General features: G+C 48.7%; 17 protein-coding genes, 2 non-coding genes and 3 pseudogenes across 49 annotated transcripts; 11 read left to right on the top strand and 11 right to left on the bottom strand.

Moving 5' to 3' along the window:
- Positions 1–49372: 49372 nt before the first annotated feature.
- Positions 49373–59757, top strand: ZNF683 (zinc finger protein 683). 5 transcript variants are annotated; one of them, XM_074380316.1, is made up of 6 exons: positions 49373–49482; positions 51640–51767; positions 52425–52629; positions 54882–55576; positions 57250–57378; positions 59370–59757. In XM_074380316.1, exons 3-6 carry the CDS (start codon positions 52626–52628, stop codon positions 59742–59744), a joined length of 1203 nt encoding a protein of 400 aa, XP_074236417.1. In that variant the 5' UTR covers positions 49373–49482; positions 51640–51767; positions 52425–52625; the 3' UTR covers positions 59745–59757. The 5 variants fall into 5 exon arrangements, with proteins under 5 accessions (XP_074236417.1, XP_074236418.1, XP_074236416.1 ...); XM_074380317.1 differs by lacking the exon at positions 49373–49482 and adding an exon at positions 49562–49871 and having other exon boundaries at positions 51643–51767; XM_074380315.1 differs by lacking the exon at positions 49373–49482 and adding an exon at positions 49562–49871.
- A 1482-nt stretch (positions 59758–61239) lies between these two features.
- CRYBG2 (crystallin beta-gamma domain containing 2) lies at positions 61240–97927 on the top strand. Of its 2 annotated transcripts, XM_010345385.3 has the most exons (22): positions 61242–61424; positions 64132–64195; positions 66150–66889; positions 75459–78060; positions 78501–78548; positions 78634–78746; positions 78917–79046; positions 81793–81932; positions 82741–82867; positions 83162–83197; positions 83542–83678; positions 83855–83981; positions 84253–84392; positions 84491–84617; positions 84820–84852; positions 84973–85085; positions 87423–87552; positions 89847–89986; positions 90378–90501; positions 95553–95711; positions 97478–97637; positions 97749–97927. In XM_010345385.3, exons 1-22 carry the CDS (start codon positions 61312–61314, stop codon positions 97835–97837), a joined length of 5592 nt encoding a protein of 1863 aa, XP_010343687.3. In that variant the 5' UTR covers positions 61242–61311; the 3' UTR covers positions 97838–97927. The 2 variants fall into 2 exon arrangements, with proteins under 2 accessions (XP_074236414.1, XP_010343687.3); XM_074380313.1 differs by lacking the exons at positions 84973–85085; positions 89847–89986; positions 90378–90501; ... (1 more) ...; positions 97478–97637; positions 97749–97927 and having other exon boundaries at positions 61240–61424; positions 87423–87526.
- Positions 97928–99664: 1737 nt separating this feature from the next.
- CD52 (CD52 molecule) lies at positions 99665–101947 on the bottom strand. Its single transcript, XM_003934816.2, has 2 exons — positions 101791–101947; positions 99665–100021 (listed from the first exon to the last, which is right to left on the bottom strand). The coding sequence occupies exons 1-2, from the start codon at positions 101842–101844 to the stop codon at positions 99887–99889; spliced, it is 189 nt and encodes a 62-aa protein (XP_003934865.1). The 5' UTR covers positions 101845–101947; the 3' UTR covers positions 99665–99886.
- An 11264-nt stretch (positions 101948–113211) lies between these two features.
- UBXN11 (UBX domain protein 11) lies at positions 113212–138667 on the top strand. Of its 10 annotated transcripts, none has more exons than XM_010345389.2 (15): positions 113214–113369; positions 116479–116584; positions 117360–117388; positions 118027–118125; positions 122261–122373; positions 122842–122896; positions 123319–123395; positions 126276–126402; positions 135138–135352; positions 135619–135696; positions 136642–136762; positions 136877–136980; positions 138091–138164; positions 138241–138381; positions 138459–138667. In XM_010345389.2, the coding sequence occupies exons 2-15, from the start codon at positions 116514–116516 to the stop codon at positions 138649–138651; spliced, it is 1497 nt and encodes a 498-aa protein (XP_010343691.1). In that variant the 5' UTR covers positions 113214–113369; positions 116479–116513; the 3' UTR covers positions 138652–138667. The 10 variants fall into 10 exon arrangements, with proteins under 10 accessions (XP_074236412.1, XP_010343688.1, XP_010343689.1 ...); XM_003934988.3 differs by having other exon boundaries at positions 113215–113369; positions 122261–122361; XM_074380311.1 differs by lacking the exon at positions 138241–138381 and having other exon boundaries at positions 113212–113369.
- A 717-nt stretch (positions 138668–139384) lies between these two features.
- Positions 139385–141172, bottom strand: SH3BGRL3 (SH3 domain binding glutamate rich protein like 3). Its single transcript, XM_039473528.2, is given in 5 exon segments — positions 139385–139842; positions 139970–140137; positions 140711–140874; positions 140877–141006; positions 141008–141172. Coding segments are annotated over 5 exon segments (678 nt in total). The 5' UTR covers positions 141158–141172; the 3' UTR covers positions 139385–139776.
- An 80-nt stretch (positions 141173–141252) lies between these two features.
- CEP85 (centrosomal protein 85) lies at positions 141253–195032 on the bottom strand. Of its 5 annotated transcripts, XM_010345398.3 has the most exons (15): positions 194877–195032; positions 192882–193084; positions 181079–181151; positions 174704–174856; positions 165752–166446; positions 164028–164161; positions 163509–163626; positions 161985–162170; positions 151734–151886; positions 151348–151502; positions 149827–149920; positions 148867–148917; positions 145493–145600; positions 144135–144360; positions 141253–143750 (listed from the first exon to the last, which is right to left on the bottom strand). In XM_010345398.3, exons 3-15 carry the CDS (start codon positions 181131–181133, stop codon positions 143590–143592), a joined length of 2289 nt encoding a protein of 762 aa, XP_010343700.2. In that variant the 5' UTR covers positions 181134–181151; positions 192882–193084; positions 194877–195032; the 3' UTR covers positions 141253–143589. The 5 variants fall into 5 exon arrangements, with proteins under 5 accessions (XP_010343700.2, XP_074236410.1, XP_003934866.2 ...); XM_074380309.1 differs by having other exon boundaries at positions 192882–195032; XM_003934817.4 differs by lacking the exons at positions 192882–193084; positions 194877–195032 and adding an exon at positions 187624–187780.
- LOC104652477 (small ribosomal subunit protein bS6m pseudogene) lies at positions 153127–158713 on the top strand (annotated as a pseudogene).
- On the top strand, positions 171129–171564 carry LOC120365996 (nuclear transport factor 2 pseudogene; annotated as a pseudogene).
- A 9253-nt stretch (positions 195033–204285) lies between the features above and the next one.
- Positions 204286–216983, bottom strand: CATSPER4 (cation channel sperm associated 4). The gene is made up of 10 exons (XM_003934819.3): positions 216746–216983; positions 216157–216300; positions 212871–212972; positions 209124–209221; positions 208830–208950; positions 208482–208615; positions 207124–207298; positions 206134–206348; positions 205672–205834; positions 204286–204762 (listed from the first exon to the last, which is right to left on the bottom strand). Exons 1-10 carry the CDS (start codon positions 216956–216958, stop codon positions 204709–204711), a joined length of 1419 nt encoding a protein of 472 aa, XP_003934868.1. The 5' UTR covers positions 216959–216983; the 3' UTR covers positions 204286–204708.
- A 706-nt stretch (positions 216984–217689) lies between these two features.
- Positions 217690–236248, bottom strand: CNKSR1 (connector enhancer of kinase suppressor of Ras 1). Of its 2 annotated transcripts, XM_010345400.3 has the most exons (22): positions 235811–236248; positions 230304–230472; positions 226724–226881; positions 226436–226617; positions 225352–225436; positions 224890–224931; positions 224708–224812; positions 224037–224096; positions 223880–223948; positions 223460–223561; positions 223086–223156; positions 222942–223015; positions 222729–222835; positions 222621–222651; positions 222062–222234; positions 220429–220502; positions 220187–220258; positions 219323–219396; positions 219115–219176; positions 218921–219020; positions 218669–218847; positions 217690–218352 (listed from the first exon to the last, which is right to left on the bottom strand). In XM_010345400.3, exons 1-22 carry the CDS (start codon positions 236246–236248, stop codon positions 218086–218088), a joined length of 2694 nt encoding a protein of 897 aa, XP_010343702.3. In that variant the 3' UTR covers positions 217690–218085. The 2 variants fall into 2 exon arrangements, with proteins under 2 accessions (XP_010343702.3, XP_010343705.3); XM_010345403.3 differs by lacking the exon at positions 235811–236248 and having other exon boundaries at positions 230285–230420.
- On the top strand, positions 235325–235790 carry ZNF593OS (ZNF593 opposite strand). Its single transcript, XM_074381463.1, has 2 exons — positions 235325–235369; positions 235482–235790. Exons 1-2 carry the CDS (start codon positions 235325–235327, stop codon positions 235788–235790), a joined length of 354 nt encoding a protein of 117 aa, XP_074237564.1.
- ZNF593 (zinc finger protein 593) lies at positions 236129–237198 on the bottom strand. The gene is made up of 3 exons (XM_003934822.4): positions 236815–237198; positions 236519–236581; positions 236129–236424 (listed from the first exon to the last, which is right to left on the bottom strand). The coding sequence occupies exons 1-3, from the start codon at positions 237012–237014 to the stop codon at positions 236283–236285; spliced, it is 405 nt and encodes a 134-aa protein (XP_003934871.1). The 5' UTR covers positions 237015–237198; the 3' UTR covers positions 236129–236282.
- An 835-nt stretch (positions 237199–238033) lies between these two features.
- Positions 238034–242885, top strand: C11H1orf232 (chromosome 11 C1orf232 homolog). Its single transcript, XM_039474325.1, has 4 exons — positions 238034–238608; positions 240869–240952; positions 241071–241168; positions 242544–242885. The coding sequence occupies exons 1-4, from the start codon at positions 238525–238527 to the stop codon at positions 242824–242826; spliced, it is 549 nt and encodes a 182-aa protein (XP_039330259.1). The 5' UTR covers positions 238034–238524; the 3' UTR covers positions 242827–242885.
- An 834-nt stretch (positions 242886–243719) lies between these two features.
- Positions 243720–247304, bottom strand: FAM110D (family with sequence similarity 110 member D). The gene is made up of 2 exons (XM_010345574.3): positions 247213–247304; positions 243720–245165 (listed from the first exon to the last, which is right to left on the bottom strand). The coding sequence occupies exon 2, from the start codon at positions 245083–245085 to the stop codon at positions 244261–244263; it is 825 nt and encodes a 274-aa protein (XP_010343876.2). The 5' UTR covers positions 245086–245165; positions 247213–247304; the 3' UTR covers positions 243720–244260.
- An 11670-nt stretch (positions 247305–258974) lies between these two features.
- LOC101029597 (cyclic AMP-dependent transcription factor ATF-4 pseudogene) lies at positions 258975–260333 on the top strand (annotated as a pseudogene). The gene has a single exon (XR_012512351.1). The product of XR_012512351.1 is annotated as a cyclic AMP-dependent transcription factor ATF-4 pseudogene (transcript).
- A 10653-nt stretch (positions 260334–270986) lies between these two features.
- On the bottom strand, positions 270987–286883 carry PDIK1L (PDLIM1 interacting kinase 1 like). Of its 3 annotated transcripts, none has more exons than XM_039474327.2 (3): positions 286627–286883; positions 283305–283606; positions 270987–274710 (listed from the first exon to the last, which is right to left on the bottom strand). In XM_039474327.2, the coding sequence occupies exons 2-3, from the start codon at positions 283587–283589 to the stop codon at positions 273970–273972; spliced, it is 1026 nt and encodes a 341-aa protein (XP_039330261.1). In that variant the 5' UTR covers positions 283590–283606; positions 286627–286883; the 3' UTR covers positions 270987–273969. The 3 variants fall into 3 exon arrangements, with proteins under 3 accessions (XP_039330261.1, XP_003934872.1, XP_003934873.1); XM_003934823.4 differs by lacking the exon at positions 286627–286883 and adding an exon at positions 286131–286251; XM_003934824.4 differs by lacking the exon at positions 286627–286883 and adding an exon at positions 285385–286108.
- A 45729-nt stretch (positions 286884–332612) lies between these two features.
- Positions 332613–350311, top strand: TRIM63 (tripartite motif containing 63). The gene is made up of 9 exons (XM_003934825.3): positions 332613–332929; positions 333829–334001; positions 338452–338620; positions 339423–339518; positions 341496–341729; positions 342608–342630; positions 342931–343055; positions 346423–346491; positions 349749–350311. Exons 1-9 carry the CDS (start codon positions 332771–332773, stop codon positions 349757–349759), a joined length of 1059 nt encoding a protein of 352 aa, XP_003934874.1. The 5' UTR covers positions 332613–332770; the 3' UTR covers positions 349760–350311.
- Positions 350312–360391: 10080 nt separating this feature from the next.
- Positions 360392–371928, top strand: SLC30A2 (solute carrier family 30 member 2). The gene is made up of 8 exons (XM_003934827.4): positions 360392–361416; positions 362050–362270; positions 362821–362967; positions 364010–364163; positions 364865–365021; positions 365753–365858; positions 368442–368576; positions 369403–371928. Exons 1-8 carry the CDS (start codon positions 361367–361369, stop codon positions 369546–369548), a joined length of 1116 nt encoding a protein of 371 aa, XP_003934876.1. The 5' UTR covers positions 360392–361366; the 3' UTR covers positions 369549–371928.
- Positions 371929–372248: 320 nt separating this feature from the next.
- EXTL1 (exostosin like glycosyltransferase 1) lies at positions 372249–387082 on the bottom strand. 6 transcript variants are annotated; one of them, XM_010345406.3, is made up of 11 exons: positions 385411–387082; positions 379271–379388; positions 378860–378967; positions 377983–378102; positions 377320–377452; positions 377039–377145; positions 376159–376248; positions 375333–375419; positions 374795–374955; positions 373658–373826; positions 372249–373508 (listed from the first exon to the last, which is right to left on the bottom strand). In XM_010345406.3, the coding sequence occupies exons 1-11, from the start codon at positions 386184–386186 to the stop codon at positions 373326–373328; spliced, it is 2052 nt and encodes a 683-aa protein (XP_010343708.2). In that variant the 5' UTR covers positions 386187–387082; the 3' UTR covers positions 372249–373325. The 6 variants fall into 6 exon arrangements, with proteins under 6 accessions (XP_010343708.2, XP_003934878.2, XP_074236409.1 ...); XM_003934829.4 differs by having other exon boundaries at positions 379271–379364; XM_074380308.1 differs by lacking the exon at positions 376159–376248.
- A 13305-nt stretch (positions 387083–400387) lies between these two features.
- LOC120366226 (small Cajal body-specific RNA 18) lies at positions 400388–400471 on the bottom strand. Its single transcript, XR_005580961.1, has one exon.
- Positions 400472–408474: 8003 nt separating this feature from the next.
- On the top strand, positions 408475–450190 carry PAFAH2 (platelet activating factor acetylhydrolase 2). Of its 4 annotated transcripts, none has more exons than XM_074380306.1 (11): positions 408475–408619; positions 418104–418240; positions 419823–419976; positions 421110–421206; positions 424440–424508; positions 424881–425022; positions 426518–426631; positions 432063–432154; positions 434599–434769; positions 436525–436679; positions 437839–447973. In XM_074380306.1, the coding sequence occupies exons 2-11, from the start codon at positions 418151–418153 to the stop codon at positions 437922–437924; spliced, it is 1170 nt and encodes a 389-aa protein (XP_074236407.1). In that variant the 5' UTR covers positions 408475–408619; positions 418104–418150; the 3' UTR covers positions 437925–447973. The 4 variants fall into 4 exon arrangements, with proteins under 4 accessions (XP_074236407.1, XP_010343714.1, XP_074236408.1 ...); XM_010345412.3 differs by lacking the exon at positions 437839–447973 and adding an exon at positions 447980–450190 and having other exon boundaries at positions 408478–408619; XM_074380305.1 differs by lacking the exons at positions 408475–408619; positions 437839–447973 and adding exons at positions 408662–409277; positions 447980–450190.
- Positions 446182–446285, bottom strand: LOC120366153 (U6 spliceosomal RNA). Its single transcript, XR_005580901.1, has one exon. It is a non-coding gene; the product is annotated as a U6 spliceosomal RNA (small nuclear RNA).
- Positions 450191–505905: the final 55715 nt, after the last annotated feature.

Below are 505905 nucleotides of genomic sequence, written 5' to 3'. Positions count from 1 at the left end.
CCTTCTTTCCTCCCTCCAAACCTGTGTGTCTAAAGTTAGCCCCAGGTAAGCTTCCTGGAGAGCAGGAGGAACCCAAAGAGTCTTGAAGCTGTTTCTTCACAAGCTGCCTTCTCATCCTACCCCCACCCCATCCCCATCCCCTGCTGGGAGAGGGACAGGGGGGATAGGTGGGTAGAGGTACTTCCTCTGTACACCTCAAACTCTTAGATTCCCAGGCTCTCCTTGTTTCAGAGTCACTACCCTAAAATTCGCTTCCGTCCCCATAGTAGGGTTGGTGGAGGAACTGGACTGGGGGGGGTCTCCTCATTTAAAGAGGTGGCCTCCCCTTCTAGGAAATAATGAGGGCTGGCCAGTGGGGGTGGCTACTGCCCTGGTCGGAGATGGACAATGGCCCGGGGCTCAGTGCACGGCCCTGGCCCTGCCCCTTCACTTCCGGTGCTCAGTTCAAACTGGACAATGCCAGCTCCGGCCAGTTCCCCTCCTCCACCACTACAACCCTTTTAAAGGGACAGCGCCTGCTTTCGGGGGCATCCGCTAGCTCTGCATTCAGCCTTCTCTCACTGGTGCAGAACCTCTTAGGCTTCTCACGCTGTGGCTCCGTGTGTGTGTGTGTGTGTGTGTGTGTGTGTGTGTGTATGTGTGTGCACGCGCAGGCGTGGGCACATGTGTATTTCAGAGAGACCGGATGAGTGGGGGTAGGGAGGGAGAAGATGAGGAGGAAAGCAAGAGACTGCAAGAAATTAGTTCCCTTTCTCTCCTACGGAGTGCTCTCCAAGAAACGAAAACTTGAGCGTAAGGAATGGGAGGTGGGACTTCGGGGGATAAAAAGGACAACTGTGGTCCTTTGCTTCTCAGCCTAAAAAATACATATCGTTAACAAATATTATTAGCAGTGCCCCACTCCCAGCTGAGGACTCTTAATTTAGATTTTTCAAGAGTTTTCCTAGCACATCAGCCAAAGGCGTTGTCTCTCGCTGTTAGTAGCGCCCTTAAAATAGATTCGCTCCCTGTACCTCTGTTCCTAAGATTCAGGAGCAGGTGGCTGAGGTCTGGCTGAAAAAAAGGGAGGGAAAGGGGAGAACGCTCTGGCTTCGCTTGGTGGGTTCTCTGGTGATGGGATTTCGGTTACCCGGGAATGTGCGGCCTGCTTCTCTGTCCAGGGTCCTGAGGACTCCGGAGCTCTGTCCACGGTGCTGAATTGAGTCACGCTTTCTTAGTTCCCAACTCACAGTTTTGAGAATACTGTACCTTCTTGAGTTCCCATCTCCAAGTCTTTCCCAGAAAACCTGATTTTCCTCAATGCCGCTTCCCTCCCTGGTAACAATGACACATTTCAGATTTTTTTTTTTTTTTTTGAGACGGAGTCTTGCTCTGTTGCCTGGGCTGCATGGAGTGCCGTGGTGTGATCTCCGCTCACAGCAACGTCCGCCTCCCAGGTTCAAGAAATTCTCCTGCCTCAGCCCCCGAGTAGCTGATATTACAGGCACATGCTATCACGCCTGGCTAATTTGTGTATTTTTAGTAGAGATGGGGTTAAATCATGTTGGCTCAGCTGGTCTTAAACTCCTGACCTCAAGTGATCCGGCCACCTCGGCCACCCAAAGTGCGGGGATTGTAGGTGTGAGTCACCGGGATTGTAGGTGTGAGTCACCGCGCCGTGCCTAAAAGAGTTTTTTTGAATGTCAAAGAGATGGCATTTTCGAATGCTAAAGCAGTGGCTCAAACCTGTAATCCCAGCACTTTGGAGGCCAAGGTAGGAGGATCACTTGAGCCCAGGAGTTTGAGACCAGCCTGTGCAACATATTGAAACTAACCTCTACAAAAAATACAAAAATTAACCGAATGTGGTGTCACATGCCAGCTACTTGGGAGGCTGAGGTGGGAGGATCGCTTGAGCCCAGGAGGCTGAGGTTGCAATGATTAGATAGTGCCATTGCACTCTAGCCTGGGTCACAGACTCACCCAGGCCTTATCTCAAAGAGCGAGAAAGAGAGGCATACCCAGTAGTATATGATTTTGTGAGAGTGGTGCAGTATCTCAAACTCCTCTTCAGAAAAAATGGGTAAATCTCTTCCTCATATTGCTGTAAAAGGTTAGGAAAGAAGAGATAACATTTTTTGAGTCAAAGAAGACCAGAGTAAAAGAAAAACTAATCTGTTTTTAATTTATTTATTATCATTATTATTTTTAGAGACGAAGTCTCACTCTACTGCCCAGGCTGGAGTGCAGTGGCATGATCTCAGCTCATTGTAACATCTGCCTCCCAGGTTGAAGCAATTCTCCTGCCTCAGCCTCCCGAGTAGCTGTGATTACAGGTGCCCACCATGCCCCCCGACTAATTTTTATATTTTTATTATAGATGGGGTTTCACCATGTTGGCCAGGTTGGTATCAAACTCCTGGCCTCAGGTGATCCATCCACCTTGGTTTCCCAAAGTGCTGGGATTACAGGCATAAGCTACTGCTCCAGCCTTATTTTCTTAATTATTATCACTTTTTATGAGTACAAGGTGTTAGAGTAAGATTACCCACGTATGAATGTCAGCTCTACTATTTACAGCTCTTCCTTAACCTCTATATGCCTCCATTTCTTCCTCTCTCCAATAGGGGTAATGAGAATACTGAGCTCTCAGAGATATGTGAAAATGAAGTTAGATCATGTAGGTAAAGCTTTTGAAACAGTGCCTGACATGTAATTAGTTCTTCTTTTTTTTTGAGACGTAGTCTCACTCTGTTAACCAGGCTGGAGTGTAATGGCACGATCTTGGCTTACTGCAAACTCTGTCTCCCAGGCGATTCTTCTGCTTCAGCCTCCTGAGTAGCTGGGATTACAGGCATGCACCATCATGCCTGGCCAATTTTTGTATTTTTAGTAGAGATGGAGTTTCACCATATTGGCCAGGCTGGTCTCAAACTCCTGACCTTGTGATCTGCCCACCTCGGCCTCCCAAAGTGCTGCAGTTACAGGCATGAGCCACCATGCCCTGCTGACATGTAGTTAGTTCTTAATGATGTAAACTATTACTATTGTTATAGCTATTGCGCACATGCTTGTCTCTATGATCTAGAACGTACAGGATCATTTGCTCCCTGAGGACTGGCACCATTCATGTGTTTTATTTCTGCATCTTCCCCAGCATCTTTCCCAGTACCTAGCATGGTGCCTGGACCTCAAAGGTCCCCTAAAAAGAGTTTCCTGAATAGGTTTTAATATAAATAATATACATGAGTAAAATATACTTATTCTCCTAGGCTGCCTCTTTTAAGTCTATTCCCAGAACAGCTCAGGAAATGTTCAAGGCCTCATTAAGTTGCTTAGGTGGAGGCAGAGGATGATTTTGGAAGGGATGCATGGCTCCCAACATAATTGATTCCTCTTCCTCAATGGGTTTTCTCATGTGGGCAGTGGGGACTCTTGACCAAATCTTCTTCCTCTCTTGAGTTCCCATCTCAGTGGAACTTACTAGGTACCTATGATCCAGGCATTGTGCTAGTTCACAAGTCTGATGGCGGACCCAAGTAAATAGTACGCACTAAGTAGTTTGAGGATTTACAAAAATAGAAAAAGGAAAGAAAAAACATTCCCTGCCTTCCAAGAAGTTGTAGTCTAGTAAGGGAGACAAGACTGAAAGAGCTAAGCATTGTAGACTTCTTGTGTACTGGTTTCTTTTTTTTTTTTTTTCTTTTTTTCTTTTTTTTTTTTTTGAGACGGGGTTTCGCTCTTGTTACCCAGGCTGGAGTGCAATGACGCGATCTCGGCTCACTGCAACCTCCGCCTCCTGGGTTCAGGCAATTCTCCTGTCTCAGCCTCCTGAGTAGCTGGGATTACAGGCACGCACAACCATGCCCAGCTAACTTTTTGTATTTTTTTAGTAGAGACAGGGTTTAAGCTTGTTGACCAGGATGGTCTTGATCTCTTGACCTCGTGACCCACCTGCCTCGGCCTCCCAAAGTGCTGGGATTACAGGCTTGAGCCACCGCGCCTGGCGTTGTGTACTGGTTTCTGAGAGTAAGAATATCTAGGTAAAAGGAGGGTAAATGTACTCTTTAGAGAAGACATGAGTGTCTAGTATCAACACAAAGAACATCCCTCTCCTTAAGGCATTTTGCTAAGTTCCTTTTGTGCAGGTTCATAACTTCATGAAAGAGCTGCAAGAGGTCTTAGTAATAATAACAATTTAACCAACAATTAACAAATATTTGTTGAGCACTTTTCTGTGGCACACATTGTTCTAATTGTTGAAAATACATCAAAGAGCAATACAAACAAAACTTACTGCCTCTGTAGAATGGGCATTCTTCTAGATAATAATAATAAGCATTTATCAGGAATACAGGTACTTTTTTTTGTTTTGAGACGGGGTTGTTTTGATCTTATTTCCTAAGCTAGAGTACAATGGCTTGATCTCGGCTCACTGCGGCCTCCTGGATTCAAGCGATTCTCCTGCCTCAGCCTCCTGAGTAGCTGGGATTACAGGCATGTACCACCACACCAAGCTAATTTTTTGTATTTTTAGTAGAGATGGGGTTTCTCCATATTGGTCAGGCTGGTCTTGAACTCCCGACTTCAGATGATCCGCCCCCAACCCCAGCCTCCCAAAGTGCTGGGATTACAGGTGTGAGCCACTGTGCCTGGCCCCAGCCTGATTTTTGTTTGTGTTACAGCCTGATTTTTTTTGTTTGTTTTTGAGACATTGCTCTGTTGTCTGAGTTGGAGTGCTGTTTCAAAATCATGCTTGCTGCAGCCTTGACTTCCCAGTCTCAAGCAATCCTTCCTGCCTCAGCTTCCTTAGTAGCTGGGGCTACAGGTGTGCACCACCATGCCCAGCTAAATTTTAAAAAATTAAAAACTTTGTAGAAAGTTCTTGCTATGATGTCCAAGCTGATCTTGAACTCTTGGGCTCAAGCAATCCTTCTGCCTTGGTCTCCCAAAGTGCTGAGGTAACAGGCTTGAGCCACCACACCCGGTCCCAGCCTGCAAATTTGTTCTTTGATCTCAAGAAAAATACCCAGTTGGCTGGGTACAGCGGCTCACACCTGTAATCTCAGCATTTTGGGGGTCGGAGGCAGACAGATCATGAGGTCAGGAGATAGAGACCATCCTGGCCAACATGGTGAGACCCTGTCTCTACTAAAAATACAGAAATCAGCTGGGCATGGTGGCATGTGCCTATAGTCCCAGCTACTTGGGAGGCTGGGGCAGGAGGATCACTTGAACCAAGGAGGCAGAGGTTGCAGTGAGCCGAGATCACACCATTGCACTCCAGCCTAGTGACAGAGCGAGACTCCATCTCAAAAAAAAAAACAACAAAAAAAAAAAAACAAAAAACTTAGCATGGTGGCTCATGCCTGTAATCCCGGCACTTTGGGAGTCCAAGGCAGGTGAATCACTTGAGATCAGGAGTTTGAAACCAGCCTGGCCAACATGGTGAAAACCTGTCTCTACAAAAAATACAAAACAATTAGCTGGGAGTGGTGGCACGTGCCTATAATTTCAGGTACTTGGTAAGCTGAGTCAGGAGAACTGCTTGAACCTGAGAGGTGGAGGTTGCAGTGAGCCAAGGTTGTACCCCTGCACTCCATCCTAGGTGACAGAACAAGACTCCATCTCAAAAATAAATAAATAAATAAATAAAGCACCCAGTTGTATCCTTTCAGGGTAAAATAAGAGTGGGATTTGCTGTTAGACAAATGTTTCTTCTTCCAGTTCTGACATTGACATTTTTAGATGATATGATTTCTGTAAGTGTGAGAGTGTGTGTGTGTTTGAGAAAGAGAGAGAGAGATCCCCCATTTCTATAACACAGAGGAACAATCTGTTTTCCCCCCATGTTGTCATCCTCATCCCACTCAGGGACCAGGGCTTCATGCATTGAGCAGGATCATGCGTCTCTTGCCTCTCAGGCCTATTGAGTTGGTAGCGGCAGGAGAACAAGCTAAGGGAGTCCCACCCTTCTTTCAGAGTGCTCCCCATGCTGGCCCTGCTTCACAGAGCAGGATGCCAGGCACTTGCTTTCACCAATAATGGCTTCATTAGACTGAAAGGAGACGAGAGTGACCTCAGTGAAATAGACTTCCTGACCCCAGCTGACCTCCGACCCTCACCCTGACAGCCTCCAAATCTTTTTCTTTTGACACATCTCCCACAAGGCATAGGCAGGAAGAGAAAATGATGATCCTGCTAGAGCTCACTGTCCAGGAACTGTAATTCTCCAGGTGTCCTCTTGCAGTGGAACTCATGATACACAACTGTGATTACCTCATGACTGCTGATCCTTCCAGCGATCCCTTAGTCTGGTTTGTGGGTCATAACCCACACAACTGTCATTCACCTGGTGCCCATTTGTTTGTATCCAATGGTTGTCATGTGCCATGGAGGTGGGAGGCAGGTATATCAAAATGCTTTCATTTCCCAATGCTACTTTGGTCTGGGCCTTTAACTGACTCTCCCCTGATTCTGCAGCTACTGTTTAGTGAGTGCTGATTATACACCAGGCATGCATCAAGTGCTTTGTGTGTATTGTCTCTTTCAGTCCTCAAACATCCTAATATGGTCCCCATTTTACTGGAGAGGAAACTGAGACTTACTGAAGTTAAGTGACTTGTCTCAACTTATGGAACACAAGGAGTGGATCCCAGGTAAAGCTCACTCCAATATTCTTCTTCTTTACTTTTTAAGAATACTATGCCAGGCACAGTGGCTCACGCCTGTAATCCCAGCACTTTGGGAGGCAAAGGTGGGTGGATCACGAGGTCGAGAGATCGAGACCATCCCGGTCAACATGGTGAAACCCCATCTCTACTAAAAATACAAAACATTAGCTGGGCATGGTGGCGCGTGCCTGTAATCCCAGCTACTCAGGAGGCTGAGGCAGGAGAATTGCCTCAACCCAGGAGGCGGAGGTTGCAGTGAGCTGAGATCGCTCCATTGCACTCCAGCCTGGGTAACAAGAGTGAAACTCTGCCTCAAAAAAAAAAAAAAGAAATACTGTAGTTCCTCACAAATATGGATACCAACTATACACCTACAATAATTAAAAATGAAAAAAATACTGTAAAGTAATTAATGCATGCAGTTCAATTAATATTGAAATAATTATAATAAAAACAGTCGTCTGGCCTCTCCACCGCCTCCACTCTTTCAGCCATTTATTCTGGAGGACATTTCTGTATCTCTAAATAATATGTATGTATGTCTGTTTCTTGACCTATCAATTTTAGATACTATCTATTGATCTCCTGTTACGGTATATGAGGCCTTTCCTCTCTTACAGGGTCCATATTCCCTATCCCCTTCCTCTCAATGTAGTTAAATATTCACCTTCAACTAAATTGATAACCAATGTTTACACTGTCATGATTATGGAAATGTTCATTGCATTGCCAAGTAGTATACTAGGTGAAAATTTTCTTTATTTCTTTTGTTTTTGATGATGGGGTCTGGCTATGTTTCCCATACTGGCCTCGAAGCCCTGGGCTCAAGTGATCCTCCCACCTCGACCTCCTGAGTAGCTGGGACTACAGGAAAACTTCCTTTCTCCCACCACTTTCTATTTTCTCTGGACTCTCTAACTGCCTTTCCCCCTTTACTATCTTGTTTGTCATTAAAATAATATCCTTAGTTGTTTTCTTTTTTCTTTTCTTTTTTTTTTTTTTTTTTTTTTTTTGAGATGGAGTTTTTGCTCTTGTCGCCCAGGCTGGAGTGCAATGGTGCAATCTCAGCTCACTGTACCCTCTGCCTCCTGGGTCCAAGCAATTCTGCCTGCTTCAGCCTCTTGAGTAGTTGGGATTACAGGCACCCACCACCATGCCTAATGATTTTTTTTTTTTTAACTTAAAGGCAAGATCAGAGAACAAGCAAATTTTTGTTTTTTTTGTTTTGTCTTTTTTTTTTTTTTCTGAGACGGAGTTTCGCTCTTGTTACCCAGGCTGGAGTGCAATGGCGCGATCTCGGCTCACCGCAACCTCCGCCTCCTGGGTTCAAGCAATTCTCCTGCCCCAGCCTCCTGAGTAGCTGGGATTACAGGCACGCACCACCATGCCCAGCTAATTTTTTGTATTTTTAGTAGAGACGGGGTTTCACCATGTTGACCAGGATGGTCTCGATCTCTCGACCTTATGATCCACCCGCCTCGGCCTCCCAAAGTGCTGGGATTACAGGCTTGAGCCACCGTGCCCGGCCCCAATTTTTGTATTTTTAGTAGAGACAGGGTTTCACAATGTTGGCCAGGCTGGTGTCAAACTCCTGACCTCAGGTGATCCGCCTGCCTCAGCCTCCCAAAGTGCTGCACTTACACGTGTGAGCCACCGCACCTGGCCTCCCTCAGTTGTTTTCAAAGCTTCCATCATATTACCTTTTCCATTAAGTCCTTTTTCCCAGACCCCCCTCCATTCTGGATGTTCTCTTGGCCTGCTTTCCAGGAGTCACCTTAAGGCTTCCTTCTCAGTGCTTTCCAGGTTGGAGACAGTGTTTTCTGGATCTCATGCCAACATCTTTATTTTTTTCACACTTGAGAAGCACATCTTCAAGTAACTGCCCAGGAAAGGGTGAATAGGAGTGCAATTTCCTGGACCCCACATGTCTGAGCATGCTATTGTTTTGCCCCTACTTTTGGATGGTTTCAGACCCATGCTGTTTATCACTCTACTCTGTAGAACCCTTCTAGAATGAAGACAGACTCTCACCTTGCTTTTGGGGTCATTAAAGTTGGAGATACCTTTTCTAGATTCTGAGCTGTGAACACAGAGTTAATAGAACAAAAATAATAAAAAATAATGATAGTTTACTCTTTTCCAAGGCTCACCATGTGCGCCAGGTACTGTGCTAAGTGCTTTATATATGAATTATTTGCTCAAATCCTTACAACTCTTATGAGACAGGCATGGTTTTCTATTCTCATTTTATAGGTAAAGGTGAGACACAGAGGGGTTAAGTAGCTTACTCAAGGTCACAGAGTAAGTGATTAGGATTCAAAGTCTAGTAGGTTGACTCTAGAATGAGCATTCAGAGTGAATAATCTATACTTCCATTAGAAGAGGTTTAGGTGGCTGGGCGCAGTGGCTCCTGCCTGTAATTCCAGCACTTTGGGAGGCCAAGGTGGGCAGATCACCTGAGGTCGGGAGTTTGAGACCAGCCTGACCAACATGGAGAAAATCCATCTCTACTAAAAATACAAAATTAGCTGGGCATGGTGGCACATGCCTGTAATCCCAGTTAGTAAACTGAGGCAGGAGAATCGCTTGAATCTGGGAGGCAGAGGTTTAGGTGATCTGAGATCACGCCATTGCACTCCAGCCTGGGCAACAAGAATGAAACTCCATCTCAAAAAAAAAAAAAAAAAAAAGAGGCTTAGGTAGGCTGAATGGGTGGCTCATGCCTGTAATCATAGCACTTGGGGGGCCAAAATGGGAGTGGAAGGATCCCTTGAGGCCAGGAGTTGGAGGTTACAATGAGGTGTGATACATTTGTTCTAGCCTGAGCAACAGAGCGAGACCTTGTCTCTTAAAAGAGAGAGAGAGAAAGAGAGAGAGAGAGAGAGAGAGAGAAAGAGAGAGAGAAAGGAGTTAGTGTTTTCAGACCTTGTCTTTCATCCATCCCACTTTGTAAACATAAAAACAAGATCTAAAATCCAAGTAACTTGTTCAAATTCCTATAGCTAGTAAGTAACAAGAGCTAGGTTTCTGGACTCCTCGTATACTCCTTTCAATCAGAGAATGTAGGTTCAAATTCACATTTCTGGTGGGGCATGGTGGCTCACGCCTGTAATCCTAGTACTTTGGGAAGCTAAGGCAGGAGGATCCCTTGAACCCAGGAGTTCTAGACCAGCCTGGGCAACATAGGGAGACCCCGTCTGTATAAAATAATAATCATGATAACAAAATAAAAAATTTAATAATTCACATCTCTCCCCTGTCTGGGGAGAAAACTGGTGGAGAAGACAGATACATAACTAGACAAATGTATCAGATTGTGGCTGGGATATAATGTAATACGGAAACAATGAAAGCTAACACATGGGATATGTTATGGGAGGCTTCACAGAGGAGGTGGCATTGGGTTAGCCCATGTATACAATTTTGAAAGTCAGAGCGGGCAGGGCATTCCAGAGTAAAGGAACAGCTGAAATGAAAGCAGGGAGGCTTAAAAGAACAGTCTGTGGCCGGGCATGATGGCTCACACCTGTAATCCTACCAATTTAGGAGGCTGAGGCAGGTGGATCACTTGAGCTCACGAGTTTCAGATCCACCTGGGCAACATGGCAAAATTCCATATACAAAAATTAGCTGGGCATAGTGGCATGTGCTTGTAGTCCCAGCTACTCAGGAGGCTAAGGTGGGAGGGCCACGTGAGTCTGGGAGGTCGAGGATATAGTGAGTAGCGACATAGTGAGTAGCTTGTTTGAGGAACAACTGCTGCAAAGTTTGGTTCCCACATCAGTAAATCCTCCAAGTCCCTGGGAACGTATATAGAGACCTTTACTCCATTCATTCAATCTTCAATGATATACTGTAGTCATTTAATATTTTGTCAATACAATAGAGATAGAATGGTGTGATAAGAAAGTTCTGGTTTCCAATCCCACCTTTGTCACTGACTCACTGTGAGGGCCTTGAGCAAATCTTCCTCTTCGGGAGTCAGTTTCCCATCTGTCAAATGGAAGCATGAATTTATGACCTCCAAGCTCTCTTGGTGCTCACTGCATTTGTGACATTTACAGATGGAGAATAGGACAAAAAGTGTTGAAGAACCCGTGACTCCCATTTTTTCTTCTTTTAGAGTAAGGATTGAAAATAACATATGTGGGCCAGGTGCGGTGGCTCACGTCTGTAATCCCAGCACTTTGGGAGGCCCAGGCAGGCAGATCACTTGAGCCCAGGAGTTTAAGACCAGCCTGGGCAAGATGGTGAAATCTTGTCTCTACAAAAAATTAAAAAATTAGCCAGATGTGGTGGCGAATGCCTATAGTCCCAGCTACTCTGGAGGCTGAGGTAAGAGGATCATTTGAGCCTGGAGGGGTGGAGTTTGCAGTCACCTGAGATGGTGCCAGCGCACTCCATCCTGGGTGACAAAGTGAGACCGTCTCAAATAAATAAATAATAAGGAAAATAACATCTGTTAACTTCTGCTGTGTGCTGGACACAGCTCCCTCCAATTACCTTATGAGTGAGGTGTTATTCTCCCCATTTAACAGAAGAGAAAATTGAAGTTCAGAGTGTTTAAATAACTTCTTCAAATTTCCCCAGCAAATGACAACAATAAAATACAGATAGTCACTGACTTATGATGGTTTAATTTACCATTTTTTGACTTTACGATGGAGCCAAAATGATACATATTCAGTAGACACTGTATTTTGAGTACCCATACAATCATTCTGTTTTTCACTCTCAGTCCAGTATTCAATAAGTTACATGAGACAGTCAACACTTTATTATAAAATGGGCTCTGTGTTAGATGATTTTGTCCAGCTGTAGGCTAATGTAAATGTTTTCAGCATGTTAACAGCTAAAATGTATGAGTGCCTACTGTGTGACAGACATTGTACCTAGACCCTACCTTAGCTCATATAATCCGCCTACAAAACTTCCTGATGTGGGAATTATTGTCTCCATTTTTTTTTTTTTTTTTTTTTTTGAGACGGAGTTTTCGCTCTTGTTACCCAGGCTGGAGTGCAATGGCGTGATCTCGGCTCACCGCAACCTCCGCCTCCTGGGTTCAGGCAATTCTCCTGCCTCAGCCTCCTGAGTAGCTGGGATTACAAGCACACGCCACCATGCCCAGCTAATTTTTTGTATTTTTAGTAGAGACAGGGTTTCACCATGTTGACCAGGATGGTCTCCATCTCTCGACCTCGTGATCCACCCGCCTCGGCCTCCCAAAGTGCTGGGATTACAGGCTTGAGCCACCGCGCCCGGCCCTTTTGTCTCCATTTTTAAAGTGAGAAAACAAAGGCTCAGAGATTAAACAATTTAATTTGCTCAAGGTAACTGACAGGAAGTGACCCATCCAGGTCAGTTACATGCTGCAGTCCATGCTCCTAACCACTAGGGTACACTGCATTTCAGCAGTAGCATCTGAGATGACACCAAACTGTATAAGCCAAACTGGACTCAAAGCCTCCAAATAATAGGGGTCTGTCCCTTCCCTCTCCTTACCACTGGGTCCCTGTGGTTCGGCCATGGTGGAGGAAGAATGACAGAGACAGATGCATGGAGCTGTCCCTTTTCCCTTCCAGCCTCTCCTGAATGCAAGCAGCATCGTGAGGGTCTGAAGAGAGCCTCCACTCCTGTTCTATTAAAGGAGAGAGAATGGTACAAAGGAAATGGACATTTCAAGATCCTTGATTCCAAGACTCTCAAAGTCAAATAGACCTTGCAGGTCCGCTGACCCTCTCTCATACTCCAAGCTTGACATCAACCATTGTCCAGATCAGCTTGCAAACTTCCAGCAACAGGGAACTTACTGGGGTGAATGCCTTGCCCATCCACAGATAGTTGGGATTGTTAAAAAGTTCTTTCTTCTGGCAGGGCGCGGTGGCTCAAGCCTGTAATCCCAGCACTTTGGGAGGCCGAGGCGGGTGGATCACGAGGTTGAGAGATCGAGACCATCCTGGTCAACATGGTGAAACCCCGTCTCTACTAAGAAATACAAAAAAATTAGCTGGGCATGGTGGCACGTGCCTGTAATTCCAGCTACTCAGGAGGCTGAGGCAGGAGAATTGCCTGAACCCAGGAGGCGGAGGTTGCGGTGAGCCGAGATCACGCCATTGCACTCCAGCCTGGGTAACAAGAGCGAAACTCCGTCTCAAAAAAAAAAAAAAAAAAAAAAAAAGTTCTTTCTTCTGGCCAGGTGCAGTGGCTCACACCTGTAATCCCAGCACTCTGAGACGCCAAGGTGGGCAGATCACCTGAGGTCAGGAATTATAGACCAGCCTGGCCAACATGGCCAAACCCCATCTCTACTAAAAATACACACACACACACACACACACACACACATAGTTGGGCATAGTGGTTCATGCCTATAATCCCAGCTACTGGAGAGGCTGAGGCAGGAGAATTGCTTGAACCCAGAAGGCGAAGGTTGCAGTGAGTGGAGATCATGCTACTACACTCCAGCCTGAGCAACAAAGTGAGACTCCACCTCAAAAATAAATAAATAAATAAATAAAAAGTTCTTTCTTCCATTGAATTCAACCTAATCTCTGTAGCTTCTATCCACTGAGGTCCATAGAACAAGTCCCCTTCCTCTTTTGCAAAGACTCTGGGGTCATCCTTTCTATTCAAACTCCAGTCCTAACCTTCTCCAGTTTTGTGACCTAAGTTTTTAGAGGTTCAATGTCTCAATTTTGTTTAATTTTCCAATGTTTTTCTGGAAGTTAGCTGAAAGCCAGATTTACCCAGCTTGATCCTGAGTGATCCACAGCTCTTTTCTTTTCTTTTCTTTTCTTTCTGAGACAGGGTTAAGCTCTGTTGCCCAGGCTGGAGTGCAGTGGTGCCATCTCTGCTCAGTGCAACCTCTGCCTTCTGGGTTCAAGTGATTTTGCTGCCTCAATTTCCCGAGTAGCTGGGATTACAGTCATGCACCACCATGCCCTGTTAATTTGTGTGTTTTTTTTTTTTTTTTTTTTTTTTTTTTTTGAGACAGAGTTTCACTCTTGTTGCCCAGGCTGTAGTGCAATGGTGTGATCTCAGCTCACTGCAAACTCTGCCTCCTAGGTTCAAGCGATTCTCCTGCTTCAACCTCCCAAGTAGCTGGGATTACAGGGGTGTGCCACCACACCCAGCTAATTTTGTATTTTTAGTAGAGGCGGGGTTTCTCCACGTTGGTCAGGCTGGTCTCGAAATCCTGACTCAGGTGATCTGCCCGCCTCAGCCTCCCAAAGTGCTGGGATTACAGGCGTGAGCCACCACTCCCAGCTTAATTTTGTATTTTTAGGAGAGATGGGCTTTCACCATGTTAGGGTCTTGAACTCCTGACCTCAGATGATCTGCCTACCTTGGCCTCCCAAAGTACTGGTTACAGGTGTGAGCCAACCCGCCTGGTGTTCCTCAGCTCTTTTCTAGAGTCTAGGTACTACTTTGTACAGTGCTTTTTCAGGCCACAAAGTATTTTCCCGTTTATTATATCACTAGACCCTGGAAAACAAGGCTGCTAGAAAAAGAGAGCGATAAGGTGGCCACGTCGTCACCAAATTTTTGCAGATGAGGCAGGTCTCTGCTCCCAGTACGAGGCTTAATGCCAAGTCTGTACCCCTTGTCCTTCCCCTTCTCACTTCTGTCACAATGCACACTCTAGGGCCTCCATCAACGTGACTCTCTCCCTAAGTTTTCTCCGTAATTACTCCTCTGCCTGAAGCACCATTTCCCTTGCTTTCACTTTGCTGATCACTATTCATTCTCTTCTTTTTTTTTTTTAATTTTTATTTTTGAGATGGAGTCTTGCTCTCTCTTCAAGGATGGAGGGCAGTGGCATGGTCACAGCTCACTGCAGCCTCCACCTCATGGATTCGAGCAATCCTCCCACCTCAGCCTCCTGAGTAGCTGAGATTACAGGCATGTGCCACCAGGCCTGGCTAATTTTTGTATTTTTAGTAGAGATGAGTTTTACCATGCTGGCCACGTTGCTCTCGAACTCCTGGCCTCAAATGATCTGCCTGCCTTGACCTCCCAAAGTGCTGGGATTATAGGCGTGAGCCGCTGCACCAGGCCTCATTTTCTTTTTTATTACTACTAATTTTTTTTTTGAGACAGGATATCACTCTGTTGTCCAGACTGGAGTGCAGTGACGTGATATTGGCTCACCAGAACCTCTGCCTCGGAGGCTCAAGCCATTCTCCTGCCTCAGCCTCCTGAGAAGCTGGGATTACAGGTGCGTGCCACTACCACCCGGCTAATTTCTGTATTTTTAGTAAAGATGAGGCTTCACCATGTTGGCCAGGCTGGTCTTGAACTCCTGACCTCAGGTGATCTGCATGCCTCAGTCAAAGTGCTGGGATTATGGGCATGAACCACTGTGCCCAGACACCTCATTTTCCTTGCCTGCCTTCCTTCCTTCCTTCCTTTCTTTCTCTTCTTTCCTTTCCCTTCCCTCCCTCCCTCCCTCCCTCCTTTCTTACTTTCTTTTCATTCTTTCTCCCTTTCTCCCTTTCTTTCTCTCCTCTCATTCTCTCTTTCTTTCTTTCTTCTTCTTCTTCTTTTTTTTTTTTTTTAGACAGTCTTGCTCTGTCGTCCAGGCTGGAGTACAGTAGCATGATCTCGGCTCACTGCAACCTCCACCTCCTAGGTTCAAGCAATTCTCCTACCTCAGCCTCCCAAGTAGATGGGATTACAGGCATGCCCCACTACGCCTTGCTAATTTTTGTGTTCTTAGTAGAGAGAGTGTTTCACCATGTTGGCCAGGCTAGTCTCAAATTATTGACCTCGTGATCTGCCCACCTTAGCCTCCCAAAGTGCTGGAATTACAGGTTTGAGCCACTGCGCCCAGCCCCATTTCATTTTCTTTCTTTCTTTTTTTTTAATTAAAGAAATGTTTTTATAAAGATGAAGTCTCCTTATGTTTCCCAGGTTGGCCTTGAACTGCTGGCCTCAACCAATCCTCCTGCCTCCCAGTGTACTGAGATTACAGGCCTGAGCCCCTGCGCCGGCCCCTTTTCCCGTTTTTTATAGTACTCAACACATCTACAACAGAGCGTTTGTCCCACTGTATTATACATACTTGCTTATTTGTCTTTCTCTCCCACTGACCACTAGAATGTAAACCCCATAAGCCAGGGAGTATGTCTGTTTTGTTCACTGTGTCAATACACAGCAGCACAAAGCTTGACATAACATAATTGCTTATTAAATATTTGTTGCAGCTGGGCACGGTGGCTTATGCCTGTAATCCCGGCATTTTGGGAGACCAAGACGGGTGAATCATGAGGTCAGGAGTTCCAGACCATCCTGGCCAGCATGATGAAACCCCATCTCTACTAAAAACACAAAAACTTAGCTGGGCATTGTGGCAAGTGCCTGTAATCTCAGCTACGTGGGAGGCAGAGGCAAGAGAATCACTTGGACGCAGGAGGTGGAGGTTGCAGTGAGCCGGGATCACACCATTGCACTCCAGCCTAGGCAACAATGCAAGGCGAGACTCTATCTCAAAACCAAAAATATTCGTTGAATGAATAAATGCATGACTTGTCTAAGTTTCCACAGCTAATAATGGCCAAAATTAGAATGCAGATTTTATTTCCAAGTCCAAGAATTTATTTCTTTTCTTTTCTTTCTTTCTTTTTTTTTTTTTGAGACAGAGTTTCACTCTTGTTGCCCAGGCTAGTGTGCAATGATGTGATCTTGGCTCACTGCAACCTCCACCTCCTGGGTTCAAGCGATTCTCCTGCCTCAGCCTCCCAAGTAGCTGGGATTACAGGCATGTGCCACTATGCCCAGCTAAATTTGCATTTTTAGTAGAGATGGGGTTTCTCCATGTTGGCCAGGGTGGTCTCAAACTCCCAACCTCAGATGATCTGCCCACTTCAGCCTCCCAAAGTCTTGCGATTACAGGTGTGAGCGACTGTGCCTGATCAAGAAATTTTGACAATAGGCCGGGCACGGTGGCTCAAGCCTGTAATCCCAGCACTTTGGGAGGCCGAGGCGGGTGGATCACGAGGTCGAGATTGAGACCATCCTGGTCAACATGGTGAAACCCCGTCTCTACTTAAAATATAAAACATTAGGTGGGCATGGTGGCGCGTGCCTGTAATCCCAGCTACTCAGGAGGCTAAGGCAGGAGAATTGCCCAAACCCAGGAGGTGGAGGTTGCGGTGAGCCGAGATTGCGCCATTGCACTCCAGCCTGGGTAACAAGAGTGAAACTCGTCTCAAATAAAAAAAAAAAGAAAGAAAGAAAGAAATTTTCACAATCTCCTGAACTTAACCTAGTTCCTACTCCTAACCCCTATTTGTCAGCCCTGTCCTTACTAATTCCTTAGAATCTTAGGTAGCTTATCCAGAAGGGAACTTAGAGCTCATCTGATTCAATCCCTTCATTTTATGGATAAGGGAACTAAGACTCATAGAAGTTAAATGCTTTGCCAAGGCCACACAGCAAAATTGTGGCCATCTTTTCTTCCTGATGAGCAGATTGGTGCATTTTTCATGGGATTCACCAATGAGTTCATGGACTCTCAGGGCTTTGTCTTAGGGATGGAGGTAGGAGTAAATAAATAATTCCATCCAAGGCTCTCCTTTCATACTCCCTAGACACCCAAAAGGCTAGACACCCAGCAGTCTGTCCTGAGACATCCTACCAGGCAGAAATTTCAAGCAGGACAGGATGGAGGGGTGTGTGTATGGATATATGTGTGCGTGTGTGTGTATGGATGTGTGCGTGTGTGTGTGTGCGTGTGTGTGTGTGTGTGTGTGTAGGATCATGGGGTGCCAAGGATACAGACACGAAAACCGGGCTGCAGCATAGCCCTTCTGTTGTAGAGTCCCTTGAGGCTCCCACCATGGCAACACCACTCCCTCTGCCCCTGAAGCTGACCTTTGGGGCCAGAGATCAATAACTTGGACTTTGGCTTCAGTCCCCTTTACCCTCCCAGTGACCATAGGCTGCCCAGAAGAGCTAGCGGGACTCAGGGTCATTAAGTAACTGTCACTCTTTCCCAGCCCCACTTTGGGGCATGGCTGGGGAGGGGCCAGGGATGGGAACCTTATGGAGAGTCACAGGTGTGGTCTGGTTCTTCCCATCCTCACTGGAGGAGTAACCTCTATCTCTCATTGACCCCCCATCCACTACCTCTTTTTACCTTTGGCCAAGGAGGCTTCCTTCTGCCCTCTCTGCTCCCTCCATGTTCTTAGCATTGAGCCCTGACTCCCCTCATGGAGCCCCTGTGCTCCTCACCATGTTCCTCTTAGTCCTATCTTCTGTGAACCCCCACTTCTCCCATTGTGCTTACACTTTATATAAACTGGAGGTATGTCACCCCTTTGTCAGTCAAGACAGTAGTCAGAGGCTGGGTGTGGTGGTTCACTCCTGTAATCCCAGCACTTTGGGAAGCTGAGGTGGGTGGATTACCAGAGGTCAGGAGTTCGAGAGACCAGCCTCGCCAACATGATGAAACCCTGTCTCTACTAAAAATACAAAAAATTAGTCAGGTGTGGTGGCGAGCGCCTATAATGCCAGCTGCTTGGGAGGCTGAGGCAGGAGAATTGCTTGAACCCAGGAGACGCAGGTTACAGTGAGCCAAGATTGAGCAATTGCACTCCAGCCTAGGCAACAAGAGGGACACTTTGTCTCAAAAAAAAAGACAGTAGTCAGGAATTCCTCATTCACCTTTCTAAATACCTCATTCTAGATGTCTTCTCACCAATTATTCCCCTCCAGAGAAATCCACTGTTTTGCCATACTTTTAGCAGGACCTTGTTTCAGAAAGACACTCACCTACCCCACCCCCACCCCACCAACTTTCTGTGCTCTTCACCCACCATTTCCTTGTCCACCTCTACCCCAGTGCCCCAGCCAATCACTACTGATTGATTGATTTGGGAGGAGGAGGAAAGAGGATCGATGGAGGACTCTGGGCCTATTCTTATTCAAAGCAAAAGTTCCAAAAGGGGGTGGATATTCATTGTGGAGAGGATGAAGGAGCAGTTGGTCGCTGTGAAGCTCCACAGCTTAGCTGACGTGGTCTGCAGTGTCGGGGAGAATGGGTATAGGAGTCAGGCCACTGGGGGTGGCAATGGATGCTCTGAAGGCTGGAAGGGCTGATAGAGGTAAGATGCACATATTAGGAGTCTGGCATAAGGCGAGGTTCCCCAACGCTGCCCCTCAGGGAGGAAATTTACCACTTGAAGTCATTCTTTCCAGCTCAGAGAGGATGTCCTCAGTCCCTGGTACTCTCAATATCCAGCAGGGGACACCCTTACCCCACATGACCCTTTTTCTCATCCACCATCAGTAAGTTCCTTTGTTCATTCATTCATTCATTCATTCATTGAAATGTTTGAGAGCCATTATGTAACAGATACCATGACACAGACTGGAAAAATACAGGCATGAACAAGATAGACACACAGACAAATGAGGTTCCCAGCCTTGTGGCACGAGCAGGGCAGGATTACAGTGAACGAATAGTTACAGGGATTTAATTTAAGGGAAAGGAGATCAGAAAAAAGCTTTCCTCAGAAACTGACTTTGAAACAGAGACATACAGATACCTAAATCTTGACCAAAGAAAACATGGAAAAGAGGTGAAGAGGGTATGTGTGTATGTTTGTGTATGTGTTAAGGGTGTGTTTCAGGCAGAGGGAACAATTTGTAAAGAACTTGAAGCAGAAAAGATCAGGGCCCCTTTAGAGAGATGAACAGAGAAGCCTGTACATGGCTGGATTCAGCTTTGGTCAGAGGTTTAACCCTTTAAATTGCAGAATGCACACATGCAGACATGCGCGCGTGCGCGCGCACACACACACACACACACACACACGCAGAGCCAGGGCCCCCACTTCCCAAGTAATTGCTTTTTTTTTTTTTTTTTTTTTTTTTGAGACGGAGTTTCGCTCTCGTTACCCAGGCTGGAGTGCAATGGCGCGATCTCGGCTCACCGCAACCTCCGCCTCCTGGGCTCAGGCAATTCTCCTGCCTCAGCCTCCTAAGTAGCTGGGATTACAGGCACGCGCCACCACGCCCAGCTAGTTTGTTGTATTTTTAGTAGAGACAGGGTTTCACTATGTTGACCAGGATGGTCTCGATCTCTCGAACTTGTGATCCACCCGCCTCGGCCTCCCAAAGTGCTGGGATTACAGGCTTGAGCCACCGCGCCCGGCCTGCTTTTTTTTTTTTTAAACAGAAGTCGAGGACAGAGAGCCAGCAGACCTGAAGCGTTTCCAGAGTAATCGAACTCAAACTTGTCTTCCAGAAATGACTGGAACAGAGGTAGACTTAGCTTCAGCTTCAGGGCTTCTCCTTGGAAGGAGTTAAATGATGTATGCCAATGAGATTTTTTTTTTTTTTTTGAGACAGGGTCTCGCTCTTTCACCTAGGCTGGAGTACACAATCTCGGCTCACTGCAACCTATGCCCCCGGGCTCAAGCAATCCTCCCACTTCAGCCTCCTGAGTAGCTGAGACTGCAAGCATGCACGACCATGCCCAGTTAATTTTTGTATTTTATTTTATTGTATTTATTCATTCATTTATTTTTGAGACGGAGTCTCGCTCTGTCGCCAGGCTAGGTGCAGTGGCACGATCTCGGCTCACTACAGCCTCTGCCTCCCAGGTTCAAGTGATTCTCCTGCCTCAGCCTCCTGAGTAGCTGGGATTACAGGTGCTCACAACCATGCCCAGCTAATTTTTGTATTTTTAGTAGAGACTGGGTTTCACCATTTTGGCTAGGATAGTCTCAATTTCTTTTCTTTTCTTTTTTTTTTTTGAGACGGAGTTTCGCTCTTGTTACCCAGGCTGGAGTGCAATGGCGCAATCTCGGCTCACCGCAACCTCCGCCTCCTGGGTTCAGGCAATTCTCCTGCCTCAGCCTCCTGAGTAGCTGGGATTACAGGCATGCGCCACCATGCCCAGCTAATTTTTTGCATGTTTAGTAGAGACGGGGTTTCACCATGTTGACCAGGATGGTCTCAATCTCTTGACCTCGTGATCCACCCGCCTCGGCCTCCCAAAGTGCTGGGATTACAGGCTTGAGCCACCGCGCCCGGCCAGTCTCAATTTCTTGATCTTGTGATCTGCCCGTCTCGGCCTCTCAAAGTGCTGGGATTACAGGCGTGAGCCACTGCTCCTGGCCACTATTTTTTTTTTTTTTTGAGATGGAGTTTTGCTTTTGTCGCCCAGGCTGGACTGCAGTGGCATGATCTCAGTTCACTGCAACCTCTGCTTTCTAGGTTCAAGTGATTCTCCTGCCTCAGCCTCCCGAGTAGCTGGGATTACAGGCATGCTCATCCACACCCAGCTAATTTTTTGTATTTTTAGTAGAGACTGGGTTTTACCATGTTGGCCAGGCTGGTTTTGAACTCTGGACCTCAGGTGATCCATCTGTGTTTTCTTTCTCTCTCTTTCTTTCTTTCTTTCTTCTTTCTTTCTTTTCTCTCTTTCTCTCTTTCCTTCTTCCTTTCCATTCCTTTCCTTTCCTTTCCCTTTCCCTTTTTCTTTTTTTTGAGACAGAGTTTTGCTCTTGTTGCCCAGGATGGAGTACAATGATGCAGTCTCGGCTCACCGCAACCTCTGCCTCCCGGGTTCAAGCGATTCTCCTGACTCAGCCTCCAGAGTAGCCGGGACTACAGGTATGCACCACCATGCCCGGCTAATTTTGTATTTTTAGTAGAGACAAAGTTTCTCTGTGTTGGTCAGGCTGGTCTCAAACTCCCAATCTCAGGTGATCTGCCTGCCTTGGCCTCCTAAATTGCTGGGATTACAGGTGTGAGCCACTATGCCCAGCTGGTAAAAGAATTTCTGTATGCCCTTCTTCTAGATTCTCCAAATATTAACAAAGTTACTTCATTTACCTCCCCCTCCACAACATCTTGTCCTTTTTCCACAACCATTTCATAGTAAGTTATAGACACGATGCCCTTTTATCCCTAAATATCTCAGAATGTATTTCAAAAAAAAAAAAAAGGGGGACATTTTCAAATGTAATCAACGGTAAATACAGTGGTCAAAATCAGTATGATACAATACAATCTATGCACCTTACTCAAATTTTTCTGATTCTCCTAATAAGGTTCTTAGAATGTCCTTTCTTGTCCAGAATCAATCTAGGATCAATCATTCTCTTAAATTTTCATATTTCTGTCTTCTTAATCTGGAACTGTTCCTTAGTTTTTAATCTTTCTTCACTATGACTTTTTTTTTTTTTTTTTTTTTTTTTGAGACAGAGTTTCGCTCTTTTGCACAGGGTGAAGTGGCACAATCTCAGCTCACTGCAACCTCCATCCTCCAGGTTCAAGCATTCTCCTGCCTCAGCCTTCCAAGTAGCTGGGATTATAGGCACTGCTACCATGACCAGCTAATTTTTGTATTTTTTTTTTTTTTTTTTTTTGAGACGGAGTTTTGCTCTTGTCACCCAGGCTGGAGTGCAATGGCGCGATCTCGGCTCACCGCAACCTCCGCCTCCTGGGCTCAGGCAATTCTCCTGCCTCAGCCTCCTGAGTAGCTGGGATTACAGGCACGCGCCACCATGCCCAGCTAATTTTTATATTTTTAGTAGAGACGGGGTTTCACCATGTTGACCAGGTTGGTCTCGATCTCTCGACCTCGTGATCCACCCGCCTCGGCCTCCCAAAGTGCTGGGATTACAGGCTTGAGCCACCGCGCCCGGCCTAATTTTTGTATTTTTATTAGAAGACAGGGTTTCACCATGTTGGCCAGGCTGGTTTCAAACTCTTAATCTTAAGTGATTCGCTTGCCTAAGCCTTCCAAAGTGCTGGGATGACAGGAGTGAGCCACTGCATCTAGCCAATCTAATATTAATAGAAGGCACAGAGTCCACCCTGTGGGGGGCCTCCTCATCTCAAAGTGAGACCGGGACTCAATCATCGGGGAACTCCTGATCAGACGAGGAAGACACAGAATCTGCTTTCTGGGAATCTGATCTTCTGACCTTCTCAATACTAACCTTGGCTGGGAGTGGTGGTACGCACCTGCAGCACCAGCTACAGAGGAGGCTGAGGTGGGAGGTTTGCTTAAGCCTGGGAGGTTGAGGTTGCAGTATGCTGTGATTGTGTCACTGTACTCCAACCTGGGTGACAGAGTAAGACCCTGTCTGAAAAATAAAAACAAAACAAAGAACCACTAACCCTGCCCCCTCCTCTTCATTCTGCTCCCAGATCCCCCACCAAACCCAGCTGGCCCTTGAGACCCTGAACTTGTTCTTCTTGTCCTTATGTTTCTTCAAAGGCCCTCCTTCCCTCAGCCTTTGGGAGTTTCCTGGAAACAGGGTGGTGGTGGTGAGCGTCTGCTTCAAAGTGGCCACTAGTCTCCCCTCAGAGGTTATTTTGAAAGGTAACACCTTCTCCTTGCCTACCACCCTCTCAAAGCCCATCCCTCACTGGCACCAACAGCTGCAGGGACAGCTAGCTCGCGGGAAACTGCAAGACTAGAGGTTGAGCCCCGCTCTGCTCAGGAAACGGCAGGGGTAGAGGGTGGTGGGGAACAAGGTCCCTGATTGGCAAATCCACGTGGGCACAAGGTAGTGGTGCAGGCCCAGGAGGCTCTGGTGTTACAAAAGCAGCCCCAGGGCCATAGGATCCTCTGCCCAGGAGTCGGTCTCTGAGGGGGCATTGAACAGCAGGTGCCCCTCTTCCTTGCATGAATTTTAAGATGTGGAAACTAAGGAAGTGACTTGAAGACACTTCTAGAACAAATCAGTGACAGAATGAGGCTAGAATCCAGATCTCCCAGCTCTGCCCAGTGTCCTCTTTCCACAATCCCAGTAATGCCTTAGCCAGTAATCCAGGATTTTCCAAAATGTTTCTGGAGACTTCACGAAGCCTGAAAACACAATCAAGGCAAGTGGTGTTTTTTTCTTTTAAACTGTATTAGAAAGTTATATGTAGATCAGGCACAGTGGGTCACACCTGTGATCCCAGCATGTTGGGAAACTGAGGTGGACGGATCACCTAAGGTCCGGTGTTTTGGAGCAGTCTGACCAACATGGGAAAATGGGTAGGGAGCTGGAGCTACTAAAAATACAAAAATTAGCCACGGCTGGTGGCACCTGTAATCCCAACTACTTGGGAGGCTGAGGTGGAGAATCTCTTGAACCCAGGAGGTGGATGTTGCAGTGAGCCAAGATCATGTCATTGCACTCCAGCCCGGGCAACGAGTGAGACTCCATCTCAAAAGCAAAAAAAAAAAAAAAAAAAAAAAAAAAAAAAAAAAAGAGCCGGGCGCGGTGGCTCAAGCCTGTAATCCCAGCACTTTGGGAGGCCGAGGCGGGCAGATCACAAGGTCAAGAGATCGAGAACATCCTGGCCAACATGGTGAAACCCCGTCTCTACTAAAAATACAAAAAATTAGCTGGGCATGGCGGCGTGCACCTGTAGTCCCAGGCACTTGGGAGGCTGAGGCAAGAGAATTGCTTGAACCCAGGAGGTGGAGGTTGCAGTGAGCCGAGATTGTGCCACTGCACTCCAGCCTACTGCCTGGTGACAGAGTGAGACTCTGTCTCAAAAAAAAAAAAAAAAAAAAAGAAAGAAAAGAAAAACAAAAAAGAAAAGCCGGGCGTGGTGGCTCAAGCCTGTAATCCCAGCACTTTGGGAGGCCGAGGCGGGTGGATCACGAGGTCAAGAGATCAAGACCATCCCGGTCAACATAGTGAAACCCCGTCTCTACTAAAAATACAAAAAATTAGCTGGGCGTGGTGGCGCATGCCTGTAATCCCAGCTACTCAGGAGGCTGAGGCAGGAGAATTGCCTGAACCCAGGAGGCGGAGGTTGCAGTGAGCCGAGATTGCGCCATTGCACTCCAGCCTGGGTAACAAGAGCGAAACTCCGTCTCAAAAAAAAAAAAAAAAGAAAGAAAGAAAGAAAAAAAGAAAAAAGAAAACTATATGTATAATAAAAACTATAGGCAGGGCACGGTGGCCTATGTGTGTAATCCCAGCACTTTGGGAGGCTGAGGCTGGTGGATCACGAGATTAGGAGTTCGAGACCAGCTTAGCCAACATGGTGAAACCCCATCTCTACTAAAAATAAAATAATAATAATAATAATAATAAATTAGCTGGGTGTGGTGGCACATGCCTATGATCCCAGCTGCTTGGGAGGCTGAGGCAGGAGAATCGCTTGAACCTGGGAGGCAGAGGTTGCAGTGAGCCAAGGTCGTGCCATTGCACTACAGCCTGGGCAACAGGGTGAGACTCTGTCTTAAAAAAAAAACCAAAAATCTATAGTTGCTCTTGCTTTTACATAGCCATTGTCTTTAATGTGCATGCCCCAGCTGTAATGGCTGAAATCCATCGCCACATTCTCTCCAAAGCCACACTTGCCACAGTTGCTCTCAGGCTGTGACTGAGCACAGCAGAGACACCAAGGCCACTTTGGATTCAAGACTCTCCCATGGTTCTGCTGAAACCTTCTTAGAATTGCACCATAGTCTAAGTCTTTTCCTGCTCAACCTTTGTTCCTTCCTACTTTCCTCCATGGGGGTCTCACTTGCACCGTGGGCTGCCAGCTCTCCCAGCTTCCTCCAGCTCCCTGCCCATTTTCCCTCACAGGCATTTCGCCTGAGAAACTTCTCTCACATCTAATCCCCTCCTGGCCTTTGCTTCTCAGAGGACCTGAGCTTCCTGTGGAGGCAGCTGGTGGCATCCCGCTGGTACCACATTTGGAAGCCCACAAGACCATTGCAGAATCTCCCAGGAGTCTCCTAACAGCTCCCATTCATCTGGCCTTTACTCTGCACAGCCTGTTACTACCCTCAAGACAACCCTAAAACCTCAACGCTCTTGCTATTCCTATTTTGATAAGAAAACTGAAGCTAAGGCGGGTTATACCATTTGCTCAAGGTGCAAGCTAGAGTGGCAGAGACGGGCGTCAAACTGAGTCTGGTTGACTTTGGGGCCTTGGTTATTTATTTATATATTTGAGCCAGAGTCTTGCTCTGTTGCCCAGGTTGGAGTGCAGTGACACAACCTCAGCTCACTGAAACCTCCATCTTCCAGGTTCAAGCGATTCTCCTGCCTCCCGAATAGCTGGGATTACAGGCACCTGCCACCATACCTGGCTAATTTTTGTATTTTTAGTAGAGACCGGGATTCACCATGTTGGCCAGGCTGGTCTTGAATTCCTGACCTCATGATCCACCTGCCTCAGCCTTCCAAAGTGCTGGGATTACAGGCGTGAGCCACCGCGCCCAGCCCAGCTCTTTCTCTTCTTTGTTGGATCCATTCATTCATCCTACATACATTCAGCACCCACTGTGTGCCAGTACTCTTTGAGATGCTGGGATACAGCAGAGAACAAAAGAATCAAAATCTCTGCCCTCATGGAACTTCCATACTAATGTAGGCAGAGATGCCATTCTGTCGGACCAGACATCCCCACTTCCAGGAAGCCTTCATTGACACCTTTATCCTTCTTCCCCCGTAAGATACCCTGTCTTTGGGCCCCCATGGTCCAGTCATGGCACAGGACTGTAATGCCTGACTGACTTGTCTGTTTCATCACAGCTTAGGGGCCCCTTGGGGACAGGGACCCTGTTTCCCTCTCCTTTTTTTTCCCCCTCTCCTTTATATCTTTTACCCCCTAGCATGGGGCCTGGCACCTGTTTGAGATTTAGGACACATCTGTTCAACATACAAATTGACGCAATGAATGGAGTGAGTGATTTCAGCAGTGGGCTTCCGGTTGTTGACTTATTCATTGAACATGTTTTGTCAGACAGCACCCACGTATGTGAGACTGTGTGGGGGTGTGGATGTGAGTACAGAAAATCTCAGGTTCGCCGGGCGCGGTGATGCATGCCTGTAGTCCCAGCTATTTGGGAGGCTGAGGTGAGAGGATCACTTGAGCCCAGGAGTTCTGGGCTGTAGTGTGCTGTGCTGATTGGGTATCTGCACTAAGTTCAGCATCCATATGGTGACCTCCTGGGAGTTGGGGACCACCAGGTTGCCTAATGAGGGGTGAACCGGCCAAGGGTGGAAATGTAGCAGGCCAAAACTCCCATGCTGATCTGTAGTGGGATCGCACCTGTGAATAGCCACGGCACTCCAGCCTGGGCAACATAGCAAGACCCCGTCTCTTAAAAAAAAAAAAAAAAAAAAAAACAAGCAAAAAAAGAAGGAAATGCTCAGGTTCTTTTTCTGCCTTGAAAGATGCTAAAATCTGGAAGGAAATAGCAGGAGAGGGGATAGGAGGTGGAAATGACCATCTGTTGAATAGAGGTCAGGCCCTGAGTAAATCCATTACGTGGGTGAACTTTCCAACAAGGTGGGTATTAGCTGTGCGACCCGCAGAGACCCTTCCCGAAGTAAATGAGAGCGAGGAGTTGTTAAGCCGAGTCCAGGTTTATTGGGATCTGCGGGCAACTCGAGCGGGAGAAGGAAGAGCTGCACCCAGCAGCTGCCGGAGAGGGTTTTTATAGGGAGGGGGCCTGCTTAGGTGAGGTGTTGTGAAGTGATTGGTGGCGGTTGGGCATGGGCGGAGGGGGAATATTGTGGCGTGCAGGGATTGGTTTAAGCTTTGGCGGGCTAAAGTGGAAGATGATTGGCTTGCCTTGTTGCTGGGAAGGCTGAACTCTAGAGGTAGCCCGTACAGGTGAGGTGTCATGGAGTGATTGGTGGAGGTTAAGCAAAGAAGAAGGAAGAGCCATGTGGCAAGGGGGATGGGCTAGGTAACAAGGAGAAGGAAGAGCCATGTGGCAAGGGGGATGGGCTAGTCCTGTTGCTGGGCAGACTAACCTCCAGAGGCGGCCTGCTGGATGTGGGTCCCGGGTATGGGGAATGGGCTCTTTCTACCTAACATTAGCAACCCTATTTCACAGGCACAGAAAGAGGTTCATAGCGGCGCAATAACTTGCCCAAGGTAGGCTGTGGCTGATGGGGCTTAGAAGTCATCCAGGCCTCATACCCTTCCCACTGTCATCGTGACACAGAGTAGGATAGACGGTGCACCTGAGGAGGTGTCTCTGTACTGAGGGCTAGGGACCCTCAGAGGTAGGATAGCTTGCTGAATTGGGGTCTTAGAGGCTTTTAGAGGGAGGAAGTTGCCCAGTGAATCTTAATGTTGAGGTCATTGGTGAGATGGGGATTGGGGATCCTCTCCAAGGGTGCGAAAACCCTGGGGCCTTGCCGGGTGCGGTGGCGCATGCCTGTAGTCCCAGCTACTTGGGAGGCTGAGGTGGGAGGATCCAGGAGTTCTGGGCTGTAGTGCACTATCCAATCGGGTGTCCACACTAAGTTCAGCATCAATATGGTGACCTGCCGAGAGCAGGGACCACCAGGTGACCTAAGGAGGGGTGAACCAGCCCAGATCGGAAACAGAGCAAGTCAAAACTCCTGTGCTGATCAGTAGCGGGATCACGCCTATGAATAGCCACTGCACTCCAGCCTGGGCAACATAGTGAGACCCTATCTCAAAAAAAAAAAAAAAAAAGATAAGATAAAAAGAAAACCCTGGGGCCTTGGGAGGGTGTCCTTGGAGCTCTCTGCAGCTCACTGATGGACAGGAGAGGGTGGATTCATGCTGCCTGCTGGCACTTCCTGCTAGACTATGTGCTTCTTTAGGAAGGCTCTGGGCTGGGTGAAGTGGTCTCGAACTTCTGACCTCAGGTGATTGACCTGCCTTGGTCTCCCAAAGTGCTGAGATTACAGGCATGAGTCACCACACCCAGCCATTTTTTTTGTATTTTCGTAGAGGCAGGGTTTTGCCATGTTGTCCAGGCTGGTCTCAAGCTATCTGCCTGCCTTGGCCTCCCAAAGTGTTGGGATATATAATAATTTTTAAATGTAAAATACAGTATTGTTCATTATACACGTCATGTACAGCAGAACTCTAGAACTTACTGATGTTGCCTGTGTGACAAGAGTGAAACTCCATCTCAAAAAAGAAAAAAAAAAATTCACCGGGTATGGTGACACACACCTGTAGTCCCAGCTGCTAGGGATGCTGAGGTAAGAGGATCACTTGAGCCCAGGAGGTCAAGGCTGCAGTGAGCTGTGATTGTGCCACTGCCCTCCAGCCTGGGAGACAAAATGAGATTCTGTCTCAAAAACAATTTTTTTTTGATAGGAGGATAGATCTTATGTTATTATGTTCTTACCACAAAACAACAATAACAACAACAGCATGAAGAAACCTTTGGAGGTGATGAATATGTTTGTTGCCTTGAATGTAGTGATGGTTTTGCAAGTATATGCATATGTCCATACTCATCAAGTTGTGCGCATTAAATATGAGCATTTTTTTGTATATCTATTATACTCCATTAAAGTTGTTTTGTTTTGTTTTTGTGTTTTTGAGACGGGGTCTCGCTCTGTTGCCCAGGCTGGAGTGCCTTTGGGAGGCTGTGGCAGGCAGATCACCTGCAGTCAGGAGTTCAAGACCAGCCTGGCCACATGACGAAACCCCATTTCTTTTTCTTTCTTTCTTTTTTTTTTTTTTTTTCTCTTGTTACCCAGGCTGGAGTACAATGGCACGATCTCGGCTCACCACAACCTCCGCCTCCTGGGTTCAGGCAATTCTCCTGCCTCAGCCTCCTAAGTAGCTGGGATTACAGGCACGCGCCACCATGCCCAGCTAATTTTTTGTATTTTTAGTAGAGGCAGGGTTTCACCATGTTGACCAGGATGGTCTCGATCTCTTGACCTCGTGATCCACCTGCCTCGGCCTCCCAAAGTAATGTAATCCCAAAATCCCTGGGATTACAGGCTCGAGCCACCGCGCCCGGCCGGAAACCCCGTTTCTACTAAAAATACAAAAATTAGGTGGGCATGGTGGCAGGCGCCTGTATTCCCAGCTACTCGGGAGGCTGAGGCAGAATAATCGCTTAACCCTGGGAGGTGGAGGTTGCAGTGAGCCAAGATTGTGCCACTGCACTCCAGCCTGGGCAACAGAGCAAGACTCCGTCTCAAAAAAAAAAAAAAAAGGAGAGAGAAAGGTTGCTTCAAACCTTGACCCCAAGCCTCTGCTGACACTGCTGCAGAAATGACTTTGATGCAAAGCCTTTAACCTCTTTTCTTCCACCTTCCAAATCGCACCCAACTGTATCTAGATTAGCAGATCCGCATTCACATCCTGAGCCCTAGCTGCAAGGGAGTCTGGGAAATGTAGTTTTTCACTTTCCATCTGTGCGATCCAGGAAGCCACGCTAGGAGGGAGGTAGGAATGTTGAGTACAAAACCACCATTTCTGCCTCTGCAGAGCCTGTGCTTTTCCATCGAATTACCTGGCCCAGGGCCTGCTTTTGGTGTGGGGAATGCTGACATACCGGTTTTTTTTGTTTTTGTTTTTGTTTTTTTTTTTTGAGACGGAGTTTCGCTCTGGTTACCCAGGCTGGAGTGCAATGGCGCGATCTCGGCTCACTGCAACCTCCACCTCCTGGGTTCAGGCAATTCTTCTGCCTCAGCCTCCTGAAATAGCTGGGATTACAGGCACGTGCCACCATGCCCAGCTAATTTTTTGTATTTTTAGTAGAGACGGGGTTTCACCATGTTGACCAGGATGGGCTCGATCTCTCGACATACCGGTTTTGATGGAAACTTCAGCTGGTCCGTCATTTCTTAGAACTCCCATTCCATCAGGAGGCATTTATGGGAAACTCTAGGAAGGCATCCAGTGTCAGGAGAGCAGGATATTCCTCTATTTCCCTCTTTCTCTAGCTTTAACAACTTTATTGAGATATAATACACATATTATACCATTCATTTATTTAAAGCGCATAATTCAATAGATTTTAGTCTAGTCACAGAATTGTGCAACTATCACCACAATTTATTTTAGAACATCATCATGCTAAATGCAGTCTCCATTTTCCCCCAGAGCCCACACCCTCTGGCAACCACTAATCCACTGTCTCTATGGGTTTTCCTATTGAGAACATTTCATGTAAATAGAACTACATAATATGTTGTCTTTGTGTCTGGTTTCTCTCACTTAACATAATGGTTTTCACTGTTCATTCACATTGTAACATGTATCAGTACTTTTTTTTTTTTTTTTTTGAGACGGAGTTTCGCTCTTGTTACCCAGGCTGGAGTGCAATGGCGCGATCTCGGCTCACCGCAACCTCTGTCTCCTGGGTTCAGGCAATTCTCCTGCCTCAGCCTCCTGAGTAGCTGGGATTACAGGCACATGGTGCCACCATGTCCAGCTAACTTTTTTTTTTTTTTTTTTTTAAGACAGGGTCTAACTCTGTTGCCCAGGCTGGAGTGTACTGACATAATCATAGCTCACTGCAGCCTTAACCTCCTGGCTTCAGCCATCTTCCCACCTCAGCCTCCCAAGTAGCTGGGACTATAGGTGTGTGCTGCCGCATTCGGCTAATTTAAAAATTTGTTACTGGATGCAGTGACTCACGCCTGTAATCCCAGTACTTTGGGAGGCTGAGGCAGGCAGATCACGAGGTCAGGAGTTCAAGACCAGCCTGGCCAACATAGTGAAACCCTGTCTCTACTAAAAATACAAAAAATTAGCCAGGCATGGTGGCGGGTGCCTGTCATCCAAGCTACTCAGGAGGTTGAGGCAGGAGAATTGCTTGAACCCAGAGGTGGAGGTTACAGTGAGCGGAGATCGAGCCACTGCACTCCAGCCTGGGCGACAGCGTGAGATTCCCTATAAAAAAAATTGTTTGTAAAGACAGGGTCTCACTATGTTACCTAGGCTTGTCTCAAACTTGTGGGAGCAATGATCCTCTTGCTTTGGAACAGGCATGAGCCATGGCTCCCAGCTGTTTAACTTTTTTTTTCCCCCAGAGACAGGGTATTGTTCTGTCTCCTAGGCCAGAGTGCAGTGGCGAAATCATAGCTCACTGAATCCTCAAACTCCTGGGGCTTAAGTGAGCCTCTCATTTCTGTCTCCCGAGTACGTGGGGCTAACGTGCCACACTCTGCTAATTAAAAAATTTTTTTTGTAGCGATGAAGTCTCACTTTGTTGCCCAGGTGGGTTTCAAACTTCTGACTTTAAGCAATCCTCTTGCTTTGAACTTCTGAAGTGCTGGTTACAGGCACTCGGCCTCTGTTTAGTTTTTTTTAGGAATTCCCCATCTGTTTTCCACAGTGACTGTATGATTTTATGTTTCTATCAGCAATGTATAAGGGTTCCAGTTTCTCTGCAATCTCGCTAACATTCATTTTTTTTCTGTTTTGGTTTGTTTTGTGTAAGTATAGTCAACCCAGTAGGTGTGAAATGGTATCTCATTGTGGTTTCCACTTGCGTTTTCCTGATGGCTAATGATGGTGAGCATCTTCTTCTTTTTTTTTTTTTTTTTTTGAGACGGAGTTTCGCTCTTGTTACCCAGGCTGGAGTGCAATGGCACGATCTCGGCTCACCGCAACCTCCGCCTCCTGGGTTCAGGCATTCTCCTGCCTCAGCCTCCTGAGTAGCTGGGATTACAGGCATGCACCACCATGCCCAGCTAACTTTTTGTATTTTTAGTAGAGACGGGGTTTCACCTTGTTGACCAGGATGGTCTCGATCTCTTGACCTCATGATCCACCCACCTTGGCCTCCCAAAGTGCTGGGATTACAGGCTTGAGCCACCGCGCCCGGCCAGTGAGCATCTTCTTATGTACTTAGTGACCAATTGTGTATCTTCTTCAGAGAAATGTCTGTTCAGATCCTTTGCCCATTTAAAAATTTGGTAATTTGTCTTTTATTATTGAGTTGCAAGAGTTATTTTTATATTCTGAATACAAGTTTCTTTTTCTTTTCTTTTTTTTTTTTGAGACAGAGTGTCGCTCTTGTTACCCAGGCTGGAGTGCAATGGCACGATCTCAGCTCACCGCAACCTCCGCCTCCTGGGTTCAGGCAATTCTCCTGCCTCAGCCTCCTGAGTAGCTGGGACTACAGGCACGCGCCACCATGCCCAGCTAATTTTTTGTATTTTTAGTAGAGACGGGGTTTCACCACGTTGACCAGGATGGTCTCGATCTCTCGACCTCGTGATCCACCCGCCTCGGCCTCCCAAAGTGCTGGGATTACAGGCTTTAGCCACCGCGCCCGGCACAAGTTTCTTATCAGATATAATTTGAAAATATTTTATCTCCTTCTGTGGGTTGTCTTTTCACATTCTTTTTCAAAAAAGAATGTATTTAGGTGAAATTAACATAACTTAAAAACAATCATTTTAGAGCTGGGCAAGGTGGCTCATGCCTGCAATCTCAGCTGTTTGGGAGACTGAGGCAGGAGGATTGCTTGAGCTCAGGAGTTTAAGACCAGCCTGGGTAACATAGGGAGACCTTGTCTCTACTAAAAATGAAATAATTACCCGGGTGTAGTGGTGCATACCTATAGTTCCAGGTATTCAGGAGCTGAGGTGGGAGAATTGCTTGAGCCCAGGAGGTTGAGGCTGCAGGCAGCCATGATTGTGCCACTTGAGCCTGGGCGGCAAAGTGAGACCCCATCTCAAAAAACCAAATTAACCTTTTTTTAAAAGATGGAGCCTCGCTCTGGTCACCCAGGCTGGAGTGCAGTGGCACGATCTTGACTCATTGCAACCTCTGCCTCCTGGGTTCAAGTGATTCTCCTGCCTCAGCCCCCTGAGTAGCTGGGACTACAGGCGCCCACCACCATGACTGGCTAATTTTTGTATTTTTAGTAGAGACAAGGTTTCACCATATTGGCCAGACTGGTCTCAAACTCCTGACCTCATGATCCGCCTGCCTCGGCCTTCCAAAGTGCTGGGATTACAGGTGTGAGCCACTGCACCCAGCCCAAAATTAACCATTTTAAAGTGAACACTTCATGGCATTTTGTACATTCACAATGTTGTGAAACCATCTCCTCTATCTAGTTCCAAATACTTCCATCCCTCCAAAGTGAAACCCCTTACCCATTAAGCAGTTTCTCTCCATTCCCCTGCTCTCCCCATCCCTAAATACCCAGCCTCTGGCACTGACCAATTTGCTTTCACTATGTTGGACATTTTAAATAAATAGAATCATACGATTGCGTTGACCAGGTGCGGTGGCTCACGCCTCTAATCCCAGCATTTGGGAGGCCAAGACATGTGGATCATTTGAGGCCAAGAGTTCGAGACCATCCTGGTGAACATGGTTAAACTCTGTCTCTACTAAAAATACAAAAATTGGTCGGGCTCAGTGGCTCACGCCTATAATTCCAGCACTTTGGGAGGCCGAGGCCATTCAATCACGTGAGGTCAGAAGTTCAAGACCATCCCAACCAACAAGGATGAAACCCAGTCTCTTAAATACAAAAAAAAAAAAAAAAATAGACAGGTATGGTGGTGTGCGCCTGTGACCCCAGCTACTTGGGAGCTGAGGCAGGAGAATCACTTGAACCCAAGAGGCAGAGGTTGCAGTGAGCCGAGATTGCACCATTGTACTCTGGCCGGGGCAACAAGAGTAAAAACTCCTTCTCAAAAAAAAAAAAAAAAAAAAGATTAACCAGGCATGTTAGTGCATGACTGTAGTCCCAGCTACTCAGGAGGCTGAGGCACAAGAATCACTTGAACCCAGGAGGTTGAGGTTGCAGTGAGCTAAGATCGAGACACTGCACTCCATCCTGGGCAACAGAGTCTTACTCTGTCTCAAAAAAAAAAAAAATAAATAAATAAAAATAAGAATCATATAATTGTGACCTTTTGTGTTTAGTGTATTTGCTTTAAGATAATGTTTTGGAGTTTCTCCATGTTGCAGTGTATATCAATACTTTATTCCTGTTTATAGATGAATATTCCATTGTATGTTTGCAGTACAATTTATCCATTCATCTGTTAATGGGCATGTGGGTTGTTTCTACCTTTTGGGCTATTTCAAATAATGTTGCAATGAACATGAATGCATACATGCTTGTTTAAGTACCTGTTTGCAATTTTGGGTATATGCTAGAAGTGGAATATGCTAATTCTTTACCTTTGAGGAATCACCAAACTGTTTTGCCATAGCACCTGGACCATTTTGCATTTCCACCATACATTGTTGTTGTTGTTTTAGACACCGGGTCTCGCTATGTTGCTCAAGCTGGAGTGCAGTGGCTATTCACAGGCGCGATCCCTACTGATCAGCACGGGAGTTTTGACCTGCTCCATTTCCGACCTGGGCCGCTTCACCCCTCCTTAGGCAACCTGGTGGTCTCCCGATCCCGGGAGGTCACCATATTGATGCTGAACTTCGTGCGGGCACCGGATCGGCATTGCATACTACAGCCCAGAATTCCTGGGCTCAAGCAATCCTCCCACCTCAGTCTCCCAAGTAGCTGGGACTACAGGCACGCGCCGTGGTGCTGGGTACAACGCTTGTTTTTGTTTTTGTTTTTGTTTTTCAAGACGAGGTCTTGCATTGCTGCCCAGGCTGGAGTGCAGTGGCTCGATCTCGGCTCTCGGCAATTTCTGCTTTCTGGGTTCAAGCAATTCTCCTGCCTCAGCCTCCAAGTAGTTGGAATTACAGGCCCAGGTCACCACGCCCAGCTATTTTTTTGTATGTTTAGTAGAGATGTGGTTTCACCGTGTTGGCCAGGCTGGTCTCGAAATCCTGTGCTCCTGATCCATCTGCCTTGGCCTCCCAAAGTGCTGGGATTACAGGCATGAGCCACTGTGCCTGGCCACCAACAACACTTGTTATTTTCCTTTATTTTATTTCATTTTAAATTTTTATTTATTTATTTATTTTTGAGACAGAGTCTCACTCAGTGAGCCATCGGGCCTGGCCTATTTTCTGTTATTTTTATTAAAAAAAAAAAAAATACAGCTATCCTAACGCTTCCTTTGATGGACTCTTATGAAGCACAAAGGATTTTAATTTTGGTGGAATCCAATTTTCTTACTTTATCTTTTGTTGCTTATGCTTTTGGTGTTGTATCTAAGAAGGCTTTGTCTACAAGGTCAGAAAGGTTTGCTTCCATATTTTCGCCTAAGAGTTTTGGAGTTTTAGCTCTTACATTTAGATCTACCATGCATTTTGAGTTAGTTTTATATACGGTAAAATAAACTTATACAACTTTTTTTTTTTTTTGAGATAGGGTCTTGTTTTGTTGGCCAGGACCAACCACAGCTCACCACAGTCTTGACCTCCCGTGCCCAAGCAATCCTCCCATTTCAGCCTCCCACGTAGCTGGGAGTACAGACACACACCACCACACCCAGCTAATTTTTGTATTTTTTGGTGGAGAAGAGATTTTGCCATGTTGTCCAGGCTGGTCTCAAACTCCTGAGCTTTCGTAATCTTCCTGCCTCGGCCTCCCAAAGTGCTGGAATTACAGGCATGAGCCACTGAACCTGGCCAGGGATACAACTCTTTTTGTATGTAGGTATTCTGTTTTCTCAGCACCATTTGTTGGTTTTGTATCCTGTAGCCTCGCTGAACTCATTAGTTCTAATAGGTTGTTGTGAATTCCTCAGGATCTTCTCTTTTTTTTTTTTTTGAAATGGATTTTCACTTTTCTTGCCCAGGCTGGAGTGCAATGGCACAATCTCAGCTCACTGCAATCTCCGCCTCCCAGGTTCAAGTTTCTCCTGCCTCAGCCTCCCAAGTAGCTGGGATTACAGGTGCCTGCCACCATACCCAGTTACTTTTGGTATTTGTAGTAGAGACAGGGTTTCACCATGTTGGCCAGGCCTCAGCCTCCCAAGTAGCTGGGATTACAGGTGCCTGCCACCATACCCAGTTACTTTTTGTATTTGTAGTAGAGACAGGTTTCACCATGTTGGCCAGGCTGGTCTCGAACTCCTGATCTCAGATGATCAACCTGCCTTGGCCTCCCAAAGTGCTGGGATTACAGGTGTGAGCCACCATGTCTGGCCTCTTCAGGATTTTCTATGTACAAGATTATGTCATCTGTATATACAAACAGTTTTACCTGTTAATTTCCAATCTGGGTGCCTTTTTTTTTTCTTGCCTAGTAGCCCTGGCTAGAAGTGTTAGGACAATGTTTAATAGAAGTGGTAAGAGTGGATATGGTCTCATTCCAGATCTGAGGAGGAAAACAATTTGCCTTTCACCCTAAATTCAATCTTAGATGTATGCTTTTTGTAGAAGCTTGTTATCAGAATGAAGAAGTTCCCTATTCCTAGTTTGATGAACATATTTTATCCTAAAAAACAATGGCAGATTCCATCACATCATTTTTCTGCACCTATTGAGATGATCATGTGGGTTTTGTCTTTTATTCTACTGCTATACCATATTATAGTAATTGGTTTTTGCGTGTTAAACCATTTCTGGGATAAGACTCATTTAGTCATGACGTATAACCTTTTTAATATGTTGCTGAGTTCCACTTGCTCATATTTTTATTTTTATTTTGAGATGGAGTATCACTCTGTTGTCCAGGCTGGAGTGCAGTGGCCTAGTCTCAGCTCACTGCAACTTCTGCCTCCTGGTTTCAAGTGATTCTCCTGCCGCAACCTCCTGAGTAGCTAGGATTACAGGTGCCTGCCACCATGCCCAGTTAATTTTTGTTGTATTTTTAGTACAGACAGGGTTTCACCATGTTGATCAGGCTGCTCTGGAACTCCTGACCTCATGATCTGCCTGCTGGCCTCCCAAAGTGCTGGGATTACAGGCGTGAGTCATCATGCCTGGCCACGTGCTCATATTTTGTCGTAGATTTTTGTATTTGCACTCACAAGAGATATCAGTCTGTAGTTTTCTTATGATTTTTTTTTTTTTTTTTTTTTTTTTTGAGACGGAGTTTCGCTCTTGTTGCCCAGGCTGGAGTGCAATGGCATGATCTCGGCTCACCGCAACCTCCGCCTCCTGGGTTCAGGCAATTCTCCTGCCTCAGCCTCCTGAGTAGCTGGGATTACAGGCACACGCCACCATGCCCAGCTAATTTTTAGTATTTTTAGTAGAGACGGGGTTTCACCTTGTTGACCAGGATGGTCTCGATCTCTTGACCTCGTGACCCACCCACCTCGGCCTCCCAAAGTGCTGGGATTACAGGCTTGAGCTGATTTTTTTTTTTTCTTTTTTTAATTTTTAAATTTTTTTGTAGAGATGGGGTTTCAACATGTTGCCCAGGATGGTCTCAAACTCCTGATCTCAAGTGATTTTCCTGCCTTGGCCTCCCAAAGTGCTTGGATTACAGATGTGAGCCACTGTAGCAAGCCTGTCATTGGTTTTTGATAGCAAGGTAATATCAGCCTCATAGGATGAGTTGGGAAATGTTTTCTCCTCTTCTGTTTTTTAGAAGAGTTTGTGACAATTTGACATTAACTATTTAAGTGTTTAGTAAAAACAATGGAGGTCATAGCTTTTGGAGGCAGCTAGAAATGTGGAAAGGGCTTGGGCTCTGGGACCTTGGGCAGAGGCTGCTGAATCTGACACACAGACCTATTCTGATTGGCATACACGTTATTTTAAGACATTGGGGCCGGGCACGGTGGCTCACGCCTGTAATCCCAGCACTTTGGGAGGTCGAGGCGGGTGGATCATGAGGTCAAGAGATCGAGACCATCCTGGTCAACATGGTGAAACCCCGTCTCTACTAAAAATACAAAAAAATTAGCTGGGCGTGGTGGCGCATGCCTGTAATCCCAGCTACTCAGGAGGCTGAGGCAGGAGAATTGCCTGAACCCAGGAGGCGGAGGTTGCGGTGAGCCGAGATTGCGCCATTGCACTCCAGCCTGGGTAACAAGAGTGAAGCTCAGTCTCAAAAAAAAAAAAAAAAGAAAAAGACATTGGAGGGCCAAGGGCAGTTTCTCACACCTGTAATCCCAGCTCTTTGGAAAGCCCAGTCAGGTAGATCACCTGAGGTCAGGAGTTCAAGACCAGCATGGCCAACATGGAGAAATGCTATCTCTACTAAAAATTCAAAAATTGGCTGGGCGCGGTGGCTTAAGCTTGTAATCCCAGCACTTTGGGAGGCCGAGGCGGGGGGATCACGAGGTCGAGAGATCAAGACCATCCTGGTCAACATGGTGAAACCCCGTCTCTACTAAAAATACAAAAAATTAGCTGGGCATGGTGGCGCGTGCCTGTAATCCCGGCTACTCAAGAGGCTGAGGCAGGAGAATTGCCTGAACCCAGGAGGCGGAGGTTGCGGTGAGCCGAGATCGTGCCATTGCACTCCAGCCTGGGTAACAAGAGTGAAACTCCGTCTCAAAAAAAAAAAAAAAAAAAAAATACAAAAATTAAGCCGGGTGCGGTGGCTCAAGCCTGTAATCCCAGCACTTTGGGAGGCCGAGGCGGGTGGATAACGAGGTCAAGAGATCGAGACCATCCTGGTCAACATGGTGAAACCCCGTCTCTACTAAAAATACAAAAAATTAGCTGGGCGTGGTGGCGCGTGCCTGTAATCCCAGCTACTCAGGAGGCTGAGGCAGGAGAATTGCCTGAACCCAGGAGGCGGAGGTTGCGGTGGGCCGAGATTGCGCCATTGCACTCCAGCCTGGGTAACAAGAGCGAAACTCTGTCTCAAAAAAAAAAAAAAAATACAAAAATTAGCCGGGTGTGGTGGCATGCACCTGTAGTCCCAGCTACTTGGTAGACTGAGGCAGGAGAATTGTTTGAACCCGGGAGACAGAGGTTCCAGTGAGCCAGGATTGCACCACTGCACTCCAGCCTGAGTGACAGAGCAAGACACTGTCTCAAAAAAGAAAAAAAAAAAAAAAAAAGGCCAGGTGCAGTGGCTCATGCCTGTAATCCCAGCAGTTTGGGAGGCCGAGGCGGGTGGATCACCTGAGGTCGGGAATTTGAAACCAGCTGACCAACACAGTAAAACTCCATCTCTACTAAAAATACAAAAAAATTAGCTGGGCGTGGTGGCGCATGCCTGAAATCCCAGATACTTGGGAAGCTAAGGCAGAAGAATTGCTTGAACTCGGGAGGCAAAGGTTGCGGTGAGCAGAGATCGCGCCATTGCACTCCAGCCTGGCAACAAGAGGAAAATTCTACCTAAAAAAAAAAAAAAAAAAAAAAAAGACATTGAAACCATTCTTTTTAAAAATATGGAGATTCACAATCAACTCTTGATTTTGGGATTCTCAGGAAAAGCTGGAACTCTGGCAACGCTGTTCCCTGATTATTCTGAGTAGTGACAGGTCTTTAAGAATGGCTTGTGCTCTCTGGTTTGCCTCAGTCCCCACCCTTCCCTGTTGGATCCTTGAAACCAAAACTGAGTGTTACAAAACAACTGTATGATACTTATTCTTGGGTCACTTTATGTTAACTACATGGTCACTGTAGGCATTTGAGTTGATACTACGTGGTATACCCTTGATGAAGCTTGTCTGCTCATCCATAAAGCAGAGACATTAAAAATTCTTACCTAGGCCAGGCGCAGTGGCTCATACCTGTAATCCCAGCACTTTGGGAGGCCAAGGTGGGTGGATTGCCTGAGGTTGGGAGTTCAATACCAGCCTGACCAATATGAAGAAACCCTGTCTCTACTAAAAATAAAAAATTAGCTGAGTGTGATGGCACGTGCCTGTAATCCCAGCTACTCGGGAGGCTGAGGCAGGAGAATTGCTTGAACTCAGGAGGTGGAGGTTGCTGAGCGACCCGAGATCATGCCATTGTACTCCAGCCTGGGCAACAAAAGGGAAATTCTGTCTCAAAAAAAAAAAAAAAAAAATTCTTACCTTGGAGAGTTTTTTTGTTTTGTTTTGTTTTTTGAGACAAGGTCTCACTTTGTTGCCCAGGCTGGAGTGCAGTGGCACAATCATGGCTCACTGCAGTCTTGACCTCCAGGGTTTAAGCCTCTCAGGTAGCTGGAACTACAGGCACACGTCATCATGCCTGGCTATTTTAAAAATTTTTTATAGAGAAAGGATTTTGCTATGTTGCCCAGGCTGGTCTTAAACTCCTGGGCTCAAGCTATCCTCCCACCTTGGCCTCCCAAAGTGTTGGGATTACAGGTGTGAGCCATCATGCCTGGCCACCTTGGAGAATTTTGGGGGACATTAAAAAAGATGATCATAAAGAGATTTGGCATGTAAGAGTCATTGAGTAAATTTACCTCCTGCTTTTTCCTGGCCACATGGTATTCTGATGCATAGATGCACATAATACGTAGCTTCCCTCCAATGGTGGACATATAGGTGGACTTTAATTTTGCCTTGTTCCACACCAGGCTGGAAAGGACATCCATGCACATGGTAGGCAGTTTCGTGTAGTGGCTCAGAGTACACTAGCTGTGGTGGATTTGAATCCAAGCAAAGTGACCTCTTCTTGTCTCATATTCTCTTGAAATGGTTAAGATGAGAGGATAAATGTGATGACCTCAAATATCATTTGAAGACACATCTGCAATTTTTGCCCACAGAAGGATTGGAGGGTCACAGATGGGTGCAGGGGAAGATGCAAGAGTGTCTGTAGGTCCCTTCTGCAAATATGAGAGCAGCATGCCTTAACTCACGATCTCTTCCCCACCTTGGGGTGTGAAGCCAAGGACCAACTCAAATGCATCTGACAGACTGATAACTGTGCTGTCCGGGGAGATAAGCAAGTGGGTGTCAGGCAGAGGGAGGGAGGTGTCAACCACAGAGCAGAGCCAGGCAAGAGCACCATCAGCCCCACCCTCAGCCCTGCCAGTGGAAGCACACCCCACACAGCTGCTTAACTTATATGCCATGATCTCCCAGCTCCCTTCCTGACATGGAGTCCTTACCTGGTGTCCCTCAAAAGTGTCCATGTGACAGAGCTCCTGGACCAATGTGTTGTGCTGGCTGGGAAATCAGCTGGCTGGCCTCAAGGTTGGAGGTGGCAATGGATATGGGTTGAAGAAGTTTTTGAGGTTTTCAGGGAGGAAGTGGGGCCTCTGGCTGTGGTTCCTTTGCCTCCCTTTCTTACTGTGTGAGTCAGCCAACCCCACCCCCAGCTCTGCTTTGCTCCTCCAGCCCCTACCCTCCTAATAATTCTCTCTGATGTACATTACTTTCCATTTCACAACATCCAACAAGCTTCCTGGTCGCTGGACTGTAATTTCAAGGTCTGGGTCATATTTCTATGGGCTGTATTCCCAGAAAACAGTCCAATGCCTGACACATAGCTGGCAATCAATAAATATGTGAATTACTTTGGAAGGCTGAGATGGGAATATTGCTTGAGGACAGGAGTTTGGGACCAGTCTGATCAGCATAGCCAGACCCTGTCTCTACCAAAAAACAAACAAGAAAGAAAGAAGGAAAGAGAGAGAGAGAAAAAAGTTATTGTAGGGTACCAGACGTTAATTGTGCATCTCATTTCAAGATAGCCTCTGTGCCGGGCGCTGTGGCTCACGCCTGTAATCCCAGCTCTTAGGGAGGCAGAGGTGGGAGGATAGCTTGAGCCCAGGAGTTCAAGACCTGCCTGGGCAATATAGCGAGACCCCCGTTCTCCACAAAAAGGAAAAAAAAAACAAAAAACAAAAAGACAGGATAGCCTCTGTTTATCTTGATTTTTCTGGGAGCCCCTTCTACTAAAACGTATTTGTGACCCTTTCACCTCTTCAAAGGCCTGGCAAGTCTTCCCTAAGCTCTCTTTCCCCTCTGGGACTTGCAATCTCAACATGGGTCATGTGATTCTTTTAAAATTGTATATACTGAAGAGCTACAACTTGATGTTTTGATACACATATGCACAGTAAAGTAATTACTACGATCAAGCAATTTAACACATCCATTACCTCACAGTTACCTTGTGGGTGTTGTGTTTGTGTGTGTGGGCGCGTGCAGTGTGTGTACGGTAAAAGTACCTAAAATTACTCTTTTAGCGAATGTTCAGTATATAATATTAATAACTATAATCCTCATGCTGTGTGTTGCATGTTTAGACTTATTCATCCTAAGTAACTGCAGCTTTGTACCCTTTGCCCTCCATCTCCCATTTCCCTACACCCCAGGCCTGCCCCTGGTAAAGACCTTTCTACTCTCTGTTTCTATGCATTCCAGTTTGGGGTCATGTGATTTTTTTTTTTTTTTTTTTTTTTTTTTTTTTTTTTTTAGATGGAGTTTTGCTCTTGTCAGCCAGGCTGGAGTGCAATGGCATGATCTTGGCTCACTGCAACTTCCACTTCCTGGGTTCAAGTGATTCCCCTGCCTCAGCCTCCTGAGAAGCTGGGATTATAGGCACCCACCACCACACCTGGCTAATTTTTGTATTTTTAGTAGAGATGGGGTTTCACCATATTGGCCATGCTGGTCTTCAACTCCTGACCTCTAGTGATCCACCCGCCTTGGCCTCCCAAAGTGCTGAAATTATAGGTGTGAGCCATGCCTGGTCAGGTCATACGATCTCGAGTGAGTCATTTTCCTTATCTGAGTATCAGTTTTCTTGCCTCTAAAATGGGAATAATGGCATCCATCTCTCAGAGTCACTCTGCTGATCCAGTGAGACAAAGCATGTGGAAGTGCTTTGCATGGTTCCTGGCAAATGGTGAGGGCTTATATGCCAAGAACTATCATTATTGTGGTGTGTCGATGGGGTAGGGAAAGACTGCACTGAATGAGAGCAGTGATCCCCAACCAGGGAAGGGTTAATGAAATAAAGCAAGAAAACTGAATGTAGTTAATCTCTTCAATTGTGCTGCCCAAATTCCAATCTTCCAAAGTAGGTCAGGAATAACCATCACAATTTCAATACTTTTAGGAAGCTGACCTACAGACACTTTCCTAACTAGGTAAAGCATCGTGTACAATATCGATAGTCACCCACATTTGTCATGTGCTTGCTTTGGGCCAGGCACCATCTTAAAGGCTTTACATGGATTATCCTGAGGAACCCTGGAAAGAATTCTATGAGGCAAGTGCTATTATATCCTCCATTTGACAGATGAGGAAAGAAGCACACAGAGGTTAAATGATTTGCCATAAGGTTACCCAGTTGGGATTAAATCCAGCAGAACGCATATTCTTAACCACTCTGCATCTCGACTCCATCTGGAGGTCTTTTCCAGCCTTGTATGGAAAAGGGGAAAAATTAGAGCCCACCCCTATGTCCACCAATAGGGGAATGATACATATTCAGCACAACCCTGCAATGGAACATTATATAGTCAGGAAAAAGCAGGAGGCAGATAGGTATGTTCATGGCATGAAACGATGCCCACAATGGATTGTTAGAAAACCCAGAAGAGTCTGGTACAGTGGCTCACGTCTGTAATCCTAGCACTTTGGGAGGCTGAGGTGGGTGGATCATTTGAGGTCAGGAGTTCGAGATCAGCCTGGCCAAAGTGGTGAAACCCCGTCTCTATTAAAAATACAAAAAAATTAGCTGGGCACCAGGTATGGTGGCTCAAGCCTGTAATCCCAGCACTTTGGGAGGCCGAGGCGGGTGGATCATGAGGTCAAGAGATCGAGACCATCCTGGTCAACATGGTGAAACCCCGTCTCTACTAAAAATACAAAAAATTAGCTTGGCATGGTGGCACGTGCCTGTAGTCCCAGCTACTCAGGAGGCTGAGGCAGGAGAATTGCCTGAACCCAGGAGGCGGAGGTTGCGGTGATCGTGCCATTGCACTCCAGCCTGGGTAACAAGAGCGAAACTCCGTCTCAAAAAAAAAAAAAAAAAAAAAAAAAATTAGCTGGGCATGACATGCCTGTAGTCCCAGCTCAAACAGGAGAATTGCTTGAACCCAGGAGGCAAAGGTTGCAGTGAGCCAAGATCGCGCTACTGCATTCTAGCCTGGGAGAGGGTGAGACTCTGTCTTAAAAAAAAAAAAAAAAAAAGAAGAAAAAAAAAAACCCAGGAAGAGCAATGTGCATCAATATATTCCCATGTTTGTATAAAAACACAGACCAGGCACGGTGGCTCACGCCTATAATCTCAGCACTTTGGGAGACTGAGGCAGGTGGATCCTCAGCCTTTTGGGAGGCTGAAGTCAGGCTAGTTCAAGACTAGCATGGCCAACACAGTGAAACCCCATCTCTACTAAAAATACAAAAATTAGCCGGGCATGGTGGTAGGCACCTGTAATTCCAGCTCCTTAGGAGGCTGAGGCAGGAGAATCACTCGACCCTAGGAAGCAGAGGTTGTAGTAAGCAGGGATCGTGCTATTGCACTCCAGCCTGGGTGACAAGAGCAAAACTCTATCTCAAAGCAAACAAAAAACACAACTTAGCCTTTGAGCTCCTATCCTCAGGCCACACTGTGGAGTACACACTGTGGAGTGTACTTCCATTTTCAATAAATCCCTTCCTTCCTTCCTTTCTTTGTGCTTTTTGTCCAATTCTTTGTTCAAGATGCCAAGAACCTGGACATCCTCCACCAGTGACATATTTTGGTAAGCCAGCCCAGAGGAAGAGTCAAGCAGGATCCCTAGGGTTGCTCAGGGAGAGAGAACCCAGAAACCTGGCATGCCAGCAAAAGGAGACCATCGAGCTTCAGATGATCATACAACAAAGGCTCCAGCCAGTTCCAGGTGAAGAAACCACCCTTGGCCATTAAGAAGCTCCGCTGGCTCCACTAGAGAACAGGGTGAGAGTTCCGTGATCCCCAATAGGTACGGACTATGCCCCAAGCCAGCATGAAGCAGTTGCAGAAAAAAGACTATCTGTCCCTCTGCATTCCATAAAGATTTGTGGGGATCACATCTCCTAGCAGGGAGGTGAGGCAGGAAAACAGTCTCTGGAGGGCAGAAAACATAAGGCCGATTCACACATCAGCTATGACAGGAAATATCTTCTCAACAGGGCATACCCCGAGTAAATGACTTTGTAACTTTACTTCATCATCTTTATTTGCATAGGGCACCAAAACAGAGGGTATATAAACTCTCAAAAATTCTGTAACAGGACCTTTGAGCTCCTATGCTCAGGCCCACTCCCACACTGTGGAGTGTACTTTCATTTTCAGTAAATTCCTTCATTTCTAAAAAACAAAAACAAAAACAAAAAACCATGAGTCAGGCATGGTGGCTCATGCCTGTAATCCCAGCACTTTGGAAGGCTGAGGTGGGTGGATCACAAGGTCAGGCGTTTGAAACCAGCCTGACCAACATGGTGAAACCCTGTTTCTACTAAAAATATAAAAATTAGCCAGGTGTGGTAGTGCGCAATTGTAATCCCAGCTACTTAGGAGGCTGAGGCAGGAGAATCACTTGAACTGGAGGGGTGGAGGTTGCAGTGATCCGAGATCATGCCACTGCACTCCAGCCTGAGTGACAGAGCAAGACTTCATCTCAAAACAAAACAAAACCCTCCACAATTTGAAAAAATTAATTTACCTGTTTGTTGGTTCATAGAAAAATATCAGCCGGGCACAGTGGCTCATGTCTGTAATTCCAGCACTTTGGGAGGCCAAGGTGGGAGGATCACGAGTTCAGGAGTTCGAGATCAGCCTGACCAACATGGTGAAACCCCGTCTCTACTAAAGATGCAAAAATTAGCTGGGCATGGTGATGGGCTTCTGTAATCCTAGCTACTTGGGAGACTGAGGCAGGAGAATTGTTTGAACCTGGGGAGGCAGAGGTTGCAGTGAGCCGAGATCTTGCCATTGTACTCCATCCTAGGCGACAGGGGAGAGACTCCGTCTCAAAAAAAAGGAAAATGTCTGGCAGGGTAAACACTAAACAGTTTGCATTGACCACTGGGAAACTGAGAAGGAGGCAGCGCTTCCATTTTTTGTTATTACATTTTCTGTTGTTTGAAATATTTACCGGTAGTATGTATTATTTTGCAACTAACGAAAGGGAGAAGAAAGTATACAGTGAGCACCAGGAGCCCGAGGACCCAGCCCCTCCAGCTTTGGCTCCCTACTGTGGAGGCACTTCCCCTCCAGAGGCCTCGTGAACGTTCCCCGCCTCTGCACCTGGATTCAGCTCCCTACCTCCCCTCTATCCACACTTCCCAAGCCCACTCCGATGGCCACAGACTTTCCTCGGCCTGGGTCTCTGGTGTGGGTCAAGACATCTGCTCCGGTTCCCCAGTCGGAAGACCATGATCCTCCCTTTGTGCTACCTCCCCAGGGGATGTAGAACAAGGTGACATCACAGTTAGGCCTGTGACATCACAGGGCCTGTAGGCTGAGGATCTGGGAGATGGGAGCAAGGAAGGGCTTGGCAGGTAGAGGCTGCTCCACGTGGAACCTGAGGGAGTCTGTCCTCAGCCCACCTCCTGGGACATTTCCTAGCCAAGTCAGGGAACTTTCAGGATTGGAGACCTGTAAATCTCCAAGGTCATTTCCTTTTTTATTTTATTTTTTTACCAAGAGGTTGTGCAAAGTGTTCTGAGAGCTGGGAGCAGAATGTGATGTCAGAAGTGGGTGGAGCTGGCAGATGGAAGCCAATGGTGTGTGCGGATGTGCCTTGGAGGGAAGGAATCTTCACTTGGTGCCCCTCACTTCCCTGTGGTTCCCCCAAGACTGTAGGGCTGGCAGCCTTGTGGCCTAGGGGTCTGGGAAGGCTCTCGCTTTTGGGGAATGGAGCTTTGGTGAACCAAGCCCCTCCATTAAGCTGAAGGATGCTGAGGGGCCACTGAGGATGGAGGGCAAGAACTGAGAACAGCATGTCAGAAGACCAAGCAAGAGAGGCAGAAATGAGGGGGTCGCTGTCGTAGTGGGGGAAGCTGACATGGCCAAGAGATGGCAGAGTCTGAGGTGTGCCACTAAAGAGCTCTTGGCTACTTGGTGTATGACTCTGGGTGAGTTGCTAATAACAGAATCCACCACACAGGCTTATTGTGAAGACTAAATGAGATAAAGCTTATGAAGCCCCTAGCACAGTACCAGACAAAGCAAGAAAGCTGTTTTTAAAGGCAGCTATTTACTCTGATCCTTGGACAATTCCAGCCGGAACCCTGTTATTTTATCTTCTATTCTGGGCATGTATAATGTAGAATTCTCCGTTGTAAGCTACAGAAACCATTTTAGGAGGATTTAAGCAGAATGAATTGATTTAAAAGATGTTAGACGCCGGGCGCGGTGGCTCAAGCCTGTAATCCCAGCACTTTGGGAGGCCGAGACGGGTGGATCACGAGGTCAAGAGATCGAGACCATCCGGGTCAACATAGTGAAACCCCGTCTCTACTACAAATACAAAGCATTAGCTGGGCATGGTGGCGCATGCCTGTAATCCCAGCTACTCCGGAGGCTGAGGCAGGAGAATTGCCTGAACCCAGGAGGCGGAGGTTGCGGTGAGCCGAGATCGCGCCATTGCACTCCAGCCTGGGTAACGAGAGCGAAACTCCGTCTCAAAAAAAAAAAAAAAAGATGTTAGAAAAGCTCATAGAAGGTCTGAGAAGGCTGGAGAGTGAGGCTTGAACCAGATCAAGGGAGGCTGGAAGTAGACAGGACCATGGCCAAATATCACACCCCGGACCAGCCCTGTGCAGACTCTGCAGCCTCCCCTGAACCCCCTTCTTTCCTCCACTGCCCTGGAAGCCGGATGTGGCACCACAGCCTTTGCTATAGAGAGGAGTCTCCACGGACCTGCCGACTCAGTGGCTTTTTTTTTTTTTTTTTTTTTGAGACAGAGTTTAGCTCTTGTTGCCCAAGCTGGAGTGCAATGACACAATCTCAGCTCCCTGCCACCTCTGCCTCCCAAGTTGAAGCAATTCTACTCCCTCAGCCTCCAGAGTAGCTGGGATTACAGGCATGTGCCACCACACCTGGCTAATTTTGTATTTTTAGTTGAGACAGGGTTTTTCCATGTTTGTCAGGCTGGTCTTGAACTTCCAACCTCAGGTGATCTGCCTGCCTCGGTCTCCCAAAGTGCTGGGATTACAGGCATGAGCCACCACACCTGGCTTTTTTTTCTTGTTGAGACGGAGTCTCATTCTGTTGTGCAGGCTGGAGTGCAGCAGAGCCATCTCAGCTCACTCAGGCACATGCCACCACACCTGGCTAATTTTTGTAGCAATGGGGTTTCACCATGTTGGCCAGGCTGGTCTTGAACTCCTGATCTCAAGTGATCCGCCTGTCCCAGCCTCCCAAAGTGCTGCGACTACAGGCATGAGCCACCATGCCTGCCTATTTTTTTTTTTTTTGAAGAGACAGGGTCTTTCTCTGTTACCCAGGCTAGAGTGCAGTGGTGCTATAGTAGTTCACTGTACCCTTAGATTCCTGGGCTCAAGTGATCCTCCTGCCTCAGCCTCCTGAGTAGCTGGGACCATAGGTGCAAGTTGCCATGCCCAGCTACGTTTTGTAGTTTTTGTAGAGATGAGGTCTTGCTTTGTTGCCCAGGCTGGTCTCAAACTCCTGGGCTCAAGAGATGTGGCTGCCTTGGTCTCCTGAATTGCTGGGATTACAGGTGTGAGCCACTGCACCTCGCCATGCCCTTGAATTTAACTTTTGCCTCTTGGGGCCTCTAGATTAGAAGATAGAACTTTCTAGGGTCAGGAGATCTGAGATGGGACCAGGAGGAGAAAAATGCGTTTGCTGTGTCTCTGTGAGATCAGGGGCCTGCTCTGTTCTCTGTTTCATTCCATATCCTTCTATATTGCCTGTTCTTGTCTCTGCCTGCTCCTGTCCCTACCTGTCACCATCACTGTCTGTCATCATCAATACCTGTCTCCATCTCGGCTTGTCTCCCCTCCACAGAAGCCCCACTCTGTCCAGCCTTTGAACCCTACTCTGTCCTTCTGCCCAGCCATCTGGGTTATTAGAGAACAGAAATAACAGCCTCCCACCTCCTCACATACACATCCTGAAATTCCAGTAGCCCCAGTTCATTGCAATCCACACCAGAAGGTTGTCCTCCAGAGTTGCCACAGGTAGGCAAAGCTGAGCGGTTAGTACCCCCTTGTCAGGCCTTGCAGGGCCCCCAGGCCTGCCTGCCCCCACTTCCTATCTGTGGCAACTTCAAATGTAACACCTTCCTGCCATCTCTCACTCCCACCGGGGCCTCAGCCACAGGCAGCTGTTGCCTGGCTGCCCACCTCCTTCCTTCCCAGCCAGGAGCACTGCTGCAGCGCCAGTGGAGAGCCCCACAGCCAGCGGCCCTTCGGGGGCCACGGTATTTGCTTTGAGACCTGAAGCAGCATTGGGAGGAGTGAGGAAAGAGGGAAAGAAGGGGTTTTGGAGGGCTGAGACACTGGAGTGAGGGTTTTAGGGTCTGAGGGGTGTTTGGGGTTCAAAGGGTGATCCCTGGGGGGACGGGGAAGGGATGTTAGGGCATTCACTGGGTTGGGGTGATCCCTGTGCTGTGTGGCCTCACGTGGAAGATGGCAGAGAAGCCTGTGCTGCGTGAGCCGACTGCTGGGCACTCCTGTCTTTCTGTTGGGCCAGTCGGGCATCTGGGGTCTTGGTCCACTCACTCAGGCTTTATTCCAGGTGAGAGCGTTGAGCCGGCCAGCCTGGGTGACAGGACACTGGTGTCCTCAGCTGTCCAGGAGAGCCATCTGGGTGCGCGAGTTTGCAATGTTCCCCATGGTGGGGGAGCCTCTGGTTGGTAGAGTCAGGGACCCTTCTCAGCACAGAGTGGGTGGCTTCTCTGCAGTCCTGAAGAAACTGGAACGTTCCCTCGGATCTCTGCACTCACGTGGAAGTAACCTCCATGAGGACCTTCCTTTCTTCTCTCAAGACGGCTCTGCTCCTCACCTCTGATTGGCTAACCTCCATTGATTGGTTGATTGATTGAGACGGGGTCTTGCTCTGTCATTGCCCAGGCTAGAGTGTAGTGGTGTGATCTCAGCTTACTGCAGCCACAACCTTCCAGGCTCAAGCAATCTTCCTGCCTCAGCCTCATGAGTAGCTGGGACCACAGGCACAGGCTACTACACTCAGCTTATTTATTTTTTGCATTTAATTTTTTTTTTACTTAAAAATTTTTTTTAAAGACTAGTCAAGTGTAGTAGTGAGAAGGGGGGAAAGAGTAGAACAAGGAGTTCAATCTGTAACTGACTGTGAACAATCAATTGAGATAACTCACTACCTTCGGACCAGCTTATTTATTTATTTATTTTTGAGACTGAGTCTTACTCTGTTGCAGGCTAGAGTGCAGTGGCGAGATCTTGGCTCACTGCAATGTCTACCTCCCAGGTTCAAGCAATTCTTGTGCCTCAGCCTCCTGAGTAGCTGGGATTACAGGTGTGAGCCACCATGCTCAGCTAATTGTTGTATTTTTAGTAGAGACGGGGTTTCACCATGTTGGCCAGGCTGGTCTCAAACTCCAGTCCTCAGGTGATTCACTTGCCTGGGCCTCCCATTTTTTTTTTTTTTTTGAGATGGAGTCTCACTCTGTTGCCCAGGCTGGAGTGCAGTGGCACGATCTTGGCTCACTGCAACCTCCACCCCCCGGGTTCAAGCAATTCCTGTGCATTGGCCTCCTGGGTAGCTGAGATTACAGGCGTGCACTACCACACCCAGCTAATTTTGTTTTTCTTTTTTGAGACAGAGTCTTGCTCTGCCGTCAGGCTGGAGTGCAGTGGCACAATCTCGGCTCACTGTAACTTCTGCCTCCTCGGTTCAAGTGATTCTTCTGCCTCAGCCTCCCGAGTAGCTGGGAACACAGGTGCACACCATCACACCTGGCTAATTTTTGTATTTTTAGTAGAGACGGGTTTTCACCATGTTGGCCAGGATAGTCTCGATCTCTTGACCTAGTGATCCTCCGACCTTGGCCTCCCAAAGTGCTGGGATTACAGGTGTGAGCCACCAAGCCTGGCTTAATTTTGTATTTTTAGTAGAGATAGGGTTTCACCATGTTGCCTGGGCTGCTCTTGAATTCCTGACCTCACGTGATCCAACCACCTCGGATTCCCAAAGTTCTGGGATTACAGGCGTGAGCCACCACTCCTGCCATATTTTATTTTGTAGAGATGGGGGTCTCACTATGTTGCCCAGTCTGGTCGGGAACTCCTGACCTCAAAAGATCCTCCCACCTCAGCATCCCAAAGTGCTGGGATTACAGGCTTGAGCCACCGCACCTGATCTCTATTTAATCTTCGCACACCTCTCAGGAGAGCATCAATGGCTTCTCAATGTCAACACAGAGAATCCTTACACATCAACTAGTCCAACCTTCCCATTTTGCAGATAGGGAAACTGAGGCCAGGAAGGGAAGTGAATAGCTTGTGGTCACACAGCACATTAATGGGACAGCCAGTCCTGGAACTCAGACTCTTATTTGGAGGACCTTCACAGCTTACCTGTAACTCACCTGTCTTCCCAGCAGGTAATGGGGACATGAAGGAAGAACCAGCTGCATAATTGGGTTGTTGCCACAAGCCCAAGGCCCTGGGAGGTACAGAGGGCTTCCTATCCCCCAGCCTGGACTTCCAGCTCTTCCAAGGTGACCAGGTAAGGTAGAATCCCAGCTTTACCTTTGTGGGTAGTCTGCTTGTGGTAGGAGATGACATTAGGAGGAAGAAGGGGAATGTCTGAAGGGACGTAGACCTCCTCCCTAGTCCTGAGCACTCCCTAGCCCAGGCACATCATAGGGATGTTCTCTTGAGGAGCCAGGGACCCTCTCCCCATGCCTCAGGTGGCCCAGACTCTCCTGTGGGGAATAAGAATAAGCCTTATGCAACAGGCTTGTCTGCTATGATCATGGCCTTGGACCTTAGTAAGCAGGGGCTCAGGGCCGTCTTGTGGAGTTTATAGTCTCCAATGGGGATTTTCTTTGGGTTCACCTTGGTGCATTCAAATTACAGTGATGGTCTGAGATACACTGGGGACCAGGGTGATCAGAGGTGCATGGGGTCGGGGCAGGGAGTGAGAAGAGGGCTAGAGAGGCTCCTGGGGACAGGAGGAGGACAATCTTGCAGTGAGTGGGAAAATCCTGGGGGAAGAGAACTTTGGATAAGGGAAGGAGACGCGTTTGAGTGACAGATATGGAGTATGGTGGCTGTTTTCGCTTATTCTTCCCTTTGGAAACCAAAATAGGGGTGGGAGCCATCTAAGGGACCCATGGAATCCCAGTCACCAGCCCCCAAGCCCCTTGCCCCTGCCCTCCAGGTCTTCTCAGCCTGCAGACCACTTCCAGACACAGTGGATGCTCATGGCCCACCCTGTGCCAGCTGGCCGTGTCCCTTACCGCTGGCACTAGGCAGGTCTGCCCTGCTGGCCTGTCTACAGGACCTGGACCTGAACCCGTGCACCCCACAGCCAGCACCCCTGAGCACAGCCCTGCAGGGCCTCCAAGAGGACGCCTTGAGCATGAGTAAGCCCAGGGCACAGGGCTGCACCTGCACCTGGCAGAGGCTGGAGGTGGGGGGCACTGCTAGGTGTGGGGATGGGTAGTGGAGAGGACTCAGTGTCTCTGATGAAGACAGAGCCTTAGGCACACTTTACTTCTGTATTTTGGCCTTGGAGTTCTGACCTGAGGGTGCAGGAGGCTTTCGAGTGGTGGTACCTGAGCCAGGGGAGCTGAACACTGGCTTCTCAGGCATGTGTGTGGGAGGTGATGTAGGCATAGCCAAGGTCATGGGGGTTAGGATGGTGGTTTGTCTGCCTAGAGAGGTTTTTGTTTGTTTATTTGTTTGGTGGTGGTGTTGTTTTGAGATGGAGTCTCACTCTGTTGCCCAGGCTGGAGTGCAATGGCGTGATCTCAGGTCACTGCAACCTCTGCCTCCCGGGTTCAAGTGATTCTCCTGCCTCACCCCCTCAGAGTAGCTGAGATAACAGGCATATCACCACCATGCCCAGCTAATTTTTGTCTTTTTAGTAAAGACAGGGTTTTGCCATGTTGGCCAGGGTGGTCTTGAACTCCTAACCTCAGGTGATTCACCCACCTTAGGCACCCAAAATGCTGGGATTATAGACGTGAGCCACCATGCCCAGCCCGTTAGGCATCTTAGAAGAGCACTGAGCTGGGAGTCAGAGAATTGGGGTTGGAGTTCTGGTTCTGCCCTTTCTGTTTCTGTGGACCTGGGCACAAGACCGAGGTCTGGTTTCTTCATCCGCAAGAGTGGGCTCTCAGCTATACCTGTGTTCTAGGTTTGTTGTAACACACCACTTCCTTATGTGATGATGACCTCCTGGAGGGCACGGACTCTCCTGCTGTGTCCTTTATTTCTAGGACGCCAGCACAGAGCACAGAGTGAAACAGCTCAGTGAGGTTGATTGAGTAACTAAATAAGGATCCAAGCAGAAGATAACTTGCTTTTTTTTTTGAGATAGGCTGGAGCGAAATGACACAACCACACCTCACTGCAGCCTCCAACTCCTGGGCTCAAGCGATCCTGTCTCCTCAGCCTCCTGAGTAGTTGGGACTACCATAGACATGTGCCACAAACACCCGGCTAAGTTTCTTATTTTTTTGTAGAGATGGGGTCTTGCTTTGTTGCCCAGGCTGGTCTCAAATTCCTGGGCTTAAGCAATTCTCCTGCCTCAGTCTCCTAAAGCACTGTGATTACATGCATGAGCCACTGCACCTGGCTGACAGTTTACTTTTTAATAGGTTTTTCATTTTAGTACTCTTTATCTATCTAGAATACCACTGTTTGGCCGAACTCCCTGCAACAATGGGAACATTCTATACTGGTGCTGTCCAATATCATATCTGCTGAGCACTGTAAATGTGACGGGTACAACTGACGAACTTCATCTTTTATTATAATTTTTCTTTTTTTTGAGACGGAGTCTCGCTCTGTTGCCAGGCTGGAGTCAGTGGCATGATCTTGGCTCACGGCAAACTCCACCTCCTGACTTGAAGCAATTCTCCTGCCTCAGCCTCCCAAGTAGCTGGGATTACAGGCATGCACCACCACACCCAACTAATTTTTGTATTTTTAGTAGAGACAGGGTTTCACCATGTTGGCCAGGATGTTCTCAATCTCCTGACCTCATGATCCGCCTGCCTTGGCCTCCCAAAGTGCTGGGATTACAGGCATAAGCCACTGCGCCTGGCCCATTTTTTATTAGAATAATTTTAATTAATGTAAATCAAGTCACATGTCCAGTGGCTGCTATTTTGGACGCAGCATATCTAGTCTCACCCTTGTGTGATCTTATCTGTACCCAGGGCACCCAGATTTATGTCTCCAGCTCAGACTCCTTTTTTTTTTTTTTGAGACAGTCTTGCTCTGTTGCCCAGGCTGGAGTGCAATGCCAGATCTTGGCTAATTGCAACTTCTGCCTCCTGGGTTCAAGTGATTCTCCTGCCTCAGCCTCCCAAAAAGCTGGGATTACAGGTGTCCACCACTTTGCCCGGCTAATCAGACCTTTCCTTTAAACTACAACCCAATTTATCCATCTGCCCACCTGATTTCTCAACCTGGGTGTCTAATAGGGACCTTGAACTGTTTTCTCCCCCTGAAATTATTCGGCACTGCAGAAATGCTAGCAGGCTTGCAGGCTGGAGGTCTTTCTCAGTCCCGAGCTGGGCAGGTTTGATGGGGGGGGGCGGTTTGATGGGGAACAGAACTTCATCCCAGACTGTGGGGCTCTAACCACCTTTCTTTTCCTGCTTAGAACACCAGCCACCAGGGCTGCATACCAGATCCACCGATGATAAGAAACTCACTGTCAAGCACCCATGGAATAAGGACAAGATGGGAAAACAGCCAGAAAGAGCTGGCGAGGGGGACCCCTGCCAAGCCTTCTTGCCTCATGACAGCTCTTCCCCACCACCACTGCAGAATAAAAAGAGCTCCAGACCCTTGGCTTTCTGCCCCTGCTCCCCTGCCACCTCCATCTCCAGGGAGCTCCCATTCTGCCTCCAAACCTTCTACTCTCCATACCCACTTCTCCTGCCTCCACCCTACCTGGTCACTTATGGAGCCCTACCTTCTGACCAATGTCCCCACCTCCTCATGCTGCCCCAAGACACCTCCTACCCCACCATGGCTATGCCTAGCCTGATGATGATGGTCAATGAGGCTGGGCACCACAGCGCTGTGTGGAAGACCCTGCTTTCTTACCCAGGGGCCTTCCAAGCCTCTGGCCAAGCCCTACCTTCCCAGGCCCGAAATCAAGGCACTGGAGCTGCCCCAACCGACTCCCCAGGCCTGAAGCGTGGTGGCATGGCATCTCCAGCAAGGCAGGCCCCTGTGCGTTCCCGGACAGGTGCTGCAGCCCTGCCTTACCCGCTGAAAAAGGAGAATGGCAAAATCCTGTACGACTGCAACGTATGTGGCAAGAGCTTTGGGCAGCTCTCCAATCTCAAGGTATCTGCCTCCTGGCCTCTGCTGCTCCCTTCGATGTCCTTCAGGGCCCCCCATACAACTGATTCTAGAAGCAAGGACCTCAAAGCTAGAAGGCATTCCTGGGTAGCCTCTAGGGCCTAGTGACCTGGGATGGTTCATTTGGGTGGAGACATAGGATAAGATGGCCACCAAAGTCCTCGCCACTGCCTATGAGATCATCTCATTTAGATTAAAATGGGGAGACTGGCTGGCATGGTGGCTCACGCCTATAATCCCAGCACTCTAGGAGGCTGAGGCGGGTGGATCACGAGGTCAGGAATTCGAGACCAGCCTGGCCAACATGGTGAAACCCCCTCTCTACTAAAATTACAAAAATTAGCTGGGTGTAGTGGCATGCACCTGTGGTCCCAGCTACTTGGGAGGCCGAGGCAGGAGAATGGCTTGAACCCGGGAGGCAGAGGTTGTAGTGAGCCGAGATCACGCAACTCACTTCAGCCTGGGCGACACAGCAAGACTCCATCTTAAAAAAAAATGGGGAGACTGAGGCTTTTAATGGGCAGCGTTTGCCTAAGATTACCCCGATTTAATGGTAGTGTTAGGTTTAGTCTCTCGACATTTGCTCTGAGCAAAGAAAGCCCTTTCCTGGACAACCATCCTTTCTGGACTCCCACTTAAGCTTCTTATTTATTTTTTTGGGCAGTCGGATGAGGGAACGGGTGGATTTTGGTGAGTCTAGACCACAGTCTGATGGCCAACCTTTTTCAAATGGGATTCCCACAAATCCCGATGCGATTGGCCTCACCATACGCATCGCCCAGCAGGGGGCGCCCAGGGGAGCATCACAGTGCGTTAGCAAAGGCCGGAAGTTGGGCACTTGCTGGCTGGCGCTGAAGTTGAGGGCACTTTGTGGTTACAGGGAAAAGCCCTACTGGATCCTGCAGGGCAGGAGTTCTTAAACTTCCATGAGCCTTAGACCACCTGGAGAGCTAGTAAAGATGCAGATTCCAAGAGTTTTTGCGATCCTCCCACCTCAACCTCCAGAGTAGCTCCCAGCCGCAGTGTTATTTTTTATTTTTATTTATTTTTTCATATGGGGTCTCATTCTGTTGCCCACGCTTGTCTCAAACTCCTGGGGTTAAGGGATTCTCCCACCTCATCCTCCCCAGTAGCTGGGACCACAGGCATATACCACCACACCTGGTGAATTTTTAAATTTTTTGTACAGAAGGGGTCCCACTGTGTTTCTTGGGCTGGTACTGAACTCTTGGGCTCCAGTGATTCTCCCTCCTCAGCCTCCCAAAGTGCTGGATTACAGCCATGAGCGTGTGCCCAGCCCTCCCAGAGTTTTTTATTCAGCAGGTCTGGGGCCGGGCCTGAGAACCTGCATTTCTAACATGCTCGCAAAGTGTGATACCAGTGCTGCTGGTCTGTGGACCACATTTTGCATAGCAGTGCTCCACAATACACCTGGGGTGCCTTTTACCTGGCCTTCTGACCACTGCCATCTCCCCTACAGGGCAGCAGAAAGAGTAGAAGTATCCTGGGGATGATGGGCCCTGAGGGAGATGACAGGGAGGGAGAGGGATTGAGAGGCCTGGATGCCAATAAGGGAAGTGGGCAGAGTTTCAGAGAGGACCTCAGGCCCTGCTGGGGGTGCTGGGCACTTGGCAGCCTTTCTCCCATGTCTGACTCAGGTCCACCTGCGTGTGCACAGCGGGGAGCGCCCATTCCAGTGTGCCTTATGCCAGAAGAGCTTCACCCAGCTTGCCCACCTGCAGAAGCACCACCTGGTGCACACTGGGGAGCGGCCCCACAAGTGCCCGGTGAGATCCTCCTCTCCCTGCCCTGTACTCCTATAGGCTGATGAGGAGTTTTAGGCCCTTGGAAGGATGGCACCTGCAGCCTCCATTCCCCCGTCCTCCTGACCAAGTGGAGATGGGAAGGGTGGTGAAAATTAAAAATGATCCCTCAGCTTGGAATGGGTAATACCGAAGGTCACTCCAAGGGCCTGGAGGAGGGAATTGAGATGTATGTCTCTGGGGAGAGAACAATGAAGCTGGGGGTCGGCAGGACGCGGTGGCTCATGCTTGTAATCCCAGCACTTTGGGAGGACAAGGTGGGTGGATCACAAGGTCAGGAGATTGAGATCATCCTGGCTAACCCCGTGAAACCCTGTCTCTACTAAAAAATACAAAAAAATTAGCTGGGCATGGTGGTGCATGCCTGTAGTCCCAGCTACTCGGGAGGCTGAGGCAGGAGAATTGCCTGAATCCAGGAAGCAGAGGTTGCACTGAGCCGAGACGGCTCCAATGCACTCCAGTCTGAGTGACAGAGTGAGACTCTGTCTCAAAAAAAAAAAAAAAGAGGAAGAAGAAGAAGTTGGGAGTCATGGAGAGTGGATACCCATTATCTACCTCCCAGAGTTGTTGGAGGAGTTAATGCTATAGTGTACCCAGAGTATCCAAGTAGAAAAACCATTAGATCGATGTTAGCTTTCACATTCCGTGAGCTGGCCACATCCCTTGGGAAGTCAAAAGGGTAAGGGTTCTTTCCCATTTTACAGGGGCAGAAATGAAAGTGGATGGAGTCTGGGCTGCAGAGTCAGGCCACCTGTGTTCAAATCCCAGCTCTCCTTCTTTTTTTTTTTTTTTTTGTTTTTTGTTTTGTTTTTTTTTTTTTTTTTGAGACGGAGTTTCACTCCTGTTACCCAGGCTGGAGTGCAATGGCGCGATCTCGGCTCACCGCAACCTCCGCCTCCTGGGTTCAGGCAATTCTCCTGCCTCAGCCTCCTGAGTAGCTGGGATTACAGGTACGCGCCACCATGCCCAGCTAATTTTTTGTATTTTTAGTAGAGACGGGGTTTCACCATGTTGACCAGGATGGTCTCGATCTCTCGACCTTGTGATCCACCCGCCTCGGCCTCCCAAAGTGCTGGGATTACAGGCTTGAGCCACCGCGCCCGGCCCCCAGCTCTCCTTCTAACTTTCTGTGTGACCTTTGGCTAGTGGCTTCACTCCTCTGAACCTCTGCTTTCTTTTTTTTTTTTTTTTTTTTTTGAGACGGAGTTTTGCTCTTGTTACCCAGGCTGGAGTGCAATGGCACGATCTCGGCTCACCGCAACCTCCGCCTCCTGGGTTCAGGCAATTCTCCTGCCTCAGCCTCCTGAGTAGCTGGGATTATAGGCACGCGCCACCATGCCCAGCTAATTTTTTGTATTTTTAGTAGAGACGGGGTTTCACCATGTTGACCAGGTTGGTCTCGATCTCTCGACCTTGTGATCCACCCGCCTCGGCCTCCCAAAGTGCTGGGATTACAGGCTTGAGCCACCGCGCCCGGCCTCTGCTTTCTTACTATAATACAGGAGTTGTGCTAGTACTTAGTCATGCTTCCCCAGAGTCCTGGGGAAGACTAGGTGAAACCAATTGCAGGTATGTAGCAGCCCCCAGTAAATGTTAATTACATCCACTGAAGCTGCAGTTTCACACTTAAGAGTTCTACATGATTATCTCATTCAGTCCACCGTATCAATGAAGCTAGGTATTAATTACCAACGTTACCAATGAGGAGAGAAAGGCGGAAAGAGGAAAAGTTACTTTTACAAGGTCACACATGGAGTAAAAGAAGGACACTAACCCAAGTCAGCCTGGTTCTAATGTGCTAGATACTGTGGGTCCCAGGGAGAAATCACTGGAAAAGCTTCCAGGCCTGGAGGGAAAGAGAGGTGGGTTATGGGTATTTCCAAGATGCGGAGAGGGAGCAGAACACCTGAGCCAGCCCAGAAGACAAAGCTGATGCCAGTGCCTGTTCCCATCAGGTGTGCCACAAGTGCTTCAGCAGCTCCAGCAACCTCAAGACCCACCTGCGCCTGCACTCGGGGGCCCGGCCCTTCCAATGCAGGATCTGCTGGAGTCGCTTCACTCAGCACATCCACCTGAAGCTGCACAATCGGCTGCATGCCCCACAGCCCTGTGGCCTGGTGCATACTCAGCTGCCTCTGGCCCCTCCGGCCTGCCTTTCCCAGTGGCGCCAGGGGGCACTAGATCTTTTGGCGGTGGCATCAGAGAAACACATGGGCTGTGACATAGAGGAGGTCAAGGTGTCCTTGACATCCCAGGGGAAAGCAAGAGCAGTGAGCCCCCTGAGCAGTGCCAGGACTCCCCTGGGGAGGGGGCAGGAGCAGAACAATTAAAAACATTTCTTCTTTAATGCACTGAGGCTTCCTGAACTTCAACAGTTGGGGGGGGTGGGGCAGTGGGGGAAAGACACCGTATATTTGCCAGACTTCACACTTCACCTGGGAGCAGGTCAGGGGACTCAGCTGGGAAGAGCCTGTGCCACCTGTGCATGCGGTGGGTGCCTGCAGCCATCTGCCTCCCCTGGGCTTGGGTTCCATGCCCCATCTAGGACCAGGCCCTCCTTGTCTACTCACTGACAGCCAGTCAGCCTTCCAGTGGGCTGTAGGGTGCTGACCGTGCTGCCCAGCATGGGTACATTATGCTGTTCCCAACACCTGAGAGGGTCCTACTGCCCCCACCACCTGGGTCTCACCATTCCTATGTTGCCACATGCCCCTCAGCCGGTACTCCCTGCATGGTCATTGTGGGGGTACCCCTCATCGCGGGGGTATCGAGGAAGGAGACTCAAGATATCAGCGTCCACTCACGACCCAGAAGCATGATGCCCTCTGTGAACCGGGGCCAGTTACCACAACACTCTGGGCTAACAGGGTGCCAGGCTCAGGGAAGGCGTCGAGGCTGCAGCCAGATTAGGGCTACAGGCAGAAAGGAAGTGGCAGAGACCTTGGGGAGCTGAGACCTGCCTGATGGCTCTTCTCCCTGCAGGCCCAGAGGATCCTCTGAAATGTGCAAGGTGCTCCCCATCCCCACTCGAGTCAGGGAGGCAGCGCCAGGCGGAAAAGGGTACTGCCTGGGAGGCAGGAGGCCCAGGTTAGGATCACAGTCGACGATAGCTGTTATTAAGCGATTTGCGGAGAGTGGGGTTCTCCGGCTGACTTCCGGGAGGTGGCGCCGTCCGCACCCAGTGGGTTTTTGAGTGGGGAAGGGATTCCCGCTCTCGGCCGTAGGTGCTTCCCACAGGAAGGAGCGAACCCCACTACCTGCGGCAGAACGGTGGCAGCAGAGTGGACTTCGGCCCCACCAGTAGCTAAGGTCCGGGTTCCAAGCCCACCCCCGTCACAACTTGGGCCCCGCGCGAGACACCAACCACTCGCGTTAGGCTCCGCCCAGTCGGGCAGACCACGCCCATTCCGGACACGCCCCCGGACTCGCCACCCGCGTCCAGCCCTCCTGCTCCTCCTGGAGCCCCCTCGCTCAGCGTCGCCTCCCGGCCTCTGTTCGCCCCGGGCCACTTTCCCTTTCCTGCTTCATGCAGGTCTTGCTCCCAGGCTAGCTTACCGGGGGCTGCATGGGGCCCTGGAGCCTCCAGGAGCTTGAAGATGTAGCGCGAACCCGGCGGAGAACAGGGGCTCCCGGGGTGGAGGCGTGGGCTCTTGCCAAAGGTCTTGGGTCTGCGGTCCGAGGTCGGGGGAGAACAATGAGGTTGAGGGGGCCCTGGAGAGTGCCCCAGGGCATGGGCAGCATCTGGATCGGGTCACCGCCCGCATGGGCTGCGGGTGGGGCCGCTGTTTGCTCAGGGGGGCCGGGCCGGAGGAGGCGTTTCTCCGCAAATGCAGCGGATGCGGGTAGCTCCGGCGGTCAGGTAGTCCTACGGCCCGAGCCCCGGGTCTTTCACTCGCCATGGCTGAGCGGTGTGGAGGCCCGAGGGCCTGCCTGGTCGGCCTCTTGGCCGGGCTAGGGGTCCGGAGAGAGCACAGCGGGAAGGAGACCTCGGAGGCCGCATACCGGGATAGGTGAGGGGAGATGGAGAAAGGCCGGGTGCTGGGTGGGCGCCCTCGGGCCCTAGAACGTGTGTGTGCGCGGTGTGTGAGCGTAGTGATCAAATAAGCATGTGTGTGTATCTCTCGAAGTATAAAAATATATGTGCTAATGTACTACGATTTTGGATGTGAATGTGGAACGGTCCTTGTGTTCTTTTAAAACTTTACAACTTAGGTGGACAATTTCCCAAGTCAGGCAGGCAGCCTGCAGACGGCAGAGACAGTTTACAGGCAAAAGCAGTAGTCCCTCCTGTGGACTTTGATTCTCACATCACAGCTGATGTCTTCATATCCCTTTGTCATGAGCCTGACAGATTCCGTCTGAGACTGTACTGCATTTGCCCTTAGATGCCACGGAGAGATTTTCCTCTGTTGTCCCCACCCCTGGAGATAGCTCTAGATAGTAATAACAGTAGGCCTTTATTTGCCACATGCTTCATAGCTTCGCCTGGATTATCTCACGTAATCCTCACAGCAGCCCTATGAAGCAGGTATTCTGCATGATTCAGATACGGAAATGACGGTTCAGAGAGCTGACATCACCTGCCCAAAGTCACACAGCTGGGATGTGGTGGAACCAGGACACAGGCTTCAGCAGTCTGACTCCAGAGCCCACATTTCTGAAGCTCTATTGCCCTCAGCAGGAAGTGGGGTGGGGGGCAGCTCCTTAGCTGTAGGTGCCACTGGTTATATGACCCTGAGCAGACTGCTTCACCTCTTCAAGCCTGTGCTCTGGTAGCTGATGTCTGAGGGGGTGTGTGTGTGTGAGTTAGAGTGTTGTGGCTGATCAAATAAGCATGTATGAGTATCTTGAAGCATAAAAATATATGTACCGGTGTACCACGATTTTGGATGTGAATGTGAAATGTTCCCTGTGCTCTTATATTTTTTATTTATTTAGTTATTCGTTTTTTGGGATGGGGTGTTGCTCTGTTGCCCACACCGGGGTGCAGTGGCACTATCACATCTCACTGCAGCCTCAGCCTCCCCAGTCTCAGGTGATCCTCCCACCTCAGCCTTCTGAGTAGCTGGGACTACAGGCACATGCCACCATACTTGGCTGATTTTTTGCAGAGACAGGGTTTCACCATGTTCCCCAGGCGGGTCTCAAATTCCTGGGCTTAAGCTATCTACCTTCTGCCTCCCAAAGTGCTAGGATTACAGATGTGAGCCACTGCACCTGGCTCTCTATTTTTTAACTGTTTTTTTTGAGATGGAGTCTCACCTGCCACCCAGGCTGAAGTGCAGTGGCACGATCTCAGCTCACTGCAACCTCCGCCTCCTAGGTTCAAACAATTTTCCTGCCTCAGCTTCCCGAGTAGCTGAGACTACAAGCACACGTCACCATGCCCAGCTAATTTTTTGTATTTTTAGTAGAGGTGGGGTTTCACCATGTTGGCCAGGCTGGTCTTGAACTCTTGACCTCCTGATCTGCCTGCATCAGCCTCCCAAAGTGCTGGGATTAAAGGCATGAGCCACCATGCATGGCTCCTTGTGCTCTTTTAAAACTACAGAAGGGAAAACATCCTGTGGAAGGTCTAGTCGAAAGGCGGGGAAAGCAGTATTGAGAATCCAAGGGAGCCCTGTAGCTCACTGGCCCTATATCCGTGAAGAGCATGGGGTGTGCTCTCATGCATGGGTGTTTATGTGTCTGCCCAGTTACTCGGCAATTTGTTCTGATCTTATCATGGCACAGCTGTCTTCAGCCAGGAGGGGTGGGGGTGTGGTGGGGGCAAAATGAGGGCAGGGGTTTGTACTGCTCTCTCACCCTAAAGAGAGAGGAGAGGAGGGCCCAGCCACCCTATGTCTGGAAGCCTGGGTGCCCTGGGGTGTCCACACCCTGCCAGTGCCCTGCCCGCCCCCGCCTGGAAGACACGCCCTCCCCCTTTACCCTGTCTGGCAGAAACCTGCCCTATAGGCCCAGGTGGCACTGCCCTTCCCTCTCTGGACTCAGAGGTGCAAATGAGTCAGGGGTGGGGAGGGTTGGGAGGGACTGCTCAGGCTCCCGGCAGAGCCAGTGTGATGATTCTTGGCCATGCTGCACTTGCTCTCCATTTTCACCAGCCCTGGGAATGGGACCCTGGTGCCAAGGCAGGGGCCTCTGATCCCTGCTGATTGCTGAGGGTACAGAGTGTGCAGAGGAAGAGCCAAGGCGCTTTCCCACCTGGCCCCCATTCGTGCCCTGGTGTCCAGCCAACCTTTGCAGTGGAGTCTAAGCAAGTCATTTCACCTCTCAGGGCCTCACTTTCCGTATCTAAAAAACATGGGACGCTAATATTCACCTTCTAGGATAACTGTGAGGCTTGGGGGAGATCATGTAGGCACAATGCCTCGTGCCAAGCCTGGTACACAGGAGGGCCTCAGCAAATGGCCAACTTTTGCATTATCGGGCACTGTCTTTCCCTGTATCCAAGCCCCAATACAGGCCCAGTCCCCATTTTGCATCCAAGCCCATTCCTGTCTCTTTCTTTGCCTCTGGGGGTAAAGTGGACAGCTGGGAGAGGGAGCAGAGAGGAGGCTGCCACATAGATCTTCCCCAAAATATTTTAGGAATTCATCCTGCTGGGCTGTGGGCCCTGAGAAAAGGTTGGGGGAGAGGACTCTGAGTCACAGCTGGGGCTGATGGTGTTGGGACAGGGGGCAGCTACTTCATTCTCTTCCCCCTGTGTTTCTTTCCCAGGTCTCGGGGTCGCCGGAGCTGCTCTGACCTAGCCCAGCGTACCACCAGCAATGTCAGCCCCAAGGTAGGAGAAAATCCAAAAGGGAGTGGGGAGGGCAGGAGCTCTGGGAGGGCTGAGCAGGCCGTGAGAAACTGGACCAAAAGTCAGACAACTGGAGCTCCAGGCCTCCCTCTGCCACTGATCCACGGTGTGACCCTGGCAGATCGCTCCCCTACTTGAAACCTCAGTGTTCCCTTCTGCAAAATGGGGACAATAAGCCGGGCGCGGTGGCTCAAGCCTGTAATCCTAGCACTTTGGGAGGCTGAGGCGGGTGGATCACGAGGTCAAGAGATCGAGACCATCCCTGTCAACATGGTGAAACCCCGTCTCTACTAAAAAATACAAAAGATTAGCTGGGCATGGTGGCGCGTGCCTGTAATCCCAGCTACTCAGGAGGCTGAGGCAGGAGAATTGCCTGAACCCAGGAGGCGGAGGTTGCGGTGAGCTGAGATCGTGCCATTGCACTCCAGCCTGGGTAACAAGAGCGAAACTCCGTCTCACAAAAAAAAAAAAAAAAAAAATGGGGACAATAATGCCCCACTCTCAAGGCTGTTGTGGGAAATAAAGTGATGGATATGGAACATCCCACATGGATGGGGCCTGGACTTTCAGGAAATGTGACTTCCAAAAGCTGGGATTGTCTGGGGAGGGATGCGGGGGCAGAGGGGCCCCATTTCTCTCCATCTTCTTCTTTGGCCTAACCATCTTCCATCTTTGGTCACTTTTCCCCGTGTCCTGGCATGGCCCCTCAGGGGAGAGGCTTAACCTCCTGCCACATTTTCCTCATCTGCAGTGGGGACCTGAGCCCTGAACTGAACAGAGAGAGAGTGTTCTGCCCTGGGAGGAGCGAGGGCAGCCTCCTCTGGCGGTCGCTTAAGCAGCCGTGTGTCTATCTTGGGTCTTGAATACCATGAGTAATTGCCAGTGTTTAATTGCCTACTTATGTGTTGGGCAGTCTACATGGACTATCTTGTACCATCGGTACTATACTCCCGGGAGGCAGGTACTGTTATTATCACACCCATTTTCCACACGAGGAAACTGAGATGCAAATGGTATTGCAGCTGTTACAGGAAGTAGCAGGGCTGGGATTCAAGCAAAAGTTGCCTCGATCCAAGCCTCCAGGTTCATCACGGTACTCCTGTCTCTTGAGGAGGTCAGCCCCTGGGGAATGAGAGGCTGCATCTGTTTCATAGAGGAGTGAATGAAGGCATTTAGCATCAAGGACCCCTGCTAGGAGGAATTTTGACCTTCTCTGCTGCCAAGAACACAGCCGGTCTTTTAAAATGGGTGGTTTAGGGGGCAGTGTCTGGGTCTGGGGTGCTGAGCCCTTTCCCCTTATCCCCACAGCCAGGCTGGACCCCAGGGGAAGAGAGCAGAAGAGGTCAGGTGTTGTCCAATTTCAAGGTGGTGTCCCATTTCAAGGAAACCCTCTTCTCTGGCTCCCTTATGTCCCAGGTACATCCTCCCAGGTGTGCTGTTTTAAACTAGGAGGGTATGAGAGAGGTGGCCGCAGTCTCTCTGGTAGCCTGGGCTGGGCAGACGTCATGGGCGCTTGAGGCAGCCCTGGGATGGCTGCAGGCCTGGGGAAGCACCTCAAGACTGCAAGGAAGCTGGGATCCCCACCCTTTGGGAGGCATGGCCGGCCAGGCCCTGGGTGCCTTGTCACCTGGGAGGCAGTGTGGAGCCCTCACCACTGTGCAGTGTAAGCTTAGTCATGTCGCCGTCCTCTTTGGGCCACGCTTTCCTCTTGTGTGGAAGGGGAAGGGGCAAGTTAAATGCTGAAGGGCCTTCCCAGAGTTCTATTCCTTTGTCCGGCTCTGGTGGCCTTAGCAGCCACCCTGGAGTGGCTTACTTTGGTGTCAGAGCCCTGCCGAGCTTCCCTGTGACAGGAAAGGTGCCGGGTACCAGGGGTGCCTGGAGGTAGGGGGAGCTGTCACTCTGCCTCTCTCAATGCCTGCCTCTGTTTGCCCCCCAGGCCCAAGCCCAGAGCTGCTCAGAATGGGACATCCATGTAGGCGGCCCTGGTGATTTCTGGATTTGGAAGCGACAACGCATCTCAGGGCGTCCTGCTCAGTCCCTGGGGCGCCTACAGAGGCCAGCGGTGGGCAGCTCCTTCGACCTGGCCAGCCATGCCTCCGTGGGGCCTGAGAACCTGGCCCTGGCTGTGGCCTCAGAAGAGCCTGCTGGTGCCAGGCACCCCCCATCCCCAGGGCCTGCTCCTGGACATGGGGATCAGGGACCCTCAGGCTGTACCTGTCAGCAGTCCCCACCCACAGCCCCAGAGGTCCCTCTGAGACCTGAGTTACCCAGCAACCTGGAAGACGCACCCCTGTTGCCCCACCCTGCATCCTTCCCCAGGGCAGAGGGAACAAAGGGCAAGCCTGACACCCCAGGGACTGCCTTGCCAGAGCCTGCCCAGACCCTACACACATGTCCCTCCTCCAGGAGGACCCGCTACTACATCACTGTCACCCTGCTGGGGTACAGGCAAGTACCTGGGGAGGAGGGCGAAGAACCGGCCCAACCAGCTCCACACCCCTGCGGCCCTGAGGAATCCGAGGGCTGGTGGGAGCCTCCCCATGGGCCCCGCCCCATCACGGGGTGCTGGCCGGCCCAGCCCCAGGAACCCCAGCTGAGAGCCCAATCGCATCAGGGGAGCATGGCCCAGCGGCAGGAGCTCCAGGCTGGCTGGACACCTGGGTCCCCACATAGACTGTAAGTAGAGGTGGATCTCTGTGGGGAGATGGGAGGGGGAGACCAGCCTGGCCGCCCTATCTTGAGACTTTGCCTATTTCCTGGGCCTCTCCAGCTCCAGGCCCATTCATTCAGGACCCTGAGCCAACTCTGCCTCCCCTCCCTGCCTTCTTCTCCCTCCCTTTGTCCACAGGCTACCTCCTGGAACCCACTGCTGCCCACCCCCACTGTCCATCTGAGGAAAGGGAAAGCCTGTCAGGGAGAGGATGGGCAGGAAGCGGGGGTCACCTTCTCCACAGCACACACCATTCCCCAGTTCTGTTCAGGAGGCCACAGACCCAGCCTGGGAATAGGCACCCAGCCTAGGTGCTGGGTGTCCTGGGGCAAGTTGCTTAACCTCTCTGGGCCTTGTTGTTAAGTGGATTTGGTAGCTAGAAGTGAGGAAGGAGGAAGTGGTTACAGGAATATACTTTGAACTCCAGAGAGTGGGGCTGCCAAAATTGCAGGGATGCTTATTAATTATGTTTCAGTGACAGCAGTAATTACCCCACCTGGCTCTGTGCTAAAAGCCAAAGGAGCAGGCGTCAGGTTTCCCAAGCTTTGTTTTATTTGTGTTGAAATGACTCTCCTAAATCTGCCTGGGGGGCTCAGAGGTGGAAGGATGTGTACCCCAAAGCTCACAGAGGAGGGATAAACATGGAACCTCCCTGGGATGACCCTGAAGAGCAAACGAGCCTGGGGCAGGGTTTTGAAGAGCTCTTCACGTGATGGGGTGGGTGTCATTTGCAATTTGTTTTCTAAGCATAATTTTATTTAATCTTCCCAACCATCCCGGGAAGTAGGGACTAATCCCACCCCCTCTAGGAGGCTCCGAAAGGTTAAGTCACTGGCTCAAAGTCAACTAGAAAGTGAAGGGACCAGAATCTGAACTTAGGTTTCTATAATTCCAGTGCCTGTGCTCTAGCAACTGCTCCGTCCTGCCTGGAAGAAGCCTCTTTGGGCCTGTGCAGAGAATGGAGGGTTAGGTGAGGTTGCTGTGTGGGCTCCAGGGTTTTCTGGTCTCCCATGGCAGTGGACTGGGCAGTGCTGTAGTAGCTGAGGCAGAATCAGGGATGCTGGGGGCCTCTGGGCGGGGGTCAGTGTGACTGGTTCCGTGCCGAGGAAGAGGGAGATGGAGGACCCAGGCTGGTTTTGAAACCTGCTTGGATGCCCCAGCAGTCAGGGGCTGGGGGAGAAGAGCTGCAGAGAGAGGGAAGCAGGTGGAGGAGGCTACCACAGAGAGGAGGACAGGAAAGAGAAGTGGGGTTAGCTGGGGGTATGTGGTTTCTATCTGCCACTACCTGGCTCTTTTGAACCCAGGTAGATAATGACAGACTCAGGTGGGAAGCTAGGGCTCACTGGTGGGAGGCAGGTGGACAGAGTGGAAAGCAGGTGACTTCTAGAAACATCATCCTTCTACATCCCCTTCCTGGGAGAAGGTTTTCTAGGCCAAGATTGGCAAATATGAGAGTCAGGAAGAGGTGGGACATAGCTGGGACTGCAAGGGGGAATGTGTAAGATACATGTGCATCCAAGCACGTGTGTCCATGTTCAGGGATAGGTAAATTTCAAAGGGAAGAGAGCCTGTGGCTGTGAATTGACTATGTGTGTATTTGGAATGTGTGCACATGTGTGTCGTTGTGTTTGTGTGTTTCTGTCTGTATGTATGTGATTTGTGTGTCTGTTGTGGCTCTGAGTGCCTGCGTGTGTTTGTATTTCTTGGGTGAGTGTGTGTGTGTGTAATGTGTGTGTCTGTGTGTGCGTGTGTGTGTGTGTGTGTGTCTCTCGTTGTGTATGTTTTTGTAGGTGTCTAGGGGTATCTCTGTGCCTGGGTGACTGTGGGTCTGTGTTGGTATCTGTGTATCTGTGCCTGCGTCTATGTGACACAGCATGTGTTTGCCTGCATGTGGGCCTATAGACTGGTTTGGCCTAGTTTGGGGGTGACTCACAGGTAAGTGGGGAGAATCCAGGACTTGTTGGGTTAGACAAGGCTCTTTCCCACACTCCCCCCGCCCCCTCCTCAGCCTCTCCCTTCCCAGCTCCACACACCTTGTTTGGAGGTCACAGGTCACGCTGCCAACAAATCCACTTCTGGTCTAGGGCCCTGCAAAAGAAAAGGCTCTGAGAATGGGCCTTTCTGCTGGCCCAGGAAAGGCATCCTGGGTCACTGCACTGGGGTATGTCTTCAGAGCAAGGACAAAAGGGGGCGTCTATAGGCAGGCACATTCCAGCAGAGTTTGAAGGACATTCTAGCAGTCATGACTGTTCAGGGACCGGGCAGGTGAACTGTCAAGTGGTGACCTCTCTGTCCCTGGAGGTATGCAGGCAGAAGCCAATGACTACATGCTTGTGGAATGACTGACTATCAGGGGTGTTGTCCAGGGGTTGGGTTGGTTGAGAAAGATGTTAAATTCTGATTGGTAGGTCATTGACAATATCTGATCTGAAGATCAGCTGCTTCCTTTAACGTAGCTCTCCTGTCACTTTGCTGATGCCTATGGCGCCTTCCAAATGTCCCTGTTTTTATGTCTAATTCCTTGGGCCCTGGTTTCTTAATATGCCACCCTTTGTGAGAAAGTTGACTCTGGTTGGGTCTAGCCAAGGTATAACCCATTCCCTTAACACAATTAGCACTGAATGAGTGAGAAATTAAATGAATGAATGAGTGAATGAATGAGAGCTCAGGCTTTGCCACTTACTGTCAGCATCATCAGGGACAAGGAAGGTCGGAGAGTGGGAGGCAGGTGGACAGAGACTTTGGAAGGGCTGGGTCAACAAGGGCGTCAAACTTCATATGCGGGGAGTCCCAGTGAGGAGGACAGGGGCTCCATGAGGAAAAGGGAGCTCCCTAATGGGGACAGGGAAGTAGGTTGGGGCCTCAGTGAGACGCTAAAGTCCAGAGCCTATGGTGTCTGGCTGTGTCTTGCTCTCAGGAAGCCCTGGCCTGGGGAAAGGACTATCTAAGCCAGGCATCCCCAAACTTTTTACACAGGGGGCTAGTTCACTGTCCCTCAGACCGTTGGAGGGCCGCCACATACTGTGCTCCTCTCACTGACCACCAATGAAAGAGGTGCCCCTTCCTGAAGTGCGGCAGGGGCCAGATAAATGGCCTCAGGGGGCTGTAGTTTGGGGACGCCTGATCTAAGCCCTCCACCTTCTATGCCTCCTTAGACCCTGTCCCTGACACTGTCATAGCCACCAGTGGTCTTGGAGATAGGTCAGGCTTCCCGGGGCCTCAGTCTCTTTTAATCTCTACCCCTCATAAAACCTGAGTCACTGCTGGGGCCACAGGGAAGGGTCAAAGTTCTGAATTCCACCAGCTTCACAGGAAGGAGGATAATGCGAGATGGGGGATGGGAGTGGGAACAGTGGGTCCATTTCCTGCCCAGAGTGGGGTCTCTGGGGGCTACCTCATAGAGAAGGCCCAAAGACTGGGGCCGAACAGGCTGGCCTCTCTGGGATTTGTGGGGTCTGAGAATAGGATTGCCCTGGTCAATGTGGCCTGGAAGTCAGGGAGTGGGGATGCAGAGCCCCTCCAGAGCTGACGTGGCTCCCTGTAAATGTAAATCCCCAAACCACAGGCTCAGTTTATAGGATACATATATTAGGGAGTTGGTATGGTGGGTAAGCCTTTAGGGTTCAGGTTCAAGTCTTGATTCGGCTACTCTGTGACTGGACAAGTTTCTTAACCTCTCTGAGCATTAAAAATAATCTCATCTTTAAAATGGGAATGTAAGATCTAATTAATAATTTATTCTTTTTTTTTTTTTTTTTTTTTGGAGACGGAGTTTCGCTCTTGTTACCCAGGCTGGAGTGCAATGGCGCAATCTCGGCTCACCGCAACCTCTGCCTCCTGGGTTCAGGCAATTCTCCTGCCTCAGCCTCCTGAGTAGCTGGGATTATAGGCACGCACCACCACGCCCAGCTAATTTTTTATATTTTTAGTAGAGACGGGGTTTCACCATGTTGACCAGGATGGTCTCGATCTCTCGACCTCGTGATCCACCCGCCTCGGCCTCCCAAAGTGCTGGGATTACAGGCTTGAGCCACCGCGCCCGGCCAATAATTTATTCTTTATGAGGTCTCAAGCTCATGGAATCCTTCTGAGGCTTCAGTGGGACAATGAATGTGAAGCACTTAGCAAGGTGTTTGGCAGAATAAGCCCTCCCCAAATGGCTGTGTTGTTGTTGTAGTAACTATTTATTTTATTTTATTTTTTGAGACAGAGTTTCGCTCTTGTTGCCCAGGCTGGCATGCAATGGCGTGATCTTGGCTCAACGGAACCTCTGCCTCCCAGGTTCAAGCAATTCTCCTGCCTCAGCCTCCTGAGTAGCTGGAATTACAGGCCTGTGGCACCTGGCCAATGTTTTTTTGTATTTTTAGTAGAGACGGAATTTCTCCTTATTGGTAAGGCTGATCTCAAACTCCTGACCTCAGGTGATCTGCCCGCCTCAGCCTCCCAAAGTGCTGGGATTATAGGCGTGAGCCACTGCACCTGGTGCTTAGTCCATTTTCTGTTGCTTATAATGGAATACCTGAACCTGAAGCTCAAGATCAAGGGGGTACATCTGGTGAGGACCTTGTTGGGGATTCTCTGCAGAGTCCTGAGGGAGCTCAAGGCATCCGTGGCAGGGAGGCTGAGGTGCTAGTTCAGGTCCCCCTTCCTCTTCCTATAAAGCCACTGGTCTGTCTGGGTGGCTCACACCTATAATCCCAGCACTGTGGGAAGCTGAGGCGGGTGGATCTCTTGGGCTCAGGAGTTTGAGACCAGCCTGGGCAACAGAGTGAAACCCCATGTCTACAAAAAATAAAAAATTAGCCAGGCATGGTGGTGCATGCCAGTAGTCCCAGCTACTCAGGAGGCTGAGGTGGGAGGATTGTTTGGACCCAGGAGGCAGAGGTTGTGGTAAGCTAAGATACTGCCATTGCACTCTAGCCTGGGCAACAGAGCAAAACCCTGTCTCAAAAAAAGAAGAAAAGCCACTAGTCCTACTCCCATGATCACCCATTAATCCATTAATCCATTATCATATTAATCCATTCATGAGGGCAGATCCCTCATAAACCAATCACTGCTTAGAGGCCCCACCTCTCAATATTGCCACATTGGGGATTAAGTTTCAATATGAGTTTTGGAGGGGACAGATATTCAAGCCATAGCAGAAGCTTAGAGGTCTTCGGGAGTGTTATTATTACCCTACATTTAGTAAGAGAGGCTGTGGAGACCCAGAGAGATCGAGGAAGAGTCAGAAAAGAAACAAGACCCAGGCCCCACGCCTCCAGGATGGAGGGTGAGACGTGCTCTGCTGAGGACAAGCACAGGAGCAGCTGGACATGCCCCAGAGCCTTGGCCTAGGGGTGGGAGGGAGGATGCCTGCGTATGGATTCTGAAGATGGGAATTTAAACCCCCATTTGACAAACTCATGGCTGCGTCATCCTGGGCCAGTCACTCCTCTTCTCTGGCCCTTGGTTTCTTAGTCTTCAGTAGGGAAATAATCACAGAGGACAGAATCCAGGGAAGAGTGTATTGTAAAGTCCAAAGTGCTTTAAAGGAGCCATGGAGCTCCATTTATTTCCTTTCTTTTTTTTTTTTTTTTTTTTTTTTGAGACGGAGTCTCCCTCTGTCACCCAGGATAGAGTGTAATAGCACAATCTCAGCTCATTGCAACCTCCACCTCCCGGGTTCAAGTGATTCTCCTGCCTCAGCCTCCCAAGTAGCTGGGATTATAGGTGCCTGCCACTATACCTAGCTAATATTTTTATTTTTAGAAGAGACTGGGTTTCACCGTGTTGCCCAAACTGGTCTCGAACTCTTGACTTCAGGTGATTGGTCTGCCTCATATTGCCAAAGTGCTGGGATTACAGGTGTGAGTCGCCGTGCCTGGCTTTATTTTTTTTATTAAAAATGTTCGCCGGCGCCGGGCGGAGTGGCTCAAGCCTGTAATCCCAGCACTTTGGGAGGCCGAGGCAGGTAGATCACGAGGTCAAGAGATCGAGACCATCCTGGTCAACATGATGAAACCCCGTCTCTACTAAAAATACAAAAAAAAAAAAAAAAATTAGCTGGGCATGGTGGTGCGTGCCTGTAATCCCAGCTACTCAGGAGGCTGAGGCAGGAGAATTGCTTGAACCCAGGAGGCGGAGGTTGCAGTGAGCCGAGATCGCGCCATTGCACACCAGCCTGGGTAACAAGAGCGAAAACTCCGTCTCAAAAAAAAAAAAAAATTTTCGCCGGCATGGTGGCCTATGCCTGTAGTCCCAGCTACTCGGGATGCTGAGGCTGGAGGATCGCTTGAGTCCAGGAGATCTGGGCTGTAGTGCACTATGCCGATCAGGTGTCCGCACTAAGTTCAGCATCAGTATGGTGACCTCCTGGGAGCGGGGAACCACCAGGTGGCCTAAGGAGGGGTGAACCAGCCCAGGTCGGAAATGGAGCAGGTCAAAACTCCTGTGCTGATGAGTAGTGGGATTCCACCTGTGAATAGCCACTGCACTCCAGCCTGGGCAACATAGCCAGACCCTGTCTCTATAACAAAACAAAACAAAAAACCAAAAACAAAAAAACTTTTTTTGGGCTGGGCGTGGTGGCTCACGCCTGTAATCCCAGCATTTTGGGAGGCTGAGGCAGGCAGATCACTTGAGGTCAGGAGTTTGATACCAGCCTAGGCAACATGGTGAAACTCTGTCTCTACTAAAAATACAAAAAGAAACAGGGTCTCTCTGTCACTCAGGTTGGAGTGCAGTGACATGATCATAGTTAACTGCAGCCTGGGCTCAAGTGATCCTCCTGCCTCAGCCTCCAGAGTAGCTAGGGCTACAGGCACACACCACCATGCCGGCTAATTCTTTTAATATTTTGTAGAGACTTGTAGAGTCTTCTTATGTCACCTAGGCTAGTCTAGAACTGCTGGCCTTAAGTGATCTTCCTTCTTCTGCCTCCCAAAGTGCTGGGATTACAGGTGTGAGCCACTATACCGGCTCTGAGAGGCTCCATTTTGACCTACACCTGCAAACAGACCTGCCCCTGTGCTCTGGAGATCATCACCATGTGCTCATGCCAGTACACACCTGTGCACACTTGCTAGCATTTGGTCACAAATCTCCAAGGTGACAGCAGAAAGTTTATGAGCCAGTATTTTAGGTTATAAGGCAAGTATTTTGAGTGTGGTGGCATGTGCCTGTAGTCCCATCTACTTGGGGAGTTAAGGCAGAAGGATCCTTTGAGCTCAGGAGTTCAAGCCTGCAGTGAGCAAATTATGCTACTGCACTCCAGCCTTGGCAACAGAGCAAGACCCGGCTGGGCGCAGTGGCTCAAGCCTGTAATCCCAGCACTTTGGGAGGCCGAGGCGGGTGGATCACGAGGTCAAGAGATCGAGACCATCCTGGTCAACATGGTGAAACCCCGTCTCTACTAAAAATACAAAGCATTAGCTGGGCATGGTGGCGCATGCCTGTAATCCCAGCTACTCAGGAGGCTGAGGCAGGAGAATTGCCTGAACCCAGGAGGTGGAGGTTGCGGTGAGCCGAGATCGTGCCATTGCACTCCAGCCTGGGTAATAAGAGCAAAACTCTGTCTCAAAAAAAAAAAAAAACGAGCAAGACCCAGACTCATAAAATAAAATAGAACAGAGGGGACAGGTAGGGGGTGAAAAAATAAAATAAAATAAGATAAAAAGTTAAAAATTTAGGCTATCACACAGTAGTAGCAATCCCAACATTTTGGGAGGCCAAGGTGGGAGGATCACTTCAACTCAGGAGTTCAAGACCAGCCTGGGCAACATAGTAAGATCTCATCTCTAATAAAAATAAAAAATAAAAACTAGCCGGGTGTGGTGTCGTGTGCTTGTAATCCCAGCTATTTGGGAGGCTGAGGCAGGAGGATCACTTGAGCCCAGGAGTTCAAGGCTGCAGTGAGCTACGATCATGCCACTGCACTCCAGCCTGGATAACAGAGCGAGACCCTGTCTCAAAAAAAAAAAAAAAAAAAAAAAGGAAGGGTGGGGTTTCATTGTTTCTCTTACTGGACTCTGGCAAGACTCCAGTGGCTGAGGACCCTGCTGCTTGAAGGGGAGAAATGGCCAGCTAGTGAGCAACAAGGAACCCAGCTCTGCTTGAGGCCATCTTTCCTGAACAGAGTTAAAACAATGCTTGCCCGGTTTTCGACTTTCAAGTTTTTAGCTGCGGGGGGATTAGACGTAGGGCTCCGTGGGCCGAGTCCCAGCCTCCTCATAGACCTGTGGGCCAGCTGCATCTTCCCTTCTGCCTTCTTTCTTTTCTCTCCTTCCGAGCTCAGGCCTCAGTGTTACCTTTGAAGGACCCTGTCCTGGGACAGCTCCTGGAAGTCAGGGAGAGGGATGGATGAGGGGCTCTGATGAGACAAATCAGAGCTGAGACTACCATGCCCATTTCACAGATGAGAAAGCAGTGACCCAAAAGGCCAAGCGACTTGTCTGAAGTTACCTGGCCTGACTGGGGTAGGGGTGGTTATTCTGCACTTTGAGAGGCTACTCTCCCCACCCTCTGACGCTCATCTCTCTTCTTCCTCTGCAGGGAGCTAGACCACAGTGGGACAAGGACACCTCCAGACGGGTTACCAGGGCCCCACATGGAGGAGGCAGGTGGGCCCACGGCCCGGGCCAAGGCCCGAGTGGTAAGTGCCACATTGACATGGCGGCAGCGGCCCCCTGCCCAGGAAGAGGTCAAACACCATTTTCACAAGGTGTCCCTCGTGTCAGGGGCCCAGACAGAAGCCTCCCAGAAGGAGTTCGGACACCGTGGAGAGGAAGTCAATGGCTTTGCTACACAGGAAGCAGAGACTGTGAATTACCAGGGCCCCTGGGATACAGCTGACTCCAAGAACTTCCAGAGCCACGGGCCCATCTTTTCCAAGAAGTACACACCGCCTCCCAAGGAGAAGAGGCCTGAGGGGAGGCTGAAGGCAGCTGTGGATCAGACTGATGGCAGCCCCCAAGCTCCCAGGACTGAGTCCCCACGTGTGGGAGCTACGGCCAGGACTGAGCTTTTGGTTCCTCTGCCTGGGCCCCGAGAGCCAAGTCCCCACCCAAGTGTGGGTCTCACCTGTGGGAGCTCCCGGAGCCTCGAGGAACACCGCGTGACGCGCACTGTACGGACCACCACGGTGGTGGGAGGTCATGTGGACCGGCGGGTGAGCAGCTCTGTGACTGTGAAGCCAGTGTTCTCAGGCGAGGCCCTGCCACGAGGCCGTCAGGTCACCCGCGTGGTGCAGCCAGTGGTGCTGGGCTCCCCGCCAGGCTCGCCCAGGCACAGCCAGGCTGTGAAACTGCTAAGTAGACTTGTGCCTGCTGAGCACAGCCCCCCTGCCAGCCACCTGCCCAGGCCCATGGCTGGCATGCCACGGAGCCCAGGTCTGGGTGCCACAGTGGGGGCAGCCTTGAGGCAGCTGCCGGAGACTGAGACAGCAGAGCTTAAAGACAGCTCTGTCCTGGCTCCTACAGGCATCCCGGCTGGTGCTTACCTGCCTAAGAATCAGGATGTCCCTGAAGCCTGTCCAGACCAAGACCAGGGCAGAGCCCCAGATGCCAGGGCCTGTGAGCCCCCGCGGGTGCCGGGAGCCCCCAGCTCCACTGAGCCTCCTCTCCAGACTTCTCAGGGTCAAGCATCAGTCCCTTCTTTTCCCAGACTCCAGACCCATGTGCCCTCTCCTGGCCTAGCTCACCCCGCTGAGCAGCCTGTGGTGCCCACTCACCCCAGGGCCCAGCTCAGTCCCCATGTTCTGCCCCCTATAAAAAGGGAAGGGCTCGTGGACCTCCCTGCTGCTACTGTCCTGCCCATGGTGAGGAGCGAGCATGTGACAGTCCCTGACCAAGCCCTTGCTCCATCTTCTACAAGAAGGAAGGCTGTCCCCAGCCCAGGAGGTCTTTCTGCTCCATCGTCCCCAAGGAATAAGTTTGTTCAGGACTCTGATAATGTTCCTGTCTTCCCCTTTACCCAGAAGGAGGTGGTGTGGGGCCCTGGTGCTCCAGCCGCCTTGTCCCCCACCTGTAAAGAGGTTGTGCAGGGCCCCGGTACTCCTGCTGCCTCATTCCCCACCCAGAATGGGGGCCCAGGTGCTCCTGCTGCCTTGTCTCCCAAGTCAGCTGAGGTTGTCCAAGGCCCAGAAGACAGCTCTAGCATCCAAAAAGAGGCTGTCCAGGGTACTGCAGGCAGCCTCGCCACTCCCCTCACCAAGGAAGAGACTATTCAAGGTCCAGCTGCTCCTGCCACCCCACTCTCCAAACAGGATAAGGAGGTCCAGGACTCTGAAGGGAGCCCCATCTCGTCTCTCACTCAGAAAGACACTGTGCAGGACCCTGCTGTTCCCCCTGCCCCATCTTCCTCAGTGGACCAGGTGTCCCCCAGCCCAGGAGGCACCCCTGTCCCAGTGCCAATAGAAGCAGAGGCCAGCACGGAGCCCCAGCTTGTCTCTGACCCCACCGAGGGCAAGATGTGCCCAGAAACACCGAGGGAGGAGGATGAGGTGGCCCTGACCGCTGACCTGGAGATTTTCCTGGATACCCTGCGGAGCATGGAGCCCCCTGAGATCCTCCGCACTCACCGGCTGCCAAGAGCCCCCCGCTCCTCCTACCTGGCCATGTATGCCACACTGCCTGCCATTGAGGAGGACCAGCCAGGGCCATGGGTGCTGGGCCCCAGCCCCCAGGAGGTACCTTCTCTGGAAGAGGAGGAGGAGAAGGAGGAGGAAGAGGAGGAGGAGGAACCAGAGAACCCCTATCTGAGTGATGACGAGAAGCTCCAGCTCAGGCAAGAGAAAGCTGGGCCCAGCCCCTCCTGGGACCTCCACCCTGCCAGGCCCACCCAGGCCTCCTGCTCTCCTCTGGAGATGATGAAGAAGCATGTTGCGGGAACCAAGAGCCCTCACTCAGAGCTGGGGTTGGAATTGCAGGGAAGGAGCCGGCCCACTTCCCGTCTCGGAGGCAGCCTTCTCTTCAGCAGTCTGGTGCCTGCCACTAAGGAAACCTCCACCCTGGAGCCGCTGGGCACAAAACTATCTGCTCTGCCACCCCATGGGGCACCAGGACTCAGGAAGGTGCCAGGACAGTTGCCCCTGCTCTGCAGTGAAAGACCGTCCCCACCGGAGAAGCTTGCCTGTGCCCTGCCCCTGGAGGGGTGGGTGAGTGAGGCCTTGGGTGGGCAAGAGAGGTGCTCAGCCTCATCCCGGTCAGGGCTTGGGTGCTGTGAAGAGAGTGGTGCTGGGAGTGAGTCTGAGGGCAGAGGCTTCTGTCTAAAGTTTTCTTCATTTTACCTGTGCAAGCCACGTCTCTCTGGGCCTGTCTCCCTATCCGTACTGTGGGTGGTTTGTAGTGTGGATTCCAAAGGGCTTGGGGGCTTCAAGATCCTGGGAGCTGAGGAATAGGGGTGATGGGCACCAAGCTCCTGGGACAGGGTGATGAGGCCCCTGGGGGTTGGGAGAAAGTGTGGCATCCTCTATGCGCCAGCTCCTTGCGGGTGGAGGTCAATAGGGAGGATGTGGGATCCTTGGAATGGAAGGTCGTGGGGAGGCAGAAAAGAGGTGATTGCATAGCTCTTCTTCATCACTCCCCTCCGTTTCAGAGCCCAGCCTTAAAGACCCAGGGCAAGCTGAACACCAGGCCTGGAAAGGTAGGGTTGTGGAGGCAAGCGGGTGGGGGCAGCAGGAGGCAGGGGTCTGGGGTCCGGGCCTGAGGACCCTTCTGTGCTTTCTCAGGTTATCTTCTTCTCAGAGTCTGGCTGCCAAGGCAGTGGCAGGGAGGTCTGGGGAGACATTGCTGATGCCTCCGGCTGGGCCCCCGTAGCCTCCATAAGGGTAGTTCGAGGCTGGTGAGTGGAGAGTGCCCAGTAGGGCACCTGGCTGTGAACTTGGGGCTGGAGGTGGGGAAAAGGGGAGTGAGAAGTGATCAGACCAGACTGGCAGAAACCCTGTCAGCTACCCAGTGGCCCTGGGCACATCCTCCTCCCCATCCGTGACTCTATAATCTCTGTGCCCACAGCTGGGTACTGTATGAAGAGCCAGAGTTCCTGGGTCAGAAGCTGGTCCTGCCTGAAGGAGACATGGAACTCAGAGCCCCAGGGACAAAGTGGAGTCCCCAAGGCATCGGCTCCCTAAGGAGGGTTGTCTGGGTGAGTGAGTTGGAGGTGGGAGACAGCCTTGAGTGCCTAGAGTTGAAATCCCTGAGGCCGGGCGTGGTGGCTCACATCAGTAATCCTAGCACTTTGGGAAGCCAAGGCCGGCGGATCACCTGAGATCAGGAGTTTGAGAACAGCCTGGCCAACATGGTGAAATCCCGTCTCTACTAAAAATAAAAAAAAGTAATTAGTTGGATGTGATAGCATGCACCTGTAATCCCAGCTTCTTGGGAGGCCGAGGCAAGAAAATTACTTGAACCCAGGAGGCAGAGATTGCAGTGAGCTAGATTGCACCATTGCATTCCAGCCTGGGCGACAGGGCAAGACTCCGTCTCAAAAGAAATCCCTGGGAGAGAACTTATGGTGTAGTGGGCAGAGGGGCTTAATATGGACTGGCCTGTAGATTCCTCACTGTGGAGCTGACTGGGGAAGAAAGAGATTCTGGAGAGTGGGCAGCCTGGCTTGAGAAGTCAGGACCCAGGCAGAGGCCAACCTCAGCTTGGGAAAGCAGCCTGAGGACATTTGAGTAGATGCTCAAGCAGGAAGAGGTGAGAGCAGCAGAGATGAGGTAGGAGTGGATGTGGGGTTGCCTGCCCCCCCCAGGGGCCAGCTTGCAGGCCCCAGTCGGACCCAAGGTGCCAGGCATGTTTGCTCATTCATTTGCTCACAGATGCTCACTCATATCTCCTATGTGCCAGGCACTGGGGCCAGGCAATGGGCAGTGGGGAGAGATCTGCTCTCTGCCCTGCAGGACTTAAAGTCAAGCTAGGCTATGAGGATTGGGTTGGGAGCAGGGACGCCATATAACCAGACTGGGGATTTATAAACAGCCCACTGGCTGCCAGGTGGAGAAAAGACTAGGGATCCTGGAGGCAGGGAGACCAGGAAGGGCTGTGATTTCCAGCCAAGGGGCACCTCTGATTTTTGAGGGAGGGCTGTGTGGTTTGAAAAGTTAACATTATAATTTCCAAGGCCAGGCGCAGTGGCTCACACCTGTAATCCCAGCACTTTGGGAGGCCGAGGTCGGGGAGATCACCTGAGGTCAGGAGTTAGAGACCAGCCTGGCCAACATGGCAAAACCCCATCTCTACTAAAAATACAAAAATTAGCCAGGTGGGTAGGGGCATCTGTAACCCCAGCTACTCAGGAGGCTAAGACTGGAAAATCACTTGAACCCAGGAGGTGGAGGTTGCAGTGAGACAAGGTTGCATTATTGTACTCCAGCCTGGATGGCAAGAGTGAAACTCCGTCTCAAAAAAAAAAATTATAATTTCATGTTTGTAAAGTGAAAACAATATTGTTTTTACAGCACAGTAATAAACTGCCGAAATTAAGCTTGACAAAACTATCCTGACTACTAGGGTGACCCAGAAGGAAGAGCAATGACTGTAAAAGCGGTGTCAATCAGACATTTTGGTTCTTTTTGTTTGTCTGATTTTTGTTTTTAATGAAAAAATGAATAACTGAGTCCAGAACTGTTGCAATTTTCCTAGTAGGAGATGACAAGAGCTCAGTAGCCTTAACTAGGGCAGTGGCCCAGGAGGAGGGGATAGGAATTTTCAAAGCTTCTCCGGAGGCTGGGTGCAGTGGCTGACGCCTGGAATCTCAGCACTTTGGGAAGCCTAGGTGGGTGGATTATCTGAGGTCGGGAGTTTGAGACCAGCCTGGCCAACATGATGAAACCCCGTCTCTACTAAAAAAAAAAAAATTAAAAAATAGCCAGGTGTGGCGATGGGTGCCTGTAATCCCAGCTTGGGAGGTAGAGGCAGGAAAATTGCTTGAACCCAGGAGGTGGAGGTTTCAGTGAGCCGAGATCACACCACTGCACTCCGACCTGGGCAAAAAAGTGAAACTCCGTCTCAAAAACAAAACAAAGCCTCTCTAAAAACCCACAAATGTTTGTGGACAATTAATTGTGAACTTCTGACAATAAATTCATCTTCATGTGGGAGGTAACAACTACAAGAGAAAAGCAAAGGCTTCGAAGTCAGATGTTTCTGGATTCATTTGAGTCATTCAGCATTGATTGGGTACCTGTTATATGCCAAGTACATGGGAGGTGCTAGGTTGCAACAGTGAACAAAAACTATACTGCTCTGTCACTTGCAAGCTGTGTGAGCTTGGGCATGTTGCTTAACTTCATTGAGCCTCACTTTCCTTGTCTGTGACTGGATGAATAATGCCCACTGGGAGGACTAAATGATATGAGGTAGGACATGACCTTAGCACAGTGCCTCGCATGCAGTAGATGCTTCGTACATATTTGATGAATAAGTGAATGAATGAAAATGGTCCTGGTGGGGAAGAAACACCCAGGATACAAAGAGGATCCGCTGCTTCCTAGGATGAGGTGCAGGCAAAGCCAGTCTGGACAGAGGCCGGAATCTACCTAAAGGAGGGTCAAAGTTGGAACTCAGGAAGTGGCTGTCCATCTTGGCCATCCTCCCACCAGGTTGGAAGTCAGGCTACCCAGAGGCAAGGCTATGGGCCTGGCACTTTGCAGGTTCTCTCAAGAACTTTGGTCCCAGGTCCCAAAGGTCCAGCAAGGGACCAGCACGGGCTTCGGTCTCAGGCTTGGCTGGCTGCAAAGACCACCCTAGTCACGTTCCTGGTTTCTGGGGGAATAGCCACAAAAGTTTTCCCACAGCCATCTGGAGCCCTGGCTAAATGGACTTGGGGAAGCAGGGTGGCGTCTAAGGGGGGCTGTTTATATGTTTTTCATTTCCCCCTCCTTCCACAGGACTACAGCGCCCCGGAGATCAGCCTCTTCTCTGAGGAGGGCCTCAAGGGGGAGCAAGTGAAGCTAACAGAGGCCTTGAATAACTCCCAGGGCCTGGAGAAGCCCCTGCAGGTGGCATCTGCCACTGTCTCTGCAGGACTGTGAGTCTGGTCTATTCTAGAATCCCCTCATTTGACATTCACTGTGCTGGGTGCTTGGGACACGGAGGTGACAGGACACAGTTCCTGCCTTCAGGAGTGCTCAGTCCACTGGTGGGGACAGGCAAGTAAGCAGACTATAGCAATTCAGATTTTTGGGGTGAGGGAGCACAGAAAAACACCACACCATGAGAGGCAGAGTGTGGAAGTCAGAGAAGCCTTCCTGGAGGAGGAGACACTATGGCCAGGATTATTTGGCCAGGAATCTAAGCTCCATGAGGGCAGAGATTTTGTATGTTTGTTCACTACTGTATCCCTGATGCCTGTAGCAGAGTCTGGCACAGGGCAGATGCTTCTAAACATTTATTAATTGAATGAATAAGGAAACGAGTATATCTGGCAGAGGGAATAGCACATGCAAAGGCCCAGAGAGGAGCGAGCTAAGCTTCAGATTTTCAGTTTAGTCAGTGTAAGCAACAAGTGGGGAGAACTGAAGCCCAGAGGGAAGGAGGAGGCCAGATTGCAGAGCCTCTTTGCATAGCTGGGCTTTATTGTGAGGCTAACAGGGAACTACTGGGGTTGTTAAAGCAGTTTTCCATGCATGCTAGAGAAAAATGCTGTAGCTGCTGTGTGAAATGAGAGAAGGCAAGGCCAGAGGAAGGGAGACCAAGGTGGCTACTGCAAGAGATTATAGTGGATTAATGGGAGCCTCCCCCGAAAAACTCCCTTTTCCCCGCTAAACCTTCCTTCCCAGCCACCACTCTGTGTCCCTTGGAGTCTGGGGTACAGCAGCCTCTCTGCCTTCCCCCAGGTGGCTACTATACCCCAAACCATTCTTTGAAGACACTCCCTACATCCTGGAACCTGGAGAGTACCCCACATCGGAGGCCTGGGGCACATCAGACCCCAGCGTGGGCTCCCTGAAGCCCGTGACATTGGTAAAGAACAGGGCACACCGACAGGCCAGGAGGTCTAGGCTCTGCCCCTGGTCCCAAGTAGCATGGTCCTGCAGTCTGTGGGAAGGGAGGGGGATGAAGTGTAAAATAGCACCCCTTGGGAGATTGCTTCCTGGAAGCTTCCATTGGGAATGGGAGTGGGAGGATTAACCTAAGAGGTGGGGGAAGAGGGAAGACATGGGATTGGGGTTCTCAGGATCAGGAAAATCCTAGATCCCCAGCCCCATCTGTCTTTCCCATCTCTGGGCTGGTGTCTCAGCTCTGTCTCCTCTGCAGGGCTGCCCAAGCGTGGAGAAGCCGGGGGAGCCCAGGGTAAGAGTCCGGGTTTCGGAGTCAAAGAGGGCCTTTGGTGGTGGGGTGCAGGTGTGTGGTCATCGTAGCCTGGACAGGAAATCCAGAGAGGAGGGTACTGGAGGCCAAAAGCTGGATTTGGGGGGATGGCACCTGATGGGCTCAGTGGGAGCTGGCTTTTGATGTGTAAGAAGGTCAGAGGTCAGAGTAGAGCCAGGAATTGGGTAAGGGGATGGAGCTCAGTGAGGAGGTGGGAGGGCTAGGGTGTGCCACCTTGGGCTGATGTGGGCAGAGCATTCTTGGGCTGGCTGGGTGTGTTTGGGTCCAGATTACTCCCCACCATCCTGACTCCCCCTTACTCCCAGGCTGTGGTGTATGAGGCCCCAGGCTTTCAGGGCCGCAGCTGGGAGGTGAGCCGAGACATCTACAACCTTCAGCAGCCAGAGGACAGCCAGAGCCCCCACCTGGCCTCTGTGGGGTCCCTGAGAGTTCTTGGGGGCTGGTGAGAATTCAGGACCCTTCCTTATATTTCATCACCTTCACTAGCCTTTACCCTTGGGAGTGGGGAGTGTCCTGTGGGGAGTGTCCTGGGCTGCCTGGGGGGTGGGGACAGTTGTCTTACCCATCCATGGGCCTCCTATTACTGAACCTGCCTGTCCATCCTCCTGCTTTTCCCAGCTGGGTAGGCTATGAGAAGGAGGGCTTCCGGGGCCACCAGTATCTGCTGGAGGAAGGGGAATACCCTGACTGGTCACACTGGGGAGGCTATGATGAGTTGCTGACCTCCCTCCGGGTCATCCGCACGGTAAGCAAAGGCAATTGGCTTATTCTTCTGCTTCTGGCCACAGCCAGACCTCCCCTAGTACAATTTGTGGAGGGAAGAATTTATACCCCCTCTCTGTGTTTTCCCTAGAAGTGTTCCCTAAGGTCTAGCCGCTCTTCCTCCTGCAGCTCTTCTCCAGGCCGTCCTGACAGCCTCACCCCTAATTCCCCGGGTGGGCTGTGACCCTGGGGCCTGGGCACCCTGAGGGGCTTCGGTTTGTGGGCAGGAGAAACTGACTGTACCTGGGGCCCAGGACTTCGGGGACCCGGCCATCGTGCTATTTGAGGCCATGGACTTTGAGGGGCACAGCGTAGAGGTGAGCAAGGCATTGCCGGACGTGGAGCTGGTGCAACACGGCCCCAGCACACAGGCCATACACGTGCTCAGCGGCGTGTAAGTGACCCGGGCTCCGGAAGCGGGGCGGGCTGGGGGCGGTTCCAGGAGAGGGGCCGGCTCCGTGCCTGCTGACCCGCGCCCCACTCTTCCTGCAGGTGGGTGGCCTACCAGGAGGTGGGCTTCTCCGGGGAACAGTACGTGCTGGAGAAGGGTGTGTACCGTAACTGCGAGGACTGGGGCGCAGGTAACAGCGCCCTCGCGTCGCTGCAGCCGGTCCTACAGGTGAGTGCCAGCCGCGGGGGGCGGGGCCTCAGGGGGCGGGTCCTGGAGTTCGGAGAGGGGGCGGGGCTGGAGGGCCTGTCTGGGCGGGGCCTTGGGGGCGGGGCCGAGGGCGCGGCCGCGGGGTGCGCAGTACAGAAACCTAGAGGAGCTGAGGCTAGGGTCCGGCACCCTCCCTAAGTCTCGATTCGGTCCCACCTTTCAGGTCGGGGAGCACGATCTGCACTTCGTCTCAAAGGTAAGGTGGGGATTCTGCAGGGAGCCGCTGAGCGCACGCCTCTCCCCTCGTTTCAAACCTCTCCCCTCCCACTGTTCTTGGCCCCATTCCATCGCCCTCCTTTCTCGCCTCTCTCTCTAGATTCAGCTTTTCTCCCTCCCCGACTTTCTGGGCGACCACTTCTCCTTCGAAGATGACCAGGCCACTCTGCCCGCGTCCTTCCGACCTCAGTCCTGCCGGGTCCACGGCGGCAGGTGAGGACGTGGACGGGTGGAGAGGTGGAGGGGTGGGGGAACAGGGGTCAGAGGCAGGGCTGCAGGAGGAGGGTCTTTCAAATAATTTCCTTCCTTTGGCTACCTTGGAATGAGCTATTCTGTCTTGCGCCTTTCAATTTTAAAACAAACAAAATAGGGCCGGGCGGTGGCTCAAGCCTGTAATCCCAGCACTTTGGGAGGCCGAGGCGGGTGGATCACGAGGTCAAGAGATCGAGACCATCCTGGTCAACATGATGAAACCCCGTCTCTACTAAAAATAAAAAACATTAGGTGGGCATGGTGGCGCGTGCCTGTAATCCCAGCTACTCAGGAGGCTGAGGCAGGAGAATTGCCTGAACCCAGGAGGCGGAGGTTGCGGTGAGCCAAGATTGCGCCATTGCACTCCAGCCTGGGTAACAAAAGCGAAACTCTCTCTCAAAAATAAATAAATAAATAAATAATAAAAAATAAAATAAGGTTTTTAATGGAAAATGTAAAACTGTAGATTGTGTAATGTAAAGATGTATCTTTTTTCCTCTATCCATCTGCTCTTTTAAATTTTCAGTGGAGTATTCTTTTTTCCAGTGGAGTATTTTAAATCCCTGACCCAACATAAAATTTCATGAGTAAACACCATGCTCGGCTAATTTTTTAACTTTTTTGTAGAGATGGGGGACTCCCTTTGTTACTTAGGTTATTCTCAAACTTCTGGGCTCAAGTAATCCTCCTTTTCTGCATTCTCCCAAAGTGCTGGGATTACAGGTGTGAGTTACTGCACCTAGCCCTAATTCTGCTTTCCTATGAATAATTACCATGAAGCCGTGCAGCTCATGCCTGTAATCCCAGCACTTTGGGAGGCTGAGGCAGGAGCCCAGGAGTTCAAGACCCACCTGGTCTTTGAACCAGCTATTGCCTGTCTTCACAAAAAACATTTTAATTAGGTGGGTGTGGTGTCATGCACCTATAGTACTACCTACTCAGGAGGCTGAGAAGAGAGGATTGCTTGAGCCTAGGAGCTGGAGGCTGCAGTGAGGTATGATCACACCACTGTACTCTAGCTTGGGCAACAGAATGAGATCTTATCTCTAAAATCATCATAATAATTGTTACATGAAATATTTATGTGGTTCCTGCCTCAGCTAAGGCTGCTATCACAAAATACCAAAGTCTGTGTTGTTTAAATAAGAGAAATTTATTCTCTCACATGTCTGGAGACTAGGAAGTCCAAGATCAAGGTGCTGGCCACTTCACTTCCCCCGTGAGAGCTTTCCTCCTGGCTTGCAGAAGGCCATCTCCTCACTGTGTTCTCATGTAGTGAAGAGAGAGAGTGTGAGCTCCCGTCTCTTCCTCTTCTTTTAAGGACACTAATCCCATCATGAGGTCTCACCCTCATGACCTCCTCTAAACCAAATTACCTCCTAAAGGCTTCACCTCTGAAGACCATTACACTGAGAGTTAGGGCTTTAGCATGTGATTTTGGAGGGACACAGACATTCAGGTTGTAACAGTTCCAAAACCAATAGCTTTGATCTCTGTCCCTGCCACCTTTTCCCCTCTCACCCCCTATAAGAAATCATTTTTTTAAGTGTTTGGTGTATTCATCCACTGGCTTTTGTTGCTGTTAAGATATAAGCAAATATACACTCATAAATTTCCATTTAGCTATAGAAACCAAATATTTATATTTTGTTTCCCTTCTCCATTTTCTTACACAAAGGGAAGCATATTATACCCAGGTTAATATAATAAAAAAAAAACACTAAATTGTACCCTTTAAAAGTATGAGTTTTATGGCATGTGAATTATATCTCAATTTTTTAAAGGAAGTATGCTATAAACACTGTTATGCACCTGCTTTTTTTAATTTAACTCTTCGGAGATCACTTTATATCCCATTAAGAGCTTCTTTTCCTTCCTCTTAACTGCTGCATTATACTCCACTTTTTCTTATTCAGCCAAGCCCCTATTGATGGACATTTGGGCTGCTTCCCCTCTTTGCTATTGCAGAAGTGCCATAATGAGTAGTCTCCTGCATGTGTGATTTCAGTTTTCAAAGGGTGTCCTTGGGATGGATTCCTCGATATGAGATTGCTGAGTAATTACCCGTGGAGTTTTGCTTAATATTGCCAAATTCCCCTCCATAGGGGCAGGATGATTTCATTCAGTCTTTTCTTAAGTCTGACCTCATTCCCTGCTGTTGTAGTGCTTGTTCATCCTTGACCTCTCCTGGGACAGGGGATCATGATCAAGTCTGAATTCCCTCTTCTGTGTCTCGGGAACCTGGGCAGGCCAGGGACAGGTAGGCTCAGATGGCCTCCATTTCTTCCCCTTCCGCAGCTGGATCCTGTTTGATGAGAAGAACTTCAAGGGTGACCAGCATATTCTCTCTGAGGGCGAGTTCCCCACTCTCACGGCCATGGGCTGCCTAGCCTCCACAGTCCTGGGCTCTCTCCAGAAGGTATCCCTGGTGAGTTTCCATGACCAGTTCTAGGTAATCCTGGAAGCAGAAGTTGCTGCCGGAGGAGTTCTGGACACAGAACCTGTGTGCTGGTGCAGAGGTTGATGCTAGTCTTTTTAGAACCGCCCCAGGCCCCTTGACTCTGGGGCTGTAAAGCCAGTTTAGTTCCCTAGCTCTTCATTGAACACCTACCGAGACAAGACCTGGGGACACAGAAAGAAATCGGACACAGCCCTACCTGTAAAGATGATCATAAACATAAAGATTACATCCAGAGTGGTGCGTCCAGATACAGAAGTGGTGCAGGGATGGAGGGACCAACACTCAGGGCTGGCCTGGGGCGGGGGCCAGTGCTGCCAAGGTGATGTTCCACACAGGGAGTAGTGACAGCATCAGCTAGAAAGACGGCCTTGCCTGCTGCAGACCGGTGGAAGTGACGGGGGCCACAATAAAGGGCTAGCATCTGTAGGACTTGGTGACTGTGTGGCCAGTGGGGACAGTATCCAGTCAGAAGAGCTGATACTTACTGAGTGCATAGCATGTGCCAGGTGGTGTTTAAAAGGCTTCCCACCAACCAGGCATGGTGACTCCTGCCTGTAATCCCAGCATTTTGAGAGGCTGAGGTGGGCAGATCACCTTAGGTAAGCAGAGTTCGAGACCAGCCTGGCCAACATGGTGAAACCCATCTCTACTAAAAATAAGAAAATTATCCAGATGTGGTAGTGCATGTCTGTAATCCCAGCACTTTGAGAGGCCGAGATGGGCGGATCACCTGAGGTGAGGAGTTGGAGACCATCCTGGCTAATGGGGTGAAATCCTGTCTTTACTAAAAATACAAAAATTAGCCCGGCATGGTGGCACGTGTCTGTAATTCCAGCTACTTTGGAGGCTGAGACAGGAGATTCATTTGAACCCAGGAGGGAGCGGTTGCAGTGAGCTGAGACAGTGCCACTGTACTTCAGCCTGGGTGACAGAGGAAGACTCCATCTCAAAAAAAAAAAAAAAGGCTTGCCATGTATACTAAGGCCTTTTAATCTTCTCTACAACCCTGAGAGGAGTGTTACCATTATTATCTCCCTTTTCCATATGTGGAAACTGAGGCACAGGCTCCAGGTTACATAGTTGGTAACAGGCAAAGCCAGGCTTTCCCCTAGGCAGCTAGTTCTGGGGTCCAAGTCCCTTGCAATGACACGCTGGGCTCTGAAGACAGATAAACCTGGTGCTGAAGCCCAGTTTTCAGGCCCTGTGCAAGCAATTTACCCTCTCCAGCCTGTTTCCTACCTATTAAGTGGGGATAATAATAGCTTCTACCTTAAAGGGTAGTTGAAGAGTTATGAGATCAGATAAAGCACTTAGCATAATATGGCCCATAGTAAATAAACCCTGATGATTGTGAGCTGCCATTATCGTCAGTGTTTTATTGTTATTCTTATCATGAAAAGAATGAAGCCAGGTGTGGTGGCTCATACCTATAATTTCAGCACTTTGGGAGGCCTAGGAGGGTGGATCATGAGGTCAGGGGTTTGAGACCAGCCCGGCCAACATGGTAAAACCCTTTCTCTCCTAAAAATACAAAAATTAGCTGGGTATAGTGGCATGTGCCTGTAATTCCAGCTACTCACGAGGCTGAAGCAGGAGAATTGCTTGAACTTGGAAAGCAGAGGTTACAGTGAGCCAAGATTGCACCTCTGCACTCCAGCCTGGGTGACAGAGTGAGACTCCATCTCAAAAAAATTAAATAAATAAATTTCAGCACTTTGGGAGGCTAAGCCAGGAGGATCACTAGGAGTTTGAGACTGCCTGGGCAACATGGTGAGAGACACTGTCTCTACAAAAAATTAGGCATGGTGGCATGTGCCTGTAGTCCCAGCTACTCAGGAGGCTGAGTTGGGAGGATCGATTGAGCCCAGGAAGTTGAGGCTATGGTGAGCCGTGATCACGCCACTGCATTCCAGCCTAGGCAACAGAGAAAGACCCTATCTCAAAAAAAAAAAAAAAAAAAAAAAAAAGAATAAGCCCCAGGTTTCCAGACTGGCTCAGAGTGCCGGGTTAGTTCTCAGAAGTGCCATTTACTGGAGAGGTGGTTTGAGGGGGAAACTGGGGGCCCAGCCTGGAGCTTGCTGACCCTGAGAATCAGGAGCACTCAGCTGGCAGCCTCCAGGAGTCAGTGGCCCTGCAGGACTGAGCTCAGGAGGGAAGAAGGCCTGAGGTACAGACCTGAAGTCAGGGTGTCTGGGACTGTGGGGCTATGTCTGGGACTTGGGCTCTCATGGCCTCACCGTCCTCCTTCCCCCGGGCCCCAGCACTTTTCAGAGCCTTCTGTTTTCCTGTATGGACTTGAATGCTTTGAGGGGAAGGAGATCGAGCTTAGCAGGGAGGTGCGGAGCCTGCAAGCCGAGGGCTTCAACAACCACGTGCTGTCTGTGCGGATCAAGGGGGGCATGTGAGTGCTGAGGGGAGGCACGGGTGTGGGGCTGCTGGTGGGGATGAGTCATGGCAAGATGGAGATCCGGGGGGTCTCTGGCCTCTTCCCCCTCCCTATTTCTGCCCCATGCCCTCCAAGCCAGGAAGGAGGGAGAATTACAGACTGAGAAGGGTCACTGGCTCTCAGGGCTTGGATCCCAGCTTGGTGGGCTTTTCAGGATCCTACTTTACCCTGCAAACCCCAAATCTACTTCCCAGCCTCCCTCTCCCCCATGGGAACCCTATTCCAGGCAGAGGAATCCCTGCATGAGAGAAGAGGAGGTGGAGAACATTCTAACATCTGTGTCTCCTCCTCCACTTGTCTGTGTGTCTGTGCTCTTCTCTGTGTCCCTGACACCTGCTGGGCCCAGCTGGGTGCTGTGTGAGCACAGTGACTTCCGGGGTCGCCAGTGGCTGGTGGGAAGCTGCGAGATCACCAACTGGCTGACCTACAGCGGCACCCAGAGGGTGGGTTCGCTCTACCCCATCAAGCAGGTGGGTATCATGGCTGGAGCTGAGCGTGTCCAGGGCTGAGCATGTCCGGGCAGGCCTGTCTGGATGAGTGTCTGGCTGTGTGCTTCCCAAACAGAATTTATGTACTTTTGTCACAATTTTGCCACATCATCATTCCTTTTGAGCCATTGTCTACTTAATATTTTTATCTAGATTAATTTTCTTTTTAAAAGGCTTTTAATTAATTTCTATCTATCAAAAAAAGCTTTTTCTTTTTTTTTTTGAGATGCCTCCCAGGTTCAAGCGATTCTCCTACGTCAGCCTCCCAAGTAGCTGGGATTACAAGCATGTGCCACCACATCTGGCTTTTTTTTTTTTTTTTTTTTTTTTTTTTTTTTTTTTGAGATGGAGTCTCTGTCGCCCAGACTGGAGTGTACTGGCATGATCTTAGCTTACTGCAACCTCTGCCTCCCGGTTTCAAGTGAGTCTACTGCCTCAGCCTCCTCAGTAGCTGGGATTACAGGTATACACCACCACGCCCAGCTTTTTGTATTTTTAGTAGAGACAGGGTTTCACCATGTTGGCCAGGCTGGTCTCAAACTCCTGACATGGTGATCCGCCTGCCTCTGCCTCCCAAAGTGCTGGGATTACAGGTGTGAGCCACCAAGCCCATTTTTTTTTTTTTTTGTTTTGTTTTGTTTTTTTTTAGCCAAAGTCTTGCACTGTCACCTGGGCTGGAGTGCAGTGGTGTGATTTTGGCTCACTGCAACCTCTGCCTCCCGGGTTCAAGCAATTCTCCTGCCTCAGCCTCCTGATCAGCTGGGATTACAGGTGCATACCACCATGCCTGGCTAACTTTTTGTATTTTCACCATGCCTGGCTAGCTTTTTGTATTTTTAGTAGAGACATGGTTTCACCAAGTTGGCCAGGCTAGTCTCAAACTCCTGACCTCATGATCCGCCTGCTTCAGCCTCTCAAAGTGCTGGGATTACAGGTATGAACCACTGTGCTTGGCTAATTTTTTTTTTTTTTTTTGAGACGGATTTCACTCTTGTTACCCAGGCTGGAGTGCAATGGCGCGATCTCGGCTCACCGCAACCTCCGCCTCCTGGGTTCAGGCAATTCTCCTGCCTCAGCCTCCTGAGTAGCTGGGATTACAGGCACAAGCCACCATGCCCAGCTAATTTTTTGTGTTTTTTTTTAGTAGAGACGGGGTTTCACCATGTTGACCAGGATGGTCTCGATCTCTTGACCTCGTGATCCAAAGTGCTGGGATTACAGGCTTGAGCCACCGCGCCCGGCCAATTTTTGTGTTTTTAGTAGAAATGGGGTTTCACCATGTTGGCCAAGCTGCTCTTGAACTCCTGACCTCACGTGATCCACCTGCCTTGGCCTCCCGAAGTGTTGGGATTACAGGTGTGAGCCACCATGCCCAGCCCCAGCCCATTTTTTATTTAGCTTTCTGACTCTGTGCTTGTACTTTCAACACTTTCATAATGATTTTCAGCTCCTGGATAAGGAAAGCAGGCTTGATCCTGTCACAAATACATTTAGCACACATGGAATCACCATAGGCCCTCCAGACATGTTTTCTCTTTTGGACAATCTCATTAGAACGTTAGACCTCACAACATGAACCTCTCGAATTTGGCTTGGGCACATACCACATGCAGATTTTGGTGCCTTCCCAACTTTGTTGGTATAAAGGTCAACAATTCTAGGCCGGGCATGGTGGCTCACACCTGTAATCTCAGCACTTTGGGAGGCCGAGGCGGGTGGATCACCTGAGGTCAGGAGTTCAAGACCAGCCTGACCAACATGAAGAAACCCCATCTCTACTAAAAATATAAAATTAGCCGGGTGTGGTGGCACATGCCTGTAGTCCCAGCTACTCAGGAGGCTGAGGCAGGAGAATGGCTTGAACTCGGGAGGCAGAGGTTGTGGTGACTCAAGATCATGCCATTGAACCCTAGCCTGGGCAACAAGAGCAAAACTCCATCTAAAAAAAAATTATATTACCAGGAGCTCGGGACAGCCTAGTTTTGTTAGAGTCTGTATTGTAGGAAAGTCTATGACAATATGTCAAATGCTAGAACATTCTGATGCCTCTAGACAACATCCCCAGAAGAGGAAAAATTTTAAAATTTACTTTTTTTTTAACTTTATCCTTGTCTTAAGGAGTAATATCAATTAAGTCATGAGTTTGATATGTATATATGATTTTTTTCTTAATAGATGTAATAAATACATTACCATTAATTTTTCTTTTCTTTTTCTTTTTTTTTTTTTTTTTTGAGACGGAGTTTTGCTGTTGTTACCCAGGCTGGAGTGCAATGGCACGATCTCGGCTCACTGCAACCTCCGCCTCCTGGGTTCAAGGAATTCTCCTGCCTCAGCCTCCCGAGTATCTGGGACTACAGGCGTGCACCACCACGCCCGGCTAATTTTTGTATTTTTAGTAGAGACGGGGTTTCACCTTGTTGACCGAGATGGTCTCGATCTCTTGACCTCGTGATCTACCCGCCTCGGCCTCCCAAAGTGCTGGGATTATAGGCGTGAGCCACCGCGCCCGGCCTACCATTAATTTTTCAAAAAAAAAGTTTATAGGCTGGGTGCAGTGGCTCACACCTGTAATTTCATCACTTTGGGAGGCCGAGGAGAGAGGGTTGCTTGAGCCTAGGAGTTCAAGACCAGCCTGGGCAGCATGGCAAGACTCCATCTCTACAAAAAATACAAAAGAAGTGAGCTAGATGTTATGACCTGTGCTATAGTCCCAGCTACTGGGGAGACTGAGGTGGTCAGATCATCTGAGCCCGGGAGTTTGAGGCTGCAGTGAGCCATGATCACTCCACTGGCACTCCATGTTTGGTGACAGAGCGAGAACCTGTCTCAAAACAAAAAAAAAGTTGATCCACATAGGACTGAAATGATCTCACAGAGCACGCACAGGTAGTAAGCATACCTCTCTTGGGGAAGCACGCCTGCACATGTGTTCTGTATTTCCGTGCCTGCATGTCTGAACACCAGTATCATTCGTGCACATGTGCATATATGTGGGAAGGCCATAGGCTCTGTGTATGTGTGTGTGCACATACATGTTCCCATTTGGGGGTATTTCTGTGCCCATTGTGTTGTGTCCATGCATCTGTGTACTCTGGTGATGATGTGTGTGTGTGTGTGCGTGTGTGTGTGTATCTGTGGGAGTGCATTTATTTATTATTTATTTATTTTATTTATTTATTTTTTTTTGAGACAGGGTTTCGCTCTTGTTACCCAGGCTGGAGTGCAATGGCGCGATCTCGGCTCACCGCAACCTCCGCCTCCTGGGTTCAGGCAATTCTCCTGCCTCAGCCTCCTGAGTAGCTGGGATTACAGGCACGCGCCACCATGTCCAGCTAATTTTTTGCACCTTTAGTAGAGACGGGGTTTCACCATGTTGACCAGGATGGTCTCGATCTCTTGACCTTGTGATCCACCCGCCTCGGCCTCCCAAAGTGCTGGGATTACAGGCTTGAGCCACCGCGCCCGGCTTTATTTTATTTTTGAGACTGGATCCCGCTCTGTCACCCAGGCTGTAGTGCAGTGGTGCGATCTTGGCTCACTCCAACCTTCATCTCCCGGGTTCAAGCGATTCTCCTGCCTCTCAGCCTCCTGAGTAGCTGGGATTACAGGCGTGTGCCACCACGCCCAGCTAATTTTTTTGTATTTTTGGTAGAAATGGGTTTTGCCATGTTGGCCAAGCTTGTCTCAAACTCCTGACCTCAGGTGATCCACTCCCCTTGGCCTCCTAAAGTGCTGGGATTACAGGCGTGAGCCTCTGTGCCTGGCCAGGAGTGTATTTATGACTGCGCATACCTGTACTTGTGACACCACTGGCAGTGTGTTTATCTTTGTATAAGGATATTTGTGTAGTCTCTGGATTCACTCATAACATCATTGCTGGGAGAGACCTTGGAGATGATCTCCACCCCTCACATTTTACAGATGGGGAAATAAAGGCCCAGAGAAGTGGACACGGATTTGCTCTGCAATCTTGGGCAAGTACTGTGCCTCCTTAGACCTTCATTTCCTCATCTTTAAAATGAGGATAACATGTGTCATGGGTCTGTTTTGAGGACTGAAGATAAAAAACCCTTAGAACAGTGCTCCAGTGAGTCAGCTCTCAAGAAATGTTAGCTGTGATTTTTTTTTTTTTTTTTTTTTTTTTTTTTTTTTTTTTTTTAGACGGAGTTTCGCTCTTGTTACCCAGGCTGGAGTGCAATGACGCGATCTCGGCTCACCGCAACCTCCGCCTCCTGGGCTCAGGCAATTCTCCTGCCTCAGCCTCCTGAGTAGCTGGGATTACAGGCACGTGCCACCATGCCCAGCTAATTTTTTGTATCTTTAGTAGAGACGGGGTTTCACCATGTTGACCAGGATGGTCTCGATCTCTCGACCTCGTGATCCACCCGCCTCAGCCTCCCAAAGTGCTGGGATTACAGGCTTGAGCCACCGCGCCCGGCTAGCTGTGATTATTGTCATTACTGTTATTACTGTCGCCACCATCTAAGAACAGCCAATATGGCAGAACCATGTCTGATGTCTGACAGTCCAGTGTCCACCCCATCAGGAACCCTCTTCAACACAGGTGTGTGTGCACATCTGTATTCCCACACACATCCATCCTTGTAGCAAACAGAAGTGCCTAGTACGGAGTAGACTGCACGGATCTTTGGTTAGGACATGTGACTTGGTTGGCTGCGTGTATCCATGTGTTTGTGTCTTCTGTGAACTTCTGTGCCACCATGTGGACCAGAGGTATATCTGTCAGTTTGTCCCTCTGCACACATCTGTGGGTATCTCTACGACCATGGAACTCTGTGTGTGTGTGTGTGTGTGTGTGTGTGTGTGTGTGTGTGTGTGAGAGAGAGAGAGAGAGAGAGAGAGAGAGGTGCTCTCTATGTGTGTGTAAAGAACAGGTGACTTACAGAGTCAAGGAAAGTTTGGGGACAGGAAGGAGGGCTTGGGAGCTTGATACTGGAGAGTTGAGGGTATCAGGGGCTCAGGTTATCCCATCCAGGCACCCCTGACTCTCAGCCTTTTTCTGCCACCAGCGCCGGGTTTATTTTCGACTCTGGAATGCAGCACTGGGGGGTTTCCTGTCAGTGCCGGATCACGTGGAGGACATGAAGGCAGGCCGTGTGGTGGTCTCTGAGCCCCGAGCTGGAGGCAGCTGCATCTGGTACTATGAGGATGGGCTGCTGAAGAATCAGGTACTGATACAGGGGCTGGGACAGGGACACCCTGGCCCTAGGCATTCACAGGTCCACTGTAGGGAGTCCTAGCACAATCAGCAACACAGAGGGATGACACGGAAGCCAGGACCTTGGGGTGGGGGAGAATTCAGACTCTGTACCCCTGGGGAAGTCATGCTCTTCTCTGGGCCTCAGTCTGTAAAACAGAGGCAATGAAGTGGGTGCTTCTAAGGGACTTCCCAGTTCTGATACCGATGACAGAACTTGAGTCCCATTAATAATGGTAGATTTGGCCAGGCATGGTGGCTCATGCCTATAATCCCAACACTTTGGAAGGCTGAGGCAGAAGGATTGCTTGAGGACAGGAGTTGGAGGCCAGCCTCAACATAGTGAGACCTTGTCTCCACAAAATATAAACAAGCTGGGTGTGGTGACTCATGCCTGTAATCTCAGCACTTTGGGAAGCCAAGGTGGGCGGATCATCTGAGGTTGGGAGTTCAAGACCAGCCTGACCAACGTGGAGAAACCCCATCTCTACTAAAAATACAAAAAATAGCCAGGACACGCCTGTAATCCTAGTTACGCAGGAGGCTGAGGCAGGAGAATTGCTTGAACCCTGGAGGTGGAGGTTGCAGTGAGCTGAGATCATGCCACTGCACTCCAGCCTGGTCGACAGAGTGAGACTCCATCTCCCCCCACCAAAAAAAGGAAAATAGGAAGTATCAGGTGTGATATGGATGGGAGTCTTTCCTGAGAAGGTGACATTTGAGGGAGGTAGCTGTGCAGATATCTGAGGGAAGAGTGTTCCAGGCAGAGGGAACGGCCAGTGCAAAGGCCCTGAGGTGGAAACATGCCTAGGATTTTCTGGGCTAGCAAGGCTAGCTGGGTGGCTAGATTGAGTTGAGTGAGGGGGAGGTAGCAGGAGATGAGGCCAGAAAGGTTATGGGGACTGTAGGTCTTTGTGGGCTATTGAGAGGTTTTGTCTTTTACCCAGAAGGAGAGAGGTGGCTGATCACGTGCCAGGCTCTGCATTGAGTTCTTCACAAAAATGCCTCCTGTCATCCTTAATCTAAAGTATCATGGGGCAGGCCTTTTTATACTCCCCATTTTTTTTTTTTTTTTTTTTTTTTGAGATGGAGTTTTGCTCTTGTTACCCAGGCTGCAGTGCAATGTCGTGACCTTGGCTCTCATTGCAACCTCTGCCTCCTGGGTTCAGGCAATTCTCCTGCCTCAGCCTCCTTAGAAGCTAGGATTACAGGCACACGCCACCATGCCCAGCTAATTTTTTATATTTTTAGTAGAGATGGGGTTTCACCATGTTGACCAGTACAGTCTCGATCTCTTGACCTCGTGATCTACCTGCCTCAGCCTCCCAAAGTGCTGGGATTACAGGCTTGAGCCACCGTGCCTGGCCTATACTCCCCATTTTACAGGTGAGGAAATCAGAGCACAGAGAGATTATTTGCTGAAAGTCACGCAGCCAGTAAATGTGTAGAGATTTGTCTGATGCTATAAACCTATGCTTTGGATGCTGTAAACCAATCGTGGAAGGATTCCTGGAGGAGTTAATATTTTTCCAGCCCTTTTATGTTTTCTCACATTGAACCCTCACAAAAGCCAGCATTTGGGGATTCCCATCCCCAAGGAAACTGAGGAGGATTAAGAGGCTTGCCCAGGGCCACAGTTCTAAGAGCCAGGATTTGGAGCAGATGTGTCAAGGGTTTCTTGGGTATGGTGGAGTCCCTCTGGGAGGAACAATGCCTGATGACCTCCCGGGGCCTCAGATGGCCCCCACCATGAGCCTGCAGGTGATTGGACCCCCTAGCCCAGGCTCCAAGGTGGTGCTGTGGGCTGAGAGCCGCCTACCACGCCAGACATGGAGCATCAGTGAATCGGGCCACATCTGCAGCCAGATGTTCGAAGGCCAGATCCTGGATGTGAAGGGTAAGTTGGGATGTTGTGGGGAAGAGACTCCTGAGGGGGCTGAGAGCCGTGGAGCGAGCCCCAGCTCTCTCTGACCACCTCCCTATCTTTTAATCCCTATCCCACCCCCAGGAGGCCGGGGCTACGACCGGGACCACGTGGTGCTATGGGAGCCGGACAAGAACAGGGCGTCCCAGATCTGGACCATCCATGTGCTTTGAACCTTTCCCCCTTATCCTCTAGCCCTGGAGGCTTTGCTGGGATGAATGTTTTTATAGGGTTTTTGTTGTAACATAAGCTATTTTCTAATATGTTGCCAGGTATCCTCATCTCTGTGCACCTTCATATTTTGGGGTGGGGCGGGGATTTGTTCATCGGCCTGCTTCCCTGATGCTCAGGCTGGCTTCTTCCCACCAGGCTCCAGCTTTGGGTTTCAGATGTTAGGCCTCCCTCTGCCATCAGAGGGCGCCCTTGGACCAGATGAACTGGAGAGCGTAGTCTTGCGCAGCCACCCAAATGATGTGTTGCTAGAGCTGGCTCTGAACCGGGTGTGGCTCTGAGCTGGGCGTAGCCCTGGGCTGTGTGGGCACAGACACAAACTGAGCCTCTCGGTCACAGTCCCATTGAGGATCATGTCAGGTAGGGTGATGCATCCATGAGAAGGGAGAAAAGAAGTGGAGGGACTCACACAGCAGGAACGTCACCCCACCAGGCGTTCAGGGCAGGCTGCCTGGAGGAGGGACCCGAGCCTGAGATGTCAGGATAGGAAGGAGTTGGCCAGGCTCCAGGAGGCAGAGGAAGAATATTCTAGGCATATTCTTGGATGAAACATCCCACCTTACCCTTCACATCCATGGGTGAAACAAATGCAACTGCATACAATCCAGGGGTGAAAACCTGCAGGTTAGTGTGATGGGGGCGCAGTGGGCCAGGCACGGGAGATGAGTGTGAGCCACACCCTGAAGGGCTGTGCCCCCAGGGCTCTGCTGCACTCACCCCAACTCTGGTCTTAGAAAAACCAGGACAGGGCCGGGCGCGGTGGCTCAAGCCTGTAATCTCAGCACTTTGGGAGGCCGAGGCGGGTGGATCACGAGGTCAAGAGATCGAGACCATCCTGGTCAACATGGTGAAACCCCGTCTCTACCAAAAATACAAAAAAGTAGCTGGGCATGGTGGCGCGTGCCTGTAATCCCAGCTACTCAGGAGGCTGAGGCAGGAGAATTGCCTGAACCCAGGAGGCAGAGATCGTGGTGAGCCGAGATCGCGCCATTACACTCCAGCCTGGGTAACAAGAGCGAAACTCCGACTCCAAAAAAAGAAAGAAAGAAAGAAAGAAAAGCCAGGAGAGGGCGTCTGGGTTTCTAACCCGGCTCAGAGAGGGAAAGGCATAAAAGAGGAGGAGCTTTCTCTGTCCCTGGATGTCCTCAAAGAAGCTGAGGTGGGAGGAGACCTTGGGGGCTACCCTGGGGCCCCCTTCCATCTCTGCAGCATCCACCTCTGCAGCACCCACTTCCGACGCCCCAAACCCAGGAGGGTAGGAGCGGTCAGAGCAGCTGCTTGCCCTTCCTGCCTTCCTAGCCACTGGGCCAGCATGGGAGGTAAACAGCCACCCATCATCATTCTCCAGCCCCAGGTGCCTGTGGAACTGCTTTGCCGGGGATCTAAAGACCATGCTGAGGGGTGTCCCTGGGACTGGGGATCTCCCTGGGTCTGCCATTCTGAAGATACTTAGGTAGTTGGGTAGCGGCTCTCTGAGCCTGGGATGTCCAGGTTGGTGGCATCTCTGGAACCATCATTCCCAAACACCCAGGGATGGGTGAAACAAATGCAGCTGCAGGGGTTGGTGAGGATGCCAGATTCTGGGCCTTGTCCCTGTGACGTGCTTCTAAGGGGAGGGGCCCTCGGCGTTGGAATTTAGGTAGGGAAGCTGGGGGCTGCTCCCTGGTGCCAACTTCCCTTCTGATGAGGGCATGGGAAGCTCTCTGCTACTGCCCCACAGCTGGCTTTTGGGGCATAGGGATGTCCAGTAACCACACATAGGGTCCCACTGCAAGTACAAGGGTAACTTTATTGATCTCCAACTGGGTGGTACTTGGCCCCTACATTAGTACCCCCCCATTTTGGCCGTTGCCCCCATGGCACTGCCTGTCAATTTCCACAACCTGGTGATGTCTGGCATCAATCCCTCCCAAGGATGAAAGGGGATTCTCTTGCACGTGCTGATGGCAGCTGTTTAAGGGGGCACAGGGCTAAGGCGGAGACGTGTCACGTCAACTGAAACAGAAGAGGTGGATGAGGGTGCTGGCCACGAAGAAAAGGAAACCGCCTCCACTTATGTTGCTGGCTGATGATGGGGCAGGGCTGCTTTGGCTGCTGTTGCCGTTTCCCAAAACTCCAGTTTGTATCTGCAGGAGGAGAAGTGGGATAAGCTCAGGGGACTTTTTTTTTTTTTTTTGAGGTGGAGTCTTGCTGTCACCCAGGCTGGATTGCAGTGGTGAGATCTCAGCTAACTGCATCCTCTGCCTCCCTGGTTCGAGAGATCCTTCTGCCTCAGACTCCTGAGTAGCTGGGATTACAGACTCGCACCCACCATACCTGGCTAATTTTTTTTTTTTTTTTTTGGAGATGAAATCTCGCTTTGTCACCCAGGCTGGAATGCAGTGGCATGATCTTGGCTCACTGCAACCTCTGCCTCCTGGGTTCGAGTGATTCTCCTGCCTCAGCCTCCTGAGTAGGTGGGACTACAAGCACCCACCACTATGCCCAGCTAATTTTTGTATTTTTAGTAGAGACGGAGTTTCACCATGTTGGTCTGGCTGGTCTCGAATTCTTGACCTCGTGATCCACCCGCCTCAGCCTCCCAAAGTGCTGGAATTACAGGATTACAGGTGTAAACCACTCCACCCGGGTTTTTGTTTTGTTTTTGTTTTTTTTTAGATGGAATTTCACTCTTTTGCCCAGGCTGGAATGAAGTGGTGTGATCTTGGTTCACTGCAACCTCCACCCCCGGTTCAAGCAATTCTGCCTCAGCCTCCTGAGTAGCTGTGATTATAGGCACCCATCATTATGCCCAGCTAATTTCTGTGTTTTTAGTAAAGATGAGGTTTTGTCATGTTGGCCAGGCTGGTCTCGAACTCCTGACCTCAGGTGATCTGGCCACCTCAGCCTCCCAAAGGGCTGGAATTACAGACATGAGCCATCATGCCCAGCCACAGAATCTTTCTTTTCACCTCTCCTCAGCCACCAGCCCCTCTGGCATAGAGGGAGATGGGAGCAGGGCGGGGAGGGGGTGGGGGGCGCCTAGCCCTTGACCTTCCTAGCCTGGCAAAGGGCTTAGCTTCCCTGAGCCTCTTTCCTCTTCTGAGCGGGGAGAAGTTCATCACAGTTGTGAAGGTCACATGAGCTGGGGCCGAGTGAAAAAGCACTTGGCAAAGTGTGGGTGGCTGGATGTGGGGTGGGAAAATGCCCAGGTGGTAATCAAGCTGTCCTTAATGCTTGATGGAGCTTCAACTAGAGCTGTTTTTGATGGAGATTAAGCTGGTCTTGATGGTGATCAAGCTGTTCTTGATCAAGAACTTGATGGCTCCTGTCTCCTGTACTGACTCCCCTCTGGGCACCTGGGATTCTACCAAAGCTGCCTCCTGGAATAGCAGTTGCTTTTGAGACTCCAGTTGTTTCTGAAGTGGGAGAGTTCTGTCTTCTTTGCATTCCCGAACATCCAGGCTTCTCTCTGGCATGGGAGTGGGGTCGAGTGTCCCCTGTCACCTCCAGAACCAGACCAGCCTCCCCTTGGACATCTCCTGGCCTCTCCCCAAAGGACCATTTCCCCAGACTCCCTGTGGGCCGATGCCTTCCTCACTCAGGGTTGTCTTCCCAAGTCTCTTAGTTCCCTATTATTCCACAGCACCCCTTGGGTGCCCCAATGCACCTGGCACCCTGTAAGTGCTCCCCAGCTGTGGATACAGGTTTCTATCAGGGCAGCCCTCAAGCAGTCCAGCCCCAGCCGGAAGAGCTGAAAGGCTGGGTGGTCAGGCCCACTGAGTCCCTGATTTTCCTGTTGGAGTCCATCTGCTGTGCTCCCAGGAGAGAAGGCTGGGGCTCTGCCAGCTCACATCCTGTATGCTCCCCCTCCATGCCAAGCAACTTTGGGGAGTTTGCCAGGGGTTGCTCTTACCTGTACCATAACCAGGAGGCTGATGGTGAGGAGGAAGAAGAGGAAGCGCTTCATTTTGGATCTTGGTGGCTGTCCTTGTAGCAGCTTTTGAGGTGATCTCAGGGCTCTCTGGAGGCTGCTTTTGGCTTGGCTGCTTTTGAACCAGGAGGCAGGGGAGGCGGGGTGGGGTAGGGAGAGGAAGGAGGTCCTATGAGGTGGAGGAGGGGTGTGGCTTCCTCTCCTCGGATCTAGCGGTGGATGATACCAGGCCCTAGTTTCTAAGGCCCTGGCTGAGGGAGCAGGCCAGATCCTATGAGATAGGAGAGAGGTAAACCCAGAGGCATCGGTGAGAGTAAGTATGGCCCGAGGCTTGGAGTCATGCATCCTGCAGGCTGAATTCTGGTTTAATCACTGACCAACCCTGAGACCCTGGGCCAGAAACTCTACCTCTCTGACCCTTAAACAAAAGAACTGCTGGATTACATGTAATAACCCATTTTTTAAAAGCCAGCACATAGTAAAATTCCATAAATGAGTTTGTTGTTTAGAGAAGATTGGGGTAGGGGATAGGAGCTGAAGGAGAAAGGTTGGTATAGAGTTGGGATTCAAGGGAAGGCTGTAGATGGGCTGCAGGTTCTGAATGAAGGCTTGGGGAATATTTAGATTGTAGAAGGGATGGTAGAGTTCTGTGAAAGTGCTGGGGGTTAGGAATCAGGAAGCCCATGTTTTAGCTGGGCTTTCTCTAGTCCTCAGTTCCTCATTTCAAGAATTGGGAAGACTGAAATAGATTATTTCTGAAGTTTCTTAAGACTTAGCGTTTTGTTTGTGTGTTTTTATTTTATTTTATTTTATTTTTTTGAGATAGAGTTTCACTCTATCCCGGGCTGGAGTGCAGTGGCACGATCTCAGCTTGTTACAACCTCCACTCCTGGATTCAAGCAATTATCCTGCCTCAGCCTCCCAAGCAGCTGGAACTACAGGTGCATGCCACCATGCCTGGCTAATTTTTTTTGTGTGTGTGTATATATATATATATAAAAAATATAATTTTTCATATCTATATATGTGTATATAGATACAAAAAATAAATTAGCCAGGCATGGTGGCATGCACCTGTAGTCCCAGCTACTGGGGAGGCTGAGGCACAATAATTGCTGGAAACCAGGAAATATATATATATATTTTAGTAGAGATGGGGTTTCTTTTTTTTTGTCTTTTCTTTTCTTTTCTTTTCTTTTTTGAGATGGAGTCTTGCTCTGTCACCCAGGCTGAAGTGCAGTGGTGTGACCTCGGCTCACTGCAACCTCCGCCTCCCTGCAACCTCTGCCTCCCAAGTGATTTTCCTGTCTCAGCCTCCTGAGTAGTGGGGATTATAGGTGCGAGCCACCACGCCCACCTAATTTTTGTATTTTTAGTAGAGACAGGGTTTCACCATGTTGGTCAGGCTAGTCTCAAACGCCTGACCTCAAGTGATCCACACACTTCGGCCTCCCAAAGTGCTGGAATTACAGGCATGAGCCACCTCAACCAGCCAAGATCTAGTGTTTTGTGATTTGGGTAGATAAAGTTGCAAGCAGATGGATTGCTTTTATCAACTGAGGATGAATGGGAGTGGAGCTAGGGAGGGGACAAGCAGGTGACTGAACTGCGGGGGAAGGGGACTGGGGTGAGCGAGTGGCTGTGAGGGCCCAGTAAAGGGTGAGGGGTGAGAGGAACCCAAAGCTGCCTGGACAGTGCTCCATGCCTTATGCACCCTCTCATTTGATTCCCTCCATGGTGCCCTCCGTTTGTCCGCATTTGACCAATGAAGACACTGACGCTTAGATGTTAAGTGAACTTGCTAAGGTCGTAAATGGTGAAGCTAGTCTCATTTGACCTTGAATCCAGGTCTGTTTGAAGCCACAGCCTTGTATGAAACCTCTGGGGCTGCCCTAGAATTCACCCGTTACGTCTTGGTTCCCTCCATTCCCATCCCCTCCCCTATACCAACTCCTCCCAGGCCCCAGGGATTGGTAACTGCAGCCCGACTGAGGCCCACTCTGTCTTCGAACTCTCCCTTCCTTAGTCTCTGTTAGGCCTCATTGACATGCTACGTAGTAAAGGGAAAACTTCCCTCACTTCTCTTCCATTGTTTTGGGCCGTGTGTTGCAAGCCCGGAGAAGACCTGGTTAAGGCCAGGTCCAAAGAGAAAAACTGAGACCGGGCATGGGGGCTACGCCTGCAATCCCAGCATTTTGGGAGGCTGAGGCGGGCAGATCACTTGAGCACAGGAGTTTGAGACCACCGGGACAACACAGGGAGGCCCCATCTCTAAAAAAAAAAAAAAAAAAAAAAAATAGAAAAATTAGCCGGGCATAGTAGCACAAACCTATAGCCTTAGCTACTTGGGAGATTGAGACAGGAGGATTGCTTGTGCCTGGGAGGTCCAGGCTGCAATAAGCCGTGATTGTGCCACTGTACTCCAGCCTGGGAGACAGAGCAAGACCTTGTCTCAAAAAAAAAAAAAAAAAAAAAAATTGAGAGGGCCAAGTAGTGGCTCACGAGTGTAATCCCAGCACTTTGGGTGGCCAAGGTGGGTGGATCACCTGAAGTCAAGAGTTCACGACCAGCCTGGCCAACATGGTGAAACCCAGCTCTACTAAAAATACAAAAATTGGCTGGACATGGTGTCAGACACCTGTAATCCTAGCTACTTGGGAGGTTGAAGCGGGAGAATTGCTTGAACTCAGGAGAAAGAGGTTGCAGTGAGCTGAGATCGCACCATTGCACTCCAGCCTGGGCGACAAGAACAAAACTCCACCTCAAAAAAAAAAAAAGAGAGAGAGAGAGAGAGAGAGAAGAACTGAGAGTCAAAACTGATAAAAGAAAGCCAGGAAGTGGGGGGGTGGGCAGGGAGGGAGAGAAAAGGGAGGAGCCCCCAGCCACCCACCTTTCCCTGCCCCCATCCCTGCTCCTTCACCCAGAGGTCTCTCCTCACCCTTGACTCAAGTTCTCAGCGGCCTTTGATGTGCTGCTGATTCTAGGGTTGGTGGGGGTAGGTGATTCTGGGGTTCATATGAGCCGGGGAGGTGGCCAGTGCCAGAGGGCACTGGTCCAGGAGACAGGATACCCATGTTGAAGTCTGAGATTAGTCTGCTGAAAATTAGCTCCATCACACTGTGCAATCTTCTACCCTCTTACAAAGAGGTAGCCAGACAGTCTGTTATACTTTTCCCTGCTGGAGATGCATGTGAGGATACTAAATGCCAGACTCATATTTGTAAACATTTTCTTGCAAACCTCAGAAGCTTCATTTTCACCTCCTGATGCTCTGAGGAGTGTTTTATAATCCATGTATTTCCTCTGCAAGGAAAGCCCTTCTCCAGTTATTTTACCTGGCAAACTCTTTTTCTTTTTTACCTTGAGACAGATTCTTGCCCTTGTCACCCAGGCTGGAGTACAGTGGTGCAATCATAGCCCACTGTAACCTTGAACTCCTGGGCTCAAGCAATCCTCGTGCCTCATCCTCCTGAGTAGCTGGGACTACAGGTGCGTGCCACCACGCCCAGCTAATTTTTGGGGTGGTGGGGGATGGAGTTTTGCTATGTTGCCCAAACTGCAAACTCTTCTTTATTCTTCAAGATTTAGCTCAGGAGCCCCTTCCCCAGGAAGACTTTTCACTTGCCCTAGGAAACTCAGAGAAGAGTTGTTCCTAAATGTTAGAAGGGCCCTCTCTGTTGACCTCTGTTCTAAATACTGTGTCTACCAAGAATGTGGTCTGTCCCTTGTGGGTTGGGACTAGGTTTTTTCACTTCTCTTACTCAGCACAGCACAGAATATGGCACAGAGTAGGTGTCAGGGACTGCCGGAAGAATGACTGCATTTAATGCATCTATGTCTATTCCTGCCTCGGAGCTAGTGGTCCTGCATTTATTCATCCAGTACATATTTATTATGGGGCAGCAGTAGAGTCAGTACTGAATGGTTATCAATACAGAAAAGAAATAAGGGGCTGAGAGAAGTAAGCCCTTTACTTGGAGCTGCTCTTCTCCTAAAAGTATTTGCCACTTCTAGAGGGGACGGCCGAGAAACAGCCGAGCTTTCTCATATTCATATGCCTACAAATGGATGGGAGAAAAACTATAGTTCTAGATCTCCTAAGACAAGGGAGTCCTGAAAGACTCCCCCAACTAGGTTTTGGGTTGGACCATGGGGAGTGAGAATAAACAGGAAACAACAGCCCAACCCTCAAAGAAATTGAAGACAACATAACCGAAAAGAAGAAACAGATAATAGAAAGTAATACAAAAGATCCAGACAATGGAATCATCAATTAAATTTTCAGATAACTGTGCTTACTATACTCGAAGACATTTTCCTCTTCTGCCTTCTGAGCAGCAGGATAAGATTGACACTGGACAAGATTAAGAACTAGAAGTTAGGCCGGGTGCGGTGGCTCATGCCTGTAATCCCAGCACTTTGGAAGGCTAAGGCAGGTAGATTGCCTGAGGTCAGGAGTTCAAGACCAGCCAGGGCAACATGGTGAAACCCCGTCTCTACCAAAAATAAAAACTTAGCCAGGCATGGTAGTCCATGCCTGTAATCCCAGCTACTCGGGAGGCTGAGGCAGGAGAATCACTTGAACCCGGGACTCGGTGGTTGCAGTGAGGTGAGATTGAGCCATTGCACTCCAGCCTGGGCAACAAGAGTGAAACTCCATCTCAGGAAAGAGAGAGAAAGAGAGAGAGAGAGAGAGAGAGGGAGGGAGAGAGAGAGAACTAGACATTATAGAAAAGAACTGAAGAACCAAATGGAAATTCTAGAACTGAAAAATACAGTAATAAAAATTAGGAACTCAGTGGATAGGTTTAACAACCAATTAGGCACAACTGAAGAGAAAATTAGTGAAGATCATAAGAAAATATTATGAGAGCAGAATGTGTTTATTAAGTGCCTGCTGTGTGCCAGGTACTGAACTAGGCACTGGGAATACAGCAGTAAACATAAAGACACACTCCCTGCTATTATGGAGCTGATATTCGAGTGGGGAAGCCTAATAAAAACAATGGTAATGTAGATTTTCACAAATGGCACGAGGAAATCAAGCGGGTACTGTGAGAAGAAGAAGTGAAGTGTGGGGAGGGTATATTCCAGGTCAGTGGTCAGGAAAGACCACTCAGAAGAAATGTGTGTGCTGAGACCTGTAGAACAAGAGGGGTCCACGCATGCAAAGCATCTCAGTTCACCATCCCACGCCACTTCCACAGTGTCTTTGGATGACTGTCCCTGGGGTCTAGCACAGTCTCACATGGGCAGGTTCTCCATATGTACTTGATCAATGATAGAATGGAAAACAGCAGGGAGAGAGGAAGGGGAAGAGAGTTGTGGCACACAACACAGTGTGATCTGCCCTGAATTTTTCATCCCCACCGAGACAAGGCTGGGATTCAGTAGCATCACAGAGCATCGAAAGTGAGTCTTCATCCACCCATTCATTCACCTCTCCATTCACCCACCTATCCATTCAGACTTTTGCTCATTCACTCTTTTTTTTCTTTTATTATTTTCTTTTAATTTTTCTTAAATCTTTCCTGGCAACTTTCACTTAATTTTTTTTTTTTTTAAAGACAGAATTTCACTCCTGTTGCCTAGGCTGGAGTGCAATGGCACGATCTTGGCTCACTACAACCTCTGCCTCCCGGGTTCAAGCAATTCTCCTGCCCCAGCCTCTCGAGTTGCTGAGATTACAGGGGCCTGCCACCATGCCTGGCTAATTTTTATATTTTTAGTAGAGACAGCATTTCTTCGTTTGTCTGTTCGGTTTTGAGATGGAGTCTTGCTCTGTTGCCCAGGCTAGGGTGCAGTGCCGTGGTCTCAGCTCACCGCAGCCTCCATCTTCCAGGTTCAAGTGATTCTCCTGCCTCAGCTTCCCGAGTAGCTGGGATTATAAGTGCCCGCCGCTGCACCCAGCTAATTTTTGTATTTTTAGTGGAGATGGGGTTTCACCATGTTGGCCAGGCTGGTCTCAAACTTTGGACCCCGTGATCCACCCACCTTACTCTCTCAAAGCGCTGGGATTACAGGCGTGAGCCACTGCACCTGGCCAGAGACCGGGTTTCACCATGTTGGCCAGGCTGGTCTTGAACTCCCGACCTTGTGATTCGGGCCCCTAACCCTGTCGGCCTCCCCAAGTGCTCAGATTACAGCCACTGCGTCCAGCCTAATTGACTCTTTTGATTAATTTATTGACATCTACTGTGTGTCAGGCAAGATGAATGAGTGAGGGTCCTTTCCTCTGAGGAATTTATAGCCCAGCAGGGAGACCCATATGCTAAAATCACAAAGCTGAGTAAGTAATGCTATAATGGGCCAGGTGTGGTGGCTCAAGCCTGTAATCCCAGCACTTTGGGCGGCAGAGGTGGACGGATCACCGGAGGTCAGCGGTTCGAGACCAGCCTGGTTAACATGGTGAAACCGCATCTTTACTAAAAATACAAAAATTAGCCAAGTGTAGTGGTGCACACCTATAATCCCAGCTACTCGGGAGGCTGAGGCACAAGAATTGCTTGAACCCGGAGGCGGAGACTGCAGTGAGCCAAAATCCCACCGCTGCACTCCAGCCTGGGCAACAGAACGAGACTCTGTCTCAAACAACAACAACAACAAAAGAATGCTATAATGGCAGCTGGGCTTTCAGAGAGTGGAGGGTAGAGTGTGATTCTGCTTGTGAGGGAGTGGGGATGAATCAGAGATGATTTCATGGGGGAGGGGACATTTGAACTGGTTGAAGGATCGAATGGGAATTTTCCCAAATGGAAGAAGCAAGAGAGGATGTTCTCATTGGAAGGAGAGGCCAGAACGTAGGGAAGAACGTGACGGTTTATGGAACATGAGAAAGTCAGGACCCAGAACAGGACAGCTGCAAATACCAGGCTAAGCTGTAGATGATGAATTTTCATCTAAGGTGGTGGTGATGTGAGTGGAGAAGGGGAAAGGTGGGAGAAAGAGCTAGATTTTTATTCTGCTAAAGAGATTTGGAGGAACTCTTTCTCCTTTATTATTTACCTTTTACTTCCTGAGCTGGCAGAACTCAATAAACTCTTTAACCCCAGAGGGCTCATAACTGATAAGAATCTTTCAGAAAATGACCTAAAAGCAAAGTAGACTCTGTCCACTCTCAAGAATAGAGACTTCCAGAGCCACCTAGCCCCAGAGCTGGGGTCGACTTCCTCACCCTGCAGGTGGGAAACAGGTCCAGAAAGAGCCTTGCTCAGGACCACCCTCCTCCCAGTCACCATAATCAGACAGTGAATAGCCACCACCATATGTGATCAAGAGGCTGGGCAACGCCATCTCAGGAGTCCACAGGGAATCCTTCCAGCTTGGAAGTGGTTGGATGGGTCTCCAAAGCCTTCGCAACACTCAAGTCTTCTATCAGCCTGGAGACCTCAGAGATTTCCAGACCTTATAAGATGTGGGAAGATAAATATAGGTTAAAAAAAATCAGATGAGCTTAGACTCTTGTTTCCTTTTTATAATTTTGTTTTTGAAAAACACCTTTTCTTTTTCTTTTTTTTTTTCTTTTTTTTTTTTTTTTGAGACAGAGTCTGGCTCTGTTGCCCAAGCTGGAGTGCAGTGGTGCAATCTTGGCTCACTGAAACCTCCACCTCCTGGGTTCAAGCAATTCTCCTGCCTTAGCCTCCCAAGTAATTGGGGTTACAGGTGCCTGCCACCATGCCCTGCTAATTTTTGTAATTTTTTTTTGAGATGGAGTGTCACTCTTGTCTCCCAGCCTGGAGTGCAGTGGCGCGACCTCCGACTCCCAGGTTCAAGCAATTCTCTTGCCTTAGCCTCCCAAGTAGCTGGGATTATAGGTGCATACCACCACACCCGGCTGATTTTTATATGTTTAGTAGAGACAGGGTTTCACCATGTTGGCTAGGCTGGTCTTGAACTCCTGACCTCTGGTGATCCACCTACCTTAGCTTCCCAAAGTGCTTGGATTACAGGCATGAGACACCACACCTGGCCTAATTTTTGTGTTTTTCAGGAGAGACAGGGTACCATGTAGGCCAGGCTGGTCTTAAACCCCTGACTTCAGGTGATCCACCCACCTGGGCCTCACAAAGTGTTGGGATTACAGGCTTGAGCCACTGTGCTAGACCAAAAACTCCTCTTTTTTTGAGCCAGGCATGGTGGCAAGAGGGTATAGTCTCAGCTACTCGGGAGGCCAAGAGGCTGAGGCAGGAGGATCCCTTGAGCACAGGAGTTCAAATCTAGCCTGGGCAATATAGAGAGAGCCTGTCTCTAAAAATAAATAAATGAGTAAAGAAAGAAAAGAAAAACACCTTTTCAGAAGCAATAATGCAACAACATTATAGGTATTTTTTAAAATTATATATATATATATATATATATATATTTTTTTTTTTCAGCTGTTGTCCCCACTAATGCCGGGGCCGATGCCACATTGTGGGAAATTCAATTTGTACAATAATCCTAGGAGGTAAATTGTATTAGTATCTCTACTTTACAGGTATGGACACTGAGACTCTGGTAAGTGATGTATCTTGAGCAGGAACAGCCAGCTATTAAGTGACAGAGCCCAGCCTCATAGAGTTGTTAAATTATACTGGCCCATAGTACAATGTATCCTCAACAAATGATGGCAATTATTTTCCACGTTTCTCCAGTGAAAGTGTATATTTTTACAATAAAACTCTTACTTCCCCAATAAATGTTATCTTTTAAAAAATCAAACAACTTGGGGCTGGGCGCAGTGGCTCACGCCTGTAGTTTCAGCACTTTGGGAGGCCAAGGAGGGCAGATCACACAGTCAAGAGATCGAGACTATCCTGGCCAACATAGTGAAACCCCGCCCCCGTCTCTACTCAAAATACAAACAAATTAGCTGGGCGTGGTGGCACAAGCCTGCAGTACCAGCTACTTGGAAGGCTGAGGCTGGAGAATTGCTTGAACCTGGGAAGTGGATGTTGCAGCCAGCTGAGATTATGCCACTGCACTCCAGCCTGGAGACAGAGTGAGACTCCATCTCAAAACAAAACAAAACAAAACAAAACAAAAAACACAAAAACCAAGCAACTGACCTGCCAGGCTAGAGGGCCTCCATTTCCCTCCCAGGAACTAGATGTTTGCTGAATGTCCTGCTGCTCGGGAATCTTGAGCCAGGCCCTGGGTGGGAGGAAGGGATGGGGTAAATCCTGGTCCCTGGGTAAATGCCACTTACGCGATCTGGTTCTTGCTGAGGCAGGAAACAGTGGGCAGACCACAGCAGGGCTCATGAGGCCAGAGCTCCTGCCTCCCACGCATGCTTACCTTCATGAGCAAGGTGGCAGTATGAAATTGCTACTCTCCCTGACTACAGCTCCAACCCCAAAAAACACTTGGCCCCAGCGTGATCTTAGACTTTCTCATCTTCATAGACCTAAAACCTCAGAAAACTTTCTGGGAGCAGCTCAGCAACGAGAGGTCCTTCCACCTCCACTTTCCAGTCACACTTTCCGCCTAGACTCCTCCCTTGGCAGTAAGTCTGTAACACCTGCATCCTTGGCTTATTTATGCCTACCTGGTTTACCAGAGTGAAAGTTTCTAGGAAGAGCATGGACTTTTTTTTTTTTTTTTTTTTTTTTGAGACAGAGTTGTTCTTTCACCTAGGCTGGTGTGCAGTGGTGCGACCTTGGCTTACTGCAACCTCCACCTCCTGGGTTCAAGTGATTCTCCTGCCTCAGCCTTCAGAGTAGTTGGGATTACAGGTGCCCACCACCATGCCCACCTAATTTTTGTATTTTTAGTAGAGACAGGGTTTCACTGTGTTGGCCAGGCTGGTGTTGAACTCCTGACCTTGTGATCCATCCACCTCGGCCTCCCAAAGTGCTGGTATTACAGGCGTGAGTCACCGCACCCGACCTGAACATGGACTCTTGAGGCAGACTCTTCTGGGTTTGAATCCACCTCTGCTTTATAATCTTATGCAAGCCACTGTAGTACCCTGAGCTTCGTTTTCTTATCTGTAAATTTCATAATATTGCCATCTAGTTCTTGGAAGGCACTCAGTAGTGGTAGCTCTCTTTAGCTTCCAATTTGCGTATAAAGAATGCCGTCCACTTTGGCAGGCAGAGATGGTTGGATCGCTTGAGCTCAGGAGTTCAAGATCAGCCTGGGCAACATGGCGGAAACCCCATCTCTACCAAAAAAATACAAAAACTAGCTGGGTGTGGTTGCTCGCGCTTGTAGTCCCAGCTACACTGGTGGCTGCGGTGAGAGGATGGCTTAAGCCAGGGAGGCAGAGGTTGCAGTTAGCAGAGTCTGCCCTTCCCTGAATGTGTGGTAGGTTAGAAAGTCAAACGGAAAATAAATTACTTTAAGAAAAAAAAAAAAAAGGCACTCTGTTGTGCAGAGAAAGGGGCTTTTGAACACGGGCACAAGGAAGTGAGTGCCTGAGATCAGAAATCAAACTCCCAGACCATCACAGCTGAAAGGGTGGAGAGATGATGATGATGATGATGATGATGATGATTAACAGCAGGAAACGTTTTTGAAAAAGTGCTGTGTACAAGTGTTTTTGTTTTTTTCGGCTTTCCCCTTTAAAATCATGTACTTCGCATTATCTTATTTAATCCTAATAGCAACCCAGTGGGGGTGGATATTATCACTATTTTACAGATATAATAACTAAGGTGTATAAAGTGTCCAAGAACACACAGTCAGGAGCCAGGACTCCTAATTCCAAAGTTCGTGCTCCTAACTGCCTTTAGCTGCTGTGGTGACTGAGTTAATCCAACACAACTTTACAGAAGAGGCTCAGGGAGGGGAAATTGTCTTACACAGTTCTTAAAAAAAAGAACTAGAATTTGTGCAAATCTGGGCGCAAATCTGGTCAAGGAATTATCACAGAAACTCAGATTTAAGAAACATTTATTAGTTCCTTCCTTCCTTCAAAACAAAAACAACAACAAAACATTTATTAAGTACTTGCATTATTGCAATCCATCCTCAAAGCGAAGTACTGTAATACTGACCGTATGGGGAAACAGGCTAAGAGCGGTAATTCCCCCCAAGATCAATTCAGCAAAATAGCGGCACTGCCGGGATCATACATTCAGGTCCACAGTCTTCCAGCAGTTTCATTAATCTAATTCCAGGTTCCTTCCTCCCGCACCTGTAAGAACCAACAGCCTCGCCCCCTCCGACCTCCGCCTCCGCCTCCGCCTCCGCCCCCGCCCCCGCCTCCGCCTCCGCCTCCGCCCCCGCCCCCGCCCCCACCCACCCCACCCCCACGCACCCCCGCCCACCCCACCCCCACCCCCGCCCACCCCACCGCACCCCACCCCACCCCCACCCCCGTCCCACCCCCGCCCCATCCCCCTGGACTTGGAGCCCGCTCAGAGCGGTGCATTCTGGGATTCGTGGTACGCCACGAAGAATGCCGACTCTGTGGGCCAATAGAATCCGAGCATAGACGACTGTATCCACCTCTGCAGTCTGCTGGTTGCTCAGGCCGCCCTCAAACTAGCCAATGAGAAGTGCACGGGTCCTGGTCGCCTAGGAAACCGCGTGACAACAAGATGGCGGCACCGCTGGACGGCTAGCGGCCCTGCATGGTGAGTCTGGCCCAAGACCTTTCTGCTCCTGGAGTCCCCACGCAGACTGGAGCCCGATCCCCGAGAGCCCCAAGGGCCCGCGAGCTCCACGGCTCCCACCGGAGAGATTCGGGACCCTGCTTGCCATGACTACGCTTGGAGGCGGGAGGAGGCGACACGGCTGCCAGGGCTGGATTAGGTTGTGATAGACGTCGCTCCCTGGGCGCGTCCTTGGGGGCATTAGGGAGTGACTGCTGGCAGCAGGTCGGACTGTGCCCCCGCCAGGGCGCTGGCTCCTGGAGGTGGCGGAAAGGCCGAGGAGGTGTGCAGAAGGATGTTGTAAGTCAAGCACAGCACTGAGTTCGGTCCTAAAGATGTGGAGGCATGGTACACAGCTTTGCTCTTAGAGCCAGGTCTGAAGTCAGTGACAAACCTACCTTAAGGAGCTTTCGGCCTGAGGGGAAGCCATAGTCCTGCCCTTGGAAGCCCCAAAGTGAAAGAGGTAGACAACTCTGTCCTCAGGGCTCTCCATTCTGAAGAAGGAAGAGACACACCCCTGCCCTCAGGAGTCCCCCCAAACGGGTGGGGAAATGCAGCCTTTGCCTGCAGTGTCCCCTGTAATCTGGGAGAAGATTAACCTGGAGACAGTGTCTGATTGGACTGGAGTGACACTGGAAGTAGGAAAGTCAGTTGGGGGCCATGTGACAGCCCCCAGAATGGGCAGTGAGAGTCCCACTAGGATGGCCGACAGTGGGCATGGAAAGAGGCAGCTATGTGTGAGAGAGTTTAACCTGCAGGGTGTGGTGTAAGAGGGAAGATGGTCTAAGAGGGAAGGAAGAGAAAAATGTTCTGGTTGGGTGACGGGGTACCATCAAGAAGGGAGAAGTGGGAGAAAGGGAGTTTGAGGAAAGATGTTGGGTTTGGTTTAGGAATTTTTTTTTCCCCATATGGCAGCTTTATTGAGATATAATTCACCTACTATATACTTCACTCCTTTACAGTGTAAATTTCAATCGTTTTTAAGTATATTGCAGTATATATTCCATTTATATGAAATGTGCAGAATGGGCAAGTCTATAAAACAGAAAGTAGATTTGTGGTTGCCTAAGGTTGGCTGGGAAAGAGGGTGAGAGCTAGAGGGTAAGTGGGAGGTGACTGCTAAAGGGTACAGGGTCTTTTAAGGCTGATGAAAATGTTCTAAAATTGTGGTAATAGTAGTACAGCTCTGTGAATATACTAAAAACTTTACACCATAAGAGGGTGAAATATGTAAATTATATCTCAAGTGAAAAGTTTGTATACTGTATAATTCCTTTTATGTAACTTTTTTGAAGTAAGAAAATTATGGAGATGGAAAATAGCGTTCTGATTGCCAGTGGTTAGGGCTGGGGGAGGGGTGCAGGATGGGCGTGACTATAAGGAAGGCCACAAGGGATATCTTGGTGGGTCTAGAATAGTTCTGTATCTTGACTGCAGTGGTAGTTACCCATGTGACTTGACCTTCGTGATTTAATCTCCCCATGAGATCAAACAGCATAGACCTATACATACAAACTGTATAGAAAATGTCAGTGTCACCGGGCGCGGTGGCTCACGCCTGTAATCCCAGCACTTTGGGAGGCCGAGGCGGGTGGATCACAAGGTCAAGAGATCGAGACCATCCTGGTTAACATGGTGAAACCCCGTCTCTACTAAAAAAAATCCAAAAAAATTAGCTGGGCATGGTGGCGCGTGCCTGTAATCCCAGCTACTCAGGAGGCTGAGGCAGGAGAATTGCCTGAACCCAGGAGGCGGAGGTTGCGGTGAGCCGAGATCGCGCCATTGCACTCCAGCCTGGGTAACAAGAGCGAAACTCCGTCTCAAAAAAAAAAAAAAGAAAAAAAAGAAAATGTCAGTGTCTATGGCCATACCGCCCTGAATGCGCCTGATCTCCCTGATCTCGTCTAAAAAATGTCAGTTCCTGATTTTGATATTGTACTGTAGTTATATAAAATGTAACTATTGAGGAGAGCTGGGTGAAGGATACAAAGATCTTTTCTAATTTCTGTGAATCTGTAATAATTTTCAAATAAGTTAAAATATAAGTGAAAAACAAACTGAAGGGGGATAAAAAGAGCTGGCCAAGGGAAGGGTGCAGGTAGGAGTAGGGGGTTGAGGCAGTGGGGACACACGTGCATTCGAAGCATTGCTAGCAGTTCAGGTGGCTCAAGTGTGGGAGGTGGCAAGATGGAAGATGAGCCTGGGCAGCACAGTGAGACTCCATCTCCAAAACCTCCCTAGTAGAGGTCCTTTGGTTCTAGATACTAGTGACTTAATCTGCTTCATTGACTGAATAGAGTAGTAGCCTTCAATGATGTCCCTCAGGGGCACTCTTTCCAGAAGGAAGAGAGAAGGAAAGGAAACTAACATTTATGAGTGCCTTCTATGTGCCAGCAACAGCAAAAACTCAGAGCAGCCCCAGCTCACATTTTTCAGTGCTTCCTTTGAGCTTGGTGCTGGGCTGGACGTTCTCTGTTCTCTCTGAATCTGCTCAGAACCCTGCCTGTGTCCATACTATTACTACTCCTATTTTACACTGAAAGAAACTGAAGGTGGGTTGCTCCAGTGAGTGGCAGAACCTGGCGTCTTAATCTTGGTGTCACATGGACTGTGTCTTCATTGAATCCTGCCTGTGGGTTGCCCTCTCTGGCTCCGAGATGTTGGAAGTCGCACCTGGTTTCTGGTGGGAGGGAAGGAGACGCTTGGGCTTTGTGCCACCCAGCTCACTGATGGATGGACAGCCTCCTGGGTAGTAGTGTTCCCAGGCTGTCAGTGTGAGGAAGTCCCAGGCTTCTGACTCATTTCTGCATTCCATCCCATCCCATCCTCACTGTCCTTTCCCAAGCACCACCAGGCCAAAGGTCTCTCAGGTCAGAGCGGACAGTCGTATTCCCAGAAGAGCCGACAGGTAACAGAAACTTCTGGAAACCTCTGTCGGGGCAGTGGAAGAGGCAAAGGGCACTTCTGCCTACACAGTGCTTCCCATTAGGAAGAGGAGCCAGGGAAGAGGAAACTTCAGGCTACCCACTGGGCCTGGAGCCCTGAGTCTGTCTCCTCTGTCCCCAAGGGCTGACTTCCTGCATTCCTCTAGGGAGTTCCTGACAGCTGGATTCTAGAAGTGGAACTATGAGCTCACCTTTGACCTCCCTTAGCAAGACCCGGAAAGTGCCCCTGCCCTCGGAACCTGTGAATCCTGGGTAAGGAGCCAGCCTTGGGGGTCTTTCTGTCCCTGCCCCTGCGTCCTGTTCCATCCTCTCATGGCCAGAGGACAATGACTCCTAGTGTCTTGGGGAATCCAAAGAAGGGTCACATAGCCTTCCCTGATCACTGTCTTTTTCTTTACATCTTCTTCTGGGGCGCCCAACTTTGGGTTTGAGCATAAACTGGATTGTGCTTTTAGTAAGGTATGGGGCCTGTAGGAGTGGCTTAGCATCCCATCTGTTTGCTCCCTGTTCACTGATTAATCTGCAAACACAGATGGTCTATGGACCCACCCTGGGCCAGGCCCTGTGTAAGGTTCTCAGTAAAGGGAATCTTTTACATCTGTCTAGCACTTTCCTGTTTTCAAAACATTTTTTACCTCTCTCTTCCTTCTTGCTCTTCGGAATACCACTTTGAGTCATTCTAAGGCCTAGGAGATTCAGAGAGGTTAAGCGACAGGCCTCAGCCTTTGCACAGCAGAGCTGGGGCTGAGCTCATGGGCTCTGCAAGCCTTGTAGTCTTCCCACCTAATCCTCTGCTCTTCACCCCTTCCCCATCCTCCTCCATTGGGCAGAGTCAGACACCTCAAAGCCTGTCTTCTGGCTCACCCCAGGCTGGGGCTGGGATTTGGGGCTGGAAGTCCTCAGGAGGCAGAGGCCTGCTTCCACCTCTTTGAGCTTTGGCTGAAGTCTGGTGCCCACAGCGCTATCCCTGGTATCATTCCAGGGGTCCTAACTTATATTTCTTCCTTCTTCCTGCCTGGGTTCCCAGGAGGCGAGGAATCCGCATCTATGGAGATGGTAAGTGTGCCCTGCCCTCATGCCCTCTTCGCCTCTCATGTGCCTGCACCTCCTACAGTTGGGCTGATGGAGAGAAAGGCCCTTATCAGCTGGAGCAGTGGCCTCCACCGTGTTTTCTGCAGCTCCTGCGCTCTTCTCCCTGAGGGCTGGGCTTCCCTCCTGGAAGCTCTCAGATTAGGAGACCCCACACCCTTGGCACAGATATTGCCACTAACATTTGAAACCTTTGACCCACTGTAGGACTGGCTAGTGTGTGCCTAGAAAGCATGCGAGGGCCAAGAGATTACCCAGCCCAGGGGTCTGTACCCAGCCTGCTTTCCCCCTCCAGCCTCCTCCTTTTCTCCCGGGAGGCCAATCCACACGTTGCCACCCTGACTCCTGTAGCTCAGGCCTTCGGATCCCCGCCCCCAACACCCCACCATGGCATTGGCATTGGCCATGCAGGTCCCCTGGGAGCTGGGCTGGAAGAACTCCAAGAACAGGCCCATTCTGGTTGGATCCTTGCTCCACAGCCTTGCGAATTCTCTCATACTCCCCGGGGTGCAGTACGTAGGCTGCTTCGCACTGGCCAGGGCCCAGGGCCTGAGTTTCCTCTAGGCGTCGGCCCAGAGTGGTGACCTAGGTATCCCTGTCTGCAGAAGATGAGGTGGACACGTTGAGTGATGGGCATGGCTCAGAAGAAAAGATCTCAGTCCCTTCCTGCTATGGCGGCATAGGTGCCCCTGTGAGTCGGCAAGGTGAGAGCAGAGGCCTGAAGGGGTCTGGGTCCTGGCAGCAGGAAAGGGCCTCAGAGAAAGGGCAAGGTGGTGGAGGCATGGCCCTTCCTCTCACCTGTTGGGTCTGAGGCAGCTTCCCCACTCCTGGCTGATTGTGGCCAGGACGTGGCTTGACATAAAGCCACAGAAGTCCCACCCTTAGCTTGAGAGACCTGGCCCAGCCCCAGGCCAAGCTGTGGCTGTAGTTACCAGGTATGATATCAGTGGGCCCAGGATTCAGAGTCAGAGAGGGATGAAGGGCCTGAGGATAGAGCTCAGCTTCCTGCTTTTGCAGGGCTCTGGCAAGGCCCAAAGTCACCTAGCTAGCCTGCTTAGCGTGGTCTACACCATCGGCAGAGGGCTGTGGCAATGCTGAGCTCATGGAGGTGCCTCAAGTGGGATGGGGCTAATCAGAGTGGCTTGCCAGAGGCGGGATTTAGCAGGTCTGAGAAAAGGGGAGATGCAGGCAGGCAGGGATGAGCTGCGCTGAGTGCTGGGCGGCATCAGGGGTTGCTGGGGCTGAGGTTAGCACTTTCCGCAAGCTCTCTAGCCGTGGTCTTGAGCAAGCGACTTCCCTTCTCTTTGTCTCTGTTGCCTCCTCTGTGAGGTGGGTGTGGGAACACTGAGGGCAGCGTATTGGGAGGATTTGATGAGACGCTCCTTGGAGGAAAGCCCCTAGCCAGCGCCTGCCACACGGGGTGCTCAGAGGGGTGGCTGCCGATCAGGAGGCCAGCCCTAGGGAAGGGCCTGCCGATCCTCCACCATGTCCCTCCATTTTACCGGTGGGGGGAATTGAGGCAGAAAAAGAGGCAGGAGGAGCCTGGCCTAAGGTCCAGCAGCCATTTAATCACAAAGCCGGGATCTCCTACACCCTGGCTGGGGTCTCTTTTTTGTTGTTGTTGTTGAGACAGAGTTTCGCTCTTGTTACCCAGGCTGGAGTGCAATGGTGCGATCCCGGCTCACTGTAACCTCTGGCTCCTGGGTTCAAGCAATTCTCCTGCCTCAGCCTTCCGAGTAGCTGGGACTAAAGGTGCAAGCCACCATGCCCAGCTAATTTTTGTATTTTTAGTAGAGACGGGGTTTCACCATGTTGACCAGGATGGTCTCGATTTTTTGACCTCGTGATCCACCCGCCTTGGCCTCCCAAAGTGCTGGGATTATAGGCGTGAGCCACCGCGCCCGGCCCAACTTATTTATTTATTTTTTTTTGAGACAGGTTCTGCTCTGTTGTCCAGGCTGGAGTGCAGTGGTGTGATCATGGCTCACTGCAACCTCAGCCTCCTAGGCACAAACACTCCTCCTGCCTCAGCCTCCCAAAGTGCTAGGATTACAGGCATGAACCACCACACCCAGCCGGGTCACGTTCAGTAGTAACCACGGCAACCAGGTTCTCTCTTTAAAAGAGCTACAGGTGTCCTCTCCCTGCTTTCCCCTGTTATCCCCTCCTCTCCCACTCCCAGACAGTATCTCTCCCTACCAAGGTAATATGAAGACTGGTCTGTGCTATTTCACTTCTCTGCCAGCAGCATCCTACACTATCCACTGCTCCTTCCTTCTCAGGACGCCCACCAAGCTCTTAGGCACCAAGCTGCTGCCCTCCCATTGCCCGCTGCTCCTAGGCTCTGCCTCTTAGCTGTCATCACCAGCTCCTTCTTTCCCCTACAGCTTTTTGTTTGTTTGTTTTGAGACCATCTTGCTCTGATGCCAAGGCTGGAGTACAGTGGCACAAATCACTACTCACTTGTAGCCTCCACCTGCCAGGCTCAAGCAGTCTTCCCACTTCAGCCTCCTGAGTAGCTGGGACTACAGGCACACACCACCATGCCTGGCTAATTTTTGTATTTTTGGTAGAAATGGGGTTTCACTATGCTGCCCAGGCTGGCCTTGAACTCCTGGCCTCAGGTGATCTGCCTGCCTCGACCTCCCAAAGTGCTGGGATTGCAGGTGGGAGCTGCCGCACCTGGGCACTCAGCTTTTCAATGTAATGTTCCTCTGGCCTGGGTTCTCCTCTGTGTCCACTGTGCCCCAGTGAGCTCACCTGTACCCCATGTGCAGACAGTTCCCAAATGTTTCTGTGTCAATTAAGACGAATTTAACTATAAGTCAAAGAAAACCCTTCCTCACCCAACAGGAACATTAGGAAGTTTTGTTATCCCGCATGCGGAGAAGTCCTAAAGAGGCAGCTCCAGGGGTGTTAATTCAGTGACTCAAAGACATCATCGAGGCTCAGGTTTCTCCATCTTTCCATTGAACCTGCCTTGACATGTCAGCCTCATGTGGTTGCACAATGATGTCTGCAGTTCCTGCTTCATACATAGAAAGGACAGTGTCCAGGGGAAGAGAAAGAAAAGGCCTGCTTCTTCCTGTATGTTTTTCTTTTCTTCATTCTCATACTTTTTTTTTTGAGACAGAGTCTCAGTCTGTCACCCAGGCTAGAGTGCAGTGGTGCGATCTTCGATCACTGAAACCTGAAACCTCCACCTCCTGGGTTCAAGCATTCTTGAGTAGCTGGGATTACAGGCATGTGCCACCATGCCGGCTGATTTTTGTACTTTTAGTAGAGACAGGGTTGTGGCATGTTGGCCAGGCTGGTTTTGGACTCCTGGCCTCAAATGATCCACCTGCCTTGGCCTCCCAAAGTGCTGGGATTACAGGCATGAGCCACCAGGTCTGTCCCATCTCTACTTAAAAAAAAAAAAAATATATATATATATATATATATATATATATATATATATATATATATATTTTCTACACTACACAGATGTAAAACTTTTTATTTTGAAAAAATTTTCAGCATACAGGAAAGTTGAAATAATAATATAGTGAATACCATACATTCTCCATCTAGATTCAACACTGATTATGTTCCTGAGTGTGGTGGCACGTGCCTGTATCCCAGCTGCTTGGGAGCTGACGTGGGAGGATTACTTGAGCCCAGGAGGTCGAGGCTGCAATGAGCTGTGATGGCACCACTGCACTTCAGCCTGAGTCACAGAACAAGTCTCTGTCTCAAAAAAGAGATAAGGCTGAGTGAAGTGGCTCAGACCTGCAATCCCAGCACTTTGGGAGGCCAAGGTGAGAGGATCACTTAAAACCAGGAGTTTGAGACCAGCCTGGACAACAAAGCAAGATCCTGTCCCTACAAAAAATAATTTTTAAAAATTGGTCAGGCATGATGGTGTGCAGTTGTCATCCCAGCTGCTTGGGAGGCTGTGGTGGGAGGATTCCTCAAGCCCAGGACTTCAATGCTGCAGTGAGCTATGGTCGTGCCACTGTACCCCAGCCTGGGCAACAGAGCAAGACTTCATCTTTTTTTTGTTTTTTTGAGACTGAGTCTTGCTCTGTCGCCAGGCTGGAGTGCAGTGGTGCCATGCAACCTCTGCCTTCCAGGTTCAGGCAATTCCTCTGCCTCAGTCTTTTGGGTAGCTGGGACTACAGGCACACCACCACGCCCAGATAATTTTTGTATTTTTAGTAGAGATGGGGTTTCCCCATGTTGTCCAGGATGGTCTCAATCTTTTGACCTCGCGATTCACCTGCCTTGGCCTCCCAAAGTGCTGGGATTACAGGCATGAGCCACCGCACCCGGCCAAGACTCCATCTCTTAAAAAAAAATTAATTAATTAATTAAAAGTGACATGGACATTTTGAAGAGCCCTGGCTACTGTTTTCTGCAGTGCTCCAAATTCTGGCTTTATCTGGGGTGTTTGCCTCACTCCTCTATCTGCCCTTTTGCCTACCAACTAACTGGACACTAGATTTGGAGGTTTGATTAGACTGAGGGTGAAATTTTTGGCAATGCTTCAGGGTGACGTGGCCCATATGTTACACCACTTCCTTGTATATGTTGGACAAATTACTCGATCCCTCTATGTATGCCTCAGTTTCCTAAAACAGTTCATTTACCTCATGAGCGTATTTCACTGATTACATGGGGGCTGATCTAAATGAAGTGTTTAGAACAGTTCCTAAGATGCCAGTGGGAGCTGCTGTCAGTTCTTTCATTTCCATTCCTGCAGCCCCTGTCCTCCTCCCTCCACCCCTACAACTTGGCCTCAGCTCTAGGCCTAGTTGTCTAAAGACCTAGGGTCTAAAGACCTTGTCTGCTTGGCAGTCCCTGGATTCCATGACTCGGAGCTGATGGCCTCCATGACGAGGAAGTTGTGGGACTTGGAGCAGCAGGTGAAGGCCCAGACTGATGAGATGCTGTCCAAGGTGGGGCCCCAGGTGGGAGAGGGCTAAGGGCTGGTCTGAGAGGCAGAGGGGCTGGGCTGGGGCCTCAGTTGGACTAGGGCGGGTGGTTTTAGGATCATCTCCCCCACTGACCTGCCCAGTTTGAGGACCGGGTGTGGCCTGGGCCTGACCTTGGTCCCTGTGATCTGAGCCAAGAGGCTGGGGGCAGGGTCCTCCCCTCAGCTGAGCAGGGCCCAGTAGACCCTGGATTGGGTGGAGCAGCAGACTTCTGAGCAGAGCGTGGCACCCCCAGATGCTGGGGTCCTCAGGTGTGGGCTGTGTCTCTCCCTACTCAGAGGAACCTTGAGGGTTATCTGAGGTCCAGGAGCAGTGGCTGTGCCAAAGGGTGGCAGGGGCTGACTGCTCCCCAGTGTCCAATGTAGGGAAAGTTCTGGAGCTTCCCGTCTGAGCAAGGCTCTGGGAACCACAGGCCCTGTGCTCACCCTGTGTCTTATGCTACAGGATCAGAAGATAGCAGCCCTGGAGGACCTAGTGCAGACCCTCCAGCAGCACCGGGGTAGGAGGCTCTTGCGGGGCTGGTCTGTGGCCCGGGTGAGGCACCTCCCCTGGGCCTGGGGTTCCTGGAATCTTGGACAATGGCTTCTGGCATCAAGAGCATCCAGCTGACTGCTGGGTGGGGTGTGGACAGCTGAGCCCACAGAGGGGCTGTGACATACCCAGGACAGTGCTGAAGTTACTCCTTGCCCTCCTGTGTGGGTCTGAGTCCTATTTGAAGTATGGAGGACAAGAGGCTCTGAGGGGGTGGCAGCCTCCCAGAGCCCATCAAGGCACCCACCACAGGGTCAGGGGAGAGATCGGGGGGCCAAGAGGCAGTTCAGGGGATCCCCAGAACAGTTTCTCCAGGTGACCCTCAGGGCAGAGCTGACCTGGCAGTGTCTTGCTGGGGCAGCTGAAGCCCATCCCTGTCTTTTCCTGAAGCTGAGGTGACCCTGCAGCGGCAGGAAGAACTGGAGGCGATGTGCGTGCAGCTGCAGCGGCAGGTCGGGGAGATGGAGGTGAGCGCGGGGGGCCCCAGGGATGCGGGCAGCCAGCAGTCCCCAGCTCTGTGGGGCGCACCCTTCAGGAACTAGGTCCAAGCCCACCTCTTTGGGCCCCTCTTCATCCCATCCCACCCAGGGCCCTGCCCTGCATTTCCCTACGCAGGACCGGCCCAGAATTTAAAGAGCCAGGGAGGTGTCCAGGGCTGGGGCACACCCCTGCTTTGGGGCCTGACCAACACTCTGAAATGCTGCTCCCCTGCTTAGCAGACCTCATGGCTCCCACTAGACTGAATTGCACAGTCCTCACTGTGGCCCCTGCAGGCCAGCCCGTGTGCCTGTTCATCTCATCTGACCCACTCTGCCCTCCAGCCATGAGGCCCTTCCTCCCAGTCTGTGACCACTTGGAACTCTTTCTCAACTCTGGGCCTTGGGCTGTGATGTTCCCTCTGCTCAAATGTTCCCCCACCTCCCGCTGGCCAGTTCCACTGTCCTCAGTCATTCTCCCGGGGCCTCCTCAGCAGGTTCTCCGTCGTGTGCTTCCTCAGTTTCTCATCTCGCTTCCCTGTGGGACTCTGAACTCCATGAAGGAGGGAGCAATTTCCTCCTGTTTATTGCTGTGCACCCAGGACCCAGCACTGAATTGGTTAAGCCATTTGCTGCCTCTTGCTCACTGGGAACTCAGTTAACCCAGTCACCTGTCTTTCTCCCACTCACACAGCCATTCAAACAGCAAGGGAACTAGAGGGACACTAGGTACAGGGAAGGGTCCCAGGCATGCATACGTCCTCTGTGTCCCCCACCCCTCCATGGGCCCTGCCAGAAGTTCTTCCTGGGATTCAGCCTCTCCCTCTTCATGCAGAGTTGGTTTCCAAAGCCCCGATCTAATTTAAGACCTCGGCAGCAAACCTCCAGGTGCAGCTGAGAGCCCTTCCTGCTCCAGGCTGTTTGTACCTGGGGCTGTCCCTGAGCAGTGGCCATGGGGTGAGGGCTATGCCAGAGCCTCAGGGCAGGGGCATGACTGCCCTTGCGTGCATCTCAGCCACCCAGTTATCATTTCGTTCATTTAACAGCCTCATCTGGAGGATCTGCCTGGGGTGGGCCTGGGGCAGAGCATGAACAAGACAGACATGGTCCCTGCCTACATGAGGCTGCCAGCCTGGGGGAAGGGGGTCAAGTGAGTACACGGGTACACAAGCACACGAAGTGCTGTGACATGATTAAATGAGTGACACCACCGGGCATGGTGGCTCATGCCTGGAATCCCAGCCCCTTTGGGAGACTGAGGCAGGCAGATCACCTGAGGTCAGGAGTTCGAGACCGGCTTGATCAGCATGGAGAAAACCCGTCTCTACTGAAAAACACAAAATTAGCCGGGCATAGTAGCACATGCCTATAATCCCAGCTACTGGGGGGCTGAGGCAGGAGAACCACTTGAACCCGGGAGGCAGAGGTTGTGGTGAGTCGAAACTGCACCATTGCACCCCAGCCTGGGCAACAAGAGTGAAACTCTGTCTCAAAAAATAAATAAATGGATGACACCCATAGAGGCTCACTGGGGGACCAACTGTGGGCATGATGTCTGGTGAGTAAGGAGGGGATGGGGGAAGAGGATCCAGGCCTTAGAGAGGAAAGGCACCACCTCCCACCACATAACTTGGCTCGTGGTCGGTGGCTGTGTAGAGAAAGAAGGAAAACGGGAAGAGGAAAGAGGTCGTAGGGGCCGAATCACCTTGGAGCCACCTGTGGTGCCAGTTGTCCTGAAAGAATGGAAAGCCATTGAAGGGCTTTAGTTTGAGAAGTGGCATGACAAAAAGACCACCCTGCTCTGTCGGGGTGGGTGGGTGGGTGGGTAAGGAGAGGACAGAGGGAGGCAGGTGCAGCCCCTGGATTGTCCAGGAGAAAGGTGATGGTGGCTTGAACTAGGGCGATGGCGACAGATGGAGCCCAGCAGATGGGTTCCAGGCTGCATTGGAGGGGACATCCCAGGCCTTGCAGGTCATTGTGGAGGAATGGGCCACAGAGGATTCCCAGGTGGATGGGGTGTCATTTCCGGAGACAGGAAAACCTGCAGCGAGGGAGGTTTGAAAGGGGGTGGGAGCCACAGTGATTAGACATCCAAGTGTAGACAGTTGGATATGTGAGTCTGGAGCTCAGGTGAGATCTGCATATATACAAATTTGGATTCTGTCCATATGTATTTGGGAGAATGTGTGGATGGAGCTGGGCTCTCACCAGTTGGTGTTGGATGGGGAAATGGCGAAGGAAATTGGAAAGGAACAGCCCAGGAGATGGGAGGAAAACTAGCAGATAGAGGTAAAGACAGACATGTGCCTGTGCGCTTGGCGGCGGGAAGGCTGGCAGTGGCTGCATGTTGAGCAGTTTCAGAGTGGCGTGGCGATGGAGCCGGGTTCCTGTGGCTTGAGAAGAGGAAGAGGGGTGTGGACGTTAAGACAGTTCAGAAGTTTCCTGTGGTAGAGGGGATGTACAGCCAAGCCCTAGGGAGGCTGGCACGTGGGTCACATCCCTCAGCCCTGCCTCCTCCTCACACTTGTGCCAGGCCACACGGCTCCTGCAACAAGCAGGCTGACTTTACCAAGCCATCGTGCGTGGGCCGGGCGCTGACGTGGGTGATTTTACTGAGTCCTCCTCATAAGCTTGTGTGGCAGGTGCTGTCATCTCCATTTTATAGAGGAGGAGGCTGAGGCTCTAGGGGCTGAAGTGGCTTTCCAAGGCCACATCCAGGAAGTGGCAAGATCCCCCCACTCATCCCTTTGTTGGGTCAGCTTGGGGGCCCTGTCACCTGGGGATTGAGGCTGGGCTCTGGGTGGACACTGCCTTTCCCTGGGAAGGGGCTGAGCTGACAGTGGCCCAGAATCTCCCCCTTCTTTCCCACAGCGGTTCCTCAGCGACTATGGCCTGCAGTGGGTGGGTGAGCCCATGGACCAGGAGGACTCGGAGAGCAAGACAGTCTCAGAGGATGGCGAGAGGGACTGGATGACAGCCAGGAAGTTCTGGAAGCCAGGTACAGTAGGGCATTCCCCAGGCCCTCTTCAAAAGGAATTCTCCAGCAGCTTGCTGTTGGCCAGCAGCTCCCCAGAGGCCCATCTCATTCATGCCCTGGCCCCCTGCCCAAGATGCCCCGGAGAGCCCACACCTTGCCCCTGGCACAGTGCAGGGGTGGCCTCGGCCTCCATCACTGAGCACTTCAACTGCTGGCCCATTTCTCCCCAGTCCCGCCTCTGCTGTCTCTTGCTCATCTGTCAGAGACCCAGAGATACAAGAGGTAGCAAGGCCTCACTTGCCTCAGGTTGCATAGTCTACAAAATGTCACCCATCTAGAAGCTGTTGCCTTTGATAAGCAATCCTTCTGGCCGGGTGCAGTGGCTCACACCTGAATCCCAGCACTTTGGGAGGCTGAGGTGGGCAGATCACCTAAGGTTAGGAGTTCAAGACCAGCCTGGCTAACTTGGCGAAACCCTGTCTCTACTAAAAATACAAAAATTAGCCGTGTGTGGTGGCACATGCCTGTAATCCCATCTACTCAAGAGGCTAAGGCAGGAGAATTGCTTCAAGCTGGGAAGTGGAGGTTGCAGTGGGCTGAGACTATACCACTGCCTTCCAGCTTGAGTGGCAAGAGTGAAACTCCGTCTCAATTAAAAAAAAACAACAACAAAAAACAAAAACAAAAAAGTCCTTCTGTTCTAGAAACTGCTCCCAGATTGCCCTCTCCAGGTTTGCTTATGGCCATCGGAATCCACCTACTTCTGTGGGCCCCCACCATGTCTTGTTTTTAACTTGGCCGCTAATATCTAGAGGGATTTTCCCCCCACAGTCTCCTCCTGTGGATTTGGGTCCATAGAACTGGCCATTTCCGAAAACCAGGCCCATTCTCTTCAAAGAATGGAGATTGTCACCCAGAAGATGCTTCTCCAGGCACTAGAGTAAGGCACACCTGGGCCCTCATCTCGATGCCACCGCTCATCTCAGATGTGACCAGGGCAGGTGACCTCCTTTCTCTGGGCCTCACTTCATCAACAAAACAGGAGTGTTCTTCCTAGGAATTACAAGAGCAAATGAGTTAAACGCAGAACGCTTGGCTCTGGACTTGGAGCCATTGGCCTGACAAACAGGAGCCCTTGTTTCCAAAGTCAGAGGGCAGGGGTGGTCCCCGGGGAACAGGAGCGCAGCTCCCAAGGGGCCCATTTCGAAGACGATGATACCTTCTCGGTTTCCCGTTTCCTGCTAGGTAAAAACCCAGACTCTAACTAAATAGGATAATCCTGTCTCCTCTTTAGGCCCGGGCTGTGGCCAGAGCCCCCCACATCTCAGGGTGCGGCACCCTCACCGCTTGTTCTAAAAGCATCACTTCCCATTTGTGCGTCATTTGCAGCTTTTGTTTTTTTCTTGTTGCCCAGACTAGAGTGTAGTGGTGTGATCTCAGCTCACTGCAACCTCCACCTCCTGGGTTCAAGCAATCCTCCTGCCTCAGCCTCCCGAGTAGCTGGGATTACAGGCGCCTGCCACCATGCCTGGCTAATTTTTGTATTTTTAGTAGAGACAGAGTGTTGCTGTGTTGGCCAGGATGGTCTCGAACTCCTGACCTTCTAATCTGCCTTGCTTGGCCTCCCAAAGTGGTGGGATTACAGGCGTGAGCCACCGTGCCTGGCCATTTGCAGCTTTCAAAGAATTTTCTTTTTTCTGTTTTTTTTTTTTTTTTGAGACGGAGTTTCGCTCTTGTAATCCAGGCTGGAGTGCAATGGCGCGATCTCGGCTCACCGCAACCTCCGCCTCCCGGGTTCAGGCAATTCTCCTGCCTCAGCCTCCTGAGTAGCTGGGATTACAGGCATGCGCCACCATGCCCAGCTAATTTTTTGTATTTTTAGTAGACACGGGGTTTCACCATGTTGACCAGGATGGTCTCGATCTCTTGACCTCTTGATCCACCCGTCTCGGCCTCCCAAAGTGCTGGGATTACAGGCTTGAGCCACCGCGCCCGGCTTTTTTTTTTTTTTTTTTAAGGCAGGGTCTCACTTTTGCCTAGGCTGAGTGCAGTGGCACAATCATGGCTCACTGCAGCCTAAACCTCCTGGGCTCAAGCAGTCCTCCTACCGAAGCTGTCTGAGTAGCTGGGACTGCAGCCACATGCCACCAAAGCCAGCTGATTTTATTTTTTGTAGAGTTGAGGTCTTGCTGTGTTGCCCAGGCTGATCTTGAACTCCTGGATGCAAGTGATCCTCCTGCCTCAGCCTCCCAGAGTGCTGAGATTACAGTTGTGAGCCACTGTGCCCGCCAGCATCTTCATAGCCTTCATAGCCTTGACAGGGGCAGGGGTTATTCCATTTCACAGATGGGTCAAGGGAGGCACTTAAGGAGTCTATGGACTCATTGAGGGGAGAGGGGCAAGACTTAAGGCTGAGAGCCCATTAGAAGGCAGCTGGTCACCGAGGCAGAAGATAAGATGATGTCCAGCTCGAGGGTGGGGATGGTGAGAAGGTACTGGCAGAGAGATTTAGGTGGAATTTGTGGCTTTGGTATCTGTACATGAGGGGGACCGGAGGAGTCAGGGATGACCCAAGGGAGCACAGCTACGGAAAAGATGCTGAGTCCATTTGGGACACAGCAAAGCTGGAGGCTATTCGGCCCGGATGTTGCTGGGAAGGGGAGCGTGGCCCTGCTGCCCAGGACACTGTAGGCCCTGGCATGCCAGCACCAAAGCTCTAACTGAACCCAGGGTGGGTGTCATGGGGAGAGTTCTCCTGGGAGCCCTGGCGTGAGTGTGAGGTGAGGCCCTATCAGGTGGCTGCAGGTGCTCTAAGAATGTCTATCCGGGGTCTAGGCCACAGGCCCACCAGTGCCGTACCCCAGGCCCTGCCGTGGCAGGTGGGGCTCAGGCTTCAGGTGGCCTGCCATCTTGTTGCCAGGCAGCCTTCCTCCTGGCCAGGGCCACCTCCCCGCTCCTTTCCAGATGGCTGGTTTCTGGACCTGGCTCTGTGGATTCCTACTCTGCCCTGATTGGTTGGTTGTTCTCTGAGTGCCTCAAGTCAAAGTCACTTGTGAAAAACACCACCACTCCATTGGAGGCCCTGGCCACATGGCCCCTCCATGCCTTCTCTTCCTTCTTTTGTTTTTTGATTTTTTCAGCTTGGGAGGGGCCTTGATTCAGCTCTTCTTGCCAGATGAATGACATGTTTTTCCATCACTAGCAGCTTCTGTTCCTGGGATTTCTCTCTCCCCTGCATCCCCATTCCTCTCTCCCCAGGTGCCCAGGGCCCTTAGGCTCACATCCCGCTGGCCTGACGCTCACTGATGGCTCTGCTCTCCCTCTGTTGGAGATGCTCCCACAGGCACTGGGGTGGAGGCTCGTGGAGTGTGAGCCAGAGCCGTCTGCTGAGCCGGGGGATGATTCAAACGTTCTGGAGTCTGGGACTCTTGCCTTAGGCAGGAGGGCTGGTGGGGGTGTGAAGGGGCCCAGCAGTGGGGAAGCCATGCAGAGGCTTGGCCTCAGGCTGGATTGCTCACTCTCCCGCTCTCTCTGCCAGCTTCACAGAGGATGATGCTGTGCCAGATGCTTCAGGGTCCTTGGAGACATGAAAGGGACAGTCCTGCTCTGGTCACACACCACTTGGGCCAGGTGTTGGGCCTCGGGGCTGAGAGCTCTGGTCAGCTCTGAGGTTCTCACGCCCCTCCCACTGGCGCTTTCTGAGCTCCTCACTCCCTGCTTCCTGTTCCCCTGAGAATCCTGACCCTCCCATCCCCCTCTGAGGTCCCCACTTCCCCCACCCCAGTCAGTCCCTGCCTCCCTCCGTGGCTCCACCTCTCCTTGCCAGCACCTTGAATGCCTCCCTCCTTCCTCCCAAGCCCCATACTCTTGAGTCTAGTTTGGAGACTCCCTGACTCCGCAGCTTGTGTGACTTGCCCCTGGGCCTGCCCTTCAATCCCCCAGCCACAGCTGCCTGGCCCAGCTCCTCCCCACCTGCACTTTCACTTCCAGCCTTTGCTCCTGCTCTGTCCCCACAGAGTGCCTCTGCCCCCTTCTCTTTCCCCTGGCCAGCAAACCTGCCTGCCCTGTGTGGACTGTGCTGCTGCTGTGGCTTCGTGGCGAGGGTTCTCCTTGAGGGAAGGGGCTAAAGGCTCTGGCTGAGGCGGGGTTCAGGTCGGGTCAGACCCCAGATCGCCAACTTGCTGACCCCCTCTGAGTTCCTTTCCTCCTCAGTCGTGCTGAAGGGCTCCTAGGGCCACTGAGTGGATGTGGTAATGAACTGTGACAGCCACTGTCACCTAGCCGTTGTCATGCTTGTCCCAGTGCTTGGCACATGGGCAAGGGCATGTGTTGCTGCGTGTGATTGGCTGTGATGCCCATGCGCCCAGGCTCGGATGATCAGAGCACGCTGTGACAATCGTCTGCACAGGATGAGGTGGGGACAGGGTGGTGCATAGCTCAATGGCAGGGGCCAGAGAGAGCTGCAGGTGGGACCCAGCAGGCCTGAGTTCAGATCCTGCCCTGCCACAGGCTGGCCGAGTGCTCTGGCAGTGACCAGCCCCGCAGGGCCTCCTTTCCTGCACTGGCCCCTCTGAGGCGCAGAGGGACTGCCATAAAGTGCCCAAGTGGGGCCGGCTTGCAGGTGTGTGGTAATGGTGGTTCCACTTCCTGTTGCAACTGTCTGCCTGAGGGCCCGGCAGGCACAGGGAGGGCGGCACCACGTGAACTGCTGGGGTGCCACGGCACTCGTGCAGTGAGGGGCTGCCAGCTCTCCACTGAGATGGTAGGGTTTGGCCCGCTTCTGGGCTCCACAGCCCCCTCAGTGATACTTACACATGCCATTGACAACTGTTTGCCACCCTTTTGTCTTCACTCTGGGCATGGCCTGGCAGGGCCTAGCAGAGCATGGGTGCTCCTGCTTCTAGTGGCCCAGCTACTCTGGGCCAGGCCCAGGGCTCAACGCTCCCGAGTTCAAGGGGTACCCAGCATGGCTGAAAGGCAAACAAGCAAGCAGATAGCAGTGGCCTGTGACGAGGGCCCAGGGAGCCGGCCCAAGGGCTGCAGGCATATACCCTCAAGGTGCGTGGTGGGGCGGGGATGCTCCTAGCAAGGCTTCAGGAGGAGGTTGGGGTGAGTGGGAGCAGCTTGCGCCGACGTCGGGCGGGTGGGTGGTGCTAGGGACAACAGTCGCCATCTGCCAAGCACTTCTGAGCTTCACAGCAGCCCTGTGACGTGTGGGAGCTTTTATTGTCTTCATTGTACAGAAGAGGAAGCTGAGGCCTCTAGAGGCCCAAGGTCACAAAGCTTGGAAGTGCCCTGCAGTGCCCAGCAGAGAGCAAGGGTGGGGGCATGTTGAGGGGAGGCTGGGTAGCCCAGGTGCTAAGTAAGGGTCTTGGGAGTTGGGCCAAAGAGCTTAGACTTGACCTCCCTGCTCCTCATTTTAATACGCTTGTGGGCTCTCAAAGTTGGATGAGACCTCAGAGGTGATCTCCCAGCGTTACCACCTTCCCTGGAAAAGGGACCCGAGTTAAGCAGCCTCCCAAGAGCCAGTGTTGAGAGGCAGCCTACGTGATCACTGACCACTGAGGCTGAGTCACTTGGGCCCTGCAGGCTGCATGATCTGGGGCGTGACACCTCACAAGGCCCAGTTTCCTCATCTGTAAAACAGGAACAGTGATGCCTGCCTTCCGGTGCTTGGCACGGTGGCGTCATTGAGACAGGTTCACCAGCTGGAGCTTGCAGGCAGCACAGGGTTCTTACCCTCTCCCCATTGTGCAGAAAGGACAGCTGTGGCTGAAGGAGGAAATGCCTCCCCATTGGAGTTCTGCTGCTAGCTCAGGGCAGGCCTGGGACTTGCCCTCTGACCTTCCTCACCCTGTGCGACACCGCCCACCCTGACTGCACCTCTCTCCATCAGGCCTCTGTTGAACCCTTGCGGGGTGGGTGACTGCTGACTGGCTTCCCACGGTCCTGCTGTGGTAGCTCTTCCTGTCTCACTCTTTCAGTACTGGTTTGCCCAGAGCTGTGGTGGTTCTTCTGGACCCAGTCTCGTCTCTGTCACATCCAACGCCTGCTGAACCCACCCGCTTTTACTTCTTTAAGCCAGCACCGTTTTCTTGGCAAGCTTCGCTCTTCCCTTCCATCGTTGCTCTGCGCCCTCCCTGTTCTGACCCCATCCCATGTCGATGACCCATGTTCATCAGCCTGAAAAAGCCTCCCTCCCCGGGAGGCGGCAGGAGCACTGGATTAGGAGCTGGCGTATTTGGTGCTCTTCCTGGCTCTGTCTGGTCTGATCAGGCCATGCATCTGACCTTTCTTTTTTTTTTTTTTTTTTTTGAGACGGAGTTTCCCTCTTGTTACCCAGGCTGGAGTGCAATGGCGCGATCTCGGCTCACCGCAACCTCCGCCTCCTGGGTTCAGGCAATTCTCCTGCCTCAGCCTCCTGAGGAGCTGGGATTACAGGCACATGCCACCATGCCCAGCTACTTTTTTGTATTTTTAGTAGAGACGGGGTTTCACCATGTTGACCAGGATGGTCTCGATCTCTTGACCTTGTGATCCACCCGCCTCGGCCTCCCAAAGTGCTGGGATAACAGGCTTGAGCCACCGCGCCTGGCCCCAGCATCTGACCTTTCTAGGCCTCACTTTCCCCATCTATAACGAGGAGGGAGCCCTGGCAAAAGCAAGACCCTGTCTCTACAAAACAAACAAAAAAATTTTTTTTAATTAGCAGGGTGTGGTGATGCCTGCCTGTGGTCCCAGATATTTGGGAGGCTGAGGTGGAAGGATCAGTTGAGCCCGGGAGGTCAAGGTTGCAGTGAGTCGTGATCATGCTGGTGCACTTCAGCCTGGGTGACAGAGGGAGACCCTCTCTCAAAGAGAAAAGAAAAAAAAGAGGGTTGAGGCTGGCGTTGTTGTATGAGATGATCTGTTCTGCTACTGTTTTCAGGTTCACCAGTTTGGTTTTAAAGTAGTTGTTAAAATAATGTCTTGATATCATTCTGTTAGGTGAGTTTTTCCTGGGACTCTCAGGGACTATGGGGGAACCCCAGGAGGAGGTGGGGGCAGGGATAGCCCCTTCAACGGTAGGAAGTATAGGGGAAGGAGAAGGCCAGCTGGGGCCTACCGTTTCACCCGCTGCAAAGGCAACAGGAAACACATCTGCACCTCCCTGGTACCGCCACTGCACTGCTGAGGGGAAGGGAATTCAGTCCCCAGAGCCCTGACCCACATCCTGCCGCAGCCTGCCTGTCCTGTTGAAAAACAGCCTCTCCGAGGCCCCCAAAGTTACTGGTGTGTGGTAGCGTATACCTGAACGGATTACTTACTTGGGGGCCAGGTCCTCTCAAAGATGACAACAGACCCCTGGTCTGTCCCCAGCCAGCATCCACCTGCCCTCCACCTTTCTGCTTTGTTATCTGTCACAGCTGTCCCCACCCTTCATCTTTTCCCCCGAAGCCAGTGCACAGCTGTATGCCCCACACATTTTTCAGAAGAGGAGGCCAGAGCTTTGTCAGTTTCTCAAAGGGGTCTGTGACCCAGAAATAGTTGCACAACCTAAGGTCTGTCCCATATCTGTTCTGTCCAGCAGCTGTCCCTACATCCTCCCTAAGAGCCGTCTGTCCCTCTTCTGACCTCCCTCTCCTGATGGTGCAGATGGGTGGGAAAACAGACTTTGAGAGTCATCCCTGGCTCCCTTCCTAGTTCCTCCTTTCATTTACCACGTGGCTAGGAAAGAGTCGTTTTTCATTTCTGTGGGCCTGTTTCCTCATGTGTAAAATGGAGATAAACAACCCCTGCCTCATAGCCTCAGGGTTGGCCTAAGGACCATATGTGCAAGGTGGAGTTGGACACAGTAGCAAACACGGACAGGGTGCATGTTCCAAGCTGGCTCTTACGTGGTCATCCTGGAGCCTTACAGCCATCCTAGGGGGCAGATACTACTGTCATCCCATTCTAGAAGAGAATGCTGCAGCACAAGCATTAAATGATGGGTCTAAGGTCACACAGGTAGAAGTGGAGGAGCTGGGATTTGAACCCAGAAGACCTTGATCCAGAGCTGGGAGCTCTGCCCTGTGCTTTTCAGCTGCCAACCCAGTGCCTGACACAGATCTGAGATCAGGTCCTGCTTTTGCTGCCTACTGCTGTGTCCCTCGCAAGCCATGTAACTTTCTCTAACCCTCCGTTTCCTCATCTGAAAAATGGAAGTGATTATAGTCTTTAAAGATAGGCTTGAGGCCGGGCGTGGTGGCTCAAGCCTGTAATCCCAGCACTTTGGGAGGCCGAGGCGGGTGGATCACGAGGTCGAGAGATCGAGACCATCCTGGTCAACAAGGTGAAACCCCGTCTCTACTAAAAATACAAAAAATTAGCTGGGCATGGTGGCGCGTGCCTGTAATCCCAGCTCCTCAGGAGGCTGAGGCAGGAGAATTGCCTGAACCCAGGAGGCGGAGGTTGCGGTGAGCCGAGATCGCGCCATTGCACTCCAGCCTGGGTAACAAGAGCGAAAACTCCGTCTCAAAAAAAAAAAAAAAAAGATAGGCTTGTAAGAAGTGGGGATGAGATACGGATAGTAACCCCCTAGCCCAAAATAAATGCTCAATAAAAGACAGCTGCTGTTATTATCTAGTGTTAGTTGTCCTTCCTTTTCCCCAGGCAGTTACTTAAGGAGACACTAACACCACTGCCAAGCTTGGGAGGGAGCCGCAGAGGCCAGGGCTGCTGGGACACGGCAGTCAAGAGGCAGCTTATAGGTGTCTGTCTGTCCTCTTTGCCAGGGGACTCACTGGCGCCCCCTGAGGTGGACTTTGACAGGCTGCTGGCCAGCCTGAAGGATCTTAGTGAGCTGGTGGTAGAGGGTGACACCCAGGTGACACCAGTGCCTGGCGGGGCACGGCTTCGTACCCTGGAGCCCATCCCACTGAAGCTCTACCGGAATGGCATCATGATGTTCGACGGGCCCTTCCAGCCCTTCTATGATCCCTCCACACAGGTAGGAGTGGTGTAGGGGGCAGTGTGCTAGTGCCCCTGCTCTCCACTGTTAGTTGGGGATGATGGAGCCAGCTCCCCCCAGGCCCAGCCTGCCCTCCACAGGGCACCCAGACCTGCAGAGGCCCCTCCCCAAGCCCTGGGACTCAATGTTTCCAGAGGGTGCGGCATTGGGTGACCCCGGATCTAGGGACTGGCATCCAGACCAGTGGCAGGGCAGGGTGGGTGCAAGCCCCAGGCCACCCCTTCACTTTTTTTCTCCCCTTACAGCGCTGCCTCCGAGACATACTGGATGGCTTCTTTCCCTCCGAGCTCCAGCGACTGTACCCCAATGGGGTCCCCTTTAAGGTGAGCTGCTCCTCAAACCATACTTTTGGAGATTTTGGATGGAGTGGGTATACGCGACCTCACTAAGCAACTCCCATTCTGAGGGGAAGCCACTGCACCCCCTGGGGGACCCTAGCCTTCCAGGAGGATGAGCCTGAAACCCAGCTGGGAAGGGAGCGGAGAGGCTGAGCAGCAAGCAGCGCCCTCTGCTGGCACCGTGGAGACAGCCTTGGCTGCAGGGCCACTGCCTCCTATTTCTCCCCAGCCTTCAGGACACCTTGACAAGCTGCGGTCCCTGCAGAAGTGGCCCGGCTTCCCCCAAGCCTCCTGAAGCTATCTGGGTAGGGTGGGAGGTAGGGCTGTGAGCCACAAATGCAAAGCAGAGCGGACAGATGTTGGGACTCAAGGACAAGGTAGAGCTGGCCTGTGGAGCCACCACCGGAGCCCACGAGGCTACGTGTTCCAGAGGGTGGTGGGTTAGTGCCGCAGCGAGGGCATGTCAGGGAGGGAGCATGTTGCCACCAGAGCTCAGGAAACAGCATGAGTCATGACTGGGGGTGTTGAGGGCATCTGTGCCACCATGGGGGCCTCGTAGCTATCCCTTGATGAGGGAAGTGAGGCGCCATGTATGATGATGGGGTTTGTGCTGCAGACTGGACAAAAGCACGGGCTTCGTCCTCTCCTGACCCCCTCACACTGTTTTCCTGGTAGGCTCCTGAGATGGCTCTGAGGAGGATGTCGGTACTGCAGATTCAGCTAGTGTGGATAGGGTGCTTGTAGGAGCAGCAGGGCCCAGGGAGGTGACATTAGAATGAACTATGGCTCTCCTGAGGCCTGGGTTTCCTCATCTTTAAAATGTGGGTTGCATTAGACCATGCCCTGGCGTGTGTTTGGGCAAATAGCGATGAAAGTGGGGCCAAGGGCTGAAGAGCTGGGCCCGCTGCCATCTCCCTTCTTTCTTGCCAGGTGAGTGACTTGCGCAATCAGATCTACCTGGAGGATGGGCTGGATCCCTTCCCAGGCGAGGGCCGTGTGGTGGGCCGGCAGCGGATGCGCAAGGCCTTGGACAGGGTGGAGAAGCACCCAGGTGAGTTTGGCCTCCAGGCTGAGCCAGGGCCCCGGGAACTGAAGAACAAGCTTCAGGCGGGCTCCAGCACCACTCAGTCCTTCCTGGGCCTCGGTTCCCAATGCCCCCCTGCAGGCTCCAGGATGACTGCTGAGAAATTTCTGAACAGGCTTCCCAAGTGTGTGATCCGGCAAGGCGAGGTGATTGACATCCGGGGCCCCATCAGAGATACCTTGCAGGTGAGGCCAACCCTGACTCCCCTGCCAGAGCAGTGTCCTATCTGGAGACTCAAGCTTGGGGCCCCTGATGAGTCCCTCAGAGCTGTTGCTCCACTGTCTCCTGAAAACTGTGAGGCTGGTGAGGGCAATGGCTGGGCCCCAGGAAGCAGCTGGGTTGGTTGTAAGAGGGCTAAAGTAAGAGTCCAGGCCAGGGGCGAGCCCAACACCCAGGCCACCCCATCAAGGTCTAAGCCAAAATATCCAACTCAGTACTGGGTACTCCCTTGGTGGCGACCCTACAGGCCCCTCAGACTCTACCTGGCCCACATCATTCTGTCTCCTCACTCTATCCTGCTTCTCCTTCTAGGTGTCCACCTGTGAAAGGCACCAAACCTGTTTCTCAGGCCTCCTCTGCCTCCCTTACCCATGCATTGCTAAGTCCTGTCTGGTCTGTTCACCCCCAGAACTTCTTCCAGATGCACATCTTCTCCCCATTAACGGCACCCACCACCCTAGTCTAGGGTCTAGAGTGTCTCTCCCAGACAGCTGCCTCCCACCACCACTCCTGCCCCTGCTGACCATCCTCCAGGCTACCTTTCCTGTTGAAATCTTCCAGTGGTTCTTGGTATAAAGCCAGGTTCCTTATGCTGGCACTCAAGGCCCATCCTACATTGCCAGGCCCCTCCTCACACCAGCTTTTCCCTTTCAGTCCAGCTGATCCCCAGCTTCAGCCACACATACTGCTGGCAGTTGCCCAAATGTATCACCTCCTCTAGGAAGCTTCCCCTGACCCCAGCATCTTCGTTGATGCTGTCTGGAATATCCCTGCACCCCTTCCATTTCTAAGAACTCGCACTCATCCTTCAGTCACAGCTCAGTTGTCATTTTCCAGGGAAAGCCTTCCCTGACCCCAGGCTGCGATAGGCTTCCAGCCTGGTCATTGTCTCCATTAGACAGAGCCTCCTTCCCCTTCCATGACCTCTCCTCTGGCCTTGGTTCACACAGAACACCCCTTCCCACTTTGCTCATTGGTCTCATCTGTCTCTGGTCAAGGATGTGTCCCTCTAATGATTGGGGGGATGACTCAAATGGGGCCTAAGGCTCCGTTCCGCCTCCGTTGATACCTTCTAGAATTGCTGCCCATTGCCTGCCCGGATCCAGGAGATAGTGGTGGAGACGCCCACCTTGGCCGCTGAGCGAGAGAGGTGAGGGCAGGACAGGCAGGTGAGGGCCTGGGGGCGTGGGGTCACTGGAAGTGCTGATGGCCTCTGGGCTGTGCAGGAGCCAGGAGTCGCCCAACACGCCGGCACCCCCGCTCTCCATGCTGCGCATCAAGTCTGAGAATGGGGAACAGGTCTTCCTACTGATGATGCAGCCTGACAACACCATCGGGGATGTGCGAGCCCTGCTATCGCAGGCCAGGTGGGGGCAGGGCAGGGCCGGGGCCACAGAGGGGCTGGCCCCACTGCCCAGCCTGATCTGCTGTGCCTGGTCCCCAGGGCCATGGATGCTTCTGCCTTTGAGATCTTCAGCACGTTCCCGCCTACCCTCTACCAGGATGATGCACTCACGCTGCAGGCTGCAGGCCTTGTGCCCAAAGCAGTACTGCTGCTGCGGTCACGCCGAGACCCGAAGTCCAGCCTGAACTTCAGTTCTGGTCCCTGTCCTGGGCCCGGCCCCAGCCCCCAATAAAGCACTGCCCCCTCAACCCGCTGCTCCACCAGGCTCTCAGGGGTGGGCCATCGTGCCAGGCGTGTAGGAAAGGCCTGGGACCAGCTGGGCCAGGGAGAGGGCGGTGCTGACCCGCCCCTTGGTAACTCGAGCCCCAGCTGGCGGGCTTGGCTGCTGGGTCTTTGTCTTCTAGGTTCCTCTTTCTCCCAAGAAGGGCTAAGTGGATCCTGTGGAGGGAGGGATGCCGTGGAGGGAAGGAGTTGGCCCCAGCTGGGGCAGCAGAGCCTTACTGTGAACGTGTGCAGCCAGCAGATACCTGTGCACAGAAAGGCACAGACCCACTCTTCAACTCGTGAGGGCACTTCAACACTGCACAAAGCCATTTTGCCACTATGGGTACCCACCTCCCACGACTCATACTTAGCCATTCTGCTCCAACATAGGCAAGCGCATGGGATGGCCACACTCGCTGACAGGCATGCAAATGTGCAGTACACACAAGGCACAGCGTGATGTGGACACCATCACATGCATGTGAACTGGAGGGTGTCCCAGACATCTCCAGAAACCACTGGTCCATACAGGTATGTGTGTGCCAGACATATCCAAACACATGCACTAACATGGAGGTGACAGTCCCATGAGGACAGCTTTACCAACCTTCCCACAGAGCACAGCCTCAGCACAGTCACAACTACCAACCTTACCCAGGGCAGGGACCCAGGAGGCCCAGGCCACAACCAAACAGATACAGTGCCAATGGAACAGGACATTTAATCATCTCTAGGGTCCTCCTTGGAGAGGGATTGCGGGGCCTTTGGCAGAGCTCTGGCTGATGGAACCAACAGAGGTGCCCATCAGCCAGTGCCAGGCAGGATGCTGGTCCCAAGGCTTGGCTGGGGACAGCCAGCATTTGGAGCTGTTCCTTAAGACAATTTCTGAGACTAGTGGATAAGGAATGTTGCCTTAGAATGGAGAATGGGGGACTACATTTAGTAGGGATGAGAAGTTGCCTGGGTTGGGGGAGGGACTCTAAGGTCAGGTGAGGAATGACAGGGAGTTGGTCACAAGGTCCTTCATGGCCAGGTGAAGGCTGGGGGGAGTGTGGTGATGGCATCCAGCAGGGGAACTGTGGGCAGGCTTGACTCAGGCCAGCTTCAGGAACTCCTGCAGCGTGTTTTGTTCCACGGCCTCCACGAAGAGCTCATAGTCCTGGGGAAGGGGAGGCAAGGGGTGGTCACCTGAATGCAGGAGGCCCAAGCGCTTCATGGCAGATCTGACCCTGGCCAGAGTCCTCCTCCAACACTCCCCCCCACCCCACCCAGCCCCCAGCCCATACCCCACAGTACTGGTCCCCGTTGACAATCTGGGGTGGGGTGGCCTTGGGGTTGCCCGCCAAGGCTCGCATCTCATCCCTCAGGGCGTTGTCCTGGGAGATGTCCACTAGCTGGTATTGGATGCGCTTCCCATCCAGGATCCGGGTCACCTCGCTCTGCTGGGACTTGATCTGGGGACAGAGGGTGGGCAGGGGTTAGTGGATGGGCTGGAGGTTTAACGGGGGGGGATCTCCGGTCAGGGTGAGAGACTGTGACCTGGAGCTTTTGTCCCCCCATCCCCCTCTATATAAGGGGTGGGTTCTGGCCTCTAGGAGTTGGGAGGGTGAGTCAGGCTTGAGGTAGTGCAGATGAAGAGGGGGATCATCAACCACGGGGAGGGGGTCAGAGTAAAGGGAAGTGGGATTAGGTTCAGGGTGGGGAGGGCAAGGCAGGATCCCCAGGCCCCGGAAAAGCAGGCTGCGGTTGTGGTCATGGTCAGGTAGTGGGAGTGCAGAGAATGGGTGTGGGGTTGATGGGGGATGGGCGCGGGCAGTTCATACTGCGGCTGCAAAGGACCCAGGATGCCCGACGAAGACGTTTAGGATGGGGCCTCGGGGCTGGATTCGGGAGACCATGCCCAGCACCTCGCCAACGCCCCCCACCCGCCCCGCCCCTGTCCTGGGGGCGGGTCCGGGCGCTAGGGTCCGAAACACCAGGACACAATCCCGCGTTCTTCCCCAGCGCCAGTCCAGGCGCACACTTACTTCGCGGGAGCCGGTGACCGACGTGCTGTAGACGCGCAGGCCGCTCATGCTGGGGGTACGCGGACAGGCCAGCGGGCAAAGGGCGGTGGTAGCGGCAGCCGCACTGCCGGTAGACTACGCCGCCGCCGCGCTCGGGAGCGGTTTCCTTCCTGCTCCGCCAGCAAGTCATCACGCTCGGGACCAATGGTTGGCGCGGACAGGCGGGGCGGGGCCTGCGCGACACCGCCCCACGCGCCGAGGGCCCCCTCTCTTCCCCCCGGTGACCAGACGCGCAGAGGGACCCGTCCCACGCAGGGCCGCCCCTTCTGCGGCTGCCCTGCTCGTCGTCTTCGGCCCTTCCCTGATCTGGAGCTCAGTGTGAGACTGAGGAGAGGCTGAATGGCAGGACAGGCCCGGGAGAGGGTCTGGCAGGGGCCTCCTCTCCAGCCTCACACAGGTTTGGTGCATCCAACTCCCCAGCCCCGAGAGCCGCCGTCTCCAGGAGGAGGTGCCTTAATAGTACAGTGCAGCGCAGCTTGGGGCTTTGGAAGGCTTGAGCTGGTTTCAAACCCAAGTTCCCAAACTAAAGAATCTTGCTCCAAGGGAACCTGGCCCCCCTCCCCCGCCCCATCTAACCCTGGGGGATAGGAACCAAGGTCAGCAGAAAGAGCCTGTGCTCAGAGATTTTCCCCTAAGTTCCTCTCTACTCAGGTGGGAAGGTTTACACAAGGAAGGGTGGTGGCAGGACGCTGAGGCCACACCCTCAAGGAACCAGGTGGAGACCAAGGCTGACAGCTGTAAAGTGTGGCAGTAGAGGGTGGTGTCAGGACTCTCGAGAGCCTGGGCTCAAGCTGACCCTGAAGATCCACCTCTGGTCTTGGGTTTTTGTGTTCCAAGCGCAAGCCCAGCTCCATGCTGCAGATGGCATTCCAAAACCACTACTCCCAGCAAGAATTCAGGGCTTGAGGGGGCAGACTCCAGCAACCAGCCTAGTTTTGGAGACCTAGCTATCTGTGTGGCATTCAACGTTAATACTTTTCAGATGTCTCCCTGGTCCAGGGCTCAGGCAGGTAACAGCCCAAAGACAACTCTTAGCTTTGGTAAAGCGACTTCCAGAGGCTGCTGACTTCCTGCAAGGACCGCTGAAACTTTCCAGTGACAAACTTCTGCTATGACTCAGGGCAGGTTTGCCCAACAGAAAGTGAGTGGGAAGAGATTTGCTCCTACAGAACGACAGAGGAGCGGAGGTGGCAGATATGGACATGAGGCTGGACCTGCCAAAGGTTCCTCCTTGCTGCTGCCTGGGGAACCTGGCTGAACATCCAGACTTTGGCTCTAACAAGCCAAAGTGAGGGGTAGTGATGGAAGGCTATGGAAAACTGAGGAGTCTGTTAAGATATTTTATTTTATAATCAAAATAGGCAATACAAACAAGTTGACATAACAAAGATTCATATAAATAACTGGTTAGAAACTTTATGAAGAAAAATACCCGTGAGCATGGTGGCTGGGCTCCCAATGCACAGGGTGGAGACCAACCAGGCGGCCCTGCCTTTAAGAGGCAGGAGCCCAGAGGCTGAAGGGATGGCTGGGTGGGGCTGCTCTGAATGGAAGGCATAAGTCACTCCATAAATAAAACACAAACTTGTAAAAACACTTAAGAAAGAGCCTCATTCAGGCCCAGGCGTGAGGTCCAGGATGCTGCCAACAGCCCAAAGCTTAGCAAAAATCTTGTTGTGGCTGACTCTGGCCCACACATGGCCCCTGCCTGGCCTGGCTCTAGATCTAGAGGAGGCATGGCTGGCCCAACAACCAGATACTAACAAGTGTGAGATGCTCCCTAAACCAGGAGGCAAGAAAAACCAGAGGGCAAAGGGCCCTCCCTAAAGCCCCAGAGAAACAACTCAGAAAACACTGAAAGCTGTACTTTAAAGCTGACTGGTACTGGGTTCTCTGAAGTTTCAAGGAGGCCAGAGCAGGAAAGGGAAAGGACTGACCCCCACTGCCCCCAACACGAGAGGCACAAATTAGAGGCTGGGCATAGGGTATAGCCCTGGGTGAGGGTGTAAGCAGCTTGACAGTTGCCCTTTGGTCTCTGGGTCAGAATTCTGCCCAAGGCTAGAAGCACAGAGAAGAGTATGTACTCTTAAATCCAGGAAGGGGGCTACCTGGAAGGCCTGAGAACAAAGGAGAAAGGGGCTGTGCTAAACACATGGCCAGGGCCCTAGGGACACAAGGCAGCTGGAGAGTGGTATCGCTTGTTAAATGGCATGGTAAGCAGATTAAAGAGTCCCAGCTGTAATCCCTAGGTCCCCAATCCTAGTAGGTATATGCTAACCAACACATTACCCTGAGGCTTCTGGGAGAACAAGAGCCCTGAGGAAGAAGCAGTGAGACCAGGCATCAGAAAACCCAGAAAGCAGCTCAGTTCCCAGGAAGGCTGGCACAGGGGGCCTGAGAATTCTTAAATGGCCATTGTTACTGGTACTCGATCAGCCTTTTCAGGCCCCTCTGATGAGCTCTCTAATCAGCAGGACCAAGGTATAAAGTGGGAATGAACATGGTTCTACCCATTGGATAGAGAATAAAAGTGGACAGCTTGTTCATCTCTGATGTCAGCCTAGGGCTGGGAACAGTTTGTCAAGACTTATCTATTGTACCTGCCAAAAGTTAATTAGTAACTCACCCTCGAGAGTGAATTAACAGGACAAACATAATCCAACATACCAGTGTAGGGTAGGACACAGTTCCCTAATCAGCCCTAGGCCCCCAGATGCAGGCTCTCCCATCCCCTCTGACACTTCTCTGGAAATAGCAGACAAGAGAATGTCGGGACAGAAACCTGCTGGACCAGGCTCTCAGCAGCCCAGATCCTCCCTGGGGGAATCTCCCAGAATTCCTCACTGTGTGACACAGTTTTCTCCCATGTCCTGAGCATATCTGTCTGACATGGTGGTCCTTAAGTCTTCAATGTCACGATGCAGCTGTTGGACCTCTTCTAGTTTCTTCTTGATCACATCTGGCTTCTGCAAATCTAGCTGAGTTTCTGGGTGCTGTGTTGCTGGAGAGAAGCGCATTTCAAGAGAATGTTAGCAAGTCAGTTGTGAGACATTTTCATGTGGAGGGGGGCAATATGGATAGGCAGTATTTTGAACCCACAGTCTTGGGACATGAACTTAAAAAAAAAATCTGGGGATAGTGGGCTGGGAATTTGCTGCTAAAGGCCCACTTTTAGTTTGTCCTGCATGCAAGTACCCCACAGCTTGTTTCCAAAAACAGATTTATGAACACCTACTTTGTGAAACAAATAAATGTCCAGAAGGCAGTGGCCAGGCCTACGTACTCTGTCCACATATTATCCTAAGAATATGGGAAACGGGGACCAGGGAGAGAAGAGAAAGAAGGCTCCTCTGTTCTGGGCCCCCAGACTGGTTTGAGGACTCACAGTGAATGCCCAGGAGCAGAGAGAGATTGGGGTCGTGGCCCTGGGCCCTCTGGGTCACAATGCTACAGACAGCCTGCAGATCTTGAAGGCAACTGGCCAACTCCTGGTGTAGCTCAAGTGCCAGCTGGGCTGTGTCTGGTGAAGGTGGAGACCCTGGTTGGGCCTGGCGCAAGTGCTCCTGGAGCGTCAGATTCTTCTCTATCAAGTCCTGGTTTTGCACTGAAAGCTGAGCAGATAGATGGGTAAGCACATTAACTCAGGCCCAGGGAGAGGAAGAGTATCTGTGCATGAGTGTGTGTAGGTGTGGAGAGGATGGGTGAATCACAGGCAGTGTCCCCCCTTCCCCAATCCTATCCCTGCCAACAGGCTTAGCAATTCTCCCACCATCAGTATCAGGCCTCGTTCCTCTTGTGGGTAGGTTAGGCACTGGAGAGGAGGCCAACCCTCAGCTGGTTCTGAGTCATCAACATCCAAGTTTCTGTTCAAGAACCAGAGAAGATGCTCCCGCCCCCAGGAACTCTATCTCAACCAGTCCCTCAGCCGACTCTGTTAGCCAGGCTATTAGAGAAGGCTTAATGTGAACCGTGAAATCTGAGGAGACACTGGTTTCAATCTCTCCCTGCCACCCTGACAAAAGTGGCCACCAGCCAGCCTGATCACAGTGTGTCAAAGGAATAAAGAGGGTAAGACAGACAATATGACAACTAGTAGCCACTGGGTGGGGGGCTGGAGAAACTGGGACCTGGAGGATCCAGTACTGGAATGAGTCCTGCCTGTTCAACCTCTCACCTGAGTGGAGTCGAACTTAATTACAAAGACCAGCTATTCATGCATGTCTGCCTGTTTCCCTCTCTTCCTGACAGCTTAATCTACTTTCCTTCCCTTCCTACCTTGATTGTGTTTTTATAGAGTCTGAACAGAGTCCCTCCTTCAGTCCCAGGCCCTCTACCCATACTGGCCCATGTGACAATTCTTGCTCAAGGAGGTTCCTTCCTAGGAACTAGGTCAGTCAGTGAACTTGGTTGCCCCCTGCTGACAGCTCTGTTTAGTGCATGAAGGCCACCAAATCCTCAGTCTTTCTTGAACTCTCCACTCAGAAACCTGGGGCTTCAAGCAGAGAAAGAGAAAATGATTTTCCACATCAAAAAGCGTTACTGGGTAATTATGGACATGCTACAACAAGCTTAGGGTCTGCAATATAAAGGATGATCCAATGCACCTTTCCTCTACCCACAAAGCTCAGCAGGGACCTCTCCCTTTCAAACACTGGGGCTCTTATGGGGGTAGACATGGGAAGGGCATACAAAGAAATTGGGTTTGTGGAGGCAGAACCAAGAGGCCCGACTACTGCTGCTCACCTCCTTCACAGCTGTGCGCAGCTGCTGCAGGGCTGCATCCCTTCGCTGGGCCTCCTCTCTCAGGGCCTGGCTTGTTCCTTCTTCTTGAGCCACTTCCTGCTCTAGGCTCTGAATCACACAGCAAGTTGTTGAGGAAACACAGTAGGGGTAACAAGTCTGGTTCAGACAGTATCACCGCTGGCTTGGACTGTATAGTGAAGATTCACTCTACCTACACACTGATGCTAAGAGATTATTTTAGAACAGTCCTGATTTGTGACCTCCCAGTAAAACCCTCCTATAGCCCTTGACCACATACCAAATAGAGGTCAGCTTCTTAGCAGGGCATACCTACTTTTCTAGCCATATCTCTTTCCATCCTCCACGCTGCCAGCCTCTACACCAGCCACAATGAATGACTGGCCCCCATCCCTGAAGGCTGCAGTGTCAATGCCTCTGCTCACTTCTCTTCTTTGCTCAATCTGCTCTTCTGCTCTTTTTTTTTTTTTTTTTTTTTTTTGAGACGGAGTTTCGCTCTTGTTACCCAGGCTGGAGTGCAATGGCGCGATCTCGGCTCACCGCAACCTCCGCCTCCTGGGTTCAGGCAATTCTCCTGCCTCAGCCTCCTGAGTAGCTGGGATTACAGGCACGCACCACCATGCCCAGCTATTTTTTTTGTATTTTTAGTAGAGACGGGGTTTCACCATGTTGACCAAGATGGTCTCGATCTCTTGACCTTGTGATCCACCCGCCTCGGCCTCCCAAAGTGCTGGGATTACAGGCTTGAGCCACCGCGCCCGGCTCTTCTGCTCTTTTACCTCCAGGAAACCTCCAAGGCCCATTTGAGCTTTCTTCAATCTGCAAATCAGATCCAATTAATCCTAATCCTACCTTGCCACTCATATCCATCATGGCTTATGGTGGATATCCAACATCTGCTTAATATTCTAGTTGGCTATGCATATGATCCTTCCCGCCACTTGAACATAACTTTCTTGAGGGCAGGGAATGTGTTATTCAGCTGAGTTCAATATTTACTAAGCACTTACTATGACAGGCTCTGAGGACACTGAATAGAACACCAAACAGTTCCTGTCTTTGAGGAGTTAATGGTCAAGTACTCTTGATAATACTGTGTATTAAATGCTGTTCAGAGACATGGAAAGTGGTAGGAGAACATACAGGTACCTAATCTTGTGAGTTGTGTTTAAGTGTTTGTGTGTGTAGGAGTGGTCAGGGGAAGGGAAATATTTAAGCTTTTAAACTTCACCCTCTCATTCTATTCACTGAATTTTTCCTCAGATTTTGAAATTGATTTCAATGAAGTGTCAAAAGTTTTTTTGATATTTCTCATTTTGTATTAAAAAAAAATGTAACTGCCAGGCATGGTGGCTCACGCCTGTAATCCTAGCACTTTGGGAGGCCAAGGTGGGTGGATCACCTGAGTTCAGGAGTTCAAGACCGGCCTGGCCATCATGGTGAAACCCCATCTTTAAAAAAAAAAAAAAAAAAAAAAAAAAAAAAGGCCGGGCGCAGTGGCTCAAGCCTGTAATCCCAGCACTTTGGGAGGCCGAGGCGGGTGGATCACGAGGTCGAGAGATCGAGACCATCCTGGTCAACATGGTGAAACCCCGTCTCTACTAAAAATACAAAAAATTAGCTGGGCATGGTGGCACATGCCTGTAATCCCAGCTACTCAGGAGGCTGAGGCAGGAGAATTGCTTGAACCCAGGAGGCGGAGGTTGTGGTGAGCCGAGATCGCGCCACTGCACTCCAGCCTGGGTAACAAGAGCGAAACTCCGTCTCAAAAAAAAAAAAAAAAAAAAAGTAACTGCCAAGAAGAACACCTCATGATCATGAAATATCCAAAGTGACCATGATGAATCTATCTAATTCCAACAAATCCACCTGGTATTTAAATTTGCCTATGTAGTCTTATCATAGGCAAATGTGCCATATAAAATGTTGGGCTTTTCCAAATTTTATGAAACCCCAGGGTTCTAAGAAACTGCTTTGAGATCCATTAAAAACTACTAAAAACCTGGAATTTTAAGTGGGTACATATTAAAATGCTCACCAGGTTTGACTACCTCCTTACAGGACTTGAAAGAGGTGAACTAGACATAGCCCAACACACATATGGCAAAGGCAAGATTGCAGCCTCTATTTATTCCCTCAAAATGAGTGCATTTCAGACGTCTTGGTGTGAAATCTTTTTGAGTCCAAAGAGAAGCTGAGTGAACCTGCTTACCCAGGATTTCTTGAAGAACCCAGTTAAAGACACTCCCACTCTGGCCCAAAATAGAAACCTGGAGTCATCTTTGATTCTTCCCTATTCTTCAACCCCTACATCCTGTCAGTCACTGATTCTGCTTGATGTTACCTCCTAAAGTCACTTCAATCTGTCCCCTCACATCTCCCTGCTGCTATGCTGCCTTATGCCAGGTTCCCTTATCATCTCTCATTAGAATTTCTCCAACAGTCCCCTGGACCTTTCCTCTCTCCAGGATGCCAATCTTCCACATGGCCTAAGTTGCAAACCTGACCACATCACATCCCAATTAAGGCTGGGCACAGGGGCTCACGCCTGTAATCCCAGCACTTTGGGAGGTCGAGGCAGGTGGAACAACTGAGGTCAGGAGTTTGAGACCAGCCTGCCCAACGTGGTGCAACCCTGTCTCTATCAAAAATACAAAAACTAGCCAGATGTGGTGGAAGGTGCCTGTAATCTCAGCTACTCGGGAGGCTGAGGCAGAAGAATCACTTGAACCCACGAGGCGGAGGTTGCAGTGAGCCACAATCACGCCATTGCACTCCAGCCTGGGCAACAAGAGTGAAACTCTGTCTCAAAAGAAAAATAAATTTTTTAAAATGCTGTAATAGATGCCCAACACCTACGTAAAGAATAAAAGCTAACTTAATTGATAGATAGGGCCCTCTCATTGCCTGGAATGCCCAGGTCTCTACTTACCAACTTAAAGTGAATACTTCAGCAGTATCAAACTGCTTGCAGCACTACGTTCAAACTATGCTGTTTCATGTCTCCATGTTCCCACTCATGCTGTTCCTCCTATCTGGAATCCAATACATCCTATCCAGCTCCTCTTCTTTGCCTGGCTAACTCCTCATCCTTCTAGGTTCAGCATCTCCAGAAATCTTTTACCTTCCTTCCTCCCACCAGGATACTGTGGGCACTGCTCTCATGGTAATGTGCTGAAACTCCCTACTGTATTTGTGTCCTTTCAGCAAGGCTCAAAAGCACTGACTGGGTCTCACTCTTCTTGTATCCCTAACACTGAGCAACTTGCATGGCAGAGAACAAAATAAATGTTGGCTAAATTCTAGAGATTCCATCATTAAGTTCTACCCACCACGTCCCAAGGATTCCTGCTCACCTGTACTTGTAAGCGCAACTGATCCATGTTCTGCTGCTGCTTCTCCACAATCTGAAAGGCAAAGTTATCAAGGAAGGCTGCGAGCACAAGGCTGATGGTGAGGTCAGAGGGCAAGGGGGCTATACTAGGACATGTGGTCTGACTATTAGCCCATTAACAGTGAGTACTGAACTCTACCTACAGAAATATAAATCAGACTCTCAATTGTGGTAACCAGCTTCACAGTACTGTGCTCCAATCACAAAGGTTTATACAGGAATGTAGTGTGGACCCATGACCACTACTGGTGGAAAGGGGACTCTCATTCTAATGATTGTAGGCCAGTGGAATCAACTTTATATATAGCCAGTGCAAACTCATTTTTTGGTACAAGGACATGGCTAAAAATTCAGTTTAATGAAGCTTGTCATTTCCAGGGCTATGATGCTTGTTGTTATTTACATCTCTGGTTATAATGATTATCCAAGGAGGGACCCTAAACAGGCCTGGTTTCTTGTCTTTTAAAGACTGCAGGTATTATTTCCATCATTTCTGGGTGTTCTTTTTTCACTAACCTGCAATCAGTTTCACCAGCCAGCCCCTGGATCCCTCGTCTTTGCCGGATTAAGAAACAAGGCCATCTCACTGGTTAGAACTCTGCTCAATTCGAGGGTTTGTGTATGGGCCTGAGCCATGAGTAAAGTACACCAAACTTTACTGCACCATTTTGGGTCATCTAGTCTGGATAGTCAGAGGCGTATTACCCCTCCTCTTTTGCTGTATTCTAAATGAGTAAAGTTTGCCTCTTATAAGGATGACTAAATATAAATTACTATGCAGGATGACTTCTCAGAAAAGAAAAAGCTCTTGGTAACAACTCCTAGGTAGCTCAAGGCCAAGAATTCATGTCTCCCTCCCAATACACAATCTTCTCTTTCCTCCCAGTCTATCCCCCATTACAGCCTGGACACCCTCAGTCACCTTTTGAAGTGAATCACATTGCTTCTGCCAGGACTCTATTTCCACTTCTGGACCTTCTCCATTGGTCTCCTCCACAGACTGCATATCTTGCAGGCTGAAAGACAGTGGCCTCTTTAAGAACTCTGAAGTTAGAGACAAGTGGCTTTGATTCTGGGTTCTGTTATTTATTGCACATTTTGAGGCAAGACACTTAGTCCCCTCCAAACTGTAGCTGGAGATAATACCTACGTCTGTTGTAATATAAGGAATGCCACACAAAAGCTGCTCAATACATGTTAGTTCTCTTCCTTAGGGGCCGGAATCGAAACAATGTGACACCAATTCTCTACCCGCCCAAGGCTCTTGCATGCTTTGTTTTGATATTCAAAAAATGAATATTTATCCCAGGTAATAGGTTATAAGTCATACATGTACATTGTAGGAAGTTTGGAAAATACAAAAGCTCCTGTTTTCTTGGCACACATAGTCTGGGGCAAAGCCAACTTTGTTTCCTAACCCCACTTCTGACTCCAACCAGTGATTTCCTCCAGTGGGTCCCTACAATTACTTACAGCAAAGCCCATCTACTGAGATAATCAACAAAGACACTGTGGCTAAATATGGGATGAGAAATCCAATCCATCCCATTAGAAACTGGACTTGGTCCAAGAGGCTGCTGAAATAAACCATTATTTTCAGAAACTGCTATTAATATGGAGGAGGCTCCCAAGACACCCTGAGAGCACATTATGGCATCTTATTTTGTTCTCAGAACCTGTCATGGCAATGGAGAACAATGTCTAGGGCTAAGGAGGAACAGATGCTCCTGGTAGCCTTTAGCTTACATGGCTCAAAATGCGGATAACTTGGCCGGGCGTGGTGGTTCAAGCCTGTAATCCCAGCACTTTGGGAGGCCAAGGCGGGTGGATCACAAGGTCAAGAGATCGAGACCATCCTGGTCAACATGGTGAAACCCTGTCTCCACTAAAAATACAAAAAAATTAGCTGGGCATGGTGGCATGTGCCTGTAATCCCAGCTACTCAGGAGGCTGAGACAGAAGAATTGCCTGAACCCAGGAGGCGGAGGTTGCGGTGAGCTGAGATCGCGCCATTGTACTCCAGCCTGGGTAACAAGAGCGAAACTCCGTCTCAAAAAAAAAAAGTGGATAACTCTCAGTTCTTATCACCAGAACCCACTTTTAAAAGTATACAGATACCTCATTTCCCAGTTTATAAAGTCCTTTCATGTATTCAACACATATATACTAAGAAGTATGTGTCAGGCACTGGATTAGATCCTTACAAAAGCTGTGAAGATAAGCCCCTACTGCATCCCTACTCCATGCCAAAGACATATTCCTTTCCCATAAAAGTAGCTTCCTATAAGCAGCTTTCTTATTATTCACAGTCCAAAGAAAACAAAGCTCAGAGAAGTAAAATGATTTTCCCAAATCACCCAAAGCCACACAGGTATGTGAGCAGGGTGGCTATGACCAAAAACGAACTCTCCACTCCTTCCCTCAATCCCACAGGGTTATTTACCTATGTCTAGTGGAGGAGAATTCTGCTTCTCTCTGCCTCAGGCTTTCCAGTTGAATCTCCTTCTCTCTGCAGATTGCCTGGGTCTCCTCCAGCAAACTCTCCAGCTCAGTCACTTTCTCCTGTAGCTCTGTGCTCTTCAACTCACAGTCCTTAAGCTGAGAGACAGGATTCCATGTTTAGGTCAAATAAGCCAAGGAAGACTCTCTCTGGGTGCCTCAAAAAATTTGCTGTCCTGTTGCAAATCTGACAAATGTGAATCTGGACATGACTAGTTTGAGATTCTCCTCTCAGGAAGTCACAGGATAACTGCATACAGCAGATGATGAAAAAGTTCCCCTGCCTGGACACTCCCTGATACCCCAAGCATGCCAAGACATTGCTGCTACCTGTTGGCTCTGCTTCTGATGGTCTTCCAGTGTGGGCAAGTCAGCCAGGTAGCGCTCCAAGGTCTCAATACGCTGCTGCTTCTCCCGGTTCTGCTCTGATTCCTTCTGACATTTCTTTTTCAAATTATTGATATGTTTATCACGACCTTTGACCTAGGGAAAGAAATGTCAAAAGTCTGTCTTCACCACTCACTCCTCTAGAACCCTGATGGAGTGCAGTGGTGTGATCTCAGCTACTGCAGCCTGTCTCCTAGGCTCAGGTGATCCTCCTACCTTAGTCCTTGGAGTAGCTGGGACTACTGGCACGTGCCACCACAGCAGGCTAATTTTTCTATCTTTTGTAGAGATGCGGTTTTGCCATGTTTTCAGGCTGGTCTTCAACTCCTGGCCTCAAGCCATCCACCCACCTCGGCCTCCCAGAGTGCTGGGATTACAGGCATGAACCACCACACCTGGCCACATCAACTTTTTTTTGAAGCAACCCTTGAGACAGTGAATGTTGGTCTACTGCAATGAAGACAGGAAGCTAAACAAATTTTGCCATTTAGGCTTTGGGTATAAAACTAAAGAACGAACTTTCTAATTAAGGACAGAGAAAGGCTTCTAGGGCAGTTTTTAAAAACTGGCAGCATTTCTGTTGTATAATACAGAATCTGTCTGATCTCTGTACCTGGTTCCTGGGAAGTAACCTCTAAGCCAGGCGTCCCCAAACTTTTTACACAGGGGCCCAGTTCACTGTCCCTCAGACCATTGGAGGGCTGCCACATACTGTGCTCCTCTCACTGACCACCAATGAAAGAGGTGCCCCTTCTTGAAGTGCGGCGGGGGACCGGATAAATGGCCTCAGGGGGCCGCAGTTTGGGGATGCCTGCTCTAAGCCCTTGGAATTTCCTGAATTGGACAGGAGTGGGCCAGAACCCATCATGAATAATTTTTTTTTTTTTTTTTTGAGACAGAGTTTCGCTCTTCTTACCCAGGCTGGAGTGCAATGGCACGATCTCGGCTCACTGCAACCTCCGCCTCCTGGGTTCAGGCAATTCTCCTGCCTCAGCCTCCCGAGTAGCTGGGATTACAGGCACGCGCCACCATGCCCAGCTAATTTTTTGTATTTTTAGTAGAGACGGGGTTTCACCATGTTGACCAGGATGGTCTCGATCTCTTGACCTCGTGATCCACCCGCCTCGGCCTCCCAAAGTGCTGGGATTACAGGCTTGAGCCACCACGCCCGGCGCATGAATAAATTTATGCCAATACTATGACTCAGAATGGATGTAGATCACCAGAAAAACCAACTGCTTTGAGCCTAACTAATCTACTATGAGGAAGGGACAGGGATGAATGATGGAGTTCAATTATGCCTATATAAATGAAACTCCAACTAAAAACTCTGGACATGGAAGCTCACTGGAGCTTCCTGGTGAGTGAATACATAAATGTGCTGTGTTTACATGCCCTTCTTCCACAAGAAAAGGGCATGGAAGCTCTGCTCTCAGGATGCTCCTGGATCTCACCCTATGGCTCTTTACATTTGGCTGGTCCTGAATTGTATTCTTGTATCCTGCCCCCACTTTGTTTTAAATGAGCACATAAGATACAGAGGGGCTTATGAGTGGCTGACAAAGTTCTATTTGACTCCATTTCACTCTTGTTGCCTAGGCTGGAGTGCAATGGCACAATCGTGGCTCGCTGCAACCTCTACCTCCCAGGTTCAAGTGATTCTCTTGCCTCAACTTCCCTAGTAGCTGGGATTAGGGATTACAGGCACCTGCCATCACGCCCAGCTAAATTTTTTTTTTTTTTTTTTGAGATGGAGTTTCGCTCGTTACCCAGGCTGGAGTGCAATGGCGTGATCTCAGCCCATCTCAACCTCCGCCTCCTGAGTAGCTGAGATTACAGGCACACGCCACCATGCCCAGCTAATTTTTTTGGATTTTTAGTAGAGATGGGGTTTCACCATGTTGACCAGGATGGTCTCGATCTCTTGACCTCGTGATCCACCCCCCTCGGCCTCCCAAAGTGCTGGGATTACAGGCTTGAGCCACCGCACCCGGCCTTAAATTTTTTATTTTTAGTAGAGACGGGATTTTACCATGTTGGCCAGGCTGGTATCAAACTCCTGATCTCAGGTAATCCACCCACCTCGGCATCTTAAAGTGTTGGGATTACAGGCGTGAGCCACTACATCTGGCTCTGAATTGTATCCCTTATAATAAAACTGTAATCATAACTATAGCACTTTCCTGAGTTCTGTGAGTAGTGCTGGGAATTATTAAACCTGAACGGGTCATAGAAGCCTACAGATCTGCAGGCAGTTGGTCAGAAATATGGATGGCATGAAAACTCCAGAATTTGCAGTTGGCATCTGAAGAAGTTTTGTTGAGAACTGTGCCCTTAAATCTGTGGGGTGTGACACTAACTCCAGTTGGTCTGCATCCGTATTGGACTGCAGAAGTATATAACTTTCCAATAGACATATAACCAGTGTGGTCTGTTCTGGTGAGAAAGATAACATATTATTCCCTAAATACCGTACATGATATAAAGCCATGCAATCAACTGGAAAGACTAATGAAACTTGAGAAGAAGAGCTATGTGTGTTTGCTAATTATTGTATCCTAAACACATGGTACAATGCCTGGCACAGAGCAGGTATTCAATAAAGATTTGAATAGAGGCTTTTTCTTCATCATTATGGTGCTTTGTTTTATTTTGTTTGCTTATGAACAAGGAAGCTGAGGGAAGCAAGAGATGACAGAAAAAGTGATACAGATCTACTAAATGTCAAAGAGGAGGCACAGGCTTCATTTAATCCAAAGAGATAACAGAACTAAGAAAGATCCCTGAAAATCAGCGAAAAGCTTTATCCTAGGTCCAATCTGTACTCTTAAATCTCTGAACCAGTGATTTCCACACTTCAATATCTATCAGAATCACCTGATTTATGGAAAAAGATAAACTGACCATAAATGTTTATCTCTTCTCCCTTCCAAAAACATCTTTAAAATGACAGAAAGAAAAACTTAACTGAGAAACAACAGGGGAGGAAACAAAAGTTTAGGAAAGATTTTTTTTTTTTTTTTGAGACAGGGTCTCACTCTGTCACCCATGCTGGAGTGCAGTGACACAGCCCACTGCCACCTTGATCTCCTGGGCTCAAGTGGTCCTCCCACCTCAGCCTCCTGAGTAGCTGAGACTACAGGAGTATGCCACCACGCCCAGCTAATTTTAAAAAAAGAATTTTTTTTTGAGACAGTTTGTTCTTGTTGCCCAGGCTGGTGTGCAGTGGCATGATCTCGGCTCACTGCAACCTCTGCCCCAGACTCAAGTGATTCTCCTGCCTCAGCCTCCTGAGCAGGTGAGATTACAGGTGCCTGCCACCACGCTCAGCTAATTTTTTGTATTATTAGTAGAGATGGGGTATTGCTACGTTGACCAGGCTGGTCTTGAACTCCTGACCTTAGGTGATCCACCCAGCTTGGCCTCCCAAAGTGCTGGGATTACAGGCATGGGCCACCACGCCTGGCTTAAAATTTTTTTTTATGGAGATGGAGTCTTGCCATGTTGCACAGGTTATTCTTTAACTAGGCTCAAGCAATCCTCCTGCCTTGGCCTCCCAAAGTGCCAAGATTAACAGGAGTGAGCCACCATGCCCAGCCTATAAAAGACTTTAATGTGGCTGGGCGTGGTAGCTCACACCTGTAATCTCGTAATCTCGGCACTTTGGGAGGCCGAGGCGGGTGGATTGCAAGGTCAGGAGTTTGAGACTACCAGCCTGCCAATATAGTGAAAACTCACCTAAAACTAAAAACACAAAAATTAGCTGGGCATAGTGGCATGTGCCTGTGGTCCCAGCTACTTGGGAGGCTGAGGCAGGAGAATCGCTTGAACTCAGAAGGTGGAGGTTGCAGTGAGCCAGATTGCACCACTGCACTCCAGCCTGGGTGACAGAGCAAGACTCATCTCAAAAAAAAGAAAAAGAAAAAGAAAAAAAAGAAAGGCTTTAATGTTTCCAAAAGATAAAAGTGAACAGGGGAGATAAATAGCTTGGGGCAGAAAAGTTGCAATCTGCAGTGTTTACAGACAACATGGAAGAAAATCTGCTCCTCTCAACTCCCAAGAGCCTCTGAACTTAAGTACCAGCTCACTATGGAGGCAAGTATCAACCACAGATCTAAAAAAATAGGGAATTCGAGCCGGGCGCGGTGGCTCAAGCCTGTAATCCCAGCACTTTGGGAGGCCGAGGCGGGTGGATCACGAGGTTGAGAGATCGACACCATCCTGGTCAACATGGTGAAACCCTGTCTCTACTAAGAAATACAAAAAAATTAGCTGGGCATGGTGGCACGTGCCTGTAATTCCAGCTACTCAGGAGGCTGAGGCAGGAGAATTGCCTGAACCCAGGAGGCGGAGGTTGCGGTGAGCCGAGATCGCGCCATTGCACTCCAGCCTGGGTAACAAGAGCGAAACTCTGTCTCAAAAAAAAAAAAAAATAGGGAATTCCCCAGAAATCAATATACAAGTTAGCTAGATATCAGCCTGGGCTTCCCTAGCTTCCCTATCAGGAGACTGTTCGCTGGAGAAATCAATGAGAGATTCCAGAGGAAAGAATATGTCATAGCAGAGAGGGTGAAGTATTGGGTTGACAACAAATATAAGTAAAAATCTATGTACATAGATTTTTAGCTGGGCGTGGTGGCTCACACCTGTAATCCCAGCACTTTGGGTGGCTGAGGTGGGTGGATTACTTGAGGCCAGAAGTTCAAGACCAGCTTGGCCAACATGTCAAAACTCCATCACTACAAAAGATACAAAAATTAGGCCGGGTACAGTGGCTCAACCCTCTAATCCAAGCACTATGAGAGGCTGAGGTGGCGGATCACCTGAGGTCAGGAGTTCAAGACCAGCCTGGCCAACACGGTGAAATCCCATCTCTACTAAAAATACAAAAATTAGCCAGGTGTTGTGGGTGGTGGGCTCCTGTAATCCCAGCTACTCAGGAGGCTGAGGCAAGAGAATTGCTTGAACCCGGGAGGCGGAGGCTGCAGTGCCACTGTACTCCAGCCATTCGAGTCTCCAGCAAGACTCTGTCTCAACAACAACAACAACAAACAAACAAACAAAAAAACACTATGTATAGAACTGTGGGGACTTTAAGCCCAATCGCCTTCTCAGCACCGAGAATCCAAAGGCTAAAGGCATTCCTGCCTCCAGCCTCTCCATCAGGCAGCAGGTTGAAGATTCTTCTCTAGAGAGTGAGAGAAGACATCCAGATATTGACATTTGAGGATTCCCAAGTGAAAGGGATAGTCTAAGTCTGATGCTATAGTGAAGTCCAACAAGTAACCACCATGAACCCACAGCTTTCATCCTGCTTTTAAACGCGCCCCCCACCCCTTTTTTTTTTTTTTTTTTGAGAGAGTCTTGCTCTTGCTCCCAAGGCTTGAATACAGTGGCGCGATCTCAGCTCACTGCAAGCTCCACCTCCTAGGACCAAGCAATTCTCCTACCTCAGCCTCCTGAGTAGCTGAGATTACAGGTGCCTGCCACCATGCCCAGCTGATTTTTTAATATTTTCAGTAGAGACACGGTTTCACCATGTTGGCCAGGCTGGTCTCAAACTCCTGACTTCAGGTGTTCTGCCCGCTTTGGCCTCCCAAAGTGCTGGGATTACAGGTATGAGTCACCAAACCTGGCCTGCTTCCTTCTTAAATATGAATGCCCATCCATTCAATGATCACCAAGCCTCTAACATGAAAGTCACCAAAACAGAAAAAAAGGACCTTAAGAGAACAAGAAATACTATAAACAGATGTAAACATCCAAAATAACTACAATCAATATTGTCAGAGGTACTGTATCCATGAAACAAAACCAGATGTCTAAAATTCATCAAAGAAAAAAACTGCAGGAAAAGCATACTATTCAGAAATACAGCTTTCCCTTGGCATACACAGGGCACTGGTTCTAGGACCACCTTTGTATATCCTAATCTACTCAAACTTGAGTCCCAAAGCTGGTCCAGTAGAAACTGCATATATATCAGCCCTCCATATACTTTGGTTTTGCATCTCTTGAATACTTGATTTTTGATCTGAATTTGGTTGAAAAAAAAATACACACGAGTGGAACTGTGCAGTTTAAATGTGTTGTTCCAAGGTCAATTATACATTATCGGGGAAAGAAAAGAGCTCAGGATAGATACTATTGTGGGGTTGTGCTGGGGCACAGAACTAATTATTTATTTATTTTTGAGACAAGGTCTTGCTGTCACCAAGGCTGGAGTGTAACTGTGAGATCATGGCTTACTGCAGCTTTGACCTTTTGGGCTCCAGTGATTCTCGAATCTACTTCAGTCTCCTGAATAGGAGGGTTTTCCCTTTACAAAAAGTAACATCATTTTTTTTTTTTTTTTTTGAGACAGAATCTCACTCACTCTGTCACCCAGACTGGAATGCAGTGGTGCAATCTCGGCTCACTGCAAATTAAAAAAAAAAATCTGTAGCTTTCAACACCTGGAAGCCATCCAACCCAGCCACTTCCAGATCCCTGCCATCCTGCCCCTTCACTTCCCAGGAACTGGGCCAGTTCCAAGTCACCCAGCGAGCCTCTGGGAATCCTGGCTACAAGCTGGCTTTAATCTTGACAGCCATGCTGCAGCCAGAGATGACTGCTGCTTTGAAATGTATGATAGAAACCCTGATGAACAGAGGAGCAATAGTGAGGGACTTGGAAAACCTGGGCAAACAAGCATTTTCTTATAAGATGCCCACCCACAGTCAACGGTACAGCAGAGGTGGGTATTTCTTGGTGAATTTTTATACACCAACCACAACTGTTGAAAGCATGATGGAGCACCTGTCTAGAGATGTAGATATGATTAGAAGGAATATTGTAAAACACCCCAGGAACTAAAAGAATGGGAAGAGATAGTCATAGTCTCACTTGAAGAAAAACTGTATTCCACAAAGAAGAAGCAGTGAGGGCCAGGCAGTGGCTCATGTCTGTAACTCCAGCACTTTGGGAGGCCAAGGTCACCTGAGGCCAGGAGTTCAAGACTAGCCTGGCCAACAAGGTGAAACCCCATCTCTACTAAAAGTACAAACTTTAGCCCAGTGTGGTGGCATGCACCTATAATCCCAGCTAAGTTACAAGAATCACTTGAGCCAGGGAGGTGGAAGTTGAAGAGAGATTCACTATATTTTAGCCTTATATTTAATTCCCTCACATTTGAGCAGCACGGATGACAAGTAATAGTTTACAAGCTTGGCTTTTACTTAAGAGTGTGTTGCAGGTGCTGTTGGATTTTTCTAAGATACTTTCAGCTCATGCTTCCGGCCTTTGCTGTGAGAGGTGGGGAACTGCTCACTGACAAGCTTCTCTGCAATCTGTGGTACCAGTGGATTATTCTTGTTTTTGTTTTCATTAGTGTCATTTCTTTGTCAGTAAAGACTTTTCCCCTTACAACAATAACACCCTTTATTTATTTATTTATTTTGAGAAAAGAATCTTAGGCCGGGTGCAGTGGCTCAAGCCTGTAATCCCAGCACTTTGGGAGGCCAAGGCAGGTGGATCAGAGGTCAAGAGATCGAGACCATCCTGGTCAACATGGTGAAACCTCGTCTCTACTAAAAATACAAAAAAATTTAGCTGGGCATGGTGGCACGTGCCGGTAATCCCAGCTAGTCAGGAGGCTGAGGCAGGAGAATTGCCTGAACCCAGGAGGCGGAGGTTGCGGTGAGCCGAGATCGCGCCATTGCACTCCAGCCTGGGTAACAAGAGCGAAACTCCATCTCAAAAAAAAAAAAAAAAAAAAAAAAAAAAGAATCTTACTCTGTTGCCCAGATTGGAGTGCAGTGGTGCGATTTCAGCTCACTGCAACATCTACTTCCTGCGTTCAAGTGACTCTCCTGCCCCAGCCTCCCAAGTAGCTGGGATTACAGGTGCCCACCACCATACCCAGCTAATTTTTGTATTTTTTTTTTTTTTTTTTTAAGTAGAGACAGGGTTTCACCATGTTGGCCAGGCTGGTCTCGAACTCCTGAACTCCAGTGATTCACCTGCCTTGGCCTCCCAATATGCTGGGATTACAGGAATGAGCCACTGTGTCCAGCCAGTAACAACATTTTGAAAAACAAAACTTATAATACACCTGGGATTATAAACTAGTCATTCAGACTGTATAACCATTCAAAAATAAAAATTGAAAACCAGTGTATTATATGGGCAACTTTTGCTTTCAGTAATAAACTTGATTTTAGAGGGAAAAAAAATGTTGCCTTTTTTTTTTTTTTAAAGAGAAGAGGTCTCGGCCAGGTGCGGTGGTTCATGCCTGTAATCCCAGCACTTTGGGAGGCCAAGGTGGGTGGATCACCAGGTCAAGAGATCGAAACCATCCTGGTCAACATGGTGAAACCGCGTCTCTACAAAAAAGAGGAGGTCTCACTATGTTGCCCAAGCTTGTCTTAAACTCCTGAGCCCAAGCAACCCTCTTGCCACCATCTCCCAAAGTGCTGGGGTTATATGTATGAGCCAATAAAAAATTTTTTTTTAATTTTTTCATTTGTTTTTACAACTACTAATTTTATTATAAATCTGTTGATATTTAATTACTCAACTTAGATACATAAATTATTTTAATTTTCTTTTAACTCACTGACTTTTTTTTTGAGACGAAGTTTCACTCTTATTGCTCACTGTAACCTCTGCCTCCCGGGTTCAAGCAATTCTCCTACCTCAGCCTCCCGAATAGCTGGGATTGCAGGCATGTGCCACCACACCCAGCTAATTTTGTATTTTTACTAGAGATGGGGTTTCTCCATGTTGGTCAGGCTGGTCTTGAACTCCCGACCTCAGGTGATCCACTCGCCTCAGACTCCCAAAATGCTGGGATTACAGGCATGAGCCACCACACTCAGCCTAACTCAACTTGAAATTTTCTTTTTTAACAAATCCTCTTAAGTTCTTCCTGTACCAACAACATCAGCATCACCTAAGAGCTTGTTAGAAATGCTGGATCCAGCTGGGTGCAGTGGGTCACATCTGTAATCCCAGAATTTAGGAGGCCAAGGTGAGTGGATCACCTGAGGTCACGAGTTCAAGACCAGCCTGGCCAACATGGTGAAACCTCATCTCTACTAAAATTACAAAAATTAGCCAGGTGTGGTGGCAAGTGCCTGTAATCCCAACTACTTGGGAGACTGGTCACCAGAGCGAGACTCTGTCACACACACACACACACACACACACAATAAAAAGAAAGAAAGAAAGAAATGCAGGATCTCAGGACCCCTCCTAGAACTACTGAATCTGATCTACATTTTTTTTTTTGAGACTCAGTCTCGCAATGTTACCTGGGGTGGAGTGCAATGGTGCAATCTCGGCTCACTGCAACCTCCACCTCCTGGGATCACGCAATTTTCCTGCCTCAGCCTTCTGAGTAGCTGGGATTATAGGCACACACCATCATACCTGGCTAATTCTTTGTATTTTTAGTAGAGATGGGTTTCACTATGTTAGCCAGACTGGTCTCAAATGCCTGACCTCGTGATTCACCTGCCTCGGCCTCCCAGAGTGCTGGGGTTACAGGTGTGAGCCACCATGCCCGGCCTGAAAAACATTTTTAACAAGATCCCCAAGTGATTTTGAAATACTCAAGTTTGAGAAGTACTGCTCTAGTTGTTTTGATACAAGTGGTCCAGAGCTAAACATTACTAAACTGGTCCTCCAAAAATACATGCTTTAGAGCAAGCCGTGAATTGGGAGGTACCAATAAAACTGAAGAATTTTAAACTTAAGGCAATTTACTAGCAAAAATAAACATCCAAACTAGCTGTGCACATGAAATTTTTCTCTACTTTTTAGGTAGGATGAGAAACCAGATTAAATGATATAAATGTACCACAGGTATTTAAATATCTTGCAACAGTACCATCTGGTATGAGTGCTCAGGTTGGTTTTCTACCCAGACCAGGTGGTGGCACATTGCATAGCACAACCTGGGACAGTGAGGGATCATACAACTTTCCTGGACTGTTGCGGTTTTGTGGAAATGAAGCAAAAAGGAGGGAGGGAGAATTGCACTTCTAGCAAAAAGGAGATCCTCACTGATTCTGTATGAGAAGCCAGTGGAGGATCTTATCCAATTGTCTCTTCTTAGTTCCAGGAATGGGGCCCAGAAACAGCTTAGGCTTTAGAGTAGACAGCTGACTGCCACCTCCTTTGTGAATTAGAGCTATCAGCCACTCAGCTCACCCTTTCTTCCTGTTTCTTCACTTCCTCAGAATGCTTCTGCAATGCTACTTTGAGTGACTCTCTGATGAGCTGGACTTCAACTTCAGAAGCAGAAAGTTTCTTTTCAAGCTCAATCTTGTCTTTGCTCAAGGCTTCTGTCTTCTGTGCAAACTGAGCACGTAAGAAAGTGTTTTCTCGCTGCAATTCCTGCCGGAAAAATTCTCAATATTTAACTGTTCTTTACCCTTATAGTCTCATGTACTTTACTTATTCCCAGCATACTTGATGGTCAAATATCATTTTTCTCCAAGAATTTCTTCAAGAAGTGCTTCTCAACTGAGTCTTAAGGTTAACGGCATCAGCATTACCTGATGCTGAAATTTGTTAGCAATGCAATTCTTAAGCCTAAGTCCTAGGCCCACCAAATCAGAAATTGTAGGGATGGGTCCCAATAATCTGTGTTTCAATAAGCCCTCCAGGTATTCTGATGCACACTCACATTTGAGAACCTCTGCCTTAAAGCAATACCTAAGCCACTGTATACTGGAAAGAACCCAGGACAAGACCTGAGCTCAAAGCCTGGCTTCTCTCCACTCATTCTCTATATAATCTTAGGCAAGGTCTTCCTCTTTCTCGGGCTTCAATTCTTTCATCAGTAAATTCAAAGAATTAACTAGATTTCATCTAAGGCACTTCCAACTCAACATTCTGATTCCGAGATGGGATAATGCCTTAATTAGGTAGCAAAGCCAGTGCTGTAACCTATCAAACACCCAACATTCAAATGCCCAAATTACAGAAGCTTCGTCAACAAAGTAGGTTTCTTTTCAAGCTTTCAACCCTCATAACCATTGATCTCAGTGAGAATTATGATTTTTTTCAGCTGCTCCTTGATATGGAGGATAAAAATGAGAATGGCAGGCTGGGCGCAGTGGCTCACGCCTGTAATCCCAGCACTTTGGGAGGCTGAGGAGGGTAGATCACCAGAGGTCAGGAGTTCGAGACCAGCCTGGCCAATATGGTAAAACCCCGCCTCTACCAAAAATAGAAAAATTAGCCGGGTGTGGTGGCAGGCACCTATAATCCTAGCTACTCGGGAGGCTGAGGCAGGAAAATCGCTTGAACCTGGGAAGCGGAGGTGAGCTGAGATCGTGCCACTGTACCCCACCTTGGGCAACAGAGCAGGAGGAAAAAAAAAAAAAAGAGAGCGAGAGAATGGCTCTAAATCCCTCATTGCCTTTGCCTCTCTCTTCTTTTGGCCAGGGCTAGCAGATACTTCTCATAACATCGTTCAACTCTAGGACCTTACTATCTACCTTTTTTCCCAAGTATGTCTTGACACCTAGGCCATCTAGACTTTCACTTGGTTCTTAGCCTTTTCTCCACCCACAAGGGCATGATAAAGGGTGCTTTATAATTAGTATGTTTACTCTTTCAGGGCAGGGACTGATCTCTTTTGTATCTCCTGGATACCTAAGGGTGCCAGGCACAGGGAAGACACTGAGTTATGACAAACAGAATGCCATCCTGATTGCCAATACTTACCTGTAGCCTTAGCAAGCAGACATCACCAAAGGGGGCAGGGCGGCCCAAGAGGGCACTGTGGACTTGCAATTCACTCTCTCGTACTTTCTGCTCCAGCTGAGAGATGTGTTTCCTCTGCCTGCACAAGAGAGAAGAATCGGGTCAGGGTCCTAATGCTAGCCCCTCACAATATGAGCCCCTACTAAGTACAATCCCTATTATGTAAGCAAGATCTTAGATTCTGGATATCAGTACTTTCTGAAGGAAGGTGAAAGGTAACTGAAGGGAAATGAGGAAAATATCAGCTGCAATGAACTGGCTACCCCGTTTAGGTACTCCCTGGAGTCCCCGAAGAAATAGGACCTAACTGGCCTATCACATTCGATGTACGACTAGGCTGCTTATCAACCTACCTCTACCATGAGGCAAGACATGGCCTACACAGAAGAGGAATGCTTTGCCCTTGGGAAGACTCCATTAGGTGTCTTCAATGGGGCCTGGGAGAGTAGTCTGGCCCTGTGGTACCCCTTGCTCTCTTACTTGTCAATGAGAAGCTCTTTTTCCTTCAGAAGGTGTTCATTACTGTTCAAGATGCTGATCCATTGTGCTGGCTCTAAGATGGGCAGTGAAGGAGCAAAAGCAGTAGGATGGTGGCAGATGGCTCCGTTCTGAAGCTGAAAGGCAAGTACCACTTTCAGTAGGCCCAGAGGGGCTTGATCTTGACCCATACACGCCTGAAAACACCTGAGCAGTAACCAGCTGGGTCTGTAGTCAAGGCCCAGCTTGGCTCAGCCTGATAAGACCCAATGTTTATGAAATAATTTTAGCTCTGAGGCATGACTGGAAAGAACCTGCCAGGAAGGTTTCTGCCAACTGAACACTCCCTGTTCAAAAAGGCTCTAGTTTCTAAGAAAAGGTCAGTTATCTTTTATTATCTAGCAACAGAGGCAAACCAGGAGCTAGGATGTCTTCACCAATCAAGGAAGGAGAATATATCTATTTCCTTCCTTCCCACTCTTCAGCAGCACAAGGATTTTTTTTTTTTTTTTTTTTTTTTTGAGACGGAGTCTCACTCTGTCACCGAGGTTGGAGTGCAGCGGCATGATCTCAGCTCACTGCAACCTCCGCCTCCTAGGTTCAAGCAATTCCCTGCCTCAGCCTCCCCAGTAGCAGGGATTACAGGCAACCGCCACCACGCCCAGCTAATTTTTGTATTTTTAGTAGAGGCGGGGTTTTACCATCTTGGCCAGGCTGGTCTTGAACTCCTGACCAGCATGGTGAAACCCCATCCCTACTAAAAATACAAAAATGAGCTGGGCATGGTGGCATGCCCCCATAGTCCCAGCTACTCAGGAGGCTGAGGCAGGAAAATTGCTTGATTCCGGGAGGTGGAGATTGCAGTGAGCTGAGATTATGCCACTATACTCCAGTCTGGGCAACAAAGGGAGACTCAGTCTCAAACACACACACACACACACACACATACACACACACACACACACACACACACACACACACACACAAACACAGGGGTTCAAAGATGGCTTTTATTTGTTTATTTTTACTTATTTATTAACTTTTTTTTCTTGAGATGAAGCCACACTGTCACCCAGGCTGGAGTGTAATGGTTGCAGTCTTGGCTCACTGCAACCTCTGCCTCCCGGGTTCAAGCCATTCTCCCGCCTCAGCCTCCCAAGTAGCTGGGACTACAGGCATATGCCACCACACCCGGCTAATTTTTTTATTTTTAGTAGAGATGGTGTTTCACTATGTTGGCCAATCTGGTCTCAAACTCCTGACCTCGTGATCTGCCCACCTTGGCCACCCAAAGTGCTGGGATTACAGGCATAACCCACTGCACCCAACCTCAAAGATGGTTTTTAAACCCTAGCTTTACCAATTACCAGCTCTGTGATCCTGGACAAATTATGTAGTCTAAAGAATCTGATAAGTTTCTACATTTACCTCCTTGGTATACTATGAAGATTAAATAAAATTCTGTACATGAAAGTACTTAGCCTAGTGACTGGCCTTTTAGGTTTTCCCTTGTAACCTTTTGCTATTTTGGAGACCCAATCTGGTGCTTAAATTGACCACCAAACAGATTCAATGACCAACAGGTCATAAGCCTACATTTCGGGTCTACAAATATCTTCCTTCTTTTTACAGCTATCTTCTTTAAAGCCAAAACTCATAGGACAAAAGCTATAAAATTCTAAGAACTGTAGAGAACCTACAAAATCCAAGGAAAGAAGGACCTCTACCTGCATTTGCTCCATCTGTAAACGGATCAATTCCAGCTGCTGCCGACAAGTGCTGAGTTCACAAGATTGCTCTCGGGGATGCCAAGTGTCAGGACTCGGCTGCCACACCTGAGAGAGCAGAGGCTTGGAGAGCCCGGGAGCAGGCTGGAGTCCCAAAGGGAGGACCCCACTGCTATTAGGATGTGGTCCATTCCGCTCAAACACTGCCCCGCTGCCCGGTGCCTTCTTGGCCTCAGGTAATACTTTGTACAACTCCTTACTTGCGTTGGTTCTTGGGTTGTGGAAGTGGACTCGGTGGTGAGGATCTGAATAGAGTGTCTCCATCATTGCCGACTGATTGAGGGTAGATTCCATACTAGGAATATCAAACTTCCTCACCTCTTCTTGTCTTTCATGGCCCACTGCTGGAAACCAGGACTGCTCAATTCCATTTTCTCCAGTAGTACCAGAGAGATACATGAGATCTCTAGATAGGCCTGGAGAACGTTTCATTGCACCAAGGTCTCCATTTCTTGTCATTCCCACACTTTCAACCAACCCTGACAAAGGGAGTTTGGAGGAAGAGGGTCCAACAGGTGTAGGATTTGGCTTGGCAGGAGAGGTCCCTAAAGTGGAAGGCATCACATGGGCTGTTGGAATGGTTACGTGGCTTTTGATGGGCTGGAAAGAAGGGCTGCCACTTGAGCTGCAAAAATCTGCGGAGAGAATAGTCTTCCATAAGTCAAAATTGAAGCAGCAAGCTTTCTTGAGTTTGAATGCTATGCTAGAAGCTCTCTATCCTGAGACCAAGCAGACAGAGCACTGTCATCAAAAGTATAAGGCAGAAAGACACAGCAACCAAACTGGTAGATGTACATTCCAGGATCTCAAATGCCATTCACAAAGTAAACCAACAAAAGGCAATAATGGCTTCACTTTCAACTTAGTCCTTTGTACTAGAATTTTTAAAAATCGTGTCAGTCAACAGACAAAGCTGAAAACTGAACTTAAAAAAAATTACTTACTTAAGGAAAATGAGTTAGGTCCTACTCATCTGGAAGCTGGACAACTCTGTTATAGTCCAATCTAATAAAAATATCCTTTCCAAGAGTTGCCAGAATCTTCTTCGACCTCCAAAAGCTCCCCCAGGAAGGTGAGCAACGAGTCTAACTATCTGAAGAATAAAGCAAACTAGAGTCTTGCTCAGTATGCAGGACAGAAAGTATGGCATCTGAGGCAGGATTCTGCTCTCTCTCCCATACCCTACACCTGACTGCCTGGATATGTGAAGTTATTCTTAGTAACTCTCAGGTTTCACTTTAGCACAGTGAGCACTCTCAATTGGGTACACACTGAAATCTTCTATTTTATATTTTGCCTTTTCGCTTGCCTCCTTGTGTGTATCCAACCAGGGTTTTTTAACTTTTCCTTCAGACTAAATTAATGTTTCCTTTGGCTCTTGCCTGGCCTTGGGAGACAACTGTTTGATTAGCTCTATTGCAGAAGGTTCACATTTTTACCTATTTCCAACTTTCAAGTACCTCTCTGAGGGGGACTACTGCAAGCAAACAATAAGGAAGGAATGTGAGGTAACATACTGCTTTCAGCAGGCAGAACTGAATAAGGAGACAAGGAACACCAATTTCTTCTCTTTTCAACTATGTTCAGTACTTCTTCCCAAATCAAGCATATCTTCCACGGACAAGAGTGACTACCAACTTGTTTCTCTTTCTTTTTTCCCCACCAACACAGAGCACACTCAGATAACAACAATAGGTACCATAATGGTTCCCAGAATTATGTGAGTATAGATCAGTTACTCTTCTCATTAAACAACTTTTTTTTTTTTTTTTTTGAGATGGGGGTCTCACTCTGTCACCCAGGCTGGAGCACAATGGCATGACCACAGTTCACTGCAGCCTCAACCTCCCCAGGCTCAGGTGATCTTCCCACCTCAGTTTTTGTATTTTTAGTAGAGATGGAGCCTCACCATGTTGCCCAGACTGGTCTCGAACTCCTGGACTCAAGCAATCCACCCAAAGTGGTAGGATTACAGGTGTTAGCCACCATGCCTGGCCTTAAGCAACTCTTTAAAAATATGGGCCAGCCACCTCACACCTGTCAGAATGCCTATTATCAAAAAGATGAAAGATAACAAGTTTGGAGAGAATGTAGAGAAAAGGGAACTGAGTATGCTGTTGGTGGGAATGCAAATACAGCCACTGTGGAAAACAAAGGAGTATGTAGGTCCCTCAAAGGATCAAAATGTAGGTACCATATGATCCAGCAATCCACTTTTGGGTATATATCCAAAGAATGTGAAATTAGTATGTCAAAGAAATATCTATAATCCCATGTTTACTGAGTAATTATTCACAATAGCCAAGTTACAGAATCAACTGACAGATAAGGAAAATGCAGTCTATACACAATGGAATACCAGCCTTATAAAAGATGTAAATTATGTCATTTGCAACAACATGGGTTAACCTGGAGGGCAGTAAGAGTAATAAGCTAGGCACAAAATGACCAAAACTGCATGTTCTTACTTCTACGTGGAAGCTAAAAAAAAAACACTCAAAATACACACACACACACACACACACACACACACACCCCTCAACACATAGAAACGGAGAGAATAATTGTGGTTACCAGAAGCTGGGGAGCAGGGGGAATGGAGAGATGTTGATCAAAGGGTAAAACATTTCAGTTAGACAGGAGGAATAAATACTTTAAAAACAGATGTGCAAGCCTTATAATATATGCATATTTTTTAATTTCCTATACTCAAGGTGATCTTGGGGATATATAAAAGATCAAACTAAAAACACACACAGACACATAACACAACAAAACAAATACCTGAATAAGTTCTGATAACATGCATTAGTCTCTCAGGACCAAGAAATAAATCTCAGTTAAAGGACACAGTTTCTAACGTCTTACAACTTAAATATAGGACTAGTAAACAAAGTTAAGGCATACTGGTAGTGATGAAGACTTCCAAGACTAGTAAGCAATACATTTTTTTTCTTTTTTGAGACAGAGTTTCACTCTTCTTGCCCAGGCTGGGGTGCAATGGCGCAATCTCAGCTCACCACAACTTCCACCTTCTGGGTTCAAGCGATTCTCCTGCCTCAGCTTCCCGAGTAGCTGAGATTACAGGCATGTGCCACCATGCCCAGCTAATTTTGTATTTTTAGTAGAGACAGGGTTTCTCCATGTTGGTTAGGCTGGTCTTGAACTCCCGACCTCAAGTGATCTACCCGCCTCAGGCTCCCAAAGTGCTAGGATTACAAGCGTGAGCCACCGAGCCCGGTACATTTTTTTTTTCTTTGAGATGGAGTCTCACTTACTCTGTCATCCAGGCTGGAATGCAGTGGTGTGACCTTGGCTTACTGCAACCTCTGCCTCCCAGGTTCAAGTGACTCTTCTGCCTCAGCCTCCTGAGTAGCTGGAATTACAGGAGCATCCCACCGTGCCCAGCTAATTTTTGTATTTTTCACCAATGGGGTTTCACCATGTTGGCCAGGCTGTCTTGGACTCCTAACCTCAAGTGATCCACCGGCCTTAGCCTCCCAAAGTGCTGGGATTACAGCCATGAGCCACTGCGCTTGACCATATGCAATACATTTTCCTCCATAACAGCACCATAGTATCAGTTCTTCCATTTGTCGCTGCTCCCATAGTGCAATTACAAAACAGAAGGCTGTTAGGTTGTAGCACATGAGGGGTTGCTACCATGAACTTAGCAACACCTCTTTCCATTCTCCCTCTACAGCACCACTCTCCCTCTAGATTCACCAAATTCAGTTTTGAGTCCACAACCCCTGCTATGGTTTGAATATGTCTGTCCCCCAAACGTTCATGTGTTGGAAACTTAATTGCCAATGTAAAAGTATTAAGAGGTGGGGGCCTCTTAAGAGGTGAATGGGTCAAAAGAGTAGAAGCCTCATACAGATTAGCAAGTAAGTTAGTTCTCCAAGGAGTGGGCTGTTATAAAAGCAAATTTGGGTTGGGTGAAGTGGCTTACACCTGCAATCCCAGTACTTTGGGAGGCTGAGGCAGGTGGATCATTTGAGGTCAGGAGTTCAAGACTAGCCTGGCTGGTTAACATAGTGAAACCCTGCCTCTACTAAAAACACAAAAATTAGCTGGGTATAATGGTGGGTGCCTGTAATCCCAGCTATTCAGGAGGCTGAGGCAGAAGAATCACTTGAACTTGGGAGGCAGAAGTTGCAGTGAGCCGAGATCGCACTACGGTACTCCAGCCCCTGGGTGACAGAATAAGACTCTGTCTCAAAAGAAAATAAATAAATTTTTTTTAAAAAGCAAGTTTGGCTCACTCTTGTGGTCTCTGCTTTTCTACCATAAATTATGATTCAGTACAAAAGCCTTTGCCAGATGCTGCCACTATGACTTTGGACTTCCCAGTCTCCAGAACTGTGGGCAAAACAAACATCTTTTCTGTATGTGTTACACTGTATCAGGTATTCTCTTATAAGTAACAGAAAATAGACTAAGATAACCCCCAAATAATGCCAAAACCAAAGCCAAGAAGAAAAGTACCAATTGACCCAGAAGAATATGGCTTTTCTAATTTTTTATAGATGATAAATGGACCATGCATATTAGGAAATTAAGGTGAAGTCTTTGTCCACATTTTTAACTTATCTATTGGGTTTATCTATTTATGTCAAGAAAACTGCCTGATTCAGACTAACTGTGCTATAAAGTGTCAAGTGACACCAGTGGTCCCTAACCTTTTTGGTACCAGGGACTGGTTTTGTGGAACACAATTTTTCCACAGACAATGGTCAGGGGGATGATTTCGGAATGAAACTGTCCCACCTCAGATCAGGCATTAGATTCTCTTAAGGACTGAGCAACCTAAATCTCTCACATGCACAGTTCACAATAGGGTTCCTGCTCCTATGAGAATCTAATGCCACCACTGATCTGACGGAAGGCACAAGCTCAGGCGGTAATGCTTGCTTGCTTGCCTGCTGCTTACCTCCAGCTTTGTGGCCTGGTTCCTAATACACCATGGACTGGTACTGGTCCACAGGCCAGAAGTTGGGGACGCCTGAGTTACACTGTAAGTCTGGTTTGTGTTTTAGAACATTTTGAAACAAAATAGCAATGCTCATTTTCAAAGGCATTTAAAATTTAGTGTATGGGAGCCAGGCAGGTGTTGCACCTCTGCAGGCCCAGCTATTCAGTAGTCTAATTCAGGAGGATCACTTGAGCCCATGAGTTCATAACTATGATGGTACCTGTGAACAGTCACTGCACTCCAGTATAGGCAACACAGTGAGGCCTATCTCTTTAAAAAATAGAGTGTAGAGGGCAGAAGGGACAGTCAGTCACAGATCACGCTGGGTTGCCGCCGCTGCCGCCACTGTGCCAGCCCCTTGGGTCTCTGTGAGGTCGGGTGACACTCTAGAATGGGAGACAAGCCAATTTGGGAGCAGACTGGATCCAGCTTCATTGAACATTATTACCAGTTATTGGATGATGATAGAATCCAACTAGGCGCAATTCACAATGACGTGTCATGCCTTACGTGGGAAGGACAACAGTTCTAGGGGAAAACTGCCATTGTGGAGAAGCCGTCTAGCATTCCACTCCAGAAAATCCAGCACAGCATCACAGTGCAGGATCATCCCCCGACATCAGATAGCTACATCATCAGCATGGCTGTGAGCCAGCTTAAGGTGGATGAAGACCCCATTATAGGGTTCCACCAGATGTTTCTATTAAAGAACATCAACGATGCTTGGGTTTGTACCAATGACATGTTCAGGCTCACCCTGCGCAACTTCAGCTGACCTCCTCTCAGCAAGGCATTCATGCTGTTTCCTCCTCCCTCCTCTTCCCAGTACTATTCCCACTCCTCCAGATGCTCCAAATATGCACAAATGAGCAGGGTCGAGGCAGGAGTGGGTGCAGTGTGCTGCCACCGCCGAGGTATTGTGCATGATGTTTGGACGCTAGACTAGTTGCATCTGATGGGAGAAGTTTGTGTTGTACCAGCGCATGCCTTGGTAAGACTTAAGTAATGCAAAATGTTATCCTTTTTTTTTTTTTCTTAATCTACTGACAAGTTGCTCTAGTAACCCAAAGATGTGAAGGAGAAAGCAGCTGCCTCACAGCCCAGACATTGATTTGTTCAGATGTTTCAATGCCTCATGATACAACAAAACCACAAAAATTTTCTTAACCAAAAAAAAAAAAAGGGGAGGGGGGAGGATATGTGATTTTTATTTACAGAAGGCTACACTTCCCAAAAACATTGGGGTTTTGCCATTTTAAGAATATAGTTTTAAATCTCTCCTCTACTTAACCACATTTTCTGCCCCCTCCCCGCCCTAAAAAACAACTAATTTTTAGCCACGGTAAGGCAAAGGTAGATTCAGCTATTACTAAATCTCAGTCACTTCAAGTCTACACCTGAAGAGATTTCAGTAGTCTAAATTACACCAGTGACTATTTCAGTCTTTTGCAAAGAGCTGAAAGCATTCTGAACTCTTCAATACCTACCTCTATTCTGTCCCTCGAGAATCTTCCAAGTAAAACACCTTAGTGAAGGATGGAATCAAAAGCATGGGTATTCAGTTTAAAGAAGCAATAATGAACTATATTGTATACCAGTTATAGGGATTCTTGTCAACTAGACTCTAAGACAGATTCGTGAACAAAATGTATGAGTTAAGATTAGAGGCCAGGTGCAGGGGTCCATGCCTGTAATCCCAGCACTTCGGGAGGCCAAGGTGGGCAGATCACTGAAGGTCAGGAGTTCCAGACCAGCCTGGCCAACACAGTGAAACCCCGTCTTTAATAAAAATACGAAAATTAGCTGGGTGTGGTAACGAATTGTTTCAACCCAGGAGGTGGAGGTTGCAGTGAGCCAAGATTGCACCATTGCACTCTAGCCTGGGTGACAGAGTGAGACTCTGTCTCAAAGCAAACAAACAAACAAAAAAACTTATGTGTTCATTTATCCTGGGTATATATCTAAGAGTAGAACTATTGGGTCATGAATAACTCTATGTTTAACCTTTTGAGGAAGTGCCAAACTGTTTTCCAAAGCAGCTGCAACATTTTACATTCCTACTAGCAATGCATAGACCATTTCTCTACATTCTCACCAAAAAGGCTGCTACAATTTAAAAATAATGCATAGAAAGGAAATACATATGTATTTTCCTAAAGGAATTAAAAATAGAGTCACACACACAACCTGTGTAACAAGGTGATTGAACCAATACTTACTATCTTTTTTTTTTTTTTTTTTTTTTTTGAGACGGGGTCTCACTATGTTGCCCAGGCTAGTCTCAAACTCCTGGGCTAAGTGATCCTCCTGCCTCAGCCTCCCAAGAAGCTGGGATTTACTATCTTTTGGGTATATCTGTCCTAGTGGCTGTGGAGTAGATGTTTTAAAATTACAATATATGACGATCAAAATGACTAGTTTTGTGACTTTAAGCAACTCATTCAAACACTTTTAAATTCAGCCTTCTCATCTGTAAAATGGAAATAAGAAGACATTTCATAGGGTTCTTAAGGGCTTTAGTGAAATAATACAGAAAATATTTATAGTATCTATCACAAAGCATATAATCAACAGTAATTATTATAATTAGGTCCTCTGCCTTCTAGAACTAACCAATCTAAGTGGAAAAACAAAATACCCTTATAAAGTACTGCCTGGCAGTTCTTACTTAAGTGCAAAACAAGAGGCAGAGATAATAAAGGTACAAGAATGCAAAGAGAATGATATGACTAATGAGTGTAAGGGATGGGAAAAGCCTGTGGGACATTTGCTGGATCTTGAACAGTAAGATCAGCATAGCTAGGAAAGGCAAGAGGAGGGAGGCATCACACACATGGGCCCAGATTAAAGAAGGGGAAAAAAAGCCCTGGTATCAGAAACCAAAAACCAACTGGGTATGGTGGCTCTTGCCTGTAATTCCAGCACTCTGGGAGGCTGAGGCAGTAAGATCGTTTTAGGCCAGGAGTTTGAGACCAGCCTGGGCAATATAGCAAGACCTCAATTCTACAAAAAAATGAAGAAAAAAAAAATCAGCTGGGTGTGATGGCTCATGCTGGTAGTCCCTACTACTCAGGAACCTAGGAGTTTAAGGCTGCAGTGAGCACGACGGCACAACTACACTCCATCCAGCTGGGGTGACAGAGCAACACCCATCTCAAAAAAGTAATAAATAAATAAAAACAAAAAACACAAAACAAAAAAAAAAAACAGGCCTGTAAGTTCAGACCTGGTGATGGCAGGAAATATGTTTGAGTGGGTGGGATAGGGACAGATCACAGAAGAACTGAAGCCTCTGAACTTTATTGCCCAAGTAATAGGCGTTATTGAAGATTTACAGGAAAGGAAAACTATGAAATTAGGCTTTCAGCAAAAATAATCTGGCAGCAGAAGGAAAGACTTGAGGCCAATTAACCTATCAGAAAGTTGCTTCAAAGGGGCTCATGCCTGTAATCACAGCACTTTGCAAGGCTGAGGCAGGTGGTTCTATTGAGTCCAGGAGGCCAGACCAGCCTGGGCAATATGGTGAAACCCCATCTCTATAAAACACAAAAAAATTACCCAGGCATGGTAGTGCATACCTGCAGTCCCAGCTACCTGAGAGGCTGAGATGGGAGGATCACCTAAGCCTGGGAGGCTGCAATGAGCCATGATCAGGCCAGTGCACTCCAACTTGGGTGACAGAGTATCACCCCCCACCAAAAAAAGCTGTTTTAGATAAGATAAAAAATAGAAATTTAGATGAAGGGACCACATGCGAGAAGCATGGGATAAGAAGAACGAAAGACTCCTTGTCTGACATGGACTGACCTTATGAACATTCTGGAAATAGCAGAAACTGGAAATGCCAATATACCCAAAATGCAATCTGAAAAGGACAATACTTATTGGTAATCAAATTATTAATACAAACTTACCCTCTGCAATATCTGAACATGATGTACCAATGGCTGTGTCCCCACTGTCGGCTACGCTTGAACAGCGGCTGAAGCGGCTCCGAAAGGGCTCAGAGATAACTGGGGTCTGCCATTCAGTTCCCAGGGAATTGCCCTTCTGAATCACACTGGAATCTGAAACAAGTGGCATTTCCCACCTTTACTGTGAACCAGCTGATGTAACCCCATATCTTTTTTTAAAAAAATCACCTAAACCTATGAAAGAATAGCAGCAACCCACCCTTTTCTCTCTCCTGTGCCTATTTCAGCTACTCTAAGCTAGTTAATTCTCTTTTTATTTGAGACAGAGTGTCATTCTGTTGCCCAGGCTGGAGTGCAGCGGCGCAATCTTGGCTCACTGCAACCTCCGCCTCCTGGGTTCAAGCAATTCTCTGTCTCAGCCTCCCGAGTAGCTGGGATTACAGGTGTTCATCACCACACCTGGCTAATTTTTTGTATTTTTAGTAGAGATGGGGTTTCACCATCTTGGCCAGGCTGGTCTTGAACTCCTGACCTCATGATCCACTCACACTGGCCTCCCAAAAGTGCTGGGATTACAGGGGTGAGCCATGGCACCCAGCCTGAGCTGGCTAATTTTTTTTTTTTTTTTTTTTTTTGAGACAGAGTTTTGCTCTTGTTGCCCAGGCTGGAGAGCAATGGCATGATCTTGGCTCACTACAACCTCCGCCTCCTGGGTTCAAGCAATACTTCTGCCTAAGCCTCCCGAGTAGCTGGGACTACAGGCATGCATCACCACGCCTGGCTAATTTTTTTGTATTTTTAGTAGAGATGGGGTTTTGCCATATTGGCCAGGCTGGTCTCGAACTCCTGACCTTGTGATCTGCCCGCCTCAGCCTCCCAAAGTGCTGGGATTACAGGCGTGACCACCGCACCCGGCCAAGAATCATATTTAATAGCAGTGGCCATTTATTGAAACCTGTAAGCCCCAGCACCTTACAAATATAATCTTGCCTACTTACTTACTGAAAAGTATTACCATCCCAATTTTACACAAGGGAGGCCTAATATTTGAACCCAGTTCTTTCTGATTCCAAAACCCCCATTCTTTCCTCTTACAGTTTCTCAATGGTGCTTTTGGTACTCTAAGGATGACAGTTAGCATCCCTGGTTCCCACTTACTGAATGCCAGCAGCAACCCTCAACCAAGCCCACCATTACTGGGAAACCAGAAAATAACCATATAGTTCCAAATGATTCCTAGGGCAACAAGCAGTCCAGTCCCCAGTCGAAAATAACTGTTTCACTGGACCAGGGTACCCTCAATAGGTAAATCCTATTGAGATCAAAGTGAGTTTTGAAAGTCAATCTGAAGAGCCTTGGGCTTTATCTTGAAAGCGCTGTGAAGAAATCACCAAAACTGCTGAGCAGGTTAAGACAAAGAGACTGATGATATTTATTTGACTTAAAATATTCTGTTTGGTGGGAGGTAGGCAGGAAGTGTGTTCAATAAATACTTGATTCACTGACATTCTAGCAAAGACTTAAAATTTAAATTATTTTTTAAAAACCACTATAGGCCGGGCGCAATGGCTCATGCCTATAATCCCAGCACTTTGGGAGGCCGAGGTGGGTGGATCACAAGGTCAAGAGATCGAGACCATCCTGGTCAACATGGTGAAACCCCGTCTCTACTAAAAACACAAAAAATTAGCTGGGCATGGTGGCATGTGCCTGTAATCCCAGCTACTCAGGACGCTGAGGCAGGAGAATTGCCTGAACCCAGGAGGCGGAGGTTGCGGTGAGCCAAGATTGCGCCATTGCACTCCAGCCTGGGTAATAGGAGCGAAACTCCTTCTCAAAAAAAAAAAAAAACCCACTATAACTGGCTGGGCAAGGTGGCTCATGCCTATAATCCCAGCACTTTGGGAGACTGAGTGGGCAGATCACTTCAGGTCGGGCAGATGACCTGAGTTTGAGACCAGCTTGACTGATACGGAGAAACTCTGTCACTATTAAAAATACAAAATTAATCAGGCGTGGTGGCACATGCCTGTAATCCCAGCTACTGTGGAGGCTGAGGCAGGAGAATTGCTTGAACCCGGGAGGTGGAGGTTGCAGTGAGCTGAAATATCGCATCATTGCACTCCAGCCTGGGCAACAAGAGCAAAACTTCATCTCAAAAACAAAAAACACTATAATTTTCCTAAGGTGTATCTGGTGATCCACATACTCAAACAAGCAAAAAAACTATGGCAGCTACTTATCCTCCATTTAACTTAAAGTCAGTGAGAGCTGATATCAGAAAATACGGTTCTACAGACTCTTATCTAGTGGGAGGCAAATGATATCTGGACACAAATAACTTTATTCCTTTCTTCCAAGTTTAGTGCTTCTCCCATTTTTTTAAACTATTTTCTTCTGCTTTTGCTCTTTTTTTGTTATTACTTCCGCTTTCTATTGAAGGCAACCTAACTTTCCCCAAAGACTTCTTCTATTCTTCGTATCACAGTGACTATTTGATTTGAAAGAATTTGCCTAATCTTTATACAATCAATAATCTGTAATTGTTAATAGAAGACACAGGCAACAGAGTTTCTGAACATGATGAGATTAGCCAATGCTACTATACCAAGTTGGTGTAATTCAAGCCCAAAGCAAAGAAATCTGACCTCCTGGTGAGTGGTGAGTCTACACAGCTCTCTCTCTCTAGCATAAAATTTGCCAGGACTTTTGAAACAGTTAAGATTGGCTGGGTGCAGTGGCTCACGCCTGTAATCCCAGCACTTTGAGAGGCTGAGGCGGGCAGATCACGAGGTCAAGAGATAGAGATTATCCTGGCCAAGATGGTGAAATCCCTTCTCTACTTAAAAAAAATACAAAAATTAGATGGGCGTGGTGGTGCGTGCCTGTAGTCCCAGCTACTCCGGAAGCTGAGGCAGGAAAATTGCTTAAACCCAGGAGGTGAAGGTTGCAGTGAGCCAAGATCGCGCCACTGCACTCCAGCCTGGCGCCTGGTGACAGAGCAAGACTCTGTCTCAAAAAACAAAAACAACAAAAAAAGGAATATTGAGGGCCACTATTACCATCTTCCTGACTTCCTACTGGAAACCACTCCCTGTTACTAATACTAATCTTCCATTCTTCATAACTACCATTTTTCTATCCACCTACTCCATACCCTAATTCCAAAGAGTAATTTGTTAAAAACATATTTTGGTATATATATTGAGGTTTATGCTTATTTCAAAATTCAAGTTTAAATGCTGAAATTGGCTAGATACAGTGGCTCATGCCTGTAATCCTAACGCTTTGGGAAGGTGAGGTGGGCAGATTACCTGAGCTCAGGAGTTTGAGACCAGCCTGAGCACATAGCAAAATCCCATCTCCATTAAAAATACAAAAAATTAGCTGGGCATGGTGGTGCGTACCTGTAATCCCAGCTACTTGGGAGGCTGAGAGACGAATCACTTAAGCCCAGCAGGCAGAGGTTACAGTGAGCCGAGATGATGCCACTGTACTCTAGCCTGGGTCACAGGGAGATTGTCTCAAAAAGAAAGCTGAAATTTTTTGTGTTACAGTGCAAGTCCTATCAGTAGCATCCTTATCAATTATTAAGATCATTATTAATCTGAATGAGATACTACTGAAGAAAGGGAAAAAAAAAAAAAAACATCAGAAAGGCAATGAGCTTTGTCAGGAAAGGCTATGTTCCAAAAACTTGCATTATATACATAATTGTTATAAAAACTGTACAAACCCACTGCAAACAAATATACTAGGAGTGTGCCCTTTTAATCGTTGCTAGTTATTATGAGATTGCTGTGTAATAATAAACACATTTGTATATACATTTTTGCAGGAAGAAAACTTCTGAGTTACAGCTCAGGAAAAGCCTGCTGATTTTATGTTGTAAGCGTTACTCAACACAGTATAAAGATAAAAAGACAACAAAAATATCTTCGTACTTCCTCATCCCCTCATTGCAACAAAACCTTAAACTGGAGAGCCTTAGTTAGTCCCCTCTCTTTCCTCTTCCTCCTCCATTTCCCACTTATTGTTACCTTGTAATATTCAGAGAGCACTTGGATCATGGATCTGAATAGAGAAATGCCTCCAGATCATCATTAGCCCACATACCAGTAACTTATACTTAAAGATGGGATGGAGCTGTAAAGTGCTTTTATAATGCAATATAATTGTTAAAGGCAAGGGTTGACTCTTTATTTTGACATGGTATGTCCTGAAATAAATGTTGATTCAATATGGCAGATGGGTCATATTCTTTATTTGGAAGAAGTTGTGACTTCTGACACAGGGGTGATTGTCTTCCTACACTGTTGCATTTGATTCTTTTAATGTATTTTTAAGAAAATAACCAGTTATGCTGCTTTTAATATTGGTCTTTTTATTTGGCTTGGAGTTCTTCAAAGCAGTGAAGCATGTTCATAGCCCAGATTTTTTTTTTTTAAATAAACACAATTTTCCTGCCAAAAATATAAAACACGAAAGAAAACAAACAAAAAAGAAACTGTACAAACCTAAGAGAATGTACGGCACATAGCAGATATTTTTAAAATATTTGCTGAATGAATCTTGAATTGATTCAACCAATGCTTCTAATGGTGCCTACTATATCCAAGGCAGCATGCCTAAGAGAATAAACCAGGCCGGGCGCGGTGGCTCAAGCCTGTAATCCCAGCACTTTGGGAGGCCGAGGCGGGTGGATCACGAGGTCAAGAGATCGAGACCATCCTGGTCAACATGGTGAAACCCCGTCTCTACTAAAAATACTAAAAATTAGCTGGGCATGGTGGCGGGTGCCTGTAATCCCAGCTACTCAGGAGGCTGAGGCAGGAGAATTGCCTGAGCCCAGGAGGCGGAGGTTGCGGTGAGCCGAGATCGTGCCATTGCACTCCAGCCTGGGCAACAAGAGTGAAACTCCGTCTAAAAAAAAAAAAAAAAAAAAAGAGAATAAACCAAACATTTACCAAATATCTATAATGAGTAAGGCACTGTGAAATTTTTAAGTTAAATAAAATATACCCTAAGTTGAATTAAATGTGCCCTCTTCTTATACCAATACCCCAGAATTCAGCAAGTCATTTTTCTAAAATACTTATTTGAAATATATATTGTCTACTTAATATGTGTGCACAGTGTATACATATATTTACATATCTAATATACAGTCAGGTCAGCGCTCCATATCCATGGTTTCTTTTTTTATTTTCCTTTTTTTTGGGGGGACAAGAGTCTCGCTCTGTGGCCCAGGCTGGAGTGCAGTGGCGTCATCTTGGCTCACCTCAACCTCAGGTTCAAGTGATTCTCCTGCCTCAGCCTCCCAAGTACCTCAGAATACAGGTGTGCACCACTGCACCCAGCTAATTTTTGTATTTTTAGTATACATGGGGTTTCACCATGTTGGTCAGGCTGATCTTGAACTCCTGACCTGAGGTGATCCACCCGCCTTGGACTCCCAAAGTGCTGAGATTACAAGTCTGAGCCACAGCACTCAGCCATATCCATGGTTTCCCCGTGTGTGAATTCAACCAATTTTTTTTTTTTTTTGGCAGAAGAGTTATTTTATTTACATAGAGAGAGAAAAAACGGAGAAGAGAGAAAACTTCCATGAGAGAGAGAGAGTGTGTGTGGAAGGGGCAAATTTTTTTTTTAATGGCATCTTACTGAATATATATAGATTTATTTTTCTTCTTATTCCCTAAATAATATGGTGTTAACTATTTACATAGCATTTACATTGCATTGGATATTGTAAGTAATCTAGAGATGATTTAAGGTAAATAGTAGGATATGTATATGTTACATGCAAATACCACAAAATTTTACATCAGGGACTTAAGTATCTGTGGATTTTGGTATCTGCAGATGGTCTTGGAACCAATCCCCCATGGATACTTAAGATGTATATATTTAATTTATCTACTGAAGTTTTAAAATCTTGTTAATCCATTCTAAAGATAAATTCCTGAGTTTCTAGTAACAATGCAACAGAATCTGTTGGCATCAAAGAAGAATTCCAATCTTTGTGGGTTAGCAGATGACTGACCCACCCAGAGGACAAAGACAACATAGAACACAGTAATTTATGCCGTGTTTTTCTGATTTCAAATGGAACTATGTTCCAAAGTCATTCTGTTCCAATCCTTTATGTCCTCCTCTCCCAAACATGTGATCCTGTTGAAAGCCATGTAAGACAAGAGATAAATAATTGTTCCCTCAGAGAGACCGGTTTTTATATTCAATGAAGCCCCACATTATTTTTGTGGTTTTAGCACCAGTATTTCAGTGAATGCTTGCTTGCTCAACATTTACCTTAAAGGATATGAAAAAACAGAACAAAAGTCAGAATTTAACACAAAACATTTGACTACTCACTCGGTGAAGTGATGTGAGAGATCCCCTCAGTTGGATATTTCTCCTGCATGGCCATCACAGTTATCTGAGCCACCTGTAGAATGAAGGAATAACCAGTCAGTTTTGTGCAGTATCTTTAATTCCCTATAACTCGGTTCCCATTCAACTGAATATTCAATATTCATATAGAATATTCAAGTATTTGGCCGGGCGTGGTGGCTCACATCTGTAACCCCAGCACTTTGGAAGGCTAAGGTGGGCGATCACCTGAGGTCAGGAGTTTGAGATCAGCCTGGCCAACATGGTGAAACCCCGTCTCTACTAAAAATACAAAAGTTAAGCAAGGTGTGGTGGCGCATGTCTGTAGTCCCAGCTACTGGGGAGGCTAAGGCAGGAGGGTTGCTTGAACTTAGGAGGCGGAGGTTGCAGTGAGCCAAGATCATGCCACTGCACCCTAGTCTGGGCAATGGAGCAAGACTCCATCTCAAAAAAAAAAAATAATAATAATAATAATAATAAATATATATATATACACACATACACACACACACACACACACACATATATATATATATATATATATATATATATATATATATATATATATTCAAGTATTCTACATGTTTTACTCCTAAGGATTTACTCCTAAGGATGTTTAGGAGCAAATATGTTTTTATGTGTTTTACTTCTAAGGATATTTTTAAAGACAAAGTAACTCCCAATATTCCACCCTACTTCTCTTCCTAAATCCAGTACCAGAAAACCTAGAACCAAACAGAGATGACCAACACCAAATGGTACTAGAACCCTCTGATTTTCACAAAATTTAAAAATATTACTTTTAATTAACAAACTTTACTATGAATCGTATTAGCCATGGGGACATGATGACAGGATGAAGTGGATAAAGAACTAAAAAACTAAACCAACAGTGAAGTATTACAGCCTCAATTATGATTAACATAAAACAGATTTCTCAATTTGTCCAGTAATTAAAGTTAGTCATGTAATGCATAAAGATGGAAAGAACTCTTTTTTTTTTTTTTGAGACGGAGTTTCGCTCTTGTTACCCAGGCTGGAGTACAATGGCGTGATCTCGGCTCACCACAACCTCCGCCTCCTGGGTTCAGGCAATTCTCCTGTCTCAGCCTCCTGAGTAGCTGGGATTACAGGCACACACCACCATGCCCAGCTAATTTTTTGTATTTTTAGTAGAGACGGAGTTTCACCATGTTGACCAGGATGGTCTCGATCTCTTGACCTCGTGATCCACCCGCCTCGGCCTCCCAAAGTGCTGGGATTACAGACTTGAGCCACCGTGCCCAGCTAGAACTCTTGATCATAAGTAGAACCCCAATCCTGAGCTAGGAACATGAAGTTCTCCTCCCATGTTCTCACTATTTAAAACATTTATATTTACAGTACAGTAGGGGTAGATGCTGAGAATTCAGCAGAAGTGGATCTGAAGTCTAAACAAATACACTTGAACACACTAAACTTTTAGTCACCAATTTACTGGCCATGTAACCTTGGGCAAATTTCTTAGTATCTCTGTTCCTCAGTTTCTTCATATAAAAATGAGGATAACGACACAACCTAATTCATGTTAATTCATTTGTAATTAACTTACAATAGTGTCTGACACAAACTAAGTGCTGTTATTACTTGGCAGTTTACATTAACAAAAGTGGCACTGTATAGTCCACAGAAGATCAGAAAGTATCAATTTAGAAACTCTAAATTTATAGGAGCCCCAAAAGAGTTTGGGACAATTCACAGAACACCATTCTTAGAGGTGAAAATCGACTGTGGAGGGAAAAGAAGACTATATAGTACTATTTCTCTAATGTACTTTAGTGACCTCTATAGTATTCTCTTAGTAACAACAACCCAAACCCTTATTAATTCACTATATTTACAACAGAAAGGGTTATCAGCCTCTAGAATCCCAGGTCTTCACACACTGGGTAAGGGAAGCTTTGTTCAGTAATAAAAGCTTCAGTTTACAGCAAGTATGATTCAGTAAGTTAAATGATGACATAGAAGGATTAATTACCTCCTTACTAGTGATTTCCTTTCCTGTCAATATCAAAATACTTTTCGTCACTCCTTTCTTTAAAAGATAACAAAATAGTAGGCCCACCGGATTCTTTTTTTACAGAGTCTTGCTCTGCCACCCAGTCTAGAGTACAGTAGCTTGATCTCAGCTCACTGCAACTTCTGCCTTCTGGGTTCAGCAATTCTCTCACTTCAGCCTCCCAAGTAGCTGGGATTACAGGCACACACCACTACATCAGCTAATTTTTTTGTATTTTTGGTAGAGATGTGGTTTCACCATGTTGGCCAGACTGATCTCAAACTTCTGACCTCGTGATCCACCTGCCTCATCCTCCCAAAGCACTGGGATTACGGGCGTGAGCCACCACACCCAGCCTAGGCCCACTGGATTCTAAAACGTTTCCAAATGCAAACAAATTGAAAACTCGTTGACAGAAGGAGAACTCCTAGTTACGCTACAACTGAGCAATTCCACTCTTGAGGTATATACCCAAGAGAAATGAAAATATATGTTTCACAAAAGCTTCAATAAGAATGTTCATAGCAGCATTATTTACAATAGCCAAAGAGTGGAAACAACACAAATGCCCATCAACTAATGAATGGATACATAAAATGTGGTATATCCAAACAACAGAATATTATTCAGCAATAAAAGGAGGCCAGCAGCTCACACCTATAATCCCAGCACTTTGGGAGGCCAAGGCAGGTGGATCACAAGGTCAGGAGATCAACATCATCCTGGCCAACATGGTGAAACCCTGTCTCTACCAAAAATACAAAAATTAGCTACAAAAATTAGCTCAGTGTGGTGGTGTGCACCTGTAATCCCAGCTACTCAGGAGACTGAGGCAGGAGAATTGCTTGAACACAGGAGGCAGAGACTGCAATGAGCTGCGATTGCACCACTGCACTCCAGTCTGGCAACAGAGTGAGAATCTGTCTCAAAAAAAAAAAAAAAAAAAAAAAAGGAATGAAGTAGCGACACATGTGACAACATGGATGAACTCTGAAGACATTATGCAAAGTCAAAGAAGCCAAACAAAAGGCTTGATCCTATGTATATGAAATGTCAGAATAGGCAAATCCACAGAGACACAGAAAAGTGATTGCAAGGTACTGAGAAGAGGGAGGGTAGGAGAACAGGGAGTGACTGCTAATGGAGACAGCATTTCTTTTCAGAGTGATCAAAATGTTCTGGGATTAGATAGTGATGACTGCACAACCTTGCCAATATATTAAAAACCTCTGAATTGTACACATGTAAAATTAAATTTTATGATATGTGATATAAGCCAAAAATAAAATTCTAAGTCACCCCCAACCATCTGAATGGACCCCTCCCCTTGGCCAAGGGCATTCCAAAATTAACTTGAAAAACCTGTTAAGGTCATGATTGTGGTGGAGTCCTATGCACCTTATTTACCTTCCTCCCTTTTGGAATTGAGGAAAAGCATTAACGTTAACACAGATGTTTGATAAGAAACATTTACAATCTATTCTCTCTAAAGTCTGCTATTTGGAGGTTTCATCTGCTTGATAAAACCTTGGTCTCCACTATCGCTTAACCCAGACATTCCTTTCTGATAATAACTCTTCCAACCAACTGCCAATCAGAAAATTTGGAAATCTACCTACCACCTGGAAGCCCCCACCCTCTAAGAATTGTCTTGCCCTTCCAGATCAATGTAAATCTTACATGTATTTGATTGATACCTTATGTCTCCCTAAAATGTTTAAAACCATGGCACACATTATCAGGATCACCTGAGGGCTGTGTCAGGGGCCACTGGTTACTCATATTTGGCTCAGAATAAATCTCTTCAAATATTTTAGAGTCTGACCTTCATTGACAACAAATATCTCAAAAAAGAAACTCCATAAGGAGTAAAACAATACAGAATAAATCATTCTGGACTTTTTCCAGCTAAGTTCAGAATTAGGTGAGCTACTGGTGGAAATTTTTGGGACATGTGAAGGAGACAGAAATTTCCTGGGATAAAAATGAGAGAAATGAATGTACAAGAAGTAACACAACCAATTATAAAGCTTAGAAAGGCAGTGAATAGAGGCAGACAGGGGAAAAAGAAAAAGTATCCGATAGGGTTGGTTTCTATCTTCAAAGCCCTTTAAACTACAGACATACTCATTCAACAAATTTAACATGCATTCTGCACTTACTACCTATCAAACACTGTGCTAAACACTTTTTAAGTATCATGTGTCATATTTAATGCTCGCATCAACCCTATGAAGCAGTCACTATTACCCTCATTTTATGGATAAGAAAATAAAGGTTTAGAGTAGTGAAGGTCACACAGCTAGGAAGAGGCTTCAAAGCCAGGACTGTACTCTAGTGCTACAGGAGTCTAGTCAGCATTCTACAAGTGACAAAACACAAAAAAAGAGATCAAGCATGGCACTACAAGTTGGAGTTTCTGCCTCAGACAGTTAGAGCTGCAAGCCTCAATTACCTGAGCAGCAACAGCTCATATAATTTCTTCACTTCATCCTTGGTCATCACCTAGGCTTTATTTCCCCAAGTTGCTACCCAAGAATTAAGATTCTGACGGCCATATTTCTCCCCTGTAAGAATTACAATCTAAGTGTGGAACATCATGCTTGGCAGCTGTTAAGAGAACCACATCAAGACAAGAGAGGATTTGAAGGGATACACAGACAGCTGACACGGACACGTGAAGAATCTCACACCATCACACTATTTCACCGCCTTGATCATTCAGTAAACCTTGTCAAAGAGAAGCCAAATTCTTTTTTTTTTTTTTTTTTTTTTTTTGAGACGGAGTTTCGCTCTCGTTACCCAGGCTGGAGTGCAATGGCGCGATCTCGGCTCACCGCAACCTCCGCCTCCTGGGTTCAGGCAATTCTCCTGCCTCAGCCTCCTGAGTAGCTGGGATTACAGGCACACGCCACCATGCCCAGCTGATTTTTTGTATTTTTAGTAGAGACGGGGTTTCACCATGTTGACCAGGTTGGTCTCGATCTCTCGACCTTGTGATCCACCCACCTCAGCCTCCCAAAGTGCTGGGATTACAGGCTTGAGCCACCGCGCCCGGCAAGAGAAGCCAAATTCTTGACAAGAAGTTGCCTCTACAAAGAAAAGTGAGACATGCAAAACCACCAGATCACTCTAAAGCACACAAGGTCTGAGGGCAAGTAAATGAGGCCTGGCTAGCTTCATCATCCTTGTCGCACCACTCCCTCCTACTTATCCCAGTGTTCAATTCGTCAGCCGAAACTGACTGCGTGCCTACTATGCGCCTGGCTCTGAGTCACGTGCTGGGAATATACTGGTGGTAAAGGACAAACGTGGTTCTGATCCCTCTCATTGACTGATGTAAGCGCTGAATACACCGTTGAACAAACAAACCTGAACACACTAAACTTGCAGTTCAATCAAAGCACCAGCCCCTTCTTGCTAAAGGAGGTTTCCTCACCTTCCGTCCTACTGCCATTTTGGGGGTTTTTTCTTTGTTGTGGGGGGGTGTCCTGTACACGGTAGGCTGTGTAGCAGCATCCCTGGCTTCTTCGCACTAGATGCCAGTAGCAAGCCCTGGAGCTGCGACTATCAAAAATGTTGGCCGGGCGCGGTGGTCAAGCCTGTAATCCCAGCACTTTGGGAGGCCGAGGCGGGTGGATCACAAGGTCGAGAGATCGAGACCAACCTGGTCAAAAGGGTGAAACCCCGTCTCTACTAAAAATACAAAAAACCAGCTGGGCATGGTGGCGCGTGCCTGTAATCCCAGCTACTCAGGAGGCTGAGGCAGGAGAATTGCCTGAACCCAGGAGGCGGAGGTTGCGGTGAGCCGAGATCGCGCCATTGCACTCCAGCCTGGGTAACAAGAGCGAAACTCCGTCTCAAAAAAAAAAAAAAAAAAAAAAAAAAAAAAAAAAAAATGTTTCCAGACATCGACCCAGGTCCCCAGGGAACCAAAATCGCCCCGGCTGAGAAGTACTGGGGTAAGGCTCCCCCCGCCCCGCACCCCGCAAGTGCTCTCCGTCCCCAAACCTTAATTCTCTGCACATCCTTCGAATCTCAGCTCAAACTTCACCTCCTCGGGGAGGGCTCCCTGACCTCTCCTAGATCCGCGCCTTGTTTTGTGCTCTTTGTAAGATTTCTCCACCCTACCCTCACTGCACGCCGAGGGATTACCCCAATTAACGGCGACTCCCCTCCCAGGGCTGTGCGCTCCACCAGGGCAAGGAACGCTGTGTCCCTGGCTACCGGCACAGGGCCTGGCACTCAGGTAAAGCGACTGCCCTGGGATGAACCACGGAGGGCAAAGCCAGGCAGCGGGAGAAGTGAGGAGACTCGGACGCGAGAGGGCGTGTGCAGGGGCACTCGCTTCGGAGCGGAGGCGCATGCGCGTCGCTCTCGCCGGCCCCGCACGGAGGCAGCTGGAGAGCGCCTGAGGCTTCGCCGGGGCTGTGGGAGGGGAGGTCAGGTCAGCCACTGGGACAGGCGCTCCCGAGGGAGGAAAACTTACGCGGGCCTGAAAGCGGACGGCGAAATCCCTCACTCGGGAACACGGACTGTAATCACCACGTCTGCGGTGGGCGGCGGTTCCCTTCCTCGGCTCCTCTAACGGCCGTTGCACGCGCGCCACAGAGCGCGCGTCGTCTGGCCCCACCCAGTTCTGCCCGCCTCTGGTCAATCAGGAGTCGAGCCGCGTCGGCTTCCCGCCCCTTTCTGGCCGACTCTGACCAATCGGCAGTCGAGCCACGCCGGTGTCCCTCCCCTGCACACTACCCTAGTCTCAGAAAGCCGGACGGATCTTTCTGCGCATGACCCCGCCGCCACTTGGCTCCTTCTCTGCCCCTTGCCCAGTTTTGCCTGTAGGTGGAGCCCTGCGCACCACCTAGACCTGGAGGCGCCTGCTGGGCCTGTGCAGGTTGACAAGCTGGCGGCCCGGGGACCCCGAGAATCAACTTAATCGTCCTCGTCCTCCTTCCATTCCAACGCCCATCTATCAGTTCTCCCACCTGAAGCAGGGGTTCAGGTTGTGACCGGGAGTTTGCGTGTGGCCTGGGTCATTGACTAGTCAAGGTCAGGGCTTGGTCTGGGTTGGAGGCAATGGTCAGCCTGGGTTCAGGTTGAAGGGTAAAGGATCAGTCTCGCCTCCCTCCCCAAAGTTGGTCCCCAGGAAGAGGAACCCTTAAGTCTATTTGCATTAATATGCGCTTGAAGAGTCGGACTAGAAAATTGTTTCAAAGGAGAACAGAATCACCAGCCAAAGGAATGAATCTTAAATAGTGAAATTTGGGGTATCTAGAAACCTGTCTTGGAAGGGAAAGACATTAAAAAGTTGTGTGTTGGGGGGAAAAAAAGTATTTCTTAGCTTTAAGTGCCAAAGAGAGTGAATTACTGAATAAAAGTCACTATAGAGTAAAGACCTAGGGATGTGCTCCAAGGTTGTATCCTCTACCCACTCTTAGTCTTTTTTTTTTTTTTTTTTTTTTTTTTGAGACGGAGTTTCGATCTATTGCCCAGTCTGGAGTGCAGTGGCGCGATCTCGGCTCACTGTAACCTCCACCTCCCGAGTTCAAGGGTTTCTCCTGCCTCAGCCTCCTGAGCAGCTGGAACTGCAGACGTCTGCCACCACGCCCAGCTAATTTTTGTATTTTTAGTAGAGATGGGGTTTCACCATATTGGTCAGACTGGTCTCGAACTCCTGATCTTATGATCTGCCTGCCTCGGTCTCCCAAAGTGCTGGGATTACAGGCATGAGCCACCGCGCCGGCTGTCTTTTAGTAATTTAAGGTAAGAACATAGGAGACAGAAGATAGCAGATTTAATGGATAATGAAAATGAACTTGAGTATGATATGAAATTAGGACGAGAAGCTTCTGTTAAAGGCTTTTAGAAGCTAGAAAGTGTTAGTCCTGGCCAGGCACAGTGGCTCCTGCCTGTAATCCCAGTACTTTGGGAGTCGGAGGCAGGTGGATCACTTAAGGTCAGGAGTTAGAGATTAGCCTGTGGCCAACATGATAAAACCCTGTCTCTACTAAAAATACAAAAATTAGCCAGGTGTGGTGGTGGGCACCTGTAATCCCAGCTACTGGGGAGGCTGAGGCAGGATAATCACCTAAACCCAGGAGGAGAAGTTGCAGTGAGCCAAGATCACTGCACTACATCCTGGGCAACAAAGTGAGACTCCATCTCAAAAAAAAAAAAAAAAAAAAAAAAGAGGAAGTATTAGTCAGAAAAAGTTGAAAGGCTTCCATTTCTTTTCTTTCTTTTCTTTTCTTTTTTTTTTTTTAGAGATGGAGTCTCACTCTGTCGCCCAGGCTGGGGTGCAGTGGCATAATCTCAGCTCACTGCAACCTCTGCCTCCCGGGTTCAAGCAATTCTCCTGCCTCAGCCTCCTGAATAGCCAGGACTACAGGTGCACACCACCATGCTCCACTAATTTTTTTTTTTTTTTTGAGACGGAGTTTCGCTCTTGTTACCCAGGCTGGAGTGCAATGGCGCGATCTCGGCTCACCGCAACCTCCGCCTCCTGGGCTCAGGCAATTCTCCTGCCTCAGCCTCCTAAGTAGCTGGGATTACAGGCACGCACCACCATGCCCAGCTAACTTTTTGTATTTTTAGTAGAGACGGGGTTTCACCTTGTTGACCAGCATGGTCTCGATCTCTCGACCTCGTGATCCACCCGCCTCGGCCTCCCAAAGTGCTGGGATTACAGGCTTGAGCCACCGCGCCCGGCTAATTTTTGTATTTTTAGCAGAGACAGGGTTTCACCATATTGGCCAGGCTGGTTTCAAACTCCTGACCTTGTGATCTGCCTGCCTCAGCCTCCCAGAGTGCTGGGATTAAAGGTGTGAGCCACTGCACCTGGCCACTTTATTGTTTTTAAAAGACTTGCTGGATGTATTAATCTATTCTCAGCGTGAGAGCAGACTAATGTTCACTGAGTAAGACATCCCTGACACTAGGTAATTTATAAGGGAAAGAGGTTTGACTCACAGTTCCACAGGGCTGGGTAGGCCTCAAGAAACTTACAATCATGGCAGAAGAGGAAGCAAACACAACATTTTTCACATGGTGGCAGCAAGCAGAAATGCCCAGCAAAAAGGGGAAAAGCCCCTTATAAAACCAGCAGATTTCGTGAGAACTCACTATCATGAGAGCAGCATGAGGGCAACCGCCCCCATGATTAAATTACCTCCCATCAGGTCCCTCCCATGACACATGGATATGATGGGAATGACAAGATGAGATTTGGGTAGGGACACAGCCAAAACCTATCAATGAATATTTTAATAAAATATATCAAGTACACTATGGCTTTTTTTTTTTCTTTTTTCTTTTGTTATAGTGGATTTGTATCACAGGACACTATGACTTAATGACTGAAAAAGGACAGGATTAGTCCAGATGTGACCCACCTCAGTTTAATAAAAAACGAATTGCAACTTGGTTATAATCAAATAATTAGAGTTAGCCCTTTCATATGCATTGTGTTGTCTGGTGGATTATTTTATAAGCATCTATTGTTACACTGCACTGAGGCTTCCTTAACATGGTCAACTAATTTAGTTTAAGTTCAATAGCTTCCCTGTTTACTTAATTTTATTTCATTCTATTTTCTTTTTGAGATACTTAAGCAGAGCATAGTCAATATTCGTCCTTATCCTTCAAGATATATATGTATATATTTTTTCTACTTCCCTTCTTCTCTCAGGATATATTATTTATTATTTATTTGTGTATTTATTTATTTTTGAGACAGAGTTTTGCTCTGTCACCCAGGCTGCAGTGCAATGGCATGATCTCAGCTCACTGCAAACCTCTGCCTCCTGGGTTCAAGTGATTCTCCTGCCACAGCCTCCCAAGTAACTAGAATTACAGGCATCCACAACCATGCCCAGCTAATTACTGTGTTTTTAGTAGAAACAGGGTTTCACTATTTTGGCTAGGCTGGTCTTAAACTCCTGACCTCAGGTGATCTACCCACCTCAGCCTCCCAAAATGCTGGGATTACAGGCATGAGCCACCGTGCACGGCCAGGATATATTTTAAATAATGGCAAGGGCTAATGCCTTAGATAGCAGGGCTGTTTAAACAGTCTACTACAGACCTATAAAATCAATATGAATTCACAATGAAATCTAATTAATTGTATGATGATTTAATAAATGTGTGACTTTGATGTGCATGAAAAAATAATATGGATTGACCATTTGACATAATTTTTTTCAGGAGCTGTTAAAGCATTAAAGATAGCAAAATGTTCCTGCAAATGAAATATTAAGACTATTAAATTTATTTTTTATTTTTATTTTTTTTAGACAAGGTCTTACTATCAACCAGGCTGGAGTACAGTGGCAGGAACACAGCTCACTGCAGCCTTGACCTCCTGGGCTCAGGTGATTCTTCCACCTCAACCTCCTGAGTAGCTGGAACTACAGGCACACACCACCATGCCTGGCTAGGTTTTAGATTTTTTTGTAGAGAAGGGGGTCTTCCTGTGTTGCCCAGACTGGTCTCAAACTCTTGGGCGCAAGTTATGTGGCACGCCTTGGCCTTCCAAAGTGTTGGGATTGCAGGTGTGAGCCACTGTGCCCGGCCAAATTTAACTTTTATTGTGTTGCTTGTACTGATGTTTTCCCCCAGGAAATTAATTTCTTTCTTTTTTTTTTTTTTGAGACGGAGTTTCGCTCTTGTTACCCAGGCTGGAGTGCAATGGCGCGATCTCGGCTCACCGCAACCTCCGCCTCCTGGGTGCAGGCAATTCTCCTGCCTCAGCCTCCTGAGTAGCTGGGATTACAGGCACGAGCCACCATGCCCAGATAATTTTTTGTATTTTTAGTAGAGACGGGGTTTCACCATGTTGACCAGGATGGTCTCGATCTCTTGACCTCGTGATCCACCCGCCTCGGCCTCCCAAAGTGCTGGGATTACAGGCTTGAGCCACCGCGCCCAGCCTAGAAATTAATTTCTAAAATAATCATGGACATTAATTTTTTAAAGTGTATTTCAAAAACAAAACAACAAAAGAAGGCACAGAGTCTTCCTGTGTTTTTGTGAAATTCTGCCTTATGGGTAGGTTCCACCTCTGCCAACTTACAAAGCCTCTCTTGCTTCCTGGTCCTCACTACCTGCTAACCAAACTCAACTGTCCTCTCTGTAAGGTCAAAGACTGTGTCTTGTGTGCTGTTGAATCCCCCAGGCCTAATACAGTTAACAGGTACAAAACAGATTCCAACCTGTTTTGAAATAAAGGAATGATACTCACACAAACATTGCTGCCATATTCACCCTCTACTAGGAAGGGGGAGCTAATGAGGTCAGAAATAATGAAGGGGCAGGAGAAGGAGGCTTGGATAATAGTGTGTGTATACGTTTATCCTCATTCTAAAAATGAATAGTTCATGCCCATTTTGCAGAAAAAAGGAAAGGAGACTAGGGCCAGCTGGCCAAGGCCCAGGATCTTTCCCTGGAATGAGAGTCATAGAGTCCCCACGTTGAAGCACAGATCATCAGTTCAAACTCTTTCATTTTACATATGTAGAAATACAGAATAAAGTGATTTCTCCCTGGCATCCTCAGTCCCCTCATTATGAAATCTGGATTATACAGAAAAGAATCAAACAAAGTAGAATTCCCTGCTGTTTCTTAGGCATACCCTCTGTACCTCCCCATATCATGTTGAGTAACTCTCCCTCTAGAAGAGTTCCAGAGATGGGAAGAGAAAGTGGGATGAGGAAGCACAGCCTAAGGCTGAGCAGCCACACTCCTTACCAGATGTCGGTTTCATCTGTATGCCCAATATCTCTGGTCCCTAACAATAAGAGGGACTACTTGCTTTCCCTAAATCTTCCTCCACTTCACCTTTGCCTCAAGCAAGTAAACTAGAGGCCAAGGACTAGGGTTGGAGGAGGTGTCAGGCTTCTATCCCAGCATCCAGCCTATCACTGTCAGAAGAAAGATGGCCATCCAGGCTCCTGCAGGAAAGAAAGAAATAATTGTAAAACTGAATTAGGTAGCATTGAGAACAGGGGAACCTTTTTAGATTTAGGTATTCCCCTTTAGGGAATTATTTAGAAATCCATTCATTCGACAAGCTTTCTCAGGACTGACTGTTTGCAAGTTAAATTGGGGGTGGGAAGGATGGGGAAGAGAGGCACTCTCTGTGTTCAGCGTGGACCCTGTTCTGCCATCTTCACTTGTCCTTGTTACCTGTCTGGCTCTGTATCTTGAATTCTGAATTTAATTTTTTCTTTCTTTCTTTCATCTATCTTTCTTTCTTTCCTTCTTCTCTTTCTTTTTTGAGAATTCTGAATTTTCTTTTCTTTTCTTTTCTTTCTTTCTTTCTCTTTCTTTCTTTCTTTCTTTTGACAGGGTCTCACTCTCTCTCCTAGGCAGCAGTTTTCTTTCCTTCCTTCTTTCTTTCTTTCCTTTTCTTTCGTTTTTGAGAATTCTGAATTTAGTTTTCCTTCCCTCCCTCCTTCCTTCCTTCCTCCTTTCTTTCTTTCTTTCTTCTCTCTCTCTCTCTCTTTCTTTCTTTCTTTCCTTTTGACAGGGTCTCGCTCTGTCTCCTAGACAGCAGTTCAGTGATGCCATCATAGCTCATTGCACCCTCAAACTCCTGGGCTCAAGCGATCCTCCTGCCTCAGCCTCTCAAGTAGCAATGATTACAAGCACATGCCATGATGCCCAGCTAATTTTTAACTTTTTTATAGAGACAGGGTCATGTTGTGTTGTCCGGGCTGGTGTCAAACTCCTGGCCCTAACCAATCCTCCCACTTCAGCCTTCCAAAATGCTGGGACTACAAGTGTGAGCCACTGCATGGCCTGTATCTTGAATTTTCTCCTCCTACCTGCTTGTCCCTGTATCTTAAATTTTCCAATCATTTCGGGATAGTCTCAGATTCTGATGAAGGATAAACCACCAGCCCTACAATGACAAGTGCCACATACTGCTGAGACCCAAGAAGCTGAGATTCGAAGAGGTTAACTGCTGAGCATGATGGCTCACGCCTGTACTCCCAGCACTTTGAGAGGCTTAGGCAGGCGGATCGTCTGAGGTCCACAGTTCAAGATCAGCCTGAAACCTCACCTCTACTAAAAGTACAAAAATTAGCTGGGCATGGTGGCCCATGCCTGTTATCCCAGCTACTCAGGAGGCTGAGGCAGGAGAATGAATTTGGGAGGCGGAGGTTGCAGTGAGCTGAGATTGTGCCACTGCACTCCAGGCGGTCATCCTGGCAGTTCAAGATTAGCATTCTCCCGTCATTTTATCAAAATTGGGAAAAGGGCCTGGTCTTTTTGAAACTGGGGTTCAGAAGAGTGTGATGATGGACCTTCTGCCTCTTCTAAGAATGGGCTTAGTAGAAGACAGGCTTTCCCGAAAGGGTTGGAGTTTTGAAGGACCGTTATGGAATAGAAAGAAGGGAGAAACTGTTTCTAGATCAGTAAGGAAGATTTACCAAGAGAAAGGTTGGCACGAGGGACAGCCTGGGAGAAAGAGTGATCTGATGTGACAGGAAAGGTGAGAATGGAAGGAGACAGGCAGAGAAGGCTCAGACTCGAAGTTTCATGTGTAAAACCAGGACTCGGTGAAGAGAGCAAAGGGAAAGCCGAGGAGGACATGGGCTCGGGGAGGAGACTTGCATTTAGGGAAGAGTGGAGGGCATGAAGGAAGGAGGGGACTTGGTGACGGGTCGGAGTCTCAGAGCAGGTCAGTAGGAGGCTCTGGAAGAGGAGTCAGGGAGGCCCCAGGAATGATCCAGTTACCGCTTATTCGGATGGGCCCAAAGACTATCCAGCTGCCGCCGCGCTCCGGGCCCTGCCGCGTTCGGGAGCGATACCTCTCAGGCGAGTTCTTCTGATCCAGGTCTGTGGGCGACGCCAGCACCAGGGTAGCAAGCCCGGCCAAGCGGGGTCTTTGCCCAAGACCCCAGGTAGCCCCACCTCCCTCCCCGCCCCCAAGTGAATTCACCAATCCACAAGACCTAGGTCTTCAAAATCCCGCCCCGTCTTCAACAAGCCCCGCCCCCGGAAGGACTGGCCTGTCCCCAGCACCGCCGTCCCCCAGGCCCCGCCTCAGCCTCGCTTCCGTGACGGCGGCACTGCTGGGCGTCCGGCTACCCGGCCTGCCCCGCGGGGACTGCCTTGCCGGCGAGACTGGGGTGGCTGCGCAGGAGGCCCTGGGACTGCCAGCTTACTGGTTGGCACTGGCGGCTCGCCCGCGTGTCACACGGGGTCACTCGGCTGTGCAGGTAGAGTGTATCGCTGGTCGAGAAGCGGATCAGGCTGAAGGCCAGCGTCCCCTCCAGAGAGGCCCCATTGACCCGCAGGTCGTGGAGCAGCCGGTTGCTGACCTGGCATCTGCGGGGAGAGGGCAGCGTCACGGGCCTGCGGTGCCGATGGACGAGCCCCGTTGCGCCCTTTTTACGTTTGCTTGTATAGGTGCAGAGGCTGGTCTCATGCTGACAACTTTACGTGAATTGTTGCGTTTCATCCTCACCGATCCTGTAAAGAAGGCAATACTGCCGGGCGCGGTGGCTCAAGCCTGTAATCCCAGCACTTTGGGAGGCCGAGGCGGGTGGATCACGAGGTCAAGAGATCGAGACCATCCTGGTCAACATGGTGAAACCCCGTCTCTACTAAAAATACAAAAATTAGCTGGGCATGGTGGCGCGTGCCTGTAATCCCAGCTACTCAGGAGGCTGAGGCAGGAGAATTACCTGAACCCGGGAGGCGGAGGTTGCGGTGAGCCGAGATCGCACCATTGCACTCCAGCCTGGGTAACAAGAGTGAAACTCCGTCTAGAAAAAAGAAAAGAAAAGAAAATATAACTATCGCCTAGAGTGTGTTGTGAGGCTTAAATGAGTTAAGTGATTCAAACTGCCTGGCGTTGAGTCAATGCTGTCAGTATTAGATATTATTAGCTACTAAGTATAATGAATGTCCAATACATAACATGTATATAGCACTTTGAAATGTTGTGCCTTTGTTTTTTAGTTTTATTATTGTAGGCCTTCAGTACTTGTTTGAGCAAAGAATAAAAGAAATGCATGTTATTTGTTGGCTGCAAGATCTTGGGCAGGCTTTAATCTCTGAGCCTTAATTTACTTATCTTCAAAATGGGAATGATAGTATTATTCAAGAAACATTCTTCCAGCGTTTGCATGCCAGGGATACCAAGAAGAGTAACAGGATCTGTGATCAAGGGTATAAAAGCACTCCGCACAAGCCAAATCCAACAGCTGGTCTGGCACTCACGGGAGGTCACCAGGCCTGACTGACCCTTACTTCTTGTTCACAAAGTGGTAGGTGGCCTTAACCGTATCTGCCCTGGAGATGTTGGTACTGGCAAAGACCTCATTGATCACCAGGGCAAATCGGTCTGAATCACTGCTTGTGGCCTTGAGGACCACGTAGAGGGGCATGCCAAGAGGAACTGTTCTGTTCTCAATCGGAGTTGAGAGCTGAGGGTCTGTGAAGACGCACAAGATGGTGATGGTGTTCCCAGTGCCCAGAACACAAATAGTGCTATATCTGGAGAGGGACAGGAGTGAAACTCTCATCATGAAACCCTAGAGGGAGAGACACTCACCCACACCTTCTGCCTCCCCAAAGTCACTGAGCACTGGTAATCATAGAGCATAAAGGGCAGGAGGAGCAAACCTGCTTATCTTCTTCCTCATCTGCCTAAAAAGTGAGGTGCCACCTCATGGATCCCCAGACCTAGGACCCTTGAAGCCATCCACAGTAATTTACATAAACAACTCATATGTATTCCTTCATAGAAGCTTTTTTTTTAATTGAGAGAGAATCTCACTCTGTTGCCTAGGCGGGATGGCAGTGGCATGATTGCATCTCACTATAGCCTTGACCTCCCAGGCTCAAGCGATCCTCCCACCTCAGCCTTCCAAGTAGCTGGGACTACAAGCACACACCACCAAGCCCAGCCTGAAGCATCTCTTTTCTTTCACTAATGCTTTGAATTTCCATCTAAGAGGTGCCTCTGTGTGAGCACAGGGGAGCAATGTCCTGAGGGTGTTGACTTATGTGCCTGGATTAGAGGTAGAGAGGTAGAGAACTCAGGAGGCTCCCAGGGCTGAGCCAGAGAGGAAACAGACAAGGCAGACCTTACAGGAAGGAGGCAACCTGGTAGGGGTGGGTCTGGCTGACATTCACCACCAGGGGGTACGCACAACTGAAGTTTAGTGTTGTGGAGTCATTACTGACGAAGCCAGGGAGAACCTGCAGAAGCTGCACCTCCAAAGAGTACAGGGCGCGGCTGTTGTTGGTCTAGAAAGAACAAGAAGGCTGCCATTACTCTCAGGTCTCCAGAGGAAATGCCTTCTCCTACCCTCATTTGCTGCAAGTTATTTTTTGATTTTAATTTAATTTTGTTTTGAGAGAGAGTCTCACTCTGTCGCCTAGGCTGGAGTGCAGTGGCACGATCTCGGCTCACTGCAACCTCCACCTCCCAGGTTCGAGCAATTCCCAAGCCATAAATTGTTTATTTAAATAATAGTGGGCCAGGTAAGGTGGCTCACGCCTATAATCCCAGCACTTTGGGAGGCCAAGGTGGGCGGATCACGAGGCCAGGAGTTTGAGACCAGCCTAGCCAACACTGTGAAACCCTGTCTCTACTAAAATAAAAAGAATTAGCCAGGCGTGGTGGCGGGTGCCTGTAATCCCAGCTATTCGGGAGGCTGAGGCAGGAGAATTGCTTGAACCCAGGAGGCAGAGGCTGCAGTGAGCTGAGATTGCGCCATTGCACTCCAGCCTGGGCAACAGTGCAAGACTGTCTCAAAAAAAAAAAAAAAGAACACTGAGAGAGTTTTAGGAGCCTAACCTAGCCATGCACTTAGCCATTCCATATTGAAACTGCTTATTCTGATCCATAACCTAAGCAACAGATCCCATGAATCCCTGGGTGGCAGAACTAGAGACAATGGCAGACAACCGGGAGGAACTAAACCATCTTTTTTTTTTTTTTTTTCTTTTTTTGAGATGGAGTCTTGCTCTGTTGCCAGGCTAGAGTGCAGTGGTGTGGTCTCGGCTCACTGCAACCTCCACTTCCTGAGTTCAAGTGATTCTCCTACCTCAGCCTCCTGAGTAGCCAGGACTACAGGCACACACTACCACACCCAGCTGATTTTTGTATTTTCAGTAGAGACAGGGTTTCACTATGTTGGCCAAGCTGGTCACGAACTCCCAGCCTTGTGATCTGCCTGCCTCGGCCTCCCAAAGTGTTGGGATTACAGGCGTGAGCCACCACGCCCCGCCTAAACCATCTCTTTAGGACAAACTCTGCTTGTTTTGTTTTGTTTTGTTTCATTGTTGTTGTTTTGAGTCAAAGTTTTGCTCTTGTTGCCCAGGCTGGAGTGCAATGGCACGATCTCGGCTCACCGCAACCTCTGCCTCCTGGGTTCAAGTAATTCTCCTGCTTCAGCCTCCTGAGTAGCTGGGATTATAGGCATGTGCCACCACGAAGGAATGCCTCCTTGAAGGGATGTGAAAGCCAGTCTATGTGTTGGGGGAAAATGACCCTGCAGGGCACTCTTTCCCTGTTCAGTCAGAACTACTCTAAGTATTTATGTTTCTATTTGACTTTTTTGTAAGACCCCTCCCAAAGAAAGGAGGTGGCAGTATCAGTGAGCAGTTAGAAGCACAAACCACTCTGTAATAGCTAGCTGTGCGATTTGGGAAAATCCCTCAACATAACTGAGCCTTAGACTACTATCTGTAAAATGGGAACCTCACAGGATTATCATGACAATTTAGTGAGATAATGCCTGTAGAAAAGTGTCTGACAAAGGCTGGGCACGCCTGTAATCCTAGCACTTTGGGAGACCTAGGTAGGCAGATCATGAGATTGGGAGCTCGAAACAAACCTGGCCAACATAGTGAAACCCCATCTCTACTAAAAATACAAAAATTAGCTGGGCATGATGGCACATGCCTATAGTCCCAGCTACTCGGGAGGCTGAGGCAGGAGAATTTCTTGAACCTGGGAGGTGGAGGTCGTGGTAAGCTGAGATGGCGCCATTGCACCCTAGCCTGGGCAACAAGAGCAAAACTCCATCTCAGAAAAAAAAATATTTGATCATGGGCCGGGCATGGTGGCTCAAGCCTGTAATCCCAGCACTTTGGGAGGCCAAGGCGGGTGGATCACGAGGTCAAGAGATCGAGACCATCCTGGTCAACATGGTGAAACCCCGTCTCTACTAAAAAAATACAAAAAATTAGCTGGGCATGGTGGCGCATGCCTGTAATCCCAGCTACTCAGGAGGCCGAGGCAGGAGAATTGCCTGAACCCAGGAGGCGGAGGTTGCGGTGAGCCAAGCTGGCGCCATTGCACTCCAGCCTGGGTAACAAGAGCGAAACTCCATCTCAAAAAAAAAAAAAAAAAAAAGGACTATTATTTCCATTTATCAAATGAAGAAACTGAGGCCCAGACTGGTGAAGACATCTGTCCACGGTCACATAGCCAGAGTGATGCCACTGCATTTGAAACCAAGTCTATCAGACACCAGAACCCAATGCCTTCATTCCTAAGCTTGAGCCAGCTGCTCTCTCTAGAGAGAAAGGCCCAAATCAAGTATGTTGAGTTGAATCCCTTGGAAACCTTATTTCCCCTGGGTAATGGGCAGAAATAGGCCCACCACCTGATATGCTGTTTTTGCATTCTTGGCAGTTTTCTTTTTTCTTTACTTACTTTCTTTTTTTTAATTTTTATTTATTTATTTATTTTTTTGAGACGGAGTTTCACTCTTGTTACCCAGGCTGGAGTGCAATGGCACAATCTCGGCTCACCACAACCTCCGCCTCCCGGGTTCAGGCAATTCTCCTGCCTCAGCCTCCTGAGTAGCTGGGATTACAGGCACGCGCCACCATGCCCAGCTAATTTTTTGTATTTTTAGTAGAGACAGGGTTTCACCATGTTGACCAGGATGGTCTCAATCTCTTGACCTTGTGATCCACCCACCTCAGCCTCCCAAAGTGCTGGGATTACAGGTGTGAGCCACTGCGCCCGGCCCTCTTTTCTTTCCTTTTTATTTTTTTGAGATAGTCTCACTCTGTCACCCAGGCTGGAGTGCAGTGGTGTCTTCTTGTCTCACTGCAACCTCCACATGCTGCCTCAGCCTCCCAAGAGCTGTGACAACAGCTATGTTCCACCATGCTAGGCTAATTTTTGTATTTTTAGTAGAGACAGGGTTTCACCATTTTGGTCAGGCTGGTCATGAACTCCTGGCCTCAAATAATTCACCTGCCTCAGCTTTCCAAAGTGCTGGGAGTATGGATCTGAGCCACCATGCCCAACCTCTTGGCAGTTTTCAAAAGGCTAATTCAGAAAATTGGAGGCTGGCCAGGCACGGTAGCTCACACCTGTAATCTCAACACTTTGGGAAGTCAAAGTGGGCAGATCACCTGACATTAGGAGTTCAAGACCAGCCTGACCAACATGGTGAAACACCATCTCTACAAAAAACACAAATTAGCCAGATGTGGTGGCACATGCCTGTTATCCCAGCTACTTGGTAGGCTGAGGTCAGAGAATTGCTTGAACCCAGGAGGCAGAGGTTGCAGTGAGTCTAGATCATGCCATTGCACTCCAGCCTGGGCAACAAGAGCAAAACTCCATCTCAAAAAAAAATAAAATATAATAAGAAAGAAAGAAAATTGGAGGTTACCCAGCCGAGGTGGCAGGCTCATTCTTTGTCCTTCCCATCACCTATTTCTGAAGATGCATCAATCTTTGTCCCCAATGTTGTGAGGGCAGATCCTTTCTGGCACCATCTAAACCTCCACTTTTTTTTAGAGACAGGGTCTGAGTCACCCAAGCTGGAGTGCACTGGTGCGATCATGGCCCACTGCAGCCTTGAACTTCTGGGCTCAAGCGATCCTCCTGTCTCAGCCTCCTGAGTAGCTGGGACTACAGGTGTACATCACCACAGTCGACTAATATTTTTCTCTTTACTTATTTATTTACTTTTGAGATGGAATCTAGCTCTGTTACCAGGCTGGAAGTGCAGTGGGTGATCTCGGCTCACTGCAACCTTCACCTCCTGGGTTCAAGCAATTCTCCTGCCTCAGCCTCCCGAGCAGCTGGGACCACAGGTGTGTGCCACCATGCCCAGCTAATTTTTGTGTTTTTAGTAGAGACGAGGTTTCACCATGTTGGCCAGGATGCTCTTGGTCTCTTCACCTCATGATCCACCCGCCTTGGCCTCCCAAAGTGCTGGGATTACAGGCGTGAGCCACAGCGCCTGGCCTTTTAAAAAATTCTTTGTAGAGATGAGGTCTCACTATGTTACCCAAGCGGGTCTCAAACTCCTGGCCTCAAGCAAGCCTCCTGCCTTTGCCTCTAAAAGTGCTGAGATTGTAGGCATGAGCCACTGTGCCCAGTCCCACACCCACTTTCTTCCAGCCCTGTGCAGAGCTAAGGGATTGCAACAGGGCAGGGGAACTGGCAAGGGTACTTGGAAAGGGTAGGGGGACCAAGGCTCTAGACCTGGCTCTACTACTGGCTTGCTGGGTGACGTGGGAAGGTCTCACCTCTCTCTGGGCCTTTATGTTTCTCTCAGCACAGTGAGGGGCTTGGTTCAATGTGGAAGAGCATTGTAAACTCTAGTCGTCTGTGGGGTTCATTTGCAGCAAAGATCTAGTTTGAACTAACTTACATATCTTGCTGTAGGGGTCTCAAGTTTTTATTTACAGGGAGAGATGTTTTCATTTAATCTGACTTTATGTTTTTTCCATGTGGTTAATCAGTTATCGCTGGCCCCTTATGGAAAAGCCCATCCTTCCCCCAACCAACACCACATTATCTTACTGTTACTTTGTAGTAAGTCTCAATATTTGGTAGGGTGGGTCTCCCATCCTGTACTTCAAAATCATCTTGACTATCCTTGGACTTTTGTTCTTCCTTATATATGTTAGGATCAGCTTAACAATATCTACAAACAACCTGCCGGAATTGTGATTGGAGGTGCCCTGCAATTACAGATTTGATGAGGATTGACATCTTTATGATATTGAGGTTTCCTGCCTACAGAAGCTCCCTTGAGAAGTGTGATCTAGGCTCTGAAGTCAGACCTGGGTTAGCATCCCAGCTCTGTGATGGAGGATACATCCCCCATGGGGACACGGGGGACATAGAAATCGCTTCATGTCTCTAAGCTTCAGCTTCCTCAACTGTACCCACTTCACAGATGGTCGTGAGGATGAAACAGTGCATGTGAAGCACTCAGCACTGTGCTTAGCACCTAGCAGGTACTCAATGAATAGACCTGCTATTGGGAACAATTATCCCCTGTTGCTCCTGTCATCAGAATTGGTGTCCACTTCCTGGAAAGTTTGCCAGGGATGCTCCTGTCCCTGGTAAAACTTATGGACTCGTAGGGATGATAAGACACACAATTTCCAGCTACCTCCCAATATCGGTCCTCATACCATCCTAGGAGCTCAGAATCCAGGGCTGCACTCCTAACTCAGGTTCAGGAAGGCATAGGGCGTGGTAGTTGCTCTTTGCTAGAGCAGGGCCGGGGAAGGGAGTATGACTTCCTGGGCCCTTAGTTCCAGGCCAGCTTGGGCAGGAACTAGCCTGCTGAAACTCCAGGCTATTAGGTTGACCTGGATAGGAAAGACAAAGGCAGAGACAGAAGAGATGACAGGCAAGATGAAGGGAGTAGACAGACAAAATAGCATCCTGGAAGAGATAGATGGTCAAGGCCAGGAGCTCCATGGAGGTAATCCTGCCATGCTCCTGCCTCTAAGTTCATTGATGCTCCAAGCCTTTCAGACAATTGGGGGTAAAGGACAGCGATGCTCAAACTATTAGCTCCTCCTGAAGATACCATCTGATCTGCCACCTTCTTCCCTCTCTGGCCATCAAGAAGAGGGGCTAAGAGAGCCCCCAGAGAAGGATGGGTGGAAAAGGTGTGTAGATACTCACCAGGCAGTTGGAGGGTGCCATCCCCAATAGGTAGCAACGGCAACAGCAAAAGCCACTGGCTGCTCATGTCTATGCTGATGATGGTCCTGGAGGGTGCTGGGAAGAAGTCCTGGTTCAAACAGTGGAATAGATTAACGGTTCCAAGACAGGAAGGCACTGCCAGCTCTGGTGCTGCCTCTCATCTGCTTGCTGAGTGCACCACCCATCCCCAGGTGCCCAGGCTCCTTCCCAACAGACCCCAGGGGGCTTTTCAGGGCTGGAACCAATGCTGATGGGAGGAGGATGGAGGGTGGGGTTTCCCGTCAGCTGCAATCAGTGGATCTCTGGGGACTGCCATTTCAACTGGTGAATATCCCCACAGCTCCTAATTGTCAGGCTTCGCTGAACAGCAGGGCAGATGTCCAGACCTTCTAGGCTATCCCCCTACACCCAAGACTAGTGAACCTGCATCCCAGGGACATAGCTGATCCTATCGGTCTTCCAGTTCCTGGGCTAAGAGGGGATTATTTTGATTTTAGAGCTCAAGATCAATCTCACCCTCACCCCATTGCACAGATGGGGAAAACAAGACCAAGCAATTCACTGAAGGACCAGAACCCAGGTTTCCTGTCCTCCAAGGTAGCTCTTTCTATTGCCCGTAACTGCCACAGTTTTCTCAGACTCTCTCCTGATTGCATAGCTCCGGAGCCTCTGAGGTTCTCAATGGCCCTGAGTATGAAGGTCCCAAATAGGCTTCACAGCTCCTAAGTCCCCCACCAGACTTTATTCACCTGACCCACAAAATCCTCCTCTCCTCCAGGAAGCTGCCAGGAGCCATGCTTTAACCAGTCACTCTCCATTGCCCTTGGATGCAGCTGCCTATACTTGTGTGACTTGGTCTTTGGTGATCCCATCAGACAAGGGCTCCCCAGAGCAAGGACCAGCCTCCATCTTCAGACAGGAGAGAGCAGGTAGGGCCATCTCCTTTAGCAGACAGGGGCTCCCTCTCATAAGGACCAGACTTTGCTCCACAAAGCTTAGGACCCTGAGGGCAAGGGTTATAGCTCCACCATTAAGTCAGAAATTTTTAGAGGTGCAATTCTCCCTCCCATTAGACTGGGAGTTCTTGAGGGCAATCTGTGACTCTACCACCAGACAAACAGGATTTTGAGGGGCAAGATCTGTCTTCCCTATCAGACCCAGGCAATTGCCCCAAGGGGTTGGAAATCCACCAGTCAGAGACATTGATTCCAACATAAAACTTTATTGTCAATACACAGATGTCTGGCCCCACTGGCCTGGCCTTTCTCTTCTTGGTGCTGGGGCCCACTGAGGCTCCCCACCAGCTCTGGGTGAGAGCAGGGGCCAGGGCTGCCCATCATTAGGTCAAATCCTGGCTGCATTGGCCAGCACCCCCTTCTGTGTTCATCCTTGCTGCTAGGCTTCCCACTCTCATCATCCAGCATCCTTCTCTGTCCTGGCTCCTCTGGACCTAGGGCTCACAGGCACAAGCCCTGTGGATGCTGCCACCTTCACAGTCCCTGGCCTCTGCCCAGGTGTAAGGGAGAGGATGGCCTCTGGCCAGGCTGTGCCAAGCCACACCAAGGGCACAGGAAGACGCAGCAGCTGGGAGTGTATGTGTGCAGGCCCCTTGGCTCCCATCCTGTCCTCTTAGTGGCTGCTCTTGCGTGTTTTAAGGAGTATATGTGAGCTCGAGTCATGAACCTGCAAACCGAGAGGTCCTGTGAATCTCCCTACCCTGATATTGTAGGCTCCCTTACTCACCTCCTCCAGTCTCACCAGCTGCCTCAGCCAGGCCTCCCAGGGAAGTTCTTCATAGGTCTAACTTGAGCCTACCTAGTACCCGCTCTGAGTTTGGGAGCCCAGGGTGTATCCTGGGCAGATGATGGTGGGGGCAGAAAAAGAAACTAAGTAACATGGGTGTGTGCCAGGAGCTCAGGAAGCAGCTGCTTTTAGGTACTTTAGATAGATCCTGGGGTCCTGTACCCACAATGGGCCTAAGTATCTGTCACTAGTCAGGCACGGAGCTGGTTGATGGCACACACACTAAGAAAGGGTAGGTTTGAAGGTGGTAGAGAGGAAACTAGCTGGAAGGGTGAAGCCTCTCCGAGAAGGAAAGTGCAGAACCTAACCAAACGGGCAGTGACAGCGGGGTGGGTGGAAATTTAAGAGGCAGACTGCTGGGTGCAGTGACTCATGCCTGTAACACCAGCACACTGGGAGGCCAAGGCAGGTAGATCACAAGGTCAGGAGTACAAGACCAACCTGGCCAAATGGTGAAACTCCATCTCTACTGAAAATGCAAAAATTAGCCAGGCATGGTGGCAGGTGCCTGTAATCCCAGCTACTTGGGAGGCTGAGGCAGGAGAATCGCTTGAACCCGGGCGGCAGAGGTTGCAAGTGAGCCGAGATCGCGCCACTGCACTACAGCCTGGGCGACAGAATGAAACTTGGTCTCAAAAAAAAAAAAAAAAAAAAAAAAAAAAAAAAAAAACCGGCAGACCAGACTTTGGAATAGACAGAAACTTAGACAAATGGTCCAGAGGCGGGTCTGCTCTGGGCTGGGCAGAGTGTCAGGGCGAGTACCGATTCAGTAAGAAAGGGAAGGCACACCTTTTCCATGTCAATGAGCGCACTGAGCAAGTCTTGCTGGTGAGACTTATGGCGGAGGTCCTTGGATGACATAGTCTCCAACGACCCGTTTGTCTTGCGTCTCTGCAACACCTCTGCCTCTTGCTCCTGGTTGAAGCGGATTGCGCGCACTTCCTCCACGATCCTGGGGATGGAGCAGTGAGTGCCTTTCAGAAGGCTGCAGGGGAGGGAAGCAGCCCTCCCACCCCTTCCTTGGAGTCACCCACGCTTCACTCTGTCACGACCCAGGCTGAGCTGTGCCCTTATGTGAGATGGGAGGAACCCGGAGTCTGGATTCCAGCTCTTTCACCAATAAGCTGGGGGACCTCTCTTGGGCCCAGGGTCTGCTTTATAAAATGGTGAGGGCGTGAGGCCAGAAGATTCTGATGCTCCGCCCAGCTCTGACTCACATGACTTGAGGGCACCCCCAGTACCCTCCCCTACGTGTTGAGCTCATCTCGGATCTCCTTGTACTGCGTCAGGTTCTCCTGTATTGCCTCAAGCACCAAGCAAAAGTTGTCGCAAGTGTTTTCATTGAGGTTCGACAGGGGCCCCCCCACAAGGGGTTCCTGGGGGAGACCAGATTTCTCCGAGCGGGCCACCACACAGTGCACCACTGGCAGCTGCTGGTTCTCATCCTCCTCTTCCTCTGCGCCTGTCTGGGAAGCGGGGCATGGAGAGGGGTTGGGACAGCTCAGGCAGGTATGTCCCCCACACCCGTTTCCTGCTTGGCTTTAGGAGGATGAGTCTCTTAGGATCCCGGGGTTCGAAGGCCTTCATTTCACTCTCACCAATCTTAGCCTCCCTACCTTGCTGGGGAGCCCAACTTTAAATGCACATGCCCTTCACCGACCTCTTTAAAAATTCTCACCCCTTTTCAAAACTTAGTCCTGCCCTGGATTTCAACCCTGATAAACCCTACCCAGAAACTTATAAAGTCCTGCCTACTCTCAAGCCCAGGGCTCCAGCTCTCTGTTCTTTTAGAAGTACTCCCCTCCTTTCCCCAACCTTATGGAAGTACTGCCCTGAATGAATAATACGGTAGCTAACATTAATTGAGTGCTTACCATGCACCAAGCACTATTCATTTACCCATATAACCCCCATAAAAGAACCCTATGAGTTAAGTACTACTATTATTCCCATTTTACAGAAGAACAAAACTGAGGCTTAGATTGGGTAAATGCCCCAAGGTCACCCAGATGCTCAGTTTTGAGTTGCATTGGAAATCTAACATCTAGCAAATCCACACCTTTTAGAAGCTCCAGGTGGTGTGTGGGTACTCAAGATGGGGGCTGCTTTCTCCAGGTCTCCAAATTGACTTTCTCCAGGCCCTTGATTATGCAAGCACACACACACACACATGCACATGTGCTCAAGTCCGCTCTCACACACACTCCTGTTCTTCCCTTCTGCTCTCCCCATCCCATGCACCTCACTGAAGATTATTCGATGCTGTTGTCCCTGCTCTTCTGCCTTCATCATTTGCTCCAGGTTGGTGGTCACCACGACGACGAACAGGTTGATGCCAATGAAGGCACCGATGGTGATGAAGATGGTAAAGTAGATAGCACCCCCAATCTCCATTGCATACTCCCTCTTCTCTGTCCTGCAGATGGCAGGCAGGGGCCCCATCACTTCCCTGGCCCTTCGAGCCTGAGTTTCCTTATCTATGAAATGGGAAAATCATCCCAAGGCCTACTAGGACTTCTGCCTGTGTCACTGCTGTTGTGCAGATCCCATTCCCTACTCCTGTCTCAATAGCTGCACTCTCCTAAGCATCCGCTGTGCTGACAGACTGCGGCTGATTCTCTAACCAACCCTGCAAGGTGGGGATGTGCACATTAATGGGTACATTAAGTTTAATCTATTAGCTACAATCTTTTTTCCTTTTCTTTTTTTCTTTTTTTTTTTTTGAGACGGAGTCTCACTCTGTTGCCTAGGTTGGAGTGCAGTGGCGTGATCTCAGCTGACTGCAACCTCTGCCTCCTGGGTTCAAGCAATTCTTTTGTCTCAGACTCCTGAGTAGCTGGGATTACAGGCACCTGCCACCATGCCCAGCTAATTTTTGTATTTTTGGTAGAGACAGGGTTTCGCCATGTTGGCCAGGCTGGTCTCGAACTCCTGACTTCAGATGATCCACCTGCCTTGGCCTCCCAAAGTGCTGGGATTACAGGCATGAACCATCACGCCCAGCCAGTCTGATTTTTATCTACTACCTACGCCATAATGGAGAATAACTATAGAGGCCCTTTATCTACTGGGCTTCTATACTCACATGTAGGAGGTAAAAATAAATCAGTTAAGGGGTCCCACTTTCTGGAGTAAACTGGAAAGAAACAGGGTGTCGACTTAATGGAAAAGAGGTAAAGAACAGAACACAAAAATGAGTGTGGGCAGTGGGTTTAAGAATGATTGAAAGGAGACCTGATATTCCAGGAGTTCAGGCAGGTTGGTGAGCTGGGAGGTGGCTCTGTAACCTGAGGCACAACTGCAGACCCACTTCCCTGTCCAAAGCCAGCTACCCAGCCGGTTAGCATGACAGGAGAAGTCCCCATAACAGGGTCGGAATGGGACCCTGAATGTATGGAGATTCAAGGGGGACAAGGTATCAGGTACCCACAAGCCTGGGTATTTCCTTTTCCTCTGTTTAAAGACCTGGGAACCCTTGCTTCCACGGTACCATCCTCATCCTGATCCCTGGAGCTCCCACTCTCAGGGAGATCCCTCACACCCTACTGGTTTCCCTGCCCCACAGGCAAGATGAGGCTAGAAGTCCCACCGGCACTCACTGGAAGTCACTGTAGATGTCCACCCAGCCATCTTGGGTGATGCAGATGAAGAGGGTGTACAGTGCCACCCGCATGTTCTGGAAGTGCTTGGGCACGAATGCACCAAAGAGGGTTACCCCAAACACGGAAAAAATCTGCCAGAGAGAACAGAACGCCACCCCAACTTCACCCAAGGGCCTGGAAATAGGACATGAAAATGTCATGCAAGTGAACACTGCCAAGAAAGTCACAGGGATTCAGGCCCACAGGGTTCTCTGCTCCTCCAGACACCCCTCTATTCACAATGACCCAAGGGCCCTGTTCGGGGAAGGGAAACAGCTGGGGGCAGGGGCAGGGGCAGGCACTGACCAGCATAAAGAAGAGGATGAGGATCGTGATATTGGCCAAGTCAGGCACAGACGTCAGGATGACGCGGATGATCCGAGCCAGGGGCTCCACCGCCATGCACACATGCACCAGACGAAGTGCCCTATGGTAGAGCCTCTCAGGAGTGCCCCTAGGCCCTTCCCACCCTCCTCCCTTCTCCCACCCTCCACCAGCTGCCTAGAGAGGCAGAGCTGATCTCCACCTGGTCATTATCCCCCCATCTCATTTCTGGGTTCCAGAAAGGTCCCCCTCATTTCTCCAGAGCTCCCAGCTCACCTGAGAGTGTAGTTGATGGAGGGGATATTGATTTCCTTGCTGAAGAATCCCAACAGTAATTGAAAAACAATAATGAAGTTGAGGATGTTCCATCCGTCCTGGGGGGTAGGCCAGCCCCAGTGGGGTCTGTCAGGCCCAGACCATGGGGGCTTCCTAGGTCTCCCCTCCCCACATCCCAAAGATGGTGGCTCAGTGTCTCTCTCAGAGCAGGACCAGTCAGCTACCATCCACAGCTGTTACCCTGCTACCCCCCAAACATACCACAAAACACACGTGTACTCCTTGTCCCATACATGTGTCAATAGCCAAATGCAGTCTCAGACACACAGCGAAGACCCTCACAGATACACAGCTGGTCCCTAAGCTGAGTGCCCGCCTTGACTAAAGCATGCTCAAAACAGCCTTGCCCTGCAGTTAGGTAACCTGAAAACACTTGGCTGCTCCTGCCTTTATGTGACACACACTACAATTAATAACAAAATGAAAATGAATCCTAGTAAAAACATCAAGGAACACTGTTTCAGTAGCCAGTTCTGAGAAGAAAATAGCTCTCACAGCACAGGAAAGGGAGACAGGCACACTTTGCAAACTTTGTCCAATTGAAGCACTTACACAGGAATGAGGTGGGGAGTAGGAGGAAACTCACAGGTATGAAAAATCTGAACAGTGATCCCGCTTCTAGAAATCTGATCCGCAGATACTCTGGTCGAGGTAAAAATGATATTTATATAAGGTTGAGAATAACCAACATGCGAGGTACAGTGGTGCAAGCCTGTAATTCCAGCACTTTGGGAGGCTGAGGCAGGAGGATTGCTTGAGCTCAGGAGTTCCAGACTAGCCTGGGCAACATGGCAAAACTCTGTCTTCACAAAAAATATAAAAAATTAGCTGGGGGTGGTGGCATGTGCCTGTAGTCCCAGTTACTTGGAGGGATGAGGTGGGAGGATCATTTGAGCTCAAGAAGCTGGGGCTGCAGTGAGCCGAGATGGGTGCTATTGCACTCCAGCCTGGGCAACAGGGATGAGACCCTGTCTTTAAAAAAAAAAAAAGAAAGAAAAGAAAAAGAAAGAAAGGAAAAGGAAACCAACATGTCCAATGATCAGAAGAGACTGACTGGATAAACTATGGCACATTAGATTACATTATATTCAATGGAATACTATGTAGCTACAAAAAGAAAAATGAGGCCAGTTACGGTGACCCATGCCTGTGATCCCGGTGCTTTGAGAGGCTGGTGGGAGAGGATTGCTTGAGGCCAAGAGTTTGAGACTATCCTGAATAACATAGCAAGACTTCATTTCTACCAAAAAAAAGAAAGAAAGAAAGAAAGAAAGAAAGAAAGAAAGAAAAATGAGAAAGATCTCTATGTATTGATACAGAAAGATTGTCAGGATCCATTCAGTGACAAAAGTAAAGTGCAGAATAATGTTTATAGTATGTTACTGTTAGGAAAGAGAAGATTGATATATTTGCTGATTATTGTAAAAATAAAACTGGGAGGATGCCATAGTTTGAATGTTTGTCCCCTCCAAATCTCATGTTGTAATTTGGTGTTCAGTGTTAGAGATGGGACCCAGCCGGGTGTGGTGGCTCACGCCTGTAATCCAAGCACTTTGGAGGCCAAGGCGGGTGGATCACCTGAGGTCTGGAGTTCAAGACCAGCCTGACCAACATGGTGAAACTCCATCTTTAAAAAAAAAAAAAAAAGAGATGGGACCTAATGGGAGGTGGTTGGGTCATGGGGGTGGATCCCTCATGAATGGCTTGATTCCATCCTGATGGCAATGAGTGAGTTCCCTCAAAAGCTGCTTGTTAAAAAGAGCCTGGCACCTCACCCTCATGCTCTCTCTTGTTTCCTCTCTCGCCATGTGATCTGCACATGCTTCACCTTCTGCCATGAGTGGAAGCAGCCTGAAGCCCTCACTGGAAGCAGATGTTGGCACCATGCTTCTCATACAGGCTGCAGAACTGGGAGCCAAATACAACTCTTTTCTTTATAAGTTATTCAATCTCAGGTATTCCCTTTTTTTTTTTTTTTGAGACGGAGTTTCGCTCTTGTTACCCAGGCTGGAGTGCAATGGCACGATCTCGGCTCACCGCAACCTCCGCCTCCTGGGTTCAGGCAATTCTCCTGCCTCAGCCTCCTGAGTAGCTGGGATTACAGGCACGCGCCACCATGCCCAGCTAATTTTTTGTCTTTTTAGTAGAGATGGGGTTTCACCATGTTGACCAGGATGGTCTCGATCTCTTGACCTCGTGATCCACCCGCCTCGGCCTCCCAAAGTGTTGGGATTACAGGCGTGAGCTAGTGTGCCCAGCTCAGGTATTCCTTTATAGCAACACTAAATGGACAAAGACAATAAAAAAGAGACTATAAATATAAAAACATTACCTAGAAAGTATAGGGGTGGGAGAAAGAGGATGAGGGGGCAAGAGAGAAGTAAGAATTCTGTGGGTACCTTTCAATATAGTTTTGACCAGCATCTGTCTTAAAGATTCAAAAAGAAAACTGTTTTTTGAAACAGAGTCCCACTCTGTTGCCCAGGCTGGAGTGCAGTGGCACAATCTCAGCTTACTGCAACCTCCACCTCCCCGGTTCAAGAGATATTTATACCTCAGCCTCTAAGTAGCCGGGATTACAGGCGTGCGCCACCATGCCCAGCTAGTTTTCGTATTTTTAGTAGAGACGAAGTTTCACCATGTTGGCCAGGCTGTCTCAAACTCCTGGCCTCAAGTGATCCTCTCACCTCAGCCTTCCAAAGTGCTAGGATTACAGGCATGAGCCACTACACTCAGCAAGAAAACTATATTTAATGAAAAAAAAAACTTCTTAAATGTATTGGGTAGCCCAATAAGCACAAGTCCTCCTGGCCTCTCACACTTGGAGTCCATACCTTCTCCACACAAAGAGAGAAAAGTCTGCCCGTCTACATATCCACCTGTATATCCATTCAGTGTGCAGCTCCTGTTGTGTGCCATATCCAAATCCAGTTTCTGAGAATATAGGATGTCTGCCCTGTTGGACTCACAGACTATTTTGAGGGAGATGGATAAACAGCAAATTTTAACTCCATGCACACACTCAAAAAAAGTGCATAGCATCATGGAGACACAAAGCAGCACCTAACCTAGTCTGGGAGACACAGGAAGACTTCCTGGAGGAGAAGTCATCTCAACGAATCTGTAAGTAGGAGTAAAGCAAGTGAATAGGGAAGATCAGATTTTGTAACATGCGAAAATTACATGAAATTCCAATTTGGGCATCCAGGGACACAGCCATGCCCATTTCACTTATGTGTGGTCTGTGGTTGCTTTGTGCTGCCACGGCAGAGGTGAGTCATTGCAACAGAGACTGTACAGCCATGAAGCTTAAAATCTTTATTATCTGGCCAATTACAGAAAAAGTGTGCTGATCCCTGCTGACCTCTGTAAGTTAAGGTAGATGCTCTCAGCCCCATTTCTCAGATGAGGAAGTCAGGTTTATCCAAGACTACAGAGCTGGGGAAGGCTGGAACAGGGATTGGAATGGAGCCCAGGGAGGCTGCACTTCTAGTACTAGTTCCTTTCTGCCACATCATACACATCTCAGAACTAACACACACTCTTTCTCTTCGTGCGTGCGTGCGCGTGCGCGCGCACACACACACACACACACACCCTCAGTTTTGGAGGGCCAGGATTATAGGGGTGGACTGGGTGGCGTGCAGTCCCCATGAAGGAGTAGAGGCAAAGGGCTCGGGATCTCACCTTCCAGAAAATCCAGAAGCCATTGAGCCAGCCGAGGAGAACCTCACAGATAAGAATGGTCAGCACAACGTTATCTATGGTAGAGAACAGCTCATAGTGTTTCTACATGGAAGACAGAGAAAAAGAGGGGCAGAGAGGTCAGTGGAGCAGGGCCTGGGCAAGCCGGCAGGGAGATGATGTCTTTGGGGGAGGGAAGGCCCATATCATGGCTGCTCTTGGTCCTCAGCATCCTTGTCACTTCCTTTAAAGCACACTTTGCATGTGTGTGCCAGACACTGTGCTAGGGCCATTCACGAATCACTTCATGTTACCATCACTGTTGTCCTGCAAAGCAGGTTTCATTCCCGTCTTACAGAAGTGGAATCAGAGTGATGCCTATGTGTGCACAGCTAATCGATAAAGATTGTTATCTGGGCTGGGCAAGGTGGCTCACACTTGTAATCCCAGCACTTTGGAGACCAAGGTGGGTGGATCACAAGGTCAGGAGTTCAAGACCAGCCTGGCCAATATGGTGAAACCCCATCTTTACTGGAAATACAAAAAAAAAAAAAAAAAAAAAAAAAAAAGATGGGCGTGGTGGCAGGCGCCTGTAGTCCCAGCTATTTGTGAGGCTAAGGCAGGAGACTTGCTTGAACCCAGGAGGCAGAGCTTTCAGTGAGCTAAGATCACACCACTGCACTCCAGCCTGGATGACAGAGCGAGACAACGTATCCAAAAAAAAAAAAAGATTGTTGTCTGACTATAGACCTTTGTCCCTAACCTCTAGAGTAGGTATATTTTGGAGAGGGAGGTAGGAGAATCAGAACAGGCTCCAGGATTGGGAGGAAAAGGCCTGGCCCCTGAGAATGGAGGACACCAAGCTCCATCTGTCCTAACCGCTCCTGCTGGTCCAGCTCTCCAAATTCTCCAGGTCAGGTCTGACCAAACTCCTGGGTATCCTGCCACTCATGGGTCCAGGACATGCACCCTGGATGAATGAATTGGTAGATGGATGACTGGGGTCTGTCCAGAGCCTAACTCACATTCTCCCAACCTCGAACTTTCTCCTTCAGCTTCACATGGCTTTGAACCCACTAACAGCCCCCACAGTGCCCAACTCCACCTAGCAGTCACCCGAGTCACTGTGTCTCCTCCCTTTCTTTTTTTTGTGAGGTCTTGGCTCACTGCAAACTCTACCTCCTGGGTTCAAGCGATTCTCCTGCCTCAGGCTTCCAAGTAGCTGGGATTACTGGTGTATGCCACCAGCCTGGCTAATTTTGTATTTTTAGTAGAGATGGGGTTTCACCATGTTGGTCAGGCTCGTCTCAAACTCCTGACCTCTAGTGACCCCCGCCTGAGCCTCCCAAAGTGTCCTCCCTTTCTTTACCCCAATGTGCAACAGACTCAGTGCCTCAGGGCCCACTGCCACATAACGGGATTGGGGGGGCCTCCTTCTACCCATACCTTGCCACCACTCCCATCCATCGGCCAATGCCAGGCTGAGCTGAGCTGCTTAAACTCAGATGACCGGTTAAGGTTATGGGTTCCTCAACTATTCCAAATTCCCAAAGGGAATTCTTCCTACAGTGAGGAAGAGCTTCTTTTCCCTTGTTTATTCTCTCAGTTCCACCCTGGTGGCCACCGGAGACAACAGGACATCCACACCATTATTCAAAAAAGCATTCTAAATAGTCTTCAGCCCAGTGTGGTGGATCACACCTATAATCCCTGCACTCTGGAGGCCAAGGCTGGAGGATTGCTTGAGCCCAGGAGTTCCAGACCAGCCTGGGCAACATAGTGAGACCCTGTCTCTGAAAAAAAGAAAAAAAAAATTTGACACACAGTCTCGCTCCAGTCACCCAGACTGGAGTGCAGTGGTGCAATCTTGGCTCACTGCAACCTCCACCTTCTCGGTTCAAGCGAATCTCCTGCCTCAGCCTCCCAAGTAGCTGAGATTATAGATGTCCAACACCACACCCGGCTAATTTTTGTACTTTTAGAGAGATGGGGTTTCTCCATGTTGGCCAGGCTGGTCTTGAACTCCTGACATCAAGGGATCTACCTGCTTTGGCCTCCCAAAATTTTGGGATTACAGGTGTGAGCCACTGTGCCCAGCTCAAAAAGAAATGTTTAAATTAACCAAGCATGGTAGATTGTGCCTGTAGTCCCAGCTACTTGGGAAGCTCAGGCAGGAGGATCACTTGAGTCCAGGAGTTTAAGGCTGCATTGAACCAAGATGGCGCCACTGCGCCCCAGCCTGGGTGACAGAGACCCTGCCTCTTAAAAAAAAAAAAAAAAAAAAAAGAAATTAAAACATCAAAGATAAATATACTGAACTTCAAGTTGGACACAGAGAAGTCTCTCACATGCTGTTTCTTCTGCCCAAAACACTCTCTCTCTCCCACCTCTCTTTGCCTGGCCAACTCCTACATGTTCTTGTTTTCTTTTTCTTTGTTGTAGTGACAAAGATCACATCCTATTTCTTTTTTCTTTTTTTTTTTTTTTTTTTTTTTTTGAGAGGGAGTCTCGAATTGTTGCCCAGGCTGTAGTGCAGTGGCACAATCCCGGCTCACTGCAATCTCTGCCTCCTCAGCTTCCCGAGTAGATGGGACTACAGGAGTCCGCCACCATGCCCGGCTAATTCTTTTGTATTTTTAGTAAAAACAGGGTTTCGCCATGTTGGCCAGGATGGTCTCGATCTGCTGACCTTGTGATCCACCCACTTGGTCTCCCAAAGTGCAGGGATTACAGGCATGAGCCACCGTACCTGGCCCACATCCTACTACTTTTTCACTCTCAGCTCTAGTGTCACTTTCTCCAGGAAGCCGGCTCTGATTCCCCAGATTAGGTTTGAGTGCCTTCTTTGAGCCTCCATGGACTCTGGGTGCTACTTAGGCACTTGTAGTGAGATTTTCTATGTGTCTGAGACAAGACCCAGTTGTGCCTACTATCCCTGGGTCCCTGGCACTCTGCACAGTCAGTGCCTGCCTGGCACTGAGTGATTCTCCCTTAGTGACTGCTGGTTAGAATTGAATACCCCTTCTCCACAAAGTATCCATTTGCCTCCCTCTGCTCACACCCTTCTTTTCCTGCCCTTCCTCTACAAATCCAATGCATTCATCAAAGCCAGGCTGCAGAGCCCTTCTACCATGAAGTCTTCCTTGATCTCCAGACTGCTAGAAGGTCAGAGCTGACAGACCCTTGAAGAGCATCCAATTCAACTATCATAGACAGTTGAGGAGACTGAGGCCGGGAGAGGGAAGCCCCCATTAGAGTTAGTGGGGTAGAGGCCATGATGGCATCCCACCTGGTCCAGGTAGGAGCTGGTACGGAGAGCGATGGTGATGGCGTTGATCACCAGCAGCACGGCCAGCAGCAGTTGGAAGGCAGGGTGTTGAAGCAGCTGCTTGATGAACATGCGAGTGATGAACTCCTGCACGTCCCAGGCATCCTGGGAGAGGGCAGGACCTTCCTTCAGGCAGGTGTCACCATAGGGAGCCTCTGCCTGGAGATTTGCTCTTAGAGAATGGGGGTCCCTGAGGCCCACTCTACTCGGGGGAAGTCATCCGAGAGTGGACCATGGTGTGGAGACATCAGCGTAGAGGTCACTATCTAAATGGCCACTAAAAGTGGATTACTACTGGGGGATCTTTGTGGAAGTCATTGCCAGAGAATCTTTTGGGGCTCTCTGACAGTGAAGACAATCATTATATAAGGGTTCCTACAGGGGGCACTGCCAGCGAGTTACTAACATACCATGGGCAGTCACTCAGGGATCACTGCTGGGGAGGGTCCTCTGGGAGCGTTTAGAGAGTAGAGGGGGCAGAGTTACCATGAGGGCCTGCTGCCATGAGCACAGCTGCAGGAGGCCACTGTGGGGCGAGAGCTGTCCTTACCACTTTGTTCATGACGTCCTGGCGGTTGATGAGCACCTGCTCCTCTGCCTGACCGTAGGACTCGTGAATGGTACTCTGCAGGGCAGAGGGGCGGGCCTTCAGTGCAATTACTGCCTCTCCAAACTCCATATGGTTCTCCTGAGCCCTGCTCCACCTGGAGAGGACAGTACGGGCGTTCCACTGCTGCCGCTGGGCCTTTTCATTGTAAGTCATGGTTGTTTAGTTTCTTCTTCTCTTCAAAGAATCTTCTTTCCAAGTGGTCTCACTCCCCCTCGTGGTGATATCACAGAGGCCTCTGTGACCTCCAGCTTTCTGCATTCTACTAAGGAATTCCAACCTGGTAGAGCAGCTCTTCCCAGTGGTCCTCCTCCACCTCCCACAGAGGGATGCTGCAGGGATGTTGGGCTGGGGGTGGGTGTCAGAGGCTGATGGGAGTAGGTTAGATCTCCTGTGCAGCCTGGAAGGAGTCATAGGGACATGTCCCTCCCTGCCTTGGATCCAGGAGCTGGAGGTGAGGCTGGAATGAGGAGTGGAGGAAATGTTTTGCCCGGGGCCTCCTCACGGCACACGTCAACCTGCACCCCTCCCCACCAGCTGCCTCATCCTACCCGCCCAGTCTCCAGCGTTGTCCGCACCACTTTTCCGTGCAAGGTGTGTTTCCCCATCTGCAAAGTGAGTTTCTCATTTCATACCCCCCGGAAATGGGGTAGGAGATCACCACTAGCCTTCTAAGAGCTGGGGAGAGGTAGACATGAGTCAGAGCCCTCCTTAGCCCTGGGTAGTCCACCCACCACCCTGACAGGTTTGGAGCTCAGGGGCAGCCCAGGCCAACAGGCTGCACGAAGGGTCAGCCACCTATCCTCTGGCCAAGAGCACTCACTCCAGTCCCCTCCGGGGGGCAGATTTCCAATTCTAATATGAAAGCAAACATACATATAGGCTCATTTTTAGAAAAATTGACTTTATTTGGTTGAAAAGTGTCCCTCATGTAAAATAAAGAACACCTGTGCAGACCCGGTTTGGGGAGAATTGCCAAGGAACTAGGGGGGCAGGGCTGTGCCCCCAGAGATGGGAGGATGAGGTGGAAGAGTTTCTTCTTCGGCAGGGGAGGAGAGGGTGGCACAAAGCTCACTTCACTTTACCCAGTTCCAGGGGGGACAGGAGCGGGAATGATGGGGCCTAGGCAGAGGGGTCAGCTCAGGGTGGGACCATGACTAGCAGTACTACTTCCCACCCTGAACAGAATCCAAGGATGCTCTGTTCTGGACACGTCAGAGGCTAGGGTTGAAGTGGCCATCAGGTCAAAGGTCAGGAGCTAGGGTGCTGGCCAGGGTCAGAGGTCAGGAGGTTGGAGGTTGTTCTCTGGGGTCAGGGGGCAGAGATGGGAGTGCTGAATCTTCAGAGTCAGAGGGCAGGGACTGGAAGGACTGTTCTCTGGAGTCAGAGGTCAAGACGTAGGAGCTGCCTTCAGCCTGCGCCACTCCCCAAGCCCCCAGGCCCTCTGAGTACAGCTCCTGGTTCTGCTCCTTCCACCGGCGGAACTTCTCCCCAGTCAGCTCAGGGTCACCCAGCACTTCCTCCAGGACCTGCAGCTCCTGCAGCTTTGCCTATGTGGAGAGGAGGGGCTGAGGGACCAAGATCACCCCCAGAAGTAGGCAGAGCTCGAGCCCCAACATCACTCTGCAGTCTAGTGCCTGGAAGCTAGCACCTGGCCAGCATGGTGCGAGGAGCCTAGGTGAGACCCAAATCCCCACTTGGAACCTACAACCTGGCCCAGTCCACAGCTGAGCCCATTGTTAGCTGCTAAGCCCAGAGTCCAGATCCGAGTCTGGAGTCTGGTGCCCAGGGTGGAGGTGAGGGCTGCAAACCAAAGCCTGAAGCCCGGAGCCTAGTCCCTTGCCATGCCCAGAACCCCTACCTAACCTTGAGTGTGCTCTGTAGCACCCGCACACGGTGCACTCGCTCATTGAGCTGGGGGTCTCGGTTGCGCCGCATGAAAGAGCTCCGACACTGATCCAGGGTCAGGTATGGCTGGCCCAGGGGGGACACGCCACCCTGCCTCAGTCCCCGTACTATTCCTTCCAGTGCCTCTTCACTGCTGTCTGTGGGAGGGAGAAGCAGGATGAGGATGTGCTCCCTCAGCCCCCAGCCCAGCTCCCAACTCCAGTCCAGCACCTGTCAGAGAGCCAAAGGAGGTCCGTGGGCTGTGCTGTGTGGGGGTGGCTGCAGGTGACGTGTCTCCACAGAGGGGACTCCCAGCTTGAGCAGGGCTGGGCTGCAGGCAGAGTGGAAAGCACAGAGGGTCTCCATCTGAGCGCCACACCCTGCTATTTACCCCCATCTCCCACCCCAGGCGGCCCCCTACTTACCGAGGCTGAGCGGGACCCAGGCTCATCGTCTGGGTCTTCTGCTTCCGTCTCACTGTAGCAGTCTGGGGTGAGGAGGAGCAGTTAGGGAACCCACAGGCTTTTGGGAGGCCAGAGAGTGGTCTAGGGCATTTGAGTTTCCAGCCCCCATCCCAGGAAAAACAGAGGCTCAGGTGAGGGTTCCTCCCACTCAACCCCATGAGACACCCACCTTCCTCTCGGGGTGGTGGGGCCCGGCTGGGAGACTGGTACTTGGAGATGCAGGTAATGAGATGACGCACCCACCTAGGGAGAGCAAGCAGGTCTCAGGGGGCTTCCATCCACTGGGGCCCTCCTGTATGCTGGGGGCTTTTTACCCACATCATCATCTAACGATCCTTGGAGCAACTCTGAGAGGAATGAATGCTTATGTACCCATTTTATAGACGACGAAACAGGGAAGAGAAGCGAGTACTGGCTATGTGTGGTGGCTAGCATCTGTTACTCCAGCACTTTGGGCAGCTGAGGTAGGAGGATTGCTTGAGGCCAGGTGTTTGAGACCAGCATGGGTAACATAGTAAATTCCATCTCTCCCAGAACTTTTTAATTAAAAAAAGAGACAGTGGGCACGGTGGCTCATGCCTGTAACTCCAGCACTTTGGGAGGCAGATCACAAGGTCAGGAGTTCAAGACCAGCCTGGCCAACATAGTGAAACCCTGTCTCTACTAAAAATAAACAATTAGCCAGGCATGGTGGCCGGTGCCTGTAGTCCCAGCTACTTGAGAGGCTGAGGCAAGAGAATCACTTGAACCTAGAAGGCGGAGGTTGCAGTGAGCCGAGATCACACCACTGTACTCCAGCCTGGGCGACACAGCGAGACTCTATCTCAAAAGAAAGAGAGAGAGAGAGAGAGAGAGAGAGAGAGAGAGAGGAAGAGAGAGAGAGAGAGAGAGAGAGAGCGAGAGAGAGAGAGAGAAACTGAGTACCTTGATCAACCATTCTCAGAGAGCTGGGATTTGCATCTCCAGGCTCCTGAGCCCAGGCTCCCAAGCTGGGCGTTATATGAGAGGAGGGGCTTAGGGAGGTGATACTCACATGCTCAGATCCGTCAGGGTATCAGCAGCGAAGATGAAGGGTTTGTACACATCATGGGTGAGCTGAAACACACTGCCAGGGCGTGGAGGAGCCTTACTCAGCCCGGGCGTGCCCACCCAGAGCTCAGAAAGGCTGGATTCTGGGCGCCCCAGCCACCTGCCATACCTCCCGCTGCTACCCCATCACCCTTCCTCTCCCTTTCTGTCTCCGTTCCCCCAGCCCATCATACCCCAAGACTTAACTATTTCTTCTTCTGATCATGTCCACTTTCCAGGCTATAGTTGGAGACATTGATGAGGCCCTCAGCCTTCTCATCCTGGGGGGATCACAGCATCAGGGTCAGGTTGGAACCCCAATAACCTCAAGGCCCAGTCAGCTCCTAGTTACCCCTCGGGCTCCTGAGGGTTGTGGAGGGGGGAAGGCATCTCCTGGGCTTGCTAACAAGTTTCTCTGTTTCTGGAGCTCAGGGCTGGAATCTAGGGTGGGAGCAGGAGGTGTGGCCAAAGGATGCCTCTGAGCCAGGAAAGGGGAGCCAAAAATATCAGAGAAATAGCCAAAAAAAGAGGGGCCTGAAGGCTGGGCATGGTGTCTCACGCCTGTAATCCCAGCCTAGGAGTTTGAGGCCAGCCTGGGAAACAAGCCCATCTCTACAAAGAATTACAAACAGCCAGGCATGGTGGCATATGCCTGTAGTCCCAGCTACTCAGGAGGCTGAGGCAGGAGGATCACTTGAACCTGGGAGGCCGAGGCTGCAGTCAGCTGAGATCATGCCACTGCCCTTTAACCGGGGTGACAGAGCAGGACTCTTATCTCAAAAATAAAGATCAAAAAACAAAACCAGAAGAGCCTGCTCATGCATTTTTTCCTTCAGTAGGCACAAACCGAACTGCTTCACACCCCTGAGCTTTCCCTTCCTGGTCTTCTTTCCCCTTCCCATGCGACTAACCCCAGGTACTGCATTGTTGAGGAGCATCTGGACTCCTCAGGATGGACTGGACACCTCTGCTGTGCTCCCACCTGTCCCTTGGGTTTTCCCTTTATCTTAGTGCACGGTCCCTACCCTGTCCTTGAGTGTGTGTTCATCCCTCTCCCCTACTGGCATCTGAGTTCTGGAGAAGCAGAAACTACCCAGCTCTTCTAAGTGCTCATAGTGCCCAGCCTAGAGCTGGGTGTACAGTAGGCACCTGAATGCTGAATGAATAAAAGGGTGAATCAATGGTCCATCACTGGGATGGACACAATATCGGAAGGAGAAGGAGAAGTGGGCAGAATAAAAGTGATTTTTTGGCCAGGCATGGGGGCTCACGCCTGTAATCCCAGCACTTTGTGGGGCTGAAGTAAGAAGAATGCTTGAGCCCAGGAGTCTGAGACAAGCCTGGGCAACATAGCACGACCCTATCTCTTAAGAAAAAAAGATTTTCCTGAGGTCAGGAGATCAAGACCAACTGGCCAACACAATGAAACTATGACTCTACTAAAAATACAGAAATTAGCTAGGAGTGGAGGCAGGTACCTTTAATCCCAGCTACTTGCAAGGCTTGGGGGCAGTTAAGGCAGGAGAATCACTTGAACCTGGGATGCAGAGGTTGCAGTGAGCCAAGATGGTGCCACTGCACTCCAGCTGGGTGACAAAGCAAGACTCTGCCTCAAAAAAAAAAAAAAAAAAAAAGACTTTTTCTCTGTATGTCCTGTGATACCTTTTCCAAACTGCTTTTATGCATGTAGTAACTCATTTCTCTCTGAAGAGAGCCCCATTTTACAGATGGGAACATCAGAGCTTGGGACCAGGAGTAAGAGTGAATGATAGAATAGAGATGGGAATCGAGGCCTGGAGGTGACTCACTTGCTTACCCGTTTGTGTGTATGGGGTCTTACCTGGGGCTGGCGGTACCAGTAGAGCGTGTGTCCCTTGAGCACAAACCAGCAGCGGCGCCAGCGTGGGCCCATGAAGCCACCAGGTGCCTTTCGCAACAGGAGCCAGCCATCACAGTCCGGCCGGCCCAGCTCACGGCATGACACACGCCGGCGGCTCAGCTGGGTCGCCAGGCCTGTAGCAGCACAGCACAAGCTGGGCAGTGAGGGGCTGGCAAGGTGCCCCCACCAAACCTGCTCCCTGGCCCTCCATGAACATCCCCTCGTGAGATGTCTGAACCTACGATCTGCTCAGAACGCTACATGTGTTATCCCTGAGGGGGGATGACCTTTCCTATTTAGCAGATGAGCAAACTGAAGACTAGAAGCTAACCTGTTTGCTCAAAGTCACAGAGCTAGTGAGAGGCCCAGACAGGGAGCACAGCTCTTTCTGACCCCAGAAACAGAGTGTTTCCAGGAGAGGTTGTGTGGGAAGCATAGGCGGTGATCTCGCCCAGCATGTAAAGATTTCTAACAGCTCCTCAGACAGGGGGACCCCCACCCCGTCCAGTGTACCTCATACCTTTTGATTTCTTCCAACCAGCAACAGGACTCTGAAACGACATCAGAAGGGTGAGAGAAGGATCTAGGTCCAGACCCACCCACCTCCTTGCTGAGCCCCTGAGCCTACCTTGTTAGGAGATTCAGGGAGTCCTGGAGTTTCTGCTACTCCTGCTGGGAATAGGGCTGGGAGTTCTGGGGGGATGGGCAGGGGCTCAGGGTCAAGGGAGGCAGAGTCTGTCAAGGAGGGAGGAGAGAGAGAAAAGTCCACGAGCCCAGGCTTGGGGTCAGAACTGGGTGCCCAGATGCCATGTCCAGGGTATCCATGGGGCTTTGAGACTACCTGTCCAGGCAGGGCTGGGTCTGGGGCTGGGGTTTGAAGACAGGTCAAAGGCAAAGACGTCTTCAGATGGGGCCCTGGGGAGGGCAAGGGAAATGAGAGGAGCCCATGGTCCCCCGACCAAGACACCTGGGCAGAGTCTGTTACCTGGGAGATAGTGGGGGTGGAGACAGCAATGGGCTCCTCCGGCTCGGGGAGTCCAGGACCTGTGGGGGTTTCTGGGGAACAACCAGGAACAGAGTGATGGGGACAGGGGTCTGAAAGGAGGTGATGGGGAACAGCGGGGGGAAGTACCTGTGGGGAGGTCTAAAGGCAGCTGGGGGGTGGCGGGGGAAGATGCCTGTGAGGGGGTCTGAAGGCAGGTGGGGGGTGGCGGGGGCAGGTAACTGTGAGGGGGTCTGAAGGCAGGTATGGGGTGGCAGGGCAGGTGCCTGTGGGAGGGTCTGAAGGCAGCTGGGGAGCAGTGGGGAAAGGTACCTGTGAGGGGTCTGAAGGCAGGTGTGGGGTGGTGGGACAGGTACCTGTTGGGGAGTCTCCGGCATCGGGATCTTCCTCAGCACTAAGCTGAGTCCAGCTGGCTCCCGAAGCAGCTCCCTCACCATGTTCTCATGGGGCCATCCCACCTGGGGACAGAGACACTGGCTGGCATCAAGCTGGGCAGGAGGCTGTGAAGCAACCACCAACTCCCACCCTCATGCTGGGGGCTCCCTCTCAGCCTCCCACTTCTGCCTCCCTCATGCAGCCTCCTGGGAGCATCCGGCCCCATCACCTGGGCTCTGCAGAGGATGCTCTCATCAGCCTAAGCTGGCTCATCTCCTGGAAGGCAGCTCTAACAACCCTGGCCTCCCCGGGACAGAGCCTTGGTTGCCTCCCCCACCCACCAGCCTTGGGTTCCGCTTGGTGCCCCCTTCACCTCCGACCACGTCCCTCTCCTCACGCACCACCACCTGTTCGTTGATCTGGACAACCTCGTCTCCAGGCTGGATCTGAAGTCGGGAGTCGGTGGGAACCTGATATGGGCAATGGGGCCTGAGGCTGGCTTGGCTGGTAGGTGAGGGGCCTCGGGGTGGGTGGCTGAGAAGGGTGTGGGGCTCTCACCTGGGTGTCCACTTGGGACACAAAGTGCTGGCAATTGCTGGTGGTGCGAATTTCCAGACCCTGTAGAGGCAGAGGCTGCAGTCACTGGGGGTTGTGGTGCAAGAGGGCTGGCAGGCAGGACCCTCACCAAACACCAGGACTCTGTGGTGGGTGGAACTGTGGCAAGAGCTGACCCCAAGCTGGCCCTGCCCAGACTTGCTGTGTGACTTTGGACCTGCTACTCTCCTGGGCCTCTGCCTTCTCCTCTGCTAAGAGCCAGAGGGAAGCTGGGGACACTGGTTTCGGAGGTACCAGCTTCTCAGCAATGTTCTGGAAGGGACTAGCAGGGAAGGGCAGGGATCGGGCTCTGGTCTTCCCAACTGGTCAAAGGCTAAATTGGGAAAGGCCATGTCCTCTCCCTTTCTCCTAAGTGCCTTGGAGCCCCTGCCCCGTCTCCATCCCAAGGCTGGATCATGCTACCTAAGGCCACACCCATGTGGCCCCTCAGGACTGGGGAGGTGCAGAGTAACGGGAGACCCTGGCCAAGTCCTTTGGGCCTCCATTTTAGCATCTGTACGAAAAAGGCTTTCTAGCCATGGCTGCACAAGGTTCTGCAGTATCCTGGACTATACTTCAGGGCCCAGACAAGGCTGCCAAGGGGTCAGAAGTGAGGGGTGAGAGGCAGGGCTCACCAACGGACTGTCCAGCTGCACCTGCTCGAGCACGGCCCTCTGCTCTAGCAGCTCCTTGGGGCAGCAGACCAGGATGTTGTGGCAGATCCCGGCTACGTGGCTGCACTGGGGGAGGGCAGCGGGCTGTCTCGTCTGAGCCCAATCGCCCCCACCCCCACTCCCTTCCCACCCCACAGACTCACGATCCTCAGGACTGTGCCTTCCTTCTCGGCCACTGGACCATTCTGGAAGGAGAATGAGAGAGCAGGGACCTCCCCTGAGCAAGGGCTACAAGGGGACTGCCTTCTCCTGTGGGCAGGGTGGCATTCCCTGCAGTCCCTTCCTGCCTTCCGTACCCTGGCCCCCTGTCCAGAAACACAGGGCCTTAGCATTTCAACCCCAAGGACACATGTCCCTGATACCAGGCCCCCAGAAGTCACCACACATGCCCTCCCCTCCCACCCTATCCTGAGTGTCGAAAGCCCCCTGCCAGCTAGGAGACCCCAGGCCCCATTGCCCCATACCCAGTAGCGGGGCCTCCTCTCTTCCTGTCTCGCACAACCCAATGCTCATACCCGATCCTGGGCTGATTCACAGGTTATAAAAAGCTCTAGCCCAGCTTGGTCTCCAGGGCACGGGCCAAGCCCGGCCCTTGGTTTTCCTACCTCATGCAAGACCTGGCTCAGCTCCTCCAGCAAGTCCCGGATCTCGCGGCAGGCTGAGAGGTCATTTAAGTGGGAGAAGAGGTAGCTGGCAGGGGAAGGATGGCACAGTGGTTAAGGGACTATGCTTAACCACTCAGAGCCAATTACTCACCTGAGACTTGGGGATGATACCTGCTCTGATGGGTTTTGTTTTAGAGTAAAGGAGTTGATTGAGACACCTAAAGAGCTTAGCACACGACTTATTCGTCCTGTGCCTACCACGTGCCAAGCCCCGTTATAGGCGCTGGGGAAACAGACATTAAAGACATCATACATCAATATCAGTTTAACTTCAGCTGTGATGAGCATCATGAAACATTGGATAATGAGTGTCTAATGTTATTATTATTAATAGTATAGCTCTGAGAGCGTACAACAGGATAAGCTTTCCCGAAGAGGTTACATTTGAGGTGGGGTCTATAGGACAAGCAGCAGCCAGTGGACAGGGTGGGGGAGGCTCCATTCAGTGGTTGTTGATGAGACTGATTATTACAAGCTGGAGGGTGGGGTGGGAACCCACGCATCCCAGTGGCTCTGCATAGGTGGACTAATCCCTTTGCCCTGCTCCACCATATACATATATATATTTATTTATATTTATATAAATATATAAATATATATATATAAAATATATATATGTATACTTTTTTTTTTTTTTTTTTTTTGAGATAGAGTCTCACTTTGTCACCCAGGCTGGAGTGCAGTGGCACAATCTGTTCACTGCAATCTCTGCCTCCAAGGTTCGAGCAATTCTCCTGCCTCAGCTTCCCGAGTAGCTAGGATTACAGGTATGCACCACCACACCTGGCTAATTTGTTATATTTTTGGTAGAGATGGGGTTTCACCATGTTGGCCAGGCTGGTCTCAAACTCCTGATCAAGTGATCCACCCACTTTGGCCTCCCAAAGTGCTGGGATTACAGGCATGAGCCACCGCGCCCGGCTCACCATATCTGAACAAGGGCCAAGCTCCATTTTTCTCTCCCGCACCCTGGAGGAGGCCATGGATGACAAGAGTCCCTCTATCGTCACCCAAACCTGGGTACCTGTGGAGCCAGAAGAGGAGGGCATTGGCTTCATGCACGAGCTCCACAGCCGCGCAGAGGACATCAACAGGGGTCTCGGCACAGTCCGCCAGGCGGCCTTGGACTACACTCTGGAAGTTATGGGTTGTCCCCAGCAGCCCCTCTGTCAGGCTCTGCAGGTTCTCTGTCTGTAGCCTGGAGCTCTGTGCCAGAGAGAAGGCAAGTCACCTCCCCTGGCAGCAGCCAGCCCCCCATCAGCACTCCCCAGGTTGGTGGAAGATGCAGCCAGTACAACCAGCATTCACTTGCCAGGGCCTGGAGCTGTTCCACCCCGCCTAGGATGAGCTCCTGGTGTCCCAGAGACCGCACAGCCAGAGCCTTGAGGCTACGGGGGCAGAGCTGGAGCAGGTTCTTGCCAGGCAGCTGCCAGTCCTCAAAGGGATAGTCCTGCAGGGAGTCGTCAAGACCTGGAGGGAGAGCAGGGGTCAGCTCAGGGAAAGCCGAGGCATCAGGACATTTTGGGCTGGTTCTTCACTCCTGAAAAGCCCTTTTCCCTCAAGTCTAACCCTAATGACAATCCTGACACCCAGGCTGCTCTGCCCATTTCACAGATGAGGCCACTGAGTTGAGGAGCAGGAGTGTATAGGGCATGGGCTCTCAAAAGGTGGTACCCAGGCCAGCAGCAGCAGCCTCACTGGAGAACTTGTTAGAAATGCAAATTCTCAGGCCTAACCCCACACCTGCTGAATCAGAAACTCTGAGGTTGGGGCCCAGCAGTTTGTATTTTTGTTTTTGTTTTTGTTTTCTTTTTGAGACAGGGGCTTGAGATGTAATCACAGCTCACTGTAGCCTTGACCTCCCAGGCTCAATCCATCCTTCCACCTCAGCCTCCCAAGTAGCTGAGACTGCAGGCACACACCACCACACCCAGCTAATTTTTGTATTTTTTGCAGAGATAGGGTTTCACCATGTTGGTCAGGCTACTCTCGAACTCCTGGGTTCAAGCAATCTGACTGCCTCAGTCTCTCAAAAGTGCTGGAATTACAGGTGTGCGCCACCATGCCCAGCCCACAGTTTGTAGTTTAATGAATCCTGCAGGTGATTCTGATGCTCCCTTAAGTTTGAGAACTAATGATATACAGGGGATAAGAACAAGAGGCTATGGAGTCACTGAGACCTGAGTACAAACACTTGAGCAAGAAATAGCATTGCTCTGTGCCTCAGTTTCCTCACCTGTAACATGGGGATAATAAAAGTACCTACCTAATCATGTGTTTATTAAATGATATGACACATGTCAAGCCCCTGGCCATTGTCTGGTTCATGGGAGACAGTCAATAACAGCCATCATATTATTACCGCCAGACTTTACCATGACCTACAGGCCCTGTATGATCAGGGTGCCACCTCCCTTTCCAGCATCATCTCCTGAAGAGCCCCTCAAACTCAACACTTCAGATGCACAGAACTAACTCCTTGCAGCTCCTGGAACACCCTTTTACCCCAGGGTCCTTACTAGTGCTATTTCTCCTGCTCTTCTAGCTCCTTCACTTCCTTTTTCATCTAACTTCCTCAAGGAAGCCTTCCATAACTTCCCAGGCTGGGTTTGGCGGGGCTCTCTTGTTCCCACTGCTCCCAGCATTTGGGGGATCCCCTGGCCTGTGCCTGGACAAGGTAGACACTCAAAAATAAGAAAAGTGCCGGGCGCGGTGGCTCAAGCCTGTAATCCCAGCACTTTGGGAGGCCGAGGCGGGTGGATCACAAGGTCAAGAGATCGAGACCATCCTGGTCAACATGGTGAAACCCCGTCTCTACTAAAAATACAAAAAATTAGCTGGGCATGGTGGTGTGTGCCTGTAGTCCCAGCTACTCAGGAGGCTGAGGCAGGAGAATTGCCTGAACCCAGGAGGCGGAGGTTGCGGTGAGCCGAGATCGTGCCATTGCACTCCAGCCTGGGTAACAAGAGCGAAACTCCTCCTCAAAAAAAAAAAAAAAAAAAGAAAGAAAAGTGTCTACTGAGGACTTACTATGTGCTAAGCAAAGCTATAAGAGCTTTACACACATTAACACATTCGATTCTTACATTTCTAGGAGGTAAAGACTATCATTATCCTGTTTACAGATGGGAAAACTGACACAGAGCAGATGTTAAGTAGCTTGCTCACTCTTCGAAGGAATTCTTCCCCTCCTGAGCCAGACTCCTTCCCTGGGGCGGGTGTGTGTGTTCCCTGTGTCACCTTAAGAGTACTGGACTGGGAGTTCATGAACTTGTCACTCCTTGGCTATGGGCCCCTGAGATACTTCCTTCCTGCACGGTGACTGTATTGGGCTGCCACCCTCCCAATAGACCTAGCTATTGAGCTACAAATGAGCCTTGCCATGATTGTCTCATTTTTTACTTCATGAGATCAGAGTTGCCTTTCCCGTTTGATGGACGGAAAAACAGATCTATGGTCACAGATCTGGCAAGCGGTGGATGTGAACCTGGAATCCAGCCTGGGAGTCTGACCCCAGCTCTGAATCCCTGCCCTTACCCGGGCTCGTCCTCCTGAGCCTGCCTCCAGTGGGCTCCAGCTCCCTGCTCTGGGAGGGGTGTCCTGACTGCCTGTCCCCAGCTGCACCACATCAAGAGGCCCTCCCTTCTCTGAGTCTGTCAGTGGGGTGTGTTGTTTCCCATCTGTCTGGGCTCGCTGAGCCTGGACAGCACCTTGCCCCTTGGATAGGAGCCCCAGGGTGGGGCTGTGTCAACCTCTTCAGTCTGGCCCAGGGCTTCTGCTTCTGTCACTAGGAGCTCAGGGTATGGAGAGGGGACAAACGACACCAGAGACAGAGCAAATCACTTCCTGGCCCTGTGTGTCAGTTTCTGACTCTATGAAATGGATTTAACAACAGCCCACTGGGCCCTGGGGCCAGGGAAGATGAAGGAGATACAGTGGGTGTGGGCCTGCCAGGCCTTCCTCCTGTTTTCATGACACCGCCTCCCCATCACCACCCTGAAGGCCTCCTGGGCTGCTGCAGTGATGAGGGATTCCCTTCTGGGTCACTGGGCCCCCTGGGGTCATCTTGTCTGTCTCTCTGCCCAGCACAGTACCTGAATATGGTAGGCACTCTGTAAATACTTGCTGACTGACAGACTGATAGAATCCACAGGTTTTTTTTTTTTTTTTTTTTGAGACGGAGTTTTGCTTTTGTTACCCAGGCTGGAGTGCAATGGTGTGATCTCGGCTCACCACAACCTCCGCCTCCTGGGTTCAGGCAATTCTCCTGCCTCAGTCTCCTGAGTAGCTCGGATTACAGGCATGCGCCACCATGCCCAGCTACTTTTTTTTTTTGTATTTTTAGTACAGATGGGGTTTCACCATGTTGACCAGGATGGTCTCGATCTCTTGCCCTCATGATCCACCCGCCTCGGCCTCCCAAAGTGCTGGGATTACAGGTGTGAGCCACCGCGCCCGGCCTTGTTTTTTTTGTTTTTTTTTTCATTTGAGACAAAGTCTCACTCTGTCACCTAGGCTGGAGTGCAGTGGTGTGATCTTGGCTCACTGCAACCCCCACCTCCCGGGTTCAAGCGATTTTCCTGCCTCAGCCTCCTGAGTAGCTGGGATTACGCCCACCTGCCACCACGCCAAGCTCTACTAAAAATTTTTGTATTTTTAGTAGAGACAGGGTTTCACCATGTTGACCAGGCTAGTTTTGAACTCCTGACCTCAGAAGACCCACCCACCTGGGCCTCCCAAAGTGCTGTGATTACAGGTGTGAGCTTCCGCACTTAGTCCAAAGGCTCTTTTTTCTTTTCCTCTCCTCCTCCCTCTTCTGAATGGACACTACACTTAGTCCCCTTCGAGCCCAACTCCACCCAGCCCCACCCACCTCTCAGCCAAGCTGCCACCTTTCCGGGGGTCCAGGTCTCTACGGGTTCCATGGCCCAGCTCCGGTGGGGTCCGCCGGCTCGAATCAGCTCCTGTTCTGCCTTGCTGGCGCCGGAATTTCCGCTCCCAGAGCCCAGGCCTGGGGAGGGGCTGGGCTGGGCTGGGTCCCGGGCGGAGCTTACTGCATACCTGGGCCCACAGAGACGGCCAGGTGAGGCGCTGCAACAGCCATTGGCCCACGCCCATCTGCCTCCTTCCCCGCCCTTCAGGCATCCTAGGGCTCTGTCATCTCACTCCGGCTAGGGGTTAGTGCCACTGGCCTCAGATCTTGGGGTGGGGCCCAGACCCTTGGGCTCCTCAAGAAAAAGCCACAAGAGGTAAGCTCAGTAGCAAAGCACAGAGGTGACGGGCCAGGTCCCTGGGTGCCTAGGCTAGCTCTTGTTAGCTGTGTGAACTGGGGCTGACCCTCACTTCCTGTGCCTCAGTTTCTAGGTCTGTAAAACAGATAAAACAGACCCTACTTCAAAGGGCAGCTATGCACAGTATTTGAGTGATAGCTTGAAAACTTTTAGAACCGGGCTGTTTGGCCTCCCTTTTATTTTGCATTATGGACTCTGGCATCTGGTGAGGCCCGTGAATGCTTTCTCAGAATAGCTGCTTATAAAAGCATAAAACAGGCCAGGCGTTGTGGCTCATGCCTGTAATCTCAGCACTTTGGGAGGCTGAAGCAGGTGGATCACTTGAGGTCAGGGGTTCAAGACCAGCCTGGCCAACATGATGAAATCCTGTCTCTACTAAAAATACAAACTTTGCTAGATGTCGTGGCATGCGCCTGTAATCCCAGCTACTTGGGAGGCTGAGGCAGGAAAATCACTTGAACCTGGGAGGTGGAGGTTGTAGTGAGCCAAGATTGTGCCACTGCATTCCAGTCTGGGAAACAGAGCAAAATTCTGTATCATAAATAAATAAAGGCACAAAACAAAATGCTTAGGATTGTAATGAGAACAATTATCAAAATTATATTTAAAAACAAATTTGGGGGCCGGGCGTGGTGGCTCACGCCTGTAATCCCAGCACTTTGGGAGGCCGAGGCGGGTGGATCACGAGGTCAAGAGATCGAGACCATCCTGGTCAACATAGTGAAACCCCGTCTCTACTAAAAATACAAAAAATTAGCTGGGCATGGTGGCGCGTGCCTGTAATCCCAGCTACTCAGGAGGCTGAGGCAGGAGAATTGCCTGAACCCAGGAGGAGGAGGTTGCGGTGAGCCGAGATTGTGCTATTTCACTCCAGTCTGGGTAACGAGCGAAACTCCATCTCAAAAAAAAAAAAAATTTGGAGGTGGGGAGCACTAGCACTCAACTGATGTCCCAGCTACTCCAGAGGTTGAGGTGGGGAGTATCATTTGAGCCTAGGGCTTCAAAGCCACCCTGGGCAACAGAGCAGGACGCCCCCGACCTCAAAAAAAGAAAACCACAAATTTATGATATTATAATATGTGTTTATTAACATTAACAAGACTGGCCAAAAGTTAAATTTTCCTTTTTTAATGACCACAGTGTGTTGTCAACCAACTGTGGGGTGATTTTTGACTCACCTTCTCTTACATATTGATCAGCAAACAACTAAAGACAGGGAATGCAGAAGAGTGGAGAAGCCCTATTGAAAACAGGCAGATTCACCCTTTGGTCACTGAACCACTGCTAGGCCCAGAGGTGCCCAGTTAATGGCGGCTACATCACAGGAACATCTGAAACAGAAGGTGCTCACATACAATTTAGTGGTGGTTTAACAACTGTGATTCAGAAATCATTACGAGCATAAATATTTTGAGATATTTGCAATTTGATATGAAAATAGCTGTGATTTCTATTGGTGACTAAGCCAAAAATGCTGCTACTACTTCAATCCATGTAGAAGGAAATCATAAATTTTGGTTAGAGGTTAGTGAAAATAAAATGTAATTTTTTTTCCCATCCAAGTTTATGGATCCCCTGAATTCTGTTTTGTTTTGTTTTGTTTTTTGAGACGGATTTTCACTCTGTCACTCAGGCTGGAATGCAATGGCACGATCTTGACTCACTGCAACCTCTGCCTCCCAGGTTCAACTGATTCTCCTGCCTCAGCCTCCCAAGTAGCTGGGATTACAGGTGCCCACCACTACGCCCAGCTAATTTTTGTATTTGTAGTAGAGACGGGGTTTCACCATGTTGGTCAGGCTGGTCTCAAACTCTCGACCTCAGGTGATCCACCTGCCTCAGCCTCCCAAAGTGCGGGAATTACAGGCGTGAGCCACCGCACCCGGCAGATCCCCTGAATTCTGAACCCCAGAGTAAGAGCTTTCATCTTAGAAAAATGTCTGACACATACTAAATTTTCATCATTGTCATCTCAGGTCAGGGGACTCCCAGGGCTTTATAATCAGGTAAAATCAGTTTTGCTCAATTGCTAGGTGACTTGGCCCAACTTCTACACCTCTCTGAATCTGTTTCTTCCTCTCCATAAGGAGATACCTAGACCTTAGAGCTGTGATGATGTTAAGTACTTTGAAATCTGTATCATGGCGTCGATATGAGTTATTACTGCTTTAATTCTGTGGGGAGGAGCTGACTGTGTCACCCACTTCAGAATTTCTGCAGCATCCCAGCCTTCAAAGCCTGTCACAACCTTACCTTTAACCCAGAGACCCAAAGTCTGAATTTCACCCATGGTTGGCCCATGCAGTGTCTGTGTGTTGTCATCATTTAATAATTTCACATGCAAATTAAGAGCTCCAGCTTCTCTGAACTTGGCCAGATCTGGTGATGCCATCCCTTCACACTTGGTGTTAACAGCCTCTTTCATTTTGTGAGCCAGTTGGCTTCAAATTTGCAAAATGCCCTTCCCATCTCCAGCTTTGTCCTTTGCTTCGAGCCTGTGTCCCCTGAACACTCTGAGCTGCATCTTCTTCTAATATTTTTGCCTCTGCATATAGCAGCCTCCCTGTGGCACTCCGGGGAAGTCCAATAAATTCTAAGAGAGCCTTTATCACAGTGTCCGGTAGACAGATCTTGATTTCATCAAATACCTTTTCTGAGCTGGCACCAGAGGTGAGAACCAGCCCCTTTCCTCCCTGAACCACGGCGCCTTTACTCTGTGCTCCCAGCACCTGCCAGGGCTAGGCAGTTAGGGACACAATAAATGACAGCTTCTATTTTATTTATTTTTATTTATTTTTTCGAGATGGAGTTTTGCTCTTGTTGCTCAGGCTGGAATGCAATGATGCAATCCCAACTCACTGCAACCTCTACCTCCCAGGTTCAAGTGATTTTCCTGTCTCAGCCTCCTGAGTAGCTGGGATTACAGGTGTGTACCACCACACCTGGCTAATTTTGTATTGTTAGTAGAGACGGGGTTTCACCATGTTGGCTAGGCTGGTTTTGAACTCCTGACCTCAAGTGATCCACCCACCTGCCTGGCTGGCAGCTTCCATTTGAAAGCGTTTTGTTTCTTGACAGAGTCTTGCTCTGCTGCCCAGGCTAGAGTGTAGTGGTACAGTCTTGGCTTACTGCAACCTTTGCCTCCCAGGTTTACGTGATTCTCATGCTTTAGTCTCCCGAGTAGCTAGGATTACAAGTGTGGGCCACCACACCTGGCTAATTTTTGTATTTTTAGTAGAGACAGTTTTGCCATGTTGGCCAGGCTGGTCTTGAACTCCTGACCTCCAGTGATCCGACTGCCTCAGCCTCCCAAAGTGTTGAGATAACAGATGTGAGCCACTATGCCTGGCCTATTTTAAAGGCTTTATTAATATGAAGTTCTACGTATTTGCTGTATACATTTCAAAGGTGATAGATTAAATGAAAGGAGGACATGCCCTTTCCCCAGTGTGTCTCTATCATGCTCCCCAATGGTCGTCTTCGCTAAATTTGGGATATTCTTTTATTTTCTGCATCTGCAGATAGTCTACATACTATTCTGCAAATTGTACTTTTTCTTTTTTCTTTTCTTTTTTTTTTTTTTTTTTTTTTGAGACAGGGTCTGGCTCTGTCGCCCAGGCTGGAGTACAATGGCAAGACCTCAGCTCATTGCAGCCTCTGTCTCCTGGGCTCAAGCAATCCTCCCACCTCAGCCTCCCAAGTAGCTGGGAATACAGGCATGCACCACCATGCCTGGCTAATTTTTGTTTCTGTTTCGTTGGTTTTTTTTTTTTTTTTTTTTGGTAGAGATGAGATTTCACATGTTGCCCAGGCTGGTCTCAAACTCCTGGGCTCAGGCAATCTGCCTGCCTCAGCCTTCCAAAGTGCTGCCCTGCCATACTTTTTCATTTAAGGGATAATCAATACCAAATTAAATAACACAAGTAAAGTGCTTAGAGCAATGACTACTATTTTTAACGTGTCATGGACAACTTTCTGAATTGGTATATGCAGATATGCTTTTATTATTGTTCCCAAGCTGAGGGTAGGGAAGTCCCTGCAGAAACTGTCTTGAAGAAATGGGTTAAATGTGCCCTCCCTCGAGGTAGATGTGGTTGATCTCACAGAAATCAAGTGGAAAAGGCATACTATGGTGAGGAGCTAATAAAGGCACCCTCCCCCTCCTTCGATAATGCTGATTGGATACCACCAATCAGCACTATCTGCAGCAGGGATGGTGCCCGGACCAGGGCTGTGGGAGGCCTGCCCAGTACCTGGTCCAGGCCTGGGACTTCTGAGCACTGTCAGCCAAGGCCTCTCCTGCCTACCCGGACCAGCCTCCTCAGTGAGTGGGGGAGGTGCTGCTCAGGCCTGATGCTGATCTCTTTTGACAGCTGCTCCTAAGGCTGGCAGGATGGTAGGCAGTGGGGGAAGGGACCAGATTTAAAGGTCCAGTTGCCCCGCCCCCCCGGCAGACCTGGGCAGAAGGCGCGGGTGAGCATCCTCTGAGGGCTTGGGTCTTGCACATATAGAAGGTCGGAGACCCCTCTACCCTAGTTTCCACTTCTTGATATCATGGAGACGGCTGGTCTTCACATCTGCTCTCACCCTACAGGCCGCCAGGGAGACCAGTGCCGATCACCATGCGATTTCGACGCCTGACCCCTGGTTACTTCCGGGTGCTACAGGTAAGTACCCCTGATCAATGGCTTTTGGCATGACTGACCCCTTCTTCCCCCTACCATAGCTGGGTTGACACCCCCAACAGCCAAGCTGTCACGTTCCCTGCCGCCTGAGCAGCAGAGGCCCAGATGGGCAGTGAAGCGAAAGGGATTGGGGTGGAATCTCCCTGGGGCAGCACTGGCGTCCATGTCTCCTTCCCCCAGCTGCACCTACTCATCCCCTTCCCACTACCCGCCTTCCTGGAAGTCTCAACTGATCCGTCAGGCTGTGCGCCTCCAGATGCAGATAGCTGGTGAGCTGAAGGCAGAGCCCCGGAGTCCGCTGGCTGGGGTTGTGGCTACGGTCTTAGCTGTCCTCGGGCTGGGTGGCTCCTGCTATGCGGTTTGGAAGATGGTGGGGCAGCAGCAGCTGCCACGGAACCCATAACAAGGAAGAGAGACTCTCACCTGGACGATGGAGGTAGGTGACTCGAGAGGGGGCTGCAATCTCAGAAGCCTGCTTCTTTTCTGGGGATCATTCTGTGTCGGAAGCAGGACAGAGTAATCTGATCCCACTCCTGCCACCCCACATTGTATCAGGGCTCCATCTGGGTGTTCCTGTTCAGATGCTAGGACCTCAGAGGGAAGGCAGGGATGCAGGCTCCAAAGATAGACCAACTGGACGGTAGACACCCTAGGCCTGGTGCACAGAAAGTAGTAAAGAAACCATTCCAGGGCAGGAGTTTGGGACGGTGGCCTGGAAGTTAGAGAATTGGAGGCAAGCTCTCTTTGTCCAGTTCCTTTATTGGGGGCAGGGCACCCAGAAGAGGCCATCCGCTTCACAAACCCAGGGCCAAAAGGGGCTGGCACACGCCCTCCCAGCCTAGTCCTTGCGTCACTGTCCATGAGCAACTCCTTTGCCCTGCATCCTCAGGCCATGTCAGATAGAAGTGTCCATCTCAGGGACCTCGGTGGACACTTCTGTGGGCACTGCCAGACGCCTCGGGGACACATAGGATCCCATACCCGCTGCCCTCTCCGCCTCTTCCTGACTGTAGGGTTCGACGCTCAGCTGCTTCAGCCTGGCAGAAAGAAGAATAGGAGTTGGGAGCTGACCAGGTGCGAGCCCTATCTGCCGAGCACCCATCCATCAATCCTCTCCTCATTCCTTCATACCTTTTCTTGTGGTCTTTGGATCGGAAGTGGGTCTTCAGGTTGGCGGAATCGATGAAGTACCTCCTGTAGGGAGGGAAGTGAGAAGGAGAGTGAGGAGGTGATGTCTATCAAGCACACCTATCTCCCTAGCCCTAGCTTGTCCCTGACACCAGGATCTGAGTCTGAAGAACGTGAGGCGGGAGGAACGACGGGTCCCAAGAGAGAAGACTCCGCGCTGCCCGGGGCTCGAACTTCACATTTCCCGGCGGGTACCTCGGACCCTCCTCCGCCCTAGGCCGGGCTCGGCCGGTACTCACGCGCAGGCCAGACAGCGGTGCAGGCCGCCCCCTGGCAGGTCGGGGTCCGGCTCGGCGTCTGGGTCGGGCTGGGGCCGTGCGGGTCCCTGCTGCAGCAGCTCGCGATGAATCTCATCCAGGTCCGGCCGCCGCCGCTTCGCTTTCATCTGCCGGGCTAGGGAGTGCGCTCGGTGCGCGCCTGTCCGGCGGGAGCGACCCATGGCCAGCAGCAGTCCGGCAAAAGGACCAGGCACAGAGCACGGAGTACACGTGTGGGCGCTTCCGGGTCGCGCAGCGACGTCAGGCGACGCCGGGGGGCGAGGGAGGCTTGGCCGAACCGCCTCCGACAAATGACGTCACTCGCTCGGCCAGCGGCTCGAGCGCCCCCAGGCGGCCGTCGACATCAGTGACCGAGCTCAGGACGGGCCCCAAAAGTATGCCCACTGAAGAACATGGCCAGGGGGGCCCTCGCTGGGGAGGCGCGGGTGGCGCGTGCGTCTGGGGGTTTCGGGGCCGTGTCGCTGCCTTGCTCTCCCTGGCCTGGCCCAATAAGTCTCAGTGCCAACCTCTACCCCTGCATCCCTTCCTGGTTCCCAGACCTTGGGCTCTGCGGTGGGGGTGGGATGCTTTTATCTCTGGAAAGCACTGATAAATGTCTGTGTCGTGAATAAATCAATATATGACTGAGAGTGAATGAGTTTGGAATCCCAACCCTAACAGGGCTTCCCGAGATATCTCCAGTCCCTGAAAAAGCCCTCACTTCTCCCTGGTTCCCAGTTATCTCTTGAATCTCCATCCTCCCTCTCCCCTCCGCCAACTCTGTGAAGGGTGTTCCTCCCCAGAGACTGCAGTACACAGGCATCCAGACTCCAGAGGGCTCAATTCTTCTCACAAGTAGTCATGGAAAGACCTCTCCATCTTTGCCTCCTTTTTCTAAGCCCTGGGCTCCCAGAGATGGGCTGGCAGCAGAGGCCCAGGTGTTGCATACACAGAGTGGGCAGAGGCCTAGAGGGCCTTTCCCTGTTCATAGGAGCCTGGTGCCTCCCAGGCTGGCCAGAGCCAGCTCAGCTGGAAGGGTCCAGAGGAGCTTAGCAATAATTCAGGGACTCCAGCTCTTTGGAATCTGTTGCCAGGAAACAGGCACGTGCATCCCTGGGGAGAGGAATCAGTTTCCAGCCCAGACAAAGAAGTGAAATGTAAGCCCAAGGTGCCCACTGGGGGCCTGGGGACCTTCCACTCCAGCTCATTGAGGCTGAGTAGGGATGCAGGGTAGAGCCCTACTGAGAACACAACTGGTATGACCATAGTCACCAGGGCTCCAGTGTGGGTCCCATTCCTCAGGATTTTGTGAATGGAAGAAGATTTTCCTGGAGACATGCTAAGAGATGGACAACCTCAAATACTTCCAGGCCCGCAAAGAAGGCCTCCCTAGAGACAGAGAGATAGAGAAGGCCTGTCTAGAGACATTATTCTTGGCCAATATGGGTCAAGACAAGGGGGTAAGATGATGGAAGCCTGTTCCGTCCCCCACCACCCCCTCCCCGACTCCTTTGGATCAAGTTCATTTCCTGGGCACTGTGCCAGCTGGGGAGGCTGGTGCATCTTTAATGAAGTCACCAGATCCCTCGGACAGGCTCTTGGCCTCACCAAGTTCCTGGAGCCAGACTCACTGGTATCCATTGAGCCACCACCTTCCTGTGCCTGGATGCCAGGCCTCTTCCCCCTGCAGCCATGAACCAGGCCTTCTGGAAAACCTACAAGTCCAAAGTGCTACAGACCCTGAGTGGGGAATCTGAGGAAGACCTGGAAGATGAGGTGGGTGCCATCCATGCATGCTGGGTGGAGCATGTGCAGAGAGGCAGCAGGAATGAGTGATATGAAGTGGGACACAGAATAGGCTTGGAGGTTGGGGGGGCACATTTGTGCAGGCGGCACATTCAGGGATGGTAAAGAGCATGGTGCAGCATCAGAAAGCCAGGACATTTGGGAAAACTGAGGAAGCAGAAAAGACCTGGGGACCACGGGAAGAGAGGCTGCTGTCTCCAAAGATCTCGAGGCTGCCACATGGAAGAGATTCTTCTAGGACAAGTGGTCAGTAGGCACACAAACACACTTAGCTGGACACAGCTTTCTAATGGGAGCAGAAGTGGGAGTGATGTAGTGAGTCCCCTGTTACTAGAGGTAGGGGGAGTGGCGCCTGTACTAGAAAGGCCACTGCAGCAGCATCGGATCAAAGCCATACTGAGACCATGCTTTGTCCTGACATTAAAAAACAAACAGGCCAGGCCGGGCGCGGTGGCTCATGCCTGTAATCCTAGCACTTAGGGAGGCCAAGTCGGGTGTATTGCCTGAGCTCAGGAGTTCAAGACCAGCCTGGACAACATGTTGAAACCCTGTCTCTACTAAAATACAAAAAAAGTAGCTGGGTGTGGCAGCATGCACCTGTAATCCCAGCTACTTGGGAGAATCACTTGAACCTGGGAGGCAGATGTTGCAGTGAGCCCAGATTGTGCCGTCGCACTCCAGCCTGGGTGACAGAGCAAAACTTCGTCTCAAACAAAAACAAAAACAAAAACAAAAAACAGGCCAGGTGCAGTGGCTCATGCCTGCAATCCGAGCACTTTGGGAGGCCAAGGTAGGTAGATCACCTGAGATCAGGAGTTTAAGACCAGCCTGGCTAACATGGCGAAACCCCGCCTCTACTAAAAATACAAAAATTAGCTGGGTGTAGTGGTGGGTGCCTATAATCCTATCTACTCAGGAGGCTGAGGCAGGAGGATCACTTGAGCCCAGGATTTAAAGACCAGCATGGGTGACATAGTGAAACGCTCTTTCTACAAAAAAAAAAAAAAATTAGATAGTCATGGTGGCACACACCTGCAGTCCCAGCAGTTGGATCGCCTGAGCCCAGGGAGGTCGAGGCTCCACTGCACTACAGCCTGTGTGACAGGTGAGACCTTGTCTCAAAACAACAACAGCAGCAGCAAGCTTCTGAAACCAGGGACAGTCTTATGTCTGAGGCTGTGACAAGTGGCAGTTGCACAATCACAAAATGTGGCAGTGGCAGGAATTGGTCCAAAGGGGCAGGGAATGGTTTGAATTCTTGAATGTCTGGAGAGGTTGGTGTCCAAGGCTGGGCTTGTGCAGAAGTGTCTGTGGGTAAGTGGTGTGATCAGTGTCTGGGTGGAATCCCCAGTGAAGGTGTATGTGCAGGTGTGAACATTTTGGGCAGCAGTCTGTGCCTGCAGGCCTCCGTGTAGACATTTGCAGGTGTTATGTTTGTGTGTGTTTTGGTATCTGTATTTGGGTGGAGAGATTTTGTGTATTGCGGATGGGCCTCTCAGGTGTAAATGGTATAACTGTGTGTGTCCTTGTATAGGAACCTGAAACACATGTGTCTATGTACAGGCATGCTCATGTACAGGCGTGTCTACATCAGAGTGCATGCCCATGTCCGTGTGCTTTTGGGAGTGTATGAGTGTGTCTGTGGTGGGCAGGTATGTCTGCTCAAGGGTGTTTGCAGCCTGGTCGTGGTGGCTCACACCTGTAATCCCAGCACTTTGGGAGGCCAAGGTGGGCAGATCAATTGAAGCCAGGAATTCGAGACCAGCCTGGCCAACATGGTGAAATCCCATCTCTACTAAAAATACAAAAGTTAGCCAGGCATGGTGGGGGGTGTCTGTAGTTCCAGATACTCAGGAGGCTGAGGCAGGAGAAACTCTTGAACCCGGGAGGTGGAATTTGCAGTGAGCCAAGATCGTGGCCACTGTACTCCACAGCACTCTGGCCTGAGTAACAGAGCAAGACTCTGTCTCACAAAAAAAAAAAGAAAGAAAGAAAAAAAAGAAAAAGAAAAAAAAAAGTAAAAGAAAAAAAACGGTGTCTGCAGGGATTTACTCTACAGGTATACCTGTATACATTCCTGTGTGCTCTTGCGGAGCTGTCGGGTGTATAGGTGTGTTTAGTTCTGTGGGGTTTGGAGTACCTGGTCTGTGTGTACTAGGATAGCAGTGAGGGAGAGAGATCACACTCTTCTGTGGCCTCTCTCATGCCATTTGGGGGTCTTGTGTCACAGAGGGAGAACCCAGCATTAGTGGAGTCTGAGATGGCAGAACCAACGGAGGAGACCTTCAATCCCATGTCACAGCTGGCCCGCCGGGTGAGTCTTCTCTCTTTTTCCACGCCAACCCCTCTGCCAGAGAAGCCTGGCAGAGGCTTCTCTGGAGTCCTGGAAGGTTGTGCTGGGCCCCTTTCCTGACTCCCACCCTGCTTCCCAGGTTCAGGGGGTCGGGGTGAAAGGCTGGCTGACAATGTCGTCTCTTTTTAACAAAGAAGATGAGGATAAGCTGCTGCCACCGGAGCCTTGTGCTGACCAGTATGTGTGTGTGTGTGTGTTTGTTTGGGGGTGGTTCTGGAAGGGGCCTGCAGTCCCCCTCTGCTTGGTCCTTTCCTTCTGGTCAGTTTGTCTTTCTAACCACAGAGGGCTGAGAAGGGGCAGCCCCAGGCTGTTTCTGTTTCTCTCAGCAGGAAACAGGCCAAATCAGCATATCTGGGAGATTAGGGTAAATCTCAGGAGGAATTGACCAGCTGTTGGGATTGAGGTGCTAGACGGTATTTATGGGCTCTCTCAGCCCATCCACTTGGGCGGGGCCGTCTCTCTAAAATCCGAGAACGGAGAATAGCTTTAGGTGTCTGCAACAGAAGGTGATCCAGATCAAAGGTTCGCAAATACTGTCTAAACCCTTACCCTCCAAGGAAGCATGTGACAAACATATTTCTGGACCTCCTTGAGAGACTCCGATTCTGTGGCAGGGCCCTGGGGATCTAGCTGTTTTCAGCAGGCTCCCTGCCCGGGACCCTGCAGCACCTACTTTGGGAACCACTGTCTTAGAAGGTCTTTGATGCCTAGGACGTCAGTCTCCCTCCTGGCTCTATCTCTGGCACACTCTCCATTTCTGTCTTTTCCTCCAACCTGGTCACATCCCCCTCTCACCCTTGACCCTATTCTTTTCTCCTAGGGTCCCCATGACCCATCCATCTCTCCTGCCCCCAAGTTTCCATTCTCCTCCCCCGACGTATACCCATCCCCAGTTCCCTAAGGAACTTCTCAGACTGGAGGCTTCAGCTTCAAGCATCATCACCTCTCCTTGACTGTCCTCCCCCCACATCTCCCCACCTCTCTTGAGTCCCCTTGCTTTCCCCTAAGCCTCTCACTTAGGCCTTCCTGTCACTCCACCTTTCTCCTGTGACCCTAGTCCCCCTTTCCCTCAATCCCAGGACCGTGCCCTGCCCGTGACCTGCCTCTTTTCCCTAAGGCATCCCTCGGGTGGGATCTAAACAGCCCCTCCGGCTTCCACCTGCTCTCCCAGGGATCCTTCCAGCTTCCCAGACCTACGCGCGTCTCCAGCATCCCTCCTCGAGCCTCGCCTGAACCCCTGACCTCATTCTCTCCCCAGGGATCCCGATGACTGTCCCCGCCCTCCACACCCCTCGCCTAATCCCCTGACCCTGTCCCACCCCAGCCCCCTTTCCCAGGGCCTCTGAGCCCTCCCCTTGCCTCCAGGCCCTGACCCGCCCCTCGACCCCGTCCCCCTCTAGTCACCTGACCCCGCGCCTTACTAGAGCTCCCGAGTCCGCCTGGGCTCCCCCGGCCCCACCTCCTCGTCCCTCGGCCCCGCCTCCTCGCCGATGTTCTCCTCGGGACCGCTCGGACGCTCGGCCGCTGCCCTGACCGCGACCCTCTTTCGCAGCCCCCTGGCGGCGCGACCTCCCTCGCAGGCGGCGGCGGCGGCGGAGGCGCGCGGCCCGGGCTTCTGGGACGCGTTCGCCAGCAGGTGGCAGCAGCAGCAGGCGGCGGCTGCGTCCATGCTGCGCGGCGCCGAGCCTACCCCAGAGCCGGACCTCGAACCCGGGGACGAGGCCGTCGAGCGCCCCGAGTCGCAGGAGGCCGAGCCGGTGGCCGGCTTCAAGTGGGGCTTCCTCACCCACAAACTGGCCGAGATGAGGGTGAAGGCCACGCCCAAGGGCGACTAGCGGGCTGGCCGAACCCAGCGCCCGCTGCTCCCATCCCTGATAAAATCCCTGGCCCGACAGCCTGTGTGACTGCGTGCTTTTGTCCGGACATCAAGAAAGGCTGCTTTTGGGGGGGCGACCTCGGGCGGGGTCCAGCTGGAGGGGTCCTCGCCTCACCAAACATATAGGGGAAAATGACCAAAGACAGCCCGCATATCAGGATGGGTTTTTTATTTAAGGTACAACTTTCCAGTAAGCTGGGGAGCTCCAGAGGACGGCGTCCACAGCCCTCTCCAGCCTCATTTAAGTCAACAAACTGTGCCTGTGGCCCTACTATGTACGCCGTCCCTGTACTAGGCAAAGGTCAGAGACTAACGAGAGAACCCGGACTACCATCAGGTCCCACAAAAGGTGACAAATTCAGGCACAGAAGTAGGGCTGTACTTGGGAGCTCAGAGCAGGTGAGGCTGACTGGGGCATTCAGGAAGGCTTCCTGGAGAATATACGTTATCTCCAAGAAGGAAGAGTGGAGAGAAAAGGAACAGCAACCCAAGCAAAGGAAGGAGGTGCATGAACGAAGAAGACTCAGAGCTTCGACCCTGTGATACATAGGCGACCCTGTGTGTACTTGCGGGAAAGGGAGGCGGTGGCAGGAGCCTGCGGGCTGGCAGAAAAGCTTCCCTTCTTTTCGTGTCTGAAAGGTTGGATCCTCCACATCTCAGCCCTTCATACCCAGTGACCACGACCCGGGCAGCAAAACTCCTGCAATGGGGCCTTTTAGGATCTGGTGGTCCCCAGATTTCTGGAGCAGACGCCCCCTCAGGCTCCCGAAACGCGCTATTCCCAGCTCCCAGCTGTAGTTTGGATCGACCTGAAGGCCGGTGGAAATCACAACAGTGTTAGAACTCATTCGGTAGAAGTCACAGCAGTTATCGTTTATTCGAGCACTTTCTATATGCTGGGCACTTTGCCATGCACGTTACAACTATTTTGAAATACTTGCATCCCCTACTCCTGCCTCCTTAGTAACCGAGAGGTCCCGCTGCTTCAGAGGTCAAGTGCTTGCCCAGGGTCACACAATCAGTCGGGAACCCACACTCTAAAACCCGCGCGGTTAACCACGAAAACCGGTTTGCCTACTTCCTCAGCTCCCCATTTAAATAACACTTTAACTGTATTCAGCAGGTTTGCTCATCTCCCACCCAGTCCTGACTCCCCAGACCTGGCCTCCACAGGGGCCACGAGGCACCTCCCTCCCACTTCGCCGCGGGCTCAGGGAAGGGCCTTCGCCAGCAACTTGTCCCACCTCCCCAAGGTTCGGACGCGAAACTGAGTTCCAGAGGGAAGGGCTTGCGCAAAGGCACCCAGCGCGTCAGAAGCGGGGTGTCCCCGTCCGTGCCCGGGGCCAGCCCCGCGCTCCGCACTCCCCCGGAGCCGGCTCCGGAGCGGCGGCGGTCACACCTCGGACTCGCGCGGTGGTCCGCGGGCGCGCTGGCAGCCGTACAGCCACTGGATGACGCGCGCGTTGCGTTCCACCACCGACACCGGGGGGCGCCCGTCCCGCGCCGAGCCCGCTGCCTCCGAGCCGCCGCCGCCGCCGCCGCCGCCCGCGCCGTCCGGGCTGTCCACGCCCCTGTCGCTGGACGTCCAGTCGCTGGCGTCCCCGGAGCCGGGCGGCGGCGAAGTTCCGGCCTGCGGGCTGGCCTCGGCGCCCCAGCTCTGCGGGGAGAAGCGCTCTGCGCCCAGAACCTCCACCAGCGCGCGCTCCAGGCCGCAGTAGTTGAAGAAGCGCTCCTTCTCCGACAGGGGCAGTGAGCACGTGGGGCACAGCTCGCGCTTTCCCGTCGCTTCCGGGGCATCCTGGGGCGCGGCCCAACCCCCTGAAGTCGCAGGTCGCTCTGCGGAGGCCGGGCTGCTCGGGACAGCGTCCCGCGGGGCGCCCAGAAAGAGACGCCGCACCAACCCTTGGCCCTTGGCGTTCTCTTTGTTCACCGAAGCTTTGCAGTCCCGCTTCTGGCGGTAAAAGATGAGGGAGTCAGGCCTTGGCAGCCGCCTGCTGCTTCCGCGGCGGGCCGGCCTGGGCGTCCTGGGCGATGCAGGGGGCCCCAGCTCGTTGCAGGGGTGCGGCGTCAGCGGCCCGGGACTCCCACGCAGGGCTGGCTCCTGTCGCCTAGCTATCACCTGGTACGTCTTGACATACTTGGCTTTGTCGGCTTCCAGCCTCTCCACAGCGCTGGGGGTCCTTCCTCTGGACGGAGTGGAGGGAGGGGCCAGGAGCATCTTAGCAGAGCTGGGTAGGACAGTGCCTCATAAGTAGCCAGCCACGGGGCCAAGAGCACGTGGCTTGGGCTCTCACAGACCTGCAGGGAGAGAGGAATGGTCGGGGGAAGGGCAGGAACTGTCCCTGCTCCTCTTTTCCTGGCATTCCTCAGTATGGGATCAGTCAGCCACCCCTCTCCCATCCAGGTTAGCCGGTCCCATGTCCAGGGAGCAGAGGCTCAGGCCATCCCTTTCTCCGTCCTTCGGAGACATTGAGTGGGGATCTCTCTAGCCACTCAGAAACATATGCCCCTTTGAAGGTGCCCCATTCTGGCCACAGGGCCATGCAGGCAGGCCTCAGCAAGCAGGACACTTGGAAAAGGAAACGGCTGGTCCCGGCCCAATTCCTGAAAGTGGCTTCAACCGGAAAAAATACCTCTTCCCAACCCAGCAGCTTTGAGCACAAGACAAGGAGGCTCCCAGCCACAGGCTGGCTCCAGCAGGGCCCACCCTTCCCGCCCCCAAACACCGAGGTCAGGGATATAACCACAGGGTAGGAGCCTCCAGTGATTGCAGCCAACTGCCCTTCCCAGGCCCAGCAGGGCCATCCGGGCAGGAGAGGGAGGTGGTCCCCAGGCCCTATCAGCTACTGCCAGCTACTCTGCCCCTGCCAAGGGGATCTCGGAATGCCAAACTGTAAACATCACCTTGTTTAACCTTTGCATTTCCATTTCATGAGGAGGAAACTGGCCTAGAGAGAAGGGGGGGGGGGGGCTTGTTCGGGTCCTGTTGAGAGTTAGGGGCCAGGACTGGAACACAGGTTTCTTGCCTTGCGGTTCAGATTGGATCTCTCACTTGCCTATCAGAACTTCTCACTGATGCCTGGTGCAATGGCTCACACCTGTAATCCCAGTACTTTGGGAGGCCGAGGCGGGTGGATCACCTTAGGTCAGGAGTTCCAGACCAGCTTGGCCAACATGGCGAAACCCTGTCTCTACTAAAAATACAAAAATTAGCCAGGTGTGGTGGCGCTCACCTGTAATCCCAGCTACTTGGGAAGCTGAGGCAGGAGAATCGCTGGAACCTGAGAGGCGGAGGCTGCAGTGAGCCAAGATCGCAGCACTGCACTACAGCCTGGGTGACAGGTCGAGACTTTGTCTCAAAAAAAAAAAAAAAAAAAAAAAAAAACCAAGGAAAAAACAAAAACCTTCTCACTGATATTTTGTGTGTATTCCTGCTGCTATAAAACCAAGCAATTTCCGTTAGGAATGGGCCCCTTGCCTCACTAAAAAGTTCCTCACTAATTCTTCCTAATAACTTGCACTCCTCCCAGAATTCTGCCCTCAGGGTCCTTGTCGCCTTTTTATCCTGAGACCTCCTGACCCTTCTCCACCTCCTTTCTGCCGGGGAAAGGGGCGAGAAGGGGTTGTAAATCAAGAGCTGACAGTTCTCTTGGCAGTAACAGAATAGGCCACCCACATGGCCCTGCACACTCGACCCCACCCTATCTCCCCCTACTCCCCCTAAGTCCGGGAGGCTAAGGGACTTTGGATCTGGGGACAACAAAGGAACAGAACTTGCCAGGGAAGCAGGGAGAGGGTCTGCGAGAGGCCTTGGGGCAGAGACCCTGCCAGGCCCAGCCCACCCCCATGCCCATCATTCAGTCTGCCCAAGGGTAGTTGAGGCCTGGGAACCAAGGAGAGCCTGGCAATGTCCCCCTCCCTGTCTCTCAGGGATTCTTCTGGGCAGTGGGTCAGATTCCAAGGTCCCAGGAAGGCACTGCTTGTCTGACCCCGTGGGTGCCCGTCTGTCCTCTCCTCTTCTCCCCAGCCCTGAGCAGGGAGACTATAAAAAGTCCTTAACCACAAGGACCAAAATAGTCTGTCATCCACAGCCTCTTCCCTGCCTTCCGGGCTAGCCTGGAGGCCGGCCCTCAGACATCCCACCCTAGAAGCCTGGCAGGCGGCTGGGTCCCTCCATTCCCTTGCTCGCCTTCTCCCAGTCCGGAAGTTTGTGTTCCCAACTCTGCCCAAGGCTTTGGCTCTGGGCATGGGCCATCTTTTAGGCTCACTAGTTTGGCACCAGTCTCCCTGCCTTCAGGTTCCTGGGTTCCTTCCTGCCCCAGCCCTGGGCTCAGGATGCACTCACCTCTGCGTGGGAGGCCTAATTGCAGGGGTCCTTGGGCATGTCCAGACTGAGGGCAGGAGTGGACAGCAGGGACTAGAAGTAACTTTGGTGGCAGCCAAACCTCACTCTCCACAGGAAAAGCAGAGAGAGCCTCCACCCCCGCCCCCCAAATTAACCCTTGCCTTCCTGACGAAGAGCCTGGCCTCATTAACTCCTTCCTGATCACAGTCTCTGCGCTCTGAGGACCTGTGAACCAAGTCCAGCTCCCTTTATTTTACAGACGGTCAAACGGTCCTTGCCCGGTTGGCTGGGGAAACACTGTGAGTGTGGGCAGAGCCAGGACTCTAAACAAGGCCTCCTGATCCCCAGGCTTCCTCCACAGGCCTGGAGTGGGGGTGCTTTGTATGTGGGGTCAGCCCCCTCCCAGGGCTGTGGCAGATGCTCTGACAGTCTGAATGGGAAGGCAGAAGGTTCTAGTCGAATTGCTTTTTGCCCTCTGTGGCAGGCTGAGACCTGTCCTGGTCTGGATGCTGGGTGGTGTCAAGCCTACATTCCCTAGGGGTGAGGCCAGGAATCTGCAGCCTAAAGCTGGGGCCATTGGTGCTGCAGATATGCAGGTGAGCCTGTGCTGGCAAGTCTTGGCATGAAGGTGACCCCGGAGCCCACTGGAGCTGCCTCTGCCCAAGGTCCTCTCATGGCAGATGGGATTGGCTGGGAAGACAATGATGAGGGGCTGATTCCAGGGCCAAGCCCAGGTTGTTCGGCCCCCTTCGTTCTCTGCCCACACTTGAAGCCTCTTAGAGTTTCTTCCATCAGAGTTTCTTCTCTGACACCTTATGTCTCAAGGTGAAACCCTACCTCTTAGGAGAGCTCCTCCCCTGTCCCCAGCAGACAAACGAAACTCTAGCTCAGAGTTCAAAGACCAGTTCCCCTGCCAAAGGATGCTTGCCCCCTTGGCTGGACACCTCCCCACGTTCCTCCTCCTTGTTTCTAGCCCTCTCCATGTTTACAGAGCATGTTCCCATCTGTGCTCTCTGATCTCCTTTGACCCCTGCCCAAGGACCCTAGGCAGAAGTCCAGCAGGAATGACCCCCTACTTAATGAGCAAGGAAACAGGAACTGAGGCGGAAGAGAGATGCCCAAAGCCCAGCTTCAAATCCACGCTTCCAACTGCACCCTCTGCCTGTCAAGTCAGTAATGGGTCTGAAAAGCCAAGGCCCATCTCCTGGTAAGAGGTTTTCATTACCTAAAGGGGGGATTTTGTTTTGGGGACTTTGTTGGTGATAGTTCCATATGGTGTTGTCACACCACCTTTTAAAATGCCATCAGCTACATTGTCATACTACCCATGACAATCTTTGGGGAAGGTTTTATCATTTTTCCCATTTATGGCTGAAGAGACTGAGGCTCAGAGAGGAGAAATAACTTCTCGAAGCTCACTGAATTAGGAGTAATAGATAAAGTCTGGCTCTGTCGCTCGGGCTGGAGTGCAGTGGCGCGATCTCACTCGGCTGACTGCAACCTCCACCTCCCAGGTTCAAGCAATTCTCCTGCCTCAGCCTCCTGAGGAGCTGGGACTACAGGTGCATGCCACCATGCCCAGCTAATTTTTGTATTTTTAGGCCACCCTCCTCGGGCTTCCAAAGTGCTAGGATTACAGGCCTGAGCCACTGACCCTAGTCAATAATTTTATTGAGAGATTAATATATGTTAGGGGCTGTTCTAAGTACTTCACATAAGGATTAACATATTTAATCCTCAAAAAACAACCCAATGAAATGGCATTTTTGGGCCGGGCATGGTGGCTCACGCCTGTAATCCCAGCACTTTGGGAGGTGGAGGCAGGCCGATCACTTAAGGCCAGGAGTTTGAGACCAGCCTGGCCAACATGGTGAAACCCCATCTCTACTAAAAATACAAAAATTAGCTGGATGTGGTGGCGCATGCCTGTAATCTCAGCTACTCGGGGGGGCTGAGGCGGGAGAATCACTTGAATCTGGGAGGTGGAGGTTTCTGTGAACCAAGATCACACCACTGAACTCCAACCTGGGCAACAAGGCAAGATTCTGTCTAAAAAAAAAAAAAGTCACTTTCATTCTCCTAACTTTATAGATGAAGGCTGGTGGTGCCAGCTTGGCCCTGAGATCTGGTCAGGAAGGGGTTAAGCAGGGGAGGTGGGCAGGGCCCAGCTGGGATACTGTCAATGGCAGGAAACCTGGCCCACCACTGCAGCAGCTGAGGGGGGAGGATGGGGCTGTTGTGTCTGACTCTGCAACCCCCATCCCTTTGGTCTTAAAGGAGCATCCAGGTTGGGTGGTGGGACCAGCAGGCTCAACGACACATGCTGGAGTACAGAAAGACGGAATTCTGGTACAATGCAGGTGACGCCCTGGGGCAGCTCTGATCTGACGGGGTGACTTGGTCCTCCACACCGGAGCCCTCAGTTAGAAGTGCCCAGGAGAGTTTGGTCAGGGAGGGAAGACAGCTCCAGCTCTGGGAGCCCCCAGTGAGACAGGAGTGGCACAGCTCTGCCCTCAGGGATCTCTGGCGCGGGATGGGAGAGGGCTAAGCAGCCTTGCTCTCAGGAGCTCCCCATGTGAGGGCAACAGACCTCTGCCCCGAGTGCTGATGGACAGAATCCTGGGAGGCAGGCACAGACAGACCTTCTACCCAACGGGCAGAGCAGGGTCTGGGAGGAGAGGTCGAACTGGATTGGCTTTCTGGTTAAAGGGGCTCTGAAAGAGTCAGCAGAGGAGAGGCAGGGGGGTGGATGAGAGGATGAGGTGGGCTGCATCTGCCTGGCCTCAACTTCCAGCCACCCTCTCTGTGGACCAGACTGTCCCTGTTTCTGGTTGTGGGTCCTCAGGGACTGCCTTAAAGTGGCTCTTTCCGGCCCTAGAGCCAGGACTCAGGCAAGGGGGAGGAGAGTCTGAGGGTGTTTCCTTCCTACTTCCCACCTCATTCCCAGATCGCTTTGAGAATGGAGATCAGATCGGAACTGGCCTGAGTCAGAAGGTCTCCTTCCAGGAGAGGGTGGTGGGAGGATGGGGGAGCAGCTCTGGTCAGTGTCGGGAATAACCAGCGGGTCAGGGAGGCCTTCAGGTCCAGTCTCACACCCCACACCCACATTGTCACAGAGGAAACGTGTGTCACCCCCCTAACTAGCTGGCTACAGCCTCCACACCTCAGCCCTGCCTTTGATTCCAGCCCTAGTCTACCTCTCCCTGGCTGTGTGGCCTCGAGCAAGAACCTAATCTCTCTGAGTTTCCTTCTGTGTCAGAAGGTGGGAATGGTGAGACCCAGCTCCGTGTGGTTTGGAGAGGCAGGGAAGTGGGGACTGCAACTGGAAGGTGCTCTGGAAATGGTAGATGAATCTGACTTCAGTGTTTGCCCTTCACCAATGCCTTCCTGCACCTCGGGGCGACATCTGTCCTCCTATTCCCACAGTCTTGCTCACAGCTGCCGGCCACAAATCACCAGGAGCACTGCACTGTGCCATGGGGTCAGTGGATCCGACACGGTTTTGCTCTCTCAGATGGTGGCAGAGGCGGGAAGTGCCCCCACGGTTGGCGAGAGACCAGTGCTGCTGCAACTAAGATGAACACAGCAGAGGGGGTGGTGGTCTCTTCTGCCATGGGTGGGGTGGGAAGTTTCAAAGAAGAGGGGTCGGCCGGGCGCGGTGGCTCAAGCCTGTAATCCCAGCACTTTGGGAGGCCGAGGCGGGTGGATCACGAGATCGAGAGATCGAGACCATCCTGGTCAACATAGTGAAACCCCGTCTCTACTAAAAATACAAAAAACTAGCTGGGCGTGGTGGCATGTGCCTGTAATCCCAGCTACTTAGGAGGCTGAGGCAGGAGAATTGCCTGAGCCCAGGAGGCAGAGGTTGCGGTGAGCCGAGATCGCGCCATTGCACTCCAGCCTGGGTAACGAGAGCGAAACTCCGTCTCAAAAAAAAAAAAAAAAAAAAAAAGAAGAGGGGTATCTGAGCCCGGCTGGAAAGGGATTTTTGATTGGGTTAGCAGTGGGGGAGACGAGAGAAGCATGGGGTGGAGAGCCCTGCAGGCGCCAGGTCTCAGTGAGGGCAAGAGGCCAGGGAAGGGTCTCGGAGAATGAGAGAGGGAGGAGCGGGAGAGAGGGGGGGACGGCTTGCGAGGAAAGATGGGGTGCAGAGAAGGGATGGGGTTTGTGAGGATATGGGAAGCTCAGACAGAGAAGGGGCTCAAGGGACTTGGCGAAAAGATGGGAGCTCAGGGACGGGGGTTTCACGAAAGGAGAATAGTTGGGGAGAGTTGGGAGCGTCTGACAGGCCCCGAGGCCACAGGAGGAGCCCCCCACAGAGATTAGAGCAGCCATCCTCTAATTCCAGGCTTTCCATTTCGGAAAGAATCTCAGCCACAACAATAGCCTGGCCCCAGTGCCTGCTCTCCCTCTGAGGGGTGTGGCCTCTGGGCAGAGCCAGGCCCCGCACCCACCACCCAGGACTCACGGAGGAGGGTGGAGGGGAAGAATAGGAAGGAAGATGCCATTAAACTTTTTTTTTTCTTTTTCTTTTTTATTTTGGGGTAGAGTCTTGCTCTGTTGCCCAAGCTGGAGTGCAATGGTGTGATCACGGCTCACTGCAGCCTTGACCTCCCTGGCTTGAGTGGTCCTCTTGCCTTAGCCTCCCAAATAGCTGGGACCACAGGTGTGCAATGCCACACACAGCTAATTTTTGTATTTTTCAGAGATGGGGTTTTGCCATGTTGGCCAGGCTGGTCTCGAACTCCTGACCTCAGGTGATCCGCTTGCCTCAGCCTCCCAAAGTACTGAGATTACAGGCATGAGACACTGGCCTATTTACTTATTTTTGGATACAGGATATCATTATTGCCCAGGCTGGAGTGCAGTGGCATGATGATAGCTCATTGCAACGTTGAACTCGTGGGCTCAAGCTTCAGCTTTTTGAGAGTAACTGGGACTACACGCACATCACCACCACACCTGGCTTGTGGGGTCCTTTAAAGGGCAGGAGCCCCCCTATCCAGTTCTAAGGGAGGCACTGAGCTATGGGCAGGGAGGTGTTGTGTCACATTGAACATATCCAACCCTGGGGAATTACCCCTTTATATCCAAGGAAGGCAATCCCCAGGCTTAACCCTGTTAGGTTGATTTTTCAGTTACCTACAACTGAAATAAACCTGAAGGAACACATGACCTTTTTCATGATGGCTGTAACGTTGAACCTGTGCAGCCTCAGTTTGCCCACCACCCAACCCATCTCCACAGTAATTTGGAAGGTGTGCTGACCAAATACTTCCAGGTTTGTTTAAAGCTATCTGGAAGTGAAGTGGACATTCCTCTAAGAAGTCAGGGGACTAAAGTTCTGGTCCTGACTTTGCCATTAACTCACTCTTTGTCTAGAGCAAGTCACTTTCTTGAGCCTCTGATTCTGATCTGTTGAAAGGAGGTAAGTGGATTAGACCCAGGGTTCCCAAATGCCATTCCTTGGGCAGATTCCAATTGGCTACATAAAAATGTATGTGGGGGCTGGGTGTGTTGGCTCATGTCTGTAATCCCAGCACTTTGGGAGGCCAAGGCAGAAGGGTCACTTGAGCCTGGGAGTTTGAGAGCAGCCTGGGCAGCATAGTGAGACTCTGTCTCTACAATTAAAAAAAGACAGAGAAGAAAAAATTTACGTGGGGAGCTTGACAACAAGACTGATGCCAGGCTCTCATTCCCAGAGACCCTCATTTAGTAGATCTGGGCTAGAGTCATGGAGGAAGGACGAGAACACTGGATCTGAATTTATTGGTATGAATGCTCTTATTAGAGATTCTAGATTTAATGGTTACCTCTTGCAGCTGAAAGTAGCTCTAATAGTTTGCTTGTTTGGTCAACTGAAATTAGTACTCAACATGGCCTATATCAGTGGGGTTGAGACACCTGGCTACATTCCTAAGGTCTCAAAAGACAAGAACAGTGAAGAAAACTTATATGACAGTGCATGAGCCAGGCACAGTGGCTCATGCCTGTAATCCTAGCACTTTGGGAGGCCAAGGTGGACAGATCACCTGAGGTCAGGAGCTCAAGACCAGGCTGACCAACATGGCAGAACCCCATTTCTACTAAAAATACAAAAATTAGTCAAGCATGGTGGTGCACACCTGTAGTCCCAGCAACTTGGGAAGCTGAGGCAGGAGAATCACTTGAACTTGGGTGGCAGAGTTTGCAGTGAGCTGAGTGAGATCACACCACTGCACTCCAGCCTGGGTGACAGAGCAACACTCCATCAAGAGAAAAGAAAGAAGAAAGAAAGAAAAAGGAAGGAAGGAAGGAAGGAGAAAGGAGAAAGAAGGAAAGAAAGAGAGAAAGAAAAAGAAATAGAAAAAGAAAGAGAAAAAAGAAGGAAAGAGAGAAAGAAAAAGAAAGGGAGAGAAAGAAGGAAGGAAGGAAAGAAGAGACGAAGGAAGGAAGGGCAAGCATGTACGCCCGATCCCTCCGAGTGCATTCCCCGAGAGGGCCCAGAGGATACGTTCTTCCCCTAGAAGTTGACAGAGGATCAGTGAGAGTAACATCTGCATCCTTGATAACTTTTTTTTTTTTTTTTGAGACAGAATCTCACTCTGTCCCCCAGGCTGGAGTGCAGTGGCATGATCTCAGCTCGCTGCAACCTCCACCTCCCAGGTTCAAGTGATTCTCTGCCTCAGCCTCCTGAGTAGCTGGGACTACAGGCGCCACCACGCCCGGCTAATTTTTGTACTTTTAGTTGAGACAGGGTTTCACCATCTTGACCATGGTGGTCTTGAACTCCTGACCTAGTTATCCACTGGCCTTGGCCTCTGAAAGTGCTGGGATTACAGGTGTGAGCCACTGCGCCCATCCCATCTTTGATAAATTTTATGGTGGATGTCCTCCTTTGGGCACATTGGAAGGGGCCACCACTGAAATGGGCTCTCTGATCTCATTGGGGGTGATAGGGTCCCAGAGGGGCAGAGGCCAAGTGGCAGAGCTGAACTGCCAGAGTGGAGGGGCCTTCACTGTAACATGCAGTGGGATGGAGTGATAACCAGATCCCTGTGACTTGCAGGAATCTTTGACCAGAGTGTCCCTAGGAATGAAGTGGATGAGCAGTGTGTTAAAAATATTACTGAGTTATAAAACAGAAACGCCTTCATGTCACGGCCAGACGCCTAACTTGAATTGTTGTCATGAGGGAGCATCTCAGCCTTTCAGCTGATTTCCAGATCTCAGCCAGTCTGCAGACCTGAAGCTCTGATTGAACAGGAGGCCAGGTCCCTTAAAGAAGGACGTCGCAGCACTGCTGCATGTACATACTGTAAAACTTCTCCCGGGTAGAAGGAAGGGAGATCCAGACCATTTAGGAAGTACTAGATGTTGGCCTTAAAGTAATGCTAATATCTGGAAACCCAAGATTCCCATGTCCAGAACTACGGAAATACCTCACTCTTTCACTAACTTGTTCTGCCGTTGCCTTCCTCATCTCGTTCGAGCCTTCCCTAACTCAGCACCTGCCCAATTGCTCAGGCCAGGGCTAATCTTTTGGCTAACCTTTGACCTGTCTCTGTTTCATTCCATATCTGATACATCAGCATCTGCTGGCTTTACCTTTGAAATCCATCTACATTTGGAGCACTCTTTCCGGCTCCACTCCTTCCGCCCTGGTCCCTGCCACCGTCCCCTCTTGCCTGGGACTGTAGTAGTCTCTATTTTTTTATTTTTATTTGTTGAGGTGGAGTCTTGCTCTGTCACTTGGGCTGGAGTGCAGTGGCACAATTTCGGCTCACTGCAACCTCTGCCTCCCAGTTAAAGTGATTCTCATGCAGCCTCCCAAGTAGCTGGGACTACAGGCGCCTGCCACAATGCCCAGCTAATTTTTGTATTTTTAGTAGATGCGGAGTTTCACCATGTTGGCCAGGCTGGTCTCGAACTCCTGACCTCCAGTGATCCGCCTGCTTCAGCCTCCCAAAGTGCTGGGATTATAGGTGTGAGCCACCGCAGCCAGCTGTGATAGTCTCTAATACGTCTCCCTCCTTCTAACCTCATCCCCCATAGAGTCTATTCTCAATACCAGTCTAGATCAATTCTTTAAAAATATATCAGTCATGTCACTTCTCTGCTCAGAACTCTGAAAAGGTTCCCCATTTCACTCGGGGTAAAGTCAAATCCTTAGCAGCCTTCAGGCTTCCTGTGGCCGGGCCCTGTGAGCTCCCTGCCCTCTTGGCCTGCTGTCCTCCCTGTCCAGACGCACGTGTCCTCCTTGCCTGTTTCTCAAACACACCAACCATGCTCTGCCTGGGGGCCTTTGGCCTTTGCCAGGAATGCTTTTCCTTCAGTTACGCGCTTTGCTGACTCCTTCCCCTCAAGACTTTTCTCAAGTCTCACCTGAACAAGATTTTTGCTAACTACTTTCAATTCCCCCAGTGTCTTGCAGTGGCCTTCCCAGTCCTTTTACCCTGCACCATTTTTTATTTGCTTCTCTCTCTTTTGTAACTTATCATATTCTAGCATATTAAATAATGTACTCAGCCAGGCACAGTGGCTCACGCCTGTAATTCCAGCACTTTGGGAGGCCGAGGCAGGCAGATCACCTAAGGTCAGCTGTTTGAGACTACCCTGGCCAACACAGTAAAACCCCGTCTCTACTATAAATACAAAAATTAGCTGGGCATGGTGGCGGGCACCTGTAGTCTCATCTACTTAGGAGGCTGAGGCAGGAGATTTACTTAAACTTGGGAGGTGGAGGCAGCTGTGAGCTCAGATTGCACCACTGCACTCCAGCCTGGGCAACAGAATGAGACTCTGCCGTAATAATAATAATAATAATAATAATAATAATTTACTTATTTACACTCATAAATGTCTCCTCTAAGTTCAATGAGGGCAAGATCTTTGTTTTATTCATTGATAAACAAGACCCTGGAACAGTGCCTGGTGTATAGTGGGTGCTCAATAAATCTGCTTCGTGAATGAGTTTTATGCAGTTCTTGAAGAGACTGGGATGGGGCTAGGAGGGTCTCTCGAGAGGGTGGGTATTGGGGATCAGAAGGGCCCCAGATGGCCTTCCAAAACCATGTAGTTTCCTTTGCTGGCCAGTGACACAGGAAGGAAAGTCTGATGCAGGAACCTACGAAAGGTTTCTTTGCTCTTAAGAAGATGCAGGAAGAAATGGCCCCTGCCTTGCTCTAGATGCTCTATCTAGATGTGATTTCTAAGACTATTCTGGTCATCCTGGGACCAGGAGGAGAACAAGCTTAAGGAAACAAGTGGGGTTGAGGGCAGGGATAAACTGGTTCCTTTACTCATGACGCACCTCTAAGGTGCCCATCAGCAGGGAGTGCAGGCAGCTGACTGCTATGGCTGTCACTTCCCTCAAGGTCTGCCTCAGCTCTGAGAGCTGCCTTCCCCAAGGTCACGCTTTTCCCACGGCAGCCCACCTCTGGTGATTGAGGGAGATGAGAGTACCAAGGTCTGGCCTTTTGACACAACATGGGACACTGTTGGGCAATCCTCACTCCAAAGCATTGGCTGAAAAAAGACCTTTATCTTTTTTGTTTTCTTAAACCAGAGATAGAGTCTTGCTCCATTGTCCAGTCTGGTCTCAAGCTCCTGGGCTCAAGTGATCCTTTCACCACAGTCCCACAAAGTGCTGATATTACAGGCATGAGCCACCGTGCCCAGCCTGAACAAAGACCTTTACATGGCGTTGGGTCCCTATAAAGAAGAAAAAGGAATACAGGAACCAAGGGGTAGAAGGAAGAGTGATCCCACTTACCATTACTCCAGTGACCCAGAGGGAGACTTTGTATTTGCCAGCCCTGCAACTCTGAGCTCTGCAGGGTTCGAGGTGCTGGTCCTACAAGGGTGCACACTTTTGCCAACAAGATCTGTATTAAAGGGCTGGGCATGGTGGCTCATACCCATAACCCCAGCATTTTGGCTAGGCCAAAGTGTGAGGATCACTTAAGGCCAGGAGTTGAAGACCAACCTGGCCAAGATAGCGAGACCCATCTCAAAAAAAAAAAAAAAAAGAAAAAGAAAAGAAAAGAAAAAAGAAACAGATCTGCATTAAATTATAAGCAATGTCTACCTCCTAGGTGTCCTGAGCTGCTTGTGTCCAGGACTTACCATCAAGAAGGGTCGCTGGGCATGGTGGCTCATGCTTACAATCCCAGCATTTTGGAAGGCTGAGGCAGGCAGATCACCTGAGTTCAGGAGTTCAAGACTAGACTGGCCAAACATGGTGAAACCCCATCTCTACTAAAAATGCAAAAATTAGCCAGATGTAGTGGCGTGCACCTGTGGTCTCAGCTACATGGGAGGCTGAGACATGAGAATCTGGGAGGAGGTTGCAGTCAGCCGAGATCGAACCTTTACACTCCAGCTTGGGCAACAGAGGGAGGCTCTGTCTAAAACACCAAAAAGAAGAGAAGTCTTGGCACCCTTGTCTTGGTACAAGTGTTTGACCCTGAGTATAAATAGGAATAAAGCTGTTACACAATGGGGCAAGGAGGAATCCTTGTGGATCCCAGGTGATCTGCTTGGGTGCTTCTTGGTATTCCTTTGTTTCGCTGTAACTGCAAATGGACAGGTCATGCAACTCTGGCCTGAGAAGGGCGTGATGACCAGGGGCTCAGGCTCCTTGGGGATGAAGGTCTGGATCCCACCATCATGTGAGCCACTGAGGTCAGCAGAAGTGACAGCTGAGGGTAAAGGGAGTCTAGAATGAATAGAGGAGGAGGGAGATGAGCACCATCACTCGCAGCCCCAGGACCGACTGCCGTCATGGGGGCTGTAGTTTGTCCCACTGGCATTCCTCTGCTAAGTTCCAGAGGAATTCCTAAGGGGATGCACCTTCAATTTGTATGGGTGGGTTCTTGTAGACAACAGTTTTCGATGGTGTCCATTGCTGCCCATTAGTAGGGAGTATAGTTAGCAGATGACCTGCCTCTGTCACCTCCTTCAGGGTCTGCCTCAGTGGCTGAGAGCCCCTCACCCGAGGTCCCACCCTTCCTGGGGCAACCTGTATCTGGCTACTGAAGGAGGTGGGGTGTAAAGGTCAGGCCATTCCAGTTAATGCAGGACACTCAGATGATTGTCGCTCCAGACCTTTTAACCCAGGTCGGTTGAGCTAGGAAGACCACGTTTTCCATCCCTAGTGATCTAAAAAAGGAAAGGTCACTGGGGGATTGGAGCCGAGTCCAAGCCTTGGTTCCTGGTGCCCTGTGGGGACCTATGGTAAATGGCTTATGGCCCCTAACAGAAGGACTCTGAGTTTAGGTGAGCTTGGCACCAGGAGGCACAGGTAACAATAATTTTGTTTCCAAAGTTATCCTGCCCTACCCTAGAAGATCTACAGGAAGAAAGACCATGGGATTGGGGAGATATAAGACTCAGATGGTTTCCCCCGAGGACGTCCGGAAAGCTCGTCTGATTGAGTTTGAGCAAGGATCATCCACCAGAGGGCGGGCTTCACTCTCCAAGAAGCTGACCTGGTACCACCTGGCCCACAGACTCTTCCTGAGCTCCAGTAGCACAGGCTGTGCTGCCTAGCCTGGCTCTGAGCTCCCCAGACACCCTCGGGGCTGCTGTTCCAGCTGAGGACAGCTCAGATGGTTGCTCACCTTGCCACTGGTGCTTTGTAATACCAGTTAACTGGTAAGAGCAGCGATCTCTGGGTTTATACTGTTCTCTACAGCGTATGAAATATCTTCACAGACAGGTGTGGTGGCTCACACCTGTAATCCCAGCACTTTGGGAGGTCGAGGCAAGTGGATCATGTGGTCAAGAGATTGAGACCATTTTCTGCTTCACTCGTTCACAGATGTAGTTCGTTTCGCACGTGTGCGCCTTCCCTCCCAGCCCGCAGGGCCTAAGGCCACCATGGCGTATTAGAGGCAGCAGTGCCTGCGGCAGTGTTGGCCTTTGCAGCGGCGGCAGTAGCACCAGGCTCTGCAGCGGCACCCCCCAGCGGCTTAAGCCATGGCGCTTCTCACGGCATTCAGCAGCAGCGTTGCTGTATGCGACAAAGACACTTTCGAATTAAGCACATTCCTCGATTCCAGCAAAGCACCGCAACATGACCGAGATGAGCTTCCTGAGCAGCGAGGTGTTGGAGGGGGACTTGATGTCCCCCTTCGACCAGTCGGGTTTGGGGGCTGAGGAAAGCCTAGGTCTCTTAGATGACTACCTGGAGGTGGCCAAGCATTTCAAACCTCATGGGTTCTCCAGCGACAAGGCTAAGGCGGGCTCCTCCGAATGGCTGGCTGTGGATGGGTTGGTCAGTGCCCCCAACAACGGCAAGGAGGATGCTTTCTCCGGGACAGATTGGATGTTGGAGAAAATGGATCCGAACGAGTTTGACTTTGATGCCCTGTTGCGTGTAGATGACCTGGAAACCATGACAGATGAGTTTTTGGCCACGTTGGACGACACGTGTGATCTCTTTGCCCCCCTAGTCCAGGAGACTAATAAGGAGCCCCCCCAGGCGGTGAACCCAATTGGCCATCTCCCAGAAAGTTTAACAAAACCCGACCAGGTTGCCCCTTTCACCTTCTTGCAACCTCTTCCCCTATCCCCAGGGGTCCTCTCCACCACTCCAGATCATTCCTTTAGTTTAGAGCTGGGCAGTGAAGTGGATATCTCTGAAGGAGATAGGAAGCCAGACTCCACTGCTTATATTGCCATGATCCCGCAGTGCATAAAGGAGGAAGACGCTCCCTCAGATAATGATAGTGGCATCTGTATGAGCCCAGAGTCCTATCTGGGTTCTCCCCAGCATAGCCCCTCTGCCAGGGGCTCCCCAAATAGGAGCCTCCCATCTCCAGGTGTTCTTTGTGACTCTGGCCGCCCCAAACCTTATGACCCTCCTGGAGAGAAAATGGTAGCAGCGAAAGTAAAGGGTGAGAAACTGGATAAGAAATTGAAAAAGATGGAGCAAAACAAGACAGCAGCCACTAGGTACCGCCAGAAGAAGAGGGCAGAGCAGGAGGCCCTCACTGGTGAGTGCAAGGAGCTGGAAAAGAAGAATGAGGCTCTAAAAGAGAGGGCAGATTCCTTGGCCAAGGAGATCCAGTACCTGAAAGATCTGATAGAAGAGGTCCGAAAGGCAAGGGGGAAGAAAAGGGTCCCTTAGTTGAGGGTAGTCAGGAGCGCAAGGTGCTTGTACATAGGAGTCTCTCGCTGTAGCTGTGTGTTAAAATAAATTATTTTGTAGTGAAAAAAAAAAAAAAAAAAAAAAAAGAGATTGAGACCATCCTGGCCAACATGGTGAAACTCCGTCTAAAATAAATAAATAAATAATAAAATAAAAAGAAATATCTTCACATATATTATTCACATCTGATTTGCAAAGTAACTTGAAAAAATAACTTTTCAGAAGAGATAACTAAGGCTCATAGAAGTCAAGTGGCTTCACCAAAGTCACGGCGTATGTTCCTGCTGCTATCACCCACTCACATTTATTAAGCACTTGCTATGTGCCAAGGACGATGTTAAGGGTTCACTTATTTACTTCTACAGTAATTAAGACAGTGGAGTGTTGACAGGCAGTGTTATTAGATGTGTGCCAGTTTAGAAACATTATCTCTGTCTCTGATGAATAGAATTTTCATCATTAGGTAGAAACTGTCTCTAGTGATGCTTTTAGCTTCAATATAGCTATTTCATCCTCTTTTTTTTTCCAAGTATTTTTCTAAACTTTGCCAATCTATGTTCTGATGTTTTAGATTTGTCTTTTGTAAACAGAACCTATTAATAGCAGATTTTATTCTTTTATTTAATCTGACATCCTTTATCTTTGGAAAATTTAGCCTACTTGTAGACTTTGCTATATTTTTATTTCACTCATCTTGCAATGTGCATTATATTTGCTGTACTTTCCCTCTCTTTAAAAAATCACTTTTTTTTTTTTGAGATGGAGTCTCCCTCTGTTGCCCAGCCTGGAGTGCAGTGGCGCTATCTCAGCTTACTGCAACCTCTGCCTCCTGTGTTCAAGCAATTCCCTGCCTCAGCCTTCTGAGTAGCTGGGATTACAGGCACCTGCCACCCCACTTGGCTACTTTTTGTATTTTTTTTAGTAGAGATGGGGTTTCACCATCTTGGTCAAGCTGGTCTTGAACTCCTGACCTTGTGATCCACCTGCCTCGTTCTCCCAAAGTGCTGGAATTACAGGCGTGAGCCACTGTGCCCAGCCTTTTCTTGGTGTGTTTTTGTTTTTGTTTTTTTGACTTTTTCTTTTTTTTTTTTTTTTTTTTTTTTTTGAGACAGAATTTCGCTCTTGTTACCCAGGCTGGAGTGCAATGGCACGATCTCGGCTCACCGCAACCTCCGCCTCCTGGGTTGAGGCAATTCTCCTGCCTCAGCCTCCTGAGTAGCTGGAATTACAGGCACGTGCCACCATGCCCAGCTAATTTTTGTTTTTGTTTTTTTTTTTTTTTTGAGACGGAGTTTCGCTCTTGTTACCCAGGCTGGAGTGCAATGGCGCGATCTCGGCTCACCGCAACCTCCGCCTCCTGGGTTCAGGCAATTCTCCTGCCTCAGCCTCCGGAGTAGCTGGGATTACAGGCACGCGCCACCATGCTCAGCTAATTTTTTGCACCATTAGTAGAGACGGGGTTTCACCATGTTGACCAGGATGGTCTCGATCTCTTGACCTCGTGATCCACCCGCCTCGGCCTCCCAAAGTGCTGGGATTACAGGCTTGAGCCACCGCGCCCGGCCTAATTTTTGTATTTTTAGTAGAGACGGGGTTTCACCATGTTGACCAGGATGGTCTCGATCTCTCAACCTCGTGATCCACCCGCCTCGGCCTCCCAAAGTGCTGGGATTACAGGCTTGAGCCACCGCGCCCGGCGACTTTTTCTTTTTTAAAAAATTAATTAATTAATTTTTCTCAGTTGGTTTTTTAAATGATTATCTCAAAAATTCTAACCTAATGATGAGTCTGTTCACTGAGTTATCCATTTCAATTAGCATAATTTTTTTATTTTCAGAAATTGTATTTTTTTTTTTTTGAAATTTACTTGGTATCAAGCTTCTTTCTTTCTTTTCTTATTTCTCTCTCTCTTTTTCATGAGACAGAGTCTCACTTTGTCACTTAGGCTACAGTGCAGTGGTGTGATCTCTGCTCACTGCAGCCTCAACCTCCTGGTCCCAAAGTATCCTCCTGCCTCAGACCCCCCAAGTAGCTGAAACTACAGGTGCGTGCCATAACGCCTGGCTAATTTTTGTATTGGTTGTAGAGACAGGGTTTTGCCATGTTGCCCAGGCTGGTCTCAAACTCCTGAGCTCCAATGATCTTCCCGCCTCAGCCTCCCAAGTGCTAGGATTACGGATGTGAGCCATGTGCCTGGCCTATTTCCTTAAACATATTAAGCAAGATTATCTTTTATTCTGTCTGGTAATTCCAATACCTTTAAAGGTCTGTTTCCACTGCCTCCCAATCTTGCTTGTTCTTTCCTGCATGATGCCTTATTACCTTGTGTGTTCAGCTATTTTTTCGTTACTAGCTGCTCGTGCTGTCTGGAAATCTGTGGGAATTATTTTAGACTTGTGTTGAAGTTGAGTTTCTTCAGAGACAATTTGCATTGATTTCTATCAATAATGTGTTGGTACTACAAACTCACACCACTTTAAAATTTAAATTATCTGAGGATTTTAGGATTACATAGCAATGTGATTTGACTTGGGATTTCGTGAGAGAGCTGGCTTGAAAGTTGTGACCTCTTGGTCAGGTGCAGTGGCTCACGCTTGTAATCCCAGCACTTTGGGAGGCTGAGGCGGGAGGATCACAAGGTCAAGAAATCAAGACCATCCTGGCCAACATGGTGAAACCCTGTCTCTACTAAAAATACAAATATATTAGCTGGGCATGGTGGTGGGTGCCTATAGTCCCAGCTGCTCGAGAGGCTCAGGCAGAATTGCTTGAAGTGGGGAGGCAGAGGTTGCAGTGAGCTGAGATAGTGCCACTGCACTTTAGCCTGGCAAAAGAGTGAGACTCCATCTCAAAAAGAAAGAAAGAAAGTTTTGAACTCTCTTTGTTTTTTAGAAAGTTATGATTTTTTTTTTTTTTTTTTTTTTTTTTTTGAGACAGAGTCTTGCTCTGTCACCCAGGCTGGAGTGCAGTGGTGCGAGCTCGGTTCACTGCAACCTCTGCCTCCCAGGTTGAAGTGATTCTCCTGTCTCAGCCTCCCGAGTAGCTGGGACTACAGATGTGCACCATCACTTCTAATTTTTGTATTTGTGGTAGAGATGGGTTTCACCATGCTGGCCAGGCTGGTCTCAAACTCCTGACCTCAGGTGATCCACCCTCCTTGGCCTCCCAAAGTGCTGAGCTTATAGGGATGAGCCACCTCACGTGGCCAAAAGTTATGAATTCTTAAAAGTGGTTCTATTTTCTTCTCTTTTCAGGGCCGGAGTTGACATGGGAAGGTTTTATCGCCTCTCCCTTCTGAGTGTATCGCTGGTTGGTTGGTTTATTTCTTTATTTCTTTATGGTTTTTTGAGACAAGTTCTGGCTCTATCGCCCAGGCTAGAGTGCAGTGTGCTATCTTAGCTCACTGCAACCTCTGCCTCCTGAGGTCAAGCCATCATGCCACCTCAGCCTCCCGATGGGCACGCACCATCATGCCCAGCTAGTTTTTTATTAGCAGGTGCCTGTAGTCCCAGCTACTCGGGAGGCTGAGGTGGGAGGATGGCTTGAGCCTAGGAAGTGGAGGCTGCAGTAAGCCAAGATCGCACCATTGCACTCCAGTCTGGGTGACAGAACCAGCCCCTGTCTCAAAAACAAAAAATTGGGGACGATTCTGAGTCATTATTACCTCAACTATTGCTTCTGTTCCTTTCTCTCTTTTTTCTCCCTGTAATAGTCCCATTGCATTTAGGTTATACCTTTTATAGTTGGCCAAGAATTATTTGATATTCTGTTCTTTAAAATTTTTTTGGACTTTTTCTCTTTGCTTTTCAGTTTTGGAAGTTTGTCTTGTCATAAGTCCAAGCTCAGAGATTCTTTCCTCAGCCATGCCCAGTCTACTAATGAGCCCGTCAAAAGCATTCTTCATGTCTGTTACAGAGGTTTTGATCTCTAGCATTTCTTTTTGATCCTTAGAATTTCCATCTCTCTGCTTACATCATCCATCTGCTTGTGCACATTGTCTACTTTTTCCATTGAAGTCCTTAGCATGTTAATCATAATTTTAAAAAATTCCTGTCCTGATAGTTCCAGGATTCTTGCCATGTCTGATTCTGATTCGGATGATTGTTCAATCTCTTCAAATTGTGTTTTTTGCTTTTTAGTATGCCTTGTACTTTTTTGTGAATGGTGGATGTAATGTACTGGGTAAAAGGAACTGCCATAAATAGACCTTTAGTAATGTCGTACCGCGTGGGGGTGGGGAGTGTTCTATAATCCTATGATTAGGTCTTGGACTTTTCATAGGGGAGCCTGTGCCCTTGGGCTATGAACTTCACCAGTGCTTCTCTTGGTGGATGGAGTTCCCTTACATGGATCAGGATGGCTAGAGGGGACTGGAATTGGGTATTTCCCTTGCCTCAGACAGGTTAGGCTCTGCTGATAAAACCACAATAGATTAGGCTCTGGTAAAATAGTTGCTCCTGAGGGCTGTCCTTGTGAAGAACAGAATGTTTAGGCAGATTTCAAAATGGTTCCTTTTCCCTTCCCGTTAGCAGAAGAATGAGCACCTGTGAGGACCTGGCAGAGCTCCTGGAGGTAATAGTGTGTGGGGCCCCTATGATTGGGTCCCCCTGGACTTCTTAACTCTCAAGAGTTGTCCACACTGAGCAATTCATCAATTACAGTTTAGGTTTTCTTACCCCTGCACCGTTTCCACACTCTCAAATTACGGGGGCAGGAGTTCACCCTGTGACCTCACTGCTCTGACATGTCTAAGAAGAGTTGTTGATATTTCCATTTGTTCAGGTTTTTAATTGTTAGGATGGAGTGGTGACTTCTAAGCTCCTTTTGGCCGAACTAGAAATGGGAAGTCCTAATTTTTTTTTTTTTTTCGAGTTGGGGTTTCGCTTTGTCAACCACACTGGAGTGCAGTGGTGTGATCTCGGCTCACGAAACCTCCAACTCCTGGGCTCAAGTGCTCCTCCCATCTCAGCCTCCTGAATAGCTGGGACTACAGGCACGTGCCACCACACCAGAAACCCCAGCTAATTCTTTTTTTTCAATAGAGATGAGTCTCACTATGTTGCCCAAGCTAGTCTTGAACTTCTGGGCTCAAGCAATCCTCTTGCATTGGCCTCCGGAAGTGCTGAGATCACAAGCATAAGCCACTGGACCTGGACCCTTCCTAATATTTTTAATTGGCTGGGAGACTTTGTGAATTTTATATTATTGAGAAGTGGAATTTTTTGACTCTTAAGTATTTTTGAGCTTTGTCCTAGCACATTCTGTTATTTAGAAAAAAATGTATTTTGTTAAATAAAATGTTTAGGAGACCATTGTTTTGGACTAGCCTCCTGCACTAAGCACTAGCAGATCAGGCCAAACCAGAATGGAGTCACTCATGCTAGGTGCCACATAATTAAACTGAACTCTGAAACAGGCCAATCTACCCCAACCCTACTATAAAACACACACACACACACACACACACACACACCCGAAAAACAAACAAACAAAAAACCCAGGAGATTCACAGCAACCATTCAAAAGCGGCCCAGTTTACCTGAGCTGGCATGAAAATGAATTTCCCTGTTTTTTGTTGTTTTCTAATTTTTAAATTTTAATCTATTTATTTATTTAGAGACTGGTTTTATTAAATCACTTATCTTTCTGAGTTTCATGGCAGAGTTTTTGGTTTAAATTCATTCTAAATTGATATTTAGGATGTCAGATTCTGATCTCATGGATTCGGAGCTTACAAGTCCCTTGGTCTATCATGGGACCGTGCATATAAGGAATAAAAAATCATAATGTTTAAAATAAATGATTTTGTTATAAAAGAATATAGTTATGTGCCCAAACACAGAAACAATTTCATTAATAACTGGTCATAGTCCTGGTGGGTGGGATTCTTTTAGGTTTGGACTCTTTTAGGTTTGGACCTTGACTGAGAGAATTTCCAGTTGCTGTCTCCTCTCTGGACAGAAGTTCCAGATGATCTGATGGGCAGGGACTCAGGCTGTGTCCCCTGGGGGTTCTGGTACAAGTCATTGGGACCCCTGGCAGGGTGCAGCAACCCACAATGCCTGTGTCTGTTTTAACCCTATAAGGAGAGTAACTGAAACAAACTATTTTTTGTTCTCTGTTTCTGCTTTTCTCAGCCCTTTTCCATCTGTAAAACCAAACTCTTCTGCTCGGCTTATTGGAACACTCATTGTATTTCATAGAATAAGGCATTCTAGAATCACAAAGAAAAGCCAATATAGATCTAATTTACCATACCTTTCAAGACTTACTTTTAAGCTTTGATAGGCAGGTCCAGAATAGCTGTTTAGTGTTGGCCTCACTACTGAGATACTCTTCTGTGATGCACTGTGTATTGGAAGGCCTTTCTGTTCTTGCTGGTGGAAATACCAATTATTCTTGGCCCTGTGTCAACTCCAGAATTGTTCTGCCTAATCCTTTCAGGTGATCTTTCCTGCATTCAGGTCCAATAATATCTTCATAGCATCACTGATTAGTACTTAGCTGATACTCTGTGTGTGTGTGTGCGCGCGTGCGCGTGTGCGCGTGTGTGTTTTCTTCGAGTGATCCCAGCTTACTGCAGTCTTGACTTTCCTGGGTGATTCTCCCACCTCAGCCTCCCGAGTAGCTGGGACTATAGTCATACACCACCACACCTGGCTAAATGTATTTTTTTTGTACAGATGGGGTTTGGCCATGTTGCCCAGCCTGGTCTCCAACTCCAGGACTCAAGTGGCTTGGCCTCTTAAAGTGCTGGGATTACCCTGCCTCAGCTGATATCTTGAGGAAAACTTCCTGCAAAGGTCTGGAACTATCACCGACAGATAAAAAACAAAACAAAAAAGAAAAGAAAAAGATAAATAAACAAGGTCTGGAATTTTTGTTACCATCTCTCTCTCTTCTCTCTCTCTCATATTCTGCCCCATGAATCCTACCTGCCTTGTGCTCCTTGAACCCTGAACTCTGTCTCCCCAACTCAGGGAGACTGTTGAACCCTATTTAGGTACTTATTCCCTGTACAGCAGCCTAAAGATTCCCTCCAAGTTGGGGCAACCACAAGGCTCACCCCATTTGATCATTTTCTCCGAGGATGACTGTCATGCACCGCTAGTTTCCCAACATCTGGCATTTTAGTTGTTTACTGCAGGAATAGAAGTCTGTTACTCCACAATGGCCAGAAGCAGAAGTCATCAGGATTTTTTGTTTGCTTTTACCCTCCTCAGTTTAAAATTCTAACATGCACAGCCGGGCGCGGTGGCTCAAGCCTGTAATCCCAGCACTTTGGGAGGCTGAGGCGGGTGGATCACGAGGTCGAGAGATCGAGACCATCCTGGTCAACATGGTGAAACCCCGTCTCTACTAAAGATACAAAAAATTAGCTGGGCATGGTGGCACGTGCCTGTAATCCCAGCTACTCAGGAGGCTGAGGCAGGAGAATTGCCTGAACCCAGGAGGCGGAGGTTGCGGTGAGCCGAGATCGCGCCATTGCACTCCAGCCTGGGTAACAAGAGCGAAACTCCGTCTCAAAAAAATAAAAATAAAAATAAAATAAAATAAAATAAAATAAAATAAAATTCTAACACGCAGCCAAAGTTGAGAACCACTGAGTCTATTGTAATTCCAGCTTCCAAGTTCTAGCCATTGCTGCCCTGCTGCACGACCCCCTCGCAGCTGTGCGTCTACGGTTGCTTCTCAGATCACATCAGTAAACTCTTCCTGCCTTCTACCTAAAGCCAGGAGAAATGGCATGTCATTCTAGTATTTGAAACTTATTACTACTTTCCTATTTTCCATGAGTGGTAGTCTATGTGAAAGAGACAGTAAACATCCTGAATTACAATCAATCATGTTATCGGCGAATAGAAAGAGGAAAGAAAACCGGGCTGAGGGGATTTTTATTGAACTATCATGTTCTTAAATAGGGCTGCAGGGCAAAGAGACAAGCAGGACTTTATCGTAACCAAAAATATATTTCCCTGATAATTGTGGTAAAAATATAAGCTAAATTAAACAAACCAATCAACCTGCTCCTTATCAGCAGTAAAATTAGCAGTAAAGGCAGCTCAGAGTCATTTCCTATGAGTCCTCCTGGGTGAACAGGAAGCACTGACATTTCCTGAGTATGCCACTCATTTCTACATGCATCAGCTCCTTTTATCTTCACAGTGCTCTAAGTCAGGTACTGTCTCTGCTTAAACATGTGGGAAACTGAAATTGAGGGGATAGGGAACTCATGAAACTCACACAGCTTGTAACAGAAAGGTAAAGTCTGTTTTCAGAGACTGTGTCCTTTCCTTCTGCCTGACAATAGCTGTCACCAGTAGCCCCAATGCACATTTTTTAAAAAATAATATTTTTCTTAAAAGGTAACATACCTAGAGAAAAATGTAAACATTTTAACATTTTAAGTGCAGCTTGATGAATTTTCTTTTTTCTTTTTTTTTTTTTTTTGAGACGGAGTTTTGCTCTTGTTGCCCAGGCTGCAGTGCAATGGCATGGTCTCAGGTCACTGCAACCTCCTCCTCTCAAGTTCAAGCGATTCTCCTGCCTCAGCCTCCCAAGTGGCTGGAATTACAGGTGCCTGCCATCACGCCCGGCTAATTTTTGTATTTTTTAAAAATAGAGACAGGGTTTCACCATGTTGTCCAGGCTGGTCACAAACTCCTGACCTCAGGCTATCCACCCACCTTGGTCTCCCAAAGTGCTGGGCTTACAGGCATGAGCTACCATGCCTAGCTTCTTGATGAATTTTCACAAAGTGAACACATCTAACCAGCACCCAGATCAAGAAATGAAACAACACAGGTTTTCTAAAAGCCTCCTCACCTATGGCCTGCTTTCGATTGAGGAGCTTTGGCCCAGAGGTGCTTGGGGTCCCTTAACTGGGGATCCGTGTGGGCTTCTGAGATCCATAAATCCCCTGAAATTATAGGCAAATATATTCCTGAGATGTAGTGCCTTGGAGAATCTGATGAAGGTCCTACATCTTCTCAGGAATATATTTGTACTGCTGATAGGGAGCTAGTATTCAACATCTGCTACACCACAGCCTGGGCTTTTTTCTGCTAGACCAGGATGACTTTGGTAATATCAAGTTGCCCAACTTCTGCTCAGAGCAAGCTGAGCTTGAAATACCGGGCTGAACAGGAAATAAGAGTAAAGTCAAAAGCCCGGTCCTTTTTTTTCCCCCACAATTTCCTTCTAACCAATGAAAAATCATTGCGAAGGGGAAAGCACTGCCTCTAAAAGACGCACTTTGCCTTTAAGAGGTGTGGCAGCATTGTAAATTTTCTCAAATGGGAGTTATCTAACCATGAACCAACCGTCTGTCATTACACTGCGCTTTAGAGGATGTCTATGATTGGCTGGCAAAGAGAGCAATATTTGAATTTAAAAGAAAAGACCAAAACAACCAAGGTTCCTTACTTCAGTGAGAAAGATAAAGCTTCTTGTCAGAGAAAACTCCATCTGGAGTCAGAGATTAGGCACTAAAACCCTGTCCTAGGGTAAAACCTTTGTCATTATTCTCAGTAACTGGTATTATAACTGTTAATTTCATCAAGAAATCAGCCCCTATTTTAAGTAAAACTCAGTGAAAAAGATACGTAAAAACCATGCGAAGGCGCTTTGTAAACTGCGAAAGATCACAAAAATGCCACTAAATGCAAATATTTAAAGCTTCAATTAAGAACAATTTCTAGAAAGCAAAATTTGCCTGTCTGTAAAGGTTATACCAGGGGAAGGAAGAAGAATCAGAAGCCACAATTTTTTTCCATTTTTTTTCTATTTTTTTGGTTTTATTTTTGAAGCCATAATTCTTGATGCCTACTTTCACTAGGTCACATGTAGAGTTCTTTTCTGCCCTTTTTCCCCTCTGCTGTTCCACCAGACCACTAAATGTTAAGACTGTATGTATCTTCAGGCACAAACGATTAAAAAAAAGTAGGTCTGACTTTTTAATAGAAAATTAAACCATGGTCTCATAGAATAGATTGGAAAAACTGCATCCTTTCCTGTATTTTTTCATTTTTTGAGATGAAGCCTTACTCTGTCACCCAGGCTGGAGTGCAATGGCACGATCTTGGCTCACTGCAACCTCTGCCTCCCAGGTTCAAGCGATTCTCCTGCCTCAGCCTCCTAAGTAGCTGGGATTACAGGCACATGCCGCTGCGCCCAGCTAATTTTTGTATTTGTAGTAGAGACGGGGTTTCAACATCTTGGCCAGGCTGGTCTCGAACTCCTGACCTTGTGATCCACCCAACTCGGCTTCCCAAAGTGCTGGGATTAACAGGTGTGAGCCAACGCGCCTGGCCCGTTCATGTATTTTATATTATGCTGAGTCTGAGCTGCATCCTCAGCTTAATGAAACAGGATAAATGAGTAAAAAATTTCATCTCCAGCAATACGAGTTCTTGTATGCAAAGCAAATACAGTAAGACAGCATTAAAATTTTAGAGAACTTGAAATGCTGATCTTCTAATTCAATCATCTTTTCCTTGGCAATCACTTCTACTTCAGAAAGACTCATTTAATAGGTAAGTCTGAAAAATACATTGTTTCAGATTTTATACCCTCTATTTTATGCTCATGAAGTAAAGTACTACAGAACTACTCACAGAGACACTAAAGCAGCAACGTAGAATTTTCAGGGTTTTTTTGTTGAAACTCACTTTATTAAAAAAAAAAGTCATGAACAATAAATTACAATCATTTTCCCCTTTTATAAATTCTTCATAAAATATATTTGACAATTTTAACAGAAAATTTCAAAAGTTGCTTTCATTTCTGAAGTGCTGATGACTTATTTTTTGACCATTTTGTCATGCTGGTGAATTATTTTGTAGCTGCTACAATAGTTTGATTGATAACAATTTACAATTAAAAACAACAACAACAAAGAGAAAAAACAGACCAGCAGAAAGAACTATTCTGTGTGCTATTTATCTGACACTTAACACTTACTTCATCATAATGACAAAGTATCCCTTAGCACCAAAAAATCTACAGGAACCCCATCTTTCTAAGTGACAACTAGTGCAAAATAACATTCTAGGAACTAACTGTACAACCCCATATTTTAACTGGCCACAGCTGCCTATAAGCTTATTTGAAATATTTGGTCTTTTTTCAATTAAGACAAATTTCAAAGAACACTATAAACCATGGCAAGAGACTCTATGAGGAGTAAGTGCTTATTGAGTACCTATTATGGGCAAGGCACTGTGCACAATGTTTTGCTTTCATTTTTCCTCTAGCAAATATCCAGGTATCTCCACATATCACTAATCACCTTTTCTTACTCCTAGCTGGAAAACGCCTTTAGCTAAATGCCATTTTTTAATTGTCATTTTATCAACCAACCTTTAGTGCTGAGCACACAGTAGGTACTTAATAAATACCTCTGACTGAAAGAACAAAGACAAATAATTTACTACCATTTTGCTTGGCTATTTTAGAATACAAGGACTTGAGAAAATTCCAGAAGAAACTTCCTGATCACCTCATATACCCTTACCCCCAATTAAAGAATTTCACTTCACAGGTAAAATCTTTCCAAATAAATGATAATCATTAACTATTTTAAATGATGCAGGACCAAAAACTATGTGCTTAGGAAACTGTGGCTGCAAGCACATAGATATTTGAAGATCAAATGAAGCATGGGCATACCATCATCTATGAATCTCTGCTGAAGTACCATGTTACTGACTAGAGGTTATCATGATGCCTTTTCTTACTCCCTATAGCTCAACTTCCTTGGACATATCTGTTAAATTAAACTAATCTGGTGATTCAGAGGGTCAATTATCATGAGGGTCCAGTGCGTATCCACCTCTAATTTCCAAAAGAATTCTTATACTTGTTAGCTTGAAAGTGATGTTAAAAGTACAAATTTTCATTTTAAGAGGCTTTATTTCAATAAAACCTTTTAGTCCAAATTTTTGACTTCCAGATCAAGTAACACTGAAATTTGATGTACTGCAATTTTTTTTTGTGATGTTTTACTATTTCCTCTGAACACATTTTAAACAGGGAAAAAATCATAACAGCAATATTCCAAAAGTTGTGGAAGTTCAAAAAAGCTGAGATTATGCAAGCTATCAATAATTTCAATATTCTAATACTATTTTGTCTGACTTTTGACCAAAAATTCTAGTGCTTTATAAAGATTAACTTAGATACAATGTAAAGTCTATTTAACCTTAAAGGCTAATGATCTGTTTTAGGAAAGCATTCTTTCCTTCAGATTTTAACTATCTGCATTTATAGGAAAACAAGTTGTAGACAACCATACAAAGTTAAAATTAAACTAACTTCAAGAGGAATAATGGTCTGTTGGTTTTTGACATAGACTGTATCAGTGATTGTATAAAATGGATTAACTTTTCTACTTGAAAAGTAGTTGATGCCACAATATTTTATCCATTTGCCGTACTGTATATGTATCTTCTCCCACTTTAGGTAAAGGTGATCAACATTTACAACAACCATATTACTACCATTACTGTCTCAAATCAGACAAGAGAAAACAGCATCAGTGCCAGAATGAAAGGAACTCCAGTGACTCAACAAGTGACCATATCAGGGCAGGCAATGTGAGGGTAGAACTCATTTGGTTTCTTCAACTTCAGTATAATGAGGCTTAGACAAAGTCTTGAAACCAAAAATATGTCAAGTATTACAGTTCATACATAGCAAAGTTTTCAGAAACAGAACAATCCTATATTCAGATTTATATCAGACTGTAGAAGTTCAAGTGCAAACATCCCAATGCAGTGGTTTAGTTGGTTAAATAAATGCTCAGTTACCTAAAGAAGGTCGGACTGAATCACCAATGTCGTTGCCAACTTGCTACCATATGACTGCATGACTAATTCAACTCTTGCAGCTATAGGGCACTGGAGAGCTCAAACATACTTCAGCAGCTTTAGATCACTTAATTTCATTTATGTTTTACCAGATAATTTTAGACCCTTCAAAATGATGCCTTAAAAAAAAAAAAAGCCGTATATTACAAAAAAAAATCAATGATTTCATTAGAGGGAGGGGAAGAGTAGGAAGATGAGGGAAGGTTTGTTTATTTTTCATCACTGCTTTCATCAGCAAATCTCAAAAACCCAAACCTACATCAAATAATTTAAACAGATGTGGCATTTTTTTTTTCATATGGAATGCAAAATGCACACATTCACATACTTACATATACATAAATATATACATATATGTTTCCTTTACAAAGTTTCAAAGGTTGCATTACCAGCATGCAAACCTCTTCTCCCATGGAAATTCCTAATACTGACAAGGAATGTCTAAAATACTTAGAGACATATTTCCAGAAAACTGGACTCTCTTCTCTTCTTGGCTTTTAGAGAAATTTTCTGCCAAACTTCTACCAATAATCATTTTTTTAAAATTTACATCCACATTGGTAATACACATTTGAAACATACTAATAAAACGGCCAACTTGGATTTAAGAAAAATGAGGAAAAAAAAATCCCACAAAATCTAAACCCTTAGAAGGTGGAGTCTAGCTTTTTATATTCTTTTTCAGCCACATAATGTTGCATCACTGTTAAACAGAAGCAGCATATCATCCACTATATTTGCAAATAATATGTGTCACGTTTCCCAGCTGCTATCTTTAAATGCAATTTGTACTAATCTGAGTTCTAGTTCAAAAGCATCTGGACGATCCTGAGGGTTTGCAGCCAGCATTTCCTTAATCAATTGTTTCATTCGCCCATTCATGGACTTTTTCTTCACAGGAATGAGAAGTTCCATTTTGGGATTTTCCAGAAGTGCCTCCCCAACAGGCACAATCTCAGTTCCTTGTTTCACATAACTCCCCAAGAGTTCTTTCTTTGTCTCTGTGTCTATGAATGTGATCCTTTCCAGCATTGCCCAGATGATAATCCCCAGAGCAAAGATGTCAGCTTTTGCTGTGTAATGTCCTTCCCAAACTTCAGGGGCCATGTAAAAATCTGTTCCACAGGCTGTGGAAAGGAAACACTTGTTTACACTGACAGGTTCTTCTGGGTTCTGTCCAGAGGCTGAACAAACTTTACTTAGACCAAAATCAGCCACTTTGAGTGTAGGTTCCAAGTCACTGGTATCCAACCTGGTTTGAGAAATCAGGATGTTATCAGGCTTAAGATCACGATGAATGATCTGGTTTTTATGCAAGAAAGCCAGGGCACTGCTCAGCTGAAGCATGAAGCTGGTGTTAGTTTTACGATTGGGTTTCCTGGACAACAGATACTCATTCATATCTCCTCCGTCACAAAAATCCATCACAAACCACAAATAATAGGCGCTTCTGGGATCAAAGGCAATTTCTCCTTTTAATGAAGTTTCTACAAGCTACAAGAAGGAAAAAAAAGATTACAATCATCTGCATAGGTTATATAATTCAGTTATAGGAAAATAATTCAAAGGTTAAGTCAAGTCTCCACCTTTAAGTGGAAACTCTGTATGAATATTTAATCGGTGCTTTCTTTCTTTCTTTTTTTTTTTGGTGAGACGAAGTCTTGCTCATCACCCAGGCTGGAGTGCAGTGACACAATCTGAGCTCACGGCAACCTCTCCCTTCCAGGTTCAAGTGATTCTCCTGCCTCAGCCTCTCAAGTAGTTGGGATTACAGACGCCTGCCACCACGCCCAGCTAATTTTTGTATTTTTAGCAGAGATGGGGTTTCACGATGTTGGCGAGGCTGGTCTTGAACTCCTGACCTTAAGCGATCTGCCCACCTCGGCCTCCCAAAGCGCTGGGATTACAGGCATGAGATACCATGTCCAGCTTAATCATGCTTTCATATATGCATTTTATTTAAAACTAAAAAAAATGCTTCAAACTGTCATTTTGTCCCTGATGAATACACACCAAAGCTCTAAGCCAAGAGGTAAAAATTTTAAAATAGTTTTATTTTGAAAAGTATCCATCCAAGCGGCCACACATTTTCTCCATGCTGCAGTGGAGCTGAACTCTACCCACCTAGCTTACAGCTTCATGAAAAGACCAAAGTTTCAGCAGACAGACCTAGGAAATTGCCAGCTGGGGTATAAACCTCAATTAGGAAACTCTATTCAGTGAAATCACCTGAAACATACTTCTTACTCATTGCACATACGCTATCAACATAACCTGTGAAATTGAGAGAAAAATGTTCAAGGAACTAGTTGTTGCAGAAATAACTGTTCCTGTAGTCACTAGTAAAATAAAGACTGACACCGTTACTTCATAAACTTCTATAAGCAGAATGCAAATATGTTGGCTATCTCTTTCACTGGATGGCTTTTAAAAACCAATAAAAATCAAATATAAATTTTAAAAAATTGTTCATTTTTGTTTTGTTTTCAAATATGCATTTTGATATAAAAAAATCAACTCTGAATTCATAATTTCTTCTTTAATACAAGCCGAAAACCTAGACTAAATCAGTTTTATTCGTTATTATTATCTAATTATAATACTTTTCTTGAAATTCAATGGTATTACTTTACTGGACATGAACTATCCCTCTAAAATACAGTATAGTCTTTTAAAAGTATTTGTTGTATGATGTTCTTTTCAGACCTATGAGTTAAACAGAAAAGGCCAAAGAGCTGCTGAAGAGTGAATGAATTGCTAATTTCACATTTAAATTCCTCTAGTATTTGTGCAAGCAGAAGCAAAGAACATCCCTTCACGCCATCTCTCCACATGGCAGGCAATAGTAATTGCAATGATCTGCAGATACCTGTTTTGCATGAGTTTTCCTTGTTGCATGTGTTTGCCAGTGAGACAGAAAATGAAAGAATAGGTACAGATCACATAATTATTTACCAGGTGCACTGATGTCTTTACTCACTTTTTTTTTTTTTTTTTTTTTTTTTGTATTTTTAGTAGAGACTATGTTGACCAGGATGGTCTCGATCTCTTGACCTTGTGATCCACCTGCCTCGGCCTCCCAAAGTGCTGGGATTACAGGCTTGAGCCACCGCGCCCGGCCTACTCACTTTTTTTTTGAGCTGGAGTCTCACTCTGCTGCCCCGGCTGAAGTTCAGTGGCAGGATCTCAGCTCACTGCAACCTCTGCCTCCCAGGTTCAAGTGATCCTCCTGCCTGAGCACCCCCGTAGCTGGGATTACAAGCATGCGCCACCATGCCCGGCTAAATTTTGTATTTTTACTAGAGATGGGGTTTCGTCATGTTGGCCAGGCTGGTCTCGAACTCCTGACCTCATGTGATCCACTCGCCTCAGCCTCCCAAAGTGCTGGGATTTCAGGTGTGAGCCACTGCGCCCGGCCCTATCTTTACTCTCAAAAGCAAACTTCCTAAATAGCTTTCAGTCATGCAGAGTGCCGGCATTCAAAGAATGGTTTAGACAGGCGTCCCCAACCTTTTTACACAGGGAGCCAGTTCACTGTCCCTCAGACCGTTGGAGGGCCGCCACATACTGTGCTCCTCTCACTGACCACCAATGAAAAGAGGTGCCCCTTCCCGAAGTGCGGCAGGGGGCCGGATAAATGGCCTCAGGGGGCCGTAGTTTGGGTACGCCTGGTTTAGAGTAAGGCCAGATAGTAAATACTTTAGACTTGACAGCCACATAAATACCATATACTTCTTCCTTGCCTTTTTGTTTCCCCCACAAGTCTTAAAAAATCTAAGAACCATTTTTAGCATCTAAACCATACGAAAACAGGCCCTTCAGACCATATGAAAACAGGCCACAGGGCCTCTGGTTGAGAGCTATGGAAATGCAGCATCCAATCTGCTTATTTTAACATGCAGAAGATGTTAGCCATTGGTTTCCCTTACCTAAAGCCCTTCAATGGCTTCCCTGTTCTTACTTAGGATATAATCTAAGCTCTTTAACATGGGTTATGAGATCTTGAGTGCTCTGACTCCTGCTGACCCTTCTAGCCTCACCTAAAACAACTCTCACTATCTCACTACCTTCTTTCAATTTTTAAATGCTTTATGCCTTTTGCTTCAAGACCTTTGTATATACAGTTTTTTTCTGCCTAGGAAATTTTTCTCACTTATCTAGCTAACTTCTCTTTGCACTACAAATATATATATATATATATATATATATATATATATATATATATAGTGCGTGTGTGTGTGTGTGTGTGTGTGTGAGACAAGGTCTTGCTCTATCACCGAGGCTGGAGTGCAGTGACGCAATCATGGCTCACTGCAGCCTCAACCTCCCAGGCTCAAGTGATCCTCCTGCCTCAACCTCCTGAGTAGCTGAGACTACAGGTGTGCACCACCATGCCCAGCTAATTTTTTTTTTTTTTTTTTTGAGATGGAGTCTCGCTCTGTTGTCCAGGCTGGAGTGCAGTGGTGCAATCTCAGCTCACTACAATCTCTGCCTCCTGGACTCAAGTGATTATCCTGCCTCAGCCTCCCAAGCAGCTGGGACTACAGGCACCTGCCACCTCACCTAGCTAATTTTTCTATTTTCAGTAGAGACAGAGTTTCATTATGTTGGCCAGGCTGGTCTTGAACTCCTGACCTCGTGATCTGCCTGCTGTGACCTCCTAAAGTGCTGGGACTATAGGCGTAAGCCACTAAGCCCAATCTGCCTGGCTAATTTTTTAAATTTTTTAGAGAGATAGGGTTTCACCACATTGCCCAGGCTAATCATGAACTTCTGAGCTCAAGTGATTCACCTGGCTCACCCTCCCAAAGTGCTGGAATTACAGGTGTAAGCCACTGCACCCACCCAACAATTCATAACTCTTGAACCATAGGATTATGTAGGTTTCCCTGTTATGTGCATCCTGTACTTCTCATTCATGACATTTACCACAAGTATACAGACTGGCCACTAGGTTCCTATGCATGAGATTGTAACCTCTGTTATTTGTTTTACATTTTCTTCTAAGTGAGGCTTTTGGCTATCAGGAACTGATTTAATGCCTCCAACCAAGAACAAGGAAGCAGACATCTGGAAAAACATGGAGGAAAATTAAAATCTGTATGGAAAATACCATGCATAGGGACTCAGTGGTCATACTACCGATTTGTCTTTACTAAATGTAAATATTGGATGTCTTTACTAGATGTAAATTTAGAGAACGCACTTGCTAAATGTGTTGATGAATGTCTGGACAACTAAACAAATCCATAGAAAGACAATTTTAATAGAGATACCAATTACTGAGTACTCGCATGTACCAAGTATTGCTTCTGCAGCATCTCTAATTTTGACAACTCCTATACAAAGTAGATATTACCCCTTATCTTAAATATGAAGAAACAGATGCTAGGGGAAGAGTTGGGTTATTTACCCAAGGTCATTCAGCTAGCGAAAAGTATCACAAGTGAAACACAGGTCTATCAGGCTTTAAAATATGAAAGAGATTTACTAACAAAAAGGTGCTTTAGATGGAAAAAATCGCTATATGCCAGGTGCAGTGGCTCACGCCTGTAATCCTAGCACTTTGGGAGGCCGAGGTGGGTGGATCACCTGAGGTCAGGCATTCAAGATCAGCCGGGCCATCATGGTGAAACCCCATCTTTATATAAAAAAAAAAAAAATTGGCCAGGCGTGGTGGCTCACGCCTGTAATCTAAGCACTTTGGAGGCCAAGGTGGGCAGATCACCTGAGGTTGGGAGTTTAAGACCAGCCTGACCAACATAGTGAAACCTCGTCTTTTAAAAAAATAAATAAGTAAAAAAATAAAATAAAAAATTAAAAAAAATCACTATATCAAGTCTGGTAGGCCCTTACACCGTAAAACTTCACACTTGTAATCCCAGCACTTTGGGAGGCCGAGGTGGGCGGATCACAAGGTCAAGAGATTGAGACCATGTGTAAAACCCCATCTCTACTAAAAAATACAAAAATTAGCTGGGCGTGGTGGCGTGCACCTGTAGTTCCAGCTACTTGGGAGGCTGAAGCAGGAGAACTGCTTGAACCTGGGAGGCAGAGGTTGCAGTGAGTTGAGATCGTGCCACTGCACGCCACCCTGGCACCTGGTGACACAGCGAGACTCTGTCTAAAAAAAAAAAAAAAAAAAAAAAAAAAAAGGAAAAGAAAAAAAAAATACTTTATGAGTTAATGCCTAGCTACTGTAACAACTGCTAGATCTGGACTCAGCACTAAATAATATGTTTGTTTATTTATTTGTTTTTGAGACAGGGTCCCACTCCATGACCTGGGCTAGAGTGCGATGGTGCAATCATGGCTCACTGCAGTCTTGAACTGGACTCTAGCAATCCTCCTGCCTCAGCCTCCTGAGTAGCTAGAACTACAGGTACATGCCACCACGCTCAGCTAATAAATCTTTTTAAAATATCTTTGCTTTTCTACTTCAAAAGAGATCATGCATCTTAGTCTCTAAAACTAAATGTAAAGTTCAGCAAGGTTCTATCCACTTTTTTTTTTTTTTTTTTTTGAGACAGGGTCTGGCTCTGTCACCCAGGCTGGAGTGCAGTGGCCCAATCTAGGCTTCCTGCAACCTCTGCCTCCTGGGCTCAAGTGATCCTCCCACCTCAGCCTCCCAAACAGCTGGGACCAGAGGCATGCGACACCACACCTGGCTAACTTTTTGTACTTTTTGTAGAGATGGGGTTTCACCATTTTGCCCAGGCTGGTCTTGAATTCCTGAGCTCAAGTGATCGCTGGCTTCAGCCTCCCAAAGTGCTGGAACTACAGGCATGAGCCACCATGTCGGGCTTTCTATCCCCCTTTCTGGTTTGTTTTTGTTCTGTTTTGGAGATGGAATCTCATTCTGTTACCCAGGCTAGAGTGCAGTGGTGTGATATTGGCTTGCTGCAATCCCTGCCTCCCAGGTTCAAGAAATTCTCCTGCCTCAGCTTCCTGAGTAGCTAGGAATAGAGGCACATGCTACCATGCCTGGCTAATTTTTTGTATTTCAGTGGAGATGGGGTTTCACCATGTTGCCGAGGCTGGTCTCAGACTCCTGACCTCAGGTAATCTGCCTGCCTCGGCCTCCCAAAGTGCTAGGATTACAGGTGTGAGCCTGTATCCACTTTTTTTTTTTTTTTTTTTTTTTTTGAGACGGAGTTTCGCTCTTGTTACCCAGGCTGGAGTGCAATGGCACGATCTCGGCTCACCGCAACCTCCGCCTCCTGGGCTCAGGCAATTCTCCTGCCTCAGCCTCCTGAGTAGCTGGGATTACAGGCACGTGCCACCATGCCCAGCTGATTTTTTGTATTTTTAGTAGAGACGGGGTTTCACCGTGTTGACCAGGATGGTCTCGATCTCTCGACCTCGTGATCCACCCGCCTCAGCCTCCCAAAGTGCTGGGATTACAGGCTTGAGCCACCGCGCCCGGCCTGTATCCACTTTTAAGAGGGAATAGAGTAAGAATGTTTCCAATATTTTCTATCAATTCAACTTACATAATAAGCACATTTAGAAAAGCAATAAAATGATATAAATAGATATTTTTACTGCCATAAAACAGAAAACTTCAGAGCACTGGCCAGGTGTGGTGGCTCACGTCTGTAATCCCAGCACTTTGGGAAGCCGAGATGGATAGATCACTTGCGGTCTGGAGTTTGAGACCAGCCTAGCCAACATGGTAAAAACCTGTCTCTACTAAACATACAAAAATTAGCTGGGTGTGGTGGCAGGCGCCTTAGTCCCAACTACTCAGAAAGCTGAGGCAGGAAAATCACTGGGAGATGGAGGTTGCAGTGAGCCGAGATCACGCCACAGCACTCTAGCCTGAGCAAGAGAGCAAGACTCCATCTCAAAAAATAATAATAATAATAATAACTTCAGGGCACAGAGTGCTAAATTGCAATATAAATTAAGTTCTCAAGACTAATATTTGCTCATCATACAAAGAAACTTGCAAGCTTCTTAATATATACATTCATGTATTTGTTTTGTTGTTCCGACTCCAAAAGCTTTTCTTGTTTTAAAAACAGAGGTTTTGTTTGAGACAGAATCTTGCTCTGTCACCCAGGCTGCAGTGCAGTGGCACAATGTCAGCTCACTGCAACCTCTGCCTCCTGGATCCACCTCAGCCTCTCAAGTAGGTGGGAGTATAAGGTGAATGCCACCACGCCTAATTTTTTTTTTTTTTTGGTACAGCTATATTATCCAGGCTGGTCTTGAACTCCTGGGTTCAAGTGATACTCCTGCCTCCTGCCTCTGCCACCTAAAGTGTTGTATAAGACACTGTACCTGGCCGGGCGCGGTGGCTCAAGCCTGTAATCCCAGCACTTTGGGAGGCCGAGGCGGGTGGATCACGAGGTCAAGAGATCGAGACCATCCTGGTCAACATGGTGAAACCCCGTCTCTACTAAAAATACAAAAAGTTAGCTGGGCATGGTGGTGCGTGCCTGTAATCCCAGCTACTCAGGAGGCTGAGGCAGGAGAATCGCCTGAACCCAGGAGGTGGAGGTTGCAGTGAGCCGAGATCGTGCCATTGCACTCCAGCCTGGGTAACAAAAGCGAAAAAAACTCCGTCTCAAAAAAAAAAAAAAAAAAAAAAAAAAGACACTGTACCTGGCCAAAAGAGCCTTTCTTTTTTTTTTTTTTTTTTTTTGAGACAGAGTCTCACTCTGTCCCCCAGGCTGGAGTGCAAAGGTGCAATCTCAGCCCGCTGCAACCTCTGCTTCCTGGGTTTAAGAGATTCTCCTGCCTCAGCCTTCTGAGTAGTTAGGATTACAGTTGCACATGACCATGCAAGGCTAATTTTTCTATTTTTTTAGTAGAGACGGGGTTTTGCCATGTTGGCCAGGCTGGTCTCAAACACTTGACCTCAGGTGATCCAACTGCCTTGGCCTCCCAAAGTGCTGGGATTACAGGCATGATGAGCCCATAGTGCCCCGCCCAAAAGCAGACTTTTAAATAGTAAAAATCTGATGGTAAATTCTGAATTTAGACGCACTCAAAGTTGTTTTCTTTTCCAAGAATGACTAGCTTTAAGAAATTTTGCGGCCAGGCGTGGTGGCTCACGCCTATAATCCCAGTACTTTGGGAGGCCGAGGCGGGCGGATTGCCTGAGCTCAGGAGTTCAAGACCAGCCTGGGCAACACGGTGAAACCCCGTCTCTATTAAAAAATAAATAAATAAATAAATAAAACAGAAATTTTGCCCTAGACTTTAACAAGCTATGTCTTAATATCTTTTCTATTTGAGTATAGAGCTACTAGAGATTTAAATTTCTGGCAGAAGCCAACAAAAGAAAAATAGGAAAGTTTTTCCATTTACCCAGGTTTACAGAAGAATAATTTGGAAGTTAAGAGAGCATAAGCTTTAGCTGTCAGTCTTCGCTCCAGCTCCCAATTCTACCACTTACTAGGTATGTAACTTTGGATAAATTCATTATCTATACTAAGCCTCGGTTTCTTCATTTGTAGTGAAGATAATAATAGTCCTTTCCTCATAGGATTGTTTTGAGCAACTGCTTTTAAATCACTCAACACAGAGCATGGAACTGAGTGGGAATTTAAATGTTAGCTATTAGCACTGTTAATAACATTCAGGTGTTAAAGCACGTACTTCATGAAAATTAACTGGAATTGCATGGTGAAGAAACCAAATATCCCTCTAAAACAGCAAAGGCTGACATTCAAACCAGTGATTTATAAAAGAGACGTCTAATTACCTAAGGGTGTTGCTATCGGTTGTGGAGTTTTTCCTTTTCTTCTGTCAAGTCCAGAATTATCGATTTCAAAGAAATGAAATTATTAGACTGTAGTCTCGAGCACTTCTCTAGCTCCTATCTTGCCCCATTCCTATGCAGACTGGAAAGTGCCATTGCATAACAGGTGGCTTATGTTATTTTTAGGTATGTGCATCACAGGTTTAAATAAAACCTTGTTTTAAAGCAAACATCTACTCAACTCTTGGCAGACACTTATCTACTTCTAACTACAAAACACCTGCATTTAAAGGGAAATGTTTGACCCTGTCATTCCTCTTCTTGCTGACCAATGCCATGTTCAAATCATTTCTATTTCCCAATTAACAACACATACCTGTAAATAAAGGGAAGAATTAGAGCCGTGGGACATCTTTTGCACCATCCCATCCTTTTGTAGGATGCATTCCTCCAAGTGAATCACATTTGGATGTTGGCTCTTGATACTGCTTAGTGCCCAGAACTCACGAAGGGCTAGTTCAACATTTTCAGGTGCGTGACATCGAATTTTCTTCACTGCCACCCGTGCAGAGGTCTTTCTGATGACTGCTTCATACACAACACCGTAACTACCTCGGCCTACCTCCCGTATTAGATCGTACTTTGGCTGGCTACTCACCATCTTCAAGGTCGAGGTTTCTGGAAAAATCAACAAAGTGCTCTGTTGAAATTATGGATACCTACTGGCTTGTATTTCCTTTTATGTATGATTTGCTTGTCATCTGTTTCACTGTCTGCAGTGCTTGAGGGATATTTGCTTTACCTAGGGAAAATCTAATTTTAAGAATAGTAACAATAAAGCTAACAGGTAGTATTTACTATGTATCAGGAACTGTTTTAAGCTCTTTAGAATATTAAATTCGGTTAATCCTCATAATAATCTTATGAGATAGATACTATTATGGTCTTTTTATAGATGAAACTATGTAATGGAGAGGTTAAAGGAAATGCCTAAGGTCGATAGCTAGTAACTGGTGTAACTAGGATTTTAAATGAGGCCATTTGCCTCAGACAACCACAATTTTAAGCACTACAGTATACTGTCTCTTGTATAAACTGCTTGAAAATGTCACTGTTAAAAATACATTCCCAAAATTCAGCATTCTTATCTACTGATCAGGAAAAAACAAGCAAGCAAGCAAAATCCCAGCTTCTTCTTCAGGCTGACAGACATAATGGTCAGAAAACAGCAAAAACAAAACCCCTTCACAGTTAGAAATACAAACACCTGGCTTATGCTTAAGGCCTGAAAGTGAACCAGAACATTTACAGAACTGAAAATGTTTTCATTATGGAAAAGTAAGTGGCCAAACTCTTATTCATATTTTAATTTTGTTTCTTATGTCATCTCCTTATTTCTTACAAAATAAATGAAAATAAACTTTATGGAGAAGAAACTTTTCTTTAAAAATAAAGTAAGCTACTTAGAATACAGTTACTTTTTTTTTTTTTTTTTTTTTTTTTTTTTTTTTTTTTGAGACGGAGATTCGCTCTTGTTACCCAGGCTGGAGTGCAATGGCGTGATCTCGGCTCACCGCAACCTCCGCCTCCTGGGTTCAAGCAATTCTCCTGCCTCAGCCTCCTGAGTAGCTGGGATTACAGGCACGTGCCACCACGCCCAGCTAATGTTTTTTGTATTTTTAGTAGAGACGGGGTTTCACCATGTTGACCAGGATGGTCTCGATCTCTCGACCTCGTGATCCACCCGCCTCGGCCTCCCAAAGTGCTGGGATTACAGGCTTGAGCCACCGCGCCCGGCTGAATACAGTTACCTTTTTTGTAGTCATTTAACAATAGCTATTTAAAATTTTTTACTTATGTTTTCTTTTTACTAATCAGAAGGGAGTAAACAATAGTTCTAGGTCATTTTTGCCAACAAAAAAGATCCTGTGGGCCGGGCGCAGTGGCTCACGCCTGTAATCCCAGCACTTTGGGAGGCCGAGGCGGGCGCATCACTAGGTCAAGAGATCGAGACCATCCTGGCCAACATGGTGAAATGCCGTCTCTTAAAAAAAGAAAAAAAGAGAGCGAGAGAGACCTGCATATCAAGGGGCTCTCTAACAGAGTTCTTGGGAATTCAACGTAGGGAATGGTTTAAAGGCGAGAGCAAAGGCCCTATACAGAAATGCTCATGTGTTGAATGGAGAAAGTCTAAAGTGTGCTTCCTCACTCCCCAAAGAATTTCTAGATTCTAACGAACTTCACGAACGAATTCTCATTTGTAGATTGTTACCACGGGCAAGAAAAGTAACCTGAGATTGTGCAATATTTATCCTGTTCAGCGGGGGATGCAAAAAGCTGCTGACCCTAGAGCCTGAGAAGTTGGGATCTGCTGCGTTAAGTCCATAGGATGGATTTAATCCAGAAATGACTTCTGAGATTGCTTCCGGCCCCACTTCCTCTAACCGGACACCCACCCTTCAAATCGCTACCCAGCTTCTTAGTGCCTGATTTCCTGCCACAGAATCCTCTGCCCCGACTGCACGGCAGACGAGCTTTCCTGCTCTGCGGCGGCCGCCAGTCACATCCACTCGAGGTGGTTCGTGTCTTTGAAGCAGTCCCGTGTCCTCTCCAGCCGGGTACAGTCCCCAGGGGGAGGAGCACCTTCGCGATCAGGGAGCAGCGGGGTTCGTATGCGACCCGTGGGATCCCGGATCTAATGATGCCTCCGATGCGAACCTAAGTGACTGTCGACCGCAAGTGGCGGGACCTCGCTCTCGCCGCTCTAACCCGGCGCGGGGACGCGGGCCGGCCAGGCCAGACACCTGCCGGCGCCCAGGAAGGGCCGGTCCGGGCCAGAGGTGTTGTCCGACGCGGCGGCTCAGGCGGCGCTCATTGGCCAAATGTCAGGCCCTCCCCCTCCTCGGCCGCGCTCGGATGAAGCCCGGAGGGGAGCCTCCCGAGCCCCTCCGCCCGGAAGAGCCAGCCCTGCAGCTGCCTCGACTCCTCGGGGCTGGGGGCTGCGGGCTGAGGGCCGGGGCTCGGGGAGGTGGCCCGGGTGTGAGAGGAGGCCGCGCTAGCGCCGGTGGCCTGAGGGGCGCGGGGCCTTCCCCAGGATGACTCCACTGACAGGTCTGTGACAGACATCCCGGGGATGGAGGCACATGCAGGGCTGTCGGCACTGCAGCAGGGCCTCTCCGCTACGCCGAAGAGCCAGATTTACCTCAGGGTAGATGCTGCCGCTTCTCCCTCTCATGGGCTCTGCAGGCCGCCATTATCGGGCAGCTCGCGCCTCCGCTGCAGCCGCCGCCTCCAGTCAGCGGCCGGCGCGCGCCCCCGTGGTGCGCGCGGACACACCCCCTTACGCCGGCGGCCCCGCCCCCCTCCGGCTTTCCGTAGCGCGAGCCGGGAAGTTCCGCGCCACCGATCAGGCGCGTGGCCGGCCCTCCGCTCGCCACCTCCCTCTCCCGAGGATTTGTAAAGCCTGGAGTCGGAGGTGTGCGCGCTCCGGAGCGCACCACTGGTGCAGCTCCCCGCAGGGGTGGCCGGGCCCAGGAACCGCGAGACCGTGCCACGCGGGGGCTCGGCCACCCTCCAGCCGCAGCGGGCGCGCAGGGCCCGCGGCCTCGGGCACGGTCTGCAGCGGCAGGTCCCGGCCTGGGGCTGCGTGCGCCCCGCCGTGGCATCCCCTCCCGCTCGCCACCCCCCTTCCAACCTACCAAGCTGCGGGCTGGGGTGCGGGGCTCGCTGGGATGGAACGCCCCGTGCATCTTCTTCTGCGCGGGCCTTGGGTGCTTGCGGGGCGCGGTGCTGCTTTGGCGGGCCCGCGTGAAGGCGCGGCCCGAGCAAGAAGGCCTGGCGTTCGCCCCACCTGGAGGGTGGCTGCAGCTTTTGTCCGAGTCACTGAGCCGTGTTTGCGGGCGATGCAGTTGCCGAGACGGCGGCAGCGGCGCGGGGCTGGGTGCGATCATCTGGGAAGACGCCGTCCCCTGCCCCGCCGGCGCGGTGGTATCTCCCTTAAAGAAGCCGGCGCCTTATTGTTCCCCGGCGGTGGCAGCAGGGAGCCAGGAACCCCCTGCCCGGCGCTGGGAGGGAGGGGACGGTGGCGCTCGCACCTGGCTGCAGTGACCGCGGCATTCCCCCGAGACTCCTGGTGGAGGGTCGGTCTGCAGTCGGCGCGCGGGAGAGGACTCGGTCAGAGCCCGGATCCACCGCGCTCCGGGGCCTTTCGGGGCAGGACGGTCAATGGGGGCTCCGCCGCTGCCGCAGTCGCCCGGGTGCCACACGCTGTCAGCCAGATCCCGCACGCTGTCGGCTCCACAGCCAGCCTGGGGTCACTCAGGCCCGGACCCCTCAGTCATCCAGTTGTTAGATCAGTAAGCATCTGCCAGAAACGTCCATTCCTTCTTCCCCGATTTATTTTGTACCGATTACTTGTCAGCAAGGTGATGGTTCCTTTTCCTAGCGCTCGCTCTATAAGGCACGATGTACAAAGAATCCCTGTAGCTGTACTCAAAGATCAACCCATTTTATTTTCTGTTCTCCATTTATGCCATTTCTCCCGAGAGTCTGAGACTGGGTTGTCTTTACATATATAAATGATCTTGTTTAACCCTAACCAAACCCCACAAGGGGAGGTTTTATCGAGAAAACACCTCTGCCTGTTTTTACTGAAGTGTCTTTTTTGGGGTGTGTCTACCTTGAATACCCACTCCCCTGGTGTAATACTCCGTCCCCTTAAAAAAACCCCACAGCGGTTCTGTAATCTGTTCAGACTTTTGTCCTGAGTGCCATCCAAGTGTCAGGTCTTCAGCTGTCTGCTGGAAACACTGGTGACAGGCCAAGACTTATTTCCCGCCCTCAAAAGTAAAGGGAAAATATAGAAGGCTCTGTGTACACAGCTAGCTACCTGTGTGGGTTATTGATCCAAATCGGGAGGAACCTCTCTCTCTATCAAAGTAGCCTTTGTGTTTTCTTTGTGTGTCATTGAATATCATAGGAACTCTTGCTCTCAAGTTAGCTGCAGATGAGATTTGAAATCCACCCTCGTCCTCGATTTAGGCTCGCTGTAAAGTCCGTGAGGTGGGTTTAGGTCTTGTGGGGCCTGAAGCTTAAATAATTTGAAGTGTCCTTAGGGAAAAGGTTATACAATGGCCCTGTGAATACATACCTGGAACATTGGAAAGGGTCCTTATAAGCAAAGGACTCCGAAGCTTAAGATTCATTAGGTTCAGGGTGAATCTGCCTCCTGCTTAGTATGTTATGTCATTTTTTGTTGTTGTTGCCCGTAGGCCTCTTAAAAGACGGAGAATTCCTGGGGATAGGAATCTTGCCTGTGATTCATCTCCGAAGCCTCCTCGATCTGATAGGATATCAAAATACACCTGCATTCTCATACATTGCTGATGGGAAGGCAAAGTGATATAAGTGTTAACAAAGAAATTTGGCAATATATAGCCATATTATTTGATCCAGTAACCCTAGGTCAAATACTAGATTTCAAGGAATCTATCCTAGTAATGTAATGACAAACACACATACAAACACACCAAGAAACCTGTATGTACAAGGTTATTCATTATTGCTTTAATGAATAGCAAAAGATTGGAAACTGCTTGCATGTCTAATAATAAAGAACTGATTGAATAAATTACGGTACATACACAGGCTGAAGTACTATACAGCCGTGAAAAGGTATGTGGATGAGGCCAGGCGTGGTAGCTTACACCAGGAATCCCAGCACTCTGGAAGGCTGAGGTGGGCAGATCACTTGAGGTCAGGAGTTTGAGACCAGCCTGACCAACATGGTGAAACCCCATCTCTACTAAAAATATAAAAATTAGGTGGGTGTGGTGATGTGCGCCTGTAGTCCCAACTACTTGGGGGGCTGAGGCAGGAGAATCTCTTGAACCTGGGAGATAGAGGTTGCAGTGAGCCGAGTTCACACCACTGCACTCCAGCTTGGGTGACAGAGCAAGACTCTGTCTCAAAAAAAAAAAAAAAAAAAAAAGTTGGAGATTTCTTATATATAGTAATATAAAGTGATCTCTATGTTTATTATTAAGTGAAATAAACAAAGTGCATGCAGGGTTTATAGTTTGCTACTCCATGTGAGTAATGGAGAGATAAATATACATTAAATACTTATATTTAAAAGGTAAACAATGGAAGAATAAATCCCAAACTTCTAAAAAATGGTTGCCTATGTGGGCTGGAGGGGATAGGAATGGGAATGAATGGAAACAAGTTTCTAAAATAGTACTTCCCATTCCCATTCTATATAAGCAGCTTAACACAATGGCTCACACCTGTAATCCCAGCACTTTGGGAGGCTGAAGTGGGTGGATCATGAGGTCAGGAGTTCCAGACCAGCCTGACCAACATAATGAAACCCCATCTTTATTAAAAATACAAACAAAATCTGCAGGAATTGGGTATGTTTTTAACAAAAATAAAAAATACAAACAAATTAGCCGAGTGTAGTGCCACACACCTGTAATCCCAGCTACTCAGGAGGCTGAGGCAGAAGAATTGCTTGAACTTGGGAGGTGGAGGTTGCAGTGAGCCAAGATCGTGCCACTGCACTCTGGTATAGGCAGCAGAGCGAGACTCTCTCTCTCTAAAAAAAAAAAAAAAAAAAAAAAAAAAAAAAAAAAAAAAAAAGAATAAAGTATTCCATAAAAATTAAAAACAAATGGTAACAAGTGAACCATCTGTAATATCAGATTGGTGGTGTAACCACACAGAGAAAATAATTTCAAATGGCTTTTTAAGTATTTGGATTTTTTTTTTTTTTTAAGACACGAGTTCTCGTTCTGTCACCCAGGCTGGAGTGCAGTGGTGATCATAGTTCATTAACCTCCAACTCCTGGGCCCAAGGGATCCTCTCACCTCAGCCTCCTGAAGAGCTCGGACTATAGGTGTAGCTAATTAAATTTTTTGTAGAGATGGGCGTCTCACTATGTTGCCCAGGCTGCTCTTAAATTCCTGGACTCAAGCGATTCTCCCTCCTTTGTCTCTCAGGGTGTTGGATTACAGTCATGAGCCACCATGCCTATCCTTGATTGTACCTTTCTAATGGGAAATAGTCTAAGGACAAATAAAACTCCATAGAAATACATTTGTATTAATTAGTCTTGGCCGGGTGTGGTGGTTTACGCCTGTAATCCAGCACTTTGAGAGACCAAGGTGGGCAGATCACCTGAGGTTGGGAGTTCAAGACCAGCCTGACCAAAATAGAGAAACCCCATCTCTACTAAAAATGCAAAAAAAGTAACCGGACATAATGGCACATGCCTGTAATCCCAGCTACTGTGGAAGCTGGGGCAGGAGAATCACTTGAATCCGGGAGGTAGAGGTTGCAGTGAGCCGAGATGGCACCGTTGCACTCCAGCCTGGGCGACAAGAGCAAAACTATGTCTCAAAATAATAATGAGTCTTATGGCTAATAGTAATATTGATATTGCTATTTTGAAACTATGATATTATAAGAAAAAACAAATCAGTAATTAGGTCAATAGCATTAGGAATCAAGATTTTTCAGTGTATGAGAAAATGTTACAAGTGTAAAAGAAGCTTAGGATAAACTTAGATCTGAATTAGCAGTATGTATTTTTTCTCTTTAAAAACATAGGGCGGGGGCCGGGCGCGGTGGCTCAAGTCTGTAATCCCAGCACTTTGGGAGGCCGAGGCGGGTGGATCATGAGGTCAAGAGATCGAGACCATCCTGGTCAACATAGTGAAACCCCGTCTCTACTAAAAATACAAAAAATTAGCTGGGCATGGTGGCACATGCCTGTAATCCCAGCTACTCAGGAGGCTGAGGCAGGAGAATTGCCTGAGCCCAGGAGGCAGAGGTTGTAGTGAGCCAAGATTGCGCCATTGCACTCCAGCCTGGGTAACAAGAGCGAAACTCCGTCTCAAAAAAAAAAAAAAAAAAGAAAGTAGGGCCGGGCGCAGTGGCTTACACCTGTAATCCAAGCACTTTGGAGGCCAAGGCGGGCAGATCACCTGAGGTCGGGAGTTCAAGACCAGCCTGACCAACATGGTGAAACCCCATCTTAAAAAAAAAAACGTATTTTTGGCCTGGCATGGTGGCTCATGTCTGTAATCCCAGCACTTTGGGAGGCCGAGGTAGGCAGATCACCTGAGGTCAGGAGTTCCAGACCAACCTGGTCAACATGATGAAACCCCATCTACCAAAAATACAAATATTAGCCAGGCATGGTGGTGGGCACCTGTAGTCCCAGCTACTCCAGGGGCTGAGGCAGGAGAATCGCTGAACCCAGGAGGCAGAAGTTGTAGTGAGCTGAGATTGTGCCACCGCTCTTCAGCCTGGGTGACAGAACAAGACTCTGTCTTGAGGGGGGAACAAAACTGGAAAATGGTATGTAGAGACTAAATCTGTGCGTTAGGCCACCGGCCCTGCGTGGTGTCTCACTCAGGCAGATCACCTAGCATCAGGAGTTCAAGACCTACCCAGCCAACATGGTGAAACCCCATCTCTACTGGGGAAAAAAAAAAAAAAAAAAATTAGGTGGGCGTGGGGGCACACACCTGTAATCTCAGCTACTAGGGAGGTTGAGGTGGGAGGATCACTTGAACCTGGGAGGTAGAGGTTGCAGTGAGCCCAGATCTCACCACTGCACTCCAGCCTGGGTGACAGAAAAGGAAAGAGAGAAAGAGAGAGAAGAAAAGAAGGAAGGAGGGAGCGAGGGAGGGAGAGAGGAGGGGAGGGAAGGAAGGAAGGAAGGAAGGAAGAAGAAAAAGAGGACCGACCTAAACCTTGTCAAGCCAAAATCTAACTATCAGTTTACCAGAAATATGAGGGATGGACAAAGACCATAATCAGTCAAACTCCAAATGTGGAGCGTTCTACAGGGCAAGTGTCCTGGATTCTCCAATAGATTCATGATACAGAAGTAAAACTGGAAAGGAGAAGAATGTTAAATAGACTTACCAAAAGCAGTGACCTCATTTGGATCGTGATTCAAATGAGTCAACTGTCAAAAGACATCTTGAGAAATTTAAATACAGGCTGGGCATGGTGGCTCACACCTGAAATCTCAGCATTTTGGAAGGCCAAGGCAAGCAGATCACGTGAAGCCAGGAGTTCAAGACCAGCCAGGCCAACACAGTGAACAACACAGTCTCTACCAAAAAAATGCAAAAATTAGCCAGGCATTGTGGTGCGCACCTGTAGTCCTATCTACTTGGGAGGCTGAGGCAAGAGAAACACTTGAACTCAGGAGGCAGATGTTGCAGTGAGCGGAGATTGTGCCACTGCACTCCAGCCTGGGCTAGAGACAGAGTGAGACCCTGTCCCCAAAAAAAGAAATTTAAATATGAACTTAGGTCAAATTAAGGAGTTATTGTTCTTTTTTGTTAAGTGACAGCGCTTATGAAAGTAAGTCTTTCTCTTTTCTTTTTTCTTTTTCTTTTTTTGAGATGGGGTTTTACTCTTGTTGCCCAGGCTGGAGTGCAATGGAGCGATCTTGGCTCACCACAACCTCCACCTTGTGAGTTTAAGCGATTCTTTTGCTTCAGCCTCCTGAGTAGCTGGGATTACAGGTATGCACCACCACGCCTAGCTAATTTTGTATTTTTAGCAGAGACGAGGTTTGTTTATGTTGATCAGGCTGGTCTTGAACTCCCAACCTCAGGTGATCCACCCACCTTGGTCTCCCAAAGTGCTGGGATTACGGGCGTGAGCTACCACGTCTGGCTGAAAATAAGTATTTTTCAGTTGGAGCAGCACACATGCATTATGAATGAAATGAAATGAGGTCTGGAATACGCTTTAAAATTCTCCACTAGCAGCACAGCAAACAACAAAAAGAGACGGGAAGATTGGCAAAGTGTTGATAGTTGTTGAAACTTAGTACTGGGTACGTGAGGCTTATCATACCATTCTACTTTTGTATATGTTTGGATCTTTCCATAATCAAAAGTTAGACAATCATGCTCAAAAAAGCAAATGTGGAGCCGGGCGCGGTGGCTCAAGCCTGTAATCCCAGCACTTTGGGAGGCCGAGGCAGGTGGATCACGAGGTCATGAGATCGAGACCATCCTGGTCAACATGGTGAAACCCCGTCTCTACTAAAAATACAAAAAAAAAATTAGCTGGGCATGGCGGCGCGTGCCTGTAATCCCAGCTACTCAGGAGGCTGAGGCAGGAGAATTGCCTGAACCCAGGAGGCGGAGGTTGCGGTGAGCCGAGATCGCGCCATTGCACTCCAGCCTGGGTAACAAGAGCGAAACTCCGTCTCAAAAAAAAAAAAAAAAGCAAATGTGGAACCGCCATCTTCCAGTAATTCGCCAAAATGACGAACACAAAGGGAAAGAGGAGAGGCACTCGATACATGTTCTCTAGGCCTTATAGAAAACATGGAGTTGTTCCTTTGGCCACGTATATGCGAATCTATAAGAAAGGTGATATTGTGGACATCAAGGGAATGGGTACTGTTCAAAAAGGAATGCCCCACAAATGTTATCATGGCAAAACTGGAAGGGTCTACAATGTTACCCAGCATGCTGTTGGCATTGTTGTAAACAAACAAGTTAAGGGCAAGATTCTTGCCAAGAGAATTAATGTGCGTATTGAGCACATCAAGCACTCTAAGAGCCGAGATAGCTTCCTAAAACGTGTGAAGGAAAATGATCAGAAAAAGAAAGAAGCCAAAGAGAAAGGTACCTGGGTCCAACTGAAGCGCCAGCCTGTCCACCCAGAGAAGCACACTTTGTGAGAACCAATGGGAAGGAGCCTGAGCTGCTGGAACCTATTCCCTATGAATTCATGGCATAATGGGTGTTAAAAATAAATAAATAAATAAATAAAAGACAAAAAAAAAAAAAAAAAAAAAAAAGCAAGTGTGTATTTTGGGCAGATGGGAATTTGTACATAGCAAGCCTGCCCCCTGGTGGCAGGTTCCATTAGTGCTGATGCCCCAGCCTCACTAAAGCAGGTGTGAATTCCCAGACCTGTGGAGCCAAGTCCTTTATCTCACAAGAACCCTACGAAGTGGAGAATATGAGCATAGCCTTTTACATCTGGAGGATCTGAGACTCAAAGGGACTCAGTAACTTAAGTTCCTAATAAGTCACTGGTGGAGCCAAGACTCCTGGAGTCTGGACTCCAGGTCCCCAGCTCCATAAATCAATATGAATCTGAGCCTTACTTTTCCTATCTGAACAGAGGTTACACGGGAAGAGGCAAATGGGCTGTCCCTAATTAGAATGGGTCCACAGGAGACAGATTATCATAGAGCAATTTCACTTATAAACTATAAATAATTATAGATCACTAATATAAATAATTAATAGGTAATATTTATGCGGGAGGAGACCCTTAATCACCCTTTAGCATCTAAGACCATCCCCCCCTTGACTTCCACACTGCATTTCAATAGGAGAAGTGAAGGCTGGCAGACCCAGCCACCTTAATCACCCTCCTATAGATCGCAGGCGGTGAAGGAATTTTTCTGGAAGGCATTGTTTTTACTTAAACAAGATCAAACCCCCACCTAAGTCACTATATCCCATGCCTACTCCATGGCCCAAGACCCTTTCACGTGTAAATTCTAGAGCTGTAAACCTTTAAAAGGGCAGGGACTTTCTATGTAAGCTCGAGCTTGGCTATTAGGCAGCTATGCTGTCTTGCTCCTGGCTGAATAAATCACCCCTTCCTTCCTAGTTCAGTGTCTGAGAGGTCTGTTTCTTGTGGCTGCTACTGCTTCATTTATACTGTCTTCTGTGCCAAACACTGTGCAAAGTATTGTCTGTACAGTGATCTCATCTCATCTGCACAGTGACCCTGTAAGGCATGTACTGTTATTGTCCCCCCTTTTACAATTGAGGAAACAGTTTCTAAGAGGTGAAAGAACTTGTCCAAAGTCACACTGGCACTTGAATTTGGGTCTGACTACTGTGTGTGTGTGTGTGTGTGTGTGTGTGTGTGTGTGTGTGTGTTTGAGATGGACTCTCATTCTGTCCCCTAGGCTGGAATGCAATGGCACCATGTTGGCTTACTGCAACCTCCGCCTTTTGGGTTCAAGTGATTCTCCCAGCTCAGCCCCCACAAAGTATCTGGAATTACAGGTACATGCCACCACGCCTGCTCATTTTTCTATTTTTAGTAGAAATGGGGTTTCACCATGTTGGCCAGGCTGGTCTTGATACCCTGGCTTCAAGTGATCTACCTGCCTCAGCCTCCCAAAGTGTTGGGATTACAGGTATGCGCCACCGCACCCAGCTGTGTGTGTGTTTTAAAAGACTTTATTTTTAGAGAAGTTTTAGGTTCACAGTGAAGTTGAGTGAAAATGACAGTGTTCCCACATACACTCTGTCCCCAAGGCACATCTTGGAGTCTTCCTTCCCACCAGATTGCTGACCTTGATTTTCTCCTCTGTGGAAAATCTAAAACGTGTCATTGATGCTTTGTTAGAGACCTACTACCCGCTGAGCCAACCACAAGGTGTTATCAAAATACCATAATGAGGTCATTAAGGGCGACTGGCTAGGACTGTCAGTGAATGGGGAGCAGCTACTAACTGCCATAGCAGGGAGAATCCTCGTCAGTGTCCCCTCCCCTCTCTTCCCAAGCTTGGGGAACCCCAGCCTTATTTCTGCAGGGGGAGGCTGAGGGAGAAACTCCTTTAAGGAGAGTACCAGCTTTGGCACTAACATGCTGTGTGATGTTGAGCAAGAAAGATTCCTCCCTGCTGTGGGCGTGAGTGTAAGGTCTGACCGAGCGGAGGATAGCATGGCTACCCCCATGAACTGCACGTACACCTCCAGAGGGCCTTCAGGAGTTGGAATACCTGAAAGGGCTATAAGATCCTAGAAAGACAAATAAATGAGCAACCCCTGAGGTGTCTACTTAACTCTGAGACATTCTTTCATTGTTTCTTTTTCCTACCTCCATTGACAAGGCCACTGGACTTTGTAACGGAGCTTGGCCAACCTCGTGACTCCACACCCTACAACCCCTTCCCAGCTTGCAAACCTACAACCCCCTCCCGGCTTGCAAAAAACTGCCAGTTAACTTCTGTAACTTTCCACGGCCCACCCCAAACCTACAAAACAAACTCCTATCCCACCGCCCTTCACTGATGCCCTTTCCGGCCTCAGCCCGCCTGCACCCAGGTGAATAAACAGCCATGTTGCTCACACAAAGCCTGTTTCAGGGCAGGGTGGTGGGGGAGGGGGGGTGCTCTTCATTCATTGTGCACGTTTTAATACTCAGTCTCCCTAACTGCAAAATGAGAGCATCTGACCAGCTCATCTCTAAGGATCCTTCCAGCTCCAACACTCTGATTCTTCAATCCTATACCTCCACTATGCTTGTAACAAGAAAAAAATGTTTATTTCTGATCCAGTCCCCCCAGACAAGTGATGCAGGGGCCCACAAAGGTCCAGTGGCAGGTATAACTTTAGCTGTTTTTGTTTTTGATGGGTCCTAGTTGTCTTGGTGAGGAATGAGAACAGCTGGGCAGCTGATGGTTAAGACCCAGTTTCACATCTCCGGCCCCTGTGTCCAAGAGCTGCTGGGGATGCCACCATCTGAAAAGCATGCTGGATGGTGAGGTTGAGTGTGTCTCAAAATTAGGATTCACTCAACTCCCCAGCAGGTCCTGAGGTGTTAAAGCTTGGGCTTCCTCTGACTCTCTGGCCTCTTCTGGGTGCTTCATGTTGCAAGAGTAGAAACTCAACTCAAAGTCACTTAAAGGAATGATCACCGGGCGCAGTGGCTCCAGCCTGTAATCCCAGCACTTTGGGAGGCCGAGGCGGGTGGATCACGAGGTCAAGAGATCAAGACCATCCTGGTCAACATGGTGAAACCCTGTCTCTACTAAAAATACAAAACATTAGCTGGGCATGGTGGCACGTGCCTGTAATCCCAGCTACTCAGGAGGTTGAGGCAGGAGAATTGCCTGAACCCAGGAGGCGGAGGTTGCGGTGAGCCGAGATCGTGCCATTGCACTCCAGCCTGGGTAACAAGAGCAAAACTCCGTCTCAAAAGAAAAAAAAAAAAAAAAAAGGAATGATCAGTACGTGTACCTAAGGGAAACGGAGATGAAAGGGCTAGCTTCGGGAAAGAAGTTTGATTCAGCAGCTCACATGTCACCAAAGACTCAGTCTCCTCTGTTCTGCCTCCCATGATGCTGCCTTCGTCTTAAGGCTGGCTTCCCTTGTGGGCCCGGGGGTTACCAGTAGAAATTCAGCCTCATGAGTTCCCATCCTGCAGGAATGAGAAAGTCCACTTCTCTATTCCTCGAACAACATTCCTGAAATTAAGTATTGTTGGACCTGATTGGCTAGGGGCTAGGGTTGTGGGCCTCTCCTTGACCAAGCTCTGTGTCCCGAAGGATGAGGCTTACTGGCAGGCTTAAATTCAGAGGCTAGTGTGTGGCTAACAAATGTCTTGACATATATTCCTCCTGAGGAGTAGACTGGTGCCTGGCACATGGTGGCACTTTGTTCATTAAGTCAACAGCTATTTGGTGAATATCTACAACATGCAGGAAATTGTGCTGATTGCTGAGAAAAAGCAGTGAACAGAAAGACAAGGTCCCTGTCCTCATGGACTTCCTCTGGGAGGCGGGACAGACATATAAATATGCCGACAGTACAGTTCGAACAGTGCCAGATGAGGTTACATAGCCCAGGGGAGAAAATCCATACTGTACTTCTGTGAAGGGGAAAGGAGGGCAGGAAAGCTCTTGAGAGGAGGTAGTGGCCGGATGCAGTGGCTCATGCCTGTAATCCCAGCACCTTGGGAGGACAAGATGGGTGGATTATGAGGTCAACAGTTCGAGACCAGCCTGACCAACATGGTGAAACCCCATCTCTACTAAAAATACAAAAATGAGCCAGGCATGGTGCCTTATGCCTGTAATCCCAGCTACTTGGGAGGCTGAGGCAGGAGAATCGCTGGAACCCGGGAGACGGAGGCTGTGGTGAGCTGAGATCGTGCTACTGCACTTCAGCCTGGGTGACAAAGTGAGTCTCCAACTCAAAAAAAAAAAAAAAAAAAAAGAGCAAGTAGCATTTACACCGGGACTTATTCCACAACACATTCATATTTCAAAGCATCATGTTATACACATGTAAATATATACAATTTTTATTTGTCAATTAAAAAATAAAAACATTGAGATTTGAGGGTGAAAGCAAGACACTCCTTTAAGCTGACATTCTTCAAATATTTGCTTTCTGGTTATTTAGAGCAGGAGCTGGGAAGGAGGCACAGATAACCGCACTTAGTCTCTCAATGGTCCTGACCTCAGGACCTGCACAAACCTGTAGACCCCACAAGGCCCGCTAATCCGTGTAGCTCCAAATGTTACTTAGGCTGGCCCCTGACCTCCCAGCCCCAAGCCTTATCCACATTTGTCTTCCAACAGTATACAGAACTCTCCTGGAGAGGAGTGCTAGTAAGTAGAATATTCTCCAATGTACATCGGAGCCTAAGTGCCAGACACCGTGCTAGGCTCTGGGGATGTGGCCACGAAGAAAACGTACAGCATACATAGTGCGTCTTAGTCTGTTCATGCTGCTATAACAAAATACCTTAGACTGAGTACTTTATAAGCAATAGAAATTTACTTCTCTCAGTCCTGTAGGCTTGGAAGACCAAGATCAGGGTGCCAGCAGATTCCATGTCTGGTGAGAGCTGCTCTCTCTGCTTCCAAGATGGTGGCTTGGTGCTACACCCTTACAAGGCAGAACTGAAAGGGCAAAAAGGGATGACAAGCTCCCTTGCACCCCTTTTATAAGGTTGCTAATCCTACCCATCATGGCTCCACCCTCATGACTTAATCACATGCTAAAGGCCCTGCCTCTTCATACTATCACACTAGCAATTCAGTTTTAACATATGAATTTTAGGGGGACACATGGAGACCATAGCACAGTGCCTGCTCACATGAAACTTGCCTTCTTATTTACACCCACAGTGATCATGGAAAGAGACACATAAATGCAGTTCTGGAAAGTGCTATGCAGGAGAAGCTCTAGGGGCCATGAGACTTACTAGGAGACAGGGAGGAGGTAGTGTGGGCCATGGAAGGCCTCTGAGCCTGTGATACTTTTTTGGGGGGGTGCACAATCTCACTCTGTTGCTCAGGCTGGAGTGGAGTGGCGTGACCTCAGGCTCACTGTAACCTCTGCCACCCCAGTCAAGTGATTCTCCTGCCTCAACCTCACAGGCAGCTCGGGACTACAAGTACACACTGCCTGGCTACGTTTTTGTATTTTTGGTAGAGACAGGGTTTCGCCATGTTGGCCAGGCTGGTCTTGAACTCCTGGCCTCAAGTGATCCACCCACCTTGGCCTCTTGAAGTGCTGGGATTACAGGCGTGTGCCACCGCGCCCAGCCACATGTGACACTTATGCTAAGAAATGACCAAGAAGCAGAAATGAGCTAAGTGAGCAGCAGAGGGAGGCACATGCTCGACAGGCAGGACAGCCTGTGCCAGCTGCTCCATGCAGCCTCAGCTGGACGTTTCGATCAAGAGCTGGGGAGAGATGACGGGGAGAGGAAGACTCTAGGAAGCTCCACTGTGGCTTTAAGCTTTTGTTTCCAAAGCCCAACTTTATCAGTAAGAAGGCCCAGATTTTTATTTCTCTATTGCCTTGATTGCCATTTGGATTTCCTAATACGTCCAGATCCCAATTGGAGAGGGAAGAAGTTGTGTGAGGTTTGGCCTTAAAACCCCTACACAAGGCATGGGTGAGATCCTGCAGGGTCTTGTAGACCATGTTATGGCTTTGGGGATAAAAGCAACAGGTCAGCAAGGGTCTTTTTTTTTTTTTTTTTTTTTGATTGTGGTAAAATAGAGATAATATAAAATTTGCTGATTTAATCATTTTAACTGTATAGTTCAACGGCATTAAGTACATTCATACTGTTGTGCAACCATCACCACCATCCAGAACCTTTTTTTTTTTTTGAGACAGAATCTTACTCTGTGGCCCAGGCTGGAGTGCAGTGGTGCGATCTTGGCTCACTGCAACCTCCACTTCCTGGTCAAGCAATCCTCCCATGGGACTACAGGCATGTGCCATCATGTCTGGCTAATTTTTGTATTTTTAGTAGAGACAGGGTCTCACGATGTTGGCCAGGCTGGTCTCGAAATCCTGACCTCAAGTGATCTGCCCAGCTTAGCCTCCCAAAGTGCTGGGATTACAGGCATGAGCCCCTGCGCCTGGCCTCTACTTTCTGTCTCTACGATTTGACTATTCTAGCATTTGTTTTTTTGTGTCTGGCTTATTTCATTTAGCACCAGGTCTTCAAGTTTCACTCATGTTGTAGCATGTGTCAAAATTTCATTCCTCTTTAAGGCTGAGCAATATTCTGTTTTGTGTATATTTTTTATTTTGTAGAGCCATTAATCTGTCAGTCACCAAAGTGTTTTAAGTAGAGATTTTATTTATTTTATTTTTATTTTTCTGAGGCAGGGTCTTGCTCTTTGCCCAGGGTGTAGTGCAGTGACATGATCACAGTTCACTGCAGCCTTGACCTCCTGGGCTCAAGCGATCCTCCTATCTCAGCCTCCTAAGTAGCTGAGACCAGAGGTGCATGCCACCATACCCAGCTAATTATTTATTTATTTAGTGTGGAGACATAGTCTTACTATGTTGCCCAGGCTGCTCTTGAACTCCTGGCCTCAAGAGATCCTCCTGCCTTGGCCTCCCAAAGTGTTGGGATTATAGTTATGAGCCACCACATTCAACTAGGTAGAGACTTTAAACACAACCATATGTCCAGTTTAAAAGATCATTCAAGGCCGGGTGCGGTGGCTCACATCTGTAATCCCAGCATTTTAGGAGGCTGAGGCAGGCGGATCATTGGAAGTCAGAAGTTTGAGACCAGCCTGGCCAACATGGTGAAACTTTGTCTCTACTAAAAATACAAAAATTAACTGGGCGTGGTGGCACAGGCCTGTAATCCCAGGTACTCAGGAGGCTGAGGCATGAGAATCACTTGAACCCGGGAGGCGGAGGTTGCAGTGAGCCGAGACTGCACCACTGCACTCCAGCATGGGCAATAGAATGAGACTCAGTCTCAAAAAAAAAAAAAAGAAAAGAAAAAAAAAAGAAAGGAAAAACCTGCCAACTGGCAGGTGGAGACTGGATCAAGCAAGAGGGCAAGAAGAGATGAGCTGCAAAGGTTCAGGCAAGAGACAATAGTGGTCTGGATCAGGCTGTGATGGAGGCGATGGGAAGAAACAGATTTAAGAGCAGGTGGGAGATTGCACAGGATCTGGTGTTTGGAATTTTGGGGTGGGAAGGAGGAATAGCCAAGTAACAACTCATAGCTCCTCGTTGGCTCAAAGGGGCCTGTTAAACTGAAGATAAGGGTGCCCTCTCTGAGACACCAAGAAACTTTCTGATGATCATTTAGCTTCCCCTGTGGCTTTCTAACAAAGGGGGGACACACCGGTCTTGATATACACACATTCTTGCATAATTGACTGATAAGATTATCTTTGTAAACTCACAGATTGTTACCTGCTTTATGATTGAGTCAGACTCTGCTGCTTGGTTATTTGCAAACCCAAGGGTGAATGAATCTCCTCTCAGTGTACCACAAAAAGAGTTTTGACATTGTAAAGTTAAGGCCCAAACTCCCTATTATGGCAATTTCTCCAAGAGAGTCTTTTGGGTCTTTCTCATGCCGGCCAGACTTCTCGTGGAGACACCCTTCTGGACCACTGCGTTATATGCCGAGTATTCAAGTTCAGACAGGGATAGGGAGGTAGACAGTTGAGCTCAGCTGGACGCCATAGTGGTGCTGTGCATCCACAGCTTGCTCCTCCAGTTAACTGGCACATCATTCACTCTGGTGCCACACACTCTTTCAGGAAAGCAATCTGTCAGTATTTACCAAGAATGCTTTCAATAATTAGTCCTCTTTCTGAGAGTCTGTAGCCTAAGAAAATGACTTAAAATGTGACATTCAATGCAGCATTTTTTTTTCCTCAGTTCAAGTTCAATACAAACTACAAAAGATCAATGGTTTGATGTCCTCTACTGATACATCATACAAATCAGTGGCCTGCCCACAACACAACTCAGGCCATCCCTACCAAAGGAAGAAAGGCTGGTCTCTCTACCCTCTGAAGGAAAGTCCTGCCTTGAAACACATCACAATTTGGCTGAATCTGAAGTCTTGTGTTTTACTCATGGAAAAAAAATATATAGATGGGTGTAGCGGCTCACGCCTGTAATCCCAGCACTTTGGGAGGCCCAGGACGGCAGATCATGAGGTCAGGAGTTCGAGACCAGCCTGACTAACATGGTGAAACCCCGTCTCTACTAAAAATACAAAAATTAGCTGGGCATGGTGGAATCTACCTGTAATCCCAGCTACTCAGGAGGCCGAGGCAGGAGAATCGTTTGAACCCGGGAGGTGGAGATTGCAGTGAGCTGTGATTGTGCCACTGCACTCCAGCCTAGGCAACAAAGTGAGACTCTGTCTCAAAAAAAAAAAAAAAAAAAAAAAAAACTGTAATCCTGAGCAATGGTGCAGTTCGGGTCTGATACCAAAGGATCGTCCATGGGTCCCCATCTTCCTTGTTTCTTACGTGTGTTGATCCATGCCAGGTGACAGAAGTGAGAATCCACAGAAGCACCAATCACTTGGCAGTTGAGTTTCTGAAATTCTGCCCTGTCACTGAAAGCAATGATCTCCATAGGGCTTTGTGTAAAGGTGAAGTCAAGAGGGTGAAAGAAGAACACAACATGTTTTCTTTTGTAGTCAGATAGGCTGATAGCTTTAAACTGACCATTTGGCATAATGGCTGTAGCTTTGAAACTGGGGGCAGGGTGCCCAATTTTACCATTTCCTGAAGATATCTTCCTTTCAGCAGTCCTGACACAAGCCTCTGAGAACAAACCACCAACACCAGGCAGGAAGAGGACACCCAATGTAGCATTATTATTATTATTATTATTATTATTATTGTATTATTATTATTGAGACGGAGTCCCACTCTGTCGCCCAGGCTGCAGTGTAGTGATGCGATCTCAGCTCACTGTAACCCCCGCCTCCTGGGTCAAGCAATTCTCCTGCCTCAGCCTCCCGAATAGCTAGAATTACTGGCACGTGCCACCATGCCCAGCTAATTTTTTTTGTATTTTTAGTAGAGACCGGGTTTCATCATGTTAGCCAGGGTGGTCTTGAACTCCCAACCTCAGGTGATCCGCCCGTCTTGGACTCCCAAAGTGCTGGGATTACAGGTGTAAGCCATCATGACTGGCCCAGTGTAGCATTACTGATAACAGTGAGATACTGAAGCAAAACATGTGTCTGATACATCCATAGGCTAGAATATTCTGCAGCCATTAAAAAGTGGACATTCTCAAAAGAGTGGATCTTGTTCTTAAACAAGTGAAACTGATCCCTGTTGATAGAAGCCAGAAGGTTACATGAGGGGAAGAAAAACAGTTATTGACTGAGAAGGTGAAGGAATCTTCTGGAGTATTGGAAATGTTCTGTATCTTGAGATGTGTGGTGGTTAAGTGGGTAACTACACATACTAACATTGAGTGAACTTCATATTTTATATGTGTGTACTCTTGACAAAAACCTATTGAATTATTATAGAAAATGCTTAGGATAAAATGTTAAATGCAAAAAAGTCAACCTATGCAACAATCTTGCATGTTCTTCACATGTACCCCAAAACATAAAATGCAATTTAAAAAAAAAAAAGAAAAAAAGAAAAAAAGTCCTGGCTGGGTGCGGTGGCTCATGCCTGTAATCCCAACACTTTGGAAGACCAAGGCGGGCAGATCACCAGGTCGAGAGATCAAGACCATCCTGCCCAACATAGTGAAATCTCGTCTCTACTAAAAATACAAAAATCAGCGGAGTGTAGTGGTACGCGCCTGTAGTCTCAGCTATTTGGGAGGCTGAAGCAGAAGAATCACTTGAATCTGGGAGGCAGAGGTTGCAGCGAGCCAAGATCGCACCATTGCACTCCAGCCTGGTGACAAAGCGAGACCCTGTCTCAAGAAAAGAAAAAAAGTTCCAAAGTTACATAACTCTTTTTTTTTTTTTTTTTTTTTTTAGAGCTAGGGTTTCACCATGTTGGCCAGGCTGGTGTTGAACTCTTGGCCTCAAGTCATCTGCCCGCCTCGGCCTCCCAAAGTGTTGGAATTACAGGTGTGAGCCACTGCGCCCAGGTTTTTTGTTTGTTTTTTTTTTTTTTTGAGAGACAGAGTCTGTCACCCAGACTAGAATGCAGTGGCATGATCTCGGCTTACTGCAACCTCTGCCTCCTGGGTTCAAGCCATTCTTCTGCCTCAGCCTCCAGAGTAGCTGGGATTACAGGCGTGTACCACCACACCTGGCTAACTTTCTTAGAGGGGGTTCTGTAGAGAGGGGAGGGGGGTTTTGTCATGTTAGCCAGGCTGGTCTCAAACTCCTGGTCTCAAGTAATCTGCCCACCTCAGCCTCTCAAAGTGCTGGATTACAGGCGTAAGCCACCATGCCCAGGCAAAGTTTTACAACTTTTAAGCGTGTGATGGTTACGATGTTATAAAAATGATAAACAGGAAAAAATCTAAAGGAAATAGAGTGAATGATGTCAGTGGTTGTGCTGAGTGGTGTGTTACAGGAGACTGTTTTTTAAAATGTCTCTGGTGAATGTCTTCTTTCCATTCTATCCATGATTCTGTATGTAACTTCATTTGGAAACAGCAGCTAACACTGACAGAATGCTTATTCTGTGCCAGGCTTCACACTTACAGAAATGTCTGCATTTATCAACGCATTGCATTTTTGCAAAAACCTTATGAAGTTTTATCCCTATTTTACAGACAGAGAAACCGAGGCACAGAGAAGTTAGGGAACCTGCCCAAGGTGAGGCAGCATTAAGTGGCAGCCCTGTGGCCGGACATGGTGGCTCATGCCTGTAATCCTAGCACTTTGGGAGGCCGAGGTGGGTGGATCACGAGTTTGAGACCAGCCTAGCCAAGGTGGTGAAACCTCATCTCTACTAAAAATGCAAAAATTAGCTGGGTGCAGTGGCAGGTGCCTGTAATCCCAGCTACTCAGGAGGCCGAGGCAGGAGAATCGCTTGAACCCAGGAAACGGAGGTTGCAGTGAGCCGAGATCTTGCCACTGCACTCTAGCCTAGGCGACAGAGCAAGACTCTGTCTCAAAAAAAAAGTGGCAGCCCTGGGAGGGTGGCCCAGCAGCAGTCTGGCTCTAGAGCCTGCAGGCTTAGCTATTATGCCTCACTGCCACTCAGAAGCCAAGGTCAAAAGCCTAACTTTGAGGCCTCCGTGACAGAGAGGCTCTGGACAAATGGGCTGTGCTGCTGTCCTCTCCCTGGGATTGTCCCAATTTCCTGCGAGACTCCAAATGTCAAGCACCCAAAAGGAATGAAGGGAGGAACGAGGGATGGAGAACCAGAGAGCAGAGGAGAAGAGGAAAGCAGAGGCGGAAAGGTCCTTCCTTCTCCAAGCAGAACCTTGCCTTCCCTGGGTAACAACAGATGATCCTGATTCCTCATTCTAGAAGCCTGGGGATGGCCCCTCTCCCAGCTCGCCCTGCTCCTGCCCCCTGGGGCCATCAGGAGGCCTGGGCCAACAGTCCTGATCCTGCTGTTCATCCACCAGAAATGTGGCTTCCTGGAAGCTCGCTCCCTCCCTCTCTGCCCCATCCTAGTCAACTCTGTTCCTGGAAGTTGAAGAAACCTGGCACAGAGCTTCCCTTGCATACCAGCCAGCTAGAGCGGCGTACCTCCCTCTGGCTTTCACTACCCACAAGAGGGGAGAAGATGAGGGTTTGGCGCTGCTGGAAGAGAGGATTTGGAGTTCTCTCTGCAGCTCCCTTGCTGTGTGGCCCGGGGCAAGTTACTTGATCTCTCGCAAGACTGTTTTTTCATATATGAAATGGAGATACTAAAAGTACCTGAAGGGCTGGCTGGAGGACTGAATGCAACAATGTGGGTGACGCATTTGGCACGGAGGCCTGGCACGGTACAGCACTCAAAACAGGGTAGTTATGTTACTATTACTATCTTGCCACCCTCATTCTCTTCAGGGGCACTGAGGGGTTGGAGAATGGCTGAGAAGGCACGCGAATGGCTTGGCTGCCAGCAGGAAACGCCTTTCTTATCAGCGTAGACGTCAGAGTCTGTCAGACTCGAGTTATTAATACCCAGCCAGCCCACCAGTTTTGCATCTAGCATTCCGAGGTGGAGAGGTGGGGAGGGGAGGGCTGGGGAACAGGTGGCCAGGGCAGGAGAAGGAGCCGCTGGCCTCCCTCACCGTGGGAGCTGTCCTTCCCAGCAGGAAGTACTTGGCGCCTTCTCTGCCAGACACCCTCCACCTGCACTCTAAGGTCTAGGAAGGTGTGAAATTCCTGCAGGAAGTCAAACGCCAGCCAGGCTGTCGTCTCCTCAGTCCCCTGGGGGCACAGCACTGTCCTTCCAGGGATCCAATGCCCAAGAGAGCAGTGCCCCCCAGAAGGAACAAATCCAGGCATGGAACAGTGGACTCTCAAAGCTGGAAGGAGGATTGAAGGACCTCCATCTGCCTTAGGGGTTTAGACACAATGTCTGCACTCAGGCAGAGTGATCTGGAAAATCTACATCATTCAGCCTCAGTTTCCTCAGCAGTTAACTGGGAATAATAATAAGTTTGCAGCTGGGCACGGTGGCTCATGCTTATAATCCCAGCACTTTGGGAGGCAGAGGAGGTCAGATTACCCGAGGTCAGGAGTTCAAGACCAGCCTGGCCAACATGGCAAAACCTTGCCTCTACAAAAAATATAAAAAATTAGCTGGGAAAAAAAAAAAAGAAAAAAAAAAATTAGCTGGGCATGGTGGCGGGCACCTGTAATCCCTGCTATTTGGGAGGCTGAGGCAGGAGAATCGCTTGAACCTGGGACAAGGTTGCAGTGAGCTGAGATTATGCCATTGCACTCCAGCCTTGGCAACAAAAGTGAAACTCTGCTTCAAAAACAAAACAAAACAAAACAAAATTAAGTTTGAACCTCGGGACCCTCAAATAATGGTGCCAAAAGGGAAAGTTAAGCTTGGAAACTGAGTCACACACAAACAATTGCCTTTTCTCCTCTTCTGAAACAGATATCTCCCCAGGTGGCCTCCCTCATCCTGGCAGTGTAAATGAGCAGTTTATCCTCTCAGGTATGGGACAAAAGGAGACGAGAAATTGTCCCACCGCCCACCCCAGAGGATGCAAATGTGACTTCTCCCTCTGCTGTATGTTTACTTTACTTGAATGTAAAGTGTAGATTTACTGAGCATATTGAGCTTGAGAGGAATACATAATTTTTCTTTTTCTTTCTTTTTTTTTTTAAATTTTTAAAATTTTTTTTTTTTTAAATAAAGATGGGGTTTTACCATGATGGCCAAGCTGGTCTTGAACTCCTGACCTCAGGTGATCCACCCACCTCAGCCTCCCAAAGTTCTAAATTCTAGCGTGCCCGGCCTTCCTTTTTTTTCCTCTCTGTCACCCAGGCTGGAGTGCAGTGGCACGATCTTGGCTTGCTGCAACCTACACCTCCTCCCGGGTTCAAGCGATTCTCTTGCCTCAGCCTCCTGAGCCGCTGGGATTACAGGCATGCACCACCACATCTGGCTAATTTTTGTATTTTTTGTAGAGACAGGGTTTCACCATGTTTGCCAGGCTGGTCCAGAACCCCTGATCTCAGGCGATCCACCCATCTTGGCCTCCCAAAGTGCTAGAATTACAGACATGAGCCACCACACCCGCACCCAGCCAGAATATAAACTGGTTCCTATATCCCCTCCTTTATTTATTTATTTATTTATTTATTTATTTATTTATTTTTTGGGACGGAGTTTCGCTCTTGTTACCCAGGCTGGAGTGCAATGGCGCGATCTCGGCTCACCGCAACCTCCGCCTCCTGGGTTCAGGCAATTCTCCTGCCTCAGCCTCCTGAGTAGCTGAGATTACAGGCACGCACCACCATGCCCAGCTAATTTTTTGTATTTTTAGTAGAGACGGGGTTTCACCATGTTGACCAGGATGGTCTCGATCTCTCGACCTCGTGATCCACCCGCCTCGGCCTCCCAAAGTGCTGGGATTACAGGCTTGAGCCACCGCGCCCGGCTATCCCCTCCTTTTTACGTGCAACATGTGGATTCAGTGAGGGTTCAGCAAGCCTCAAAACAACGTAACCACTTGTCTCATTTTTTTGTACCCTCCCTTTTATTTTTCTTTCTTCCTTTCTCTCTAGCTCACTTTTCCCCTTTTCAACACTGAAGCCTTCAAAACACTCTTGGAAATACTTCTGGCCACAGATGCTACTGTGGCTTGTTTCTCTTTCTCTCTCTCTTTTCTTTTTAAAAAGAGACGGGGTCGTGGCTGGCTGTGGTGGTTCATGCTTGTAATCCCAGCAATCAGGAGTTCGAGACCAGCCTGACCAACATGGTGAAACCCTGTGTTTGTTAAAAACATTTTTTAGGCTGGGCATGGTGGCTCACGCCTATAATCCAAGCACTTTGGAGGCCAAGGCGGGCGGATCACCTGAGGTTGGGAGTTCAAGACCAGCCTGACCAATATGGTGAAACCCCGTCTTTAAAAAACAAAACAAAAAAAAAAAAACACATTTTTTATTTTAAAAAAAAATGAAAGAAAGTTAATGTAATTTTTAGTTCAAAAAAAAAGAGAGACAGGGTCTCACTATGTTTCTCAGGTTGGTCTCAAACTCCTGGATTCCAGCAATCCTCCTGCCTCAGCCTCCCATAGTGCTGGAATTCTAGGCATGAGCGACCTACCTTGTGTCTTTTACAGGAGTGTGTCCTCAATCTTGGCAAAATAAACCTCTAAATTGACTGAGACCTGTCTTAGACACTCTTCTTGGTTTACATAATAGAAACATTTTCATTTGACTTTTGAAAGGACAAATGAAATAATTCCTTAAAGCACAGGGATTAGCATACAGCAAGTGTCTAGTAAGTAGTGGATGCTGGTAGCCCCACCCCTCATTTTTACACACATCTTCTCATTTTGTTCTTTCCCAGGGCAGCTGTGGCAGACTTTAAGGAACAAAGATCTTCCAGGAATTTTTTATTCCTCCACCTGAGTTAACAAATTATACCAGACAATGCTTCTTTGTCTTCTTAAAACAAATAAAATAATATTTTTAATTTATTTTTTTTAAATTTTTTTCTTTAAAAAATAAAGATGGGGTTTCATCATCATGGCCAGGCTGGTCTTGAACTCCTGACCTCAAGCACTCTACCCACCTCGGCTTCCCCAAGTGCTAGGATTACAGGCGTGAGCCACAATGCCCAGCTTTTAATTGATTTTTAAAAAGTAATATCCTTAGCCGGGTGTGGTCGCTCATGCCTGTAATCCCAGCACTTTAGGAGGCTGAAGCGGGTGGATCACGAGGTCAGGAGTTCAAGACCAGCCTGGACAAGATGCTGAAACCCTGTCTCTACTAAAAATAAAAAAATTAGCCAGGCGTGGTGGCGAGTGCCTATAATCCCAGCTACTCGGAAAGCTGAGGCAAGAAAATTGCTTGAACCTGGGAGGTAGAGGTTGCAGCCTGCTGAGTAGCTAGGATTACAGGTGTGCACCACTATGCCTGCCTAATTTTTGTATTTGCTAGTAGAGATGGGGTTTCACATGTTGGCCAGGCTGGTCTTGAACTCCTGAGCTCAAGTTATTCACCCAAGTTGGCTTCCCAAAGTGCTGGGATTACAGGTTTGAGCTACTTCGCCTGGTCAATCACTGATTTTTTTAATTGTCTTATTGTCTTCATAGTTTTACCTTTACCAGAATGTCATATAATTGGAATCATACAGTATGTCAGCCTTTTCAGATGGTCTTCTTTTGCTTAATCATACGCGTTTTTTTTTTTTTTTGAGACGGAGTTTCGCTCTTGTTACCCAGGCTGGAGTGCAATGGCGCAATATCGGCTCACCGCAACCTCCGCCTCCTGGGTCCAGGCAGTTCTCCTGCCTCAGCCTCCTGAGTAGCTGGGATTACAGGCACGCGCCACCATGCCCAGCTAACTTTTTTTTGTATTTTTAGTAGAGACGGGGTTTCACCATGTTGACCAAGATGGTCTCGATCTCTTGACCTCGTGATCCACCCGCCTCGGCCTCCCAAAGTGCTGGGATTACAGGCGTGAGCCACCGCGCCCGGCCATCATACACGTTTTAAGGTTCCTCTATGTCTTTTCTTTTCTTTTTTTTTTTTTTGAGACGGAGTTTCGCTCTTGTTACCCAGGTTGGAGTGCAATGGCGCCATCTCGGCTCACCGCAACCTCCGCCTCCTGGGCAATTCTCCTGCCTCAGCCTCCTAAGTAGCTGGGATTACAGGCACATGCCACCATGCCCAGCTAATTTTTTGTATTTTTAGTAGAGACGGGGTTTCACCATGTTGACCAGGATGGTCTCGATCTCTTGACCTCGTGATCCACCTGCCTCGGCCTCCCAAAGTGCTGGGATTACAGGCTTGAGCCACCGTGCCCGGCCTCCTCTATGTCTTTTCATCACTGATTAGTTTGTTTCTTTCTTTTTAGTGCTGTATACTAATCCATTGTCTGGATGTGCCACAGTTTATGTATCCATTCACCTGCTGAAGGACACCTTGGTTGCTTCCAAGTTTTGGTAAGTATGAATAAAGTTGCTACAAACATTCATGTGTAGGTTTTTGTGTCAACATTAAGTTTTCAGCTCTTTTGAGTAAATACCAACTAGTGTGATCAAATTCCTGAACTCCTCCTGCTTCAGCCTCCTGAGTAGCTGGGACTACAAGCATGTGCTACCATGCCCAGCTAATTTTTAAATTTTTTGTAGAGACAGGGTGTCTCTATGTTGTCCAGGCTGGTCTGTAACTCCTGGGCCCAAGCGATTCTCCCACCTTGGCCTCCTAAAGTGCTGGGATTGCAGGCATGAGCCATTGCTCCCAGTTGATTCTGGTTTATTTTTTATTGGTTTTCTTTTTTTTTTTTTTTTTTTTTTTGAGACAGAATATGTCACCCAGACTAGAATGTCACTCTGTTACCCAGACTGAAGTGCAGTGGCATGATCTCGGTTCACTGCAACCTCTTCCTTCTGGGTTCAAGCGAGTCTCCTCAACCATGAATCAGCCTCCCAAGTAGCTGGGACTACAGGCACACGCCACTACACCCAGCTAATTTTTTGTATTTTCTTAGAGACAGGGTTTTGCCATGTTGCCCAGGCTGTTCTCAATCTCCTGAGCTCAGGCAATCCTCCCAATCTTGGCCCCCTGACATGCTAGGATTATAGGCATGAGCCACCATATCCAGCCTGGTTTATTTTCTTGATAGGATTTATTACATCGGAAATTATCTTTATTTAAAAAATAAAAATAAAAATAAAAACAAAAAAGAAATTATCTTTATTTAAAAAAAATCTGTCTTCTTCTGCCAGAAAATAAGCTCCCTGGGAAGAAAAGGGAACTTTTTTCTCTTGCTTTTTCTGTATCTCCAGTGCCTAGAACAGTGCCTGGCATGTCGTAGGTGCTCAACAGATATTTATTTAATCAACTGGAGAATTCAGCAGACTGGCTGGGCATGGTGGCTCCCCTGTATCCCAGCACTTTGGGAGGCCTAGTCGGGCCGATCACCTGAGGTCAGGAGTTTGAGACCAGCCTGGCCAACATGGTGAAACCCCATTTCTACTGAAGATACAAAAATTTGCCGATATAGTGGTGGGCACCTGTAATCCCAGCTACTTGGGAGGCTGAGGCAGGAGAATAACTTGAACCCAGGAGGCAGAAGCTACAGGGAGCCAAGATCGTGCCACTGCACTCCAACCTGGGCGACAGAGTGATACCTCCATCTCAAAAAGAAAAAAAAAAAGAGAGAGATAGAATTCAGCAGACTACAGTTTACCTAGCTGGTCATTGAATATCCTTTTTAAAAATAGCTTATTAGCTGATGCTGCAATAGATGTCTTGGGGATTCAGTATATCAAGGAGTTTTGGGAAAAGGTTTTGGCAAAAGGCATGGGTTCTTCTCTCACCTCCGTCATTTACTAACTTTGTGATGTTGGGCAGTATATTTAACTTCTCTGAATCTCCGTTTCCTTATTTGAAATGAGGGTAATATTAGTGCCTACCTCATAGGGTTATTGAGAGGTAAATAAAAGGAAAACAAAATTAAATAAAAATAACACATATAAAGAGAGTGCTTAGCACAATGCCCATGAAACAGGAGCAGCCCATTCCAGCATGTTCTCTGTGCCAGGCACTGCTCAAAGTTTTCCCAGGTGTTGTCTCATGTCATCGTCAAAATCACATTTTTTTATCGGTTACACAACAATGCTTATTTTGTGAAAATTTATTTAGCTACACACTTAGTCGCATACTTTTTGGTATTTGAATTACAGTCAGTGAAAGGTTTACTTAACGACAACAATAACAATAGCAAAAGTCCTGTAAGGAAGGAAACAATCATTCCTGTTTTATAGATGAGGAAACTGAGTCTCAAAGAAGTTAAATCATTGGCTCAAGATAGAGTACAGCCAGGTGCAGTGGCTCATGCCTGTAATCCCAGTACTTTGGGAGGCCAAGGCAGGAGGATCATTTGAGGTCAGGAGTTCAAGTGCAGCCTAGACAATATGGCAAAACCCCATCTACAAAAACTAGCGGGGTGCAGTGGTGCATGCCTGTACTCCCAGCTACCCAGGAGGCTAAGGTGGGAAGATTGCTTGAGCCCAGGAGGCAGAAGTTGCCATGATTTGAGATTGTGCCACTTCACTCCAGCCTGGGTGACAAAGCAATTTAAAAAAAAAAAAAAAAAAAGATCAGGGCCAGGTGTGGTGGCTCATGCCTGTAATCCCAGCACTTTAGGTGGATCACTTGAGATACCAGCCCGGCCAACATGGTGAAACCTTGTCTCTACTAAAAATACCAAATTAGCTGGGTGTGGTGGCACAGCCCTATAATCCCAGCTACTTGGGAGGCTGAGGCAGGAGAATCATTTGAATCTGGGAGGCGGAGGTTGCAGTGAGCTGAGATCGCACCATTGCACTCCAGCCTGGGTGACAGAATGAGACTGTGTTGCAAACAAACAAGCAAAAAGATTACACAGTAAGTGGCAGGGCTGTGGGGCCGGAGCCCGTGTGCTTAACCACAGCTCTGAACCACAGCTGCTCACTGCCAGACCCATCTAAGCACTCATGAAACAGGAGCTTTTTATTATTATTAACATTTAACATTTTTGTTGTTTTAAAAGTTTTTTCTATTTTAAATAATACTTCAGGGTATATCTTTGGCCATTTCTGGCTTTTCGCAGGTTTTGAATGATTTCTTTTAGATATAATCCCCAAGGATAGAATTAACTGGGGAAAATAGGGTCCAGAGAGTTGGTGTGACTTGCTCAAGGTAAGCAGTGGTGCTTGGAGCAGGGCCACCATGTACATTCATAAAGACTACGCACTTCACTTGATCTGGGGGTGAGTGGGCTTCCCAGGGGAGCTCAGCCTTGGGCAGGGTTTGAATGGGCAGAGGAGAGAGGGTATTTCAAGTAGGGGCCAATAGAAGGAGCGAATGAGGTGGGTTCAATGGAGAAATAGTGGGAAATCAGTTCCAATGGAGCAGACAGTCAGAGACAGGGTATTAGGAGACAGATGGGACAGGATCCTTCATTCATTCCATAAATATGCTAAGCTGCCTTGTATGCCAGGTGCTATTCCAGGAGCTGTAGACAGCATGGAACAAGCTCATCCAATCCCTGCACTCATGAAACAGACGCTGTCTTGGGTGGAGGGTGGGGACAAACAACTGACAAAGAAATTGAGTAAAATATAGATTGTTGCTGATTCCGAGCATCTAGAAAAAGTAAATAAATAAATAATATAGATTGAGATCAACATTGAGAAAGAACCAAGCAGGTGCTGAGTCCAGGAGTAATGGGAGGGCCTATTTAAAGAGTGGCTGAAGAAGGCTTCTTCAAAGACATGACATGTCAGCTGAGGAGGAAAAGACTGTTCTAGGCAGATCACACAGCATGTGCAAAGGCCTGCAAGTAGGATGCTGCAGGGACGGTGTTCAAAGCCATGCGGAAAAAGGTCCTAAGGGGTTGGAAGTTTAGAAGTCATTTCAAACAGCCTTGAGCAAGAGATTCTTTTCCCCCAACCTCATCCCAGTTTCTCTCTCTCTCTCTCTCTCTCTCTCTCTCTCTCTCTCTCTCTCTCTCTCTCTCTCTCTCTCTCTCTCGGAGACAGGGTATCACTCTGTTGCCCAGGCTAGAGTACAGTGGCGTGATCTCAGATCACTGCAACCACGCCCTACCCCACCCTACCCCCACCCTGGGCTCAAGCAATCCTCTCACCTCAGCCCCTGTAAAGTGGCTGGGACCACGGGTGTGCGCCACCATGCCCAGCTAATTTTTGCATTTTTTGTAGAGACAGGTTTTACCATGTTGCTGAGGTGGTCTCAAACTCCTGAACTCAAATGATCCTCCCACCTCAGCCTCCCAAAGTGCTGAGATAACAGGTGTGAGCCACTGCCCCCTGCCCCCAATCTGATCTTTCTTCTGAGTTCAGCTGTACTTTTCCATCTGCCTGCTGGTTGACCCACAGAGCAGTCACCTCAAAGTCATGTGTTCTTCCCAAACAGCCCCCACCTCCCGTCCTCCTAAATCTCTACACTCCCCCTTGCCTGTTGCTGAGCACCTTGAGTCTTCCTTTCTCATTCTCTCACTTCTCTCTCTTCCTTGGGCACCTTCCTAGATCAGGGAGGCAGCCAAGTACCTGAGTGTGATAGGACCATACACAAGCACTTCAAAGGTACTCAGACCTGGGGTCAAATCCCAGCTCTGCCATTCAGTTCATTTCACAGGGTCTTGGTTTACTGGTCTGTATAGGGGAGTTGTACCTTGCTGGTGGCTGGAGAGTAAGTGAGATGATGGTGGAGGTGACAGCAGCTGGTAGACAGTAGGTATTTGGTGAGCGACAGTGCCTTGCCCTTTCCCTACCAATCTTGGGGAACTGTCTTGTTTTCTTCGTAGCTTGGCTCTTTCTATTTGGGAAGCAGAGAGGTGGTTGAAATTACTGGGTAATCACTGACTCCATAAATATCTCTCTAGGGGAATCAAGATCTCCAATATCCCTTTTCAAAATATTTTAAACAGTTAGCTTAATTTGCAAGCATAAACGATCATTAACTGAGTGTTTATTACCTGTCAGTTACTGTGCTAAGCACCTTATATATGCTCCCTTCTTTCATCCTCATGACAACTCTGTAAAGGAAGTTCCATTATTGTCTCCATTTTATAGTTCAGGAAACTGAGGCTCAGAAAAATGAATTGGCTGGCTTAAAGTCACACAGCTAGTTAAGAGATGAAACTGGGACTTGAACCTACATTTTTCTGGGACCAAAAATCTGAGTGCCCAATCACTAGGCCATCCTGCCTCACAGCCCACCTGGCTAAAGTAGGAAGAGTCAACATATTTCATTTCCTGCATGGCTGGAAGCTCAGAGAAGTGAGAGATTTGTTCAGTCTCATAACAAACTGGACACCAAACCAAGGTATGGTGGGTCTGGCCCCAGGTCCCAAACCTGCCCCAGCAAAGAAAACTGGGAGGGCTGAGACTTCAGGACACCTGGACCTTCCTCCTAGGCTGGACTGCCTCTCAAGGCAACCGAGCCATAAACACAAGCGGCTCTTTCAACACAACACTGAGCCTGAGTCATTGAGTATTTATAGATGGGCCTCTTCTCCTCACCTCGGCTTTGCCAGGATTTATCAGGTTCACTTGGGGTTTGGAGGGTGACAACCTGTTTATCATCCAAGGTGCCCAAGCAGGATGTTGGGACATTCTCTGAGAACAAGGGCTGGAGTCCTGCCTGTGTTTAGACCTGGCCTGACCCCCCATACCCAGACTGAGGCAATTCTTCCTATCCAAGGTGTGCCCCCTTCTACCAAATACTCCCCATGCTTACCCCACCACAACCTTATATACCTAGGGAATTCATGGTCTCGGGTTAAAATGAAACGGAAATGCTGCTTCTTTCAGGAAGACATCCTGAATTGATCTAGGAAGGTTAAAAACATTTCCTAACCCCGCTGCTCTGAGGGAATAAACTCTCTCATTGGTCAGATAATTAAATGAATCATAATAACTGCTAAGACTTTGGGAGGCCAAGGTGGGAGGATTGCTTGAGGCCAAGAGTTTGAGACCAGCCTGGCTACACAGCAAGACCTTGTCTCTCCAAAAAACAAAAAAAATTACCTGGGTGTGGTGGCACATGCCTTTAGTCCCAGCTACTTGGAGGCTGAGGCAGGAGGATCACTTGAGCCTGGGAAGTTGAGGCTGCAGTGATCTATGATTGGACCACTACACTCCAGCCTGGACAACAGAGAGAAAGAGAGAGAGAGAGAGAGAGAGAGAGAGAGAGAGAGAGCCTATCTCAAAATAATAATAATAATAAAACATTTTCTAAGGATCTTTTATATACCAGATACCATGCTAAGAGTTTTAACATTACCTCTTCTTTCTTTCTTTTCTTTTTTTTTTTTTTTTAAGAGATAGGATTTTGTTCTATTGCCCAGGCTGGAGTGCAGTGGTGCAATGACAGCTCACTATAGCCTCGAACTCCTGGGCTCAGACAATCCTCCTGCTTCAGTCTCCTGAGCAGCCGGAATTACAGGTGTGTGCCACTGTACTAGGATTCACATTACCTTTTTGAATCCTCACAATTTTGTAAGTTAAATATTAATTTAATATCATCTTTATAGATGAGGAAACTGAGACTCACAAAGATAAAGTAGCTTGCCCAAACCACACGGCTTTCCTCCTAGTAAGTAGCAGGACTGTGCTCAAACTCCACGTTTCCTTGGTTCAGTGGTCCAAGCTGTAGGTGACCTTGGACGAGTTACTTCCCCTCGGAGCCTCAGTTTCTTTATCTGTAAAATGGAGACACTAATACCAACAGTTGTACAGACTGAATAAACCTGGTACACAGTAGGCTCCCAACTGCTGACTGCTGTCCCACACCTGCTAAATTCATTTGTTCTAAGTTGCTTAGGGCAATCAGCCAGGCCACATCTGGCTCAGACTCCGGGGAATTTGAACCTGGGGCCCAGGCTGTTCCAGCCACGCCTGCTCCTCTGTCCCTACTCTTTCCATCTTTTTAGTAGTCATCATGTCCTGAGTGACTCAGAACACAGTGGCGGAGTGGGTGAAGGGGGCAGGGGAGAGTGGGGTGGAGAGTGAGTAGGGGATTGGGGGTGGCTGTGTACAGAGGCACAGTAGACAGACCTGGCTCTGGCTCCTGGGATCTATTTTGGATGGGGCCAGTCTCCAGGCTGCTGGAAGCTGGAGCCAGAGGTGTCAGTGCTGAGTTAACAGAGGGGCCCTTGGGGCCAGATTTAGTGGTTGAGCTCTGACCCCAGAGAGCAGCTTAGCTGCAGGCACTGGGCCAAAGCCACTTCTGTGATTCCTACCGTGGGGTTTCAGGTCTTTGTACAGGGCACTCTGCTCCTCTCTGCTGTCTTCACCACACCCTCCCCAGCCCAGCGCAGAGCCTCTATAACTTGAGATTCAGACAGATTTGGGATCAAGGCCGGGTTGTTCCACCTACTAACAATATGACCTTGGTGTCCTGAGGACTGTGATGATAAATTGGGGTGTCCAGATAGGGCTGTCTTCCCTGCACTTCCCCCAACACCACTGGGGCTCATGAGGCCAGGCTAGTTCTCCTGTCGTCATCCTCAGGACCTCGGGATCCTTTATACCCATTCCCGAAGGCCTTGACCTGGCTGTTGCAGGGCCCCCAGGGCTCACCTTGCACGGTGCTTCCAGAAACTCTGATCCTAAGTGGCCCCTGGCCTACCCAGGGCTGTGCCAGGGCCAGCTCTGACAGAGGTGAGGGCCCAGTTCTGCTCAGCTGTAGCTCAGATTTCCTGCTGGGCCTCATTAAATGGGCTTGTTAAAGAGCCTTTAGAGGGCCTTGTTAAGGAGCCTGGGCTCCTAGTTTTTAATAGTTTAGGGATTTCTTTCCACCCATTTTCTATGCCTCTACCACATATTTGATACATATGTTTATTGACATACCCATGTATAATATTTTTGAATAGAATAGGATCAGATTACATTTTTTTTTTTTTTTTTTTTTTTTTTTTTTTTTTTTTTTTTTGAGACTGAGTTTCGCTCTTGTTACCCAGGCTGGAGTGCAATGGCACGATCTCGGCTCACCGCAACCTCCGCCTCCTGGGTTCAAGCAATTCTCCTGCCTCAGCTTCCTGAGTAGCTGGGATTACAGGCAAGCGCCACCATGCCCAGCTAATCTATTGTATTTTTTTTTTAGTAGAGGCGGGGTTTCACCATGTTGACCAGGATGGTCTCGATCTCTCGACCTCGTGATCCACCCGCCTCGGCCTCCCAAAGTGCTGGGATTACAGGCTTGAGCCACCGCGCCCGGCGGATCAGATTACATTTAATAGGCATGTGTTTTTCTGTTTGTGCCTAACAATATATTGCTGACATCTTTTGATATTGATATTCAATATGGAAAGCTCAATATCCGTTTTTTTTATTGGAGGAATATTTATGTATATATATAAGTATTTTTCTGCATGGACGTTTGGAATGCTTATTTGGGTATGCTTTTGTGGTTTTTTGTTTTTTATTTAGTAAGCTTTTTCTTCAAGTATAATATACATTCAGGGCCAGGCGCGGTGGCTCAAGCCTGTAATCCCAGCACTTTGGGAGGCCAAGACGGGTGGATCACGAGGTCAAGAGATCGAGACCATCCGGGTCAACTTGGTGAAACCCCGTCTCTACTAAAAATACAAAAAATTAGCTGGGCATGGTGACATGTGCCTGTAATCCCAGCTACTCAGGAGGCTGAGGCAGGAGAATTGCCTGAACCCAGGAGGCGGAGGTTGCGGTGAGCCGAGATCGCGTCATTGCACTCCAGCCTGGGTAACAAGAGCGAAACTCCGTCTCAAAAAAAAAAAAACAAAAAACATATATATATATATATATATATATATATATACACACATTCAGAAAAGTACACAATTCCAATCCCAGCTTGGGAGGCTGAGGTGGGTGGATCACTTGAGGCCAAGGTGTTCGAGACCAGCCTGGCCAACATGGTGAAACCCCCAGCTCTACCAAGAAATACAAAAATTAGCCTGTAGTCCCAGCTACTCGGGAGGCTGAGGCGGGAGAATTGCTTGAATCTGGGAGGTGGAAGTTGCAGTGAGCTGAGATCGTACCACTGCATTCCAGCCTGGGTGACAGAAGCGAAACTCTATCTCAGAAAAACAAAAAAAGAAAAGCACACAGTTCGTAAGTGTACAATTCAAGGCATTTTCACAGAGTGAATATATCTGCATCACCCATACCCAGGCCAAGAAACAGGCCATCACCAGCACTCAAAGGGGCCCATGCTTCCTTCTGGCCTACTCGAGGGTAACCACCATCCGGAATGCTGACAGCTCAGATTAGTTTTGCCATTCTCGAAGTTTAAATAAACAGAATTATACAGGACGTTCTCCTTTGCTTGACATTTTATTTATGAACTTCCTCCATGTTGCTATGTGTGGCAAGATTTGCTTATTCTCATTCTGTATAGTATTCCACTATGTCACCACATGGCACTTTATTTATTTGTCCCATTGATGGACATTTGGGCTGTTTCCAAGGTTTTGCTACTGCAAACAAAATTGCACAAATGTTCTGGTGTGTAAATAGATCTATATATCTGTATATCTGTATCTGTTTATCTAATTATAACTTTCTGTTGTCTTTCTGGATTTTTGATAAGATAGAGTCCTCAGAATATAATTGCTGAGTCACAAGTATGCTTATTTCACATTTCTTTGTCAAATTGCACCCTCCGTGTTCCCTCAGGGTCAAGGGTAGTGGCAGTGCCCATGTCCCTACACCCTCACCAAGCTTAGATATTATTAATCTTTAATACTTTTGTCTATTGATAGAAGAAAAATGAGATTCTATTGTGGGTTTAATGTGATATTTTTAAATTAGTGAGGTTAAGCACATTTTTTGTTTTGGGGGACATTGATATTCTTTTGTGAATTGCCTTTTTATATCCATTGCTTATTCGTAAAATGTTAACATATTATGGATTTTGACCCTTGGTCTTTTCATATTTCTAATGTTTCCCCCCCCATCAGCTTTGTTTGTGATGCAACTGCTGGTTTAAATATAGTTTGTTTTCGTCTTGCTCACTGTTTATGATCTGGATAGTCCCTGAGGGTATGTGTGGCAAACCCCAGGTTCAAGCTGTGCGGGTGGGGAGTGGCAGGCTGGGGGGGCGGGGTGGGCAGCTGAGCCCCAAGACTGTCTCAGAGGTATAAGTGAAGGAACATCTGGGTCAGCACTGAACACTTGGACTTGGGAGTTTGCCCCAGATGCTTCCCCCAATCCTGTTTCCAAGTCTTCCCATTGGCACCTCGGGCCTCACTGTCAGTGAAGAGAGCCTCTCACTCAGCCAAGGGGCCAGGCAGGAATCAGGGGGCCCCAGGGCCTGTGTTAGTCCCAGAGAAAAAGAGAAAGGTTAAGAACAAGGCTAAACATTCCACCGATCTGAATTCAAATCCCGAACCCTCTGAATGCAATGCCTGGTAAGTCTGCTCGGATTGCCATGATAAAATTCCACGGATTGGGTGGCTTAAATAACAGAATTTTACTTCTCACAGTTCCAGAGGCTGGAAAGTTCAAGATCAAGGTGATTTCATTCTGAGTTCTCTTCTCTTGGCTTGTATGTAGCTATCACCTTGCTCTGTGCTCACATGGTCTTACCTTGGTGTGTATGCACAGAGAAAGGGAGAGAGATGTAACTGCCCAACAGGTTCACCTTGCCTGCTGCCTAGACAGCGCCAATTTATCAAGATAGGGGAAATGCAGTGGAGAAAGAATAATTCACGCAGAGTCAGCTGTGCGGGAGATTGCAGTTTTATTATTGGAATTGGAGTTTTTAAAGATAATTTGGTGGATAGGGGCTCAGGAAGTAAGGACTGCTGAATAGTCAGGTTGGAGATGGAGTCATAGAGAGGGTTGAAGTCAAGTTTTCTTGCTGTCTTCTGTTCCTGGGTGGGACTGCAGAACTGGTTGAGTCAGATTACTGGTCTGGGTGGTGTCAGCTGATCCATCAACTGCAGGATCTGCAAAATTATCTGAAGCACCGATCTTAGGTTTTACAGTTGTGATGTTGTCCCCAGGAGCAATTTGGGGGGGTTCAGACTCTTGGAAACTGAGACTGCATGATCAGTCCGTAATTTCTAATCTTGTAGCTAACCTGTCAGTCCTACAAAAGCAGATTGGCCCCAAGACAAGATGGGGATCTTTTTGGGAAAGGGCTATTATCAATTTCATTTCAGAGTCGAACTAAATTCCTTCCCTAGGTTAGTGTGGCTTAAGCCCAGGAATGAACAAGGACAGCTTGAAGTTTAGAAGCAAGACTGGAGTTGGTTAGATCTGAAATCTTCATTGTCAGTTTCCTGTTATAATTTTTGCAAAGGCAGTTTCAGAGACACAGAGACAGCAAGAGAAACAGAGAGACAGGAAGGGAAAGCAAGTTTTCTGTGTCTCTTCTTCTTTCTTTAAAAGACGGGTTCTTGGCAGGGCGCAGTGGCTCAAGCCTGTAATCCCAGCACTTTGGGAGGCCGAGGCGGGTGGATCACGAGGTCAAGAGATCGAGACCATCCTGGTCAACTTGGTGAAATCCCGTCTCTACTGAAAATACAAAAAATTAGCTGGGCATGGTGGCGTGTGCCTGTAATCCCAGCTACTCAGGAGGCTGAGGCAGGAGAATTGCCTGAACCCAGGAGGCGGAGGATGTGGTGAGCCGAGATGGCGCCCTTGCACTCCAGCCTGGGTAACAAGAGCAAAAACTCCGTCTCAAAAAAAAAAAAAAAAAAAAACCAGTTCTCTCTCTGTGGCCCAGGCTGGAGAGCAGTGGCATGATCATAGCTCACGGCAGCAGCCTCCAACCCCTGGGCTCAAGCAATTCTCCCGCCTCAGCCTCCCAAGTAGCTGGGACTACAGATGTGTGCCAATACATCCGCTTTTTTCTTTTTGGGGGGAGAGATGAAGTCTCATTCTGTTGTCCAGGCTGGCCTTGAACTCCTGGGATCAAGTGATCCTTCTGCTTTGATCTCCCAAAGTGCTGGAATTACACTTTGATTACAGAGCCGCCACACCCCACTGCCCAGCCTTGTGTCTCTTCTTATAAGGGCACTAATCCCATTGGACCTACTTTCATGAACTCGTATAACCCTAATTACCTCCCAGTGGCCCCATCTCCAAATATCTTCAAATTTGGGGTTAGGGTTCCATATGTGAATTTCGGGAAAACACAAGCATTCAGTTCACGACAACACCCCAGTCCATTTCCTAGAAGTATAACCTAAATCAAGTTACCTAATCTCTCTGTGACTCAGTTTTCTCATCTGTAAAATGGGGATGATAGTGGCATCAATGTCATGAATTAACAAATGAATTAATACTTATAAAACACTTAGAACAGACTGAGATAGCCTCCAAGATATAGAGTTCAATAATTCTTGCCTCCTGGTAATGAGGTCCTTGTGCGGATGCCTCCCACCCTGTATCAGGGTTGGTCTGTGTGTCCAGTAGAATAGTGGAAATGATAATATGTGACTTTTGGGGCTAGGTCATAAAATATATTACCACTTTCGTCTTGCTCTTTTGGATCACTGGTCCTGGGGGAAGCCAGTGCTATGTTATAAGGATGCTCAAGCAGCCCTATGGAGCGGTATCTATACTCAGGAACCGAGGCCCCCCCACCAACTTGCCAACCATGAGTGTGCCATCTTGGTAGTGGATCCTCCAGCTCCGGTCAAGCATTCTGATAAAGTCAACTGCAGCCCCAGCCAATATCTTTTGTTTTGAGACAGAGTCTCACTGTGTTGCCCAGGCTGCAGTACAGTGGCACTACCACAGCTCACTTGAGTCTTGATCTCATGGGCTCAAGTGATCCTCCTGCTTTAGCCTCCTGAGTAGCTAGGACTACAGGCACACATCACCATGCCCGGCTAATTTATTAAAATTTTTTGTAGAGATGAGGTCTCCCTATGTTGCCCAGGCTGTTCTCAAACTCCTGGATCAAGTAGTCCTCCTGCCTCGGTCTCCCAAAGTGTTGGGACTACTGTCATGAGCCACCATGCCCAGCCCAGCCAACATCTTGACTGCAACCTCCTTAGAGACCAGATCCAGAACCACCCAACTTAGCTGCTCTTGAATCCTGACCCATAGGAACTGTATGAGATAATAAATGTTTATTATTGTGTTACGCTGCTACATTGTGGGATAAACTTTTACTCAACAACAGATGGTAGGCAACCCATGGGGTTACCCATAGTAACTGTTCAGTAAATGCTAACCCATGTTATTCCCAACTGTGATAATGTTAACAACGTTTGTTGAGTGTCTGCCACGTGTCAGATGTTTGCTATGTGCAGGTGCAAATGGACTCCCACTCTTGTGCCATCAGTTTTCAGCAAGGGGTAGAATGCTGGAGGAGGACAGTCACCAGGAACCCTTGACTCTCAGGACTAGAAATGCCCACTGACACCATTACTTTACCCATTTCTTGTTTGATAGATGAGGAAACTGATACCGGTCACATGACCTGCCCAACAGTGAACTGCTGTGTGGAAAAGTCTAAACTCGCACTCAGATCCATTCGTCCCAGGGCAGCCTCTTTGTTGCTCTGCACTCTTAGGGTTTTATAGTAAGGATTTATCGCATTTCACAGTTTATATGTCGCACAGTTTATAAAGCACTTTCCACACATCATTTCAGGATCATCAATGCAGAGCTCCTTCCTGACCCTACTTGCCTCCATGTGCCCTGGGGCAGTCCCTTCCTCTAAAGACCATTCACTCCCCAGAGCCCTTATAGCTGTCCACATTATACCACATAATACCACATAATAAATAGGTATTAATTCATTTGTTAATTCATGACATTGATACCACTATCATGCCCACTTTACAGATGAGAAAACTGAGTCACAGAGAGATTAGGTAGTATTGCCTGGACCTGGGGAGAGTGGGAAGAGGCCTGGGTGACTCCCAGCCTAGGCTATGAATGAGTAGGTCCTGGGACACTCTGCTCCCCTTCTGTGGCATGTAGGCCAGGCCCAGTGGACTTTGCCCTGGCACTGAGGGCACTGCTTCATGCCCCAGACCCCATGGACCTTCCTCTGCCAACTGTTCTGGCTTTAGCCACTGGATCAAATGACCCATCAGTTTGATCCCGTGATTTGGGATGATTCTTCAATGGAGATGACATCAAAGCATGTGATAGGGATTTTAAACCATAAGAGAAAAACAGTCCCTGTGCCGCGCCCACTCCACTTCCTGAGGGTGCTCCAAGCAGAGGCTTGTGGGGACATCCAGAGCAAGGCGGGGCAGACCCCCACGCTCCTAGGGAGGAAATCAGGGAGAACAGGCACACACCCATGAAAAAAGATCTGCTGCATGATGTACCAGAGAAGCATTTCAACAAGCCTGAACTATGTGGGCATGAAAGGGGAGATGGACGGTGGTTTCGTCTCCAGCATCACCACCCCTTGGGCCTGTGTCATCACTGGAGCACTCCTCTGAAACTTGGGATGTGGAAACACTGGGGATGTGGAAGGACCATCCAGGACCATCTCCTGTGGTTGCTCCATTTGACAGATGAAGAAACTGATTGTGGGTGTGGTTTGCTGGGCATCACATTTCAGGTCTCCAAGAGAGATAGAGATGGAGCCCAGGTGTCCAGGCCCTAGGCCAGGGTTTTCTCCTCTGAACCAAGAGGCATCAAAAAATCTCAGATCTCTGAAAAGTCCCCTTTCTAGTGACAATTTAAAAAATAAAAATAAAAATGCTGGGTATGATGGCTCCTGCCTGTAATCCCAGCACTTTGGGAGGCTGAAGCAGGTGGATCACCTGAGGTCAGGAATTTAAGACCAGCCTGGCCGCATGATGAAACACCACCTCTACTAAATACACAACAACCCAGGCGTGGTGATGGGCAGCTGTAATCTCATCTACTTGGGAGGCCGAGGCATGAGAATCGCTTGAATCTGGGAGGCAGAGGGTGCAGTGAGTCGAGATCGCACCACTGCACTCCAGCCTCGGTGACAAAGAGCAAGACTCATGTCTTTTTTTTTTGGGAGATGGAGTCTTGCTCTATTGCTCTATCTAAAAAAAAAAAAAAAAAAAAATGCTGGGTGCAGTGGCTCACGCCTGTAATCCCAGCGCTTTGGGAGGCTGAGGCGGGCGGATCACAAGGTCAAGAGATTGAGACCATCCTGGCCAACATGGTGAAATCCCATCTCTACAAAAAGTACAAAAAAAAAATTAGCTGGCGTGGTGGTGCATGCCTGTAGTTGCAACTACTTGGGAGGCTGAGGCAGGATTGCTTGAAACAGGAAAACGGAAGTTGCAGTGAGCCAGGATCACGCCACTGCAGTCCAGCCTGGTGATAGAGTGAGATTCTGTCTCAAAAAAAAAAAACAACTTAATTTTTGTTTGTTAACATAATGGCTTGGTGATTATGTAACAAAAATCCTTCTTAGTTAGAAATGCATATTTGAGTATTTATGAGTGAAATGACTTGATGTCTAACATTTGCTTCAAAATATTTTAGAAAAGGCTAGGGACGGTGGCTCACTCCTGTAATCCCAGAACTTTGGGACTCTGAGATGGGTGGATCACCTGAGGTCAAGAGTTCAAGACCAGCCTGCCCAACATGATGAAACTCCGTCTCTATGAAAAATGAAAAAAAAAAAAAAAATTAGCTGGTCCTGGTAGTGAGTGGCTGTAATCCCAGCTACTCAGGAGGCTGAGGCAGGAGAATTGCTTGAATCTAGGAGGCAGAGGTTGCAGTGAGCCAAGATCACACCACTACACTCCAACCTGGATGACAGAATGAGATTCTGTCTCAAAAAAGAAATTTTAGAAAAAAGAGGTGTGGCCCGGGCACAGTGGTTCATGTCTGTAATTCCAGTACTTTGGGAGGCCATGGCAGGCTGATCACTTGAGGTCAGGAGTTCGAGACCAGCCTGGCCAGCATGGTGAAACCTCATCTCTACTAACAATGTAAAAATTAGCCAGGCATGGTGGCGGATACCTGTAATCTCAGCTACCTGGGAGGCTGAGGCAGGAGAATCGCTTGAACTCAAGAAGCAGAGGTTGCAGTAAGCCAAGAGCGCATCATTATACTCCAGACTGGGCAACAAAAGTGAAACTGTCTCAAAAAAAAAAAAGAAAGAAAAAGAAAAGAAAAAAGAAGTGTGTTGGAATATTGGGGCAATGTTGAATGAGTTAAGCTGGGTTTGATTACATGAGCTAATTATACTGTTCTCTCTAGTTCTGTGTGTTTGAAACTTTAATTCATAAGGAATAAAAATAAATACTTGCAGAAAGGAAGCAGTAAATATGGTGGTTAAGAGCTCTGGGTCCAGACACACCACTGGTGTTCCATTAATGGTCTCTTCATCTGACAGTACTGTAGTCTTAGAGTATGTTCTCATAACTGTAATGATGCTGGTTTATAACTTCCTCACTGAGCCTCTGAAGCTCACCACAAAACAGAGAAAATTATGATCGCTGCTGTACCAAGTTATTTAGAGGACTGAGCAGGAGGCTGGATGGAAAGGCCTTAGCACAGTGCCTGCACATCATAAGCGCTCAGTAAATGCTTCAGTGAGGGGAGCACAGGTTGAGGAATCAGGTTACTGTGGATGTGAACCCCAGCTCGGCTCTGCCACTTGTGGCTGTGTGACTCCCGCCAAGCCAATTAACTCTCTGAGCCTCATTTCCTCCTGGGAAAAAACCCGAAGATCATAAAACCTCCCCTGTAGGACTGTGGTGAGGATTAAATGACATGTTTTGATGCCCAGCACAGCCCACGTGGGAATTTCCCTTCCTCACCCCCTGACTTTCAGCAGCACTGGCCTTGCCAACGCCGCGGCTGGAGTCCATCCCACTGTCCATTTGCTTGGCATCTGCCCCAGGACTGCCAAGTGCGGCTGGAGAAAGTCAACAGGGCCATGTGAATGGCTCCTCGCAAATGACACATCGGTGCTGGGAAACATCAGCGAGGCTCTTCTGCTCCCAGACGATCCTTCCGTCTCTCTCCAGGGCACTTTCTCTTGTGTTCCAGTTTAAATCTTTTCCACCACTCACTCGTGCTCCCTGATGCCTTAGCCTCAGGAGTTAACCTCAATGCCCTCTTGATCAAGGTCATCAAATATGCGCACTCTTCTCTCCACCTCCCAACACCTCCATCCATTCCTCTCTTTCTATCCTTCCAACTCAAAGGTTGGCGCATTCTTCTCCTTCCCAAGACTCTAGAATTTACTCCATCATCTCCAAGTCAGCGCTTTTTTTCCGTTGGCTGCACCATCTCAGCCAAAAACAAAACCAAAAAAACCCAAAACTTCAAGTATCTGGACCTCCTCCAAGTCTGATAGTGATGCAGCTGCTCCTTTATTTAATCACTCATTCACTTGTCCACTCATTTAAGAAACTTTTTTTTTTTTTTTTTTTTTTGAGACAGGGTCTCACTCTGTCACCCAGGCTGGAGTGCAGTAGTGTGATCACAGCCTCAACCTCCCAGGTTCAAGCAATCTTCCCCCCCTCAGCCTCCTGAGTAGTTGAGACTACAGACGGGCAACACTATGCCCAGCTAGTTTTTTATTTTTTGTAGAGATGGGACCTCACTATGTTGCCCCGGCTGGTCTCAACCTAACTCCTGGGCTCAAGGTTTTCTGCCTTGACCTCCCAAAGTGCTGGGATTATAGGTGTGAGCTACCATGCCCTGCCAAAAAACATTTGTTGAGTGCCTACTATGTCCCAGGCCTTGGGGGCAGAGAGATGAATAGAGGCCATCTTTGCCCTCAGTGTCTTCAAAGTCCAGAGGGAGAGTCAGACTCATAAGCAGATGATGGTAATATGGCAAGTGAGATGCAAAGATGGGCCATGGCTGACACAAAGATTAACAAGGCGTGTGATGGGAAGAAGAGGGAACCCTAAAATGACTCTCAGCTTCCTGGTTGGTGCAAATGGGTGGATGCTAGAGCAGTTCACTGACACGTGAGACAAGAAAAATGGAAGGAGGAGCTAGGTGTCGGGGAAGATGCTGTGTTCTGGCTGGAGTATGATGAATCTGAGAAACTATTAGAACATCTCAGTAGATTTAAAAAAAAAACAAATTAGAAAAAGAAAATAATTAATTAATTAATTTAAAAAAAGAACATCTTGGTAGAAATCTCCAACAAATCTTTAGCTCAGGGGAGAGAGAAGTCTGAACTAGAATTAGAGTTGAGAATCATCAGCATATGGGATCTGGAATCACGCATGTTTACGAGGTGCTTACTGCTTCAAGTAACAATGATTACACTGTAATGGCATTTGTTAGCGCACATCTTACGTAGTCAAGAGATGGGCAGTTCTGGAGTTGGATAAATTGGCAACACAATGATGGCATCTCTAACCCAGGTGCCTTCTATGGTTCCTCTATGCCACCTCAGGGTGATGTGGTCATCCTCAGCCTTGTCCCTTTGTGGTTGCAAGATAGCTGCTCTACCCTCTCACAACCCGATTCAAAGGTAAGGATGAAGCTTTCTTCTTACACATTAACTCTTATCATGGAGGAAATCCTTTATCTTTAGCCAACAGACATGTCCTTGGGTTTCATTGGCCATAACGGCATCTTTAGGCCAAAGAGAATGGGATTATACGATAGGCTTAAACCTTGTGTGACTCATCTCCGGTGGCAGTGGAGAGGTTCATCTTCCTGGCGCACGCTGCTACCCAATGCCGGAACTAAACTGAGGTCCTACGAGCAAGGAAGAAGAGGTGGCCTCTTTTCAGTCTTCATCCTCTTCCAAACCTTGGCTGACCTGACAGTGTTGACTTGACCCGCACACAGTTCAGCAGGGTCTACATGAGGAGCTTGGGTTCCTGAGTCAAGCATATCTGGGTTCATGACCTAGAGCCACCTTGAGCTAGCTGTGTGAATTTATACGAGTTATTTTACCTGAGTGCCTGAGTTTCCTCACTTGTGGAATGGGGATATTACGGGTCTTTTGTTATTGGCTGCTGAGATCCTGAAATGAAATAATGCATACAAAGCATTTAGCACAATGTATAGCACATAGAAGTGCTCAGCAACATTTTGGGTGGACACCTATCTCCTTGAAATCCTCTAGCCCTTTGTTTTTAAGGCCTCCTCCCTTTTCTGTAACTCATTCCTCTTCTCCTCCCGTTTCCTCTCTTCCAAGTTTGCTTCTCTGTCCTATGTCTTGTCTCATGGCTCCCGTCATTCCTCTTTCCTGAAATTCTTCCTGCTCCTCCTGAGTACTCCATGGCTGCCCAGGCTCATCTTGGGGCCTGACGATACTGCCCCAGCACCTTGGACTGAATGACCCCACAGCCCTTGCATGAAATGCTATCTTTTTTTTTTTTTTTTTTTTTTTGAGACGGAGTTTCGCTCTTGTTACCTAGGCTGGAGTGCAATGGCTCAATCTCGGCTCACCGCAACCTCCACCTCCTGGGTTCAGGCAATTCTCCTGCCTCAGCCTCCTGAGTAGCTGGGATTACAGGCACACGCCACCATGCCCAGCTAATTTTTTGTATTTTTAGTAGAGACGGGGTTTCACCATGTTGACCAGGATGGTCTCGATCTCTTGACCTCGTGATCCACCCGCCGCGGCCTCCCAAAGTGCTGGGATTACAGGCTTGAGCCACCGGTGTCCTGCGAGATGCTATCTTAAAAACAGCCACTGGAGGCTGGGCGTGGTGGCTCACACCTGTAATCCCAGCACTTTGGGAGGCCAAGGCAGGCAGATTGCCTGAGGTCAGGCGTTTGAGACCAGCCTGGCTAACATGGTGAAAACCTGTCTCTATTAAAAATATAAGAATTAGCCAGGCATGGTGACACAAGCCTGTAGTCCCACCTACTCAGGAGGCTGAGGCAGGAGACTTGTTTCAACCTGGGAGGTGGAGGTTGCAGTGAGCCGAGATCATGCCACTGCATTCCAGTCTGGGCAACAGAGTGAAACTTTGTCTTGAAAAAAACAAAAAACAGCCACTGGAACTGCTCTACCTTGGCAGGTAGCTCAGTCAGTAGAGCATGAGACTCTTTTTTTTTTTTTTTTTTTTTCAAGACGGAGTTTCGCTCGTTACCCAGGCTGGAGTGCAATGGCGCGATCTCGGCTCACCGCAACCTCCGCCTCCTGGGCTCAGGCAATTCTCCTGCCTCAGCCTCCTGAGTAGCTGGGATTACAGGCACGCGCCACCACGCCCAGCTAGTTTTTTGTATTTTTAGTAGAGACGGGGTTTCACCATGTTGACCAGGATGGTCTCAATCTCTCGACCTCGTGATCCACCTGCCTCGGCCTCCCAAAGTGCTGGGATTACAGGCTTGAGCCACCGCGCCCGGCCGAGCATGAGACTCTTAATCGCAGGGTTGTGGGTTCGAGCCCCACGTTGGGCACCAGATGTTGGTTATCAGCCCAACCCTGTACGAGGGTGTCCTGTGTCCTGGTAGTGACGAGGGAGTGAGAAAAGAAATACAAGAGAGCTAAGAGTACAAGTTCACAGCCTGGGTCCAGGGGTCCAATGCACTCTCGCATGGGGTGATCCACGTTGGTGTTGAGCTCTGGGCTCCCCACACTTTTTATTGGATGTATTATCTTGTTGATCTTGCGGGCTGTGGGGAGGAGAGTTGAGAATGAAGATGGCCGGGGGAAGACCATGTGTTTGCGGCATTCAATAGCAAATGTGGTTCTTTTAAGAAATGCTAACTAAGGACACTGAGTTTTTACTATTGTCTATCCAGGTACATCTGCAAAAGAAGCATAGCGGATAAGGCGCCCTAAGGTCAGACCACACACAGTGCGTCAAGGGGTTTTTATCTCCCGAGCATTGCAAACACAGAGCAATCAAAATTACTCCATATTTTGAGAACCTAGGCAGAGCCTGTGGCATTCTGGTGATACTTGCCCTGGAAGGCCTTCCTGCCACGCAAGCTCCCATCTGCAAAGACCCTCCCGAGGCTTGTGAGCAAAGGTCACATTCCTTCCCAGAGTTCTTGCACAAGACTTCTTTACGAGACCCTCACACAGACTCTGCGGTTGGGAAGAGATGTGGGATCGAACCAGCTTTCCTGCTCTGCAACCACACTGCAGCATTCCGCAGTTTAAAGCGCTCTCAGATGGTCTTCACTATAGGCCACCTGTTACCACTTGATCTCTGCTTTTATTTTACTGCACCATAGTTTGGAGTTTTCTTAATTCAGTATTTGATCCGTGGCACAAATCTCAGTGTATAAAAAGCAAAGCAAGCTTGTAATCATTTAAGTAACACAGGTCTGCCCCTGGCCATCTTTTCCTACAGGCAAACATGGAAGATATCCTAAAAACACAGAGAAAAGTTAAAATGTGTGCAGAAAGCTGAAGAAAGCCTCTGGATAACTTTTTTTTTTTTTTTTTTGAGATAAAGTCTTGCTCTGTCGCCCAGGCTGAAGTGCAGTGGGGTGATCTCAGCTCACTGCAACCTCCGCCTCCCCAGTTCAGGCAATTCTTCTACCTCAGCCTCCCAAGTAGCTGGGATTACTGGCATGTGCCACCATGCCTGGCTAATTTTTATATTTTTTTGGTAGAGATGGGGTTTTACCATGTTGGCTAGTCTCGAACTCCTGACCTCAGGTGATCCACCCGCCTCAGCCTCCCAAAGTGCTAGGATTACAAGGGTGAGCCACGGTGCCCAGCCCCCTCTGGCTAACTTCTAAGTGTCCAGGCAGGGCTTTGTGGCACTGTATGAGGGTTTTCCTTTCTATCTCCCTTCCTGGGGTATGAGTTTCTCAGGGCAGGAAAACCGATCACTCATCCATCTGTCACCCTATAATGCATATTAGTTGCCTGATACACACTAGTACTCAGAAAAATGTCTGATGAATGGATAATGCTCCTGGCTTTGCTACTTACTTTTTTTTTTTTTTTTTTTTTTTTTTTTTGTCTTTTTTTGAGACAGAGTCTCGCTCTTATCACCCAGGCTGGAGTACAGTGGCGCAGGTGTGAGCCACCATGCCCGGCTGCCACTTACTTTCTAACTGACTTTGAATATAATCCTTTTCTTCTCTAGTCCCATTTCAAAATCTGTAAGACAAGGGGCCTGGACTGTGTTTCAAGGCAGCCCTTTCAGCACTAAGTGAAATAAGTGGCTGAGGGATGCGGGATGCGCTGGCTCGGGGAGGTCGCTACCGTCTCCAGCAAAATGCTGTGTTGAGGTCTGACGCAGAGGGATACAGAGAGAGGGGCTGCCTGACCCCTCCATCTAGGAGCTGCCCAGGACTCCAGAGGAGGGGATGGAACTGATTTAGGTCAATGAGGGGGCATTGGCTACTAACCCCTTGAATCCCAGTGGCTCACTTGCTGGATCCCATCCCTGACCCACTAGCCTGGTGCCGGGGGGAGACCAATTTCTGGAGGAAGCTCTAGGTACCTAGTCTTCCCCTACGCCTGCCTCTGAACAAGCTGTTCTTGTTTATGACCCCCGTCCCAGCAGAACAGTGATTGCTCATCCTTGCATGTGATTTGAGAGGGCCAGCCTTTCAGGCCTGGAGGAAACTCAAGCCCCACCAGCCGCTTGGCATCGGAATGCTCAGCTGGTCTGCTCCTGGGGCTCATGTGACCAAGACCCAGCTATAAATATCAGAGGGGCCTCAGACTAAGACAGAATTCGGGCACCAGGAGAAGGAAGCCAGCAGGATCCGACACAGTGTTTCCTGACAAAGGCAAGACCCCCTCACCAAGGTCTACTTAAAGCGAAGTCAGTAGAGGAGGCAGCTAGGTGCGGCTCTCACTCGGACTCACAGAATGGATTATAAGTCGAGCCTGATCCCGGATGGGAACCCCATGGAGAACTTGGAGAAGCAGCTGATCTGCCCTATCTGCCTCGAGATGTTTACCAAGCCAGTGGTCATCTTGCCGTGCCAGCATAACCTGTGCCGGAAGTGTGCCAACGACATCTTCCAGGTCAGTGCCGGGGGCAGCCTCATCTGGGGGCCCCAGGTGGCTGCTCAGCTTCCCTGTGATGAAACCCTTCTTCACGCTTAGCCTTCCAAGCGGAAGGGGCTCTTTCCCCTTGGAAGTGAACCCCTACAGAGGCCTCTGGACAGGGCTGAGAGGGGCTGGGAGGCAGCTCTGGCCGTCGCAGTCCTTCTCCATGACGCACGTTTCCCCTCCCCACCCTGCCCATAGCTCCTCCACCCCTACCCTGAGCACTGCTGTTGACTCTCCAATCAAGAGTCAAATGCCTCAAGCGATAAGCGGGGGAGGCAGGGGACAGGAGAGAGAAACCAGACCCTTGGAGCTGGAGCCAGCTCCTGGTGGCAAGAGGCCCAGAGCTTTGGGAGGAGGGCGTCAAGGAGGCAGTGGGCAGTAGAGGCTTCTTTCCTTTCGAGGCTGTTCCCTACAATATGGGAGCAGAAGGGGCTTTAACTCCCCAAGAAAGGAAGGGGGCAGGTGTCCTGGCTAGGAGGCCAGATGCGCGGTTCCCCAGGGGCACTTTACAAAATGTTCTTTCACAATTTTATCTTTAAAGTAGCAGCCCTAGGAGCTTGCTGTAATTGTAATGCCCATTTCATAAGTGGGCAAACTGAGGCTTAGAGAGATAAGGTTGCTTGCCCAAAAATCACTCGGAGAATAAATGTGACTTTAACCCAGGTCTGCTGCCTCCCATTCCCGATAAATGCTTAGCTGCCTCTCAGGTGTTCCATGTGTGAGGACTGGTTCTCACCGCAGCCTGCTGAGCGCCAGGTCCTCAGGTTTGACCGGAGTGGCTGAGATAGGCAGAGGAAAGGGTAAGAGGAGATTAGAAAGAGGAAAGGCTTAGGAGGGAGCCCAGACCTCACCTTGACCTTTGCCACCTACAGGCATCAAATCCCTACTGGACCAGCCGGGGCAGCTCAGTGTCCATGTCTGGAGGCCGTTTCCGCTGCCCCACCTGCCGCCACGAGGTGATCATGGATCGTCACGGAGTGTACGGCCTGCAGAGGAACCTGCTGGTGGAGAACATCATCGACATCTACAAACAGGAGTGCTCCAGGTCGGTTCTCGTGCCTGCTGGGGGTCCATCCTCCTTCCCAGCCCAGCCATGCTGTGCCCAGCTCCCCCAAGCTCCTTCCCCCTCCTTCATCTGCTCAGGATCCAGACCCCTAGCTGGACTAGCTACACAAGCCAGTTCAGGGACAGGTTTGGAGACCCATACACCCCAGCCCAGCTCTCAGATCACTCAGTGGATGGGAAGGGACCCAGACATTAGGCTGCCCTTCCAGGAGAGACTGAGACAGATACTCGGGGAAACCTGAGATATGAGAGGGGGAGAAAGGCCCTGGAGCCAGCTAGTGGTTCTGGTCAGCAGAGAAAGCACCTAGTGAGAAACAGCCAGGTTGTCCATAAGGATAGCAATGACTACTCTCCTGTGTGCCAGGAGGAAGAGCCACAGGCACTGGGAATGCTTCATCTTAGCACCTCCCGATCATTCTGTGGATCAGGCATGACTTTATTATCCTCATTTCACAGATGAGGAAACTGAGGCTAAAAAGGTGAATTCAGTTAGCTAAGGTTTCCTAGCTAGGAAGTGAAAGAGCCAGGAGTTACCCAGTCAATCTAGCTCTGGGTCTCCCTGTAATAAAATAGCAGCTCATTCACAGGCAAACTGTGTGAGAGGTCGAGGTTGTACTGTGTTGGCCTCAAACTGGGGAGAGAGGGCCAGGCGTGGTGGCTCATGCCTCTAATCCCAACACTCTGGGAGGCCAAGGTGGGATGATGGTTTGAGGCCAGGAGTTCAAGACCAGTCAGGGCAACATAATGAGATCCTGTTTCTACAAAAATTAAAAACTAGCTGAGTGTGATGGGGCATGCCTGCAGTCCCAGCTACTAGGGAGAATTGTTGAGCCAGCGAGGTCAAGGCAGCAGAGCCATGATCATGCTACTGCACTCCGGCCTGGGTGACAGAGTGAGACTATGCCTTAAGCAAACAGATGAACAAACTGGGGAGAGACATAGCTACAGGGAAGACCTTTACAAATCAGGACATGCTGGTAAGACTCCAGGAGTGCTGACTTCACAGCCTTTATGGTCCGAAAACCTTCACCAAGCATCTGCCTGCAGGCAGTGCTCAGTCCAAGGGAAGGTGACAGACCAGGTCTCAGGTGAAAAAACCCTGGCCTAGGGAACTGTGCTTGCAAGTCAGCCTCTGTGACTAACATACTGTACGATCTTGGGTAAGCCTCTAGAGCTTCATTTCCTCTGTCTGCAAATAGAAACAGACAGTAAGATCTGTTACTGTGGCTGTCAAATAAGATATTAATGGAAAAATGTTAATATATCAACTATGTATTGGGTGCCTACTATGTGCAGGCACTGTACTAAGGACTTGCAGGCATTTTCCCCATCTATCTCTCATAGCAACCCTGGAAGGCATTCCCATCTCCATTTTACCATGAGGAAATGGGAGCTCAGAGACTATCAGAGATTTGTCCAAGGCCACACAGCTAGCAAGTGGTAGGGCTAAGAGAGAGAAGGTGTGAGAATATTCTTTTTGTTTGTTTGTTTTTGAGGCAGTCTTGCTTTGTCACCCAGGTTAGAGGGTGGTGGTGTGATCTTGGCTCACTGCAACCTCCACCTCCCATGTTCAGGAGATTCTCCTGTCTCAGTGTCCCAAGTAACTGGGACTACAGGTGCGTGGCCAACATGCCCAGCTAATTTTTGTATTTTTAGTAGAGACAAGGTTTCACCATGTTGGCCAGGATGGTCTCAAATTCCTCACCTCAGGTGATCCACCTGCCTCAGCCTCCCAAAGTGCTGGAATTACAGATGTGCATCACCACACCCAGCTAATTTTTGTATTTTTAGTAGAGACGGGGTTTCACCATGTTGGCCAGGCTGGTCTCGAACTTCTGACCTCAGGTGATCCACCCGCCTCAGCCTTCCAAAGTGCTGGGATTACAGGCGTCTTTTTCTTTTTCTTTAAATTTCCCCAATGCCACCCACTCGAATATTCTTAACTGCTGTGCTAGACTGCCTCTCACGTTGCTACGGCTCAACACTACAAAATGCAAACATATTGTTGATCATTACAAGAATAATAAACTCAATTCTGCACCAGCCTTAGCCTACCCAGTGCCAACCTATGAATGTTGAATGTGAACCTCTGAGGCCTTTCCGCATAGCGGAATGACAATGACAGCTGCTTGCTGCTGAGGGTCCGCTCTGTGCCAGGCACTCCACATTCGCTACAGACAACTCCTACCATGATTGCTGTAGTTCTGGGAGGAAACCCAGGGAAGAGAGGTGAAATCACTTGTCCAAAGTCACAAAAATGAATGTGGAAGAACAATCTGGATATGAACCCTGATGCCAAAGTCTGAACTTGGGAGGGTGGGGATCCGGGAGGGCTGTGGGAACAGGAACCAGACCCTCAGGCTCTTGCCTCACCTCTGCACTCCCTGCCATCCTTTCATCAGGGGATGGAGGCAGGTGGCAAAGGGAGACCCCTGCCAGCATAGGGACTCTGGGGTAAAAGATGCAAAAAGAAAAGACAAGCCTGGAAAGGGCTTCTTTAAGAACTTGAGAGGACAATAAAGCCCAGGGTGACATCAGTCACATAAGGCTGTTTGGAGGTGAGGCACTGACACTGTTGGGGACAGTCACCATTTGACATTTGCAAGGTGCCTGTTCTGTTAGGGGCTGGGAATCAGAGGTGCTGTTAGCTCTCAATGAGTGTATGGTCTAGCTGGGGATGGAAGACTCAAAGAATCGAATCTACACCAGGCGTGGTGGTATACACCAGTTGCAGCTACTGGGGAGGCTGAGGCAGAAGGATTGCTCAGCCTAGAAGTTCAAAGCTTCAGTGTGTCTGTGAATCGCTGCTGCACTCCAGCCTGGACAATATGGTGAGACCCTGTCTCAATAAAAAACAAAAGCAAAAACAAAAAAAGGCTGGGTGCAGTAGATTACGCCTGTAATCCCAGTACTTTGGGAGGCTGAGGTGGGAAAGTGCTAGGATTACAGGCATGAGCCACATGCCCGACCATGGAGAGTCTTAAGAAATTCAAGATGGTGAACTGATTCCTATGCTAGTTATTGATTCCTTCTCCTTCCTTCTCCTTCTCCTTCTCCTTCTCCTCCTCCTCCTCCTCCTCCTCCTCCTCCTCCTCCCCCTCCTCCTCCTCCTCCTCCTCCTCCTCCTCCTCCTCCTCCTCCTCCTCCTCCTTCTCCTTCTCCTTCTCCTTCTTTTTTTTTTTTTTTTTGAGACGGAGTTTCGCTCTTGTTACCCAGTCTGGAGTGCAATGGCGCGATCTCCGCTCACCACAACCTCCGCCCCCTGGGTTCAGGCAATTCTCCTGCCTCAGCCTCCTGAGTAGCTGGGATTACAGGCACACACCACCATGCCCAGCTAATTTTTTTGGTATTTTTAGTAGAGACGGGGTTTCACCATGTTGACCAGGATGGTCTCGATCTCTCGACCTCGTGATCCACCCGCCTCGGCCTCCCAAAGTGCTGGGATTACAGGCTTGAGCCACCGCGCCCGGCTTCTTCTTCTTTTTTGAGATGGAGTTTCACTCTTGTTGCCCAGGCTGGAATGCAATGGCACAATCTCGGTTCACTGCAACCTCTGCCTCCCCATATCAAATGATTCTCCTGCCTCAGCCTCCCAAGTAGCTGGGATTACAGGTGCATGCCACCACACTCGGCTAATTTTTGTATTTTTAGGAGAGACAGGGTTTCATCATATTTGTCAGGCTGGTCTAGAACTCCTGACCTCAGGTGGTCCACCCACCTTGGGCTCCCAAAATGCTGGGATTACAGGCGTGAGCCACCACACTCGGCCTTACTGATTTATTCTTTCTACCTTTGTTTAATTACCACCTCCTCTATGCAGGCACTGTACAGTGCAGGCTCAGGGGGTGAAGAAAACAGGCAAGTTTCCCTGCCTTGATGGAGGTTACAGTCTAGTGGATTAAATATAGAATTAAATGAGGCCATCAGTATAAATTTCTTAGCTCAGAGCCCAGCCTGCAGTAACCAAAGCTATGGTGACTATAATTAGAGCAACTGATCTCTAGCCTCCTCTGCCCTTACTTGCTCCATGACCTTGGACAAGTCAATTCACTTTTTCTGGAGCCCAATTTCCTCTTCTCTAAAATGTCTCCAGGTCTGACTCTCTGGAATTCTATGGCCCTTTCTGTGCCCTTTGCACTGGCAGAGTCTCAGGCTAACTCCATCTTAGGATGTGGGGACAGATTTGGTGTCATTGGCTTCCCAAGTCCTTGGTCCCCAGAGGATGAAAAGATTTTAGGGCAGCCAAACACTGAGAGCCCAGGGCATAAATCTGGCAATTCACAGACACACTGCAGCCTTGAACTCCTGGGCTAAGCTATCCTCCTGCCTCAGCCTCCCCAGTTGCTGCTCCCCACTGCTGCTGTGCAGTGGAGCTGGGGAGAAGACAGGGATGCAGGACCCCCATGACTTGAGACTGTTCTCCACTGTAGTCGGCCGCTGCAGAAGGGCAGTCACCCCATGTGCAAGGAGCACGAAGATGAGAAAATCAACATCTACTGTCTCACGTGTGAGGTGCCCACCTGCTCCATGTGCAAGGTGTTTGGGGTCCATAAGGCCTGCGAGGTGGCCCCACTGCAGAGTGTCTTCCAGGGACAAAAGGTACTGGCTCCAGCCATTTTTATCCCCAGCCTGGGCCTACTGGGCACGATCTGATGATTTAGGAGGCAGATTTGATCCCTGTAGATCTGCTGATCCGGCCTTTTAGGAATAGTCCCTCTGGAGGGACTTCCCAGGCCACAGGGACAGCAGCCCTGGCCTTCCTGGGGGAGGCAGCTGAGCTCATGGTTATACTTAGAGCCACTCAAGAGCACCTGGGTGTGGCCACAAGGGAGCGGTCAGATGCCCTGGCCAGGCCACCAGGGTCCTCTCGGGCCACGGCTTCTCCACCCCCCAGATACTCTTCCCATGCCTCTTACCTCTTCTCCTAGACTGCATCTTTCCCTGCAGCAGGAGGCAGCTTAACCCTCTTCCTGGACCCCTGGGCCTGTGGGGACCCCCTGCCCTGTCCGTGCAGTAAGCCACAGCCCCCCCTTGTCCATGCTCTCTTTTCCCCACTTCCCACTCTTCCCTTGGTCTCTCTATCCTAGAAGTCTCCAACTGTATTTCTTGTCTTTGTCCCTTCTTTCTTGGTAACAAGCCCCTCCTCTGCCAGTTCCTTGCTGTGTATTTTGGGCAGCTCACTTGCCTGCTCTTGGCCTCATCTGTAAAATAAGGGATGCAGTATCTTTCTAACAACCTCTGCTCTGGAGCTGAGCTGTACCTGAAAGAGGGGCCATATGCCTACTGGAGGCTCTTTCTAGCAGAGAGGGGAGGAAGGGAGCCATGTGGCTGCCTTGCCCCTGTGGGTAGGCCCTGAGGCTATTTGTATCTCTCCTCTTCTGACCCCCACACTTCCATCTAGACTGAGCTGAATAACTGTATCTCCATGTTGGTGGCGGGGAATGACCGCGTGCAGACCATCATCACTCAGCTGGAGGAGTCCTGTCGAGTGACCAAGGTGAGGGGACAGAATACCCCTGCCTGGGAGTTCCAGCACAGGCTGGTCTCTGGGGAAGGCTCACCCATGGGTTGTGGCTAAAGGTTGAGGCCTGGAGCCTGGGGCGGCCAAGCAGGGATGGCAGGGGAGAAACGAATCCATCATCCACTCTCTCAGCAAATGCTTCTTAAGCACAGCTGTGTGTCTGGCCCCACCCGAGATGGGGGGATGGAGGAATGAACGAGACAGAGGTGGTCCCTGACCTCAGGGAGTGTCCCACCAGTCATTCTCAGTATTTGTTCAACACAAATCACTTTCAGAGCACAGTTCTTCAGTGTGCTATAGACCAACACTTCCCAAACTTTAAAGTGCAAGAAAATCACCCTGAGATTCTGCTGAAATTCACGTTCTCATTGAGTCAGTTTGGAATGAGGCATCACAGCTGCATTTCCAGCCAGTTCCCAGGATTTGTCCAAGCTGCTGGGTCCATGGACCAGACTTTGAGTAGTGAGACTATTGAGGGCAGAAAGGAACTTTTCTATCCCTGAAAAAAGCTTCCATGATTTTCCATGTTCACTTGGGGTAGGACCTGGAGATGAGATGAAGGAAAGGGGTCATGATCATTGCTAGTGGGTGAAGAGTCAGGTGAAGGGTAGGAAGGAGGGGAACGAGAGGCTCCCAGTCTGATGAGATGCAATTGTCACACCCACTTTACAGGAAAGAACTACAATGTAACATCTGTGACCCAGAGAAGGGAGCTTCGGTTGAGAAGCGGGCTAGGAAAGGAGCTGTTTTTCCACCTCTCTTAGGAACAAATGATGCAGAGCTTCCCGAATCCAGTCTTGGTCCTAAAAGGGAGGGAAGAGTGTGACCTGGGACATACTGGAGGCCCAGGAAACTGAATGGAAGCAAATATGTTAATTTGCTGAAGGTCACACAGCTAGAAGGGAAACACAGCTAAAAGGCAACAGAAAGCCAGGCAGGGTGGCTGACACCTGTAATCCCAGCACTTTGGGAGGCCAAGGCAGGTGCAACGTGAGGTCAGGAGATTGAGACTGTCCTGGTGAACACAGTGAAACCCCGTCTCTACTAAAAATACAAAAAAAATTAGCTGGCTATGGTGGCATGCACCTGTCATTCCAGCTACTCGGGAGGCTGAGGCAGGAGAATCGCTTGAACCTGGGAGGCGGAGGTTTCAGTGAGCTGAGATTGTGCCACTGCCCTCAGCCTGGGTGACAGAGCAACACTCCACCTGAACAACAACAACAAAAAAGGCAGCAGAAAAAGAGAGGGCAGATCCCACATTGCTGACTGTTGCACTGGTCTGAGAGGTGATGCTCCAATGACCAGCTGAGGTTGGGGGACAAGGGGAGGGTGCAGGAACAAGGAAGAACATGTTATGTCATGTGACCCTAGAGCCTATTTTGGAAGAAGGGGCTAGCTGTTTTTCTTTTTTTTTTTTTTCTTTTTCTTTTTTTTTTTTTTTTGAGACGGAGTCTCGCTCTTGTTACCCAGGCTGGAGTGCAATGGCGCGATCTCGGCTCACCGCAACCTCCGCCTCCCGGGTTCAGGCAATTCTCCTGCCTCAGCCTCCTGCGTAGCTGGGATTACAGGCACGCGCCACCACGCCCAGCTAATTTTTTGTATTTTTAGTAGAGACGGGGTTTCACCGTGTTGACCAGGATGGCCTTGATCTCTTGACCTTGTGATCCACCCGCCTCAGCCTCCCAAAGTGCTGGGATTACAGGCTTGAGCCACCGCGCCCAGCCTGTTTTTCAAGGCATCAGCCTCCAAATATCACTGGTGAACTAAGTAGCTGTGAGGCTGGATGAGTGTTTTCTTCTCGTTAAGCCATTGTTTCGTCTTCTGCAATGTGGGGATGTATGTAATGAGATCTCTTCTGGCTTTCAAAATTGCTTGCTACTGTCCCAGGAAGGGAGTGTAGGGGGCAGGGAGTAAGGACTCTACAGAATGTGACTGCAAGACTTCTGTCTTCAGGAGAACAGTCACCAGGTAAAGGAAGAGCTGAGCCAGAAGTTTGACACACTGTATGCCATCCTGGATGAGAAGAAAAGTGAGTTGCTGCAGCGGATCACTCAGGAGCAGGAAGAAAAGCTCAGCTTCATTGAGGCCCTCATCCAGCAGTACCAGGAGCAGCTCGACAAGTCCACGAAGCTGGTGGAGACTGCCATCCAGTCCCTGGATGAGCCTGGGGGAGCCACCTTCCTCTTGGTGAGCAGGACTAGAAGGGTCTGGGTGGGGTCAGTTCAACTCTACAGCTCTAAGGTTCCAGTTAGGCTTCTCTACTGACAACCCATAGGCCCTTGGAAAAGTCATTTAGACCTCTGTGAGCCTCAGTTTTCTCATCTGTCAAATGGGCGTGTAACACCCCGTACCTTCCTCTTAACTGATTTTAGAATGATCAGAGGATGTTTATGGAATGACTTTGTAAGCTGCAAAATAGTATCCCATCTACAGACTGTTAATTGAGCCCCTACTGTAGGCCAGGCACTGAGTAGAAGACAAGGAGATAAACCAGACACAGCCCTGCCCTCAAAGAGCTTGCTGGGGAGGGCAGAAAAGTCTCAGTTATAAAACTTTGCAGTTCAGGCCGGGCGCGGTGGCTCACATCTGTGCACTTTGGGAGGCTGAGGTGGGTGGATCACCTGAGGTTCGGAGTTCAAGACCAGCCTGACCAATATGGTGAAACCCCGTCTTTAAAAAAAATAAAAATAAAAGTCTTCACAGTTCAGTTCAATAAACATTTTCTAAGCTTCTACTGTGGGCCAGGCTTTGTGCTAGACATTAGGTATGAAAAGGTGGTTAGCATTGGGGAGTTCAGAGTTTCAGAGTGTTTGGATTGATACCCCCAGAGTCTAAGCTTCGTGCCAAGGCAATGGGAGGGTCCTAGGGTGATGACCGAGACCTGTACAGACCATGGACAGAGAGAAAAGTTCCAAATTCTGCTCAGTTTGGGGTGGGGAGCAGGTCACAACTTGGCTAGGGAATGGCACCAAATGTCCAACTACAACACCCAGTCACTGGTTTTGCTGATTTCCTGGAGTTACCGCTTCTGTGGTCCTAACCCTTTGTTCTCTCTCCGCCTGCAGACTGCCAAGCAACTCATCAAAAGGTTAGTATCTCCCCAGAGGCTATGATCTAAGCCCCCAGTTCCCAGCAAGGCCTCTGTCCGGGAAGCCTTGTCCTGAGCTTTAGGTCTGCTGGAGGGTCTCACTCCAGGCTGACTTCCCTGACCTTCCGCATCCCTGACTTTTTGGACCACTCATTGTGCTTGAGATTTGAGAGGAAATACTCCATCCGTCCAGGAGAGCCTCTGGGTGGAAGGCCTGGGTGTGGGCAAGGCATGTGTCCTCTCCTCCCTGCACTGAGCCCCAGAGATCTCACCCAGCCTCTCTCTCTGTCTCCCCCACAGCATTGTGGAAGCTTCCAAGGGCTGCCAGCTGGGGAAGACAGAGCAGGGCTTTGAGAACATGGACTGCTTTACTTTGGATTTAGAGTACATAGCGGACGCCCTGAGAGCCATCGACTTTGGGACAGGTAAAGGAGGTGGTGGTGTCACTTGTCTATTTGTCTTCCTGATGCCTGGAAAGCAGCATCTCTTCCATTAAACCCCATGGAGAGGCAGATACACTAGTAAACATCCCCATATATCAATCAAATTCATATAGCCAACTTCTGGCTGGCTGTGGTGGCTCACGCCTATAATCCCAGCACTTTGGGAGGCCAAGGCAGGTGGATCACTTGAGGTCAGGAGTTTGAGACCAGCCTGGCCAACATGGTGAAACCTCGTCTCTACTAAAAATACAAAAATTAGCCAGACGTGGTGGCATGTACCTCTAATTCCAGCTATTTAGGAAACTGAGGCAGGAGAATCGCTTGAATCCAGGAGGTAGGGGTTGTGGTGAGCCAAGATCGTGCCACTGCACTCTAGCCTGGGCAACAGAGCCAGACTCCGTCTCAAAAAAAAAAAAATTCATATAGCCAACTTCTAGATGAGCCCAGAGTCTAGCACAGTGGCCTGGTGCAGAATTTCTGCTCCATAAATTACATATGGATCCATGGCAGGGAGGCCTCTTGGGGCAGCAGAAATAATGTGGCCTCTGGAATCAGACAGTCCTGAGTTTAAATCCCAGTTCTGCCATGTGTTTATTATCTGTGTGACCTTTGGCAGGCCCCCTTCTGCCTGAGTTTTATTTCCTAATTGTAAAAATCAGGTTAGAAACAAGCCCTCCAATAATGACCAACTCATGATGCCGTTGCAAAAAAAATCAGTCATCGATGCAGAAAAGTCCTGTAGAGTACCGGAGATGTACTAGCTATCACCTAAAGGTAATCTTAGCTTCAGCTTCTTAATGCTAAAACCTGTGATACTCAGGCACCTTAATTTATCAACATTACATCCTCATTTCTGTTTATAATTACTCTCCCAGAGAATGCCTATATTAATTTTAACAATGTGGGCCAGGCAGTGGCTCACGCCTGTAATCCCAGCACTTTGGGAGGCCGAGGTGGGTGGATCATCTGAGGTCTGGAGTTCGAGACCAGCTTGGCTAACCTGATGAAACCCCATCTCTACTAAAAATACAAAAAAAATTAGCCGGGTGTGGTGGCAAGCACCTGTAATCCCAGCTACTCAGGAGGCTGAGGCAGGAGAATTGCTTGAACCTGGGAGGTGGAGGTTGCAGAGAGCCAAGATGGTACCATTGGACTCCAGCTGGGTGACAAGAGGGAAACTCCATCTCGGAAAAAAAAAAAAATTAGTTGGGCATGGTGGTTCATGCCTGTAATCCCAGCTACTCAGGAGGTTAAGGCAGGAGAGTCACTTGAACCAGGGAGGCAGAGGTTGCAGTGAGCTGAGATCGCGCCACTGCACTCCAGCCTGGTGATAGAGTGAGACTCGGTCTCAAAAATAATAATAAAATAAAATAATTGTAACAATGCAACCATAACAATAATAAGTGTGAAAATAACAAGGGAAATGAAGAAACTGAATGGAAACAAATATGTTAATTTGCTGAGGGTCACACAGCTCAAGGGAAACACAGTTCAAAGGCAACAGAGAAAGAGAGGGCAGATCCCACATTGCTGACCATTGTGTTGGTCTGAGAGGTGGTGCTCCAATGACCAGCTGAGGTTGGGGGACAGGGGGAGGGTGTGGGAATAAGGAAGAAGTGTAAATGGGCTGGCGTAAGAAAGAGAAGAGCTTCTCAGCACCTCGTGCGTCACTCTCCTGCAAACCCTCGGTATCTGGTGCTAAGCCTGTTTTCAGAATCTCAGATATACCCCGTTCATAGGTAAGGACAAAATACATCCCAAAGCAGAGACACCAAGGGACTTGGGGACATCCACTGTAGATGAGCTACTCCACTGTCAGCTTCCCTAAGCTAAGATATTCAAGACTGGATCATATGGTATGAGCATAACATTGTGAAGTCCTGCACTGGCCTTCATAATCTCCCTGAGCCTCAGTTTCCCCACAAGTAAAATGAGGAGAGTACCAACAGTTACCAGTTACTGAATATTCTGTATTTCCCAGGCACTAAGCTCTTAACCTAAGTTTTATCATTTAACACACCTTTATGGGATAGGTTCTGTTATCATCTCTATTTCATAGCTGAGGGAACTTAAATCTCAGAGAGGGTAAGCCACTTGTTCAAGGCCACACAGCTGGGAAGTAACCCATGCAGATTCTACTGAGAGCCATTTGGCTTGCAAAACTCTAGTGAGGGTTTTATAAGACGGTGCAGATTTAACACTTAGCACACTACTTGGCACATAGTAAATAATCAGAAACTGCTGTTAGGAGTAGTCACTGTGATAATGATTAAACAACAAAACTCCCTGGGTTATGCTCTGATCCTAGTTACTTGGCTAGAAGTTTGGTTGTCATTTTGGAGATACTCTTTTTTTTTTTTTTTTTTTTTGAGACAGTGTTTCGTTCTTGTCACCCAGGCTGGAGTGCAATGGAGTGATCTCCGCTCACTGCAACCTCCGCCTCCAGGTTCAAGTGATTCTCCTGCCTCAGCCTCCCAAGTACCTGGGATTACAGGCACATGCCAAGATGCCCAGCTAATTTTTTGTATTTTTAGTAGAGACAGGGTTTCACCATGTTGGCCAGGCTGGTCTCAAACTCCTGACCTCAGGTGATCCACCCACCTCAGCCTCCCAAAGTGCTGGAATTACAGGCGTGAGCCACCAATCCCAGCCTGGAGATACTCTTGACGAATGTCCTGTCTCTATCGTGGCCCCTTCAGGGCCCCAAAAGATTAAGAAGGTCGCTCCGGGGAGAAGTGGAGAAGGGAGATGTTTGCTGTTGAAGCTTGCCAGTGACATCTCAGGATGAAAAAATGGGGACCTGAGTTGCAGCACGGTCACTGTCCCTCTGGTGCTCAGCTTCAGGGAGCAGAGGTGGCTCCAGAAGTACTCCCCCAGCCTGTCCACCGCTCTGCAGGCTAAGGAAGGAGGAAGACAGGACAGGGGGTGCTGAACAAGCAGATCTCATAGGCTGAGCAGCTTCCTCAGGACAAAGACTCTGACCCCTGAGAATGGAGGAGGCATTTTTCTCTGCCTACCTGAGAAATGCGCAGGAGCAGAAAGCGTGCCTCCTCAGAGTCCTCTCTCTGGTCACAGGCAGAGCAGGTGATAGAAGCTGCTGGTGCTGTGCAAAGAAATGTTTTGAGCCCGGCTCCCTGGGGCAGAGTGCAGGGACTGCAGGAGCAGGGCCTCTGTGCAGTGTGGGTCTGGCAAGCCCATAACTTCCCAGGCCACTGCTGTCTCTGTATGGCCATTTGACCTCGACTGGGCACGGGAAGGGGTTTAGAAAGTGCTCTCTCCTGCCGGGTTCCTCTTCAAGTAGCTCCTCAAGGAACCAGGCCCCTCCTAACACAAGTGTTCTTTGTCACAGATGAGGAAGAGGAGGAGTTTATTGAAGAAGATCAGGAAGAGGAAGAGTCCACAGAAGGGAAGGAAGAAGGTAAGAAATTCATCTACCTCCATGGCTTCATTCCTTCACTCATTCCACAACACGAGATGCCTACTACGTGCAAAGTGCTGTGTTAGACATTGGGAATGATACTGAGCCCTGTCCCCCGGCATGTGCTTTAAACCTATTGAAGGTAATGTCCTGTTTTCCTTACCCTTAGAGAGGAAAAAACCCCAAACTATTCATAGTAAAATGCTCCCATTTCACATCTAAATGATCTTCATAGATGGAAAGAAATACAGCACAGCAGAAGGAAAAGGCGGGGCTCATGAGGCAGGCTGGGCCCATTGAGGTGTTTTGTTTGGCGAGCACTGTGTTTAAGTTTAAAAAAAAATAGTACTTGCTGGCCAGGAACAGTGGCTCACGCCTATAATTCCAGTACTTTGGGAGGCCAAGGCCAGCCTGGCCAACATGGTAAAACCCCATTTCTACTAAAAATACAAAGAACTGAGGCCGGGCGCGGTGGCTCACACCTATAATCCCAGCACTTTGGGAGGCCGAGGCGGGTGGATCACGAGGTCAAGAGATCGAGACCATCCTGGTCAACATGGTGAAACCCCGTCTCTACTAAAAATATAAAAAAACTAGCTGGGCATGGTGGCGCGTGCCTGTAATCCCAGCTACTTGGGAGGCTGAGGCAGGAGAATTGCCTGAACCCAGGAGGCAGAGGTTGCGGTGAGGCGAGATTGCGCCATTGCACTCCAGCCTGGGTAACAAGAGCGAAACTCCATCTCAAAAAAAAAAAAAAAATACAAAAAATTATTCGGATTTGCTGGTGGGCACCTGTAGTAGCAGCTACTCAGGAGGCTGATGCAGGAAAATCCCTTGAACCCAGGAGGTGGAGGTTGCAACGATCTGAGATCATGCCACTGCACTCCAGCTTGGGTGACAGAGTGAGATTATGTCTCAATAAAAAAAATTACTTGGCCGGGCGCAGTGGCTCACGTCTGTAATCCAAGCACTTTGGGAGGCCGAGGCGGGTGGATCATGAGGTCAAGAGATCGAGACCATCCTGGTCAACATTGTGAAACCCCGTCTCTACTAAAAATACAAAAAATTAGCTGGGCATGGTGGCGTGTGCCTGTAATCCCAGCTACTCAGGAGGCTGAGACAGGAGAATTGCCTGAACCCAGGAGGCGGAGGTTGCGGTGAGCCGAGATCGCGCCATTGCACTCCAGCCTGGGTAACAAGAGTGAAACTCCGTCTCAAAAAAAAAAAAAAAAAAAAAAAAATTGCTGGCTGGGTGAGGTGGCACATGCTTATAATCCCAGCACTTTGGGAGGCTAAGGCGGGAGGATCACTTGAGGCCAGGAGTTTGGGACCAGCCTGGTCAACACATCAAGACCTCATCTTTACAAAAAAATTTTTTTGGCTAACACCCTTTTCGGCATTAGCCCACCTGCACCCAGGTTAATATATAAAAAAAATTTAATTAGCCAGATGTGGTGGGTACATACTTGTAGTCCTAGCTACTTGCGAGGCTGAGGTTGGAGGATCACTTAAGCCCAGAAGATCGAGGCTACAGTGAGCCATGATTGTGCCACTGCCCTCCAGCCTGGGCAACAGAGGACACTACACTCTCTCTTTAAAAAAAAATTAATTGCTAACATATTTTAAATTAGGGTTTGTTTGTTTGTTTGCATGTTTGTTTGAGATGGAGTCTCACTCTGTCACCCAGGTTTGAGTGCAGTGGTATCATCTTGGCACACTGCAACCTCCACTGCCCAGGTTCAAGTAATTCTCCTGCCTCAGCCTCCCAAGTAGCTGGGATTACAGGTGTGTGACACTACGCCCAATTAATTTTTTGTATTTTTAGTAGAGACGGAGTTTCACCATGTTAGCCAGGATGGTCTCAATCTCCTGACCTCATGATCTGCCCGCCTTGGCCTCCCAAAGTGCTGAGATTACAGGTGTGAGCCACCACACCCAGTCTTTTTTTTTAAGAGTTAAGAAAAAGGAGATTTCTTTTTTTTTTTTGAGACGGAGTTTCGCTCTTGTTACCCAGGCTGGAGTGCAATGGCGCGATCTCGGCTCACCGCAACCTCTGCCTCCTGGGTTCAGGCAATTCTCCTGCCTCAGCCTCCTCAGTAGCTGGGATTACACGCACGTGCCACCATGCCCAGCTAATTTTTTGTATTTTTAGTAGAGACGGGATTTCACCATGTTGACCAGGATGGTCTCGATCTCTTGACCTCGTGATCCACCCGCCTCGGCCTCCCAAAGTGCTGGGATTACAGGCTTGAGCCACCGCACCCGGCCGAAAAAGGAGATTTCAACTAAGAATCTGCATTTTCACCTACTTGTGAAAGTTTAGAAAAAGCAAACAATGCTGGACTCGAACTTCCCTGTAGTCCCAGGCTCTGGGCAGTGACTCTCCCCTTTAAAGGGTACATACCAGCCAGGTACGGTGGCTCACACTCGTAATCCTAGTACTTTGGGAGGCTGAGGCGGGTGGATCACCTGAGGTCAGGAGTTTGACACCAGCCTGGCCAACACGGGGAAATCCCATCTCTACTAAAAACACAAAAATTAGCCAGGCGTGTTGGTGGGCCTATAATCCCAGCTACTTGAGAGGCTGAGGCAGGAGAATCACTTGAACTCCACGGGGCGGAGGTTGCAGTGAGTCAAGTTCATGCCACTTCATTCCAGCCACTCCAGCCTGGGTGAAAGAGCAAAACTCCGTCTCAAACAAAGAAAAAAATGAGACATGCCCTTGCCAGTTTGCCCAACCCACCACTGTCAAGCCTGCTTACTTCACCCATTCATGTTATGTTATCTGCTGGCCCCATGTAGGCTTCTGAGTTCACCAGCCTGGCAGAGTTTGATTGAGGCTGGGTTCTGAAATCTTGGGCTAGTCATCTGTGCATGGGGGCATAACGGTACTGAAGTCAAAAGGTTACAGTGGGGAGTAAATAAGATCGACATTAAGCACGGTATCTGGTCCATAGGAAAGACATTTGCTAATTAGCACATTCTTGCAAAAGTTGTTTTTCAAACCATAGGTACTGCAACTAAATTCCAATCCAGTTGAACAATACAGGGTACTCTTTTGGAGTTTTGTACTGACGTACAATCCATATGTTTGGGCAGCTAAATTCTATTTTGGTTTTAAAAGGAAGCGACCAGGCAGAATGGGAGTTTGATGTTTTATTCAAACTCCTGTTTGAATAAACGGTAGTTTGGTAAGCCTTGGATCCTCTTGAGTCCCTGTCTCACCAAGTGCCTCTGTGTCTCTTTCTTTATTTCAGGACGCCAGTAAGGAGCTGGATGAGTGAGACGCCCCCCGAGATGCAGAGAGACTGGGGAGGGTGGGGAGGGGCCCAGTGGCCTTGGTGACAGGCCCAGGGTCTGGGCCCCTGGAGGGGCAATGGGGAGGTAATGTCTTCTCTCTGCTCAGAGAGGAGGGACTAGGGTAAGACCCTCACTGCTGCGTCCAGCAGCCCCTGAACCAGAATTAGAAATGTGCTTGAAACAATCACACGGGACACTTTTCTACACTGGTGCAAAATGGAATATTTTGTACATTTTAAAAATGTGATTTTTGTATATACTTGTATATGTATGTCAACTTGGTGCTTTTTGTAAAGGAACTTTTGTATAATGCCTGGTCGTTGGGTGACCTGCAATTGTCAGAAAGAGGGGAAGGAAGCCAGGTGGATATAGCTGCCCACTTCCTTTCCTGGGTGGGAGGACTGGGTAGCACCACAGGGACGACGTGCTATATTGCAGCGCCCATCCCAGACATATGGGGTGGTAACTGAGTTTGTGTTCTATGTTGTTTTAATAAATGGACAATGCTCTCTTCCTGTTATTCAAAGGAGCCAGGGTTTCATTCGGCCTTTTTTCTTGGAGATGAGGTTTGGCTGTAAATGAACAGGAGGCCTGGTAGGAGGTGACAGCAGGGCTAGGCTTAGGTCCCACCAAAGGAGGTCTTTACACCACCATTTCCCAATATACACTCCATGGAAAGCCTGCCCTGAGCTGGTCCTCCAAGAACAGGTTCCATGTGTTGTTGCTCTGGTTCTCCAGAAAACAGAGCCTGAGGCAAAGTTTAAATGTTGTAGTTGCATTTATAGGGCCCCAGGGAAAACTTCCCCTGTGCCTACTGAAGGTTCACCAAAAATCATTAAGGCTGGGTGCAGTGGCTCACGCCTGTAATCCCAGCACTTGGGGAGGCCGAGGCAGGTGGATCACCTGAGGTCAGGAGTTCGAGATCAGCCTGACCAACATGGTGAAACCCTGTCTCTACTAAAAATACAAAGTAAACTGGGCATGATGGTGCATGCCTGTAATCTCAGCTACTTGGGAGGCTGATGCATGAGAATTGCTGGAACCCAGGAGGCGGAGGTTGCAGTGAGCCAAGATCACCCCACTGCACTCCAGCCTGGGCAACAATATCGAAACTCCATCTCAGAAAGAAAAAAAAAGAGGCAGGTTAATAGGAGAAAAGGCACAAAAATACACACATTTATTTGACTGTGGTTTTATGAGACACAGGAGTCTTCAGAATGAAGACCCAAAGATACAGGAGAAACTGTCATTTTTAGGCTTAGGTTCAACAAAGTGTGGACAGCTGTGTAGAAACATGATTGGACAAAGGGGCCTGATCTAACGCTGATAGACAGAGTGGGAAGGCAGCAGGGCCTGCCTGTCGAGATTCTTCTCAGCTCCAAACCACAGCTTTTGTAAAAAAGGGGAAAAAAACAAAAAAGAAAAGAAAAAAGGTATATACGCGATTTTTCTGGACCTGTCTCCTTGCAGCATTCCTTCTTTCCTCATATGGGGCAGGACTCTCTCTGGGCGGGAGTTTTCTGACCTACAATCAGACAAAGGTCAAATGATTTCCTATAGCCAGTTTTACACAGAAAGGAAGGGGAAAATTAGAACAATTTGTATGTGTGTTTTTTTTTTTTTTCTTCTGAGGTGGAGTCTCACTCTGTTGCTAGGCTGGAGTGCAGTGGTACAATCTCAGTTCACTGCAATCTCCATCCCCCTAGGTTCAAGCGATTCTCCTGCCTCAGCCTCCTGAGTAGCTGGGACTACAGGCACGCACTACTACGCCCTGTTAATTTTTGTATTTTTAGTAGAGATAGGTTTCACCATATTGGCCAGGATGGTCTTGATCTCTTGACCTCGTGATCCACCTGCCTGGGACTCCCAAAGCCTTGGGATTACAGGCGTGAGCCACCTCTCCAGCCTAGAGTAATATTTTTAGGTTTTATGGCAGGCTTTGGGGAAGAAGGATTGTAGTTTTTATGGCTAGCCTTGGGGAAAAATAAAGGGTCAGAGACAGGAGGGAAGGAGAAGGTCATAAAGGAACGTTTGTTTCTCGGGCCTTCCTTTCCAGGTATTGTTTTCGGAGACCCTACCAGGTACACTCCTGAGGTCAACAGAGGGAAGCGAAATGGAAGCGAAGCAGGCACAGAAGGGAGCAGGTACAACGTGTTGCATGGCTGAGCAGGCCACAGCTTCACCAAAGACTGGGCTGGTTGCTCAATCATGTGAGATGTTTCCAGCAGGTTGTAAAGAACAGAAAGTGATTCAAAGTCCTTTATCTGAGAGAAGAAAAGAAAGAAATGTGTCTGCTGGCTCCTTCCTGTCTCCCGCTTCCCACGCTGTTCATCCCACCTTGACTTCAGGTGGCGCCGCTGCAGGGGAGCAAGGTCACCTGCCACATAGGGTGGTATTGCAGTTGCGTCTAGAAGTGGTGGGGGGTGCCAGGGCCTCCATGGTCCAGTTGGGTTGAACAAGGGTTGGGGAGCTACTGCTGTCTCCACCTCAGTGAACACAATGGAGGCCAGGCTGGTGCCCAGACTTATTCCAGGAAAGGCCAAGTCAGCCACCAGCATTCGGGCATGAAGTCATGACTGTGATCCAGTAGCATCCAGGACCTCCATGAGCCAGAATCCAGGGGCCTGGAGAGAGGCGAGGCTGAGCAAATCCAAGACAGTGCATTCACTGGGGCTGATAAGCCAAGGATTGTAACTCCTGAGGAACAATGCAGACCCTGTTTCCCACATTACACATTCAGATCACAGCAGCAAGTTAAGGGGTCTGAGTAGTCCCTCTGTAAAGAAAGCGAATTAACTTTAAACCATCAGGTTCATGGTTCTTGGAATGCTGCCTGACCCTACGCCTCTCATTTTGTGTGTGTGGACTGAAATTCCGAACCTATGCATACGACATCCTCCAGAACTAGAGTGATGGTGGAACTCGCTTTAGGACAGTGCTCGAAAAGCCTCACAACCTCTGCCCATTTTCACTTCTGGGAGTTTTTCTAAGGCTAACTCAGTTCCTAACTTTGAATTTCAAGGAAGCAGATTTTGCTCTCATTCCCAGTCCTTTCTCAAGTTCTGAAGCATTTTGTTTTAATTTTTAAAACATGGTGTAATACACACATACACCCATGCAAGTGCATAAAACTACTCGTAGAGTTTAATAAACTATTGTAAAATGAAACCCTATGTTACTATCACTCAGGTCAAAAAAAAAAAGCATTGCCAGCCCTCAGAAGCCCTCCATGTACCCCTCTAGCAGAAAGAGAAGTTGTCATTTTTTTTTTTTTTACAATCACATACTTGTTTTTCTTTATGGTTAGATTTCCCAAAGAAAACTAAAGGAATTTGAGGCCAGAAGGAGGAATCTGAGGCCAGAAAGACAGGCTTTCATCACCTTGAAATCACAAAAATCAGTATTATAATATGTGCGTGTTCTGTTACTTCTCCAGACTACTGATTTTGTAAGCAACCAGCATTTCAGCCCCACATCTTGTCACTTATTGGGGAGAAGAGAGAGCAGTCAAGACTTTAGGTACTCAGTTAAAGCTTAAATTCCAGGAAAATACCTGTTAATTGTGTAAGGTCGCCGTGCCATGGATGGCATAGTGACCCCCGTGAACTGCATGTACACCTCTGGAGGGCCTTCCAGAATTAGAAAACATGAAATGGCTGTAAGATCGCAGAAAGAGGAAGAAATGATCAATCCCTGTGGCACCTACTTAACTCTGAGACATTCTCTATTGTTTCTTATTCTGGCCTCAATTGACAAGGCCATTGGATTTTGTAACCGAGCTTGACCAACCTGGTGACTCCACATCCTACAACCCCCTCCCAGCCTGCAAACCTACGACCCCCTCCCAGCTTGCAAAATTCACCAACTGGCCGGGTGAGATGGCTCATACCTGTAATCCCAGCACTTTGGGAGGCTGAGGCAGGCAGATCACCTGAGGTCGGGAGTTCAAGTCTCCCTCTCGTTCAAAAACTCTGATGTCGGTCACAGACTCCGGAAGACAAGACTCTTTCCTCAGTGTCTGGTCAATTGCAGGGATGCACCCACGTTGCAGCCCAGGAATCAGTCAGGGAGGCCTACTGAAAACGCTGGTAGCTGCTCACTCCTTCTCCTAGTCTCTACTCTACTCCCTTCCTTAAAACTTACCTATGGGCAACATTCAGCCCTCTGTTCCTCAATTCTCACCTCTAGCCTGAGTCCTATAAATCCTAAAACTTCTTCGACTGTCACCTGATCTGAAACCTACATTTCTCTGTAACATAGCCTGGCCTCAATCCAAATGGCCAGAAGATGGCACTTGCAATTTTTCTATTCTGTGAGACTCAAACAATTTTTGTCAACAAATAGGCAAGTGGTCTAAGGTGCCAGAAGTCCAGGCATTTTTTTTTTTTACACTCTAATCCCTCCCTAATCTCTGCTCCTTCTCTCCCTTCTGCCTCTCGTGCCTCCACCAGGAACCCAGAATCCTCCTTGACCATCAATCCTTCCACCTTTCTCCTCCCTGCCTGTCCAATCCAGGGCCACCCCCCACCCCCAGAGCCTTCCTCCCCTTTCTCGGCCCACAACCCACCTCCTGATGCCCCTCCTGTCACCTCCCCACCTCATACCTGGTCCTGCTTATAGTTTAGTCCTGCAGCTAACTCCTCTGCCCCTGCTCAACAATTCCCCTTTCCAGAGGTGGCTGGTGCTGAAGGCATAGTTAGGGTGCACGTCCCTTTCTCTTTATCTGACCTTTCCCAAATCGACCACTGGTTAGGCTCCTTTTCATCAGGTCCTCCAATACTTAACCCAGTCCTACAGTCTCACCTGGAGTGACTTAAATGTCATCCTTACTTCTACTCTCACCCCTGAAGAATGCTGAAGAATTTTATCACCCGATCAGCCCCTAACATTAAAAAAGCTACAGAAATTAAAATCTGGCCCTCAAACCCCACAAGAGGAATTAATCAACTTCACGTTTAAGGTGGTCAATAATAGGGAAGGGGCTGCCCGGCGGCAGCGCATCTCGGAACTACAGACACTTGCCTCTGCCGTAAGACAAACCCCAGCCACACCATCGGCTCACAGACTTCCAAGCGCCCAGACTGCAGTGTCCCGCCACCCCTCCTGAACCTTGCTTCAAAGTGTTGAAAACCTGGCCACTGGGCCAAGGAATGCCAGCAGACCAGGATTCTTTCTAAGCCCTGCCCTGTCTGTGTGGTCTCCCCACAGAAAGTCAGATCATCTGACTCACCTCGCTGCTCTCAGAGCTCCTGGAGCTCCAAACCAAAGCTCCCAGACTGAATTGGCTTGGTGGCTGAGTGGCTTGGTGGCTGAGGACACACTACCTGAGCATCTCGGAAGCTCTCTGGACCATCACGGATGCTGAGCTTCAGGTGACTCTTACGGTAGAGGTTAAGTCCCTCCCCTTTTTAATCAGCACAGGACCACCCCTCCATGCTACGTTCTTTTCAAGGACCTGTCTCCTTGGCCTCCATAACTGTTGGGGGAATTGACAGCAAGCCCTCCAGGCCTCTCAAGACTCCCCGAGTCTGGTGTCAATTAGGCTGGCACTCCTTTCCACATTCCTTCCTAATCATCCCCACTTGTCCAGTTCCCCTGTCAGGCCCAGATATCCTAGCAAAATTGTCTGCCTCCTTCGCTATTCCTGGGCTAAAGCCACACCTCATTGCTTCCCTCCTCCCCAAACCGATACCTCCTTCAACAGCTCCCCTTATGTCCCCCTACCTTAACCTTAGGGTGCAGGACACCACCTTCCCATCCATTACAAGTTACTCACCCCTCATCATCCCCTTCAAACCTAACCAGCCTCACCCGGCCCAGCGCCAGTACTCCATCCCACAACAGGCTTTAAAAGGCCTAAAGCCCATTATCACCCATCTATTGCAACATGGCCTTTTAATAATTCCTACAAACTCTCCTTACAATTTCCCTATCCTACCTGTCTAAAAACCAGACAAATTCTATTGGCTAGTCCAAGACCTCCATCTCATCAATCAGATTGTACTTCCCATCCACCTGGTTATACCAAACCCCTATATCCTCCTATGTTCCACACCCCCTTCCACAACTCACTATTCTGTTACCTAACACAAACCCTGAACCCCGTAACTCTATCTCCCACCCTCTTTTGTGTTCCTTTACGCTTCACCTCAAGAGCCCTGCTACCCATATTAACCAAAAACCAGGAGCATCCGAACTGTGCATTACAGAATAGCCCTCCCTTATCACTAGCAGCCTTAAAAACGTCAATGGCAGGTTTTGCCTACGAAGACATTTACCCTGTCTCTTACTTCACCCTTGGCTACCTTGCCTTGCTCCTCAGGCTCTCCTCCAGACCCCTCTTCCTGTCTGCTCATACCCAATCTTGTTAATGAAAATGAGTGGTTACTTGTAGGTACCACATGCTTTCTCATACACCATGAAAACAAGAGCTCTCCCTCCACACAGTCACCCTACCAAACCCCACTACAACCTTTAACAGCCACAGCCCTTGCTGGTTCCCTTGGCATTTGGGTCCAAAGCCCCAGCCCCCTCAGAGCACTTTCTCACACTTTCAGTTTACACTTCCAGTTCTGTCTAAGCCAAGGACTTTTTTTCCCTCTGTGGTTCTTCCTGTTACATCTGCCTCCCTATCAACCGGACAGGCATTTGTACCCTAGTTTTCCTTACTCCCAAAATTCAGGGCCGGGCGCGGTGGCTCAAGCCTGTAATCCCAGCACTTTGGGAGGCCGAGGCGGGTGGATCACGAGGTCAAGAGATCGAGACCATCCTGGTCAACATGGTGAAACCCCGTGTCTACTAAAAATACAAAACATTAGCTGGGCATGGTGGCACGTGCCTGTAATCCCAGCTACTCAAGAGGCTGAGGCAGGAGAATTGCCTGAACCCAGGAGGCGGAGGTTGTGGTGAGCCGAGATCGTGCCATTGCACTCCAGCCTGGGTAACAAGAGCGAAACTCCGTCTCAAAAAAACAAAAACAAAAACAAAAACAAAATTCAGTTTGCCAACAGGGATGAAAGCCTCCCTGTTCCCCTTGTGGTCCCAACAGGACCCAGCAGGTCATTCCATGAATCCCCCTACTTGTTGGGTTAGGAATTACTACTGCACTCGGCACACGCAGAGCAGGCCTGACCACTTCAGCTGCCACCTTCCGTGGCCTCTCGAATGATTTCTCTGCTAGCACTGCAGAATTAACTCAATCGCTATCCCTTCTTCAGGCTCAAGTAAATTCCCTAGCTGCAGCTGTCCTCCAAAACCACAGAGGTCTTGATTTACTGACTGCTGAAAAAGGAGGTCTTTGCCTACTCCTAAATGAAGAATGTTGTTTTTATGTAAACCAGTCCAGCCTTGTATATAATGCCATCAATAAATTAAAAGACAGGGCCCAAAATCTCCCTAATCAGGCAAACGGCTACTCTGGAGCTGGCTGGACTGGCTGGACACTCTCTAACTGGGAATCATGGCTTCTTCCAATCCTTAGTCCTCTAATACCTATTTGTCTCTTACTTGGACCCTGTATTTTCCGATTAATCTCTCAATTCCTACAAAATCGTATACACGCAATAACCAATCAGACAATACAACAAATGCTCCTTCTAACAACCCCACAATATCAACCTTTGCCCCGAAATCTCCCAGCAGTCTAAATTCTTTCTCATTTTTAGGTTTCCGTGGCGCCCCCAATCCCACTCAAAGAAGCCCTGAGAAATATTACCCCATCACTCTTCTGTGCCAGCCTTCCTAATATTCCACTGCCCTCCACTCTTCATTCATTTTTTCTTTATATTACTAACATTAAAAGACAGGAATGTAAGGTCTGACCACACCGTGGATGGCAAGGCAACCCCCGTGAACTGTATGTACACCTCTGGAGGGCCTTTCGGAATTAGAAAACCTAAAATCACTGTAAGATCGTAGAAAGAGGAAGAAACGGCCGGGCGCGGTGGCTCAAGCCTGTAATCCCAGCACTTTGGGAGGCCAAGGCGGGTGGATCACAAGGTCAAGAGATCGAGACCATCCTGGTGAACATGGTGAAACCCCGTGTCTACTAAAAATACAAAACATTAGCCGGGCATGGTGGCACGTGCCTGTAATCCCAGCTACTCAGGAGGCTGAGGCAGGAGAATTGCTTGAACCCAGGAGGCGGAGGTTGCGGTGAGCCGAGATCGTGCCATTGCACTCCAGCCTGGGTAACAAGAGCGAAACTCCGTCTCAAAAAAAAAAAAAAAAAAAAAAAAAAAAGAAAGAGGAAGAAATGATCTGTGGGTTGGGGGGATCCCATAAGTGCCAAAGCAGGAGCCAAAAGCCTCAGCCTATTTCCATATATATAATGAAGAAGAAAGCAACTAGAAATATAATCATAGTAGTTATTACTCATAGCTGCTCCAAATTCTTTTACTAATGCCTCTCAGGTCAGAAGTGTGAACCTGGGGTGACACTGTGAAAGAAATGACCCTAAGGCAAGACGCTTTAAGCCCTGTGTCGGAGCCCATGTAAGGGCTGCTGGAGGGCGCCTTTGCAGTGTGGCAGCGCCAGCACTCGGAAAGCGCCCGCTGTTTAGCCAGCTAGGGAAGGAGACATTCAAAATAGCTGAGATGTCTCCTTCCTCGGGGGAGTTAGGAGAAAAATCCGCTCCTCCAAGCTCTTGCCGTAGGCCTGACAGTTGTCAGGGAGGCCCACAGACATCCGGGGGCTTAAATGTCTCTATGTGACGCTGTGCTTCAGCCATGTCCACTCTCATGTTCTGCTTCTGCACCTGGTTCCTTTTTTCTTAGAAGAGATAATCAATAAAAGTAATACAAATCTTAATTTCTTTGTTCTTTCCTAACAAGTATGGAAAAGTGCTCACACAGTATGAGTTTTCTTTCTTTCTTTTTTTTTGAGACGGAGTTTTTGCTCTTGTTACCCAGGCTGGAGTGCAATGGTGCGATCTCAGCTCACCGCAACCTCCGCCTCCTGGGTTCAGGCAATTCTCCTGCCTCAGCCTCCCAAGTAGCTGGGATTACAGGCACGCGCCACCATGCCCAGCTAATTTTTTGTATTTTTAATAGAGACGGGGTTTCACCATGTTGACCAGGATGGTCTCGATCTCTTGACCTTGTGATCCACCCGCCTCGGCCTCCCAAAGTGCTGGGATTACAGGCTTGAGCTACCGCGCCCAGCGTTCTTTTTTTTTTTTTTTTTTAAGACAGGGTTTCACCATGTTGGTCAGGCTGGTCTTGAACTACCGACCTCAGGTGATCCGCTCACCTTGGCCTCCAAAGTGCTTGGATTACAGACGTGAGCCACCACGCCCAGCCGATAAAGGTTTTCTTTTTTTAAAAAAATCATAACCTCGAGACCGGCCTGGCCAAAATGGTGAAACCCTGTCTGTACTAAAAATACAGGTGAAACCCTGTCTGTACTAAAAATTAGCTAGTTGTGGTGGTGGTGGCAGGCATCTGTAACCCAGCTACTCAGGAAGCTGAGGCAGGAGAATCACTTGAACCCAGGAGGTGGAGGTTGCAGTGAGCCAAGATCACGCCATTGCACTCCAGCCTGGGTGACAGAAGCAAAACTTTGTTTAAAAAAAATCATAACCGCTGGCCAGGCACAGTAGCTCACACCTATAATCCCAGCACTTTGGGAGGCCAAGGCGGGTGGATCACGAGGTCAAGAGATCAAGATCATCCTGGTCAACATGGTGAAACACCGTCTCTACTAAAAATACAAAAAAAAAAAAAAAAAGCTGGGCATGGTGGTGCATGCCTGTAGTCCCAGCTACTCGGGAGGCTGAGGCAGGAGAATTGCTTGAACCCAGGAAGCGGAGGTTGCGGTGAGCCGAGATCATGCCATTGCACTCCAGCCTGGGTAACAAGAGTGAAACTCCGTCTCAAAAGAAGAAAGAAAGAAAGAAAAGAAAGAAAGAAAGAACGAAAGAAAGAAAAAGAAAGAAAAGAAATATCATTACCGCTATATATAAAAATGAACAATAATGCCACAATAGCACCAGAGAATTTTAAAAATACAGATTCCCAGACCCTGCCCCAGACCTACTGAATCTTGGAAATATGCAGGCTTCACACCGAGAGATTCTGGTTTGGTTGGTCTGATGCAGGACCTGTAACCAGAATTGTAACACCTCCAGCCTGCTGCTGCTCAGAGTAGACCTGAAGAAAACCAGGAAGTCTGAGGTTTTCCAGAAGAAAACCAGAGTCCTGAGAAGACAGAGGCACTCAGTGAGGAGCCAAGCAGAGCAGATGAATGTCACATCCTCACTTCTGGCATCCTTTCTCCTACAAGAGGAGAGACTGAAAGACCCTCTTCCTGTCCCCAGTGGTGTGGCCAAGAGGCCTGCGCCTCTGACTCTTGTCTCTGTGAAAGCCCACACCCACCAAGCCTATGGTCCTAATGACCAAGGGTGCTGGGGATGACGAACCGACTAGACAGGGAGGTCTCCTGCAGCTTGTTTCTACACAGAGATCACCTGTCAGAGGCCAGCGTGGGGGCCACAGGCCCCCCCCAATCTCCAAGAACCCCGGGATAAGGAGGCTGCTTCAAGTGGGTGGAGCACCAAGCTGGCCAGGAGGGACAGGGCTTTTCCCAGCGGTATCGACACGGTGGCACCTTCTGCCTGCATTTCCCAGGCTTGCTGGTTGGCCGCTGGGGGGAGGGGAGAAGGGGTGGCAGCCGTGGCGGTAGTTGGCTCTGCCTCGACGGTGACTGCTGTTGACACTGTTCTCTGTGCGGATGGAGATAAAGCCGGTTACTCCAGATTCTAATCAGAGCGAACAGGAGAGGAGCTGGCGCTGCTTCAGTGGCGAGGATGGGTGATCAGTTCCAGCCGGTGGTAGGAAGAGACACTGGCCCCAGCCTGAGGGCGGCACAGCCCACCCCAGGACCCTCCTAGCAGGAGGGCAGAAACACAAGCCAACCTCGGTAGTCTCCGGCGTGAGAGGGGAACATGATCAAGCCCAGAGCAGCCGCCGGTCGGAGGGGGCAGACGTGGCCCCGGTAGCCTCTGGAGACCCTCTTCCGAGGCAAGGGGCCACAGTCCTGCCATTGGGACCACTAAAGAGGATTTCTACAAACCAAGGTCGAGAACCTTTTGGTGGGGACGCGGCCCACCCCGCGCGGGGGAGGGAGCGCAGCCATCACCCCCAGTCCTCACTCAGCAACACCTGGCGCCGCGCCGGGCGAAGGCTGGCAGGCGTCTCCCGATCCGCAGGTGGGCTCCGCGTGCCCCAAGGCGCAGGCATGGGTGCGCGGGGCCACAGCCCGGCGCCCTTTGCAGCCGGCCACCCCTCCCCTTCCCCGGGGGCTTTTGCACACGACGCGCCCGGGCTGCTTCACACGGGGTGGCGAGGCCCGGATAAAGTCGGCGGCCGCGGGGCTCAGCGGCGGACCTGAGACGTGGGGGCAATAGGCGCGCGGAGCCAGAGCCGGAGCAGCAGCCGCAACGGCAGCCGGGGGACCGCAGGGGCCGGGTCGGAGTAAGCGCAGCTCGCGGGTGAGCGCCACCCGGAGTCCCGCGCCCAACTTCCAGGGCGCACTCGGCGGGCGGCTGCGGCGCTGCCGGGACCCGGCGCGGGGCAGCATGGAGGCCACGGAGAAGCAGCACCTGTTGGACGCCAGGCCCGCAGTCCGGTACGACGAGAGCTTGGGGACAGGCGGGAATTTGGGCGGCAGCCGACGCACCTCCGCGCTTGCCATCCTAGCAGTGGTTCGTTTTGGCGGCAGCTTGAGCTGGGGCCACGCAGGAAGGGTGGGGTGAGGTGAGGGCTGTGGCCCAAGGTCCCCTGGGGCCCAGCACAGATCCTGCCCCCTGCCCCCGGGGCCCGGGGGGCGGGTGAGTGGCGGTGCCCCTGCCTGGAATCCCGCCCCGCCCAGCACTTTGCCCCAGGCAGTCCCGCCCCTGAGAGGCCCTGTGTCCCAAGTGTGCTGGAGCGGGGCCTGCTCTTCTCCCAGAGCCTGCGCTCTGTTCCTTCCCCGTGCTCCACTGGACGGCACGACCCTTGGCCGGTTCCCAGGGTCTTCGCCTCCTCTGGCCTCTGAAGGAATTGAGGAGAGAACACCCCGGGACCAGGACCCCAAGACTCCCATTCCTTTAGCATCCCCGTCTGAACACAGGCTTCTCACCTCTGGTCACTCCTCAGGGATTGTCGCGTCCTTAGCTATTTTTCCCAGGGGACACAGGCCTCACAGAGAAATGGGACCAGAGTCCGCCCTCCTTGCTCCATCTCAGAGCTGAGCATGCCCCCTCTCTTCCTTTCTGGCCAGGACATACACGGGATCTCTGTGGCAGGACGGGGCTGGCTGGATCCCTCTGCCCCGACCTGGTCTGGACTTGCAGGCCATTGAGCTGGCTGTAGAGAACAATCATTACTGCCATGCTCAGAAGGGTCTTAGCAGTGACTGTGACCCCAAGAAGGGGCAGGCCCGGCGCCAGCTCTATGTAGCCTCTGCCATCTGCCTGGTGTTCATGATTGGAGAAGTCATAGGTAAGACTTTTGGGCTAACTAAATGAAGTAGGCGCATGGATAGGCTGGATATTCCCAGCAATACTGACACTAATAGCCCCGCTTATTGAACACTCGCCATGCTAAGCCTTTGTATACACATTATCTGATGCAGGGCTAACAACAACCTGTGTTATTACATGGGTGATGCTATTTTCTTATTTTACAGACCATGAAACCAAGGCGTGTTCAGTTAAGTAACTTGCAAAGATCATGCACAGCTAGTAGCTAAGGGAAGTCCTGAACTCCTAGAAGGAAAGAGCATTTACTGAGGACCTACTCTGCTTTCCAGTCCCTATGTGAACTTGATGTGCACATCCACCCTCTATGATGTTGGTGGCCCATTTCACATTTCACAGAGAGTGGAAGTTGAGGCTCGGAGAGAGTAGGTTGCTTGCTCACGGTTGTACAGCTCATGGGTGGAGAGATCTTGAACTCAGCGTGACTTTTTCCAGAGCCTGTGGTCTCCCTGCTGCACACACAGTCTGGGGAGCTGATAAGGACCCTCCACCCTCTGGCCCTGCCCCTGCAGGTGGGTACCTGGCACACAGCTTGGCTGTCATGACTGACGCAGCGCACCTGCTCACTGACTTTGCCAGCATGCTCATCAGCCTCTTCTCCCTCTGGATGTCCTCCCGGCCAGCCACCAAGACCATGAACTTTGGCTGGCAGAGAGCTGGTGAGGATTTCGGTTTGGCTGGAGATGGGGTTGAGAGAGAGGGTGAGTTAGAACAGGGGTTCTTAGGTAGCTATAATGGGTGGATCCGCCATTCCTTCCCCAAGTGAGGCCAGGAGGGTAATCTGGATGGGGGATGGGGGAAGAGGGTATCAACCATGGCCTCTGTCCTCTGGGAAATCCCAGTCTTATGGGGAGCCCTGGTTTCAGTCATCCAAGAGCTCTCAGTCTGCAGGAAGCAAAGTCCTAAGAAGTGCAGTAGTGGGACGGGCACAGTGGCTCACACCTGTAATTCCAGCACTTTGGGAGGCCAAGATGGTCAGATCACAAGGTCAAGAGATCGAGACCATCCTGGCCAACATGGTGAAACCCCATCTCTACTAAAAATACAAAAATTAACTGTGCGTAGTAGCACACGCCTGTAGTCTCAGCTACTCAGGAGGCTGACAAAGGAAAATCGCTTGAACCCAGGAGGCGGAGGTTGCAGTGAGCCACTGCACTCCAGCCTGGGCCACAGAACGAGCCTCCATCTCAAAAAAAAAAAAAGAAGTGCAGTAGCCAAGCTTCAAGAACAAATGACAATGGCATTAACACTGCACATAAATCTGTGGATCAGCTCTAGGGGGAGGGGAAGGCCGGCAAAGCCTGCTGGAAGGTACAGGTTTTAACCTCTCTTCTGTTCCCTTGCGGCTGCATCGTCATCTTCCTCTTTGTGGGAGATGGCCCAGCCTCTCTTACCCAGAAGCCTCAGTTTACTAGCTGGACAAAAGGCATATATTTTAATAAGCCAGCTTCTTTACATGTACAATAAAAAAGGTGGACCCAGATGGTGACTTATTAGTTCCTTCTAGCTCTGACATTCCCAAATATATGAGTGGTGGGGTAAGGAGCAGCCATGCCAGCCATACCTTCAGCAGAGCCCAGTGGGACCCAGGCCTTGACTTTGTGTGGGGGGTGGGGGGGGGAGGATCCTGAAGGAAGAGGGAAACCTCCTTAGCCACAAGGCCCATGCCGAGGTGGGTACTGGGGTTGGGTTCTTCCCCAGAGATCCTGGGAGCCCTGCTCTCTGTGCTGTCCATCTGGGTGGTGACCGGGGTACTGGTGTACCTGGCTGTGGAGCGGCTGATCTCTGGGAACTATGAGATTAACGGGGGGACCATGCTGATCACGTCGGGCTGCGCTGTGGCTGTGAACATCATGTGAGTGGGGCCCCGGTTCCCCTCCTCCTCCCACCTCTCACACCCATACCTGTGTCTGCTTTGTGGAAGGAGACCGTACCACTTTCCAGCATAGGGCACAGGGACAGAGCTTCCCTAACGGTCTGAGCTCTGGCACCTGGAACACCTGGGTCCTATCTTAGGCCTAGGCCAAGAACACTGGGAGCTGTAAATCTGAATCCAAATCAACCCTACCCGCTCCCTGATACATATCAGGGACTAACCTGGGTGGCTTCATACCCGAAGTGGGGCGGGAAGAGGCTAGTTGTTGCAGAAGTGCATGGCCCTAGGGGCAGAACCCAAGTCTGAAATTGGTCTCAGTTAGAGACAATGGTGTACCGAGCATGGGTGTCTCTTTCGGGCTCTTTATCTCCTTTGCTCAGAGCCTCAGTTTCCCCATCTGTGGCATGATGGAGTGAACTTACAGTGACCTCTGTAATGCTCTCCTGCTCTGAGATTTGGCACTGTGGCATTGTTGTGCCCAGACTCAGCTTGGCCTTGGAGCTGAGCCCTATTTCCCGTAGCTCTCTGAACCAAGGCCACGTGGGTTAGACTTCTCACATGGCCAGAGAGACCACAGGGTATGGGGGCTTGAGACTTTTGCCCTACAAGTTGGCTAGCCCTAATAGGTGACCTCCATCTGCGACCTTAGCGAGCCCTTGGCTTTGTCTCCACTTCCATAGAATGGGGTTGACCCTTCATCAGTCTGGCCACGGGCACAGCCACAACACCAGCCAGCAGCAAGAGAATCCCAGCGTCCGAGCTGCCTTCATCCATGTGATCGGGGACTTTCTGCAGAGCATGGGAGTCCTAGTAGCAGCTTATATTTTGTACTTCAAGGTCAGAGCTGGGGACACAGGGTGGTGGGTTTGGCAGAGGAGTGCAGACCATCTGGGTATCCTCTCTGCAGGGGCCCCTTTTCAGATTCTAGGTCCCTCCCAGTTCTGAGGAAAAGGGTGAGGAAAGGAAAGGAACATTTATCCGATACCTACCAAGTGTTGGCACTTCTGATCCTCACAACAACCTGAAGAGTAGGTGGTAGTGTTTTCTGTAGCTCAGAAAGGTGCACTGACTTGCACAGTGCCACACAGCTGGTAAGGCGTAGAACCAAATTCAAACCCATGACTGTACGTTGTCAAACCCTGGGCAGTGCCCATCACATAGAGGCAAGGAGCTATAGTGGAAAGAGCCAAGCACTGGCATTGCTCTGAAGCTTGGCTCTCCTCCTTGCTAGCTGTGTGATCTTGGGTGAGTTCCTTGCCCTACTGAAGCCTCATTTCTCCATCTGTCAAATGGGGATGGATGGCGGTTCAGATGGTGTCTAAGATTCCTTTTTGCTCTGTCCATGTCTCAGCTCCTTGAGAAGGAGGGGTGGGAAGGGACTGCCTCATTCTGAACTGTGGTCTGTCCTTTCTGCTCTTACAGATGTGAAATAAAGAGTCGAAAACTGGGAGGCAGGGCTGAAGCGAAGCTCATGCCCACCCACCAGAGAGAGCTCCTCTCCCCAACAGTGCTGGGTGGGAGGGGAGAAGGGAAGCAGAGGTGTTAGATGCCTCCCTTTCTTCCTGCAGCCAGAATACAAGTATGTAGACCCCATCTGCACCTTCCTCTTCTCCATCCTGGTCCTGGGGACAACCTTGACCATCCTGAGAGATGTGATCGTGGTGTTGATGGAAGGTAACCTGGGCTTTGCAGCTCCCTTTTTGCTCTTGGCTGTCAAGCTCTAATCAGCTCAAATGGGGTATGTGTGTGTCAGGGGCATCCCAGCACATGGGTGGGGAGCCATGATCTGGAGCCCCCACATAGGCCGGACAGCCTCTTGGGGCCCAGGGCTGATCTTGACATAAAGCCTGGGCTTTTAGGTGTGGCAGTTCCTGGAACCATCCCCAGCCTTCCATTCCCCCTAGCCCAAGGGTGCCTCCTCCTCTGCCTTGTCAGGTGGCTTCTGGGGTGACATCTGTAGTGTCTGGAGCTCTCCAGCCCTCCCCTATACACTTCCTGAGTCTCTGGCTGCCTTCTCTCAGGAAGACAGAGAGGGTGAGGATTATGCATCCCATTATACAGAGGGGCAGACTGAGGCTCAGAAAAGGACAGTCAGTCTTGGACAAAGCTACTGAATCCACTGCAGTACAGGTGTTTCCTACATCTCATGGGCCAAACAATGCCATACCCTTGGAGGACATGGCTGTACTTTGTGAGGTTGGAGAACTGTCAGTGGTGGAGAATGATCTCGTCTGCCCTGAATTACCTTTTATTATTTATTTTTTTTGAGATGGAGTTTCATTCTTCTTGTCCAGGCTGGAGTGCAATGGTGCAATCTTGGCTCACTGCAACCTCTGCCTCCCAAGTTCAAGCGATTCTCCTGCCTCAGCCTCCCGAGTAGCTGGGATTACAGGCACCTGCCACCATACGCAGCTAATGTTTGTATATTTCAGTAGAGATCGGGTTTCTCAAAACCAGACTCGTCTCGAACTCCTGACCTCAGATGATCCACCTGCCTCAGCCTCCCAAAGTTCTGGGATTCCAGGCATGAACAACCGTGCCCAGCCTTTCTTTTCTTTTCTTTTCTTTTTTTTTTTTTTTTTTTTTTTTTTTTGAAACAGGGTCTTGCTCTGTCATCCAAGCCAGAGTGCATTGTCACCACAGCTCACTGCAGCTTTGACCTCCCAGGCTCAAGTAATCCTCCTTCCTCAGCCTCCCAAGAAGTTGGGACCACAGGTGCATGCCACCATGTCTGGCTAACTTTTAAATTTTTTGTAGAGATAGCGGGGTCTCACCATGTTGCCCTGGCTGGTCTTGAACTTTTTGGCTCAAGCAATTGTCTCACTTCAGACTCCCAAAGTGCTGGATTACAGATGTGAGGCACCACACCTGGTCCTGCACCTTGGTTTTCTTATGCTCCAGGCCTGGGGTCTTGGGCCAGGGTCTTAGGCCTCTGTGTGGTCAGGGTCAGTCTGAAATTGAATAGGATGCTGGCCTGGGCTTAGCAGGATTATCTGGCTACAGGTCAGAGCTTTTTCTCCAAGAATATGACGGATTCAGAAAAAAGCAATAATGAAGATGATGATTGTGTCCTGGATGGGTCTAAGGATTCTCAGGATCTGTTCTTTCCTTCTTTCCATTAAAAAATATATTTATTGGGCCGGGCGCGGTGGCTCAAGCCTGTAATCCCAGCACTTTGGGAGGCCAAGGCGGGTGGATCACGAGGTCAAGAGATCGAGACCATCCTGGTCAACAAGGTGAAACCCCATCTCTACTAAAAATACAAAAAATTAGCTGGGCATGGTGGCGTGTGCCTGTAATCCCAGCTACTCAGGAGGCTGGGACAGGAGAATTGCCTGAACCCAGGAGGCGGAGTTTGCGGTGAGCTGAGATCGCGCCATTGTACTCCAGCCTGGGTAACAAGAGCGAAACTCCGTCTCAAAAAAAAAAAAAATATATATATATATATATATATATATATGTGTGTGTATATATATATATATATGTGTGTGTGTATATATATATGTGTGTGTATATATATATGTGTGTGTATATATATATATATGTGTGTATATATATATATATATATATATATATATGTATATATTGGATGGGCGCAGTGGCTCACATCTGTAATCCCAGCACTTTGGGAGGCTGAGGCAGGCAGATCACCTGAGGTCAGGAGTTTGAGACAAGCCTGGCTAACACAGTGAAACCCTATCTCTACTAAAAATACAAAAATTAGCCAGGCATGTCAGCACACACCTATAGTCCCAGCTGCTCAGGAGGCTGAGGCAGGAGAATTGCTTGAACCTGGGATGGGAAGGTTGCAGTGAGTCGAGATCATGCCATTGCACTTCAGCCTGGGCGACAGAGCAAGACTCCATCTCAATATCTATCTATCTATCTATCTATCTATCTATCTATCTATCTATCTATATTTGTTTATTGAGCACCTACTATGGAGTAGGCACTGTTCTAGGCACCAAGGATACTGTGGCAAAAAGGAGACAGATCTGCCCTCATGGAGTGTCCATTTTTAGAGGGGGAGACTAACAATAAGTAAATTCACAAATAATTTCAGACAGTGTTAAGGGTGGAGAGGAAATGCAACAGACTGATAGGGTGGAGAGCGTGGGAGGTGAAGGCAGCCTCAGACCTGCTGACCAAGGAGATCGTCTTTGAGGGGATGACACTTGAGGAGCAGGAGCCAGCCCTGCACCAGTGGGGGAGCATGGGAGGGCAGTTTCCTTTAGCCCCTGTCCTTGCCGTCCTCAGGGACCCCCAAGGGCGTGGACTTCACAGCTGTGCGTGATCTGCTGCTGTCGGTGGAGGGGGTGGAAGCCCTGCACAGCCTGCATATCTGGGCCCTGACCGTGGCCCAGCCTGTTCTGTCTGTCCACATCGCCATTGGTGAGTGCTTGGGACACTCGGGGTGGGGTGGGAGACAGGCAGCCAAAGGTGTGGTGCCATCCCCAGCGGGTCCAGGTGACCCCAGATGCTCACAGTGTCCATGCATCAGGCCCAGCCTCATGCTGAGTACTTGATACGCATCATCCCATCTGATCATCACAATCTCATTTACCCATGAAGAAACTGAGGCTGGGGTTGGGTGGTAGAGTACTTGCCCAGGCCCCCTACCCTTTTGTTTTTTTGAGATGGAGTTTCGCTCTTGCTGCCCAGGCTAGAGTGCAGTAGTGAGATGTTGGCTCACTGTAACCTCCACCTCCTGGGTTCAAGTGATTCTCCTGGCTCAGCCTCCTGAGTAGCTGGGCTTACAGGTGTACGCCACCACCATCCCCACCCCCAACTGCCTCCGCCCCCCACTAATTTTTTTTGCATTTTTAGTAGAGACAGGGTTTCTCCATGTTGGTCAGGCTGGTCTCGAACTCCCAACCTCGGGTGATCCTCCCACCTCAGCCTCCCAAATTGCTGGGATTACATGTAGGCATGAGCCACCACACCCGGCCCCAGGCTTTTACAGCTAGTATATGGCAGTAGGTGGCAGATGCCTGGCCCTAAGACCAATGTTTTACCAGCTCGTTCAGGCATGAGCCAGGTCTGGGCTGGGAGGGTACCCGGCAGAGGAGTGGCATCTGGGAGTTTCTCCATGTTCATCGTCTCCCATCCTGTTCTGCTGAGAATGGGGTATGAGACTCGGGCTCCTGATGGTTCCAAAGGGCCAGGAGTAGTAAACAGCTTTCTGGTACTTCCCTCGCTGTGTCTTCTTGACCCCCAGCTCAGAATACAGATGCCCAGGCCGTGCTGAAAACAGCCAGCAGCCGCCTCCAGGGGAAGTTCCACTTCCACACCGTGACCATCCAGATCGAGGACTACTCGGAGGACATGAAGGACTGTCAGGCATGCCAGGGCCCCTCGGACTGACTGCCTGGCCAGCTGCCAACTGGGGCCTGGACAGGACCTGCAGGTGGCTGGACTGTGTCCCCCAGGCCCAGCCAGGACTTTGCCTACCCCAGCTGTGGTATAAACCGGGCCCCCCTCCTGGCCTCTGCTTCATGTTCAGTGCAGAGCCTTGCCCCACTTCAGGAATGGAGCTCTTCCCTGCCTCCCCCACCTGACTACAGCCAGCGCCAGGGTGGAGAGTCAGCAGGTACGCAGCTAGTGTGACCCTGCCCCTCCAGCCCCTGGGCTAGGTCTGGAAAGGCTGTGTTTGGGCCTAATCCTCAGCAGATGTCGCCCTACCACTCGCAGGGACAAAGGCAGTGAGCCACGGGACATCCAAGGGGAGGCTGGCCCCAGTGCACCCCTACGGCCTGCCTTGTGCCCCATTTCAGCCTGGCTGGCCTTTGCCTTTATGACTCTGAGCCCTTTCCTCTGCCTTTAGCAATAGGGTTTAAGGAGGTCACCGAGGTAAGGACCCCAAACTCTCATTCCAGCCCCCTGAGGCAGGGAGCCGGGAGGCATCTGAGGCTTGTCTGTGCCTTAGTCACCTCAGCTATGAGCCAAATGTCCCCTTTCCTGGAGAGGAGAGGCTTCTTCCTAGGTAAGGGACTGGTTTCCTCTTTCCTTATTCCCTCAGCTGTGCCAATACAAAAAAGAGCCTTGGCACAGATGGTGGGGGGAGCGTACAGAGATTTCTTGGGTTCTGCATTAACAGCCTGTAAGCCCTCTGGCACTTCTGTGGCCCTGAGAGTGTCCCCAGGGATTCCAAGCCTCCAGAAAGATACAGCTGGGCCAGCTCTGCTGTCTACCTGGCCTGACCCAGTCGGAGCCGGGGTGTGGAGGAGGGAGACGGAGCGAAGTGGGGCTACCCTCGGCCCAGAGGCCAGCTAGGAGGGAGACCACGGCTTCCTGGGGCTCGTGTGTGAAGATTCCCAACAGGGGTGGCTTGTGTTTACAAGACGCAAGCGGGAGACCTGTCCCCAACTCATCAAGACAACTTACTCAGTTATCAGGGAGTCCTGTGTCACAGGGTCTGTCTCTGCCACTGTAAGCAAGTGCCCTGGGCAAGTTGGCCTCGCCCCATCATCTCAGTGAATGCCTCCCTCACAGGGTTGAGAACAAAAGCCCGGTGGCCAAGGACCTGTGGTTGTTGTGCGGTTACTTTCATCACCCTGGAGGCAGGGAACTCTGTGGCCTGAGGCTGCCTTACTGAGGAGCCATGTGGGCTTCCCAGCTTCCCCAGCGGCAGCGAGATTGTCTTGACTCTGTTTTGGCCCAAGGTGGGAGGAGGTGGGTTTGGTCACTTGCCTCCCACTTGAAATCTCTTGTCTTTCCGTCTGTGAAACGACCTCTTTGTGCCTTCCCAGCATTGTCATCCTGGTCGCCTGTGTTCTAGGTCAGTGGGTCCTTCAGCCCCTCCAGGTCTGTGTGGAGAGGGGTGGGGGTTGCCGGCGGCCGCTCCATTCCACCACAGTCTCAAGGGACTCAACCCTCTGACCGTCCCCCGCCCTGCCCAAGTCATGGCAGACCCCCAGGAACTTGATCCTGAGCTTTGTTCTGTGCCAAGTCCTTACATCCCTCTCAAGAGACAGTCATTGGCTGGGCGTGGTGGCTCACGCCTGTAATCCCAGCACTTTGGGAGGCTGAGGTAGGCAGATGACTTGAGGCCAGGAGTTCAAGACCAGCCTGGCCAACATGGTGAAACCTCATTTGTACTAAAAACACAAAAATTAGCCAAGCGTGGTGGCATGTGCCTGTAATCCCAGCTACTCGGGAGGCAGAGGCAGGAGAATCACTTGAACCCAGGAGGTGAAGGTTGTAGTAAGCCAAGATAGCACCACTGCACTCCAGCCCCAGTGACAGAGCGAGACTGCATCTCAAAAAAAAAAAAAAAAAAAAAAAGAGAGAGAGACCATCATTGCTATCCCACATTCTTATAGATGAAAAAACTGAGGCTCAGAGGTTGATCCGTTTTCCTGAAGTACTCAGCCAGTGTGGGCAGGTGTGGGATTTCTGCTTTATTCCCCTAGACCTTTACAGCAGGGGCCGGGGGCCTGGTCTGGGCTGCATGTTGATACAATACGAACCCTTGGGTCCAGCAGTGCCTGATCCACTGGCAAGGCCATGCCAAGGCAGTTCAGTGTCCTGGGTGTCACAGCTGTGATTGGAAAGGTGCCTCTTTTCCCTGCCTGGACCCGGCAGCCAGTGCCCTCCCCACCCTGGGAAGGCTGCCTGGGCCGCAGCTGTATGCTTTCTCACCCACCCTGAGTTCTTGACTCCGGCCTAGACTGCCTCTCCCCCACCGCTTTCATTTCCAGTCCTCCCTGTAGCTCAAGCATCTCACAGCACCACGCCTCCCAAGGGTGACCCACTCTACCACTCAGCTGTGATTGGCTCCAGGGAGGATCTGAGTCATCCAGGGGCCCTATGTCCAGCTGGGGGGTGGGGGTGGAAGGCCTTGGAGAGGCCTAAGGGGACAGCATGTTCCTGCCGGTGAGCCAGTCACGGGAGTTTCCAGAGCTTCGAGGCCATCAAAGCAGGAAAACACCTGACACCCTGGACCTGGGCTGGACCTGCCACCCTCACCCTCTGGAGTCAACCCTGCTCCCAGGCAAGCCCTGAGCCCTGAGCCCCTCCCTCCAGCAGCTGCTGTAAGGGTATTTATAGCCTGGAGCATGAGGGGGCAAGGACATGCGCTTTATTTCGGAAGTGATAATTCCAGTTCCAGGTGGGTGAACCTGGGAGGACCTAGTGTCCCTGCCCCCATTCCATCCTCAACTGTAGTCCCTGCTCGGGGCAGTCCCCACTCGCGCTCAGCCCACCCAGAAACAGTCCCTTCTTACTGAGTTCCAAGTGTTCAGGCCAAAGAGATGGGACTGTTCTTCAGATTCCTCTCCCCAGATTTCAGACCCCCAGCTGCCCACAGCGCTCACCCTCCACGTCCCCGGCAGCCCTCTGCCCTGCAGGTGTGGAGTGCGGCGCGGCGCTGACCTCTAGTGGTCGGCGTTGGTAGTGCAGGGCAGACGACCCAGGTTGAGCCGCGGGCGCGCGCCGGACGGGGGACGGCCACTTGTTCCCATCCCGCTTTCCTCACCCCACTCCTCGTTTACCCGCACCCTTCTGCTCCTTGGCCGAGGCTCAAGGATTGAGCCTGGCAATGCAGTCGTCTTTGGGTAGCTGCCTTCCCGGGACTAGAAACCCTGGATGGGGAGAATTCTGTCTCTCCGCTCACACTGTCCCGCCGCCACCCGCATCGGAGCAGGCACGCAGTTAATGTCTGCCATCCATCCATTCGTCAAATATTTGCGGCACACCTGCCAGAACAGAGAGAAAAGGACACGACACGACCCGCTCCCCCGAGCCCGCAAGCCAGTCCTGGGACCTGACCGGGCGGGACCGCGGCAAACACTGGGTTGTGACAGTGCCAAGGAGACCCAACCCATCGGGGTCGGGGAGCAGGGCGAGGCAAGTCCCTGGAGGAGGCGATGCTCTGAAAGACAAGCAGAAGTCAGCTGGGCGAAGAAGCAGAGCCGCGCTCCAGGCACGGTGCTCGGCCTCAGTAGAGGCTCCGCCTCCGAGGGCTGGCGGGAGAAGGTAAGGCCACACCCCCTGCTGTAATTGGCCAACCGGGGCCCGACGTGTAGGCCCTCCGGCTGCCATGATTGGTTTTCCGGTGTCCCTGGGCGGAGCCCGCAGATAGGTGCCGCGCCCTCTGGGAGCAGGGCTGGGACCTCCGCTGGGGTCTCTGCGAGTCGCCCCCTAGGGCTTCTCCAGACTGCGGTACTTCTTGCGCTGCACGGACACCGGGTCCTTGAAGAGCACCGGGTCCAGACGCAGACGAGAGGACCGCAAGGGCATGTGGCCGAACGCTGCCGCTATCTGGTTGATGCAGTTGGGGTCTGGGGCCTGCAGCTTTGGCCTGGTCTCCGGGCCCCCAGGCACCTAACAGGGACAGAAGCAATGCGTTAATGGCCTTCTCTGCCTTTCCAAACTCCCACGCCCGTGCAGCAAGAGAGACTAGAATTAGACAAGTGAGAGGGAATCCTCCCCGCCATCCCCGCCAGTTCCAACCAGTCCCCCTCAGCCCTCACCAGTGAAGCAGCCTCCTGGCGCTGCTTGGCATAAGGAACCTTGATAGGGGGCAGCTTGGTGACTGCCGCTACTAGGAAATTCATCAGGACGTCCACACAGGTGGGTGCCTCATCTGCCAGGGTCCTCAGAGCCTTGGGCAGGGAGTGGGTAAAGAGAGTGTGGTAATACCTGGACAAGGGGAAAGGACAGGGAGAGACTGCAGAAAAATTCATCCCCATGCCCCATTCTCCTCCCCTCTGACTTCACCTCTCCCTTCCATCCCCAAGCCTCTGAGCCCTGGCTGCCTCCGAGAGTTCCCATCCCTGGCATAAACAGCTCTCCACTGTGCTGTGCCCAGGGCTCATCTGCAGCCAGTGGTGTGTTCCCTGCCCTCTCCCCCACAGCTCCTTGGGGCCCCCATCCTTGGGCTCTGAGTTCTGAACTCAGAGCCAGAATTAGGTGGGCTGGGATCAGCTGGTTTCAAAGCTATCAAACATGGCAGCCCAAAGACAAGTTGTGGATGAACCAGGCTGATGCTGCTCTGGGTGAGCCTCACTTCACACGGCCCTCAGACAGGCCAACCTCACCTTGCAGACATTCGATTATTCTTCACTCTACTGAGAATTCCCTGAAGAACTCCTGGGTACTCTACAAGAGGCTCCAGGTTATGCATATTTGATTTAAACATGTTTAAGGAACCTCTCTAAAGAGGTCCTGCAGAATTCAGTCCCTACCCCAAGACTGAGCACTTCAGGCAGCTTCTGGAAGGTCTGGGATGGTCCCCAACCCATCACATCCACATTTATAAGGCATCGGGACTATTCTCTTGTCACCCCACCACCAGAAAACCCACACACTGCCCTTGTTCACTCCATGGCTTTACTTAAAATAACCATTGTTACCATTTGTGGAACCTCTGTGTGCCAGGGACTTCATTTAATGATCACAGCAGCCCTGAGGGGTGAGTCCATCCCATTTTACAGATGAGGAAACAAACTAAAGAAGTGAGGAGATTTTCCCAGGATCCCACAACTAGGAAGTGGCAGATCTGGGCCTTGAGCCTGGATCCCTGGGGTTCAGCCTGAGCCACCTGCTCCTGGTTCGGGGTAGGGGGGGTCTCTGATCCTCTGATCCCTTTGCAGGGTGAGGGTCTGTACCTATGGTAGAAGGCAGCCATGGTGAGGACCATGGAAAATTCATTTGTCCTCTCAGCAGTGTAGCCCCAGCCACCGTGGGCCTCGTCCCAGAAATGGCTCGATGTCAGGAAGCCCACCATCCGCTCCGGGAAGCTCTGCCACACCACAAAGGCAAAGTCCACCTGGAGAGGGACTCAAGTAAGCTGTGAGGAAGGACCTCCTAAATACCTAGGACATCCAGAGAAATGGAGGCAGGGCCAGCCTGGCTGAGGGCCAGGACGGGACTCAGGGGAGAGGAGACGGGAGCCATGGCTTGGAATTGGCTGGCAGTGTGGCATGAAAGCTTCCAGGGGGCCCAGAAACAATGTTCTCAAACGAGTTCATGGAAAGCCTCAAGACTCCTAAAGAGAGGGCTGCCTGGCTTGCTGGGGTGGCTTCAAATTCAAGAGGCTGGACCTCAGGACCTGGGGTCTCCCCAACTCTGGGAACTTGAGGGACTGCCAGGGCCCTCTGGCTCTGTGTCTACCCACACTGGGCTTCTCTGGGGCCCAGCCCTCACCTCACTTGTGGAAAGACTGCTGCGGGCATCAAGGCTGAGGATGGCATCAGTTCTGATGGTGCTGTACGGGAAGAAGCGATCACTAACCTGCAGGAGGAGAAGGGAGGTGAACTCAGCCATTGGAACCTCCCTCCACCCCCATCCAATAAGTAGAAGCCCTTCAGGCACAGTGTAGACACTTGGGCCGTGAATAAGGCAAGCCTGTGTAGAGCTTGCAGTGTAGACAGCTGGGCCGCGAATGCAGCAAGCCTGTACAGAGCTCATTCTGGGACCTGGGTAACTCATATGGCCTCTTGGATTTCAGTTTTCCCTTTGGTAAAATGGGGCAGTTCGTCTCTAGGGACCCTTCCAGTTTTGACATCTTGGGAATCCTCCATTGTCATGTTGTCATATCAACTGTAGGAATTGTCAAACCTCTCTCATTTGAAAGAAACAGATCTAGGGAGACGAAGGGACTTGCCCACAACCATGCGGCAGGCATGGTTCCAACCAACCACGCTTCCCAGAAGCCACCCCTTCCTGGCCCAATGTGCTGCCCTTTGTCCATGTTTTCCCAAGATCCTGGGTTTCTCCTTCGTTTCTCATCTGAGATATCAACACACTCGTCTGTCTTCCCCCATCACATAAGCCCCAATGCTTTGGAAGCACAATTCAGGGACCAGGGAGGGAACAGAATCATTACTATTAGCCCTGTGGCTGAAATCTACTGTGCCATTCTTCAGGCCCAACTGCAGCTCAGGCCCAGGTATTCATAAGACACCCCATAAGTGCCCTCCCCAGCTCCCAGTGTGGGCCCGCCCTGTTCATGCCTCTCCTCATCCCTCACCTTCCTGCGCCCATCAATGACTGTCAGGGGCACTGCTGTTTCCGTCCACCTGGATGGGAGTGGCCTCTCATTGCTCCAGAGAACCAAGATCTAGAGGACAGGAGGTTGTTCCTGAAGTCCGGGATCTGGGGCAGAAGGTGGGTTGCAGGGGATAGGGGGGCAGGAGTGATCTTTCTCAAGGTGGAAGAAGTTTGAGAAGTCAGCTTTATAAAGTGCACATGGGAGAAGAGCTTAGTTGGCTCGAAGGTCCTTTTACTGCTGCCCTGTCCTTGCCTCTGGGCTTGTAGGAGGCAGGAATTCTGGTGACCTGTGACTTTAGAATTCAAGATGCTCCATCCCCATCTTTTCTCTAAGGTTTCAGTCTCTTCCTCAGCCTCTTTTAGCACTCCCAGCCCAGCTCAAATGGCCTGTTTGGAGCCCTTCTGTGTGCACCATGGCTGAGCTAACTGCTTCACTTCCTCTGCAAGGACTCTAGTGAGTCTATCTGGCTTCTCTAGAAGTAAGATTTGACAGTCCGTGTGCCAGAAAATGCTAACTCAGTCTGAATCTGTGGGCAGAATGCTTCCCTGCTTTTTCTCTGCTCAGCATTGAGCCCAGGGCCCAGTGCTCAGAAAATGACTGCTGAGTAAAGCAATGAATGTTTCCTTCTCCAGCCTCCCAAAGAGACACCTGCTTTTCATGTGGCTTCATCAATTTCCACGGGGAAAAGGCAACAGAATCTTGGGACATACAGAAGAAGGCAGCAAGAACACTCAGAAATCTTTCCCATGCCTCCCTGCAAAATGAGTGGTCATCCTTGGGGTCTAGAAGTCATCAGGGCCTTGCCCTGTCCCTTGCCCCCACCCTGGATCCCGGGACTCCAGCTGGGACGGAAGCAGACCTGGGCACAGTGCTGAGAGCCTGCCACCGCCTGGATGAGCTTCAGGGGGGGCTGGCCAGAGGCCCCCACCCAGATCAGGGCGCTGAATCTGCCCTCAGGGCGGGAGCCTGGGGGAATGAGACACAGGCTATTAGGGTGGGAGAGAACAGAACCCCATGAAGAATGACCTGAGTAGGGAGTCCCAGGGGCCAAGGAGGTCTTGGTGGGGCTCTCTGGATGAGGCTGGGGCAGCCCTGGGTAGAGCTGAGGGGACTTCAGGTTGTGCCATCCCCAGGGCATACCCTGTTGCAGGTGGTAGAAGGGGAAGTCCTGGGGGCTCGTGGAAAAAGTAGACAGGGCCATGAGTGCCCCTGGGGGGCTGTTCCACAGCAGGGAGGGGTGAGCTGATGTTCCAAAGATCCGGTCCTGAATAACCTGAATGAGAGAGGAGCCGAGCAGAGCGAGGGATCTGTGTGACCATGGCCACACCTCCCCTTCCAGGCTCTGGGGAAGGTGGCAGCTGCATCGCCAGACCCCTGGGGTCAGAAGCTGAAGTCTAGCATAGAGCACACTCCATGATGTTGCTCCAGAGGTGGCAGATGGTGGCAGGGTCACTGCTTCCCCTTCCTTCCTCACCCGTGACAGATGTCACTAATGGGTCATGACATTCTTTTGGGACTCAGAATCTCTCCCAACATAGCACCCCAGGCAGTCATCAGCAGTCAAGTGGCATTGGCGCATGCTTTGAAATCTATTGGCCACAGCCATCTTCTCTACAGATGGGGAAACTGAGGCCAAGACTGGAGGAGAAACTTGCCCCAGATCTCACAGCCAAGTCTCAGATTCATCCCAGGACCATCTTCAAGATGGGGCGATCCCTAAACACTGGGACAAAGGAGTATGGAGAGGTGACAGGGATGAAGCAGGAGTCAAGGGCCAGGACCCCCATCGGGTGACCCCCTCACCTCCAAAGTGGTATGGATGACCTTCTCCACAGAGGAGAAGTAGGCATCCCACAGAAACTGGGTCTGCTGACGAAGGGCGAGGACCTGTGCAGGGGACATCTCCTGGAGGGCAGCCAGGACCTGAGGCAGAGAGAGAGAAAAGTGGCAGGTAATAGAGCAATTTTGAGCCCAGGAGGTTGAGGCTGCAGTGAGCCATATTCGTGCCACTGCACTCCAGCCTGGGCAACAGAGCAAGACCCTATCTCAAAAAAAAAAAAAGATTGTTCAGGGGTCACACAGAGTTGGATTTGAATGACAATTGGTAACCATGTGACTGTGGTGAAGCTATTTAACCTCTCCCAGTGTTTGCTCATTAATTGTTTAGCACATTGTAGAGGCTCAGTAAATAAATGGTAGCTACTACTAACCACCTCTACCATTCTCAGGGGATTCAAGGCAGGTCATCCATATATTTTTCAGAGCTGGACAAAACTAGTTTCGTCAGATGGAAAGTTGCCGTGCGTTTTGCTTTCCCAGCCCAGACCCTATGGAGGCGCTCTGAGTTTGAATTTTTTGTTGCCTTCCCCTAAATTGATATTTAAGCAGTCACAGGCCATTGGAGCTGGGCCCATGGGATTGACTGGTCTAATTCATCCTATTGTAGACATGGGAAAACTGAGGCTAGAAGATCAGAACTTGCTCTCAGAACCCTTAGGAATCTCTAGCTCCATCAGATCCTATGGGAGCCCGAGTAGGGAGAATCGGTGCTAGGAGAAATTCATCAGCATCCATAGAAGGAGGATAGGAACGAGGACTGAGGCCAGACTAGATCCAGGGTTCTGGGTCCCTCCCCTTTCCCGGGTCAAGTTCCCGCCCTGTGGGCAGGGCTCTGAGTTACCTGAAGCAGGAGCCTCTCATCAGCTACGATGGCCGCCTTGGTCCAGTCAATGACCTCGGAGAAGGGCAGCTCCCAGCGAGGGCTGAGAAGCACTGGGATGCAGCCGGCCTAGGGTGTGGGGGGGTCACAGGGAGCCCAGCCCCACCCTGCACATACTCGCCCCACGCCCCCAGTTCCCAGTTGCCCTTAGGGGCAAGTGGCAAAGAGGTTAGGAAAATGGGGTTTTTCCGAGAGGGGAGGTTACGGCTGTTCTGCAGAGGATGCAGTGAATGGGGACACAGGCACAACAGAGGCCAGGAGTAAAGGAGCAGGCAGCTCACTGCCCCTTCTCATTGGCCTGGACCCAAAGGACCTGCCGGCTCATGAGTGCCGAGGGACAGAGGACTGGTGACTCTCAAACTGCAGTTGTACCTGCAAGGCTTGGAGGAAGCGCGAGGCAGCCTGGGGATGGTGGCCAGAGATGAGGCAGAAGGTGGCATTGGGCAGCATCTCCCAGCGCTGGGTCCTAAAGAGGCATACAGGGAGGTCCCTGCACATGTGAGCCTGAACAGTGCCCTTCGCCCCACCAGGCTCCCTCAGTGGGAGCACCCCAACCCCAGGACCCCACACTCACACTCCCAAATACGCAAACCCACTTACGCATATGCACAGCTGCACACTGACACACTAACGCAAACACAAGCCTCACACCGGCCGTGCATCTGCAGTTAGACTAGGAGTCAGGAGCCCTGTGTTCCAGCTCTGCCTCTGCCCTCAGCGGTCTCAGTTAGACGCTCCCTTGCCTTCTCCAGCCTCAATTTCCTCATCGGTAAAATGGGAGGAAGCAGGCCCTGATGTTTCCAAGGCCCTGCCTGACTTAGACAGGCAGGTCTGCCCTCCCCGACTCTGACACACGTAGACTCTCCGCACCGCTCACATTTGCGGCCTCCGAGTCCAGCCCTCCCCCCGACACTGAGAGCCAGGCCTATGAAAGGCTCCTCTGTCCTGAGGTGGGCTGGGCCCCCAGCCTGGAACCACACAGGAAGCTGCTGCCCAGAGGCTCCTGGCCTAGAGGACAGGCCACCTCTGTTCCTCCCACTCCGCCCCCAGCCCTGTCCCAGGGCCACACTCGGGTTGTGTGTGCCTAGTGGGGAGGGCAGGAGTCCCAGCCTCCTCAGAGCCACCCCCAGGGGAACCATCACCTGTGAAACCAGCTGGGGGAGGGATAAAGGGAGAGACCAGGACACGGCTGCTCAGTGTGGAACTCATGAGTAGGGCCCAGAGGGTCCTAGGACCCTCCTTAGTTACAGCCTGTTTGGCTCTGAGCCTGAACCTCCAAGAGGCAGACCTGGGATACTCAGGCAGCCTCAGGCCCATGGCCCACTGAACGGATGGGAAAAGTGAGGCCCAGAGAGACACAAGGACTGGCTCAGGCTCACAGATAGGGTTGGGGTGGACCTGGGACTAGAACAGAGATGTGCCAGCTCCTGACCCCGAGTTATCTGAACCACCCCAGAGCTGCCGCTTAGTAGTCTCCCGGGGACCCCAGCCTTCTTACTCCTCCCGCCATGCTTAAGTGTCCACCAGGCCCTCCCTGGAAGAAGCCACAAGTTAGCATCAGGACACCCTTCACCTCATTAAAAGCCACAGCAGAGGCCAACCAGATACAGCCTCCTTCACCCCAAGTCAACCGCTAAGGAACTGAAAACCTCTAGGTTAAGGCTGAATAAACTGCACCACGGAGCCTTAACCTCCCTGGATCCTCTGTGCCTTTAAGATCCCTTCTCCCTCACATTGGAGGGCCCCTCCCTGCCTTGTCAGCCCGAGGAAGTCCTCCTACTCATTTTCTTCTCTGAGCCAAGCTCTTGCCCTGTCACCCAGGCTGGAGTGCAGTGGTGTCGTCACAGCTCACTGCAGCCTCGACCTCCCGGGATCAAACTATTCTCCTGCCTCAGCCTCTGGAGTAGCTGGGACGACAGGCTGTGCTACCACTGTCTGGCTATTATTACTATTATTATTATTACTATAGCTCTGTTGCCCAGGCTGTCTGAAACTCCTGGCCTCAAGTGATCCTCCTGTCTCAGTCTTCCAAAGTATTGGGATCACAGACATGAGCCACTGAACCTGGCTTTCTCCTATGCTGTCTTAATGTCTAAGCTGAAACATCACCTCCTCTAGGAACCCCTCCTTAATCTCTCCAGAGATGGCTGTCTCTGCTCCCACCTCCCAGTGGACTGCAGTGGTAATGATCAAGCTAACCTATATTGAGTATGTACTTTGCTTCAGACACAGTTCTAAGTGCTTTATATGTATTAGTTCAGTTCATTCTCACAGCACCTCTATGAGATGGGGGTATGCACTGTTATTATCTCCTTTTACAGATGAGACAACTGAGGCCCAAAGAGGTCACACAGCTCTTAAGTAGAGGAGCCAGGCAGGCAGCCTGAGCAGCCACTCTTTGCTTAACAGTGTGTGTCGAACAGTTGACTTGCCTGTCTCTCCTACAAGTCTGAGCTCCTTGAGGATGGGGCTGTACCTCTCCCATCTCAGTATCCCCAGGGCCTAGCAGGGTGCCTGATGGAGAATGGACACTCAGTGGGAGCTGCCTGAATGCTCAGTGTGACACTAGGAAATACATCTGGGACCAAGAGGCCAGGTATCTGGGAGGTCAATTGCAGCAGAAATTCTAGTGATGGAGCAGGCTGAGAGTGCAGCCAGTGGGTAGTCTTTGGAGGTGGTGAGTTCCCCATCAGTAAAGGCAAACAAGTGGAGGCTGCATGAGCACCTGTGGCGGGGAACGGGGAGTGTGTTACAGAGGGAGTTTGTGTATCTGTATGGTGACCACTGATGAAGTCTTAGGATTCTGTGGCCACGTAAAGTATGCCATAGACTCAGGGCCTCAGTGCCCAAGGGTGGTCAGTGTGGCTGTACCCATGCCTCAGCGTGCTACTGGGGCCTGGCCAGAGGCAGGGCCACGTTATGACTTCCATGTGGCCTAGGCACTAGGGCCTTCACAGTCCCTCCTGCCATAAAAAAAGAACATAGTTCATAACTGTGTTGGTATAAAAACAAACAGTATTATATATTAAAACATTTTCTGCCAGGTGTGGTGGCTCACGCCTGTAATCTCAGCACTTTGGGAGGCTGAGGCAGACAGATCATTTGAGGTCAGGAGTTCGAGACCAGCCTGACCAACATGGTGAAACCCTGTCTTTACAAAAATTAGCTAGGTGTGGTGGTGGGCACCCATAATCTCAGCTACTTGGGAGGCTGAGGCAAGAGAATTGCTTGAACCCAGGAGGTAGAGGTTGCAGTGAGCCAAGATTGTACTACTCAAGTCCAGCCTAGGCGACAAGAGCAAGACTTTGTCTTAAAAAAAAATTTTTTTTTTTCTTCTACCTGAAAGTTTATTTTTAATTCGGCCTTTTTTTTTTTTTTTTTTTTTTTTTTTTTTTTTTTAAATTTTTTGAGACAGGGTCTCATTCTGCTGCCCAGGCTGGAGTGAAGCAGCGTGATCTCAGCTCACTGCAGCCTTGACCCCCTGGGCTCAAGCAATCCTCCCACCGCAGCCTCCCAAGTAGCTGGGACTACAGGCATGTACCACCACACTCAGCTAATGCTTGTAATTTTTGTAGAGACAGGGTCTCGTCATGTTGCTAAGATCAAGCAATTCACCCGCCTCAGCCTCCCAAAGTTCTGGGAACACACGTGTGAGCCACTGGACCCAGCCCTGATTTTCAAAAAATGAAAATATTTTCACGGGCCTGTAAAAGTATCATGGGCCCTAGGTACTGACTGCACCCCTTGTTCCCAATGGATACAGGCTGGGGGACTTTAAAACATGCATCAAATTTATGTTAAAATATGGGGGAGAATATATATATTGCTTGTACAGACTCAGAGTTTCTCAGAAAAGACACTGGAAGCTGTGTTTGGCTCCAGGCAGAAAAACTGGGTGGCCGGGGAGAGGGGTAGAAGGGAGGCTTTTCACTCTATGCCCCTTTGTGCCTTTGGAATTTTATAACATGTGAATGAATTACCTATTCATAAAAATGAATAAATAACAATTTGAATGGGTGGAGATTTATTCCATAGCAACAAGAGACTGTTCAACCAAGGTGGAAAAACATGGGCTTTGGAGCCAAAAGTATAGGGTTGAATCCCAATTCCACTGCTTCCAAGCGCGTGATTAGAAAAGTGAAGGGGCCCTTGGAGAATGGGGGACCTTGTCACCCTGGGCTACTCCACCTCTCTGAGCCTCAGTTTTCTGTTCCCTGACATGGAGATGATAACACCTCCCTTGAAGGGGGCATGAGAGGATCAGCACTGACTTAGGTAAAGTGCCTGGCACAGTACCTGGCCCAAGGCAGGCACTCCTCAGATGTAGCCTCCTCCCCTCCCAACTCTGACCCGGCTGAGGGAATGTGGGGCAGTGGCAGGGACTGTGAATGGCCTCTTTCTCTGGCCAGCACTTGCTTATTCAGGCTATCTCTCTCACTCTGTCCCTGTACTGTCTGGCCCAGGCAGCTGCCTACACCTTGGAGAAACTGAGGCTCAAGCTACTCAAGAGATGACAAGTCCCGTCACCTGCAGGGAGGCCGAGGACAAAGACAAAACTCCTTAAGGGTCAGAGGACAAGCCTACCCAGCTTTGTCCCTGGGAAATAAAACTTATCAAAAATGCTAAGGCCGGGCGCGGTGGCTCACGCCTGTAATCCCAGCACTCTGGGAGGCCGAGGCGGGTGGATCACGAGGTCGAGAGATCGAGACCATCCTGGTCAACATGGTGAAACCCCGTCTCTACCAAAAATACAAAAAAAATTAGCTGGGCGTGGTGGCGCGTGCCTGTAATCCCAGCTACTCAGGAGGCTGAGGCAGGAGAATTGCCTGAACCCAGGAGGCGGAGGTTGTGGTGAGCCGAGATCACACCATTGCACTCCAGCCTGGGTAACAAGAGCGAAACTCCGTCTCAAAAAAAAAAAAAAAAAAAATGCTACTCAGAGGGTCACCCACACTAATTAGAAGACCATAGCCAGCTCTTGTCAATTTAAGATCCATTAGTAAACATTTAATGAGCACCTACCTGCTGTGTGCAGCTCCCTAACTTTGAGTTTCTCAAAGAAGTTCAGACTGAAATTGCTTTCAGGTTCACCAATAATGAACCGTGCTTAACCGTAACTAAAGTCAGCCAAAAGAAGAACTTCCTTTAAGAATACCTGGGTGCCTCAACAGAAAAGTGAGGCACAAGAGCATTGTCACCCAAAGCGAGCTTCTGCCTGAGCTCGAGCTGCAAGGGCTTGGGCGAAATCCCTGACTTTTCAGGCTTCCTCCTTGGAGACCACTAAGGATGGGTCCTGACAGAAGGACCCTGGTGCTGACTGGGACAAATCCTTTTCTACTCCTGATTGTGAGGGCTCCCTGGAGGCCTCCTTCTACCTTCAGAAAGTGGAAAGATCCCATTCCCACAAGAGCCTTTTGACTGAGAGACATCCCCAAGCAGAGGCAAGAATCCCTGGGAGGGAGCGGAGCTCAGAATAATTGATGTTGTTTGAGCAGAGAACAGGGAGAGAGACCTGTGGGAGGATACCAGAGTGACAGTTCCTGACTCAGGTCTGTCCCTGGATGGGGTGGATACAGAGGGAACCCTCTGCCACCGGGGCCCTGGGCAACCCCAGAAGGACTTCCATTCTTGCCTGCCCAGCCAGTCTTTGGAGACTGCTGTCCTGCTGGGGACACAGAGGGGTTCGAGTGCTTAGAGGACAATCTTTATCACCTGAGGCGCATCACCCCAACTAGCCCAGGTGGAAAAGAGTTTACGCACAAGCTCACGAGCTCCCGCAGGCCTCCAGCCCTGTATATATATCAAGGCCCTCTCACTGGCAGAAAGTTCTTCCTTAGATCTGACCTACGTCATATTTGCTATAACCAAAGGCTGTTTCCTTGAGAGGTTAATCCCCAAAATTAGAAACAGAAGCAGCTTCCACCTGTGACTGTGAGGCCCCTCTGAGGCATTTGATGAGAGATCATAAACATTTGCTTAAAACTCAGAATTCTCATACTGAAGACTTTGGAGACATGCAATTCTGGATCAAAAGACTGGCTCCTTCCGGCTGGGTGGTCTCAGAAAAATTACTTAACCTGTCTGAGCTTTAGTGTCTGGTACACAAACATTTAAATGCTAACAAATAGTATCTTTTATTATAATAATGATTTATATAAGTGCTTAGCACAGAGTAACCACTATACATATGTATGTGGGAAAAAAAATATTAGGGTAGGAGGTTTAGAATAAGGGAGAGAAAGTAAATAGGAGTGAGTTGCGTTTTATGTTTTTTAAAGATTCCCCAGGGCAGAACTCCAAAACCTACCTTAGCTACCCCTTTGCAAAAAGTCCCCATCTTAATGGAAGTTCTGTCTGCCATCTAACCTGGCTCCCTCCTGCTGCAGCTGAGGCCGAAGTCTGCCAGGACTACCTGGTTCTCCCATCTCAGTCCTACCTTCTACCCTCACCTCTGGGTTTGTGTCTATCCCAGCCCCCTCCCATGCAGCCCCCAAGGCGAAAGGTTCACTTACTGCCCAGGTCCAGGGTCTTGCTCACAGCGCCCATCCCAGGGGCAGGCAGAGGAGTTGGTGCCTGCTGTGCGCCACCCACCCCTCTCCTCTTCCAGGGCTAGCAGGGCTACCCCAGGCTGGGGGCTGTGTTGCCGCAGCTGGCCAGGAGCCCCACCTCGCAACGGGTGGGCTTCAGGGAGAAAAGGGAGGGCCACATCGAAGCCGGCGCGGAAGGAGTCCACTGTGGGGCTGGCCTCGGCCACCATAGCCTGTCCCAGCTGGAAGGTCCTGGGGCAGGGGGCTGGGTGGAGACGAAGGACCAGATGGTTCCTGCCCCTGTTCCATTGCAGAGGCATTGAGCTGCACTCTCCAGTCTGGGCATCCAGGCTGAGGAGGAGGAGGAGGCAGGCCCCAGCAGGGCTGAGTGTATGGAAGCGAGAGCCCTCAATGGAAGCCAGGATCTTGCGATGGGTCTCAGAGATCGGTCCAGCTGCTGGGTACACGAATACCTTGAGGCCATCTCCCCTGCACTTCGAGGTGTCAAAGCAGGATCCCCAGTTGCAGCTGCCACCATGAGGGGCTCGAGGAGGCTGAGCGGCATCTTCTGGGAGCTCTCCAGACTGGGAGAAGCTCTGCAGGAGGTCTGCATCCAGCCAGCGAGGCCAGCCTTGGGGAGCCCGGGGCCGAGGTCTGGGAGGCAATGCCAGGCGGAGAAGGGAGAAGCCTCCCAGCAGGACGAGCAGGAGCCAGGAGGCTGACAGTGCCAGCCAGAGGGACTTTCTTCTCCACGACTGCATGTGGCCACCCACAGCCAGGGCTGGGGAAGCTGGGAGGCCTCTGCCAGCAAGCAAGCAGGAAGAGCAGGGCCTGTCGGGGGAGACAGGAACTGGGACCAGCCTGCTAGTGCTGCGCTTTCATTGTACAGATGAGAAGACTGAGGCCCATGGAGACCAGGCCACCTGTGTAAGGTCAGACTGTGAGTCACAGGCCAGGCAGGAGGAGGCCAGGTAGGACCCAGCTTGCTGGCCTGGCCCCTCTGCTCTCAGAACTCTGCCTCCTCGGCCTTGGACAACCAAGCCACCCTTTGCCCTCCCAGTAGGGACCACTGCCCCTGCGCACTGCTGTGGCTGACGCAACCCCTGTCCAGAATGCAGGGCCGTGTCCCTCTGCCCTCCTGGCTGCACCCCTTGACCTTACCCTCAACTGAGAGGAAGGCTGTCTGCCAGGCCATGGGGACCAGTCAGGGCTCCCACAGGGGGCGGCTTGGCCACGGACAGGCTGGAGGGAGCAGGGCTGGTCTTCCCACTCCTCCCCTCGCCTGAGTAGCCCTGGCTGCCCCTGTGCCCGCTGGCAGACACTCCTGGGCTGTGGGCATGTGGCTGGAGCTAAAATTAGACCCTGCGTCCCATGTGGATCATCGGAGTCAGCTGAGGTCACAGCCTGGGTGCAGCTGGTGGCCCCGCTTTGGAGGGCCAGGTGGGCGCGGGGTCCTGGTCCTCATCCACTCTGCCGCTGCCCCAGCTCAGGAAGTGTAGCCCGTCTTCCCCGCAGCCCAGCAGCTGCCCTGCACTGTCTGGCTTGGAGCTATCACAGTGCAGAGGCCAGGGCCGCTGTGCCAAGCCCCCCAAACCCTGCGGTATCTCTTCCCGTCCCTCTCCAGTCGGCATCTGGCCGGTCTAGACCTCTTTCCTTAGGAGCAGCCTGGCTCCTCCCCTACCAGCCCTGATTCGCTCCTGGCTGGGAGGCAGGGACTCCATTTAACCCCTTCCAAACCAGCTTCCTCAACTGCTAATCCAACCAGCCAAGTACCGCAACTCACAGCTGGCCATGCGCTGTCACAGCCTCTGTCTCAGTCCTCTAGCCACCCTCCAAGGCAGAGGTTTACCTGTCATTTTTTACAGATGAGAAAAGCTCAGAGAGGGGATGGACTCTTCCTAAGGTGACCCAGCTAAGAAGTGGCAGGGTGGGATTTGACCCCTGAGCTTCTGATCGTTGGTCACCCCAGCCATGGACCCTGTGGCTGGAGCAAAAGCTAGACCCTGCACCAGCTGTGGGCTATCAGAGTCAGTGGAGGTCAGAGCCTAAGTATGGGAACTCTACGATCAGCAGATGAAAAGGTCAGCGGATGAGACGAGTGAGGAGTTAAGGGGTGGAGGTGGAGGAATTGGGTAAGGTGCCCCCAACTGTCCCCAGGATTGGTCTCTCTTCCTTCAGTGGCCCCACCCCCAATCTCCTGCAACTCCCAGCCTTTGGCTCCAGTCTCTACGGAAAGTTCTTTCTGCAGTTGATTCTCCAGGCCCCATGGAGGGATTTCCCTGGTCAGTGCCCTATGAGGGGAGTCAGGAGTGGGTGATGCCATCCACTGAGGAATCACTGAGGTCACGGGGGAGACACACTCTGGCCACAAGGAGCCCTGGGCTCCTAACGGGAGGCATGGGGAGTCGCAGACTTGAGTGGGCTCTGCCTCTTCCCCTGATTGCCTCAGGGGTGTGGGGCCTCTGTCCCCTTATCTCTGGGATGGACATAATCTCAGCCAGGAATGGGTTGCCAGGTTGACCCAGGCCTGTCCCCTGGGGTCCCTCAACGAGGGTGGCCTCCTTTCCCCTGCTTGCCTCCCTTTGATCTTGGAGGGCTGCTGATCAGACGAAGGAGCCACCACGGAACGTGTTGCCCTCAGTGAGCAGCCAGTCTGAGACCGTCCTAAAAATGGCCCACAAAGGGAAAGTAGCCTCTCAGCACTAACGGCTCAGTCACTCAGTGATGAACTGTGGCTCCTGCACACCTCAGTTCTCCGACGCTGAGAGGCCCCCAAACAGGCCACTGGCTGCTTCTACTTCGCAAGCCCGCCTCTCACCATGCCCAGTCAACTCCTCATCCTGCAGGAGTCAGCTGAAAGCTCCCTCCCCGTTGGAGAAGGAAGCTTCTCCAGTGTTCCTCAGGCTGGGTTAGAGGCCCCTTTTAGGTCCTCATGCCACTCCTTCCTCCCTCTATCCCCATACACAGTCATTCATGCATCTAACAAACAGGAGTGTTGAATCTGAGCTAGGCCAGGGGACATGATGCTGAGTAAGAGTAATCATAGCTGACACTTGTATTGCACTTACCATGTGCCAAGCATCTCTCGTTTGTATCAGCTCGTTTCATCCTTGCCCCAACCCTAGGAGAGAGAAGCTGATGATCCACATTTTACAGATGAGAAAACTGAGGCCCAGGGAGCTTTCGTAATTTCCCTAAATTTTCATGGTAGTGCACTCCTATAAGCACTGCACCATTCCAGCTCCCAACAGGGGAGGGAGACAGATGAGCTTGCTATCCTGGAGAAGACAATTACAGAACTAGGCAATTGCAGGCAATTCCAGAATGAGGGGAGGGGACTCTGAGAGTACACAGAAGGGCTCCCTAGCCCAGGGGGCCAGAGAAGGCTTCCGAGGAAGTGGTAACTACCCTAAGACCTGAAAGAGAGCAATGCGGTTTTTAGAAAAATCACTGTGGCTTTCTGTGTGGGGACAGACAGGAAATGACAGGACTGGAGGCAAGGACAGCTTTTTGACGGGTCTGTCACGCCACAAGTCTCTCATTCATTCAACAGCTATTTAATGAACCCTACTGTGAGGCCAGGCAGATCTTAAGGACAGTGAGCAAAGCAGAAAAAATCTTGCCCTCCTGGAACTTACCTTCCAGAGAGGGGAAATAGGCAAGAAGAGAATAAATAAATATCTCATGCTATTTGGCAATAACCACTGGAGAGATGGGATGAGTTGCGATGTTAAACAGAATTACAGGAGGCCTTATCAAAAAGCTGGCATTTGTGGCCTGGTGCAATGGCTCACATCTGTAATCCCAGCACTTTGGGAGGCTGAGGTGGGCAGATCACTTGAGGCCAGGAGTTCAAGACCAGCCTGCCCAACAAAGCGAGATCCTATCTCTACTAAAAATACAAAAATTAGTTGGGTGTGGTAGTGTATACATGTAATCCCAGCTACTCGGGAGGGTGAGGCAGGAGAATTGCTTGATTCCAGGAATTTCAGGCTGCAGTGGGCTATGATGGTGCCACGGTGCCACTGTGCTATGATGGTGCCACTGTATTCTAGCCCAGGCACAAGAGGAAGACCACATCTTTTAAAAATGTAAAGCAGGGCTGGGCGCAGTGGCTCAAGCCTGTAATCCCAGCACTTTGGGAGGTTGAGGCGGGTGGATCACAAGGTCAAGAGATCAAGACCATCCTGGTCAACATGGTGAAACTCCGTCTCTACTAAAAATACAAAAAAAAATTAGCTGGGCATGGTGGCACGTGGCTGTAATCCCAGCTACTCGGGAGGCTGAGGCAGGAGAATTGCCTGAACCCAGGAGGCGGAGGTCGCAGTGAGCCGAGATCATGCCATTGCACTTCAGCCTGGGTAACAAGAGCGAAACTCCATCTCAAAAAAAAAAAAAAAAAAAAAAAAAAAGTAAAGCAAATATAAATAAATAAGCCAGGCAAGGTGGCACGCACCTATAATCCCAGCTACTCAGGAGGCTCAGGCGGGAGGATGTCTTAAACCCAGGAGTTTGAGATCAGCTTAGGCAACATAGCGAGGCTGTCTTTATTTTTTTCTAAAGACATATGTATACATGCATTCAACAAATATTTGTTGAATGAGTGAAGGAATGAATGGATGGACAAAGTTGAGATGGCTAGGAGGCCAAGGCCAGCTGGTTTGGGGTTTGGGGAAATACCTAATCCCTAATCCCGTTCTGTTAATAGCTCTGTGCATTCCCCATCCCAGCCCTGAGCACCCTGGCTGGCTCCTGCGCATGCCCATATTTGTGCACACGCAGAAGCCTTCTCCTACCTTCATCCCGGTGGGGGAGGCTCTCAGGCCAGCTGAAACCTGGCCTTGTCTGAACTGCAATTCACAGGGTTGCCCTGGGGCTTGGATGGAGGAAGAGAAGGCAGGGGCATGCTGGCAGGCAGGACTGAGATCAGGGATTTGTCAGGGGCCTCCATCGGGCTTTTCAGTGCTCAGTAAAGCCACCAGGAGCCCCCATCCTATACCTGGGTTCTGGTCAACGGGACAGAAGCAAACACTTCGGGGGATGGGAATGAGCCAGAGCAAGAAGGCGGGGACGGCACCAAGGAGAGGGCCTCGCCTCTGGGGCAAGGTAGGCGGCTTGCTGGAGGAGGCAAAAGACTTGCTTCTTACAGGACAAGATTGAAGTAGGCCTTTGTGTGAATTTGAGAGCTCTGAGCACTGCAGTGTGTGTCATAGCTGTGGTGGTGTCACAGCTGCCTGGGTGCTGCCTGGGCATGGGGGTGCTTCCTGCCTGAAGCACCAGATGTCATATTGGCCAGGATGCCCAGGCAGAAACGGGCCTAATAATACCATGTTTCACCTCAAGTGTTTCCTCTCTGCACCCTGCTTGGCCTTCCTTCCCTCCCTCCCACTTCAGGCTGGGCCTGAAGTCTCCAGAAGGAATAGCCCTGGTCCTCAGAGGAAGGGACCCAGCAGTAGAGTCCTGTGGTTAAGAGCACTTAAGCTCTTTAACAAGCCGGGTGTTCCTGTGCAAGTTACTTCACCTCTCTGTGCTTCTATTTCCTATCAGTAAAATGGGGATGCTAATAATAGCTCCTTCCTTAAAGGCTTGCTGGGAAGGAGATTAAATAAATGAGATAGTGAGTGTATAACATTCAGCACACCATGCCTGGTGTGGAGCAGGCCCCTAACAAATGGCATTCTTCTGTCCCTCCTCAGACCCAGGGAGGTGAGACTCGCCCAAGGGGCGCTGAGGTATATCCATCTGGCTGGATCAGGACCAGGACTTGGGCTTCCCCCTCCCTGTTCCTCTTGCTGCACCTCCACCTCCATTCAGGAAGAATGAAGATACTTGGACTCCAGGAAATGATCACCGTGGAAACCCATCTGCTGCTTCTTGTCTATGGCTGTTTGTTCCTCCAGCTCTGGGCTGCCTGAGTGTCTCACTGCAGAATTAGCAAGTGTGGAGGCTGGAGGTTTCCGGAGGCTCTGGGGTCGCAGTTCTCTCTTGCCTGAGCACAGAGATAACCACAAGCCACGGTGAATCCCAAACTCTGCAATATCAGTCAGATCCAGACGAGTGTCTTCCACCCGTAGATCCCCCCACCACACACACACACACACACACACACACACACACACAGGATGCAGAGCAGTTCCTGCTCATAGCAAGTAACCACACCTGAACCCCACAGGGTACAGGGGCAGGGAAGCCATCAGGCGGACCTGGGGATGGGGGATGGGGAAGCAGGTTCCAGCCTCTGCGCCTCTTCTAGGTGTGGCTATGTGACCTTGGACAAGTCACACCCTTTCTCTGGGCCTTCATTTTCTTTTTTGCGTATTTTTAAAATTTATTGTTTATTTTAAAATTTGTTTTAGAAACAGAGTCTTACTCTGTCACCCAGGCTGGAGTGCAGAGGTGTGACCACAGCTCATGGTAGCCTCAAACTCCTGGGCTCAAGTGATCCTCTCACCTCGGCCTCTTAACACACTGGGACCACAGACGTGAGCCACCACACCTGGCCTCGAGCTTTTCTTTTTTTCGAGATGGAGTCTTGCTCTGTCACACAGGCTGGAGTGCAGTGGCACGATCTCAGCTCACTACAGCCTCCGCCTTCAAGCAATTCTCTGCCTCAGCCTCCTGAGTACCTGGAATTACAGGCACCTACCACCATGCCTGGCTAATTTTTGTAGTTTTAGTAGAGACAGCGTTCTCCATGTTGGCCAGGCTGGTCTCGAACTCCTGACCTCAGTGATCTGCCAGCCTTGGCCTCCCAAAGTGCTGGGATTACAGGCATGAGCCATTGAGCCCAGCCTTCATTTTTTTTTTTTTTTTTTTTTTTAAAGACAGAGTTTCGCTCTATCATCCAGGCTGTGGTGCAATGGTGCAATCTCCACTCACTGCAACCTCCGTCTCCCGGGTTCAAACGATTCTCCCACCCTAGGCTCCTGAGTAGCTGAGATTACAGGTACCCACGACCACTCATGGCTAATTTCTAATTTTTCTGTTTTTAGTAGAGATGGGGTTTTGCCATGATGGCCAGGCTGGTCTTGAACTCCTGACCTCAGGTGATCCACCCGCCTCAGCCTCTCAAAGTACTGGGATTACAGTGTGAGCCACCATGCCCAGCCTCAGGCTTTCATTTTCTTATCATTAGCCTAAAATGGTAGCAGAATTTGGCTTTTCAGAGCAAAAAGATTGGAAATTCTTGCTCAGAAGTAATCCTGACACAGGTCGGAAGGTCACTCCTTCCGTTTCCCATCCTGTCAACATAACTTTTGTAAAACTTTGAAGTGAAGCACTGAGGAGCTTGTGTGGCCTTAATCCTCCCACTGAGGCATTGCATAACAAGCTCTCAAGTGTTGTGGGACTTCCTAAAGGGGAGTAACTTTGTTTGCCTTTTTTTTTTTTTTTTAAGACAGGGTCTCACTCTGTTGCCCAGGCTGGAGTGCAATGGCATAATCATGGCTCACTGCAGCCTTGACCTCCCAGGCTCAAATGATCCTCCTCCCTTAACCTCCTAAGTAGCCAGGACTATAGGCATGCACCACTACCCCTGGCTTTTTTTTCTTTCTTTCTTTTTTTTTTTTTTTTCGTAGAGACAAGTTCTCTCTGTTGCCCAGACGACGGGTCTCTAACTTCTGGGCTCAAGTCATTCTCCTGCCTCACCCTCTCAAACTGTTGGAATTACTGGCATGAACCACAACCACTGTGCCTGGCCTTGTTTGACTTTTTACTCCCTATGTATCAGGGCCCAAACATTTAATAAGTCTGAGAACTAAGGTGCTAATGTGTAGAAAACAGATAAGCTACGAACAATTTTTGTCCAACAGTGATACAGATGACTTCTGATCAGTAGGGATTACCCCTAAAGGTTATAGTTCATGAACTGTAGGGCATTTCCCAGTTTGAGATCTAACTGGCAATCTTGTTCCAGCATTCCCTGTGCTTCCTCCACTCCCATCAATGAGTTCTCTGAACCAGCTCTGCCATCCTGAGAGCTGCCTCGTGAATGAGTGAAATTAACAGAGATGTGCTCACTGCGTATTTGTATGGTTTTTTTTTTTTTTTTTTTTTTTACATTTAGAGGATTATAATTTTGGAGCTCACCGAGCCTCATTTTCCTCTTCTGTAAAATAGGGAATTCAAGGGACAGGTTGAACACGTGCCAGGCGCTACTGAGCTCTTTAAATCCAGAATTTCATTTAAGCCTTACAGCAAAACTGCCAGGGCAGATGGCTATTCCCCCAGTTTTACAGATGAGGGTCAGAGAGGTGATGTGATTGCCCCAAGGCCACACAGCCATTCAGTAACAGCCTGGATTTGAGCTACTGCATCACAGGGAACTAATTCCCTCCTCACAGGCTTACTGAGGGGCTCGTTGGATGAGATAACAGGTGGGAAAGTGCTTGGCAAACTGTACAGGTAGATACACAATGATCATTATAGTCAACCCGAGTCTACCTTACCTCACCTTTCCTTTCCCCTCATGCCACCTTGCCTAAGACCAAGTCTAACTCTACTTGATGTTGACCCAGACCCATATGGACTTCAGTTGGGATGGCACCAGCTTCAAGAGTCTGAAGAAGAGAACTGAAGCCAGAAAATGAGACATAGGATTTATCTGAGAAGACTTACATACAGGGTGGTCCAGTGGTAGCAAGCTGGACAGGAGAAACACAACTGCTTGCAAAAAGCATGCAGCTTATACTGCACCCTCGGCTGTGCGTGGTAGCTCATGCCTGTAATCCCAGCACTTTGGGAGGCTGAGGTGGATGGATCGCCTGAGGTCCAGAGTTCGAGACCAGCCTAGCCAGCATGGCGAAATCCCGTCTCTACTAAAAAGATATAGCATCCTCACTTAGCACCCTCCCCAGCATCCTTCACGTGGCAATGCTCATTTCTTCAGTTATTGCTGTTAGGTGCATCCACCATATAACCAGCCACCCTAAACACCACCCAGGGTCTCTCCCTCTGGGAGGTGGGTCTCTGCTTCCTCTAGAGTGAGTTTCTGTTTTCCAGAGAAAGCCAGAGGGGATTAAGGTAACAGGCATCTCTGGTCCATCCCCTCACCTACAGGACCTTGTTCATACCTCATGCTGCAGGTTGAGCTTTTAGTCCTGGCTGCTCCTTTGGGGGCTGTATTCCTGTATTCCAGGTCTGGGGAACATCCATATTCCTGGGGTAGGGGTCTGGGGACACACCAAGGGAAATAAATTTCAAACCCTGAATCTGAAGTCATTCTGTGCCATCCTCCTGAATGTCTCACCTGAATTGGACCCCTCAAGGGTTACAATTGAAGGCTACAGAAGCCGTGCCCAGCCTCCCTCAAGTTAGTTTCTGGACCTTTCTAGAGTAGCCCACCTCCGAACACCTCAGCTCTGGGTATCAAGGAGTTAATGCCTGGATCCAGCTTAGCAAATGTTTACCTAACCGGCAGCCTGCTTCGATCCCCAGGTAATTAACAGTCTGCTTTCCAAAGCCCAGGCAGAAAGATTTATTTCTCCTTTTTTCCTTTCCCAGGGATGCCTCTTGTGAACACAGCTTTCTGTGGGCTCTTTGAGAAGACGCACAGCAGAGTTTGGGAGCTGAGGGCAGGGATCAGGCCTGGAGTGAAGCAGGCCCAGAGGTGGGTACCAAGGAGGAAATGAAGGGGGCTTTGTCCCATTTCTCTCTGAGTCTTAGCCCCATCTTGGGAGCATGCCCCCAGACTGCCATTCTTGAATATGTGGTAATTACTGGTATAATCGGTGGAGCCCCTGCAAGGGCTGGGACCCTTACGTACTTTGCCTCACTTAACTTTCACAACTACTAAAAGAGCGAGGCCCTCTTATCTCTGCTTTCAGATTAGGGAAAGGAGATGCAGGGCGATGAAATCACTTGTCTAGGCTGGGCCCAGTGGCTCACGCCTATAATCCCAGAACTTTGGGAGGCTGAGGCAGATGGATCACCTGAGGTCAGGAGTTCGAGACCAGCCTAGCCAACATGGTGAAACCCAGTTTCTACTAAAAAGACCAAAAAAAAAAAAAAAGTAGCCAGGTGTGGTGGTGGGCGCCTGTAATCCCAGCTACTTGGGAGGCTGAGGCAGGAGAATCACTTGAACCCGTGAGGTGGAGGTTGCAGTGAGCCAGGATCGAGCCACTGCACTCCAACCTAGGCAACAAGAGTGAGACTCCATCTCAAAAAAAAAAAGAAAGAAAGAAAAGTCAGGGAAATTTTTTAAACCTCACCAATTTATATAAAGACATGTGTAATATTATAGCTAAAAACTAGGAATGGGAAGAATTGCTCAGTGGACTTGGGAGCATGGAGTTGATGCAACAGAATCTTGAAATGCTATTTGGAAAGTGGAATAACTAACATTTACTAAGCACTAACATGTCAGGCACTTGGCAGAGAAAGAGGTCTTTATATGCAAAAATTTCACTTAGTATCCTCAAGGGTCTTCTGAGGTAGGTATTATCACCATTCTTCCTTTTTTTTTTTTTTTTTTCTTGTTTTTGAGACAGTCTTGCTCTGTCTCCCAGGCTGGAGTGCAGTGGTACAGTCACAGCTCACTGCAGCCTCAACTTCCCAGGCTCAAGTGATCCTCCCACCTCAGCCTCCTAAGTAGCTAGGACCACAGGCACGTGCCACCATGCCAGGCTAGTTCTTGTTTGTTTGTTTTTTTAAGAGATGGGCTTCACTATGTTGCCCAGGTTGGTCTTGAACTCCTGGGCTCAAGTGACTGTCTCACTCTTCTGTTGCTAATGGCTTATTACAGCAATTTAAGGAAATGACACCTCTGGGATTAGATGTAAACTAAAGTGTTCAACATAGCATCCAGTACATAGCAGGTACTGAACAAATCCACTGCTTTTTCTTCCATAATGGAAAGTAAAAAAAAAAAAAAAGTCCAGCAGATCTGATGCCAGATAGACCGTGGTTCAAGTACGGGATTTCCTCCACACTGGCTGGGTGACCCTAGACGAGTGATTTCTCAAAAAAAAAAAAAAAAAAAAATGAAATCACTCGTTTAGGGTCACCCAACCATTGTATTCAAACTAGAAAACGCTAAGCCTGCTTACTGCCTTGACTGTTCCTTTCCTGAAACTAGACAGAGCGGGAACGGGGTTTGGCTTCAGCTCCTGGAGCATTCTTTCACACATTCACATTGATTCATAAAACCCACTACGCATCTTGCTGACACCATACCGGCTAACCCTGAAGGTTTAGCCAAACAAAGAAAATCACCATTCTGTATTGTTCTGGGCACTCATAATGTGTAACCATGCCTTTTACTTCAAGGAATCCAGGAACTGGCTTTAGGAGATCCAACTGATTTACAGGCTTGTTGCTGCTTGCCAGACCACCACCAGGTGGCCCATTGCTCAAGAAAACCAGCCAACCAGACGTGAGGACCTGCAGAGTCCGCCTCACGTGCTTTGCTTGGCCCAGACTGCATAACCTACCCACTATCAATTCCCATGCTTTGCCTAATAAAAATTACCAGCCAGCTCTTTTCAGAGAGTCAGCCAGGGAATTTTCTCACTGTCTTGTGCTGCCTCCCTTATGCCCAGGCACAAGTTCCAATAAAGCCTGGTCTGGTTAAACTCTTTTGGCCTCATGTCAATTTCTATTGCATTGACAGCCCAAGAACCCATCCTTGGGATCCAAACCACACTAAAGGTTCTTGCCCACCTTTTCCCCTCTGCCACCTGACAGACCCCGTGTGTCTCCCACGGCATAGCATGCCCCCTCCTCTCCCAAGAGAGTATAACAAACTTCTTCTGTGAGTATAACAAACTTCTTTTTTTTTTTTTTCTTAAAAAAAAAAAAAAAAAAAAAGAGGCCGGGCATGGTGGCTCAAGCCTGTAATCCCAGCACTTTGGGAGGCCGAGGCGGGTGGATCACGAAGTAAAGAGATCGAGACCATCCTGGTCAACATGGTGAAATCCCGTCTCTACTAAAAATACAAAAATTAGCTGGGCATGGTGGCGCGTGCCTGTAATCCCAGCTACTCAGGAGACTGAGGCAGGAGAATTGCCTGAACCCAGGAGGCGGGGGTTGCGGTGAGCCGAGATGGCGCCATTGCACTCCAGCTTAGGTAACAAGAACGAAACTCTGTCTCAAAAAAAGAAAAAAAGAGATGGGGTTCCACCACATTGGCCAGTCTGGTTTCGAACTCCTGACCTCAGGTGATCCACCTACTTCGGCGTCCCAAAGTGCTGGGATTACAGGCATGAGCTATCATTCCCGGCCTAACAAACTGCTTTTCAGTGGCGGTCATCTCCTGATCTGCTGGCTTCACCAAATCTAAACAATAGTAAGCCAGTCCCTCATGGCTTCCATCATACTTAGAATAAAATCCAGACTTCTTTCTACAGCCTAGAAGGCCTGCTGGGCTCTGGCCTCTCCCTGCCGTCCAAGCCCTGGCCTCTGCCCTCCCTTGCCCCGGGCTCCACCCCACTGCTTTCTTCCTGCCCTCACACCCAGCAGAGCCTTGAGGGCCTTCCTTTGCTATTCCCTCTGCCTAGAACATCTTTGTCCAGAACTCAGCAGGGATGGCTTCTTTTCCATGTCCAGGGCTCAGTTTACAGTCACCTTCTCAGCCAGGCCTTCTCAGCCAGGAACACTCACCATCAAGGAACAATAACAGCCGACACTTCCTGGAAATTTTCCATGGCCCAGACACTATTTTATGTGCTTTCTATTTACTATTCACTCCTTGAATCCTCACAACAACCTCTAAGGTAGATATTGTGACTCTTTCTATTTTGCAGATAAGGAAACTGAGGCTCAGAGAGGTTAAATGAGATGATTGAAGTTTTACAGCTAACAATCAGGAAAGCCAGAACTCAAACCCAGCAGCCTCAAACCGGGAGTCCACGCTTGGAACCACAGTGCTGCATTTCTTAACACAGAGTAAGGGCACAATAAATACTAGCATTTTGTTGTTTTATCAGAGCCTATGTTTCACCCACCAGTTTTCTTCCTCTTTTTTTAAAAAAATGATATCTTGACTGTAGACCTGTGCGGGCAGGAGCCTGATGAGTTATTTATTTTTTTATTTATTTAGAGACAGAGTTTCACTCTTGTTGCCCAGGCTGAAGTGCAGTGGCACGATGTTGGCTCACAGCAACTTCCACCTTCCGGGTTCAAGCGATTCTCCTGCCTCAGCCTCTCAAGTAGCTGGGATTACAGGAATGCACCACCACGCTCAGCTGATTTTGTATTTTTAGTAGAGATGGGGTTTCACCACGTTGGCGGGGCTGGTCTTGAACTCCTGACCTCAGGTGATCCACCCCCTTGGACTCCAAAAGTGCTGGGATTACAGGTGTGAGCCACCACACCCAGCCAACATCACTTTTTAATGTAGAGGCTAGGTCTCGCTCGTTGCCCAGGCTGGGAGTACCACAGCTATTCATAGGTGTGATCATAGCTCACTGCATCCTCGACCTTCTGGGCTGAAGCGATCCTCCCGCCTCAGCCTCCTGAGTAGCCGGGACTAGAGGCATGGGCTGCCACCCTCTCCCTGATTTTCTTTCATTAAGTTTGGATTCCTTCACACAAGTCATTCACTGTCCAGTTTGTCCCTCTTGCTCCCTATTGTCTTAGCCCAATTTAAACTAACTTGGTTAAACCCCGAAGTCATTCATGCCTCTTACTCAGCCCCTCATTTTTTGTTGTTGTTGTTGTTTTTGAGACAGACTTTTACTCTGTCACCAAGGCTAGCATGTAATGGAGCAATCATGGCTCACTGCGGCCTCTGCCTCCTGGACTCAAGCGATCCTCCCACTTCAGCTTTCCGAGTAGTTGGGAATACAGGCGCACACCACTGCACCTGGCTAATTTTTTTTTTTTTTTTTTTTTTTTTTTACAGTTTTGTAGAGCTGGGCACGGTGGCTCACACCTGTGAGCCCAGTGCTTGGGAGGCTGAGGCAGGCGGATCACTTGAGGTCAGGAGTTTGAGACCAGCCTGGCCAACGTGATAAAATCCTGTCTCCATTAAAAACACAAAAATCAGCCAGCTGTGGTATGGTGGTACACGCCTGTAATCCCAGCTACTCAAGAGGCTGAGGCAGGAGAATCAAAAACAAATTTGTAGAGACATGGTCTTACCATGTTACCTGGGATGGCCCCTTATTCTTTTAACCAATACCCACAAAAATGAATAAGTTACCCTCACCCTCCGGGAGCCCACAGTCACAGGCAGAGGCAGACCTGCACCGGATCACTGCACTGCAGGGCTATGTGTGCTGTCCTGGGGATGTCAACAAGTGTCAGAGAAGCACAAGGGGAACATCCCAAAGAAAGTGACATCTCTACTGGTTTGAAGGACTAGACAGGAAGCAGATGGGAGAAGTGCAGCACAAACAAATGCATGAAGGTGGCTGAGTGCACACGTGTCTAGGGACCTGCTGGTCACATTGGGTGTGAAATGCATGAAGGTGGCTGAGCGCACGCGTGTCTAGGGACCTGCTGCTCACATTGGGTGGGAAATGCACAGAGGTGGCTGAGCACACACGTGTCTAGGGACTGGCTGGTCACGTTGGATGCAAAGCAGGCATGAATCTGCCTGGCTGAGGGAAATCGATCCAGATCTGGAAGGGCTTCTGTAAGGACTGCAACTTCTGTTGTGGAGGCTGCAAGCAATCCCAGAGGGATTTTATTTTATTTTATTTTATTTTGCCTGGCCTCAGTCCATTTTTTTTTTTTTCTTTTTTGAGACAGGGTGTCACTGTGTCGCCAGGCTAGAGTGCTGTGGTGCAATCTCAGCTCACTGCAACCTCTGCCTCCTGGATTCCAGCGATTTTCCTGCCTCAGCCTCCCGAGTAGCTGGAATTACAGGCAGGTACCAACACGCTCAGCTACTTTTTTTGTGTTTTTAGTAGAGACAGGGTTTCGGCATGTTGGCCAGCTGGTCTCCAACTCCTGATCTCAGGTGATCTGCCTGCCTTGGCCTCCCAAAGTGCTGGGATTACAGGCGTGAGCCACTGCGCCCGGCCCTCAGTCCGTTCTTGGAACACACTCCATTACCTGGTTCCCAAAACTCAAGACTGCACAATGGTTACTTCATCACTGGCCAGGGTTCACAGTTACCGAAGCAGAGGCCTCTCTATACCTCCCTCCCCTCCAGCCTCGCCCACTGCCACTCTCCCTTCCTACCCCCACCCGGGTTCCCTGACCCACTTTACCTGCCATGTTTGTATAACTTTCTCAGACTCCCAGCTGGCATTGCTGCCTACAGTGGGCTCTGATCATGAAAGGAAAACTGCCCTGGGGACCCCAGAATGCCCTACTCTACTTCACGTGCTGCACCCCATCTGCTGCCAACCTCTCTGCCCTGCCCGTGCCCAAAACCAGTGCTGTGTCAGGCTAGGCAGTCTTCCTAGAAATTTTAAGCAGGGATTGGCATGATATTGCTGGCAAGGTTTCCACCCCCTCTCCCATTCCAACCCCATCCAATTTCTCCAAAACTACTGAGAACTTGGGGCTCACCAAATCAGCTCATGTTCTGCAGACCAGCAAGCCTTTACCAGGCATCTGATAGGCTTGATAATAACAAGGCTGGAAGCCAGGAAGAGAACATTAAGAGCAGGAATTCAGCCCTGCCTTGGCCTCTAGGTATCCCCGAACTGGCCCAGTTTCCAAGAATCATTTTGATGAGAGATTCTGGGAAGCAGGACATTGTTGAAGCCAAGTAAACTCCCAAAGGCCTGGAAGGAGCCAGAAAGCAGAAACGGTAATGCTTCCCCGTCTCAGGTGGGAGTGAGCAGGAAGTCCGGCTCCTTTCCTTGTGGGAAGCCCCCTCAGCCTGGCCTCCTTCTGGGTTCTGTAGCCCTCTGCTTCTCTCAGCTAGGGCTCTGGCAGCTGCCTTGGGGGACGCCCCCCATCTCTACACTGAGGCTTGGCAGACAGGGAATATGAGAGCAGCCTCAACAATCCAGTTCCCTTCCCTTCCCAACAGCCAGGCATCAAGGTATGGTAGCAGAACAGGGAAATCTGAGTTCAATCCTGGTTTAGCCAGCCATTAACTATAAGACCTTGGGTAACGCAGCCTCTGCATACCTTGGTTTCCCAACCTGCAAACTGGGGGTGGAGCTACTGAACCATTGTGCCAACTGAATGAGCTCAGGTGTGCCAAGCACTTGGCACAAACATGTTCCTTCCCAAGGTTGGACGCTGGCATTTGGCTTTCTTTAGGTGGAGTGGGGCCAGGGTGAGCATTAGCTGGACCACACAGATTCAACACATATTTTGGCAGAGAAGACAGCACTTGTAAAGGTATGCAGGGGTAACAGGGCATGGCAAGGTTGGAGAATGTTATGTTCCCGAGCAGTTTGCTGTCCCTGGAGCAAGGTGTGACCAAGAATGAGGAGATGGGAGATGAGACAAAAAAAAGACCAGCTAGGGTCAGGGTGCGAAGGGCCTTGAGCCAGACTGAAAAGCTGAGGCTCCACGTATACCCCTTAGACTTAAAAGTTGGAAAGAGGCCGGGCGCGGTGGCTCAAGCCTGTAATCCCAGCACTTTGGGAGGCCGAGGTGGGTGGATCACGAGGTCAAGAGATCGAGACCATCCTGGTCAACATGGTGAAACCCCGTCTCTACTAAAAATACAAAAAATTAGCTGGGCATGGTGGTGCGTGCCTGTAATCCCAGCTACTCAGGAGGCTGAGGCAGGAGAATTGCCTGAACACAGGAGGCGGAGGTTGCGGTGAGCCGAGATCGCGCCATTGCACTCCAGCCTGGGTAACAAGAGCGAAACTCCGTCTCAAAAAAAAAAATAAATAAATAAATAAAAAAGTTGGAAAGAAAAAACAAATATATATATATATATAATATATATAAAATATATATAATATATTATATATATTATATATATAAAATATATAATATATAATATATATTATATATATAAAAAATATATATAATATATAATATATATTATATATATAAAAAATATATATAATATATAATATATATATATATATACATAAATAAGTAAAAGGCTTAGGCTCCATTTCAGGCTCCCCATCACGGGGTGCAGCAGTGAGGACTGTGGAATGTGAACCAGGCAGAGCCGGCTGCACATTTCAGTTCATTTCATTTAGCCTAGTGCTGGGAGGCTGCAGTGAGCTCTATTTGTGCCACTGCATTCCAGCCTGGGTGACCGAGCCAGATCCTGTCTCTTAATTTAAAGGAAAAAAAAAAAAAAAAAAAGAATAGACCAGGCACAGTGGCTCACACCTGTAATCCCAGCACTTTGGAGGCTGAGGCCGACAGATCATGCGGTCAGGAGATTGAGACCATCCTGGTCAACAGGGTGAAACCCTGTCTCTACTAAAAATACAAAAAAAAGGCCGGGCACGGTGGCTCAAGCCTGTAATCCCAGCACTTTGGGAGGCCGAGGCGGGTGGATCACGAGGTCAAGAGATCGAGACCATCCAGGTCAACATGGTGAAACCCCGTCTCTACTAAAAATACAAAAAATTAGCTGGGCATGGTGGCACGTGCCTGTAATCCCAGCTACTCGGGAGGCTGAGGCAGGAGAATTGCTTGAACCCAGGAGGTGGCAGTGAGCCAAGATCACACCACTGCCCTACAGCCTGGGCAACAGTGTGAGACTCTGTCTCAAAAAAAAAAAGAAAAGAAAAGAAAGAAAGAGAGAGAGAAAGAAAGAAAGAGGGAGAGAAGAAGAGAGGGAGGGAGGGAGGAAGGAAGGAGAAAAAAGAGAGGAAAGAAAGAGAAAAAAGGAAGGAAAGAAAGAGGGAAAGAAAGGAAGGAAGGAAGAAAAGAGAGACGTAGAGAAAGAAAGAAAAGGAAGGGAGGGAAGGAAGGAAGAAAGAATGGAAGGAAGGGGGAAGGAAGGAAAGAAAGAAGGAAGGGAGAAAGGAAGAAAGAAAGAGAAAAAGAGAAAGAGAAAAGGAAAGAAAGAAAGAGAAAGCAAGCAAGCAAGCAAGAAAGAAAAAGGTGAAAGACTGTCTTATCTAACAGGGAAGCTGGGCATTTAGGCACCAACTCTCTTGATCAGGTGTCCCCAAACTTTTTACACAGGGGGCCAGTTCACTGTCCCTCAGACCGTTGGAGGGCCGCCACATACTGTGCTCCTCTCACTGACCACCAATGAAAGAGGCGCCCCTTCCTGATGTGCGGCAGGGGCTGGATAAATGGCCTCAGGGGGCCGCATGCGGCCCGCAGGCAGTAGTTTGGGGATGCCTGCTCTTGATAGTTGAAGGTTGCCGGGCGGGCGCGGTGGCTCAAGCCTGTAATCCCAGCACTTTGGGAGGCCGAGGCGGGTGGATCACGAGGTCGAGAGATCCAGACCATCCTGGTCAACATGGTGAAACCCCGTCTCTACTAAAAATACAAAAAAATCAGCTGGGCATGGTGGTGCGTGCCTGTAATCCCAGCTACTCAGGAGGCTGAGGCAGGAGAATTGCCTGAACCTAGGAGGCGGAGGTTGCGGTGAGCCGAGATCACACCATTGTACTCCAGCCTGGGTAACAAGAGCGAAACTTCGTCTCAAAAAAAAAAAAAAGAAGGTTGCCTCTGAGGTACGTAACACACCTGTTCCTGTTCCTCCTGGTTCATAGATAGCTAAGAAAGCTCTCGGGCAAGGAAGCCAATAGAAGTAGGCTCTTGTGTGGTGGGGCCCTGAGCATGCTGAAAACTACCACAATGGCAAGGGACTCAGAGAAGGGGTGGGGGCTATGAGGCAGGTGTCAACACTGTCTGCTGTTACCTGTTTGAGCCTCTGTTCTCTCGTCTGGAAAATGAAAAGGATATGAGATACTTCACAGGAATATTAAATGTAAAGTATTTGAAAGTTACCTAACGACATGGCTGACACGTAGGGGATAATCAATAAATGGTAGGTATGCTTAGGGTCAGCTCAGATATCAGTTCCTCAGAGAATCCTTCCCTCCCACTCTATTGAGAGTAGCTCACTCCCTTCATCCTCCATCAAAGCAGCATCCTATTTCCCGTGGAGCATTTTAACATAGCATATAATTATCTCGTTTATGTATTTGTTTGAGGTTTTGTTTTTGTTTTTGTTTTAGAGACAAGTTCTCACTCTGTCACCCAGGCTACAATGCAGTGTCGCAATCAAGGCTCATTGCAGCCTCAGACATCTAGGTTCAAATCATCCTCCCACTTCAGCCTTGTAGTAGATAGGACTACAGGGACGCACTACCATGCCCAGCTATTTTATTTTTATTTATTTATTTATTTATTTATTTATTTATTTATTTATTTATTTGGTTTGTTTGTTTTTGAGACAGTCTCCCTCTGTTGCCAGACTGGAGTGCTGTGGCGCAATCTCAGCTCATTGCAACCTCTGACTCCCTGGTTCAAGCAATTGTCCTGCCTCAGCCTCCTGAGTAGCTGGGTTTACAGGCACATGCCACCATGCCCAGCTAATTTTTTTGTATTTTTAATAGAGACGGGGTTTCACCATGTTGGCCAGGATGGTCTCGATCTCTTGACCTCTTGATACACTCACCTTGGCCTCCCAAAGTGCTGGGATTACAGGCGTGAGCCACCACACCCAACCAAGACAAATCATTTCTTTCTTTTTCTTTCTTTCTTTTTTTTTTTTAGACAAATCATTTCTATATGCCTAGCATGCAGCCCAGAAGAGACATCACAATATGCTGGGATGTAAGAAAGAGGAAGGCAGTCCCTGAAGTCCAGGGGCCAGTCTGACGCAGCCAGGCCTTGGCCTTGGCCTGTTGGACATAAACAACTTCATAGAACATCAACAGCAGACAAGGCCACTCTGTGACTGTGATAATCAAAACACAAACAGGACCACTCGTAATCATGTCTGAACACAAACAAAAGATACATACTGTCCAAACCACGAAAAAGACCAACCATCCCCCTATCGCTGCCAAAATGAGAGACTGCTGCTTCTTATCTGTGACAGATTTAGCCTGGGTCTAGCCTCCCCTCCTCCTAGGTACATTTTATCGAGACCCAAGTAATAGAATTACCCCTGCTCTTGACAGCATCCAATCTGAAACCAAGGCCTGTTTCCTTAAACTCTCCCAACTTATCTAACAAAAGCCCTGATTCTGTAAGTTCTGTCTTCCACCCTCCTGCTGAGATGCCCCCCTGTACCATTTCCCCATTGCCTGCATTTTCCCTTGTTGCAATGAGTAACTAATACAACTTGTTTAATTACAGGTACGTTTCTGGTGGTTTTTGACTGGAATGCCGTCGACACAATTATCACCTATCGTTGAGCATGAAATATTATTGTCAAAGTTAAAAAATATTGCTTCTCAAAACTAGTTGACGATAAGAGAAGGAAAAGTAGTTGTTCCTTCTGGAAGATAGGTGGGGTTGATGGATTATAAACCGAGAAGCCAACCTTTCAGGATATTGGAAACATTCTACATTTTGAAGTAAATGGTAGTTACAGCAAATGTTTCTAAGAAGTTAAACTGTATACTTAAGATTAGTGCACATTATGGCCAGGCCTGGTGGCTCACGCCTGTAATCCCAGCACTTTGGGAGGCCAAGGAGGATGAATCATAGGTCAAGAATTCAAGACCAGCCAGGCCAAGATGGTGAAACGCTGTCTCTACTAAAAATACAAAAATTAGCTAGGTGCAGTGACAGGCACCTGTAATCACAGCTCCTTGGGAGGCTGATGCACGAGAATCACTTGAACTCAGGCAGTAGAGGTTGCAATGAGCTGACATTGTACCACTGCATTCCAGCCTGGGCAATAGAGTGAGACTCCATCTCAAACAAACAAACAAAAAAGATTAGTGCACATTGCATATTTTATTGTATACCTTTATTTTAAAAGTTTTGTCCACTGGTGGGGCATGGTGGCTCACACCTGTAATCCCAGCACTTTGGAAGGGCAAGGTGGGCAGATCACTTGAGGTCAGGAGTTCAAGATCAGCCTGGCCAACATGGTGAAAATCCATCTCTGTTAAAAATACAAAAATTAGTCAGGCATGGTAATGTGCCTCTAATCCCTGCCATAAGGGAGGCTGAGTTAGGAGAATCGCTTGAATCCAGGAGGCAGAGGCCACAGTGAGCGGAGATCCTGCCACTATACTCCAGACTGGACCACAGAGCGAGACTGTCCTCCCCACCACCACAGAAAAAGTTTTGTCCACCAAACTTCAGCAGGTAGTGGGAGAATAGAAAATCCAAAGCTGGTCACTCAAATACCAACTTGAAGCAATTTAGCAACAAAGGAAAGGCCAGACTTGGGACAGCAGCTGACAGCGGACTTGAAGGGAACTTCAGGCTGTTGGGGGATGAGATCTATGATGAAAATGCTGGAAAATCAACCATTTGCTTAAAAAGGTAAAAGCATTTGGGTTGTTTATCCCAGAAAAGATGGGCTTGGAAGGAAGTGTGGTTAAACCCAACTGTTTTATTTTGCAGCAGGGAAGAGTTTGATTGTGCTCAAGGAATATCTTCCTAACAGGGACAAAGGAGGTAAAGGAGGAGGTGGCATGCCTGTCCCTGGGGAATTTTAAACTCAGCTGGCCAGCAAATGGCTGCAGCATAGCCTGGTCTGGGAGTAGGAGACTGAAGTGACCTCCAGCTGTCCCTCTCATGACCAGCACCTCCGGCTTGTCATGAGAGTTCTGGCCAGCTGCACAGCACGGATTAATGGGCCAAAGGGAGCCGCTCTCTGATCTGTACTAAGCTTTTCAGGTTCTGTGGTCGCCGCCATCAGCCACAGATTTAATGAGAGCCGGGGCTTAATGACCACAGTGCAGCGCTGCCAACACTCTCTCCGGATGACTTTATCTTGGTTCCTGGAAGGATGGGGGTGACAACAAGTGTGTCGGCAGAAGAGGAGAGCCCAAAGCAGGGACTCTGGACCCTGGTGATTCGAGGGAATGTGGGCTGCAAGAGTGGGTGGAGGGGGCGACTGCAGACTCAGTACCAGACCTCAAAGAGCTCACAATGTGTCAAGAGTTAAAACCTCTAATCCAGGCGATAGCCCAAGGCAGTGGGAGTCAACTCCCAAGTGTGGCGGAAACTCTGGCGGCGAGAACAAAGCTCCTAGAGGAGCGGGGTGGGGGCGTGGGGGCGTGCAGGTTGGGTAAGGAAGATCTTGAATGGCAGCTGGGACTTCATTTCATAGGTAGTAGAGAGCCATCGAACGTTTTTGAGCTGCCGGAACGATCCAAATTTCCTGTGGAAGTTTACTTAATCCCAGACTCCTGAGGGATGGGCTCTGCCTAGCCCCCCCCCCCGCCCCCCAAGAATATCTCCTTCCATCTCACACTCAGCTGCAGCCAGCACTGAACCGACTGCCATACTCTGAAACGTTCTTCACTCCTGGCTACGTTCTTTCCTTCTGGTCTCAAAGTTAACATCGTTTTCTCTAAGGAGCCCTGCGGACACCGCCCTTTTCCCCCCAAGCCTGGGCATGGGGTCCCACGCTGGCTGTGTCTCCCCCATGAGATCACAGCTCTGTGCTGTCATTATTCATTTGTCTGAAATCTCTTCTAGGCTGTGATTCCGTGGAGGCTAGTGGGTATCGTGTCCTTCTGCGGAGGCTAGTGGGTATCGCGTCGCTAAGAGCCAGCATAAGGCACTGATGTCGGGGTGGATGCGGCCCAGCAGATCGCTCGGGTTCCTCCCCTTTCTCGGCCAGGGAGTCTTTTGAGGACAATGGAAAATCACAGGTGTCAACAGGTCTAGGCTGGGAGGGAATGTCCCCTTAATTGCATGAACAGTCTGTTATTCTTACAGGAAGCAAAGTGTGCAGAAGACACAAAACAAACTCCGATCGCCTCCTATCTCCCTGACAATAAAGCGAAGCGGGGGCCATTTCTAGGCACGCCTGAGGACTATTTGAGGAGGTTGAGGCGGAGGGTTACACACGGGATTACCAAAAAAACGCCTCCGCTCGAGAGCAGAAATAGCGGCGGCTCCTCTTCAGGCCACCAGGGGGAGGAATCGCACCGCATCCCGGGACTTGGGCGGTTTCGCACGACCAGGGTTGGGGGGGCTGGCGGGTGGGTCGCGTAGATCTCTGGGAGTTGTAGTCCTAGGTTGTAATGCGCAATCTCACTTTCTGCACATCGAGAGTTGTAGTTCCAGAGTGAGGAACGGGACGTGCTTCTAAGCGTCCATGTTGAGCCCTGGAAACTACAACGACCAAAAGGCCACGGGCTTCTGGGCGGTTTCTCGTTTCCTTCGAGTCAAACGTCTGGGGCTGCTTCTGAGGGATCAGCTCAACTGGGTAAGTTTGGTTGGCGAAAGCCTCTATATGTCAATTGAGGTCCCTACGACTTTCCTATCTGTCCCGGTTTGGGGCCTTGGAGTTTCAGTCGCAGGAATTGCACATTCATCTTTGTCCTTTTCGTTTTCTTTCTTTCTTTTTTTTTTTTCGCCCTCTCAGCCCAGCTTTTCCCGACTCTGGGAAGAACCGGGAAGAGAAGACCGTCCTTTCCGTTTTCTATTCAGACACTTGTAGCCACCCACTCCCTTGACCCTCCCACCGTCGCCTCGCGCTTTCACGGCCGGCGCCCCAGGAATTCCCCCTGAGCTCCCGTCCCAGGACCCAGCCCCCTTAGCCCTACCTTGGACCCCACAGCCCTGCCCTGATTTCTCGGCTCCACCCTGAACCTGCAGCTTCATCCTCCTGAACTCCGGCTTCTTTATGCTCCTCCACCTTTTGTGTACTTTGCTCTTACTCTCAATTTTCTGTTTTTCACGCCGGTGGAAGGAGGGCCTCCAGTCCTTCTTCCCAATCCGTGAATACCCTGGAGAAGTCAGCAGACCCGCTTCTAGGCCAGCTCTGCCTCTCACCCTCTGTGACCTTGGGCAAATCATGCAACTCCGGACTCAGTTTCTTCCTCTCTAAAACGGAGTATGACTGCTGCTCCATCAGTCTCAGGGTGAGGAGTGTTGTGGAGCCAACAAGTTAGTATGTGTATAAATGTCTTGTAAACTGTAAGACCCTCACGAGAGGCAGATTATTTTTATCACAATTGTTAATGCTCTGGAACACTTTTTTTTTTTTTTTTTTGAGACGGAGTTTCGCTCTTGTTACCCAGGCTGGAGTGCAATGGCGCGATCTCGGCTCACCACAACCTCCGCCTCCTGGGTTCAGGCAATTCTCCTGCCTCAGCCTCCTGAGTAGCTGGGATTACAGGCACGCGCCACCATGCCCAGCTAATTTTTTGTATTTTTAGTAGAGACGGGGTTTCACCATGTTGACCGGGATGGTCTCGATCTCTTGACCTCGTGATCCACCCGCCTCGGCCTCCCAAAGTGCTGGGATTACAGGCTTGAGCCACCGCGCCCGGCTCTGGAACACTCTTATCGTGGCTCTTTCTAGTTCTGCCACCTTATTGCTCAAACCCATCTCTTGAGCGCTTTGGTGTCTTCATTGCCTAAGAGCTGGATAATATTTCCTCACTTCTTCCAGAGACCAAAGGTCAGGCCAGTGAGCTTTTAGTCTCCAGAGAGCTTTGTCTGAAAGGAAGCACCAGAGAAGTGTGTCTCTTGGACTGTATCCTGAAATATCCAGTGATGAAAGGGCCACACAGCTGGCAGAGCAGCAGCCGTCTCCTCACCAGAAACAGGGCCCCAGCAGGAGAGGACAGCTGCAACCTAAGCCCCATCCATTTCCTCTTGGCTCTTCTGGACCTGTTCAGTAGACACTGGCTTTGATAGGGCTGTCTCAGGCCTGAAAAGGCTAGTGGGAAAGAATCCGTTTTGCCAAAGGGCTTAATCCAGGAAAAATGAGAGACCTTGGCTGGGAAAGAGAGACATAGCATTGTTAATTAGTTCCTAACATTTTATAAGCACTCAACATGCCCCAGGCCCTAGGCAATATTTTCACTTATGAAGTATCCACTTTACATATAAAGAACTTAGAGAGGCCATGTAGTTAAAATAATTATAGCTGCCTCCTATGGTTCTATAGTACCTTCTGTGCATCAAGGGCTTTACATGCATTATCCTCATCAACAATCTCATGAATAGTTACTATTTCTTTTCGAGACAGGGCCTCGCTCTGTCAACCGGGCTGAAGTGCAGTGGCACAGTCTTGGCTCATTGCGGCCTCTGGCTCCCAAGCTCCAGCAATCCTCCTACCTCAGCTTCTTGAATAACTACAGTTGCAAACTACCACACCCAGCTAATTTTTTGTTTTTTAATTTTTTGTAGAGACAGCATTTTGCCATGTTACCTGGGCTGGACTTGAACTCCTGGACTCAAGTAATCCTTCCCACTTGGCCTCCCAAAGTGCTGGGATTATAGGTGTGAGCCACTGTGCCTGGCCGTAGTTATTATTTCTGTTGTGAGAATAAATTATCAGAGGTTTAGAGTTTGAGAAACTTGTTCAAGATCACACAGCTAATAAGTGGCAGGGGTAGAATTCAGAGTCATCAAAACCTTTTCTCACGCATTATACCATATAGCCTTATTTTTAGATCAAAAACACAAAGATTAAAGAAGGCTTGAGATTGGTTTAAATCAAAGCCAAGTGAAGGAACATTTATTGAATCCCAACTCTGTGGGGAAAGCATGCAGATAGATGGTTTGGCCTACCAAAAAATGTAAAACCCAGGTTTTTTTTTTTTTTTTTTTTTTTTAAAGGGAGTCTCACTTTATCACCTAGGCTGGAGTGCAATGGCATAGACTAGGCTCGGCTCACTGCAACTTCCGCCTCCTGAGTTCAAGCGATTCTCCTGCCTCAGCTTCTGGAGTAGCTGGGACTACAGGCACTTGCCACCATGCCCGGCTAAGTTTTGTATTTTTAGTGGAGATGGAGTTTTACCATGTTGGCCAGGCTGGTCTTGAACTCCTGACCTCATGATCTACCTGCCTCAGCCTCCCAAAGTGCTGGGATTACAGATGTGAGCCACCACGCCCGGCCTATAAAACCCAGCCTTTACCCCTGTAGTGGATCTGATGAGATAAAGCATAAATGTGCCAAAAAATAAATAGTATTCGTTGGGTAAATTAATTACTGAGACCAGCTGTATGCAGGGCACTGCATGAAGTCTAGTGATAGTAACATGCTTCTGGGTGGCCATGGAGATTATACCCAGTGAAATCGTAGTCATAAAAGTGACTCAGTGTATCTGTAGTTGGAACAGAGTATACACTCAGTAAATGTCTGTTGCATGCATACGTGTCTGAATAAAAGAAAAATTCATCCAAAGACCCTCCTAATCAAAGTCTAGACCACAGGTTCTCAAACTTGGCTAATTAGAAGCACCTGGGAAGCTTTTACAAATGAATTGACCCCTGGAAATAGGGGCCCCAGAATACACATTTTTGAAAAGCTTCTTAGGTGATTGTGATGATAGGTTCAGGAACCTAAGATCTAGATTCTACATGGACCACTAGCATAGTTGCAGGCAAGTCACTAGAACAGGTATTAATCCAAGAGCTGCCCTAAGGTAACCTGAGATTGGTTACCAGATAACAGATGTGGACAGTGATCAGAGATGAAAGGAGGAAAGGTTGGAAGGACCTGGGAAAGCTTCTTAGAGGACCAGAGATTTCGCTGGGCCTTGCTGGATGGAGAGGCTTCGGGACAGGCACCATCATGAACCATTTAGACAAAATGAGCAAAAGAAGGTAGAGACAGACTGATTTCCTTGGAAAATTCCGTGACTTTTATTAGAAATAACTCTTAGCTGGGCATGGTGGCGCGTGCCTGTAATCCCAGCTACTCAGGAGGCTGAGGCAGGAGAATTGCCTGAACCCAGGAGGCGGAGGTTGCAGTGAGCCGAGATCGCGCCATTGCACTCCAGCCTGGGTAACAAGAGCGAAACTCCGTCTCAAAAAAAAAAAAAAAAGGAAAGAAAAGAAATAACTCTAGATGCTTTGTGTGAATGTTTCTTTGGCAAAATTTGCAAGTCAGATTGGATTTTTCCATCTCTCCATGCTATTTGGACATCAATCAATGTGAGCCTAGGAAACAAAGATTCATTTTCATGTTAGCTTCACTCTGGCCAATTAGCTTCTCTAGTTTTTATTTCCAACCAATTTAGTTGATGATCCTCCCAGAAACTTTCCAGGAGCACCAGAGTTCTGCTTTCCTCTGTTTGGCCATTTCCAAGTCCCCTTATCCTGATTCTTGTCGTAAGTACTGTTCTTTATGCAGGATGAGAGAAAAATCTCTTCCCATAAGAGGCTTAAGGACTAGTGTCCTGGTTCCCCAATCTTTTTTTTTTTTTTTTTTTTTTTTTTTTTGAGACGGAGATTCGCTCTTGTTACCCAGGCTGGAGTGCAATGGCGCGATCTCGGCTCACCGCAACCTCCGCCTCCTGGGTTCAGGCAATTCTCCTGCCTCAGCCTCCTGAGTAGCTGGAATTACAGGCACGTGCCACCATGCCCAGCTAATTTTTTGTATTTTTAGTAGAAACGGGGTTTCACCATGTTGACCAGGATGGTCTCGATCTCTTGACCTCGTGATCCACCCGCCTCGGCCTCCCAAAGTGCTGGGATTACAGGCTTGAGCCACCGTGCCCGGCCTCCCCAATCTTAAAACCTGACTTTTTGGTTCTTGACTCCCCAGATTGACTCAGTGGCCAAATCCTAGTGTTTCTACTTTTCACTCATCAACACGTTTCTTGGTTTCTTTCTAAGAGTCAGGTACCGGCCGGGCGCGGTGGCTCAAGCCTGTAATCCCAGCACTTTGGGAGGCCGAGGCGGGTGGATCACGAGGTCGAGAGATCGAGACCATCTTGGTCAACGTGGTGAAACCCCATCTCTACTAAAAGTGCAAAAAATTAGCTGGGCATGGTGGCACGTGCCTGTAATCCCAGCTACTCAGGAGGCTGAGGCAGGAGAATTGCCTGAGCCCAGGAGGCGGAGGTTGCGGTGAGCCGAGATCGCGCCATTGCACTCCAGCCTGGGTAACAAGAGCGAAACTCCGTCTCAAAAAAAAAAAAAAAGGAAAGAAAAGAAATAACTCTAGATGCTTTGTGTGAATGTTTCTTTGGCAAAATTTGCAAGTCAGATTGGATTTTTCCATCTCTCCATGCTATTTGGACATCAATCAATGTGAGCCTAGGAAACAAAGATTCATTTTCATGTTAGCTTCACTCTGGCCAATTAGCTTCTCTAGTTTTTATTTCCAACCAATTTAGTTGATGATCCTCCCAGAAACTTTCCAGGAGCACCAGAGTTCTGCTTTCCTCTGTTTGGCCATTTCCAAGTCCCCTTATCCTGATTCTTGTCGTAAGTACTGTTCTTTATGCAGGATGAGAGAAAAATCTCTTCCCATAAGAGGCTTAAGGACTAGTGTCCTGGTTCCCCAATCTTTTTTTTTTTTTTTTTTTTTTTTTTTTTGAGACGGAGATTCGCTCTTGTTACCCAGGCTGGAGTGCAATGGCGCGATCTCGGCTCACCGCAACCTCCGCCTCCTGGGTTCAGGCAATTCTCCTGCCTCAGCCTCCTGAGTAGCTGGAATTACAGGCACGTGCCACCATGCCCAGCTAATTTTTTGTATTTTTAGTAGAAACGGGGTTTCACCATGTTGACCAGGATGGTCTCGATCTCTTGACCTCGTGATCCACCCGCCTCGGCCTCCCAAAGTGCTGGGATTACAGGCTTGAGCCACCGTGCCCGGCCTCCCCAATCTTAAAACCTGACTTTTTGGTTCTTGACTCCCCAGATTGACTCAGTGGCCAAATCCTAGTGTTTCTACTTTTCACTCATCAACACGTTTCTTGGTTTCTTTCTAAGAGTCAGGTACCGGCCGGGCGCGGTGGCTCAAGCCTGTAATCCCAGCACTTTGGGAGGCCGAGGCGGGTGGATCACGAGGTCGAGAGATCGAGACCATCTTGGTCAACGTGGTGAAACCCCATCTCTACTAAAAGTGCAAAAAATTAGCTGGGCATGGTGGCACGTGCCTGTAATCCCAGCTACTCAGGAGGCTGAGGCAGGAGAATTGCCTGAGCCCAGGAGGCGGAGGTTGCGGTGAGCCGAGATCGCGCCATTGCACTCCAGCCTGGGTAACAAGAGCGAAACTCCGTCTCAAAAAAAAAAAGAGTCAGGTACCACACCAGCTGCTTTGAATGCATTATTTCATTTTTTTATTTCCATAGCAACCCTATGAGGATGGATAGTGTTCCCATTGTACAGATGGAGAATCAAGCTTAGAGAGATCAGATTACTTGTGTAAGATAAGAAAGCTAGGCAGGGCCCGGATGGTGGCTCACTCCTGTAATCCCAAGTGCTTTGGGAGGCTAAAGCGGGAGGATCACTTGAGCCCAAGAGTTTGAGACCAGCCTGGACAATATGATGAAACTCTGTCTCTACAAAAGATACAAAAATTATCTGGGCATGGTGGCAAGCATCTGTAGTTCCAGCCACCCAGGAGGCTGAGGTGGGAGGATCGATTGAGCTGGAAGGGTGAGGCCACAGTGAGCCACTGCACTCCCGCCTGGAAGATAGAGCGAGACCCTGTCTAAAATACAGACAAACCAAAAAACCCCAAAAGCTAGGCACCAAAGATGCTGTGCCTCCAATGTGGTTATTTCAGACTGTCTCTCGTGGGCATGATCTCATTTCCAGAGTAGATTCCAGCTTTTTCGCTTAGCCCTTGAGGGAGTGCTGTTCCCCAGATCTGGTCACAACTTTCTCTTCTCACCTTGCCTGTTTCTTACACTAGCTTCCTTCTTACCACACCTTTGCCCACTCTCTTCTGCTTGAGAGAGCCTTTCCCATCTTCCCCTGCTCTCTAGTTCCAAGCTAAAGGAGCACTGTTTCTTCTCAGAACTCCTGTGGTCTTTTATCTGCCTCTCTTTTATGACAGTTGAACTTGCAGCTGCTTCATTGTCATGTGAGTGACATGTGGCTTGTGGCCCCAGCAGTAGGTCTTCCATGTGTATACCTCAGCAACAAGCGATGGGGAAGTTCAGGGTCCGAGGCTAAGCAGAGCTCATCCCCCTTCACTCTAGCTGAACAGCCCACTGACATCAGGAGCTTAGCTTCTTTTTCAAAAGAATTGGGTTTGTTTTTTAAATTTGCTAAAGAGAAACAAAATAAAGACATTATCTGTAGTAGAAAGAAAATAATTTATTATCTTTCAAAGTTGAATAGAATGTTGGGATTATTGAGACCAGACAGTGGCAGCTGACAACCAGGATACTGTGTATCGTAATAATTGTTCTGCTTGTGACTCGGAGCAGCTCACCTAATCTCTCTGGACTTTGGTGTCCTCCCTGGTAAAGGAGGTGTATGTACTGGGAGAAGGGGAAGACAATTGTGGGGAGGATTGACAGAAATGCTCTCTTAGGTCTCTTCTTATTCAGACATGCTTTAACTGGAACTCCCGAGTCTCTCCCAGAGCATCTTAAAGGAAGTAGAATAATTTAATCATTAACATGTGGACCCCATACTCAGTGTATGCATTTGGATGCTTTTGGTTGCAGCCAATAGAAATCTAACTTCAGTTGGTTTAAACAAGAAAGGGAACTTCTTTGTAACCAGATTCATCGACTCATGTAACTAGAAAGTCTAGAAGTGGGTTAGGTTTCAAGTATGGTCTAATCTGTGGATTCTTAATGTCTTCACAAATGGGACTCTGTTTCTCTGTGATTCTCCCAGTTTTGCCATCCACCATGGGTATCTTCATCCTCAAGGTAGCAAAAATGGCTGCAGTGGTTCAAAGCCACTTGACAGATGACATCTACACATCACACTAGTTTAAAACAAGGAAGAACCTTTCTCCCTTCAACCATCAAACCAAAGTCCCAGGCTTTACTCTTAATGGACCAACCTAATGCCATATGCCCACTCTTCATCCAAATACTGACCAGAGAATAAGGACCGATCGACTCCAGTTAATGAAGGCTCAACCCTGGAGGTTAAGGAAGGATCAGCCCCACCTAAATCACAAGGCAAGGGATACTGGGAAGTTTGACATTCTCATGTTGCAGCCACATTGCCCATGATCGAATTCTGGCTCTGCTTGCCTGTGGTGTTCTTGGGTAAATTGCCTTTGTCAAGCATCTGTTTCCTTGTCTGTAAAATGAGATAATAATACATGTCTCAGAGGACTGTTGTAAGAATTAAATTAAATAATATATGAAAAGCACTAAACATAGTTCCTGGCACACAGTAAGTGTGATGATGATGATGATGGTGTTGGAGATGATGAAATTGAAGAGGGATAGGGGAGCACTGGCCCCAATTTCGGAAGCAGCTGAGCCGTAGGAATGTTTTCTAGTCAGGAGCATGCACAGCTGTCACGCTGAAAGCTTCTATTTGATCTACTGCCCGCGTCATCCTTTTCCACATCTCTGCGTTTTTTCTATAGGTGCTTTCTTCCTCCTCTGCCTCTCAATTTCCCCATCTGTAAAGGCCCAGCACAAGTGCCATCCTATATTCAATAGTTTAAAGCTGGGTGTGGTGGCTCTTACCTGTAATCCCAGTTACGTGGGAGGCTGAGGCAGGATTATGTGAACCCAGGAGTTTGACACCAGCCTAGGCAACATAGCTAGACCCTGTCTCTCAAAAAATAAAACAGTTTTAAGAAAAAGCTTAGGTCATTGACTTCGCATATGTATAAGTGACTCTCCCCCTGAGCAGGATCAGTAATGGTTAAGAACTCAGTTTCTGGATTAGGCAGAACTGGGTTTGCCACCAGGTAACTTGGGAAAGTTATTGAACCTCTCTATGCCTTAGTTTTCTCATCTGTAAAACAGGATCTTTTTTTTTTTTTTTTTTTTTTTAAGACAGGGTCTTGTCACCCAGGCTGGAGTGCAGTGCACTGCAACCTCCGCCTCCCAGGTTCAAGTGATTCTCCTGCCTTAGCCTCCCGAGTAGTTTAGGACTATAGGCGCCCACCACCGCGCCCGGCTAATTTTTGTATTTTTAGTAGAGACAGGGTTTTGCCATGTTGGCCAGGCCTGTCTTGAACTCCTGACATCAGGTGATCCGCCTGCCTTGGCCTCCCAAAATACAGGCCTGAGCCACCCCACCCAGCCAAAACAGTGTCTTAATAGTATTTACCTCAGGCCAAGCTTGGTGGCTCACGCCTGTAATCCCAGCACTTCAGGAGGCTCAGGTGGGCAGATCACAAGGTCAGGAGATCAAGACCATCCTGGCCAACATGGTGAAACCCCATCTTTACTAAAAATACAAAAATAAAGTTAGCTGGGCATGGTGGCATGTGCCTGTAATCCCAGCTACTTGGGAGACTGAGGCAGGAGAATCACTTGAACCCGAGAGGCCAAGGTTACAGTGAGCTGAGATCATGCCACTGCACTCCAGCCTGGCAACAGAGTGAGACTTCATCTCAAAAAAAAGTACCTACCTCAGAGAGTTGTTAAGAGAATGAAATGATGTAATATATATAGTGCCTATAAAGAGGTCAGTACAGTGCTGACCGTAAATAATGGATCTTTGTGGTTACTGTTAGCCTCAGGAGAAGAAGTGTGACCGCCTCTGCAGCATTGCTGCTATGCTGTGCACATAGAAGCTGCTGGATAAATATTTGTTAATGGGCTGGGAGGAGTATGGATGGCTCTCTGTCCCCTTCACAGCCATCTCCTCACCCCAGCAAAATAAATAAAAACCGCCTAACCTTGGAAAAGGCAATGTAGCAAAGTAGAAGGTGCAAGATTTCATGAGTGACTGGCAGGGGGGATGGGGTGCTAAGGGAGGGGTGGACAGGGTGGCAGATGACACTTAGCAGCAACAGGAAGCCGAGAGGAAACCAGCAAGAGGCTGTTCTGTGTTCCCCCATCCAGCCAGCAAGTTTAGCTCCGCCAAGTCATTTGATTCACCCGGTGATGAAATGGGGGTCAACCAGTCTGTGGACTTTCCGCCTGTCACAGGACCCCATCTCGTAGGCTGTGGGGATGTGATGGAGGGTCAGAATCTCCAGGTAAGTGTCCCCAGCTCCCTTCCTTCTGTCTGTACTGCTTCGGCTGGCACTGTGACTTACTGATTACAAGTCTCATTCTGCACTCCATGGGGGGGAAACTGAGTTAGAGTGGGTCTGGATTTGGTTATTAAGCTTCCAGGTCTGTGTTCTCTGAGCGTTTTCCTCCCCGTTTGAAACATTAGAAATATTCCAATAGACAGAGATAATGGGTTCATTTTCCATCTAGGAGGAAAGGGGGAGTGGCTCTATCTTCAAAGACAGCTTGCAGATCCCCTCACCTTTCTTGAGGGCAGATGCCTGACCTTGGAAGTTTTGATCTTATCATAATCTGAGTGTATGAGAGGAAAAGCCATGGGCATGTGCCTTTGGCCTTGGATCCCTGACCTGGGTAGGAGGACAACTTTCTTTCTCTCTCCTGCCTTGATCTGTTTTCCCCTCCGTCTTTGACCTCTGGACTTGTCCTCTATCAGATCCTAGGACTTTTAAAGTAACTAACATATATATGATATATAACAACATATATACTTGTGTATATATAGTAGAGACAGGGTCTTGCTATATTACCCAGGCTGATGTCTAACTCCTGGCCTCAAGCGACCCTCCTACCTCAGCTTCCCAAAGGGCTGGGATTACAGGCGTGAGCCACTGTGCCTGGCCCAGTTCCTAGGTCTTTCTCTGCTAGCCCTTATACTTCCTGCCTCCCTTAAGAGCCACACACTTCCTAGTAACCCCTCACCTACTCCCATGTAAAATGAGTGTGCTGTTGCTTCCCAAGGACCATCCTAGCGGTGGCCTGGATGAGCTACCAGTGCCACCCTGTTCAGCACAAGGACTCATCTCTAACTCCTGGGGCTCCTTCAGGCCTAGGCTCAGTTTAAGGACTAATCTCTAACTCCTGGGGCTCCTCCAGGCCTAGGCTCAGTTAGCAGAGTAATCTTTAACTCCTGGGGCTCCTCCAGGCCTAGGGCCAGATTTAAATCTTAATTGTCCCAAGCACTAAAATATTTTTGGTGCCCCCTCCCACAATGTAATTCAAAATACAGTTGTCTACAAATGTCTATGAAATAACATAAGCTTTAGCTGTATGCTAAAAATCAAATTGCTTCTTTCCGGATTTCTGAATGTAAAATTCAGGTATGCTAATTGAACCTCAAGTTTCCCTGTTTTGCTGGTGCCCCAAACACCTGCCGAGTGTGTCTGTTAAGAAATCTAGCCGGGCGCGGTGGCTCAAGCCTGTAATCCCAGCACTTTGGGAGGCCGAGGCGGCTGGATCACGAGGTTAAGAGATCGAGACCACCCTGGTCAACATGGTGAAACCCCGTCTCTAGTAAAAATACAAAAAATTAGCTGGGCATGGTGGTGTGTGCCTGTAATCCCAGCTACTCAGGAGGCTGAGGCAGGAGAATTGCCTGAACCCAGGAGGCGGAGGTTGTGGTGAGCTGAGATCGCGCCGTTGCACTCCAGCCTGGGTAACAAGAGCGAAACTCTGTCTCAAAAAAAAAAAAAAAAAGAAAAAAAGAAAAAAAAAAGAAATCTAACCCGGGCTCCTTGCTCTGAGCAGCTGCTCTCTTCTTTCCTACAGGGGAGCTTCTTTCGACTCTTCTACCCCTGCCAAGAGGCGGAGGAGACCGTGGAGCAGCCTCTGTGGATTCCCCGCTATGAGTACTGCACTGGCCTGGCCGAGTACCTGAAGTTTAATAAGCGCTGGGGCGGCTTGCTATTCAACCTGGCTGTGGGTAAGGGCTGGCCTGACCTCCACATGCTTTCCCAGTTGTTTGGTTATGTTCCTGGGAGATCCCAAGGTGGACACAGTACCTTACAACTTGCAGTGTCCAGCCTTTCGTAAGGGGTATCCATTAGCCAGTGCGGTGTGGAGAGTTGGGAGAGAATTACATATGTAAGAGCTTTGGTGATTGAGTTAGACTTTCCTGGATTCAAATCCAGAGTTTATAATTTACTAGCCATGGGTTTTGGGCAAGTTACTAAACCTGTCTGAATACCTGCCTTTGCGAGTTTGTAGTACAGGATGTATGTAAAGCCTCTAGTGCAGTGCTTGGGGCATAGAATGTGTTCCATAAATAGCACTGATTGCTCATTTATTCAGCATGTTTTAATTCCTACTCTGTGCCAGCTATTGTGTGTATCAAAGAAGGGTTCTTAACTATCAAGGAGCATACAGTTTCCTGCAGTTTTCCCTCCAGTCACCCCTCTTCTGAGTAGGGTAACATTGAGTCCACTACTTCCCCCAAAGGCCTCACACCTAGGAATTCCACCCATTGCCTTGGCAACTCAGCAATTTACCCTAGAGTTGTTCAGTACTGCCCCTTCGGACTTAGCTTTCCTTTTTTTTTTTTTTTTCTTGGAGACAGAGTCTTGCTCTTGTCACCCAGGCTGGAGTGCGATGGCATGATCGCACTCACTGCAACCTCTACCTCCTGGGTTTAAGCAGTTCTGCCTCAGCCTCCCGAGTAGCTGGGATTACAGGCGTCCGCCACCACACCCAGCTAATTTTTGTATTTTTAGTAGAGATGGGGTTTCACCATGTTTGCTAGGCTGGTCTCAAACTCCTGACCTCGTGATCCACCCATTCGTGACCCACCTCGTGATCCACCTCAGCCTCCCAAAGTGCTAGGAATACAGGTGTGAGCCACTGTGCCAGGCCTAGCTTCTCATTTTCTATTGTACTCACTCTTCATAGGTAAGAAAGGGAGAAAAAAAATAGGTGACTGACTGCCCTGAGTTGTTCAGGGACCCTTAGTGGTTCTCCAGAAGGGAGAAACACATGTCCCCACCCATACCTATACTCAGGCTGCCCTTGGGATAACAGCTTTGGGGCAGCCAGAGATTCTATAGCCCATGTCTCTGCTAGGATCTTGTCGCCTGCCTGTTAGCTGGAATGGCCCCTTTAAGACAAAGGACTCTGGATACCCCTTGATCATCTTCTCACACGGCCTAGGAGCCTTCAGGTAAGAGCTTCTTTCCCCTGGACCTTGCCATACTCCTTGCCTGGTGACAGCTGCTGAGTCTTAGCTTATTCTCAAAGGGCAAAAAACAGACATTTCCATCTGCTAGCTCTCTTATCTCTCATCTGCTTCCTCCCGTAGCATTGGGTTCACCTTCTCCAGAAGGCTTTTTTGAAGTCCTTTTAACTTTGTGGAGCCTTTCAGCAGCCTTCGTATGCTTTACTTCTCATGGTCCAGCATTTATGTAAATATACACTTTCAGCTTTCTTCCTGTGTAACAGCCCAGAAATGCTAGAAGGAGCACGAGCTTTGTGATCAGCGTGTCATCTATTTATTTTAATTTAATTTTTTTCAGACAGGGTTTTGCTCTGTTGCCCAGGCTGGAGTGCAGTGGTGTGATCACAGCTCACTGCAGCCTCAACCTCCTGGTCTCAATCGATCCTCCTGCCTCAGCCACCAAGTAGCTGGCATGTACCACCACACCTGGCTGTTTTTTTGCAGAGATGAGGTCTCAGTGTGTTGCCCACACTGATCTCAAATTCCTGAGCTCAAGCCATCCTCCCGCCTTAGCCTCCCAAAAGTGCTAAGATTATAGGTGTGAGCCTCGTGCCCCACCAAGAGTCATTTATTCAACATGAGGGTCCATTCTGCGCGTAGCACTGGCATAGTAGCAAATAAGATGGACTTGCTCCCTGCACTTTTGGAGCCAGCAGCCTAACTTGCAAATCTCAACCATGTCCCTTGTGCTCTGTTTGAGTCTGGGAAGGTTGTTTAATTCTCCGAACTTAGATTCCATCATCTGTCAAAGACGAATGCCGCTCTCCCAGGGCAGTTTGTGAGGATTCCGTTCAATTGACACCTACTAGGTGCACACCCATGTCGGTTCTCCTCTCATGTTCTCTACATGGAGGGATATGGTGAGGTAAACTGTAAGGTCTCCTTTACCAGACTTAGGAAGCTTTGGCCTAAATTTCATTATTCACTTAGAATTCTTCCATGAATTCCGATTTCTGCACCTTGGTGTGTTATATAAATAACGGTAGTACATGTGTTCGTTCCTATTTAAGCTTGTGAATGTTCTCTCTGTTCATCCATCAACATGTATGTCTAGTTTATGTCCCAGAATGTTGCACATCTCAAAGGCATCTGTTTTTGCCTCCCAGCCCCCAAACCATTGTCCACACTGTAGCCAGAGAGATCTATTTTGAAACGAAATATGATCTTGTCATTCCAGCACCTGAAGCAGTACCCAGCATATAATGGGTACTCAGTAAGTATTTGTTGAGTGAATGAATGAATGTCTCTTCTTACTTAAAGTTTTTAATAAGTCTTTGAACTTAATTCAGTTCTTCTTATGGTCTCACCTTGATTCAGGTCCAAGACAAATTTTCCAGGCTCATTCCTTGCTATTTGCCCCACCGTAGCTCTCCAGATAAATTGGTCTTTTTGCCTGGACTATTCACCATTCTGCTTTTCTCTTCCTCTTCCCCCTCTTCCTCTTTTCCTCCTAATTTCAGTTTACCTTCAAGATCTTAGTTGGGATGTCATTGTCCTAGGGACACCCATCCTGACAATTTTATATTATATTTTATATTATATATTATTTTATATTAATTTTTCCAGAATGTGCTTTCATAAGACAACCTATACTTCTCAGCATTTAACATAATTGTAATAAATAAATTACTCGTGTAATTATTCTTTAATGCCTGTCTTCTTCACTGTATTGTAAGCTCTTGAAGGCGGAGACCATATCTGTCTTCTATTGCTCCAGTACCTAGGACAGTGCCTGGAAAGCAGTTGTTTACCAATAAGTATTTATTGAATGAATACAAGGGCTGTGTGTGCGCTAGGTTCTTATTCATTCAGCAGACATCTGTGGAGCACCTGTTCTGTGCCAGCCCCTTGGCATGAGAGGAAGGTGGGACATACCAAGATTAACAAATCAAGGAAGTCGCATCTGCTAGAAGAGCAGGAACACAGACTCCTGTAACTGTAGCTCACGGCAGGAAGTGGAGAGTAAACATGGAGATAAGGTTAGAAAGGCAGTTAGATGGTTTTTGATACTGTTTTTTTTTTTTTTTTTTGAGATGCCCAGGCTGGAGTGCAATGGTGTGATCTCAGCTCACTGCAACCTCCACCTCCTGAGTTCAGGCTATTCTCCTGCCTCAGCCTCCCAAGTAGCTGGGTGGCATGCGCCACCATGCCCTGCTACTTTTGTATTTTTAGTACAGACAGGGTTTCTCCATGTTGGTCAGGCTGGTCTCAAACTCCCGACCTCAGGTGATCTGCCCACCTCGGCCTCCGAAAGTGCTGGGATTATAGACATGAGCCATTGCGCCTGGCCTGATGCTGCTTCTTGTTCAATAAATTGAGTACCTGCTGTGTACCAGGGCTGGGCATTCAGTAATGAAGAAGAGAGAGTTCCTGCCTTCAGGAAGATTATAGTCTAGCAGGGAAAAGAAGCAAAGAAACATTTTCCTCCTAGGCCAACAGGTATTTATGGAGAGAGCGGGTGAGCACATGACTTTGGAGGTGGTCCTTTTGGTCTAAGAGTCTGTATCGAGACTTCGCACTTCATTAGACTTGGGCAAGTCAGTTATAAATATTCTTCATTAACCAGAGTGAAATTCCAAGGAAAAAGGAAGGGAGGATAAGGGACATTGTTTACCCTCGTTGCATCTGTGGTTAATTCAGGCTCTGAAATCCTTCCCGTGGGTCATGGCCCTATGGTTTCCTATCCTAGGGAGGAATATGTGCAGTTAATTACCTAACCATTCTCAGTGTGTCATCGTCTCATTTGGTTCCCACATAGCCCTGTGAGGTGGACAGGCAAGGATGCCCATTTTTCAGCCGGGCAGACAGACTCTGGAAGGCAGACTTGCCCAAAGTTACACAATTTGAACTGGGAAGGGATTGGAAATCTCTCTGGCTCTAAAGTCCAGTTCACTGCCTTCCCTGGAAAAGTGGGAGAAAGTAAAAAGGAACTTAAGAACCTGACCTCCCTGTATCAGTTAGAAATTGGGCAAGTTGTATTTAACAGAAAACCCCCAAATAATAGTGACTTTAATATAGTAATGTTTATTTCTCTCCCAAGTGAAAGGAAGCCAGAGGTAGACAGTTAAGGTTGATATGGTAGTTCCACAAGATGGCTGCTAGCAGAGCGTGGTTGGAATGCGGGTGAAGGCTGGGCTGTTCTTTTGATCCCTTTTCCTCCTTTCTTTTTGAATCTCCAGGACTTTGTATTCAGCCTTCTGCATGGAGCTGGCCTCACGTGGCTTTGTGGTTGCTGTGCCAGAGCACAGGTGAGGGATGAGCCGCCATGGATTGGGTGCCTACAGTGAGCTAAGATATAGACTAGTCCCCTATCAATGTACTATTTCTAATCCTCTTGACAACCATGCAGGCCAGGATTATACACCTTTTCAAGAAGAGAAAACCAAGGTTCAAAGATGTTAAATAATTTCCCAAAAGTGACACACCGAGTTGAAATTCAAACCCAATTCTGTCTCTAAAATCTATATTTTTTCCACTTTCCTATTTATGTCCCAGATTTCCTTCCCTGCTAGCCAAAGGGTGATATATAGAGGCTCTTGGATGAAAGGGAGGAGTTGGTAAAGGGGAAAATAAACTCAAGAATGTTTTCTGGTTTCTCTCTGATGATGTGTGAATTTCAGGGACCGGTCAGCAGCAACCACCTATTTCTGCAAGCAGGCCCCAGAAGAGAACCAGCCCACCAGTGAATCGCTGGAAGAGGAATGGATCCCTTTCCGTCAAGTTGAGGAAGGGGAAGAGGAATTTCATATTCGGAATCCCCAGGTAAGTTTGTGCCAGTTGGGGAGGGAGAGTTGGTGAGCCTGTCCTCTGTCTATTATATTTGATAACAAGACTTTTAGTTAACCCTCTCTTGAAATCTCAGTCATAGTGAGTCAGAGTTTGCCACATCAATGGAAATACATAGGATATTAATCAGTACTCCTGCAACTGCTGTGACAGAAATCTAACGTAGACTTACTTAGGCAAAAAAGGAAATTGATAGCTTGTATAGGTAGACTATAGGAAGAGCAGAACAATTGGAACCAGATTCAAATGCCATCAGGGTTTGTTCTTCATCCTCATTTCTGTCTCTCTTGGTTGGTGGGTCTCATCTTCAAACTGGCTTACTTTCTAAGGTTAGAACCATAGGGGTTTTTTTGTGTGTTTTTTTTGTTGTTGTTGTTGTTTGTTTGTTTTCTGAGACAAGTCTGGCTCTGTCACCCAAGCTGATGGAGTGCCGTGGCATGATCATGGCTCACTGCAGTCTCAATCTCCTGGGCTCATGAGATATTCCTGCCTCAGCGTCCCGAGTAGCTGAGACTACAGCCGTGCACTGCTATGCCCAGCTACTTTTTTTTTTTTTTTTTTTTTTTTTTGAGACAGAGTCTCACTCAGTCACTCAGGCTAGAATGCAGTGGCACCAACATGGCTCACAGCAACCTCAACCTCCTAGGCTCAAGTGATTCTCCCACCTCAGCCTCTTGAGTAGCTGGGACTACAGGCACACACCACCACACAATTTTTTTCTTTAGCAGAGATGGGGACTTGCTGTGTTGCACAGGCTGGTCTCAGACTCCTCAGCTCAAGCAATCCTCTCACTGTGGCCTCCCAAAATGCTGGGGTTGCTGGTGTGAGCCACGGCGCCCCATCAGAACCACAGCTCTTGACAGCTCTGAGCTTGTGTGTGTTCATGTCATCTATGAGAACAGGGCTGTGTTTGAGTTGCTCCCTCAGTCCCCTACCTTGGTGCAAAACTGCAGTTTGAGAAATCCTGGAGAGGGATTCCAGGCCTGGGGAGAAGTAACAAAATGAGACCTTCCCATCAGAAATGCATTGTTAGAATGGGAGTGGGAAGGGCATCCTCAAAGGGCAGGGTTAACAGAAAAAGGAAGCAGGGTAAGTGCTTGGGAGACAAAAACAATAGATGTGTGATATGGATGGACAAGTGGAATCCAGTACTGGGTTGCTAATAACAGCGCTCTTAATTCCTTTGGTTTTTAAAATGCTTTCATATACATCATCTCATTGGATCCTCTGACAGCCCTATAGTTAGGTAGGTGGAGTCGGAACAACGGGGCTGAGTATGTTATGTTGTTAGGTAGTGCTTATGTGAGCTGCAAGGTAGCTGAGCCTTTCTCAGGATGTGGCACCCAAGGTATTTGCTGAGGCGTGGGTGGGCAAACTCCTATGCATTCTTCCTTGGCTCTGTACATGAATGAGATTTTCGCTGGACGGTTGTGGAATGTTCCAGTTCCCACTGGGACTGTCTCTGTTGCAGGTGCATCAGCGGGTAAGCGAGTGTTTACGGGTGTTGAAGATCCTGCAAGAGGTCACTGCTGGGCAGGCTGTCTTTAACATCTTGCCTGGTGGCTTGGATCTGATGACTTTGAAGGTATGGAAGCAATTGGTATGACCTAGAGCCCAGTATTCAGGGCTTTCTTGGTTACAAGTAACAGAAACCTAACTAAGTAGTGTTAACCAAAAGAGAATTGATTGGCTCATATAACTACCAAGAAGACCAAAGGCCCACTTGAGGCCAGTGTAGTTAGACTCAGTGTCTCAGACATTATCATCAAAGCCTTGGCACTCTTCTCTCCCCTCTCCTGCCTCAGTTTCTCTGTGTATATGTGGGTTTCTCACCAGACTGTGTCCTTTAGGCAAGAAAGATGGTTGCTAGCTGTTGAAGCCTGTGTATCCATTTACAGCTCCAGGTTTAAAAAGAAAAGAGACTGTCTTAGCTTCCACTAATCTGGGAAAGCTGTGACACTATGTGAGTCTCATGCCCCTCTGCTCCAGTCCCTGCGTCAGAGGGAGAGGATGTTCAGATTGGCCTCCCTAAGTTACAGTCCCACTTCTGGGTCAGGTGATTGCCCACCACAGGACCAGGTGGATAGCAGGGAGAGGGTTCAGGCTACTGAGCAGCAAACAACCGGTATCCACTGCAGGTTCAGTCCTCCCTTTGAGGGAATCCCACAAACCCTCCCAGGAGGGTATGAAACCATCCTGGACATGGAATTTGGTGCTTATGAAGGTGCATTCTTCATGTCCTATCCCCACCCAATCTTTTTTCTCCATAATTTCAAAAGTCATTCAGGCTGTATTCAGAGAACCAAGAAATCACACAAAAGCATGAAGAAAGATGAAACAACCTTTTTCAATATTTTTATATTTGTCCTTCCAATTATTTTTAAATATATTAATTAATGTGTGTATTTTTTTACACAATTATGTTATCATTTAATATAAGCTGTTTTGTGCCCTCATTTTCTTTCTTTTTTTTTTTTTTTTTGAGACGGAGTTTCGCTCTCGTTACCCAGGCTGGAGTGCAATGGCGCGATCTCGGCTCACCGCAACCTCTGCCTCCTGGGCTCAGGCAATTCTCCTGCCTCAGCCTCCTAAGTAGCTGGGATTACAGGCACGCACCACCACGCCCAGCAAGTTTTTTGTATTTTTAGTAGAGACAGGGTTTCACTATGTTGACCAAGATGGTCTCGATCTCTCGACCTCGTGATCCACCCGCCTCGGCCTCCCAAAGTGCTGGGATTACAGGCTTGAGCCACCGAGCCCGGCCTTGTGCCCTCATTTTCATTTAGCAAAACAGTATATATTCTTATGTCAATTAATATATATATATATATATTTTTGAGATGGAGTCTCACTCTGTGGCCAGGCTGGAGTGCAGCGGCATGATCTGAGCTCACTGCAACCTCTGCCTCCCGGGTTCAAGTGATTCTCGTGCCTCAGCCTCCCGAGTAGCTAGGACTATAGGTGCGCACCAGCACGCCCAGCTAATTTTTTGTATTTTTAGTAGAGGCGGGATCTCACCAAGTTGGCCAGGATGGTCTCGATCTCTTGACCTCGTGGTCCACCCACCTCTGCCTCCCAAAGTGTTGGGATTACAGGCGTGAGCCACCATGCTCACCCAATTATTGTTTTTTATGGTATGATTTTTAAAAAAATTTTTTAGAGACAGGGTCTTGCTGTGTGCCCAGGCTAGACTCAAACTCTTAGGCTTAAGCAATCCTCCTGCATAGCATGACTTTTATTATTTATTTTTGTGAGACAGGGCCTCACTCTGTCAGCCAGGCTGGAATACAGAGGTGCAATCACCACTCACTGTAGCCACCACAGCCTCCCAAGTGGCTGGGACTCTAGGTGTGTGCAACTATGCCAGCTAATTTTTTGTATTTTGTAGAGATGGGGTTTCACCATGTTGCCCAGGCTGGTCTCAAACTCCTGGGCTCAGGCAGTCCACCCGCCTTGGCCTCACAAAATGTTGGGGTTACAGGTATGAGCCACTGCACCCAACTGCATCATATTTAATAGCTATGCCATATTATATTGTATTAATAAGAATGGTGTGTGTGTGTATATAATACATATATAATACATACATGTATATTTACAATTACTGCTTTATGAGACTTGGTGTTTTTTTTTTTTTTTGAGACCAAGTTTTACTCTTGTTGCCCAGGCCGGAGAGCAATGGCATGATCTCAGCTTACCACAACCTCCACCTTCCCGGTGCAAGTGGTTCTCCTGCCTCAGCCTCCCAAGTAGCTGGGATTACAGACATGCACCACCGTGCTCGGCTAATTTTGTATTTTTAGTAGAGACAGGGTTTCTCCATGTTGGTCAGGCTGGTCTTGAACTCCTGACCTCCGGTGATCTGCCCACCTTGGCCTCTCAAAGCGCTGGAAGTACAAGCGTGAGCCACCACCGCGCCCGGCTGAGACTTGCTATTTTAAGAGCTCCTCCCACAAACTTATGCAGTAAGCATTCTTATCTCTTTACATAGAAAGAAACCAAGGATCTGCCGGGCACAGTGGCTCGCGCCTGTAATCCAAGCACTTTGGAGGCCAAGGTGGGCAGATCACCTGAGGTCAGGAGTTCAAGACCAGCCTGACCAACATGGTGAAACCCTGTTTATTAAAAAAAAAAAGAAAAAAGAAAGAAACCAAGGATCAGAAAGACTAAGTCCCCAAGATTATCTAGCTAAGTAAGTGGTAGAGTCACACATGAAATTGGGGCATATTGATTCTACAGCCTGTGCTGTATGCCCCAAAGCCTCTTCAGAATGTATATTTTAAAGGCTTTGGTAATATTCTCCAGGAGAAGCATCTGCCTGCATGCCCAATAGGTAAGGCAGACCCTGGAATCTAGAGTGTTTTGCCAGCTACATTGTTGGTAAAGTGAGAGTTGGAGGGGCCCTGGGCACTGAGGTCTAGCCCTGCGTGCCTGTGAGTGAGCCTGAGAAAGGCACTGAGAAGCCAGGCTCATGCGTGTAATTTCAGCCTTTTGGGAGGCTGAGTGGGGCAGATCGCTTGAGCCCAGGAGTTTGATACCAGCCTGGCCAACGTGGCAAAACCCCATCTCTACTAAAAATACAAAATTTAGCTGGGCGTAATGACATGCGCCTATAGCTACTCAGAAGCTGAAGCAGGAGAATCGCTTGAGCTTGAGCCTAGGAGGCAGAGGTTGCAGTGAGCCAAGATTGTGCTGCTGCATTCCAGCCTGGGTGACAAAGGGAGACTATATCTCAAAATAAAAAAAGGCTTTGGGAAATGCCAGGCTATAGTCCAGTTAGATTAGTTAAGCGGGCATCCTTTTAGGGGAAATACAGCATTAAAAAAGGCTAAATACATTTTCATCTATCAAATTGAGTCAGATCTAAACACTGATTACTCTGTTAACAGTTAAGTTGTGGGGAAGTAGACATTCTCTACATTGCTGGTGAGAACACAAATCTCATCCCATGGAGGGTATTTGGCAATTGGTATCATCAACAGTACAGATGCATATGTTTCTTTGACCCAGTAATTTCCAGTTTGGGGAATTTATCCTACAAATAAATACCTGCACAAATGCAGCATGATAGATGGACAGTGTTATTCATTCCAGTGTTGTTTGTTATAGCAAAAGTTTGATAGTAACCTAAACACTCACCATTGAGGGAACTGGGTTAATTATGGGACAGTGGATGTATTTGCTTGGTGAATGGTAGTTGCTAGTGTGTAAACCCCATATTTCAGTGGCTTAACACAGTAGAAAGGTACTTCTCTCCTACCTGAAGTTTAATATGGGTGCTCCTATATAAGAGGCAACTCAGGGATCCAAGCTTCTTTTATAATCTCTTTTTTGTGTCTAACCTCACAAAATTTGTGAATCCCAAATTTGTTGTTTGCATTAAGCCAACAGAATGGGAAAGGGCATAGAGGTTTGTATGAGACAGTTTATGGACCAGGCGTGGAAATAGAGATACCACTTTTGCTCACATTCTGTTGGCTAGAACAGTCACAAGTTGTTATCTAACTGCTGGGAAATAGTTTAGCTGTGAGACCAGGAAGAAGAGGAAAAGATTTGGTGATCAGCTAGCTGTCTATACCATGCCCAAGTCAAATACAGCTGTGAAGAAGGATGAGGAAGCTCTTTATGTACTAATGTTGTTATGTACAAAAAGATACAGTGCCACGTGTATGAAAAGGGGGGAAGTATATATTCATGTTGACTTATGAATATAAGCAATCTCTTCGGGGACACATAAGAAACGGCTACCTGTTTGGAGGTAGGTGGTGGGCAATCATGTGGAAAAAAACAGAGTAGGTAGAAGACTTTTGTATACTTCTGATTTTAGAGATATATGAATATATTTACCTGTTTTTTTTTTTTTTTTAATGCCAAAGAGGCTATCCAACCAAGTTGTTGATCTGAGGGTACTGAGTGAAGGGGGAAGATTTAGGTACAAAGCCTTGGAATAGACAGTGGGGAGAGCAGAGCAGAAGTTCAGAGCAGAGGCTGGGCTGCAGAGCCTAGAGAGGCCTCCTGAGCCCCTTAGCAGGCAGCTGCAATGGCTTTTTATTTAACTATACCCTGAAGGCTTCTGAGTACAACCAGAAATAGATACATGAGGAGCATGTTAGAGTGCACAGACTCACTCTTCCCCTTGGCTTTGGATAAAAATCACAACACATATCCAAGGAGGAAGTAGAACCTGCACTGGTTTCTGCACAAGCAGTCTTTGCTCCAGAGCACAATGGATGGGCAGCAGGAGCATCCCCGTTCCACCGTCAGCTCAGTCCATGTGTCAGGAACCTCGGACCAGTGTATAAGGCAGGCATTCTAGAGGATGGAGACGGCTCTTATTGTTAGCATGCTCATAGACTAATCGGTTTGTATTTCTTCATAGATTTTTTTTTCTTTTCTTTTTTTTTTTTTTTGAGACAGGGCCTCGCTCTGTCACCCAGGCTGGAATGCAGTGGTGCAATCATTACTCACTGCAGCCTCAACCTCCTGGGCTCAAGCAATCCTCTCACCTCAGCCTCCTCAGTAGCTGGAACCATACGTGCACACCACCACATACAGCTAATTTTTGGTGTTTTTTTTTTTTTTTTTTTTTTTTTGTAGAGACAAGGTTTTGTCATGTTCGAGCCCTGGCTGGTTTCAAATTCCTAAGTTCAAGCAGTCCACCTGCCTCAGTCTCCCAGAGTGTTGGGATTATAGGCGTGAGCCACCATGCCCAGCCTATTCATAGATATTTGAATGTCTACCCTGATCCGATATTGTTAAGTAGTGAGATTACAAAAGTAAACATGAAAAGTACGGTTTTCACAGTTCCTGCCTACACAAAGCTGTTCAGTCCAAGGACTGTTTGACTGGTGCCCTTTCCATAGGCAAGAGATTCTTGATGGTGTGATGTTGGTGGGCTCACTCGCTGTATTGTGGCTTTGGCCTCATTGCCTCACTATTTCTTCCTCTTGCTCCTGATGAATTGCTAAAGAGCAGTCCTAAGTTTTTGACTTGACTAAGTTCTCTGCTTTCCTCAGGGCAACATTGACCTGAGCCGTGTGGCTGTGATGGGACATTCATTTGGAGGGGCCACAGCTATTCTGGCTTTGGCGAAGGAGACCCAGTTTCGGTGAGTTTCCTGGTAGTGTTGCTGTGCTTGGCTCCATACACTATTTATTCACTCAGCAAGTATTTGTTACACAAGTACTATGTTCTTGGCACTGTTTAGGGACTGAGGATTCAATGGTAAACAAGAAAACAAGAACTCTGATTTCATGGAATTATGTTATTGTGGGAGGAAACAGACAAGTGAAAAAGCCAACAGATAATACGATCCCCATGACCAAGTGCAGTGAAGAAAAATAAGGCTGAGCATGTTGGCTCACTACTATAACCTCAGCTCTTTGGGAGGCTGAGGCAGGAGGATTGCTTGAACCAGGAGTTTGAGATCAGCCTGGGAAACATCATAAGACACTGTCTCTACAAAAAAATTAAAAAACAAAACCAAAAAACTTAGCCAAGTGTGATAGTGCATGCCTGTAGTTCCAGCTACTTTGAAGGATGAGGCAGGAGGATCACTTGAACCCAGGAGTTCGAGGTTACAGTGAGCTATGATTGCACCACTTCAGCCTGGGCAATAGAGCAAGACCCTGTCTCAAAAAAAAAACAAGAAAGAAAACAGGCTGATAATGTCTCTGAGAACGTGAAGCCAAGACTGGAAAGGCAAAGAAGTCAGCCGTATGAAGATCTAGAGGAAGATCTTTCCAGCTAGCAGGAATAGCTAATGCAAAGGCCCTGCGGTGGAAAGAAGCTTACTGTGTTAGGATGGGTGGAGCATAGGGAGTGAGCAGGAGGCAGTTTAAGCTGTGATCAGAGAGAGAAGTAGGGACCAGAGCACAGGGTCGTTTGGCCAGGGTAAGGAGGTGTAGATTTTATTCTAATTATGATGGGAAACTGTTGAAAATGTTCAACAGAGAAAAATCAGTCTTACATTTTAAAAGATCCTGGCTACTGCATGAAGATTGGACTGTAGCAGGACAAGACCGAAAGCCTAGAGGCTCATTAGAGAGAGCCTGTTTCAGAGTCAAGGTGAGAGATGATGACGAATTTACATCAGAATTGAGATAATGGGATGGAGAGAAGTGATTGGAGTCAGGATATGTTTTGGAGTTTTCAGGACTTGGTCATATGGGAGGTGAAGGAAAGAGAGGAAATGCAAGTTTTTCTTTTTATTTTTTTCCCTTTGAGACAACAGAGGTCTTGATACCTTTTGAGATTAAAAAAAAAAAGAAAGAAAGAAAAGAAAAACAAAAAAGCAAAAAAAAAAAACAACAACAGAGGTCTTACTTTGTTGCCCATGCTGGAGTGCAGTGGTGCAGTCAGCTTACTGCAGCCTCAACCTCCTGGGCTCAAGTGATCCTACTGTCTCAACCTTTCAAATAGCTGGAACTACAGGTACATGCTACCACATCCTGCTAATTAAAAAAAAAAATTTTTTAGGCCGGGCGTGGTGGCTCAAGCCTGTAATCCCAGCACTTTGGGAGGCCGAGGCTGGTGGATCACAAGGTCAAGAGATCGAGACCATCCTGGTCAACATGGTGAAACCCCGTCTCTACTAAAAATACAAAAAATTAGCTGGGCATGGTGGCACGTGCCTGTAATCCCAGCTACTCAGGAGGCTGAGGCAGGAGAATTGCCTGAACCCAGAAGGTGGAGGTTGCGGCGAGCCGAGATCACGCCATTGCACTCCAGCCTGGGTAACAAGAGCGAAACTCCGTCTCAAAAAAAAAAAAAAAAAAAAAAATTTGTTGTTAGAGATAAGGTCTTACTATGTTGTCCAGGCTGGTCTTGAACTCCTGGGCTCAAGTGATCCTCCTGCCTCAGCCTCCCCAAGTGCTGGGATTATAGGGATGAGCCACCATGACCAACCCAAGGTTTTTCATTTGTGTATCTATTATGTGAGTGGAAGACAATTGTCCCTTATTGAGATGGAGAGGAATGGAGGAGCATTTTAGGGGTCCGAGGAGGGAAATGGCTAAATCTTAAGGACATAATATTGCCCTTGGTGACATGGTTTTACTGTTGGCACCAAGGAGGCTTTTCCTAACCTCACATAGCACCTTGTGCAATCAGAGCACTAAGCTATATTGTTTTGTTACCTTGTCTGTTCTGTCTTCCCTCCTGGACTGGGAGCTCCTTGAGAGCAAGAACCCTCACTTACGTCTGTATCCAAAGCACATAGTAGGCACTCAATGAATGTTGAATGAATGAATAATTACATGAGTGAAGTGCCATTCTGTGGAACTCAGATCAGTCACCTGAGAGTAGATCCAGGAGAAGAAGGAGATCTGATCCTTGCCTTTAGGAAGTTTGAAATCTAGAAGGATCTTGGGAGAAAAGTAAAAGTGATTCCTATATAAGATCCTAACTGAAGGCTGTGGGCCCTGGTACCCCCTTCCTTGCTTTCTGAGCCTTTACCCAACAAAGGGAGGAACTCCACCCTTCCCCCCACCACCCTAACTACTCTTGCCTGAGATTCCGTGTCGCAATTCCAGATGTCTGGTCCTATTACAGGTGTGCAGTGGCTCTGGATGCTTGGATGTTTCCTCTTGAACGTGACTTTTACCCCAAGGCCCGAGGCCCTGTGTTCTTTATCAATGCTGAGAAATTCCAGACAATGGAGAGCGTCAATTTGATGAAGAAGATATGTGCCCAGCATGAACAATCTAGGATCATAACCGTTCTGTGAGTAAACCACAAGGTCATGATCCCAGTGCCCTCGCCATTCACCACTTGCTATGGCACCCTTAACTTCTGGATTACCTAGAACTTTCTACCCATTAGTAGAATACCTGAATACTTCCTGAATTTCGAAGTCTAAATTCTTTCAGAATTTTCTGTCTACCTCTCTTCTCCACTAAGCTCCATCTACAGTGATTTCTTCCATAGTTTATCTGACTTTATGACAGGATTTACCTAGTGCTTTCTGAAAAGGGGCATTATGGGATTGTGTGTTGGAAAGGAAGTGGTGTGGGTCTGGGTGAGTTCCAGAGATTGCTAGCCTCATTAGGGAATTTTATTGGGTCTTTTGAAGAATGTGAATAGGTAGACCTTTGATATTCACCAGACACATTTTAGACACCTTTGTGAATACTAAAATCACAGGTCATGGTAACATATGTTGTCTTCTATAAACCATCTGTATTCTGGTCAAGAGAAGCCATATTTTCTTCACTGTTATCATCAGCACTATCAGTTGGTTTCCTTTTGGGAGCCATTTTTCACAGGGAAAAAAAATCACTTCTAGTGACTTTAAGAAATGTTCCACATGTGGGAGGTGATATTGAGCTGCAGATGTCGGGCTGAGATCTCATGGACTGCTCCTACCCTGCAGTCGAGCCCAGCGGCACACAGGCTTCCAGGATCTGGTTCCTGTTTTGGCAAATGACAAGTGACTACATGCCATGGACCTTTGGAGTCACTTGGGTAGTTGAAATGCCAAATCCAGAGCCCTTGAGCACTGGGGTCAGCAGCATGGCCAGTGGCTTCTTCACTTGTTCATCTTGGTCCCGGCTGCCTTGCCACCCCTCCTCCTTCAGTTTGGTTTCATGACAGTAGACACTCCCTGAATGCTTCCCCAGGTCAGATTCAAGATAACTGTGACCAGGAGGGAAGGGAGGTGAGGCCAGTTGGGAAGGGTTACACACAGGGGACTTAACTCCTGGCAACATGTCACTTACTCAACTGAGTGCTGGATACTCAAGTATCCCATATGTTATATATATGTACCTTTTTGTGTGCCTTAACTAATGCATTTTTTAAAGTTAGTCTTTCTGTGATATCAGACAAATACTTTAGCATTTAAATTTGCTTTCTCTCACTGAATTGACTGGTAAATTTAGTTATGAATAATTTAGCCCAAAATTAACCCAGTGGGGATTTCACTAAATGTATTTAGTGTCAAAGGACTGAAGTTCTAACCCAGAAACCGCCTCTTACAAAGCATTCACTCTTACTTTTCTGATTATTTAAATAAAGGCAAGTAATTCCTTTTCCGTCTTCACTCTGTGGTACAGTTCTAAAGAAGGTCTTAATTTGTTTTGTGAGTGTTTGAAATTCACCGGGCAAAAGCTGTAACTAATAGATTGTAGTAACAGAAATGCCACATGCCACAGACCCCACCTCCTTGCTCCTGTCCCTGCTCCAGCTAGCTCAACCTTTTCCCTGCACTGTCAGGCGTTGTAGTTAGGGGCTGAGCTACCTTTGAAGCCAGGCACATCTGGATTCAAGTCCTAACTCAATCCCCAACTACTTGTATGACCTGATCCTAAGCAGATCATTTCTCTCCTTGGATTCTGTCAAGGGAAAAAATACTTCCCTTACAAGGCTGCTGTGAAAATGAAGTGTGATAATGGATGAAAAACACCTTGCACATAGTAGGTGCTTAACACATATGCCTTAGCCTCCAGACCCCTACCAGTTATTTTTCTTTTTCCCTAGTGGTTCTGTTCATCGGAGTCAAACTGACTTTGCTTTTATAACTGGCAACTTGATTGGTAGATTCTTCTCCACTCAAACCCGTGGGAGTCTGGACCCCTATGAAGGGCAGGAGGTTATGGTGCGGGCCATGTTAGCCTTCCTGCAGAAGCACCTTGGTAAGGAGAAAACTGGAGTTCTTGGGGCAGCTGTGGGGTCCCTTAGATTTCCCTGCAGCACAGTGAAATCTCTGACATGTCTGGGATGTGGGAAGGAGATTTATGGCAAATGGAAAACCTGAGTGAAGGAGAGACTTACATAGAATTATGGGGAAAAACAAGGCTGGGTACAGTGGCTCATGCCTGCAATCCCAGCACTTTGGGGTGTCGAGGTGGGAGGATGGCTTGAGGCCAGGAGTTCAAGACCAGCCTTGAGCAACATAAGACTCCATCTCTACCGAAAAAAATAAATAAATAAAAAATTAGCCAGTTGTGGTGGCTGCAGTGGGAGGATCAGTTAAGCCCAGGAGGTCGAGGCTGCAGTGAGCCGTCATTGTACCACTGAACTCCAGCCTGAGCAACAGAGCAAGACCCTGTCTCTAAATAAATACATAATTAAACAAATAAATAAATAAAAAACACTAAACTGAAAGTTGGCAGACCCTAACTTTCTTACTTGCACAATGACCTTGGCCTAGTCATTTAACCTCTCTGAACTTTGGTTTCCTGACTGTAAAAGGAGTATTCACCTCCCTCTACTCCACCACCTCTCTCCTTACCCAAACTCATTATTACCCACCTTATCTGCGTTTAGGGGAGTTTATGAGGATAACGGGCTAAATTTATGGAAGTGTTTTAAATAAAACATGAAGGACTATGACTAATGTCATCAGTCACAGAGCAGCTAAAGGGCAAGGCCTCCAGAGGTCTCTGGTCCAGCTTCCACCCAGAGGAGGCATCCTCTTATTAAGCTTTATTGGTTACAATGACTAAAGGTTCACAAACTTAACTTGAGAAAAAAAGGGGAGTTTGTTTATGAGTGTGCACCTGGACTGGGTGGGAAATGCGGTTACAGAAATCAGGGGGGCTTGCAGGACTGTCTCATGGCTCCAATCTCTCTGTGTCTTCTCATGATATCTCATTTTCTTTGTTCCATTATACATTTTTTTTTCTTTCTGCTCTATGGGTTTTCTCTCACTGATAGCAGCTGTTTATTCAGCTTCTGCTTCCTCATAACTTCACTCGGCTTGAACCACTCAGAGTCTGTTCCCTCTAGGTTTGTGGCATCCTTTCATCTTTAGCTCCCACTGCTCACTGCCATATTTTTTTGATTTCTTAGAACAGATTCCCAAGAGAGGCAATTTGATTGTATCAGCTCCTCTTTGCCCGCCAGAACACTGTAGCCCTGGCCCAGCTGGGCCCTGAGCTCTCTGCATCAGATGTCCCTTTCTGATCCCTCAGCAGGTACTGTGTGCAGGGCAGTTTCCATGAGAAAGGAGCCAGGCTTGCCTGAATTTCGAAGGTTTGACTTAACTTTAATTAAGAGCAAGATCTCCTACATTGTAACCCCCCTCTATTTGCCCAGGTTAACCTCTCAAGAGCTACCCAGAGAAGCCTTAGACAGCACTTGGCAGTTCCCTAGATATTTGAAGTAAACTATGCTGGTCCTCTCTGAGTTTTCTGTTTATTAAGCTAGATGTTTGTGGTACCTCCACCTGTCCCCATTCAGTTCCCCATGTTGCTTTTTGTTATCTGTTCCTTTTGAGTCACTGTTTTTTGGTGCCCCTTCTAAAGTGTGGTGCCCTGGCCAGGCATGGTAGCTCACATCTGGAATCCCAGTGACTTTGGGAGGCTAAGACAGGAGTATCGCTTGAGGCCAGGGGCTTGATACCAGCCTGGGCAACATAGTGAGACCCCATCTCCACAAAAAAAAATAAAGTAAAATTAGCCAGGTATAGGGGCATGTGCCTATAGTCCCAGCTACTTGGGAGACTGAGGTGGAAGGATCACTTGAGCCCAGGAGGTCAAGACTGCAGTGAGCCAAGATCATGCCATTGCACTCATGCCTGGGCAACAGAATGATACCCTGTCTCCGAAAAATAAAATAAATTGATAAACTGTGGTACCCTGACTTGACTATAACGTGCTAGGTGTGGTCTGACCAGTGCTTGGGACAGCTAGGCAGTCACCTCTGTGCTCTGTTTTTTTGTTTTGTTTTTGAGACAGAGTCTCACTCTGTCATTCAGGCTGGAGTGCAGTGGTGTGATCTCAGCTTACTACAACCTCAACCTCCTGGGTTCAAGCAATTCTCTGGCAGTTCTCCTGCCACAGCCTCCTAAGTAACCGGGACTACAGGCATGCGCCACCACGCCCAGCTACTTTTTTGTATTTTTAGTAGAGATGGGGTTTTGTCATGTTGGCCAGGCTGGTCTTAAACTCCTGACCTCAGGCGATCCACCTGCCTCCACCTCCCAAAGTGTTGGGATTACAGGCACGAGCCATCACACCTGGCCACCTGTGTGCTCTGGACACTAGCCTTTTAGTTGGATGACCTGAGTAAATTCAAATTTCTCTCTTTTTTTTTTTTCTTTTAAATCAATCAATGCAGAGGAACACATTTCTCACAAGTGCACAACAAACTTAGCCTGGATTGAGTCTGCGTTTTAAACACACCTGTCTTATGCATTTATTGATGTTTTGGAAGTAAATTTTCTTCTTCTTTTTTTTTTTTTTTTTTTGGCGACAGAATTTCACTCTTGTTGCCCAGCCTGGAATGCAGTGGTGCGATCTAGGCTCACGGCAACCTCCACCTCCTGAGTTCAAGTGATTCTCCTGCCTCAGCCTCCCGAGTAGCTGGGATTATAGAAATGCACCACCATGCCCAGCTAATTTTGTGTTTTTAGTAGAGATGGGTTTTCTCTACGTTGGTCAGGCTGGTCTCGAACTCCTGACCTCAGGTGATCTGTCCTCCTCGGTCTCCCAAAGTGCTGGGATTACAGGCGTGAGCTACCACGCCCAGCCCAGAAGAAAATTTTCATTTTTCTATTTCTGCCTGATCATTTCATCTTGCACATTATAAGCCATGATTCCAGCCTGCATCTGGAGACCTTAGGATCAATAAGAGACCTCAGGGCATCATTCTTATCACCTGGCAAGCAGGGAAAGTCTCAAGACTTTAATGGTGCCTGACTGCCTGGTCCTCCCTCAGCCCCCTTTCCCTGTTTCCTCATAGGCACCATGTCATTGTAAAAGCTTAAGATTAAAAATGATAGGAAGCCCACCGTGGCACAATTGGGCTCCCTTTAAAAGCAGTACCTGTTGAGCTAAGATACTCATTGTTAGAGACCAGCAGACAAGGAAATGGGAGGCAGGAAAAATTTAGACTGAGGGAAGATTGTTGAGGACTTAATTTATGCTAGGCCTTCTGCTCGCACTTTATCGTGTATAATTCTAGAGACAGCCCTTTCCAGTAGATACTTTTATTATTAACCGCATTTTACAGAGGAGGATACTGAAGCATAGGAAATTTAAGTAATTTGTTCAAGGTTATCTGGTTATTAAGTGGCAAAGCCAATATGCATCCTAGGCTGTCCAGTTCCAAGGCCCATGCTCTTAGTCACTGCACTGTGATGGTGGTGACTCTGGTAGTTCCATGGCCACAGTAGCACAGTAGGCTTTCAGTCTTTTTTTTTTTTTTTATTGAGACAGAGTTTCGCTCTTGTTGCCCAGGCTGGAGTGCAGTGGCATGATCTCAGTGCACCACAACCTCTGCCTCCTGGGTTCAAGAGATTCTCCTGCCTCAGTCTCCCGAGTAGCTGGGTTATAGGCATGTACCACCATGCCCAGCTAATCTTGTATTTTGTATTTTTAGTAGAGATGGGTTTCTCTATGTTGATCAGGCTGGTCTTGAACTCCTGACCTCAGGTGATCTGCCTGCCTCAGCTTCCCAGGGTGCTGGAATTACAGGCATGAGCCACCACACCCGGCCGGCAATCAGTCTTTAGACTGTCCACACGGAAGACAGTCACCTAACTTTGAAGGAGAGGAAGAACAGCTAGGAATAGAGGCTTCCTGGACTACACAGTACTTGCCTGTAATCTTAGCAGAGGGTTCACAGGCAGGAAAGGGTAAGGATCTTTTGGACAGAAGGCACAAATGCTTGAGCGGGCCTGGTTGGGATTGGGAAACTGTTTAGTGTATCTGGAACTCAGGAGAGTGAATTGTGGAAAGACAAAGATAGAGAAGTGGGCAGAAGCCAAATGTAGAAGCCCATGGATTTGCTGAAGTGAGTTTGAATTTTATTCCACAGGCCGTCAAGAGCCCCTGTTGGGTTCTGAGCAGGTGACTGTCATTATTAGGCTTGTGCCCACAGTCTGGTCCATTGTATAGGATGGGGCAAGGTGAGGCAGGGAGCTCTGGTAGGAGGCTCTTGCAGTAAGTAATCCAGGTGATAAGAGATAAGACAGTCTGGGCCAGGTGCGGTGGCTCACGCTTGTAATCCCAGCACTTTGGGAGGAGGGTGGATTGCCTAAGGTCAGGAGTTTGAGACCCTGACCAAATGGAGAAACCCTGTTTCTAGTAAAAATATAAAATTAGCCGGGCATGGTGGTGCATGCCCGTAATCCCTGCTTCTTGGGAGGCTGAGGCAGGAAAATTGCTTGAACCCCGGAGGTGGAGGTTTCAGTGAGCTGAGATTGCGCCATTGCACTTCTGCCTGGGATACAAGAGCAAAACTCCCCACCCCACCCCACCCCACCCCCCAAAAAAAGAGAAAGAGAGATAGAGATAAGACAGTTTGAAAAAGTCAGCCAGGCACAGTGGCTCATATCTGTAATCCCAGCACTTTGGGAGGCTGAGGCAGGAGGATTGCTTGAGCCCAGGAGGTTGAAGCTGCCGTGAGCTGTGATTGTGCCATTGCACTTTACCCTGGGTAACACAGCAAGACCCTGTCTCTAAAGAAAAGAACAGGGCCAAGGGTCCGGGCCCAGGCTAATTAGCTTTGCAAAGAGAGAAAAGCTTTTAGTAGCCGCATAGTACATTGTCACATGGGAAACTAAAATAGGCTGTAAGTGGCTCAGCTGAACCTCTCACTCTGGAAAATAATACTTCTGAGAGCCCTTGTTTGGCTGCTCTGGGGATATGATCTATGAAGACTGGTGCTTCCTTCATATTAACTACATGCAGCTCCTGGCTCCACCTCCACTCCTCTCCCACTCTCCTGGAAGACTATTTCACATCTTCTGTCTCCTCAGACCTCTAACACCTCTTCCTTTATCCTGTCTCTTGGCTAACTTTGCCTCCCACTTCACTGAGAAAATGGAAGCAACCAGCTTTCCTCAGACTCCCAATACCACCTCTCCCCACCTTCCCGTGTAGAATCAGCTTTCCCTGTGGTTTCTAGAGTTCCTGCCTCAGTTGCCTAATTAAGGCCAACCCCCAACACGAGATTCCATCCTCTTTTGCCTGCTCAACATGACTGTGCCAGTGATTTTTTCCCTTTTTATGTTATGTATGTATGTATGTATGTATTTTTGAGACAGAGTCTTGCTCTGTCACCCGGGCTGGATGTTGGCCAGGCTGGACTCAAACTCTTGACCTCAAGTCATCTGCCTACCTCAGCCACCCAAAGTGCTGGGATTACAGGCGTGAGCCACCGCACCCAGCCCCTCTTTACTTTAGATCATCAATTTTTCCCTCTCCTGGTTCAATTCTGAAGTTTCTCATAGAAAAAAGAAATTGTCTCTTGATTTCAATATCCCCTGCAGTTGCCACCCATCTCCTGTTCCCCATCACAGCAAGACTCAAAAGAATGTCTGCCCTCGATTTTTCTAATTTCTCTCTTCCCATTCCCTCTTAACCCACTCCAGGCTTTTGCATCACAGTACTTCATCAGAACTGCTATTGTCAGGGTCCCCAGTGACCTTCAGAATGCTAACTCCAATAGTTCTCATTTCCCATCTCTGGAAGTCTCTGCAGCTTCTGATGGAGTTGATGGCCCCCTCCTCTGGGAAACTCCCATCTTCACTTCTGAGAATCCACACTGTGGACTTTCTCCTATCTCCATGTTTGGTCCTCTTCCATCTACTTTGCTGCTTGCAGGGCCCAGTGTCTGGACCTCTTCTCATGGCTTTATGTGTCACCTCCTTGCTGGCGACTTCCTCTGTCACTGATCCACATCTCTACTTGGTCATCTAATAGATGCAACAAACAAAACCAACTTCACCTGCACTCTTTCCCTTATTAGTTAATCATAGTTCCATCCTTCTAGTTACTCAGGTCAAAGTCTTCATCCTTGTCTCTTCTCTCGTGCCTCCCATCCAGTCCCTCACACAATCCTATTGGCTCTACCTTCAAACGACGCATAGTATCATATCACTTGTCACCACCCCACAACACCATCCTGTCCAAATCATCTCATACAAATTAGTGCAGTAGTTTCCTAACTGGCATCCTCACTGTCACCCTTGCCAGTCCCTCCCCCTCACAGTCTTGTTGTTCTTTTTTCTCTTTGTATAGATTTAGAGGGTAAAAGTGCAATTTTCTTATATGGGTATATTGCACGTGGTGAAATCAGGGCTTTTACTGTACCCATCACCCGAATAGTGAACATTGTACTCAGTAGGTAATTTTTCAACCCTCACCCCTCTCTTACCCTCCCACCTTTTGGAGTCTCTAGTGTCTTGTTTTTCTACCCATTGTTTAGCTCCCACTTATAAGTGACAACATTCAGTATCTGACTTTCTGTTTCTGACTTATTTCACCTAGGATAATGGCCTGCGATTCTATAAAACATGATTTCATTCTTTGTTTATAGCTGAGTAATATCCCATGGTATATCTACACACCAGATTTTCTCTTATCAGATCTTCTGTTGATGGGCACTTAGGTTGATTCCTGTCTTTGCTATGTGACTAGTGCTGTGATAAACACACAAGTGCAGGTGTCTTTTTGGTGTAATGATTTGTTTCCCTTTGGGTAGATACCCAGTAGTGGGATTGCTGAATCAAATGGTAGTTCTGTTTTTAGTTCTTTGAGGGATCTCCATACTATTTTCCATGGAGGTTGTACTAATTTACATTTCTACCAACAGTGCGTAAGTGTTCTCTTTTCTCCCCACTCTCAACAACATTTATTGTTTCTGGACTTTTTAATAATGGCCATTCTGACTAGTATAAGATACTATCTCATTGTGGTTTTAATTTGCATTTCTCTGATGATTAGTGAAGTTGAGCTTTTTTTATATATGTTTGTGGGACACTTGTATGTCTTCTTTCGAAAAAACATCTATTCATGTCCTTTGTCCACTTTTTTCTTTTTTTGAGTCCAGTTTCTGCAGAATGCCTACTTTTTAATGGAATTATGTATTTTTTTCTTCTTGAGTTGTTTGAGTTCCTTGTAGATTATTATTTTGTTGTTGTTGTTGAGATGGAGTCTTGCTCTGTCGCCCAGGCTGGAATGAAGTGGTGTGATCTCAGCTCACTGTGACCTCCACCCACCAGGTTCAAGCAATTCTCCTACCTCAGCCTCCTGAGTAGCTGGAATTACAGGCACGTGCCACCACATCCGGCTAATTTTTTGTATTTTTAGTAGAGACAGGGTTTCACATGTTAGCCAGACTGGTCTCAAACTCCTGACCTCAAGTGATTCACCACCCTCGGCCTCCCAAATTGCTGGGATTATAGGTGTGAGCCACTGTGCCCAGCCTTTCCTTATAGATTCTGGATATTAGCCCTTCGTTGGACATATGGTTTGGAAATATTTTCTTCCATTCTGTAGGTTGTCTGTTTACTCTATTGATTGTTTCTTTTGTGGTGAAGAAGCTTTTTAGTTTGAGTCTCATTTGTCTATTTTTTGTTGTTGTTGCATTTGTTTTTAAGGACAAATTCTTTGCCTAAGCCAATGTCCAGAAGAGTTTTTGTTAGGTTTTCTTCTAGGATTTTTTTTTTTTTTTGAGATGGAGTTTCGCTCTTGTTACCCAGGCTGGAGTGCAATGGCACGATCTCGGCTCACCGCAACCTCCACCTCCTGGGTTCAGGCAATTCTCCTGCCTCAGCCTCCTGAGTAGCGGGGATTACAGGCACGCACCACCATGCCCAGCTAATTTTTTTTTGTATTTTTAGTAGAGACAGGGTTTCACCATGTTGACCAGGATGGTCTCAATCTCTTGACCTTGTGATCCACCCGCCTCGGCCTCCCAAAGTGCTAGGATTACAAGCTTGAGCCACCGCGCCTGGCCTCTTCTAGGATTTTTATAGTTTCAAGTCTCTTTTTTTTTAAAGATGGGATTTCACCATGTTGGTCAGGCTGGTCTTGAACTCCTGACCTCAGGTGATCTACCTGCCTTGGCCTCCAAAGTGCTTGGATTACAGGCATAAGCCACCATGCCCGGCCCTAGTTTAAAGTCTTATGTTTAATCTTTAATCCATCTTGAGTTAATTTTTACATATGCTGAGAGATATGGGTCCTGTTTCGTTCTTCTTGATATGGCTATCCAATTTTTCCAACATCATTTATTGAATAGGGCATCTTTTCCCCATGTATATATTTTTGTTGATTCTGACAAAGATCAGTTGGTTGTAGGTAGGTGGACTTTATTTCTGGGTTCTCTATTCTGTTTCGTTGATCTATTTTTCTGTGTTTATACCAGTACCATGCTGTTTTGGTTACTATAACCTTGTAATATAATTTGAAGTTGGGTAATGTGCTGCCTCCTGCTTTGTTCTTTTTGCTTAGAATTGCTTTGATTATTCAGGCTCTTTTTTGGTTCCATATGAATTTGAGGACTTTTTTCCTAATTCTGTGAAAGATGACATTGGTAGTTTGATAGGAATTCCATTGAATCTGTAAATTGCTTTGAGCATTATGGTCATTTTTAAAACATTGATTCTTCCATTCCATGAATGTGGGATGTTTTTTCCATTTGCTTGTATCGTCTACAATTTCTTTCATCAGTATTTTGTAGCTCTCTTTGTAGAGACCTTTTACCTCTTTGGTTAAATGTATTCCTAGGTTTTGTTTTGAGATTTTTTTGGTAGCCATTATTAATGGGATTGAGTTCATGATTGCGTTCTCAGCTTGTTAATTGGTGTATAGAAATGCCACTGATATTTTTGTTTGTTTCTTTGTCTCACTTTATTGCCTGGGCTGGTCTCAAACTCCTGGGCTCAGGCAATCCTCCTGCCTTACCCTCCCAAAGTGCTAGGGTTACAGGTATGAGCCGGTGCACCCAAAAAATCACCACCACTGATTTTTGTATACCAATTTTGTGTCCTGAAACTTTACTGAAGAGTCATTTTATTTTTTTACTTTATGTATGTATGTATGTATGTATTTATTTATTGAGATGGAATCTCGCTCTGTCATCCAGGCTGGAGTGCAGTGGCACAATCTCGGCTCACTGCAACCTCTGCCTCCCGAGTTGAAGCGATTCTCCTGCCTCAGCCTCTTGAGTAGCTGGGATTACAGGCATGCGCCACCACGCCCAGCTAATTTTGTATTTTTAGTAGAGACGGGGTTTCTACATGTTGGTCAGGCTGGTCTCGAACTCCTGACCTCATGATCCACCCACCTCGGCCTCCCAAAGTGCTGGGATTACAAGTGTTGGCCACTCTGCCCGGCCTTATTTATTTAATTATTATTTTGGCTTCCTCAAATCATGGTATTTATTTATTTATTTCTCTTTAAAAATATGGAATGCTTAAGGAATTTGCATGTCATCCTTGTGCAAGGGCCATGCTCATCTCTGTATTGTTCCAGTTTTAGTGTATGTGCTGCCAAAGCAAGCACTGAAGAGTCTTTTCTTCATAGAGCAGACACAGCGAGCCTTTAAGGAATTTAGTGAGACCTTCTCACTCTCTGCTCCGAATTCTCCAGCAGCTCCCAGTCTCTCCAAGAGTCAAACCCAGACTCCATTATCCTGCCAGGTCTATGGAATGTGGCCTCCAGTCCCTCCTGGCATCCTCCCCTGCTCCTCTCAAACGCTCCAGGAATGCTGCTGCTTCAGGGTCTTTGCACTGCTGCTTCCTCTGTCTGGAACATTCCTCCCGGGTAGTCTCGCGGTATACACCTACTGCCTTCAAACCTTGCCTTAAATCTCACCTTCTCAGTGAGCCCCACCCTGACCACCCTTTTTAAAACATTGGGCCCTTCCTTCCTCCCTTCAGCCAACCTCCAGCCACCACCAGTGCTTTCCTCGGCGGGCACCTCTTCCCGTTTTACATCCTGTGTAATTTACTATGTGTATTGTTTGTCTCTGCCCACTAGACGATGAGCTCTGTGAGAACAGCAGTTGCCATCTGTTTTGTTTGTGGATGTATTTTTGGCTCCAAGAACAGAGTGTGGCACGTAGTGGGTGTGCTCATTGTTTTTTGAATTAATGACTATGTAGCTGTTACACGTCAAGGGCCTATTCTGTGCCAGATTCCTGGCAGGGCACTGGGGATCCACAAATGCATGGGAGTGGTCCCTGCCTTGTGCCCCAGAGTCTGTTTTGAGGAAGGACACCTGCGCAGCCTCCCCTGTTTCCTCAGCCCGAGGGCTTGGACTCTTTGTGCCTGTTCTTGCCATGTAGTTAGTCCTACCAGCTGGGAGCTGGGAGCCCCCTCTCGAGTCATTCCTGGGGTTATGCTGCTCCATGATATTGCTGTCCTGTTGCTCTTGCCCTTCACTGAAGTGGCCCTGGATTTACACCCACAGACTGGGCTGTCAGAGACTGCTTTTTGCGTAGTAACCTCCTTGATCCTGGAACTAGACCTTTGATTTTCTCTGCCTTTCTTTTTTTGAAAAAGGGTCTCACTGTTGCCCAGGATGGAGGGCAGTGGCATTATTATACCTCACTGCTGCCTCCAGCTCCTTGCCTCAAGCAATCCTCCCATCTTGGCCTCCTGAGTAACTAGAACTTCAGGCTCACACAACCATACCTAGCTAATTTCTTTATTTTTTTATAGAGTTGAGGTCTTGCTACGTGGCCCAGGCTGGTCTAGGAACTCCTAGCCTCAAGTGATCCTCCTGTCTCAGCCTCCCAAAGCACAAGGGTTACAGGCATGAGCCACCATGCCCAGCCTTCTCTGACTTTCTGACCTGGGTTTGAATTCTATCTTTACTATTTAACAGCTGTAATGACCTTAGGCAAATCAGGGTGTCCTGAAATATATAAGACTAGTAGTAATTCTTAGCTCATAGGGATATGGTGAAAATTAAATGAAACCATGAATGTAAAGCATTTAGTACAACCCCTAGAATGAATTCTCCATCAATAAATGTTACCCTCTGTTATTATTGTTATTGAATTATTATGGATTACATAAGTTATTTACAAAGGCACTGAATATAGTTATCATTACCACCACCAACCCCACCATAACCAGTCCTTTTGGTATCCCAGGCACTCCTGTCTCTAGGATGACCCCCTCAATCCTTAACAGCTTCTCTTTGACCAAACTTCACAATGATTTGCCTAACCTTATTTTTTTCCCATTCAGACCTGAAAGAAGACTATGATCAATGGAACAACCTTATTGAAGGCATTGGACCGTCGCTCACCCCTGGGGCCCCCCACCATCTGTCCAACCTGTAGGCACAACTGGCCATTTGTAAAAGTCACTTGAACCAAGTTTCCATTTGGGAGCTACTCAGGGGCACCCATGAGCTCCTATCAGGAAGTGGTCAACATGACCCTGTTCACAGCTTGAAAGGTGTAATCGCACTGCTACTCGGATAGCTGGGTACTTTGATCTTAGACTTGATCTTAAAATCACTTTGGGACTGGGATCACTTGCTGATTGACCAACAGACTTTCTGGTGCCTTAGTCCTGATGGAGTGGGGAATAAGCAGTAGAGTGGGACTGGGGGAAACCCAAGCCCCGAGCTGAGCTCTGTGAGGCCTGGATGTAAAGACTTAGCCCAGCGAGCTCATTCCCTCACCCATGACCGGTGCTGCTTCAGTGGAAGAAATGAAGCCAAAGGATGGAGTGAAAATTCCTACCGTCAGGAACTCTAGCCCAACCCAACACTGTCTCTTCCTACCTCTTAGCCTTCTCCTTCCCCAGGGCCACTTGGTGAAGTCTGAGCACTTTAGGTAAATTTCTAGGGTATGGGCTGTGATCACACCTTCTATTTATTTCCAAGTCTTCTCATTGCATGAAACATAGTACTACTTATACTTACAGTAGTAAGTTGTATTTGTAAGCCCACAGAGGGGCAGACAGCATGGCTCTCACAGCACAGGGAGAGAAACTGAGGTACAAAGAGGTACCTCAGAAGCTCTGGATGTCTTTGGGCGTTTTGCTAAAAATGTACCTTGATAGGAAACAACACAAGCAGGTTGAGATGGGGAAGATGACAGAACAACAGGGTTAAATGGCCATTTGCACAGGCCCTTGCCACAACAGGGAAGTAGTTTGGTCAGTTAAAACTCAGCTACAGCCTGGGCAGTGAAGCAAGACCCCATCTTAAAAATAAACTGAAGGCCGGATGTGGTGGCTCACACCTGTAATCCCAGCACTTTGGGAGGCTAAGGCAGATGGATCACTTAAGGCCAGGAGTTCCAGACCAGCCTGGCCAACACGGCAAAACCACATCTCTACCAAACATATAAAAAATTAGCCAGGCATGGTGGCACATGCCTCTAGTCCTAGCTACTCAGGAAGCTGAAGCAGGAGTATCGCTTGAACCCAGGAGGTGGAGGTTGCAATGAGTCAAGATCATGTCACTGCACTCCAGCCTGGGTGACAGAGCAAGACTCCAACTTAGAAAGAAAGAGAGAGAGAGAGAGAGAGAGAGAGAGAGAGAGAGAGTTACATAAAATTTAAAACCTCAGAAGGCCACTCCCAGAGAGGCCTGGGAATGCCTTAGTTGTGTTTCTTACCTCAAATACTACAAATCTCCAACTCGCTCAGAATCAGGGTGCTTTTATTGTCTGTTTTTTGGCTCTGAGGCCCTTGCCCCAAATTTAAGTCAGATACAGACTGAATTTCCATTCTGTTCCATTTATAATGTGAATGATATTAATACTCATGTTTGCCTAATGTTATGTTGGAATTTTCTGTTTAATCTGCATTAGAGCAAGATGGAGAGCCATCTGGAATTGGCTTCCTTCTGTCTTTATTCTGTGTTCACTTACCACTTGGACCCATGTGGGAAAAAAACTTTGAAAGGAAGGAAATTGTCTTAGGGATCCAGTTCAAAGCTGTTTGGGAGCATCAAACTGAAACTCTCCTCTCCACTACTCAAGACTTCGTGCCTCAGTCCAAGTAGGCAAGAGCAAAAAGGAAATGTATCTCTACACGATGGCCCATGGTCAGGGCCACAAGAGCAAGCTGGGCCTATGTCTCCACCTGTCAACGGCTGGCCTTTCTAAGAGGTGAAACAGCAGATTGTTGAGGCTGTGGGGGAGGATCTGTGAATTCCCATGAGATACATCGTAAGAAGGATATCATTAAAGCCCTGGGCTCTAGAGTTATGGAGCCTGGTCTTGAGTCCTGGCTCTACCACTAACTGGGTAAATTTGAGAAAATGGTATCTCAGCTCCTGCATTTCTAAAATGAGGGTCTGCATTATGAATAGTTAGAAGGATTAAGTGAGGATGTGTAACCCATGGGTTACTTAAAAATGTATTTCCTACCTTCCAAACATGAGATTTTTCTAGTTACCGTTTTTCTTTTCTAGCTTAATTACTTTGTGGTCAGAGAAAATGACCCATATGGTTTCCATCCTTCAAAATGTGTTGAAACTTGGTTGTTGGCCTAGTGTGAGATCAGTGTTGTAAATGTGCCATGTATGCTTAAAAAGACTATATATTCCCAAGAAGTTGTTGGCTTGCTCTTTTACTCAAGAACACATCATAGATTTCCTTCTTCTTTTTTTTTTTTCTTTTTTTTTGAGATGCAGTCTCACGCTGTCGCCCAGGCTGGAGTGCAGTGGCCTGATCTTGGCTTACTGCAACCTCCACCTCCCAGTTTTAAGCAATTCTCCTGTCTCAGCCTCCTGAGTAGCTGGGACTACAGGTGCATACCACCATGCCCAGCTAATTTTTGTATTTTTTTAGTAGAGACAGGGTTTCACCATATTGGTCAGGCTGGTGGTGAACTCCTGACCTCAGGTGATCCACCCGCCTCGGCCTCCAAAAGTGCTGGAATTACAGGCATGAGCCGCCACACCCTGCCCATAGATTTCCTTCTATGAGAGCACAGACAGATATATAATGGGGCCTTTCAACTACCACATGGGCACCAGAGCCCCTCAGCACTTGCAGAACCAGCCGTAGACCAATCCCAAATATACGCCACCCTTATGCTGGTTCTGCAAATGCTGAGAGGCCAGTTCTGGCAGTAGTAGCACGTGAGACCCGGCTTCTACCTTGCTCCATAAGTAACGTAGGCATATTTTACAAAACCATGAACAAGAGACCTGGAGCCTCCCTATTGAGGGGAGTGGTTCAGAAACTAGATCCTTTCCTTCATTCGATTCATGTTCTGGTAATCTCTCATTTATCCAGCAAACACTAGGTGAATTTTCCATATAATTGAAAATTATCCTACAGGTAGCAAAATATAATATTGATTATTTTGAATGATAATCTACCAAAAAGGTAGCACACACTTTTTAAACAAAGTGAGCTGACTTCATTCAACCTTTTAGGATGTTCCAGTCAAGATAGACTAAATTGTATGGTGGTAACAGGCAACCCCAAAAGCAACAAAATTTGTTTCTTGCCCATGCCACTCGTCCTCTTTGGTCGGCTGTAGGCTCCGCTCTGCATGATTTTTATCCTCATTCTAGGATCCAGGCTGGTAGAGCTGGTGTTATCTGGAAGTGTTGCTGTTCACCATAGTGGAGCAGGAAGAAAGCCTGATGAATCACCTGCTAGCTCTGAGAGTTTCTGCCTGGGAGTGACTCTCATTATTTCTGTTCACGTGTCATAAGCCAAAGCATGTCCATTCTTAACATCCCATGCCATGGCCATTCTTAACATCCCATGCCATCCGAAGAGAGTCAAAATATTGTGGCCAGGTCTCATGTCAGAGAAGTGACACCCTCAGATCTAGGAAGGTGCATATAGCTGTTTGACCTACATGGAGTTGCCCCTTGTGCTGTGTTGCTGTTCAGAGTTGGTGTTGTCTCGCTTGTGGTCAGGCTGCAGCCATCGCTCCTCAGTGTACCAGCCCCTAGCCCTTGGCCACTTCAAGTTTATGACTTTCGATGTGCAATGGACCGATAAATCAGCCACATTATTTAAAACTGAGTCTAAAAGAAAACAAGGTAGTCATTGAGAGAGGGTTTTAGGGACTCTCTTGCAGCTAAAGTCCCTCACCTTTAGTTCATGGGCTTTATAATCCTCTGACTGCTCCAGAAGGGGTATCACAAGACCTTTGATCCCTTGTTCTGATTTTTGGTTAGCTTTCAGGGGACTAGGACACCTGATAAATGGCCTTTAGATAAGCAAGGAAATCCTGATGGTAACTGACATGTGCTGATAAACTGCATCCTAGTGAATCTTTTCCAGAAAGAGGATGTCTTGAGTTTCTTTGGCATCTTCTTGTTCCCCATCCCACTGCAGGACTCTGTTCCCATGGAGGCCTCCTAGTGGTATAAAGTGAAGTTCCTTTGCATGAGATGATAAGCCAGTTAGGAAGATAAGTAAATATCCCTTCCACTTCCTGGACTTGTGAAACTAAAGCTGGCTGGATTCTTGCTGTGTCCCTAATGTAGTCCCCAAGCCCCTTTCCGCGGTGCATTCTGACACAGCTCTCCTGTTTGCCCTTCCTCAGAAATTCTGTGGGACTCTTTAAATGTCAAATGATGGATTCCAACTCCATGTCTTGACCTTGTGGGAACCTTCATCCTACCCCCCCTTTTTTCTGGCACACCACTTATCCCTATGCCCACAAAGTCACAGAGGGACAGGAGAGGCCATACTGTATGCTTGGGACTCATCCTCACGAGGAAGGTCACTTTCTATCCCATCACAGCCAGGTACAGAGGGCAGCTGTCCCTGGCTATAGCTGCAGGGCACAGTGACAATGAGGGTGCCGAGGATGATTGTCACTGTGTGTCAGGACTGCGCTCTGGGCTGACATGCATCGTTTAACTTACCGCTCACAGTAACCAGACCAGGTCAGGTAGCATTGGTCATTTTATGTAGGGGGAAACAGAAGCTTTGAAAACTGATTTCATCAGACTCTCAGCAAGATTTTGGCAAAGCTGGGACGTAGGCATCAAAGTTCAGGGTGTTTTTTTGTTTTGTTTTGTTTTTTAGATAGAGTTTCGCTCTTTTTTCCCAGGCTGGAGTGCAGTGGTGCGATCTCAGCTCACTGCAACCCCCACCTCACAGGTTCAAGCGATTCTCCTGCCTCAGCCTCCAGAGTAGCTGGGATTATAAGCACATGCCAGCATGCCAGGCTAATTTTTTTACTTTTAGTGGAGACGGGATTTTACCATGTTGGTCAGACTGGTCTCGAACTCCTGACCTCAGGTGACTCACCCACCTTAGCCTCCCAAAGTGCTGGGATTACAGGCGTGAGCCACCGCGCCCAGCCAAGGGTTTTTGTTTTGTTTTTTTGAGATGCTCTCCTGTCACCCAGGCTGGAGTGCAATGGCGCGATCACAGCTCACTGCAGCCTCGACCTCCCAGCCTCAATCTGTCTGCCAGCCTCAGCGTCAGCCTCCTAAGTAGCTGGGACCACAGGCGCATGCCACCATGCCAGGCTATAAAATCTGAGCTCTTAAATACTGTGCTATTATCCCTATATGCATACTTGGGCTTTGCAGTTTCTCCCGTTTCTTCAAACTCTCAGAATATAGGGAATGTATTAATCTCATTTAATCAATTAACTAAAAAATACCAAAATCTTCAACTTCTATATGACCTGTGTTGAGTTTCAGTGATATCCTCAACACTCTTGAGAAATGGATCGGGGAGAAAACAGCTTCACCAGAAACTGTGGGTCAGGTACTTGGTTGATGGGGTTTTTGTTTGTTTCTTTTTGAGACAGTCTCACTCTGTTGCTCAGGCTGGAGTACAGTGGAATGATCACTGCTCACTGTAGCCTCAACCTCCCAGACTTAAGCCATCCTCCCACCTAGGCCTCTCAAGTAGCTGGGACTACAGTTGCGTACCACTACACCTGGCTAATATTTTGTTTATTTTTGGTAGAGACAGTGGTCTGTCCATGTTGCCAGGGTTGGTCTTGAGCTCCTGGGCTCCAGTGATCCTCTTGCTTCAGCCTCCCAAAGTGTTGGGATTACAGATGTGAGCAGTTCAGGAACTAAGAACACACTCTGAAATCAGACAGCTCCAACACTATTATCCCTGTGACTTTATGCTAATCCATTCACTTTTATGGTCTTTAATGTTCTTATTTGTAAAGTGGGAATTCTAATAGTATTTAACTCATAAGGCAGTTGTGATAATTTGTCTTTTCTTTTTTTTTTTTTTTTTTTTTTTTTAGACAGAGTCTGGACCTGTTGCCCAGCCTGGAGTGCAATGGCATGATCTTGGCTCACTGCAACCTCCACCTCCCTGTTTCAAATGATTCTCCTGCCTCAGCCTCCTGAGTAGCTAGAATTACAGGCACACGCCACCACGCCTGGCTAATTTTTTCTATCTTTAGTAGAGACAGGGGTTCACCATGTTGGCCAGGCTAGTCTCGAACTCCTGACCTCATGATCTGCCCACCTCGGCCTCCCAAAGTGCTGGAATTACAGGCAGGAGCCACCATGCCTGGCCTGATAATTAAATGAAATAATACATGTGAAGCACTTAGCATGGTAGCTATATTAAGGGCTTAATAAACATTAGCTGTTAACAGTTTTGTTTCATTTGGGCCTCCTTACATAGCTGTAGGGTTAGGTATAATGGGCCCTTGCACTAAATGGCCCCAGTGGTCTTGGTCTAAGTTCTTTTTTTCTTTTTTCTTTTTCTCTCCCTTCCTGCCTTGCTTGCTTTCTTGCTTTCTTTTTTGGTCTGTCACTCAGGCTGGAGTGCAGTAGTGTGTTCATAGCTCACTGCAACCTTGAATTCCCAGGCTCAAGCTATCATCCTGCCTCAGTTTCCCAAGTGCCTGTGATTACAGACATGCACCACCATGCTTGGCTAATTTAAAAAAATTTTTTTTTTTTTTTTTTGTAAACATGGAGTCTCTTTATGCTCCCCAATCTGGTCTGGAACTTTTGGGGTTAGTGATCCTCCTGCCACAGCCACAACCTCCCAAAGTGCTAGGATTATAGGCATGAGCCACCATGCCTGACCATTGCTCTAAATTTTTATTCCAGCTTCTATAGTCTCGTGGTTACCTTCCTCAAGTGGACCCTCCTAACTGCCACCCGCCTACTCCCATTGTGTCCTCATGCCCAGATGGAGCTAGGTGGAGAGGCAGTTTCCCATTCTCTTTGTTCTGCTATCCCTGCTCCTCACATGAAAAATCAAAGTCTCCACCCTAGTTCTAGCCTTACTTTCTTTTCCACCTGGAAGAGTACACACTCTTAGGTTCTGGTTCGGTTTTAATTTCACACCAGATCATCCAAGCACATACGTTTATGCATCAGCTACAAACCGAAGATCCTAAAATGTCAAGAAGGAGAAGTGGAGATCTGTGGAGACGTTGGCCAAAGGGAGGAGCTGGGGACAGGGGCTTTGTAGCAGAGGCTAGTCGTTTCAATGTTTGTCTGCTGCCTTTGACACCAGGTAAGGGGGTCAGAATGCCTTGTGACCTCCTCAGGAGAAACACCCAGGCCTGCAGATGGCTGGTGAACTGGCTCTGCACAGCTCCCTCCCTCGTGATTTCCTTCCAAGTCCTCCTGTTTCTTCAGTCTTGGTAGTTCTCCCACACAGCCCGTCCTTTCCATCTTGTTTGAGCCTGCTGTCCTCTCAGCTCACCCCTGGGCTCGTTTCGCAGTCCTGGACTGTACTCTTTCTTTCCCCACTGCATTCGGCTGCCAGATCTACCTGAAACACCACTTTTGCATGAAAATACCAGCCTGGCAAGATGATCTGATGGTAAGAGGACCAAACTGATTGTCTGGAGCCCTGGGTTCTTGCCTTTGTCACCTGCATGCTCTGTGACGAGTGTGTGTGTGTAGTTTTCCTCTCTCGCCTTTAGCTTCCTTATCTGTAAATTGGGACATGGGTTGGTGGTTATTGAATTAGCCAGTCTCTTAAGGGCCTGTCAGTTCTGGCATTTTGTGTCTCTGTCATTGAGTTGTCACGAAATTCCAGGACTCCCCTTTCCTTTTTTTCTTTTTTCTTTTCCTTTTTTGAGATGGAGTCTTGCTCTGTTGCTCAGCCTGGAGTGCAATGGTATGATCTTGGCCTACTGCAACCTCCACCTTCCAAGTTCAAGCAATGGTGCTGCCTCAACCTCCCAAGTAGCTGAGATTACAGGCATGCACCACCACACTTGGCTAAGTTTTGTATTGTTAGTAGAGATGGAGATTCACCATGTTGGCCAGGCTTGTCTCAAACTCCTGACCTCAAGTGATCTGCCCACCTTGGCCTCCCAGAGTGCTGGGATTACAGGCCTGAGCCACTGTGTCCAGCTCTCCTGAGGTTTCTCTTGCCTGTAGGCCTTCCCCACCTCCTTTCTGCACATCGAAATCTTGCTAATGCTTTAGGCTCAGTTCTAATCCTACCTCTTCCATGAAAGCCTTCTTGATTAAATTAGACTAACATTTGATCTCTTGGCCTCCTGTTCCCCAAGAGAAATCCAGTCTGTGCCATATTAAGTATTGCCCTTCATCACATTATTCCAGGAGCAGGGCCCATCTGTTGACAGGAAAGAGCATCCTCCTATTGATTGACGTGGGGGACAGGGACCCCTGGCCCCGGCCCCCCATCAGCTCTCATTCCCCAGCCAAACTTGGGAACAGCTGGAGCTCACCCAGCCCTCTGACATCTCCAGCTGTCTCTGCTTCCTTTTCTTTTGGTTTTCCCAGTCCCGGCTGTGGGGCCAGGGCAGAGCCAGCAGCAGCACAGCCAAGATAGCTGGAGCAAACTTATAAGTCGCATGGACAAGTAGCATTTGGGAGTTAGAAGGAGGGCAGAACTGAGCACAAATCACACCACTGTTGAAAATGAAGGAAAGCAGTTTGCCAGCTTATTTTTCCCATCTTGCTTTCATCTAAAAAAAGAAGCTGCTCAGAAATACAGTCCTCTTCAGCCTGTTAAGCCAGATGGCCCCGAGATGCTCAGCCTGCCAAGTGTGTATATATAATTATTCATCTTCATGGAATCACACCCAGGTTTGAATCCAGACTCTGACATTTTTCTTTTGTTTGATCTGGAGCCAGTGAATCTTTCTGAGCCTTTGTTTCTTTTTCTGCAAAATGGGGTCACTGGCATCTGCCTTCCCATCTCAGAATTTTTTGGGTGGAATTAGGGATGGGCTCAATGTAAGATGTCAAAGCACTGGATACATTTATGTTGCTGTTAATTACAAAAAGTGCTATATTTTGGTTCTGTCCTAATGTGCTACTACTTAATGAACACTTATTCTGGCCAGATATTCTGCTAAGTGCTTTACATACATTGCATCATTTAATCCTAGCAACATTCCAGTAAGGTAGTGCATGTTAGCCTCATTTTGTAGATCAGGAAAGTGAGATTCAGAAAGATTTGCTAGCCCAACCAAGTCACCCAGCATGTAAGTACTAGAACCAGAATTTGAACCTAAATCGTTGAGCTCCAAAGTCAGTGGGTTTTTTTTTTTGTTTTTTTTTGTTTTTTTTTTTTTGGTGTTTTGTTTTGTTTTGTTTTGTTTTGAGACAGAGTCTCTCTTTGTCACCTAGGCTGGAGTACAGTGACATGATCTTGGTTCACTGCAAACTCGGCCTCCTGGGTTCAAGCAATTCTCCTACCTCAGCCTCCTGAGTAGCTGGGACTACAGGCAGCCACCACCATGCCCAGCTAATTCTTGTATTTTTAGTAGAGATTGGATTTCACCATGTTGGCCAGGCTGGTCTCAAACTCCTGGCCTCAAGTGATCTGCCCGTCTTGGCCTTCTGAATCCAGAGATGCTGATTCAGAAGGTCTGGAGGGAGGGCCCAAGCGTGTATGTGTGTGTAAGTTCGAGGAATATTACTTCCTGATACGCAGTGAAGTTTGAGAATCCTTGCTATGGTATAAGCCTATTAGTCTATTTTCTTTTATGAAATAAGAGCAATTGCTAGCTGAAAATACAGAATTATTAAATTTTAGAACTGAAAGAGGCCTTAAGTTATTTGGTCCATGAGGAAACCAGTTCAGCTCAAAAAATTTCAGCAGGTAGTTGGCAGATTTGAATTAAAAACCAGATCTTCTGACTTGTAGTCTAGTGTTCTAGATACATCTGTGGATGCTAGGATTTTGTTGGATGATGATGATGATGATGATGATTTGACACAGAGTCTTGCTCTGTCACCCAGACTGGAGTGCAGTGGCGTAATCTTGGCTCACTGCAACCTTTGCCTCCCTGATTCAAGCAATTCTCCTGCCTCAGCCTCCTTAGTAGCTGGGATTACAGGCGCCCACCAGCATGCTTGGCTAATTTTTTGTATTTTTAGTAGAGATGGGTTTCACTGTGTTAGCCAGGATGGTTTCAACCTCCTGACCTCGTGATCCACCCACCCACCTCAGCCTCCCAAAGTGCTGGGATTACAGGCTTGAGCCACCACCCCTGGCCAATTTTGTTGGATTATTAAGAAAATCCTCAGGACCCACCCTTTCACCAAGACAACCATGATTTCTGGCAACTGTACCATAGAGTTTTGGGTCTTTTTTCCTTTTTTTTTTTTAAAGATAGGGTCTCAGGCCAGGTGTGGTGGCTCATGCCTATAATCCTAGCACTTTGGGAGGCTAAGGCGGGCAGATCACAAGGTCAGGAGTTTGAGGCCAGCCTGGTCAACATGGTGAAACCCCATCTCTACTAAAAATACAAAAATTAGCCAGGCGTGGTGACAGGTGCCTGTAATCCCAGCTACTTGGGAGGCTGAGGCAGGAGAATCACTTGAACCCGGAAGGCAAAGATTGCAGTGAGCTAAGACCACGCCATTATTCTTCAGCCTGGGCAACAGAGTGAGACTGCGTCTCAAAAAAAAAAAAAAAAAAGAGAGAGAGATGGGGTCTCATTCTGTTGCCCAGGCTGGAGTGCAAGAGCACAGTCATAGCTTACTGCAGCCTCAAACTCTTGTGCTCAAGCGATCCTCCTGCCTCAGCCACCCAAGTAGCTGGGACTACAGGTGTGTGCCACCACGTGCAGCTTTTGAAGTTTTTGTATAAGAAGAAGACTGGGCTATAAGGCCTATGAGAAATGACTCAGATGGCAGTTCTCATGCATGTTCCTATATTCAATAAGCACTTACTGATGCCTGCACTATGGCCAGCCCTGTCCACCTGGAATTGAACCTAAGGGCAAGAAGGGCAGGTCAACATTAGGGCTCATGTGATGAGTGCTACAATAGGGGATATATATGGCTCAGAAGTGGCACAGCGTGGTCAGTTCAACTCAGCAAGGCAGAAAGCTAAGGCTTCACAGAGTGTCACATACTTGCGTGTGGTTTGTTTATTTGCTATGTATTACTGTGTAAGAAATTATTCCAAAATTTTAACAGCTTAGAACAACAAACATCTCACATTTTCTATGGCTCAGGAATTCTGGAGTGGCATAGTTCAATGGTTCTGGCTGAAGGTCTCCTGAGGCTACAGTCCAGACATCAGCTGGGATTATTATCATCTGAAGGCTTGAGTGGGGCTGGAGGATCCATTTCAAGATGGTACACTCATGTGGCTGTTGGCAGAAGGCCTCAGTTCCGTACCATGTAGTGCTTTCCACAGGACTGATGCTCAAGACTTGGCAGATAGCTTCTCCCAAAGCAGAAGGTCTAAGAGAGAGTAAGATGGAAACTACAGTTTCTTTTATAGCCCATCCTCAGAAGTCACACTCCATCATCATTTCTACAATATTATGTTATTAGACAAGTCAGCCCTATTCAGTGCAGTAGAGGACTATGCAGGAACATCAAAATCATGTACAGGAACATGAAAACCAGGAGGTAAGGATGACTGTGGCCATCTTGGAGGCTGGCTTGCCACAGTGTTGAAGATGAATGGAGCTTTTCAGATGGATGGAGGGGGAAGAAAGGCATTCTAGGAAGAGGAAATAAGGTACAGGCATGTAAAAAGCAAGGCGCCGCATGGTCAGGACATTGTAACTGGATTGGGGAATAAAACCTATAGGAGAGTATACTAAGAAATCAGAAGGGACTTTCAGTGCCAAGTGAAGGAGTTGTGGCTTTATCCTCTAGGCCAGTGGTTTTCAAATGTTGCTACACATTGGAATCTCCTGAGGAGATTTCAGAACTCCCCATGCCAAAGCTACAGCCATAGCAATTAAATAAGAATTTCTGGGAATAAACTCAGACATCAGCTATTTTAAAAGTTTCTCAAGTGATTCCAGTCTACAGTCAAGGTTGAGAACTGATGCTGAAAGGCTGAAGGCGATACAAAGTGACTGAAAAACTTGAGGCAGGAGCTGTGTGGTCAGATTTCCAATCTTTCCAGTGATGAAGAAGGGCAACTGTTCCTTGTCTGCTTATCTAGAAAGTTCTGTGTTAGGACTAGAAAGGCCCCATCATCTGTACTCACTCAGATATTATCATCATCTCTACTACCAAAAAGTTGAGCATGGGGTCAGGCATGGTGGCTCATGTCTGTAATCCCAGCACTTTGGGAGGCTGAGGCGGGATTAACACCTGAGGTCAGGAGTTCGAGACCAGCCTGACCAATGTGGTGAAACCCCATCTCTACTAAAAATACAAAATTAGCTGGGCATGGTGGTGCATGCCTGTAATCCCAGCTACTCAGTAGGCTGAGGCAGGAGAATCGCTAGAATCCGGGGCAGCAGAGGTTGCAGTGAGCCGAGATTGCGCCATTACAGTCTGGCCTGGGCAACAAGAGGGAAACTTTGTCTCAGAAAAAAAAAAAAAAAAAAATTAAGCATAAATATCTGAGTTGTGACCCCAAAAGTTCCCAGCATCCTAAACTCCCTATTATTTACAAATTTCCAAATCTAATGTTGACATCAACATTCTTATGTTATCACAATCACTCTCTTTTTTTTGGGGGGGTACCTCACTGTCACCCAGGCTGGAGTGCAGTGGCACAATCTCAGTTCACTCCAACCTCTGCCTCTGCCTCCTAGGTTCAAGCGATTCACCTGCCTCAGCCTCCCAAGCAGTTGGAATTAAGGCACCCACCACCATGCCCGGCTAATTTTTATATTTTTGGTAGAGACAGGGATTTACCATATTGGCCAGGCTGGCCTCGAACTTGTGGCCTCAAGTGATTTGCCTCCCTCAGCTTCCCAAACCGCTGGTGGTATGAGCCACCGCACTTGACCCACAATCACTCTTGAGGTTTATTTCCCACTTAATACTGTTACATATATGCATTTCTCTATTTCCTTTTTTTTTTTTTTTTTTTTGAGACAGTGTCTTGCTCTGTTGCCCAGGCTGGACTGCAGTGTAGTGGTACACAATCTCAGCTCACTGCAGCCTCAAGATCATGGGCTTAATCAATCCTTCTGCCTCTGCCTCCCTAGTGGCTGGAACTATAGGCACGTGACACCATACCCCGCTAGTTGTGTGTGTGTGTGTGTGTAAGTGTGTAAGACAGGGTCTTGCCATGTTGCCCAGGCTGGTCTTGAACTCCTGGGCTCAGGCAATCTGCCCGTCTCAGCCTCCCAAAGTGCTGGGATTACCATCACACCCAGCCAGTTTTTGTATTTTTTGTAAGAGATGGGGTTTCACCATGTTGTGCAGGCTGGTCTCGAACTCCTGGACTCAAGCAATTCACCGGACTCAGCCTCCCAAAGTGCTGGTGTGAACCACCATACCTGGACTACTACTCTCTTTCTTACAGTTCTTACATCCAACAGTCTGCAGCAGTAGTTTATAAGTAAAAGTTTGTGGCACAAACCTCTGGAGTCAGATGGACCTTTGAATTTGAGTCCTGATTTCATCATCAGTATAAACTAGTTAGACGACTTAACTTCTCATGGTCTCAGTGAACTCATCTGAAAAAAATGATTGTAGCCAGGCACAGTGGCTCATGCCTGTAATCCCAGCATTTTGGGAGGCCAAGGTGGGCAGATCACCTGAGGCCAGGAGTCCAAGACCAGACTGGCCAACGTGGTGAAACCCAGTCTCCACTGAAAATAGAAAAATTAGACAAGTATAGGGGCACGCACCTGTAGTCCCAACTACTCAGGAGGCTGAGACAGGAGAATCGCTTGAACTCAGGAAGTGGAGGTTGCAGTGAGCTGAGGTCTCACCACTGCACTCCAGCCTGGGCAACAGAGGAAGACTCCATCTCAAAAAAAGGAAGAATGGTGATAATACCTACCTCAGAAGACCCTTGAGGATATTAAATGAGATTTTGCATGTAAAGACCTCTCTGCCAAGTGCCTGACATGTCATTAGTGCTTAGTAAATGTTAGTTTTTCCACTTTCCAAATAGCATTTCAAGATTCTGTTGCGATCTACAAGAAAAAAGCAAACAAGCCCATTCAAAAATGGGCGAAGGATATGAACAGATACTTTACAAAAGAAGACATACAGGAGGCCAACAAACATATGAAAAAATGCTCATCATCATTGGTCATTAGAGAAATGCAAATCAAAACCACATTGAGATACCATCTCACACCAGTTAGAATGGCGATCATTAAAAAATCTGGAAACAACAGATGCTGGAGAGGATGTGGAAAAATAGGAACACTTTTACACTGTTGGTGGGAATGTAAATTAATTCAACCATTGTGGAAGACAGTGTGGCGATTCATCAATGACCTAAAAATAGAAATCCCATTTGACCCAGCAATCCCATTACTGGGTATATATCCAAAGGATTATAAATCATTCTACTATAAGGACACATGCACACGAATGTTCATTGCAGCACTGTTTACAATAGCAAAGACCTGGAACCAACCCAAATGCCCAACGATGATAGACTGGATAGGGAAAATGTGGTACGTATACACCATGGAATATTACGAAGCCATCAAAAACGATGAGTTCACGTCCTTTGTAGGAACATGGATGAACCTGGAAACCATCATTCTCAGCAAACTGACACAAGAGCAGAAAATCAAACACTGCATGTTCTCACTCATAGGCGGGTGTTGAACAATGAGAACACATGGACACAGGGAGGGGAGCACTACACACTGGGGTCTGTTGGGGGGAAATGGGGGAGGGACGGGGGGTGGGGAGGTGGGAAGAGATAGCATGGGGAGAAATGACAGATACAGGCAAGGGGACGGAAGGCAGAAAACCACACTGCCATGTGTGTACCTATGCAACAATTTTGCATGTTCTTCACATGTACCCCAAAACCTAAAATGCAATTAAAAAAAAAAGATTCTGTTGCATCAACTCCGTGTTTCCCAGTCCACTGAGCAGTTCTTCCCATTTCTAGTTTTTAGCTATAATATTACACGTCTTTATATAAATTGGTGGGTTTTTTAAAATTTCCCTGATTTTTTTTTTTTTTTTTTTTTTTTTTTTTTTTTTTTTTTTTGAGATGGAGTCTCACTCTGTTGCCCAGGCTGGTATGCAGTGACACCATCTCAGCTCACTGCAACCTCTACCTCCCAGGTTCAAGTGATTCTCCTACCTCAGCCTCCCAAGTAGCTGGAGTTACAGGTGCCTGCCACCATGCCTGGCTAATTTTTAAATACTGTTTCGCCATGTTGGCCAGGCTGGTCTTGAACTCCTGACCTCAAGTGATCTGCCCACCTCCGCCTCCCAAAGAGCTGGGATTACAAACGTGAGCCACTGCGTCCAGCCTTCCCTGATTTTTTAGATGTGGAAACGAAGACTGGAGAAGTGAAATAACTTGTCTCTTCTTCTCCTTCTCCTTCTCCTTCTCCTTCTCCTTCTCCTTCTCCTTCTCCTTCTCCTTCTCCTTCTCCTTCTCCTTCTCCTTCTCCTTCTCCTTCTCCTTCTCCTTCTCCTTCTCCTTCTCCTTCTCCTTCTCCTTCTCCTTCTCCTTCTCCTTCTCCTTCTCCTTCTCCTTCTCCTTCTCCTTCTCCTTCTCCTTCTCCTTCTCCTTCTCCTTCTCCTTCTCCTTCTCCTTCTCCTTCTCCTTCTCCTTCTCCTCCTCCTCCTCCTCCTCCTCCTCCTCCTCCTCCTCCTCCTCCTCCTCCTCCTCCTCCTCCTCCTCCTCCTCCTCCTCCTCCTCCTCCTCCTCCTCCTCCTTCTCCTTCCTCTTCCTCTTCTTCTTCTTCTTCTTTCTTCTTCTTTCTTTCTTCTTCTTCTTTCTTCTTCTTGCAAGTGCTCATGTGAGAAATAACTTGTCAAACAAAGATCATACTGCTTTTAGTGGCAGAGCCAGGCCTAGAAACCTGGGCCCAGTACCCTGAGCTTTGGCCTCCTTGTTATCACCCTGCCAGTCACCACACTCACTGGAGACTTGAAGGCAGGTCCTTCCTGGCTTCTCTTCACCAGGCTGAATGATTTAGATCTGCCATTGTGTCCGCTGATATCTCCTCTCCCTTTCGTCACCCGGGAGGTCCCTCATCAATTCAGTATAATTGGATCACATCCCTGCTGGTCCCTTGGGAGTGGGAGCAGACGATGACTAACACCTCAGAGACCTGGACTCCACCCTCAGCACCTCTGGATCTCTGTTGTTGGATGTTGTGCAGTCAGATGGGGATAGGGATCCTGTCTGACTCAGGATCCCTCTCTCCTACCTGGAGCACTGTCTGATTTCAACGAATACACCCTCCTAGAACATTAGAGCTTAAAGGGAACTTAGAGATTGGCTGGGCACAGTGGTTTATGCCTGTAATCCCAGAACTTTGGAGAGCTAACACAGGTGGATCACTTGAGGTCAGGAGCTCGAGACCAGTCTGCCTAACATGGCGAAACCCCATCTCAAGTGTGGTGATGCACACCTGTAATCCCAGCTACTCAGGAGGCTGAGGCAGGAGAATCACTTGAACTTGGGAGGCAGACGTTGCAGTGAGCCTAAATCATGCCACTACACTACAGCCTGAGCAACAGAATGAGACTCCATCTCAAAAAAAAAAAAAAAAAAAAAAAAAAAAAAAAAAAAAAAACCCAGAGATCATTCTCTGTTCCAGCCCATTATTTAAAAAACGAAGAAACTGAGGCTCAGCGATGCAGGTTGATCTGTGGCAGATGTGGGCTGGGACCCAAACCTCCTGACTCCACTGTGCTATTGGGAAGAGGGCACTGGAGCCGGGCAGGTGAACTCGGGTAAGGGAGTGAAACGATGCTGGATTTCCTGTTGTATAAGATAGTCATGCTCAGCTCAGGGAGGTGATAAGCATTAAATGAACTAACTGTTGTAGAGAAGGGAGCCCTGTGCTAAGTAAACGATAGCTCTTACTCACTAGAGCACAATCGTAAAGAGGCCAGCTGGGCTTTGGAGTCAGAAAAGTTATTCTATTCAATCCTAGTTACCCTAGTTACTAACTGTGTGATCTGGGACAACTTATTAATAAGAGCTGATACTTATTGAATTTTACTTGTTCCCAGCATTAAGCTAAGTGTCTTAGATATATTATTTCACGTAATTATACTGACAGTTTTCTGAGGTAGGTACTACCAGTATCCTGATTTTAGGATTGAAGATACTGAGGCATGAGTCAGTTTCACTTCAGCAGCTTATTTTTTTCTGATTATCCTCTAGCTTGCACCGTTTTTTTTTTGTTGTTGTTGTTGTTTTTGTTTTTGTTTTTTTGTTTTGAGACAGAGTCTTGCTCTATTGCCAGGCTGGAGTGCAGTGGCATGATGGCATGGTCTCAGCTCCCTGCAACCTCCACCTCCCAGGTTCAAGCGATTCTCCTCCCTCAGTCTCCCAAGTAGCTGGGATTACAGGTGCCCACCACCATGCCCAGCTAACTTTTTTGTATTTTTAATAGAAACGGGCTTTCACCATGTTGGCCAGGCTGGTCTTGAACTCCTGACCTCGTGATTTGCCTGCCTCAACCTCCCAAAGTGCTGGGATTACAGGTGTGAGCTTGCATTCTTTTCTGCCATGCACACCCATCTTCTCCTCCCAGTGCTTGAGGATTCCCTCCTGCTTTTGAGTTCTGGAATAGGCCATAGTGTCTCTCTCTTTCTCTCTCCCTTTGAAACAGGGTCTCACTCTGTCACCCAGGCTGCAATGCAGTGGCAATCACAGCTCACTGCAGCCTCAGCCTCTTGGGCTCAAGTGATCCTCCCATCTCAGCCCCCTGAGTACTGGAACTATAGGGGCATAGCACCACACCCGGCCAAATTTATTTTTATTTATTTAGTAGAGATAGGATTTTGCAATGTTGCTCAGGTTGGTCTCGAACTCCTGGGCTCAAGTGATCCTGCCTCAGCCTCCCAAAGTGCTGGGATTACAGGCATGAGCCACCACACCTGGCTCATTTTTTATTTATTTTCTTTTTTTAGGGACAGGGTCTTGCTCTGTCACCCAGGCTGGAGTGCAGTGGTGCAATCAGAGCTCACTGAAGCCTTGAACTTCCGGGCTCAAGTGATCCTCCTACCTCAGCCTCTTGAGTAGCTGAGACTATAGGCATGCACCACCACATCCAGCATTTTTGTTTGTTTGTTTTGTTTGTTAGAAACAGGGTCTAACCATGCTGCCCAGGCTGGCCTGGAACTCCTAGCCTCAAGCAGTCCTCCAGCCTCAGCCTCCACAAGTGCAGGGATTACAAGTGTGAGCCTCCATGCCCTGCCTGCAGTCTCTTAAATACCCTCTCACCTCTTCTCTCCACCAAGTCTGTTCTTCCCCTCTGTTCCAGCATTGCTGCTGACTCTCCTGGATGAACCTTCCCTGCACACCTGTGCGAACTCCTCCAGCATCCTCTCCCTCCTGCCGGAAGCAGCTGGATCTATTCCTCAGATTTGTTAGTTTTACTTCTCTTCTGTGCATCACCTATGATGCTTCATTGTGCACCCTGGTTCCCTCTTAACATAGAAGACTTCTTGAGGAACACATCTCCCTGGCCAATTCAATTCCATCAATGTGGCTTGTACATGCTAATGTGGCTGAGTAGAGAATTCTAGGTACAAATTCATTTTTTCCCCTCAGAATACTGAAGACCTCACTCCTTTGTCTTCCAGCATGCAGTTCTGTTGGTTAAAGATCTGATATGCAGTCTGTATCTCAGTCCTTTATTTTTGGAAACTTTGGGTCAGATACTTCACCAATATGGGTGCCTAGATATGCATCTCTTTTTCATCGAGAGACTTTTAGAAATAGAGGATTTGGTTGATTAGTAGAAAAGAATAGCTGGTACAGGTTTTCTCTGAAGTAAGAGGGTTTTTCTTTATATACAGGATTGCTTTCCTGAGCGGAATGTCTGACTGTGGGCTCTGGGTAAGTGGGCAGGGGCTGTCAATAAGCAGGCTTCCCTTTTAGCAGTCTTGGGATCCCCACACGTGTGAAAACAATGTTTGGGGTCTGTTGGTTGTGACTGCCAGAAAACAGACTTGATCCAAGTTAAGTAAAAAGGGAATGTATCAGCTTAGGAAGTTTGAAGTGGGCTTGCTGACTGTCAACACGGTGGCAAGATGGCCACCAGCAGCTCCAGGCTCCCAACATCCTGCAGTCCACGGTCCCAGAGGAAAACCCAGAGACATTCTCTCCCAGGGACCGTATTATTAGACCCCATGGAAAGAGGCCATGCTCTGTTTTAAATGTGTCTCCCAAAAGTTCATGTGTTGGAAACTGCCCCCTCTGCAGCAGTACTGACATGTGGAACCTTTAGGAGGTGATTGGGTCATAAGGGCTCTGCTCTCACGAATGGATTAACCGACTCATGGATTAATGGATTAACAGATTATTGAGGGAGTGGGCTGGTTATCACAAGAGTGGGTCAGTTATAAAAGCCAGTGTGGCCATTTCTAGTAAGCCCCCTCACCATATGATACCCTGCAACACCTTGGGACTCTGCAAAGGGTCCCCACTAGCAAGAAGATCCTCACTGGATGCAGCCCCTAAACGTTGGACTTCCCAACACTTACAAATTACGCAGTCTCAGGTATTCAGTTACAGCAAAAGAAAACAGACTAACACAGCCCCAAACTGCTTGTGGGGTCAGTCTGCTTGTAGGATCATGTGGACAGGAGAGAGATACTGAGATGACTGTGCCAGATGCCTGGCCTACCTCTTACAGCCAAGGCAGGCATGGTGCTGTGACTGTTTACCACGACCATGTGGGATGGCAGAAGTACCCCAAAGGGCAGAATTCCAGGCAGACAGACTACCCATAGCCTCGTAAAAACTCTAGAGTATTTCTTCTGGATGAAGTTGACTTTTTCTTTCCCCTCTGGGACCTCTTTTTTTCTTTTTTTTTAAACTGGGATCCTTCCCCAAAATCTCTCACTTTGTTTAGAAAGCACTTGGAATACCTTTAGCAGATTTTTTTTTTTTTTTTTTGGACAGAGTTTTTTGCTCTTGTTGCCCAGGCTGGAGTGCAATAGCACGATCTCCGCTCACTGCAACCTCCACCTCCTGGGTTCAATCGATCCTCCTGCCTTGGCCTCCTGAGTAGCTGGGATTACAGGCATGTGCCACCATGCCCTAATTTTGTATTTTTAATAGTGACAGGGTTTCTCCATGTTGATCAGACTGGTCTCAAACTCCTGACCTCAGGTGATCCACCCTCCTCAGCCTCCCAAAGTGCTGGGATTGCAGGCATGAACCACCTCACCTGGCACTTTTAGCAGATTTTAAAGAAACCATTCGATTATGAATGCATTGACAGAACGCTATTCAGAAGGACATTTGCCCTAAAAGCCAAATTATTAAGTTGTTAACGTTTTTTAATCATCAAGTGGTATATGCAAAGCAGACATTTTCCCTTCCCCTCCGAGCCCCACCCAATGCCTGCTGTCACCTCTGGAAATCAGGAATGATTTGCAGTGGAGAGGGTATCAGAGGTATGGTTTAAACTAAAACGGAGTCACAGTCAGCAGTGGAATGAAGCTTCGGGTAGGGTGAACATCAGAGAAAGTAACATTGGGTATGTCTTTCACAACTTGCCCGGTAATTTTTTTAAAAAACAGTGATTTTATATTTTGACTCAATTCTAACAAAATGTTTCCCATATCAGAATGTTCCTTTTATTAAATTGGGTTTGCTTCTTTGAGGCATAGGTGGGCTAAGATTCAAATAGCTGATTCCTAGGCCACTACTCTTATCAGATAGGGCACAGTCTCCTGGCAGAGGGGTCCCTGGCACAGGCAGGCAGATTCCAGGCCCAGATTTGGCCTTATTGTCTCCCACGGGTGGCTGCCTGAGCAGCTATTAGATGGAGGAATGCTCCACCCAGCCTTTGTCTCACTGTTCACACCGCTTCCTCTCCCTTCTGCATTGCAGATCTGGAAAGCGAGGCTGGAAGTGGCAAGGGTGACCTGACTGCCTGTGTCCCCGGTCCCCAGCCCCAGGCTTTGCCACTGCCTTCCTCCTTGTCTTTGATAAATAAAGGTGAGGCCCAAGAGGTACCCTCACCTTCTTGGCCCACCCAGTTCAAAATTCAAGAGCTGCCAGAGCCTATAAGATGACCTTGGAGCTGTTTTGGGTAGCTGGGAAGAGAGCTAGGCCACAGCCCCCGGATCCCTGGACCCTTCATGTAAACAGGAGATTACCTCCCCCAGGGCGCTGTCACTTAGCACTTTCTTGAGTTGATATTTTATTTGGTTTTTGTTGGGTTTTGTTTTGATTTATCATGGGCTTTCCCCTACTTCTGTTTACATTCACGCTCCCTATTTCCTTGCTCTTTGGGAAACGGGCTGTCTTAGTCTGTTTGGGCTGCCATAACATAATGCTGTAGAAGGGGTGGCTTAAACAATGGACTTTTATTTCTCCCAGTTCTGGAGACTGGGAAGTTCATAATCAAGGTGCCAGCTGACGAGGCTTCTGGTGAGTTGCCCTTCCTGGCTTGCAGATGACTGCCTTCTTCCTATGTTTCATACAGCAGAGAGTAAATGAGCTCGTCTTTCTTCCTCTTCTTTTTTTTTTTTTTTTTTTTTTTTGAGACTGAGTCTTGCTATGTTGCAGAGGCTCTGGAGTGCAGTGGTGCAATCTCAGCTCACTGCAGCCTCCACCCTCTTGGTTTAAGCGATTCTCCTGCCTCAGCCTCCCGGGTAGCTGGAATTACAGGCGCATGCCCCCACACCCGACTAATTTTTGTATATTTAGTAGAGATGGGGTTTCACCATGTTGGCCAGGATGGTCTCAATCTCTGGACCTTCTGATCCGCCTGCCTCAACATCCCAAAGTGCTGGGATTACAGGCATGAGCCACTGCACCCGGCCTATAAACTTTTTTAATGTTGATATATTCACCATTTATATGACTAAATATCTTTTTTTTTTTTTTTTTTTTGAGACGGAGTTTCACTCTTGTTGCCCAGGCTAGAGCACAACGGCGCGATCTCGGCTCACTGCAACCTCCGCCTCCTGGATTCAGGCAATTCTCCTGCCTCAGCCTCCTGAGTAGCTGGGATTACAGGCACACGCCACCATGCCCAGCTAATTTTTTGTATTTTCAGTAGAGACGGGGTTTCACCATGTTGACCAGGATGGTCTCGATCTCTTGACCTTGTGATCCACCCGCCTCGGCCTCCCAAAGTGCTGGGATTACAGGCTTGAGCCACTGCACCCGGCCCTAAATATCTTACTCTATAACTGTAGCATAATTTATATAACCAACTTCCCAATGTTGGATGCTGAGGTTATTTTTTTTTCCTGTAAAAGTTAACATTATTTTTTATAATGGAACTGTTCTGTGTCATGACTATGGCGGGGTGGTTCCACAAATCTACGTGATAAAATTTGGTTGAACTTAACCACACACACACACACACACACACACACACACACTCACAAATGTGTACTTCTACAGTGGTGAAATCTGAAAAAGGTGGGTGGATTATATGAATGTCAATTCTCTGACTGTTATTATGCAAGATGTTACATTTGGGGAAAACCGAGTGAAGGGTATATGGGATCTCCCAATATTATTTCTTACAACTGCACATTAATCTACAAATTAATTCAAAATAAAAAGTGTTGGCCATGTGCTGTGGCTCATACCTATGATTTCAGCACTTTGGGATACCAAGGCAGGAGGATTGCTTAAGCCCAGGAATTCGAGACCAGCCTGGGCAACACAGTAAGACCCCATCTCTACAAAAAAATTTAAAAATTAGCTGGGCATGGTGGCATGTGCATGTGTCCCAGCCAGGTCCCATCTACTCAGGGGGCTGTAATCATGCCACGGAGCTCTGGCCTGGACAACTAAGTGAGACCCTGTCTCAAAAATAATAATAGGCCTGGCATGGTGGCTCATGCTTGTAATCCCAGCAATTTGGGAGGCCAAGACAAGCAGATCCCTTGGGGTCAGGAGTTCAAGACCACCCTGGCCAAGATGGTGAAACCCTATCTCTAGTAAAAATACAAAAATTAGCCAGGCATGGTGGAGCACACCTGTAATCCCAACTACTCAGGAGGCTGAGGCAAGAGAATCGCTTGAACCCAGGAGGCAGACGTTGCAGTGAGCTGAGATCATGCCACTGCACTCCAGCCTGGATGACAGAACGAGACCCTGTCTCAAATAATAAGGGCTTAAAAGCCACTACGCTGGACATCTTTTGTGAGTACATGTGTACTTCTGAACGCCTAGTTTTTTCTTTGGGTAGATCCCTATGAGAGAAATTACTCATAAGAAAATTCAATAAGAATTAAGAGCTCTCAATCTCAGCACATTAGAGTTTCCTGCCATCACCCAAAGAGCTTTGCAGGCATAGAAAACTGATATGCATGCCTGCTGAGGAAGAGGGCTTGGCCACACTCACAGAGCTTTCCACAAACCTGGCGTGCCGGCCAACTAATTTACAATGAGAAATGTAAGCAGAGGATCCAGGACCACTGCCCGTAGCTTGAGTTTCCTCTCCCTACAGCCCTTCACGGGCAAAGCCACATTCTAATTGGAAGATTGACTTGCGATGTGAAGCAAGGGAAATTAAGTGACATGATCCCAGTGGTAAAGATACCAGGGTAAGCCCTGCTGTGCACATCTCCATAGCAGGACTTTATCCACTGCCACCAGAGACAGGCACATGGGTTCTCGGGCAGGGTACCCCTCCTTAGCAGTGCTTGAATGGGGACAGCCTATATTTGCCTCTGTGACACTATTTCTGGGCTTCCAAGGTTTGCTAACCCCTGTTCTGGAGTGCATTGTTCCTTTAGGTGTGTGAAGATGTTCCATTGAGTTACAGATCAATCTTGTTGGCCTGGAAGTTGATCTGTCTCATGGCACTTGTTCTTTTTTTGAGATGGAGTCTCCCTCTGTTGCCCAGGCTGGAGTGCAGTGGCACAATCTTGGCTCACTGAACCTCCACCTCCCAGGTTCAAGTGATTCTCCTGCTTCAGCCTCCCAAGTAGCTGGGGTTACAGGCATGTGCCACCACACCTGACTAATTTTTGTATTTTTTTTTTTTTTTTTTTTTTTTTTTTGAGACGGAGTTTCGCTCTTGTTGCCCAGGCTGGAGTGCAATGGCGCGATCTCGGCTCACCGCAACCTCCGCCTCCTGGGTTCAGGCAATTCTCCTGCCTCAGCCTCCTGAGTAGCTGGGATTATAGGCACGCGCCACCACGCCCAGCTAATTTTTTGTATATTTAGTAGAGTCGGGGTTTCACCATGTTGACCAGGATGGTCTCGATCTCTTGACCTCGTGATCCACCCGCCTCGGCCTCCCAAAGTGCTGGGATTACAGGCGTGAGCCACCACGCCCGGCTAATTTTTGTATTTTTGTAGAGATGGGGATCTCTCCGGGTTGGCCAGACTGGTCTTGAACTCCTGACCTCAAGTGATCCACACCACACCTTGGCCTCCCCAAGTGCTGGGATTACAGGGGGGAGCCACTGTGCCCAGCACAGCACTTATTCTTTTTTTTTTTTTTTTTTTTTTTTGAGACGGAGTTTCGCTCTTGTTACCCAGGCTGGAGTGCAATGGCGCGATCTCGGCTCACCGCAACCTCCGCCTCCTGGGCTCAGGCAATTCTCCTGCCTCAGCCTCCTGAGTAGCTGGGATTACAGGCACGCACCACCACGCCCAGCTAGTTTTTTGTATTTTTAGTAGAGACGGGGTTTCACCATTTTGACCAGGATGGTCTTGATCTCTCGACCTCGTGATCCACCCACCTCGGCCTCCCAAAGTGCTGGGATTACAGGCTTGAGCCACCGCGCCCGGCCTACAGCACTTATTCTTAATCAGACCTCTGCAGGGCTCTTTTCCTCTGATATTGTATGTAAAATTTTGAATGTATGATCAAATGTGTATTTTCTGGAGAGACAGTTCATAGCGTTTACTATATTTCCCGAAAAGAGTCAGGCTGGGCGCAGTGGCTCATGCCTGTAATTTCAGCCAAGGCAGGTGGATCACGAGGTCAGAAGTTTGAAATCAGCCTGACCAACATGGTAAAATCCTGTCTCTACTAAAAATACAAAAATTAGCCAGGCCTGATGGCACATGCCTGTAATTCCAGCTACTCAGGAGACTGAGGCAGGAGAATTGCTTGAACCCGGGAGGTGGAGGTTGCAGTGAGCCGAGATCATGCCACAGCACTCCAGTCTGGGCAACAGAGTGAGACTCCATCTCAGAAAAAAAAAAGAAAAGAAAAGAAAAGAAAAAAGAGTCTCAATTTACTAGTGAACATCATGTGGGCCCCATGTTCCAGGCATTATACTGAGGGGGGCTTTGCATGCATCAATTACCTCATTTAATCCCCACTGAGGTCAAGAATCTTGCCCCAATTTACCATTTTGGACAAGTTAAAGAATACTTCTTTTTTTTTTTTTTTTTTTTTTTTTTTTGAGACGGAGTTTCGCTCTTGTTACCCAGGCTGGAGTGCAATGGCGCGATCTCGGCTCACCGCAACCTCCGCCTCCTGGGTTCAAGCAATTCTCCTGCCTCAGCCTCCTGAGTAGCTGGGATTACAGGCACACGCCACCATGCCCAGCTAATTTTTTGTATTTTTAGTAGAGACGGGGTTTCACCATGTTGACCAGGATGGTCTCGATCTCTCGACCTCGTGATCCACCCGCCTCGGCCTCCCAAAGTGCTGGGATTACAGGCTTGAGCCACCGCGCCCGGCCAGAATACTTCTTTAAAGTGGCTTTGAGCCTGGCACAGTGGCTCATGTTTATAATCCCAGAACTTTAAAGAGGCTGAGGCAGGCTGAGCATGGTGGCTCACGTCTATAATTTTAGACCTTTGGGAGCCTAAGGTGGGTGGATCGCGAGGTCAGGAGTTCCAGACCAGCCTGGCCAATATGGTGAAACCCTGTCTCTACTAAAAATACAAAAATTAGCTGGGTGCGGTGACGCACGCCTGTAGTCTCAGCTACTCGGGATGCTGAGGCAGGAGAATCACTTGACTCCAATAGGTGGAGGTTGCAGTGATCACACCACTGTACTCCAGCAGAGATCATGCCACCGTACATTAGCCTAAGCAACAAAGCAAGACTGTCTCTCAAAAAAAAAAAAAAAAAAAAAAAAAAAGTCTGAGACAGGAGGATCGCTTGAGCTCAAGAGTTTCAGACAAGCCTGGGCAACAGGGCAAAACCCTGTCTCTGCAAAAAATCTAAATAATTAGCCAGGTGTGCTGCCACACCTGTAGTCCCAGCTACTTGGGAGGCTGAGGCTGGAGGATTGCTGGAGCCTGGAAGGTCGAGGCTGTAGTGTGCTGTGATCATGCCACTGCACTCCAGCCTGGGCAATGGAGTGAGACCCTGCCTCAAAATAAATGAATAAATAAAGCGACTTGGAAATCTGTTCTCTGGTATAGCCAATGTTTGTACTAAGGGGGTCTTATTTCCCTTTTACTTTCCTAGGTGAGGAAAAAAAATTGGTGGCAAGCACACAATCCATGCCAAATGGAGCTGTGGAACGGCTTTGTTGCTGCTTCCCAGAGGCGGAACTTCGCTGCCTGTGCCAGCATCTCTAGTTACTCGCTTCTCTTCTTGCTCACAGGTCTTTTTATGCACTCAGACTAACCTGTGAACTGGCACCTCGTGTCTGCCTCTCACTGACTTTGGCAGCTTGGATGTCGTCTTCACCTGTAAATGCCCTTTCCTCCAAAAAGCAGGTCTGCTGCCCGTTCACTCTCTCTCTCACTGCATCAGTCTAGAACCTGCAGGTTTTGTGAAAGAGCATTGTGTTGCTTTTTATCCAAAGCAGCATGCATTTCCATCAGCTTTCCAACAGAAAATCAGGCGAGAGCTTATTCAACATTCACGTATTCACTGAATATTCATTAATTTTCCAGACATTCTTCTAGGTACCAGAGATACCAGTAAAAAATATTTACCCTCATAGAGCCTGGCTTCTAGGGGATGAAAACAGATGATAAACAAATAAACAAATAAATGAATATTCAGTGAATGAGTGAATGATGAAGAACCGCTCCTGATTTTCTGTTGTAAAGCTGACAGATATGCATGCGGCCTTTGACAAAAAGCAACACAATGATCCTTTAGAAAATACGCAGTTTACCTGGGCACAGTGGCTCACGCCTGTAATCCCAGCACTTTGGGAAGCCAAGGCAGGGCAGATCATGAGGTCGGGAGTTCAAGACCAGCCTGGCCAACATAGTGAAACCCCATCTCTACTAAATATTTTTAAAAATGGCTGGGCGTGGTGGCAGCTGCCTATAATTCCAGCTATCAGGGAGGCTGAGGCAGGAGAATCACTTGAACCTAGGAGGTGGAGATTGCAGTGAGCTGAGATCACGTCACTACACTCCAGCCCTGGTGACAGTGCAAGACTCCATCCAAAAAAAAAAAAAAGAAAGAAAAGAGAAGGAAAAGAAAACATGCAAGTTCTACAGTTTGATACGTGAAAGAGAGAGTAAAAAGTAAATCCAGTAGGTCTGATACTTTTTTTTGTTTTCATTTTTTTGTGTGACAGAGTCTTGAACTCCTGACCTCTGTCACCTAAGCTGGAGTGCAGTGGGGCAAACATGGCTTCCTGCAGCCTTGACCTCCAGGGCTCAAGTGATCCTCCCACCTCAGCTTCTGGAGTAGCTGGGCCTAAAGGTGCATGCCAACATGCCTGGCTAATTTTTTTTGTTTATTTTTTTATAGAGATAGGGTCTCGACATATTACCCAGACTGGTCTTGAACACCTCAGCTCAAGCAATCTGCCTGCGTTGGCCTCCCAAAGTGCTGAGATTGCAGGTGTGAGCCGCTGCCCCCAGCCTTCGGATGCTTTTAAGATAAATAAAACAGTATCGGGGCATAAGGAGTGCCAGGGATGGGACATCACATGGTGAAATAAGGTGGTGAGGGAATCCTCACTGAGAAGTGACAGCTGAGCAAAGGCCTCTGTGGTATAGTAAAGAAAACCCTGAGGCCAGATGCAGTGGCTCACACCTGTAACCCCAGCACTTTGGGAGGCTGAGGCAGACAGATCCCCTGAGGTCAGGAGTTCAAGACCAGCCTGGTCAACATGGTGAAATCCTGTCTCTACAAAAATACAAAAATTAGCTGGGCATGATGGTGGGTGCCTGTAATCACAGCTACTTGGGAGGCTGAGGCGGGAGAATTGCTTGAACCCGGGAGGTAGAGGTTGCAGCGAGCCAAGATCACACCATTGCACTCCAGCCTGGGCAACAGAGCAAGACTCTGTCTAAAAAAAAAAAAAAAAAAAAAAAAGCTGGGCGCAGTGGCTCAAGCCTGTAATCCCAGCACTTTGGGAGGCCGAGGCGGGTGGATCACGAGGTCGAGAGATCGAGGCCATCCTGGTCAACATGGTGAAACCCCGTCTCTACTAAAAATACAAAAAAGTAGCTGGGCATGGTGGCACGTGCCTGTAATCCGAGCTACTCAGGAGGCTGAGGCAGGAGAATTGCCTGAACCCAGGAGGTGGAGGTTGCGGTGAGCCGAGATCGTGCCATTGCACTCCAGCCTGGGTAACAAGAGCGAAACTCCGTCTCAAAAAAAAAAAAAAAAAGAAAAGAAAAAAAAAGGTATTATAAGGTTTGAATGAAATTACACACACACACACACGCACATAAACATATTAGTGTCAAATGTATAAATGGAAACCACTATCATAGCTTTTGCTAGATAATCATGAGGGCCCATCCAGTCCAGGGTTCCCATGTTCTTGGAGGGTCTAACTTGGATCCAGAGGCCCAATGGGAGGGACTGGAGCTCTCCTTCCCTTCCTGAGTCCAGCCCCAAGGTGAAATCTGAACTTCTCTAGCGATGATTTAGATGAAATTCACTCTGCAACAGTGTGAACACCCCTCTCTGAAAACAGAGGGTTTTCATTTTTAAGAAAGACTCCTCACATAGTTTGATGAAGGTGTGGTCTTAAATCTAGTTCACTGATTGCAAAAACCTGGCTCGATTCAACACACTTGATCTATTTTCATCTCTCTGCCACTTGCTTAAAATAAGAAGCTCATTGCTATGCTGCCCACGGCTGCATCTAAATCGTAACCGAACTGCGAATTGAATACATTTTTCTCTCTTCTGCTAAATACCATTTTTATCTTCGCCAAGCCCACACATCCTCAGTCGAGAGTGTTTGCTTTAGCAGTTTATCCCTGGACCTGGAGGGATAGTCAGGTGACAAAAGACCCTTCCTGAGCTCCCAGAGAGCCTCCCTCCCTGTGACCTGTTTGTCTTCCAACAGGGCATTCTCCTACCCACCAGCTAGCAGAAGCCACCTTTCAGGCTGTCACCACAGTTCCTGCTTTTGTTTTCCCCACTCTTCGTTGCTTGGTGAGGGGTAGGGAGGCTTTGTGAGCCTTTGGGTCCCTCGTGTCTCCTGGGAAAGGCTTGAATCTCGGCACCCTCTGGACTTCAGTCTCCCCTTCTTTGACTCATTATTAGCAAAACAGGAAATTCAAGGAACTCCAAAAAGCAGCCTCATAAACATGAATTAAGAGACTCGACTCCTGAAAGGAATGCTGCCGCGCTCAGAGACCAGCCTGAAACTCATGCTTTTCATCTTTCATCTTCTCCTGTCCAAAGCCTTAACTCCTCCCACGCGTCTCCTCTCCTTTTCCTTCCCATGAGAAAGGTCAACATTATTATCATCATTTTACAAGCAGTCAAATGAGCCCCACTGGGGAGGGAGCCAGTGGCACAGTCCAGATTAGGATGTGAGGCTCCCCCGAGGACAGGCTGGAGCCTGAGGTGTCCCTCAACTGCTTCATTATTTTCATCAGTATGAATTTTTCCTTTTCAGTTAGCCCCTGTGCACGTGATAAGAAATCCTTGCCATCACCCTTGCGGATATCAAGTGTAAGGAAAGGCACCAGGGGAAAAAAATAAATACTCTACTCTGCTGTTGAGAAAACAGGAGAATAACTGAGGTTAACTGGGAAAAAAGAAAGGGTAACAGCCTCAGTCAGGGTCAGGAATACAGGATAGAGAATCAGAGCTGGCCTCTGCCTCTCAGCTGGAGCCATTCAGAAATGGCGCTGTGAAACAAAGGATTTTTTTTTTTTTTTTTTTTTTTTTTTTGAGATGAAGTCTCACTCTGTCACCCAGGCTGGAGTGCAGTGGTGCGATCTCTGCTCACTGCAACCTCTGCCTCCCAAGTTCAAGCAATTCTCCTGCCTCAGCCTCCCAAGTAGCTGGGATCACAGGTGCCCACCACCACACCTGGTTAATTTTTGTATTTTTAGTAGAGACAGAGTTCCACCATGTTGGCCAGGATGTTGGGATTACAGGCATGAGCCACTGTGCCCAGCCAAAGCAAAGAATTTTTGGTTTCCAGCAGTGGAAGTAGATGGCATTGAGCCAACTACAAGAAATGGCAAGAAAAGAGATTCTGAAACTAGTCTAGTCAGTCTAGTTCTGATTCTGCTACTTGTTAGCTGTGTTACCCTAGACAAGTTACTTTGCCTTTCTGAGTCTCAGTTTCCTCATCTGTAAAATAAGAATAATAATAGTATTTCCACTCAGCAGCATTATTGTAAGGATTAAACAAGATTATATATAGGCTGGGCGCAGTGGCTCACACCGGCACTTTGGGAGGCCAAGGCAGGTGGATCATGAGGTCAGGAGATGGAGACCATCCTGGCTAACATGGTGAAACCCTGTCTCTACTAAAAATAGAAAAAATTAGCCGGATGTGGTGGCACACACCTGTAATTCCAGCTACTCAGGAGGCTGATGCAGGAGAACCACTTGAACTCAGGAGGTGGAGGTTGCAGTGAGCTGAGATCTTGCCACTGCACTCCAGCCTGGGCAACAAAACAAGACTCCATCTCAAAAAAAAAAAGATGTTATATAAAACATACTTAGCACACTATGCAATACACAGTAGCTCTAATTATTAAATGTCTACAATATGCCAGCATTATGCCAGTTACAGGAAATAGTTATATGAGTAAGGTAGATTCCTCATCTTCAAGGAGTTCACTGGCTTGTGGATAGGACAAGCAAACAGATATTTACCACATAGCACTTTGGGAGTGGTGCTGGCTAGAAGGAGTGGTGCCGTTTGTCTACAGTTTTGGAATAGATTTTCCCACCTCTGGATGAAGTTAACTGTGTAAGAACAGAGACTGGGCTGGCCACAGTGGCTCATGCCTGTAATCCCAGCACTTTAGGAGGCGGTGGCAGGAGGATCACAAGGTCAGGAGATCGGGACCATCCTGGCCAACATGGTGAAAACCCATCTCTACTAAAAATACCAAAATTAGACTCTGTCTCCAAAAAGATAAAAGAAAAAGAAAAAAAAATAACAGAGACTGAACTCATGACCTGAAATAATGGGAACATAATAAAAAATAATTGTGGTCTAGCAACTGGCCATTTCCAGAGAGAGGGTGTAAATTGTCACGCAACCAGTGATTTCATTCTATCCTCCTCAGAGCCTTACATGATTTGAAGAAGAGTAACTGAAGAGGGGAGTGTGACTTTTTCGGGGGCCTTCAGACAGGTAATTGTCCCTCAGGCCCTGCACATGCTAACGCCTGCCTCTACTCCCTACCCCAATAAAGATCATAGTCGGTGCTATGTGTTATATGCCTCTACCCATCGCACAGAGGGGCAACTAAGCAGCAAAACAGCCTCAGGGTAATGTGGGGAGGCTGGTCAGAGCCTGGTGGATCTATGTATAAGCTACCAGAAAGCAGATCTTTTTTTTTCCCCTGAGACAGAGTTTTGCTCTGTTGCCCAGGCTGGAGAGCAGTGGCATGATCTCAGCTCACTGCAACCAACCTCCACCTTCTGTGTCCAAGCAATTCTGCCTCAGCCTCCCAAATAGCTAAGATTTCAGGTGCCCACCGCTATGTCCTGCTAATTTTTGTATTTTTAGCAGAGATGGGGTTTCACCATGTTGACCAGGCTGGTCTTGAACTCCTGACCTTGTGATCCACCACCTTGGTCTCCCAAAATGCTGAGATTACAGGTGTGAGCCACTGCATCCCACCCAGATTATCTTTATGAAGTCAAAGAATTTAGGAAAATGCCTTCTTGCAGGTTTAGGTGGAAGTGAAACTGTCTACTCTGCTCTCCCTTAGTTGGAAATAGGGCAGTGAAAGAGTGTGACAGAAGGCAGCCTGCCCTGTGGCTGTGCTAATGATCTCTGCACACTGAGTTCCATCCAGGGCACATCCTAGCCTGGATCGGATACCTTGCTTAGTGTGTGATGTGTCATTTTTGTCTTTCCCCTCACATGCGTATGATACTTTAAAGGGCATAAAGTCCTTTCAGCCCTGTGAAGCAGGCACTTGTCACTTCTCAGGAGACTGAGGCTCAGAGAAAGTAGAAATCTCAAGGCCAGAGCTCAGTTTGCTGGCTCTGAGACCTGTGAATCCACTGTTATAGATGTTTTCTTCCTTCCTTGGGGCTGTGGATCTGGATTTTTGCTAAGAAGGAGAGGTTTCCCCAAGTGGGTCAAAGGATCCTTGGAGACAAAGCTTCTTTCCTTTTCCTGATGCAACTTTTTACAGGAGGTTTACAAGAACATCAAGAAGGCAGTCATATTAGTCCATTCTCAAGCTGCCGATAAAGACATACCCAAGACTGAGTAACTGATAAAGTAAGAGGTTCAAGGGACTCACAGTTCCATGTGGCTGTGGAGGCCTCCCAACCATGGTGGAAAGTGAAAGACACATCTTACGTGGTGGAGAGCAAGAGAGAAAATGAGAGCTAAGTGAAAGGGTCTCCCCTTATAAAACCATTAGATCTTGTGAGACTTATTCACTACCATGAGAATAGTATGGGAGAACTGCCCCCCATGATTCAATTACCTCCTACCCAGTCCCTCCCAAAACATGCGAAAATCACGGGAACTACAATTCAAGATGAGATTTGGGTGAGGATACAAGCAAACCGTATGAGCAATGGAGGGGGTGGAATGAGCCCAGCCTCAGATAAAGAGGTAGGAATGCTCCACCAACAGCTGCCATCTCTCCTGTGACCTTCAGCAGGTCACCGTACTTCTTTGTGTCTGGGGTCCTTGTCAGCTATAGGGAGTCACGTTCCCTTCCTTGCCTACCTTCTGGGCATGATGAGAATCAAATGAAACAAGAAACGTCAGAAACAGTTTGAGAATGTTGAAAGTACAATACAAACCCAAGGCATGATTCTGAACATCTTCATACAGAAATGAGAGCCAGTGGCCCTCAAGGTGCTTCTTTCATTTCTTTTGTTAATTCAAGCAATGCTAGAAAAATGTTGGTTGAATACTTTCCCTGCACCAGACTCTGTGTTAGGTACTGGGGATGCAAGAAAACCTCCAGACTCTGAGGAATTCAAGAGGGAGAGAGACAGATTCAAACAAATAATTATGACACATAGATGGGAAGCCTTTTATTTTTGTTTTATTTTGTTTTGAGACAAGGTCTCCCTCTATCGCCCAGGCTGGATTGCAGTGGCACAATCATAACTCACTGCAGCCTTGACCTTCTGGGCTTAAGTGATCTCCCACCTCACCCTCTTGAGCAGCTGGGACCATGGGTGCTTACCACTTCGCTTGGCTATTTTTTTATTTTTAATTTTTTGTGGAGACGGGGTCTCCTTATGTTGCCCAGATTGGTCTCAAACTCATGGGCTCAGAGCTCAAGCAATCCTTCCACCTCAGCCTCTAAGTAGCCAAGACTGCAGGCCCGTACCACTGCATCCAGCTAATTTTTAAATATCTTACAGAAACAGGGTCTCACTGTGTTGCCCAGGCTTGTCCTGAACTCCTGGCCTCAGAGACCTTCCTACTTTGGCCTCCCAAAGTGCTAGGATTGCAGGCATAAGCCACCGCACCCAGCTGATGTGAGGCCTTTTAAAGAGATGACCATGGTCAGGGAGCCCGTCACTTAGGTATCCACAGATGCTGTGGAATGTGAGGTTGGATGTCAGTGAGCAACAGCTGGAGCCAGAAAAGACCCCCAAGAGGAGGATGAGTAGGGGGCTGACGGAAGAGGGAGGGAGAAGGTAAAGGACAGAGGAAACATCACACACAAAGGCCTTGAAGAGCGTGTGAGTCACTTAGCATAGCTGGGGCATGGGTTACTTAAAGGAAGTCTGATGGCTATTTCTTTTTTTTTTTTTGAGACAGAGTCTCGCTCTGCCGCCCAGAATGGGGTACAGTGGTGCGGTTTCAGCTCACTGCAACCTCTGCCTCCCAGGTTCAAGTGATTCTCCTGCCTCGGCCTTCCAAGCAGCTGGGACTACAGATACCTGCCACCACGCCCGGCTAATTTTTGTATTTTTAGTAGAGATGAGGTTACAGCATGTTGGCCAGGCTGGTCTCGAACTCCTGACCTCAGGTGATCTGCCCTGGGAGGCCTTGGCCTCCCAAAGTGCTGAGATTATAGCATGAGCCACTGTGTCCTGCCATGATGGCTGTTTCTTATTGTGGGAACAGAGCCTGCTGGTCACCCTGGAGTTCTTTTTGGGACATGTTTAGGCATGTACATCTATGTGTACTGGTTTGCCTCTCTGGGCTGCAAGGAAGAAGCCCATGTAAACGAACCCAGCTATGGAGCTTTGCTGTGAAGCCAGATTTTTAGGAAATGATCTCAGCTACTAGCTGGACGTGTTCTGGGACCTTAGGCTTCCAACTCAGTGCAGTGCTTCCAGGTTATGACCTGAGTTCCAGGTTGCACCTTCTCTGTGAGCACGTGGTACTGGTTGTTGGTGGTTCCTGAGAGCAGTAGGGTCTAGTTGCATTGGTTTGCTACTGACTGGTGTAATTCTCCAGGCAGGGCTCCATCCTAGCCACAATGGCAGGAGTTGGTTTCCACTGGGTCCAGCATATACCAGGCCACTGTCCCAGGTCCAACCAGGACTAGTTTTAACCATAATGCTCTACAACCTTATATGAAGAGAACTCCGGATTTTGACTTGGTTTCTCCTATAGAGAGCTTTGTAGGTTTCTCTCTTGGAGAGACAGTTGGAGCTGAGGAGAGCCCTTTAGAGATCACAGTCCAATTTACTCACTTCACAGAGTGGTATAGGAAGTCCCAGAAAAGGTTGTAGACTTGCTCAAACCTGTACAGCAAGTTCACTGCAGGGCCAGGCCTAGAACAGGTCTCCTAAGTCCAGTCAGATTTTCTGGTTGGCACATAAATGTGTTTTCTGTGCTACTGACATGTTCATGAACCCATGTACTGTGTACAAGGGAGTGGGCTATGTCCTGAGAATGGACAAGCCACATAATCCCTGTCCTCCAGAAGGTTAAAACGGGGTTATGAGAGCACACATAGAAAAAGATAGCTGTGGCCGGGCGTGGTGGCTCACACCTATAATCCCAGCACTTTGGGAGGCCTAGGGCAGATCACCTGAGGTCAGGAGTTCAAGACCAGCCTGGTCAACATGGTGAAACCCTGTCTCTACTGAAAATACAAAAATTAGCCAGATGTGATGGTGTGTGTCTGTAATTACAGCTACCCAGGAGGCTGAGGCAGGAGAATCACTGGAACCCTGGAGGCAGAGGCTGCAGTGAGCCAAGATCATGCCACTATACTCCAGCCTGGGCAACAGAGCATGATTCTGTCTCAAAAAAAAAAAAGAAAGAAAGAAAAGAAAAAGGTAACTGTTCAATTTGCAGTGGCCCTGGGCAAAGCCAATACAGTTAGACAAATTATACAAGGTCCAAGGGGGAAATCTGTGAGACTCTGCCCGCCAGACCCTCGATGACCTTCTAAGAAAGGTGATTTTCATCCAGGTGCGGTGGCTCACGCCTGTAATTCCAACACTTTAGGAGGCCAAGGCAGGTGAATCACCTGAGGTCAGGAGTTCGATAATAGCCTGGCCAACATTTTGAAACCCCATCTCTACTAAAAATACAAAAGTTAGCCAGGCCTGGTGGCACGTGCCTATAATCCCAGCTACTAGCGGGGCTGAGGCAGGACGATCACTTGAACCTGGGAGGCAGAGGTTGCCAAGATTGTGCCACTGAACTCCAGCCTGGGCAACAGAGCGAGACGTCATCTGGAAAAAAAAAAAAAGAGAGAGAGAGAGAAAGGAAAGAAAGGTGATTTTCATGATTTTTTTAAAGCCTGTGTTGCCTAGCCTGGAGTGCAGTGGCTATTCACAGGTATAATCGTGATGCATGTAAGCCCCGAACTCCTGGGCTCATGCGATCCTCCCAACTCAGCTTCCCAAGTCACTGGGTCTACATGCATGTGCCTCTGCACTCAGCTAAGATTTTTTGTTTTAGTCTGGTTAGAACCAGACAAGTCACAGCAGGACTTCTGGACCCAGCCATAGGCCAGCGGAGAGCAGGGAGAAGCCTAAGGAAACGGAAAGGGGGTAAGATTGGAGACTTCATTGCCTATGACCAGTTCCCTAAGCCATCTGCTCTTGCAAATCCCTATTTAGCAGCCCAGAGCGGTTACAGAAGGGACAGCGGTCTTTGAAACACAAATCACCAGTGATGACAAAGCACTGGGTATGAGGCTGTTTGTTCTCTTCCCAAGTGGATGAGGTTTCTAAGGGATAAATGGAGTGTTCTTTCTGGCTAGCCCAGGACCTGCTACTCCCATGCAATGGCTAGAGGATGCAGTCAGAAGCTCTAGGGAATGTCAATGGCCTGACTTCCAGAAAGACAAGTTGAAAACCCAGCTACAAGGTAGGAGTTCCAGAGCCTGGACCCTGGCAAATTAGTCTTTTGGCCTGGTTGCCATGGAGACAGGCAGGCAGCAGCTGCTGGGGAAGAGGAAACAGCAGCTTCACCGACATCTAGGATTCAGAGAGCCATGATGGGGGAGGGGGCTTGACACCACTCTTTCTCCCCCAGATACTGAGGTCCCTGTCTGCCCCCCATCCCCCCAGCCCACTGACTCACAGACTCACAGGATTTGGTGAGTTGCGAGGGTCACAAAACAAGACGGTGGCAGTACTGGATCCTGAAATCCTGGTTTCCTGCTTCCAAGCCAGTACCCCACCTCTGCTACACCACAGTTGCCTTCTGATCAGCTTCAGAGCCAAAAATCTTCCAGTACGCTGTGCTCCTGGGCCCTGGGAGGGTTCCCAAGATGCCTCCTTGAGGGGATAAGTCATTAGAGGTGAATCCCAGTGTGTTGGCCACCGGAGGCCAATTTGGCCCAATGCTCTGTCGCTGTCTCTCTGGAAAACCTGGCAGCGTCTGCGTGGGTCTGTGACCAGCCATTGTCTAGGAAGGGCGCTTGAAGTGGAGCCCAGAGGGAACTCAGCAAATGATGGGGTTTATTGTTCCCTCATTTGATGCTACATTGATAACATTAATTTGTGGCTTCACGGCCATGCTGCCTGGCTGGCCATCCTTCAAGTCCTGACCTCCCTAGCCCAGTGGAAACAGCCCTCAGCACTCGCCCTCCTAGGGGTTATCTCTGGAAATTGAAGGTGGCAGAGAAGGGGCCTAGGATCCAGGTCATCTGAGTCTACTTTTGCAGCCCGGAGGTTGTGTCTCAGCATCTCAGTTTCATCCTCTTTGGTAAAAGGAGAAATGAAGCTGGTATTATCTAGGGCTTTGAGTTTCTGGGCTTCGGATGTGAGTAGTAGCCTTACATAAGAGAACAGAGAGCTAGTGTGGAGAGACAGGAGAGGACTGGAGAAAAGCAGAGACTGCTACCAACTAGCCTGGACTTTTGATGTTGCTGTTTTAATTATGAAGGTAGTTTATGTGTGGGCATTATGAAAGAAAAAGTCAATGCCAAGGAATGTACAGGAAATGGAGAAAATTACCCATCACCCCAAGCCCCAATCCCTCTTCCCTGGTGGAAACCACTGATAATTTTTTTGTGTATCTTTTCAGATCTTACTCTATTCTTACACTTTCCAACTGTATATTGCTATTACTTTAAAATTACACAGATGATATGAACGCATTTCTACAAAAGATGCAAACACTACAGATAAACAGAGAGCAAATAGTAAAAGTCTCCTTTTAGTCTATTCCCTTTCAGACAGTTATTTTGTTTGTTTGTTTGTTTGTTTGTTTTTGAGACGGGGTCTCTCTGAGTCACCCAGGCTGGAGTGCAGTGGCGCTATAATGGCTCACTGTAGCCTTGACTTCCTGGGTTCAAGTGATTCTCCCACCTCAGCCTCCCAAGTAGCTGGGACTACAGGCATGCCCAGCTAATTTTTGCATTTTTTTTTTTTTTTTAAGAGACGGGGTTTTCATCATGTTACCCAGGCTGATCTTGAACTCCTGGCTCAAGTGATCCACCCACTTCGGCCTCCCAAAGTGCTGGGATTACAGGAATGAGTCACTGCACCCAGCCTGGACAGCTATTGTTAACAGTTTAATGTTCTCCATACATTTATGTACAAACACAAAAGCATACTTTCAGGTTTTCTTTCTGTAGCATTAAGTGCAATCATAACATCCATATGGCTCTGCAAGTTGCTTTCCTACCATAATAATAATTCTTAGATTTTTCCACAGTAATAGACCTACTCCATTATGTCTAACTGCTGCTTCATATTTTACATTTTGGATGGTCTGTAACTTATTCAAGTAATCTCCTCTAACAGACACATGTTATTTACAATATTTTGTTAATAATAGCACTTTGAACATTTGTACAGCCCTTTTTTTTTTTTTTTTTTTTTTTTTTTTTTGAGACAGAGTTTGGCTCTGTCAGCCAGACTGGAGTGCAGTGGTGCAATCTCAGCTCACTGCAGCCTCAACCTCCTGGGCTCAAGCGAACTCCTGCCTCAGCCTCTCGAATAACTGGGACTATAGGCACACGCCACCACATCCGGCCAATTTTTGTATTTTTTGTAGAGATGTGGTTTCATTGATGGGTTGACATTAACCCATCAGTTCTACTTCTAGAAATAAACCCTGCATAAAGAGCTGTATGCCAGTCTGGACAACATGGTGAAATCCTGTTTTTAATTAGTAAGGAAAATTATCTTTAATTTTCCTAAGTACTGTGGGAATTGATTGACTGATTGATTGATTGAGATGGAGTCTCACTCTGTTGCCCAGGCTGGAGTGCAATGGCACAATCTCATCTCACTGAAACCTCTACCTCCTGGGTTCAAGCAATTCTCCTGCCTCAGCTTTCTGAGTAGCTGGGATTACAGGCGCCTGCCACCATGCCCGGCTAATTTTTTAGTTTTTCAGTAGAGACAGGGTTTCACCATGCTGGTCAGGCTGGTCTTCAACTCCTGACCTCAGGCAGTCTGCCCACCTCGGCCTCCTGATGTGCTGGGATTATAGGCATGAGCCACCTCACCCAGTCCCGGGAATTTATTTTTAAGTTAAAAAAAATTGTCTTAGCCATAGATGTGCATTACAAAAAAAAAATTGAAAACTATAGAAAGCTACAGAGGGGGGAAAAATCACTCACAGTGTCTCCATCCAGCAACCACAATTGTTTGCTTTTTGGCACATTTTCTTCCATTATTTTTATGCCTGCTATTGTTACAGTGGTCAGACTGCGTCTCCCTGTGTCATCGAGGCTGGTCTCAAACTCCTGGCCTCAAGTGATCCTCCAGCCACCATGCCCAGCTTGCACACACAATTTTCTATCTAGGATTTCATTACTTAATGTTATAAGCATTTCCCATGTCAATAAATTTTATTATAAACATTCTTTTTATGATTTCATGGTAGGTGGTACAGGTACATACCATAATTTTCTTGTCTGTTCCTCTGTTGTTAGGCTTTTAAGTTGTCTACATCTTTTTCCTGTATGATAACACTTCAGTGAATATCTTTTTGCATAAATCTTTGTCTGAAATCCAGTAATTTCCCTAAGCTAGATTCCAAAAAGGAGAAGTATTGGGTCTAGAGGTAGGTAAATCGTTTTTTTTAAGTTGAATTTTGAACTGTTGTTATGTACACATGGCACACAATTCCAAAGGTACCAAAGGTTACACAATAAGAATATTTCTCCTACTTGGTCATTTAGCAGTGGACCTTCCTTCCTTCCTTCCTTCCTTCCTTCCTTCCTTCCTTCCTTCCTTCCTTCCTTCCGTCCTTCCTTCCTTCCTTCCGTCCTTCCTTCCTTCCTTCCTTCCTTCCTTCCTTCCGTCCTTCCTTCCTTCCTTCCTTCCTTCCTTCCTTCCGTCCTTCCTTCCTTCCTTCCGTCCTTCCTTCCTTCCGTCCTTCCTTTCTTTCTTTCTCACTTAAAAGCTAGTGTGATCGTAAGGTTTTTCTTTTTAAAGGCAATGTAGGCTGGGTGTGGTGGCTCACGTCTGTAATCCTAGCCCTTTGGGAGGCCGAGGTCAGGAGTTTCAGATCAGCCTGGCCAAGATGGTGAAACCCCATCTCTACTAAAAATACAAAAATTAGCTGGGTGTGGTGGCTCATGCCAGTAATTCCAGCACTTTGGGAGGCCAGGACAGTTGGATCACCTGAGGTCAGTAGTTTGAGACCAGCCTGCCCAACGGGTGAAACCGTCTCTACTAAAAATACAAAAATTAGCTGGGCGTGGTGATGGGCACCAGTTATCCCAGCTACTAGGAGGCTGAGACAGGAGAATCGCTTGAACCTGGGAGGTGGAGGTTGCAGTGAGTCAAGATCGTGGAGACCATTGCACTCCAGCTGGGTGACAACAGCAAAAACTCCATCTCAAAAAAAAAAAAAAAAAAAAAAAAAGGCAATATGATTGCCTGTTTTCTTCATGTATATATTTCTTATGGGGGATATATATTTATATATATATTCATTTTTTCATGTAGAAACAGTAGCACATCAGATATTTTTGCACTTTCGTCTTTTTGTTTAATATTTCTTGATTGCTCTATACATTAGAGAACTGCCTCGTTTTCTTAAAATATTACATAGAATTCCTTTAAACAGAAGTGCAAGATTAATCAACTCTATTGATGCATTTTTCGGTTGTTTTTCATCCTTCGCTACTGAAACAGTGCAGTCATGAACGTTCTTACATGTGTATGCCATTTTGCACATGTGCGAACACATCTCTACAATGGATTTCTGTAAATGAAATTGCTGAGTCCCAGGGGTTTTACAGGTAGATAACTATTGCTGTCTCCACAGAGGGTGGCCATTTCCTGAGTAGAAGATACGCACAGTTTTTAAAGCTCTCGGTAGAAATGGCACGACTGCTCTCCATAAAAGCTTCGTTACCTGTTTACACTCTCACTCGCGCGCTGCCACTCCCTCCTCCCACAGATCTGCCAGGCTGACATGTTAAAAAAAAAAAAAAAAAAAAAAAAAAAAAAAAAAAAGTATGGAGATGTCTGCAGGTTTTGTTCTCAATAGTTATTATTTCAAAAGGATCTGTGAAATATTAGCAAAGGTTTGCAAATATTTAGCTTTTAGATCCTTTCTAACAAAAAAAAAAAAAAAAAAAATTTTAAACCCAGGATCTGAATTTGCTAACCCTGGTTTTCTCCACTGTATATGCTTGACCTTGGCAAATGACTTCTCCTCTCCAAGCCTGTCATGTCTTACAATTGTCGTGGGGAGGAAGTGAGATATGACATTCATTGAGGTGCTTGGCACACAGCGAGGGCTCAAAAGGTGGTCGCTGGGAAGAAATGTTGGTGAAGGAAAAAGTGCCAGTCCTCCGAGTCATCCCAGCGGTCAGAGGAAGGGAGCCTCCCAGGCTCCAAAAAGTGGGCTGGGCGGTGCCGGCGGCTTTGTTCTTTCCCTCGAATTCTCTCGCCGGTCTTGCCTGCCTTGGAGAGGAAAACGGAAATCTGCCACCAGCTCCTGGGGAGAAACACCCAGACCAAGTCTGGCCCTTTAACCGGGGCTGGGGGCTGGGGGCTGGGGGCTGGGCCTTCCCCCAGGTCACGGAATCCACTTCGGGGAAGCCCGTGCAGACTCTGGTCCGCACCCCGAGTGGAGGACCAGGTTCCTGCCGCGGGCGTCCCCAGCCTGCTCCGAGACCCGGAGTGCCAAGTGCTTCCATCCCTACCCGTTTCTTTTCTTTTTTTTTTTTTTTTTTTGAGACGGAGTTTCGCCCTTGTTACCCAGGCTGGAGTGCAATGGCGCGATCTCAGCTCACCGCAACCTCTGCCTCCTGGGCTCAGGGAATTCTCCTGCCTCAGCCTCCTGAGTAGCTGGGATTACAGGCACGTGCCACCATGCCCAGCTAATTGTTTGCACTTTTAGTAGAGACGGGGTTTCACCATGTTGACCAGGATGGTCTCGATCTCTCGACCTCGTGATCCACCCGCCTCGGCCTCCCAAAGTGCTGGGATTACAGGCTTGAGCCACCGCGCCCGGCGCCCTACCCGTTTCTTACTCAACCCCAGTTCTTCCTGAAGCTAACGGCAGGCAATGGCAGCCGCCGCCTCCGGGCGGGCACCTCCCCGCGGGCTGGGTGGGCGCGGCCCCGTGCGCCTAGGGGGCCCAGGCTTCTCCGCCTCTAGCGAACGCGACCTCGTGCGGTTTCCCGCAGCCCTGGCTCCCCGCCAGCCAGAGACCCCGCGCGTTCCGAGGGCCCCGCGAGCGGACTGGAGGGGACGTCGCAGCACGTATCAGGGCTGCGGTCGGGCTTGCACCTCTGCCGGGATGCGGGGTGGGCTCTTCCGCACCGCCAGTGAGCCCCGGCCTCCCCTGCTCCTAGCACAGAGCTGCTGCCCTGAAAAATCAGCTGCTAGAGACGCCATTTCGGTCCCCACCCTTGTCTCAGCCGAGGAAGAGCCAATCACAACGCTTGTGTGTCGCTGTGCAAGCCGCAGGTGGGATGGGAGAGCAGATCCATGGAGCTTGGCGAAGCCATTTTCTGGGAGGATTCGCAGTCATTTCCGTGGCGGGTGGATAATCTCCACTGCTGGTGGAATAATCACCATGTCTAATTTTAGCCATTCCCTCCCTGCCGACTTCCCTCACACCGTGGCTTTTTCTTTCCCCAAGCGATGTGGGGTCTAGTGTTGACCCTGAACCTAACCTGCTTTATGACCCAGCCTCAGGCCTCCGTCTTTTCAGCTATCAAAATGCATGGAAGGAATAAAATTAGACCATGGCAAGTACTAGTTAGGTTATGCGGAAATGTATTCTCTGGATTTGTCTTTAAACTGAAAATATTCATGACTTGTGCCAGATAATCCTGTCTTGGTCTCTACCCTAGAAAAATACTTGCACATGTACTCAGGAAGGCTGTCCCTTGTGGGACGATAACTAACTACTGAAAGGAGCTCAAGGGCTGTCAATAGAGAATGAATGAATACAATGGGTTCTATCTACACAATGGGTCATTGCCAGATCTATATATGCAGAGAAATGGGTAGAGCTCAAAATATATTAAGTAAAAGCAGAAAGTTATAGAATAATACATACAATATAATACAATTTTTGTAACATGTTAAGCAGAACTGTGGATTTTCTGTGGTTATATTCAAACGTACATAGAAGCATTTTGTTTTAAAAATTAAAAAGTTCTTTTCGGTTCAATTCTTTTCAGTTCACTCCCAATTCATACAAGTGGCTGTCTCTGGAGAGGGGTGGGGAGTTGGGATAGCAAGTGAAAGTGAGAGGCAACTTCAGCTTTCTTTGTAATATTCTAATTTTATTTTTAAAAATGACAGCCGCTAGCTGGGCACGGTGGCTCATGCCTGTAATCCCAGTACTTTGGGAGGCCGAGGCGGGCGGATCACAAGGTCAGGAGATCGAGACTATCCTAGCCAAGGTGGTGAAACCCCACTTCTACTAAAAATACAAAACAATTAGCTGGGCATGGTGGCGCACGCGTGTAGTCCCAGCCACTCCAGAAGCTGAGGCAGGAGAATTGCTTGAACCAGGAGGCAGAGATTGCAGTGAGCCGAGATGGCCCCACTGCACTCCAGCCTGGGCAACAGAAGGAGACTCCGTCTCAAGAAAAAAAAATGACAATACATTCATATACTATTTAAGGAATTTTAAGCGGCATATTCTCGAAATACTGGAGCCAAATATGTCAGAATGTAAACAGTGGTTAATTCCAGATGATGGGAAATATGAGTAATTGTTATTTTCTTCTTCGTACTTTTTTGGTTTTTAGTTTTCCAACGTGCAGGGAAGGGATTCAAGACTGACTGTGTGACCCATCAAGTCCCTCAGCTCAAAGAACCTGCAACATTGTGACTCTAGATGGTTATCCTTAAAGTCCTAGCTCCCCTCTCTACACCAAAGGGCTTACGAGTTTTGCAGGGCAGGGGAGCCTCAAAAGTGGCGCTCCACAGTGGAAAGTTCTTGGCTTACACCAGGAAAGAACTCAAGGGTGACCTACTGACAGAAGAAAACAGCTTCACTGAGGCAGCAGTGTTACAGCTCTGTGACTGTTCCCACTGAGCAGAGAGTGGAGTCTAGCAGCTCAGGGATAGTTCTGCACTTTCATTTATACCCACTTTTATTTACATGCAAATTAAGGGGTAGATTATTCAGAAATTTCTTTTCTTTTCTCTCTTTTTTTCTTTTTGAGACACAGCCTCGATGTGGCTGGAGTACAGTGGCATTATCTTGCAGAGGCTGGAGTGCAGTGGCATTATCTCGGCTCACTGCAACCTCTGCCTCCCAGATTTAAGCAATTCTCCTGCCTCAGCCTTAGTAGCTGTGATTACAGGCATGTGCCGTCATGCCCAGCTAATTTTTGTATTCTTAGTAGAGATGCAGTTTCACCATGCTGGTCAGGCTGGTCTCGAACTCCTGACCTTGTGATCCAACTGCCTCAGCCTCCCAAAGTGCTGTGATTACAGGCGTGAGCCACCACGCTCAGCCAGTTATTCAGAAATTTCTAGGAAAAAGGTAGTAACTTCCAAGTTGTTTCAAGGGAATGGGTAAACTGTCCTGGGACTGGGTAAACTCTCATGGCACTCATGGGCATGTCAGCCAGTCTTCAGTCTGGTTCAGTGTGGAGTTCTGCCTCCTACCTCACGAGGAAGGGCCTTGGTGCTGCTGTCTCAGATCCCCTCCCCTGTCTCAAATCCAGGTTTACTATCCCTCAACTTGAAACCTGCTGGAGGGACAGCGCAATCCATTTGCAGTTCACCTACTGCTCTAGGCTGGCTGTCTTCTGGGCATTTGGCTGTGCTATTTCCTCTTCCTGGCAGCCTCTCCCCGTTCCTCTTTACCTGCAAGCTTCCTTCAGGCCTTATCAGCTCAGCTGCCCGTTCCCCTAGGAGTCTTTCCTTGTTTCCCCTCCCCTGCCTGGGCTAGCCTCTGCTCCCCTGTCACCCTTCAGTGCTCTTAGCTGACTGTCTACTTACTGTGAGCTCTTGAGGCCAGGGACATGCCTTCTTTCTTCCCGTACTCCCAGGGCTTAGTATAAGACCTGCCACCTTATGGTTCATCAGTAACCTGCTGTTGAATGAATGGACAATCTGCATCAAAAGCAACAAATTCTTCTCTGGGCTGAGTTTTCTGGTACTCATCCTCAAAACTCTGCCCAAGGTAAGAGGCAGAATCAGGATTTGAATTCAGAGACCCTGATTTCAGAGCCCACACTCTTATCCACTGCGCTCTGAGCCCCTAATGCACTTGGTTCATATACCAAATATGTATTGAGAGCCTACTCTTTGTCAGGCACTATTCTATGGTAATGAAGAAAACAAATTTGAAAAACTAGCTGTTGGGCACTATGCTCACCATCTGGGGGATGGGACCATGCATATCCTAAACCTCAGCATCACACAATATACCCATTTGAGATACCTGCACATGTACCTCCTGAAATAAAAGTAGGAATTTTGTTTTGTTTTGTTTTGTTTTGAAGACAGAATACAGTGGAGTGATCTCAGCTCACTGCAACCTCCACCTCCCAGATTCAAGCAATTCTCCTGCCTCAGCCTCCTGAGTAGCTTCGACTACAGGTGTGTGCCACCATGGCCAGCTCATTTTTGTATTTTTAGTAGAGATAGGGTTTTGCCATGTTGGCCAGGCTGATCTCAAACTCCTGGGCTCAAGTAATCTGCCCGTCTTGGCCTCCCAAAGTGTTGGGATTATAGGCATGAGCTACTATACCCAGCCAGAAATTATTATTACTGTTTTTAAAAAGTATCAGCAGAACATGCTCCTCCTCCTGCTCCAGTGGGGCCTGCAGTCTCCATTGTGCTGCCCTCTCGGTCCTCTCCGGGCCGCCTCTTCTCCTGACCGCCTCTTCTCCTGACCTCTCTGCAGCGATTTCGGTTAGTGAGTGCCCATCAGGGAGGGGCAGATTGAGGACCAATTTGGAGGCTGCCTAGTAATCCAGTCGAGTGACCCGGGCCTGCTCCCGCCTTGGGGCAATACTGCTTTCTCATTCATGCAAGGGTTTAGCTGAAAGAGGTCTTGGCATCTAACAGCAATAAGCCCCCAAGCTCTATAAATCAACAGAAATCCAGGCCAGTCGAGGTGGTTCACACCTGTAATCCCAGCACTTTGGGAGGCTGAGGCAGACAAATCACTTAAGCTCAGGAGTTTGAGATCAGCCTAGCCAACATGGTGAAACCCTGTCTCTACCAAAAATAGAAAAAATGAGCCAGGTATGGTGGCATGTGCCTGTAATCCTAGCAATTTGTGTGACTGAGGCAGAAAAATCACTTGAACCTGGGAGGTGGAGGTTGCAGAGAACCTAGATCGCACCACTGTACTCCAGCCTGGAGACAGAGTGAGACTCCATCTCAAAAAAAAAAAAATCAACAAAGTTCCAATGAATGACACATCTGCTTTTCTTTCTCCTGTATTTTCTCTTGCACAGCATCCCACCCTCTGCCACCTGACACCCCAGCCACCCGCAACTTCCCAGCTCAACTTCTACAACGTGTAGACTTTCAGCCGTCTCAGAATGGGTGTGATATCAGCAGCCTTTGTTTCAACTTCCTGTGACAGCTGTAACCTCAGTTCTCAGTGAATTGCTAAGATTGCTGATAGATACCAACTGCTTGGAAGCTTTTTAAGTAACTGGGAGCAAGCTCCAAACCAAGCCATGGCAAAATGGGCTACAGAATGGCCCAGAAATTTAGAGAATTAAACGAGTAATTCTCCCCTGTTTCTAGGTCCACGAGAGCCCATTCAAGAAACAGACTAGATCTAAAATGAAAATCATTTTAGTCTCATGTAGGAAGAAGCGTCACTCTACTTATCAGAAACTCCAGAAGCCCAGCAGAGGGCAAGAGCCCAACCCCAGCCTCCTCATTACAATAAATATCACTGGCTGGCCAGGCCCAGTGGCTCAGGCCTGTAATCCCAGCACTTTGGGAGGCTAAGGTGGATGACCTGAGGTTGGGAGTTCAAGACCAGCATGACCAACATGAAGAAAGCCCATCTCTACTAAAAAGACAAAATTAGCCAGGCGTGGTGGCACATGCCTGTAATCCCAGCTACTCAGGAGGCTGAGTCAGAAGAATAGCTTGAACCCAGAAGGCAGAGGTTGTGGTGAGCTGAGACTGCACCATTGCACTCTAGCGTGGGCAGCAAGAGTGAAGCTCTGTCTCAAAAATAAATAAATAAACACCACTGGCTAAGGTAACAAGCTACTACGTGCAAGGTGGTATCTTGGATTAGATCCTGGAACACAAAAAGGGACTCCAGTGGGAAAATGGGGAATCCAATTAAAGTCAACCATTCAGTTCATAGCATTGTACCAATGTCAATCTGTCAGTCTGGGTAAATGTACCTTGATTATGTAAGATGTTAACGTCAAATGAAGCTGGCTGAAGGGTATATGGGAACTCTGTGTACCGTCTTTGCAACTCTCTGGAAATCTTAAATGGTTGATTTCAAAATTGAAGTTTAAAAACAAATAAAATACATTTAAAAAAAGAAAGCAAGAAATGTCACTGGAATGGTCCTTTTTGAATTTGCAAGGGACTAGACTGCAAAATACACACTCAGATTTGCCGTCTGACCCCAAGTCCTAAGTGTTGTTTGGTGGCCAAAAAGACATTAGCCGAATGATTCAACACTTCCAGAGTGTCTGTTTGTGGCACTGTAGGCATGGCAAGACAGAATCACATAGCATCCTGCCCTGAAGGAGTTTACTCACTTCTGAGAGGGACAGACGTGTATATGGATAGCTGAAGTAGCAGCACAGCGGTGAAGGGCAGAGGGGTTAGTCAAGACCTTGAAGGTGAGGAGAATTTCAGTATAGGCAGAAACCAAGGAACTCAAGGCTTTATGAGGGCTGGTGCTATAGACTGAATGTTGTGTCGCTCTCACATTCATATGTTGAAGCCTATGCCCCACTATAATGGTATTTGGAGGTAGAGCCTTTGGGAGGTAGTTAGGTCCTGAGGCTAAATCCTTCATCAATGGGATTAGTGCCTGTATTAAAAAGAGGAGACACCGGCGTAGTAGCTCATCCCTGTAATCCCAGCACTTTTGGAGGCTGAGGCAGGTGGATCACCTGAGGTCAGGAGTTCGAGACCAGTCTGGCCAGCATGGTGAAACCCCATCTCTACTAAAAATACAAAAATTAGCTGGGCAAGGTGGCGCCCGCCTGTAATCCCAGCTATTCGGGAGGCTGAGGGGGGAGAATTCCTTGAACCCAGGAGGTGGAAGTTGCAGTGAGCCGAGATCATACCACTGTTCTCCAGCCTGAGTAACAGAACAAGACTCCATCTCAAAAAAAAAAAGGAGACCTGGAATCTCTCTGTGGACTCAGCCATGTGAGGATACAATAAGACAGCTATCTGCAAACCAGGAAAAGAGTCCTCACCTCACCAGATATCAGATCTACTGGTGCCTTGAACTTGAACTTCCCAGCCTTCCAGTGCCCAGGACTGTGCGAGATAAGTGTTTGTTGGTTAAGCCACCCAGTCAATATTGTTCTGTTACAGCAGCCTGAATTAAGACAGTTGGTGTCAACAAAACAATGGGACATACAGGCATGTAACCTTTCAGGAAGCTGGCAGTAGTCCAATAAAGCTGAAATTTGGTGGGGGAATGGGAGGAGTGAGTGTAGAGGTTTCAGAGACACAGGACATAAGATGGGTAAGGAGGCCGGGCGCGGTGGCTCAAGCCTGTAATCCCAGCACTTTGGGAGGCTGAGGCGGATGGATCACGAGGTCGAGAGATCGAGACCATCCTGGTCAACATGGTGAAACCCCGTCTCTACTAAAAATACAAAACATTAGCTGGGCATGGTGGCACGTGCCTGTAATCCCAGCTACTCAGGAGGCTGAGGCAGGAGAATTGCCTGAACCCAGGAGGCGGAGGTTGCGGTGAGCCGAGATCGCGCCATTGCACTCCAGCCTGGGTAACGAGAGCGAAACTCCGTCTAAAAAAAAAAAAAAAAAAAGATGGGTAAGGAGGACAAAAGTCTCTTCTATTTTTTAAATATAATTTTTGTCATTAATAAAAGTAATACATGTTCATTTTAAGAAGTTTGGAAAATCCAGAATAGCATAAAGAAGCAAAGCAAACTCAGTTGTTGTTTTCCTTCCAGTACTAATATTTTGGTGCATTTTCTTTATTATATTTTGTTCCTAGTCAAACTCACATTGCGCAGTTGGGTAGGCTTTGTTTGTTCTATTTAGCGCAATATCATCAGCCTTTCCCCATCTCATTAAAAAAGGACCTTAAAGCAGGAACAGAGGGCATTTGGTCCACCTCTCGTCTAATCCAAGAATACCGATTCCACGTTTCTGATGTTTGACTTTGCTTGCACATGTCTCACAGCAAGAATCTCACTCATGAAGCGGTCCCGGTCCCGGTCCATCCTATTGTTGGCTAAGTCCAAGGACCACAGAGCTCTTCCATTCATCTTAGTTGTGCTCCTCTATAACCATCCCCCTTTGAGAAGACAGGTTTTCAAATGCATCAAGAATCAAAGAATCAGGGCCAGGCGTGGTGGCTCAAGCCTGTAATCCCAGCACTTTGGGAGGCCGAGGCGGGTGGATCACCAGGTCAAGAGATCGAGACCATCCTGGTCAACGTGGTGAAACCTCGTCTCTACTAAAAATACAAAAAATTAGCTGGGCATGGTGGCGCATGCCTGTAATCCCAGCTACTCAGGAGGCTGAGGCAGGAGAATTGCCTGAGCCCAGGAGGCGGAGGTTGTGGTGAGCCGAGATTGCGCCATTGCACTCCAGCCTGGGTAACAAGAGCGAAACTCCATCTCAAAAAAAAAAAAAAAAAAGAATCAAAGAATCTCAGGGAAAAAGATGGGGAGGTCCTTGAGGAAGACTGACCTGGAGGTAAAATGCAGTGACTTCATGGAGAGTCTTAGCTGCCTTGCCAAGAATCCCTGGACTCTAAGCCAAGGAAAGGAGTCTTTTTTTTTTTTTACGTTTCAGAAATTTTTGATTTTCTCATGTCATGTATTCCAAAGTTGAATTTGTCAAATGTTTTCAGGCAGAAAATGGCATGATCAGAGCTGTGCTTGATAGCGAATACCTTAGCTGTCACTTATTGAGGGTTTATTGTATATAAACACAATGCTAGGAACTTTACATATATTATTTCATTTAGTCCTGACAGCTCTATGAGGTAGGGGCATTTTTCCCATTTCACAGATGATGGAACATAGGCCCCAAAAGGGGAAGTCATGTGCCCACACTCATACAAATAGTAACTGAGCAGTACCTGCTGCATCATATAAAGGACAGGATTCAAATTTCCTCTGACATGACACGAACTAGCCACATGACCTTGGGCAAATGTCTAGAGTTCTCTGGTCTTTTCTCCCCTATTCATAAAATGATAGGGGTAGCCTGATGAAACAGTTTAGAGTAATAGCTGAAAGCACAGAGTCAGAGCCAGACTACAAAAGCTCTGCCACTTCTGTGTGGCCTAGTTGAACAAGTGATCTAATCTCGCTGCAAACCTGTGCTAATGTTTGCCAGACCCAGGGCAGGAGTATCGAAGGGAAGCCCACATACCATATGGCTAAGTATTTAAGAGTTAGACATCAAGCTAACAAACTGTTTTTTTAAAATATATGTTCTATCCTCCTACCTTGACAAATATACCTCCGTAACAACCTAGAAAGCCAGGTTTTGAGTTGAGAATTCGTGGATTCCCTGGAGTTCCATGTGGGAATGTGGCAGAGCCAGCTCCCTTCTCTTCTCATTCCTGTGTGCATTCCCCAGCCCACATGCTCAGGCTGTTCACACCCCTTGCAAATAGCCAGCTCTGGGTACAGGGGGTGCACTCACTGGCAGGAAGTTTGCCTTTGGGAGGATAGAACCAGGGAAGGGGCTGGCATAGATGCTGAAAGTGGACTTAGGCCATTTTGGCAGGGAATTCTGGAGTGCTCGGAATTGGGAGGGTGGTCTAGAAGGGGTGCACAGGCTCCAGGTGGGCACATCTATTTGGCCCCAGGGAACTGTGAGGAGGGACACACCTGGAGGAGGGCTAGGGTGCAGCCCTCTAAAGAGCAGGGCCTAGGACAAGGACCCCATTCGATATGTCTACAAAAGGTACTGCTCTCCATGCCTCAGTTTCCTTTATTCTATTATTATCATTTCTTTCAAGAAAAAGGGCATTCTGAATCAGTTTCTTTATTTAGAATGACCAGCTCCTCTGGGCTTGCCTGGAACTTTCCCTATTCCAGTCTCAAATCCTGGAAAAACCCTTCAGTCCCTGGCAAACCAGGGCAGTTGGTCACGTTCATTGCTTCATCTTTACAATTAGGCTAATTGTAATAATCTCATAAGATTGTCAGGAGGCCAGGCACGGTAGCTCACGCCTGTAATATCAGCACTTTGGGAGGCCAAGCCCAGTGGATCATGAGATCAAGAGTTTGAGAACCAGCCTGGCCAATATGGTGAAACCCCATTTCTACTAAAAATACAAAAAATTAGCTGGGTGTGGTGGCAGGCACTCATAGTCCCAGCTACTTGGGAGGCGGAGGCAGGAGAATTGCTTGAACCTGGGAGGCAGAGGTTGCAGCAAGCCGAAATTGAGCCACTGCACTCCAGCCTGGGCAACAGAGGAAGATTCTGTCTCAAAAAAAAAAAAAGATTGTCAGGAGAATTGAGTTAGCACATGTGGAGTGTTTAGATCAGTGCCTGCAGTATGGTAAGCATTCTATGCAAGCTATTAACATTTAAAAGATTCCAGTCTAGGCCGGAGAAGGTGGCTCACGCCTGTGATCCCAACACTTTGGGAGGCCAAGGCGGACCGATCACGAGCTCAGGATTTCAAGCCTGGCCAACGTGGTGAAAACCCATCTCTACTAAAAATATAAAAATCAGCTGGGCATAGTGGTGGGTGCCTGTAATCCCAGCTACTCAGGAGGCTGAGGCAGGAGAACTGCTTGAACTCAGGAAGTGGAGGTTGTAGTCAGCTGAGATCAAACCACAGCACTCCAGCCTGGGCAACAAAGCAAGACTCTCTCTTAAAAAAAAAAAAAAAAAAAATTCCAGTTAGGCCAGGTGCAGCTGGACTGGCTCATGCCTGTAACCCCAACACCTTGGGAGGCCAAGACAGGAAGATCACTTAAGACCAGGATCTCAAGACCAGCCTGGGCAACGTGATGAGACCCCCCTCTCTAAAAAAAATTTAAAAATTAGCCAGGCCTGGTGACATGTACCTGTAGTCCCAGTTACTCAGAAGGCTGAGGCAGGAGGATCACTTGAGCCTGAGAGGTTGAAGCTTCAGTGAGCCATGTTCGCACCACTGCACTCCAACCAGGGTGTCAGAGTGAGAACCTGTCTCAAAACAGCAAAGAACAACAACATAAAAAGATAAATGGTGTCAATAATTATGACATGCTATTTATTGACTAAGCGGACCAACTGATTTCAAAGATCAAAAAATGTGGGGAGAAAATACATCTTAGAGTTAATTAAATAAATTCTATGCCAGGCACTGTCAGGAATCATTGGCAGGGGAGTGAGATACAGCAGTGAGAAAGACCCTACCTTCAGAAAGCTTCCAATCTCACAGTGCACTTCCAATCTCACTGCAGCCACGTGAATCAAAAGACTGAGACAGGTGCCACAGTGCAGTGCAGGCACCAAGCTGTTCTGAGATCAGCCTGTTTCTTGTCAAATATTTGTAGGAGTTATTAATATAGAGAGAATTGACAGCCATATCTTTCTTAGGATTTCTGTTCCTCCCCCTCCTTTTCGCTAATGCCTGAAATTTCTAGGGACAAAGCCTTTCAAATCATTTTTGAATGAGTTGAGATAATGAATTAAAGTGCCACATGGTGAGTGTTGAATTCGTACAACATGGAAGGCAATTTGGCGCTATCCAAATTACAAATGTGCTTGCCTTTTAGCCCTGAAATACCATTTCTAGGAATCTGTTTTGCAGATATACTCACACCCATGGGAAATGCCATATGAACTAGGTCATTCATTACAGCATGGTGAGCTATTCCAAATAACTGGAAGTAACCTAAGAGCCATGGATAGAGTCATGGTTAACTGCATCTTGGAATATTCATACCATGGACACCAGATCAAAGAAATGCCTGGTGTATGAACAGGGAAAAGATCCCTGACATGGTTTTTGTTTGTTTAGGAGACAGGGTCTCGGCTGGAGGGGGTGGCTCATGCCTCTAATTCCGGCACTTTGGGAGGCTGAGGTGGGTGGATCACAAGGTCAGGAGTTCAAGACCAACCTGACCAACATAGTGAAACCCCATTTCTATTAAAAACGCAAAAAATTAGCCAGAAGTGGTGGCAGACATCTGTAATTCCAGCTACTAAGGAGGCTGAGGCAGGAGAATCACTTGAACCCAGGAGGCAGAGGTTGCAGTGAGCCAAGATTGTGCCACCGCACTCCAGCCTGGGCAACAGTGCGAGACTCCGTCTCAAAAAAAAAAGAGAGAGAGAGAGAGAAAAAGGGTCTCTGGCCAGGTGTGGTGGCTCACATCTGTAATCCCAGCACTTTGGGAGGTCAAGGCAGGTAGATCATTTGGGATCAGAAGTTCAAAGTCAGCCTGGCCAACATGGTGAAACACCATCTCTACTAAAAATACAAAACATTAGCCAGGCATGGTAGCATGTGTCTGTAATTCCAATTACTCAGGAGGCTGAGGCAGGAGAAAAGCTTCAACCTAGGTGGCGGATGCTGTAGTGACTTAAGATCGTGCTGCGGCACTCCAGCCTGGATGACAGAGTGAGACTCTGTCTGAAAAAAAAAAAAAAAGAGACAGGGTCTCACTCTGTCACCCAGGCTGGAGTATCGTGTGGTGATCATGGCTCACTGCAGGTGGTTCCCCACTTTAGCTAGGACTACAGGTCCATGCCACCATTCCCAGCTAATTTTATTTATTTATTTGTATTTTTATATTTATTTGTAAAGACAAGTTCTTGCTATGTAGCACAGGCTGGTCTCAAACTACTGACCTTGGGCGATCCTTCTGCCTGGTCTCTGAAAGTGCTGGGATTACAGGTGTGAGCTACCACACCCAGAACCTGACATGTATTGTTAAGTGAAAACTGGTAAGCAAAGACAGTGCAGGAGGCTATCATTTGTATAAAAGGAGGGGGATATTAATGTATACCTACAAGTTTGCTTGTATACACATGAAGAAACTCCTGGGTACACAGGAAACTGGTTAACAGAGATTATGGTGGGGGTGTGGTTGGTAGAGAACTTGGAAGATAGGGATAGAGAAGGGAGGAGGACTTCTTATACTTTCTTTCTTTCTTAATTTTTTTTAAAGACAGAGTTGCACTCTGTCACCCAGGCTGGAATGCAATGGCCCGATCTCAGCATACTGCAACCTCAGCCTTCCAGGTTCAAGCAATTCTCTGCTTCAGCCTCCCAAGTAGCTGGAATTATAGGTGCCTGCCATCATGCCCGGCTAATTTTTGTATTTTTAGTAGAGACAAAGTTCACTGTCTTGGCCAGGCTGGTCTTGAACTCCCGACCTCATGATCCACCCGTCTCGGCCTCCCAAAGTGCTGGGATTACAGGTGTGAGCCACTGCGCCCAGCCCTTATACTTTATTTTTTAACCATGTGAATGTGTTACCTATTTAAAGTGTTAAATGAATTGAATTTAACCCCATGGGATGAGTTAACCCAGTGACTACAACTTCCATCAAAGGATGAAAGTCTGATAATCATTCATTCAATAATCTATAGCAATCAGGAAACATCTCTAGCAATGATACCGACAAGTGCTCAGCACTTTACATGTGCGAGGCATTGTGCTATGTGTTTTCATTTGCATTATTTCATTTAATCCTCACCACTCTCATAGAGTGCAGGTGTCTAATATGACAGAAGAGACAGAAGATCACAGAAGGATGAGAGAGGTTGTTCTTTCCCAAAGTTCTCTGCAAACATCCAGGTGCCACCATCCTGGGCCAGGCCCGAGGCTGGGCAGTGCACTAGGGATACCAGAACAAAGACAGCATCCTGCCCTCTAGGACCTAATGGTCTAGTGAGGGAGATGGACGTGTAAAATGGCAGACTCACAGGTTTTGAACAGAGAAGGAAATGTTAGAGCACAGTGCTTGAGAATTAGGGGACAAAGGGAACAGAGAGACTGGAGACAACAAGCAAACCTCTCCCACGACACCCTTTGGCCAAGGACAGGCCTCACAAGCAGCCGTGCAACTGGGAGGCGCCATGTGGGAGACAAACCCCGCAGCCTCAAGCCCAACAATGAACAAAGGCTGCTGGGCTCTCTGGCAGGAGAGGAGATCTGACAACAGCCAGGCTGGCCATTTGATCAGTATAGACATTCCTTCTGGGCTTTGAAGACTGAAGTGCCCTCCTTTAGCTGTCTACACAGATCAAATAAGCTGGATGACTGCCATATCTCCACTTCGTTGTGTGCATCCATAGTCACAGTCAGCTCCATAACAATCCAACCAAACCATCTGAGCAGAGGCAAAAATAATTCTCATGGGCAAAGACAGACAGTTCCAAGATGTGAACATTAACTCCTTGTTGCCACTTCAGAAGAGAGTGGATCTTGCAGTTTGTTCAGGAAGCTTTTGAGAAGAGGGATTCTGCCCCTCTCCAAGGTGAAGTGGCACAGCTGTTGTTTCTCCTTACAGTTGAAAGCTCTTCCTGTTCCATGGCCCATATAGGACACCCACAAAAGCTGACAATAATGAGCTGGGATCTGGCTCTCAGGAAGGCAGCCCTACCCTAAAGAACAGGGATCAGGCTGGGTGCGTTGGCTCATGCCTGTAATCCCAGCACTTTGGGAGGCTGAGACAAGAGGATCACTTGAGCCCAGAAGTTTGAAGCCAACCTGGGCAACACAGTTAAGACTCTATCTCAATTTGTTTTTAAATCAAATAATAACAATAATAAAATGACAAGAATAACCTACCTCAAAAGCATCTTTTTATTCACAGGCTCATTCTAGGGAAAACCTTATCCCAGCCCTCTTAGTCCTCAAGCAGCTGTGAAGAGCTCAGGTCATTGTCACAGACTGGCAGGACCAGGTATCTCCCAACAAACCCAGAAGCCAAGTGGCATTGCTAAAAAAGATTAAAAATCAACATGAGTTCTAACATCTACGTTCCTTGCTATGGTTTCCATGGAAATAGACATCTGCTCTAGGGAGAAGGAAAAGGTTGGGGGGGAACAGCGCAAGTGCTTTAAAATAATCAGTGTTTTGAAAGATGTATTTCTTTTTTCTGTCACAACATTAATAGGAATGTGAGATTTTTGTGTGGCAATTTCTCATATTTAAAAAAATGCATTAAATGAGTGGAACCTTCCTTTGTGAACCTCCAGATCAAATACAAAGACTTCAAGATAAAAAGCCTGTTCAGTGGGTAAGGACTTCTTGGGCTTGGGTTCCTTGCTCATTTGTGTTGCCTGCCTATCTGTCGCTTTCCCGCAGGGTTTCTTTCCCGTCCCTCTCCAACTTTTCTAATGATTTCTGAGATTTTGTTCAGAAAAATGACAGATGGAAGCACCTAGCCATTTTGAAGCTAAGTTTGGTCTGAGAAGGAGAAGCCTTTCAAGGCTCAGAATCTGAATTATCCCTGGTCCTGCTCACAGGCTAAGTGAAAACCACTTAGATTGGCTTGAGGTGGGGAGGCCAGCCCCACACAAGGGCGATTGTTGGAAAAAATGCCACAACAAGCATATTTCAGGCAACAGTGCGTTGCTAATTGTTTGCTTTGTGTAGTGTGTCTGTTGCTTGTATGATCCAGTTTTCATTGTCTCCGGCACCTATTAGTTGTATTTTATCCCTGGCACATCCCTAGTGACTAACTAGGCATGGAAGTCTTTCTAAATTAGAGGACAGTTGTTTCAGGTAGCTTGGTCACATTTATTTCTTGATTTGGGGAGACGCAGCCCATTAATAAAATAAAGATGTCTCTTCTGCTTAGTCAGGTGCAGGTGCCTTGATATATTGACCACCACCCAAGCACCCCGTCTTGGTCAGAGAATAGGAGGAGGTGGGGACCATGTACATTTCATTAATTTTTCTCCTCTTCTTGTGGGAGAAAGGGTCAGTTATTCTAAGCTACGGCTTTACCAATTTCCTTTGTGCCTTTGCTAAGGTTCTGAGCTATGCAGGTCAGGGGGAACAGTGACCTTGTGGCTCCTTTTTTGATTTTTAAAAACAGCCCAGGGCTGCTCTGGGGAGCACGCGCTCTAAGAACAAAAGCAACACTTAAATGCAATCTGTGTAGTCTAGAACGGCTATTGCTCTTCCTCCCCTATCATCCAAAGGCTTGGCAGAACAGATGGAGTCTACATTTAAGCTGAGTGGCTTTGTTAGACCAAAGACGATCAAATTCCAATGCCTCACGCCTTCTCGCACAGGTCCCTCCCTGGTCACCGGCTCGGGAACCTGAGGATGCTGGCAAGAACGCACACAGTGAGGGAAGGGCCACGCCTGCGACCTGTGGGCTGGGTGGGGTAGAAATTACGATGATGTCACAATACGGGTGACATGCCGGTGTCGGTGTGGGGCGCTGGAGGCAGGGGGCCCTGCAGGGCGTAGAGTGGCATTGTGCTGTCACAGGGGCTCTTGCCTCTTAGGCACCCAGGTGGGTGGGGCACTAGAAGGGGCACTGCTCTGTCCGAGTGCTGCCCTTGGGGCGAGGCGGGCACGTGGCTCTACGAGGCGGAGTCCAGGCAGCCAACGTCTGAAAGGTAGGGAAGGAGCCCCCCTACCCCGCTCA

Source organism: Saimiri boliviensis, chromosome 11, assembly GCF_048565385.1.
Source record: "Saimiri boliviensis isolate mSaiBol1 chromosome 11, mSaiBol1.pri, whole genome shotgun sequence".
NCBI classification, from domain to species: domain Eukaryota; kingdom Metazoa; phylum Chordata; class Mammalia; order Primates; family Cebidae; genus Saimiri; species Saimiri boliviensis.
Note: the sequence above shows the minus strand (reverse complement) of the source record. Positions and strands in the feature narration are given on the sequence as shown.

What these genes read in the sequence shown, in the direction of transcription:
- ZNF683 (XM_074380314.1), top strand. Translation starts at nt 52,377, where the DNA reads ATGGAATCCCAGTCACCAGCCCCCAAGCCCCTTGCCCCTGCCCTCCAG. An exon ending in AGAGGACGCCTTGAGCATGA is followed by an intron (nt 52,630 to 54,881) that starts GTAAGCCCAGGG and finishes TTTCCTGCTTAG; the next exon opens with AACACCAGCCACCAGGGCTG. An exon ending in GGCAGCTCTCCAATCTCAAG is followed by an intron (nt 55,577 to 57,249) that starts GTATCTGCCTCC and finishes TGTCTGACTCAG; the next exon opens with GTCCACCTGCGTGTGCACAG.
- ZNF593 (XM_003934822.4), bottom strand. Translation starts at nt 237,014, where the DNA reads ATGGGTCGCTCCCGCCGGACAGGCGCGCACCGAGCGCACTCCCTAGCC. An exon ending in CACCGCTGTCTGGCCTGCGC is followed by an intron (nt 236,582 to 236,814) that starts GTGAGTACCGGC and finishes CCCTCCCTACAG; the next exon opens with GAGGTACTTCATCGATTCCG. An exon ending in TCCAAAGACCACAAGAAAAG is followed by an intron (nt 236,425 to 236,518) that starts GTATGAAGGAAT and finishes TCTTTCTGCCAG; the next exon opens with GCTGAAGCAGCTGAGCGTCG.
- FAM110D (XM_010345574.3), bottom strand. Translation starts at nt 245,085, where the DNA reads ATGCTCCTGGCCCCTCCCTCCACTCCGTCCAGAGGAAGGACCCCCAGC.
- CRYBG2 (XM_010345385.3), top strand. Translation starts at nt 61,312, where the DNA reads ATGGCTGAGCGGTGTGGAGGCCCGAGGGCCTGCCTGGTCGGCCTCTTG. An exon ending in TGCCGGGTCCACGGCGGCAG is followed by an intron (nt 85,086 to 87,422) that starts GTGAGGACGTGG and finishes CCCCTTCCGCAG; the next exon opens with CTGGATCCTGTTTGATGAGA. An exon ending in CCAGATCCTGGATGTGAAGG is followed by an intron (nt 97,638 to 97,748) that starts GTAAGTTGGGAT and finishes TCCCACCCCCAG; the next exon opens with GAGGCCGGGGCTACGACCGG.
- PDIK1L (XM_039474327.2), bottom strand. Translation starts at nt 283,589, where the DNA reads ATGGTGAGTAGCCAGCCAAAGTACGATCTAATACGGGAGGTAGGCCGA. An exon ending in ATTCTTCCCTTTATTTACAG is followed by an intron (nt 274,711 to 283,304) that starts GTATGTGTTGTT and finishes TCCTTCTTGTAG; the next exon opens with CTTGTAGAAACTTCATTAAA.
- CATSPER4 (XM_003934819.3), bottom strand. Translation starts at nt 216,958, where the DNA reads ATGACTTACAATGAAAAGGCCCAGCGGCAGCAGTGGAACGCCCGTACT. An exon ending in AGGACGTCATGAACAAAGTG is followed by an intron (nt 216,301 to 216,745) that starts GTAAGGACAGCT and finishes GCCCTCTCCCAG; the next exon opens with GATGCCTGGGACGTGCAGGA. An exon ending in ATCCGAGATGAGCTCAACAC is followed by an intron (nt 205,835 to 206,133) that starts GTAGGGGAGGGT and finishes CTCCATCCCCAG; the next exon opens with GATCGTGGAGGAAGTGCGCG.
- CNKSR1 (XM_010345400.3), bottom strand. Translation starts at nt 236,248, where the DNA reads ATGGACAGTGACGCAAGGACTAGGCTGGGAGGGCGTGTGCCAGCCCCT. An exon ending in CATGATCAGAAGAAGAAATA is followed by an intron (nt 220,259 to 220,428) that starts GTTAAGTCTTGG and finishes ACGCCCTGGCAG; the next exon opens with TGTGTTTCAGCTCACCCATG. An exon ending in TGCTACAGAGCACACTCAAG is followed by an intron (nt 218,353 to 218,668) that starts GTTAGGTAGGGG and finishes CTCTCCACATAG; the next exon opens with GCAAAGCTGCAGGAGCTGCA.
- UBXN11 (XM_010345386.2), top strand. Translation starts at nt 116,514, where the DNA reads ATGAGCTCACCTTTGACCTCCCTTAGCAAGACCCGGAAAGTGCCCCTG. An exon ending in TGTCCAAGGTGGGGCCCCAG is followed by an intron (nt 122,374 to 122,841) that starts GTGGGAGAGGGC and finishes CTTATGCTACAG; the next exon opens with GATCAGAAGATAGCAGCCCT. An exon ending in TTGGCCGCTGAGCGAGAGAG is followed by an intron (nt 138,165 to 138,240) that starts GTGAGGGCAGGA and finishes TGGGCTGTGCAG; the next exon opens with GAGCCAGGAGTCGCCCAACA.
- CEP85 (XM_074380309.1), bottom strand. Translation starts at nt 181,133, where the DNA reads ATGGCCATGCAGGAGAAATATCCAACTGAGGGGATCTCTCACATCACT. An exon ending in AAAGAGCTTCTCATTGACAA is followed by an intron (nt 163,627 to 164,027) that starts GTAAGAGAGCAA and finishes TCTCTTGTGCAG; the next exon opens with GCAGAGGAAACACATCTCTC. An exon ending in AGTTGCGCTTACAAGTACAG is followed by an intron (nt 145,601 to 148,866) that starts GTGAGCAGGAAT and finishes TGTGTGATTCAG; the next exon opens with AGCCTAGAGCAGGAAGTGGC.
- SLC30A2 (XM_003934827.4), top strand. Translation starts at nt 361,367, where the DNA reads ATGGAGGCCACGGAGAAGCAGCACCTGTTGGACGCCAGGCCCGCAGTC. An exon ending in CTTATATTTTGTACTTCAAG is followed by an intron (nt 365,022 to 365,752) that starts GTCAGAGCTGGG and finishes TTCTTCCTGCAG; the next exon opens with CCAGAATACAAGTATGTAGA. An exon ending in GATCGTGGTGTTGATGGAAG is followed by an intron (nt 365,859 to 368,441) that starts GTAACCTGGGCT and finishes TGCCGTCCTCAG; the next exon opens with GGACCCCCAAGGGCGTGGAC.
- PAFAH2 (XM_010345412.3), top strand. Translation starts at nt 418,151, where the DNA reads ATGGGGGTCAACCAGTCTGTGGACTTTCCGCCTGTCACAGGACCCCAT. An exon ending in GCGAAGGAGACCCAGTTTCG is followed by an intron (nt 432,155 to 434,598) that starts GTGAGTTTCCTG and finishes GTCCTATTACAG; the next exon opens with GTGTGCAGTGGCTCTGGATG. An exon ending in CTTCCTGCAGAAGCACCTTG is followed by an intron (nt 436,680 to 447,979) that starts GTAAGGAGAAAA and finishes TTTCCCATTCAG; the next exon opens with ACCTGAAAGAAGACTATGAT.
- C11H1orf232 (XM_039474325.1), top strand. Translation starts at nt 238,525, where the DNA reads ATGAACCAGGCCTTCTGGAAAACCTACAAGTCCAAAGTGCTACAGACC. An exon ending in AGGAAGACCTGGAAGATGAG is followed by an intron (nt 238,609 to 240,868) that starts GTGGGTGCCATC and finishes CTTGTGTCACAG; the next exon opens with AGGGAGAACCCAGCATTAGT. An exon ending in CCGGAGCCTTGTGCTGACCA is followed by an intron (nt 241,169 to 242,543) that starts GTATGTGTGTGT and finishes CCTCTTTCGCAG; the next exon opens with CCCCCTGGCGGCGCGACCTC.
- EXTL1 (XM_010345406.3), bottom strand. Translation starts at nt 386,186, where the DNA reads ATGCAGTCGTGGAGAAGAAAGTCCCTCTGGCTGGCACTGTCAGCCTCC. An exon ending in CAAGACCCTGGACCTGGGCA is followed by an intron (nt 379,389 to 385,410) that starts GTAAGTGAACCT and finishes TCACATGTGCAG; the next exon opens with GGACCTCCCTGTATGCCTCT. An exon ending in CTTCTACCACCTGCAACAGG is followed by an intron (nt 377,146 to 377,319) that starts GTATGCCCTGGG and finishes TCATTCCCCCAG; the next exon opens with GCTCCCGCCCTGAGGGCAGA.
- TRIM63 (XM_003934825.3), top strand. Translation starts at nt 332,771, where the DNA reads ATGGATTATAAGTCGAGCCTGATCCCGGATGGGAACCCCATGGAGAAC. An exon ending in AGTCCTGTCGAGTGACCAAG is followed by an intron (nt 339,519 to 341,495) that starts GTGAGGGGACAG and finishes TTCTGTCTTCAG; the next exon opens with GAGAACAGTCACCAGGTAAA. An exon ending in GGGGAGCCACCTTCCTCTTG is followed by an intron (nt 341,730 to 342,607) that starts GTGAGCAGGACT and finishes CTCCGCCTGCAG; the next exon opens with ACTGCCAAGCAACTCATCAA.
- ZNF593OS (XM_074381463.1), top strand. Translation starts at nt 235,325, where the DNA reads ATGCGATTTCGACGCCTGACCCCTGGTTACTTCCGGGTGCTACAG. An exon ending in GTTACTTCCGGGTGCTACAG is followed by an intron (nt 235,370 to 235,481) that starts GTAAGTACCCCT and finishes CCGCCTGAGCAG; the next exon opens with CAGAGGCCCAGATGGGCAGT.
- CD52 (XM_003934816.2), bottom strand. Translation starts at nt 101,844, where the DNA reads ATGAAGCGCTTCCTCTTCTTCCTCCTCACCATCAGCCTCCTGGTTATG. An exon ending in GCCTCCTGGTTATGGTACAG is followed by an intron (nt 100,022 to 101,790) that starts GTAAGAGCAACC and finishes CTCCTCCTGCAG; the next exon opens with ATACAAACTGGAGTTTTGGG.